This window comes from Melanerpes formicivorus, unplaced genomic scaffold, assembly GCF_026170545.1.
Source record: "Melanerpes formicivorus ecotype bairdi unplaced genomic scaffold, bMelFor1.0.p_v2 SCAF_17, whole genome shotgun sequence".
Classification (NCBI taxonomy): Eukaryota; Metazoa; Chordata; class Aves; order Piciformes; family Picidae; genus Melanerpes; species Melanerpes formicivorus.
The window spans coordinates 6,584,818-7,155,089 of NW_027142369.1; the positions used below are offsets into that span (position 1 = coordinate 6,584,818).

The window sequence follows — 570,272 nt, forward strand, 5'->3', positions numbered from 1 at the left end:
TGAAGGAGCAGGTGTTTAAAGGCAGTTGATGAGGAACATGATTAATCTCTACAAAATACACCAGGCAGTAATTTCATATACAGAATTTGGGATGCTGCTGATGTTGACTGAAGGTCTGTGTGTTATCTATGAGCTCCTGGCAATGTGGAGGTAGTCTGGTGAGCTTAGAGACCCTCAGAAGATAAATACTGGTCCAAAGACCTGAGCCATTATTTTTTTCTTAACTCTCATAAAGCCTGTTAGTGCCTGTAAGACAGTAAATAGGACTATCTCTCTCTGACTTTGGAGGCAACAACGTCGATGATGTTCTCATTAACTAGTTTTAAACCATTCTAAAACTTAGAGGGTTGTCTTACTAACTATGAACTTTAGTATGACACAGACTTTGTTGTCACAAATCAAACAAAACCATAGCTGTGGGCACAATCAGTAATTTCCTGAGGAGGCAGTTCAGGATCACTCTTTCTTAGAAACTCCATCTCCACAGTTTTTCTTACTGTTTCAGTGGGACTGGCAGGAATCAGTGAGGGTTTCTGTAAGTGCTAGGTAAACTGACCGAGGCCTTGGGAGGGGGATGACATTTTCCAGATTTACATCTAAATAACATTTAGGAAAAAATTACACTGAGATCCAAGCCATTTGTAAGGGTGCCCAGATGGTATTCTACACTACAGAGAATGCACTCCATCTACCCTGGTGAGAGCTGTGCAAGCCAGGAAAAGATGAAAGTGATTAGGCAGAGCAGTAGCTACTGTTAGGATTTGGCAAAATGTAAAGCAAAGCTTTGAAAAGGAAAAATCAATTAATTTCAGGTTGGTGCAAACACAGTCTATACTGAAAAATCAAAGCAAGTCAACATCATTTACCTCTGACCTGAAAAAAAGAATAGAGAGGATTGCCTTTTAACAGCATAGATGGATATTCACAGCAGCAGTCTGAGCTTTGAAGCTCATTTCTGCTTACAGGCAGACAAGCAAGGCTTGTACAAGGCTTGAACTGAGAGATGAGCATGATTGACTAATGTAAGAATAAGAAAAGGTGTGATATGGGGGTGTGTGTGTACTAGACTTCAATACTAATTTGGCAGGGAGCATGCAAGAAGGTAACTGTTGCCAAGTTTTTCTTAATGGTCTTTTTTGGTTAGGGTGGGGGTAATTACTGTGCCTTGGCTTCAAGCCTTTTTGTTATCCTCATGAAAACAGCACTTTTTCTGTGCCTTAGCTCCCAAATCTGTAAAATCACAGCAGTCTGAAATGCAGTGTCAGTGCTTCCAAGCACAGGAGAGGGGTGAATTAACCTGGTTTCAGCCAAGAAGTTAGAGAAAAAAAGCTCTCAACGTCACTCAGAGCCAAACCCCAGATCCATTTGGTTTATTTCACAAATCCTGAAATAAAACAAGCAAACAAAACCAACATCTGACTCTTTCTCATGATTTGAACCCAGCTGACAAACACCATGCACCTGCTCACTCACCCTCCCCTCACACTGTGGGATGAGGGGAGAGAATTGGAGAAGTAATGGTAAGGAAACTGGTAGGTTGAGATAAAAGTAGTTTAGTAATTTAAATAAAATAGAAACAATAGTGATAAGAATGGTAAGAATAGAATATACAAATAAGTGATGCACAATGTAATTGCTCACCACCCAATCACCAATTACCAGCCCATTCCTGCCTACTGATTCCAGCTTCTGGGGCACCTGCAACAACTGGAAACATAGGCATATTATCAGCATTCTTCTCACACCAAATCCCATCCTGAATCTAAAACACAGAACTATTCTGCCTGCTAAAAACCCAAAACTAGCTCTATCCCAGCTGAAACCAGGACACTCTCCTGTGGTGTTTGAGAATAGCAGTTAAGCCACATGATCTCTTGAACAAATGACCTTATGCATAGGAAGGTGTTCATACATCAATATGGCTTTCAGGCTGGCTGCCTTTTCTGCACAGCTGTATGGGTATGGGTAATGCAACAGTGCTGGGTGTCAACTTCCATCCATCCAAACATTGCCCTCTTCTCATGTCACTTTGCAGGCTGGGAAGGCAGCTATCCTTTTCCCATCAAAATGACGTCTCTTTGTCCACCTGCACATGTTATGTTGATGACCATCAGCAAGTAATGGCATATGGCTCTCCACACTCTCACCACACTGCATGTGCCATAAATTGGGTGGCTATAAGGAAAAATGGAATTGCTCTCCACAGGCATAAATGTGTTTATTATAAGACTGGAGCTGGTCAGGAATGTCCATCACTTTATAATCCACTAAAGATCTACTCCTGTTGTCCATATACTAAAACATAAACCTCCTCAGAGACTCGCAAGCTTGCTTTTCCCTTGAAGTCTGCTTATGAATTGCCTTTCTCTGTGGCAAAATACCTTTCACTTTTTTATTTGATCACTTGCTTTTTGATGTAACTCTTTCCCTTACATGCTTTACTTTGACAGTTCCTAATATAGCTGTGTCTAATGAGAAAAAAATCCAACAGCAGAAGTACTGATGGCTGGATTAACAGTTTCATATCTGTTTTCCTAGCACAGGAAACAGAAAAATTCATCACCTATCACAGGGTGCTACAGTGGGGAAGTGCATGCCAAACCTGAAAAACATTTTGTTTCTCCTTTGCAATGGATTTAATGGCTGCAAGACCACAGCTTAGGAGAAAAAAAAAATGAGAGAGAGAAAAATATAGTAATGAGCATTATATAGCCTGTTACATTTCTCAAAAAGAAGCCTCAGGTCTGAAAAAGGCTTCATGTAAGACACTGGATTAGAACTGAGGTAATTTATTGCCCTAATAAGATCAACATTTATATGTAAAGGTAAATAAATATTGACTGGGTAAACATAGCCTGATAAGCAGATCAATCTGCTTCTCTCTGAGGAATACAAAGGAATTAACAAACTCAATAATGCTCCATATATCAGACTCGGAGACTAAAATGCTCAGGTGTATCCTAAGGGAGTAAAAGGCCATTGTATATGAATCTCTTCCCTCATCCTTGCATAAAATTTAACAACACATATATATTAAAAAAAATGCCAGCTACCTTTTGTTTTTGGAGGATGTAGTTTCCTTGTGCAACAAAAACTTTCATGGGTGTTCATTTCATGGTCTTATAAACATTTAACCATCAATCAATGTCATCCACAAAGTACTCAGAGGATCAATTTATGTCCAGCTTTTCTCCACTAATAAATAGAAAATGCAGCAGATAAGGGGAGCTTTGATTTGATATGAGTGGGCTTTTACAATCCAAATGTGTCTATTGAAGTATGCATTTAAATGAGATAGACATTAAAGGACATTTGGAAGGACATTTGGGAGCGCATTTCCTTATGCATATGGAACACAAAGGTGGAAACCTCTAGTTTCCACTAATATAAAAGTTCTCATGATCTTAGAACAAAAGTGTTCTGTCTAGATCCTTGGATGCAGGATGCCCCAGTCCACAAGTAAGGTAGGATGGGGAAGAAGAAAAGTGCATTGTTTCTTAATCTGGTTTTCTAGTAGAATTCTCTGGATTTTTTTTCCCTCTGAAATTACTTGAGGGTTAGCATGGAACAGCAGAGATGCTGTTGCCCTGAAGAAGCATTGGAGTCTCTTTCCAAAGAGAATCCAGCTGGCTGACCTGATAGATGCTTCCTCCAATGAACAGAGAAGCGTTTTTTCAAGACCGTGGAAATTCTGTGAGTGAGAGTCTGACACAATTTGTCACTTCCCCTCTCGCCCTTGCCAATGGAAACTAGTGACCAGGTAACTTTGGTTACTTCAATTTAGGAGTGCTTAGAAGTGAAGGTGCAGACTGACACTGTAGCCTGTTATGAAACATCAAACAAAGGATGACAAGCTATTAAAATTTGCTTGCAGAGTCACCATAGCTGATCTGAGCTGCTTGTAGGTTCCTAGTGCTGGGTGAGGCACTGGCCAAGTGATGTACTGGAAATACCTTCCTGCACTTGCTGAGTGTGAGAACATGGAGCAACTGGAGCTTGATACCTTGCTCCTGGTACTCTTTGCCGGGGTAGCCGTGGGGATCCTAGTCTGTGACCACTCCTCCAATCCTCGGCAAGTTGTGGAGCCTGACGGGAAGGCTGTGTGCGAGGGGAGGAGCGGGGAAAGGAGGAGGAGGCTTCCTCCTGACGCCATTTCCGAGGGGCTGAGATATATAAATGAGCCGGTTGCTGCAGTGCCCCATCCGCGATCTTCAGCCAGGGTGCTAGCGTAGGCACACACGGTGCTGGTCTCCCCCTGCACCTCTGCTGGCCCCCCCCCCCCCGTCGGGAACAGACTCTCCCTCTGCCTCTTTCTCCCTCCCTCCATCCCTCCAGCACCATGAGCCTCCCAGGACTGCTCTCCATCCTGCTCCTGGCCGTACCGGGTAAGTGGGTCTGGGGTCTGTGTGCCCCCACTCCTGGGACCCCCAACTGGACGGGCAGCGTTGCCCCTCACCAGTTCAGTTCCCTCCGTGGCTTCTTCAGCACCGCGGACAGAGATCGTCCCGACGGCTTCCGCGCCGCGGACAGCGGCTGCCGCAAGGTCACTGCTCGAGGGCCGCGACGGGCCCTGCCTGCTCTGGATGCCTGGGCCACAGGGCATTGCCGACCTGTGGCCCTTCCCTTCCCTTCCCTTCCCTTCCCTTCCCTTCCCTTCCCTTCCCTTCCCTTCCCTTCCCTTCCCTTCCCTTCCCTTCCCTTCCCTTCCCTTCCCTTCCCTTCCCTTCCCTTCCCTTCCCTTCCCTTCCCTTCCCTTCCCTTCCCTTCCCTTCCCTTCCCTTCCCTTCCCTTCCCTTCCCTTCCCTTCCCTTCCCTTCCCTTCCCTTCCCTTCCCTTCCCTTCCCTTCCCTTCCCTTCCCTTCCCTTCCCTTCCCTTCCCTTCCCTTCCCTTCCCTTCCCTTCCCTTCCCTTCCCTTCCCTTCCCTCTCCCAGAGAGGTGAATAACAAGCTCTCTATTTTTTCCTTCCCTTCACTTTACAGCCATCTCCCTTCCTGTGACAAATGACATGAATAAAGGTGACACCAAGGTAAGGATGGGCCTGTATTGGAAAGAGTGTGGGGAGATGAGGGACGTGAGGTTTAACCTCCATGTAGCTATTTGGGTTTTAGCTGCTTCTGCTGAAATAGCCTGTAGGAAGTGCCAGGGATTTGCATGAGATCCCTACAGCAGGATCTCTCCCAAATCCTTTCCTATCAGGATTTACCCTTGTGCATCTACTTCTGGGCACCTGGTTGGGAGGCAAATCCTTCGGCACGTACCACCGGGAACAAAGAAGCTTGTCTAGGGAATGGCAAGATTTGGGATGGAGGCTGAGCATAACTCTCCCTAGCACTCCTATTTTCAGCTTTTCAAAGTGCCCAACAGGAGGTGACTCAGGGGAGAGTGGGGGGAGATGTGATTCAGGAACAGGCACTGCTGGAACTCCGTGGTTGGAGGAGTGCACACATCTGTGTTTGCATGTGTGTGGCCTGTTATTTAAACATGCATGTTCCTGACAAATAGGCAACTGGCTCCTCTCAGATTGCTAATCCATCTTTAGTTACTGCTCAGCCTGTCTGGATGGCTACGAGCAGTGCAGGACTTGGATGACCTCTCCAGCCTTCTTTTATAGGCTTCTGTGCATACATCTGTGCCACACTTGACATTCATAGCTGCACTTCTCAAGCGTGTGCACTCCCAGTGGGCTTTTGGCACCTAAATGTTTGAATAAAGTGTGCTTGCCTGTGTTGATCTGTGATAAATCACCCACTTTCTGATATGGTAATACCTGTAGTCTTTCAAATTAGCTGCTCTCTTAGCTGCCCAAATTAAGACTTGGATAGACATTAATGTCCAGAAAGGAAACTCCAGCCCTTTTCCCCTTGTTTCTTGAACTACCTTGTGCCCTGAAATCTTCTAGTCACATGTTTTTCCCCAGATGGCAGTAGGGGAGGGCACATTCATGTTAGTTTCAGCCTAAGGCTTCATGGTAGTGTCTCTGCTCCTTACCTACAGGGCAAGTGCCATGAGAAATGCCTCCCTATCTCCTGTCAGATGTGCCTGGACAAGGAGGGATGTTGCTTTGTTAAGACTTTTAGCCTGCTTAGCCCTCGCTGGGGCTGAGCCATGAGCTGCAAGCCACTGGGTGCTTGCATCAGGCTTTGTGCTGCTAACTGAGAAAAGGGGACTCAGGGAAGGGAGTTGCCCCTTCAGCTGGCCAAGCCAGAGTGGGATGCTTATTGGGCATCTGATGGGACAATCCATTCATTTCACAGTTTTCCTTGTGAGATCTATTGCCCTATTATTCTATGTGTAAAACATGGAACATGGAAGCATGGTGCAACTCCATGGAAACACTTCCATCAAGAGTTCTATCTGAAGTGTCTTCCCTCCCTGGGCGCTACACCAATACAGGTTCTAGCTGAGAGTAGAATCAGATTACACCTTTCTTCTTTTGAATTTTCTACATCTGGAAGAAGCTATTAGGGCTTTTCAGCCTTCACCATCTTCTGAGAGCAGCATTTCAGCGGAGGAAGTCCCTTCTCATGGGAATAGATCCGGGCAGGGATAGCATCCCTTGTGTATAGCAGTGGGCACTGCAGCTCTTCCTACACACTGTTTTGTGCAGCCAGCATTTGTAGGTGGCTTAAGACTGTGTAATGGTTAGACAGCACCTGGAGGCCTCATCCTACTTTTCTTACACCAAGGACTTTCCACAGGGATCTGAACACAGCTAAAGCATTTACAATGCCTCTGGTGTTTGCCCACTCTTGTGCTCAAATAACTCTATTTCCCACTTGCAGCCATACATTTCAGAAGGGCTTAAGCATAGCTGAGCTCAAATGTGGTGAAGTTTGTCCTTGTAAGGACATGATCCTTTGGAGATTTCTGTGTAGGGACAGCCTCAGCTGCTCATAAGGATCTAGTTACATGCTCACAGTTAGAGGATAGCTACGGTGAAACTCCAGTCTGAGTTTCTGCACTGGATTAATTACATTCATTTGGAAAGGATCTCCTCCATTTCCTGATGCAGGCTGTTATCTCATGACACTGTGAAGCCTCCCTCTGCAAGACTTACTCTTACAAAGAGTCAAGGAAAGTGTTGTGGAATGACTGTATTCTTCATTTCATTATGTTACAAGGTTCCTCCACAGAGCTGGCCATATTTCTGTGGTGACTGATGTGTTTCATTGTGTTCAGACAAAGACCTAAAATCAGCTTAGAAGTCTTCCAGAAGCTCATGCAGAGAATTTCATTAGACCATGTTCTTATTCCTCATGCTGAGAAAGTCCTTATTTCTGAAACTGCATCACATATTGCTGCAATAAGGGGCTCCAGAGGTTAGGAAATGAGGGAGTGATATATCAGAATCTGGGGTTAATTCTATTTAATGGTAGTGTGAAGTGATTTGGAGTAATCTAAATCTATATTAATGGATTGCTTGTGGTATAGCAGAGTGATACCAGGGAAGTGGCTTTGCTTTCTTTTTGTTGGATTTTTATTCCAGCAGGCAATCCTCTCCAACTTTGTAAGTAGAATAAGAATTCAGCATTTTATGGTTGTGATCTGCACAAGTAGAATTCTGTCCTTGCACAGGGTGAAAGTTTGCCCATCCCAGCTGGTCAATGAGTGTATCCAATTGCTTGAATGAGCAACATTGTAGATGGCTGGAAATTGCTGACTTGTGTTTAATTTCTGCTGCAGCTGCAGTGCTCTGCTCTCCTGAGAATGGCACCTTGTGGTGCCTAAGGACTCTTAGGGCTGCCTGCAGAAATTGTTAGGAGAATGAGGTTCAGTGGGTGAATCTTTTAGCCCCAAGGCTTACTTGTGTTCTTTTTTTTTCAGTTTAGCCTCTATTTTTTCCACAGGTGTTTGTGAGCCTCACCTACTTTTTAGGGTGCTTTATAAATAATCATCCTTTTGAACCAGGCAGCCTGATTCCTGCATTGCTAACCAGCATCAGACTGTGGTGAATGCTGCTTACTCTCATGTGTGACCAGTTGGCTCCACCATGACTACACAGGAAGGCTCCTGCTGGAGTATCTCGGTGTGGCAAAGATGTTTTCACCCCTCCTAGAGGTGCTACCTTACCTTTGCACCTGTGGCTTTTGTTATCCTACCACACATACAGCACTGATTGATCTCTGTGGGATAAGTGGTGCTGCAGCTGTATGAGTGAAGTGCTAGGCCTGCAGTCTCAGCACAGGTGACAAACAAGAATAAGAGTACTTCTCACTTTATGCTGAAGAAAACGGCTGCTGGGAAGAGCAAGCCAAAGCTGATCCTGTTTGGGAAGCTGCCTCAGGCAGCTGCAAGTGCTTCCAAGAAAACTGTGGGAACTTGTTTGCTTTCCTATGACCTGCCTCTGTGTACAGCTCTTCCAGTCAGTAACAGATAGCTTGAACTCTCAGGCACAAGGTCAAACACCTCTCAAGAGTGTTTTGTCCTTCTCTAGTCCTTGAGAGCGGTTTTTGTCACTCATGTTTGAAATGCAGTTTGCCTCATGGCACCCTCGATGCCTGGCTGCAGTCTAGCTATGACATCCTTGTCAGAGCTTGAGAAAATCACTTGCAAGATTTCAAGATCACCTATTGAAGAGCTATGACCACTTATTGCTCTCTACAACCTCCCTCTGAGCCCTTTTATGAGATGTAAGTTGAGATATATTGACTTAAAAGAGAGTGATTTTGAGCTTTCTGTGTCTAAATCCAGATTCTCTTTAATTTTCTGATATACCCAACCTCTGGGATGGGTTGGAGTCATGAGATCCTCAACTGAAGTATACATGATTTTGAAGAAGCTCTTTCCATTGGTATGTGTGATTTGTTCAATTCTCAGTTTCAGAAGGTACCTTCTGTTCCCAAGTTAGGTAAAAAAGGAACTGAACATTCAGTTCTGGCTCAACCAGAAAAGCAAGAGGATCTGTGCCATCATCTGCTGCATTTTAGCCTTAGTGGCAAATAGATTTAGGTAAAAAAGAAAAAAAAAAACAGAGCTTTAATTTGTATTTTTGTCTCTTTCTAGGTGATGAAGTGCATCGTAGAGGTCATCTCAGATACTTTATCGAAGCCAAACCCCCTCCCAATCAGCGAGGAATGCCTAGAAACACTCAGAGGAGGTATAGGCTCAGACTTAATGCTGGGTATCAGCAAGAAAAGATGTAGCAATCAGGGGCTGGTTCTGCCCTGAAATATCCCCTGACATCTGCCAAGGGGTCCCTGACACACTCACCTTTCTCACAGTCACCCCTCTGGGCTGCACCAGCCTCCAGAAGAGGGATGGGGCTGCTGCTCAGCCCAGCCTTACGCTTGCACTGTGCCTGGTTTTCATGAGAGCTTCGTGTCAGCTTAACCACATAGTTAAGAGATGTGGCAGCAAATCAGGACAAGGGAAAGAAAAGAGTAAAGAGGGAGGTGGCATTTGGAGTTCTTTTTTGTTTCCTGGGGGCAGAGGGAGGTTGACTTTGATAACGTTCTGTGCTACATCTCCCCTCTTGCAGATGAACGAATCATTTCTATCCTTCGCCACCAAAATTTGTTGAAGGAACTTCAGGAAATTGCTGCTCAAGGTACAGTGTCATGACATTGTTATTTAGGAAGTTATTTGGGAAGAGAGGTTTCATCTGTTTTAACTCCTTTCACAGGTGTTTGGATTGGTTTGGGGTTTTTTTTGTTAGTGTATTGGTTTTGTGGTGGGTTGGTTTGTTTGTGGGTTGTTTTGTTTTGTTGTATTTTACACCAATTTGACATCATATAATGTGCCTTAGGAACATATAGTTTTAGGGTTTCCAGTAGAGACACGGGGAGTAGGGCAGGAATTTTGCTTATAATAACTCCAGTGTGCACCTGAATATTTAAATTGTGGTCAGTGTAACTTGGTAGTGTTGCAGAGTACAGTCATTTTGGGGAAGGGGAACTCTGAATGGAAACAGTGTGATTTAATTCAATAAATAAAGACCAGCTCCCAAACTAGAGTGAAAGGCAAGAAAACCATAAAACCTTCGCTGTCTGTGTAGCTGGAGTCTAGCACTAAACACAGGTGCGGCAGAAGGGACACCTCACTGAGCTTCAAGTGGGACTTGCACCTAAAATACCCCACTGAAAATGTCCTTGAGCTAATGGGGATTTTTCTGTTGGCTTCCTCAGGTTGAATGCAAGTTCCTTTGGTTTGGAGATTTTCAAGCTGTGCGCTGTGGGTCAGTGTGGGAGCAGCAGCAGCTGCTGTGCAAAGGAGTGTGCAGGCAGGGAAAGGGCTTTCTCCGGTGCCTATGTCTACAGAGCTGATGTGCAGGCCCCAGGCAAGGCTACTTCAAAGCCAGTACAGGTTCTTCTGTCCAAGTGGTCCAGTTGAGGTTGCAAGAGTGTGCAACCCAGGTTACAAGAAGGACAGCTCTTGTCCTTCCCTCCTCCTCCATGGGGTAACCCAGCTGGCAGCCCTCTCTTGCCAGGGCATCCTTGTGCCCTGCTTGAGGGTGGCACAGCTGCCAAGGATGGCTGGAAAATAGTGCCACCAAATGGCTTTCAGAGAAGGGAAGCCACAGAGACAGTAAGGAGAAGGGAGAAGGAAAATTCAGGAGTCAAGACTGGGAGCGAGCCTTATGCATCTCCTAAACCTGTAGTCTGGTCACTGCTCAGCTGCCACTAGTAGAGGGGCCAGCCACTCAGTGACCTCAGACAGGCTTTCTAGATGCTCTGACAATATAGAAAAGAGAAAAGAAAGAAACCTAGGCTTCTTCAGTGAGCAGGGGTGCTGCTGCCCAGGCACACAAGGGCTGTGAGGGGACTGTTCAGCTATCAGAGAAGCTGTCCCACGTATCATGGAGTCCACGCGAAGGCACTTGTTTCACAAAGGTGCATCTTGCTTGGCTCTCTCCTTTGCTTGATCCCATCACACCATTTTGTCCCAAAGTAGCATGAACACTGATTTACAGATCACAGTGACAGGAGGTGGGAAAGTCAGGGAAGTCATGTAGCCCAAGGGCAAAGTTTATCTTGTCTGTGCTGGCTGGACCTGATCCTTCAGCAGGAATAGCCCACATCAGCCAGCTCTGCCCAATGTAAGGCTCAAGAGGACTGGGATGGCAGTATTGGCTCTTGACTTTGTATTAAGGTGTAGAAGTAGGGTGTGTGCAGGGTTAGATAAGGCTTGCTTCATTTGCAGATTCTGTTGGGATAGGGCTGCCTGGGGACTGCTGGCAGCCAGGATAGCTATGCTCTGACCTCCAGCTTGTGCTGCCACCTGACACATTTCCCCAGAGTGTCACTTTTGTTGAGCTGGCTCCATAATCCCAGGAGCTAAGGTGTGGGGCCTTGGAGTGGGAATGAATGCTGCTTCTTCCTCCCAGTGCCCTGGGGAGAGTGGCCCCCACAAGCAGCCTGGAGAGCACAGGGGCTCTCAGTGCTCACCTCAATGGAGGTATACGGGCAGCATCTGGCAGAAGACATTTTTTCTTCCTCAATACTTTAATGCTTAAATCTTTTGTTGTCCTCAGTGTGCTGCAGTTCAGCCTCTCTCATTCCCTAGCTCTCAATCAGCACTAGTTTTCCTAGAAAGCTTGCTTTTCTGCTCGTTTAGAGACCTTTTTCTTTCTTACAGATAATGGTGGGTTTTTTTATGGAGGCTTTGTTGCTGCAGTTGATTCACATATCCTGCAGCTGCCCTTTGGCAGATTTGTCCATTTTAGAAGATATATATGTAATTATAAAGGGCATGGATCTATTTCCTTCCTCTACTTTCTGAAACACAGGTGGGGCTGTTGCCTTTCCCTACTTTTTGTTACTTGATGCAGGTGCCAGTGAAAGAACTCAGCAGCAGAAGAAAAGCAGTGGCTTTGAAGATGAACTTTCTGAAGTCCTTGAAAATCAGAATGACAAGAACAAGGAGAGAGGTCAGTGTCAGCTTTCCCCCTGGGAAATCCAGGTCTGGCTGTAAACAAGGATGTTCTTTCTAACAGCCTTGGTATATCCATCTGTTTCTTATTTAGGCATCTTCTTTGATGCTGCCACTGGCAGATGAGCAACCTGATGTTTACCTTGTTCTTATTTACCAGTTTAACTGATGTGTAGTTTCTGAGCTATAGTAACTGCTAATGGTTGAGTTACCAAACTGATACTGACCTTTTCTATCTTGTTGCCAACACCACCACTCGATCCTACTGCTTAAAATGAGTCACAGACAGGGAAATCTCATATTAAAGATTCCTGCTGCCCTTGTTTCCAGCACCCAAGATATTAGATTATGGGTCTCTGAAAGGAAAATTGGACTTGAGATACACACAGTGCCCACAGCCACAAAGAACAGCTGCATCTTGGAAAGCCTGGGATTTCCCTTTATCACTGTGTTTAGATGGCCTGGCTAAAGACAGGCAGTGTATCCCTTTCTCACTTGAGGAAAAGATGATGGCAATGTAGGGTGAGCTGATTCCTTGTGCAGCAGGAGCACCCCTACAGAGGATCTCAAGTAAGCTCTGGACTGCATGGCTGAACCATGTCAGCGCAGTGATTCTACAAAGTTGGCCAAAGCTGCCCAAAGCAATGAGAAGTAACAGCCCTGGGGCTGCTTCTGCAGCCAGCAAGGTCAAAAGCCAAGAGGAACAAAGGATGATTAGCCCTCCTTACAGGGCAGACCTGAACCTCATGCTGCAAGAGCATGGAGACTGCATGAGGATGAAGCATAGTACATTGGGCTGTCCAGGCCCAGAGGCAGACCAGTGATGCTAGTGCAGTGTCACTGGTGGTCACCAGCCCAATGGGTGTGACCATCTCTCTCTATCCCCTCACCCCACTGCACTCCTCTGCCCTGCCTGGGGGTACACTTGCCTTTTCATACCCATCTGGCCTTTCCCACCTCTCTTTAGCCTCTCATCTCTTCTTTTGCAAAGTGATTTCTAGGGCTACTTCTGTTAAGAGACCAGCCCCTGCAAAGAGCAGCCCACAAGAAGCTCCTGCTGATGCTTTGCAGAGCTTCCCCTAGCCCACCCTGGTTCACCTGCAAACAGTACTGGCTGCCTTTTCAATATGGTGGTAGAAATCTGGGTATGATGTTAGCACAGCATCTAGAGCAGGGAAAGATGTGAAAGTGCCATCTTACATTCCTAAATAATTTCATTTTACATGTGATTTGGTTTCATGTGGGCCAAATCTGTTGCTGGCATCTCAAGAGATGGTGATGAGGACAGTGCCACAGCAGAGCACTTCAACATATGTTTAACTGCAGCCTTGTGAGTCTCTCAGGGAGAGCAGGCACTGGTGAGAGCACCAGCTTGCTGGAGTGCAAGCATATGTTGAAGTTCTTGGAGAAAGAATCCATTGGCTGATTAAACAGATTGCTGAGAGGGACTGAAGCTCCAAAAGAAATGCATGGGCTTCACTGATTATGAAATTAACTGTCAGGAGAGGTGTTGGTTCTTGCTTCTCCCTCTGCAGATGTGGCAGGAGAGCACTCTGAAGAGAAGCAGCCCATGGGTTCCCTGACTGAGCTGGCAGCACAGAAAAACCTGAATGAAGATTCAAGAAAAAACACCCTGGAGGGGATAGAGCCCAGGCTACAGAATGCAGACCCTGGTGAGAAGGAGAATCATGAGGAAACAGAGAGCAATGAAATCAGGGACACAGAGAATGCCCATCAAGATGAAGGTTTGGACAGCCACATAAGCAAAGGCTTCAATGAGGATGAGCAGCAGCATCAAGAGGATGAAGACGAGCACCCCAGACACCCCAAGGACAGCTCAGAGCTTGGTGACAAGGGAGAGCAGTCATCCAGGAAGGGCCAGGAGCAGAGCAAGCAGGCTGCAGGCGAGCGTGTGGAGCGTGAGGATGATGGGGGAGAAGATGCTGCAGAGGAGGACCCTACTGAAGCAGAGAGGTCACTCGATTTGGCTGAGGAGGACGAGGAGAATGAGGAGGTGCAGGGAGATGACAGTATGTATCACAAACAACTGCACTGGTGCTTACCTGGGGTGACATGAGAGTACTGAGGCAGACAGATATAAGAGGCTTTAAAGCCCAAAAGTTCAGGAGGTGCCTGCCAGGCTTACAGTGATACTCCCACTGATAGCACCCAGCCCTCCCTGCAAGCACCCAGCCATGTGTGCCAACATGCAGCAGGTAACACAGGCCTGGCAGATGCTTTGCTGCCTACTGCTCAGTTAGTATAGCACCTGAGGACAGTCAGGTTCTTTTTCTTGAACTTCCTGCAGTATTTTTGACAGTTGTCTCTAAGCTCTGTTACTGATATGGTGACATGAGAGTATTTCCAGAGCAAGGGAACAAGGGCCTGAGTCAGAAAGCCTACCTGAAGGCTCAGTTCAAAGGTGGAGTGTAATCAGGGTAACACTTGTGCTTACTGTTGTGCTTAATGCTCTTTCAGATAATGATGGTGCTCTGGGATTTGGCAAAGATGGGCAGAGCTCAGAGGAGGAGGAGGAAGAGGAAGAGGAGGAAGAGCAGCCCCAGGCACTGAGAGGAAGAAGGCATCACCTGGAGGATGAGGACATGCAGGGGGAAGAGGACACCTTCCAGTCCAGGGATGGCAAAAGTGAAGAGATGGAGGAGGAGACCTCCAGGGAGTGGGAAGACTCCAAGAGATGGAACAAAATGGATGAGCTGGCCAAGCAGCTGACATCAAAGAAGCGCATGGAGGAAAATGATAGTGAGGAAGACCCAGACAGGTCCATGAAAAAGGCATTTAGGTCCCACAAGTATGACTTCAGTAGTCCAGAGGAAGATGTGAGAAGGTCATGGAAGCATCACTCAAAGGAAGACAGCAGTGAAGGAGGCTTCCCACTTGCTCCCATGCCCGAAGAAAAGAAGGATGAGGAAGGCAGTGCTAACAGGAGAACAGAGGTTGGTGTACCTGGGTTTAACAAAACCCCTCCCCAGTTATTACTTGGGAATACAAACTGTGCTTGGGGATGTGTGTGGTACCTTGTTATGCTATTTCTCTGTGACAGTAAGGAGATTCTTGGTGACCTTTTAGTCATTCAGATGTTAGTGAGAGTAGCACCTGGCTGTGAGTTTAATTAGTATCTTTATTCCAGCAAATAGTGCAAAAACATGCCCTGACCCAGAGAGTCTGTGCTGGACATGTTGACTAGAACTGTATTTGGAGCCTAGGCATGTCTTGTGTCCCAAAACACCTGCAAGTCAAAGGGAATGCTTTTGTTGGGTCACAGATGGAATGAGTAGTGTCAGACTTACCAGGTAAACCAGGGCTGATGCTGTGGTGAGTCCGGGCATGGGAGTGGAAATGGTTGACAGATATGGGAATACATCTGAGCCAGGATTCCAAAGACAGAAATTCTTTCCTGGTACTTTGCATGATGGTAGCTCAGCACCACCCCAGCAGCCAGGTGGGGTAGTTTCACTTTTGTGACAGGCCCAGACACAGATGTTTATTTGTGACAGTGCAGGGGCTGGATAATAGGGCTGGGCATGGGCTCTGCATGTGCTTGCTCTGGAACAAGTCATGATCAAGTGCATGCAAACAGTGGGGCAGCAGATGAGTGAAGCCATTTTGCTGCAGCTCTCTTGCCTCAAAAGTACCTCTCTTGCTTTAGTTAGACACCAAAACATTGCTCAAAGATTGTACATCAGCATTGCCAGTCATGTCAGTTCAAGGCAAAGCCAAACAGCTCAGCTCCAAGAAGGGATGTAGCAGGTACCTGCCAAGGAGGTGGGCATGTGCCAAGGAGGTGGGCACCTGCCCCATCTGCCTCCTCACCACCATCTGCTCACATCCCAGGTCTCTCCCTCAGGAAAGCTGTTCCCTGTCCACCCCTGCCAGCAGCTCTAGGGTGCACCTTGCCTGCAAGATGGTAGGTTCAGTCTCTGAACAAAGACTGGGTGGCTGAGGCTGCAAGACTGCTATGTTTACAGTTGTAACAGGATCTTTTGGGTTTGTTTCTTTAAAATCAGAGTGAGAAGGCATGAGGCTAGGCACCTAGCAGTGAGGAAAGGGGAGGCTCAGGCTCTAGCTGTCTTGTCCCATCTCCTCACTTCCTGGGAAGACAGCTGTGTAGCTTGGCCACTGAGGCCAGCGTGGGCACAGCGGGGGGCTCAGAGTGCAGTCCTCTCCACTTGCCACCGTCCAGCCTGCGGGGCTGGGCAGGAGCAAGCCAGGGCACATGGGAACAGTGTGAGGCAGTGGTTGGGGTCAGACCTCTCCTCTCTTTGGGTGCTGCAGAGGATTTCAGCACAGTGCTATTTTCTCATTTTCAGGGGTCCCAGTTGCAGTCAAAGCACTTTTCCAGCAAGGTGAGCCTCAGCTGGCTGCTCCCTGATCTGCTTCAAGCAAAACACACTAGAACAGTCCTTTAGGCTTAGTTTGGCTCCCCTGGGCACTGGCAGGCACCCTGAGCCAAAGGTACACATCTATAGCCAGAGCTTTCCCAAGGGCTGAGCCAAGGGCCCTGTGGAGGGGCAGGGTGCCTTTTTTCCCTCCTCAGGAAAATAGTTCAGGGGGAAAAAAGTGACCTTTTTTTCACATACTTATTTTTTTCACACTAGCCACATGCAGTGCAGGTCAGTGGCTCAGGGTCAGCCTGTGCTGGGCAGCTGCTGCAGGCAGCACCAAGGCTCTGTTTCCTTGATGCAGGAGAGGGGCTGTCTCCTCAGCTCTGCTGACAAGAAAAGACAATTTTAGCACCAACAGCCCTACGTTTGCTCTTGCAGAACTTACTGCTGCACTGGGCAAGCACATTCTCTTCAGCAAACCCCAGGTAAGAGCAGCTGTGAGGGACAGGCAGGACTGGGGCTGGTAGTGAAGCAAGGCCAGTTTTGTATGGCTGGAGCTCAGAAAAAGCCACACAGTTACTAAGTTGAGTACCCATGTTAAGTAAAACAGCTTCAGCTGTTGGCGTTGATACAAAAGAGCCATTACAGAAAGGCTACCAAGTGACAGACTGAGCCTTTAAGCTGATGGTTTCTTCAGTCACTTTTTTCCCAAACAGAAAATTCCCTTCCAGTACTGAAGGTGCATGCAGACATCCAGTGGTGTGGGAAGAGAGGACACCACTGCCCCCTCCACGAGTATGGTACAGGCTGCAATCGGCAGGCACCTGTTCCAGTTTGACACCACTCCCTCGGCACAAGGACCCAGTGCTGTTTGGCAGTGCCTGCCTTGGCCTCAACTCCCCTGCAGCCAGCTCCCTTCAGCCTCATGCTCTGGAGGGAGACAGGATGTCCCCTTCACCAGCTGCAGCAATTTAGCATTAGGACAGGACTAAGTGTTGCACAGACATCTCTCTAGAGGGGCAAGTGCCGGAGTGGGCTGATGGGATGGGGCAAGATGTGGCTATATTTGTACCATTTCAGGCAACTAACCCCAGGCAAGGCTTCCTGCAGCTCTAGGGGGTAAGGGCTGCTCACCTGTGGCCATTGACATGTGTCCTGGGTTTTTGTTGCAGGACCAGGAGCTGGAGAGCCTGGCTGCCATCGAGGCGGAGCTGGAGCGCGTTGCCCACAAGCTGCATGAGCTGAGGCGAGGCTGAGGGCCCCAGCCTGCTCCACGCAGGTGAAAGCCACTGCTGCCACCCGTCTCCCTCCCCAGTGCATTTTTGTTTCCTGATTTTAAAACAACTAAGCTGGAGCAGAAGCATTGTGCCTAGGAAATGACCTTGCTAGTGCCCAGGCCTGCCTCCCTTGCCATAGTGCTGCGCTCATCACTGCTTCTTCACCTCACGCTCCCCTGTCCGCACGGATGCCCACCCACTCAGCTGGGCACTGGTGGGCACAAAGAGCACCTACGTGTTTATTTTCTGTCTGGGTGGGGGTTCTCCCTCTTTTTTCTTTCTTTTTTTTTCCAAATATAAGACAGCTTTCTAGAAAGTTCTCCTTCCACTGGTAGGTTCACTGGGTAAAAAAACTGCAATAACTCATCTTTTGATTAAAAGCTGAGAACTCTGACTGTAATATATTCTATATAAAAAAATTATCTAAGGAAAAATAAAACTGCAGTGGGTTCCTTCCTTTGGTTTGGCAGCTTTGGTTTCGGTCATCAGCACACGGCAGGGCCTGTGGAGTCCTGTCAGAAAGGAGGGGGAATGGAGCTCTCCCCACAGCACAGACACATTGTGAGGGTGTTTCCCTCCTTACCCAAGCTCCAACACTGCTGCCCACCAAGGCAGTAACAAACAGGCTAGTGATGAGGAAAACCAGTCTTGTGTTCACCAGAGGTGAAGGCTGGGCCTCAGGGGACACCTTTCCTGTGCATTGTCCCACAGGATCCGTGGGGGCCTGCTGGCACAGCACTCACCAATATGCAGAAACTCACAGCCTTTGGGCTCAGGCCATATGCCAGCTGGGTGCTGCCTGGGCTGGAGAAGTGTGACCCAAAAGTCTCTGAACACCAATCACAGTATTTTAGGCTTTCTATGTGTATTGGCAGGAAAAGACCATTGCACTGTCAGGGCTGTATCCCATCCCCTAGTTTGAAGCTCAGCTCTGTTGTCTCCCATCACCTTCCCTCCACAGAGCAGCTGAGATGCTCAGTGAACAACTGCCAGGCTTTGAACTTGACAAATCCCTTTATTCTAAGAACATCAGTGCTGTTGTCCCAGAGTGAATTGCACTGGAGGTGGGTGTGTTGGTCCCTTAGGTGCAGGAGGTGCTGGATCATAGAACCATAGAATCATCTGGACCAGAGGGGACCTCCAAAGGTCATCTAGTCCAACTTCCCCACAGTCAGAAGGGACATTCTGAACTAGACCAGGTTGCTCAGGGCCAGTAGGATGTCCAGAGCCATCCTCCACCCACCAGGTGAACCCAGTCCTAGGCAACCACACAGTGGAGGAAGGAGACAGCAAGGCCCAAGCATGGCCTGAAAGCTGCCCCAGAACAGAGTGCAAGCTGGGACAAGTCACTAGGTGAGAGCGTGAGTCCCAGAGTGAGGTGCAAGTATCCAAACCCCATCCTGAGAAGGTTGCACTCTCAACCTCAGGAAAACACACTAAAGAACAGAAGTGAAACCAAAGCTACTCCACAGAAGCAGTTATTAGGGAGTTAACCCAGCTGTAGAAGTCAGTTTACATACTGATGTTTATTTAAATTGTAATACAAATATTGTATTTAGTCTCCCCTTTTTTGTGTGTGGCAGAGCCTCTGCCAGGAGCATCACTCATACAATCCTCTGCAAACTCAGGTCACAAAAAATTCACAGAAACCCTCAGCCACCCACCCCACCCCTGCCAAGACAAAACAGCAGAAGGAAAAAAAAAAAAAAATCAAAAGAACACCACCAAACCCAAACAACCCACCACAGAAACAGGTCCACCTCCAAAGGAGTTCTTCCACCAAGAATGGTGGCAGCAGACAGAACTTGTCTATTGCTGCTCCAAAATCAGCAAGAGGAAAAATGTTATCAATGGAGCACTGTAAATACTGTCTTGGTTGGATAGTCAAGTACTCTTAAAACAGTTTGGACCCAATGACTTTCTTCAAAGGCAAAGAATGAGTTCAAGGCCTGAGTACTGGGCTTGGGAGGATGCCCCACCAGCTAATAAATGCTAGCCCTCCGACTGGCTGATACCTGATTTATGGCAGCTCTTAACTCACCTTGGCCTTGGGGCTGATACTAAGTGCTGTTCCCTAGACAGTGTTTACATGAGCACCCTTGCTGAGCAAGCTTGTTGCTTAGCAAAATGTAATGCTGATGGATGAGATAACCATCTTTCCTGCACTATCCAAAACAGGATCCTGATTAAAAATCCTGCTAGGTTTGGAGAAATTGAGAATGCCCTGTCCACGATGCTGATAGAAGAATCAGCCCAGCAGCATATGCTAGGATTAAATACTTCAGCACAGCAGTAGCCTAAATCCCAGTGATGTTTGCTTTCCTTATATAGTCAGATTAAAAAACCCAACTTCCCATTAGTGTTAGAAGAACAATCAAATCAAGCCTTGCTGGCAGGAGGGGGTCCAAAGTAACTGCGAACACCTGCACTGGAGAAGGATGTGAAACCCAAATTCTCATGAAAACGGCTTCCCCCAGCCAGAGAGTCGCTCACCTCACTGCCCCACGTGCTCATAAAGAGAAAGCAAAGTAGGACTTGTTATAAAGCATTTATTTTCATTATGTGTTGGAAAGGGACAATTCTGTCTTCAAAACAATTACAGAGATAATGCCACAATACCTACTGCATATTGCTTTACTGTTTAAATCAAAATATTGTCCAAAACAAGTGCTTGGCAAGTGAAAAGAAAAAGAATATATTACTGTAGAAATCAATGCTGTTAGACGAAAGCACCATCTTCATTGCCAGATCTAATCAATCAGTCATGTAGTTGAAGACTGATAAGCCAAATAGGAAGTATTTTTTTAGAGTAAGCTGTGATCTTTCAAGGGCTTGCCTAAGTCTATACAAATTTAAGTACAAAAATGGGAATTATGTTTCAGAAATCATAGCAAACCAAGCTGAAGTGAATCCCATGACACACTTGTTAACACTGTACAGATGGATTTGAACACAGGTATTGATGAACTTGCAAAACCTAGCACACACAAAATGGTCCCCAACATTCAGCCATGCTTAGATGGGGAGCAATGCTGGAGAGTAAAGGAGAATATAAAACTCTCTTCACACCTGGAGGTCCAGTTTTCTCAAAACTGTTGGGATCCCAAGGAATTGTTGTTACTCCATTTTACAAATAACTGCATTTCAGTATGTAATTCTCACAAGGGCATACACAAGCTTTATCAAATACTGAAATCAGAAATAAATAATAAAAGATACATCTAATATATGTGTGTTTCATTTTTTTGTTTGGTTTTTTACAGCACTGACTTTACAAGAGGATAGACAACTCATTTTTAGGGGCTGCTAACATTTGAAACAAAGAAGTCACTGTTTTATATGCAACATATACTCAACCTTTTAATAACTTTATATATGTATATATGACTTTTCACACAAAACCAATGTTAAAATAATTTATATCTAAAAACTATAGAGTGTAAAGAACAAAAGAGGAAATAAAATGTGGGTTTCCTTAAAAAGGATGGAATAGGAAGACTTGATTTTCATGAGCTCCATTTGCTGTTTCAGCTGTTTCTGGAGTTTAAAGAGATTTCCAGGCCATCAACAGAAAATTCCCAAGGCATTAGGAGCCCTCTGCAAGTTCATGGCATGCTGGGCAAGGACACCTGCTAATGAGCTCATGTGGTCCTCAGACATCTGCTAGTGTCAGCCCCAGTGGATTCGGCCTAAGGAAGGTGGAGAGAAAAAAACATCCCCTCAGACTGCTGTTAACAACTGTAGAGTGAAACTCTGGACCACTGGTGTGCACAACACCCACCAGCCAGAATTTTAATCCAAGCCCTACCTCTCCTTGTCCACTCTTCTGCATCACAGATACAGTAGATTTTTCATTTCCACAGGCAAGCTGCCACAGCAGCAGAGGTGGACCAGACCCAAACAGCCACCTGTATGCGCACAGTGAGAACAATTCCCTTTATTTGCTACAGAGGCTACTGTGCTTGTGTTGCTGAGGAATCACTCTAACATTTCCATTTATACCTGGATCCTCTCAAACCACCTTGAATAATTTTTGTGGCCATGTAAACATGTCAGAATCCACGAGGGATCTGAAACCCAGTTGGTCGATAGCTCAAGTGTTGATGGCCTGGATCTGCAGAGTGAACAGGGAAAGGAAAGGTAGTAAAGATGTGGAAAGTACTTTTCTGGAGGTTACATTCCTCTGAAATTGGTATTAAAGCAATATTACAAATAAAATCAGCAATGTGATCTGCAATGGTGTGTCCATTTATCTACGAAAGCAAGAGGAGATTATATTAAAGGAAACACCTTAATCTACAAAGCATTTTCACATACTCCTAATTACAAAACACACGGCTGCAACACCATAATTGTATACTGAATACAGAAATCAATACACCTCTAATAAAATGGAGAGAGGAAAAGAAAATTAATGGAGCAATGCAAGTGAACTCCTGCAAGTGTGCACATGGGGAGACTGCTACAAACTCAACATAGACTCTATTCACTGAAAATAATCAAAATCCAAGGTTTTCTGCACAGCTGTGGAAGGCAAGGCTGCAAGACTGCGAAAAGGCCTGACTCATCACTCGTCACTGCTGCCACACAAAGAAACTAGTGCTAGTCACAGAATTGATAAGCCTGGATTTTTTTTATTGATGGAAACAATATAAGCATTTTTCCTCTCTTTTACTGTTTTTATGCCAACCAATTCAAACAGCTCTGGCCTGATTTATTCTGTTGCCTTTGGACTGTATCCTGCCTCTGTTGTCTACCAACTATCCCACCTAGCTGTTCCCTGGCTGGACACTACCTGAGGTTTATCTGGAGAGTTTACATCTTTATCTTGAACAATCTTCATTACCTCAAGAAACCTCAGAGTTGGGTTCTTAATGTATACTCATCTATAATGAGAACAAATTAAACCAGTGGTTTCCACCTGAGCAACCTGTTGCAGACCTCCTCTGCACAAACTTTCCTCCCACGTTGAGGATGGAGATCTTTAAACAGATTTATCATTCCAACATCTGAATAGCATTAATAAAAACAGTGCATCCTATCTAGCAAGCAGCATGGTCAATCAGTTCCTACAGCACAAAGGTTGAATAGTCAGTCATGTGGTTAGCAAAGGCAAAGCAGCACAGGCCCAGTGGTAGTTCTGTGTTACACAAACCCCATGTTAGCACTGATGCTCCCAGTGAGGCTGCATTTCTGCAGCTGGTTTTCATGGAGCAATCAGGATGTTCTAGTACAGTCATTACAAACCCAAGCATAACACGGCACAGTCCTCTAGCACGGAAGGAGGATGGGGATGGCTTTACATTGAAGGCTGTAATATTACCACCCAAGACCTTTTCAACAGAGAAAACTTTTCACTTGCTGAAGCCAGCTACACAATTATAGTGGTAGCTAGAGTCCCATCTCCTCCATCAGACTGACACAAACCCTGGAAAAATTTCAGTCAGGCTAATGGTGTTCTTGTGTATTTCTATCAGTGAGGCAGAACAGAAATATATGCCTAAGGAGCTAACTGGTGCCCATGTAATTTCAATATAATTGCTCCCATCAACGAAGCCTCTAAAAACACAGCAGGCCTTTTCTAACCCACAATGGCAGAATTCAAACAGGCATTATGGAAAATGTTCCTCAGATTGTCTGCAATTTTAAGAGCAAGGGCATTCAGGTATGGTCTAATACTACAAGACTCTTCTACTTTCACAAAAGATGACAAGATTACAGAGTATTAACTGACTTACTGTGAAGCTTATCTTAAATCAAAACTATCCTGAACTTACCAAATGAGGCAGCAATTGAGAAAAGCACTTTAGCACAGGTTTAATAACATATGCATGCTCAAATGTTTTGTAATCATGTAATTCTATGCCTGAACAATTGGTAATTTACAGGTTTGGCTTATAAAAGTTGGTCTCCCAATTTGCCCCTGTGATTAGCAACATCCTAGTATATGAGCCGTCACAATAGTTTCTGCAAGGAAATATAGTAGTACAGCAATTGCATGGTAATTTATGTGAAAACTCTACTGTAATGCCACATCACAACAGGTGCCTGCATTTCTGCACCTGCTAAATTAAAGTGATACCAATATATTTGATAAATAAAAAAATAAATTACAGGCTACGGGAAAAAAAGTCACTGATCACACCAATGACCTAAATTTGTTTTCTAGTTACTGCCAAGATCTGGAATAATATTTAAATATAGTATTTCTGCAAGCCTTCAGAGAATTACAAAATAAACTTCTAACAATCATTTGTAAACAAGTTTAAAATGCACAATTATATTTCAGTAGTTTATTTTGGAGAAATAAAGCAGTGCAAAATAGGCCAACCAAAATTCAGAAGGCAGCCAGGAAAATAAAACTCTCATTTGATGTTCTAACTAGGAAACAGCATACAGACATTTCCATTGGATCCAACACTCAGATTCATGTAAACATAGTTTGAAAGGTCTTGAGTTACTAACCCAGTTTTAACATCATTGCTTCTTTCCCACCACCCACTGAAAATAAAACAACAACAACAACCCAAACAAACCAAAACCAACACACACACACCCCCAAAACAAATGAAAAGAAAAAACTCCCTCAAAACCAAAGAAAATCCCAAGCCATTGCAGGAAAGGAAGCAAAAGGCAAGTCTACAAACACGCCACCAGCTGGTTACAAGAAAGTACCATACAAAAATATGCACTGGCAGGTTCCTTCCTGAGGGTATCTTTTGTTACACATGTAACATAAAAACACTTTTTATTTTAAACAAACAAAAGCAAACCTCAAACTGTAGGTGTCAAATTTATTTCAGTCACAATTTTATGAAAGATTTGGTCTATCATGAATACTTTCACAAACCCTTACCTATGTTCATCCAACTCACTCACACCACAACCACCCAAGACCTGCGAGCTGCCGGCAACGTGGGATCCAGCAGCCTGAAAGCATACAAGGGCTATGAAGCACGCCCAGCTCAGAACTGATCTGCAGTAGTCAAGGAAGTTGGCTGCACTTATGTGCACCCTGGAACTTGACAGATACCACACTCAGAAGCTCCTTCCAGTCTCTACAAAAATATCTTAAAGTTAGTAACCCCTTTAGAGGTGGAATTATCTTCTCCTGTGTAAATCATCCTCAAAAATTCCATCCTAGCTACAGGAAATTCCCAAGAATGGCATGTTGGGAACAACTCAAATCTCCCTTAAGGAAAACCCCACTGTTTACACAAAAGAACTGCTACATAACACTCTTCAAAACTTTTTCCCCTCCAGGAGTGGTACAATCAGGTAGGGTGACATTTTTTACAGAGTTTAATCCTCTCTTCATGGTCTGCCTGGGCTTTAAGCTCTAGATCCTTTCCTTTTGAGTAGGTATCTAACACATGATACTAAAGAAACTGGTACTAAAAGCCGCAGTGATGGATGCTTTATGACTACCTGCTATAGAAAGTCAGAAATTTCCCTATCAGCAACTAGAAATTTAACTAAGGAAATCTTCTTAAAACCATCCCTCTTAAACATATTTTAGGGATTATATGGGAAAGAGAAGGCCACTCTGTCTACCAAAATAGTGTCTCCATTCTCAGCACTGACAGACTTGGTTATTTCTGCTTAGTGTTCAGAATTGGCAAAAGTTGCAGGAATTGTCAGCAGCAGAAGATGCTGCCTTGCTAGAGGAGGCAACAGAAGGTGAACAGCATAGGTTTACTGCGTATCTCAAGAGATACAAATTGGCTTTGCTGTAGTTCACAAATCATATAAAGTACTATTGTAAATTACTGCACGCCTCATCTGGCAGCTTGCCACAAAATAATTTGGTCTCTAAGCTCGACTTGTCATGTACTTCTACCACATACAAAGGTACACAACTCATCTTACCCACTTTGCAAAAGGAAAAAACACCACAGCAGCACGGAGCAGTTGCACTCTCCAAGGAACACCTGTGGCTCGGATTGCCAGCCTTCCCACAGAACTGTCCCGGAGCCCTCACAAGGGCAATGGACAAAAAATTACATTTGCTGCTATGCTATGAGCTGCTTCCATTAGCCCTCCTAGGATTTTACCACTAGCAGATGACAGAAAGGATGACATTTTATCTACTAAATAACCTAACTATCAGCACCCTGATACGTGTCACTGATGGTAGGCGTGGTTAGAAGCTGCTTTTGACTGAAGCAGTAAGGCCTAGGTAAAGAGCTGGAAAGTTGGAACCAGGGTGGTCACCTCTGCTCTGCATCCTGAACAACCAGTCTGTCTCTGTCCTGCTCAAAGTGCTGCAGCTTCACAGCAAGCCACCTGTCAACATCTTATCTGGTCAATGTTGTAAGAGATTTGGTTTTGTGACACTGAAGCTGGCTTAGCTTTCTTTTGCAATGGCCTACCTGGAAAAACGGGATAGGGAATATTTTAGGCAGAAATCTCTAGCACTGTTACATTCAGACACTGCATTTCATCATTATTATCTTCTTGAAATCATGAGGTCCGATTTTAAGATGCTGGTCACCAGTGATTACAAAGAACAATGGAAATGAAAGAGCAACCCTCCCACAATGAAAGGACTAGTGTTAAAACCCACGTGTGTGTAAACTCACTACAGATTTGCAACTGGAATCTGATGAAATGGATCTGAACCACTTTTGTGCTCTCCTCCTTTCAGTCCATTTCATCAGCAAAACAGATTAAATCAAATGGTAAGTTTTTTTTATTTTGCTTTTTTGTGTTGTGTTTTGTAATGTTTGTTAATTTTTTCCTTTTTTTGTATTTTTTTTTTTAATTTTATTTTGCAATTGTGTTGTTACAGCCTGATCTTGTTCTGGGACCACAATTTCTACCTCTGTGGCTTTTCTCAGTCCATGGCATTGGCAAGTTATTGAGAAGAAGCTTTTGTTGCCAATGTAGTGACGCAGTGCTGCTGGAAGCTGGGGGACACTGCTGAGTTGCAGCCTAGTCTCTGGTGCTGCAGTTTTACAGAGCTGTTGGTCTCGCTTTCCACAATCCAGGAGGAGTCTTTTCCCATGACGCTGAGACAGCCTGTGCTCGTGCAGTGTATCCGCTCGTCCATGATCCCGCTGGTCTGCTCTGCCAGGAGCTTGCTACGGTTTAGCTGGGTCACCTCAGGTACCTGGCCCTGTAGGACAGCAGCTATGTGGTTCAGGAGATCCGTGAAAAATTCGGAGACACCCTCGTAACCTGAGAGAAGAAAAACAAAGAGAGGGGAAAAAAAAAGAAGGAACTTGAGTAATTTTCATAAGTGCTTTGCAAGGCTTCTTCTACCTGATTATTTCTTGGGCTGTGCTTGCCTTCCAAGTGATAATGAAAAATCTTCTTAACTGCAAGAGAACATTAGCATAAAAAGCAACAAAGACCCTTGCTACAAAAATATTTTGGTTTGATGAGAAAAATCACTTTCCAGATCTTTTTCCTCCCAAGTATATATGTGTATACAAAATTTTCCCTGTATTTTATCCTTTGTTGCAAAGTTCAAGTTCTTTTCCTAAGTTACAAACTCTGTGTTCCAACATCGATCTCTTCCATCCTGTCTCCAGGTTTACTACAGAGAGTAGCTCTAATGCAGAGTTCCCTTGAGGGTCTGGACCCTCTCTAGAATTTGCTCAGCAATGTCCTTTGTTAGAGAAACCTGATACAAGAGTGGGACTGTTTTTATACACTATGGGAAATGGCAGCTTCCCACAGTGTAAGAAGCAATGTGATGCTTGTCTAATCTAAACTAACTTGGCGCTTAAAACCTGTTCCCCACTATGAGCAACGTCTGAAAAAAAACTCAAGGGACAGTAACCATCTATCAGTGGTACAGGCTTTGGTAGAATCCTCCATCTTTATTGCAGTGCTGAAAACATCTTTCTGCATGTTCTGTTAAGTGATTCCAGACCATTTAGAAGGCTAAGTTTAGCACCAAATCTCCTGGTTAAAATAGTTGCAGAAATACCAAGAGATGTGATGTTTTTGGTGACACAAAGGATGGCAGTAGGCGTACAGAGTTTCTGGCTCTATTTTAAACACGCTGGCATAGGCAGAGTCTTATCATCGCACTCCTCTCAGAACTGAACCAGACATGCAGTGTACCAGTACAATACACTGAAATGGATCTTAACTGCTACTGCACCACCTAAAATTGTTATCAAATTGATTTAGTATTTAGAAGTGCCATATAACATTCACTGCATTTAATGGGGTAGCCTGATTGTTCTAAAATATCTGTAAAAGGTGATCTAGTGTTGAGAGACAGAAGCAATAATAACAGTTTACAAGTCCCATGTGAATAGCATACATTCACACAGCACATGAGCGGAACCAGAGGCCACAAAGTAAATGGACACTTTAAAACACTATAAGTGATGTGATTGCACTGCAGAAGGGTCCCTCAGATCCATAAATATCTCAATTTTAATCTCCATTCTCTGGTAAAGACCAACTGTCTTAGGCAATAAAAACTCAACTGCTTGAAAAATACAAGGTAGGAGGACAGTCACCTTCAGATGCATGTGGTGATGTTATGGTGCTTTTATAACCCATACATTAACCAAGTAACTCTTATTTAGGCTGCTTTACTGCTTTGAATTCTATTGTACTTGGTCACAATTCTCCTAGATACTTCACAGGTCATGCAAAACACCAGCAATGTGAGACAACATCTCTCAGTTTTCCTTCTCAAAAGCCCTTGAACAGGTTCACCACACAAGTCAGCCATTTCAAAACTTCCAAGTTTCCTAGCGCCCCACAAGATAATCCAGTGATCAGCAGGGTCAACTAGGATTCTTACAGCTGGTCATGGGAGCCAGAACAAGATCTGCACCTCTTTAACAGAGGTGGTTGTTATGCTTCCTTGCTTATGTAAAAGCCAAGGGATTAGCCTTCAAATCTACTCAGAGTGCTTCAGACACCCTGGGAATAAGCCTTCTCCATAGTAACAGCTTTAATATTCAGAAAGGAGATCCATAGTAACCTAGAGTGTTTTGTGTCTGCTCTCTGAAAACAAACCAGCCTTGTTTGAGGGCACCTGGCAAACGCACAAAGAAGTTATTTTAAATATTTAATGGGAATAAGATGGCCAGTTATTCAGCTCCAAAATCATCAAATGTTACAGTATAAGGAAGCTGTACAGATCATGCAGGTTTCCTCTGAGCAAGCCCTCTGCACACTGGCTGGAAAGGCACAGGTAATTCTGCTCGGTCACTCAGAAGAAACTTCACACACTTGTAAAAAAGAAATGCACAGAAGGTAGAAAGACAGCCAGGGTGTCACAACTCTGGAGACTCAGAAAGCCTAGGGAAGGCTGCAAACTCAGTGGATATTGCCTTGCTCTTATTTACTAGCTGCTGCAGGCCTCTCAAAAGAGGCAACTGTGGGTTATTGCAGTGGTGTGATAACAAAATCAAGAGGGAGATTAAATTACATCTTCAGAAATTACTGGCAATGAATTTGAGGTTCATGTCACACAAGGAATCAGTGGGAGGATATAATTTTTTGCATGCCTCAAAGCACAAGTTGCATGAATTATGCTCCAGCACTGTCCTAGCACTGCCCACTGAAACCATTTTGGAAATGCAGGTCTGAATTTTGCTACATTGAAAGCTGTCTTCAGTCCTCTGGCTGCACATGGATAGGAAGGATGTCCACCCACCAATGCATCTGAAAACAAGTACCTGCACCCCTGAGCTTTATGGAGTCAAGAAATGCATCTGAGCATTTTTAAGCCACCATTAGAGATGCTACCTGCCTGATTTTTAGGAGATTCTTCCTGATCTGGCACACTTCCTCTGGGAAGAGTTAGACAGCCCACGTCTTGCATTTGTGGCTGTGCACAGAGTGCGTGTTCAGATCGGATGCCTCCAGCTACCACATATATGCACACAGAACCAGCAGTTCACCTATATTGGTGATAGGCTGCAGGACATTCACACACAAACTGCTGCTCCGTCTAGGTGAGCTCAGCCACAGCCACAGGACAGCAGGCTATGTGGAGCCTTTTCTTTGTGGTCAGACAACATAAAACCTCATGCTATGTGACTGCACCCACAGTTAAATATCTCAGCTGGTAACCTCTGCTAAATAAAGCGTCAGTGCTTTCCCACAGACCAGGAGACCCAAGAGACCTTTTAGACATTTATCTTTAAAATCTTTGAGAAGATGCTAATAGAGCTGATAACAGACAACATCCTCCTACATGTAAATCTGCTCTCAATTCTGACATTAAACTAATCTCAAGATAACATCCATGGAGCAGCAGGTTCAAATGAGCTTCAAACACAAAAGGCAGCACACAAGGAAACCAAGCAGTTGGATAAGGCTTTGGTTGGGCCTGACCACAAGCAGTAACTTGAGCTTCATGAAAGAGGTTATGAATGCTCTTTAAAGGGCACTTCTTCCTCTCCCTTCCCCAAATCAGTGATGCAGAGATAATGTAGCAGGCCCTTCAAGTGTCTAACTTGGCTCCAGCAAGGCTCTACTGCAATACTTTCAGAATAGCTTGACTTGAGGAAGAGGAGAAAGAGAAAGCCACTTCCTGGGACTGCACTGAGTCATGAACTTCTTGTTCTCCATCAATGAAGCCAGCCCTTGAAGCTCTTAACATTTAATCATGCTGGCCCCTTGAAGCAAAAAATGCAGCTGCCTGGGCTAAAAATGCTTTTGGGCAACAGAATATTCTGTGCCAAGATATAACTTTTCTTCTGTTGTCTTGTACCCAACTGCATCTTTGATCTCAGTAGCCCTCAAGAGCAGCTCATCTCCCTCAGTTTTGCTACCTTTTACAGATATGAAGGCAGTTTTGTCTACACCCAGCTTTCTCTCTTTCTTACATCTAGTCCTTGCTGCTACCCCCTAGACTTTATCCAATCAGTCTTCAACTCATCCCATGGTGATAAAGCCAGCAGCCACCTTCACCACTCACATGTTCACTACCTAAAAAATGACATGTGAGATACAATGTAGACCTGTGCTCGTTAGGCTACTGAATTCAGCACAAATGACATACCATTATTGGCTCCTCCCTATAAACACTTACAACTCCTTTTAACAGTTCCTGTGGTCAAGGAGCTTGTTTAATTGTTTTGGAGACATATTTAGTGCTTAAAAAAGTAGAGAACAAACCTACCTATTTTCACACACTCTACTCTATTGTTTTACTCCAAGATGCACTTAGGAGAACCTGCACTCCATGATGTACTTAAGAGAACCTGCAAGGATATTTAACTCTTTACAGTAACTTCTGTGCACCTACAATTTTATCACCATCTTTAGATTCTTCTGTTCCTTTTGTGCACAAATGTCTTTTCATGGAGAATCAATCTGCACAGGAAGGGAACAGTTTGCTGCTTCCACCCCCTCAACACTTTTAATGGCAGAGAGTCTGGAATAACAGAAATCTTAACAGGCTCTCCTAAAATGGAATCTATTCTTCTTCTTTTCATCCTCAGAATGAGGGACAGGCACAGAAAAGCCAGGTCCCAGCACACAATGCCACACTTCAGCTCCTGGGCGTCACTTTGCAGGAACAGCCATATTATAGCTGGCTACTAATATCTTGACTGTGTCTCCTAAGAGCTAATATTTCAGTAGCACATTCCAAATCTAGATTAGGGTTCTGCCCTTCCCAGACTGAATAGTTTCCAATCTCAGAACAATTTGGCTGCTGCTCTCCTGTGCTCCTTCTGAGAAGCAATGATGACACCATCAGTAAAACTTCATTCTAAGCACACACTGCAGTTTCCACAAAGCATGAGTGGAAAGGCCTTTCTCACCTGGGAATGCATTTATATCAATGACGGCATGCTGCCCGGTCTGATTGTTAATGATGATATCAATTCCAAAAAGGGAAACTCCCAGAGCTTGCCGCAGAGCCTTAGAGATTTCCCGGATGACGTCGTCATTTGGCCGCTCAAACACTCCTTCGATTTTATCCAGCTACAGCAGAAAAAGACACAGAGGTAAGGAATGCTGAAACAGGTGGTGTGGTTTTTTTCAGTGGGCAGATTGATTTTCAGAGGTTTCCAGGTGCATATCCATCAAATCTAATTGCAGAGAACTGGTGGCATGAAACAGAGAAAGAGAGCAAAAAGAAATGGCTTTCGTAATTCCATATCCTTCCTATACTGGCAGTTCACCTGCTCTGAGTGCCCAGCTCTTCCTGTTCATAACGGGGCAGCTTCTTGAGAGACAGAGCAGTGTAGGAATGGATGGAGAATCAGACCCATGATTTTCAGTACTAGATCTACAACTTAAAAAAAAATACAGCTGGTGTGTTTCACTCTGTGCTGCACATCTTCTAGATATCATTGTCATATTTCAATGTGGATTAAAGCCTTTGGTAAAGGGCTGACAAGTCTGGCTCCCACTGATAGTTCAGTCTGAGACATACAATACTACTCAGGGTAGTAGCCTCTTCAAGGCAGAGGCTAATTCAGAAGGGATCCTTTGTGTGGGTTTTCACATATAAGTTATTATGTAAACATTTGTTACAATCAGTAATTCAGATTTTTCATGACTGGAAGACAATTTTCTTCACTTTTTAAACAACATATTTTGCAGCAGAAGCATGTCTGGAATATGTATGTGTATGAGAGAGATGGCAGGTAAACCACAGGAGCATATACTCTCTCTGTCACTAGCACAATTACAGTCTTAATATTTAGCACGTCTATCAGTGTTGCACACAACTTGAAATTCAATCATTAATGACTACAAAACTACTCCCCAAGAGAGCTTGTGAAATGGAAAAGAATCTGGAGACTCAGAGATTGAAAAGACTCAGTCCTGTAAAGTGACTTTCTCAGCAGTCCAGTGTCCAAGAACTTGGTAGGATTTATCTGTGCATAGCTTATTAAAAGTACTTGCAACGCAAGCATGAAACTGCAGCATGCTGACACTGCTGGCCTTGGAAGACACACAGAAATGGCCCCATGGTCACAGCTCAGGCACTGCAGTCAGCCACTGGACTTTTGTGGCACTGCCCAGGGCAGTTTCTCTGCTGGAATTTAAACTGTGTGTCTTTCCTCACAGAACTGAGTCCTAGAAGGATGATTTATGCTTATTAAGTTCTCTGGACAGATAAAGGCCAGGTATTTGCACTTGGAACCTCCTTCTTCCCTTTGCCTAGATTAGCTCTGGGGAGTTTAGGCCTGGCAAGCAACACAACCCTGCTGCATCGGTGCTTCCTCACCGGAGCTCGGTAAGGAAAACCAGAGGGGGACACAGTCATGCTGGTTCGCTGTATCAAATAGACCTCAGCCTGCAACACAGAAGCAGACAACTTGTGAAGGAGAGTCACTAGCTACTAACACTTTGATAAGAAAGGACTAGATAAGTTTTCCAGCCACACTAGAGGGAAAAAGACCAACTGTACTTACTGCTGTTAAGACGGATGAGGATTCTGGTTTTGAAACATTGTGGCTGTTGAAAAATATTGATTCTCTGTCTGGAATTAAAAGCAGGTTGTAAATAACTTTATACCAGATTTCAATTTCCAAAAGATTAGTGTAAAAACAGTAGATGGCACTGTAGCCCCAGGAATCTAGTGCTGATCCCTGCCAGTAGTCCCCAGCCACCCACCCCACTCCCAAGGTCTTCCCTCCTGTCAGCTGGCACTTAGCTGCCTGCACAGGCAGGGATCCACAGCTAGGTCACCCGTGTTTTTTTGACCTCAGACTACAGACAAATAGAATGGCACAGGGTTAACAGAAACCAGTTTCCTTTCCTTCACCAGAGCAAATTAAGCCCAGTAAGATAATTAAATTAATTTCTGCTGGTTTGCTATACTCCAAGTGACAGTTACAGTGAACGGAAGGTTCACTGAGATCCCTGGGAATCTGGAGAGAGCGCTGTCATCATGGATGATGCAGGAATTTTCATGGTCAGAACCTGCTCTCCTTGTGGAAATGCAGGAGACACGCTCAGGTGACAGAAGCCACTAACTTCTGCAGTGGAAACCAAGAAGAGACTTGAACTAGCACGTCCTGCCCCACTCCCTCTGTGCTGGAGGTTTTACTGGTGGGGAGAAATACACTACAGCAATTTTCCCCTTGGGATTCTCACCACAGCAGAATGATGGCCTTGTACAAACAACCCACACGGAAACACCTGAACCAAAGTCTCAGCACACAGATGGCACCAGCAAGAGTATTTCTGCTATGCTGGTCTCTCTGGATGGACATTTAAGAGCAGCCATGGGGCCACATACTATAAAGATGAGGGAGCTGTGAAAAGCAAGCCCAAATCCGCTTTTCAGACTGACTCTTTTCTTGCTGTCTTCTGCCACCGAGAATGGCCTTGTATTTTCAGTGAGTTCCTGGAGTGCCTCGCAGCCACCAGGTCTATTTAATCATCAGATGTCTGCAGCATGGCCCCCTTAAACTCTCCTGATGAGGTTAAGAAAGCCCAATTTTTATCTTCTTTTTATCTTCATCTGCCCACAAGAGTTATTTTTATGTGAGCTTCCAGACAACTTTCAAATCTTACAATAACAGATGAGACACTAGCTAAGGCACTTTCAGCAAAAGTATAGACCAACTGTCCTAACAGTTTAGACAAACACAGATTGTGGCCTATTTAATTTGAACAGGACATAGAGCAGACCTAAATGTAAATACAGGCAGAGATACCTGCAGGCAAGGACTTTTACTATATGATCCTATTATAGGTATACTAACAACATACACATTTGTGTGCAGAATGCAATGGTGAGCATACAGGGACATACTAACATCAACAGAAACCATAAAAAGGGTGACAAAAAACTGGCGCTTGCTTATTCACCTCCTGTAGTTTGGTACTTTCTCTTGACCCACCCCCACCTCCGGTATTTGTCCAGTTGCAGACAGATCATGCTCCCATCCATGCACTGCTAATTCCCTTTGGTTCTGAGGGGGGCCACAGAATGCAGTTCTATGGAAAGGAGCTTTATTCCCATAAAGGAAATTAAAGCAATCTTTAATGAAACCCCTTCAAGTGCTGCTTTCTAGTGACACATGGGAGGATTACTGTTCTCACTGACAAATCATTCCTCCTTTCCCCCAACACAGCTGGTATCTACAAACCATAGGATGCTTCCCACCAAGGTTTACAATATTGGGCCTCATGCAAACAGAGAGGCTTGTTTAGGGGAGAGCACAAGTGGTCTTGAACTTGAACACACGTACATAATCAAGGTAAAAATAGAGAGAGGAACTTCTGAAACTCTGGAATCCAGGAAATTCTCTCCAGAGCACTTATAAACAAACTCCGGAACAAATGACACATGAACTTACTGTGAAATGAGAGAACTTCTCCCCCTCTCCCCCTTTCCACATGACATAAAACACTGTTTCTAACAGGTAAGACTCAGGTTACCATTGCATAAATATTTACTATATGAATGTCATTCCTATCTATTCCAGAGCAGATGCGTTATCGCTCTTCCTATTGAAATAATACAGAAGAGGAAACACAGTATGCAAGAACCAGCTGCCTTCACTTCAGCAGCCAGTTCAAAGATTGTTTTTCTTTTCAGCTTTTGCTGCCAATGCTCTGAGAGTTGACAGTTTCTTTTTAACTTGGCACAGCGCACCTGAAATTCCTGCAGAGAAGTTCTTCAAAGATGGTCTTTTCACAACGGTGTAAGATTCTCCAACCACAAAGACTTTGTACAGCACGGCATTGTGATTGATGAAGCTCTGAATGACGCAAGGGGGGCGAACAGCTTTCAGGCCCTCCTGGTTGAAGATGATCGCCATCTGGAAACACACACACACAGTTGTGACCAAGTCTTTCAACAATTTAATATGTACCCACCACCTGACTAGCAGTGAGGAGGATATATCTACTAATGGATATGTACTGATCATGTGTGCGCCCCTTCTCATCAGCTAATCCTGTTTTATTATGTTTCATTTCACTGACATGCAACTCTCCAAACACTACAGGCAGTGCACCTTTCATTTTCGACCAACATTTTTTTCTCAGTTCTTTGCAATTTCACTTGCTGCTTTTAGTCGAGAAGCTACTGAAACTGCAGGTACAACAAAAGATTAAAACATTTGACCAGCGCACATGACAAAGTCTGTATTATATGCAAGTGTGCATCCTGAGAACAATGTCTGTGTACTAAATGTAAGAGTTCTTACCCACAGCTCTATTTCCCTTGGTTTGGTTCAGTCCAGTTGCAATGGCCTAAGCACCAGGGTTTCACCTACATCATCAGATTATTTTTCTACTAGTTCTTACTGCTAGACAATGTTGACCTAATGATTTGCTTGGCTTTATTTCACCCTGTTGCTCCAAATGGATAGTCCTCTTGAAGGGACTAATGCCTCAATGATGAACAACAGCAGCCTCAAACAACACAGAAGCTATGCTAGTACATGTGCAGAAATACTTTGATGAGCCAGCCTACCTTCAGTACATGTTACATTGTTCCTTCCATTGATCCCTCTATTACCATGCTTGCATGCATATATAATTACTGTAACTGTGGTGCCTCATTTGGCAGGTTTGTCATTGGAGTATGGCTCTATGCCTCCTACGCAGAACCAGCAGCAAACACCATTCTGGCACAGATAGTGTGCCCCTAAACAGCAGTGAGGAGAAACTTAGGTTTGCTCTCCATCCTCAAAGCCCTGAAAAAGCTACACTCTACTTATCCTAATACTGACCTCTCTTCATTACTCCAGTGATTCTGGGCCTTGTTATGCACAGTGGCAGCAGGGCATGTTGGTAGCCAGAAGAATATGAATAAGGACTGTTCAAGGCCAGAGAACCTGGCAAACGTTTTATCTTGCTTTCCTCTGGACAAACCTCCCTCCCAGTGGGAGGAATGGTTTGGTTAAAGCACTTTCCTTCTCTGCAGAGCCTTGATGACAGCGGCTAACATTCCATGTCTTGAGCCTACCACCTGCCCTAGTCAGTGCGGAATGCCAGAAAAGTTCCTAAGTTCTGAAACATAAGTTTTTTCTGATGCCTGTTAATATTTTATCATTAGCCTGCCTGACTCTACTGTTTTACTCCGGATGGAAGACAGTCCAGAGTGGCTAATAGAATTTCCTCTGGGTCCCACAGAAAGAAAGTTGCCTCAGTATGGTGTAGATGAGTTACATTGCCTGCTCGCTTTTCCCATGTGCTTCCTGTCAGTTTTTATGCTTTCTGAGATAAACTGTGTCTTTGAGAAGTCAGTTTCACTGCAAGGATGTTTCAAAGAAACTTTACCACTTTGTGCTCCCTCTCCTGTATTACACATGATCAGCTGCTCATCTGATGTATGCTGTACTTTCAGACTGAAAGTGTTCCAGTAACAAAAATCATAATCTATTTTGTGGTTCAAAAACACAGCCATGGTAAACGATGTAGTGATTAAATATTCATAGTAGAAAGTCTGAGCACATATTTATCCTTAGTCTTCCTTGTCTGGTAGATCACATTACATCACATAGTTGTCTGCACACATGCACAATGACTCAGTAGATCAACATTTTCTGAGGTCATGTCAATGTGTGCATTCAATACCTATTTGCAGCTGATACCCTTACTCTGTCTCTATTATGCCAGATGCTATCTGTATGTCACATAGGGTGAATTTGTGAGGTAACAACCTGTGCAAGAAACCTACTTCAACTAGTAGAATCATCCATCAAGTTGATTCACAGCAACAACATCACATCTCATTTGTCTCCCACTGGTGGCAAGAAGCACTGCTTTCTTCCTCCTCCTGTGCAGACTGTTGGCATTATAATGTCTACAACATCATAGTGGCAAGAACTGTGCTGTTCCTACAGTGTTCTCTTCAAATAGTAGTTAATTAACATAAGATGAGCAAGTACTTATTATCCTAGAATCGTGGAAATGGAGCATTTTTCTTCTCAGCACAGAGCTGACCTATGCTACTGGAAACCAAGTGAAATCTCCCTTCTGCAAAGCTCTGTGCCAACAGCCCCACGGACTAGCACACAACCCATGTAACTCCCACAGTGCTGCGTTATGCTGGTTTACTGCCATGCCTCATGGTTTTTGGCATGCATGAATACATCTTCAAGAATTTGCTTGCAGGGTGCACTTGCTCTTTGTCATCTAGCACTGACCTGCTGTGTCTGGCAGTAACATGGGAACAATAGTTTATATCATAACTTCCAAATAGCATTCCCAAGAATAAATGAAGAACTCTTTGGAAGGCAAACCAAAACATTTGGCACCAAAATTTTTTACTGACCATATCCTTAAGGAATTCAGTCTCAAAATCCAGAAGGACTCTCTGCCTTTTTATTCCTGTCTGCTCAACACTTAGAAAAAGTAATTTCGAACACATTTCTTCAGGTTAGGAGTCTCAGGGATGCCTCATGGCAGCTTTACAAAAGGTCAGTTATGTTCTGAGCAGGTGGCTCAGACAAGGAAGGACAACTTTTAGGCATCTCAAAGAAAAACATCTTTCTGGTCAGGCTGTATTTTAGGTCCAGTGTCACCTCTGCGATACCTCTACAGAAAATGAAATTATTTATCAAAAGCCAAAAATGGAGTCACTAATAGGCAAGAATTTCTTACTTCTAGACCTATGCTCCATCTTTTAGATCGACTGTACTATTAGCAGAATTTTATGTTTCCCTTGCCATTATTCACCATAAAATAGCAATTGCAAGACAGTTTGTCTGATAAAAACATACAAATTTGTATCACTCCTCAGAACTCAGCAACTCCAAAAGTGACTGCTATTACTTTGTGAAGTAGCACACAAGACTTCAAGCTTTTTTCCAAGGGTCCTCCTAGTCGTAAGTTCCTGTGATAAAGTATAGCCTACGGTTGTATTTTTCCAATTTTTGCTCAGCAAATGGAATTCTGGCAAGAGGCTGCAGCATATTTGCACTGTATGAACAAAAAGCAAAGAACGATTCACCAGGGAAACTAAGCTCAAGCCTGACTGGGACAGGCATTGCATTTCAGGCTGCAGTTGCAAGAACAACTCTTGAACAAAAACCAGCCCGGAAGCTGGAGTCTTAAATTCATTAACAATCCAGTTCTCAGGTGTTCTTGGGAATGGTAACAAAAATTAGCAGCAAACTAACAGAACTGTCTGTCAGCTTGTAAAGTGATTCACACTCAGGCCTGCATAAAAACAATGAAAATAATCTTGCTGTATTTTGAAAGGAAGTGCTGCTGGTCACTCAGGATTTCGGCTGCAGACGTTACGTTTGTCTAGATTTAGGTATTACTTTTGGGGCCTTCAGCTCTCAGAAACACTGCAGCAACATATTGCACATTTCAGAGGCAGCTGGGAAACCTGGACTGATGATCACTTTTGTTAACAAAGGAAGCTAGGCATCAGGAGAGCCAGCGGCGAGTGCTGGATTCTCAAAACTGAGCTGTGGTAAGCAGGAAGGCAGGAAGCACAAATGGAAAAGAATTAAAACAGGACTCAGCTCATCTAAATTTAGAGGAAGCTAAGCACATAGGGAGAGCACTCCTTCCAGGAATACACAACCATTTTTACTGCAATTGCCTTACAGGAAGGAGGGAAGGCAGAGAGTTCTACCTGATGGCTTCTCCTCACAGCTCCAAGTGTGTTATTACAACTGAATATGCCTGGAAATTATCTCTATTTCCTACTTCCTTCCCCTTAAGGAGAGGAACCAAGCCAGTTAATCTGCAGCACATGTACTACATACATGCCTGAAATATGGCAAGGTGAAAATACCACTTAATGTGACAAATCACCAAAGGAGAATCCTTGCAGACGCAGTTTGTTGTAGACTATAAATTGCTAGAATAAACTAGAGGATAGAAGCTAGAAACAACTTTTATGTCCAGAGGTTAGAGTCATATTTAACTTGATTTCAGAGAAACCTGAAAAAATTATGCAATTAAACACAAGGAAGAGGCAAGGGAAGGGATGTTATTTGGGCATTGCCCTCAGTCTGCTTACTATAGGATCAAAGCGGACCATTCAAACCACCACAGAGGGACTGGAAGCAGGGGGGTAACACTGCACAAGTTTTTTAACTCACCTCATGAGAGTTGGTTCCATGGGCCACTCTTGTTTTACAAACTGGGTAAATAAAAAAGAAAAACAATGCACCACTGAAACAGGACACACAAACTCTTTATAAATCCTTCCCCATCCACATGTACAAGCATTGAAGTTCACCAGACCAAGGCAGTGACTGTACCGGGTACCAGTGACAGTTTCTGTTTGAACAGTGTCTTCAAGCACTGCCAAGCCTGTCTCTCTCCAAGCCCTACTCTCTCAACTCCTCCCTGTAACTGTAAGGTTTGAATGAAGGTCATTCACAGGACTGGACAGACATCACCTAAGAAGCTAGCAGCAGTACTGGTATTGCCATCCTGCACCATTCTGCCTACTCAGAGGGCATCTTCCCAAGTACACAATTTTGCCTGAGGATGGGGCTGCTATACAGGTACTACAAAACACCCCTGTTCTGACAGCAAGGGCACTAGAACAGTGGAATCCAACTTCCTTTCTTACATCACTGTGTTTGGGAAAGAGCAGGAATCCAAACCAGCTAAACCAAATTAAGATACAACATTAGATACAACATTTTTGTTTTTCAGCCAACCATAGGTGGGGACAAGAGATGCAGAAAGATCCCAGCAGTTTTTCTCTTTCATATTCCTTACCTGCTCTGTATATCCTTGTTTTTGCCTCTATCCTAAAACCAGTAACAAGGAAGCAAAAACATAATCCTGCTATTATGAAACCAGAGGAGAACTGAAGACCCTGGGACCCACACAATGACTAGAGTTGATTATTTATATGTCTAGCAGAGAAGAACAGAACTTGCAAGTAGTGAGGAGATAGACGAGATAATACTTCTTTGGGGGTTATTAGAAGGATGGAATTGCAAAGCAAGATGACAGGCAGCTATGAAAAGCAAATGACCTGTACTAGAGTGGAAAACAAGCTGGTGACTTGAAATTCTGGAAAGTAGGATAGGACACGTGCTCTGGAGAACAGGAACATTTTTAACAAGGAAAAACTGAGAGAGAAAGGAGACAGAAGCAGGACTCCCAAAGTACCATGCAATATTTTCTGTGTTCTTTTTTAATTTCATCATCATTTAGAAGGGTTGCTTCAGGCTTTCTGAACATACAGGCTATCCTGCTGACTTCTGAGTACTAGCCAGGCTGCATGGGTGAGGAAGTGGGGCCTAAGCCATTCAGTAGGCTTTATATTAGTGCTTTACAATCTAGCTTCTGGAGACCTGTGTCATTTGGGAAAGCAATGGCAGGGACAGCAAAACATGCTTTTTCCACATGACTTTACCTCTGAACTTTACAAATGAGGCAAGCACCTAAGGAACAAATACCAACTGATTCTGCTCAATTTATACTGCAATGAATCAAATAAAGGAATGAATTAAAGCACAAGCCCCACAATGAAACTTGCTACAGAGAGTTCACAGCAGCTGTTTGAGGCTGTGAGCCCTTGCAGCCTGCTAAATATGATCATTTTTATACTCTTTCTTCTACCCTCTAAGATTATATTTGTAGCCCAGACCACAGAAAGGGAGGGGTGGGTAAAAAAAGGAGGCAGTCAGCGAGGCAGTGATTTTCTCAAGAAAAATAATGAATGCACCTGGCAAGAGAAACTTCTTGCACAAGTTCAGGGCAAGAGGCTAACTTTGTTAGAACTGACAGCATTTCCCAGGAATGCACGTCTACTGTAGCGAGGTTTTTAAAACAAGGAACATCGACAAAAGGCAAAGTAAAATCTGATAGGAAGAGGTTTTGTTTCACATTCCAAGCAGACTACTTCACAGCATTTGTTTCAGAAAGTTTTTAACATCCTTGATACTTTATCAATAAAGCCCACATTCCTACAGTGCTGGCTATGTCTTGCAGGGGTGCATGTGCAATATTTAGAATCTACTAGAAGCATCAAGGAAATGCCCATGTACATACTGAATGGGAATGCCAGTCCATTCTTCTCTATAAGCTGCAAGGTATCTTCTCCACAGGCACTTGTCAGCTCCATAAAGGGTGGTGAACAAATCCTTTCATCTGCAAGACAAAAAAAAAAGACTCAAATGGAGATGAGGGGTTTAGCTTCTTGGTTTCATCATTACTAGCTGTCTCCATATTGACTGCTTCTTGATAGTCAGCTTTCTTTTAACAGTTGATATATAAGCACTGGAAAGATTATGAGCCAATTTGAAATTGGGTTTCTGAAAACATTTCAGAAGATGAGAGGCCCAATTTTCAGATAATCTAAATGGAAATACAAAGCCCATATTTTCACGTGCAGCAAAACCAATCACACAGTTAGGAATATGTAGCTGCACAAGACTTAGTGAAAAGAAAAGGAATTGAGATCTCAGCTGTTAATGTTATGTCTTTGAGTGTAATTCTCTGAAGCATTTTACAAAAAGCTTGTGTGGCTGGTGTAGGCAGTCTCACAAAGCTGTTAGTACTGTAGGGGCGCTCAGGTGGCAGATTGCAGTGTGGATTTACTCCAGCCTTGGTGCCAGCCTTGCAATACATCCCACTGTCCATTGAGACCTCTCTGCCATGAAAGCAGTCCTCACTTGGTCTGGCAAAGCCAGTCAGAGCACTGCTGAGGCACTGAGGCACTTTACCTAGACTGCTCAGCAGACTTTGATTAAAGAGAAACAAACATGAGAAACATGGTAAAATTTAGCAGAGCAGGTTTGCTCTAGAGCGCTTCTGCTAACACTGTGCTTGTTCACACGGGATTCCAGGAAGGCTGGAGTCAAAAATCCAGCCTTTTTAGTGGCTCAGGTTGAACTGCTTTAGGATTCACATCCTGTTCACTATAGGGAAATTTTGATTGCCTAGAAATGCAGTGAGTAGGACTCAAAGTACTGGAGCATTAATTTCCACTGCACAAAAGGGCTGAGTTGCAAATTTAACTGCAAAGAGAATCTTGGCCTCAGTCACAGCTCTGGGACAAGTCAGAGGGCCCAGAGACTTCAAGTTAGAAGCTGTGAGCACACAAAGTCAAAGCAAGAACATCATCCAAGTAAGAGGAACTATCAAACTTAACTCCTCAGTGAGAACAGTCTTACAAGTACTGTCTCCATGATGTTTCAGCCATGGCCAGGTTAACTTTATTGTAAGTCAAGTTAGCTGTGCAGTACTGAACTGCAATTCAGAATGGGTCTGCCACAATTCACTTCTAAGACTTATTTTAAAAGAAACAGTGTGACATCTTCCCCCATGAAGCAACTGGAGACCAGAACAAATGATAGGAGCAACTCTGTCTGGCAAACTCAAGTCACAGATCTAAAACAACCAGCAACTTGCCTTGAAAACAAATAGAACATGACTGTTATTACCATGCACATCCATCACAGTGAAGGCAGAGGATACAACAGGTGGCGGCTACACTGTGCAGATGGTGCAGAAACTGGAAAGCTACATTTAAATTAAATCCCTATCAAAACTATATACTCTCAGAGAGCCATGCATCCAGAAACCACTTTATAAGCATTGTTTAGATTAATACTTTCACTTCATTATATCTCATGAGTATACTGCATATACTTAATTATAAGTACATGTGTTCCCTAACACAGAAGAGAAAATTGAATCACTGAAGAGAGGCAAAATTCTATGTTTTGGTATAACTATTTCAGTATGTGCTTCAGTGATCTGAAAACATCAGATAACTTTGGCCATTAGCAATACTGTTGCAAGAAAAAATTTACTGCAAAAAGAAAAGACTATTTTCATACATTCCAAAAGGAGCAGAAAGATTGATGCTTTGAGGTCAGCTTCTACAAAGCTAAACAAAACATCCCAGACTTCAAAGCTTTCAATTTGCTGCTATGAAAACAGAAAGCCACATCCAAAAGTGACAGGTACTGTAATATTTACAAGCCTTTGCCAAAGTGAAAGTTCCTTAGTTGGATTTAAGGAATTAGATTTAGTTTACAGATACTTGGGAACAACTTTGGCTTGGCAGCTCTCCCACCCAGGCTTCAGGCACACAATTAACTCTGCTTTCAGAGTGCAGATGCAGAGCGATGTATGGTTCCATCTCACTTCCCTCCGTTTCTCTCCCATGCAAACAGGAACAGGAGACAGGGAGGATTCAGCTTTTCTGATGATTACATGACACTTGCATGGGGGGATGAAGGAAGGGGCAAACAGTAATTTAGAAAAGACCACCTGCATCAACAAAAAGCAGCAGAGAAGACTCTTAGCATCTCAAAATGCTCCTGCTGACTTTGCACAACACTGGCCTTTTCTTTACCAAGAAGGTAATTCCAGCCCAGTGAAGCCTCTAAAACAGACCATTAATTCACAACCAGACCTAAAGCCAAACAAACCCTCACTTAACACAAGATTTGAATATGGCCTATACCTAGAAAGCTGCTGCTCTAATCACACACATTGCAATTTTGAAGGTAGCTGTAGGTTTAGAAAAAAGTCCTTCAGCTGCCAGTGGCGGCAAATGCATGCTGAAGCTTTCCTTCCATCACCAAGCTACCAGAATGACAGCAGCCTCAGCACACCTTCTCTGCACTGAGGTCCAGGAGAGACCTAATTGAGTGGCTGAGGTTTAGCATATCATGGAACCACACCATACAACCCACAAAGTGCAAACAGGCACTCACTGGTACATTGAACACTCCACTCTCCTCCTCCAGAGGTAAGCTGGAGGAGGTATGATCCTACTGAGCTGCAGTCAGGTACTGGACCCTTGGCCACTGTCACTGCTTCTTCACACAAACCAGTAACAACCAGTCACCATGGAAAATCATTGCCAAAATGGAAAGCAACAAATATACAAACAAACAAACTTAGCAGTCTAGAGGTGAGATCACATGAACTTAAGCGGAAACTTTACTTTCAGGGTGACGGAGCAGTGAAACAGCCTGGATGCCATTCTGTGCAACCTGCTCTAAATGACACTTTTCTGGGGTTGGACTAGATGTTCTCCAGAGATCACTTCCAGCCCCTATCATTCTGTGATTGTGAGAGGTCGTAGAGTCTTCTTTCCTGGAGACTTTCAAAACCCACCTGGATGCATTCCTATGCAACCTGGTCTAAGCCTTCTTGTGTTAGCAGGGGTGCTGGACTCAACAACCTCCAGATATCCTTTCCAATCCCCACCATTCTATGAGTGACATGAGTCTGGCCCCACTGCTGACACTTTGCATTGACACTACAGCCTAACTCTCCAGTCTAAAACCACACAATATTCTCTGCACTCGAAAGCCTTAGTGTGGATGAAGCATTTTTGTAGAAGCTGCCAGAGAACTATTAGTATGAGGGTACAGCCATGGTATGCCTCCCCCACTCACCCTCCCAGCAGCATTAGCTGTGCACCTCTAGCAGAAATTACTCTGTGTGTGCCAGGACACAAAGCTGACACAAGCCAGAACCTGTGCAAGGAGCTGACACTGTTGCTCTTCTACCATCAGCTCTGAGCAATGCACTGGGATGCTGCTGACTGAAGAGACTTTGTCTAAAACAGCAGGTTTGGAGAAGACTCTGCCCCGTCTTCCACCCTTGGCTACAAACCCTTGGCCCTTCGTTCCCAAGCGATTATTGCAAATGCAATTGCTATGCCTTCAACTTAGAATCTGAACCTAAACCTCAGGCTTTTCCTCACTGCCTTTGGGTACATCACTGAATTACACAATAAGCAGGTAACCATAACTACTAAACCTATCTTCAGGCAGCCATTATTGAACTGAAGGAAACAGCAGGAAAAATCACCCCATTAGTGAAAGGACTGCTGTGATGTAAGAGACTGCACATTTTTATAGGGCACACTTAGAGAGTGGTAGTTCTTCTAAATGCCTGGTGGTCTCTCCAGAGATCTGCCTCTGAAATACAGCCAGGACTCCAGGTGGACCATGTCAAGCCCAGAACTGCCAAATTTAAGAGCAACAAGGTATGACTCTTCAGATCAAGAGAGGGTTGAGGTCTCCCTTCAGACAAGCACCAGAAGTATCAGTAGGGTTTTTGTTGTTAGAATCAACACATCGTAATTACACTTTAAAGTAAAAACGCTGTCCCTGTGTTCCTCCCTTGTCTCTGTCCTAACTTTCATTGTATGCTTTGGCACTATCTTTGTGGTGTCTGCTTTCCATGTTTTCCTTAAATTATCCCTTTTCTTTAAGATTACATGAGCTCATAGGGAGGTCCCTCTCTCCAGTTTGTTACTTTCTGCATCTTTTCTCACCCCATCCCCCATTTCTACTTTATACTAGTCTTTTTGTTCAACTCTCATTTCTTCCACTGCTACCTACACTTTTATCTCCCCATCACCTCTGAATGGAGATCACGGCTGGGAATCACAGGGACCATTTGCAGTGGGAATTCTCAAGACAGCAGGGAAATTGGCACTAAAAAAACAGGTTGTCCCCCTCTGCACAGTACCAGTGCCGTCAGCTCAGGCGTGTCCTGCTCTGGGGTGAGCTTTGTCAGGGCACTGCTCCACTGCCACAGAGCAACACCACATTTATGAAGGTGGAAAACATGACTGGTGAAGACCAGTTTACAGGACAAGTAATACAGCAAACCAGCAAGGGAGAGGTGAAAGAGCAGTCAAACCAGTGTGCTGGTGTCAAGGAGGGAATTATTCCAGAGAAGTTTAGCAATGCTCACAGAAGCAATGGAATGTGAAGACTGGGAAGATGCAGTCTAAACAGTGGCCAGGGAAAACCAGTTTTCTGGCAGTGAGAATTGGTGGAAATCTTTATGCTTTTGCTTTAGTAAGAGATGTTGAGAAGTGCGTCTCTACTCAGGGCACAAGCACCAATGGTGGCCTGCAGACAGACAGCTAAACACTTACAGAATACCCAAAGCCTCAAGAGGCAGAAGGCACAAGAAACCCAACACTGAACACACACTCTCACCATTCAGCAGGTAGGCAAAACAGAACAAAAAGTAAGAGCAATACATAGTTATTCCACTGTGGGGCTGTACAAGACAATCAGTACCTGGCTATGGATCACTGTGGGGAAAACAATAAACCTTAACAGCAGAAGAAACAGAAAACAGTTTCCTATTCAGATTTCTTTCATCCTTATGACTCTTGGAAGGGTAAGATGACAAATAATGAATTGCAGGTCCAATGTTCTGCATTCATAGATCAACAAACTGCATTTCCTTGTCTTCAGAAAAGGAGTTTTGAAAGAGACTTCATGGTCTTCTGTGAGGAAAGCTTAAAACTCATGGTCAGGGAAAAAAAACAAAAAAGGCAGGCATGAGAATGCCACTGCCTACTGAAGTTCAGGTTTACAGTCTCAGCATGTTTCCCTACCTCATAATTCACTATTTTTCACTACTAATCTATAAATTAGGAAGCAGATAGGCTGAAAACCAAATATTTATTCTCAGCTCTACCAAACTCTTGAGACAGGACCATTACCTAACCACCAAACACATCCTATCTCTGAGTTCCCATTTGCAAAGTGGGGAGAAGGCTTTGCTACTTTATGAAGTTTAAGGAGTTTCAGGAAAAAGACTTTTTGATGCTACTGGGGTCATTACAACAGCTGTCTGAAGCTTCAGTGAAGCTAAGAGTATTACCAGAAAAAACCAAAGAGGTGTTTACTCAAGAATATCCTATCTTCTGAGCAGCCTCAGTATTGTCTCAGTAGTGGCATCTTCTCTGTTTACACAAAGAGGGTAGCAGAAGCACCAAATGAGGGGAGCATGCTGACGAGAAAGGAAGTACAGTGAATTTCTGAAACAGGTAGAGGGTGAACAGTTTGTCAAACAAGCACAGGAGGAGGCCTGGAATCCTCCAGGTGTGCAACAGATTTGGCCCAAAGCATCCAAAGCACACAATTGTGTGATCCCCTAATTATGTATAGCTATTTCAAATAGAGCACAGCTTGTACCCAAGTTCCTCTCTGTGGCTGGAAAGGATTATTCCTGAAGAAACAGAGTGTACAACCTCCGTATTGTACAACACTCTACGCAAAGAAATGACAAAGCTGCTCCTGAAAAGTGCTGGTCTCTGCTGTAAACACTCTTAAGATAAGGAGAAAAACATCCGTGACAAAATCAGGACTGGCTCAGGTCAGCCATCATCCAAAGCTCACAGAGCCAATGTTAAGCCTTACGTCTGCTGAAAGATTTACAGCAGGCAGTAACAAACTCTAAACTTCCTATTTGTTGAAAAAAAGCACTCTTTAAAAGAATTGTTGGCTCTGTGATCTGAAAACACTTAAGCCTCTTTAAAAACAAATATATTTTCAGTAGACTGTGCTTCACTGTAGCTTCCACAAGCTTGCACTGATACACTCTGCCCCTGGGGGGACAGAGAGGATGCACTGCCAGGCCAGCATCTTTTTCACCTAATACGATCAGGGGAGGAAATCTGAACTTCCAGCTCACCCCTCAAGTTAATTTTCAACCAAAAGCCCAACCAATCACACAAAGAGGCTGGCAGGGGGTTGTGTTTGGTTGGGTTTTTTTGTTTGTTCGGGTTTTTTTATTTTCCTTTTTTTTAGCATGTAGCTGAATCTTATCTTGACCATCTCTTACCTTAAACCATTGCATGACTGGGGTTTTTTTTGGCCTTCAGAATCCATCTACATATTGTAAACTCATCACAGCTTTGGATTGTAGCTTCTGCTAAGCTAATCCACAAATTCACAGCCACCAGTCTCTACTACCTGCAAGAACCCCTTCCTTAATCATTCCTCTAGTAGGTAATTTTTCAGTTGAAACCTCATAAAAAACTTTATTCATAAACCCCACGAGCTTACAGTGTTCAATCAGGTTTATTTTAGCACATTCTGCGCTGTTGTTTTCCCTTGCCCTCAAACACGTGTGCATGAGAAATATTGGCACAACAGATTCAGTTCAAACCTAAAAAAATCAACCCATATCTGAGTACCTGTGTGTTTGTATCTTACTCTCAAATCTGTGGTGCAGGGAAATTCCAGTTCTTGTGACAAAGCATTTGTGTTTGGGGAGCATTTGGCAGCATATTCCAAAGACACAAGAGGGCAGAGCAGACTCAGCATTGAGGGCATGATTTTAACCTTACCCTAATTTGACATATAAGGAATTGTGCACTGAATATGTATGTTAAATGGAACAGCTGCAGAGCAACATTCTTAATTTCTAATAAAGTAGTGATTTTGAAGCATCTGGGCAGCGAGTGAGGAAATCTCATACTGAATATAAATAACTACTACAAAAAATTCCCAGTGACTTGCCATTTCCATGCAATTTAGGAGTGCTAATTACAGGGTTTGAACCTAACGAAGAGAAATTATAAAAGATAAAGAAGAAATAAAGGCAAGAGTCCAAGTAAAGCCAACCTGATGAAGTTTTTACCCCCTGCTGAACTCTTCTTTAGAGACAACCATTTCACAATGCTATGGTCTTTACAGGATCATCCCTTACCTTTTAGATCTAGACATTCATCTCATGCTCACTTTCCTCAGTGAGCAGGATGCTCCTTTCTGATTCTCAAGGAAAGAATTAATCTCATCTCTTGGGTGCTCAGGCTGAAAGAGGCAGGTTTTGCAAACAAGCACTCAGCTTACTCATGGTGATGGAACTTCACTGAACATTGGCAGTAGAGGAGTACAACTACAGACATGCCTTCAGTTAAAGCAGACCTGCTCTGGAATGTGTTCATTGACACAGCCTGGTATGGCAAGCTCATGGAAAGGTAATAAGAGGTGAACGATCATCTCCTTCAAGAGACAGAGTAAAGGCTAGGAGATGTGCCTTCATCATTGAACAGCCTCATTTATCAGTACATAAGAGCAGTTACTCACCACCACCTAGCAAGTATAAGGGACAAGAAGATCTGCAGCTGAATTTAAAAAAGCCAAGCACAACTCTTCTCCAATATCCCACAGTTATTAAAACACATGACTTTAGGTGTTTGAAAATGCAGTATTTTGTCTAGGTACACAAAAGCTAAAGCCTGCTTCCTGCATTTTGACTGGATTATCCAAAAGACTGGACTATCTACTAACTTCCCTTCATCCTCTTTCACTGGTTTTCAGCAGCATCACATGCCAAGGCTCTTATGGACGCACTCTGGTACACCTGATCACTGAAAAGGAAGGCACATGAAGCAACTTTCCAGAAGGAAATAAACCTTCTGGTGGTGCTTAGATTTTGCATGAACAAGAATGTTAGGCAAAACTCTCTGATAAGTAATGACAAAGGGTGGAGAAAACCTGCTGGAACAGCTTTTGTTGAAAAGGCAACTATTTTTCAGAGCACTGAAGCTGTACCAAAACCTGGGGAATCATTTTACAGGCTGAAGTGTTTCCAACGTTCCAAAAAGAATGAAAGCCACTTTCTTCATCAAAGAACAAAGTGAAAGGGATTGTTTGGGAAGCTCAAAGAAGACTTTTTCATTTTTAACCCAATAATGTTCTACTAAAATCCTGGCACTGAAAGTATTAATATCTGTGAAACTCCACAGGCATTTCCAGAAGAGAGATCTGCTTTGTGTATTTACTCAATATTAAAATGCAAACTTCAGGTGAATACCAGAACTCTGATTAAAACCAACTCAGATGTCTCTAAACAGTAATTTTTATCTCCTGCTTCATATGTTGGATACAGGAATGACAGAATTTTTACTCTGAAGTAAGAGAAGTCTCTGACTTCAGTACTCTTATCAACATGGGCTACCCTAGCACATATAATGAGAAATAAGTCTCAGAACCAAGAGCCAGTGTCTAAATACAACTCCTTCCTCTGAAATATAAGAGGTATCTAATGCTCCAAATGCAGCTTATTTCATGTTTCCTCTCCCAAATACTGAGCTAAAAACTACTTAAGACTAGTACAAAACAATTCCAAGCTAAATTCCCATCTGCAGACTACACATCTTCAAGATGGGTGCCAGCAGGATGCTGGTTTGCATCACCCTGGCCTAAACATCACAGAATTATTTAGGTTGGAAAACCCATTAAGATCAAGTCCATCCATTAGCCTAGCACTGCCAAGTAGTGGGTGAGAGCAACAGATAGAGGTTTCCATTTCCCTGTATAAATACATACAGCTTGAAAATGGATAAAGAGCACCTAATTTGCTGCAATTTTATTGCTATACACTATGTGTTAAGAGCTTGAAGGAACGGTATGAGCACCAGGATCTTCATGTGTTTGCACAGATAGTATTGCACCAAGGCTCTTCATAATCAGCTGAAGCACAGGAGAAATTCACAGCACATCACCAGTTTGCTCATGGAGCAGGATATTCATTATACCCAGGAATCTAAGGTAAGCCTTAAAGGCCCAGTGCTGAGCTCCCTACTGATTTTAATTGCACATAACTCTCCTCACTCATGTGAGTTACTTCTCTCCCTTGAAGACGCAGTCTCTCTGTCTTACACTGAGTATGTTGTCTAATAAAAAGGAGGAACACCAGTGAGTATATTTATGGCAGGGGACATGATGATGGACATGACACAGGCAGCAATTTCTTGCCCATGAGAATTCATCTGTAGACATCAGAGTACCCAGAAGAGTAGAGTCCACTGGAGCTCTTTATAACTCTAATCTAAGAGGGTTGATGGCCCTTAACCAGATCAGTTTAATGAGCTTTTGGAAGCTAAATCCAGGAAGAGACTACACAATGCATGTCCCACGCTTTCAGTAAATACCCCTTCCAATCTATATGTGCTGGGTCAGAGGCAAAGCAGCAGCCCACAAGGAGCAGAGTGACAAAACTTGCTTTGAGGTAGAAAGGCATCTCAGGGCCATGCCGGAAGGGGCTCCAACAGTATCCACTAATTTGCAGATCAAGCCTCTATATTACAGCAAGACCCCTGCAGCAGCTGTGCCCCAGCTCAAGCCAGGTAAGAACAGCATTTTTAGCTGCTGTTCCAGACCATGCAACCAATGACAGGGAAAACGTGAATAACTACCTGCCCTTTATTACTTTACCAACTCACACGTATGTGAACATAAAGTGAAATGCCAGAGATCATATACAGATCTGTAAAACACAGAAAGACCTTGAGATAAAACCAACTAATAAGGCATCTCACTGCTGCTAGACTCAAGCCCTGTGGCTTAGCATCTCCAGTCACCTATGTTGTCATCCCTCCTCTATGCTGTGAGGTCAAGAGAATTTTCCAGACTTAACAACCATCGGTTTCATTTGAGTTTCATTATGCAAAGCAGCTTCCCAGAACACAACTATACAAGAGCATGCATTTTTGCTGCATTTTACTGGTACTTCAGTAACAACTGTTTAACCTGAAACAAATGTATGTTTAAACAAGGCTAGAGAAACAGAAGGGGCCTACATATCAAATCAAGAACACATGCAAATGGCCAACGGTCCCAAGTTTACATGCAACACGTGGGAATCAAGAAGATAATGCCCTGCCCCAACACTGGCTTTGCACAGGTTAGCAAACTTCTCTAATACACCGGGTACTTTTACCTTCTACATACTCATTGTTTAGTCCCTGTACCTTGGGAGGTGGAAGGACCACCACCAAATGAACAGGTTTTTTTAATTAAGAAACATTTTCTATTTTCAAATGAAGATCTTGAAAGACAACTTGCAGACAATCCTGAGACACTTAAATGCAGAGCAGAATCCTTCAAAGCCAGAGTAGTGTTTCACAGTTACATTTTTCTTCTTTGTGATGGCTTAACCAGAATACAGGGCACCAACCAAGGCTGCTGTCCACTACAGGGACTGGTGTGATTTGATGATCAGAATAGAATAGAATAGACCAGGTTGGAAGAGACCTTTGAGATCATCGAGTCCAACCTATCATCCAACACCATCTAATCAACTAAACCATGGCACTGAGCACCCCATCCAGCTGACAGTGAGGTGGATAGGGCACACTCCAAAACCAATGAGAAGAAAAACATCTGAGGAAAATGAGCCCTATGTATTTTAAACACTAGATAGAAAAAAGCCCAGAACAACACAACACTAAGACCCATCTATGTGGGAAAGCTCTGTCAGTGTACGTTCTTCTGTTATGTTAGTACAAGTGCAGCAACGGAAGGCACACACACCGCTTTGTTTACATTGGCTTACTTGCGTCTTTTAAAAAGTCTTCAGATAGCTGATTTTTTTTTCCCTAAACAATTGCAAAACACTCTGGGTAGATATCAAAGGGAACAACAGCATTCCCCCACCAAATCTCAGATGATCAAAACTCCATGCAACACCTCTGAGAAGCTCTCAGGAGGCAAGGGCCAGCAGCCCTTACCCACTACATCAGGGCCTTGCTGTTTTAGGGAGCTGACAATATTTCCAGGCTGCTGACATGCTGCAAAGAGGAAATCCTGTGCACCGGGACTCTGGCTGGCACCATGAAGGAAAGGTGGTGGCCACTGAATTGGAAGGGGCATGTATCCAAACTTGGTATGCCTGTGGCTATCATCTGCCCAGATGCCAGCCCTCTAGAGTATCCACAAAAAAAAAAGTTTTCTATTTCTTGTTTTCTCTTACACTGGCATCATCTTCAGTGGAATCAATGTCAGAGTCCCTGGTTTAATACTGAGCATGACAGGCAGCCAGGAGCTTCCTACTGCTTGAAAACCTCAATACTTCAAAACAGCAAGTCCAGCATTTGATCCCCTCCAGTAACACTTAGGCAGGAGAAAGAGTAATAAAAAGGCAGTGAGGAAAAGGACAACTCCACCGAGAGCCAGGTGTCCTGTGACAGCAGCATCCTGAGTGTGGCTGTGAGCTCCCAGAAGATATGTCCCACGAGATAACTGTGACAGAAGGGGAAATTCATCTCACTTAACTCCAGCCAACTTGTCTGTTTGAGCTGCCTGTGTAGCAGACTAATTGGTGGAAACAGGCACATATGGATGCTGATTTACCTTATACATTGAATAGTTTAAGATGAATCACTTCTGGATGTACCTGTCTCTGCCCACTGAACACACATGCAGTCCCAATACTGAGCACACATGCAATTTTAGCTAGATAGTGTCATGTGCAATTAACTGCCCTTTACTGCCAGAAAATTACCTTCCCATGAACTGCTGCTGCAATGTGATCTTCCTGTTTTGCTGAAATGTGCACTCCTATCTTGCAGAGAACAATGCAGACCTGTATGGTCTGAATATACAAAGAAATACATCTAATTTTCTGGCTCCAGATACTACATTGACTCTTAATTCATGACCCTGCTACCATCTCCTCTCAAAGAAGTAAGACAGCATGAGTGGAAGAGATGTCTACATGCAGAAGTGCCCTGAAAAAGGACAGAGAATTTCTGGCTGATTTCCTCAGTTTATATCTAGCAACACTGGTCAGGACAAATAGTCTCCCGAATCACATCCTCCATTTAGGCAAAGATCAGCTTCTAGTAGTACGATTTTACAAACACTGTCCCGGTCCACCTAACTGTAGGTATATATTTCATTTTGTCCTGGGCTCCACAGCATAGGGCTGCTGCTGCTTATTAGCCCTAGATTACAACTCCTGCTCTTGCCTAACTGTTTAGACTCATGCAGTGAGGAGAACAATTTTTTGGTAGATCTCCTTGTATTGCACTAGGCTGGATGAGTTGTACTGGCCTCTGCAAGTACTTCCCATCTGCTGACACAAGGACCAAATGTACTGAGGTATACTACTTTTCTTTGACATCCCCCCTCCAAGTATCATGAAGGAACGGAGTTGCACACTGGATCACTAAGACAATGGGAACTGAGTGTGAGCAGGGAGCCACATAGAAGCCCTTCATGGTCAACTGCCCACAATTCCTCAGATGCACTTCACCTACATCAAGCAATGTAGGGGACAGAGACTGCTAGAAGACTGTGTCATATTCACCCCTTACCTACTCAACACAAAGAGGGCTGTGAGCCCAATCAGCTTGTAGTGAAATAAGGATTTCCCCTTTCACAACAGCCAGTGACCAAATGAATGGCAGTGACTGAGAGATGGACTCTCTGGAAGATGCCTTGAGCCGCACACACACAACTATTTAGAAAACACCACCATACTTTGAAGCTTAGAATACATGTTGATGGAAGTTCCCCTTCTGTTCAGTGTAAATTCTCAGTTTTCACCAGATGCTTTCTCAAAGGAGAAGGAACATCCTACATCTTCAGGAAAAGCACTTATTTGAGAATTAAATAGTAGCAAAGACACAGAGTACCTCATTTGCACCCACTGACTATTTTCTAACCCACTTTTTGCAATAACACTGCAAAGGTATGTTGAAATCTTATGCTCTACATGTGATATAACCTGCACAAAACAACTTAGAAGTTGCTAACAGCATAGGTAAAATTGCAGGCTAAACCCTATTCTTAATTATGTTGTAATCAAAGACAAATTAAAGACTACCCAGTCAGAAGAATGCTGGGCTTATACCACACCAGTTGCAGGATCTGAACTCTGCTGTGTAGGTGGATTAGAAAGTTATGGAAAGCTAAATTCTTGGCTAATTTTCAAGAAGAGAAACATTGCAAAGCTTAAGAAGCTAGACAGCTCTCAGCATGACCCATCATGGTTTGTATAAAATATCTTTGATTTAGTAGACATGCTATTTCCTTTCTGTCTGATCTATTTAATGACCTTTTTCCAGGCTTTGGGAACCTGGGTACTCATTTACTGTTTGACAGTCTGAAAACGCTGTATGAAAATCAGGGCGACAGAAGATATTCAAACAGCATTTCCAAAACAAGGAACGTGTCTGCATGCCTGGGAAAGCTACATACTTGAAGGGCAACTAGATTTCTGAGACATGCAGTCATGACTTTCAGTCAAAACTTTACTAATCTGTTTTCTAGTAGATGAAAACAATTAGCTTGCATTTGCAATTATCAGCAAAAACACCACAGAGTAAATGCCAAGATGAAACTTTCCTACTAGCTAAAATACAGAGGAAAGAATGCTAATAGAAAATACTTGTGGCTCATGTCACTGATGTACATTTCCTTTACACAAACCTTTTCAAATGCACCATTCCACATGCATCAAGGATTCTTCCCGTCTCCCTGGGGTATCCAATAGGGGTTTCATTTTAGGGCCAGGAAGATGAAGCAGTCCTTCAGTGAACTGACCAAAGCAACGATGGGTTTCAGCAGCTGGCACTGGCTCAGGGTGTACCAGCAGTTCTCCCACAGCCTCATAGAGAATTCCACTTTGGAGACCTTTCCTTTTTTCACAAAGGGAACACTTGTCACTACTCCAATTTACGGACAGTGAAAACATGAAACTAAACCTTAGAAGGGCTCCTCAAGAGACAGCCTGCAGACAGGCATGAAAGACATGGTGTTTTGTGCCTGACTGCACCTGAGCCAAGAATTTACCAGTTCCTGGGTCTATTCTGAGCCATCAGCCACTTGCAATGCAATTGCTGAATGATGTTTGTTGAGAAAGGAAACAAATACTGAAGTAAAACAGTGCAGTGGAAAAGTTTATAAATCTACGACCAGCAGAAAAAGTACAAACCATTTTAATTTATTCCAGCAATGCAAAATATGATCCTAAATAACATCAGGATTTGCAAAGATACATAGACACCCCTGCCCTGGAAGTGTTCCAGGCCAGGCTGGATGATGCTTTAAGCAACCTGATCTAGTAGAAGGCAGGAAGGTAGGAACTAGGCATCTTTAAGGGCCCTTCCAACTTAAACCACTCTATAACACAGACACATAGCTCAAGCTTTGTATGAGATTTCCTCACTTGTCTGGCTGTTCAAATCCTCGTCCATTTGTTTGATTTCAACTTTATGTTCTCACATTGCCATGACTATTAAAGATTGCTTTTTGACCTTTGCACTTATAGGTGATTTCATGTAATCACAACTGTGCCACTAGCACCACATAGGTACCCAAATGTGCTCAGTTTGTGCAGCCTCTAACACACAAGGATTTGCATGTCAGTGTTCAAAGCACTTCAGAAACAAGCAGGACACATGCTGTACAAGCTATCAGTTTTCTGGGGTGGGGAGGTTGCTTTTCCTGACTTGACCTCATATTATGAAAAATGAGATTATGCAAGCACAGAACTTCTGTGACCATGGATTTGCGCTGACAAGAACATTTTAACTTACTTTCTTCTTCCTTGAGACCAGTACTAGCACCCATTATTAGGAGAAACCTAAACGTCATGTGTTAAGCAGCAAAACAGAGCACATACAGCTTTTCTGGGTAATTTCTTCACATCAGAAGACAACAGGCCACTGCAGACAGAGTGCTGTAAAAATCAGCACTTTGCTAAAAAGCAGGAGGCATGTAACTTCTGTCTCGTGAGCAACAGCTTTCAAAACCTGACCTCAGCAGCTTCTCTCTGAGATGCAATGTGGAGGAGGGTGTTGCTGAGTTCAGCTTAGAAAGAAGGGGAAAGCACTTGGGAAGGAATGCTATGTATACCAAACAAGGACACCAACCCGGGCAGTACCTGCATTTGTTTCATTCCAGCAGGTCCATCAGTCACATTTATGCACTGACTGCAGCAGCCGCAGTTAGGCATAGGAGACTTGTGTAGGTGATTTCAGAAAACCATTCATTCCCTGCCAAACTACAACATGCTGCCAGTTACAAGAGGATTCTCACTCCAAGAGCTGGAGTGGTATTTTGTTTCCAAAAATGTACCAGGTGTCAGAGGCACACAGAACCTGAAAACAGGCAGGACTACACAGCTGTCCTCAGGAAACCCTTAGTTTCAGCAGAACAAGAGGAGGAAGTGCCCTGAGCACTCCTTGTATCGTCTCCACAGGAAGAGGAATCTATTGTACTGTAGAAATGAGAAAGTGTGGGGGGAAATAATAATCCCCTTGTGGGAAACCACAGGTTGTGGCATCTTTTATTTCCAATTTAAATTGCTGCATTGGAAATTCTCAGACCTGTGCTTAAATCGTTTAACTGTCTTCATATGTGGAATATAGTACCCACAAATGATAACAGAACCTGTCAATAACCTGTGTAAATAAGTCCCGGTGGGGTCTGAAGATGCCACCACCAGAAATATTAAATATATAAATACATATTTTATTACAATGACCCTTGCTCTGTACAGTATGGAACAGTAGCTACGTTCATTTTGGCAATGCTTACTGGTCTGTTACCAAAATAAATACCCTGTCCTCAATGCCGTTTCTTAAGTGTGTCCACTTAAGAGAATCTCCTATAAATGTAAGTCCTGTCAGCCAGCCAACACACTCAGGTTATTTTCTGTAATATAGGTGTACTTCGATAGCCCTTACCCTGTAAATACTTTGCAAGTCTACCTCAGACAAGAATAAATTCTTTTTCTGTACAAAAGGCACACAGTAGGATAGATGTTTAAGTAGCACAGTGAAGAATGAAGCAATTCAAACACATCATTGACAGCTGGGCAATTCAATTATTTTGCTTGCAGGAGTTTGAGAGTTAAGGATGAATAAAGTTCTCTCCCTTTCCTCTCCCCTTTCTGTTTAGCCTACTAAGCAGAAAATCCCAGAGAAGTCTCATAGCCCACACTAAATAATTTATCTTTCTAACAATCAACTTGAGATCTTAAAAGGATTTTCATTTGTTACTGATCATGATTACTTCTGCACAGCCCTGTACTAATTTTGCTTTGGCTTTCCCCCCAAAAATACCTAAGGATTTTAATTTAATCTAATTTTTAACCTTTGTTTTTGATTTCAAAAGTACTTGTATTCTTCAGCATGAGCCTAGATATTATGTTCTGGCTCACACAAATCTGACAAAATCCAGGGTTAAACTGCAGCCAGCCAAACTTCAGACTACTTCTTCAGAACACAGCCCAGAAATGCTTCAAAAGTTGCTCCTCAGCACAAGACAGAGTCCTCACAGGAAGCATCCCACTTTAGGCAGCAGGTACAACCTGCATGTCCCAACACCAACATCTTAAAAAAACCCTCTGAATGCATTTAATTCCAGATATTCACCAGAGAAGCCTAGAAAGATGTCAGCTGGCTTTTTATTTCAATACCCATCTGACTACAGTGTGACCAATAGAAGGAATGATAGGATTAAACACACCACATGAACCAGCTTATGGGTTTCTGCTTTCATTATGTCCTTAGGCTTATCCTAGTCCACAAGAGAAGAGCGGTCTCTCAAAAAGCCCAAAAAGATTCTTCTAACTGGGATCAGGAAACTGTTTTGTTCCATTCCAGGTCTGCAGAGCCCTGTGATGTTTCCAAAGGACAGAAACTTAGATGCATATTTATAGTGATGGAGTAAGTATTCACATGCTCTCATGGAAACTGTTCCCTAGTATTCACTTTGTTTCCCTGTATTTCAGTTGTCCTTTAGGTTCCTGCTTTGTTTTCTCCTTGGTCTTTGCTTATTTTTCTTTCTTCTTTCCTCTCAGTATGAGGAGGCCACCTGATCATAAGAGGACAAATCAACAGAAGCAAAGGCTATAAGCAGATTTCTTGGGAAAAGTGTAAGACCACAGAAAGCTTACAATTACATGGTTCACATCATACTCCATTGCAGGGACTTATTGAGGCAAGTAAAAGGTTTATCTGTTCTCAGTTTTTTCTGCTGTCCTTCTAATTACTTTTTCAAACCCGTACAAATTTGCTTTCACTACATCCTGTGGCACTGAGTTTCCTGGTTTACCTATGCAGTATAGAATAGTGAAAATGTCGCCTTTGTTTTAAGCTTACCATCTATGACGTTGATATTTACCAGAAGAAACAACATATTGCTGTTCCCATTCATCATCAGCATGCAGCTCCTGATTCATACAGGCCTCCGTTGTATTCCTCTCAGCTGCTTCAAAACGTTTTGAGTTCTGCATTTCAGTTTGATCAAATCCTTTGCTAGTGAAACCACTGCATTGGGGATAGAAAAGGAAGGGTCTGGCTGCTGCAGTGAAGCATTTAAGTAGCACAGTGCAAGTTTATGTTAGAAAATAATTTATTTTGCCTGAAAAGACTTATCCTGAGTCTTTAGCAGGGACTCTTAATGGCACAGGCAACAAGATGATTTGCACAAGACTCGGAGGGGGAAAAAAATAAATACATCACACTTCTCTAAGCTTGCTTTGGGGCTTTAGGCTACTCAGGTTGTGTTTCAAAATATACCTGTAGGGGAAGATTTGCCTTTGCTTGAATTAGAGAAGGTTATGCTTAGTCTCTGACTTAGAAAAAAATATAAACATCTTGTAACCTCTGGGAAAAAAGAAGAAACTGAAGAAAAAGAAGAGCCACAGGTTATTTTGTAATTCTTGTAAGGCTAGAACAGCCACATCCTGAAAAAAAACAAGGTATTTGTTTGGAAGAAGTTGGAGAAATGTGAGAGAATACTATGATGGTAGGTCACAGAATCATAAGTCCAACCATTAGGCTATCACAGTATCACAGTATCACTTAGGTTGGAAAGGACCTCGAGGATCATCGAGTCCAACCTATCAACACAGACCCCATGACTAGACCATGGCACCAAGTGCCATGTCCAATCTCCTCTTGAACGACTGACTAAACCATATCCCCAAGCACTACATCTACACAGCTCTTAAATGGCTCCTGTGATGTGCACTCCACCAGCTCCCCAGACAAGCCATTCCAATGCCTAACAACCCTTTCAGTGAAGAAATTTTCCTAATACTCAACCTAAACTTCCCTTGGAACAACTTGAGGCAATTTCCTCTTGTTTTATCACTTGTTACTTGGTTGAACAGACCCATCCCTTGGTGCAGGTCAGATTTTCAACAGTCTCCTACAAAAAGTCCCTACCTCCCATATTAAAGTGTATCAAACCAGCAAGTCTAGTTATTAAGAACTAGAAACTGCTCCAAAAAGATTATTAAATCATTAAAAGTTAGCTCTTTATTTGAAGTTTCTTAGTTCAGAAGGGAATGCATTTCAGCAGTATTAGAATGAAAGGAAGAAGCTGCACTTACACAGTTAGAGTTAAATATACCACATTCCTTTTTTGTGATTTAGAAAACTAATCAGAGGTGGCCATCTTAAAAGACTTGCTCTGTAATTCCTGTGCAATTAACTCAGACTGTACATCCTCCCAACCCTTGCGTTCAGAAGGAAGGAGAAAATTCTTGTTCCCAAAAAAGAACTGCAGGCCCAGCTCAGAATTTGGTGGTGCTTGCTGGGCTCTGACTTTATGCACAATTGTGTCTAGATATGAGTTTTCAAAGACTACTATGCATGAAGGCAGGGAACAGCATTCAAGTGTGATGCCTGCAGGGAATCAGTTTGCTTAACACACTCCATTGCCCAAATATACCCCTACCTTGAAACAACAACAAAAGCAAACTCATACAAAAAACCATCCCCCCCACACCCAAAAAAACAACCAACCAACCCAACAACAAAAAACCCCACCACAAAACCAACCCAACAACAAAAACCTCGAAACCAAGCCCAAAACAAAACCCCACAAAACCCATTTGCCTTGTTTAAAATACAAAAAAATGCCATGCTATACACGTTCTGCTCATTAATTCCAGTTAAGAACATCTACAAGAATATGTAGCTGGGAATTAACTTTAGGTTAAGTTTAAAATCAAGAATTAGATTTTGTAGCTGGATTGGGTGGTGTTTTCTGTATTTGCTCTGTATAGCAGTAGACAGGTCTGGTTTGGGGCTCAGCTTGCAGAGCTCAGAAAGCTGCCGACGTGCCGGGTTTGAATCCTAGGGAAACTCCACACAATGCTCCTCTGGGCTGCAAGGGTGCATTGTCCAGCTTCTCATGCACCAGCACCCCCATGTCCTTTTCTGCAGGGCTGTTCTCAATTTCATCACCTCCCAGGATGTATTGATAAAGAGGATTGCCCTGACCTAGGGGCAGGGCCTTGCACTTGGCCTTATTGGACCATGCAAGTCTATTGGATGTGATATTCTCCTCAGCCCACTTCTCCAGCCTGTCCAGGTCTCTCTGGATGGCATCCTGTCCTTCAGTCTTATCAACCACACCACTCAGCTCAGTATCATCTGCAAACTTGCTGAGGGTGCACTCAATCAGCACTGGTCCCAGTACAGAGACCTGCAGGAAGCCACTTGTCACCCTTTTCCACCTAGACATCAAGCTGTTGACCACTACCCTTTGTATGCAATCATCCAACCAATTCCTTGTCCACTGAACAGTGCACAGAACTTCAGGAAGCCTTGTTACAAGTGGCAGATCCATCTCAATAGCATCTTACCCAGCCAACAGCTAGACATGTCTTACATGGTAAACACAACAGAAAAAATAGTAAATCCATCCTGTTTTAGGAATAGCAGTTCTCTGTTCAACTCATTCTATCAAAGTCTAGCTACAGCTCTTCACATTAAGCTTAATTGAAAAACAATATACAGTCTGATTTATTTTAACTACATTTGATGACATATCACCAGCCCACAGACCTTTCTTCTCTTACATCAAACTGACTTTAGAATATGCAGTACTTCATTTTGTGCAAACAAGTCATCCTACAGGACAAGGATCATTACACTAAATTATCATTAATTTTAATTACCTTACCATCTCAGCTCTGGATATGTCAACTAGCCCTAAAGACATGTTCTGTTTCAAACTACAAAGCAGTCTCTCTCTTCCAGACTGTTTTTGAAAGGCATGACATTTATTTAGCCCTAAAAGCAATAAGTATAAAGGAGAAAGCTAAATTACACCACTGAAATGGTAAAAACCAAGTTCACAGCAGTGTTAATTTTTCTTTTTCTTCTTCTTCTGGAAGCCTTCTTCCAAGAGGCTGCCCCTTGCAAGATAATCAAACTTACAGGCCCACAAGTACTTTTGGAGAGTAGCTGGTAAAGCAGAAAAGAGGAGTGTATGCTAGGGTGAACAGTGAATGTAAGTAAAGTGTTTTATTATGCAAACTTCTTCATGCTTCATCCCCAGGGCTCTTTTTACTGAGCATGTTTCATATTGATTGCCTGACAATCTGTACTGAATTTCCACAACCGCCTTCTGTCAACAAAGCCCAGCACTGACACTGGCCTCACTTTAACAGAGCGCACAAGATAGAAGACGACATTTAGCCAGGGGTCCCACCAGGTCTCTTGCACACCTCATATCACATGAAACACTTGAGTTTTCTGCTTTGCTTGAGGCAAACTGAATAGAGAAGAACTCTAGAGACAAGAACAGGACACTACAATTTTGGAGATGTTGACAGATGAGGATGGGGGGAAAAAAAAAAATCACTGCTTTAGTTTTTTTCTGCTTTGGGGAACATTTGGGATCTGAAGCCTAAATAGTATCTCTTCTCCTTGCTCTTGTTTGCCAGAAGTATTCTGCAATGGTGACACAAATACCACTGTCTGAACAACTACAAATTAGAAGTCTAGTAATTACACCCTGTGCAACATCGTATTACCAAGTACTGATCTCCTTCCCCAGCTTGGTGGGAAAAAGTGGCTATCAGCAGCGATTCAAGCTCGCTGTGGAATTAACTTAAAAATAGTTCAAACTGGCAGATCCTCAGTAGGCCAGAAATGCTCCTCAGTGGTGGCCCTGGCACAACTAAGAGTTAATAAAATGGAAAGGGAGAAATGTGCACATACTACCAGCCACTTAGAAGGCGAACAAGGTCTGTTAAGCTCCACATTCAGGTTTCGCATGTAGGTAAGGCATCTGCATTCACATGTTGGGACATACTGTCTGTTTCCAAGAATAAGCACTCTGCAGTGGAATTCATGTTCCAGTTTTGTACATCGTACAACCTAAAATTCAGGTGGCCTCAGGTTCTCTTACAAATAACCTTGTTTGATACTTGCATCTATTCAACTAGAGCAGATGTTCTGTAACCGCGTTTTTCTTTTCACCAGGGTTAGAAGAGAATGCACAAAGCTGCTTCCAGCACTGGTGAACACCTGGAACTGAGGACAAACAACCAAAAACTGCTTCATTTGCTCTTAGTATCCCTTTTTAGCACGCTATTTGATACAGACAAAGAAAACAGATATGATTTTAGTTTTAATTTAATTTATTTTAAATACTTTGTTTTTCATTGCCTGTTCTCCTAACTATGCAACTGCTATGGTCATGCCCTGACAGGAGGATTCTGATTTGTAAATACCTGTTCTCTCACTACTTTGTAAGAACTGGCATTAAGTTCTATCAAATAATTTGCCGAATAATTAGGTTTTAAATAGCTTCACAAAACCCCCAAAGCTGCTCAAACTTTAATTACTCACTTCTTTTGCAATACCCCTTTCAAAAATCAGTGTGAGGACTAGCAATTTACTCTCAGGATTATCAATGCAGCTCCATTACATAGCCTGAATTTTCTATTCCTCTGAATTTGCCTTCTCTCACTCACGTTCCCTGCCCTGTTTTTTAAGGGAAACAGGTGAATAACCTCCTGGAAAGGATCTCTGCTCAATCTCACATTCACAGATCATGAAGCCAGAAAGAAAAAGGCAGGAAATAACAGAACAACAATGAAAAGTCAGAAAACTGAAATTCTCCTGCAGCATCATCCCACATCAAAAGGCAGTGAACTCACAGATCTGACCCACAAATGTTAGTTAGAATCAAATCAGTGGGATGAGAAGTGCTGGAAGTAAACCAGGATGGTCTGAGTAATTCTACTAATCTTCCATTTGCCTTTTGTAAAACAACAAACTATCCCTAGTGCACCCAGACCAGGGGTGAATCAAAGCAGAGCTACAGACCACAATTCTCACCTCATGTGTAGCACAGAAATGAGATTTGGGACTCGCTAAGAAAATAGAATACTTTTAACCTGAACACTGCAATTGTTCTGCTTCTTAAAATCAATATATATTCCTTCCCACTCCAGTTCTCTAGAATAGTGAAGGCTCTGCAGGAGTCCCAGGGAGCAGGCAGGCTGGTGTTTCTGGGGACAGAAGGAGATGGACACAAAAAAAACAAACTACTCTGCCATGTGAGACAGGTCTCACTCCTTCAGAGCGGTCTGAGCACTCCTGCCTTGCTGTTCTGTGCACTGTAATTTTCTTCAGTCTCAGCGTCTGAATTAGGTTCTGCAGAGTTTGGCTGTTAGTAATAGGTCTAACAAGCTGCAGTTTCATTTCTTTGTAGCAACAGAATTCACTGCAGTTCTCAGTTCAATCTCGTTTTTCACCTTGAAACAGGCGGTGCAGAAATAAACTCAAGACATATGAAGGTCATTAAATCAGGCTGAGGGACTGGTGGATTGGGCACAGATGACATCCATCACTTGACAGAAGAACCTAAGGCAAAACTGGGATTTGTGCAAGTAAAGATTGCTCATTTCTAAAAATTAAATCAATCCTGAGATGCCAGTAAGGCTTTCTAATGCACGCTTACTACTTACCCTCTTCAGCACTGCTGTTAGCTGCACCACTCACTCCCTTCTCACTTGCTTCAATTCAGTTTGCTTAGTACAAGCCTGCACATAAACTAATCTTCTCCCCTGTGCTGTGCTCTCGTGACATCCTTTTTCTTAATTATTATTTTTTAAAAAAGCTCAAATGCACTTGGACTTTTCTGTGACCAGAATATTTCAGTCCAGAAGGACTGTGGTTTTTTTCATTTGTGTGTCAGTTTTTGTTGGTGGTAGTTATTTGTTTTGGTGTGGTGGTGTGGGCTTTTTTTCTGTAGCTCTTTGGGGTTTGCTGTGTTCTGTTTTTCAGTGAAGATACCTGGATTCAGGGGACTGACTAAAGCATAGATCTTGCAAGTCTGAAGAACTCTGCCTCACATACCAACAGGTCATCTGTTCATCCCTACTTTTTTCCTTCCCAGTTAAAAAAATACACCTTCTCCTAATAACTACACAACCAGGACGTTCATACTACTCAGTGTTTCAGCTTTAAGCATTTCTACAAAGTGGCTGTGAAATCTAAACTGTAAAGGACTGAAGCATTCAACTCTATGCTTATGCTCATAGCACAATGACAGACTATTAAGATATTTAGCTTAAACCCTTTTAAGGATTGAAGCCGTAAAGGAGCAGTACCAACCCTCAGCACTTCACAGTTGATTGAAAAATTGAGAAGAATTCTCCCTATCTCTCTTCGAATTTTCTAGATATTGGAGAAATGACTAAGCCATGAAACAGTTGAAATTATGCTATAAAAGAAAGCTCAAAATAGGTCTAGGAACTCTCATTCTACTCCATTTTGAGCAAATACCTTAGGAACTGCACGTCAAGACACTTCTATAATCATCAAGTGAACAATATTATTTATGGCAAGATTTATATAACCACCTACACATGGGAAGCTCAGCATGGCATATTTTTAGCATCAGATACTGCAGGCTTCAAAATTGTGACGAACCCTGAATGTTTAAAGAAAACAGGTCACAGCTCAGAATTCAGCTTTCATTAAGTTCAGTTTCAAAGCATTTCCTTTGTGTACAGCTACGATTAAAAGCTAGGTGGGCACTATGGAAGTCTTACTGTTTGTCCCTAACATCATAGGGCCACTTCCATTACAGTGGCATTGGAAGGTGAGTATTTCAAGCATGTGTAAAACACATGACGAGAGGTAGTGTCTCCCTCAGAGAAGTTTCAAATCAAACAAGAGGACTGATGAAGGCCAGAGGTGTGAAATGAAGAAACATGGGGATAGAGAAACTACTATCTACCCACACACCATTGGAAAGCCTTGGAACACGTTCAAGCCCTTCAAGACTCAACACACTCGGGTTCTACAGGTTTGTCTTTGAACAACTTCAAATCTCTCTCTGTACTTTCCTGGCTTCCACAATACCCTTGCTCTAAAGAATATTATGATGGGACATATTTTAGATTAATAATACATGCCCTACAGCCACTAAAACTACACATCAGCGCCTTAGTCTTCAGAAGCTGCAGTACCTAGTCTTTAAAAGTTGCAGTACATGGTGTATGCAAGGGGGGGAATAAAATCACAGCACGAACCAGAAAATGTTTGGGGAGAAACTTAAGTTGTTATTTTAATGGATTGGGGGGGGAAATAAATAAAAGAGAGAAAAGAGAGAAGAGGAAGCCTACTTAAGTTTAGGTTTCCAAGAAAACAAACCTCACCAAAAGCCTGAATAAATCAAGTATGGAAAGTTATTACAAGAAATTCTCTCAGACAAAATAATACAAAAAATAAAGACTGCATGAGAGCACAGAAGGACAAGGGATTTAAACCATCCACATATGACAAGACAAATTAAATTCCATAAAAAATATATTTGTTATACTCTTCAGTTCCAGGCAGAAATTTTTCCTTTCACTGCAACTAAACTAAACATTAATGATCTGATGCAATACAGTAACATAGATGGTTTAAAAAACATACCTAAAATGCGGTATAATTACATTTAGGAGACAATTTTGTTTTCCTAGCCCTAAAACAGAAGAGGAAAAAAGGGATTTTAGGATTAGAGAAGTACAACGGGCTTATTTTCTTAAAGATAAAAATCTTTGTGGTAAATCAAAGATATAAATAAGAAAGATAAGGCAAGTGCTGCCAGATGCAGAGAAGTATGTGCATGGCTAGATGTGATTCTTATCCCATAAATGCTTTGAATCCCAGCTCTGTCTCAACATTAGCTGGGTTGTGTGTGCTAATGTTCAGAGCTCCAATAAAAGGTGAAATGGCCAATGCCTACAGAAATCAATGTTGTTAAAGAAGGTGGTGATTATTTTTGTGGGTAAACCTGACTGTGGGTCAATTTAGACTTGAAATTAGAAGGGATTCCTAACTGTATTCAGGCTCTTGAGCCATCTGCCAGCTGAAGTCAGCGGAGAGCAGAATGAAGCCTCCATAATCCAAGGGGAAATGTTTAGCAATCTGCTATACCATTTAGACAGGGCCAGGCAGCATCCACCCAAAGGTACTGAGGGAACTGGCAAAATGTTCACCAAGCCACTTCCCCTATCTTTTCCCTCAGCAACAGCTTAGGTAGCTACCACTGCTTCATCCGGTCTATGAAGTCAATCACAACCTGACAGGTCTTCACAAACCAACCATCTAAGGTCCTCCATCCATACCTGTCTCCAGAGAGCAACCTACACCTGTGTTTGACACAAGAACTACAATTGTTTCACCTCCTCAGTTACATAAAAGTTTCTCTAACCACTCAAACAACAGCACTGGTTACACTTCTTCAGCCTGTTTTACAAAGGATCTGTCTTAATCCAGAACCATGTACTTAAAAATAATCACTCTCAGGAGTAAGGCAAGAGGGAAGAGGCAAAATGCTGCACGATCTTGGCTCAGGATAGGCATGCACTTGCAAAGAGTTGCATCCACTGAGCATGTCCTGCAAGAGGTGCAATTGCCATTTGGAATGGTAACCCTCCCCCAACACCCACGCACACACATAGTTGTACAGTTCATCCCTCCTCCCACACAGGACGTTGTGCAAGAGCATCCACATCAGAGCTGTCATTTACTGGAAAAGCAGCACACCTAATGCAGACAAGCCCGAAGACCTTCCTAGATGGGACTTTTCCAGAGCAGTTTGTGTTTCACTTTTGCATGTAACTAGTTTACAGCTATAGCAGGTCCTTAATGTCAAGTTTGAAACAAGCCACACTGCCTGCAACAGGGCTCCCGCTTTCATCATAGGTGTGACGCAAGATGCTTTCAGTGAAGCATAAAGCAAACCTCTTAACTCATACAGGTGTCCAAAAGAACAACTCACCTTTGACCCAAGGACTCTTGAGCCAGAAGGCTTTGGAGTAAGAGTGGGAAAGGATGGGGAGGAAAAGAGGAGATATTTTCCCCTCCTCTTCTCTAAATTCTGCAATCTCAAAAATGGTGACTCTCTTCACAACCTCTTTCAGGTTCATTATAAATGATAATTTCTTCAGTGAAAATAAAACTGATGTTTTCTGATCTCTTCTAATATTATTTTCTTTCAAAATACTGAAAACCAAAAGCAGTTACAGATAGCTCTAGTGCCTAGGACATGATGTTTGAGGTCTCCTCCAACCTTGGTGATACTGTGATACTGTGATTTACTTTCCCACAGCACAGGACCTTGAAGAGAAGCATCATGATTATGGAATTGCCCGGTACTTCATGAGCAACTCATCAAATGGGAAGGTATGTAAACATTATGGGGCAGCACTGGAAGACACAACACTCAGGACAACAAAACCTAGCTAATGTTTTGTAGCACTTCTGCTATCTAGGTAAATACTTTTCAAGATTTAGCAGTTCAAGTGGCAGCCTAACAACTGAATAGAAAACTCGTCAAAATTCAAGACAACTGCAATAAACTGTAAGCACAGATTTTGCTTCCAAAACACATTCTGGATTCTGAGTTGCAAAGGCAGCAGAAATCAAGCAAACCAAACCCCATCTGCAATCTAGTGTACCTGCATGACAACCTAGAACAGATCCATAGAATGACAAAGAATTTATGGTGGAATTCATTTCCCTGAACCAAAATACAAGGAAAGTGCATCCACGCTGACTAGCTTTTCTGCTGGAACTATTCCTCCCAAAGTGCATCTGACTTTCTGCCAAAACTAGCAGGTTTTTGTTGCCTTTTTTTTCTTTTCTTTTTTTTTTTTAATTTCTTCAATAGGAATTAAAAAACTGTCCCCAAGAGTAACAATACCATCAGCCAATTACACTGTACTAGAAATCAGTTGCTGTGATACATTTCTTCTAGAAAACCAACACTAATTGCTCAATACTGAAGTAACTTCAGTTTATCTTCTGGCAAATGCTTGTAGGAATTCCCAAATCAGCAATTAGCATCTGTCCCATTGTGCTTCTCTGCCTAATATCTTATGCAAATTACACAATTTATAGCTTTAGATTTAATGTGTGGCTGCCTAATGCTGCAAGGCAAGAGGAGCCTGCTGATTAAGGAATGCATCACTCAACTGCCTCACCCTTGTGAAGCAAGTGACAAACTCATTCCACAGATTTTCTCCACCAGGAAATAAATCCTTGCTCCTGCCCCACCATGGTCACATGAACAGGTGCAGCCACCCCACAGCTCCTCTCTCAGCATCCCAAAAAAGAAGAATGAAGCCATCTTTAACCCAGAAGTCACATAGCCAAAGTAATGTGACCGTCCCGCTAAAACATACTGCTGATCCCTGCAGAATCAGCTTTGCTTCCTTTACAGAAATGCAGTGTCACAGACTCACAGAATTGTTAAGGTTGGAAGGGACCTCAAGGATCATCTAGCTACAACCCCCCTGCCATGGGCAGGGACATCTCACACTAGATCAGGTTGCCCAAAGCCGCATCCAGTCTGGCCTTAAAAACCTCCAGGAATAGGACTTCCACCACCTCCCTGGGCAACCTGTGCCAGTGTCTCACCACTCTCATGGGGAAGAACTTCTTCCTAACATCCAATCTGAATCTACCCATTTCTATTTTTTTTCCATTCCCCCTACCTGACACCCTAAAAACTCCCTCACCAGCTTTCTTTCTTGTAGGCCCCCTTAAGATACTGGAAGGCCATAATTAAGTCTCCTCAGAGCCTTCTCTTCTCCAGACTGAACAGCCCCAACTCCTTCAGTCTGTTCTCAGAGGAGAGCAGCTCCAGCCCTCTAATCATCCTCATGGCCCTTCTCTGGACATGCTCCAGAATGTCCAGATCCTTCCTGTAATAGGGGCTCCAGAACTGGACACAGTTAGGGGTTCTGTCTAGCACTCTGAGAGATGAAATGATAAAAATGTTTTCTATATTCTTCTCTGAACTTTGCGTCTTTTGGACTGCAGATTCGGCTTGAACAATAGCAAGCCGATGCATCTGAGTAGGCCAGAGGCAGCAGGCCAGCAAACTGCTTCTCCTGGATGCAAGAACGGAGACTGTGTTCATCGTTTCAAGAAAGGCTCTCAGCCCTCTGGTCCCTCCCACCTACGCTGGGACAGAGCTGACAGGTAAAAGTAATGAAAACCTGAGAAGGGGAAAAAGAGGCAGGAAGGGAAAGGAGTCTGTTTGTACTTTCTGTTTATGAAATGGCTAACTTACAGCATTCTTATCTTAGAAAATCCTTTTGTAAATTATCTGAACAAGAGCTTGCAATGGTACAAGAGAGGAGGTTCCAGGTTCCCTTTGTGGCTTCTTGCCTTTTTTTCCTGCCACCTCTCTCAGGATGGGAGTAGTCCTATAGAAGCAGCTGTCTACTTTACATTTCAAAGCCAGGGCTTCTTTACTGTACCACTGAAACACCCATTCCACTTTGTCAACTCCATCCTAAATGAAGGGTCCTGCATCTGGGTCGAGGCAATCCCAGGCACAAATACAGGCTGGGCAGTGACTGGCTGCAGAGTAGCCCTGAGGAGAGAGACTTGGGGGTGCTGGTGGACAAAAAGCTCAACAGGAGCTCTCAATGTGCACTTGCAGCCCGCAAAGCCAATCAGATCCTGGGCTGCATCAGGAGAAGTGTGGCTAGCAGGTCGAGGGAGGTGATCCTCTCCCTCTACTCAGCCCTGGTGAGACCCCACCTGGAGTACTGTGTCCAGTTCTGGAGCCCCTATTACAAGAGGGATGTGGAGGTGCTGGAACGTGTCCAGAGAAGGGCCACAAGGATGATCAGAGGGCTGGAGCACCTCTCCTATGAGGGCAGACTGAAGGAGTTGGGGCTGTTCAGTCTGCAGAAGAGAAGGCTCCGAGGTGACCTAATTGTCGCCTTCCAGTATCTGAAGGGGGCCTACAGGAAGGCTGGGGAAGGACTTCTCAGGATCTCAGGTAGTGATAGGACTAGGGGGAATGGAATGAAGCTGGAGGTGGGGAGATTCAGGCTAGATGTGAGGAGGAGGTTCTTCACCATGAGAGTAGTGAGACCCTGGAATGGGTTGTCCAGGGAGGTGGTCGAGGCCCCGTCCCTGGGGGTGTTTAAGAGCAGGCTGGATGAGGCTCTGTCCAGCCTGATCTAGTGTGGGGTGTCCCTGCCCATGGCAGGGGGGTTGGAACTAGATGATCCTTGTGGTCCCTTCCAACCCTGAATGAAACTATGAGAAAGATGTCACGTAACACCTCTGTAGGTCAGAAGTCCCTCAGTCTTTACAGTTTGAGACGGTAGGGCTGAGACCAGTGCTGACAGGCAGGGTACAGAAGACTGCCACGAGCAGCAGTGCTGTGTGCTTATGTGCTATGGACAAAATCCTTCAGTCACAAAGATCATTAATTCCATTCCAGTTACTTCTCTCCATGCATGTATACCAGTTTTCAGACAGAAATTACAAGGCAGTGAGTGAACATGCACCCTGCTTGAAGCCAGGTAATGAGACATCTGTTTGCATGCATTCTTGGTGAAAAGAGAGCATACAATCGACAAGGGAGAGTTTTGCATTCAAAAACCAGAGCAGTTATTTGCAGTAGTTAACATTAGCCCTCTAACTTAAATGCTTTACTGAATCATCCCTACACAAACAAATAGGCTCAGGTGTGTGATTTAGAGTCTTTAAATTAACATCAGATTTTTCCTTTCTTTGTATTAGGAACTTCAAATAAAAGTAGAGGTGCATGAAGTCAACCTATGTGACTATTATTCTTCCTCCCTTCTGATCCAAACTGCTATGAAAAGTAGGCCACAGAGAGTAGAGGCCACAGTTTCAAAAGGTGAATGTACAACTATGTATATACAGCTATTTTCAGGCACTTGTAACCGAGTGGCCTGCTTTGGAGAATTTCTGGGTATGCACCACTCCAGCAATGTACATGCTCCAAAAACTTCCAAAAAAATGAAACTTGACTACCTACTTTGGCACTGAATTGTAAATACCCAGCTTTCTATTCAACAACTGATCCACAATTTCTGTTAAAACACCACCTACATAGATTGCTCAGCATCAGAGGCTCACTATATCAGAGTAAGTGTATGGAAAAGAGGTTCCTGTCCAGAAAAATATGGCCCAAAGGAAAGAGGCAAATGTGTGTCAAGAGAAAACTGAGGTGCACAGGGGCAACATGCAGTACCCAAAGTCACACAGCGAGTCAGAAGCACAAAGCAGAAAACTCTGAGCCCCAAATCAAGTGCCTTACCCGTTACATCATGCTGAGCCTCTCTCACAGTCACAAAAGATACATGCAGTTGGTCAAGGAGTATTTCTAAGACAGACAGAATCTGATAAAAAGAAATCCAAGGAAAAGAGAAGGATGCAATGATTTGTTCTGTAATATGCCCCAAAATCAGAAAGGAGAGCACACAGCAGATACAGGATCTCACAGAAAAGTAAACAATCAAACATAAATTAACTCAGTTACATGCTGGGATGAAAATATCTCAGCTAAAGGGTTTTATACTATTTAGAGTGTCCCAAGAGAATAGTTGCCATACTTCAAAACAGACTATTAGAAGACAGGGAAATTCAAGAGTCACAGCCTGACTCATGCAGAAGTTCTGTTGTCTAGAGGAACCCCACAAAGACTTGTTTCTGTAGACACTTCAGATTTGGGAGTTAAAGAATCTAAAAATCAAGGAAATTTTAAAATCATGGGGAAAACCCAGGTGGAATTGGTCAGGTAAATGAACTCCAGGGTCTGCAATATCTGAAGTTCAAACATTATTGAAGAAAACTAAGCCATTTGATGCAGTAAAGGAAGCTGAGTAGCAGATGGGAACACTAGCTAAGTAGAACACTAAGTAGTATATTTACCCCAGTTGTGGCTTAAATCCTTCCATTTATTCTTCCACAGCTGAGGAAGCTGAGATTGTTTAGCCTGGAGAAGAGGAGGCTTAGGGGAGACCTTATTGCTGTCTACAACTACCTGAAGGATGGTTGTGGCCAGGAGGGGGTTGGTCTCTTCTCCCAGGCAACCAGCACCAGAACAAGAGGACACAGTCTCAAGCTGTGCCAGGGGAAGTTTAGGCTCAAGGTGAGGAGAAAGCTCTTCACAGAGAGAGTTGTTAGCCATTGGAATGGGCTGCCCAGGGAGGTGATGGAGTCACCATCCCTGGAGGTGTTCAAGTGGGCACTGGATGTGGCACTTGGTGCCATGGTTTAGTAGTCATGAGGTCTTGGGTGACAGGTTGATGCTCTTTGAGGTCTCTTTCAACCTTATTGATTCTATGATATTATTACTTGCAAGATATGTAGGGACTTCTAAAATGCTTTAATCTTAACATGAACAATGTCATGCAAACAGGCTAGTTAGTTCCTAGTCACAGTGATTATCTATTAGCAACTGAAGCATAATTTTAAAAGCTGTATCTTCAATTCTGAGGCTGCTGGATCACAGCCTTACAACACAGCATCAGAGAACTTAGTTATTTATGAGGTTAAAGCTCAAAAAAAGGTTGACACAGCTCCAACCATACAATACACCTCTAAAATTGAAATTACCATGAAATAATTCTCCTAATCTCACACCAAACATTACCAAAACCTGATCTTCTATATCACAGGCAATTCTTCACAGATAAGTAAACAAAACAATTTAGCTGCTGAAAGAACTCAACTGCTATACCAAAAACTCTGTTGAGTAATTTATTTCAAGACTGACCTGCCAGCTGTGTAGGATAGAAGTTGGGAATGCAAGCTTTATTTTTTTCAAAGACTCAGAACCTAAGGTTTTTAGAGCTTGCTCTCAAAATAACAGAGAACAGGAAAAGAGGAAGTCACAGCCCTCGTCAGACTATTACTTCCAAAAAAGATTCCATTCTAATCAGTGCTAAAATAAAAGTATCTCTCCTGGCCACCCACCCCTCCACCCTCCCACACCTCCCCCCAGAATACCATTTCACTTCCTTTCAAGAGAGCCATCACTATCTAGACTGAAGAAAACAACAACCTCTCCAAGTCTTCTCAGCAACTGCTAGCTGCACACTAGCACACAAGGTTCAAGGTGAATCCTGGTGCAGGTTGCCCAGAGAGATCATGCAATCATACACAAAACCCAAGTGGACATGGACACAGGGAACCTGCTCTAGAGAACCCTTCTTTAAGCAGGGAATTGGACTCTATGATCTCAAGAGGTCTCTCCCAACCTCTATGATTCTGAAAATCTGTGAACCTTATATTTCCACAAGTCTAGAACAGAGAAAATCAAAGTTCAACCTTGTGCTTTCCCTGAGGCTACATACACAACTCCTGCCTAGTCACTGTTTCTCCTCCACCTCAGTTCCTTCAGTGGCTACAGACTGCACTAGCAAAAACAAGGGGAGTGCCACAAAGCATCTTTCTGACTCTTTCTCAGGGGGCTGGATCAAAGTACTTATCACTCAAATACTTGACTCAATAAAGAGCAAGCTACAGGACTGTCAAAAAGCCTAACAATGTCCAGATGCCCAGTTTTCAGATGCTTTAAATAAGGAGTTCTTTCAGGAAGCATGGAGAACTCACTGTCAAAAGGACAGCCAAGGCATTAGCTTAGACATTTAAAGAGAATTAAATTTAAAATAAAGCTATTTATCTAACATGGGGCCTGTTGCTGCAGAACACAGTCACCTCAGCAACATCTGCTGTTTTCAAAGTTGCAGGCCACACATAGGAAGGAGAATTCAGCACCATAAAAACTGGAGTCAGTAGAGCATGTGGTCAACCTTCCTTGAACCCAAATAGTGCAAATCTTTGTTTTTATGGTTCTTGTAAGGTCTATAGGCATGAAATTAAGTCCAAACCGAAAATCATAAAGATTATACTTATTCATAACTTCTTTTAAGAATAGAGGTAATGATTCCCTGAATCCAGAATTAGTTTGCCAACAGTAGAAGGTTTCTCTTTACACACATGCTCAACACTCCAGAGTTCATGGCATTCCTTTGAAAGATACAATCCCTTGCACTGAATTTAACTCATCACGTTAGTTCTGTATCCTGTGACCACTTGGGCTCTCTATTTAAAAAGACTTCCTAGCTAAAGATTCAGATTTCATTTTCTTGGTAGTGACTTCCATTTTGAAATCCCAGAACAAGAAAGATGTGGCTTCTAAGATCTCATGCCATTCACAGAAGTATTTTGCTTCTGTTTCAGTTTTCTAAGTGCTCATGGCCTTGGGATATGACATAACAGCTGCGAAGTAGAAAACAGAATTTAGCAGGTGAAAATAAGGAGTGGGGAAACCCCCACAACACTGTCTAGAGGGATGTAACTGTTTTCTTGCTGCAGATCACCGTGTGCTGGAATACAGAGGCTTAGGTTACTCAACTCTCCTGTGACTTCCCTTGCTAAATAGGAAATTGGTTCAAGGTCTCTGTCAGGATGCTTCTCATGATGACACAGAAATAAGATGAGATTTGAGGAGGATGTGTTGGGTGGGTGGACACAGGAACAGGGGAGATATGGTCACCTAACACTGCAGCTAGTGAGAATAGGTGAAATTTTTCATTGCTTTATTCCTCAACTTTATTACAGCTTCTCTTTAAAAGACCAGCTTTAACTGGATACAAACCTATTTTTTTCATTTTCCTCTTTAAACATTTATTCCTTTTTCTCTTCAGGTTGACCAGTGGATGAAATATGTGCAAGACAAACCACGTGCAAAAACTGGATACTCTCCTGAACGCTGTTCTCATAGACATAACAATAAGAGCAATCTAAGAAAAAAACCCAAACAACCTATGGAATCTCTCCGCTGCTAGGACAAAGTCCCAACCACTTCCTCAGAGCTCAGGTTTTCCTCAGCACCACTCTCACTCACAGGCAGCAATAATCACTCAAAAAACAAAAAAAGTCTTTTTGAACTAATTGAACATTTTCTTCTACAGAGATTCCAAGAGACAAAGAAGAGTGTGGAGAATTATTAGCCTTACTTTTACATAAAGACACTGCCAATGGGGCCAGGCAGGTCAGATGCAAACAGTCTGTCAATACATCCAGAATCATAAGGGGTTCATCAGTCTGTATTTTTACCTGCTCGTCAAGATAGCAACAACACAACCACAACAGTGATTCCCATAACACCCTTTAAAACATAGCTCAGTAATGTAATTTCTTTCAAGTATTTCTAACATATGAAAGCTACATCAAGAGCTACTCTAGATTTAAACTCAAAAGCCAACAAATGTGTCAAGAATATGGCACTAACAGAAGTAGAAAAGGAATGAAAGATTTTACTTAACCCAACAGTTAAAATGGTTAAAATTGTAAGATAGTAGAACTCTTCAAGTTAGAAAGGCATGATTTCTGAACATGGCAATACAGCTCAGATTATGATAGTTAAAGGCAACAGTCCACATCAGGTACACCAGAAGCGCATTTATCTTCCTCTTAGTAATTAATTTATGCAATAGGCTTCCAGTGCTTCTCAAAAATTTTATTTACAATTTAATTGCTCTCAGTCCTTCCAAACCCAATTTTATTCCTTCCATAAATCTCTCTCACATTCAGGCCTCAGGACTCTTTTTACAAGCTGCTAAGTTTGTGCGGTCATTTCAATTTGCCAGCACACATAAAAAGACAACGTTTGCCAGATTTCTGGGAGTGAGTACTCACTGTAGTAAACATGCTCCTCATTAAATCCACATTGTATTTTCAAGCAGATTCAAACCTCTTTTTTGTAGATGGAAAACAAAGATCATGGGATTCCAGAGGGCAATGCTGTGACACAGGAACACTTCAATGTTTGTGCTCCCATGGAGACACAGAACACAAGGCGCCCAAACCCACTACTTCGAACCTCACATCAAGCCTCCAGAAGCCAGCTGCTTCCTTCTCTAGTCACAATAAAAACCTTCAGGAAGAGCAGGTATTGGCCTACCTTGCATGTATGCCTCTATTTGCCGAATTAGCTCATAAGACTTGGATCGGTCCAGAAGTGTACGGATAGCTGGAAGAGGGTCCAGGATAATGGTTTCTGGGTGAGCATCAATATACTCCTGCAAAACAAGTACATGGCAAAAAAACCCAAAAAGCATTAGGTTGGCTGCAGAACCTGGAAAAATTATGAGAACAGGAAGAGAACAGACAATATTAAAAATTTCAATGTGCAGCTTCTCTTCAAGAGGAGGCAAATGGACAGTGGCAACACAGGAAGTCACTGGGCAGTCTAGACATTGGCATTTGAAACTAACAGAACCCTTAACTGGAGCAATTAAATTTCTCCTGTGAAACCTGTGCTGCAATCACCTCAACTCAGAGGGGAGCTGCCGGTGAAGTGCCACAGTAATGGCTGTGAGCAGCGCTGAGAAAAGCAATTAGGAGAAGAGAGATGATGCCCTGCTATCTTGGGGTCAGCTTTGCATTGAATTACTGCATGTGAACATCACAACTGTCTAAACTAAGCTCAGAACTACATCTGGATTCTTTAATGTTGTTATTATTGCTGTCCCCTAGTTAGGCTGAAGACAGTATTAAGAGCTGGATGATAAGGGCTGGGATTTTTCTTGGCAAAGATGAAAAGACAATGCTTCACTGTGTCTTCACTGAGTTTTGAAAGCATCTATCTTGCTACTTCCCCAAGTTTCTAGTCTCCTCTCCTGACTACAAGAACAAAGGCAAAGTTAATGTTCCCAAGGATCTTTAGCTTGAGAACTCTATTATCCATTCAATGAGGTCATGACTGCACTACTGCATCCTGGCCATGAACACAGACACAGCTGCCCAGCATTGCCTTTGCAAACCCAATGAAACCTCCTTCTGTTTCTCAGAACAGAAGTGGAGTTCCTTCATCATTGCCCCAACCTGGCTCCACAGTGAACAGAACAAACCAGCATCCATCTTACCCTAACCAATATCAGACAAACATTCCAAAGTTAGCATCAGCCTGGAGCAGAAGCTGGGTTTAAGTCATGAATATCCTGAATGTACTGAGAGCAGTTTCCATGAGTCTCCTGCCCCCAGTACTTCTAGAGACAGAAGACATTAATTGTTTTAATTTCTTTTTTTTAAGAGGTAGAGCAACTTGCTATCTTAAACACCTATGTGTGTTTATGCATGTGCCCTTTTACGCAGCACCAGAGATGACCTGTGGAACTAGGATGATCCTGTGATTAGGGCATTAGCTTAAACTTGATGATCATGAAACTGTATTTGTATCTAAAGCACAATGTGACAGCTCTTGTAAATCTTCTATGCCTCATCTTAAAAGACGGGGAGCTACCACAGTGTGCATCTTCATGACCACACTACAGACAGCAAATACCCTGGTGGGGCAATGGCTACTCACCCACTGGGCTTCAAAACATGACTCAGCAGAGATGTGACACCTCTGCCTTGACTAGTTTCTGGTTCCACCTTGAAGCTCCCCATAGTTCCATTCCGGCCCAGCCCCTACTCTGGAAATAGTAAGCCTTCCCCTAATACAATTCATCCAGCCTGTGGTGTCCATCCCATTCACTCTCCTCCCAGGAAGGAATGATTTTTCCCTCTCCTAGCATCTTGTGCACCTTCCCAAATTTTCCTGCTGCTCACCTTGGCATTGAGGATTATCCTCACTTCCCTGGGTTAGGTGTGTTGCACTTGTTATTTTGGCTCATGTTACCCTAAGTACATCCAGAGTGAGCTTTGCTTTTTACACTTCCTATAAAGAATGTCACAGTGCTTTATAATGGTTATAACTCTAAGTTGCATTAAGTGATCATCCAAGCAGTCAGCTTGACACAGCATAACAGGGTCTAAAACAGGGTCTAACAGGAATGAAGGCCTGATTTCAAGGCTATGCTACACCAGGCAGTGTGTCAACAAAAATGAGCATCTTAGCTGACTTTCTAGTGACCGATCTCTCCTACTGTTGCTTTAAAGAGCCTTTAAAAATTATTCTGTAAGACAAACATGAGATGGCAATTCTGTAAGGGAAACAAATTATGATGCAGGAGGTGGGGGCTGTTTTCCAGAAGCCTTTTAGAGTCTACAGGACTTTAAAAGATTGAGAAGAACTACACTGACTGTAAGGCAACAGCCCCTTCTATGGTAACAGCCCTTTCACACACACACAGAGGAGCCTGAACGTGAGGAAATTTCTCAGAATCAAATCTATTTTAGGTACTATTCTCCAAGACTGCCAGCAGGGCAGTGAAACTCTGCATCATTTGAGTAAAGGAAAGTGTCTGCCAAAGCCAATCTGGGGATGGGCTACATATCTCTCAATAGAATCCAGAAACAGCCTCCCATTTGAAGCAAAGAGGTCTGTCAATGCAGAACAAGGTCAATAAATCTGCATCTTACTTGAACATAGCTATCAGTTAATTGCTGAAGCTGTTAAAGGGACAGGAGCATCAAAATGCTCTCAGGTCCTTGCAACTATGCATCTCTTCTCATGGTATTTTGTGTTGCTTGAATTTCCATTGCAAAGCATTAACCATGCATTCAAAATCAGAATGGTCAAGCTGCACCAAGACCCTCAATAAAAATTACCCAGCCTCCTCCTCTTGGGCATGGACACAGACAGCATTTTCCTAACCTCCCACATCTCACACCAGCACATCAATGCAAAAAAAGTGTGTAACTACTTCAAATACAGAATTAAAATTCAAATCTTAACACCAATTCCCCACAACAGAAAATTGCAGTAAAAAAAAATCAATTTTGTTAGCTTCACAGGAACAATTATAGTAGGTGATGTGAAACCTTTCATAAACTTTGATTCTTTACTAGGAACTGCTGCATGCTCAGGCATCACGTGTTACAGAATATATTACTGTGAGGATCCCTCCACACAGTGGAAACCTCGTGAGGAAGACTTAAGTAGCACTACTCTGCCTATGGCATAGAATGGCTGCAACAGCAGAAACATAGATTTGGAGGTATAGGAGAGGTTTAAGAATTTTGATAGCAGATAAGCTGCTATAGATATGAACTTGAAAATGGAACAGTTGCAGAAGTAAAAGAGAAGCACTGAAGTAAAGAAATAGCTTTCAGTCTACTATAAGCTTTTGGCTTCCAATCTTCTCTGGTCATTCCAACATGACAACTCTACACTCTCCAGTCCAAAGACTGGTCTCCAACAGCAGACTCCAACAATCCAGGCAACAAACTGGAGGCTATTTAGGCTTCCCAACAATATTTTGAAAGGGTATCTGAATCAAGAATAGAAGAGCCTTTCCTGGACAGCTTCAGAGTGGAAGCATCAACAGTTGGAGAGAACGAAGAGGAGGAAACACTGCATTTTCATCAACCTGGTATCAGAAGCCTGGGCATAAAACCTGCTTCCAATATATCTTTTTAAGAAGAGTAATACAAAGACAACTTGTTCAGATAAAAAGCTCTGAAAGACAAATTAATAACCCTATTGATTTTCCATCACTTGAGCTGTCATTTTGAATGGAACAGACTAGCATGAAGTTGCAATGAATGAAGCTACTCAAATCCCTGTAGACTAACGGCAGGCTGTATAAAGATCTCCCAATGTCTCACACATGCCAAAACGTACTCACATGTTGAAGTCATAAACCTTGCCTAGAAGGCAAAAACTGGTGCCCTCTTTCTTACCAAGATGACAGGAACTGAAGCATCAGCAAGTTCAAGACCCCTGGGGATTATGCCTCTACCCACCTGACTTCTCTGCATGCTCCTCTGGTCAAGAAGGAACCACCACGGACTGTAACAATTTTTTACTAGGCAACAAATAAACTATGTTCAATTAGGCCAGCCCAGTGTTACAGTGGGTAGAAAAGGAGACTAATCATCATCTCTACAAATAATCATTACTCCCAGAATAAGGAGCCAAGTATTCCACAAAGCAAACAGAAAGGCTTCTCCACCTTGCACTTCATGGACTACACTATGCGCTGCATGTATTCTTCATTTTGCCTTTGGATGAGATCACATGGCACTCATTTGCAATGCAGTAGAGAACAGTTTTCACCCATCAATACTCTGCTGAGAAACTGCAGTTCAAACCACATCCATCTAGCATGAAGATCTCAGAAAGCTCAGCCCTAAAGGTCTTCTGCAGCTAAAAAGCCCACTAGCTACAGGCTGCCACAAGTCACTTCCAGCCTCCTGCAAAGATTAATTTTTAAAAGGCAATTGAGAATACTTATTGAACAGCAAGACAGGAGAGGCATGCTATGAGGTTTCCTAGTTTATTAGCACTCCCCAGCAGACTGTACAATGGTTCATCACAGACTCCATAGAGCAAGCACACCGACTCTCATGTAAATGCGAAGCCAGTTTCCTTCTCTGCTCTTGCAGACAAGATCAAGGACTGTCCAATATAGCTCTGAAAAACACTTACTCTTACAAAGGTCATAAATGTAGCCTCCTCCTCCTGCAGTCAAGGGTGCCTTGCTCACTGCTTCCTGAAGGACTGCTTTACAGAGCCAACAGTAATACTGGTGCCAGGTGTCATCTTGCTGCTATCTTTATATTCAATAGCAGGAATATTAGCATGTTTGGTCTGGTTAAGATCACCAGAACTTTTCCAGTCACTCAGCCCCAAGCCTGTAGTGTTGCATGGGGTTGTTGCAGCCCTTGGCTTGTTGATGCCTATAAGACTGGCTTCAGCACATCGATCCAGTCTGACCAGGACCCTCTGAAGAGCCTACCTAACCTCCAGCAGATCAACACTCCCACATAACTTGGTGTCATCTGCAAACTTACTGAAGGTGCTTTGAATCTCCTTATCAAGATCATTGATAAAGACATTAAAGAGGAGTTGTCCCAGCACTGAGCCCTGGGGAACACTACTTGGGAGTGGGCACTAACTGGATTTAACTCCATTCAGCATCATTCTCTAGGCCCCGCCATTCAGCCAGGCTTTGATCCAGCAGAGATCCAGTTCTAATTTTCTCCTTGCATAGATAAATCAGAGTAAGGGATTTAGCTTTAGCAGGTCATTTTACCTCTACCAGCCTTTCAGCAGCACAGCCACCACCAGACACAAGAACAGCCCAAATCTTCAGCCAAAGATAAAACTCTAGCTGCAAAGTACTCTAAACTGTTTCATACTGAACTTCACCCTACTGGTCAAAAGCAGCTTTAGGAAAACACATCTCTGCACTTTACTACTGTTCCCTCCAGACCTCACTTCAGTACTTGAAAAAATCAGCTTCTGACCTTAAGCAATTAAAATACAGTAATTTGACTAGCTGAGTTCATATTAAAAATATCCCCTAACCATTGAAGAGTTCTTGCTCAGGAATAAAAGGAAAGGTGTTTTAGACATTAATTGTACTGCTACACACCAACTGTTGCTATATAATTGCTTGCATAAGTTTCCTACCAGCATGTTCTCGGGGGCCCAAGGGAGGTGCCACCAAATTACACAGAGCTGCCTTCCCTGAGACTCATAAAAGCCTAGCCTTCAGGAATGCATGACAGCAGGGCAAGGATTTGGAAAGGGGAATCTCAAGAGTCTTAATCAGCTGCAAGCAGCTCAACACACATGCCCTCTTGCCTCTTTGGTCATCAGTTTTCCCCTTCAATAGGATGGGTATATTGTGATTGCAAACCAGTCAACATCTGAACCAGGGAAAGACAGTGAGCAGAAACCCCCTGAAGGCCATCTCTCCATATGCTGCTTTGGACATTTACAAACTTCTAAATGCTGTGGGAAGTGAACATCTGCACTACTTAGGCATCCACTATTCAGAAAACTGGTGCCAGAGGCCCAGGGCCACAATTCAAACCTTTTCCACTCTCATGAGTAATACACAGGTGGGAGGAAGAAGAAAAGCTTTGTAACTAGAGCAAAGAGAATATTGACTCCATGAAGTAAAATATTTTCTACATTGCTAGCTGGAGAACATTCAGCAGAACAGAAAGAACTTCATTTTCCAAGAAAACAAAGTTGTCAGATTGCAGAATTTGTCTGAACCATTTTTCCACCTGATATAAGCATATGCTATACATTTCTGAAAGTACCTCTTTTAATTTTGTTTCTTTTGAAGAGAAGGAAAAAAATCTTCCCTTGATCCAAGATAAGCACCAGAAGCAATGCTTTAAAAAAATTATAAAGGTGTTGCTTTATCATTTTCATCAGCTTTCAGACAACTGATTGGAGTTCTTTGGGAAAACTATTCTCTGTACCACAAGGCCCTGTGCGTTTCTGACCATCAAAGGAGACTTGAGAAAAAAAATGCAACAGGATTCTTAGTGCTAGAGGACAGAATTGCTCACAGCAACCTTGATGATATAGGAATCAGCATTAGAGGAACTGGGAAGACTAGACAGAACTGGGCCAAATTAATTTAGCAGCTTCTGAGAGATGCATGGAAAAAAACTCTGCAAACGCCTGCTTCTCCTTGTGAACAGCACAACGTGGTGTTGGAAGGACATCAGGACAACATGTGGTGGGAAACCAGTTCTTAAGTAACCTTACTAATACAACATAAAATTAATCCAAAGGTGCAAGTTCATTCCAGATTGATGGAAGTACTTTTGTTGGGCTATCAGTCAGAAGGGCTATGAAAGAACTGCTTACCTGGAACCTGTGAACCAACTCCAGTGACTGGCTGTCATTCTGGTCTGCTTCAAGGATGACATCTGTCAGTTTATGTATGATCACATCCAAAGGGCCCTGATCTTCAATGGGTTTGGTGAGGTCAAGCTAAAAAGAAAGCGAGAAACTTTTTATGGAGGATCTGAGGTTCTTATCACTGTCACTGACCAACATGTTGCTGTCACACAGAAGGTATGTATTTTGGCATGCTACCTAAATCCTCAAAAATTTACATTTCACAGAATGTCAGATTATTTTACTCAGACACTCATTCCACAGCAGTGTAGGTCTAATTCCATGAAAAAGCAGTGAAGTCATTGGCAAGTACCTCTCATCAAAACACCTTCCTGCACGCCTTCGTTCTAAGCCAACATTTCCCTCTTCAGCTCTTTCCTGGTACCTACACATACAGGCAAAAGGAATTAGCCAAAAAAAGATTATCACCACTAAGAAAAGGAACACCTGCTGTGCCCTTCACTCCTCAGGACTGCACAAAACAGCACCCAGGACAGTGGCTGTGCAAGTAACACTGGCTCTGTGCAAATGTGTCTGCTTGAAGGGACAACTATTTAGCTGCTAAGGAGGCGTGGCAGCTCTCAGAGCAGTCCCACTGGCAGACTCTGGCAGCTAGCTGGACAGAGGAGAAAGATTTGGGGTAAGATGTGCTCTAGATAACATGGGATACAAGCGGTGGTGATGTGTCACTTGGTCTCTGGTATCAAGATAGAAGTCAAAGACCAGAGGAACCACTGGTACTGGATAAAGATTGTGTTAGGGTTCTCTTAAGGAAACCTTAATTCAAAGGTGGCTACTAGACCTGATGGCATACATGTAATGCTACTAAGAGAACTGGCCAGTGTCATTGTGTGAGGGTTTTGATTTACCAGGACATAAATCAAACCTGTCAAGATTCCAACTATCAGGAAAAAAAATTCCACCATGAGGACAGTCTGCTTACAGCAGACAGGCTGTAGATTCTCCATCCTTCAAGGTTTTCAAGATCTGTCTGGACAAAATCCTTATCATCTTAGTCTGAATTTAATGCTGAATCTGCTTTGATCAAGATGATGTATTACAAACCCCTACGATCCCTACCAAACCTGATGATCTCATGAAGCTACTTACTGGACTTGAACATTTGTACACTTTCAGTAGTTAAACCAGCTCAGGTTATAGCCAACACACTGAGCTGCCCACATCACAAAGGCTACCATATTATCAAGAAGTGCTCCTCAACTGGTTGTGAGATCTATTGCATCAGTGGCAACTTAACCTGGTAAACTTCAAATGAGAAACATCTTTGAAATGAAAGACAGATGTGTGCTCACTTAGCTGAAGTTATCATTTGATTTTACAGTTATATGCATTTTCCATTGCTGCTACCTCTTTTTATTCAGCTCTAGCAGAGAAGGGTTGAGGAGCGCAGGAATGAAAAGAAAGCTGGGCAGAAGTGGCTGCTAATGCTTTGTTTCAACAGGACCTTGGTCTTCACTCTCTCATGAGCTTGAGTTTTGTCCTAATAAAATTTCCCATTCTACAGAAATTGCCCTGCTTTGAATTAAGGTGGTGGGACCCTGGAATAGGCTGCCCAGGGAGGCCGTGGATGTCTCATCCTTGGAGGTGTTAAGGGTCATGTTGGATGTCTAGCTGAGAGACATCCCTGCCCATGGTGCAGGGGTTGCAGCAGATGATCTTCAAAGGTCCCTTCCAACCTATGCCATTCTATGATTTGTTGATTAAGGAAGGTAACAATAAGACAGGGTGGATGGATCTTAAGCAACAATAAAAATAAACCAGCAGAAGTCTAACAGACTTATAATAATTTGCTAGCTGCTAATGTAACTGATCCATATCAGCAAATTGTTTTTCTTGTGTAGGCACTCCTATCTGGGCTAGGCTTACTTGAGCAGAGTAACTGAAGTTACCTACAGTACAAAAGTAAACTGAAAGTCTGCCAATTCTTCCCAATAGAAACCACCTCTGCTTGCCCATCACTATATGCTCCTACTCACAGGGAGACTAGCAGAGCACTGTTCACAAGTGGGCAGCAGATGCTCTACTTGGAAAGGTTATGCAATAGTAAAGACAAGACAGACTTGATATGGATGCTCAGTGGCTGGTAAGCTGTAGCTGAGTGAGGCAGTTCACAGAATGGCTGGCTGTCCTAGCACTTATTTTGCAGCACAAAGGCTAAGGGCAAAGTGTGTCTGCAAAATTATGCCAAAATGAACTGAACCACAGCATGGCTAAGACATGGAAGGAGATGATCTACTTCTGCAGCTAAGTTCCAGAAAAATCAGTTAATATCCTTAAAAGAAATCTCAGATGACTGCACTGCATTTCCAGAAGTTTTTTCATCTGCCTATCACATCTGGAAGGAAACAGCAAAACAAAAGATCCATTTAACTAGGTTAGAAAGTTCCCAGTTGGCAAGGTACAAAACCGTGAATTATTCCATTCTCAGGAGTTTCGGTCTCAAAACCAGTGAGAAGCAAATAAGTATTTGAGATTGGTTACTCCTCTACATTCTTCCTGCACTTGCAGCATAATCTGCACAAAAACATTCCCAAACCAAGAAAACAGTCCTCCCTTTCAGCCTTGACCCAAGAATAGAAATAAGCCTTCAAGGCATATCCAGGCATTTTCAGCAGTGTTTTCCAGAAGAGTCAGACCTCTGGACAAGATAATTTCTTCACAGCAGTTGTGCCAGCTAAAAGCAACCGGCATATTTTGAGAATGACACCAAATGTATCTACTCTGCATGTCGTGAAGTGTTAAAAAGGCCACTCCTAACAGTGCTCCGCTTCCCCTTGGTCAGAAAGTAGTGCTATCAGTGACAGCAAGCTAAGGCAGCTCCTCTGGTGGGAAGTTCAATGACCACTTCATTCGGCTCAGCAAGAACAGCAGGTTCATTTTAACCACAGAAACTTTCAAAATTTGATCCAGTATTTTGTGGATTGGAGGATCAAACTGTCCTCTGTTCTAAGCCACGCTGTGGAAAGCAAATATTCCTGGGCTGCACAGAATTTGGAAGAGATCCACCTTCCTTTTATACACTTAGAAGGGGAAGGGAAAAAAAAAAGTAGAAGAAAAAAAATATTGGGGGGGGGGGGGGGGGGGGGGGGGGGGAAGAAACCTTTTCAAGTAGAGTATCAGACCCAAGCAGAAGTCAGTGAAAGTAGAGTGCAAAATTTCTGATGGCCCTCTGCTGAGACAAACACTGATTCATTGTTTATCATCAGCTGGAATATGAGCCCTCCTACTTCCCTTCTCTTTCAGCATCTCTCTCTCCAAACAATCTTTGCATTTGACATGATCACCCAAAGGTCTGTTTTTGCACTGAACGAACACCATAGCAACAGAAGTGAAAGAAAAGATTTATCAGCACCAGTTTAAAAAAGAGAGAGATATATTCATGCTGTCTTTTCTTCTATGAAGCAGGCTATAGCCTACTCTGGTTTCTTTATTAATATAAAAGAGGGCAAGCAATTAGGTGTTGGTTTCACGGCCCTGTCACTTGCCATCAAACCCCTGCAAAATTCAGGTGATGAACAACATGGAAGGTATGTCAAAGCTGTACACAGAAAACATCAGAGAGAAGGCATATGCCTTTCCAGGCCTTACAAATCCATATATGGAAAAAAACCCAACTGCTGGATAAATGCTCTTATCATAACTGGCTATAGCTAGCTGGCTCACCTTTTAAAGGCTGGCTGGGAGTTAAAAATGCTCCAAGCTTAGAAACATCAGTGTTGTTCCCCCCATGAGCTCCCCAAAAACATTCACTGGAGAGCAAGCTCCAGGCATACAGAGCTCCTCTCTGCCCTCCTCATCCATTCCCCTTTCCTCCATCCTCCAGAAACACACAGCCAGCACATTATCCAAATCATTACACAGAAGGGCAAAGAAGTTTATTTCCATTAAGCAAATTTGTTTAAAGTTCTGGGATTGCTTTTCTCCAGGATACTGGCAATCCATCTATATTGCAGGGACAAGGCAAGCAGCTGGCAGAGCGCCACAGCTTTCCACTGGTCCCAACTGCAATCCCACACGCATGCATTGCTGGAATCCGTGGTTAAAAATAAAACTATGTCCAAGTGAAAAAAAGAAAGAGATCTAGGCTTGTTCACTCACAATACAGGAAAAAAGGAAAAGGCCAAAAAGCCTACAGCTGATCAACTGAAAATGCTGGATTTAGCAAAAAGAAATATAATTGATCTAAATGATTTTTTAAAAGGTTTGTGTTTGGGGGGGAGAGAGGTTATGAGCATTTCCAGTACATGGTCTAACCAACTGCATTTCAGAATCTGGCTGAGCAGGATTTGTGGGGTTTTTTAAGAGCTGCTCTTCAGAAATAGTTTTTGGATTATCATTCACATGAAATGAAGTCTTAATACCAACCTGTTCTGTTCTCTGAGCTGAAGGCAGATCTGTCCGCTACTATATCCCTGAGGAATTTACAACTCATCTCTCTATATATTTATCCTCAATTTTATCTTAAAATATTTTCATGAAAAACAAACAAACAAACAAAAATGCCCAAACAAACAAAAAAGAAACTCATAAATCTGTTGTTCAAGCATTTTGCTCCCAGTCTCCAACTGACTACAAACTTCACTCATCAGGATGCTGCAGTAAGCTCTTGCTACATTGCAGTTTATGTGTGGCTTAGGAGCAACGTCTTAGGAGGGACTGCCTTGTCTCTCCACAGCAGCCTATCTTGCTGCAGGTAGAAAAAGCTCATAAAACTTTCACCCAAAAGAGGTGGCTGAAGATAAGGAGAAAATCTTTCTGATCTGGACATACACCACCAGCCCGACTTGACCTCTCTGCTCCCTGAGTTTGTAGGTGGAATTTTCTACACAAATCTCTTGTATCCTGCTATTCAGATACTCAGGTAAGGCTGCACTGAGTCCAAAACACATGGGGAGTTTTTTGATCTTAATTCAGCTCCATAAACCCTGCTGCATGTAGACCTTCAGGTTTTCAGTCATGACATTCCTCTCCTGGGGCTAGTTTCTATCCTAGATCCTCATCACATACATTTACATCAAAAGGCCTGTAAACCAAAGCTTTAAAAATTCTTCTCTTCTTCCCCCAAACTCAGTCATGAGCTTTGCTGTGCATCAATGCTGAGCAATTCATACTGAAAAAAAAAGGCATGAGCTCTGGGTTGGAAAGCCAAGTCTTCGAGAAGCTGAACCCTGACAGCTGATATATTGGTGGATGCTGTTCTCTCCCCCAAAAGCTCAGAATTTAAAGCAGGAAAAATCAATACATCCAAGTTCACTGTTTTGCCTTACGGTAAAACTAAATAAAAATACCCAGGACAGTCTAATGACAGGAAAGAAATTGCTTGCATTTCAAGAAGTGGGGAAATTTCCTAAAAGAAATCAGCAAAATGGTTATTCATGTCACAGAATCACCAAGGTTGGAAGAGACCTCAAAGATCACCAAGACCTCATGACTACTAAACCATGGCACCAACTGCCACGTCCAGTCCCCTCTTGAACACCTCCAGGGACGGTGACTCCACCACCTCCCTGGGCAGCCTGTTCCAATGGTGAACAACTCTCTCAGGGAAGAGCTTTCTCCTCACCTTGAGCCTAAACTTCCCCTGGTGCAGCTTGAGACTGTGTCCTCTTGTTCTGCTGCTGGTTGCCTGGGAGGAGACCAACCCCCACGTAGCTACAACCACCCTTCAGGTAGTTGTAGACAGCAATAAGGTCTCCCCTGAGCTTCCTCTTCTCCAGGCTGAATAATCCCAGCTTCCTCAACCTCTCCTCATAGGGCTTGTGCTCAAGGCCTCTCGCTGCCCTTCTCTGGACACGTTCAAGTGTTTCGATGTCCTTCTTTAACTGAGGGGCCCAGAACTGGACACAGTACTCAAGGTGTGGCCTAACCAGTGCTGAGTACAGGGGCACAATGACTTCCCTGCTCCTGCTGGCCACACTATTCTTGATGCATGCCATGATGCCATTGGTCTTCTTGGCCCCCAGGCACACTGCTGGCTCATGTTCAGCCAGCTGTCAATCAGCACCCCCAAGTCCCTTTCTGCTGCCCATCCACTCATGTAAGATCTACTTCTGCGGAGCAACACTGACAGAACAAAATGATTCAGAAGCCTGCCTGCTCTTCTGACAAACCAAGGGAAATTCACAGGACCAACCAAGACTAGCACACCCTCCTTTTCCAAATGAAATCCTTCAAGAGTAGCCCAGTCCTGTCCCTCCACTGGACTACATACCCACAAATCTTGATGTCAAGTCTGTGTAAGCACAAAATGGACACCGTTGAGTCCCTGTCAAAGTTCATGGAAGTTGATCATGTATGTATCTGTACACATTTCATCATGAGGAAAGACATGGCACACAGTATTTTCAGGCTCTCCACAGCTCCTAAAATATTCACATGTTCAAACCCAATAAGCATTTACATATTTAAGGAAGCTTCTCCTCATATCTTTGGCCAAGGAAGAAAGTGATCTAGGCTGTTGTCATGCACAGCTAGGGCAAGTATTCAGCACTCACTGCTACTGCTCATGAGGTCAAAGGATTCTGAGGTATAGCATAAACCCTTCTAAGTGACAAAAGACCAGGTTTGTTCCACTGCAAAGGGTAAACACGGATCTGACCTTCAAAGGTTGTAAAAACAACAAAAGATAAAAAAGTCCACCAAGGTGCCCTGTTTTTTCTCTCCATGACATCTTTCCCTTGCTGGCCTTACCCAGTACCTAATTAACTTGCATGTCCTGTTGCAGCAGCAGTGGCAGCAATCTGAGAAGGCAATCTGCTGTGGTGAGACTTCCCCTCTGGCTCTCCTGCTCTCCTCTCACACTGACAACAGAAGAGGGCATTGCAGCATCAGTAACAACTACCACATTGGAGGGGAACTCTTTTCCCTACCTTTCTCCTACCTTAACTTTTTGCTAATCTTCTCAGAATCAAGAATATGAAAGACCAACTGAAGAGCTCGCCTTGCTTCTGCTGTAGGGAACTAACTCTATTGGTCATCATTTGTTGCTCTGCCCAGCTTAGTTTAAGAGAACCTTCAACAGAGAAGGGAAGAGTCTCACACTGGGATATGTCGTTCAGAATTTCAGGTGCCAGCAGCAAGACACACCTAAATGTGACAGGCAGCTACAACATAAGCTACGAAACTCCTCAGATACTGAAATTTTAACACCACAGGAGAAGATTCTGGGTTTAACAGATGGGGTTTTTTGCACCGATGCCAGCGCAGATTACTTCGCATTCCGCTTGGCACAGCTGTCAGTGTGTGAGCACTTTGCACGTTTTTCCGGAGCTGCACATTGCTGCTCCCCTGGAAGCTAGGTATGATCTGGGAAGTTCTCCCTTCTAGCTGTATTCTAGATAAAATGAAGTAAAAGGCATCTCAGAATTTTTTTTCACACTATGTGTGCTTACATAGATGGACACCATTTATGGATCACTTCCACAACTGCTACCTAAACTGACTAGCCTTTGCACATTCAAGGCTTGTCCTGCAGTCACACATCCCCCAGGACCTCAGCAAAGCATCACCTTAACCACAGCCGCCTCTGCACTCTCCCACAGAAACAAACAGCAAGCCAGCATTGCTGCCACCTGTGAAGCAACAGTGACAGTGAATCGAGACTCCCACTCAGTGTGGAGAATAACACTGGGATAAATTACTTCATCTCAGTTATTCAGACCTCACTACGGTGACCCTGGAATATAAACCTTCACTGAGCATCACTCTCCTGTTAGCACCAACTTTTGCCCCTTCACATCTTTAAAAGCAAAACAAGAAAACCTATCTTTGGGCTATGGCTAAAGCCCTCCACAGAAATTACTTTTGTTTCAGTGGAGTTTTCTTACCCAAGACTGGAACTTTGTTACTATATTGGTCTTGAGTTATAGCCCAATGCACACAGACAGATGTTTCTAGAAAATAAACTGTAACTTGGCTTGGTGTATCTCCTTATCTCCTGTACAATACTTAGGCCATTGCAGAAAGATCCTTGCAGAAGTTGCAAAGATGTGGGAACAGCTGTTTCTGAGCCAAATATTACACTGGGAGCTCTTGTCCCATTAGGGTTGGACTGCAGCAAGCAGATTTTAGTAGGTTAAGCAGTTCAATCTGTTCAGAGGCAGTCCGAAAGGCAATTACTGACTTCCAGCACTGTAGGATGAATAATCAATGTTGCTCAAATCCAGAAAAGCTTCTTGCCAAGGGTGCCTCCTGAGATCACCAAGGCTCCTGTGGATTAGAAGGGGCAGCAGAACAAATCCAGAGATTAGCAGAGGAGAAAAGTTGAACAGAGAATGTGCAACATGGGAGAATTAGTGTTCCAAAGAAGGAAAGCAAGTTATAGAAAAACAAGAACCCAGGAGAATGAGCAGTCAGCATAACCAGCTGCAAAGACTGTCTTGCTTTACTTTCTGTAACCATTTTAAAGACAGAATTCGCATACACCAGGATTAAAATGCTATACATGTAACCCCAGTAGTAGAAGGTATGCAAAAATTACTAGAGTGGTTCACAGTATTTCTGGCTGACTTCTTGCATTTGGAAGCTTTGGAATAGGCAAGTTGGACTCAGAAAGCCTAAAGACACTTTAAAAGGAAGATTCTTAATGTTTCTTTCAGTGAGCTGGGTCAGCTTTATCCCAGTTTTATTGAACTGACAGCTCAATCAATCCTGCAGGAGAGCAGATATTAAAGAAGTGGAATGGAGAATGATCCATGGAGAACACTGCAACTAATCTAGATTACAGAAATACTGCAGCGCTACAGCCAGTACAGCCTGGGTAAGCAAAAGGAGAGGACAAGAGAGGAGCACTTCACGTCTCAGAAGCTTTCAGTGCTTAATTTTAACATTGCATAAACATTCAAAATACCAACATCTGACAGCAGGACAAATACTATTTTATTTTTTTTAAATAACCACTGGATACAAAGATAGTTAAGATGAAAGAAACACGTTCTTCTGAAAGTTTCTCTTGGAGCCGTGTACACATGCACTGCACAGCCTCCCTCCCTTTGGCCATGGGATTAGATAAACAGAAAAGCTCATATATTAGAAATATGTCCCAGAAAGCCTGGCTACCAATCTTCATCCTAAGGTATAAGGAAACTCAGTTCTGGACTTGCACCACATGGCTCAGGCCCAGCTTAAACATAATTCTTCAGCAGTACTGGTCAAATATCAAGAGCAGTTGGTGCTCCTGTGTGCTTGGCTGCACTTCCCAAGAGATCGCCAATGTCACTGCTGTAATTCTAGCTTCAACAAAGCTTCCAGATGGTGAGCAGAGAGGGAACAGCCAGGCCACCAGCATCCTCTTCACTTCTGTTAGCTACTAGCCACAGGAATGTTAAATTTCTAGGTGCATTTCCCTTTCCCAAAGGACTCTGAACGATGTTGTGTTGTATGTAGATACAACCCAAAGTACATTTAATCCAGTCTGTTCATCGTTTCACTGGACTTATGGGGTCTCCATGGAGTACTAGGGAGTTCAAATACACGTGGAGAGAGCAATAGTTGTCAGGGTAGAAAGTTTTCATGTTCTTTACCTACTCTACAGAGATTGACTGGCACAGGCTGAACATTTTCAGTAAAATTCTCTTTAAAGGAGAGTGATAAAAAGTCTTGCTTTTGCCATGCTGAGGAGGTCTGACAATCCCACAGTATCATTAGGACATAGTCATATTTATGAGAATGAAAACAAGAGAAACTGTATCATTAGGGGGGATAAACTCTTTAAACTCCAGAGAATAAACACTGAGATTATTGGCCCAGCTATTCTGAAACAGGAAAACTAACATTAAATTTAGTAATGCAAAGGATGCTATATCAAGTTAGTTTAAATTACAGGATAAAATGGTGTATAGCTCAAGCATTTTATATTTTATTATCTCACAATGACAATTTGGGAAATTAAAGGAAGTAATTACTAAAGACTGCTGAGCTGAGAAAAGCTCAAGGATTTGATCATGAAGGATGCTTGGCATTTCTTGCAGGCATGCCAAATAGTGAAATGTATTTTAGGAATAAAAACCAGCAAGTGATGCTTTAATATTAAAGATAATAGAGGAACAGCCCCAGAAATTTTACACAGATATTTAGCCTCAGTTTTCAGCAAGAATAAAGATATTGGTTCTACTTCAGAGAGGCTTGCCATAAAGACTTACAAAACTTTATCCTTGCTAGACTTCACACCTCTTTCTCCAATTCTTGCTTTGCTGGAGGGATAAAGTCACTTCCAGCCAAACTCCCAAAATTTTCCTGCCTTTTCTCCAAAGAGCTACTTGCCTCCATCCACCAAGCCTGACCACAGACAGACACAGAGCACCAATAGGACTAGCAGGATGCTGCACTTAAATTAACATGCCTGTACAGCTTCCAGATGGTCAGCATGGACACGCTGAACTACTAAGAACAGAACAATATTCAAAAAGACCAGCTGAGCAGAGAGGCATCTCAGCTGAAGTTAGAGCCTTGGCAAGTAAGAAAGCTGGTCATAAAAAATGTCAAGTATAACATATACAAACACACTTTATCAATAGGTTTTTTTTTTACATACATATATATATGCCTTCCTTTTTGTTGGAGACCATATACACATGCATTTTATTTCTCTCCTTCCCTTCTTAACTAGTTAACTTTCATTTAGGATATAGCAGACACGAAAACATGTTGCTACTCTAAAGCCATCTTATGAAACTGAGAGCTGATTTTGAGCTTCTGTGCACTTCGCTATAGACAGTTCTCACCACTGTAGTATTTAAATGCCTACATTTTGGTGAGGAAAGGAGGCCTGAAACCATTATGAAGCAGTTACCTGACACTGCTTCATAACTAGAGATACTCTCTGACATTAGCCTTTTGAGTTATGACATGAACACTCTTTCCCTTGCCTGTCTCACACCCATGAGCCAAGCATCACCCCATAAGCAGTCACCCCTAATTCGTCTGAGCAGAAAAAAAACTGAAACCACATAACACTGCTAGCAGTGCTTTTGCATCAGAAGTTTTCACATACAATTGAAAACACAGTTGAAAAAAGGGTCTGTGTGATGACAAAACCCCTTCCACGTGCTTACTGACTGACTGCTTGGTCTTCACTGTTAGTTTGAGCAAAATATCTTTAAATTTGTGGCACAAGCATACTTGAAACTTCCATAGCAAATATCAACTTCCAAATGAAAAGGCCCTTCCCTGTTGAAAGCAAAAGACATGAATGAACTTTCAGTTTTGATTTATGGCAACACTTATGTTAGAAAAGGTTTCACAAAACTTCAGAGAAAGACCATGCATAAAAAAAGAGAGGAGAGCTTGCCCCCTTTGTATCCCCCAACTTACTGTATATGCTCCATCTACTAGCACAGAATAGCTGACTTAAAAACCTCAAATGACTGGGAAAAAATGCATTCTGGCAGATGCAGTTTACCCTGCACATCGCAGCAGTGTAAAAAAGCTAACTGCTTCCCTGCTTAAGGTGGTAAGGCAATTTCCAAAGGTTGCTTCCTATAAGCTATGTTGCAGTGTGGCATGGCTGTATTCAGTCAGGGATTCCCACTACAAGGCAGTCCATCCAGAGCTGTCCAATTCCTGATTATCATGCCTTACCAGAGAGAGTGGAAAGAGCATTTCAAGTTTTCTAACCATAACTTCCCTCTCCACTGCTTTGCATCTCTTTGTAAGTCCCTTTTATATCCCTCCATCCCTCCTTGGCAGCTGAGGACTACTGCCAAACTGCCACCCCTGTCCTCTTCAGTCAGTTTGCATGGCCGTGACTCCCTGCTGGCAGCCTGCTGGGCCATCCCTCACTGCTGTTTACAGACAGGAAAGACTGAAGTGTGTGACCCAGCTGGCCCCTATTGAAGATTATGTTATCACAGCTCTATTACTCCTGTCTACATCTGCTGGTGGGAGGAAATCAACTTGTCTGAGCTGGAACAGGGGATGTTGGAGAACTATGAACTGGAAAGCTGCTCGTGCCAGGAAACTTCAGCCATATGTTGCATTAATAAAGATTTTTTTTTTTTCTCCCCCCATAGCTGTGCTAATAAACAGCAACTTACCATTATTTCTGCCTGTTTCTTCCTCTCTGCACAGATGCAAGAAGGCAGGGCGTGGGGGAGACGATGTGAGAAAAGGCAGAGGCTTACATGCAAAATCAAAGGTAAACTTCCCTGGTGCCTTGTACACATCTGCAGTGTCTAACGTGTATGAGACCTACATTGCTGTGAAAACATAACTGCTAGCAAACAGGAAGCACCACAGGATCTACATGCATGTCCTGGAGTGACGAATTCCAAGCCAAGTGCTCAGAAAAACACACAGACTGAAAAACAATAGAGGTATCCTCCATACCAGCTTCCTACTGACCTCCGGCAGGACCTGCTGTGAGGCCAGTTCAGCCCTGGTTTGAAGGCACCTGGTCTTCAAGGATTTGTTTTAGGTACATCAGCACTTCAGAGGAAAAATACTAGGATTACAACTGGTTGAGCTGCAATGCTTTAACTAAAACACAATGAACTATGCTCTAAGGCATCACAGTCACCTTGAGAATGCTTGCTTTGTCCCATCACTACCAGCATTACCTTAATATAAAAGCCCACCTGAGCTGCTTATTCACATTCTCTCAAGTGAAATTTGAGGGCAATTTGCTCAAAATTGGCAACACTTCTCTTCCAAACTAGACAGTTTAACTAAAAACAAAAATAATCTCAGAGATTTATATGAAAGTCTAGACATTCTCCTCACAATTGCTGTAAAACCTCGAACATAAGAAAGGAAAAATAACCGTAACTGTATTATCCTCAGCTTAACTGAACAATCAACAGAGAGGAGGAGGGAGATGGAGAAGGAAAGGCTCAAAATAAACCGATGTTATTCAAGCACTGATAGATCCTAAATAAAACACAACAATACTGACCAAGCAGAGACACAGAAGACCTAGCATGGCTCCAGAACACAATAACCATTTGTCTTCTTTGCCAGAGGCAAGCGGCAGCTGGGGATGCCACTTGCGAGGCAGCGGGGGGAAATAAAATAGCACCATGCTACAGATGGATGATTACTCCCAGGAGCAAAGCAATACATAAGAATAAAAGATGACAAGTTAGATGAATGCCTTTTGAGAACCTTCTCCTAAAGAACACTAAGTCCTTTCTGAAAAGCAAGAAAATTAAGGATGCAAAAAACTGCCAACAGGGTTTTGCCAAATTCATTTGAGAGTGAAAATGAAATGAAGTGCAAAAGGCTTCATCTGAACTGGCTGAAATCCTGCAAGGAAACTCTGGTAGAGAGATCCCAGATCAAGGGAAATGCCAAAATGGTGGGTTTGCAAAAAGAGCATTTTCCTAAGACTGAATGGGAAGCCTTTGAAACGCTCCCCAGAGTTTACAAGATGATTATACACACCACAGTGGGAACTTCTGAGTGGCAGAAAATATCTGAAGCATTTCATAACATAGCACAGGAAAGAAGTGGAAAGCCATCCAGTGGTCGGTATTTATTAATAGATCGTACCTGTTTTAGAAATTACTGTTGAAATTCTATATGCTATGTGGAATCACAATGCTATGTGCTCTGTAATGCAATGACCACTGTTGTGTTTGCTACCCAAGTTCACTTCCAACATGTCTGCTTCAATACAAATACATAAAAAGAAAACTCAATATACAATACTCTTGCTGATGCAATGGAATCAACTTCTTTTCTGCACTTTTCAAGGCTGCCAGGAAGAAGAGCACTACAACACTGGAAGGAACATGGTGACCAGCAACAAAAAAACAGGCAAAAGGGCTTGATCTCCACCAAGAAGGCTAAACATAGCTAAGATATCCAAGGCAACATAAGGACTCAGGTTTCCAGGTCACAGCTAAATTTATTTAGGCATCTACATTTCCTTGGTGGACAGTTTGAAACTCTTAAATTACCACTAATCTAACAAGTTACCATAAGATAAAGTATGTGGATTTACTGATAAACAGCACTGAAGTAAGGTAGCTATGAAGTAACCCTACTTTCAGCCAAGGTGAATGGTTGGTATGGTAAAAGAGTATATTGGTCTGAAAGGTGCTTTGACCTAGAAGAAAGATAATGCTTAAGATGAGTAGTACACAAAACAAGCTAACTAGGACTGATGAGATGAAAAGAAGGAAATGTACGGGCTGGTCAGCAGAAAAAAATCCTGGCAGACAAATGTATTAGCCCATGAAGCAATCTCCCATATTAACTGGTGAAAGCCCCAACCGTTGGAGCTTTTCGGGGGAAGGGGGGGAATGAAAATAAACAAATTTTGCACCAAACAATAGACAAAACATAGGAAAGAATCTTGCACTTCAGGGAAACAGCATAGGTATTTCTGCATTTACCGAGCCACTATCCCTAGCTCAAACAAATAAAAGCTTTACACAGGTCCTTTTATAAATAGATAATGTTTTTGCCACGGTAGCTTTGCTCCCAGCAAAGCATGACACTGGCCACCATGTGGGGGGAATCAGGCCTGTACCCTTCCAAAAGGCAGCACCAGTACTGTGACTACAGGTTGTCTAGCTCAAATTACTGCATTGCCTGCTGTCAGGTCTGGACCATGCCAGTCTGCAAGATGTGAAACTAAGACCAACAAAAACTATCTCCTGCATTTGAAAATTACTGACTTGATGGATTCTGTGGACATTGCGGATGTTTGCCATGCCCTTAACTGAGATAGGCATGAAGGGTTAGTTGGGATATTTATATCTGGCTTACTATAGACATGTGTAATTCAAGTGTTAACTAGAGCTTTCCAAATAAATCTCTTCTGTTTAACAAGCCCTTACACAGCTCAGCTATGTGGCATTTACAACACAGTAGACCTGAATACACTAATAATGCAGAAGGACCTATTGTAGTTAGAGTTCAGCCCATCAACTGTCCTGTAGTAACAGAGGGATGAGTAACTGCTGGTTTATTAGCTGTGACCTGTAACTATTTACAAAGAGACATATCAGTGTAAATGCATCTTGGTTGGTTGAAGTGCTATGTGCTGTAATGTGCTCTGTGGTTGCAGGCACTTCCTTGTATCAACTACCAACAACCACAGTTTTAGAAAAGCCCAGTCCATTTCATGAAAGGGCAAGAGCCCTTTACATAGAAACTTAGAGAAGTGACTGGTTTTAATATTTGGCAAGTTCATCATCTCTACAGCATGTGCACTTTGACACCAAACAGGCTACCAGTGCAGTTAGGAAATGCCCTAAACAAACATAACTGATTTTATTTACTGTCTGATAAGAACGTTCAGAGGCACCCTTGGCTCATCAGGCAGCAAAGATTATAGAACATGCACTTCCACAGCACCTCCTGAGCCAGGTGTTTCATCACTGTGGGCATATACAGCTGATAAAGATGCTTTAAGAAATGAAGGTAGGTCATGAAAAGGATGACTGGCCATATCTATTACTGCAATGAGTAACAAACAATATGACCTCAAGGCTCATCAGCTTTCCTCACTGAAATCTGTCATCCTTCTTCCCTTTCCTCCTTTAACACACCCAGCAACCCAGGATGACCCCAGAAAATGCAAGCTCTAGACAATCTCTAGACTACACTGGCAGTGAGTACCATACCGTGGGCAGGTTCACCACCAGCTTTCCTGCTAACACTGGTAATTTTAATTGAAAACTACGTTATTGCAAAGTGGAAAAGTAGCTCAAGCATGCTAAGTAGCATTAAATGTATCAAGATAAAATGCAGGTGGAATTGTTTCTATGATTAAAATCAACAAAACATATATACAGGTATAAGATACTTTTTTCTTTCTCTCTCTCTCCTTTTTTTTTAAGTAGATGATTCTATGCTGCACAAGGAAATAGGAGAACCGGATTAGCCAGAAAATTCCAAGTTACTTATGTATAATTTGGATTCACCTTATTTACACTTGCCACAGTTTGTGTTGCTGCAAGAAAACAGAACCAGCTCAGAGCAAACATTAACCACTGCCTATAGCACCCACAGCAGGGTGCAGCATGTGAGAAAATTCCCCAAGCAGCTAAAATTGCAAGACCACATTCTTACAACAGAGTGATTTTGCATGAAATCTCACAAAGCTGGTGTTGCAAAACTAACAAGACTCAAAAAAAGAAAAGGAGAAAGCAGCAGCTGGAACTATCAAGGCTGGTATAATAGGAACCCGAGCACTCTCCTGCAGAAAGGGCAGTCAGCACTTACGGAGCTGAGGCACTAGAATCTCGTTGTATTACCACCACAACAGTGGGCTTTGTAAGCAGCTGCCTATGTGTATTAGTGGTGCTTGAAGGCGGGGGGCGAGGAGGTAAGTGGCTCCTCTCTCTGCTATGCTGCACTTGTCAGGCTGCACTGCACAAAGCACCTATGGTACAGGCTGCACCTACACAATGAAACAGAGCAGCTCTACAACAATAGTTTTTCAGCCAGAGAAACCCCAGACAGCCATTAGCCCCACACATCATTATAGCTTTCCTCCTCTCAGTAGATCATGTCCTTCACTACTCATTTTGTAGCCCCTTCCAGTCAGCTTTGTCCCATGGTCACCAAAAGACCAAATCTGTCCTTATCCAAGCAATTGGGCAACAAGTGATGAATTAACTAGGGGAAACAAGCTCTCATCGTGCAAAGGTGTGTCCCTAGCCATAGAGACTAAACAGAAAATTAAAACTATACCGTAATTCCATTGGGAGAAACGTTCCACTGCCTCTCAGAGGATCTTAAAATATCTTTGACTAGTTCAAGGCTCCAGTTGATGTCAGACCAATATTACTAATGGGCCAAATTAAGGCCCAGAAAAAATATTCAGAATCTCAATGTGGGAATGAAAACAGGTATTTTAACTGCTTGGAACACCCACCACAAACTGGCTTAAAATATGCATGGCTAGGGTTTTATTTTGCTTCCCTTAGCCAGCTGTTTCCCCAGGGAACAATAAAATCCACAGACGAGCCAGTCAGCCTGACCCCTCCAGGAACCTCTTGTATTACCCCACTGTGCAGAGGGACCAGCTTTCCCAGCCATTCACTTCCCCCATTGTTTTTCCTTTCTGCTCCAAGAGGATGCAAGTCACTGAAAGAGCACCTCCACTCCAAACCCTGCACTTGCAGACTAAGAAACTAAAGCTTGTAAAAGGCAACTTGCCAAATGCCTAACCTAATGTCCTCCTGGTTAACTTGAACTATGGTTATGGCAATACATTTGAGATGTAGAATAGGAGGTTACAGCACATTTTGCTTCCTCCTCCTTGTAAAATTTCCAACTCTTACTCTCCATGAGACAAGTGGGAGCAGGAGACAGAAATACAGATGGAGCCTGTCAAGGAGGGAAAAAAAAAAGGAAAAAAAAGGAGATTCACTCTGCAGCACTAAGAATATATACAGGAGAATTCAGCTGTTTTCTTCTCTGCCAAAAATAAACTTCTTAAGTAAGTGCCTCACATAACTTTTAAGCATTAAAAATAGTTTAAGAAAGAACAGTGCCTTTCAAGCTGTCTCCTTCTAGGGAAAAGTTCCCAGCAAGCATGATGAGAAATAACAAAGACATAAAAGCAATTAATTTCCAGCCCATCCAATAAATTGCATGTTAGTATTATTTTTTTTTATATCTCAGATTGACACAAGACAACCAGACATAAGCCAACAACCTACTACACAAAGGTAGCAGCAGCAGAGTAGTAATACATTGGACTTATTCTGGACTCTCTGGTTTCTTTGAATTTTACTTTAGGAACCAACAGCAAGGGAATTATTTTTAACAAAGAATCTAAAGCTTCTCCTCTTCCTCCTGTGCCTGCAGGACCTTTGTTTTCTTGGCAACAAAACTTTTCTTTCCCAGTCTTTATGTTAGATATACCAGCCTCATGACAATAGTCTGCTATTTCAGAATAAGAAAGTTGTCCAGAATTGCAGAAAAAAATGGGTGGCATCCTCAAAAACATGTTTGGGACTGCTCTGTCTGCAGTATGTGGCATTTATATAATACAACAGGAGACAAGGTTGTGCCACAGTAACACACTTGTGTTAGACTGGATCTTCCTAGGAAAATAAAAAAGGAGGACACAGGGGCAACAACTCTAGTCCAGATTCCCAACACAACAGATACAGGAAACACTCAGGGTTCCACCTTCAGCTAATAGATAGCACCCTAGCTTACAATCCAGAATGTTCTGCAGCTAACATGCGAAGTGCAAAGCACTCTTCCACCCATCTCAGTACAGGAAACAAGGTGTGACAACACAGCAGCATAAGGTGGTACACAGCTACCAAGGAGTAGAAGGGAGTTGAGCAGTCTAGAGGGGACTGCCCTAACAATTCATTATCCTGGAGAAGACTTCCCAACATCAGTGCTGTCCCTACACAAACAGTCATTTAAATGCTATACTCACATAGATTAACAAATTTTGGGTAGGTCTGTGGTCATATACAGGCAGAGACACACATGATCTGCCTCTTCTTTGCACAGCCAGAGCTGACATAACTTGGCTCTGCAGGGAATGCTGCCTGGCCTCACTGATGTGGCACAGGGCTCAGGTGGCTAGTAAGTCCCACAGAGGAACAAAGTCAGTCTTCTGCTATGCTAGCCCAACTTTGCAAGATCAAAATGAAGAGCTGGCTTACTTCCAGCCAACTTCAAGTACAAGCACAGGACAGGCCCCAAACACACATCCTTCAGTACAGCCTGTTCTGAACGCCACAGCCCAGGCGTTTGTGAAGGGGAACAAAAGATACAGAGCCAGTGTGAAGGGTGGTTCAAAATTTGAACTTTGCCCTTTAAGGGCAGACTTAACCTGCTTATGCTAACTGCAGAAATACTCAGCTCAAAAGGAGTCCCATACATAAAGCTTAAACAAATGAGCCAGGAAAACTCTGTAAGGGACAAAATGCAAACCAACAACCAGGAAGTTATGAGTATCCTTGACATGAATATATGCTTTCAGCATGGAGACAAGTGACTTGAACTTTTTGATAAACATGCCATTGCTTGGTTTTGAGCACCTTATCTCAAGACTACAACACACAAAAGTGTCTTGTGTTAGCCTTAATAAAACACATACACACATAGTATTTTAATGGGGTTTGTTTGTCTTAGAATTAGATTGTACAGTTTATTCTTTTATCCATTTGTTCTTAGTCAAATGCATGACCTTTTAAATAGATGAAATAACAAACACATGAGGCAATGCACACTGAAGTAGATATGGATCCACTGTTACACACAGAAATCAAGACAGAGAAGTCTGTTATATAGCTCCCAAAACTAGACTGAAATGACCGGAAGCACTGTAGGTGCTTTTAAATGCAAACAAGTGCAATGAGGACACTTAATTGAAAGCAAAAATTGGTTTCTTATTGCCATCAAATAAAAATTCTTCAAACCCCTGACTGCTGCAAACAGCTGCAGAAAGGAGAGCACAACCTTAGATAATTTCTTTATGCTGTGCACAGAACAAGACAACCGAGAGAGGTTTGGCTTGACCTGCCTTCTCAGGATAAACAAACTGTGATAACCCTGCCCAAAACAGACTAGATGTGTAAAATCACAACCTTGCCCTACCTCCTTATAGCTGGTTCATCTTAGATAAACCTATGATCTTGACAACACAGTGAAGTGGGATTTTCAACATCTGTAGCGTTACAAATGAAGTAAGTGCGCAGCATGACAACCTTGTAAAGTCTGTGAAGTACCCTACACCAAAAAGATCTCAGCTTCTCAGTGTTAAAATAAGTTACAGATAAGGTCACTGGTTTTTCAAACAGGAAGGCAATTCAGCAGACTGCGCTCATGTTGAACTGTTCCAGCTTAGAAGATTCTTGTGTAGCTAGGTTATCCATTGAGGAAAGACTTGAGGCCCCTCACTAAGTCAGCCTGCTTGTTTTTGCACTGTATCTTGATACCTTCCTTACTATGGAAGCACATTCTACACAGGATATTAGATTCATACCCAAACTCTTTCAAAACTCAGGTAATACTAGACCTAAAATGCAAATATTGTAGTTTGGTTCCTTGTTAAAAAGTTCAAGAAACTGCAGAATTTCATCAGCCCACATCCCAGAATCAGAAAGAAAAACATAAAGCATTGCCTTTCAACACTCAACATTTCCCCCATCAACCCTGTGCCCCTTGAACTAATAAGATCCATAAATAGAATGCCAACTGTCTTCCTGTCAAATTATTGTTGTGGGCCAATCGCGGGTGTCGGACATTTCCCACGTATTTACTGTCCATACCTCAGACCATGAAGACAATTTAAAAAGGAGAAAGGAAAACAAAAAAACCCCAAACAAAAAACAGCATCACAACAAATAAGTTTTCTGATTGTATTCCACTCTCACCTCCAGTGCAAGCTAAGTCATTTAAGACCAGCAAGTTATTGGTATCTATAAATGGCCTGAAATAAGCAAACGTTCAGACCTGATCTTAAAATACATTTCAATTTGAAAACAAACAAAAAACCCAACACTGGACAAGATTTAAAAACCTACCACTCTCAGATTGATTAATAGAAACAGCAGAATCTTACAGCATTGGCTCAGAGTTATAAAATACAAGTCTAGATCCCAGACTCCTCCAGGGAACTTCTATTCCTTCACTATTATTTGGTGAAGCACTAATTAACAAGATTTAACACAAGGAAGTGTGAACTGCTTAAATATCAAGTAGTTGCTTTTATTTAAAATACACAGGAGAAGCTCTGTTACAACAGCTGCAGACATCCCATGAACACAGAGGCAGAAAGTATCATGAGATGAGCATGACAAACATGTAAGTAAAGACTGAAAAGCAAAAAATTTCACTAACTGTGCTTCACAGAAATATGGAACTCTTCAGTAACTAAGATGCTTTGTTTTGCTTTAAATTTCTATTTACTTGATGTTTCTGGGTGTTTCCTCATCGGTTTATGGTTCACTGTATGAGTATGTCCTAGGCAACCTTCCTATGCCGTAAGATGTTGCTAAATGATCCTCTGCAAATACACAGAGCTATTGGGGGGAAAAAATAATCATAAAACGATGTTGATAAATTCAATAAATAAAGTAGCATCACATCTATCTTAAGAGAAATTAGAGAATTCTAATTTCTTCTATTGTCAGAACCCGTGTTTGGTACTCCTACCTACTGAGGATGAAATAAACTGTGAGCTCTTCATTTAAATATTAACTTGATGGTATCATTGCACCAAAACTTGGCTACAGACAGCCATATCTAGGCAGTAACAAAGATGACCTTCAAGACAGCATTTCTGTGGACAGGTTATTTTTTATGCATGATTATGCAGCATTTACATTGCAAAAAGACTCCACAGTATTACTTGCAGATCATTTATGCTAGAAGCACAGTTAAACTGTCTCACTCCAGGACAGTCTCAGACAGCAGTTATAAAAAAACTGCCCTCAGAACCTGGGAATATCCAGCTCTAGGGAAAAGGCAAAGCAAACACATTTGCTGATTTGAAAAGGACACATCAAAAGAGTCACAGAGCCAACAGCTATAGAAACATGCAACACACCCCTTTTCTGTCTGTTAAGCACAAGACAACCCACAATAACCTCAGCTGATTTAAGACTAACAATTCTAACTCCTGGGACATGACCAAGTCTCAGCAGCTGCATGAGAACAGCCTTTGAGTACCAGGTGGCTCAAGGCCATTGGGCTGGCTGCACCTGCCTTTTAGAATTGCCTTTAGTTTGAGCTCAGTCCCTCCAAACTGAGCAAACTGCTCTCCCACTGTAGTGTCACATGCATGATGCTTTCAACTATTTCCCTCAGATTTCACTGGAGCAACCTCTGGGTAAGGTACTCCTCTCTATTATTGTCTGTACAGGTCCTTGCTGCACACAAGAGCGCACACTGGCTGGCAGAGAAAGGACTCAGTAACCAAAAGCAGGAGTGTGATAAAAGCAGACCCGCTGAAATGATCATTTAAACTTTAGTGACTAAGTCAGCAATTCCACGTTTAAGAAAAAGGAACCTGACAACACAGAAGTTGTGGAGAAAGTTGAGAATATTCATTTCCACTTGCTACATAACTTTCCGCAATGCAAACCTGCTACCCAATGCTATCAGGGTGTAGTGCTATCCCCTTCCCTCCCTTGTACTATATTGAAGTTAGATCTGCTCTATACTAATACAGAAGTAAATATAAGCCAGAGATTCTTGCACAAAGTGCTAACTGCCCTGAATTAATAAAAAGACATTACACCAACTGACCTTTAAGCAGCTTGAACCATATATTGGATAGACTGAACATGCTGGCCCTAGCAGCTGTGTATAAACCAGAGGCCAGTCATACCAGCTCAGGCTCAGCACTATCACATCTATGCAGCACACAATGCTCATTAACCAAAGTAGCTTCATATGCATCCACTTCTACAGGCTAAGTTGAAAAGTTCCAGATTTTAGGAAGCACTGGAAAAAAATAGAGATGCACTGATCTGGTCTTGTAAGCAGGATGAAGAAGAAGACACTCTACAGCCAGTAACATGTAAGACAAGCAATCACAGTGTTTATCCAAAGCAAGTAGAGAACTTGAGCATACTACACACCTGTTAGGCAAGACTGACAAGTTTCCTCATCCAGGACTTGAAAGCAGTGTGAGGACAGTGCACTTCACTTCCAGGAGAAAGATCCTCTGGCCAATACAGGAATGTCACTGTTAGAAACCCACCAGCAACTCTAACTTGCCTCTTTTGGCTCAGAGGTGAAAAACAATCAGGAGCAGGAATGGGTGGGAGAATCTGACACCATCAGGAAGCAAATGCTATCTGTGCCTCGTTTCTGGTCACTTAGTTCACTGATAACCAACCATTAAGGCCTTGAATAGTATGCAAGTCATCACACTGAGCTCATGACCATATAATCTGCTTTGACTTTGTTTCAAACTGCTTTGCACTTAAAAAGTTCTCTTTCCCTCTTTATAGCTGCCGTTCTTTTTTCAGCCACTTAAAGATGCTATCACAAAGACAAGAGTACTACAAGATAAGCTCATCTGGATCACAGCAAATAGCATTTTCCAAACTAACCTAACCTACAAATGATCTCTCTGCAATCAAGGCATATAGACTGCAATGAGTTTGTCCTCTAATCTTTGCCATCAGTAAAGTCAATGAACAGTTTTAACACAGTAACTATGCTGCTGAGGTTACAGGGCAGTGGAGTTGTGCAACAAAGCTTCTTGTACAAGACAAGAGTTTCAGGACCTTTGAGTAAAAGAATCTCTTAGCTTGCATCAACCATTTACTTAAAAAAAAATCAGCATTTTTATATTTTACAAAGTCAACCCAAAATTTCACTGTAACAGTTGTTCTCTTACATCTCAGCCTCTTAGGGTATTAGCTCAGTCCCAATGGGATCTTTTTAATCCCATCTCCAGATCATTCTGTCAAAACACTGTAAATAACTTGCCTGCACTTTGGCAAGGGACCAGGAGGAATAACTAGGGGGAAAAAAACCAACCCAACATACAAAAGGTCTTCACTACCTATTCAATACCCACCTTACAACAAATACTCAAATAAAACCACCATATATGTAGAAGTTAACACACATAGCAACTTTGAAGTAGATACAGCGTCCCCTTTCGCTCAGAGAACCGTCTGTCAGTTGGGAAATTAAGGAGGCACCTTATAATTTATTGAGGCAATCTCAGGTTGAAAAAACAACAGCCAAAGAATAACAAGTCCATTGCTTAGCAATCACAGAAGCAGTTTGTATATAGGTACAGTTTCTGCTCTCCCACCCAACCTCCACTGAGCCATTTTTGAAAGGAACAGCACCCACAGTTAGATTTAGGGTGGTGTGGGGTTTTTTTTGTTGCGACTGAACCATCAGATATCTGAATAGCTAGTTAATTGACAGCTTTGCCTTAGGATTCTACAGGTGAAAAAGCAAACTTCAAGCTAAACTACAGACAAGTTCTCCTGCTATGCTTTTATTAATCTATAATATGAGCAACAATTAACTTTTTCAACTCCTTTACAAAATTAATGTTAACATAAGAACAATTAAAATAAAATATCCTATCACCATTTCAGGGATGAATCCATGCCGTACACTAAAGGCAGGCTTGGGTTTGCTTTGTTTTTAATGCACAGTTGCATCACAGAATGCACACCTGGATACAAAGCCTCCTAGGTACAAACCACAGCAGAAGCGGAATAGGACAGGCTGTGACTACCATGAATGAGACTGCCTTGCAGTACTACATGCACAGCTCATTGGCTTTTGTGGTTCATCTGGCTTTGGGATTCATACATTCCTCACGGTGTCTTTAAATATATTAACAGTATCATTCCCAGAACAGATCTGAGCAACAATGATATATCCACATGGATCTGCCAGAGTGGGCTTGTCTCCAGGCTCCCCACCAGTCTATGGGAGGAAAGTTAACTCCTGCTTCGGTCATCTCTCTGAAAAGTGCTTTCCAACTTGATCACATGCTTGTTTTAGGAACTAATTCTTTACCATGAGGGTAGTGGAACACTGGAACAGGTTGCCCAGGGAGGTAGTTGAGGTCCCATCTTTGGAGATACTCAAGGTGAGGCTCGAGAGGGCTTTGGGCAACCTGATCTAGTTGAGGATGCCCCTGCTCACTGCAGAGGAGGCTGGACTAGAGGACTTTTGGAGGTCCCTTACAACCCAGACCACTCTATGATTCTAAGATCACACCCTTAGATATCCAATAACTGTTTTGATGTTTTATTAACCATGGTTAGCCCACCCTTGCCACCAGTGAATCACACTAATCTCAGCTAGGAAGTTGCAGCAGCAGTCTCCTTTTTTGACAACTTATGTGAGGGAATAGGGATGAAAAAAAAAATTAAATTAACATACTACAGCTCTCGATTTTCCCACAAATTTCACTTTATGTTAAAGAAATACACATTTTTGATAACCCACTTCTAACTCACTTTGGACAAACTATGCTTGAAATCATCTGTATTTCTCCTGGCTCTCTTCTTTCTTCCTCAGACTGAAATCCTGTATTTAAAAATTCCCACTTTAAGTTATTAATGCACTACTTTTGCTGTCAGTGCAAAGTGACCTTTAGCAGCAAATATTCTCAAACACTAGACAAAGACAATGATTAAAAATAAACTGTCAAAAAGTCCTCGAGTGTTTTCCATTGATATGCTAGGTCACCATGACAGATACTGGAAAAAACCCACACAACTAAAGGCACAGAAAACATCTACAGCATCTGCAGAAACCCTTTCTGTCTGATCTGCCTACCTTTAAACATACAGCAAAAAGAGGTCTACACTTGCCAAATGAAAGAAAAAAAAAGTCTTGCTTTCACCAGAAAAGTAGAGTTAAAGTGAATAATAAATATTCCTTCCAGCAAAAGGCATAATTCTTCAAATACATTGCACCTTAGAGGAAAGGAGAAGGGGAAAAAAAAGGGGAGGTGTGGGGGAATTTTCTGATTCAGTTGAAGCCACTCTGCTTTCTTCTGCTATAAGTCCACAAAGACATTAGGGTTCTGGAAAACATTTCCAGCTTTTACTGTGTTTGAATGTACCCTGTTTTATACAGGCACGGCTTAAACACATGTGCTTGAGGTTTCTCTAACTTAAGGCTAAAGACCAAATACAGGAAAAACTGAGAAACTTGAGGGCCTGACGTCTTAAGCACTAAGTTTTGCAACATGAACACATTTATCTTCTTTAATTGTGAAGGGTCAGAAGAGCAAATAAGCATGCAATGATCTCCAGAGACAATTATTTCAGGTCACAGCTCAGATCAAAGGAGTAACTTTTGCAAAAGCTAGAGAGAGGTAAAGTCAACAACATATAAAAAGACTTTCCTAGATTCCACTGATCTTCCACAGAGCCCTCTGGAAGTTCAGACCTACCAACATTCTCACTGAGAAAGGCAAGGCATACAACCCCTTTACTGTTCTGATGATAATCTCTCCATAAAGCTTTGGTTCAAAGCAAGCAAGGTGAGCTGGAGTAGGTACTAAGAGTCATAGTTCCCAAAGGACCATACATGTCCCTATGGAATAGGACTCCAAGGTTGAAGACAAGGTTGCAACTGCTATCACAGGAATGAGCTTGCAGTTCTGCCTGAGCAGAGAATTGCACAATCTCATCCCCAAAACAGACAAAGGATGGGGTATTCAGCTGGGAGAGGACACCTCAGCATTTGGGGTACAATCACCCTTGGCATGGCATCATGTTAACTCCCCATTCTTCCTACTCCAAGAAGAAGACTTCAGAAAAGGTCAAAAGGGCTACATGTATATTTGTACTTCAACACAGACCTTGCAGTTTCACCAAACTGCAAATGAGATGGATTGATTTTAAAATAAGGTGTTTCCCAAGGCACATCTCCAAACTCCATTTGCCCTGCCTTGATACCATATCACAATGCCTGCACCAGTGAGACAAATAATCCCGTTGTTTAATGCAACCCAAAATGAAAACCTGGTCTTTGTTGGCCTATAGGCACCACTGCAAAAACTGTGATTAATAAAACCAGTACCATTTTGGGCAAAGACTGGGATTGTATGCTGGAAAATATTCATAGGCAGAAAGCAGCAAACATTGAGTTTTAATCCCCAGCATTTGTGTCAGGGTCTTATTTTTAACCATACTATTTCTTGAGGAGGAATTTATGAAGCTTTGTGGTTCACAGAAGTATCTGGGAAGCTACTTACATGCTGATGACTGAAAGAATATTATACAGGGCTATCTTCAGAAATTACCAGCCCCTCTTCATAGTCCATTTTCCTTCACAAACTCATCTTACTCTGTATCTCCTCCACCCAGATATCTCAAAGCTACTTAAAGGGATTCCACTGTGTGGAATATTACCTTCACATAGGAAACAGAGGCAGAATTTGCAAGGGAGTTGTTTGAAGTGCCTGCAGCAAGTGAAAAAAATAAGACAACTCCCCACTGCAGTCCCATTACAGTCATCAAAAATCTTTGAGAGAGGTCCCACAGGGACTGGATGTCTATCCAGGACATCCCAACTCCCACTCTTTAGCTCTGTTAGGTGTCACTGACTTATCACTATGTAACAAGGAGTCGAGAGAAGACAAAAGTTGGGCAGAGCTGGCTCCACGGTCCAGAGCAGAACAAACTTAAATCTGCCAGAAGTTTCTTACACATTGGTTACAGATTCCTAAATTCTTGGTAATGTTTTCACTGACCCAGGTGACTTCAGCAAGTGACTGCAGAGTCCACACCTCTCCTAGGTCACTGGTATACACAGTCAAAAGAAAGCTGTCAAACCAGTCAGTAGGAGATTCTGAGGTACAAAAACTTTCTTCATAGTTCTCTTATTAACTCACCAAGAGTGAAAATAAATCAGATCTAAAAGTATTTTGAGTTGTTTGGTTTACTCTAATTTTTAAGTGTTTATTTATCTAATCTGCTTAATCCACATGGTGAAAATATTCTGCAGTTTTCTCTTCATTCCTTGCCTCAACAGATGTGTATTTATTCTTCTTCCCCACTGGACCAGAAAGGGCCAGGCTGTACCTAACTGACCAGTTTGCTGATGCAATATATAGCAGCATGCCAAAACCATCCCTCTCCACACTGGAGCCTATGCTTCATTCCTGAGGCAATGTTACTGCTGGTACCAAGTTCTCACACAGAGAGATCTTCCTTCCTGGGAAGGACCAGAGAGGGGATTCTGCTTGAGATTCGTTCTTCCGCGGTCCTGCCATTTCTGGGTTTGAAGCTGAGCTCACTACACTTTTTGGAAGACTTGACTGCATGCTTAGCACACTCCGTGTAGCACTGACATTAACAGACAAAACTGCCTTTTCAAGAGTTTAACCAGCAGCTCCTCATTTTCAATCAGAGCAAAGTATCTAACACAATACAGTCTGGGGAGGGCTAGAGGGCTTCTGTAGCATCATTTCCAAAAATGCTCTAAAGGCAAAGCAGACTGCTGTTCTCAGGAGAACGTGCACTTCACCGAGGACCTGCTACACATGTGAAAATAAACTTTCTTCTCCATGTACAAGTGAGCTAGCTCTCCAACATCTCAACAATGCTGCTTGCTTTGGATGCTTTCCAGTCACATCTTTCTGTATATGCTATTGGATACATATTTTATAACGTATATTCAGTTCTCAGCTAGAACACTGCTGCTCCAAGCCTATTCCATTAATACCTAATGTGGAAATAAACTTTTCCACATTTCAAGAAAACAACAGTTCCCTGGCAACAATTAGTGGAAATTGTTGTCATTACTATTTTACTTTGATTGAAGAGTAAGAAAGGGAGGCAGGGAACTCTCCATTCTCCTTCATGGGCTTCAGTAAAACTCATTGCTCAAAACACAGTTCTCTTCTCCAAAGTAAAAGATTTCAAATATCTCAATTCCCAGAGAGTTGGGGGAAAAGCAAAAACAAAACAGGCAGCTGAGACCATTGTAACTACTATAATCAGCTGTTCCACATCAGAAAACATGTTATCCTCCATATCCCACTGCTATTAAAAAATGTGCAGCTTGAAATACAATGACTAATCCCACTTTTATAGCCAACTGACAAGACCATCTTTCTGACATAAAAGAGAGCATTAGTGCTCATTGGAAGCAAAAATACCCACTGAAAATAGGAAATCTTCACTATTTTAAAAGAAAAAAAGGCAAGCTAGAGCTCTTGGAAAGGTTGAGTATGGAAATGCCTGAAACAGCTTTGAAGTCACGAGAAATACGAAGGAAGGCTCCAAACTTTGTCACACAAAGACCAAACTGGCAATTTGTCAGGAGCCAAAGGGCTGCAGCTAATTATTCTGGATTTGCATAGCTTGTGAAACAAAAATAAATGCATGTCCCCATCAAAGGTACTTCTGATGATTTCCACTTCACTGCATATGTTTTCAATCTTACATTCTTCAAACTAAGCCAAACAGCTTTTTCCTGAAAAACAAGGTAGATGGGGATATTCTCTCTCACCCTAGCCAACACACACTTAAGTGACTACAGAAGAACTGACTATTTTCTATTCTAAATTTGCCCCTATGCTAATTTTGGGGATGGAGAGATGAAATTGAACAAACCCAAGCTTTTGTTAAGAAAATATCTGAAACAGTTTTACCTTGTACCACTGCAAAAAAGGCAGCTTTTCTCTTGAAAGAGTAGTAAAAAAATGTATTCAGAAATGTTTCAGTTTAAGCATTTACTGGCAAGTTGCTCCAATATCAGAGCAAAAGCCTCTCTGCTTCAGCCTTTTCAGCCACTACCTGCCCAGTAACTGCCTGCAGGCTATGGCAGATAGGCTTTGGTCATGTTTGTCACCTGTTCAGAGCATCTCCACCTCTCCCTCTGGCCACCAGCTCAAGAACTCCAGCTCAGCAGGCAGCGGTAAGGGATAGGAAGAGCTGGCAAGAAAGAAGAGGTATGTAACAGCTGCAGTAACCACAAATGCATTACATTCAGAGTACTTTAAATGAAGCTGAACCGATTTTGCCTTTCACTGGAAGAAAGCCAGCAACACCAGGTCTGCTGATCACCTTCAATTGCTCTTTCCTTCCCTTTGTGCCCTACATTCAGCATGAGGAAGCCCCAACACTGGGCAGCTGGCCCCACACCCATTCTGAGACAGCTGCAGCTGGAAATCCTGCTGCTTTGGCTTGCCAGAACAGCTCCCAACAGCACGGGGCTGGTACAGCAACAGGCTCCCTAGAGGAGCTTGGACACATCCTTCAGTCTTCCCTCCTACAAAACTCAACAAGAAAGCTTCCATACCTCATGGGGCACAAAACAAGCACTCCTTAAAAAAAAGCTAAGGAAATGACCTGCCACAAGGTAACAGGTATGCATGGTATTCTATTAGAGGCCATATTTAAAAGCCAGGGAGAGTTTTGGTTTTTTTCCTGCAATATAAGATTGGTTTGCAGCTGCCCCACTGACAGATTTTAGTTGCAGAAAGCAAAGCTAAATCAAAACCACTGCCAGATCTTAAATAGGCTATTACGCACTGCTCACTGGAAACACAAGAATGAGCTAACCCATTCATGTTCCCAAACGTTTGGATACAGACTCACTCACATTGCCTTCGGAAAGTTCACAACCTTTAAAGTTTTTTATTTAATTCATCTACTGTACTGTCTTTCAAGACAGATAGCTTGATGGATGTGAACCAATCGTACTATATAATGTCACACATTTCATCTCCTGCACATTTAGTTCACAGCGAACTCTCATTATGTTAGAATTCAATCAGCGTTTCTAAAAACCTCAATTACTTATCTCCACACAAGTTGAGAGGTTCTTTGTTTTCAGTGTGTTGCTTGAGTAATGTCTTACTGCTGGATAAAGGAGCATGCCTGCTTAGCATCTCACTGCCAGTCCTATTCTTCCATTATTTCTCTTTGGAGGATGCACATGTTTCCCCACTCAATAAAAACAGAAAGCTGGAACCACTCTTTCAGCTGGAACTGAAAGTCTGAGGCAAGACAAAACACAGAACTTAAGTCACAGAATGTAAATTGCTCTCTAGCAGCAGCCCGTTGATAATCAGTACAGTGCAATTAACTTTAAGAAGGCAAAATAAGAGGATTTCATCAGTTTAGGTAAAGAATAGAAGACCATCCTAATTCCTCACTATGGGAAGGAAACAGAAGTCACAAGTGCTTATTTGAAGACTTCCCCTTTAACACCAGAAAATTCTTTCCTGCTCCTGTGAAACATGTTTGGAAAAGAATAATCTGGTGTCTGTTCACAGAAGTCAGCACACACCAGTGCTGTGTGGAAGCCAGTAACTGAGCCTTACCTGCCAACTCACTACTTACTACAGGAAAGCACATCTACATTCAGAAAAAAAAAAAGAAAATATGTAAAGAAGAAAATAAACAGCCTGTGTACTTCTGTATTTTGAGCTTTTTGTCTATTGGCAGGTGTAAGAGCTAGTTCCTCTTGAACAGAATAGATCCTTTAAAGGAGGAGAAGGAGAAACAAATCAAAGATACGCTGCTGAACACAGGAAAACAAAATTCCCTCTGTCAAATAAGCTCTGTCCAACACTGAGACATCCTCCAACTAGAAGCAGAGTTCGTGGGACAAATCATACAAGGTGACTCATAACAAAGCTTTCTAGTAATGCTGGATGGATGAAGATCCCATTTCTGATAAATGTCCTACTGGCTACAAGTAGATGCATCAGGATGTATGAAGCAACACACAAGTGATAGGTGAAGGGTGATCCCACACAGGCATCCATCTTACTGTAGCAGAGCAGTGGTGTCTGTTAGAAGTGTGCCTCTGGGGCACGAATTGCCAGTACAGGTCAAATCTGACATCTCAAATGTGCTGGGAAATTCAAGACAATGAAATACTTATACACAAAGTCTTGTCCAGTTCTGTACAAATGTTCCCCAAAATGATGTTCCAATGACTAAATCCATTCCAATCATTAAGCTACACGAACATCAGAAGGCTAACAAGTAGCCTGTGGAAGGAGAGTAACTTCAAAGCACCAGTGACAACAGAACTGGCCCTCTGCTCAGCTAATCAGTGTATCATGAATTCACCTCATTATGAGCACCTTGCTGCTGAAAAGTGCAGTGCAGGTGCAAGGCATAAATAACAAATGCAGACACTTGGTTGCAATACACTTTATTTTAATCATTTTCCCTAGACAGCAACACAAATACAGGGTAGCTTCCTCTCTGTGCTGTTCGGGAAGCTGTGCTTTGTAAATGCTGGCTTGTGTTTCATCAAGCTGGAGATGCTATTATCACAGCTGATGAAAGAAGCTGCTCCTTAGCTCTGAGCAGTAGGAGGTATAAATAAGGAAGATGACGGTGCAATGGTGAAAGATTAAATACAGCCAGTAAAGTATCTGCCCTTTTCCCTTGTAATACCATGTGGTTTTCAAACACACAGCTCAAAGAGCAGTTTAACTAGAAATTTTAAAGCCTTCTCTGAGAGTGGATTCTTTAAAATAATATGGCCTGGGTTTTTTGGGGCGGGGGGTAGGCTGGGAGGCTGCTTTGTTTTGGGGTTTGTGTGTTGTTGGTTTGGGGGGTTTAAGTGCTTTCCTCCAACTCCCTGCTGGTGTTATGAAGCACCTTTCAACTGCACTTAACACCTGATTTTCTTCATCTCTCTTCCATCCTCTCTACTGAGGCAGTTTTATCTCTGCCAGTGAGATAGGAGAAACAAATGTGAGGTGTTCCTCTGACCATCTCAGAGTGTGAAACAAGAATTAGATAAGCATCAGCAAGTGAAACTTATGACAAACAGCCAGAAGGAAAGGGCATGCTTGCCCTTTGATCTTCTGGAGGTATAGTGCTCTGTGTTACAGCTGTCAAGGTAACATGATTCCTTTCCCAAGTTGCCATCATCCTTTAAATAACGTCTTGTGTGAAGTACAACCATTCAGATCTGGGAAAGAACAAACATCACAAACAACTTCCTCTATATGGGCTACAACTTGAGGGCACATTAGCATCGTTTCTTTGCTCGCTGTGTTGCAAGAACATTCCTTCTGCCATAGTACTTTCTGAAGGCCAGCTCCTGTTGCTGTCAAGCCTGACTGTCCATGAGTGCAATAAACACAGGGAAATGTACCTATCAGATCTTAATTAACAGAGACAGGAAAAGCCTAACTGCATTCTTACTTTCAAGAGGGCACCTGTTAAGGCCAGAAGGGCTCAACACATGCTTCATAAAAGAGGGATTCTCTTTTGAAAAAGTATCCATAGCAGGGAATTGAATGGAAAATGAAGAAAAACAATTAAGCCCAGGTTATGTTGAGAGCTAATGTATAGAATCTAAAATAGGGAAACCTTCTATACAAGAAAACAGACTGGAGGGGAAATCAAATATAGTTTTACTCACCTGTACTACTTCTACTCCTCTTTTCCTGCAAAAGAACAAACAAAAAAAAGGAAGGGTTAATGTTGTAAATGTGGGGGGGCAATTCAAACAAACGTTAATGGAAAAGGGTTGACTTCATACTAGAATGCAAACAATTAAATTCTACACTAAAGAATCTGATTCAAATTCAGGTAAGCACATGCTCAATTCCATTCTCCACCTAGCAAGCACTTCAGCAGCCTCTGGATCATGGCCTCAGAAGTGACCCAAGATGCATACTAAACAGCTGCACCACTGGGACCAATACAGCTGCCACGTGAGCAGAGGTAGGAAGTGGGTAATGTCAGGGATTGAACACCTCAATGTGAGTCATTTCTACTTTGCTCTTAATTTGTCATCTGCCTTCAGAGCATATGAATTGCACCACAGCACATTCCACATGCCCGATAGATCTTTGATTTTTATCCAAAGATACACGTACAAATGTCAGGAAGAATGAACACAGCAGCTTGAAGCCATTTATCGTCTTAATTACTGCCTTGTTCTACCCCCATCACTGTGGTACACAGAATGCTTCACAGAGCTGCACATACACAGTCACTTGCATCAGTTGTTCTCCGCTTGAAATCCTTGCCAAGAAACTTTTACACTGTCCCATGACTTGTCTTCATCACAAGCACAAAGATACCCAGGCTGGCTCTGCAGACTAGCCCTGCAAACAGAGCAGGGAAGGAGACTAAGGAAGAGTACAGGTACAGGGTAGGTCCAGAACACAAGAGACTGCCCTGCAGCTGGAGCACCCTGCCCAGATGTATCATCCCTCTGCAAATCCATTGCAGATGTATCACTAAAGATTCACTGCTTGAGACAGTTGATCCATTCTAGAAGAAGCACCTCAAACCCACAATTACTGAAAATTCCACCTAGCAATTGGTATTGTACTGTGTCAGATGGATCTAACAACCCCCACATCATGTAGCTGTGCCCAAAGAAAAATATCCAAATATAATAAAATATCTAAGTAGCAATGCAAGCAATCACATACAGATTCATCCCATAAAGCAAGCATGTTTCACTGTCCCAGCTTGAGCAAGCATGAAGCTACAGGCTGGGATGGGACTCTGTCAGACCCAGCACTATGGTTTCCTTTAAGTAGAAAGGTACACACACCCGTCTATGTGACCAGGCAGATAAACACAGTGTACTGGGATAGCCTGTTCTAGATGGTGGGGAGCCTGCATGCGCGGACACCAGAGTGTGCTATGTTCCATGCTTTAGAGCCACCCTTGGACTTCAGTTCACAGACCTGTAATCAGCCTGGCTCCTGCATGATCAGAATTCAAATACTTAGGGTTTGTCAGAAAGGCCCAAGCCTCTGAACGCTGCTTTGGCCACATGGGAAATAGTTATAGAGATACTGAAATGCCAGGGATAAAAGACTGGAAAGACCTACTAATTATACATCAAAGAGCAGAGAAATGCAATTGGTAGAGCCAATTTCAATAGATCTGTAGAGATAGTCATCTACTCTGCTGGTATAAGAGCTGAGATTCAGGTATATACAACCAGACAATGCTCAGTCACTGCATTTGACAAGTTATCAAGCAATACAAACCATTTCTGCAGAACTGAATCCCTGATAGAAAGCCCAGCCATCCCTGCTCCATATATGTACCCTCCCAATATATGCAGGCTATTTAGGTATGTTAAAACATTCTCACTTCAAAGAAATAGGAACTTTAACTTAAAAATCAAAGGCCTCAGCAAGTACAAGACGGGAATCTGTCTTCCTCATTCCCACTAACCCTGTATTTGAAAATCAAAGATCCTTTTTTTGGGGGGTCACGGAGCAGGACCGCCTAACTCTGCCCTCAACGCTTTTCGAATCTAAGAGCGTCTGTGTTGTTGTCCATAGTTGCAACTGCTGCACACTGCTGAATACACAATGGCTCCTCCAGTTTTCCACCCAATACAGTAAGTCTTTTCTTTGGACGGCCATTACAAGGATGCCCAAAGGGACAGGCGATCAATCAGCATCTACAACGCAAATTGCTCCCTTCTTTCACTTTACCAGTCTGGAGTTTCTCTGACCTAGAAGCAGCATGCACTGCAGAGCCATAACACAGAGCTCATCGTTGCTCAGCAGGGAAATGAAAAGGAAAATTAAATCAAGCACCTCTTGCAGTGAATTTCAAAGCCGTCTTGCAGATAACAGTGGCCTGTAAGTGGTGGGTAATTAGCATGTTACCATTACAGTATGGGAGGCATCGTTGCAGACCATCACCTGAAGCCGGCAAACCATCACCTGAAGCCGGCAAGATGCACTGCAACTGTGTTTCGAGAAGAAAATATTAATATGGTAGGGAAAGAGTTAATAGCCAAACTGTTGAAACCATTATTTTCACATAGCTAAGAAAGATAAATAAGAAATATTAGGTGAGGAATGCCTATTTTATTTTTTTTTTTGGTCAAATTAGGGCAGCAGCCTGCTCAGAAACATTCCAAGTATTGTAAACTAAAAACTTAAAATAACTAAACCAGCTCCGTTTTAGATGCGTCTGCCCTGGAGTAAACAGAGCAACTCAAAACTGCAGTTGAAACACACCAGACTTCAGAAAGGCCTGCTCCAGAGCCCCTGGAAGAATAGAGGCTCATGGCAAAGGCTGCATTTCTTGCCATGCCTGCATACACTCTGAATAAGTTTTGTTCTGCTTTGAAGAAAAATGCTTGCAAGCTGGTTGCCAAACCCACTTGAGAAAGTCTGTCCAAAGGTTTTCTATAATCCTCCCAAAATGGGCTTTGCAAATTTACTGGGACTTATTGAAACAGACTGTACTGCCTCAGTAGAAGGGAATAAGTGAGACATGAACAGGGAGAGAAAGGGTGCTTGCTGTTGGGTATGATGTCACACATGCTTAAAAAGCTATGGGAAGGAGGAAACAATTACCAAGGCTGGCTTTTATCATGGGTCTTCCCCTTTTTCAGAAAGGGGGGAGGGGGGAGGGTCCCCTTTGGTTACCCAAAACATGAGAACTTTTTAGAGGTAAAATGAGGGGACTCTAAACCATAGAAACATGCATATTTTGAGGATTAGTTCATTTGGGAAAATATTCTACCAAACTTTTTTTCTTTTTAGTAAGTTATTTTAAAAACAAAAAGTATTCAAACAGCAGGATGTCAAACCACCATACACCTCAGTTCTGGCATTTGCTGATACTCTGCTGCAAAGATTTCCTAAATCCACGACTCCAAGCTTTTCAGACAGGCAGGTCACAGCTGCAGGCTCAGAGAAGCAAGACATCCCTTATGCAACCAAGACTACAACACTACCCAACCACTGCAACTGCCTCACATCACATGTGAAAGGGCTTAGGCACAGGCATGGAAAGAAAGCTGATCCTACAAACAAGAAACTCTTAAGAGTCTCAAGAATTGAGCCTACAGGACTGAAGCAGGCTGTGGGCCACAAAGCAATTCCCTGCAAGGAGCTGTCTGCAAAGGACACTCTATGCAGATGAGACAGTAGCTGGATTAACTGCTCTGGGAGTCTGGCAGAGCCATGGACCAGCCTCTACTTCCTCCTACAGTGCTTAAAAAGCTAGTAAGAAAAGTACATCCTATGTTCTTTTGGGATGATTTTTAGCAGAGGACAGGCTTCCTGGTAGCTATGCTGAGATGTGCACCACAGACACACTTAACATAAATAAGATACTACACCAAACCCAATGTAAACCACAGATGCCTGCACGGGTACAGGACTGAGGCTCAGATGCAAGTGGTGAACTGCAAACTCTGTAGACAAGTGAGACAGCGGAAAAAAAATTAAATGGGGGACACAAGAACCTGTCTGGGCTAGGGAGAATGCTTCCAGAGGTACCAATGCCTATGTCACAGGTACTGTCTCCCAGAGGGAGCTATTTCACTTAGAGAACTGATCACTCGTGTTTCCCTCATGATGTCGTCCATGACTCTTCTTTCCTCCCATGTAGCTTGAAATTGAGCCATAGCCTACTAAAGAAAGGGTTCCCATTCCCAGCTGGCCTGGCTGTCTCCTGATATTCACAATAGGCTACACAAAATACACAGCAAATCTCTTTTTTACTTAGGGGAAAAGAAAGGTCATTACTAGCTGTATTTCCCTTCTCCCTCCAAAGAGGCAACAGAGTCAGGTCAAAGAGAGACTGTCTGCCCACTTGCATCGAGCAGATGTTTGAATTTGAAACATGGTCAGTTCTAAGCTGCATTCCAAGGGGTCACTATTCAAAAAATACATTTTGTTTGGAAGACCATCTAGACAGCAATAGATCATCTAGACAGGGCTCTTGCACTCCAATCACTAGCACAGGAAAAAATATATTAGCAAATGACAGAAAACTTCTGAAAGAAAAGAGAAGTGGGGAAAAGTGTTTGAAATTCATAAACACCAAAGGTACAGCAAAGTTCCAATGCCTTTAGGCTGGCTTAGTAGGCCTAAAGCTATGGAAACTCTCTCTCCCTGCTCACTGCAGGGAGGCTGGACAAGATGACCTTTGATGGTCCTTTCCAACCTGATGCCCTCTGCGATTTTGTGAAACTAATTCAGGTGCAGCACAAACTACTGACTGGTGTTTTGCATGTTCCCTTATTTCAGCACACAGCTCTGCTGAATAACTCACTGAAACATTTAATGGAAACCCAGGAACATTTGAGTAATTGCTTCATTAGCCTGCAAAACTGAATAAAACCCAGAAGCTTGTTACAACTGTTTAGTTCTATATCCAAAACCAGTGAAAACTCTACTGGATAATGCACACTTCCCTGTATGAAATAGTGAATAAAAATTTCTACACAAGTTGACTTCATGTTTAAGTTAGAATGAGGCACAGATTTAGAGAAGAATTCAACAGCAAGTTACTAAAACCACACTAAGCAGTGTTTTGGAACTGATGTTTTGCCATAGGCTCAAACTATGTAGAATAGTTGGTTTCTGGGGCTGTTGGCCTTTTTTTTAAACACCCAAAGTAAACAGTTTGCACCAATACCTCACACAGCATCTAGGATCTGAACATTATAGCGATTAACAGTTAAAGGAAAATATGACCATCAGATCATACATCACAGCCACGGCTAAACTAAATAACATATTTTGGCTGCCTGGTCCGAGCGACAGATTAAAGCATGTGGAAAAGAATTTACAGTTTTAAAGCTAATAGGCAATCTTTGCCTTAATAGCCTAAGAAGTTATTAGTGAATGCAATTAAGTAAATCTTCTCAGACAGGAGAAGGTTTCAGCTCCAATATTTCCCCTGTAAAAGAAGTGGCAAATAGTAACAATGCATTGCTTTGTTAAAAAAAGGAGAAAAAAAGGGGGCATTTTCCCAGAACAGCAACATATTGGCATCATACTGGCAGCAAGGAGTGTATAAGTTTTAATGCATCAGAGCAAAAGCCTGCAGCCTCTAAGACTTTCCACCACATTGAAATTATCAGAGGAAGACAGCAGGCAAGCAATAGCAAAGCAAAGCACAAAACCCAGCCAAGAGAGACCATCTCTGAGTTTGTGGATAGCCCTTTTCTCCTCCTGGCACAAAGGTAAGCTCAGCTCATTTTTCCGTCAGCAGAACACCCTGTATTTCTGTTATTAAACATTAGTGAGGATCCTGACTTTTATTGTTTTCCATCACTGAGGGACTCCACCTGTTTGTTCTATCAGGGAAGCTACCAAGTGGTAACCCTCACACACCACAGGGTGCTTGCTGTCCAGGCTTCCCTGCTTGCAGCCGTCAATGCACATGGAAGTTAACCGAGGGCATCTAACATGCAGCAAGGCTCACCTGCCAAGTGAGAATTTTTGGTAGTGTATTTTTTTGCACACAGACTAGTTTTACCAATTTATATACAACAATTCTTACCTCTCAGCAAACTTTTTTTTTTTCCCCTTCAGTAATTGGTATGTTTGGAAAGATTTATTACTGAAACAGATCAAAAGTTGGCATTTGGGGAGGGAGCCCTCAATTTTCTCAGTCTGTAAAGCACTGTAGATCCAAAAGAGAAGGGAAATACAGTGCACCTTTATAAACCAGTAGGAATATACAGTGTAGTATGGGGGAGAAAAGATCTCACTTAAAACTCTAAGCACTCTTTAGATGGGCTGAAGAGAATAGAGACTTGGAGCTGCCACAGAGGATCTTCTAAGCACACACACACAGAGAAATCCAACCAATCAAACCCCACAACACAGACAGCAGGCGCATTTATGGATTATTCCTTGGTTTTATAAACAGGGAACAGTCTGAGCAATAGGAGACCCCTATATCAGACATTACAACACCATAAGTGATTTTCACACCAACATGCCATTCACACATGACGTTTGGTAGAACCATCTGATCTTTCTACACATCTGCAAAGCATTGTATCATCCCATTTACAGCTATAAAAGTGCTTCTTAAAAGTGCTGTATCAGAACAAAGCACCCTGAAAGGGACTAGAAAATAAGAGAGGATCTTGGCAGGGCAGAAGCAGTATCACTGCTATTGGCCTGTGACACTGCAATGCTTCCACATGCCACAACACATGAACATTGACCAGCATCTCATAGCAAAGATTCAGCTGTAAACACACTAACTCCTTATCCTACAAGAGCAATGACAAAGTGGAGCACCCAACATTACAACATCAGAGGTTCAAGTAGCAGGAAGGAAAAAGCCACAAAAGAAAAAAAACAGACATCATAAGCAGTAACCAGAGGAAATAAATTGCCTTTAGTCACTAAATATTAAGATAAAGTTTCAGTAATGGTTTAATGAAACATTACAGGGCTACTAACTTAAACATTAAAAACCAGGTATAGTGGAAATAAAATCTGTACATGCCAAGTTATAAAAGCCAAAAAGTCAGTAAATATAAACTCAAAAGGATCTGTTTCCCTTTTAAACTAGGCATTTAAGATGGATCAGTGCAGCTGAGCTCTGCCAGACTCTTTTCTTGGAATTAGTGACCCCAGGTTCTGGGAGCCCATACTTGCTGCTTTCCCAGCAGGGTCACAAAACCTTCAACTGCAGCTTTTTGAGGAAAATAAACTGAAGAGCCACCAGTGAAAAGAATGAACAATTAGCAGCTGCACAGAAAAATTATTAAAGTTATTCATCCTACCAGACATTCAGAGTCGTGTTTAGAACCCAATGGCAATTATAAGCAATCGGGCAGGGTTCAGCTTCAAGCCATAGGCTTAGACCACCAGACATTATCAGATCTAGTTTCCAACTATGGCAGGCAGCCACACCATGTGATCCCTTTATAACCTTATTAAATACCCTCTTCAAACCAAGCCATTTTGGCCTTGTATAATCTATTACAAGACATTAATTTCTCAAAGGTCAGAGTCCTTCAAATTTACAGGCTAAATCGCTCCAGCATCATCCTTTGGCTTCAGTAAACTGCTTGCTTCCTTCAGCACTGCAAAGAGTGTGCACATTCTCTCTGGTCCCAGCTCCCTTTGTCTCCCCAGAACTCCAGTCACCCCAGTGTTAATATGACCCTCTGCAAAAAGCAAACAGATGACTTATCCCTTTCAAAAGTCTTTCTAAGGTCACAAAGACACTGGAGATGACTGATAAGAGACCTGAGAGGAGGCAGCAAAATCACAAGGCAGAAGAGAGTACCCCTTTCTGGGGACAGATACAGTGTGTGTGTACATACATATATATACACATACATATATAAAAAAAAAATACCAGAACAGGTTGCCCAGGGATGTGGTTGAGGCCCCCTCCCTGGAGACATTCAAGACCAGATTTGATGTGACCCTGGAGCAGTCTCATCTAGTTGGAGGGGTCCCTGCTCACTGCAAGGGGGTTGGACAAGATGACCTTTGAGAGTCCCTTCCAACCCAATGCAATCTGCGAATCGGTAAAACCGTACCAAGACTTGCCAAGAAAAGCTGTCTAAATTGAAGTTGAAAGGACAGCTTGCCTTGACTTAGTGAAGGAAGATTTCATCAATGCCATTTCTGGATAATGCTGATAGAACTGCTCCAGCTAATGGGAAATAGATACTTGCACTTGTCCCCTGCACCAAGGGTGGATCCAAAAACCCAACAGTATTCTTCAGTTTTTTCCAGATGACACAAGTCATCAGCTCCTTCATTTCAAAGAGAACATCCTATGCATTCAAAAAGCACAATGTAATGGGAGGCAAGAATAAGAAACAGCATTAGAAAGGGCTGCTAGAACAATACCATTTCAAGAACGTTAACAACAACTTAAGATGATCAGTCATATGAAACAAAGAGTAGTAAATGCAAAGAAACACTCTGACCCTGATGACAGGTAACTGGAGGTATTAGCTATCAGGAAATGGCCTGGAGCACCTCTGACTACAGCTAATAGATTTTTATGCTGAAACTCTTAAGAACACTTACAGACCAGGGCACACTGAACTACAGAAGTGCTGCATCCTGGAAGTGCAGGGCTGCAGGTTCAGTTCAATTTCTCCCCTATGAAGCACCCCTTTCTTGGGCATCTCCTTGTCACAGCAGGGAGAGCTGGCAGCACACAAACCACACAATGACAGGTTTAGGTTTATACTGTATGCCAGCTGCATTTTGACTCCTCCTACCTTTGCATGGGCTTTTCCAACATTATGCTCAGACAGTTCTCAAACCAAGCCAGCTAAAACCAGTGTGGTCTCTAAAGCTGACAAGAATTTTGAGTGCCCAAACTATCTTAGCCTACAGTGAAAGGACTTTCTGCAAGTGCCTGGCAATTGCCCTCTGAGAATCTGACTCCTTCAGAACTTCTCTAGGTACTATCTGCCATAGTCACTTTTAACAATGTTGTTGGAATTTGCACACAGCTATCTGACACAGGCACACAGAAAAAGAAACCATACTAGAAATAGTCATTTACCAAAACAATCAGTTTGTCTTAACTAGATCATAATCACTCTAGGAAGTGTATTTGTAAAGCATTCCACACCTTCAACTTGGAGAACCACCACAGCACTCTGGGGTTCTAGCAATGCAAATCAACTCTGACAGCAAGTAACTGTTCAAGAAAACAATGTGTCATTTTCAAGTCTCTGGAAGGTTTGCAGAGAACTTGAGGTTCTCCTATCAAGTTGATGCTCAGCATATGAAGTCCACTTTGAGGCATTTGTTGCAACAGTGTAGAGCTCTGAAGAAGAAATTTTGTCATAATCTTTGAAATCCCAAGAACAGAGTGTTCAAGGGGGAATCTATGTCCTACAAGTGCTTTTTTCTACAGGAGGATAGGTATCGCTATATCTAATAGATATAATAGATCGCCAATCTAATAAGACCCCTCTGTATGCTAAATTCTCACCCAGTAACCAAAGCTCAGAACTGAGTTTCTTAAAGTAATAAAAAAGCTACTTAAATTACACTTGTGCATAGGCTAGAAGCTGCAACACCTCTCTGCCTGCCCTCTCCCTATTACTTCTCTCCAGCATGCTACAGGTGCTCCATGTACTTTCAGGAGTCTTATCTGAATTCCTGCCTTTTACTCAAAACCACTCAAGTGCCTTCCCTTTACATGTGAGAAGGAACTCCACCTGTTCTCATCATCAGTTCTCATTGTCAGTTGGAGTCAGGAACAGTATAATTCCCCTGTGATCCAGGAGGAAGTAGTTAGAGATGTCTTTAGCCACTTGGATCCCCACAAGTCCATGGGACTGGATAGGATCCATCCTAGGGTGCTGAGAGAGCTGGCAGATGAGCTGGCCAAGCTGCCCTCCATCATTTTTCAGCAAACTCCTGGCCAAGCTGTCAGCCTGTGGCTTGGACAGGAGCACTCTGTCCTGGGTTAGGAACTGGCTGGAGGGCTGAGCCCAGAGAGTGGTGGTGAATGGTGCCACATCCAGCTGGCAATCAGTCACTAGTGGTGTCCCCCAGGGATCAGTGTTGGGCCCCATGCTCTTTAATATCTTTATTGATGATCTGGATGAAGGTAGTGAGTCCTTCATCAGTAAATTTGCAGATGACACAAAGCTGGGGGCAGGTGTTGATCTGTTAGACGGAAGGAGAGCTCTGCAGAGGGACCTTGACAGGCTGGACAGATGGGCAGAATCCAACGGCATGAGATTGAACACATCTAAGTGCCAGGTTCTACACATTGGCCACAATAACCCCACGCAGTGCTACAGGCTGGGGTCAGAGTGGATGGAGAGTGGAAAGGGACCTGGGGGTAGTGGTTAATAGGAGGCTGAACATGAGCCATCAGTGTGCCCAGGCAGCCAAGGCAGCCATTGGCATCCTGGCCTGCATCAGGAATAGTGTGGCCAGCAAGAGCAGGGAGGTCATTCTGCCCCTGTACACTGCACTGGTTAGGCCACACCTCGAGTACTGTGTCCAGTTCTGGGCCCCTCAGTTTAGGAAGGATGCTGACTTGCTGAAGCATGTCCAGAGAAGGGCAACAAAGTTGGTGAGGGGCTTGGAACGCAAGCCCTATGAGGAGAGACTGAGGGAGCTGGGGTTGCTTAGCCTGGAGAAGAGGAGGCTCAGGGGAGACCTTCTTGCTCTCTACAAGTACCTGAAGGGAGGTTGTAGCCAGGTTGGGGGTTGGGTCTCTTCTCCCAGGCAACCAGCACCAGACCAAGAGGACACAGTCTCAAGCTGCACCAGGGGAGGTTTAGACTGGATGTTAGGAAGAAGTTCTTCATAGAAAAAGTGACTGGCCATTGGAATGGGCTGCCCAGGGAGGCGGTGGAGTCACCATCCCTGGAGGTGTTTAGGAGGAGACTGGATGAGGGGCTTGGTGCCATGGTTTAGTTGATAAGATGGGTGTTGGGTGATAGGTTGGACTTGATGATCTCAAGGGTCTTTTCCAGCTTGGTTAATTCTATTCTATAAACATGCCACACAGGGATAATCAGTCCCGTATGGCAAATGAAATGAGGCTCTACTGGACCCCAGGCTGGCACTGCAGGTTTCCTGCACATAAGGAGAGAGATTGAAAGCACATCTCCAGGTTGCTAAAACGAAAAGGTGAGCATATCTGCCAAGACGGTGTTCGTCTAGAATTCACTTTTAATCCACTAACCCTGAAACTGAATGATGTACACCCACTGCAACTTTCCAAGATTTTGGCAAACAGCCTTGAACAAACCATTTGGAATTTGTATAGAAGCCAGCTATCCCCTGGGACATGTATGAGAAATGCATAATACACTATTAATTCCCCCCCCACTCCCCTTCATGTATCTGTCAAGGCGGCTGGGCATTTTTTGGCAGAAATTAGAGACATTATTTAAGTTCACCTACTTGCCATGCAAAAATGAGTTTATTCATCTCCAGCCAGGCTTCAAGTAAGATATATAGGTGTCTGGGGCTTTTCCCCTCATGCAAAACTTCATTATACAAACAAGAGTAAGTTAATGCAAAGAAGTTACCATGTCTGTTCACTGAAGAAACCTTACATAAGGGATAGCCCTAATGTTTTGGCACTGCAGAAGTCAGACACCAAGTCTCCCTCAAGTTTCATTAGCTTTGAGAGTGCTTTTGAGCTCTTGTCCCCTACATTCATTAAGTGAACACTGTTTGCATATTTGAGGAAGAAATTTCCCTCTTCATTTATGGAATCATAAGCAGTCAGATTCGTAGACATAACTGACAGTCAAAGTCAATGCAGAGAAGTTACTGTGGCCAGCTATACGTGCTGTCACCAATTCAATGTTACATCGGTTTAAAAGGACATCCATGGAAAGGTCTGGCACAGGTAATTAAGCAAGCAATGTTCCTAGAAAGCTTCCCCCCCCATCCCCCCCAAACTCTGCATCAGTTTAGGTTCACATAACTTACCCAATTAGATCCTCTGTTTTGTTTGCTCCCTTTGAGATGTATATCAAGATTCAGCCCTTAGTCTGGGGCACTTATGAATGCAGCTGTTATTCTAAAGGGGACTAAGCTCCCCCCCAAAAAAAAAGTTTGCTAAAAGCAGTTCCAAAATCATCTGAATGAGGATTTCACCTTTATTTCACTACATATCAAATCCACATCAATAGAACACCAGAAAAAGCACTTGGAATCTGAGAAGTACAATTCTGCAGCCTAGGACCCTATTTGAGAAGAAAAAGGCATTCAGCAAAAAGTATACAGTAGAAGTTAAAGGAATGTGAACTGAACTGGTTTTCTCCATTGGAACAGATTCAGATGCCAATACCAATAATGGGAATTTCCCTCCCCTGCAACTGACTCTTCTGCTCCAGTTTACATCAACACAGATCAAAGAAAAATTATTTTACTTTATTTGGAAGGCTTATTAGAGAGGCTTGCAATAAAACAAAAAGCTTGGCTTCCAACATGTGATGATCACACCATTTGAAAATATTTCATTTATCGACATGTAGCCAACTTCCCTGACAAGCAACAGGATAAAGTACTTGACAGTGCAGTAGTGAATCATCTTGGAGATCTGTACCAACTACACGTGAATCCAGGAAACAAATAAAACATCTGCAACATGTAGTATTTGAGAATGGTCCTACTTACATGGAAAAAAGGCATCTAAATGGAGAGACAGAAAATTAGTAAGTTTTTGCTATACAGCATACATAATAATAAGTGATATGAAAATGTGGGGGAATGAGGGGGGTGGGGGGGGTGGAAAAGAGAGGAAAAGACCTGAACCAAACCAAAAAACCACCAACCAATCAAAAAAACAACAGAACAAACCCAAACTACACACCCTGGACAAAAACCCTTACTAAGTTCAGGTAAGGCAAGAGTGTTTTCCACAGGTCATGTTGGAAGAGGCTGCAGTTTGAGGAGCTGGAAACCCAATGTACAGAAACAAGGTACTGCTCTCATCCTTTTCATATGAAGGCAATGCAGGGCATGAAGATTCATAGAAATATAGCAAAAGCTTTAGACAGGGATGAACACATGATTGTTATACACCAGATCAGCCAAGGTAAGAAAGCTCAAACTTTAAGCTTGAGGAGAGATCAGACAGCAAGACAAAAAGTCTGCATCACTTATAATAGTTTCTGCATCTGGAAAGGGCAAAAAAGTGTTTCTCAGATAACTGTCACCCCACCTGGTGAAAATTCCCTGTCATGGTGTTTAGACCACTTCAGAGAAGTGCATCTGCTTTAAATTACACTGAAGTTTGCTGTTAAAGAAAGATTAACATTTTCCCTGTCTCTTTGGTCCATAGGCCTCTTGCTTTAAGCAGCAGCATATGTCAGAACACTCATTTCCTTATTTCTTTCAATGGATTCAGTGAAGAAAAATTACACATGAGAAAAACAACTACTGCCTGTTTTTCACCCAAGCTGTCATATAAAATGCACACCCCTCCATAAGGTAAAGGGAGTGACGAGTACCTAAGTTCTTCAATGCAAATCCTGTTTGCCTCAAATTATAGAGCACCCCTTCTCTGACCCAAACAATTTCCTGACCAGCTTGAGCCCATCCACAGACAGCACTTTGCCCAAAAGGTCACCTTCAGAGCTCTGCCTTAGGCCAACACCCACAGCCTGTGCCTTGCTCTTCCTCACACCCCTGCCCTTCCATTGCACATCTTGCTACTAATCTGTCTCAGACAGACACACCAGGGGTACACAGACAGAGGGTGCTCTAATTAACACTGCCCTTTTTGGTTTTTTCATAACTTATCCTAGGCAGCAGCTGTTAGACCTATCACTTCATCAGTGACTGAGCACATGTGTTTTAAGACTACAACTTTCCCAAATTTGGCCAGTGCATGCAGGAGTTGATATACAGTCCCCAACACACTATTACATCTTCTAACCGGACTCTCTTGTAGCCCAAATTTGGATCTGCTTGGGAGGTCTGCTACAGGGCGCAACTAGAAAAACCGGATAACTTCTTGGGCCTCCTGAGATTTTCTAGAAGTTGCCTTGACAAGCTAAATCATACCATCATACCAGAGCTCTGTTACTCATGCCCTCATTCTCTTTCCCAGGAAAAACAAAACAAAACAAAAAAAAAAGGCAAACAATTCAGCTGCATCTTTCACATTTGTTTCCCTTTATGGGCTTATCAACATTCTCTGGTACCTGCCCCTCCCCATTATAACATTGGTGTGATCCCAACACACTGATCAGTTTATAAAATTACCTAAACCCCCCTTAAAGGTAAAGATAAAAAGCTAGATTTCTATTCTAATCTACAAAATGACTATTGTCATTATCATTGCCAAGGAGGTGGATGTATAAACAGCTGATCCATCTTCGGGGTAAGAGCTGGAAAGGCAGACACAAAGGCACAGTAGCAGTTAGTTGTTCTCCTCTGGGTTATTTTTGTCTGGCTCCACCCTGAAACTCACTCTTCAATCCCAGTAATTGGCAGCAACTAATTAGAAGGAAAAATGCAAGCAGTTTATTAAATGTTTGATTAAATGTTGATTATATGTTTGATTAAACATGATCACAGAACAAATCTGCCTTGGACAAGCATACTCATTTTCTCTTGCTCACTTCTTTTGTTTGTAGACATAAGAGTGCAGTGCTGTGGAGACGATGCTATACCACATACTGGGATTTCAAGCCTATAGGTGACTGTACAACACAGGGCAAGGAGAAGCTGATGATTCCTCTGCTGTTTCAGGCTGCTTTCCACATTGCCCTTCATTGGATGCACAATAGCTCCTCATGCTCTCTCTTTAGAGCCTTCGCATTTGATTGGGGAGTGCCAAATATAGGATCAGCTTAAAGATCCTGCCAGAATTACATCACAGGTTAATTGGAGATACAATCAGCATAAAAACAAGGGACTTGTAAGAAGGTTTCAATTTTAAATTACTTCAATTCTGAAAAAGGTACAGGAATCACTACACGTGGGAAACAAATCCACATGAAGAGCTCCAAATGATGTTGAAAACTCCAGATGGATCCGTGAAGCTCATCTACAGAGGAAAGTGCTTTTTCTTCTTTCAATTTGCTGTCACTTAAGAGCTCTCAAGTAACAGTTAATAAAATGACTGAAATTTCACACATTGAGAAATGCACAAATTTACTCTCAATTAAAATGACATTTGCTCAGAATATTTCCAGAAAGTCTTGTTTGTGAGGGCAAAAGAGAATTCTTGACCAAATGTCTGCTGTTACACTCCACTAACAAGTCTACCTGCAACAGCAGGATTTCTTATCCCAAGAAGTATTTTTCCCAGGCAGCATGTTTTCACAGCTCTTTGCACAACAGACCCATGCTGTCAGCCATGCTTCATAAAGATGACGACTGCTCCACACCCAACTTTACGTAATCCCCTTGCACATAGCTGCTCAGTCTCACTGACTTCACTCTTGCAATGGGTGAGTATCATCTACCTACTTGGACTCACACGGTTTCATGCTCGGTCAGCACACAGTCCACAGTTCCAGAGTAAGCTGCAAGACACACAGGCATCACCATAAGGGTGGAAGCTATTCCAGCTTAACAAAACCTTTCCTCTTCAAAATCATTGCAGTCCTCCTGAACAATAAAGTTGTGATGGTTATAAAATTATAATAAAAGCCTTGCAAAAGTTGCACTCTAAGAAGTCATAAACTGTTGTTATCTTATTTGGACTACACCCTTACAATTCAATGACATGCTACTTCACCCCCAATTATTTTCTCTAATTAGTTTCCAGACAAAAGTGAGAGTTGCCAGGTCTATATTTTTTTCCCCAAGATTAATTTGAGCATCTACTTTTTTTTTCCCTTCATGTGAACTCTAGCATGACCAACCATAACATGTAAAAGAAGTCTTCCTCCAGCCTGGCCTGCATATCTCTGTACCACTGCCCTAAGGCAGAACCAGATAAACATCACCCCAACCTCACAGAGAGCTCAGACCCTCAGGGCTGCAGACCACCCAGACTCTCCAGAAGGCACAGCCAACCAAAAGCCCATCAATGTCAGTCTAACAGTATCAAGGCCAGCCTTCATTTTGCAGCAGAGTCCTCTCTCAAAGGCCAAGCTTCAGGAGAAGACCCACTTCAGTGCAAAGTACTAAAGTGCAATTTCTTGGTTTTTTTTTAACCAATCATCACTGACCTGTGTATCAGTCAGACATAACACCCACAGTTCTGATCACCAGTTTCAGATGGAGTTTGCAACAGCAGCTGTGGGCCCCAGGGCACTTTTAAATCACAGACCCTGCTTACAGAGGGTCTACTGCTTTATGTATATGTATACTGCTTATTTCAGGATATCCAGTCAGAAGTGATGCTGGAAAGACACAAGACCATTTCATTATTATTTTATTCCACTGTTTCCACACTGTGGTGTTCTCATTAGAAGAATCCTAGTAAGGTCATGGCTAGAATTTCTCAGGAAGACTTTCTCTGCTGAAAAATAACTTCTCTACTTACAAGGATAAAACAGTCTACAGACAAGCAATTAGGAAATGAAAGGAAAATCTAAACCTCCATTTCTGGCCATTTAAGGCCATGAACTGAGAAAGAATGAACAAGCCTTTATGTCAAAGGGCCCTTATGTCTAAACAAAATTTTAATATTTTTCAAAGCAGGAAGACTTTTCTTTTTCAAGTATTTTTAAAATATTTTCCTGTGAGTAAGCCCTTAACCCACAAGGTCTTGCATCCTAACTGACAATAAACTGCTTAGAGATGCTTATGAAGATAACCTGTGTGCTAAACTTGCTATTAAATTCTCTGCCTGTACACAAGAGAACTACAGACAGAACACAGTATCAAGGATCAAGTTTCTTTCCATTTCTTCCTTGAATTTTACCACTGCCTTGGTGCTAGAGCTACTCAAGCTGCACTATCTAATGTCTCTACAGTCAGAGTTCTTGTGCTGTAATTTAATGGCACCAGGCGAAATGTCACTGGTCTTGCACCTTTCTAGTAGTGCACGTAGGCATGGCATGTTTATGCTGTCGAGTAACAAACACCTCCACTAATGAGGAACAAGCTAGAAGAATACAAGTGACAGAAGCTGTGGATGAAGCCTGCCATTACAGATGCTTCACACAGCACCACTGTTTCTTTACAGGAGACAAAACAGCAGCAAAACAGAAAGGCAACCTCCAACAGGTGAAGAGCATGGGAACTCTATGGGACACTGAGCACAAAGTATGAATACCTGCAGTAAGAATTTCCTGCATTACATCAGGGAAAGAAGCCATTAGTAGCCCTCAAGTAACCCAGAAAATCATGGTGAACAGTACACAGGCTCTCTCAAAGCAGGACAATTCAACAACACAAACTTCCTTGAGAAGAAGTAGGAACAGCACCCCAATTTAAGTATGCATGAGCCTTGCCTCAGATCAGGAAGGGCATCACATAGCAGGCAGCCTGCTCTGATCGCCACATCAGTCATCTTTCCTAGATTTGGCTCACAGCTGTCCATCTGAACTCCAACCAGGAGAAGAGGCAGTTACACAGTATCACCAAGGTTGGAAGAGACCTCAAAGATCATGGAGTCCAACCTGTCACCACAGACCTCATGACACAGTATCACCAAGGTTGGAAGAGACCTCAAAGATCATGGAGTCCAACCTGCTACCACAGACCTCATGACGCTTTGTAGCCTAAAAAGCCCTCATTCTGGTTCGGGCATTTTTTATCTCCCATGGGCAAGACAACTTCTTGAAACGTTCACATACGCAGATTAAATGAACAGTGTTCTGCAGGCATAGTCTTGTAGATGAGGCAACCAACAGAGCCTACCGTAAAATACTAAGCTTCATCTAAAGCAAATTAACTATCCTCCTTGTTTTCCCTTGGGAATGTTTAGATTACACTCCTTGACTTTCACTGCAAGCAAGAGAGCTAAACTGTTAAAATATGTTGGGGTCCTTGACAACTGGGTTCAATCGTATTTCTTTTTCAATTGTTTGCAGCTCACCCATGCACACTTAAGACTTTACTCATATTTCAAAGCTGTCTGGGCAACATGTTTCAAAACTCCCTTGTAGTCAAACTATACATTTACAGTACAGCATCTAACACCAACATCACATATTTTGAATAAACAATTTCTTTTCCTGAGATATTAAAGGATAGAATTTTCATACTCAAAAACACAGAGAATGGGAAAAAACCACCCCAGCAACACCTAATGCCTTTTTTAATTTCATCAAAAGAAGGTCAAACTTAACCAAAAAGGAACTTCCATCCATGTTCTTCTAGAGGACTCCAACAATTATCCCCTCAAGGCAAGAGTGGCTGCTGAAAACATGACCCCCAGACATTACTGGTTTAAAAACTGAAAACTGTTTAACCAAGAACATTCTCCACCACAAGCCTTCCTTTGCTGTAATATTAGCAGCACTGCTAGGCTGCTCCATTCTGCCTGGATCAGCCCCAAACAACTGGTAATCTAATTCAGTTTAATGGGGAGAGGACAGAAAGATTTTACATTGACATGTACGCTTTCCAGAAACAATTCTTTTGCATTTCAAGTTTCACTACCAGCAGCAACTAGTGTGCTAAAAATCTATTCCTACAGGGAGATTTCACATCCACACATCAGTCAACAGAAGAAACAGTGGCAGCAGCACTAATAAGAAACAGGAAACTCAAATATTATACTTGGTCCTACAAAAACATTTCAGATTACACTACTGGATACTTCCCTAGGCCAAGGCGGCACTTCAAGTACTTCAATGGCACCATGGTTGCACGTTTCATTTAATACCTACCATGCTTTTGATTCTTGGCCAATCATTATTATCAAGCCATTACATCTTTTAAGTGCCTGCTCTCAATAGTTAGGGTGCAACAAAACAAGGATAAACCAGCACCAGAAGTCCATGTGTTCATTCCAAGTTTACAACTGAACTTGTGCCACTGAACAAATCCCATTTGCATCCTTGTCTCTCAGGCTTTCCAAACAAAACCACCTCTGAACACCAGGTATATCCAGTTTCCAAGGAATCCAGCTACAAAGATTTCCAACAGCTTCAGAAGAAGCTGGACTAGGTCAAGGTGCTCAGATCTTGACAAGGCCAAGAATAGCCAGCACCTTAACAAGCAAGAGCTTTTGAGAATTCTCAGCCTAATTCATGCATGAGGATTACTATTTTAGGCATAAGCACTTGTACAGAGAACTTGACCCCCATCTAATTCATTTAGAGAACAACAGATTTAGAGATCTTGATCTTGCACATCAAGAAACAGCTTTGTCCCAGAAGAAAATCTGTGGCAAAGCTGCCCTAGAATGAAATTACTTTTCTTCCAAATTCTTTGCCTAAGATACAAACCAAGCTTTTTAATTAAGGTCTCCTAACTGCAGTTACTGTAATTTGGGGTAGGGAAGAAACATGTACTTCCACAGTCCACTGGCACCAAAGCTAACAAAGGAAAAAAAGTAACTGTAAAAATACATTAGCTGTAGTAAATGCTCTAGACGTGTTCTGTGGTTTCAGAAACACATTTTCCAGTTTGAAAAAGGCTCTCTTGTCTGGTTCTACAGACCTTTTTCACAATGGCAAACAGGAGAGACTAGGCACAAGGGAAAAATCAGGGGACTTTTGTTAACGTACTGACAGCCACAGCAGTTCAGACTGAAAGCCCCAACCTACTGCCTCCGGCTGTTCTCTCTGTTCCATAGCCAAAGACAAAAGAAACATCCAAAAATATTGGTTTTCTTCAGTAATCCCTTGCAATTAGAGCTATGCTGTTTCATTACCACTGCAACAATACAAGAGAAAACCTGCCAAAAAAGGAAGAGAGTTAAGCATTACATTTTACTAGATTATTCAAGACAAATGAGTGATCAAATCACAGCACAAAAATATTGTGTCTATCCCCATACAAACAATACCTATTGTGAGCCAAGATGCAGCACTGAGCTGATCAGGAAACTGCTTAAGACAGCAGCACAAAAGTGAGAAAGTTTCACTACAAAAAGCTGGTGGCTGGCACAGTGCACACGGAAGTGGTTTTCTGATGCATCTATAATTCTGAACTGTGCACCTGAGTGTATTACCTAGAGGAAAAGAAAGACAGAAAAGCATAGAGTCGCCTGGGAGTTCTAAATCAACCACTTCTGGTTCCTTCCAGTATCATTTTCGCCTCCCAAAAGGCAGAATCCTAGTTGACCCAAACGAGCACTTACAATCCACCAGCCTCTCTGAAACATTCAAAATTAAAACACAGCAGCTGACCAGCAGCAATCAAGTAAAGTCTTCTCTACTCTCCAGAGCCTTCTCAGTGAGACATAAGCTTATATGCTTAAGATCCATGTGATTTGATTACAACATCCAGAATGAGAAATAACCTGTTATATACTTTAAGGAAAAGAGACCCAAGAGAGGCTGTAAGTTAGAGTTAGACCAGACAATAGCGAGATCCACTGCTTTTACTGCAAAGAGGTGCAATGCTATTTGAAAAATGGAATAGAATAGACCAGGTTGGAAGAGACCCTCGAGATCATCGCATCCAACACCACCTAATCAACTAAACCATGCAACCAAGCACCCTATCCAGTCTCCTCCTAAACACCTCCAATCCATCACTAACCAGTAAGCAACAGAAGCGAAGATCTCTGCCCCATAGCAGACATGAAAAGCAAAGCCACGATCACATTGCACTAACAGAGGAATCAGAAGGGAAACTAGCTAGAGAGTTTTTGAAACAAAGTTAGCCTCCCAACAAAAGTAGTTTAAACTTGTGTGGATCTATGACCAAAGGTTTTTCCCTTTACTGAATTGCAAGTAAAACACAACTCAAAGCATAAATTCTCTCAGATGCTGAAAAGTGAGGGCCTAAAAGAGCATCAGAAAGAGAAAGACTAAGGAAAGAGTTCAACATCCTATCCAGCACCAAGTCTGTATTTTATGTTTCTCAAAGCATGCTGAAATTTTGGTTTTATGAAGGCCAGGGAAAAGGTCAAAAATGCTTCTCTTCAAAATTGACTCTAGCCTTGACAGAGTCCCTGGGTTTTGATTTATTCCTTGAGACAGAAGGAAAGGTTACACCAAAATGTCAAGCCCCAAAGTCAAAACATAACCCTATTCAGTGCCTGTCTACCTTCAAAGGAATCTTTTCCTCCCATAGCCCCAGCTCCCACTTGCAGTCCATGCAAGAAAGAACAGCTAAAAGTGTAGCACAAACCACTTTCTCTCCACAGATTACAGCAATTTTAAAAGGCAGCAGTTTTGAAAAAGAAAATTGAGTGACAAAGGGTCCCACTCAATTTTATCATCACATGCCCTTTACACAGCACATGGTACTCCAACCCAATGCACTGGCAACAGTATTTCTCCCCTTTTATGCCTTCACCTTTTCTGCCAGATACAGGGTGCAGGTCAGCAACTACAATTCTCTTTTTCCATCAGCCTTTCATCAGAATAGTAGACTTGTTTAGATTCTTTTCCCCTGTCCTCCTTCACATATACTTTTACATACACTTTTATAGGAGTTTTCTTTCAGTGCCTGAAAACTGCCAGATTGACAGCTCCTCTTTGTCGGCAAAACAAGAGCAGCACCACGGGCAACCTCAGAACAAGCTCCCTCTATCCTCCTCTTCCCACCCCTCCAACTAGCAAGCCTATCTGAATGCTGAGCTTCACACACAGCTCTATCACACCAGGGGGCCTTGTAAAGCCTCTTGATAATGTGATTTACCCAAATTATCTCACAGGACACTAACACTACAGCCACACATGATGGAAACATCGCAAGTCAACACATTGCCAGCATGCACCTGTGCCAGACAGCACAGTAACTCTAAAGCCACTTAGCTGGTCGGAGTGCATGCAACTCTCTGCTTAGTGACTGACCCGCAAAGAAAAGTCTGGTTTAGACACCAGTGTGAAAGACTGCTGAGTTGAAGCAGCTCTCAAAGCCATACTTGAAACTACAGATAGGCAGTGTTAACAGAATGAAAACAAAGAGCAGAGAAATTCAATGCTTTCAGGACCAGACAAGAAACTTGCAGACTTTATTTGAAAAGTATGTATTTGCCATTAATGCTACAGAGACAGGGCTTCTGTTACTACTGCAGTACTCATACTGCGCTTCACTCTTGGAGAGTGCTCCCCTTCTACATGACTACTTAACCCAGTCAGGCAGCAAATGTGAACCTGGACACTTGCTTCAATTACAAGGGTCTTCTACATCCCACAAAACTCTGCTGTCGATGGTAAATCACAGATTAGCAGGCATTAGATGAAGTTAGAAGATGGCTCTTAAGCTGCACCCTCGTTTTAGTTCCTCCTCCCTCTTTTGCAAGAATTTTTAGCAGGAAAGAACATTTGACTTCTGAACTTCTTACAGGACCTTGACTGGAATGATTCATTTTTATTTTTTTATTCAGTCAAGAGCCAGGGTGCTTTTTCTTTGTTTTTTTGGTAAAATGTACCTGTATACATACATTTAAAGAAAAGGAATGCTTGTTCCTCTACTAGTTTAAAACAAACAAAACACCAAGAAAAACACCCCACAACACAGCATAAGCAACTTTATATTTGGTCATGTTTTACCCTCAGAGGAACCAGTCAACAGCCAACATGTGCTGATAGCTTCCTTACATTCTTATGATGGAAGGAATGAAAGTGAGCTCCAAACTGTATTAAAAGGTTTGTGTGGAGCAGAGCCATCTCTGGCTATTAAATATAGTACTACGGACATAATTTCCTGCCAAAGTCTGTATACCAGTGACTGACAAAAGGATCTGCCAAGGGGAAGATGAGCACATTTGTTCTGTGCCTCAATTTCTAGGAGCATCTGCTACAACCATCACTCAGGTCCTGGCTGACCATGTTCAGGTCTGTTTGGCTGGCCTCAGCTCTTCAGCTGGCCTGTCAACCAAAACACCTGCAAGCAGTATGGGCTTCTCCTATGAAATTAATGAACTTGTACAGGAATAACCTTGTCACTACCCCATACCACCCTCTTACCCCTGAAATGGCAGCAAGGAGAGCCTACAGTGGCTGCACTCATACCAAACTCCAGTGACAGCTGGCAGAGAGGGCTGGATCTTCAGCCTGTAAAATCCCCTGAAGAGAGTCAAGTTTTTGTAACACAAAGGAACTGCATGTTCCTTAACAAAGAAGCACCTATTCATAGCTGTATGACATGCAGAGAGAGCTAAAGAGCAACAGTTATCAGTATTTACATTAATTTCTGTGGTTTGGTTTTTAACTACAAGAAAATAAGGAAGATTCCCACTGAAACACGCCTGAAAAATAACATATTTGATTAGGGTTAAGTGGCCAGTGCTGGACTCACTAAAATATAGCATACTGATGAAACATGCAGTGTTTAGTAGCCTACCCACACAAATAATGACACCTTCCATTTTTGTAGTGAAACCAGGCTGACAAGGTAAGGAACAAGTTTAGTCATCACACCAATTCTTTTAACCACAGAAGTCATTTCAGAGTGCAGCATTGTGGCTGCAGATGGGGCAGGCGTGGCATGTCACAAGTGGACCTTTATCATATCATTTCCTTCCAGTGCCATTAATCACTCCAGACATCGCTTGTTCTATCAGCTATTAACCAGCTGCCTCGACACGCAGATAACTTTATCAAGGTTAGGCAGAATCATTACTAAGCACTAAGACATGCAATGACAAATGTCTTGTTTTCAAAGAATTCTCTGAACTATTTCCTCCTGCTGCAATAGAACACATCACACTGCTAACATGCACTGATCCATACCTAGTATCAGGGGGAAAATTACACAGCAGAAAATCACAAGCACTTTAAAACACACAGTTTCAGAAAAGCACAACTGTGTTGCTTATGGTCAAAACATTCAACTCAAACTAGGTTTCTTTTAGCCCAGCAGCACTCTTCAAGGAGAGCCTTGATGTGCATGCTCCTTTGCGGTGTGGTCTGACAGGACCAACATGGGGCTGATGAATGATGTCCAGGAGCATCCCGGATTCTCAGACCAAGATTCAGTAATTTCTCTTTTACTACAGACATGTCTCATTCAAGTATTTTTTCCTCTTCTGCTAGGAGCATCATGGAGAATTCAGTTTCAGAACCCAGACCAAGCATGCAGAACCAATGTGTTACAGAGAGGAAGAACCAAAGATGACTTGTTGACAAGGAGGAAGAAAAGCCCGTGTGGAATGTGATGAAGAGAAAGCCTGTTTTTTGAGAGGAAGGACCAACTTCAAATTCTTCCAAGCAAGCAAGCATGACTCAGCAGTATGTGACAAGACAAAATGAGACATAAATCTTCACTAACTGGCATCTGAGCAGAGAAGATTAAACAGCTCAACATGAACCGAATTTGCTTCCAAGTTCAGGGCCTGGCTCTGCCAATTACTCCCCTAAAGCATCATTAGATTTAGAAACATGACTCTCCACTCTACAGATCAGAATCCAGGGAACCCTCAGAGCAAACACAATGAGTGCAATAGGCTCTGCCCACACAGTTAGTAGCCTGGCTGTGGAAAAGAGTGGGTTCCTGCACTGGTTCCCAATTCACAGGAATTATTTGACAGAATTTGTATGAATGGCAATCACACTGTGGCCAAAACAGCCTAAGTGCTGCAGCTGAGAGGAAAGAGAATTATAATTAAAGGCATTTTACTTCGAACTAAGGGACATCCCCCCCTCAATGAAACTCAGTCATTTTGAAAGCCATTCTTAAAAAGCCATGTTCTGAGAAGAGAGAATTTTAATTAGTATTTGTGCAGTATTTAGACAGTATGGAAGTATGAGCAGTTTCCTCCTTAATCATATAAAAGGTGTTAACTCCTTGTGATGAGAGTTAAATTCCATCAGTACAAAACCAACTATTGATTCTAGGACTGACCACAAAAATGAGAAAAAGATGATATCCAGGCAGAAGAGGATTTGTTCCACAGCATTATGGCACAGACATGCCCAGCACAGGTGCTTATTCTATCTATTTACATGTTTATTTTAGCGTGTTACACATGCTCCACTTCCTTGTTTCTTTGGAACCCGTTCAAGAATGTCAACTCATCAAGAAGTGCCAACTGTGATGCTGCTGGCACATTATATGGTTAATATCAGGGGATACACTGTCAATCAGTGGTTCCCAGGTGCAGCACATTAAAGCAGAGCAAACGTTTTGTCACCTCAGACACCCCCCTTTGGCTGAGCCTATATATTCCAAAAAGCTGCACACATTTATAATAGTGCAAAAGGTGCCTGAACCAAACCAGAGATGGCAGTGACCTCAGGAGAGGTCAACATCTTCTGGTTTGAAAACAGGGCATAGGCCCATGCCATGCCAAGCACATTTGTCCAAGCCAGTCTTAGAGGTTGAGAGATATTCCATTGCCTACTTAGACAATCCCACTCTCTTTCCCATTTATTTATCATCCCTCCTTCTTGCCACAACATAAGGCCACTACTTTTTGTTCTGTGTATAATGGAACTGCAGAATACACTTGTTTTGTTGGGTTTGGTTGGTTGGTTTTTTTTGGGGGGGAGGGGGGACTGTGTTCAGGGTTGATTGGGGTTTCACCCTTTTTTTTCTGTAACAGGTTTTTATGGTGTCCAAAGATCCATCTCCAGCCTCCTCTTCTTGATGTTGAGTAACACAGTACAATACACTGTATTTTTAAGGCCTCTGATCCTTCTCACTGCTCTCCTTCAGGCGATCTCCTTCTGACCTGCTTTTTCCTCGAAATGTGGTGCCCCAAACTAAAGCAAATAGGTGAGGCTACTACAGCAGCAACCTTATCAGTGCTGTGCAGAACACAGGCATTACTTCACGTGCCTTGAAAGCCTCATTCCAACTTACATACCCCAAGACTGGCTTTTTTGCTGCTAACACTGTCAATTCATATTCAGCCTGCAATGTGCAAATGAATGCAGATCTTTCTCTGAAGAGCTACCACCTGACCAAGCCTATTATTGGTCCTTGCTGCATATCAGTTCAAACAGGTTATGGTAAAAGGATGTACCATAAGGAAGATGCAAACTTCCTGAACCTGAGGTAAATGATTGCTAGACCATGAAACAAAGTGGCTATGAAAGAGTGATTGTTATGGTCACTGCTGAGCGGCTGCGCTCCATGTTCCCATTAAGTGGTTCTGCAAGCTTTTTCCAAGAAGGATGCCTACCAGTAAGTGCTCTCAGAGACTAGGAAAACACACATATATCCACTTCTGGCATGTCAAGTCTTCTCTACAGACTCCTGGAAGAAGTAGGAACCCAGAAACACAGACAACTTCTCCACCAAGAAATATAAGGGTGTTTTGCTACTATCACAAACACTTTTCATGTCTTAGAACAACTTCCACCAGGAGGTCAGTTTCAGTTGTAAGTCTTTGTCAGAGCTGATGTCTTACCCACCTACCCAGCACCCAGTTACTTCTTGAGGTGTAGTATTTCAGACTAACACAAGCAACAATGGGAACTATTGATCAACACACCTACGTTTTCTTTTTATGGCTTTTTAGGCTATAAAAACCTAACTGGAACAAGCCAAACATTTAACAAAAGCAGTATTTAGGGTTTTTTGTGGGGAATTGGGGTTAAAGAAAATCCCCTGGAAAAAATATGCAGTATACTCCATGGACTGCTATATAAAGAAACAGATTAATTTAATACCCTCAAACCAGCATTATTCTTAAATCTCATCTTTAGGGTCTTGCGCACAGGCATGGCACACAAGACCACAAATAAAGTTTAGAAGAGAGAGAGACATACAGATTTACAGCCTCTGCAACAGCATTTACCGTTTTATGCTACATTTACTAAGCAGAGTAGCTTCTCATATGTGCTAAAGGAAGGCCTAACTGTCTAGCACAAAAATTAAATGGGCAGAAGTTGAACAATTAATTTTAAAACAAACAAAAAACCCCCAAAACCCACCAAGTCCAAGTCACACAGGCATTTAAACTGGGCATTAAATTAGCCATACTAATAATCTGGTGGGGAAAAAAAAAAAATCATTGGTTGCTATGTCATCAGATTGATCCAGTATCAAAACAGCTTCATCATAACTCGATTTAAAAAAAGCAACCACACATCAAAACACCCCAAGCAAAAGAAAAACACAAAACAATAAACAAATAAACAACAACCAAAGAAAACAACAAAAAATTATCAATATCACCAGAGTGAGCTCTCATACCAAAGTGCTCTTGAGGACAGGTGATGTATGCTCTAACAGGAGCTACTTCTACCTAAAGAAAAGTACACTTGCATAAACCCAAGACCTGTTGAACTGATGCAGGTAGCAATTAAAGAGCATTGCATCAAGTTTCAGAAGAGTCTTCAGGAGTGGGCAGCACCTGGGAATCCAAACCAGACCAAGAAGGCGCAGCTTCTTCTGCGTCAGTGAACGCTATCAATTTGCCACGGATGATCTCCCAAAGGAAGGAAGGTGACAATTTGGCTTGCTTACTAAAAACTACAGTTGGGCTGTACTAGAAGGCCTTCTGAACTACCTCACTTCCATTTTCTTTTGTGGAGAGAATTTGATTTTCTTGGAACTGTTATAATTTCCTGATTACTTTTTCCTCCCAGACGCTCACCCTGTTTTTATGAAAGATACAGTACAATAAAACCTGACCATAAATAATCCAGGTGGACATTAAGATGTACAAGCACAGTTCTTGTCAAAGTTAGGGCTGGGCCAGCCACTAAATTAGTGACAGATGCTCTCTTAGGAATTCCTTTCCCTTCCCAAAGGGGAAGAGAAAAGGAATAAGGGAGAAAGATTTATGGATTGGAAAACTAAAACTACTTTAATGAAAATAACAACAATAAAATATATATATATAAGCAAGCCAATATTGAACCAAACTCCCCAGCGGCAAATGCATCACTGTGACATCACCACTGGGGGAGAAGTCCTAGACTCAACTCAGTGGCAGATGGGAATCAAATTAAGGGACTCATGGATCAGGATTGAAGGCAGAATGGTCAGAGCCCTCCCAGAGTACCAGTCATTGAAAAAGAGAGCCCAGCTCCTGCGATACCCCAGCCCCACACTGAATGTGATGTGTTCAGAACTGAACACCCTGCTGTTCAGCCCAGAGCCGGCCACACTGTTCACTCCTCCCTGCAGTTGCAGCCTCCACCCGCAACATAGCGCGCAAAACCCAGCAGTGACCCCAGCCTGCACACCAATCTTTGGTACCAACCAGAAGCACCAAATGCCACCACCAGCAGAAGCAGACACTGCCCGCAAAAGTATGCCGCCAACCTCAGAAAGTGCAGCCACCCAGAACAGACAAAGTCAAAAAGCAATACCACCAAAGCTAATCTGCTCTGCTCCAACCCAAACCAGGTCAGTTCCTCTGTCAAACTGCAGGATTTATCATGACACAGATCATATCTTCAGGCAACTCCCCAACTTCTTTACTATTCATTCTCCACACACTGGAAAGAGGAAATTCTGACTCATGCATATAGCTACACAGAAAAGCTACCACATTGCCTTGCAAACTTAAAAGAGTTTCACATACGAATGCTATTGCCCAAAACTGAGAAGTAGCTTATCATTCAGCATAAGGTGAATTTAATTTGCCTCCTCTTGGATGAAGCATATTTAACTTCACCTCATATCACTGACTTAGTCACATTGCCATAACCTTACTGCCTCATCTCTGTGCCTCCCAGAAGAGACTATGCCAACAGATGACAACCACCAAGGAAACTGAGGCTTTTATAAAGCAAATGGACATTTTTAAGTGGCTGCCCCTCACTAATCTCAACTGGTGTCAAACACACAAAGCTCATTTTCTGAAGAGATACACACATTCTTCTACACTCCCACCACTCTTTGTATAATGTGAATGGAAATCTTTTGATTCACAATGTCCAGAGAGACCTGGCAGTACATCTATGCATATTTTACAAAAGGGTACTATGGGTATCCAAGAGTCTTTACCACCACCTGCAATTCAGAACACAGCTCTGTCATCTCTGTAATGGAACAGGGCATCTCTACTTCCCTAACCTTGTATTAGTGCTCCTGCACCTGTGCTGCAACAACCATTCCAAGGTCAATGTGATGAGCAGGGAACCGACTGGACTGAGAGTCTTTGCCAACTGCATAACCACTAAACTTAGCCTTAAACAGAAGACAAAGCTAAGCAGCTAGAGAAAGAAGGAAATGTTCCTTTCAGCAGTGGCAGGGACACGTGACAATATCAGAACTACATGCTTACATCACAGGCTCCTAAATTCTCAGTTAAGAGTCCCTAGAAGCCTTATCTTACTTTTTAACAGGCTATGGATATTTTATCTTTCACCAGTAGCCAGCTACCTAAAGCTATGAAATCGTGCCATCACCTTGGTGGAGCTGAATATAAAGACTCACAGGAAAGTCTACTTCAGAAGCACCAAAGCTGACATTTGCACAGTGGAGTCCCCTAAGTGGTCCTACTGTGGGAAGTACAGCTGCAACATATATGCTAGCATGCAGATAATAGCAATTTCAACATAAATCATGGTATCCTAGCAGCTTTACTAAACAAAAGCACAGGACAACTTGGCAGCAGTAGTTTCTTAAATTGCCTCTCAACTAATAAATTCACTGATGAGATAAGAAGCCTATACCAAATGCCCTGTTTTGCACAGGAGAGTTCAACTCCATACCACATCTCACATAGAAATGCCCATATATCAGCAAGACTGAGACAGACACTCTTGTCCCCACTGAAACTATTAACAATGACAGAAAGGAACATAGAAGTCTTACTCTAACAGCTTACATAGAAAAAAAGAGTTGCTGGGTAGAACTGAAAACCACTGTGAGAAGCAGAGATCAGAAGTGAGGGCACCCCTTGCCCCAAAGGAATGCCCCTTGCCATGGTGCTACAGGAATAGCATGGAAGATGGCTATCCTAGCACTGGGAGCTCCCATTCCTCTCTATACATAGTGGCAGGTTCAATCAGAGAATGAAAATGAGCCTAGCCCCTATTCAGGTTCAGTCTCCCCTAGGAGACACTAAAGGTGCAGGTGAGCTCAAATGCCTTTGATACAAAGAAGCTTACCTTGAGGGTATAAAGCTCAGGCAAAAGCCCCAAGAGACTTCTGCCTATGACATTTGTAACCAGGACTTCACAGAATCATGTAAAAATTTTAAGAAAAGAGGGCAAGTGACTATATGTTGTATGGTAACAAACTAGAAAAATTCAGATGCCAAAGATTGAGAGGGAAGCCCATTGAAACCCAGCAGCCTAAGGTTCGCTTTAAAGATAGATATAAACACGAGGAAAGTATTTTAAGCTCCTGCCCAGCCTTTGTGGGGCAGAAACGCCTATCCCCCAAAGCAGCACCTGGTCCACTCACATCTCATTTCAACTAGGACAATGTAACAGCATTTCAGCTGCTACAGCTCAAACAGATTCTGAAATGTGTGTCCATGATCTGTTTAGACACCAGTGCTTTGCACTAGAATTGGTTGCCCCAGCAGACTGCAAAGAAGTGAAGACTTTTCTCATCCTAGCATACTCCTGATACTCAGCATGCCTCAAGAGCTCATTAGGAAGCTTTCCTGGATTTTACAACTGCTTCATCGAAAACCCATACGAACAAAAGTGAACTTTGTAGTCATCCAGAAAGTATATCCCTAGGCAACAAGCACATAAATTCCAAGTAACAGTCACCATAAAGTACAAAGAGTACACAGATACACACATAGTCCATGCTAATGTATGAATCACTGTACAGGAATGAGTCCACTGGCTTTATTTCCTACCATACACAATATTTCTGCTAACATGTATGTTAAGCCTGGCACCATTTTTTCTACAGCAACAAACTTAAACACACAGGCAACCAAAGAGATATTACACGTAAGTCCTTCAAATCTTTGCCTGTATGAATGCAGCTTCCCACTGGTGTCAATGGAAGTTACTAGGAAACAAAAGAGAGCATCCAAGGTATCAGCGACTGTACTGATCTTTAAACCAAACACTTAACTCACCTTTTACAGAAAGGCTAATATTAAACTTTTAAAAATATTAAAGCATGAGTGAACAGACATATCTATCCAATGCCTGCAAATGCTATTCAGAGTGAGTGCAGCCTGTGTGGAATGAGGTAGCCTCATTTTCATCAAAAAATTAGTGAAGTGTAGCAGGACACAGACTTTGGGGTTAACTTTCACAGCGTACAGTATACAAAGAAATTGCAGATTTGTGTTACGCAACACAAGTAAAGAATTTCTGAAATCGAGCAAACTGAAGCAAAGAATCTAGTCAAAAAGACAGACAAGGACAGTGAAGAACAGAAAGTCAGTTCTGGAGATTTCTAACCATAAGAATATCGAGAGTGAAGGACAAATCATTACAAAAAGCTTTTTATGCATTTTTTGAGATCAGCCTTTGCTTCTGGGCATGAAAAAGCATGTACCAAACCTCAAGCTCCTAAACCCGACATTTTTCTTAGGGTTATTAGAGGTCAAAGTGTATTTCTGAGTGTCACAAAACCCAATTGAAAATCTCTTAGGCAAGGTCAAAGCCTAGCATTATTCACCTAATTATTTTACTTGGAGAAGCACAGGAAATTTAAAAATGCATTAAAGCAGAATGTGTGGCCTTTTCTAGGCTTTAGGAAACTCTGGCAAGTTTTGCCGAAGTTTGACAGAGAACACAGAATGCCGAGAATACAAGCTGATGGAAAAGCTCCTGTCGCTTTCTCGAAATAGTTTTGTTTCCTCTGCCTCCATCTTCACAGAGAAGAGTAAGCGCTGCCAACATAAATTTCACAGGGACTGGTGTTTCTAGCACGACATGGTTTAATAAAATGTATTTGAAGCATTGTAAAATATATTCTGTAAAGTTTGAACAAACTTCACAGAAACCAGGAACATGGGTCATTGAGAATATTTTCAGTTGTCAAAATTTCATACACTTGTTACAAACATTATTAGACAGTAATAACTAAATGCTGTTATTCAGTATCAGAAGCTGTAACGTATATGTGTCACAAGATCCTGGACCCACCTGGAATTTATACTTCCACTTAAATAATAAAGTTGTGTAATAAAGTAGATATATTATCCTCTAAGCTATTCCGATAAAGTCTAATTACAGCTTATCAAACTAACTTTTACCTCTGGGACTGCAGAAAATAGATGCAGTTATACCACTTTCAGACATCTCATTCATCTCTCAAGTGAATACAGGCTCACTCAGGAGGTTGTATACCCTAATTTTATGTGGGTTTGCACCACATCAAGAAATTTTCAGTCATTTGACTCTTGCTAATAATAACTCAGTTTCAGCTCTGAATCTTAGTCTCATTTGGGAGTTTCATGAACCTTACTATTTTACTGGGAATACCAGAGACTTGAGAAGCAGTGACAGAAATGCCACCAAGCAGCAGACCAGGTCAGTGCCGGGCCCTCATGCACGCACACGATGCGCATCGCCCTGGCCCGAGCTTCCCGGGAGTGAGTTGCCCAGGTGAGCAGAAGGCAGACCTCAGCGGCGGCCCTGCGGGCGCAGAACAAGGCGCCTGGAAGAAGCTGGCCAGCCCTGACTCCCCTTGGTCTTGGCGAACAGAGCCAGCTATAGGAAATCACACACCGAGAACAAAACGCCCGACGGCCGCCGCAAACCACGGCCGAGCTCGGAGCGGCCCGGCCCCGGCCCCATCCCGGGGCCGCCGCCGCCGCCCCTCGGCCGCCGCCCCGGCGCTCCCCGCGGCACGGTGGGGGCCGCCTCCTTACCGGCACAGCTCGGCGAAGGCCTGGAAATTCAGCTTCCTGATCTTCTTCTCACTCAGCCAGTAGCCCACCCGCTTCCCTTTCAGAAAGGTCTGCATACTGACGGCCCGGAGAGGTGGCGACCGCCCCGCCAGGAAGGGTATAAGCCCACGGAGCAGCCCGGCGGCTTTAAGCAACTGCTTTAATAAGAGAAGAGAAAGGAAGATCAGTCGATTGCTCACAGAGGACTTCGGCACTACCTCCCCACCCGCCCGCGCTGCGCCGCGCCGCGCCGCTGTACCGAGCCAGGCGCAGCATCCGTCGCCGCCGGCGAGCGGGGTACAGCCCCCGACAGGCCTTCCCCACACCGGGCAGGCAGCTCACCGAGGCGTGCAGCAAAGGTGCCTCTGCCGGCAGGGAAGCCTCTAACCCCGCCAGCCTGCTGCCAGCCGTGGCGCGGCCAGCCGAGCAGGCATGCCGCCTCTGCTGCTCGCCGAGCGGCAACTGCCGGCGCACGCCACCTCCCCTCTCCCAGGCCACCACCACCCACACAGACCCCGCCGCCGAGCTCGCCTCTGTGCCCGTCCGCCGCTGCTGCTGCTGCTGCTGCTGCGCGGCCGCGGTGCTGCTGCAGCCGCTCAGCTCCCCATTTGCCCGCTATTCGCAGCCGCCTCCACTTCCTCCTCCTCCTCCAGCTCGTCTCCTCCTCTCCCTGCTCCCAGCCCACAGCACAGGGGCGGGCGAGTGGGTGGGCGAGCAACGACAGGACACACCCGCCGCGCCGTGGCCCCGCTCTTATGGAGGGGCCTCGCCCGCCCTGCGGGCACGGCGCCCGTCTGCCACCCCGCCGCCAGCAGGGGGCAAGCGGAGCCGCACCGCCCTGGCTCAGCTGGCGGAGGGTGGTGCCAGCGCGGCTCCGGCCCCGCCGAGGACACGCGTGGTTGGGCCGCCCTCGCCGCTTTCTGCTATGCATCTCTCCACTGCAGTCGGCACCGCTTGGGGGCATCCTTCTGTCCCTCCCAAAGCCGCTACTGGGCGGAGGGCCGAGGGTCTGCCAGCTGAGGTGAGCCGTGCCTCTGCCTTGCCCAGAAAAGGGGAAAAAAAAGTGGGAAGGGCTGTCAGCAGTAAAATTCAGGAAACTATTGTGCCCGGCTTCTAGGCGACAGCGGGTGGCAGCTCCAGGGCCCAGCACTCGGCGCCGCGGTGGAGGCCAGGGACCATGCCTTCTCTCCTGAAGGGGCTCTCTGCGCCGCGCTTGCCTTCAACCGACCCCTAGTGCCTGGGCCAGCCCTGACTCGCTTCTCCAGGCTGCTGGGCAGGGCGCCGGAAGGGTGCTGGCGCAAACCCCGCCGTACTTGTCGGGACTTCGGGGCATCCAGTGCGCGCTGGGAGCCAGGCCCGCCGGTGGGACATGTAATTTTGATTCCCAAAGGAAAAATAGATTTTACAGCTACTTACATTTCCTATTAGCGCTACTAAAACCAGTTATTCAATATAAAAGTGTATGTCTTCCACAGAAAAAAAATGTTCCGGTAAATAGGAGTTTTTGGTGTAAACCGGTCAACCTTCTTCTAGCATTTGGAAGTATCTGTGAGGATTGAACAGAACTTTCAGTAATAGCGCTTTCTTATTTAACTACTTCCCCCCTCCATTCACCCCCCTCCCCCTTTTTTTCCTCTCCAGGAGGCAGAAGGCAGGCAATGCCAGCGTGAGCCATCACTCTGGTTTTTGGGTTGTGCATTCCTAAATACCAAGGCAGCTGTTCTGTGCTTCATTTCAGAGGAAGAATGTTTCAGTCTAAAATTATTGTGGTATCTCACAGCGCAAGTGTAACGTTCCCATCTTTGTTTCTCTTCTTCATGAGTATCCTGCAGCCTGAACATTTTTCTCTGCCTCTTTGAAAATGGAATAATTACATCTTTCATAGAGTGGTGGGCAGTACCTGCAATTCTAAACTGAGACACAGATGGTAGAGGTATGACAATACAGTCTGTGAACCAGGCTTGGAGCCCCAGTACAGCTGAAACCGTTCAGTGAAATCTGCTGACTCACAGTGTCATGACAAATGCAGTTTAATAACTTCAGCAGAGTACTGGAAAAGTAGTAGAAGCATCCATTCAAAGGAAAGAAGGTGGGAAGCATTAAGAAATATGAAAGGGGTCATTGACCTAGAGAGTAGATAGAGACCATTTCACATTCCTGTCATTATTTACATGATCAGTGTCATCCTAAACCAAGAGTCATCCTAAGTCATCCAAGAGTCATCCTAAGTCATCCTAAACCAAGAGTATATGAGAAAGTAGGCAGGGAGTGGAATTGTCTGCAAACAGCTTGTAGCAATGCTTTTAACAAATGTACATAATTGTACTTTTGCTCCATGGCCTTTGAGGAATAAATATGCTTATTTCTCTCCATCTTAAATTATTTGCCAGTGATATGTTATAACCTTTATTTTTCAGAGCACTTTTTTATCATATCCACACATTTTTGCACAGTTAATGTAACTAGAATTACCAAATGTATTTTGATAGCGCAATTCCTGGTGCAGAATGTTTTGCTGATTTAAACATTTCAGGAAAGCAATGGTGACTCCAGGAAAACTTGTAACCTAAAAAGGCCCAAATACAAGCCTTTATCAAATATTATAAAAATTAAGGGTTTTCTATTTTTAACTGTTTCATTTTGCTAAATTCAGTGGGGTTTTTCTTCCATCTGTCTTTTCATTGCACTTAGTTTGGACTTTATTAAAATTTCCATCAGTGTATTAAACTTAAAATCTGTATTTTCTTTAAGATCTTCTTTAAGAAATGTCACCATGTCAGCCCAATCTAAAACAGTCTGCAGAGACAGAACAATTTATTACCTTCTTTCCAGATATGGGAGAGCAGGTTTTTAAAGATGTTGAGCATTCTTGGCTCCAGTGGAAATGAAGCACAGGAGCTACAAAGGAGAAATTTGCCTTGTTCCAATACAGACAAATTTGAATGACAGGTTCAGTCTTAGGGAGGAAAAAGGATGGTAAATTCCTTTATTTTAAATTGCCTTCTCTTTTGACTCTTAACCCTTGAGCACTTCATCTGGTGCACCACTACACTGCATTTTGGTGCACAATGTTGCTAAATAACTTAGAACGTTCTGTTTATATTGCACAGGCAGTTCAGGCAATGCCAAACCGGTGACCACAAAAAGCCCCAGGGTAATGTTTACCCAGTTTCTGATCAGGAGCAAACTGACTATTCCAGTGGCTTTCTGTGGCCCAGTGTTGCAAGCAGCACCTCATTAGGTGCTTCATGCCAATTATGGAGGTGACGGTTGATTAAGATCTTGAGCCCTGCAGCAATCAGAACTGTCTTCCTCTTCATCTTCACTTCAGCTGCAGGTCAAAGCAGGTTTCCCTTGTTTAGCTGGAAACTCTCACATCTTGTCTTCTAACCCTCTCAACGAATGCAGGGGCTCCAAGAAGGCCGGACACATGGGAGTTCATTTCAGAATAAGATGAGACAACTTCATTCACTTCATTTGTTATCATAGTACAGATTCTCAGTGAAGGACTAAGAGCAATTTGATCAGTGCCTGGCAAAAGTCATAACCAGTTTTTTTTTTAAATGAGTGGAAAGAAGAAGGTGACATTATTTTCACTGCCTGGAATGTAAGGGGTTTTGGTTGATTGGTTTGGGTGGGTGTGGGGTTTTTGTGTTGTGGGGGGTTTTTGTTTGTTTGGGTTGGGTTTTTTTGTGTGGATGATGATGATTATTATTGTTGTTGTTGTTGTTATTGCAGCTTTTCAATGATAAACCAGTGAACGTTAGTACTGGGGATGAAAGTTCATTTTTAATTTTTGTGTTCAAAATCACAAAGGCTACCTCTAGGCAAGAGGCAAACTTCAAGCAGACGCTGTAGGGTTTCTGCAGTGAGTGGCTCGGGGGAGGGAGGCCCCTCTAGTGGCTGATGCAGGTCGACTTCGTTTCTCAGAACGACCCGTTGCCCATAGAGACTGCATACGAGGATTTGTCTCGCTGGAAATCAAACTGTCATTTTACAGCCAACTAAATCAGGCATTGCTGTTCAGAGAAGCAATCCCTCCAAAAACTGATGCTTGTTCTCACCTTCTGTCTTGCTCTTCTTTCCAACAGCCCACGTGCTCACATGGCTGTGTGTGAACAGGATGAGGGAGCTAGGAACTGAGCTTGACTAAACCTCAGAAGATTGACAAGTGTATGTTAGTCTTAATCCAAACCAATTTCTCAGGCTGTGTCACCATCTATAGTGGCACAAGGCAGCAAAGAGACTAGAAAGATGAGGCTAGACAAAGAAAGCACCAAGTTGCCTCTGTCGGCGATCCCATTTGGCAGTAGTGGCAAAGGGTGGTGAAAGCATGGTGTTCATCCATGTGACTACTCCCTTACCCACCTAACACCCTATGCAGTTTATGATGAATCATTTTGGTTTTATAGAGAAAAGAAGGATTAGTGAGGACTGGCTGACACTCATCAGTATTTCTGTGATCTTGTAGAGAGCAGAAGGCATTCAAACAGAGGGCTCACAAACCTTCCAAAAGCAGTTAACAATGATGCTTGGCAAATTACCAGATCTGTGTGAGCCAATGCAGTGCCATTCAGGCATTCCTGAGCTCTCACCAGCCCCAGCCGAGCACTGCTTAGATAGCTATGTAAGCTCATGTTCATCATTAAAAATAAACCATGGTTACCCTGATTTTAACTGCAAGGAAACCACCATTATGAGAAGGTATGTCTTACTTTATGTAAGCTAGCACAAAAGTTTGATTATCTTGAGCTCTGATTAATGTACATGCTACAGGAAAGTAAGAACGAACCTTGCTGACGAGTTTGCTCGCTTGGCTTGTGGCAATTTGGCTGCAGAGTATATGAACTCATAAGCCAAGGAAAGTATATCATCAGTGACCAAAGAATTTAAAACCACAAAAAACACATGGCCAAGGTGCAAAAGATTGAGAAGTCCTGTGCCAGCATAGTTATGAATTTAAACTGATTTACATTTGTTAGTCAAGTCCCAGGTATGGATACAGACTGCACTGCTATTCGTTGTTGTAGCTCTGTTGCCTGCTACATGGAAACAATGCTTTTGCAAACTCTTCAGATGCATGGAGAGATTTACTTACCTGACTGCTTCAGGATAGTTAAAATGATTCAAATTATATGTGCAACTATGTTCTCTGAAGAATTTGGGTGAGCTGACTGTGAATTAGATTTGGATTGAGACTTGGTTAAGGATTAAGCTGGACTGAGGTTTGCTCTACCTACAGTTTCATGCTAACAGAGTTACTCAGGTTATAGGTGGTAGGTTTTTTTATTCAGATAGTTTTAAGTACTTATGACAATTCAGGGAACATGCTTCCAGCAAAATTAGTCATCTTTCCACAAAACAATCCACCAGATATGTTTTGTGTTGCTGGAATGTATTATTTTTTAAAACAATGTAAACTAGTTATAAAATTATGAAATGTAAATGAGACTGACGTGAACATAAAAGTCTTATATAAAAAGTGACATGGACATGTATGAGTCCTAGCACTATTATCATGTATTTTGCTGCCTTACATCTGTCTTTGCCTTTTGTGTTAAGAACACATTGTTCCAGATGACCTAAAACACTTGTCCTCATTCCAGTGGTCCTCCATTTCCATGAGTTGTTTGTGGCTACAGTTGAACCTTTTAAACTGCTACAGCTTAGAAAACAGGAAAGATAAAAGTCCAATGTGGCCTGCAGTGCCACACCATTACTTGCACTTTCTTCTCATGCTTATGCCTCTGAAGATTGAGGACCCTTTTCCTGTTTTGTTTAAATGCTTCCTTAGAGTTCACTAAAAGTTCGCAGGCCACAAGCTTCAGAAAAACACCATACTTTCTGTTTCTGCATGATCACATCAGGAGACACTGGATTTTTTGCTCTCTGGGAGGGGCAGCAATTTTTATCTTTTCAGAAGATACCACAACGTGTAGACTTGAAAGTGCAAAATGAATATATGCAGAAAAGCATTTCCAAATCCCATACCAATACTATTCCAAAGCCAACTAATACTAGCATTTTAGATAAAAGAAACCAAAACCAATCCATCTAATAGTATCTTCAGCATATGATCACGTTGTAGAAGGACAGACCCCATTTCTGCTTGTGACTCACAGAGCAAACTCATGCTTTTATCAGCAAGGCTTAGAAATGTTTTTTGAAACAACCCTAATCCTAACCACAGGCAACTTCCTCTGGACAGCCAAGAGTTCTTTAATACATGCAACAGCTATTTGGAAGTTAACTAAAGACATTGAGAAAGCCCTGCTATGAGTTAGGTGCTGTTCCTTTTGTGCTTGCAAACCCTTCATACTTAAGAATCGGTGATGAATTGACTTGACTCCTACTTACTACTGTACTGGAGACAGGAGTAGTACCTTTCTTGCTCCACTAGTCATCTCTGTCCTTGGCTTTTTCCCACTCAGTGCATTTCAAAACATTATCCAATCTCAATACTCAATGACCAAAAGAAGCATTTTTTCTTCTTGCTGAAATATAGAATAGAATAGAATAGGAATAGAATAGGAATAGAATAGGAATAAAATAGAATAGAATAGGAATAGAATAGAATTGGAATAGAATAGAATTGGAATAGAATAGAATTGGAATAGAATAGAATTGGAATAGAATAGAATTGGAATAGAATAGAATAGACCAGACCAGGTTGGAAGAGACCTTCAAGATCATCATGTCCAAACCTCAGTTTTCTGATGGGGCCTCTGAACAAAGCTTTTCACATGGATAGAAAATGTGAAATAACCCATGCCTATGAAGATTCCTACTGTTTGGTAAGGGGTGAGCTCACATTGTACCTTTTCCTTCTATCAGGACACAGTTTCCATTACCTGTCTGCCAACTGTTCCAACAAATACAGGACTTCAATGTCTGAAAGACTATCCTTCTATGTAACTTTTTTTTTACAATTGTGCCACAAATCTGAGTCCATACATGCTTCCTTTTTTATTTATTATTTGGAAAAACAAGCTAAACTCATCAGATGGGGGACAGACTAGAAGAATGCCCTCTTTAACCCTCCACACTTTGTGGAGTGCTTATTTCTTCACCATTTGCACTAAGCTTATGAAGGAGAAAATAGAAAGGGAGACAAGCATTGTAAAACAAAGGAAAGAATGCATTCCACCATTTAGACAGAAGAGGCCTCAGGCCATGCCAAGGAGCTGTCATCAAAGGGTTTGAGCCACGAGGCAAAGAAGAGGCCTTGTGGCAAAGGGTACCAGACATGGCACTGAGGCAGACAAGCTCTCCAAAGAACACAGCTGCTTTGTTTTCACATTCTGTGTTCTAGCTTGTGCTGTCTTTTGGTACTGTCAGATCAAAAATGGGTTTGTATGGGTTTGTATCGCTTGGAAGTTGTGCTCTTGAGAAGAAATTCAGTTGGGCACAATTCTCCCCAATAGCATAATAATTCTAATAATAGACATTCATAAGTGCATATGCCTTTTATGTCATGGGGTTTATTTACATTATTGCTGTTCACTGGGTAACATAGCTTCCTGCTCCACAATCCTGCTCTGCAACCCTGGATCCCTGATGCACAGGAAATTTTTGTATAGGCAAGCATCTTGTTTGTCAAAATAAAGTCAAAATAACTTGACAGTCTTTCTTGGCTCTCTCCTCAGCCTTCACTAAATGCTGTCCCCTACTTTCACATGCAGTGTGCAAAGCACAGCAACATTTCTAACACAATAAATCTTCCTCACAAACCTCCATCTCTGTTATCATACCTCCACCAATTTTTTAAATCTCACAAACCCATATGCTGGAGTTCTCTCTAGTGGTTTCATAAGCCAGAAAAGTAGAAATTAGCTCAGATACCTTGAAAGCAAAATTGATAGTGGTTTCAGGCAAAACTTTGGTTACACTGCAACAAAGAAAGAAGTTCCTAGAGGAATTGACCACAATTTGTAGGGCCTCTTTTGAAGGTGACAAAGCCTGAAGTGGAGGAGAATAAGATGGGTCTTGGCAAAGGATCTACTCATTTTTGAGAGAATTCAAAGATGAATTCTTGTTATAATCCCCACTTGCTATCAATCACAACAGCTGGGAAAAGGAGAGCTTTCAAGTGTCACAGACTTTTCTACATCTGTGGATGTTGGCCTTTCAGTTGAGCTGACAGCTCTCAGTGCACACTTGAATGAGGTGCTCTCCAGGTCTGACACTAGGATTAACCATCAGGTACTTCTGTCATTCAGCCTTGCTCTGACAGACTATCCATTGCCTTGGACAAGTCTGTTACTCATCCAGGCTCAGATTTTCTTTCTGTAGGTACTGTGAAGAGTATTGAAGAGACCAAAAAGCAGGAAAACTGATACCTGCCATACCAGGCAACTGAAATGTAGAGTTTATTACTATAAGAGCATAAGCAATCAGTTTTGGTTAGGCTAAATAAATACCATCAATAAATGGGACTGACTGCGTGACATACTGAGACACCAGCTCCTCTGAAGTGCCCAGCACAATACTTGCCATTACATACATGCAAACCCTAAATGGTGGCATTTGAGAAAATAACACACAGAACAGTTCTGAAAATAAAAGAATGTTAGATTAAGGTTGAGAGCCAAACAAGTGTGCAAAACCTTCAAGTAATAACAATGTCATGGAAGTCATTACATACTAGGTGAATGAATTATTTTAGAGAATGAGAAATAAAGTTTTTAAGAACAGCATTAATTTAACTGATAGAAAAAGAAAGATACAGATACTTTTGTGGGGAAGTGGGAATTCTGTTTTTTTACAATGTATGTAAACATTTTTATGACTAAGAACCTATCAACCCTCACATTATCTAGACAGAGGTTTTACATGTATGCCTCTTGCAGTATGTACATCTGCTAATTCCTAACAGGACACAGGGAAGACGTTCCTACAAGAAGACAGACACACAGGTACACAAACCTTTTTCTTTTTCTTTTTAAATGAAAGTTTAGATTCAGCAAATCCTCTTTACCATGCCTAAACTTCCAACTTGATCTATGCAGAAAGAGCCACGGTCCTTTGAATGTGGGAAAAGGCCCAATGTGAACTGTGTTCTTTCGGTGTTTGTTTAGCAAAAGCAAGCTATGCTTCAGGAAAGTCTAAACATAGATACTCCCTGCTGCAAACAGTTCACAGTCTAAGCAAGATAGGCACAGCCTCTGGAACTGGGACTCTCAGAAGAGACAGTAACTAATCTCTTTAAAGTTATTCTATGGTATGACTGACTTGTTTCACAAAGGCACCACAGAATGAAAGACAATTAGTGGAAATACAAATATTTGGAACAAGAAAAAAAAAAAAAGAAGAAAAGCAGATGTGTCATTACAGCCTCCTCTCATGAGGACAGACCTGTTACTCCCTCAGATGGTCAGATGTTTCTCTTGGAATCTGTATATGGAAGGAAGAAGGAAAGACAGTGCAGCCTTCTAACAAGTGACCTTCAGAGAAGGTTATTATTTAAAACTATTATTTTTCTGCTGATGGCTGAAAACTAACTTGTTTAGGACAGCTGACCAAAGCCAGCATTTTTGGCCTAGAGACACCTAAGTTGTGAATCTGCTTTCCTTTTTAACATGAGTGACTTTTCAGTTAACTTGTTTTCATGAAAACAACGTGTTGGCAGCTTCTGCATAAATTGTATTTGTCCTCTGTTTAAATAAATGTGCCATGGAGATAAATATTCAGCCACCAACCAGCTCTGCTGGTGTTCTTTTAGTATGCTTTGCCATTTCTTGATAAAGATTGAAGGTGTCTGAAAACAGAAGCTAGAAGCGAAGGATTTTGTCTCTTGACTGCCAGAATTATTTTGACCACAGAAGATGCAGACATGAAGCTCATATTCAGTGGTAATCAGTGAACAAGGAACATCACTGTAATGAACGCTACAAGTTAAAACTTAAATGCCAAGGCCCTTCTTCATCAAAGACTCAGTTCTTTAAAGACATTAGAATAAACCTTTATTAGAATAAACCAAACCAGGTTGGAAGAGACCTTCAAGATCATCGTGTCCAACCCATCAACTAATCCAACCCACCCAAACAGCTAACTCATGGCACCAAGCACCCCATCAAGTCTCCTTCTGAACACCTTCAATGACGGCGACTCCACCACCTCCCCAGGCAGCCCATTCCAAAGCGCAATCACTCTTTCTGTATAGAACTTCTTCCTAACATCCAACCAGAACCTCCCCTGGCGCAGCCTGAGACTGTGTCCTCTTGTTCTGGTACTGGCTGCCTGGGAGAAGAGACCATCATCAGCCTGTCTACAACCTCCCTTCAGGTAGTTGTAGAGAGTGATAAGGTCACCCCTGAGTCTCCTCTTCTCCAGGCTAAGCAGCCCCAGCTCCCTCAGCCTCTCCTCATAGGGCTTGTGTTCCAAACCCCTCACCAACTTTGTTGCTCTTCTCTGGACTCGTTCCAGCAAGTCAACATCCTTCCTAAACTGAGGGGCCCAGAACTGGACACAGTACTCGAGGTGTGGCCTAACCAGTGCAGTATACAGGGGCAGAATGACCTCCCTGCTCCTGCTGGCCACACTGTTCCTGATGCAGGCCAGGATGCCATTGGCCCTCTTGGCTGCCTGGGCACACTGCAGGCTCATGTTCAGCCTACCATCGACCAGTACCCCCAGGTCCCTCTCTGCCTGGCTGCTCTCCAGCCACTCTGACCCCAGCCTGTAGCACTGCATGGGGTTGTTGTGGCCAATGTGCAGAACCCGGCACTTGGGTGTGTTAAATCTCATGCCGTTGGATTCTGCCCATCTGTCCAGCCTGTCGAGGTCTCTCTGCAGAGCCTCTCTACCCTCCAGCAGATCAACTCCTGCCCCCAGCTTGGTGTCATCAGCAAATTTACTGATGATGGACTCAATGCCCTCATCCAGATCATCAATAAAGATGTTAAAGAGCACAGGGCCCAGCACTGATCCTTGGGGCACACCACTAGTGACTGGCTGCCAGCTGGATGTGGCACCATTCACCACCACTCTCTGGGCTCGGCCCTCCAGCCAGTTCCTAACCCATCGCAGTGTGCTCCCGTCCAAGCCATGGGCTGACAGCTTGGCCAGCAGTTTGCTATGGGGGACGGTGTCAAAGGCCTTGCTGAGGTCCAGGTAGACTACATCCACAGGCCTCCCCACATCCACCAGGCGGGTCACCTGATCATAGAAAGAGATCAGGTTGGTCAGGCAGGACCTGCCCTTCCTAAATCCATGCTTGCTGGGCCTGATCCCTTGGCCATCCTCTAAGTGATGTGTTATTGCACTCAGGATGACCTGTTCCATGATCTTGCCTGGCACTGAGGTCAGGCTGACAGGCCTGTAATTCCCTGGCTCATCCAACCGGCCCTTCTTGTGGATGGGCACCACGTTGGCCAGCTTCCAGCCAGTGAGCCAGGACTGCGAGGTCCCAGAGGACTGGAAGCTGGCCAACATGGTGCCCATCCACAAGAAGGGCCGGTTGGATGAGCCAGGGAATTACAGGCCTGTCAGCCTGACCTCAGTGCCAGGCAAGATCATTCTGACAAAGAGCAATAGTGTGTAATTCTACCTTTGGCAGATGTTTACTGTGGATATTTGGGAGCACAAGATAGCTATTCCATTTGTAAATACCAAGAAGTTTGTTGGAACAATGGTAAATATTTCTAGAATCAAGAACAAAGTATGGCTGGTATTCAGAAAACTTGGATGACTGCCTGCAGCCTCACTCAGATGTGGCTGCTACTAACAAACATAAAATAAAATAAAATATGGTTCCAACAGAATTTCAAAGAAAGACAACAGTCCAGGCAAAATACATAATGCATAATGACATCTAGCCCAAAGATATTACATATCACTCTGGTGTTATGCATTAGCTTTCAAAGGCAGCTTATGTTTGCTGTAACAAGTCCACAAATTTTTTAGCTCTTTCTTTTCATAACCATCATTTCAGGCCTGTAGTTAACACAGAAGAAAACCCATAAAACACTAAAGTTAAATCCTAAACCATGCTCCCTTTCCAACTTCATCCCTTCAGAGGACAATCTTTTTAACTAGAAATAATCCTCACATTTCACTGTTTTTTGGGAAAAAAAAAAAAAAATCAGAATCTTAATTGCAACTCTGGGCTATACACTGCACACATATACTCACTGCCAAGTCTTAGATTCACAGTCATATATTAATTCTGGTTGAAACCCTTCTCTTTCACTCTAGGTTGGTATTTGAAACGACACAGTCTCTGTGTGGTAGCGATTCCGTTTCCTATCATTGCCTCTAACCCAGATATAAGAAATGGTATAAAGCCATACTTGAGTAGGTCTGTCATCTACGCAGGAGCTGGTATTCACTGAAACCTCACCACCTGTACAAAGGGAAAGAATGGCATTTAGTCGATAATTAGCTATACATAGTTACTTATACTTTCATCAGAACTACACTAGCAGTTTATTTAAACTTCATGAAAGATGATAAAACGTTCATTCAACTGAGTGCCAAACTCCTGAACTGGCAGTCGGGGTTTCACTAGGCGGCCTGTGGTGTTGAGCACCACCTAGTGGTCTCACCGTGGGCCTGTGCTGAATGAGTAGCAAAGGAGTAAGAAAACCAAATCGACCAACCAAGAAAGAAAGAAAAAAAAAAAGGGGGGGGGGGGGGGGGGGGGGGGGGCACAGAAATGCACGCACAGAATTTAGACAAATGTTTAAAGACCTGCACAAACAAACTTTCCAAACGCCATTGTGGCGTACACCAGTGAACTGCACATATCTGACCGAATCAGGGTAGGTTGGTTCTTTTTGATAAGCGTAGACGGTTTTTTTGCCTTTTTCCCAGTTCCATATTTCCTACTAATTTAACAGGAATACATAACATGTATTTGTGTATAAACAGTCAGAGTTTTAAAGTACATGTATGTCAGTGGCTGGAGACTTTCACAGTCGAAGTCTCCGTTGGTAGTTTCCCGAAGGCACTGCACCTGGCTAACGCAGCCAACTGTCAAACCGCAACTGTTCACGAGTTCCTCCTTTCGAGAGCCGGCGCAATTAAAACAAACGCAACCGATGCGCAGCACAGCGGAAGGCCCTCTCGGGAGGCGGAGGAAGGGAGGGATTAGGCCTGGTGGAGGCTGGGGTGAGACTTTCAGCCCCAGATAGCACTAGCACCGAAGTAACGATGGCTCAAGGCTGGCAACCACAGGCGCGCGGCGGTATCGAACGGTGAATAACAGAGACGAGCAACCACCATTTTGGAGGAAGCCATGCAGGCCACAAAGAGGCGCTGGCCCGAGCCAAGATGGCCGCCAGCCAACTCGACCCGCCCTGCTTCAGCTCGGATGCAGACGGGTGCGCACCGGAAGTGGTTCTCCTGATGCCGGAAGTGCCGCTGTTCCGGAGCGGCAGCTGGCTTCTGATGGAGACGGGCCGGCAACGGCGTGGGGGGCCGGCAGGCCCCTCCGTCTCCCAGCGCGGCGGCGCGGGCTGAGGGGAGCGGGCCGCCTGCCGCCGCCCTCCCGCTCCCTTCTTCTCCGCTGGAAGAAGGTAAGGAACTGCTGGTGTCGGCGAAGGAGCGCTTGCGGAGGAGCGCTTCTCGGCCGGAGTGCAGGTCCGGCTCTCGAGGAGGCGCTGAGCGCTGCGGTCGGTTTGAGCGGCCTGTTGCGGGGGGAGAGCTCCGGAGTGCCCGCGGAGTGGGGGTGAACGATTCTCGTAATCATCGCGGTTCCCAGAGCTGCGTGTAAAAGTCGTCCCTTGAAACGGAAAACGAGCGAGAAAACTCTCAGCGTTCTTTCTGCTGCTTTCGCTGTATCCTAAAGCCAAGCCTTTCCTGCCTACTGCTGCCTGGCAAAGGCAGGAGCCAAAACCAACAATTGATGCTTACTTTCTTAATTGTATTGCATTACTTTTGAATATCTTTTTTTGAAAACAGCTACTTCTTAGCTATCTCTAAGATTCCTAACTAGTGGAAAAAATGGGCAGTGGCGTAGTTATTGGGTAAACAGACTCTGAAATTCAAATTTTTACCTAGTGGATTAATAGCTTCTTACTTTTCCAGTTGTCCTACACAAATACAGCTATCTATTAAAAGGTAATGTACAGTTAAGTTAGTAGAAGCATAAACTAAACAACAGAAAAGCTGGAATGGCATTCGTAGGTGTTTAGTGACATAGTATGTTTGACTCTATTAACATCCATAAATGTAGTACTGTGAGGGCCAGAACCACTTCTCCAGAGTTACCCTGATCAGATTCCATCAGGTTTGGATTGAGAATATCTTTTAGGTATGGAAAACTAGGAAGTCTTCAAAAATTGCTAACCTGACAGATAAGTGTGGTCTCAGGAAGGGGGATTTGGAGAGGTGTAGTGATTTTTATTTTCTTTTATATCAATTAAGGTAAACTCTTCTGTGTTTCTGTTAATTATACTCCTGTATGCATAAGTCTTTTTAAATAAGCTTTTCTGCCTAGTGTTTTTAAAGCTTGGTAATGTTTTGTTAAAACAGTACTAAAGAAATTGATGTTACCCCCTTCACAAAAAACTTAGGAACGGTAAAACTCCCTACAATTTGCAAAACAAAACCGGACCAAAGAACCAAACAAAATAACAACAGAAAATGAGCAACTGGAAAAAAAAAGCCCCAAACCATTGTTAGGATAACTCCAGACGTGTAGTGAAGTGGTGATTTGCCCTGCCCACCAGCTGTTTTGAGGGGAATGTGATGTTGACTTCTTGGTATGAAGTACTTAGTACTTCAGCTCGAATGTTCAACTGGTTTGAAGAGTGTTTCAGGTCACTTAGATTCATATGGCCAGCTGGAGAGCTTAAAGCAGCTAAAGCCAAGCCCAGCAGGGTGCTTCAGTCATTGGTGTTTCTTAGGAAAAGTGTCAGTTGGCTGATGTCTGGTTCTTTTTACCCTGACTTGGTTACTGGCACCGATATTCAGTTCCTTTCCTCCTGAAGGTGTGCTGTAACCATTCACACAGGTAGAGTGGAAATAGTTAGGCACAGGTAACATATCTGTAACATCTTCATGTGTGCCATTACTTTTAGTATGCATCTTCTCGTGTTTAAATTGAAAACATCCTTTTATATGGTCCCTAGATGGGCACTCAACTAGAGCTTAATATAAATGGGTGTTGCTGAACTGCAAAGAAGCAATGGTGCTCCTTTTGATGGCTGGCTGGCAGTGTGTTTGTCTTGCCATCCTTAAAGAACTTGACAAACTTCTGCTGTTTATAGAATGTCTTGTATTCCTGCTTTGCATCTAGAGACACTGAGGGCAGTAACATCCAATTAATGACTTCCATTTTGTTCACTCAGTACTTTACATTAGCTTGGGATAACTTGATAGCTAGCAGGCCCTGCACTTGCCAGAGTTGTGAATAAAGCCTTGTATGTAATTTCCATTAGCCTATTGCTGGCATAATATTGTCATTTTCTCTGATGTAGAAAGAATTCAGCTCTTCAGAAATGGGGGTGTGTGCTGGTTTTACCCATGTGTAATGAAAAGTTAAATGATGAAAATGAAGCTTCATCTGTATCCCCTCTTTCTCCAAGCTGTACTTAAGGTATATGTTGCCTTTTTGTTCCAGGTGCAGAGCATGGAGAATGATGAACTTCCGCCAGAGGATGGGATGGATCGGTGTGGGGCTGTACTTGTTAGCAAGTGCTGCAGCTTTTTATTATGTCTTTGAAATCAATGAGACTTACAACAAACTAGCACTGGAGCACATTCAGCAACACCCCGAGGAGCCACAGGAAGGAACCACATGGACTCACTCGCTAAAAGTACGACTGCTATCCTTGCCTTTTTGGCTGTGGACTATAATATTTTTAATACCATATTTACAAATGTTCTTGTTCCTCTATTCCTGTACAAGAGCTGACCCCAAAACTGTGGGATATTGCATCATTCCTATCTGCTTGGCTGTTATTTGCAATCGTCATCAGACATTTGTGAAGGCCTCTAATCAGATCAGTAGATTACAACTGATTGACACTTAGCTCAATTTCTAGTTTCTGTAGCTGTTTGGAAGCAATTGCATATGGCTGATCTAATCACAAGACCGAAGTTCAGAGTGGAGGCTGGAAAGAGCCTTTTCTATCAAACTGTTAAGCAATGAAGAAAGCCTACTGTTTTCTATTTACAGAAAAAAAAAAAAAGATAAATCAACTCTAAAAGTTTTTAAATCTAGGTCTGTCAGCATGGCCAGAGTGGGTGAGCCCTGTGTGACACTTGGTGGCAGTACTCCTTGTTTTGCCTTAATGATGCAAGATTGCAACACTCCGTCTGAAATGTCCTGTGGGGAAATAAGTTTCTGGTCCACGACTTTAACCCTCTGTGCAAAAAAAAAAAAAGTGATTTCCTATGTTTTCCCTTGAAGTAAAATCAATGAAATGATACTTCTTTTGTGGTAAATGTAAAAGGAAAACCCAAATCAGAACATGATTATAAAAGCTGCACTTCACACAATTCTTTGCCTATTTTTGGTTTTGCAGTCTACATCAGTGCCGGTTTTTTAATGAGTTTTTAAAAAATGAGTTTAGGTATAAACACAGGAAGTGGAAATAAACTTTGTGTGAACTTTTAAAGGGAGAAAGGTACCTTTTTTTTCCCCTGTGGTAGCATACTTTTTTTCCAATAACCACAACAGTACCATGTTGTAGTAGACGGGCAGTGAGGATTGGCAGAGGCCTGGAGGCTGGTGCTTTAAACTCTTCCTATGACATCAGAACCAGCTTATGCTGGCATTGGCCTATAGTCTGCATAAGACTTCATTTGTGTTTCCTTCTTGTTTCTGTGGAAATATAATTTGATAACAATACAAGTGATTGGAATTTACTGCCATTTTAGTTTCACCCTGGACATGATGCAAAACCATGTTCTGGGAGCACTGATGTATTATGAAAATCTTTGAATGTGGAGAAGTTAGCTGGTATTAGGTTGGGGGGATACTACAAAGAGGTTGTAAGATGGACAACCCTATTTCTTCCAGAAATTTTAAGAAGTAATATACCTTCTCATTCTTGCAATGAATGCAAGTCTTTTCAGTCATACTGAAATTCCACTGAGATTTTTTTTACCATAGTTTCAGCCTCTATTTTTCAGTGCTATTTTGGCATAACATTTATTTCTAACTAAGGACTCTGTATTTTGAATAATATCAAATCTGTTCTTTGTGTCCTTTTTTGTTTCCTCTTATGATAACTAAATTTTTGATTCAGCTGTGATGGAAATAACCTTCCAGATGTGAAAACTGCACAAGGCACTCCTCAAAAGCAGTAGGCCCAAAATAATTGTGAACTAAACTCCTTGATTGTAATTTCAATTTTATGTGGTTGTCAGTACCTGATCATCACAAATGCTGATCTATTTCTGACTAAGGGAATCCTGGAGAGTATCAACTTTCTCTTGCTTTGGAAAGAGCATGCTATTTTCAGTGTTGCTGTGCTTAAACACAGCAGTTACAACACCTTAAACTTTGTTTGCATTTGGAGATACTTTGAGACACTGGTTTCAAATGCCAGCATTGGTGCTAGGACCTGAAAACAATGTAGCCTTTACAAGAAGGTTTTAAGTTGGAAGTGCAATATGGGAAGGAAGAAGCTACCATCGTAATATGCTGGAATAAAAATAAACTCTGACTTTGTATTATTTTGAGGAGTCAGAGCTTTTAAGTTGTCTTGTTTCTAACTTTAAAAATCACCATCCTATTTATCTATAAAATAAAAACTTTTCAATGTTTATAAACAGAAGTCTGTCAATGCAGATACATACCAATGGTGCCTTTTTTCCCCCCATATGTTTGTTGCTTGACAGCAGTGCTGTCAGCTGCTGTAGCTCCTGTTTTTCCCTCTGTGTATGCTTGGTTGATATTTTTTATTGTCCTTTTATGTTCTGTGTCCCAATTACTCATCTGTAGCCTGAAGTTTTGGCTGAAACTGAATGCCTTTGACATTTCTCTACCTTTGTGCAAAAGGAAGGTACCTTTGGCTGGACAGTTTTCAACTTGATGCTGTTGATTTTTAAACTGAGCAGTTGTGTTGTGTCTAGATGGAATTATTTACAGAAGAAGAACATAAGAGGAAGCATCAAAAATAGAAAATGACAGGGAGAACTGCTGAGGTTTCTGTTGTACAAACACGTGGTGGTTAGTGAATTTGTCATTGTGCCTGATGTGATGAGCTAAGCTGTCTGGATGTGGAGCACGTGCTGGGTGCAGCAGTGAGTTACAGAAGAGAGGTTCATGTTCGTAGACTTTTCCATCAGAAGCCTGGGTTTGGATTAAAACCATCAGCAAGCATGGGCTTCACAACTAACTACAGAAAGACACACTAATTCTTGTAAACACAACATCTGCAAGGATTTGAGCTTGAAATGGAGAGACTTAGTATAAACTATTAACATAGTGCAAAGGAATGCTAGACAATAGAAGAAGGCTAGCTCTGCTGACACTTCCATTGTTTCTGGCACCAATGAAACATTAACAGGTGAAGTCTTACCCACGGAGTAAGTAAACACTATAAAAATGAATTGTTTTTACTGTAGGGTTTTAAAAGAAGTAGTGAAATAACTTTGCTGAAGATTTGTAGGTAGCATCAAACCTAATTAGTTCTCAGTCACAGAAGGTAACATAGTTTGACATAATCTATGAGCTTTTGGGATAATCAAGCTCAAAGGAGTTTCACAACCTCTTTAAAGACTACAGTACTTCTCAATTAGTGCTCAATTGTAAATGACAGATAATAGCATAAATCTGTTTCTACAGCAATGGCATTAATAACAGATGTGAGACTAGCTTATACTAGAACTTGCTCATACAAATCCAGTTCTTTTCAGGGAGTGGGTGGAAAAAATTAATTGCTACAACTTCCACTTAGGGGTGGGAAAGCTATTTCTACTCATACTGTTTTAACTTAAAATGAGTTGGCTCAGACCACATCTTGAAGTGCTTCCTAAAGCAGGAGCTGTAGTAATATTGGCAGCAATGAAGTCCTCAGAAGATTGCTAACCTCTACCAGCTTGGCAATTGTTCAGAGCTTTAATTTTCTAAGAAAGTGAGTAGCTGTAATACAAGGTCGATACTCATATGTTTGCCACCTACCCTAGTTTTCTTTCCCTTTATATCACAAGATAAAGCTTTGTCAGTCTGCCTGAGCATTATTCTTGGATGGTCTGAGTGTTAGTTTTATTAGCTGCTTGACCTTCACTGGACAGTCCCTTCCCTGGGGGAAAGGGGCTGACACTTTATGTGCTGCTGAGTCTGTTCTTCACTTCCTCCCATGGGAGAGCAGGTCCAGTCAAGAGCATACTTTCAAGCTGCAGCCTTTCAAACATGGACAGAACTAAGCTGCAATAAAATGTGTTCCTTATGACATGTTTCTTCCAGCAGCAAAGTGCAGGCTTAATTTATTTTTTTAACTAAAAATAGGACACTTGACTTATCCTTGTTACAAAACTTCCCAGTTTCTGCAGGACATTTGTTAACTTCCCTATCCTGATTTCCTCTGTGCCACTGAGGGAAAGGGGGGGAGCCATGTGCCCCTATCCTTCATCCCTTCTATTGAGTCAGTCAGCTTAAACCAATACACTCCTTTATTTTCTCTTGCCTGGTCCATTGTTCTCTTAAATTGAATTTATTACTCAATAGTTTTTAAAAAATGCTGCTTTTTGTGTGCCAGTCTTGGATGAGAAACTTTTCTGCATGAAAGCAGTTTTATAGCTCTATTACATAGTTAATTTATAAGAACGGACTCAGTTCTCCTTAAAGCAAGCCCTAGGATACAGGTTTCTTCTGGAGAGAACATGCTATAACCACCAGAAGGTACTTCTGATAGAAGCCCATGACTAGCCCAGTACGTTTTGGCTAGCTTCTGGGCTCCAAACCACTGCTCAGTTGTTTACGCTGCCAAGTGTTAACCAAGTTATCATATATTAAGCACCAAGACACAATGGAGTGTTTACACAAAGTTTATATATGAAGGTCGCAAATTCATGCCATCCCACAGTTCACCCTGTTGTTGGAGTGTCTAGGACTGCAATCCAGGGGGAGATGGAGAGGCAGACATAGCTCTACAAGCTTCCAAAACCACAGAACAGAGCTCATAAAAGTTGCCATCACTTCACCACAGGTCACATGAAGGAGCCTTCAGATATGTTTATCAGGGTAGGGTTTTTTCTGTATTAAGTGTTGCTTTCACCATCTTGATAAGTTACTTCCTTCCATGCCACTTCCTTCAATAATTATCTATCCTAAAACACTTTCAAGCATTTATCACTTTAAGATTTTGCAGCCTGACAAGAGATGACAACTCTTCAGAGTTCTTTTCTCCTTAGTTATGCCTCTGTCACATCTACTAACAGAATAATGGATGTGTGAACATCTTAGAATATGAGTACATAAAGATGTTGAAAATACATTTACTGGACCTTTTTTCCAACTTGCCCCTCCCTCTATTTCAAATGAATGCAGGCAATTTTATGCTCATAAAAATTCATCATTTATTACAATACTTTGTCTTCCACACGTCTCAAGATCTGCTGATTCCAAAATACATCAAACTCTGCCAGCCAAATACATGAAAATGTGAATAAATAAATGCTTTTTACACTGTTAAATCATCCAGCCTTCAGCTGAAGACTCTTGGGCTCCCAGTAAGCCCTATGGACTGGCTATCAGGGTGTTTTAGGGGAATTAAGGTAACATATAGGAAGCACTGTCAACTTTTTTCCTTGCAAGAAGCAGGTTCCCTTAGTGATATTCCACATGCTGAATATGAATGAACATTTCTTCAGCAGGGGGACTGAGGTATGCTGATTTATACAGTACATCATCTAGTTGTGTCACTTGAGTATTTATGCATTCTCCCCCATCTAAATTAAGCTACAGCAACCAGTGTAGAACGCTGCTACACTTCTGCTATGTTACACCCCAAGTTTTATTTTCAGATGACATCTCAAAAAACAAAATCACTCTGCTCTTTTTTTATTTGTATGTAATGTTGAGAGTTCTGCATAGACAGAATATCAAACTGTGATGCTCACTTCATTTGGCACAGCTACCAAATGAGAATGAAAATCAACCTGGATGAAACTCAGTGATGGAAGAACGTGTATCAAGATTGCTGCATGAAAAAAAAAAATAAAAAGAGGGGAAACCCCCCATAGGCTTAGGACAGCAGTGAAATATTACAGATAATGATCAAAGTCACGCTGACTTGTTACCTTCCTGGCTGTTACAAATCTAGGCATTTTTGAAAACCAAGATTCCCAGTTCTTTACATCTACTTTATCTCTGACCCTTCCTAGGAAAATACTTGCTTGATGGATGACTGAAATAAACCTCTCAAAGACAGGCAAAGCCAATCTTTTATTGTAGAACTGTACAGGAGTCTTGTAGGACTCTGCAGGACTGTGCCCAGTCCTACAGCTGGTTTTTAATTTAGTGGTCTTATATTGCTTTCTCTCCATAAAAACAGAAATTGTACCATTTTAAGATCATATTTGAAATAGCAATCCATATTATATTACCTTATTTTAAAAGTCTGGGTTAAGTCACAGAAAGAAATACTGGGACTTGGGAAGTCATAAAAAGGAAGTGGTCAGAACACTTGTGAGAACAATTTTGTATTTGCCGACTAGGTTACTAGAAATTCTTCTCAGCGTAGCATAGATACCCTGTAAGCAAGACGCTGTTAACGCCAACGTACGTCCTTTCGTTAAGGCTTCCATATGAAAGGAGGGTCGTGATCGACTTTTCACTTTCGAAACACGAGCAGAAGAGGCGCAGACGCCCGACTGGGCAGAGCGGCCTACCCCCGCCCAGAGGACACTTACAAGCCGGTACAGCTGGAATGTCCCTTTCTAGGCCCAAACTCCATCGCTCGCGCCACCGTCAGGGCTGCTGAACTTTAGTCCTCTTTGGAGGAGGCCCATCTGCGCTCGCATTCGTGTCGATATTGTTTTCGTCTTCGCTTTCATCCTCCTCCTCCTCGTCGTCATCCTCAACACTACCTGCCAGGGTTCAAAGCGGGGCGCAAATGAGCAGTCCGTGGTGCAGGCGGCGCCACGAGGCTGGCAGAACCTCCCTCGCCCGCCTCGCTGCCGGCCGTCCCTCCCGCCACTCACCGCGTTTCCCGCCGCCGGCCGCCGCCTCTCTCTCTTCCTGAACCAGGGGCGCCAGCAGCTCCACTACTCGCTGCTGCAACTCGGCCAGGCCCTGCCGCACACTGCGCAGCTGGCCGCCCTCACCCTCCACCGCCGGGCACTGTACCCGCACCGATCGCGTTTGCCCGTCGCGGCCCCTTAGCTCCGCCACCAGCTCCATCGCGCCGCCGCAGCCCCGCCCCCCTTACGTGCACACCGCCAGCCTGCTGCGCGGGCTCGCTCTGTGACGCACGGCCCTTGTCACGTGAGACGCGCAGTTCCGTTTCCGCCGTGGCGCCCTCTGGCGCCTCGGCCGTGTGTTTCCCGCCTCGGCTCGCTCGGCCTCGCGTTCCAGCGATGGAGGCGGCGGCGGAGGGTGCCGAGCCGGGGAGCGGCTGCGGGGGCGGCGCGGAGGAGCCAGTGGTTTCCTTGGCGGAGGTGCTGGCGGAGAACGAGGAGCTCGAGAAGGAGGCGCGAGCTGTACTGGGGGGCAGCGACCACGAGCGTTGCAGCTACTCGCAGGTGGGGGCGGGGCCCCGCGCCGCGGGGGGCGGGGCGGGGCGCGGAGCCAGGAGCAACCAGGGGGTCTGGAGGCGGAGCCGAGGGCTTTGGGGCGGGGCCGCCAGGGTCCGGGTCCCCTCCCCTGCCGGCCCACCTGTAACCCGTGCTGGTGTCACCCCGCAGGGTGCCGTGAAGAGGCAGGCGCTGTACGCCTGCAGCACCTGCACGCCGCCCGGCGAGGAGCCGGCGGGGATCTGCCTCGCCTGCAGCTACGAGTGCCACGGTACCCACCGCCTCTTCGAGCTCTACACCAAGAGGTGCGGGGCGGTGCGGTGCGGGTGGGCGGAGCGGCGGGCAGAGCGCGCGCGGGCGGGGGCGGCGGCGGCTCGAGCCTCCCGCGCTTGCGGGGCAGCGGCCTCGAGGCCTCGCCGTGGCAGTGCCCGGCCCCCAGTGGGCCTTCGGCCGCCGCGGGGCCAAAGGCGGGTATGGTCAGCAGGCTGGGAATGCCGCGGTTCCCTGCGGGAGGGCTCATTGTGTGGTCAGCTGGCTTGGGGTGTAGTGCATTTCAGCGAGGTGGGACGGCGTCCTGGTGTGTGAATCATAGAGAGCTGTGCAGACAGCTGAGGTCAGGTCACAGAGGTACCCATGTGTCCCCGTTTACCTGGCACACCAACCGTAACTGATAGCTCTATGTATCTGAGTAGGAAGCACACGAGCATAATCACTTTTGCAGATCCAGCCTTCAAAACCAAACCACGCGATTTTTGCTGGCGTTTTTGAGTGCGGTAGTTGCAAGGCCCAGAGTTGGCTGTACCATTGCAGCCTCCCAGCAAAGCACTGTTGCAAATGGTGGTGTTAGCTGAGACCTGTCAGGAACAGTGTGAGAGGGTAAGGCTGTAAGGCCCTTTGGCGAGTTCTGACAGTTCTGCTATTGTTTAAATAGCAGCAAAAATATTTTTGTGGCTCCTCATAAACTGCTGAGAAGTGCTATTGAACAGAAAATCTGATGTGTTTTCAGTGAATAAAACCCATGAAGTGCTGTGTTTTTCTTTCCAGGAACTTCCGCTGTGACTGTGGAAATAGCAAGTTCAAAAATCTGCAGTGCAAGTTACTCCCAGTAAGTTCAGACATGGGTTTCATATGTGCAGAATCAAAATAACAGTACTGGAAGGTTAGTGCCTTGCCTCGACCAGTGTTGACTCATGCAATGCCTCTGCTTTTCCAGAAAGTTAAACAAGATGGGAGTATTAAAACGGGAGATGAAACTGTTGAGGGACCACAGGGAAATGAATGTTTGATCCTTGTTAGCCACGAATGCAGTGGTCCTGCATCCACAGCCACCGTAATGCCAGAAATGTGTTTGTGGTGCCTGCACTAATACATCTCATGAGCTTTAAGTTGACTTCAGGAGAAGTGTTTGGGGTGCAGGTTTGTGGTTGTATTAAGGAAATTTAAACTTGTGCTGCTGTCAAAGGGACAGCTGCCTGCCCTTCCTCCCTTTGGAACTAGTGCCCTAATAAGTTTTAGGAAGTTGTCACCAGAGCCTACTGATGGGATAGGTTTTTACAGTATTAAGCCTCCTGTGCTTTCATACTCCTGGGTATTTTTGACTTATAATCTTCTGGGAAGGAGCAACAGGAATCTGCTTGACTTGGCTGCAGTGCTACTCCCAGGGTAATAACACTCCAAATGCAGAATGTGCCCATTGTGTTTCAGCATAGTTCCAGATCCAGAGCTAGTCACCCTAAGGCTGCTGAGCAGTGATCCTTAGAGAGATGCCTGTGATACTTTAAAAGATGTTACTCTTTCCCATTTGAGTCAGCGAAATGAATCACGTGGTTGTTTATTCTTCAGCATCAACAAAATCAGTGGCACAGGTTAAGTGACACTGGGTATCTGTTAACCTGGCTGACTTTATGGATGCAGGGTGCTCATATCCTCTCTTCTTCCTTTGTCAAGACATCAGTGGAGAGCATTTAGTAGTAACATCATAAATGGTCACAGCTGTTTCTGCAGGGGCCTGTGGTGGCCTTAGCCTGTGACTATGTGCAGTATTGAAGCCCCCTGCTTGCAGCTGTATTAGCTGTCTTGTTTGTTATAAAGCAACTACCTGTAATTGAATTTAATTCAGCATGTCTTATAATTTAGATAATCTCCTGTAGACTGAGGTTTGTATGATATGAATTTAGTGGAAGCTCAGATTAAATAAAGTTGGGTTGGAATCACATTATGGATGTTTGAAAGCAGATGGAGGAGCAGGTGCATAGTCAGTCTACAGATGTTGCTATAATGGCAGCAGACAGGTGTGCTTAGTTATCAAAACTCTGGTGCTGTTTTAGATTAGCAGTAGCTTGACAAGCACCACAGTTACCATTTGTTGCAAAGGTAGAAAGACTGCTTTTCCTCTTTCCTTTTGAACTTCAATCTTCCTCACATGCCCTATCTGCTGCTCACTGTATAGCATAGGTGCTTGGGTAATATCTTTCTTTTGGGTCTTCAAGCTAATGTGCAGTCTACAGAAGAAGAGGCAGAGGGGAGACCTCATCACACTACAACTACCTAAAGGGAGGTTGGAGCCAGGAGGGGGCAGCCTCTTCTCCTAGATGACAGGACTAGAGGAAATGGTTAAAAGCTGCTCCAGGGGAGGTTTAGGTTGGATGTTAGGAAATATTTATTCACAGAGAGGGTTATCAAACATTGGAATGGTCTGCCCAGGGCAGTGGTGGAGTCACCATAACTGGAGGTGTTTAAGCAGTGTGTGGACCTGGAGCTTAGGGACATGGTTTAGTGTTGACCCTTCAGTGCTGGATTGAAGGTTGAACTGGATGATCTTTGAGGTCTCTTCTAAGCAGATATTCTGTGATACTGTGAATTAAAAGTGGAACAGGAATGGAAATTTTTTAGATTGTATGTCATGTCTTTTGTTTTTCATTGCATTGTCTCTTGAGACATTCTCTGTGTGATTTTCCTTTCCTCCTAGGAAAAGGGCAAAGTGAATTCAGGAAATAAGTATAATGACAATTTCTATGGATTATACTGTACTTGTAAAAGACCTTATCCTGATCCTGAAGATGAGGTAAGAAACACAAAAACCAGTAGTAAGCATATAGATGGTATTTATGAAAAAACACTGTGCAAAGGGTGGTCATGGTCTGCAGGGAAGATCCCACTTTAAGAGATCTCATGTTCCAATATTGCATTTGGTTGTGATATGCTGTGTAAAGTATTTGCCAGTTTTTATTACATAGTAGAATATCTTTATGCCTTGAAGACAGGTGAGACAAAACACTGCACTCTTGTCTGCTTTTCTGTCTCTAAAATTAGAGAGTTCCCTTGGAGGGTGGCTTTTCATTATTGTGAGAGATGTGGCAAGTACAGAATAAACACATTGCATGTGTTAGGAGAGACCAGAACCTGCTGCTTTGTGCCTGCAAGAGTGCTCTGACAAGGCTTCTAGGATGGCTAGAGTTTGGCTTTACCTTTCCTCTACAGTAAATCAAACACTTTTTCTCTGAAGTATTACAATATTGCACTGGGTTTGCACAGGCACACTTTCCTTTGTAGTCATGGAAGTGCAAGTTAGGGAGTTTGAAAGAACAAGGAAGTCTTTCAAATACAGAAAAGTAGTTAATAAACTCACCTCAGAAGTTCAGAAAGAACTAAACATTTCCAAAGTAATCATTAATAATTGTTTCACGACAAAGCAGCCTGTACTGTGCTGCATTGTGGGCAGCTCAGGTGGGATTCTGGCATTCTAATCCAAGCCAGGTGGTGTCAGATTATCCTGGCAGCAATAACTGCGCACCTGAAGGATGGCCAAGGGCTCAGGTCCAGCCAACATGGATTCAGGAAGGGCAGATCCTGCCTCTCCAACCTGATCTCTTTCTATGATCAGGTGACCCGCCTGGTGGATGTGGGGAGGCCTGTGGATGTGGTCTACCTAGACTTCAGCAAGGCCTTTGACACCGTCCCCCACAGCAAACTGCTGACTAAGCTGTCAGCCTGTGGATTGGACCACTACACTCTGTGCTGGGTTAGGAACTGGCTGGAGGGCCGGGCCCAGAGAGTGGTCGTGAACGGTGCCGCATCCAGCTGGAGGCCAGTCACCAGTGGTGTCCCCCAGGGATCAGTGCTGGGCCCTGTCCTCTTCAACATATTCGCTGATGATCTGGATGAAGGGGTAGAGTCAGTCATCAGCAAGTTTGCAGATGACACAAAGTTAGGGGCAGATGTTAGTCAATTAGAGGGTAGAAAGGCTCTGCAGAGGGACCTCGACCGACTGGACAGATGGGCAGAGTCCAATGGGATGGCTTTCAACAAGTCCAAGTGCCGAGTGCTGCACTTTGGCTATGGCAATCCCATGCAGAGCTATAGGCTGGGGTCGGAGTGGCTGGAGAGCTCCCAGACAGAGAGGGACCTGGGTGTGCTGATCGACAGCCACCTGAATATGAGCCAGCAGTGTGCTCAGGTGGCCAGGAGGGCCAATAGCATTCTGGCCTGCATTAGGAATAGTGTGGCCAGCAGGAGCAGGGAGGTCATAGTGCCCCTGTACTCTGCTCTGGTTAGGCCGCACCTTGAGTACTGTGTCCAGTTCTGGGCTCCTCAGTTTAAGAAGGACATTGAGACACTTGAGCGTGTCCAGAGAAGGGCAACAAGGCTGGTGAGAGGCCTTGAACACAAGCCCTATGAGGAGAGGCTGAGGGAGCTGGGATTGTTTAGCCTGGAGAAGAGGAGGCTCAGGGGTGACCTTATTGCCCTCTACAACTACCTGAAGGGTGGTTGTAGCCAGGAGGGAGTTGGCCTCTTCTCCCAGGCAACCAGCACCAGAACAAGGGGACACAGTCTCAAGCTGCGCCAGGGGAGGTTCAGACTCGAGGTGAGGAGGAAGTTCTTCACCGAGCGAGTCATTCGGCATTGGAATGGGTTGCCCAGGGAGGTGGTTGAGTCATCGACCCTGGAGGCGTTCAAGGGGAGATTGGACGTGGCACTTGGTGCCATGGTCTAGTCATGGGGTCTGCGGTGTCAGGTTGGACTCGATGATCCTCGAGGTCCTTTCCAACCTAAGTGATACTGTGATACTGTGATACTGTGTCGTGCATATCAACATCTCTCTTCTGCTAAGCTTCCTGTCTGTGCATTTCTGTTTATGGGAATAAATATAGCAAGAATGAATTCACTTTTATCAGGTCTTTTGTGTGAGAATGTCTTGCTCTACTGGGAAAAATAAATAAACAGGAATTTCTGCACTCTTGATAATATGACAAATTACACATGCTGTTGAACTTTAGGGAAGCAAACTGACTAATGAAGCAGAAACTGCTTATTAATGGCAGCTCCCTGTGGGTGAGTGACGGAGGGAAATGCAACTCACTTGAGGAGGCTTTGCATAATACTGCACTTTGAGGCTTGTGAAAGATTCTGGAGGTTGCCATAGTGCTAATAATATGACTGTTCATCTAGATTCCAGATGAGATGATCCAATGCATAGTTTGTGAAGACTGGTTCCATGGAAGGGTAAGGAAATACAAGTAGTAGGATTACCATTTGCATAGCAATAAGTTAGCGCCAGTTAACTTTGTGTGGTTATTCTTACTTGGGAAGATTTGCTCTAGTTCCCAAAAGATTACTCTGTGAGTTCTAAGGTATTTCTTTTCATCCTATACAAAGGGATATTGAAAGTTTAATCTTGTGTTGATGTCCACTCCAGTCTAAGACTCCTAGGAAGAGTTCTACTTTTTGGAAGGTTAACGCTGCAGAATGAAATGTTAACTTGGTAACTGTCTACTTACCTGGAAAATTCTAATCAGTAGAATCAATGAGAAGTTGTTCTCGCTTACTACCCCAACACTTCATTTGGAAGAATGCTTTTTAAACTGTAATTCCTTTAAATGGCAAGGAACAAACCTAATTATGAACTTTGGGGAAACCTTTTAAAAGCAGCTCAGCACTTCAGTGAGTGCCCTCCTTAATGTGTAAGCATTAAGGATGTAGCCTCTTGTGCCTTGAAGGGCACAAGTGAAATTCCATGTTTGAAGTTGCAGGATCAAAGAATTATCAAAAAAAAAAGATGATTGGCTTCAATTGTAGGTTCTGTAGATGAACTACAGGATTCTTTTGTGTAAATAGATGTATGAAAACTGTTATACTGCCTATTGTGAGCTCTGCAAGCGTGCTTTTCTAAAGAAAGCTGCCAAGTGCTTCTAATTGCCTAAATATTTCTCACCAGTTTATGGAGAGCTTTGGGACCTAATTCTTCTCGAGTTCAGTCTGAAAACTTAGTCTCTTAGATGTAAGGAGGTAATCTTAAGTTATTTAAGTGTTTAAGCATGTGGTGTGCAATAGGTATATGCACCTGTCCTATGTTTAGGACAGTTCAGAAGAATAATGTTTAGAAACGAGATAAAGACAGGACTGAGATTTCTGGGTATGTTGGAGGCATAAAAGGCTGTCACAAAGATGATTGTTGCAGTTTTTCCCTGAAATTTGTGTCAGCTTTTTCCAGTCCTTGAGTTATTCTGATGATCATTGTAGAAAGCTATCAGGAGTGTGTGCTTGTGCTGCAAATAGGATAGCATTTGATGTTTTCTTTCCTCTAAAGCTAGAGTTGGGTCTGTTAATCTGCAGTGAATGCCTCACTTCTGCGTGCTTGTTTCTCATTGATAGCATCTTGGCACAGTTCCCCCTGAAAGCGGAGACTTCCATGAGATGGTGTGCCAAGCCTGCATGAAACACTGCCATTTCCTGTGGGCCTATGCGGCGCAATTAGCAGGTAATGAAAACCAAGGTAGCTGCAGCAATGTTTCGTTAGAGTGTGTTTCTCACAGTTGGTTGATTAATGACATCATTCTGTTTGAGTGGTTGGAGAAGTGATATTTGTTATCCTGGACATTTGCCTCCAGCAGTGGAATGTGTGGGGCTGCAGTAACTGTTCTGTAAAAATAAATGCAGCTTTTGTTCCTAAATCTTATTTCCACGGTGCTCACCGTTTCTCATATCAAAGATGTGCTAGTGTACAGAGGGATGAATTTCATACTTGTCTTAATTTTTGAACTGCACCAAAGAACTGGAGAGCCATCCAAGGAAACCAGTGTGGCAAAGCGCTGAGTGAGTAGCAAAGAGTGAATAACCAACTGGCCTGAACTGAATGTGTAAAACCTTCTTCTGGGTACATCGGGGCTGTGCTCGGGACAAGGGTTCTCTGTGGTCACACCAGGACTCTGCTGTGTGGTCTCTGTGGAATCAGAAGGGTAGATGGCTTGATTTCAGTGGAAAGAGCTGGTTTCATGTAGTCTCCTAAATGTTGCTTATATCAACTGCAGACTGATCTCTTATGGACCCGAAATTTCATGGTAATTTTAAGGATTCCAAGCTGGTTTACCTGGAGTTCTCTTCCAATACAAATAGAGTACAGAATGGGGATTTGGTTTTTTTGTTAACCTTCTCCTAAGCAGCTGTGTCATGGGGTATGCATTTGAACTCGACAGCAAAAGGAAGCCTTGTTTTAAATAAGGAAGTAGTTAGTGAAGTTAACCTGTCATAAGTGTACCTGGAGAACATGAGGGACTCTGACATAGTCAGCAAAATGGTATGCAACAGCTGTTGACCCTCTGATGGTTACTGAGAGGTGTCAAGGACAAGCATTTTGGTACAGAGCTGTCTCAAGCTGTGGCACCATTTTTCTTCTCAGGGCTTAGATTTTGGGAAGCAGAGTATTTTAGAACAGGAGTATGAGAGGTTAAGAAGACTATAGTTAAAGATTGAGCAGTTTCTTTCTATACCCAGGTCACTGTATCTTTGGACAGCAGTAGAGTATATCCAGCTCTTGCAATGTATGGAGGTGGTCCAGGTGCTCTTTGGTGCTTCACTGTAAAGCAGAGGGAATGTCTGTGATAGCTTGCATGTTGTCAGGCACTGTATTTTCATATGTCTGGGTATGTATCTTCCAGTTCCTGCTTTGACCAAAGTGAACTCCCTTGAAGATGAAGGAATTGTCCTGAAGGTTGAGGAAAGCGAAGAGCAGAAAAAAGAAATAAAAGCAGAAAGTGGAGTGGAGCACCAGGAAATGAAGGAGGAAAAACAAATCGAACAGTTTAATGAACCGTCCACTAGCTCTGGGGCTGCTTGTCTGGAGGTAAAACAGACCTTCTTTCCATACTGATGATACATGAAGTGAAGCCCACCTCTTTATGTATAGGTTCAGCGAAGACAAACACTTTCTTTGTTTCCATGTTTTCAGTCAGTCACACTTCAAATGTGTGGTTTCTGTGGACCTCAGTATAGGCTGTGGAACATGATTGTAGAAATGGGTGACAAGGGTCTGTGTGCAGACTGGTTAGATCCATCCCTTCTTGTCAGTCACCCTGAGGTAACTTCCAAGTTTGTTCTAGTAGAGGGGTATTATGCATTGCAGCTGCATTTGCATGATAGTCCCTCTCCCTTTTTTTTTAAACAGTTCCAGCCATTGCAGCAGCATTAGAGGTTTGTTTATAAAAATAAGCATATCTGAGGCAAAAGAAAGATCTTGCAGAATGAAAATGATGTGCTAGAAAGAATGCAGTGCGTTTGAAGTGAGTACTAAACACTCATTTTAATTCAGGCAGTTGCTAAGAGCGAGGTGCCAGTCTGCAAGCTGAAAGAACTCCAAAGCAAGCCCTTCATCAAAAAAGATACTGCCACCTTTTGGCCATTGAACTGGAGAAGCAAATTATGCACCTGTGAAGACTGTTTGGTATGTGCTCTGTTCATTACCATCATTGACAGGGGGAGGCAGGGAGTATCTTCCAGAAAATCTTTGAGGGGAAGTTGTAAATAAAATGTGTTGTAAACGTTCTTACTCTGCATATCAACACCTAAACCCCCCTGTCTGCCCCACACAGAGAAACACACTGAATTAGTACAGCATGAAGGAGCTTCTAAATGTTTGTGTTGTCTTTGCTGCTTAAAATCCAGTATTGCTTTGGAAGTTGTTGGGGGGGGGGTGTGTGTGTCTGAAATGCTGGGTAAAAAATTTACATTACTACTTTTATTGTTTGTGATACTGAACACAGAAAGGACTGGGCAAGAGCATCTTCATCTGAGAGCTTTAGCATTAAATTTTACTTTATTCTCCAGAAAATGTATTCAGAGCTTGAGGTGCAGTTCCTGACAGATGAATGTGACACTGTCTTGGCTTATGAAAATAAAGGTACCAGTGACCAAGAAACAGAGAGGAGAGATCCTTTAATGGACACCCTTAACAGCATGAACAGAGTCCAGCAAGTAGAACTCATCTGTGGTAAATACAGCTTTTTTTCTATGGTCTGGCTTAGCACTTCAAGCGAACAGTTTCCCCTAAGGGATGAGTATCAGGTCTTGCAGTGTAGTAACAAGTTGTTCTTGAAGTGACATGTAGAAGATCGCATGACAGATTGCACACCACAATCACAGTTTATCCGGAGAAGCCTCTCTGGCCCATTTTTACATCTTCAGCTTACACGAAGAACTTTTCTCCTGTTTAACTTAGATATTGTATTGATAATTCTTGTAACATTAGTAGTTAAACATTAATTTATGTTTCTGCTGTTGGCTTATTTATCTTACCCTGTTGTGTTGTTTGGGCAATCTCCTGTTGTCTCGGGGAGTGCCAGCCAACATGAAGCTGGGGTGCAGTGTGTGCTCCCTGCTAGCATTATTGTTATTATTTATTATTACTTAGAATCTTGTTCAAACCTAGATTTGAAAAGGAAAGAGGAAATAAAAAAAGTTGTCTTCTTGAGCCAGTCTTAAACTAATACTGACTGTTTTCTTGTTTATTTTGTTTTCTTTCCCTCACCTTCACTTTTCCATGCAGAATACAATGATTTAAAGACAGAACTGACTGACTATCTCAGGAGATTTGCAGATGAGGGAACGGTAAGGCTCAACTTGCAGAATTTGTTGCCAGAGAATGTGTTTTAAAGTACTGTTGAGGGGTGGGTGGTGAATACTATGATGCCATGTTAAAGTATTTTTTTCCTGTCTCTTGGAGCTGCTGGTACTGCAGTAGAAATTAGAAATTTGTGATTGACTGGAATTTAAATGCTGCATTTCCTTAATGACATTAAGAAAGGGGAGAGAGCTTCAGCTCTGTCTGTAAAGTACTGAGAGCAGTTCCTCAAGTGAAACTTCTTTTGCTCTAGGAAGAGTATTTGGGGAAAGCAGCCCTTAATCTTTCTGTATTTTCTTAATCTAAACCCTTAGAAGAACAAGGACTGACTAAATATTGTCAGTCTTGTCAGTGGTTTTCTTGGAGGAGTTGCTTGTTACTATTAATCAGCACACACATTTTGTTGGCTTATTTGCTAAATGGCCCTTCTTATTTGCACTGTAATGGGGCTGCTGTGAGCTAGTGAACATCTTGCTTTGTGTTAATTTTTCTGATAAAACTGATTAAAAATGCCACCAGGAGCTTGGCTTCATGTGCTTGTTTTGGCTTGGGGGAATTCATCTCTCTGTATTCTTTTATTATAGAATTTGGTATTAATCATCTCCTTTGGGTACAAGAGGGAAGCTGTTGGGGCAGCTGTATCGAAGAGGTTTCAGGATGCTTGCTTTTCTATGCTTTGTGTGTTATATGCAGGAGGCATGCAAGGAAAAAAATAAAGGGATTGTTTAATTGAATTCTTGTACAACTCAGGTTTTGTATTGCTTCCCCAGGTGGTTAAAAGAGAAGACATTCAGCACTTCTTTGAAGAATTTCAGTCACGGAAAAGACAACGGACTAACAGGATGCAGTACTACTGTAGTTAGACTGAGAAGGTTTGGGTCTGAAACTACAACTGGGAAAATAATATTCATTGGCAAACAGAAGAGGCATCTTCAGTATTTGGCTTCTCATCAAAATACAACTGTCCAAGAAATGTCTTAATTTTGTCTCATACTTCATTAGTAGTGACTGTGTTCTTAACAGGTACATTGCGTTTTTGGATTTCAGTACTGACAGACTTGGCCTTGCTGTGAAAGGTGGTCTTGTCTTAAGGGGGAGGATGGCTCATTACAAGGACAGGGTGTCACTGTGTGCCCTCCAGCCTGTCACCCATTTGACTGTTAGTACCTATAGCTGTTACTGTACTGAAACCTGGTGGGGGGTGCTGCTCACCCTCTTCCCTTCCTTCTGTGCAGCACAGGCAGTGCATACTCAGCATGTTTTGGTAACCTGCTTTACATGGCCCCATGTCATCTGGGGGTGTAGTGAGAGTGCCCAGCACAAAGTGGGTGTCTGTTCATGGCACTGAGGCAGGCACAGGTCCTGAAGGGGTAAAACAGATGTGCATTGCGGCCAGGGCTGTTGGATGAAATTGCATTCTGACATTTGGGTCACCTCAGGTGAAATAATCAGCGCTGCACTTCCCCATGCTCGCTCTTCCCTCTGGAAGTGCTCCCTGGGCAGGTGAAAAAATGAGAACTTATAGGTTAGGCTTGACAAGAACCTGTTTTTATAAATTCAAAAACTTTGTTTCTAGTAATGTACAGGGATGTTCTACATGCAAATAACTGTCACATGAACTTCATCCACTCACTAGAATATAAACAGTATCTAGGAGGAGGTACTAAACTGCAACTTAAGCAGCAGAGGGAGGGGCAGGGTGGTTTTAGGAATTAAATGTGCTTTGCTTTTGAAAACTAGTCTACCACAAATTATTCTACTTCACAAACATCCCTGAAAAGACTGCAGCATCCTCATGTTTTGCTGCAATGTAAAACACACATCTTTTTATAATCACTGTGGTAATCACAGAACCAGATATGTTTTGCTGACTTCTACAAATCTATACTTAGCTACAATTAAGTACTGACTTCTTTCTAAGTTTGGAGCCTAATGTAGTTTTTAGTTTTCTTTACCCTCAACCCCCAAAACATACTTAAAGAAAGTTCTATTTTTTAAACTCCTGCTTTATCAACTTGGAAGATTTCTTTGCCATGGAATACTATTCTGCTTCTGTTAATAACTCTTGAGAAGAATATCAGATGTCTATCTTTATCTCTATTAATTGTTCCTGACCCCTTTCTTTACAAAAGCTAGTTGTAGAGTAGAGGCTCAGCTCATCAGTTTGTTTAATGCAAAACGCCTAGTTGCTTTTAACTCCAGGTAGCGTATGTGCTCTTTTTTTTGTAGCAGCTGTTCCAGGAGTTGTAACTGCATCTCTACCACCACTATCTCGAAATTAAAGAACTGTTCAATCTGTACTGTCCTGGTTTTTTGAAGTGCTGCTGTAAGTTTTGTTTCCATCCATGATCCAGCCAAACAGGGGACAGGACAGGGATGACATGTGAGCTGTACAGACATACATTTCAGGGGCTCAGTCAGGCTTGGTGTTTCTAGACCTTTGCCTCTGCCCTCACCTACAGCATTGCAGGCAGGTGTGAAACAAAGGCTGACATCACACTACAATTTAGAGCAGGAGATAAAGCAACATAGGATGACATTTCCTCTGTAGTGCAGTTCTTGGCTTGTAATTCACTGCAGTGGGGGGAGAAGGGGCCTAGAGGCAAGTGGTGTCCTGGATTCCAGCTCTGAGCTCAGATCCCCTGGAGCTGAAACCCTAGGTGTGCCAGATCGTGCTGTCCTCCCCCAGCATAGAGGAGCAGCAGCAGCAGCTCCCAGGGTGCAAGACAATGCTGTAGCAGGGCACTGTGCCACCACTTGCTGTGCTCAAGCACTGACAGCAGTACTGTTGTACAGAGAGAGGAGCTCAGCTGCAGGACACTTTCTGAAGCAAGTATGTAATTTCCACAAAAATAATTACCTACAGCTACAATCTCACACCACTGGGTCAGCAGTGACAATGTGCAGTGCCTGGTTTTGGCATCAGCCTGTACTACAGTCACAGAGTATGGTGTACCTGAAGTGGGGCCAGCCCCTAACAGTCTATCTTTTCAGCTTTGTTGACACAGTTGTGCCTTCTTCATGAAGTGAGGCATTGCAAAATGAACAGAAAACCTCTAACAGTAAATGTTACACTTGTTTAGTTCAGGAAGTTGCTCCTGGAACTCGTCTTCCCAGATGCAGGAATGAAGGTGTCAGTATTTAATGCTTATAAAGCACACTGTCTTTCCCTCCCACCCCCACTTTCTATGAGGACATAACCTAGGTATGTTGTACATCAAAGTGTTCTGCTGCTGGATGACAAGCTCCTAAACTCAAGTCACCTCTTTGAAGGAGTGAAGCACTGGTTTCTGTAGAAGAGATGTAATGAATATTCAGCTGATGCAAGATGACTGCAACTCCAGAACAGAACACTGGGTACTTAATAAGCATCTTTGTCTAGATGCTCTGCTGAGAAAAGAAACACTTCCTAGATAAGGGCTAAGTCCCACTGCCTTGACTGAGTAATCCTATTCCCTTTCATTGTGAATAGTCTCAGTCAATTAAGCTCTAGTCAGAACTCACTGGACTATTTCACTGAAGTACTTTTTTGTTTTCAATAAGCTGATTGAGCAGTGCTACTGATTTTGAATTCCTTCTCTTCTTACACTGCTTTCTATGAGACCCTTGATGTTCAAACCATTTTTATGCACTTCTTCCTCCCCCCAAGAAGGAATGACAAACCTTGTGGGTGGTTTACTGTTGGAGGACACTTCTGATTTGCATTAACCACTCCTTCCCCCCAGCCATGGGTCAGAGGCAGTTGTGCATAAGGACATCAGGGCGGGCTCGGCTGCTCGGCAGCCTGCTGGGAGCCGTGCACGGGAAGAAGCCGCAGCAGCGCGTTCTAGACAAGCCATTTATTTGAAATGCCAACTATACATGGGATAAAGTCAGTGTTACATGCTTCTCAGCAACAGTAGAAAAATAGAACCAGTGAAAACCTTTTTACAACTGTAATGGTACTCAAAAGAGAAATGTATTGTTTTACAATGCATCACACAAGACTAGAATTCAAGTCTGGAGGTACCTAAATAAAAATACTTCTTTTCCTTTTTAAAAACCCCACTATGTACAATTGAAGCGTAAACAAGTTTTACAAAGTACTGGTTATGCAGGTTGTAGAAAAAACACTTGCATAGGACATGAAGTCAGTTTTAAGAAAGTTTTCTGAGCCTTTAGCATTGAAGGCACTTGACTTTATACCAGTAACGACACAAGGACAGGAAACAAAAGCATAACGTTGCCGAAGGCAGGGCTACCTTCTGGTGGTACAGATAACTACAGAAACCCCAAACACTGCTGTACAATTTTCTCCTGGCTGTTCCCTGCCTTGGGCAGAGCTCAGCACCACCTTTACCACGGAAGCACTGAATTATTAGAACAGTGCCTCAAACAGCGTGTGAGTATTCTTACAAAAAAAGGACAAACAAACAAATCAAACCAAAACCCAAACACAACCTCACCCCCAACCCCCCACCAAACCCAAACCAAAGAAACCCATAAGACAAACAGTTGGGGCATTCCAGGACCAAACCCCAAGGCTTACAAGTACAGGTGGCCACAGCCTTAACTTTCAGAAACCCCTGTAGAACAGGAACGATACACAGAACTGCTAATCAACACAGCAGTTATTAATACACAACTACAGTAACTCTGGAACAACAAAACATTTCAAAGGAAGAACCTGTTTCAGGAATTAAGTTATTAATCCATATATTAAGGAGAAAAGGATGGGGTCAGGGAAAGGGCATTAAGAAGTTTTTGCATGTTGCTCACTAAATGAAAATCTGAGCTCTCTTTTAATAGAACAAGGAGCACAAGTCTTCCTCATTCAAGAAAATGTTCATACCTCTGTCCTCGAGCAAAACACAGTAAACTGTTATCTCCATCAAATTTACAGGAGGAAAACATGTTCATTTCCAGCCTAATCAGAAAGTGCTTCATGTAAACAAGGAGCTTCCGCACCAAAGTTTAGTAGCCAGAACAAGAAGTAGCAGGTAGCACAGGCGGGTGTGTGTTGTGTGAGATGATGTATGAATGCTAGTTTCTCAATAAAGGTTCCATGAAGAATAAACATGGTCTCTTTCCCCTTCCCCTGCAAGTCCAACTAAGCAGGAAATCCTGCACTGGAGTATGAAAATACAGTTCCAGTAATTTAACAAATCCTTCTTTTCCACTTCAAATCAGCTGCCATTAGCATATCCTCTTCCCAGCTCAAAATACACAAGCCAAAACACCGATTGTCTACATGGCCTGATTGTCTCTGGCCTCAGAAGGACTTGTCTTTAATTTGCACCTACTTTTAAACACTTCAGTCTCATTTTAATACTGCTCAGTTTCTGAGACTTCAGAAGCAATTCTGTATGCTAAAATGCAGGCATGTTCCCCCTAGAGGCATTTCTTGCCAGATTATTACAAATCCAAAGTGTTTCATGATTTTCCTCAAGCCATAACCTCAAAACTTCCCAGTCTTCCTCAGCCACATCCCCACAAATTTCAAGACTACAATTTACATCTGCAGATTTCTGCCTCATCTCCCTCTAGGCACACAGTGCCACATCCAGCTATGGTAACCAGAACACTTTTCTCAAAGTACATCTATCAACTTTAGGTAAAACTAAATTACTCAGAACAGCAAATCTTCTGAAGACAGCTATGACTTTAGTAATTAAACCACTAACACACATATGATGCAAGTGTGTGTGTAATGGAAGTTAATGCTTGTAGTGCTGGTGAACTACACAGACAGCATTGTGCTGAAACCTTCAGAAGAAGCCTAATGAACCTCAGTCCCTAACCTGCAGCAGCACCGTCCCATCACTGACATCTTACATTTAACAATATTCTACACTGCAGCCCCATGGAAATACTACACATTGGAGATGAGTTCAGGACTGCTAAGTGTCTTGACTGTGGCAAAACAAACAACAAAACCAAACATACAATCCAAAAAAAAAACTCAAACTAAAATGTGGACAGAGGAGGAAAAAACCCAATCAACCAGCCACCAACACATCTTGCCTTACCCACAAGACATCACCTGTGGAGTTTAGACAAGTTTCTCCTTCAACCCTACACCATGCTTTCCATGGCTGCACCTCAAAAGGAGCATCTGCAGATCACTCACAGAAGCAGGAGGCCTACAGATGGGTATGCAGGAATCTTCATGAATCTAGAAACTACTGGGTAATTTGGAAATGCAGTATTCAACAGATTTCTATTACATCGTGGTGTTACCAGGCCTTTTTAATGGCATAACTAAGAATCTGCCATCAACTAGAAGCTGTAGCAAGATTTCTGTTTAAATAGCATTAAGCATTTTGAACTGCAGGAAACAACACAACCTAATCTTAAAGTTGTCCTTTGGGGAAATTCTTCCTTACAGAAACCGTAGATAAAAAACCCAAAACAACACAACAGGCCTTTACCAGTAATCACTACACTGCAGCTGCATCAGATCCCTATCCTAAATGCAACGAATCTGTGGTAAAAACTCCATGTAAGTGTTAAGGATGCATTTAATAACTGTAACCGTTACACCTGCTGCACTGCTTCATGCCAGCCCAGTGGCAGGGAGCCAGCCCAGATCACTGTCGTTCCCTTTTCACACCATAAGAGATTAATCTCGTTTCTGTGCTTTAAAAAAGCAAAGTCAGGAAATGGAGGTGTAATTTAAGTGCTAAAGCTTTGCACATTTCATGATGCTAGAGCGGTTACTCTTTGACTTGGTTCACAGAACAGCTGCAATTATGAAGTCAGCAACACATCAGATCAGGTAAGGAACACTGAGCGACATCACTAAGAGAGAAAGAAGCCCTTTTTTAATCATAGGCAGGAGAAAGCAAGGCAAGGAGCAAGTCACCTCAGCACCTCTGTTGGAGAAGGAACCCTCTCAAATGTAGAGTTACCATTCAGGCAACAGCAAAGATACTATGCCTTGTCTTCCTGACACGCCAGGATTTAGCATGAATCCCTAACTCTGGCCTTCACTTACCCTCACATACGGGTAGCTGGAAGAACAAGTTATTACTCTAATTTTTACAGTATTTCTACATGGGCAAACAATTTTAATCTGTCTAATAAGGACTTCTGGGTGATCATGGAGTTCTCCACGCTCCCAGCTGAATCAGAAAATGAACCAAATCAGACTACCAGATTCCAGTGAATTTCACTGGAATTTGGACTTCTAAACATCCCCCTGAAATTTTTAGAAACCCAAATACAATTCTTGACGTGGGGCTTGCTATGTAAGGGTAAGACCAGCTGCCAGAACTTTTCAAACAAAACATTAGACTATGCCACAGCCATAAAAAGAAAATAACATCAGGAAGATTTCAGATCTAAACAAACAAAACTAACTGGAAGTGTAGTATTTTTGATGTGCTGTTCTTTGGAATTCCTATAGTTCAAAAATAAACACATTGTTGCTATCCTGTAAGAAAATACATTTCATAATGTGCAACTCCATGCACACAGGGAATTGGCAGGTGAAAGGGAAAATGCAAAAGTATGAAAATACAGTCCTTTAAATGTGACAATAAAGCTTAACATATTAGTACAAAACTAATACACTAAAATAGATGTACAGGTGCAAAAGGCTACCAGGTTGTAGAAAAAAAAGGTACCAGCGTTTGTTTGCTCTTTTTTCCTCAAAAGGCTTAATCAAATGTGCTCCAAAAAAGAAAAATTTTCCCACAAAATAAAACCAGAAGCAGCATTAAAAAGAAACTGATAACATGCTGTCTCTAATAAAGCCATGTATGTACAAAAGAAGTGAAAGAAGATGGATTTATCTGCTGGCATGAATGAATTTGTCTGACAGAAGTCAGGCCAAAAGTTGCAAAGAATGGGATGTTTACAACTCTTAGGCACAGCGAAATAGTGAGGGTTGCTTTCATAGGGCAGATTTTTTATAGAGAAAGTCTGGTTTGTTTGGAGACCTCCTTCCTCTGCTCACTGCATCTTCCCTTTCCAACTCTGCATTTCTCTGTGCTCCATGTTCCAATGGCTCGTCATCTGCCAGTCTCCTACTAGGTCTCTCCTCTTGCATTTCAGAGGGGTATGCAGAGAGTGAAGGTCTGTTGGAGGTTAGCCCATAGGTTAGATCTGTTTCCATTTTTGCTCTTCCCCTGATGTGAACCGGACCGTTACCAGTATTTTCCTGGGTAGCCAATGCCAAGTCCAGTCGCTGGGGAGGTTGTTCTAAGACATCGAGGTGTATCGGTTCATTCTTTTGTCTGTGTTGATGCCCCTCTTGGGAGAGCAGGTATTCCCTCCTAGAATCCTCTGGCTTTTTAGGAGATATCTGGGAAGGTAGATAGGCTGACTTTAAGCCACTTGGTGATGCCTTATTGTGGCTATACAAATCTGGGCCAAAATATATGCCTTGTGAAGGCGAAGGGCTGTGCCTGTTGGGTGCTGGAGTAGAGGGTCTGCATGCAGCATTAGAGAAGTCATAGAAGTCAGGATATTCCTGCTGATTTTCTCGAGCATCTGTTTTTTGCTCTATTGCATGTTTCTTTCGAGAAGTGGGCACGTGTCTGTTCTGAATACAGGAAATGTGCTGGGGTGGACCGGCCCCTACCTCTGTAACTGCCTGGCTTAGTTCTGTGTCGACCGTCAGCTCTGGTAATCTTCTGTCTTTTAAAGACATTGCTGACACACCCATTGCAATATCTGGCATCAGTTCATTTAGCAAGGGCTGAGTACACTGGAAAAGAAAAAAAGTAAATTGGTACACGGAAACAAAGCAAAAGCTAAAGACAAACTGTACTTAGGGCAGTTTCTGCAATACAAAACAGTATTCTCCTATCTACCTTTGCCTAGCTCAGCTTCAGCCTGCAAGTTTCCTACACTGTTTGAAGAACATGGTGATCGTCCAGCCTTCACCTTCCTGCTAACTTAAAACAACTTCTTTACTTTAAGAAGCTATTATTGTAGCATAGCAGCTTCATGAACAGATTTTGTCTTGCATATACAGTAAATACCAACACTGTTAAACCCTCAAAGGTCAGCCTCTTTTAAGGCACTTGCAATTATCAAACTGAACAAGGTTTGCAGAAGTTACTGAGACAAGCATTCCAGAAAGGAAAGTTAAAACTTTGATTTGTATTTGTAATTTCTGATGAAAGTAAGTTTGGCAATCATTCATTATTAGTAACTCACAAATTGCATAAACCCAATACAGAACAAAGATATTGCCCATATTATGTCTATGATTCTCCCTGCAGTTTTTATAGCAGAAATCTTTGTAATGTGAGAATGAGCACTAGGTAATGTCCTTAGTCAAGTCATTACTGACCACATGCTGCAAAACTCACCCTTGAACAAAGATTAATTTGAAGTGAAATATTTAACCTAAAATATAAAAAAGGAGGGCAACATATTTAGGAAAATTGCTAAATGAAAACAAAAAACTAAAAATCCATGATTCCATTCAGAACTCACTTGAATCTGCATCTAAAGAACAGGATTCTAGTATGACATAACAGTGCACTGAAAGTTTTTGCACTGCAGAAAAAAATTACCGAATTCTTTACTTAGCACTTAACATACTTCACAAAGCTATCTCTGTCCAGTGTATTCTTGTGCATTGCTTTCGTTGCCTCATATTGTAGTTCAGCAACCAGGATTGTCTTTAAACGCTGTTACAAACCCTTTTGTATTTGCAATTACTAAGTTCTGCTTGCCTGCTCATTTTTATAACTTTTGCACATTCTCCACAGGTTCCCTTCATACACATCTCATTCCTTCAGGACTACTTACCTGTGAATTGCCAAAACAGTTTATGATTTATAGCATCAGTCTGCTGCTGAAACTGTCTGTACGTCGTTTCAATGGAGGGCAACCTATTTTTCAGAAGACTTGCAAGTCCCACTTATCCCTCCAAAATGCTCTGGCCCCTGGAGCATCCTTTCTCCCAAGCATTAATGCACACCTTTGGAATGCAGAATGCCGAGAGCCCGTTTGATAGAAAACTCTCCTCGCAACTAACAAACGTGCTCTTTTATTTAACCTAGCCAAGTTACTTCATCATAAGAATTCTCTCCAGCTCCTCTCTAGAAGATACTTTAAATGGCCAGAGACAGGAAGGAGAAATCATAATACTTACTCCTTGCTTCTCAGCTGCCATCACTGCCGCTGCTGCAGCCACCGTTTGTCTCCCCAGACCTGTAGTGTTAGTGCAATCAGGAGGTGCTGCTTTAACACTGGGCAAGTAGACAGGCAGTGCAGCTTTGGGAGCAGTTCGGGAGTGGAATAGTGAGTGATTACATGGGTAGGAAAAGGACCGGGAGGGATGTTGACTTGGCACCCTTTGTTTCCAGCCCACTTTGAACTGGTTGTGAATAGGAGTTGCTGGTGGATGGTATGGAGGTGGAGGAGGGGGCAATGGTGGATGGAAGGCCACAAAAGAGTCCAGTTCTGTAAACATGGTTTCTGCAGTGGGAGTGCTGTTAACACGACATCGTCCAGACTGTCTCATGGTCAGGAGTGGGCTTTCATCCCCAAATCGCTCATCAGGAAAGAATTTGTGAGGATTCTGCAAAGCACAAAACCCAGGTGTAACAAAGCGAAGCAGGAAATCATCTACAAAAAAATAAACCAATCTCCTACACTAGCACGCACTAGAACTAGAACTCTGCGAGAGCAGTAACAGGCTAGCTGAGCCACCATACTGGCTTCAGCGACAGCCACCTGTGCTCAAAACCACAACAGCCACCTCAAACTTCAACGCTTGAGCTGATCACAGCTACTGTGGAAAATTTGTTGTTGTTGTCCTTTTTTAAAGGAACATAACAAGCATCAGAGTCACTGTGTAAGTTGACCAGAAATGCATTTGCTTTAACAACAGTATACAAACAGAAGGGGGGTATTTCCACTTTCCCAGTCCTGCTATGGACTATGCCAACCTACTGTATTAGTTACTTTTTCTCCTCTCCCATTCAAGAAGAAATCATAACCCAGGTGTCTAATTATGATTTGACTAATTCTCATCAGCTGCCTCTGAGTAAATTTTTTTGTCCACAAAAATCTGTGTTAGTAAGAGAACCCTGAATGGTAACAATCCTTGAGAAAAGCGTTTATACGTTGTGCTTGCACGTTTACAGAAATCACACACATCAAATGCGCCACAGCCTCACCCTGATTTGCACTTGGACAGCTCTAAAGCTGCACAGATATTTCAAATAATTTTTGCATCTGCACATACAAAGTAGTTCTCTTACTGCAGACACACAGTAGTGTCAGTTCATAAGCACAACAGAATCAAAGCGTTTGTGGTATTAAATAGTAATTTCTCATACCTGCAGAAGCTCAGCAGCAGCATCAGAAAGTCCAAATTCCCGCAGCACACGAATCTGAATCTCATAACTGACTGTGGCACCCTCTCCACAATTAAGAGCGTAGGCTCTTTGCACCTGCTCAGTGTGACGCAGCTCCTGCAGCCGTCTGATCATCTCTTTTACAATGAGGAGATTGGGGACTGCAGGAAAAGAGAACAAAATGGGAGAAAAGTGAGATTACTTTCTGAACTGAAAGGACTAAGTTTGACTGCAATGGTTAGATCTAATTCTGAAGGAAAAAAAAATAATCTAACAGCAAGCTTGGCTGGGCTTCATTTTATTTCAGGAAGCATTCTGACAAGAACGATTCAAGTTACACGTGTTCCTTGGAGCATCAAACCACAAGTGATAACACATCACACAGATGGTGAAGATATATTCCATGTGTCCAGTTTCTGCTAAAATGAGCCACAAATACAGCCTTTATGATGCAGGAATTTCATGATTTGAGGTAGGGGCAGGATATCTTAAATTAGTAACTGAATGTTCTTTCATGAGCTCTACAGGCCAAGAATTCATAGATTTTTTTGGCATGCACTTCACACTTCCAGCAGAATTCTATAAGCACAAGATCATAATACCAGGATGTAACTGCAGAAAGAATGTTCTAGAAGAATAACAGAAATTGCAAGCCAACACAAACCTGTTAAAATTATGTTGGTTTATTACTTCCATAAAGGAAGTAACATATAATTTGGGGTATTTACCCTGTTGATAAACTTTCTCATGCCACTTCTTGCTGCTGGTTGGCGATGAATTACATTTCTTGGTGGTCTTTTTGTCCTCATGAAAACATGTATATTGTAAGAGAAGACAAATCCAGATCTTTGAATATGTAAGTACAGACACATGACCCTTCACCAGCTTTACAAGCACTATGTGTTACCATGACCAGATGTCCATAAGGAAAGCTTATAAAAATTAAGTGGACCAGACAGCAAGAACAGTGTGAGAAGACACTTGCATTATGGAGAAAGAAAACCCATCAGCTGGTCCCACATTCAAAGTTTACATTGGTACATGAAGGATAAGTGCAGGCAGTGCAAAATATCCCCTCCCCCAAACGAATTCCTGTACTATCATGAAAAAAAAATAAAAAGCCCTAAAAATATTCTATTCAGTCTATGAGGCTTGCAAATATGTTCTCCATACACTTCAACCATTCTTTAAAATCCAGGTTTAGCAGCCAGATGTTCAGCAGCAACTGGCATCTTGCTCTACTGAAGAAGAGAGCATTATAGAGAAGTTTGAAGCAGTTTTCCAAATTGGTAGGCATAAAAGTGATCTAAGTTTTTAATCAGTGTTTCCAAGTGATCTAGCAGCCTTACCTGGGATTTCATTGGCTATAACTGAAGGAGGACTGGACTGGTTTGTGCTAACTTGCTGGTGGGTAATCATATGACAACACTGCGGCACGGCGTTGTTTACCATGTAAAGGGTGTCGGGCACATTGGACATTCGGACCATCCGCAAACGAACAAGATCGGTTTGTTCCACCATCATCTCATCCAGCACTGACTGCAACGACAGCCATGAGAAAGCCCTCATGAAGGCACTGCACACATACCCAGGAAGACCTGCTGTAAACACAGTCCCAAGGGCACAAGTCTAGCAATGCCTAAATTATAACTTTTCCAGGTCCCAAACAGTCTTTGTCTTTTCCAGCATTTTCTGCTCCATTTTCCAGTCATGATCAGAGCTGAGTTTCAGAGCTAAGAGCAATCAGGTGAATAAAATTGGGGAAAGCTACTTTGTTTATTTTGTAATTGTCAGAAAAGTAACCTTCTTGAGGCCAGATCCTCTGAACTTTGTCTCAGAAAATTACTGCCTGTAAGTCTCAACTCTATGCCACTGAGTAGAAGGCATTAGTCTGAAAATTAATCGCATTTCCCTCAGATGACTTATAGCATAGAAAGGGATTTATACAGACCCTTTTAAGAGTCCCATTGAATGTTAAATGCATTCAGTAAAAACATTAGGAGGCTAACAGAGAAGTAAAAAAAAAAAAATCCTCAAAAATTACTCATCTGCAACGGTTGCATTTCACAGCAATTAAACTAGGAATAGGAGGGGTATAATTACCAGGTAATGAGAGTCCACCCTCTATGGTTAAACAGCTAGTAATGCTTTTAAAAGTATTAACAGCATAGTGAGAAGCTAATGGAAACAAGAGGGATTCCTGATGGGGGTGGGGAGGTGTAAAAAGTAGTAATCATAAGTGTAGAATGCACTAAAGTACTCCCATGTCATATACCTAAAATTAAGAGAGTCAAAGCTTTTATCATGTGATCTTTAACGCATTTTTGTTAGTTTTAACAATCTAGGATACAAAGAGAAAAGTTTAACTGGCTAGTCTTCCTTCACTGCTTTAGTGCCACCTCTCCAAATTTGTGCCCATGATGCAAAGTAGTTTCATTTCTCCTCTCCCCTCAAAAAAGGATGTCAACAACTCGTACTCAAAAAAAATTTCTCTTGTGCACAGGGCAACAGCCCTGAATTCACCAGAGTCGTGGTGATACTTTGGAAGTGCTGTGAATAAGCACAGCTTTCTTTTCCTTTGCAGTCATTCGCAGTACTGGGACTCACAAGCTAATGGCTAAAGTGGCATTAGTTAGCAATCTACAAGGTTCCCATTATCCAAGCTGAATATGGCAGGTTTCTGCCCCAGACAGCCACCTCTGTCCTATCACCAAATGCCACCATCAAACATGCTACAAGTTCTTCAATTTGATGGTCCTCATTCAAGATGTTAAATAAAGAAGCTATTGCCTCAGTAGGCCATAAAGGACTCCCGTCCAATTGGACAAAAGTGATTTATTCCATTTTGCAGAGAACTGAAGGAATTTTGGATATGTCCCGACTCAAACAAGGAGATGAAGTACCAGAGTCCTCTGTGGAGTGGAATAGTTCTCTACACAGCTCTGGTGGAAGCTGGGGAGCCTGAAACACCTGGCACCTAAGTTGCTGACTAGCTGCAAACTGGGACTCTCAGGCTCTCACCTTGCCATCCGCCTGCCAGGAGGGCTGCCGAGGAGCTGGGCCGGCAAACTGGCTGGAAACCAGGGAGGTTTCCCTCAGAACGCTGCTTTGTTTCCGGTGGAATTTCATCAAGATCTGTCTCGCAAACATTTCAATTTTGACAAAAAAAAGTTTTGTTGAAATTTTTCTGACCAGTACTAGAGACTTGAGCCTGATGATGAATCTTGTAAGTCTTGTTAAATTGAAAACATTAGTATTTTAGGCCAGTACATGCAAAGAGAGACAAAAGATACCAAAACCTTTCCTTGTTTACAGAACCCCCTGATAACTCCAATTTAACAATAGTTATGTTGTTAATGATTATTACCTTGGCCTCCTCCACATATGGTGAGAACAGTCTTGGCCGCACATATATTCCAGCATTTTTTTGCCTCAGCCAGGCATTTGACTTTCCACCTTCTGATGTTGGTAGCATGTCTGAAGGAGGAGTACTTATCAGGCCTCTCTTCATCTTTAAGAATCAAGAAATAGTTTTATGGGGTTTTAAAAAATACAAGTATTAGGAAAGCTTGAAACAAATGCATTTCTTATGCTGAATCCTCACACTACTGATTTTTCTTTAGCCTTCTAATATATTAACTAAGAACAGGAAATTGACCCAGACAACTAGAGTTACACATGTATTACTCTGAGCAGTAACGTTTTAGGAGCTAATCCTTTTAAAAAAGTATTAAAAAATAAAAACTGAATATATTGTAGAATCTGAAGTAGAAAGAGCCCAGAGACAGTGTTTATATAGGACTAGCAACTTACTGCATCACTCAGAACTTCACTATTCATGGGTAAGATGTGCTCAATGCGGACAAAAGGTAAAAGTGGAGACAGGATTTCTCTCAGCTCTTCAATGTCAAGATCTCTCCTCTTCACACCTCTCTTGTTCACACTGTGAGCAGTACCACTGAGTAAATTTGGCTCTGAAGGAAGGAACAAGAAATACTGAGTTTACATCAAAAAGTTTAACAAGGAAAGCAAGAATTATAGGGCTTACAGGAAGTTAGAGAAAAGGGAAGAAAAATCTGATTTTAAATTAACGGTGCTTACGTGTTGTTCCACAAAACTACTTCATGCCTTAAAATCTGGTATGAAGCATCTACAGAGACAGGCTCAGCTTAGACAAGGCATTGAGAGTTGTACAAATGACCTGTTTCAAAGTGCCAGGGAGAAAATAGGAAAATAGTTTGGGGTAGATGCTTAGAAAGCTCCACCAAGAACCACTATGAAAACATTTGTGCCTCCCAGCTACAGGTCTCCCACAATCTCTCCTGCAGCTCCTCTACCTTTCCCTAGCAGTTTTCAGAGACTTATTTTCCTACAAACTAAGGCCTGAGGAATCCACTGGGATGCATTATTCTAGCCCCCATGTGTAACCTACCTTAGTAAATACTGTCACAGAATCACAGAATGGGAGGATTGGAAGTGACCTCCGGCAAGCATCTTGTCTAATCCCCCTGCTAACACAGGTATATCTAGATCAGGTTGCACAGGAACCTGGAACTCATCCAGGCAGGTTTTGAAAGTCTCCAGAAAAGGAGACTCCACAACCTCTCTGGGCAGCCTGTTGCAGTGTTTCATCACCCTCAAAAGCAAAGAAGTTTCTGCTGAAATTCAAACTTCTTCAACTGAAACCAGCACAATGACAAAGCAGTTGTGTCGCAAACAGCGATGGTGGATTTCAAAAACACGGCCAGCCCTCCAAAGACAGCAGCTACATCGGCATTGCTGATTTCACACAGGCAAGTTTCTCCTTTCCTGTTCCTCTTGTTGCACTGATTGACACTACTTGGTAGGGATGACCTACAACTTACTTGTATTTGTACATTTATATCTACTTTAGGAAAAACACTGATGCCACTTGATGGCTTGTTTCTCCCTACCACAGATTTCTGAAGGAGAAAAGTATTCAAACTGAAGCAAAAAACTGACATAGTAAACTAAGAATGAGATTACTGTAAGAAGCCTGGATGGGCACAGAAAAGTTAAAGATATTTCTCCCACAAGTCTTTTGTAATTGATGAATTAATTACAAGAAAAATAATTGCAAGACAACAGTAAATCAGCCAGACTGAAAAATCAGACAGTTGTAGGAGCCGAAAAGACCTCTAGAAGTTTGGTGCAGCCACAACCACTGCCCTCTCCCCACGCCTCTGCAGGCTGGGTAGAGCAGGTTGCCCCCAACTACATCCAGTTGGGTTTTTAACACTTCCAAGAACAGAGATCCTATAACTGCTCTGGGCAACCTGTGCCAGTGCGTGATTGTCATCACATTCTTGCGTTTAAACAGAATTTGCTGCATTTCAGTTAATGTCTCATTGCCCCTCATCCTGTCCTGGGTGCCACCTGGGTGCTCTATTTTCTTTGCTTCCTGACATTAAATATTTATACACTGTGCTAAGATCTCCCCAAGCCTTTTCATCTTGAGGCTAAACAATCCCAGCTCCTTCAGAATGCCTGTGCTCTCATTTTTTAGAGAGCAAAAGCTTTAAGGAAAAAAAGACAAGAAGTGCACTTGCTGACCATGCTGTGAGCAAATTAGGTTAGATTTTTTTAAAGTTACAGATTACCCACAAAAAATAATTTCCACACAGTTTAGATTGTTTGGCTCAGTACTGTGTGGTTTAAGGAGCCTTACCTCGATCTGCTATTCTCTTCATCAACTGGTGCTCTCCCCATTTAATCAGGTATTTAAGAATATCTTGTTCACTTGCCTGGTAGAAAGACAAAGTCAGCAATCACTATATACTTAATGATTTCTAGAGTCATGTCACTTAATGAATGCCTATGAAGGAAAAAAATAATTGTCTAGCATAGAAGACTTTACAGGGATTACATTTGAACGACTGAAGTTAGTTACAAGGGGCAGCTCTATTTTAACACCTGGTGTTTGGATCTCTTCTTTAACATTAAAAATTCTGCACTTGCACTGCCTGGAAAGCTATGAAAATAATGAAACCAACTAAATTCTAATCTAGGTGAAGAGAAAGCTTTTCAGTAATATTAAGAACAAAACTTGGGTTTGTTCATACCTCCACACACATGTGCTAGCCACTCAACATTTTTAGAGGCATAAAATTGTGTACTGAAAAATTTATCTACGTAGTTTCTTAACATCTAGGGTAGGAAATCTAGTCATAATACACACCATCATGGAAGATCAAGGACCAGCTGTATTCTGCATGCAGGTTACCTGTAAATAGTCAGACTGAATAGCTGTGAGCAGGTGGTCCTTGTTGAGTTCATAGAAGACGTCTGAAGTCATGACCTGGGTAAACTCCTCACAGAGGAAATGTAGTGCTTGACGATGTACCCACTTGGAACCATATGGCTGAGAGCTCCACTTCAGAATGGCAATTAAGGTGTCTAGTGAGATGCTCTCTGCAATAATATCTTCACAGCCTAGGAGGCAAAAACAAAAATCAAGGATGTCGTTACAGAGGTACTTTGATCCTGAAGGGATGATACATATAGCCAAATCTGTAATATTAAGAGTTATGCCTCCCAGTGAGGGTAAACCCACAAGTGCCCTACAGACCAAAGTTGTAAACAGGGTTAAATTCTAACTAAAAGTATAATTTTAGTTGTGGTTTAGGATTCCAGCTATGCAGTCATTTACTTTTTCAAGGGACATGAAACACGTAGGCTCACATGCCTGGCTGAACAACTGGAAAACTAGTTCAGTGCTATGAGAACCTCCTTTGGTTAATATACACAATCTGACTGTTTCACACATTATCAAGTTGAAGATTTTAATGAGTCACTGTTGTTTGCAGTAGACTAATAGAAACTGATAAATGGTAACAGATGTAGGATTTGCATCACCTTGTACATGGACCCTCCCAAGACAGAAGAGAAGCAGCAAAAGCTGTGACATATTGTCAGTATTCAACCACTCAGCACAGAATGAGGGCAGCAAAGCATCATTTTCTGATTCACAAAGAAGGCAACAAGCAATGATAAATTGCTCTAGGCTGCCACCATACCACCCTAGGTCTCCTATCAAGCAAGGCACAGTATGTCAGGACAGGGAGCACTTCCTCTGATAGAAAAGCAGGACGTAAAACCTCTAAAAGGCAGGTATTCTAACTCATGGTGAGTCTGCTGGAGTTTTTTCATACTCACTGCTGCATTAGGAGTTACTCTTCCAGAGTGTATGTATCTTATGAGGAGGAGACTTCTCCGGAAAGGACATGCAGCAAATTTGGAAGAAATTAAGGAAGAAGTATTGTGGGAGAGCTGAAAACACGAGTACTTGGGATTACTGAGTTAAGACAGAAGATAACACAACATTGATCATTTGAAGTCTCCAGCAGCACATCGCTGAGCCAGAATACTATTTCTATTTGTACTATGAAGATAGCAATTTAAACTGGGGGGGTATCTTATTCCAAAATTATACATTCCAGTCTTAACCCACTACAGCCACAAAATTACAGCTCAGTTTATGTCCATGAGAGAGGTTCCTGGACAGCTCAGAGCAGCACACTTACACTGCAATTATTTTACTTCTATATGTCATCATTTTTCTCTCAGTTTAAAAGATAGTTGAAAACTGATCTTCAGCAGAACTGTCTCCCACTACTGAGCTCTTGGACTAAGCTGAGTGAGACGGTGTTTGGTATGGTAATCTTAGCATTTGTCAAGACGAACGTCAGATTGGATCTCCTGATGCTACATTCTATGTATTTTTGAACCAGTTGCATACACATAAGGCACTAGCAGCAATTCAGAAAAACTGAAGAAAATCTTACTTTTCTACATGGGCCAGCATACAGAATATAAATGCTGACTCTTTCTCTAGCAACTAATAATGTGATGGCTAGGTTAAGGAATAAGCAATAAGAAGTGAACATGCTACTTCAAGTAGAAGGGTATCTGTCAAAGGAGCTACTAAATAGGAGCCAAGTCAATGAAAAGGGAAACTTAAACACTAAGGCAAAGAAGGTGGTACTAGGAAGCAAGAGTTAAAACATGAGATTATAAATTTACTTGTCCTATTAAATACATGTATTTCAAGTTAATACTATAAAAAGCTAGCATGGTAATTATGAGGAAAATATTCTGCCATTATAATTTTCTAAACAAGCATATAAAAAAATGCAGTGGATGTAATATACAGTCAGTGCTCAGTGAGAACATCTGCAGCATATTTCAGGAATGTCTGAATTTAAACACACTCTAGGAAACAATTTTGATTTATTTTCTGAAGGAACTTATGAAAATACTGCCTGTGTGTTCCCCCCCAGTTCATACTTCAATTTTTCCTCAATAAGCACTGGGACTGTTGGTTTTTGTTGTTTCCCCCCCCCCCCCCACGCCCTATTCACCTGAGAAAAAGACAACCATAGATCAATGCAGTCACTGACAGAAGGTCTATCAGAAGCACACATTTCTAAATGATGCATTAAAGGCAGCATTACTCTTTTCATCCAAATCAGACTCTCCATTTGATTTGGACAAAGGCATAAGTCATGTTTCAATGCAACTGCTTTGTCCTTGACCATTACTGAAGTAACTATGCACTTCTCAGAGCTACCTATTACCACTAGGTAACAGAGACATCATCTTATAGAGATTAACCTCTAACGCATGGTGGGGACCTGTCTGAAGTGCAGAGTGAACATGCAGGAAAGATTGGTTGGTGGCACCTGGAAAAATCAGCCTGATCATCACTGGTGCAGATGAGAGCAGAGGGTAACTGTTCCTGAAATACATTCCTTAGATTTTGGTACAGGTTAGAGAAACTGCCCACTAGAGATGTGGGTATTCCCCACAACCCTGAAGGATAAACCTTACTCCCAAGTATTGAAAAATTCTGATCAAGAATTTGAAAAACAGTGTTTAAAAACCAAACAAACTAATCTATCTTAAAAGGTGAAAATACTTCAGCATATGCCAGAAGCCTGAGTAAATGAAGTATGAGGATTTCTACTTCAGGATCCATTTTTACTTACTCTTAGATTTTTCCTTACATAGTTAACAGCTGCTATCATAATTAACTATGTGGTGTGAGTCCCTCTTCCCTTTTGCAGCTCAAAAAAAGAGAAAGATGTTAAGTTAGTGGCAAACCTGGCATGCTTAAGGAAAGCCAAGCATGACTAGTTGAAGCATGCTTAAAAGGAGTTTGCTTCCCTGAGTAAGAAACAGTTGTTTGAAACAATTCTTTAGAGTCATCTGCTGTGTTGCACTGAGTCTTGTCCTGCTAAATCCTAATGCAGCTTCATGCAATCACTCCATCCGTGTGCAAGCCGACAGCAGATAATTACATTCCCCTGAAGCCTAAAGATTACACCTAAGGACTGCTCCATTGCAACATCAGTCTGCAACCCCACTCACTGAAATCAGTCACCAGGAAACTGAAACTGTAAGAACAAAGAGGCATCTTAAACTGAGTGCCATACACAGTATTTACTCTGACATTAATTTTGGAAACAGTAAGGATACCTGCCTCCAGCAAAGACAGAAAACTACAGTTCTGTGAGAAATGTAGTTCCAAATATCTGAGCAACACTGATTTACAGAAATGGGGCATCACGTCGTGCCAGTTCCTCTGTCAAGTCCAATTATTGCACAACTACCAATAATGTGATATTATCAGGTGAAAAGGTCATTTAGGATACTTAGAAAACGAAACAGTCCTTTTCCTGGGTAATTTCAGCAATGTGTCAGAACTGTGAGATTATTAAAAGTATTTCTTCTGAAGTAAGCATGAGGCAATAATTGAAAGTGTTTTCTGAACATGTAAATACACTGAGGCAACCCAGTTCTAGCTATGGAAGGATTCCAATTTCTCTTCTTCCTTGGCAGAAGTTTTTTTTTTGCTTTAAAAGTCACTAGGCAAAAAACCAAACCCCAAACCATTCCAGTCATCTAGTAGTCACAATACTGTTCTTCACAGTAGAATAAAGCATTTTTCTCCTACAAGTACTAGTTTACAGTATTCAGGCAGCAACAGCCATTCTATTTGCAGTATCTCAAAGTGCCCTACCATAAGCTTCTGTGACCATTAGTATCTTTCAGAGATTAAGCTTGAAGTCTAAAGAAAGGAAAGATGGTTATCACATTTTGAATAAATAAAACTATTCCATGTACTCCTCTTGTTGGATTCCAGTAAGTCCTGCCCACAAACAAGTCCCTTCTGCTTTCCCCAGTTCTCTCTCAAATGCAGTTCCAAAGTCCTTCCGAAAAGGCATAGCTTGAGCTCATGCTTAGGCATGCTAGCTAGCAGCTTGGGATCTTGTTGAGACATTTGACAGATCTACTAAAGACAAATTAAGTGCCTTCAGCAGGCAGCAAAAGTGGAATTACACAAAGTTTTTACTACAAAATTGTTAAATTCATTTTGTTGTGGAGATCTTTCCCCTAAACTTATGGAAACCAGCAGAGCCAAGGGAAAAAACCACAAAACCAGTAAGAATTCATCTTGACACTGAACTGGAGTCTTGAAGCTATTCAGTGCTTTCTTAAGTTTGCTGCATTAGGAGAGCCCATGCTGGCAATCAGGAACCATATGTTTTGAATTTGCTGGCATGTAGAGAACAGTTAAGAGGCATGAGCTGTAGCTAGTCTGCATCGCAACATTTTTGGAAGTTCCAGAGACACTCATCTTGCTCTAACCAAGTTTCTGACAGCAAAAGAAAAAAGGAAGACATTAGTTCAGCCTCTTTCTAACATCTTACAAAAAGCTACAAATGTGTCCTGTACTTGCTAAGGATTCTTTAGAAGGCAGCCCACACTCACAGACTGTAAGAGCCTCATGGAAGCCAACTTTTGTATAGTGGTATTAGAATCAGAATGGAATTAACCAGCTTGGAAAAGACCTTCAAGATCATCGAACTAAACCATGGCACCAAGCACCCCATCAAGTCTCTTCCTAAACACCTCCAGTGATGGTGACTCCACCCCCTCCCTGGGTGACCCATTCCAATGGCCAATCACTCTTTCCATGAAGAACTTCTTCCTAACATCCAGCCTAAACCTCCCCTAGTGCAGCTTGAGACTGTCCTCTCGTTCTGGTGCTGGTTGCCTGGGAGAAGAGACCAACCCCCATCTGGCTACAACCTCCCTTCAGGTAGTTGTAGACAGCAAGGTCTCCCCTGAACCTCCTCTTCTTCAGGCTAAGCAACCCCAGCTCCCTCAGCCTCTCCTCATAGGGCTTGTGTTCCAAAACCCTCCCCAGCTTTGTTGCCCTTCTCTGGACATGTTCCAGCAACTCAGCATCTTTCCTAAACTGAGGGACCCAGAACTGGACACAGTACTCAAGGTGTGGCCTAACCAGGGCTGAGTACAGGGGCAGAATGACTTCCCTGCTCCTGCTGGCCACATTAATCCTGATATAGGCCAGGATGTCATTGGCCTTCTTGGCCACCAACATTGCCATCAGATTGTCATCATCTTACACACACTTCTTGCTCTTCTGTCACACTGGTGCTTGGGTGGCCACTCAATGAAGCAGTCAACTAATTTTGGTCAGTCCTGCTTCCAGCAATATTAAAGATGTCCAACAGCACAAACCCTACTGCCAGCATAGGGAACAGAAAAACAGAGGCAGAGTAGCAGTACCACTTTTGACTGCTGGACAATCTGTCAGATGCAAGTGACCTCATACAGCTTGAGAGACATGGCAATGGGGACTTCGGATCTCCTCAGCAATAAGCAAAACATCAATTACTAAAACAGTGAGAGCAAGTCAGAAGACTTACATAGTACCAACAGGAAACATTTTTTCCCCCACTGGTTGTCACACAAGCAGTATGTACACCAACCTCTATTTCCCTGGAACTGTACTGTGAACAAGGGATCTTGTTCACTATTCATCTTCTTGGTGCAGGCTGACTTTTCCATTTAATTAACACTATAGCCTCCTGACAGAACCATACTCTCCATCTTAAAGGAATGACACAGGTTCTTCCTTCTTGAAGTTTTAGTATTTATCTTTTCCATCTCCTCCCCAAATTGTTTTGTTTTATTTGTTTTTTCCCCCTTTGTTGGTTTGTGGGTTGTTTGTTGGGGCTTTTTCTGGTTTTTTGTTTGTTTGGTTTTTAAGTATTATTATTTTAAAGAGGATTAAGTTAATAGTTAACTGATGTCAAGTCTGTAACTTGCAGGTCTGTTATTTTCCACATTTTAGAGCTCTAAACAGAGTTTTGTTTTGGTGCAAAACTACATACATGTTTTGCAAAACCAAAAAACAAGACCTAAGTAGACTGAAGATAAAGAAGCGCTCAATGGGCATTAGTGGTCAAACACTACTGAAGTCTATTGCTAAGCTGAGGTACCTCTTTCGAGCTATTTTTAGTCCCTCTGCTGATTTGTCTAAGCACAAGAATTTAAAACATTCATGTACTTCCATCCTTGAAAGGCTGAATTTAAAGTACATCCATCATAAACCTGTTATGTATATAGTATTATTTTTTTCTTTATTCAAGTGCAAAGCTACTGACTTTATTGCATTTCAGAGCAACCATTAAAACAAAACCAGAGTATGATCTGAAGGTTGGGTCAGGCAGCACTTTGTGTTGTGCTAACCACCCTTCCACAGTGAAAATTTTAAGTTACATCAAACCTAATATAGTGTATTATCCACCTATTTGAAACATTACATTAGGGGGCAGACGAGAACAACACAAGTTTTGTTACTTCAAAATATTTTCATGGCAGTTATAAATCCAGCAAACATCTTAAGATATTGCAACTGGATTTTTGACTCTTAGCCAGAAATTCAAGGTAACTGTTACGTGTTTAAAGCAGTTGATATGTGTGACAAAAGCTCCCCAATGTTTTCTCTCCCAGAAACCAAAAATTTTACTCTTCTGCTCCTGCCATATGCAAAAATGCTTGAATTCAGGAAGCCTGAATATGGCATTTACATCTTTGGCCTCTTGCAGTTGATACTGGCCCATGACTGTGCTTCGGCATTCCTTAGAAAGCACAGTCAGCAGAAGATGCAGGCAGCTTAGTTAATACAACATAAACTGAAAACAATTGCAGGTCAGAAACAAAAAGCTGCCAACCCAACCACAACAAACCAGAGGGAAGAATTTAATATGGCAGCAATGAAGGACTGAGGAAGTAAGAGTTGATATTTAGAAGGATCACCATCAGCCACCTCTGTTCAGTATTTAAGTCGTATATTTGCTAGAACACAGATGTCTGACAGAAAAGCCCCTGAACAGTGACCAGCTCTGTTTCTCTGCCAACTATGACACTGCAAACAAATTTTGTACCCAGTTGCACAACTCAGTCAAATTCTTTATTCTTGCACATAACCATGGAAGGCAACTGCTAAAGATCCTTTCCACTTCCTGCTTTTCCCAGTCTTCATAATTTCAGGTGTGAAATAAGTGAATCATTGAAGGATACAATAGGTCAGATTTGTGTTAAAATTAACTTAATCTTACCCATTTATTTTCAAGTTCTTTTGAGCATTCCTACTACACTGATATATAACTGACATTCTTGCTCTAATCTTCCCACAATACATTGTTTTGTGTATTTAATACTGCTGCTGTGGGCTTCCTGGCATTTCAGTCCTGCTGAGATCAAGGGTACTTTGATCTAGAGGCAGATACTGCCTGACATCAAAAGGCTGTGCTACTGAGTATGGCTTTAAAATAAAGTTTCTTCAATTTTGTTCTTGTCAAGGGTAAAGTAAACACCTGAAATAAGAGCCAAAAGTCTGAAACAAAGTTATTTTTGTCAATTTAATTTTAGAAAACTTTTTTGAATCAGCAGGCAGAAGAGATTCCCAGGCAAAACTACTTCATAGAGTACCATTACCCAAAAAACCTGTAACAGAAAAACAGACCATACCACCACTGTTCATGGCAGTAAGCAGCAGGGCCAAGATGCAGAAGGATTCATATATTTAATGTAGCTAGCTAATAAAATTAAGATATGTGATGTCAAACTTCTCTGCAATAGCACTAGATGTTGCAGTGCAGTAAGACTGAAAGGGGGCAGTATTTTAACAATGCAGGGACATGTGAGGGAATTGATTTGGTCTTAATACAGTGCTACAGAAGAGGAAGGGGTGAGTGATTTAAATCTGGTATTTCTGAGTCCCTATGTTAAAACAACTGCACAAGTAGTTGACAAGAGAGCAGAAAAGTAGCAGGGAAGCCAGAAAAGCAGGAGCAGACTGCAAAAATAAGAAGTCAAGCACAGACATGTTCCACTAAGGGATATACTTGAACCTCCCAGAGAGGGCTCTAATTCTCATAGTCTCTGTGAAAAAAAGTGAAGAGTTTCCTTTTTTGATAGTTAACAAATACTGCAGTACCCCAATGGCAGTCTTAGTCCTATTAGATACAAAGGGGTTTGAGGATGATCTGCTCTATATATGAGGTATGCCTGCTGTTAATCAAACTGGTTCATTCAAAGATTCAATTCAGTTTCCCTGGGTAGATAAGTAACAATCATCAGCCGAAACAAATCAAGCCAAAGGCAGAGTAAATTCTAAATAAAGCTATCTTGTTTTACTTGGACAGTAAAGATTCACAGCACATACCAAATGCTATCATTGACTTCATCATAAGGAAACCATCTGTTAAAATACAAGAGTCAGAAAAAGGAGTATCACTGTGTTAGTTAACGGGAAGACTTCCATGGAAAGAGTCAAAGCAGAATCATTATTGAAATTTGAGAAAAATTACAACATCTGGATATTTAGAAAGGTCCCCAAGGACAAATCCAACTAAAATTTGTTAATAAAACCAGCTGATCGAAGCTTTAAAATACATCAATGTCACTTGACACTCAGTTACAAACATCCAACCAAGCACTGAGTGAAAACTGAGTGAAATAAATTGGAAAGAGTATTTGGAGTACCATATAATGAGTCCAAAATATTTTCCAAGAAACCAGGGAGACAAGCTTTAGCAAGTTTGCAGTTGGCTAGGATAAGTGAACTGAGTAAAAAAAACTTGAGCCAGGGGGGTGTGGAAATCTAGAGAAGAAACTTAAGACATTAGCTACTGCAAAAGCCAGCTGATGAGTTTGGTCAGAACTTGGCCAAAATTGGACACCTGCAGCACCAGAGTAGAAAAATGCTGTCAGAGGACCAAGCTAAGAGTCTTCATAAGACCCACCTGCTCAGTTGTCTCCAACCCCTACACAATCTTTTCTTCTAACGCTGTTCTGCGTAGTAACGAGAGATCAGATGTCTGAGGGACAGCTTCCAGCACTGAAGTAAGCTAGCTATTAAATCAGGGAATGTGAAGGATGCTACTGAAATGAAAATTTCTTATCTACCTCATGTTAAGTATTACACTAAGGGAAGTCAAGGTGCTACGGTTAAGTGATGAAAGAAGATCAGTGGTCACCACCAAAGCACATACATCAAGGGATCTGTTAGTCAAGTGCAGGTATATATAGTTTCCTGACCAAGTAAGTCCCCATTTAATTTTGATGACAAGATTATACCAGAAAAATTCTTTAGTGTCAGCACAGTACCAATGACCTAAACATGAACTCAGCAAATTAAGTATAAAACTATTAAGATGCTGACTTCAATGGCATATATAGATTTTCTACAGACTGATTTTTCCTGTAGCTAAGGAGTAATTTGTAAAACCCTAGTTAGTGCAGGTTAGCATCTAGAATTTCAGTATCTAAAGGGCTGCCAAAATTATATTTGCTGCTATTAGATAGAATAGAATTAACCAGGTTGGAAGAGACCTTTGAGATCATCAAGTCCAACCTACCATCCAACACTAATCAACTAAACCATGGCACCAAGCACCCCATCCAGTCTCTTCCTAAACACCTCCAGTGATGATGACTCTGACTGGCCTGATTTCACTGTGTTTCTCTCCTATGTATGAACCTTCCCACTCTCCAGCTCCTGACATTTGTGGTCAGACACAGATTTACTAGTGAAAAAATAGAAAAGACCCCTCAGTACCACCACATCCTTCTACTTCCTCCCAATGACCATCCCCCAAAATGCTCCAGCTCTGGTTCATCCACAGCACTACCAAAGACTGAGTGCTGGTTCCAACCCCCTAAGTGTGCTGCAAGCCCAGTGCAGCCCCTGCTGCTGCCTTTCTTTTTCTACCCCTTGAAGTAGTGCTGGGGGAAAGCCTTCAAGGAAAAGCTAGATGTTGTTGCCACTGACTCTCAGAACATATACTCCAGAGCAGCACTGGTCTGTAGTGCATTACTGAAAAGCATGCTGGTTTAGGACACGCTGATCCAAGCAATCTCAACATAAAGTCAGTAGAAATAAATGAAATTCAGCATCATAAAATATAACTTGTTTTCAGAACTAACACCTAAAAGAAAAAAAAAAAAAAAAAAAGGCCATTTTCCTATCTATAACTCTGTCTAAGTTTCCCTTTGAAGTCTTCTATCATAGCTTTAATATACTTTACACATTGCTTCCTCAGGACACCACCTCCAGATCACAGATGTTCCAGGTTAGGTTTGAAATCTAAGGGGAAGAATTACACTCTGCTCATTTATAAAACAGTGCCTAATTATTCAGTGTCTGAGGGCTTCATTCACAATTTGATTCCTTCATTAGTATTCATTGAGCACACTAACTCCTTTCAGCACTTGAATATGTTCATGCAAGCAAAACCAGAAATTGTAGGCTTGTATAATTTTTTCAATTTCAGGTCACTTTTTCTTGCTTTCAGCTGACCTACCAAGTTGTCCTTTTCTCAAGTACTATTAACTTGCCAATATAGTATAGGAGTGAATTTAGCACTGTAGTTCAACTACTGTAACACTTTTTGCCACTTCCATGTTCCATTTGACATTAAGTTTCCAAGCGTACTTTAAGAGGAACAAGTAATAAGAGAGGGCCCAAAGATGATTAAAGGGCTGGAGAACCATGTCTTCAAGGGAAGACTGAAGAACTTATACCTTCTCTCTCCCTGATAATGAGAAGGTTTGAACAGACCCCATCACAATATTCCAGTACCTAAAAGGCAGCTAAAGAGATGGACACTTTTTTCACAAGGAACCATATGGAGAGAACAACAGGCATCACATACATGTTGCACTGGGAGACATCTTGATATAACACTTTTTTTACAGTGGAAACAATCATTCAATGGAACAACCTGCCCAGGGACATGGTACAGCCCTCAGCAGCAGAAGTTTTCAAGATGTGATTGGACAGAATGCTGGATAATCTCATCTATGATCCCTTTCCCAAGAACAGTTAAATCAGATGATCTTCTGAGGTTCCTTCCAACCCACTGCTCTACAACTCCATGATTCTGAGCTTAAGAACACCTCATCTGCATATCTCAAAAAAAAAATAATCTCCTTTTTTCCCCTGCCAGTTTTATTGAAGCATAATGATTTCAACTTCCAGTATCTCTGAAAATTGGTGCCCCAATACAAGCCTCTGCAGAAGGTGCAACAGTTCTGATTAGTTCCCCACATCTTTACCACTCACAGTTCAATATAACTATCAACAGAACCTATTGTAGGTGTCATTTCTTCCTGCAATGCTTATACCTCCTTTTTCCCTGCCCATTCCTTAGGAAGTTTCCTACTTTACCTAAGTCAGATTCATAGCTTTTATTATAAAGACTTCAATCTTTTTAAATTTCATATGACAGCTAGAAGTTACAGATGTACAGATCTACTGTAAAGAGTTTTTTTCTCAAAAAATTACAACTAGCTTAAGTAAATCCCATTGCTGAGGTTATCAGTGAATTCCATTCTCCACTTCTCAGCTCAAAAGTAAAATTCTCATCCCCCGCACCAGCGAGGCCCAAAGCAATTGCCATATCCTATTATGTAATATGGCCACTAAATAGTTCAAACACCAACAGATGAAACAGCAAGAAAAGCTTCTGCCACCACAAGAGGTATTATTGATTAACCAATAACCCTGTCCAGCTGCCATGCACACAAAGTATGTTATCTTCAAGAATAATGGAAGAAGCAAAACTAAGAATATGGGCTGCCCCTTCCCTTCAGATCTTTACATCAAGAAATAGAATCACAGAATCAACCAGGCTGGAAAAGACCTTCAAGATCATCAAGTCCAACCTATTACCCATAAAATTCTTGTAGAACCTGTAAGTAGTTACAAAAGACGAAAATAGCATGAACAATTTCCAAATGATACCTTGATCATATTTTACAACCATTATCATGAGGCATGGCGTGGGGTTTGATCTTCAGTTTTGCATAGAAGAGATGCAAGAAAACCAGCAGATTTTGTAAAACACATCCAGGTGTTTTCACTTTAAAATACAAAAGTACCAGAATACAATCTTAGGGCACTTTAGGTTCATTAAAAATAGTACAACTAGTGATTGCTCTGTCCTGGCAGTTCCTATGTCCAGAAATTCTCAAAAATGCTCTTGTTCTTTCTAGGTCCTTTTTTGGGTCCTATGGTGCCGAGCTTTTCCTGGAGCTGAGCTGCTTTCCCCCTCTCCCCCCCCCCTTTTTTGTTTTGTCCACTGGAAGCTGAAATATATAGGACCAGTGTAATTAGGCAGTTTAAATTTACCTTCCAGCAGCAAGACTGCAGGCTTGGTATATCTCATCTGATAAGCTACAGAAACAACCATTCAAAGTTTACAGGCTTGTTAACATACAGGGACACTTCATAACAAGTCTAAGTAATTCTTTTTCTCAAAAAGGATCTAGTTTTCGCCTCCATTTGTTTACACCCAAATAAAAGGGTGCAAACAACAATGACGAAAGCAGATAATGATCAGAAATATCAAGACCATTTAGATATCTATTTGGCAAAATGATTCAATAACAACAAGAAGGCTTTCATATGGTATTTCTTCTGTCTCTAGAAAAATACAGCTGCAGTATCTACAACTTACAGATGGAAAACAAATACCTTTTGTTACAGGAACTGTCAGTCACTTACAGCACGACTTGACAGGCATACTTACACTGCAGAATAGGTAAAAAAAAAAAATTTCATTTGAGGCCATACGTTCTACAGTATTACCTACCTTGTGCAAGCATGTTGAACTCCAAGAACAGTGCTATGTGATAAAGCTCCATAGCTTCTTCAGCCCTAGTCATGTTTAGTTTTCCTGCTACAAGAGCCTGAACCTCACTTAAACTGCCCACTGAAGGGCTGGAGTGCAAAACTGAGAGGTCCACCACATCTGTATACATACAGTTCAAAATGACCTTCGCATATTTTTTTGGTATGATAGATTCATCCAAGATAATTCTAGTTGGAGTTCGTAGAGTTCGGTCTGTGATTTCTTCACCAGTTCTTATCCTCCTCTGCAGCAAGTGACGAAAAAACGGAGACCGCGATGAAATAATAGCTTTATGAGCTCTGAGCTCTTCATCTAGGCAGTTCTGACTTCCACCAAAAGTATCAACTAAGTCAGAGGTGGATGAGAAGCTAAGAACCACATCGTAGTAGCACATGTAATCAAACAGTGCACGCATGTCAACATCTAAGGAATTTGGTGTTCCAAATTCTTCACTAAGCTGCACGAGGATATCAACATTTTGGAATCTTGAATCCTCCATTCCAAACTCGCCTGTATAAAGGTAGTGTAACAAAGCAGAAAACATAGGCATATCTATGCCAGCTGTGTTAATATCCATTATTATTTCTGCCCCATACTCTGGTGAGGAAGAAAGCAGCGTCTTGAAAAACGGACACCTTGCCGCCAGTATCGCACGATGCACAGGAAAACAAGTCTCTTGAAATATTAAGTCTACATCGGTGCAATATTTGTACTGATAGAGTTCAGCCATATCTTTTTGTAGCGTCCTGGCTTCTGGTCTTGCCAAATTAGCTTGTAGATAAAGTTCTTTTAAGGCTGATGTCCCTTCATATTCTTCTACTAATGCATTAACATCTCTGACATCCCAGCCCGAGAGGAGTTCACGCATCTGCTTGGCATGGTCAGCAGACCGGCTAGATTTCCGACGCTTAATGAATTTCTTTTTGAGGGTGGCGAGGCCAGAGGTTTTCTTTTTCTTGTCTTGAGGTTTCTCATGGCCATGGTCAAGGCTATACAGCTTTGATTCACAGCCATACCCTTGATGAGAGTAGGATGATGTCCCTGAAAGCAGAAAGGAAAATGGAACACATTTATTCCTTAAATATAAAAGGAAGGTCCATAACACCTAACCAGCCCATTCATGTCTCTGCAAGTTACATAGTCCATCAGCTACTTTGACAAGCTGAAAATCAGACTGAAGCCTCATGCAGCCATTAAGAACAACAAAACCAGTTTGTTTCTTCAGGGTTTTTTAGATCTACAAAGTTCGTATTTTTAAAAAGCAAACTCAATTTTAAGAACAAAACAGTGCTAGTTGATGTAGCTCTAGCATATGGTACACTTATCTAAGGGCAAAGAGAACATAGGTCATAATGTTACAAGTGTCATTGTATTAAATGAAATAATAATTAGAGCATTCTAAAAAAAAACTTGTATGACCACCGTGAAATAGTAGTACCTCCCCTCACCCCCTTCAAAGTGTTTTTCAGATTCTGCTCTTCTAGCATTAAGTTCCATTTCAACAAGAAAAGCATACCTGACATCCTAATCACCACAGCCACAAGACAAAAAGAAGAAAAGGAAATATAGTACCAAAAAATTCAGGGAAATTGAGGAAAATAAATTTGCACTGAAAATTTAGCAAGAAAGAAAAAATCCTGTCATATGATGATCAAGTAATGCCAAAAGCTAAACACATAAAATGGGCTCCTCTCCAGAATATGCATTTCTAGAAGCAATGGAAAACTCAAGTAATGTTTTACTAAAAGTAGTTAAAAGCATAAAGCTTTAACAGAAGCGGGACTTTCACTTTAAAGGGTTATTTCCTAATTAAAGTGAAAATTCTGTACATAAAGTTAAAGTCAGATGGTGAAAACTCTCAGATGTGGCAAGAAAAAAAAGTACAGAATCTCAGATACTATTTTCAGACAACAGAAGGGGGGAAAAACCCCTGACAATACAGAAGAAAACATTTGCAAGTGGTATGCAGAAAGACACCAGGTGCAATTTCATCTGAAATAGTGTTTGTCCATATTCAGTTTGGAATAGCCAGTATGTTTCCATTAGTACTCTGTAGCTTCACTACTTGTTGTGGGTTTTAGATCTTTAAGTTTAATGTACATGTAACCACCAGAGTTTTGGGGCTCTTTTATAACTTGTTCTCTCATTGCAGTTTCACCTGTTTCAGGTAACTTTGATGTGGTGCTATTTTGCTATGATATTTTGACAGTGACCTTATGGACCAGACTGTCAAAAGAGTGCTTTTAGTTACCACATTATAACTTTTTGAAAGACACAGGAGCAATTTGAAGTTGTGTTTAAGAGTACAAGAACCACAGCCCTCTAAGACTCTGTACATTGTTTTATAATTTAAGCCTCACAAAAATTCTAAGTAACCTCATACCTTGGCTTTTACACCAAGCTAAGTAAAACTCCAAATCATGAACTGCAATGGTTTTACAATTTGTCTACTAGTGAAAACTTTGAGAAGGAACTTTACTTTCTTGAAGGAAAGACCTCTGACTATTTTATCCATGATACATTAAAATCTGCTTGATCAGGCAACATGTTATTAATCATACTGAAAATCTGAAGACATTAAAAAGTATCCATTTAAATGAAAAGAACAACAGTAACTCAAGACAATTTCAAAGAGGCCATGCTTCAAAATCCACCACAAATTCTTTCCACGTGCTATACTAGGTATTACAATAGAAAAGTAGAGATTCAGCTTCCTGCTGATAAAGTCGAGCATTTCTGCTCCACTTAAAAAGCATTGATTATATTGCACAATGAAAGTGTAACTATATTTTTGTCACTCTATAATAATAGATTCTGCTCCAGTACAACATGCCAGATCATTCTTATTTGAAGTACTTGAATTCTAAATGGCAAAATTGAGTATGCAGAATATTCTCTTATATTCTGCTAATGAAAAACTAGGACACTGCCACTCTCAATTTTTTTCTTCCCTGACGGCTGCCGTGAGATATTACTTGCACATGAATCACTACAAGGTACTATAATACCATCCAGACTTTTGTGTACCCTGAGCTGCTTGGAAGATTTAACTTCAGAAGTACTGCAAACAGCGCTATTAACCCTTACAAATAGATAAAACTGCTTAAAAGCAGCTACTTCATTTGCAAAAAGCAACTGCTTTTTGCCAGAGGCAGAAAGAGAGATGTACCAGCATAGACTCTCTAGCTTCACATCAGCTGCTGGCTTCATATCCCTCAAAGAAAGAATTCTGAAGAGCCCCTTTTTGACCTGTCTGTAATCCTTCAGAATGCAGAAGCTTTAGAAGTAGGAAACAGAAATTTATTGCCCACTTCTACACCAAAATGCCCTGATCTATTAAACACTGTTAAAAAAGCAGCAGCCTAGACCATACCTATCTTTGAACAGATCAATATTTATATGAAATTGATCATTGCCAAAACTACTTTTGCACTTGACAATGAATAATGGGATCTGTCTAGTCTTCTGCATGCCCACACGTTTTAAAATCTAATTATATAACTATATGTAGAAGCAGGCATCTTGAACAGATGTACCACTCCAGAAAATGGTGTGAAATCCTCCTCTTGAATGCTGTAGACAAAATGGCAAGGAGATGACTGGATAAGCCTTTGCCACAGTGAAAGTGTATTTTTCACAATGAGAGCACTACATTATTTGTAATGATTGATGTCCTCTTCATAAATGATAAGCAAATTCAGCATTCAGTCAACTAACAATGGGAGCTCATCCTGTGAGACTACTGGGCTTTGCCAGATTAATTCTTGGCTTCTAACACTGATCCTACATTTACAATGTAATACACCACAGTGCTTCAGTGGTAAAGCAAGCTGCACGTCTAAAACCAACAGCCCTGAATCCAATTTCCAGGAATGAGACAGCTAATAGATATTTGCACCTATTATAATTCCAGTCTCCACATTTCCAGTTCTCCTTTGGGGCAGTAAATAGATCTAATGCCTTCTACAGGAAAAAAAAAAAGAAAGAAAGAAAAAAAGGAAAAGTTGATTTAGCATTAAAACATGATTATTCTGACAAGTGATGTATTGATTTTAGGATGCACCTATTTTTCACTGAGACAGCTACATAAGCCAATTATCCCAACAAGAATCCAGATAAGAAAGATAAATTCCATGAAGGGGGAAGAGATGAGACTGTGATGTAGACAGCACGCTTACTCTTCAAACACACTGATGTAAGTGCTACCATAATAGCAGAAGAATTTTAATGAAAACACTCATTTACCTTCCCCAAGATGAGACAGCCACACACTTACAGACCTTCCTCAAAAGAAGTTGCAACTACAATTTTAAGTAATGGTGATTTCTATTTTTATTAATGAAGAGCATCATAAAAACCTTCCATAAGCCAAGCAGAAAGTTTCTGGGGAATTTAATAAAGGCTTTGGAACTCTTTCCCTCCTCAAATCTTCTCAAAAGGTGTTTCAGCATGCACATCTGCCTGTTTTCAGGTCTGTAAGAGCTTCATTCATTACAGGCAGATAAAAATACCAAGACACAGAATAGAAATATTTAGGCTATGATTTTTAGAAAGTACACATACAAACAGAGGCAAACCTTTTACTAGTGTTAGTTATCATACACAGAATAAACAAAGCCCTTAGGGGGACTTTACAGAATGGATGATCAAGATCTGAGTACTAAAAGCGCTTCTTCGGCATACTATGATAGCACATGCAGAATTTTTAGCCCAGAGCATAGGGCTTTACATGTAACAGTTTGTGGGCTGCCCTCTACACAGATCTCCAAAAGTTAGGAGGGTCAAAAAAAGCTGAGAAAAATTACAGAGAAAGTTGGGGGCTTTTTTCTCTGATAAGAATATCACTGTGTTTTTCAGCGGCTAAAAATGAACACTAAATATCAGTAACTACATATTCAGTGTTGCAATCCAAGGCATAAAGGAGTAAAGTGTTTATAAATTATTTATGTTATTTACTGCTAAAAGCATTCTTCAGACTGTCAAGGTTGGGTTTTTTCCCCAGATATACCTCCTCAAAAAATGTCTTCTGTTAGATCCATCACATAACTATTTATTATTTATAATGTGACAGTACTTAGATCAACACCAAGGTCTTTTTGCACTAGACTTGAAAAAGCACATAAAACTTGTTCCAGTTATGCCTTAAGAAATTATTTTCTTATCCCAGTCACTTTAACTCATATCCAGTAAAGCAAAGTCCTTGCTTGTAAGTAACACCGCTAGGGCAGTAAGTATCCCCCTGTAAATAGGTAATGGAGAAAGGACGGGAGAAAGCTGTCTACAACACGACTTGTTACTTTAACATTCTTATTACCAGAGATATCCCTTCTAGCAGTAAGGAAGTAATTAGCTTTTATTAAGCATAATGCTAATACTACAATGAATACTGATAATCAAGTTTTATATGCTTCAATACAGTTTCACAGAAAATCTGAGGAAGAGTAGAAAATGGTAGACAGATTTAAGGGACAGCAGCTGCTCTTGAACTGGGAAAAGTGGAATGCATGGTTTAACCATCAAAGCCTCTCAATTTTATTTAAACAACCTATTTACTAGCAAATGTCAGATCAACTCATTGCACATGTGTAGCACAGTTCTGAATTTTATGCATGACTGAGCTTGAATGGATTCAAACTGGTGACCTAGGAAATAAAAGCTCTGCGTAACATTACAGCAAGCAAATCAAATCTAGTACATAGACAATCCAGCAAGTCACTTATGTAAGTGACAAGATAACTGAAAAGAGATTTACCTATGAATGTCTGCTGTGCCTGTGAATTTGCCCCTACCCTTGGGGAACATGAGTGAGGGTAGTTAGATGCATTAGCACCCATTTTCTTCAGTCACTCAGGCATTCTGCCTGCCGGCTCTTCAACACACAATCCCATAATCCTTTATAAATCTTCAATCCCAGGTCCAGCATTCTGTTCCTCCATTTCTGAAAAACAAAAATACCAATAAATTACTTCATTATTCTTTTTCAGTAGGCATTATGTGATTCAGATAAAATAAACAGCCTCCAGTAAATAGTATTTTCATAAATTAAAACCTCAATCATTTCCAAGATCTTTTTATTTGAAGGATTAAACCAAGACCAAAAATACATTTTATTTGCCAAAATAATTTTTAATTGTCCATGCCACTCACAAATCAGTATGATAAACTGCAACAAGGAACAGGATGGTTATCAAACTTGAGGGAAGAGATCTTCAAGTAGGAGTTGGTCTAAACTAAAAGTGCTCCTTCAACTAGACCCCAAGACTTTTCATACATGCTGATACATTTGCATACTGTTATAAAAATAACAAACTGAATTATAATGAGAAAGCAGAATAAGCCAATCCTACTGGAGGTTATACCATAATCACTGCTTTCAGCTGCATTTTGATTTCATACCATTTATGTAGTTCTTATTCAGTTAGGTTTAAACTAGTACTAGAAGTGGGTTTATAAACAGGCAGTTTTAGTAGGTTTGTAATAGCACATTTAAGCATTCATCTGCTGTTTTATTAAGCATTTGAAAACATTTTAGGAAGTCACTTCTGAGGAAATTTGAAAAAGGTTGCATTGCTAAACATACAATAAGCACATTCTAATTAATTCCTACATTAGAAGTTTTAAGGCATCAAGTATCAATATGGCAAAATGAAAGTTACCACAATGAATAATTGCCTACTGCATGCCAGAACTCAGAGAAGGAGAAATTTAATGCAGAATAGGCACTGTAGTCAGGCACTTAGAGATGCCAAGACTTCCCATGCCTCCTTTCAAATGTAACCAAGCACTGCTTGGTCATGTATATGCTAGCTGACTTGAATATTGAAACATGCTGTAGTTCATAAAGTGTATTGTTCTCCATGGTGCAAAAATCATCATAGCTTTATTCCTACTACTGTCCTTAACCTCATGTACCAACTGAAATACAATCTTTGTATTTCTTATTCATACATTCATAGAATGGTTTGGGTTGGAAGGCACTTTCTCGGAGGAAGCCCCTCCTTCCTCTCTGCATCCTCATTTTCCCTACCTCATTTGTTCTGGTCCAAATACTCTGTGAACCAGATAAAACGACCCACGTTAAAACCAATCTAGACAGAAAGTCTAAACATTATCACTTACATGAGTGGGTTGTTACAGTATCACATGAAAGTCTCTGCTGGCACAGGTGGAAAAAAGAAGAGGAACACAGACACAAGCAGCTAGGGCTGGGACAATAAGCATACTTGAACCACTTTAGGAATTTAGGTGCCAGTCTTGGTTTGGTTTTGCTAGTTTCCACTTCAGCCTCTACCCTAAACCTAGCCTACTGTTATCAAGTAAAATGCCAAATCAAGAAAGCCATTTCGCATGGTGAAAAACAGCTGCAGAAGGAGATGAACATAAAAATGAAGAAGCAACTACAAACAATCAAATCTTTAGCTGCACTAGGCATGAAAGATTATCTTTCCTTGCAGAAGTTACCCTGCATACTAAGACCTGTCCTGTTCCAGTTTAGCTGATGTTTTTATTTATTTTATTTTTTTAAATTCAATTTTAGCCTCAGAACACAGTCATGGAACTTTCTGTTTGTTCTAAAAACTACCATCAGGTGAACTTTTTCTCAAGAGCACAGAAGCTAAAGGACTGAATGCACTGACAGCATGCCTTTAAGAAAGTGCGTAATTGGCAAGTAATTCTCTGTTGAAAAGAAACAACTGAAATTGTGAAGGATAAGCTGATTATATAGCCTGACACACATGCAAATCCACACAAAGCCTATTTTGACTATTTTTTTTTAAATCCAGTCAAGCAATCAACATGTACCACGATTCAAAATTACTTCAGTGATACAACACTAAGATGTAGCTGATACAGCTGAAATGTTCTGGTTTGTGTTAGTATTGCACAAAAAGGAGAAAGAGCTGATGTCCTTTATGATTTGGGTTTAAAAATATGTTATTTCATGATCTATTACACTGGAAAACAGAAAATCCAATAAGCAGAACATCAGAACTTAAGCCACATCAGCAGTTACAGACACAAGCGGGTAAAAAGAAGCAGATAACGAGATTATGAAAGTGACTGCATTGCTAAATGCTATGCTGAGAACCATGTGTCCCAGCAATCACAAAGAACCCTTCTTAGTTAAGTATGAATTTTAAGGCACTTTTTTTCATTAATACACTTCTGCATTACAAAGTTATTTTAAAAAACCCACAGTAGTTCAGATTTTTGTCTGGTTTTGTTGAGTTTTAGGGGCAAATAAAAAGAACAAGATAACCTGTAGCATTCTTCAACACGTCCTCTGAGGAGTCAGAGCAAAAGTTGAAAGGACTATATTCAAACAGAGTATAAAGCTGTGCACTCTTGAAGGTAATTACACTGGAGAAAGTAAAAATATTGAGAAGCATTCTGGCAGTTGCAAAGACAGAATGCCTGGGTAAAGCTCCTTGTTTCAATGCTGTCTTTGCAAACAGTGTTCCCAGTAGGATTTCTGATGATCAGCAAAGCAATCTGGAGCATAAGGTGAATGTGTCACATCCTGGAAGTGATTACATAATGTCATCAGTAGAGAGCAACAGGTCACATCACTAACAGTACTGCCAAGGCATGGGACATCAACACATTCTCCTAAATAGAAGGTTCCAGCACCTAAAACCCCCCAAATACATAAAGCACAGGCAGACTAACTGAATTACAGTAGTATGATCCTGCACAGAACAAGAAGCTTCTCCCAAGCAATTTCAATATTTTCATCTACTGGCAAATGAATCTTGAACTCTGTACATCACTGGTTCTTCCAGCTGGTTGCAAGCACCTACTATTTTACCAAAAATCCTATTCCGACTGATGATACTCACATGAAAGACTTCACTCATGTTCCTGAAGTTTAATTCAAAACATTTTTTCTAGCAAAATCAGCAAGAGTTCATTTATTGCCCTCTAGGACTCTCTTGAAGTGAAATGACAGCATGTATTCTCCAATGACTCATTTTTTTTTAGATGTTCACTTGAAAGGAGTATTATCTGATTCAGACAAAACATCATTAAATCTACATTAAGAAAAATCAGAGAAATTCCATCCACCAAGTCTTTATCAATACCCCTGAACAGAGTAATTAGGTATGAACATATCCATTTACAGGCAAAATTAAGATAATTAATTTTAGCCAATCTAGAGTAGCTGCAAGATATTCTGACATATTGTGATATATTTTGAGGAGTCTAAAGGTTTTTTAAAGGACCTCTTCAGAGCAAATTAAAACATGTTTTTGGTTTTTTAAGAAAGGTAGATTCTCTTTGGTACAATAAATCTGTGAACATACCAGTTAGTTAAGACAGTGCTGTGGTTTAACCCCCAGCTGGCAACTAAGTCCCACACAGTCAGTCACTCACCCACGGTGGGACAGAGAAGAAAATCAGCATAGTAAAAGTGAGAAAACTTGTGGGTTGAGATAGACAGTTTAATAGGTAAAGCAAAAGCTGTGCACACAAGCAATGCAAAACAAGGAACTCATTCACCACTTCCCATCAGCAGACAGGTGTTCAGCCACAGCCAGGAAAGCAGAGCTGCATCACACACAATCGTTACTTGGGAAGACAAATGCTGACATGTGGAACATCCCCTCCTCCCTTCTTTCCCCAGTTTCATAGTGCAGAGCATGAAATCATATAGTAAGGAACATCCATTTGGTCAGTTGGGATCAGCTGTCCTGGCTGTGTCCTCTCCCAGCTTCTCGTGCACCATCAACTTATTTTGCTGGTGGAGTGGTGTGAGGAGCAGAAAAGGCCTCGATTGTATAAGCACTGCTCAGCAGTAACTAAAACATCCCTGAATTATCAACACTGTTGGGTCACAAATCTTTAAATATCTACCCTGCCCCCAGCACTCAGCCTCAACAAGTCACTCTAGCCTAGCCCCGGGCACACATGCAGAGTCCTCCTTTAAAGCCACTGTTTCTGAGGCTCAGGTTTCAGTGCTGATACCACCTTTTAGTCTTGTCTCCTAAAATCCAGTCACTCTCAGGTGTATTCTGCTCACTGAAGCAGGCAGCAATACAAAAATCAAACTAGAAAATTCATTGTGAATGGTGTTTATACAATGACTGACTCATGCAAGAGCTTGTAAACTGGTTATGGACTGCTGCCACCCTGAGTAAATCTGAAATTCCTGGTCAAGCATGTAGGGTGTTTTGCTTTTATTTAGATGCTATTCGTGTACAAGGACAAAACTAACCGAGCTTATCTACATGGTCAATTTAAATTATTCACTTCAGCAGAAAATTTAAAGTGCCACACTGACCTCAGCAAATGACGTTTATTCACAACATCTGATGCCAGAAAGCTTTCTATGCCATGCACTACAAAGACTTCAGCTGTTTTGAAGATGGGTATTTTAGTACACGTACATAAAAACACATATAGTAGCAAAACATACTAATGTTGCAAAGCTCCCCCTTGGAAGTAAACTTCAGATGCTTCCATAAACTACCTGAAATCTCCAATTACATCAGTAGCTTTAGCTTCAGTTGGTACCTTCAGTAATACCTAGACTTAGATTCCATGCAAGTGTGATGAGAACTAATGCTCACAAACTTTGAAGAGTGTCCTCTCCAAAACCAGAGAAATCCATTTCAGATCAAACGGAACATATACTTTCCTCAACAATAAAAGCAAACAATTAAGGAAGGAAAGGCTTAGTCAGAAAAACAGTCTAGTAGTTAGTAGATAATTAAGTTGGAGCATTGTTTACATTTTCCTCTTGGCAAGCAAAGGAAGTTTTTTCTTCAGATTTCCTGCAATAAGATCTCTCAGCATTTCTAAAGTATTTTTTTGTCCTGTAACATGCACATGCAAGTTTTACATGAGTGTCAAAGGAGCATCTCATAGGGTAACCTAACAAGTTGTTCCTAAAAACTGAAGCACCATTTCATTTATATATCTAATTCAGCAACATCTACATATACCTCACGTATGCAGACTTCAATACTGCAGTTAGGAGAGCCTGTGGGGTGGGGTTTTGTTTAACTGTTTACTAAAGCAAATCTGCCCTTTAAGCAGATTGATGATATGCCTTAACCCTTCCCTCTCCCTCCACAACATCTGGAAAACCTATTTTTTCAAATAAATCACATAGAAGTTTTAGAAAGAAAGCAAAAATCTGCAGACCAGACAAGAAACTCCATCAAAGCAATCTATTGCTCTGTGTCATTTTAGACCAAATTTTGTTCATCTTTCTCATATCCACAACTGTCCTTCATACTCTTTCACATTCAAGGCAAGGGTGAAATGCAAAAAGGGAAGCCTTTGCCAGCATGTGCTATACATATCAAACTTTCTTTGATTATTCCATTATTTGAGAAGTTCATCAATTCATGGGAAAAAGTCATCATTGCCACCCATAATAATAAAACTCAACCCATGAGCATTCCCACTCAACTCTTCATTCTCTACTTGCACATTTTAACTTATAAGAAAACAAGTTTGGTTGTGTGTGTTTTTTTTTAAAGAAGCAGGTTCCATTTCCTTCCAAACTTAAAAGGAGGAAGAAACTCAGATTGACAAGGTGTTTACATAAATACTCTCATTACTGTTGAAGACTTCTAGTACTTAATGCAATTCAGCCTTGATACAGGTAAAACCCAGTTACAAAATGCGGCATTTTCTAATTTAATTCTCCAGAAAATTAAGTTAGTAGCTAAAACAGAATGAGGGGGGAAGGGAAGAAGAAGAGAACTAGATCCCCAAGACGGTGGTGGGGAAACATCTAGACTGGCACAAGTATGTTAATCCAAACTGACAAATTTTGAGCTAGTAATCAACTGAGGAACTATGCAGTAACAAAACTACTTCAGATATTGTCAGTAAGGAAACTAAAATGTCTTAAGAAACTTATATTAAAACCAGATTTAGCTTGAAGTGGAAGAGCCTTGAATACTATAGACAGGTCTTTAGGAAAGCTGTAATTCTGAGTAACAATTTTCAGGAGCCTGGTAATTGAAGCTTGAAAACCAACTTCAGTTATTAAGTGTCCACATTACAGCATCAAAGATCTTGGTTAAAACGCAGCTGAAGACAAGCTGTTATGACTCAGCGCAGAAATACATACAAGAGTCATCTTACAAGGGGTTACCAAGTCTCCAAGTTTGTGTCTAGATATACAAAGTAGTATCACATCAGAGAGGAGATAATCTTACACTGTCTGACAACCTATCTATGCTAGAAGGTTATTTTGCCATTTCAAGTCCAAATGCACATTTACAGAATCATTTAATAAAAGATTAAACCCTACCTAGATTTTAGTGAGCAAGAAAGAATCAGGAGGTACTGTGTGATCCAAATAATGTACCCTTTTACAAAAGAAAAGGCAGAAAATGTTTTTAATCATTATCTTTTGCTATACAAAAAGTTCTGACAAGTTGGGATTTCACAATTTAAGGCAGTAAACATACATCCTTATCCAAAATCTAGAAAATTCCCAAATCATTCATGGACATAGACTGCAGAGAAGATGGAGTACATCAGGAGGATGGAGGGCCTCACCAGCAACTTCTGAAGCCGTTACCTACATTCCTTTGTAAGAAGTTCGATGGTTGCATCCAGATCACCAGTAACAACTGTGCTTCTCAGGAGCTGAAAGGTACTGACACATTGTAGATCCCTCCTCATTCATTATCAAGGCCATCACTACACTGAATAACAAGACACTTCCTGTCTCATTTGCATTTTGTCAACTCAGCATTCTTCTAAAGTAAATAACCCATTTCAAAAACTTCCTAAAAGTACCTCATTACAGACGGTGACAAAGGTATTTTCAACTGTCAGTATAAGCTGTTTCATTGTATCTCATTGAGCTGTAGTTACTACTAGAACTACTTCAAAGAAATCCAAGGCTGAAAACAGATCACTTTCCAGTTGGCCTTTGGGCCTTCTAATTTTCTCTCTGTATAGTTGCATAACAACTTTGTAATCCTCCTGAGTGGCCTGCCCCTTCTTCCAAAGACCATAAATTCTCCTTTTTACCGTGAGTTGTAACCACATCTCTCTATTCTTTCCCATCAGCTTGTCTTTCTGCACATGGGGATGGCCTGTTCTTGTGCCTTTAAGACTTCCCACTTGAACAGCATCCAGCCATCCTGGACTCCTTGGCTCTTCAGGACTGCCTGCCAAGGGACTCTGTCAGCCAGTCTCCAAAACAAGCCAAAGTCTGCCTGCTGGAAGTCCAAGCTGGCAGTTCTGTTGACCCCCTTCTCCAACAATCAAGAAATCTATCATTTCATAATCACTGTGCTAAAGACAGTCCCCAAGAACTACATGACCCATAAGTCCTTCTCCATATGCAAACAGCAGGTCCAGCAGGGCACCTTCTGTCACCAGATGTGTCAGGAAGTTACCCTCCACACACTCCAGGAACTTTTGGGACTGCTCCTTCTCTGCTGTATTGTATTTCCAGCAGACATCAGGGAAGTTGGCATCCTCCACAAGAACATGAGGCAGCAATTGTGATAATTATTCCAGATGCTTAAAAACTATTTTATGTATCTTCATCTGAACAGACTCCCATCATAATGTGTCTTATTGGCCTTCCCCCTCATTCTTACCCATAAAAACTCTACCCTATCATGACCAGCATTAAGCTTAAGACAACAAAAATATTCCCTGACATACAGGGCCATTCCACTGCCTCTCCTTCCTTGTTGATCCCTTCTGAAGAGTTTATAGCCATTGACTGTGGCATTTCAGTCAGGTGAGTCATTCCACCACTTTCTGTGATGGTTACTATGTAACAGTTTTACTGATACACAATGGCTTTCAACTTCTTCTGTTTGTTTCCCATGCTGCATGTGTTAGTGTAAATACACTAATGGTCCTGCCACCTTCATGCAGTGAGAGTCCTAATTTCCATGCGACTGTTCAAGTGCTGCCCTTGGGCTTATTTCTAGCAAACCTGGGTTTGTGCCCTACCCCCTCCAAATCTAGTTTAAAACCCTTTTGATGAGCCCTTCCAGAGCCTAAGCTAGGATCATTTTCCCTCTTTGGGACAGGTGTATCCCATCTGTTGCTAACCACACCTGGTGTTCTGTAAAATCAACTCATGATTAAAGAACCCAAAGTCCTGCCAGTGACACCAGGCTCAGAGCCAGACATCGATCTGCTGGCTCTTCCTGTATATTCTCACATCACTCCCCACAACTGGAGCAATAGAGAAGAACACTACTTGTGCTCCTGATTCCTTAACCAGACATCCTAGTGCCCTGAAGTCTCTCTTCACTGTCCTTGGACTTCTTGCTGCTACTTCTTTCAGGTAGGCAGTGATGGTCAATAGTAGACAGTAGTCTGAAGTAAAGAAGCTTTCTCCTTACATCATTAACATAAGCCTCAGGGAGGCAGCAGAATTCCCTAAGAAATGGGTCTGGTCTGCAGATCAGGCCTTCCCTTACCTTAAGCAGTGAGTCACCCATAACAATGACTCTTATTCTTTACTGGAGGGGTTTTGATGCAGGGCGTAAACAAAGTAAACCTCAGCAACATCTCCAAGCTAGGTGAACCACCATCCTTGTCATCTTCTGGCCACTCAGTTAAATATCACAAGCAGCCTCAGAGGTTGTTGATCTTCTATGTATTTGAAGAAACAGACATATGGGTATATTAAAGAAAAAAAACCTCTAAATGCCTCCACTTGTGCAAAATGCTTCAGGAGAGCCTCATACTAAACACAACAGAACTTACATGGACAAAGCTGTAATTATCACAGCAGCAGAAAGGCTTCACACAGGACTTGCATATTCCTAGACAAAGTCAAAGATCACCAAATCCATAGCAAATTCAATTCCTCAGTTTCTAGTAGTCAAGAAACTGCTTTTCCCCTACCTGTACAACAGGAACCATCATGAGAACAAAGCTAAAGCAGAAGATCAAAAAAAGTTGAAATAAGGCAGCACCCAGCCAGAAAATATTGTCTCTTTGCATTCCGATGGGATTAGTTACTCTGGAAGGCTTTTTAGTCAGCTCTTATGGAAAATTTCCAATATTGAGGTCAGGAGAAAGAGTATCAAAAGGAATTTTTGTCACTCCTATCGACTACTTTTAAAGCCATTCGAATAACTTACCCATCACTGAAGTGTTTCACGTATTTCATTGCAGTGCAGAGACCTAGAGTAGCAGATTATGATAAGCAATGCAGCATTACATGCTGTCTCTGATGGAATGTCATCTACCTGGTTACTCAAAAAATACTTCTATTTCCTTATAAAAAGCCATAATTTTACTAAGGTTTGATATCTTCACAAAACTGGTACTCTTGCTCTTTGTATTCCAAACCTTGATTCAAATCTTAATGCTGGACTAGAAGAACAAGCAGTCTTTTCTGACCCAAACTCAAGTCCAAAACACACACGTGAGCACAGATTCATTTTGCAGCTCTACTGATTGCTGAAAGCTTATGCCAGCACCAGGTCACAAAAACCCAAGTCCATCTAGAAGATCAAGCAGCAGCTCTTTATTACACAACTCTTCTATCCAACTCCTTTGAGTTTAGCCATCACTGCCATGAGGAGAACCATAAAATCACTTGACAGTTATCCTGAAACAAGAGTTTTAACTGTTCTTGGACATTAGAGAGGAATTTTGCATAATATTAATTAGTTTGATACATCCTGTACATGGGTTGGGACAATCCCAAGCACAAGTGAGGTTGGGCACTAAGAGGATTGAGAGCAGCCCTGCAGAGGACTTGAGGGTACTGGTGGATGAAAAACTGAACAGAAGCCAAAAAGGTGTGCTTACAGCCCAGAAGCACTTAAAGGCAAGTGTCCTAGGCTGCAGCAAGAGAAGCATGACCAGCAGGTCAAGGGAGATGAATCAGTGATTTGGCGCTTCTACTCCAGTGAGATCTTACCGGAGTACTGTGTCCACTTCTGCAGCTTCCACTGTAAGACAGACATGGACCTGCTCAAGCAGGTCCAGGGGAGGGCCATGAAGGTGATCAAGGGGCTGGAGCATCTCTCCTAAGAGGACAGGCTGAAAGAGTTGGCATCGTTCAGCTTGGAGAAGAGAAGGCTCTGGGGACATCTTATAATGACCTTCCAGTACCTAAAGGAGGGCCTACAGGAAAGATGGGAAGTGACTCTTATCAGCAACTGTAGTGATAGAACAGAGGGTAAGTGTTTTAAACTGAAAGAGGGTAGATTTTATTAGGTATTAGGAAGAAATTCTTTACTATGAGGGCAATGAGGCACCAGAACAGGTTGCTCAGAGACACTGTTGATGACCCCTCCCTGGAAGTGTTCAAGGCCATGTTGGATGGGGCTTTGAGCATCCTGGACTAGTGGAAGATGCCCCTGCTCACAGCAGGGTGGTTGGAACTAGATAATCTTTAATGTCCCTTCCAACCCAAACCACTTTAGGATTTTGTTATGGTCTCTCAAGCACTTCCCACTAGGCAACACTGAAGATTTGAAGTAATGAAGAGACTCATCTTTAAATCTCCAAATTAGAATACTGAAACAATCCTGTACCAAAGAGGACAGAGTATAAATAAAAAGGCTCTTGAAGATGGGAAACAGCAGTGGCAGCAGCACTAGAAAGATTCTTTAAGAGAGATTTTTTTATAAAAATAAATTCTACTCTTTACAATTTACTGCAGTGGACTGGTAACAGGATATGATACATAAGAAAAGCAAAGATGGAAAGGAAAAAAAAAACCAAACAGCCTAATACAGAAATAACTGAACATACATGAATTCAGTGCCATATAGAATATACACTATCATCACTGAATTTGGACAAGAACGATATTTAAGGATAAAATTCAAATAGTATTTACAGAACAATCAGACATGTATACAACTAACATCTAGCATTAGAACATCAAGACACTTCTGAAACTTAGCAAGTGACTTAGGCAGATGTAACCCTCAAATCACAGAATCAACCAGGTTAGAAGAGACCTCCAAGATCATCAAGTCCAACCAATGACCTAATCCTAACTACTAGACTATGGCACTAAGTGTCTCATCCAGTCTTTCCTTAAACACCTCCAGGGATGTCAACCCCACCACCTCCCTGGGCAGCCCATTCCAATGGGCAATCACTCTTTCTGTGAAGAAGTTCTTGCTAAGATCAAGCCTAAATGTTACACACCCAAACCTTATTGAAACTTTCTTCTTAATCAGCTCTGATTGCTGCTATTTTTTTAACACATTTTTATCACAGGAATTATTTTCTTTTAATTTAGAGAAATAGTTTGAACTCACTAATGACAAATCCCCAACAGGGTGAACATCTGCAAGCCCACCAGCTGTTATGCTAGACATTCACTAGGGTTTGGTGTAACCTTGCACAACAGTTGCATCCAGTGGAGCAATCAAATTGGATTAAAATTTAATTACATAGTGAGGTGTGTTTTTCAAGCCAACTCACTTCAGTCCCACCTCCAGCTCCCCTTTTCTCACTGAACTTGTCTCTACATTGTGCCAGCAAACAAACTTTTCATAGCAATGTCATGATCTGGATCAGGAACCTGATCTGAATTTATTCTGTTTTAGTGGTTTATTTTTCAGACAGAGCAGCTTCCTGCAATGCTTCAGTGCAAAGCCATGTAAAAAGCTCAACCAACACAGCTGAAAGCAAAATGCTAAAACTTTACTTCATACCTTGCTACGTGAAGTTCTGTAAGTGTTGCATATGCTACTTTGATATTCAACTCCTTCTTAGCCATTTTAGCTCTTGCACAATTCTACTCTCAGCAACAAATAATTTTCCCTGTTTCAATGTTCTCCTAGCATCCATTGATTATATAGAAAGGATCTTTACAACTGGCATCCTTCTTGGGAGACATGCGGGACAGAATGGATAGTCACAAAATACAAGAATATCATCAAACTCTGCATCTGCAGTGTCTTCTTGTTATAGTTGAGACATAATGGTAAGCCAACATATGAAAAAGCATTCTACAAAATCCACAATAGTTTCTCTCCAAAGATTAAAACACTGAGAAGCCTTATTCTTCAAAGAACCTAGGTAAAGAAACAGATCAATAACTACATGGCTCACTGCAAGCTCCTCTAACACTGTCATCTGAAATAGGACTCCCATGCACTGTCCACTGCATGCACAATGTTTTTGTATCAGATTTCCAGACCTGTGAAAAAGTGGTACAAGCCATTGATCTGGTAATCAAAATTCATGTAAATATGTTCAAAGAAAAAAATAAAGGAAAAACAAAACAACACCCCCACCAAAAAAACATCAAACAAAACCCAAACCAAACAACACAAAACATTTAGAGTCAAGACTGAAATTTGCCATAAGGGCAGATAGATTCTAATTATTAAGAATATAGTTATTTCTTCTTAAAAGAAATCTTACACTTTAGCTATAGATCTTTTGTTAGATTGTCTCTAAAATGTAGCCAGTCCCAACTATCCTAGTCATCACTGTGCAGCCAAGACATCAGAATACACTCCTCTTCTTGCATGTGGTCTGCTACATCAAGACCAAACTAGTATCAGAGGGGCAGGACTTGTGTCACACCTCCTCTTATGGCCACATGCAAGACTACAGGATATCACACCACCAATGCAGCCTGCAAAGCAGGACAGAGTAAGACATTGCCCAAGCCTAGAATTCATTCCTTACAAGCCTATAGGTTAATTGCCATCAGTGACAGCTGTAAACCTGATATTACTTATGCAGCAACTTGAACGGCCACTTCAAAATAAAGACTCAACATTTTGGCAGTCTACTCAATCAAGCTCTGACAGCTCCACTGAAATAAAATCAAAGAGCTGGCTGCAAAGACAGAACGTTCTACTGTAGTTTAACAGTAAGCAACATACCCTCACGACACAAAGTTTTGAGCTTCTCAGACAAGCTTGAAAACCAAGCGGGATGAAAAATAAAATCGCTATGACAAGTCGATGCAAGTCTTCCAGGAAAGCTTATAAAAATAATTCTATTCTTTCATGTATGACTCCCTGCAAATCAGACAATGCCAGCTACAAGCATTACACCACTACTGTATCTATGGCTCAGCAAAGAAATATGGACATACCAAGAAAATTAAGTTGCACTAGTAAGAGGCAAGGATTTTTTAGAAAGCCAGCAATTACAGCAATGCCACAGAAAATGATCCAAGGTGACCTGTGTTGTGCTTCTTGTATGTTTAAACACACAGAAGGAGATCAGAAAGTCAACCTCCCTTACTTATTGACCGAAGTTCGAACACAAGGAAAACAATGCTTAATGCAGCCGAACTGAAACACAAAGGATTCAACAGCTTTTTTCCATCTCCAGTGAACAAAAATAAACACTGGGTGTACATTCTACTCAAAACACTGAACTATCTTTTCAAGATTACCTATATGCAGTCCAACTATGCAAGCCTACATCTGAATGAAAAACAGAAAGCAATGAGCAGCTGCATGCTGCAACTTAAGATACAAGCTTTACTCTTTAACACAAGTCGTTAGAGGTTACATATAAGCAAGAACAGATAGTAATGTTTAAGCAGGATTATGCGGTGCAGGAGTGTAGCAAGTTCTTAACTGTCGCAATTATGCTTTCCTCCATCAACTAAGAATTAAATTATTCCAAGAAGGGGGAAAAAACCCATCACAAGCTATACCTTCCCCATGTATTATCTTAATCCAGATATTCTACAACCTAAGCACTCAGACCTTGTCTTTTAAATGTATGGGTTCACAGTCTGTACATTACTAAGTGAAATACACTTGTTTCACATCCTCAAAAATAATCTCTATAGAATTAATTTTGTTATGCTGGCAGTAGACTCTCAGCTGACAAGGGGGAAAGGAGGAAGAAGTATTTGCATTGATTTCTTAAGCAAAATCTGAACTCAGTGGATGTAAAAAGGCATTTTCCCTTCCCTCCACCTCTCCCTGTAAAGAAGCAGACCAATACAGAATTAGGATGAAAGCAGTTTGTGGTATACATTTGAAATAGTAAGCTTAGAAAATTAAACCTTTTCCCTAACATCTTTCAAACAAAGAGGTATAGCTTTAACTCATCATGCTTAACAGTGTCTCAAAAAAAAAAAAGGTAATTCTGAACACTAAAAATTTTGTACTTTGTTTTTATTTTCTCCATTCCTAAACAACATTAGAGCATGCAATATGTGGGAGAACCTGAGAAGACCACATCTCAGTGGGATATTTGCCAAACACTTTAGATTTCTGTATTATGTTACTCTGATTTGGAACAAAGCTTCAAGTGATGCTACATTCCCTAAGGTAAATTCTCACGCAAAGTATCGAGTCAACATACATTTCATTATCTTACTATTATATTTGAATGTTAGTACTTGGCATGTATGTCATCTTTCATCTAAGAGCCTCAAATGTAATGGAAATGGGATGGCTGGGAAAAGTAATTAGAAGTATGAAACGACAGCAAAGCACTATCCCACCAGCAGCAGGAATATTCCAGAGGCACAAGCATGCACATCATCTACAAAGCTCTCCAAGTTTTTCCAGGAACACCACAGTAACACCTACACGGAGATCAGCAAAACGAAACCCCACATCCCAAGGGCGGCAGCAACCTCAAAGCCGCAGGGACTGCCAAGGGACAGGCTGAATGGCCAGGCACACATGCGGCAGTCCCGCAGCCCACAACGAGGGAGTGCGGTCACTCTCGCACCGGCCAGAAGCAAGGGGAACCCCGCAGCACCAGGAACATAAGCCTCGCACCGGTTCTTGCTTGAGGCGATTCAAATCCCCTCGAGGGCTCCCGCGGGGACTGGCGCCGGGGCTGCCGTCCAGAGCCGAAAGACAAACTGCCCCGGGGGGGCGGGCAGCGCTCCGCGGAGCGGGGCGTTAAGGCAGGACGCCACGACAAGAAGAGACCGAGGCGAGGCCGCTGCCGGTGCCTCGGACCAGGGACCTTTGCGGACTGGGCCCGCCCGTCCCCGGGGCCTTGTGGAGCGACGGGGGCCTGCACGCCAGTCCAGCCGCAGTAGCAGAGCTGCGACCTAGGAGCGACGAGGCAGGTGCGGGAAGAGCCCGCCTGCAGCCGGCGCGGGACACTGCCGCTCCGGCGGGGCGCACACCCGGCCCCAACTCGGGGACTGCCGCCGCGGGAGCCTCAGTGGTCTTTCGCCCCCTCCCCTCTAAGGCCGTGACACTAAGCCAGGCCCTCCTCCCAGCCCACGCTCACCACACGACTCCACGTAACGCCTCACCTCCGGCAGCCGCTTGCCGCCGCCATCCTCCCTGCTCAGTGTCACCCACTCCCTCCCGAACCCGCTCCGGCCGCCGCCATTTTGATCCAGAGCCCCAGACTCGGCCGGCCAGGAGGAGCGCGCACGGCGCCTGCGCAGGGGCGCTGCGACGCCCAGGCCACGTGGTCCGCGATAGGAGGGCCGGGGCGACGCGCGAGGGTCCCGCCCGCGGGGGTGGTGGGAGGGGCGGGGTAGGCTGAGCCTGAGGGGGCGCGCTGGGGGAGGTGGTTGTGCTGGGTCTGACCGGCTTCCCCGCCACTCGGTACCTTCCAGCTGTAGCGTGGCAGGCAGCGGGGCGACGTGTGATGGCACCTGTGACAGCGGGGCTCGCGCTCCTCTCAGCAAAGTGACCAGAAGCCGTTACTCTCAGAGCTTTCAGCCTTTCCAGTCAGCCCGGGCTTCGGGGGCCTCGCCAGCCAACACGCAAAATGAAAGGGGGCAAGATGCGGGGAAGCTGCCTGAGCGTGGAGACGTGCCAGCCCGCAGGCGTTGTGAGGGAGAGCAGAGACCGAGCCATGAGGAGACTGCAGGCCGGGTGTGCCCCTGCCGCAAGCTGCCTTCGCACATGGGCATGTTCAGCTTGTTTTGTGTGACAGATCTCCCAAACTTGTAACTTCCAGGTACAGCAGAGTCTTCAATTGTGAACACATGTCCTTTGTCCTAACATAAGCTGCTTACGTTAAGCATATGTTTAGCTTCTTGCTTTGCCAAGCTGCTACTGGATTGTTAAAGACAGGCCTTAGTCAGAATCCCATTTTAGTATTTGTGGTAAGTTATATTCTTATATGCAGTTCAACTGGAAATAAACCAGCAGATTGAGAGAGGTGATTCTGGCACTTTGTTCTGGTAAGACTGGACCTAGAGTACTGCATCTGGCTCTGGAGCCCTCAACACAGGAAGGACATGGACTTGATAGAGCAGGTCCAGAGGATGGCCATGAAGATGATTGGAGGGGCTGAAACGCCTCTCCTCCTATGAAGGATAGGCTGAAGCAGCTGGGGTTGTTCAGCCTGGAGAAGAGAAGGCTCTGGGGAGACCTAATAGCCCTTTAGTACCTGAAGGGGGCCTACAAGAAGGCTGAAGAGGGACAGTTCTCAAAAGTCTTATAGTGATAGGACAAGAGGCAATGGTTTGAAATTAGAGAGTAGATTTAGATTGAATGTTAGGAAGAAGATATTTGCCATGAGGGTTCTGGAGATATTCAAGGTTAGGCTTGACAAGAGTGACCTAGTGGAGTATGTCCCTGCTGACTGCTGACTAGATGACCTTTGGAGGTCCTTTCCAACCTAAATCATTCTATGATTCTATGACTACCCATTTATTATAACCTCTGTCAACACCTGAAACTAGTGTTTCACACATCTTGGTTAAAGTAGTTACCAGCAGAAAAAATGCTTGTAGCTTTTTCCACTGTTGCTGGTACCACTATTACTACATTTTCTTCAAAGAAAGGTGCATATAGATAATTTCAGGATCAGAACATACCAGCCACTATGTCTGTTGGATCACTGTTTTTCTAGATTACAGAAAGTGGCCAGAAATACACATCAAAGGTTTATTAGAACAATATAACAACTTAAGTAAACCCAACTACTTGTGTTCTCTAGAAGAACAAAGCACCATGTGTCTGTGTGAGAAGGTCTGAGAAAAGAGTTTCATGCACAGGCCAAAAAATTGATGAATTCACATGACAGATAATACTCAACAGGCTGAAAGCCACATCTGTGATCCTTTTTGGTTGGAAAAGCGAGAGCTATGACTGATTATATCCTCTCCTGTCTTTGCTGATTTTCCATTTCTGAAGGGAAGCCTTTCTCCCACTTGGCATTGCACTATGGTGTAACTGTGTAATTGACTTGCCTGAATGCAGCAGGCTTCCCTAACTACCACTTTGCATTACATCCCGTAATATTGAGCTGCCTACCAAGAAGTTAGAAAAATCCAAACTCTGTATGTATTTGCTCATGCTGTAGACTGTTTTCTTCCTGATTTCAGCCTAAATATGGAGATGAAACACAGTAGAGCTGATAGACAGTATTGCATACTCCTTGGAGTTTTAACCATTTTAGAATCTGAGAGCGCCACAACCTTTGACTTCCATGTCCACTGAGTATTAGAATGAGATGAGGGAATTTCTATTACTGCATTTTAACAGATAAAAGTTCACACTATCAGAGTTATGCTTGTATCTGTTCAAAGGAGGACTAACCTCTATAAATATTATGTATTTCCAAGCTGTTATTGCTGTTGTCAGCAGAGCTAATAAAACTGACTGGCAGGCAGAGCTCAGCTTCTGTGAGCTACTGCCTGCTAGAGACTTCCCATCTTCTATTTCTGTCTCTTTTCTTGTGCCTGTCCTGGCTCGCTTTCTATTCCAATGGCTACTATTAAAGAGTCATCATCATGGAATACCACATACACAGCTGAATCCTATTTCACCCTGTGTTTCCATGGAAACGTGGTATGTATTATCATATTGTCTGCCTGTGGACATATAGGTTTAGGCCCATGACCTCTGTGCTAAGGATTTTTTAACTCATTGATCCATTTCTCATTTGGGTTCATATAGATGCTGCAACTACAGGAAAGGCTTTGTTTGTCTTAGCCATCAAAATCAAACAAACAACAGCCACAAACCCCTTAGAAACTAAACTTCAGTAGTTTTAATGCACATGGAATTATTAATTGAAAGATGCTTATTAGGAGAAATGGTTGCAGCTGGGGTGCTTAAATATGATCAATGTGAGATGACCCTTGACTCTATGTGTCATTCGTGATTTATAATATTGTTACAGTTTTAGCAGTGGCTTGCTGAGACCAGCATAGAAAGCTGAAGTTAGATAAGTAAGATTCAGGTCACAGAGCTTCTAGGCTGAGAGGAAATAGCATGCCAGCTTGGCTTTCAGGTGCCAGGAACTGGTTATGAATTAGTTGCCAAAGTTCTGTAGGTAGACAAAAAAATGCATTCTTCCTTTCAAGAAGCTTGGCTCATAATCTGAGAGTGAAAATGAGAAGGGAAAGAAAAGAAGTCTTGCAGGTGTAATGTTTGCTTTGTTAGTGGTTTGTTCGGGGGTTTTTGTTTTGTTTTGTTTTTAATATTCTAATATCATAAACTGGATTGTAGTCAAAGTAGATGGTTAGATCGAAGTGCCAAGATCTTGTTCTGCAATAATCATCCTTTTGGTAACTAAGATAAACCTTCCTAATTATGATGCAGAAACAAGCAATGTGTTGGGTAACAATCTGGGGAGAACAGGCAGGTTGGAAGTAAGAAAGGCTACCATGTACTTTCTCTTTAGACCTTTTTAAAACATAGAGTTTGCCCTTTGAGTGCAGCACAGTGTCATCTCTGAGAACAATGTGGTCTCAAGGGCTAGACAGCTGGGAAGTGCATCAAAAATAAGCTAACCAGCTCCTTCTGCCACACAGAACTTTGGTGCAGGAGAAAGTTACAAAACGCCAAGTTACAACCTTGGTGCGGAGGAGTGGGGAATAGAAGCTAACTGCATTTACATGCAGGTGAATATGTTTTCTGAAATGAGAGGACAGGAGTTTCACACCATCTGGCAAACACCCCCAGAGCATGTGGACACATATCACTTCCCTGATCACCTAATTGTAATCCTCACACTGCACTCTCAGAAATAATCTTCCATTTACAGGAAGATTCAGGTATGTTTGGTTTGACTGATTAAAAAAAGTATCTTGATGTCCTAATGAGCAAAATCTTACATGTACCTTAAATATTGTAAATTGTCATCTCCTCTTTAGAAGAAACAAACCATAGAATGAGATACTGAGCCATACAATGTTTCTCAGTACCTCTGCTCATAAGAATGATGTGATGCTTTATTCATGGTTTTATAGGGACTTCTGTGAAATAATTGCTGATGATAGTCTCCATACATGCACATTTTTTATCTCCAAATTGAAGAGTGTTAGCAGGAAAAACTGATTATGTGCCACCACTTATTAAAAATAAAACCAACCCAAATGTTTGTTGTAGTTCATTTACCCTTCATTTACGCTAGGAAGCTCAGGATTTGAAATGCCTTCTGGACACATCAGAGTTTATTCAAGAGAAAATACACTTTGGGGGGGGTGGGAAATCACTTACATTGATTATTTTTTTGTCCATGATTAATTTCTTAGACTTTTGAATGTTCCATTTGCTTTCCACTCCAAATGTGTACTGTTTATTGTTACAAATTGTGTATTTGTGTTGCTGTGTTGTGTGGAGGGCCTAATAAAAACTGAGGTCCCACTGTACTGGAAGGTATGCCAAGCTCAGACTGCAGTACATGCTCTGGAAAATTTACAAGTTAACTGGAAGCTGCCATCATGCAAGGTACAGAAAGCTTCCTGAAAACTAGTGAGAAAACTCAAACTACTTTGATCTTTGGTGAGAGTGGGGAACCACACCACATGCTGCTGAAAGTACCTCTGAGTGCCTACTACAGAAATACATCAGCTGTTTTACTTAGAGAATGTGGTTCTGTTTTGTAGTAAGCAACATGTTTTTAATCCATGACCATTTTAAGTGTCACTTTCTAGCATTACAGATCAGATTCTGAAAGTCCAGTTTTTCCTGACTTCTTTTTGGTTTATTACTATGTGTATTTCAGTTCAATTTCATGGTGCTCAGGGCAGTAAATCATAGCTACAGGAAAGTATAAAATAATTTAAAGTATTATCTGGTTATTAGTAACTAATCCACAACAGCTGAATCCTCAAGTTCCAGAAAATACGTTGAAGACTGATGTTTGTTATGCTAAAGAGGCTTCATTTTTTATCAGTGATAATGATGAGAGTCTGCAAATATATTGATCTGGGCTATTATTAGCTCTTTGATTTTATTCTCTCTCTGATGTCTCTCTTACTATCTGAGCCTTTCTTGCTACCTAAACTTACTTTAAAATTTAGGAGGAGAAGGTTATTTGCCATACTCATATACACATTGCTCGTTATAGGTCATCTGACAGCACCTCAAAGAATAGACTGAAGCTGTTTACTGGGTTCTGAAGAAGATTCTGTTATGTGTACAGTTTGTTTGTTGTTACTGATGGTAGTGATGTCACTGACACTTTTGATGAGGGTATAACCACCTGCCCTGTGGCTGCATTCCTTCCTAAGTGCTCTTTTTAATTTGCCGATGTAGAGAAATATGCCCAAACCCCATGATGATGATGATGATGTCAATTGTGTGTTTTAGCTGTAGATACCTGTACTGCTGGTCTTCTCCTACCACTTAGGACTTTATCAGACAATCTCTTTTTTTAACCCCACGACCCATTTCTATGAACAATGTGGACAATGTAAGATGATTGCTGAATGAGCAATATACTGATCTCTTGTCACAGTGTGGTATGCCACTATTCCTACTTTGCTGTGCATTTCAATCTCTCCTTTAAATGCAGAGTTATTCCTAATGCCCTCTCTGTGGCATCTGAATGCTTCACAAACACTAATGAGTTTTCAAAAAAATCAGGTTTTATATCCACTCTGTAGATTACAACGTGAGGCACAGAATTATCCAGGTAGAGAATCTGCTTGTTGTGGATGCTCAGTTAAGGTGCACAGGATTTTACAGGTACTTATCAGCACAGCAGCATTTGGTGCATTTAGTGCATGTTTCCCATTCAGTTCAGTTGCAACTGTGAGTCTGCCCTCTTGCAAATTTGGCACCAAGATTTCAAGCCAAGCAGTCAGAACATGAAGGGCAAACATCTAACCACAACTTAGGGGAAGTTTAAATGATCAGATGATTATAACACTGTAATTTTTTATTTTTTTTTGCAGAGGCGAGGTTGGATTCCCAGGATAGCACTGAGCTATGTGACAGTCCTTTCTCTTCCTGGAATTTCTTGCCTCATGCCATCTGCAGCTTCCAAGTTCTGCAGTATGCTGAGCAAAGGTAAACATAGGGAGAGTTTTGTTGGTTTTTTTTTGTTGTGTGTTCATTTTTTGTTTTGTTTTTTTTTTGTGTGTGTGTGTGTTTTGTTTTAATGTATATCTCTGATTTATACCCAGAATGGGTCCTTTCTATAAGTTACCTATTTTGTTAGACCCAGTTTGATCTGGATGTCATGAAGTGCAGTTTTCAGTCGGAACCTATATACAGCATTTGAAGTTACATAGCCTCAACTGAATTAATAGCACTGACTGGAATTTGTCTATGTGCTCAATGTATATGGATAAACTGATCAGTAAGTTCATGTTAGAAAGATGATGGTGGATGATAAGTGGGAGAATACATTACACAAGAACAAATGACGTGCATTTAAAGCCTGTTCCTTATATTTGAGTTGCTGAACTGGCAATGCTCCTGTGATGTTGCTTGGTCAAAGGCTGATTGATACATCTTGCAAAGTTTTTACTGCTACTTGCTCCACTGCCTTAATAAAGAAACCTGGGTGATGAAGCTGTTGTCAAGCTGAGTAATGTCCAGACAAGACTGAGTGAGTTTGGTTTCTGAAAGAGGTAGAATTATAAATAATTTGAAGCAATCATTCATTGCCAGTGAAAGAGCAATGCTAACAACACCTTCAGATGCTGGAAGTTTTTGGAATGCCAAGTGAGAGCAATAGAGAGAGTAGCCAGTGTTCAGAGGAAGAGACAACCTGGAAGGGAGCAGTCAACATGATGGAGATCTCCCAACTGCTTGAAAGAGAGCTGAGCATTGTGAAAGGTTGCTCTCAATCAGCAACATTTTCCTAGTGTCAAATCTGAATCTCCCTTACTGCAATATAAGTCCACTCCTTTTTGCCCTGTCATCAGCAGACACAGGGAATAGATTATTCTTAGTTTTTGCAACTACTTTCATAGGACAAGTCTGGACCTTCTCCTTCACTTCTCTGGTTAAACAATTCAAATTTCTTCAGTGTTTCCCTGTGGATGTGTTTTGTAGTTCTTGCTCATTCTCCTCATACTTATTTATTTTCTTTGTAGCTAGTTCACATCTTTCTTGCAGTACAGGTCCCAAACTGGAAGCCAAATTGCAGCACAGGTTTTACCACTAGCATGTGTTGTGAGGGCCTCCTTCAAATGCTTCACAGATGATGATGCTTTTGTGTATCTCCCTTTTTCCACAGCAGTGTAATGCTGACCCAGGTTTACTTTGTCACTTAACAGACCTCTGACATTATCTTCCACAAGATGTTTAAGCAATTTTTTTGTCATTTTGTGTTTTGTGCTGTTATTCTGTGCACAGAATATTCTGCCCTGTGTTATTTGTCTGCACTTCTCGTTTATGCTGAATTGCCTGTGACTGAAACAAGCTGGCTTCTTCATAGATGCATCTCCTGTTTTTTCTCCACTTTGGGTTACCTTGCAGCTGTGCCATTCATGTTTTTCTAAGAAAGTACTGATTTCCTAAGACTGCTTTTCCCCTTGGGCATATTTTCCTTAGGATCTGTGAGTTTGTTGAATTTCATAGAAAGCAGAGTTCATGGTCTTTATTTTACTGTTCTTCCTCACTCCTTTCATGAAAATAAAGAACACTGTTACTTCATTGTCTGAGGTACCTGTCCTCTCTATATCCTCAACCGGGTCTTCTCTACTGCTTGCAATCAAATGGAAGGTGAGCTCGCTTCTGCTTGCAGTCAAATGGAAGGTGAGCTTGCTTCTGCTTTCAATCAAATGGAAGGTGAGCTCGCTTCTAATTGTATTTTGAATAAAGATATCACAAACACCTTCCAAGAGTTTGCTGGACAATCTGTTCTGTATCTTTTTTTGCCTAATATATGTGCAGATGGCAAAATCACCATTATTTCCAATCCTGAGCTTTGACTGAATCTGCTAGCTGCTCTCAAGAAGCCTTGTCTGCATGATCTGCCCTATTTAGTGTTGCTGTGACACCACTGTTGTGCATTTCCTTCTTTATCATTATCCATACGTTAATATTATGGTAACATGGATTATTCCACTCTTAAGCTAATTCAGTTGTAACTGGGTTATTGTATTTAAGATTCCCAGCATTTCTTATTTCCTGTACTTCTTGCATGAATATACAGATACCTGAGATGTCCAGGGAACTGGCTTGCTGTCCTTCATGAACTTCTAATGACCCTTATGCACACAAAGTAAATATACCATGCCCCCTTCTTGGCCAGGTGGACTGAATATCTACCCAGTAATTCGTACAACAGTGTTTCAGAGAACCTAGGCCTATCTGCTACTACCATTTCCATGCTCGTTTACATGACGTGTCTCTCACTTTCTTGCACTTAATTCATAACTAAAAGAAGAAAAAAGAGCACAAGCTAAATCCTCTGCTGCCTTGCCCTTGCTCTTTGCACCTTGCAGTTGCTTCTGATCTCTTCAGGCTCTCTCTCAGCAGTATTCTTGCCACTGACATGGATAGAAAAACATTAAGAAATAACCAGCGAAGTGGCAGGGATTCCTCATCTCTTTCCAGGAGTCTGAATGCACTTTTCTTGGAAAAAGTGGGAGAGAGTATTGTATGGGTCTGACCAGTTGAGGAGAAATGGACACTTTTTGTTTCCCCCATGGAGACTGTGTGTCTTAGGGTCTTTTGGGGAATGTGCCTTTCCTTCACCTTCAATAATAAATGCTTGTTTGCTGCCTGACTCTTTGACTTCCAAAGCAGCTGATTTCTTGGAAGAGCAGCTTATTTACCTCCAGCTGGTAATGCTTCTGTAGACTACTCCAGCTGGCCAGATTTCCTTCTTTGCCTACTGACCTTAATAATGGGTTTGAGAAGCACAATAAATTAATTAGAAGCCCCTGTCCTGAGGTATTCTCAGACTATGCATGAAGACTCAAGTCCTCTAAAGGAAAAAGCTATGAAGCATTGACTGAGGATTTTTTTTTGCCTTAAAAGACCTCTGAAAGGTTCATGAGAGATCAGCATTGACTGCAGCACAGCTGGGACTGACCCATACTTTGCTTTGTGACAGTGATGGTGCTGGTTTTTCCAGGGAGACCTGCAAGTCCACATTAAGCCACATAGCATTTCAGGATAAATGAAATGTTATTTACATGTTTCAGTTGATAAGTAATAGTTAATGAAAACCTATTACTCCTACTTTGAGAGCCAAAATGATGTTAAGAGTGTTAGCAAAGTTTCATCCTGGGAGAGAAAAAGGAGGAAAAACAGATGGAAAATCACACGATCTACACATAGATTCTGATGAGTCTTTCAAATGTAAACATGAGATCTGAGGAGGTCATATATGAATTTTTATATACTGTAGTGGGGTCCTCTCACTTCCATGGGATAACTGCTGGGGATGAGGGACTGTACCCCCAAGTCATTACAACTGAGGATTAGAATTTGTTGCACTGGCTTCCATATATATAGAATGTGTAGTATGCATATATCCCATGCAAAGTATTCAAGGTAACAGAAGGAGTGAATAGCAATTACCTGACTCAGTTGGCTGTCTTAAAAGCCCATTTTAAATGGGACTAGGTTTAGCTATGTAGTCCTATGTTGAGTGACAATTGAAGGGTCTTAGGATGCAGAGTACAGGTGCAGGTCTTAACTTACAAAGTCAACTTGGAATGCAACAAACTGTAGTGGATATAATACCACAATGATTTAAATGAATGATTTGTTGAAAGTCTGTTTTTAAGCTTTTGACTCTGACTTCTTTTTTTGCCTTGAAGTTAACATTCGTTCTACTCTGATCTTCATTTTCTCCTAAGCACTTTCATCTTCTGCCTCAGGCCATTCCATGTATGTGGGAGAAGTTCTGTGCAAAATACTTTTTTGAAATTCCTCCTTAAAATTAACTTCTGCTATTAATATTATGAGCAATGCTATGCTGCTACCACTTGCTGTGCTGCCTATGGTGTTCACCTTATTATTCCTTGCTTTTCCCACTACATGTACATTTATTTTTTGGCTCAAGTTCTGCCCATAAAAAATGAAGGAGATTGATGTAACAGAAGGTCTTACCTTAGTATGATCATGTTTGCTTCTGCAGACTTTTGTAGCTGCCTGAGGGTGTGAAAGAAGAAGCTGCTTGTCAAAGTGGTGCCTCCGAGTCAATATAGGCCTCTGAGACTTTGCTGGAACAGTGACTCCACCAATTCCTTTTATCATGTTGGGGAAAAAAGGAAGGAAGTGGACCTGATGGAGTGGGTCCAAAGGAGGATCATGAGGATGACTGGGGGGCTGAAACACCCCTCCTATGAGGATAGGCTGAAGCAGCGGGGGTTGTTCAGCCTGGAGAAGAGAAGGCTCTGGGGAGACCTAATACCAGCCCAGCCTTCCAGTTCCTGAAGGGAGCCTACAAGAAGGCTGGAGAGGGACTGTTTCCAAAGGCTTTTCCCACTACATGTAGACAGAACAAGTGGCAATGGTTTGAAATTAGAGAAGAGTAGATTTAGACTGGATGTTGGCAACAAATTCTTCCCCATGAGGGTGATGGTACACTGGAACAGGTTCTGGAGATATTCAAGGTCAGGCTCGACAAGACTCTGAGCAACCTGATCTAGTGGAGAATGTCCCTGCTGACTGCAGGGGGGGTTGGACTAGATGACCTTTGGAAGTTCTTTGCAACCCAAACCATTCTGTGAGTCTATGAACAAAAATGAATTTATGTCAGATCCTGATAATTTCCCTGGCTTGGTGCCTGATTCTCTCTGTATTTCCCAAAGAGTTGTTTTATTTGGCCCATTTAGTGTAGCCCATGCAGTAGTTTGTATGTAGATATAAGGATAGTATACAGTCTTATGACATAATATCCATTGGCAGTTTGTACCCTGGTGAATTAAACTTTGTTCTGCAGTGACTCCAGGATTAGGCACAGTGAGATAGTCTTTTCTGAGAGCAATGAAGCTAGTGCAGCCAAGCTATTACATCCACACATCACTGCTTGGGATTATTAACCTGACTCCAAGAGTAGTGCAGATATTTAGCAAGGTGTTGGACATTTCTTTGCTGTGCACCTTAGATTCCTACACACAGAATTCACTTTCAGTATGCAATTGTCTGTAAACAGACTTTGGACATAAAAATGATCATTGCAGGCAGGAGACAAGGATGTCAGAGGTCACCCACTGAAATGAATGACCTGGCTGTGGACTGGGCCCCAGCATTCCATCATTCACTAGAATTGAGCATGGCAATTACTTTGTGATGCCTACCCACAAGAGGAGAAAAAGCCAAAAGGTTATGCATTCTTGGGACCTGATGAAAAAAAGAAACAGTAAGTGCAGTGATTTCAAAAGTAGGTATTTATCCAACTTGGATGGATCAAGCTACTTAGACTTGCTTGCTTTTGCAAGAATGCCTCCAGCTAATGACTGCCAGCCACTGAGATCAATTTTATGTCTTGTCCAAAATACAGTGTGTTGGACAATCATACCATGAACTGTCTCCTCCCTCTGTCTGGCTTGGCCCAGTGCCACTATCTTCAGTTGTACAGTGCCAGGCCATACCAGCTGGGACTCTAGACTATCATTTGCTATTCATCAGATTCCAAGAGAAAAGTATAAATACTACTTAGGTCTCTTACTGCTCCCTACAAAAACCCAGAACAGAACAAAACAAAACAGAAACCCCCCAACAACAACAACCAACCAACCAAAAAACCCCACAATAACCAGCAACCCCAACCCCCCAAAAACCTAAAATAAACAACCCCCCAAACCCAACAACAACAGTATCAAACCCAAAACACTCCCCCCCAAGAAAAAAAAAACCAAACCAAACAAAAATAAACCAAAACTGAAGAGTCTCATTTTCATTTAAATAGAAAGGAAAAGTCAACTGCTCTTAATGGTAAAGTTTTGAAATGTTGGTGTCTCATGTTAAAGGGTGAAAAGGTGATGTTGTCTCATTTAATTTATAGGAATACTATCAGTGAATGGTGGATGTAGGATGAATCCCCCACATTGAAATATAGGCTCTTTATGAAAGTAGAATAGTTCTCAGAGGAATTCATCCTTTCAGTGCTTCTATCAGTGTTAGCAATATATCAATTATTTTTGTGATTGTAAACAAAGGCAGCAGCCAGTTTAGGTCCTTACCATATACAGAAATATCTGTTGAAAGAACTTGCAAAATGCTCAGCCTTTCTCAAAACCAGTTGCTTTGCACTGGAACAGCTGTGGCCAGAAACAAAGCAGTGCCTTCTGCTATTACTCCTGCACTACCCAGGAAAATCCACATTCAGTCTCTGGTTGGTTAGACTGTCTGCCAGGTTCCCAGCATGTCCAAGAGCAGTCTTACAGCACCGTACTGTTCAGAGGCTCAGACTATGAAACAGGACTTTGCTGGCATTTAGCTGTGCCAGGACAGCTGGAGGAATCCTAGGTTAGAGTCACATCAAATAGTCTCTCTTTTCTATCTCTTCCACCAGATGACTGTATCATTTGAACTTACGGGACCAAAATGTTGTGTATTGTGTACATCAGTCAAAACATAACAAAATTACTTCTGTCCCATGCTGCAAGCAAGATTAACATTGTTTTTCAAGCTTGTTAGGTGGATAAAAATTTTATCCATCAGGAGAACAAAACCAGTGCAAGGTCTCTGTACACCCAACCAGATGTAGGTAAGAGTCTGCTTTGTGTTGTGCAATGATTTAGTGCCATCTACAGTGTGAAATGGGTCTTGAAGACCAAAAGCTATCAGAGGTTTAAATTGCATGAAAAGTAAAACAGCATGCACATGAAATTACCTTATGAATTTGAAACAAATAAAGACATATTAAAAAGCCTTAAAAAGAATTAAATTAGAAACAGAGTATGCATTAAAATAGCAACAGAAGGTTTAATGTTTAGTAAGGTTTGTGCTTTCAAATATGTTTGATTCCACCAAAGATCAATGTATTCATATATTATGGGATTTTTTTCCCCTCAGTTTGCTTATTTTTGCTGTTGTTGATAAAGTTGAGCTTGAATTAAATGACAAATTAAAAAGTGTGTTGCCCTTCTTAATAGGGTTTAAGCAACAGCATACCAAACCTTCTCTGGCTTCTCTGGCATCATTGGTACAACTTACCTAGACTTCAGGAAGAGAGAATCAGGCCTCTGTTTAGTAAACTCCATTTTGTGGAGTTTTCCCTGTTACTGCAGTCATTCAAAACCTAGGAGCATGTCACTGTTTTTTAAGTGCTGTGCTCTTGACCAAAACACTGAATTACAGAATCAAAGAATGTTAGGGGTTAGAAGGGACCTCCAGAGATAGAGTACAACCCCACTGCCAAAGCACATTATTGTTATTATTAATCCCTTCAGCTTGTCCACCTAGGAAGTTCTCTCCATTTTTTCTTATGTGTTCTGCTAGGACAATGAATCAGAATGGTCCTTTTTTTTTTTTAACTTCATGATGATGAACTGAATCATTCACTTCTTTCTCTATACAGTCTTGCAGCAAGAGGGCTGAACCTAGTTGCTCTTCAGCTTTTATGTGTCATAAATACAATTTAGGATGGAGAATGAGTTTCTGACAATTGGACATGAACTCAGCCTAAAATCTTATACAGCTTGGCAGTCAGGCTCTGAATCATTGTTAACAGCAGCTTCCCAGTTTCTGCATTGCCTAAGTGCCCAGATGTAACCTCCAACTGTGGTCTCTGAGAGACACTGATAGAGAATGACTTCTCCATTTCCATTAATGATACTTCTAAAATTAAATGGAATTGAGAATAGGAACTTTAACAGCAGGCTCTAACTCTCACTGCTCTCCTCTCCTTTTGTCTTTGTCTTCATCCTCAGTATTTGTAAGTATTTGCAATTAGATCCATTGTTTTCTTATGTCAGTGATATTATAGTCATTGTTCTTAGGGCAATACACTGACAACATCAAGAACATATTTTCTTGTTCTGTATACATAACGTGGTGTAGGCTTATTAAACATTGAAGCAATACTTGCAGTAATTATAATGGACCAGCCTTTCTTTCTTTTCCTGTATTGGCAGGGACATTGCTAGGTCCATGCAGAGAGCACACGCCAATCGTGAAAGCCTTGCTGATTTTTTGAGCCTGGCAACAGTGAGACATGGATTCATTCCATCAAGCATCAGTACTCAACCAAGGCATCTTTGTTAAAACAGTCAGACTCTTAAAATCAGTACAGGAAGAAAGGCATCTGTGTGGTAGGTTCACATCTTAGGTGCACATTGCTAGAAGTGAAGATCTATACAATGCAGGTAAATGCTGAAGGCAAAATGATATCTATAATTAGCTTGCAAATTTATTCATTAAACTGAGGGGCCCAGAGCTGGACACAATACTCCAGGTGTGGCCTAACCAGTGCTGAATACAGGGGCAGAATGACTTCCCTGCTCCTACTGGACATACTATTCCTGATACAGGCCAGCATGCCATTTGCCTTCTTGGCCACCTGGGCACACTGCTGGCTCATGTTCAGCCTATTATCAACCCGTACCCCCAGGTCCCTTTCTGCCTGTCCGCTCTCCAGCCACTCTGACCCCAGCCTGCAGCACTGCATGGGGTTGTTGTGGCCAATGTGCAGAACCCGGCACTTAGATGTGTTAAATCTGGTGCCGTTGGCCTCTGCCCATCTGCCCAGCCTGTCAAGGTCCCTCTGCAGACCTCTCCTACCCTCTAACAGACCAACACCTGCTCCCAGCTTGGTGTCATCTGCAAACTCACTGATGGTGGACTCAATCCCCTTGTCCACATCATCAATAAAGATATTGAACAGGATGGGACCCAACACTGGTCCCTGGGGGACACCACTAGTGACTGGCTGCCAGTTGGATGTGGCACCATTCACCAGCACTCTCTGGGCATGGGCCTCCAGCCAGTTCCTAACCCGGCACAGAGTGCTGCTGTCCAAGCCACGGGCTGACAGCTTGACCGCGAGTTTGCTATGGGGAACAGTGTCAAAGGCCTTGCTGAAGTCCAGGCAGACTACATCCACAGCCTTCCCCACATCCACCAGGCGGGTCACCTGATCATAGAAGGAGATCAGGTTGGTCAGGCAGGACCTGCCCTTCCTAAATCCATGCTGGCTGGAGTCTAAAAAGCAGATACTCTTAAAAGCAGGGCACCAAGAGTCTTTTGCTATCGAGTTACTTCTAAAACACCTCTCAGATATTTTTATTTCTGGACAAACTCTATACTTGTTACAGCCAGGTAGAATATTTAATGTTCAGGGAGGGTTTACAGGAAAAAAAAAAACAACTTGTCTCTTCCTTCATAAAATTGAGTAAGCAAATTTACTGAGATAACAAAACTGCAGAATTGGCAACATAGAAGCCAGCCGGGTCTGTTTATTCACTGATTCACGATTGGTTGTTTGTGTAGACTACTGACTCTTTGCTCTTCACACTTTGCTAGCATATTCTGCATGTTGTCAGGAAACCTCAGACTGAGGCTCTCACCACCACTACGGTGTTTCAGACTGTCTTGGAAATGAGCTTGGAGGATACACTCTGATGAGAAGTGTAGAGAAAGTTGCCATAGCTGTCTGCTTCAGGCTTTTCAGGAGAAAGCAGAGAAATTAATAAAATGGCTGCTGTTGGTGAAAGCTGACTAGGAATAACCCAGCCTCAGTGTGCAAACTGAGTTGCCAAGTTAGCATGGTCCTGGGCTACCAGTTACTAAGCTTGTGCTTATTGCCACAGCACTGTAACACTCCATCATCCATCTAGCTGTGTGTGGAGGAGTGGACACCTCTCTCTGCATCTGCCCAGCAACTGCTGTTCTTATATAATCTTCTGCCAGTGATGCTGATAACAATTTCCTGCCTTTGTTACCTTGTCACATGTTCTTTGATGCTGGACCCAAGCAGATGGCTTGACCTTACCTGATGCTGTGTCCCTGCTGTGGATGGCTGCTTTGCTAGCAGGCTGCTTCACAGCTTCTTTGTACACCCCAATTAGCAACACTTTGAGAAGGATGTGGAGGAAGGAGATGTTCGGGGCGGGGGGGGGCGGGGGAGAGGGAAGTGGGCACAGGGAATTATTTTATTTGAGGTACTGGTTATTTACTGGTCAAATAATTTTGTGGATGAAGGTGGTAATTGAACTGCAAGCATGGGCAAGTGGGAATTTCAGAGAATGTGTAATTAGGGGTGCATATAGTCTGTGTGGAGGACACATTTATATTAATATAGGGAAAAACAAGACTGTTAAGGCTCTAGTGGATAGGAGGACAGTTTTCTCCATTTTGCCTCACAGCATCATCAGAGACAGACTCCTCCCATCTGCTGGGCTCAGGAGCATCACTCAGTGATCCCATGGGAGGTGGCTTCATCATCCCAAGGTGCTTCCTTCCCAGAGAGCTTGGATATATACATACTTCTGTTGGTGTTCACCCAAGGGCAGCACCTACCCAGTGTCTTTAGGTTTGTGTCAGTGATTCTTGCACCCAACTGAAAAATGAAGGGATTTGACTGTCAAGAACTTCCTGTCTTTGCTGAAAAGAATTTAACATCCTACAGACTCTGAGCAGTAAAAAGAGCAAAAGACTGTGAGACTCCAGGCATCAGGAGTTACTGGCTGGTCAGGATACCCAAGCCATGGGCTCCCTTCACTGGGATAAAATGCTGGGCCCTGTAATGCACCATGGATCCCGACTCTTCCGCTTCAGGTGTGCCGCTTGGAATAGTTGCTGTATCCACAGCTCCCCACCTGAGCAAAAAGTAGGACTGGTGGTGAGTTGTATCTTTGTGCTCTCATTTTAACTCTCCTCACCCACAGCTTGGATGTAGCACCCAGTCTTTCCAAGAAGAGCTTCCTCTTGTTATTCTTTCCCATATAGGCAATACAGGTTTTCTTCACCCTAGCTAGAACCCAGCTCTCTCCGGGAAACTGCCCTGCTTCTCCCACATGTTCTTCTCCTCCCACCTTCTAGATGGAAAATTTGTTCTCCAGAGGAAGGGAATGCTCTCACAGCATCCTACAGAGACATTTGTCATAAATTTCCATTTTTGTGGAGTGCCCTTTTAATGAGCTTTGATTATACTCCCCAGCATAACTAGTTTAATATGTCAGTATAGAAGACACAGAACTAATTTTTTCAGCAGCAACTCTCTCTCCTATTACATCAACTCCCAGTGTCAGATACCCAAAGTTCTTGTGTATGATTAGTGGTGAGCTGCATTGCTGTAACTATTATGCAAATAATACTGCTTCTGTAAAGACTGTAATCATAAAAGCTCATAAAAGAACTAGGCACAAAATGTACTGGCTATGTAGGAAAATAAGGACCTTGCCATCTCCTTTAATATGTCTGTCATGCTTTTAAATGTGTCTATGCATGGCATGGAGTGAAATAATTTTATTTTTCCAACTGCTGTGGATTACTAGTGTTTCTGGTCCAAACATGTACAATAATATGCTGTGGATTATTTTCCCCTTCAAATCTGTTACATTTCTGGGATTGTAGCTGCAGAAGTTTACTAATATCATGTAATTCAGTTGGCAATAGACTGCTTACCTTGGGAGCATTCCAATTTGTTTAGTTTTATTTAACTTTATTTCCTTTAATTTAGGAGACAATCATTGGATTCTCAGCATTTTCACTGGCAGTTCTTGGACCGGCTGGATGGTTCCTGTGCCACCTTCCAGGCTATAAAAAGAAATAGAAAACATCCCTTCAAAACTGCAGTCTGGAGGCTGCAATAACCTGCAATACTCCTAACTTGAACTCTCTTGAAAGGGAGAACACAGGGGCTTGAGGGCTAGTTATTAAAAGAAAAAGACTGAAACATGCTTCTGCTTGGGAAAAAAAAAGTCTTAATAGAGACTTTTGACTAACTAAAGTCCCAGTTCGCAACTAAAGTCCCAGTTCACACACCAGTACTGGTCCTGTAGCACAGGTCACAGGTGAGAAAGCTTTTGCAGATGTTGTAGAACTGAATCCAGATATAACATGGTTCAGTGATGCAAAATAGCAGTAGGTCTACTCTTCTGTCTTCTGCGGCAGTTGGAGCAGTGTGCATGGATCAGTCACCAGGTACCATCAAACCCTTAAACTAAACAAATGGGAGAAAACACAGAGAAATTATTTAGTATCTCATTTATACTAATCTCAGACAACAACTCTGAGAGCTTAAGATGATTTTCTTAAAAGTTGAACCTTTGGGTATGTTCTTTTGGTGTGTTTCCCCCAAGCACTCTACTTTTCCACCAGAAAAACATTTTCTGCAGGTTGTGTTGTCAGATATTTCACTTCATTTTTAGCTTAAAATTTGTGACATTTGAGAGCTTTCCCCACATTTGATATTTATAAGGAATGCTGTGGTAAATACTTCGAAGTCTAGAATATATCTAAAATAAGTGCAATGAGTAATAATCGTTATGCCATGTTGTATGTTATAAGGGAATGTCTTCTAATGGTTTCATGTTTGTCTTAAAAAAACACAGAATATTAACCTTTTATGATGCTTCAGTACTGGCAGAATATGATTTATAATTCCATTAAGTCATTTATAGTATATAATATAAAACCAGATTCTGAAAGTAGAGCTATGAATGTGTAAAAGTGCATGGTTTGCTGCACTCCTAAAGTATAATTTGCAAATAAATTTTCTCAGTTCCCTTCAGTCTGTTAACGCCAGCTGGAGGTCTCAGAGTGAGAAGGGAGGAACCCTGATTATTTAAAGAAAGCAGTAGTTGTTTATTTTTAAAAACCAACCTTATAGCTTTGTCACTGAATTGAGTAGCCTGATCTGAGGCCCAGTTGTGTATACGGAATGCTTCCCACAGATTTTGAAAAGTTTTGGGTAGGTGCTTGTATTCCTGCTATCCAGAGAGAAAAACTCATGCCAGTAACTGACATATAGCTGGGAAAATACTCTGTGATCAGGAGCATATCCACTGAAACCAGTAAGGCTGGTTTTGCAGTATGTTTTGTGAAAAAAATATTTTTAACATCTCAGTGCGCCTACTGGTCCTGCATCTGATTTTGTCATCCATCTCTCACCTAGTTACAATTAAAACAGAAAGAGGTGACGTTTCAGTCACTGTAGTTGTCCTTTTAAATTACAGTCACAAATAATGAGATTGCTTAGTTATGATGCAAACTCAGATGTTAGCACTGAGAACTGCACGAGATGAAAGGCAGTGAAAAAGTAATTCCATGTTTATTATATACCTATATATATATATAGCAGTATACATATATAGGGATGTTTATACTGAAGCAAGGATAATTTTTAGTAACTATTTATTTAAAGGACTATTTGACATGTAAGGTTTTGTGGCTTTTTGGTTGGGTTTGGGGGTTTTGTTTGCTTTGTTGTTGTTGTGTTCTCTCTCTCTATTTTTTTTTATTCCAGATTTGCAGTCCACTTCAAGCATATCTTCCTAAAAGTAAGAATTATTACATTTTATAGGTGTTTTAAAATACCACTGTTTCCATGTAGCCCTCTTTATGGATGGATTTCAAGTGGATCTTTAACCCTAAGACTGAAAGCTCCAGTGAATGTGGTGCATAGAAAACCAAGATGAAAATGCAGGAAGCCCGGTTATTGCAGGCACTTTTATTGCTGTTAGCATGGTATGAGTGAGCTAAATAAGCTTTACCAAATGAAAAAGTTTTTATTCCCTGGCCTAAACCAGCTAGAGCTCATCCAAGCTGAGATGATAAATGCATGCTGGTGGTGCCTGGGTCAAAACAGCCAGTGAGTTTTACATTTCAGTAGCAATGACCCTACCTGCAGCCTGCTAGGTACCACCATGCCAGAGCTCCCTGCTAATTCAGGGATCTCTGAGTGTCACGGTCTTTTGCATACAAACATCAATGGAGTGCTTTGCAAAGAGAAACAGGAGCCATACCTTCCTGTAATTCTACAGGTGGAGAGGTCCAAACATGAAGTGTCTGCCCAAGATCAGGCAGCGGGTTAGGAGGAGGTGGAAACAGACTGTTGGAGGAAGGTTCCCTGCTTTGTTTCCTTGTACATCTGCATTAATGGTTTGCATCTCTTGCAGATGTGGCAAAGCTGGCTGTAAGCTGGCCACAGGTGGTATAGCACAGATAGCTCATATGCCTAAGAACAACTGGCTGAAGTGTCCTTCCACAGGAACATAAGTAACAGCCATTTCAGTTCAACAGGTGTTGTGTTGAATTAAACTTGGGAATATTTACATGGCTTGTAATTATAGTTATGTGCTGCAGTACATATTCATATTAAAATACTCATTCCAGCTTTGAGTAAGTAGAAAGAAAACTGTCCATGATGCCTTTCAGTCACTATATTTCCTCTTCTCAAGAATGGATGGACTTTATACTTTAAATTAAGAGATCCAGTAGTATTCAGATTATTGTGCATACACACACCAGGTCTGCAGACAGTAGCTGGCAAATACTAAGCAATTGTCAGTAGGCTTAAATTTACTATAGATAAGGCAACATATCTCCTTGACAATCTGTAAGGATGTGCAGATGAGAAAAATATCCATGTTCCTGTGTAAATTGCAGAAGCCTTCCCACAGGCTACACTAAGACTGCCCCAGTTCTGTCAATTTATAGTTTCATAGTTTCATTCAGGGTTGGAAGGGACCACAAGGATCATCTAGTTCCAACCCCCCTGCCATGGGCAGGGACACCCCACACTAGATCAGGCTGAACAGAGCCTCATCCAGCCTGGTGTTAAACACCCCCAGGGACGGGGCCTCGACCACCTCCCTGGACAACCCATTCCAGGGTCTCACCACTCTCATGGGGAAGAACCTCCTCCTCACATCTAGCCTGAATCTCCCCACCTCCAGCTTCATTCCATTCCCCCTAGTCCTATCACTACCTGAGATCCTGAGAAGTCCTTCCCCAGCCTTCCTGTAGGCCCCCTTCAGATACTGGAAGGCCACAATTAGGTCACCTCAGAGCCTTCTCTTCTGCAGACTGAACAGCCCCAACTCCTTCAGTCTGTCCTCATAGGAGAGGTGCTCCAGCCCTCTGATCATCCTTGTGGCCCTTCTCTGGACACGTTCCAGCACCTCCACATCCCTCTTGTAATAGGGGCTCCAGAACTGGACACAGTACTCCAGGTGGGGTCTCACCAGGGCTGAGTAGAGGGGGAGGATCACCTCCCTCGACCTGCTAGCCACACTTCTCCTGATGCAGCCCAGGATCTGATTGGCTTTGCGGGCTGCAAGTGCACATTGAGAGCTCATGTTGAGCTTTTTGTCCACCAGCACCCCCAAGTCTCTCTCCTCAGGGCTACTTTCCAGCCAGTCACTGCCCAGCCTGTATTTGTGCCTGGGATTGCCTCGACCCAGATGCAGGACCCTGCACTTGCTCTTATTGAACTTCATGAGGTTGGCTTGTGCCCACCTCTCCAGCCTGTCAAGGTCCCTCTGGATGGCCTCCCTTCCCTCCAGCGTGTCTGCTGCACCACACAGCTTGGTGTCATCAGCAAACTTGCTGAGGGTGCACTCAATGCCACTGTCCATGTCACCCACAAAGATGTAGAATAAGACAGGTCCCAGGACTGATCCCTGAGGGACTCCGCTTGTCACTGGCCTCCACTGGGACATGGAGCCATTGACAGCCACTCTTTGGGTGCGGCCATCAAGCCAGTTCCTTATCCATCTAGTGGTCCACCCATCAAACCCATGTGTCACCAGTTTGGAGACCAGGATGTGGTGCGGGACAGTGTCGAAGACTTTGCTCAGGTCCAGGTAAATGACATCAGTTGCACGCCCCTCATCTATTAATTTTGTCACCTGCTCATAGAAGGCCACCAGGTTGGTCAGGCAGGATTTGCCCTTGGCAAAGCCATGCTGACTGCTCCCAATCACCTCTTCACTATTCTTTTGAGCGAGTAGTGACTCCAGGAGGATCTGCTCCTTGATCTTTCCAGGCACAGAGGTGAGACTGACTGGCCTGTAGTTCCCTGGTTCCTCCTTCTTACCCTTCTTGAAGATGGGGGCAATGTTTCCCCTTTTCCAGTCTGTGGGGACTTCACCAGATTGCCATGACTTTTGAAATATAATAGAGAGGGGTTCAGCAACCTCATCTGCCAGTTCTCTCAGTACCCGTGGGTGTATCCCATTGGGTCCCATGGACTTGAACACTTTCAGGTTCTTCAGATGATCACGAACCTGATCTGCACTTACAATGGGCAGTTCTTCCTCCCCGTCCCTGGCTTTGACTTCCATAACATCAGGAGTGTGGCTAGAGGCCCTTGCAGTGAAGACTGAGGTAAAGAAGTTATTAAGCACCTCAGCCTTTTCCTTTAGTTCACTTTGTGTTTAACACCAAGGCTCTAGTCTCTGATAACCCACCCTTCTGTTCATTTAACGTATCTCACAAACCAATTTGGAGGAAAGACTAGCTAGTTTACTGGATAGTAGGAAGGTAGAATTCAAGCACATGAGTAAGGTCAGTCAACTTTCGTTGTTACTGAGTCAGTCTGCACACCCTGGCATGGGTCACGAACATGGTATACATGCAGTAAAATGCTGAGGACGTTATCAGTGTTGAGTGTCACGTGCTCTCTCCTCACTTCCTTCATGGAAGTGTCACTTCCTTCATGTTGAGTGTCACATGCTTTCTTCTCACTTCCTTCATGGAAATTCTCATGCTTTCTTTTGCTCTCTGTCACTGTTTATGCCCAGCAGAGGCCTTTCCCAAACATGTTTACTTCAGTGTATATATACTAAAGCAAAATAAATGTTATGCTCTGGGATTCTTGTCTTGCATGTTCATGACTTAGCCTTTAAGCCATGATTCTGAGACAGGTTTAAGAAAGCAGTTTTTTGACACCTGTAATTCTAATTCCTAAAACATTGTTAATACAATGTGCTTTTACATTGACCATGTAGGTAGGTGGTATAGTAAATCCTGCACAAGTCTGAGACTAAAAATAAGAAAAAAATTCTGTTTATTCAGGGAAGATCTGATTCAGTCAGGGTCACACTGGCTTTCACAAACATGTCATGGTAGCTGTCACAAACACTGTGCTTCTTAGGGATAATAAAGCCAATCTCTGATTTTATAACTGTCCTAGTACATGCTTATCAGGTTTGTGCTAGTTCTTTATGCAGGTCACCATTTATTTCTCAAAACTCCACTGCTATGGCAACAAATTAAGTGTTCTGTTCACTTAGAGCCTAATGAGATTACACTAGAAGAGAAATTGAGGGCATTTATCAGAGATTTTTTTTTACAGTGACAGATACTGACAAATGTAATAATAAAGCTGACATCCACAGCATTAGTCAAAGTAATTTCCAGAATAAGAAGAAAATTACAGTTTGTAAATACAGCCAAATAGCCATTCTACTTCCTAATGATGTGTGTTTTGTTTTTCTGTTCCTGAAGTCTGATTATTCTAAATTGGGGAGAGAAAGAACAAGCATTAACACCACAAGCTGGCTACTCTGTTGGGAATCACAGTAATGAGACTCAGAGCTCTTTACTGCTTAGTCTCTCACTTTAAATTAACCCAAGACAGTGATGACTGAAATGCATTTTGTCATGTGCCACGTGGCATAACTGATACGGGTTTGTAGCTTCAGCCAAGCTTCTGATCACATCACAATCACTTCTGCCATGGCTGACAACTTAGAATCATAGAATAAAAGAAACATTAAGGTTGGAAAAGACCTTTAAGATCACTGAGTCCAACTGTAACCCAACTACCATGACCACAAAACTATATCCTGAAGCGCCACATCTACAGGCTTCTTGAACACCTCCAGGGATGGTTAATCCACCACCTCCCTGGGCAGCCTGTTCCAACACCTCACCACTCTTTCAGCAAAGAAATCCTTCTGCTCTTCTATCCTATCCTATCCTACCCTATCCTATCCTATCCTATCCTATCCTATCCTATCCTATCCTATCCTATCCTATCCTATCCTATCCTATCCTATCCTATCCTATCCTTTCCATCCTATTTATTCCTGTCCTCTATACTACTGTACTCTCACTTTCCTCCTCAGAATAGTTAAATGCTCGTCCCCCCACAGCACGAGTTCTGTTTGATTTTTTTCTGTTCTTACTGCTGTGTGATAGTAACACCAAGGACAAGATGAGAAGTTTTCCCTGGATTTTAAGTCTCAGCACAGAGAGTCTGAGTGGATATCTCCTCAGAAGCTTTATTTCCTTGCACAAGACTATACCAGCTGTCAGTAATGTTGCATTATTTTTGTGCATATACATGATTTCCTGTGAGCAAAAAGAGGTGCCTTTCCTGTTCATTACTGTCTCTTGACTCATGCCAGCTCCAGAAATCATCCTGTGTGAACCAGAATACATGCTGTAGCCTATCTGAGTTGAGCCTAATGGTTCCATTTAATCCCACATAAAATTTTTCCTCAAGCGATTATCTATTTCACCATCATTCTTGAGGATTAATTCTTACAGAGAGCAAACATTTAGGGACAAATTAAATTTAGTGGGGCCTAACTATTGCTGTCAAATGAACATGTCTGAGCCTCAGGGAATCCATCTGCTGTTTGAATCTGACAGGATGGAGGTCAGTCCCTATACAGCAGCTGCTCAGAGGCTCCAGTCCTGTACCAGGCACCTTGAATCTGGGTTGTTAGCCTGGTAAATACTCAGAGAGAACCACGTGGTCTGAAAAGTCTTGAGTGCCAGAGAAGCTTACCCTCTCCTGCTCCAGTTGATTTGTTATGTCTGGCTTTTCTTATTGGCATTACCACTGGCTCATCAAGCAGACTCTGCCCTCCCTTGCTTCTTTTGTTTCATGGCAGAGCCGTATAGGCCTGTAGTGATTAGAGTGAGAATTTGAAGTGTTCCAAACATTTCCCCACCTATTCTGCAAGTTTTAATATCTGCATCACAATGCAAATTAATAATAACCTCCTGACAGATATTAAGTTTCAAAAAATGGAGACATTGGCTTAAAAAAAATACTGAAATTTGTCTTTGTATTGTATGGTTTGATAATACAAAGCGTTTATGTCTTTGCCTCTCATTTAGGCATTGAAATCCCTATCCATTTCATACACTCTTTATTTTGCATTCAAATCTCTGAATGTGTCAGACAAGAACTGACTTTTATTTAAAATTCAAATACAGATTTATGTAGTTACCTGACTCTGGAAGCTGAGCCTTTAAGGACACCACAAGAATATATTGAGCTGGTAACAGTGAACGTTTCTGTATGCAGATGCATACATATATACCTGTAAATGTCATTCGTCATTGGAATGGGCTGCCCAGGGAAGTGGTGGAGTCACCATCCCTGGAGGTGTTCAAGAGGGGATTGGACGTGGCATTTGGTACCATGGTCTAGTCATGGGGTCTGTGGTGACAGGTTGGACTCGATGATCTTTGAGGTCTCTTCCAACCTTAGTGATACTGTGATGCTGTGAAATGGATACACAGACAGGATTTATTTTTTATATACATGCATATACTCACTTTAATTTATGAACAATTTAAGAACTTTCCTGTACATGATTCAAGGTAGGAGAGCTTAGGATTTAGTATTTTTCAGAAAGGATTACCTTTCTAAAAGTAGATTTGTTAATGCTTGGAGATTAAAACCAAACGAACAATAGTAGATTTTGTGCCTGCTCAGAACTGACTACTTGATAATGTAATTCAAAGTGACAACTGTTATATAAAAGGTGGGTTCAACTCTAGACAACTTCTTCTTACAGTATATTTCATAAATTTATTCTTGAATTATGTTGTAACTGCAATGCACACAGCAGAAAAAGTTTAGTTAAAAAACGGCACAAGGCGCTCAGTGTGCTTTCCACCAAACTTTATTTGCCTTACCCTGCAAAAGTCACAGGAAGGAAGTATGATAATTGTCTCTTCAGTCAATGGAACACAGACTCTGGTTTATAATTAATTCCTCTGTAAGAGGGAGGTACATTTTATCTCTCTCTTGAGTATAGTTTTTCACCTTAATATCCAGACATTCAGATGACTGATTTTCAAGGATCACCTCCTTCAAGCTGCAGAATGGTCTCTCCCAATATGGAGGAAGTTAAGCACAGGTCACAGAAGGCTTGCATGGATGAACAAGGTGCTCCTGACAAAAGTCAAAGATAAAAATGAAGCATACAAGAGGTGAAAACAGGAGCAGGTGACCTATGAAAAACACAGAAACACAGTCTGAGTGTGCAGGGATGGGGTTAAGAAAAGTAAGGCTCACCAGGAGTTGAATCTGTTGAGGGAACATGAAAAACATTGAGAAGGGCTTTTATGGAAACAGCAGCAGCAAAAGGAAGGCTAAGGAAAATGTGGGTCCATTGCTGAATGGGGCAGGGGACCTGCTGATGAATGAAATCGAAAAAAGATGATTACTCAATATCTTCTTTACTTTGGGCTTTTTCTCTTAGGGCCTGCTTCAGGAATCCAAGGCCTCTGAGGCTCCTGGGACATTCTGAAACAAGGAAGATGTAACTGTCAGTAGAGGATGATTGAGTAAGGGAACATTTAAGAAAACCAGACATACAGAAATCAATGGAACATGATAGGATGCACACATGTACTGAGGGAGTTGGCCACTATCATTGTAAGGCTGGTTTTGATTCTTTAAAAGGCCAAGGCAAGGAGAGAGCCCTGAGAAACGGAAGAGAGCAAATGTTGCTCCTATTTTTAATAAGGAAAAACAGGAGGGATGCAGGAAACTATAGGCCTTGCTCCCTGGGAAGGTGATGGAGTAAATAATCCTGGAAACCCGAATTAAAAAAAAAAAAAAGGACAAGGAGATGAGTTGGAGTAGTCAGCATAGGTTTGCTACAGGAAAATCATGCCTGACCAGTCTAATAGCCTTCTACACCAAAATGACTAGTTCAGTGGTGAGAGCAGAGCAGTGGATGTTTACTTTTACTTTAGCAAGACATTCATCAGTTTCTTCCAGAACACTGATGCTGACAAACAGATTGAGTAAGTAAGTTGACAATGAGGTGAATTGAAAAGTGGCCAAACTGCCAGACTTCCACAAGTACACTCATTTTACACAGTCCAGTGTTTTGAAGAGAGTATGTTGCAACCAGCTTTTTATCTATAAACATTATGGCTCCCATGCCTTGGCTGATGACATACTACTTTTTCCCTATACCTTTCTCAGAAATGTGAGGATCTGAAAAACTTTTTTTGGAAAGTTTGAAAGAAGCAGCCAATGATAAGGCCAAGTCAGGATATCTGGGAAGATGCCAGGACATGCAGTGGTGCAATAATTTCTCTTACAGCAAACAAATTATATTGCTATTACTGTACTCCCACAACTGGTCTTTCCACCCCACATTAGTTGTGCCCTGATGGCACCTGAGGCAGTAACCATAGCTGGGAATTGGTGATGGGGAAGACACAGTCGGGACTAAGCTCAACACGAGTCCTGAGATACTTGGTGCACTATGGAAACAAGCCGGGAACCTCGGGCAGAGGCACCTGAGTGCGTGCCATCCTGAAATACACAGCTGGAGCCCAGCTGGTCGAGGGGAGTTGCAAGTAAAGCCTAAAACAGGAGTAAGCAGACACAGCCTCATGAACAGCCAGAAACAGTAATGCTGCTGTCCTTGGCCTAGCTCAGTACTCCTTCTCTCTCAGCTGCTCTTAGAACAGGGCATCGGGCCGGGAGGTGCGCACCACCAGCCCCCTCAGCAATCCCAAACACCCTCGAAGCCCCGGGGGGCACTGCTGACGGTTCATCAACATCTGCCGGCGCGGCAGCTCCCGGCCTAGCGCTGTCGCAGGCTCGGCGCTTCGGCAGGGTAAAGTCCCCACCCGGGGCGGGCGCTTCAGGGCTACCCTGGCAAAGACCGGACTCCTCCTGCCCCATCCCTTGCGAGGCTTCCCTTGCGAAGCTGGCCCCGCTTTGCATCCGCCCCAGGCCCGGGCTGCTATCCGCGTTTCCCCTTTAAGAGCGCGTCCCCGCCCAGCCTCGCTCGCCCGCCGCTCCCTGGCCCGCAACCCTGCGGCAGCACCAGCGCCACCGGCACCGCTGCTAAGGCGAAGCGGTTGTCGCTGTTTTCGCCGGTGTCGGGGCAGACGCTCCTCGGCGGCTGAGGAGCAGCGCAGGCTGGCAGCATGTCCACTAAGGCGGAGCAGTGTGAGTGGCGGGGCCGGGCGGCGCGGGCCGGGACCTGTCCGAGGGGAGCAGGGGGCGGACGGCGCGGGGCAGCTGATGGCTCTGCCTCGCTGCCGGCTGTCACCCGCTCTGGAGAGGCAGCGCTGCCCGGCCTCTTCCCGCGTTGTGTAGCATCCGCATAGCAGCTAGTGCAAGGGGAGGGGGGGGCTGCCTTCATTCTGGCTCTTTCTGTCTCCGCCGCCGCGTAGTGCATGGTGGCAGTGGCCTTCGGAGCATCCCGTCTCCTTCTCCCCGCGCCTGGGTGGCGGGGTGGCTCTTCTGGGGAGGCGAGGTGTTTGTGCAAATGCAGCGCTGGGAACCTGAGGGGAAGAAATGAGGCATCCTGGAATGAATGTTAAGATTGAGACCACCGGCTTGGCCCTGGGCCCCACGGTGGGAAGCGTTCAGCCTGCCTAGCGTGTCAGTGCTGTACGTGCCCTGTCCCAAAGGACACAGCCACCTCAGAGACTGGAGATCCAACTGTAGAGGTGGGAGGTGACCCATGCATTGCCATCTTGAAGGTGGTATTGCTTTGAGATAGAGTGAGAAAGGAGGTACGCTGTCATTTTTGTCTGTGCTGTTCACCTTCTGGGTGATAACAGTCCTGCCTATGTGTAGGCTCCTGTAGCCCCCAAAGACGTCTGACAGAATCACACCAGCTGATGCCACCCCCTGCCCAGGGACTAGCATGCTTCCTTGCAGCATCAGGTGTTTTAACCACCATGTTGGCTAGATCCAATCTGAGCAAGATCAAGTGACATGCTGGTTGGGATGTTAGCAGATGGGCAATACAAGTGTTCCTCAATGTTATTAGTGCCGATAACAACTGGCGTGTCTGCAAGAGCTCAGATGGAGGCTTAAAGAAAAATACTAGGGTAGCTGTGCTTGGTGCCCTAATCAAAGCTACTATTTCTCTTGATACAGTTTCATGGTTGGTGTTGGGCAGTCTGTGTCCACTAGGCTGGACTGATGTTGATCATGATGACATAATGTGATCTGACACCTCACATGCTGAGACTTCTTGTCCCCTTCCTCCAGGTCACTAGGAAAGGAACCTTATGTTTATATATGCTTGTGCTGAACTGACCTAAGGAAAAGAATACTTGTATTTTTTTATTATCCCCCTTTAGGGTTTATTGCTTATTTACAGTGATGGATGATGTTGCTATTAAAATATGTCATGGATTATAATTTAGGGCACTTTTGGCCTCATAGAGACACAATGTTCTGACTGTAGCAGCCCCAAAGTGTGCAGAATCGCAGAATCAACCAGGTTGGAAAAGACCTCAGAGATCATCAAGTCCAACCTATAACAGTGTTTGGATTTGTATCGTTTTGTACTTTCTGCTTTCCCTGCCCCCCCATCCGAGTTCTGTAAATGTTTCTTCTTTCTTTTTATATATTGATTATACTTGTTTAACACTAATGTGGAAGAATTTCTGCCACCTTTTGTCCCTTGGCAATGCCTTTGGCATTTTCTTCCTTTTTTATTCTGCCTTCTCTATTCCTCCAGTTCTAATACTTTTGGTTTGCTCTGTATGAACTTCTTTCATATTTCATCCTTGGCTGTTCTTGTTTTTCTTTTCATCCCCTTGTATTGGTCAAGACACTGCATCTTGGCTTGCCATGTCCCTGTTACTCTTTAAGATTCACTTGTAGCTAGGTTTCCAGATTTTTCCACCTCCTGATGTTCTTTTTCATGATGCTCCAGGTAGAGTATTTGGTTAATGGACAGATCCTATCCTGTGCATTCTAACCTACAGAATGTATTTTGTTTACTAATGCTTCTCCCCTGACTAGTTCTCCTGCCATTACCAAATGTCTTTGTCTCTACGCAACTTCAAGATTTCCTCACCTGCCATTTTTAACAAATGATTGATGAACTCCAACAAAAATTGTACTGATGTCCATACATCACTGCCAGGTGAACCTTCAAACCCCAGCTGTTGCTTCTACCCTCATTGACTTACAGGCAGGAGCCAGAATATCATGGGAAGGAGTCAAGTCACACGTCATAATGAATCTCAGTTTACCAAGAGCAGCAGCAGCAAAACACTACAAATGAGGAATCAGATTTACTGGAACAGAAGAAGTGCTGGTGTAAATATATATCTGTGACTACCTCACAGGTCATTGGCAAGTTGTGTGAACAATGGGCAAAATGGTGGCAATATGGTAAATCATCTTGAGAAGACTCCCTTTCTTGTGACCACATGCATCTTGTATCTTATACCAGTGGTATTGACAATGACTTTCATCATTTGAGTCATCATGGCATGCTTGAGATGTTCTGTTTTATTCAAAGAAAATTGGCTCCTATTCACCTTGAATGGCAGTAACTGGTATTTAGTTGTGGTAAGTAATGTCCTGGGAATGCCTGATGCCCAGTCTGTTCTTCTCCAGGACAGTGCAGCAACCAGGACCATCTTTAATAACTCCTAATAGTCTTGCTGTTGATTGAGTCAATTCTTACAAGGAGGCTGGAGAGTTTAGTTAGGCCTCTGTAGATCCTAGAGAGATACTCAACAAAGTATCCTGGAATAACTAACTTCTTTTTTCCCTCTGTTAAGATTTTGTTTTGTGTAATGACCCTATGACAGCTACTAAGTACTTCCACAAGGTGACCTCCGTTTTTAAAGAATATCTCTGAATACTCAGAAATTCAGAACACTGGGTTGTTCACACCCTTCTGTATCTTAGAAGCTGGCAGTTTTGTTCTGGAGCTGTCAGAATGTTCTTTGTGCTCTGGGAGGCCATGCTGAAATTGTCAGTATTCTCGGAAACAGAAGTGAGAGGTGAGGCGAAAACCTTTATCTTAAAGCTAATGCTAATATTTGGGCTTTATAAATGAGTTTTCTGTATTGTTATTTTGCCTGATACAATTGCCTGACAATACTGATTAACAGAAATAAAAAGTATTTCCTTTATTAAAAAAGAGAAACGTGATTTTTAAATACCATATACACTATTGAAAGTAAGTAGCTGTAGAGAGCCAGACAGTTCTCCAAAATATATCTAGGCCTGAATTCTGACATGATCTTTGGTGGTTTTTTTGATTAAATTCACTTACAGTTCACAGGAAACCATGGCAGCCCCAGTAAACTGTGCATCTGCTGTGAGTTGTTCTTTGTTGGGTACTGTGAAATGCGGTCTGTTTTCTTTGCAAATACGGCTAGCTTCATACCCTTTTTTCCCTGGCAAGAGAAAACATCATCACAAAGTACATATATGAAGTAATTAATTTCTTAGTCCAACCTAATCTAGATTAGTTTTTGTAGGGGCCTTCATGACAGTTAAAAAAAAAGAAAAGACGTGTATGCATTTAAATACTCTGGTAAACTGATTTGCAAAACTGGGACTATGAGGTAGAAAGAATGAGGTACGGAACAAGGAAAGGAAAGCTGCTGAAATAAACTTCTGTAATCTGGACTGAAACATATAACGACCAAATCTTACTACCCCAGTGGTTTTGGGGGTGTGTAGGAAGCTCTTTATGTCTGGTCTTGAAGAGATAAGGATAACCTCTTGCAAAGCACATTTCATGTGCCACAGGCTTCTGTGGTGGCCTGAAAGGCTCTGATCTTACTCTTAGCTGTACTGAGGCAATCTGAGTCCATGTGACAAGTCTTCAGTTGTTTTGGGGACAGGAAAAATACTGATTGATTTTAATTATTCATTACTATCCCCTTAAAATAAATTTGTGAAGTAAAGCACTTAAAATTGAGGAAATAAAAAGTCATTGTCCTGGTTTTGCATCCTTAGTTTATTACTTTTGCATCCTTAATTTATTACTTTTGCATACGCTTTATGACAGTGTCCCTAGCTGCATTTTTACTTGATGTTTTCCCATTTTCCCATCGACTCCAGCACTATTTAGTCACCATGAGCTTTCTCTCTGATGAAGCAGAGTAATATTGTGAAGGAGACTTTTGTCTGTAGGAGCTTCACTTGCTGCAGAAAATGGGAGGTCCTGGTCAGTATAACAGGATATGGGAGAAAAGATGACAATGATGAAGGCAATTGGGTGCTGAAGACGGGATTTATCATAATGAAACTAAAATAAATACTATTATTAATTTGATTATTTGAGTGTTCCTCATTCAACTGACAGGTGACTTGAAATTGTCAAACCTCATTGGTTATGCAGCTATGATACCCCAGTACATACTACTACTATCTATACTGGCAAAATGACTTGCCGTATCCCAAAGTGAGCCTCCAGCAGCAGTTCCAGGCTATTTGCTCTTGGTGTCTGTCCTTCGCTCTTTCTATAATGTGGATACAATGTCATCCCTTCTCATTCAGATTGCTTTTCAAGGGTGCAGGAAAAAGTCAGAATGCTCATGAAATGTTTAGATAGCACAGCAGCAACAGGCATAGCAACGCCTCTCAGGACGTTAGTATCCTGCTGCTCAGCAGAGGAGTTAAATGGCATTTATTAAAAAATGAATACCACTGACAATGAGAATAAAACAAAGTATTGACTGATTGCTTGTTTACAAAGTACAATTTGTCTTCCACACTGAGGGAGTCCTGTGGAGGAACAAGGTACAAATTAAGTAGTGAAACTACCATAATCCATATGCTCAAGGGCTGAAGTGATTCAGAAGCATCTCCCTTTTTATCTCACTATTACACAGTCTTGAGGCATTTTAATGAGAAAAAAAAAAAAAAGCTTTGCTTTCATTGAAGCTATGTCTGCACTGAGTGGTGCTATGACAACTGCTGACTGGTCTAGCTGAAAGCACATTTGAGCTGGTGCAGTCCTCTGCTACAGCCAGTGCACCCTGTTTCTCAGCAGAGTTGATGCATTTGTGCTTAGGTGTCTCTGCATGAGACTGTCGAGTGTCGTATAGGCAACGTAAGTCAATACAGCTGTGGTGGGTGACCCCTTTTTTCAACACTGATCAAGGATCTCTGTTAAAAAATAACCCCACTATTGCTTCCAAAACAACAACAACAAAAAAAAAATGGTTTTAGTAAAGGTGTAGAGCACCTACTGCCATTTGATCCCCCTCACCTTCTGAAGACTTAAATAATGTATAAAGTAAATGTATAGCCTACGGTAAATAATAAAGCTCTCTGCTGTCTTAGCTTATGTCTCTGCTGTGGCTGTACAAAGTATTTATCTGTCTCACATGAACTTCCTGTGATCCAGTGACTCATTTGTTATAAATGAATCTTGAGATGCTTAGAGACATAGAGGAAGTGCAAGGGTGGCTTTTTTTTGTTGTTTTACTGTTTTGTTTGTTGTTTAAATTTCTTAGCACTAATTTGGTCTAAGACAGATACAGGTATTCACTTCTGTGCTTTCCCCTTGGCACTCTTGCACTGGTATATTCCATTCAGTCAAAATAATAGTTTAATTATTAAATGAATGAAAAAATCAGAACTGGTAGGAGCAGACATGATGCTATCAAAGTCTGCAAAAAATACCAACCACCAACTAAATGAAAGTTTCTTTGTTTGCTTTTTGTCTTTTATGTAGTTGCTTCCAAAATTCGTTACCTTCAGGAATACCACAACCGGGTTCTCCACAATATTTACCCTGTGCCCTCTGGAACTGACATTGCAAATACTTTGAAATACTTTTCTCAGACCTTATTGAGGTAAGTTTTAACTAATGGTCTTGAAGAAAAGAGAGCTAACTAATTGTAGGGGGTGTTGATTGAATTTGAATTGGATGCAAGATTTAATAGGTCAATGCTCAGCCAAAAAGAGTCAGAGCATAATGTAAGAGAAGAATGGTATGAATTAATCTTTTCTGTGGCTGTTGCCCAATTTGCCCAGTTGAGCTGCTAGTGAGTGGCTGATTCTAAAATAAACTTGGTTGATTACGCATTTGCTTGGCCCTCCCAAGACTTAGGTGAATGCACAAACATGCTGAACTTGTGAAGAAAGGAGTTTGTGACCTATAGAGTTTTAGATATGTGTACTCATGACCTCCTTGACAGTCCTGGTGCCTCAGGATGCTAGACCCATGAGCCAGATGAGTAGAATAAGGTTCTTAATGTGCCATAGCTCATCTGGCTTTTGCATTTGGGTTCTGGTTCAGTCCCTTGTAAAAATATGAGTAGTGACAAATTTTGTATACGGATCTGGATTTGGATGGCAACCATAGGCCAGGATTGTTCTGACCTGGAGTTTTGATGTAGTCTGATATTTAATAATAATACATAGTACTAAATAGAACAGAATAAAATAATCATAAATACCATGTGATTACAGAATACATTTTGAATAGGAAATGCTGCCTGCTGTCTTGCTAAAAAGATATGAAAATTGGTGAGGTTTAATTAGAAATGACACACATTGCATGGTGCTACCTAGTGGATTCACATTTTAAAATTGTTTTAAAAATGGCTTTTGACAGTGAAGAGGTTATTTTTCTATGCCCAGGATTTGGCCAACACTAGTTTTCACAGCCAGAAAAATGCAGTTAAAGCTGCATTTCTATGTACAGCTTCCTGACTTATGCCTGGAACGACTGTCCCTGCTGCCAGAAGCTACTCTGGAAATACAGCTGTTTGCTGTATTTGATGAGGAAACACTAACAAAATACAATTAACTTGTACATTTGTACAGATACCCTGAAATCCATACAAGCTGAGAAACAAGAATTTGAACTTGAAAGAACAGCAGTATTTCATTCTAACGTTCCTTTAAAGTGCATGGAACATACCAAAATTCTCAACCTTGTTTATAAGAAGGAAAGATAGAAATATTATCAGTGGAACACTTGCTCACTGTAACTTAAAAATCACTGTGAAATTTATTTGCCCTATTATTTAGAGTGTTGAAGACACTTTTGTCAACCAATAGGGCTTTTTAAAAGATTGATTAAACATTGTCTCATTTTATTGCAGCATTGGGAAAAAATGTTCAAAAAGTCACTAAAGATACCTCTGAAACATGTCTTTGTTCTCACATCAGGCTGTTTTAATGGATTATTTACACAACACACACTTAAATCATACATGTGTAAGATTCTGTATGACAAAACAGCCTCTGCTTAAATGATGTTGAAACTGGAAAGTTGGCCCTGATTCTGACCATTTTCTCTCTTTGCTGTAACTGCCAAGTGCTATGAGACTCGTTTATTTTGGGGTACAAGTTCACTGGACAGGATAGATGTATTCTGCTGCTTATAGAAAGAAAGTGTCTTTATAGTATTCTGTTGTCTTAATCTGTCTAAGCAGTATAGCTGACATGTCCTTTGTCACAAATTTTTCATGCTCAATGAACAATGCTGTTTCTGGGCTTATTGAAAAAGATTTACACTTAGCAGCTATGAGAGCGGATCAAAAATCATGACAGCAGTTGCACAACTGAGCAATTCCATTTCTTTATTTCATGTTCAGAATGGGACTGAACCAAAATCTTGATGCTGATAATGCTGAACCTCATGGGGCAGAAGTGGTACTTGTACCTGATACGCAGGTCTACACAAATGGCTTTATCCTTGATGATCTGGGACTTGATCATCCTCAGAGCTAAAAGGGCACCAGAAATAGAAGCCAGGACTTGGATCTGAGTTTAAGTTGACTGAATTCAGATATTCAGGAAGATCAAATCCATATTCTAAATCCATGTAACTGGGGAATATAAACTATGGGACAAAGTCTGAGTGCTCTGGTTGAACCAGTGTAAGTACATACATTTGCTGATACTAAGAAAGAAGCTGGATAAAAACCAAAACACACCCTGTATTTAGTGTGGCAGATGGAAAGAAGGAAAATCCCACCCACTGTGTGCAGATCTCTGCAAGATTTACCCTAAAACTAAACAGACAGGCTAAGAACCTTTCTGATGAGTGTGTTCAGAAATTTCTTTGAATATTTCACATGCTGAGACTTCTTTCTGCCTCCTACACTGAGACTCCATTGTGCGAGGATTAAACATCAGTGATGGAAGTACATGGTGGAAAATAATCTTTCTAGCTTGAGACAGAACATATGCAATGAACTGGGGCTGCTAAGAGAATACTGATCAAACAGTAGCAAAAACGCCTGTTGATTTCTGGAGATTGTTAATCTGGTCTTCAGAATAGGATGCTTGTGATCATCTTCTATTTTAAAATAACTCTAAAATTAAAAAAAACAATCCTGTTTTGATGTGTACTCTCTTTGCAGCTGGATTTTTTAGGACAAACAATTTTTGATGAACATATGTTGTCATAGGAATAATAGAGGAATAGTGATTAGTCAGAGAAATTCCATATGATGATTGGTGATTAATATACTTTTTACCCTTCCATGTTATGGACATGTTGACTGTTCATTTCAGTGAGCTATGCCCACTGTTTTGGATCACATTCATACCTGGTATCATTCTGCTAGCTATAGTTGGATCTGACAAAGGATTAATTTGCTCCTTTGCTCTGTACATAGCTTCCATAAATTACAAGTTCAGGGGTGGGGGGAACAGATGTGGAATGGCTGAAAAAAAATCAGTTCCATATTTCTATGAACAAACATCACATAAAATCACCATACACAATGCATAGCACATTGATTCATTTAGTTCTTTAATTTTCTCTTTGGGTGAAAGCATTTCTTTACATTACAGCATGAATTTGTTTCATGCCCTGCTCATTTTCAGTGTTTTCTCCCTCATTTGAGGAATGATCAAAGGCTTAATAAGCATCTCACAGAATATCTTGTTCTTTCACATTTTCTTGGAGAAAATTCTCCATATGTATTTCTAAGTAAAATGTTTTACACAAGGAATAGTTAAATGTCCGGTACCTAATTAATGGCCAGGCTTGTTCTGGTGACATGCTTTGCAGGCACTGTAGGAAAATTTTCTGGAAGGCAGTAATTTTGGGACAGATTTGTGGCAAAGATGTAGAAATCTTGAAACAGGACCTGGTAGCTTTGTTGCTTTTTACAGAGCAAAGTTCAGTATGGAGTTAAAATCTGCTGACACTCCCAAGTACTTGAGCAGAAATGAGAGCAAACTGCAATCATTGTGTCTTGGTTCCAGATTTTCAGTTATGACTCTTTTGTTTATTGCTTTTAAAAGATGTGGATCTGGCAAAAGCCTGAGTTCTGCCCTCCCCCCTCCACCCCTCCACCCCCTGCCCCTACTTTGGCATTGCTGTTCTTGAAGTGAACAGAAGGATGCCCTGATCAAGACACAAGATGGTATGCTTTGGCCTCTAATCCATAGATGGGCCAGAGCTCCGTATTAAGACAAAGAAATGCCTACAGAATTAGTTCTCCATCACTGACTTACACCTTCCAAAGCTAGGATTAATTAATACAGTAATGTCTTTTCTGGAAATAAGTGGGCTTGAAGTGGTATGTTGGCAAGTAAAGGGATGGTAGACAGGGAAGGAATATAATTTAGTAACTTCATGTGTCTAAACATGAGTTACAGAGTATGGCAAATGAACATCAAGCAAATTAAAAAAAAGAATCAGCACTCTGATAATTTGTATTTAAATTCATACTAGGTCTTAGGTGATTTTCTGATACAATTTTGTAACACTGTCATGACAGTCACTATGTTTCTTGTACTGGACATTGGGTAACAGAAACCAAAATAATCTGCCAAATATGTAGGGCACAATCAAAAAAAAAGAAGTAGGAAAAAAAAAGGATGTGGCTTCTTAAAACAGACAATGTCTGTTATCTCTGACTGCAAGTGTGATGTGAAATCACTTGGCATAGAACTGTTCTTGTAAAAATGTTTAATATATATGGCAAATGAATGATACCTCTTAGAAGCACCTTAGCAAGAGTTTAAGTGACTTGTGTAAATAATTGTTGAATTGACTCGTGAGGTAGGACCTGTCTTTGCTAAGGTGAATATATGATGGGATTACTATACTGCTAAAGAGGACAGAGGTTTCCAGAAGCACTCCCTCTTGATGCTAACTCTGCTTTGCATTAGTCGGCGGAAATTTTAATGCCACCGACTCGTCTTTTTTAAGTTTTACCATGGTCTCTGGGAACAGAGCTAAACCAACTGCTTTTGGAAATCCCTACCCCTGTGGCGTGCAAAATGTGCTTCAAGCAACCCAAAGCATCGCGTGTGGTTTGATATATTTAAAAGTGGGATTATATTTTATAGGCACATATGGAGATTACAAACTAACCCTATAACTGCCTGATAACTAAAGCATAACGCTGCTTAAGTGCCAGTTTATTTCTATTTGAAATAGTGGGCTTTCTTTTGATTTTGATTTTTTTTTCTGGTTGGAAAAACTACGTTAGATGAACATGCTTACAACCCTATGGACAACGTTTTTAAAACGAGATAAGCTGGTGGACGTGTAGCCTCTCTTTTGATTCCCACTAAATCTTTTATTTATTTATTTATTTATTTATTTATTTATTTATTTATTTAAATTATCTCTCCTTTAGTTTGTAGTGAGTTTTGTTGAATAATAACGTAAGTAATAGCAGGAATGTGTGGCAACAGGCTGTCTGATCTGCAGTTACGTAATTGGTCTTGCTTGCTTAGCCCTTAGATTTTTGAAGGTAACTATTTACCCAAGGAGTGTTTGTATTCATAAAGTAAAACGTTTCCTCCCGAAACATGGGCAAAATTAAAAAGCACACATAAACAACCATTATCATTAGCTCACAAACATATGCTAAAGACCATCTACTATATCTTATTTTACGACTTTTCCAAATGTAGTTTAGTTAACATTTTAGAAATATATTATTTCTAAATCCATGTGCCTGTTTAAACTTCATTATCTCAAATGATACTGAGTGAGTGGTCATGAAACAGTATCATAAAATACATACAGACATTATTTTAATGCAATAAACATGTGATTTTTAAGACTATCTTAACAAACACACATGTTTATTCTTTGCTAAAACATGTTTCTGCAAGTGCCACACCTATATTTTGCATGTTTTCAGTTGACTCAAAATATTATAGGAGGGAAAATGTAACAGATATTTCAAAATCCTCAAAATCTCAGAGCAAGATACCAACCTGTTTTGACACAGCTATTTCTCCATAGCAAGCACTTTTAATTCTTAGAATTTTTCTTGACTGTGAAACATGGGTAGGGCACTGAAACATGCATTTTTATATTTTTGCTCCTTTTGAACCAGATAACACATGAGATGCAATGAAATTTTCCTACGTATCAATCTTGAATTCTCTTACCTTGACACGTGAAAGTTAACTGCTTGCTAGATTTGTAGACGCGCTTTGGTTTTGGTAGTGATTGCATCTTATGTGGGATGTATCTGGTCTTTTATTATTTGTTTTATAGTGTCATTTCAATGTAATGTGCTGTTCTTTGTGTCTTTGTTGTCTCTTTTTTTTCTTTGTCCCCCCAACAGCATTTTATCCCGCACAGGGAAGAAGGAGAATCAAGATGCCTCCAATTTGACAGTGCCCATGACCATGTGTCTTTTTCCTGTGCCATTCCCACTCACCCCATCTCTAAGACCACAGGTCAGTTCCATCAACCCTACTGTTACTCGCTCCCTCCTTTACAGCGTCCTGCGAGATGCACCATCTGAACGTGGCCAGCAAAGTCGCGATGCTCAGTTATCAGACTACCCATCTTTGGACTATCAAGGACTTTACGTGACACTGGTGACACTGCTGGATCTAGTTCCCTTGCTACAACATGGTCAACATGGTAAGCAGGCCCTTGAACCCCTTCCAGTGTGCTGAACTTCACTGCTGTGAATGGTGCATGAATGCAGTAGAAGAGATGGGCCTAAACCAACCTGGATCTGGAATTCAAATCTTCTGCAATGTCTTTATATCAAAGTGTTTGGTCTGACTTTCTTAAATAAAAGATTTTTTTCTGCTAACTGTGGATTTGGGTTTTAATTCTGAGGTTGTCTGGTTTTTATTGATAAGCTTGTGGCATGTGACTAAACTACAATGGTATGTAACAAATAATACAGGATGGGTCTCGAAAACAAAAAGAGAATCTACTGGGATATCATCAGACCAGTTTTATTGGAGTGGATGTCTAAAAAAGGCACAGATTGCTTGCAAATGTATATCTGGTCTAAAAAGAATATGCAGATAGAGGGTTTTGGTGAAGGTCCATCTCTAAAGACAGCATAGTATACATTTAATTGAAGAAAAGACATGATAAAGGTGATTTGAGATGGCTTAAAAAAAAATCCTAGGTAAAGAGGTAGTCACATATCTCTCCAACTTACAGAAAAGTCATATTATGTTTTGAATTAGGATTTTTTGTGACTGTATTGTATTTGTATTGTTTTCCTTCAAATTCTGTATATGCCTAGATTGTTAGTCTGTTGCTTTTTATACTGGGATTTAGGAGCCCAGTATTCTCCCTGTGTTGCATAGAGGCAAACATTCATTTTCACCATGGTATCAGGCTGTACTATATACACAGTTCAGTATAGGAGATTCTTGTGATACACTGCTCAGATTCTTTATGGAAAAATTTGTTCCTATTAAATGCTGAATTCCTTTTGATCTGGCAGCAGTGTGTATTGAATCAAAGACTGTGGCACTAGGAAATGGTATGATCTGGTAAAAGAGGGGCTCCTAGCAAATTACAGCAACTTACCTTCAATTTCTAGAAATAGTAGAATTAATTTTGAAAACTACTTTTTTTCCCTAAACAGATAACACTGTGATAACTAACAACTGGTGGAGACCTGTAAAAAATAAATAACAGTAGCAAGCAAATGTAATATATTTTTGTGGCAGCACGATGGCTCTTCTGGCAGGGTTTTCCTGGCCGTAGTCAGGCTTTTGTTGCTGTGTCACTTGACATCCTAATAGACAATGTGAGACATACAGCGCCCACTTCAGTGAGGAAAACACTCCAGTGGCTCTTGTCAGCTGGAAGGGTATGCCAAGTGGGAATTTTACCAGAGTCTGTGCTGGGTCTAATCTTAATAATGTATTTATTTTTTCCAAACTTGACTGGTAGAAATGAGAGAGCATTTTGATTTGCAGAGGTTATCAGATGGCAAGTACCATGTTCATTGTGTGAAAGATATCCAGTTAAAAATAATTTTGGCAAATTACATTCTGTTTTGAAATGAGAGGAGAAACACAAAATACTTGTTTAAGCAGGGGAAATCAAAGACAGAGATAAAATGGAGGAAGTAATAGCCTGGGAACTGTACTGCAAGAGATCTGGATATTGCAATAGGCAGAGGCAGACTCTAAGTCACTTATAAGTTAATAGTATTTTAGCAATACATGAAGAGGGGTTTTGTGTATGAGACACCCAGAGAATTGTGTTGATCATTCTAACAGCCCTAGCCAAAGCCTCAGCTGAAGTAAAACTTTCAGATTTGTCCATTTATCTTTAAGAAAGACATGGAGCATTTGGAAGGATTCCAGGAAAAAGAAACAAGAATGATTTGAGGTCTAGAAAATGTGAACAGTGAGGAATAGCCAGAAAGAACTTGGTTTGTCTAGCAGAATGGAGACATGATTATCATATACAAATATGTGAAAGTTGCTGTGGGGAGAAATAAACTAAACCAGATTACATGTGGTTATATTTGATCAGGAATAACAAGTTACAGCCTTAAACTTCAGCAATGGATTTATGTATGTATGTATGTATTTATTTATTTATTTGTTTGAAAGCCTTTTTTATGATAATGATGATTAAGCATTAGCATGAGAGAGAGAGCTGTCTTGCCAACTTCTAAGAATGGTTTACATAAATATCTTTCAGGAATAAATTGGTTGAGGCTTGCCTGGGGCAAGAGGAGGTCACTTGCTAATTTTTATGGTTCTGAGTACAGAGAATTAAATTTTGCAACACAGCTTGTTGTTTGTTTCTCCCTCAGCTTAGCATCTAACTAAAATAAATGCGTGGTTTTTTTTGTCAAAACAGTCAGTGTGATTTGGGTAAGTACAACTGGTGCATTAGGTGATCCTGAGCTCTGATCCAATCAGGTCTTGCAGAGTTCAGTGCTTAGGTGGTAAATAAGTATTGCAAGAGAGAAGTACTCTCTGGCATTGAGAGTTTGGTTAGATTTGCCAGAACAACTGAAACAGAATGCCAATTTTAATTCTTACTATGGCTCATGATATTTACAGCTACAGATCTTTGCCAGCTTTAGAGAGGCAGTTGCACAGATGAGACTGAAGGCCTGTGTAACACACCTAAGGTTACAGAGTGAGTAACAAAAGGAATACCTTTAATGCAGGGGAAAGGCCTTCTGATGTTTTGGGATTATCACATAGGTTCATACTTTGGGTTTACTGAGTGCTGTAAGCTTTCTGGAGAGTTATTTGCCGCAGCTGATTTCCTCATTTATGAGAAGATCTAAAGATTTCACAGTGCCAAGATATACAATAATTTATCCCTTCTTTTTGGATCTTGAAATGTTGTGTATTTCTTAAGGATCCTTTTCCAGCACTTACAGTATAATTAGAGTAAGTATGGAAAGTCTTGGTGATATTCCTTTCCTTTTAAGGCTTGCCCATTTTCTATCTCAATGGCTTCCCAGGACAACTAGATCTGTAGTATTATCCTGTGTTATTTGAAAAACACTGTGATGCTTCCTGTAGTCTTGATGTGGAGGGTACTTTGCAAGTTTCTTGAGGGTAATTAAGATCAAAATCTTATTCTCTGACTGAAAAAGAATAGAATACTTTTTGCAATAGTGCCGATGAGCACCAAAGCACATACTGAATTCTGATTCTAATAACATCTCTGCTTAGGTGCAGGCCATTTTATGTTAAATCACTGTATCTTAATCAACATATTTGAATAAATTATTTTACTAGCTGTAGTATTCCTATTCCTTTCAAACTCATCCCTCTTTTTTAGGAGGGGTTTAAAAATGATGAGTGAATTCTCTTGTGGTTATAGTGGTAACTCAGATTATTTTGAGGGGAAAAGGTGAATTTAAATACAATTTTTAGAAATAGTTCTGTAAATGAAAAAGTACATATATGTAATTATTTTTCCATGGTAATGATTCTGTATTTATTTCATTTTATTCAACAGATCTTGGGCAGTCAATTTTTTACACTACTACGTGCTTACTTCCTTTTCTCAATGATGATATTTTGAGTACTTTACCCTATACAATGATTTCAACACTAGCTACCTTTCCTCCATTTCTGCACAAGGATATTATAGAGTATCTCAGCACATCTTTTCTGCCTATGGCTATATGTAAGTAGAATTCATTCTAGTATTGTTATGTCTCAGTAAACACAGTGACTGCAGGAGTCAAAAAGTCCAAATTTGATCTGTCATAGGATTGTAATGGGACATCAATCTACTGTATGTGTATATGTAAAATAATGCCATAGGATTATTTTTCAAAGGAAAATAGTTCTGTAATTTTTATTCATTTATTGTGCTGTGCTACTGTGTGAGTTCTTCCTTCATTTAAAGGATGAAGTTTAGCTTTTAAAGAAATACACTGTTTTCAGAGTTACAGAATTTTCAGTGCCAGCAGCAGGAGTTTTGAATACAGAATCAGTGAGGAATGTGTTATTTTTGCATCTAAGCTATACCTGGATGCCCAATGTAATGATGTTGTGATGAATTTCTTTGTGTTTTTTTTTTTTCTTGTTTGTTTGGTTTTTAGTTTTTCTTTCCTTTCCTCTCATCCTTTTCTGTAAGTTCTGTGCTTAACTGTGCCTGTAATGTTGCCTATCCATAAGTATTAAGACTGAATTTGACAGTGCCAACCTTTTTTCCTTTCTTTATTTTTTATTTCCTCTCCTCAGGGGGTTTCACATGATTACACATTTTTTGTAATCCATGCACAATGTGAATCCTAAAGTGTGTTCTGAATGCTTATCTGTGCACCTGATAAAAAGCTTGATGAGATTTCAGTAGTAGTGAGAGATGTAACCATCTTCTGCAGAGAGAATCATTAGGGTCAATGTTAAAAGCCAGTTTTAATCAACAAGCCTTTTACTGTGTAGGTGATCAAACACTGGAAAAATTAGCAGGTGCTCAGGTCCCAGCTCTCTTTGAGCAAAGGGCTTGGACAAAATGATCTACAACGGTCCCTTATAACATCAACTCTCCCATGATTCAGTGAGAATGACTCCTCCATATCTGTATTCCAGACCTTTATGGAAAACATGAACAACTTTTGTATAGAGATCAACGCTGATATCATTTAAGCATGTAGAAGATGTAGAACATGGAAAGGAGCGTGTTCCAGTATTTTGAGATTTTATGGAAATTTATTTCTGGCTCTGCTACTCAGTGATCTTGGAATCCCTTAAGTCTTCTGTACCTCAGTTTCCCCAAGTAACACAGCCTCTTGTCATTTGCAATCATTGCAATGCAATCATTTGCATCATTGAAATGATGTTTTCTATGTTACTTTTGACATGTGTGATAATGGTATACAAATGTGCAATAGGTTCTCTTTGGGTTAAGAACAGAATGTGGCATTAAACTCCTTTTTCTTCCATTATTGTTAACCTGTTAAAGAACAGCTGATGTAGGTGTCTTATCCTGTCCTGTCTGTCTACAGATATGTAAAGCTGTTCCCCAAAACAGCTGGCTGATCCTAGTCCTTGGTTTACTTAAATAGATACTGTTCCCCAACTGCTCTTGGCAGAGGTTGCATCCATGTGGAGCATGGGAACAACCTTTGTCATGCTGTCTTTTACCTCAGACAGGTTAGATCTCTGTGTGAAACTAGTCTGCTGCTCTTCAAATTTGGCTTCGACTACTGTCCTAATTTTCTGTTGATGGCCACTTTTTAATTGCCAGTCACTGAGTATTTTGCAATTTAAATCCATATAAATAGAGCTTGCTGTAATAATTTGGGAGCTCATGCACATGTGGGTGAGATTCAGAGAAGAATAAATGAAGTGCACTGCAGAGCAATGTTGTAATGTTGGTTCATGTGAAAAAGAACCAGGCAGAAGAAAGAATTTATCCATTTTCCTTTCTTTTCTAGTTGAGTGCTCTTTTAATTTGTGTTCTTCTGTATTTTTTTTTTCCCACTGGAAGCTATATGCCCCTTTACAAGTCATTTGCAGAACATTTCATTCCCCTAGTGTTCAGCTCTGAATCAAACTAAAAGGGAGGATGCAAGAGATTGCGTAAGAAGCTGGAAGACCAGATGGGAGGGATGGAAGTAACTGATGGCTACAGTTCTGTGCTTCTATCCCAAATGCTTGGTATTTGGGTCTTGTCAGTCAGGCTTGGGAAAGTGCTGTGAATGAGGATGGGAAGACACTCTCCACATCTCTGTGTAGGAAGTTACTTTCAAAGCCACATTGCCATACTATAGCTCAGCAAATAAATATCTAGACTCTGCAGACTTTTTCCAGTTGTACTGTTTAATAGTAACTACTTTGTAAGAGTCTAGAAGGAACTCTAACCACACTGTGTGTGTGAGGTCTACACTTCAGTACTACTGTTTGTCATTATATTAGCACGTCACATAACAAGGTGTGCTAGTTTAACACCGTCTTTCCACTACAACACAGAAGTGAGGGAGAGTAACACACACAGAGAAAAACTGCAGATTGAGATAAAGAGTTTAGAGTATAATATAAATGAGATAATATAATGCCCAATTACCTTAGCTTATTTGCAGAAAAAGCACAGCAGAAAGCCAGCAAACTAGAAACCCAAGCCAGGGAGCTAGTCCTCCATCCCTCCCTGTCTGGCTGCCATTCCAGTGGAAGAGAACCCACACCCCACACGTGGAACCGAAAAGCAGCTGGAATGGTAATCTTCTCATGTTACAATCTGATCTTCAAGCCCCAGAATACTTTGCTCCAGCCAGCACTTTCATTTTGAAGCTGGCATGAAGCACAATGGTTTTGAATAACAGCAGCAGATTTAGATGTAACCCATGGCACAAAGGGAACTAATTTTTCTGGTATGTGGCTATAACTTGAACTCATATCAAGTGCTCCCTGAGGAGTAATCTGTGCTATACACTGACATCTTTCAGCTACTACCAGCCCCAACCTTTTATTAGTACACCTCAACTTCAGGCCTTATTTTTTTTTTTTTCTTGTTTCTTTACCCTCCACTTCTTCCTTACCTTTCCTACAATCCAAGCCCTAGGTGTGCTTGTCTATACCAGTAACATAATTTTGGTGAGTCTGTGGGTTCTGGAAAGAGCCTGAGGAGATCACTGTCTGTGGTTAATGCAGCTTTGAGAATGCAGTCTTACTCATCTGGAAAATCAGGTGTGTGCTCTGTGAAGCATTACCATATTCTTAGTAGTTTTCCTCTTCCAGCAGAAATGGAATTTCACCCTTTCCAATATAGAATGTTTCTAGTTTTGCCTTTTTTTTTTTTTTTTTAACGACATGATACCATAGTAATTCTGTTTGTTTCGGTTGGAATCACTTACATGCTGTTCTTGTTTAATTTTCCTTGTTGAACAATAGATTGTTTTTTTTCTTTTTTTCCCCCTTTCTTTTAAGTGGGATCCTCAAAAAGAGAAGGTGTTCCAGCCCATGTCAATCTGTCTGCATCGTCAATGCTAATGATTGCAATGCAGTACACATCAAACCCGGGTATGTGTAAATGTGCAGTATAGTATCAATCTCTCTAACACTATAAATTGTGAAGTACTGTCAAATGCAACCAGAAAAGCTCAACGATGGAAAAAATCTGTCTCACACAACACAGAATGAAAAATAACTCATTTTAGTTAAAAGTGGAATCTCTGCTTGAAGCGGTCCTTATGTAGATAAGAGATCTCATTGTGATGAAGAAATGGGGTTTGGCCCAGTGTTGGAGACTGATTGCTTGACAGAAAATAGTGTTGATATGTAACATCAATGTTGGAGCAAAATCACCACTAACATTGTCTGTAGAAATTCATAATAACCATGTGACTTATACTAGGATTCATATCCCACTAAGTTCACTTCTGATTCTGTCTTTTAAAGAAGTCAGGGAATGCTGACTTGCAGGCTCAGCAGAACTATGATGACTTTAAATGTGAGTATCTAAACACAGGCCATTCTCTCTCACAAAGGTACAGAGTCCCAGTTAAATCAGTTGGATTTCTCAACCAAATGGATGCAAAATTTAACGTGAGAGAGTTGCTACATTGCATAATAGTCAACTATCTTCTAGTTTATGTAGATAGGTAGACGGGGTGTGTGTGGAAGAACCCCATGCTGCAGTGTGCACATGAGAAATACCTCTTTGTGCTCTTTTTGAAAGCCATTTTCTCCCCCCATGAAATGTTCTGTTTTCTTTATGAATTCCATTTTCCAGCCATTTGAGGAAAATGTTGCCCAGTGGATTTTGGGAAGTCAAACATGAAGTAGTTCATTTGGCTCTCATGTTTGTTTGATGCAGAGTGGCGCCTATAGCTTTTGATATACATGGAAATAATGTATTGTTACATGTGACTTCCACTACTACCTCAAGATGAATGACAGTATACTTATCAACAGCTTTACACTGTGCCAAGTGGGACAAAGTTTAAGTGAATTAGTGGGTACTCTAAAACTACATGTGTTTGAAAAAGATCTCCATTCCTGTGTGAAAAGATGTGCACTCTTAATACTAATTATCTTCCTGCATTGCTCAACAGAAATGCCTACTAGTATTTAATTTCTAATATTTTGTGATGACTGTTGAGACTTTTCAGCAAACCCTTGGAAATAAAAAGTAATTAAACGAGGTACAGAGTTTAGGTCAGACAAAGCCAAGACAATCAGCTAATTATGTCACTTCTGTAATTTGAGTTTCCATTTCAGTATAGTGTCTATAATGTCTTTTCTTTCTTAGTGTATCACTGCCAATTATTGGAATGCCTCATGAAATATAAGCAAGAAGTATGGAAAGTAAGTTTCTGATCATACATACTTTGTGGAAATGACTGTATTTGGATAGTAATGAATACCAGATGGCTTGAAAATTGAACTGTCTACCAAAAAGTTATAAATGGACTTTATATCCAATTCTTCTTCTGGATTCTGGAGAGGAAGGCCCTTCTGATTTTTAGTTCATGGAGACAGCTCCATATTTTGCAGACTAGAGCTCATTTTCCTAAATAGTATGTGGTCATGGCTCCAGTTAGGAGAATATTAAAAATGACTAATCTTCCCAGTTCATGTGGGACTGAAGTTTTACAAGGACTATTTCTGAGTACTGTCTTAGCCTGAATCTGATCTGGATCCAGTTGTTTATCTACACCATGCCTCTTTACTCTGAGACTTCATTTGCTGTGTTGGTCCTCTATACAGAGTAGGTGGAAGCTTTTGTGCTGATCCAACTCAGAAGCCAGTTAGTCATCTAATCTATTTGTAAGAGCATACAAAGGATGTTTTGGTGGGGTATGAAATGTATATATTTTGTGTGTTCAGGTATCTTTGAACTCGAGTAATATGTATTGCATTGCGTTTTGTTACCTTGCAAAATAAACACTTTGTCTATGTCTTTCCTTAGGATTTGCTATATGTGATAGCCTATGGACCATCCCAAGTTAAACCTCCAGCAGTACAAATGCTATTTCACTACTGGCCCAATTTAAAGCCCCCTGGGGCAATCAGTGAGTACAGAGGACTGCAATACACAGGTCAGTGTAGCTGATTTTTGTATATGCCAAAATCAGTATGAAAGAAAATATCAGAAATGCATGAGTGTCACATGAGTACAGTTCTACAATGTACTTTTGTTCAGTAAGGTGGCACTTTGATGAGTGTGTACAATATCCATTTCTCTGTATTTTCAAAAGATGTTATGATAACTGTGATGCTGTCTAGTTAAGTATGTTGTGTTATTCCTGATACTAACTAAACCAGAGCAGGGGAAGAAATAAATACAATGTTTCAAATGATCTGTGAAACTGCCTTCTTGGCCTCACATGAGTTCTGGCTTATGTTCCTTTCAATTACTGCTTTGGTTGCTTTTGTTGTGCCAGCTGCTATCACTGCTGCTGTTGCTAAGATGTTATCTGGTTGTTACTGTCAAAAAAAAGTCAGGTGATGTCAGGTGCAGTCAGTGTAATGGATAAGTTCTCAAGGTTGCCTGTAGGGTGGAATTGAGAGACAGTCATCAGTGCGGATGGAACTGGGTAAGCAGATGGCAGAGTCCCCTGTTCCCTAAACTCCCCGATAATACTGATGGGGTTGTTCTTCTATGGTGGGGACTGTCCAGCAGAAATTAATGACTTGCTTTTTCTGCCTGCCTACTTGAAATAATCTCTGTCATATAGGAAATATTTTGTCCAACTCTAAAATTTCTGCACCAGGATGCAAAATTTTACATAATAAAATGTGTGGGAAGAGACCTTGGAAGACCCCAGACTAATTGAAATACAGTCTGAGTGCTACTTATACATGTTTGATCTGTTCTAAGGCCTTCCTTTAGAAGGCAAGACTGTAAACTAAGCATGATATTCTGACTAAACTGTTATAGTGTTGGGTATACTGGAATGATTTTTTTATATATGAATTTCCTGTAATTTGTACCCCAGAATGGGAATGAGTACTATCTTCAGTTGCATGACATTTTGACCTGAGGGCATCCTGTATAGCATCTAAATGATGCCACTTGAACATACCTTTGTTATTTACCTCTTGTCATTCCATAGCTAAGGCTCCTTCTGTAGTTGGAGTAGTTTTCCTTCATCATAGATGTGTTTTCATTTTGCCTGGAAATGTTATTGAATTCACTCAGCCAGTCCTACTGTCCTGCTCCTGGAGTGGAAGAATTAGTTGATTCAAGTCGTTGGTGAGGTCAGGAATGATCTGCAACAGGGATGACAGCATCTTAATTTTTCCATTTCTTCACTGAGTTTATGGTTCATTTCATAATTATGTCCCAAAGAAGTCAGTAGCCATGTATATCCTAGGTTTTCTATTGTAATCATTAGGGGTCTTGAGGAATAGCTAGCTCTTCTATCATATTGGTATAGTACTTGCTACAAACAAAAGGCTCTTTTTCCCAATTGATACCACTAGATACAAAGAATATAAATATGTTTTCTTCCTTTATTAATCAGCTGTATTTTGGTTTTGCAGCCTGGAATCCTATTCATTGCCAGCACATTGAATGCCATAATGCAATTAACAAGCCAGCTGTGAAGGTACTGTTATTTCTTCAGAGGTCAAGATGGGATGTTTTCTCCAACTGCTTTGGGCAAAGTCTTGGTATTAAACATGAGGATGGTTGCAGAGCACTTTATAAAATTCTAAGATGGCTCTTGGCTAATACATGTAAATATTTTCCTGAACACACACAGAGACACACACACATACATGTGCACAAATATTGTTATGTACAGCAAACCTTATGTCAACGACATAGAATTACAGAATCATTAAGTTTGGAAAAAACCTCCAAGGTCATTGAGTTCAACTGTTAAGCTAACACTGCCAAGTTCACCACTAAACCATTTCCCTAAGGACTACATCTACACTTCTTTTTTAACACTTCACTGGGCAGCCTGTTTTGATGTTTAACCATTCTTTCAGTGAGGAAATTTTTCCAGCTATCCAACCTAAACTTCCCATGGTGCAATTTGAGGATGTTTCCTCTCATCCTATTGCTTGTTACCTGGGAGAGAAGACTGACCTCCACCTAACAGCTACCTTATTTCAGGTACTTGTGGAGAGAGATAAAGTTCCCCATGAGCTTCCTCCGCTTCACCGTGGTATCTTAGTTGAGGTCATACAATACATTCAGACTGTGATCCTTTGCTTCAAATGTATCTTAAAGCAAATAGTAACAAAGCTTTGCTTACCTCTTCTACAGCCCTCTTTGAGGGATGTAAATGGTGTCTTTCCTGTTTACAGGCAGGGTAACAAGGTAAAGCAGTTTGACCAGGGTCACAGAAAAATTTGATGGCAGAAGCAAGAAGAGCATCCCAATTCCAGAGCGTACTACAGTTAGGTGTACTAATTAATTATATTTATATTTAGCAAAATATGTATATACAATCAATTTTCTTGACATCAATTCATATACTAACGTAGTTACATTAGCCAGACAGCTCTTCAGTGAGCCTTTCCCACAGACATGATACTAATATGGCATAATGGTGACACCTGTCTCACAGTGTGACCACTTTCCTGCCTGCTCCAATAATTTTCCTTTTCATGAGAAAAAAACATCTGGGTGGTGTTGCTTCATGTTGTAGTGATTGCTATATTCAGACTAATCACTGAGTAGAGAAAAATATCAATGAAGTGTACAATTCTAAGCTTTATAGGTGAAATACCTGAATATTTTTGAATGATCTCTTAGCTTAACTTTGACAGAACAAGTCTTGAGCAGCCATCACTCAGAAAAATGCATCCTGTTGTCTCTTGGAAAGATGAATGTAAAAACCATGAAAAACACTGAAGGAGGCATTTGTCTTTATAAATAAGGTCTTGCACTTGAATGGAGTAAGAAATATTTTGATTTAAGCAGTTGAAATAGAATCATAGAATTGTTAGGGTTGGAAGGGACCTCAAAGATCGTCTAGTTCCAAACCCCCTGCCATGGGCAGGGACACCTCACACTAGATCAGATTGCTCAGAGCCACATCCAGCCTGGCCTCCTGGTTCCATTCCTCCTAGTTCTATAATTACCTGACATCCTAAAAAGTCCCTCCCCAGCTTTCTTGTAGGTCCCTTTAAGATACCAGAAGGCCACAATAAGGTCTCCTAACAGCCTTCTCTTCTCCAGACTGAACAGTCCCAATTCCCTCAGTCTGTCCTCACAGGAGACGTGCTCCATCCCTCTGCTCATCCTCGTGGCCCTTCTCTGGACACACTCCAGCACACCCAGATCCTTCCTGTAGTAGGGACTCCAGAACTGAATGCCGTACTCTAGGTGGGGTCTCACCAGAGTGGAGTAGAGGGAGAGAATTGCTTCCCTCAACCTGCTGGCTATGCATAGTACTGTATATGCATAGTCCTGTGTGTATATGCATAGTACTGTTCAGCTTTTCTTAAACAGTACAAACCACTTAAAGAAATAGGTAACTGGCTGCTAACTCTACTATTTTCTGTAACTGGCTAATGTGGATAGATAAAAGCTAATGCAAGACAGAATTTGGACCTATGTTGCCAAGGTAACTGTAAGTCCACAATCTTCATTCTCTCCCTGGAATTGTGCTGTATAGTTAACAACTGTGATGACTGAAAATTAGATGTTGCTGGAAGAGGTGTTCGTGAGAGAGAAAAGTCTAGACATTTATACTACCTTTTCCTCGGCAATGGATCCTCTAAGTAGCTATCTCTTTGGAAGGAAAAAAACCAAAGGTCATAACTATGCAATGTAAATGTGTAACACAAAATTAACTTGTCTTTCAGAGAGTGGTAATACTGGTATTGAAAAATGTCCCGTTCTCTTCACATAGGATCTTACTTTCAGCAATCCCTCTTTGTTAGAAATAATTTGAGGTCCTTTACTGCCAGAGGCCAATTAGAATCATTCATGTGTCACAGCTACGCTATATTGTATGTCCTAGCATTAATGTGTTGAACTTTTTCAGGGAGCTTCAATGAAGAGACGTGTTAATATTTTCTTTCTTTTCTGTATTTTAGATGTGTATTGACCCATCCTTGTCTGTGGCTTTGGGAGATAAGCCACCTCCACTCTATCTTTGTGAAGAATGCAGCCAGAGAATTGCAGGGTAGGTAAAACAGGAGCTGGAAAATGATCAGTGGTAGTCAGATGCCAGTGTTCAGGACTCTCAAGTTATGCTTTATTTTAGTATGATTAGCATTTAATTTATATAGATAACCCTATTGAAATATATGGAGCACATTGTATGAATAAGCAGTACAGAAATATACCCCAAAAGATCATCATTTGGTTTAACTTAAACAGTAGTGAGTTTTAAGGGTAAGATCTCCAAATGGATAGATACTGTGGGATGCATTGACTGTGACAGAGGAACCTTGTAAATGTGCAAGCTTTTGCTTGTGAAATGTTTTTGTCCTCATCCTTTAGCTGTTATTAAAAACAGGGAATTACAATGAAAGCACTTGAGACTTCATTACTTTTCTGTAACGTGTATTTCAGATTATTTTCTAGGCTGTGTTGTGAAGCAGCAGAGTAAAACATTGAAATAGGTCCAGGCTTCTCCAGTACCTGGAACAAATACAGCTTGAGATAAATTAACCTCACATATCTAATTTTATTTTTTATTTTAAACTTTTTATAAGTTTATAATTTGATCTACTAATCTACAAGATCTACTAATACTTACTTATTGGGAGTTTCAATCATTAGTTTGAATGGACAGGTAGTTCAGAAGCTACTTGTTCTTTTGTTTTGTTTTGTTTTTGTCCCCACTTTTACACTTTTATATCGCACCAATTGTAGAAAAACCAATTACACTTCACCTTAGATTTTTAAGTCATCCTTGATATAAAGCTGCAGGAAAAAGTAATTTAATTTGGAAGAAGCACAGCCTCTAAGGACACTCATAGAAAATGGTACTGATACATTTGGGGTTTTTTCCAATGTTCATCTGTTATCCTTCACTGTCACTTTTCAGCCATCAGACTTTCAGAGAACACACTATTTTCATTTGATAAATTTGTGCCTTAAAAGTAATTTTTTGAAAGCCTTGCCCAACATCAGCAAAGTGGTTAATTTTCAATAAGACAGGCACAACAAAGGGGTGCTGTAAAGCAGCCTGCAATTTGTAAAACTACATTTGTCAAGCAGCTTTGCAATCATATCAGTCCTACCACATTAATTGAGATAAATTTCCTCTGCACAAAAATAAATGCATATATAAATATAAACCAGAAAGCTAATTAGATATACAATTTTTATAGGGATCACAGTGAATGGTTGATTGATGTTCTTCTACCACAAGGTAAGAGGTATTTTAAGGGTAGGTACAAACTAATCGTAATTGTACAACCCCATGCTTCCTGACATTTCTGCATATTATATTAACTGAAATGTTGCATTCTGTTCTAAAAGATTTTAAAAGAATGTGCTTAATACTGCTTAGTGTCCTTAAAATACTATGAGAAATTGACTAATCCTCTATTTGATACGGTATGAGGAAACAGAGGCAACTGAGCTTTCACATCTTGAAGAATCCTCATCTGGGGCCGAGTGTTTAAAATGTATCTGTGTCCCACACTGGTTGTCCAAAAAAGGAGAGAGTTCTTCTCGGTAACCTGAGTCTCATTTGAAAGCTCTTAAATCTTCTGAAAAATCTATTCTATGAGCAGAAGACTGTAAAGAATATCAGAAAATGATATAAAATATTTTTCAGTGGTCTAGTCATTGATTCAATGAGCGTCCTTTGGCCGGTGAGACAGCCTGGTGTTTTACTGTCTACCAGAAGGCAGACAAAGCTTGTTGACAGATTAATCAGAATTTCTTGGGGTTTCAAGGACCGTTACAGAGTCTCTACAATAACCCTGTCTATGCCAGAACAAAGATATTCTTTCTATCTTTGTTCTGCAAACTGAAAATTCTCCTTTTAGTTGAAATATAATCCAGATTCAGAATGTTTTATTCACTTCTTTTCACTCAGACACCTATATTTACTGAACTGGATGTTGCCAGGGCAACCAACTGAATTAGCTGTTGCTTATAGGTTGAATCTGCAAACATTTTGTTATGGAGTTATGGCCACAAACATAGCGTCTGCTTCTACATTTTACATCCATTTTCACTAATCTTTCAACCTGTGAACTTTCACAGGTAGTGTGTACACATGGGTGTACTTTTACAGGTGTGTGCATGAGGCAGAAGCATGGGTAGAAGGTGAATAGGATGCAGAGCACACCACATTTAATGCACCGAGGCTGTTATTTCATTTCAGTGTAGAAATAGCCAATAGGACTAAGTATACACTGTCCTACCTCATGCAGTCCAACAAGCTTAGGGATTTCAGTAATACTTGGAAACACAAATTTAGCTTCAGAGACATCCTTGCAGCAAGCCCATTTTCCCATGGCTGCCATAGTAAAACAGAAGGATCATCATTCTGTGTTGATGTTGTGTATGCCTTCCCCTTACAGCTGAAATTTCTGCTATATGTCAGAAGAAGGTAAGATTCAGTCATTTGTGTGATGAGGCATGATTTGATGTTGTGTGTAGTGTCATTCCATTACTATGTGGTGTGTTCTTTTTTGTACCATTCCAAATTTTCACAGTTTATCCATGAATGCATTTAATAGTGGATGGGAATGATTCAGCAGCAAGGTTTCTTTTTGTTAAAACTGCTTATGTTTGATTTCAGTTCTAGTTTTTTGTTGAATTAGTCAAGAAATTCAGTTATGCAGTTGAGCTCAGTTTTTATTGTATAACTCTGCTTATGAAGTGGATAAAGCAGTAGATAAATTTTAAATCAGAATGTTTATATCTTCTCATCTCCTTGAAGTCCTGAGTTAATCTTAAATTGGACAAAATTCCTACTCTAAACTCCATATTTTTGAAACTATATGGACTGAAAGTCTTCAGTGCTTGACTGAAAAAATTGCTGACAAAAAGAATCTGCTTGCAAGACATATCAGTTAGTGTGTTCTAACAACATTTCAATAATGAGAATTACAGTGTATAACGTATTCTGGATTGATTGTGGCATAGAAAGCTTTTATGTTGAGCCAGATTACCAGGTGGCAGAAATAAAGACAGCTGTGTCTTGGAGGCTTGAATGTTTATCTGTGGTATGGCTGATCCTTACACAGTGTAAACTGCTGTGACTCACACTCTTAAGGATCACTACCTGTTGCTTGAAGCATAAGCAGGGGTTAGGAGAACTACTGTAAATTGTAGAGATTACTCTAGGCCAGAAAGTTGAGGCTGATGACTTAAGTTTTGGTTTGGTTTTCTCTAGGCCCAGCATTTAGGCCTGAGCTCATCTTTCTGGAAGTTCAGTGACACTTGGCATCAGGTGTTTGCAGGGAGTTGCACTTGGCTGTAGTGACTTTGGAAATGACCAATATTTAAGCCTGTTTGCTGGTTCTGATTCTCATCCCTGGTTTTGGTTCCACTTCCTGATACAAATGGCCTGATAGAATTTCTTTTATTTTCCAGAACTGTAGTTCCCATGTCAGAAGAGCTGTAGTCACGTGCTTCTCGGCAGGCTGCTGCGGTCGCCACGGCAACAGGCCAGTGCGCTATTGCAAAAGATGCCATTCAAATCATCACAGCAGTGAAGTCGGGGCAGCTGCAGAAACCCATCTCTATCAGACCTCGCCACCCCCTATCAATACCCGGGAGTGTGGCGCAGAGGAACTTGTGTGTACTGTGGAAGCTGTGATCAGGTAATACAGCAGTTTATGAGGCATCCATATGTAAACTAGGATCAAACTTTCATGGAAATCCAGCATGCAAATCTTCTGCAAGTTGATTTTAGTTTCACCAGCATAAGTTCAGAGAAGAGGTGTTGAACTTCTGCTGCTTTAGGAGAGTACTACCAGCTGTGGTTAGTGTCCTTGTTGAAGAAGTCAGCCTTGATTCACAGAATTTGGTGTTACTTTATTACTGTTCTCAGGAAAAGTATGATATCAGAGGCCTTAACTTGTACTTATTCTTGATCTGTATCACTGACCAAAAGCTTGTTTTATAGCTTGCTGAAGGAAGCAGAGTATCATGCTGAGCAGAGGGAGTACGAACTCAACCGCAGGAGACAGATGGGCCTGTCCTCATCCCATCACTCCCTGGACAACACAGACTTTGATAATAAAGATGATGACAAGCATGACCAACGCCTCCTGAGCCAGTTTGGAATTTGGTTCTTGGTGAGAAATTCTTGTTCGTTTCTCTCACTCCTCTCAGTTGCCTCTCCTTTCCTTTCTGAAGCTACAATTTTGTCTCTTTTTTCCACTTCTTGGCTTCAGTTGGATACTGTTACTTATTATCAAAAAGGAGTTCTGTGAAGCTGTCAGACATAGAGCTTTCAGACCTAGTTTGAATGAAGCTGCTGACTACCTCTGAGTGTATGGAGTGAATAACAGGATTATTCGCGCTCATTTTTTAAACTGGCTTTCTATGTGCTGCTCACAAGTGCCCCCTGCTGACTACCATTATTTTAACATTAAAAGATCAATCTTACACCTTCCATTTTTCAACATCACTCTAGAAGCTCAGCTTTCTCACCTTGGAAAAGGCTGGAGGAGTTGTAGCGGGCTGCTTTTCCTTTCTGCCTTCAGATTAGTCTAGCTGAATCAGTCCTAGTCATTGTACTCCAGCTAACTGACCCAGTGTGGGCTGATAGAATGAAGCCCTGCTGGTTCTCACCCTCACAGCAGCTAGTAGAGATTATTCCAAAATAGAAGGGCTGCTGCTTTTTAGTTCATGCAAGCTAGCCTGGAGCCTGATAGGTTCTCAGAAGCTGGATTCTGCAGTTTTCCTTAAGGAGAATTCTTTAGGCTCTTTCTGTTTCTTTTTCCAGTCTTCTTTCCTCTCCTAAACCTCCCAGTGGGAAGTGGGGAATAGTAGGACCCTTCATCCATCATCTGAACAGAGATAAAGATAGCTGTGTGGCAGGTTTAGAATCTGATAATGTCAATAAAGCTGCTCTGCTGTTGCAAGTGACTGCATGAGTAAAATTTATATTTTGGCATCTTGTGAGTTTGGTTGTTTAACATTGTTTTAGATTTAAAGCCCTTTTTTTTAAAAAATCCAAGAAAATAGTTAATTGTGCCATGTTAATCTACTCTGTTTCAAATGATATTTTGTAAAGACTGAAGGCCTATGTTTCTGGAGTTAGAATTGAGAATAGATAAGGTTTTGTTGTGGTGTACATGCCTCATCCATGACATTGAAAGTCTACCTTCTGTGGTAGGGAGGAGGAACCCACTGACATAATTCTAGTCTTACAAAATCTTTTGATCTCTGTGTAGTGAGTGTTGGCAAAGAGGACAACACAGATTCTGAGAAATAGTGGGTTGCTATTTTCTTAAAATGAGTACTTTTCATGTAGACACTGGACAGAGCTCGAGAGAGTTCCTGTTAAAATGCCTGCCAGCTGATACTGCCTTTGAGTTAACAATTGACTGAGGCAAGCACCAGGAAGCAAACATCTTAACTTCAACCTGCAATGGAGTAAAACAATGAAGACTATACTTTGAGTTGGCAAGGGTATTGTTAGCTGCCTCATCCCAAGAAAAAAGATAGAGGAAAAGCACTTGTAAGATGGGTGCTGTGCTTCTCTGGGAAGCAGTGCTGTCAACTGTTTCTCCAGTAATAACATGAATGTTTCTCCTTTCTTTCTCCATTGCAAGGCAGCAGTCACTGGTTTCAGGTTGCCAGATGCTGAGAGTACAGTTTTCACTAGGAAGTAGCGATAGACATCTGATAGGTGGTTAAAGGAGCTTCCTAAATCTCCATCCTTTGGACTCAGTGTAGAAACTTTACTTGAAACTTTGTGTCCTGTTCCCAGAAGTTACCTACAACTTATAGAGAGTAATTAAGGGCTTAGCAGTGTGTGGTACAGACTTGGTCTCAGATTTGGGACAGTTTTCATTGTTTTAGAAAGAGAGACTTTAGAAAAGGAGAGAAGAATATGAATTATTATGTGGAAATATTTGAGAACTTAAAACTCATATTCCTACCCCAAATAAGGACAAACAAATCACTTAATATAAATAAGTAGCCATCTTCTTTCAGACATTTTTAATCTTTTCATTTGGTTTGTCTTTTTATCTTGCAACTTTACATATATGTGTGCATGTGTATCATATATTTACCAGACATGACATTACCTTTTAAAATAAAACCCAAAATGTTTCAGTTTGTTAAAGTTTCTGTATTGATATTTTCATTGCTGAAACTAGGAAACAAAAAATTCAGTGCTTAGTTGTGGTTTTTTTTGTTGGTTTTGTTGTTGTTGTGTGCATGGGGTTTTGGTTTTGTTTGCCTTTTTTCCTTTCTTTTTTTTTATTCCCTTCCCCTCCCCTCTTTTTTTTTTCCCCTCTCTTACTATTTTCTGGTTTGGAAGTATTTCACCAACTGTCTTGTGCCAAACTCTGCTTAAAACTGATCATCTCATTTGCCTTCTGTGTAATCTGCATCCATGTATCATTGGCAATACACAAAATAAAGTAGACAAACATTTTGCCACCTTTAATTCTAGAAATGAAGCTTGATTTGTGTTTTCGTCTTCCAGGTTAGCCTTTGCACTCCCAGTGAGAATACTCCTACAGAGAGTTTAGCAAGGCTTGTTAGCATGGTATTCCAATGGTTCCACTCTACAGCTTACATGATGGATGATGAAGTTGGTAGCCTGGTTGAGAAGCTCAAACCCCAGTTTGTTACTAAGTGGTTGAAGACTGTCTGTGATGTCCGGTTTGATGTCATGGTTATGTGCCTCCTTCCTAAACCAATGGAGTTTGCTAGGGTAAGAATAATTTATCTGAAAGTTCCTTTATTTGTGACAGAGACTAAAGTCTTAAGTATTTGCCTTGTCTAAGCAAAAGAAATCTCAGTGGTTGAGGGAGCAGTGAACTTAGCATTTTTGGTTTTGCTGAATTAGAGAGCAGAGTCTTTCTTTCTGTCCATTAATAATGAAGCAGCACTTGCCACTTAACCTGGGTGGTGAAGACAGGCAACAGTGAGACATGTGACTATTCTTCTATAGAAAATGAGACATCAGAGTGAAAATAGGAACTTTATATTTGTGAAGGTATTTGAGACTTTTTCCTCTTTTGTCCCTGCTAACTATACCAAATGCTTTCATTTTGCAACCCTTTTGTGTAAGATGTCCAGAGGATGTGTTTGTTTTGTTTCCTAAAGTTAAATGGCTTAGATTAGAAAGGGCCATAAAGGCTTGATGGATTACATCATCAGGGATGGATTTTTCATGACCTAGTATGTAGAATCTGCTGTAACATGCAGACCAGCATGTATATGTGTCTTTCACTGAACCATTGGTCTGAAGATAAACCTGGTTGTGGGAGGACTGGAAGGCAGCAGAGGGAATTTGAGAGGTGGATGGAATCACTGAATGTTAGAACTAAAGAAGATATTTGGGCTTTGATGCTAAAGGGGAAAGGAAGGACTGAACTGCATGCTGTAATCTGTTATGGATAGTTTCCTTGTCTTGGATCCAGCCCCTTTTTTGAGTTTTATTACTGCCACTGCAGTACTTTAGGTGGACAATTTGCCAGATTTACAAGAGTTCACTTAAAACACGAAGACAAACAACTATGAAATTAGTGGTGATGAATGAAGAAAAAAATAGTGTGTTGGCTGAGATTGTCAGTAGTTGCTGCCAAAACAGCAGGCATCTCTAGAGCCATTAGTCAGGGACAGCAGATATGAGTTGAGTTCAGTTGGAATAATTAATCTCTGTAGGTCAGTTGCTTAATTATTTCAAAGTGTATTTTTTTTTGCTTCCTTTGCTTAGAACCTTCTCTCAAAAAGACCCAAACCAAACAATCAAAAAAGAGCACCTGGTACTTGCTGAGTGTTTAAAAATAAAGACCCAGCACTGTAACAAGTTGCTGAGAACAAATAATTGAAGTTACAACTTTGACCAAACAAATTTGTCTCTTGTTAAGGACTGTAAACAATGAGAGTTACTCTGCATCATGGCCTGGAAGCGAGCAAGCTTCACCTAAGCCTTGGTTAGTTCTTTTTGTGTACTATGAATTAAATGAGACAAGAAAAAAACAGTGCAAACTCAATGGATGAATGCTAAATTTAGGCTGGAAAGCAGTGATGATCACTTCCCACAATTTTCTGACTGCAGCATACTGAGCAGATTTATGATGCTGGGCAAATTACAGGGATTAGAAGTATTGTTCATCAGTATGATTCCTGGAAATACCCACAGGTTGGTGGATACTGGGACAAATCGTGTAGTGCTGTGACCCAGTTAAAAGAAGGGCTGAATCGAATCCTTTGTTTGATTCCGTACAATGTGATAAACCAGTCGGTGTGGGAGTGTATCATGCCAGAGTGGTTGGAAGCTATACGGACAGAAGTGCCTGAAAATCAACTGAAAGAGTTCCGGGAAGTGTTGAGGTATGTAGACACATGTAGGAACCATTCTGTTGTTGCATATGTTGATTGTTGAGGGGTTTAGCACAATAAGATGGTGAGTACAAATAAAAATGACTCTGCAACAGTGAGCGAACGCTCCTGAGGTTTTTGTAACTTAGATTTAGACTAAAGCACTCAAGTGTTGGGAAAGTTTCCTTTTATGGCTCCTGATACCCTTGCATATGTGTCAGGAGTCTACTACCTGCATTGTGCTTTGCTGTGAGCAAGGCACACCTTTTCCATGGCTGCCAGGAACATGGTGAAAGTGGCATCTCTGGTGAGCTGTTGATGAGAAATGGTGGGGATTAGTAGAGCTGGCACTGAAGGAGTGATGATTTGTATTGATTAGCTAATATGTTTCCCTGTTGACCAAAGAGAACACCAGAATAAGAATGGTGAGTGTCTGAGTTGTATTTTTATGGCTGGTGTATGCCTTTGGCAATAAAACTTCACATTGCCTTTTAATCAATGAAGAGGCTCTGAAACTGACTGTAGGCTTATATTTGTTAGTATTAATGTAAACTCCTTAAGTAGATGTATGTAATATTGAACAGGTGGTGAGATAAGATTTTTTCCAATTTTTACACTGGATGATGAAAAATATTATTGCTATCAAATTAAACTGGGCCTGGTGGGAGATGTGATAAAAATTCTTAAAATGCATCACCAAATTCAGAGATGACCTTGTGCTGTCAGCACAGGTGATATCAGCAACCTGCGAAGGATGAGAATGCAGGTAAGATGACAGAAGCATCATCAGTGCTGGTAGTGAGATTGCCCTTCTGCCAGTTTTCTCTTATATCTCACACAGCGTATGCCATGGTTATTCAGTGATGCTATATTCTTGTTCTAATTTTCAGCAAGATGTTTGACACTGAGCTTTGCCCTCTCCCTTTCTCCATGGAGGAGATGTTTGGCTTCATTAGCTGTCGATTCACAGGGTATCCATCCTCTGTTCAAGAGCAAGCGTTGCTTTGGCTGCATGTAAGTGTCCTCTTTTGACAACTAGTGCTGAAGCAGCTTATGATTCTTGAAAAGATAAAAAAAAAGATGCATTAAAAATAGTGCCACTTTTTCAAGGATTGTATAACCTTTCTGCTCTTTGCTTAGCCCCAGTGCACAGATGGTTGGTAGACGAACCTTGGGAAGCTTTATGTTACTAACCCATTATGGACAATATAGTGAAAGCCTGGAAATTCCTTTTATCTTTGAATGTCAGTTGTGTCTTCAGGGTCATTCAGCTGTCTGACCTTTTGTCAGCAGTCGTTTTTAGTCTCCACAGAATTTGGTGTGTAGATTCCAACCTTAATTCCAGACTCCAGAAGCAGCTGTAGTTCTTGCATATGATGAGTTGGATTAGATGAACTCTGTACTTATCAAGCTTTCTGCTGCTCTGTCCTCTGTGTTCCATGTGTGTCCACAAAGCTGTCATTTGCCCAGTGTTCATAGTCAAAAACTACAGGGACAATCCTGTCAGATGGGGACAGTGAATTCAAAAAGGTATAAAATCTTCCACAGCACCTCATTGATAGGGCTTTAAACTAGATTTGAAGGGGGAAGGGGTTAATAGTCTCCTGCTGGCTGGTGACAAACAGAGGGGCAGCTCACCAGCAGTAGAGAGAAGGAGAGCTGGTAAGGGCTCTCAACTTGCTGCCCTGAGGCAAGCCACGAATGATCCACCAGGACATTCTGTGGAAACTGAGGGGAATTGGCACAAGAGGAGGACAGGGCCAGCCCAGCTGAAGTGCTTCTATGCGAATGCACACAGCTTGGGCAACAAACAGGATGAGTTAAGGGCCACTGTGCTGCTGGGATGCCACGACATAGTGGCTGTTACTGAAACTTGGTGGGATGAATCTCATGACTGGGATGTAGGGATAGATGGGTATAAACTCTTTAGGAAGGATAGGCAGGGAAGGAGAGGAGGAGGTGTTGCCCTCTATGTCAATAGCCAGTTGGAATCAGTGGAGCTCCAACTGGGGAGGGATGATGAGCTAGTTGAGAGTGTATGGGTTAAAATTAAAGGCAGGACAGGGGAAGGAGATATTACTGTGGGGGTCTCCTACAGGCCACCTGACCAGCAGATCCAAGCAGATGAGGCCCTCCATAGGCAAATAGAAGCAGCTTCCAGGTCACAAGCCCTGGTCCTCGTGGGTGATTTCAACCACCCGGACATCTGCTGGAGGGACAACACAGCAAGGCACCAGCAATCCAGGATGTTCCTGGACTGCATAGAAGACAACTTCCTCCTCCAAATGGTAGAGGAACCCACAAGAAATGGTGCTATGCTGGACCTTGTTCTCATCAACAGGGAAGGGCTGGTAAGCAATGTGAGGCTCATAGACAGCCTTGGCTGCAGTGACCATGAAGCAGTTGAATTTAATCTCCTCAGGGCAATCAGGAGGAAGTATTCCAAGCTCATGACCCTAGACTTTAGGCGTGCAGATTTTGATCGCTTCAGGGATCTGCTAGCCAAAGTGTCGTGGGACAAAGCCCTGGAGGGAAGAGGGACCCAGGACAGCTGGTCAGTATTCAAGGACCACCTCCTCTGTGTCCAGGAGCTCTGTGTACCAACAAAGAGAAAAGCAGGTAAGAATGCTAGGAGGCCTGCCTGGATGGGCAAGGAGCTACTGGACACACTATTACTTAAAAGGAAACTCTACAGGAAGTGGAGGGAAGGACAGGTAGAACAGGGGGAATATAAGGAAGCTGCCCGAGCAGCAAGAGTCCTGGTTAGGAAAGCCAAAGCAGAGTTTGAGTTGAATCTAGCCAGGGAGATTAAAGGGAATACTAAGAACTTTTACAGGTATATTAATGGGAAGAAGAAGACTAGGGAAGGTGTGGGCCCCCTCAGAAAGGAAAATGGTGACATGGTCACAAGTGATGAGGAAAAGGCTGAGGTACTTAATAACTTCTTTACCTCAGTCTTCACTGCAAGGGCCTCTAGCCACACTCCTGATGTTATGGAAGTCAAAGCCAGGGATGGGGAGGAAGAACTGCCCATTGTAAGTGCAGATCAGGTTCGTGATCACCTGAAGAACCTGAAAGTGTTCAAGTCCATGGGACCCGACGGGATACACCCACGGGTGCTGAGAGAACTGGCAGATGAGGTTGCTAAACCCCTCTCTATTCTATTTCAAAAGTCATGGCAATCTGGGGAAGTCCCCACAGACTGGAAAAGGGGAAACATTGCCCCCATCTTCAAAAAGGGCAAGAAGGAGGAACCAGGGAACTACAGGCCAGTCAGTCTCACCTCTGTGCCTGGAAAGATCATGGAGCAGATCCTCCTGGAGTCACTACTCGCTCAAAAGAATAGTGAAGAGGTGATTGGGAACAGTCAGCATGGCTTTGCCAAGGGCAAATCCTGCCTGACCAACCTGGTGGCCTTCTATGAGCAGGTGACAAAATTAATAGATGAGGGGCGAGCAACTGATGTCATTTACCTGGACCTGAGCAAAGCCTTCGACACTGTCCCGCACCACATCCTGGTCTCCAAACTGGTGACACATGGGTTTGATGGGTGGACCACTAGATGGATAAGGAACTGGCTTGATGGCCGCACCCAAAGAGTGGCTGTCAATGGCTCCATGTCCCAGTGGAGGCCAGTGACAAGCGGAGTCCCTCAGGGATCAGTCCTGGGACCTGTCTTATTCTACATCTTTGTGGGTGACATGGACAGTGGCATTGAGTGCACCCTCAGCAAGTTTGCTGATGACACCAAGCTGTGTGGTGCAGCAGACACGCTGGAGGGAAGGGAGGCCATCCAGAGGGACCTTGACAGGCTGGAGAGGTGGGCACAAGCCAACCTCATGAAGTTCAATAAGAGCAAGTGCAGGGTCCTGCATCTGGGTCGAGGCAATCCCAGGCACAAATACAGGCTGGGCAGTGACTGGCTAGAAAGTAGCCCTGAGGAGAGAGGCTTGGGGGTGCTGGTGGACAAGAAGCTCATCATGAGCTCTCAGTGTGCACTTGCAGCCCGCAAAGCCAATCAGATCCTGGGCTGCATCAGGAGAAGTGTGGCTAGCAGGTCGAGGGAGGTGATCCTCCCCCTCTACTCAGCCCTGGTGAGACCCCACCTGGAGTACTGTGTCCAGTTCTGGAGCCCCTATTACAAGAGGGATGTGGAGGTGCTGGAACGTGTCCAGAAAAGGGCCACGAGGATGATCAGAGGGCTGGAGCACCTCTCCTATGAGGACAGACTGAAGGAGTTGGGGCTGTTCAGTCTGCAGAAGAGAAGGCTCCGAGGTGACCTAATTGTGGCCTTCCAGTATCTGAAGGGGGCCTACAGGAAGGCTGGGGAGGGACTTCTCAGGATCTCAGGTAGTGAAAGGACTAGGGGGAATGGAATGAAGCTGGAGGTGGGGAGATTCAGGCTAGATGTGAGGAGGAGGTTCTTCACCATGAGAGTGGTGAGACCCTGGAATGAGTTGTCCAGGGAGGTGGTCGAGGCCCCATCCCTGGGAGTGTTTAAGAGCAGGCTGGATGAGGCTCTGTCCAGCCTGATGTAGTGTGGGGTGTCCCTGCCCATGGCAGGGGGGTTGGAACTAGATGATCCTTGTGGTCCCTTCCAACCCTGAATGAAACTATGAAACTATGAAACCTCAGGGTAATACCTGTATTCAGGGTAATACTTGCATTCTTTGTTACATGTTCCTTTTCTGCTGAGGGTTATTTTTTGGTTAAACATCTGCAAAGACCAATTTACCTGGTGATTCTAGCAATTTTCAGGTATTCAGAGTTTTCAAGTAAAATGTGATTTTAACTTTTTTTTTTCCCTTGACCTAATACCAGTTAATGACAGATGCAAATGACCTTGTATTTGTCTGATTGTTGGTGACAAAACAGATGATGACTATTCCCTTAATTATTTGCAGATAATGATCCTGCCACTATTTGGACATTGGTAGGCTGCCATTCAACTGGATTCTTAGAATAACTGCAGGAATTCAGTTTTAAGTAACAATAAATACAACAAATAGTTATTAATCCAAGTACTGGTAATATTTCTGGTTTAGAGAAGTAGTTCTGTGGAACAGACTCACATCCCTGTCTGTGCATAAAACTAATCTCAAGGAACATCAAGCAGATGGCAACAAGTATTTTGAAAATACCCTTTTTTTGATCAGTTCTCTTTTGCCCTGGTTCTAACAGAAGTCGAAGTTTGCAGCTCACCTCACTGAATCCCAACATTAAAAGCATGGAACTTGCTGAACTGAGTATCATATGATTAAAGGTGCCTATAAAGTAAATGGCATTTTTGATCAAATTTGACATTCATGCTTTTTTTATTTGTTGTCTTTCCTCAGGTTTTATCTGAACTAGATATTGTTGTTCCTCTTCAGTTACTCATCAGCATGTTTTCTGATGGAGTTAATTCTGTAAAAGAGTTAGCAAATCAAAGAAAGTCAAGAGCCAGTGAACTCGCGGGAAATCTTGTGTCTCGGAGGGTAACTTATTTATGCTGCTTATTTATTATTATTTTTTTTTTTAATTAGGACAGTTTCCCTATTAGAATGCATAGAGGCATTAAAAAGTGAACTTTCAATATGGCAGCGTTTGGTTGGAAACACTAATGACTATGAGAATGGAAGAAGATTGGCATGACTTCAATTAGTACCACTCTAACACATGATTAATGTAAAGCTAGTGCAGATAGGAACTGCAGAAAATCTGCAGGTTTTCCTTAATGAACTGGTTTGTTTGGAACACTAGTGGAATCTTCTTAATGTCTTTTCCAACCATTTTCATCCTCTGCACCTTCTATTAATAACCCTCAACAACAAGTTGTTATGGACAGTTGGTCACCCTGTGTGAGCTTTTGTATTCTCGTACAAATTTGCTGAGGCTAGGTATATTTTGAAAGGGAGAAAAAGCAGAATTTATTTGTTTCTCTGAATTTTTTTCCCCATCCAAGAGATTAAAAAATTGATCTAAAGTTATCCATCAGTCTTATGGTCTGGAAGTAAACACGTACCAATCTGTAGGCACTACACATACTTGGACATATGCGACTAACTTCCCAGTAGTCTCGGACAAAGTACTCCAAGGGCAGCAGAGCAAGAGGTCTTGAAAGGTGAGATCTTTAGATTTAAGGAACTACAATATCTAGGCAGCTGATGACTTCTTAAACGTGGTCAGATTGTCTTCTGATCTGGCTCTGCAGAGAGCACTCCCTCAGCTAGCCCATAATCACTTCTAAACTAAGCAGAAGAAACAGACAAAACTACTGTTTCGGCTTTCAGACCTTAGCTGTCTTAAAAGTAGATCTCACTTGTCATCTGTCTATCTATCTCCCTGTAACACTTAGAGAGTCTCAGGGTGTTTTAAGTGGACTGCTCTGTTGTGGACATAAATCAATGCAGACATGCATATCTTTTTACTGTTCTGTCTAGTTAATTTCCAGCTACTTGTGTCCTTGGTGCAGCCTTAGTTACATGGTTCTCTTGAGACAGCTTTGTTTACTAGCTTCCTCCTATTGAAGTTTGTGTTCCTGAATTATCAGCAGGTCATTGTAACCTGATGGCCAGTTCACTGCCTACACTAATTTTCTGTTTGGTTGATGTTAAAACTCCTTGTTAGTAGGAATAACATAATGGATGTCAGCCACTTGGCTGAAGAGAATGTACACATCCCTGCAGAATAGGATTCCTGTACTTCTATCATATTTTATCATTTAATGGCATTAAGAGACCTGCAGATTTTGCCAAAAAAGCTACAGAAGGAACAGTAAGGCTGTCAATGTTCTTGATGTTTTCTGCAGTTTCATACAGAATGAGGTTGCTCAAATGCGTAACAGTCATTTGGACATGTTGATTCTTTGTCTCCAGGTAAGCGTCGCTTCTGATCCTGGGCGCAGAGCTCAACATGGCATGCTGAGTCCTTTCCCAAGCCCCTTCCAGAGCCCATTTCGGAGTCCGATACGTAGTCCTTTTCACAGCCCTTTCAAGAACTTTGGACACCCCAGTGGAAAGACAATTGATTTTGACTGTGAAGATGATGAAATGAATCTTAATTGTTTCATTTTGATGTTTGATCTCATTTTGAAACAGGTACTTGCTGAATTAAAACAGCTACACTGAGGGGACACTGAAGTTCTGTAGTCACTTTTGGCTCACCTCTAGTCCTGTGCTGAATTCCTTTCTGCTAAGGGACTGACACAAAGTGTAACTTTTAAATCCTTCTAAAGTGCTCATCTGCTTGTACACATACAGGAGTTATAGGTTCATGGTCAATGAAGGGAAGTTAAATACCTCTACATTCATGTTAGATGGCTCATAGGAGTCAAAGAAACTGCTTCGTGTAGATTTCTACAGTCTAGAAGCAGAGGTTTGTTGTTAAGTTTAGATTAGATGTGTAATACTTGGATAGCTAAATTTGTATATTGTGAATCCAAGGCCAAGTGTTTTGGCTGTCGGCAGGTAAAATTCATGGGTCCTGTACTTGAAATTGTCTGTTTAGCTGTTTGAGCTTAGGCCTCAACACCAGTGGCAATTAAGAATTGAATTCCAGTTTGTCTTTTGAGATACACTTCCTGATGCTGTGATAAAGCACTAGCAGAGATACAGAAGAGGCAGAATAGTTAGTGCTCTGGCTTTTAAAAAGATAATAAAACCTTACTCTTCTAATTCTTTTTCAGATGGAACTCCAGGATGATGGTGTCACTTTGGGCTTAGAGAACAGCATTTCAAAAGATATAATATCCATCATAAACAATGTTTTCCAGGCACCCTGGGGTGGGTCTCACACCTGTCAGAAAGATGAAAAAGTAGTTGAATGTGGTCTGTGTCAGTCTAGCATTCTGTGTTACCAGCTGGGTTTTGAGCTACTGGAACAGCTTGCTCCAAAAGAAGAAATCAGGCTTGTGGTAAGTAGAACAGAAAAGGGTCTGTATTACTGGTGTGCTGAAACTCCTCTTTGTCATTAGCCTCATTACATTGTGCTGACCTTTGGCATGGAGGATTTGGGAGGTTAAAGCAAAATGCTGTTGAACTGTAAAATTTCTAAGTTTGAATTGATTCAAAGAACCCAGGGAAGATGACAATATTCATCCAGTATGAACTTTTCCCCATGAACATCGAAGTGCTGTTTCATTTTGGAAGGCACGCTCTTATGATACCGTGTCTTAAATAAAATATGAAGTGTTAATACTTTTTATCTTTTAAAAGCTAAGAGTGGCTATTTTGAAATTATTTTTGAATGAATCAAACACATACATGTGCTCTCCAATCACTAGTCATCATTAAAGCCCTATATAGCTTTGTAGAACTGAAGCTGTGGTGGATTTATGTTAAGTTGTATGTCTGTTGTTCGTAACTATTCCATATGATAGTTCAGGAGACAGCATCACTCCCATTATTCTGAGTGCTCATTTGCTGTGCCATGGCAGTGACAAGGTGTTAATTAATTGTAATTATTTTTTTTTGTGATGAGTGCAGTGATGCCTTTTGATTAGTAAAAGCTTCAGAATTCCATTTGGATGTATATGCTGATTGTAGGTGTTGTGCATGTGGTGTTCAGTACCTTGTCCAAGAGGAGTGGTCTCATGCCATTTCAGTTTAGATTGTCACCTCAAGCGAAAGTGTCAAGTGGTGCAGTCTTTTGAGTGCTGGGTCTTGGTGCCATTTCTAGGACCATTAATAATGCAATGGCCACAATGGAAATCTGTGATCCTGGTCATGGGCAGAACTAGCTCCAGTCTGCTTCTTCTTTTCAATGTAAAAGTGATTGAGATAGGTCCTGCCTCTAAGCCTGCACCTCTACAGCAGTGTAGGAAACATGCCCTGCTCCTATCTTTCACTCCTCTGAGGGAAGGATGACAAGTTTGGTGAAATCACAGCTCTGTGATTGCGTCCACCTCAGCTCCAAGATGTGCTGTTTTTGTTAAGTAATATCACTTAAATCTGTCTTTGAAATGTAGTCTTCTTGTCTGTCTGCATTTGCTGATGCAGAATTTTAGATATGCAGGTGATTTGAGTGCACGAGTGCCTGTGGAAGTAGATGTGCAGCTTATCACACCAAATATAACTTAAAGAGTAGGATATAACCTTATGTGTTTAGATAACATCAAGAAATGAATTTAACTTATTATATTCTTGAAGGAGCCCACAGATAACCTCGAGGATAGTCTCCTCTATACTAGACCTGAGTTTATTATAGGAACTGAAGGAGAAGAGGAAGACAAATTGGCACCAAAACATGGAGAAAACCCAGGAAATCACACAGAGACCACAGAAAATGCTGGTAGGTGGAGGATGACAGGGTTGAGTATTTCAGTAAGGCTTTAGACAAAATGCTTTTATGCATACATAATACAAAGTTCTGAATGCCCAGCAATGCCCAGTCACTTTTTACTCATGCATTTAGTTCTTTCAACATATTAATTAAATAGGAAGGGCTGTATTTATGTTAATAGTAAGCATTATTGTCTCTCTCTCAAAAAAGAAAAAGGTAGATGAGATCTTGGCTTTTTGAACGCACAAAGTAATAAAAACATTACATGCCAAATTCCTTGCTGTAGTATCTTTACTGGCTGCAGAATTACTGTAGCTAGAATTATGCGCCAGGGGAGGTTTAGGCTGGATGTTTAGGAAGAAGCTCTTCATAGAAAGAGTGATTGACCATTGGAATGGGCTGCCCAGGGAGGTGGTGGGGTCACCATCACTGGAGGTGTTTAGGAAGAGACTTGATGGGGTGCTTGGTGCCATGGTTTAGTTGATTAGATGGTGTTGGATGATAGGTTGGACTTGATGATCTCAAAGGTCTCTTCCAACCTGGTCTGGTCTATTCTATTCTATTCTATTCTATTCTATTCTATTCTATTCTATTCTATTCTATTCTATTCTATTCTATTCTATTCTCTTGTCTTTTTGACATTACTTAGTTTTGTTTTGAATCCACAAATGAGACAATTTTAACTTTTTATGTAACTTACATTTTTTAACAGCGATAAAGAATGACACAGAAAGAAAATTTTGTTATCAGCAACTTCCAGTTACCTTGAAGCTCATCTACACTATATTGCAGGTAACATTGATTGTTTGTTTAGTTTGAACTTTTGGTTAAGTGTTGTCATTGTGTTGAGAGGAGTATGTCTGCTTACACAGGAAATGTCAAGGTTTGAAGAACCAGACATTCTTTTTAACATGCTGAACTGTCTGAAGATCCTGTGTCTTCATGGGGAATGCCTGTACATAGCAAGAAAGGACCATCCACAATTTCTTGCTTATATTCAAGATCACATGCTGATTGCAAGGTAGGTTGTTAGTGCACAGTTTTGATTCCTACTTTGCTGTTACGTTTGTTGTTGGCATCAAAGAATTTGCAGGTTTAGTAGGAAAATTAACAAAGGGTGATAGAGAGGCATGGAAAGGTTAACTAAATGTATAAAGGCACATTGCACAGGCTAACTAAGAAGTTGCAAGTTAAACCAAAATACCCTGCATTGTCTGTCATGGCTACTCTGTTGTGTGCCACTTGTTTTGCAGTGAGTCAGAGTTTCTTGTATTGAATAATAGCATTGCCATAGTGAATTGGATTGAAATCTGCATTTTAGGAGGAAGGGACTTTAGCAGAAAACTCACTGAATAATCAGCATATGATGATGTTCTGAAATAGCCTGTGTTCATTAGGGCTTACAGCTGCTCTGTATCAGTTCCACAGAGCATCCCATAAAATCATGGAAAAGACCTTTAAGATCATCAAGTTCAACCATTTTCTAATTTTACCAAGTCTGGTGCTAAACCGTATCCCTTAGCACCATATCTATGCATCTTGTAAACACTTCCAGAATGGGGATTCAGCCACTTCTCTGGAGTGCCTGTTCCAGTGTTTGATAACCCTTTCAGTGAAAAAAAAAATTCTAATATCTAAGTTAAGCCTCCTTTGGTGCAACTTGAGGCCATTTCTTCTTGTTCTATTACTTGTTACTAAGGAGAAGAGACTGACCCTCACCTCCTTCCAGGTAGTTGTAGAGAGCAATAAAGTCTCCCCTCAGTCTCCTATTTTTCAGACTAAACAACCCTGGTTCTATCAGCTGTTCCTTGTAAGACTTGTTCTCAAAACCCCTCATAAGCCCTTCTCTGGACCTGCTCCAAGACATAAATGTCTTTCTTGTAGTGAGGCGTCCAAAACTGAACACAGTATTCAAGGTGTGGCCTCACTAGTGCTGAGTACAGGGAGAGACTCCTGATACATTAAGGTTTTAGCAGACTAGAGAATCTGACCTAAATCTAAATATGATCAAATTATGAACACCCAACATCCTAGTAGTTTATTAATGGACACGTTTTGTGATGCCAAGACAGTTCATGTGGCTTATGTACTGAAGCTGGTCATGCTGGAACTACTAATTCGTAGTGTAGATTATGTTTCATGGCAGTTGTGCCTTGAATTAGGCAAATTCTGGTCAAATCTGAAGTGTTTAAATGTAAGGACTATTTGAGCCTGTTTTTTGTTTTCCCTAGAAAAACTGCTGTAGTTACAGTTTTGCAAGTAGATCTGTCCTGCTACCAGAAACTCTACTATTCACATATACGCCTGGGATAGCTCATAGAGTATATTCCCACCAACAACACACTGTAGATTCATAGAAGAAAGGATGTCAAGGGGATGTTTTTATAAGCAGACTTAATTTTTTTAATCTTTCCAGCTTATGGGGAGTTGTGAAGTCTGAATTTTCTCAGCTTTCTTCCCTGGCAGTCCCGCTTCTTCTTCATGCACTTTCACTTCCCCATGGAGCTGACATTTTCTGGACAATAATAAACAGCAATTTCAACAGCAAAGATTGGAAGATGAGATTTGAAGCAGGTAGGCCTGAGAAATAGACACTATTTTCTCTTCATTGCTTCACTGAAGAAGTAGAGCTTTTTCTGCTATAAGTGAAGAGATCTTTAATAGTTGATTATCGTTTTGCTGCTTTGGGGAGTTTTGGTTCAAAACTATGACACAACAATACAGTAAAATAGAGAACATGAGACATTTTGGATAAAGTAAGTCAAAATTAGGACACTTGCCAGTTATTTTTGTTCTCAGTTTCTCAGATGTGCATATTTCTAAGAGAGGTATATTAATCAGGACATAAAGAAGCCATTGCCTAAATTAATATGCATATTCTGTCTTTCTGGGGGCATGGATGCTGCAGTGGAGAAGGTGGCTGTGATGTGCAGATTTTTGGATATTCACTCTGTGACAAAAAACCACCTACTGAAGTACTCTCTGGCTCATGCATTCTGCTGTTTCCTGACTGCTGTGGAAGATGTTAACCCAGCAGTAGCTACAAGAGCTGGACTATTACTTGATACCATTAAGAGGCCAGCTTTGCAGGTAAGTTCATTGTATGGGGAAAAAAAACCAAACAACTTTAAAACATGAATCTGGGTTTTCACCTGAAGTTCAGAGTTGTTCAGGCATACAGGATCATGGTCACTGCTAATACCTCTTTAGGCAAGGCTTATGGGTCTTGGTACTCGCCATATTCACAAAAGAGCCAAGGGAAGTGATCCTGCTGTAGCCTCAAGTTAGAATCATAAAATCATTTAGGATGGAAAGTACTCGCAAGGTCATCAAGTCCAACCATAAAAACTTGCTGAATTCAAAAGATTACTATTGCATTTGAGCTGCTGTTGGGGGAAGCTGTAAATGTTTTTAGTATTATTTTAAAATTTATTGACATTTTCCAATTTTTAAAAAACCCCAAGATTTGTGAAACTTATGACTCTGCTGAGCTGACACTGAGAAAATGTATTCAAGCAAAACAAAACATAGCCTTGATCTTTTCAAGCTTTATATAGGCATTTAATTGTAAGCATGTGAGAGACCCTGCCAGCCACAATTCTCATGATTAAAACTATGAGGATAGGAAAGTGGATCAGAGCCTACATGCACAAGCAAGGGGAAAAACATTAGAAATCTCATAGTACACAATTCAGCTCTAGTTCCCTGAGCAGAATATGTATTTTTAAAAGTTCAATGCTCCTGCCTATAAAAAGCTGTTAATTCTTGCCAGCTTTATTCCATACAGTGCTCTTTCAAAATAATTTCCGGAGAATTTGAATTCACTGAGTTCTCTGAGACTATTAGTAGTAGCCTGCACTTTCATATTTAGCATGTGGGTTTTCTTCTCAAACATAAATGCCCACACTACACTCAAAACTCTAGTACAGATAAAATACAGATGTATTTCGAGGCAAAGTGCTTCTGATACATTTCATCACATAATCTCTCTTTCTCTGTTTGGGCTTGGTGATTAATTCATTTTGCAATTGAGCACTTGATTCAGTTGACTAAATACAAGCTTTTTCTCAGACAGGGGTGTGTGACGAGAGTGCTCTGATACTGTAACAAAGTTGGTGAGGGGCTTGGAACACAAGCCCTATGAGGAGAGGCTGAGGGAGCTGGGGCTGCTTAGCCTGGACAAGAGGAGACTCAGGGGTGACCTTATTGCTGTCTACAACTACCTGAAGGGGGGTTGTAGACAGGCAGAGGCTGGTCTCTTCTCCCAGGCAGCCAGCACCAGAACAAGAGGACACAGTCTCAGGCTGTGCCAGGGGAGGTTCAGGCTGGAGGTCAGGAGGAAGTTTTACAGAGAGAGAGTGATTGGCCATTGGAATGGGCTGCCCAGGGAGGTGGTGGAGTCGCCGTTGCTGGAGGTGTTCAGGAGGAGACTTGACAGGGTGCTTGGATGCATGGTTTAGTTGGTTGGGTGGTGTTGGATGATAGGTTGGACGCAAGGATCTTGAAGGTCTCTTCCAACCTGGTCTATTCTATTCTATTCTATTCTATTCTATTCTATTCTATTCTATTCTATTCTATTCTATTCTATTCTATTCTATTCTAAATGTGCAAAAGGACAGAACTTTGCCTAGACCATTGTATTCCTCAAAATCTTAGGAAATTTTGCCTTCTAAATATGATGTTCATTTCTTTCCTTATCTTACTTTTTCATTTATACCAGTAGCATTAGTTCTAATTTAAAGGGCTTGGTAGAGAAAAAGGAGCTATACCTTTATCCTGTACTTATTAACAGGAAAAGTTGTAGAGGCTTCATCCTGCCTTTAAAAAGTGCTTGAAGTTTTCACATCTCAGTTCTGTGTTTTGTTTGTTTGTTTTGTGCCTGTTTTTCCTCTATAGGGTCTCTGCCTCTGCCTCGATTTCCAGTTTGACACGGTTGTTAAGGACAGGCCGACAATTCTTAGTAAGCTTTTGTTACTTCATTTTCTAAAAGCGGATATTCCAGCTTTGAGCTGGGAGTTCTTTGTGAATCGCTTTGAGACCCTGTCTCTGGAAGCACAGCTTCATCTGGACTGCAACAAAGAATTCCCATTCCCTACAAGTAAGCAGAGTCCAAATCAATCTCATCACTTTTTGTCAGCTTCTGGAATTTGAGCTGCTTGCAGAGTTCTGAGAGCATTAACGGTCGGGGAGATGTAGGTCTCACCTGTATAAATTCTCTGAGATTGGGTAATCTTTTGCACCAAGCGAATAATTCAAAGTGAACAATTTTTGACTGTCCAGATAGAGATTAGGCCATATTCTGTTGCACCTTTGGTGTCATATTTTACTCTCACTATGATGTGCTCAACAGCCTTGGTTGAAATGAGGTCTGGTTCTATGATCAGCTATAACCTTCATTAACCCACCTGTTCTTTTGTACATGTTCTTATGCTGTCAGCATTGCTATTCTCAAAGGCCTAGGTCATGCCTGACCCTGTTATGCAGTGGTCTGTATGAAGAGAGCCCTAGGAGCTGTATGATCCTTGACAGACAAATGTACGAGTCACAGCACAGGAGGTGCATGGACACTTAAAGCAGGCACTTAGTCAACTATTCCTGCAGTGACAAATATTTGTGTTTGTCCTGTTCATACCTGGTTTTTGGTGAGATACCATGTCTCCTTCCATTCACATTTGTGTGTAACTGTTTAACATGCTGAGTAATTGAAAACTGCCTTACCTGAGTGGTGGCCCATGAGGCAGATCTACTTCCATCTGATTTCTTGGAAGAGGTGAGCATACAGCTGTTTGGATAGTGTGTGCTCCTTCAGTAGCCTAATGCCTTCTCCTACACTTCTGTGAAGCCCAAAGCTGCATCCATATAGAAAATAGTTGGAACTACAAACATACTTTCTCTGTATATGAGTAGCTTGACCCAAAGCTAGGAACTGCTGCTGTGGCCTGAGCAGGGAATCTTGTCACCAATTTCTTGCACCTGTGGCTGAAAATTTAAGGTCATATCTTTAAACACGAGTGTTTTGAGTAATGTAAAAATTAAAATATGCAGAAGATATTTTTCAGGTTTCTTTTTAACCTTTCTCTTTGCCTTTTCAAAGAAACAGGTGGTGTGAAGAATGAGCTAACTAGCTCTGGTCACTTAGATAATTAAACCAAAGGGTTTGAATGCACCTATAGTGCATGGATATAGAAAAGTATTGGTGCCCCCATTAAGACTTGCAATGATACTGCTGGTAACACAACTGTAAATGCTCACAGGTTGTTGGACACACTGTTCAAATCCAGGATAATAGGTGTAGGCAGGACGGGAAGTTGGTGGGGCAAAAGTAGACCACATTTGGATATGAGTGCACTAAATGTGATCCATGTGTGTAAGATTTTTGCAATATTCCCTTAGGCTGAAATTCAGATTTTGGTCTCAAGGACCTGTTTTTGTCCACTGTCTAAAGAAAGAAGTAACAGCACATTTTTTTTTTAAACACAGTGTGCTTTTTGGGGGTGTATGGATTTCAGAGAGGGTATGCAAACAAGTGCCTTGGAGATGGACCCCCTGAGCCCATATGAAGCTTTCTTGACTTGAGTAGGACCTGGGGCCCAATTGTGCTTGGGCAGCACTAGGGCTTTGTCGTGCTGTGGAAAGAATCCTAACATGGTCAATTGCATTTGCAAAGCTATCACTGCTGTCCGGACGAATGTCGCCAACCTCAGTGATGCAGCAATGTGGAAGATCAAGAGGGCTCGTTTCGCACGGAATCGTCAGAAGAGTGTGCGCTCCCTGAGGGACAGTGTGAAGGGACCAGCGGAGTCAAAGAGAGCTCTCTCCCTTCCAGAAACCTTAACCACCAAAATTCGTTGAGTATCTATTTATATTTTTGTAAGGCGCTTGCGTCTTCTCCCTTAGGATTGTGTCCTATTGATGGCTACACATTGGAATAATCAGTAATTACCCAGCTGTGGTAGCAAGTTTAGGTTTCTGACTGGTTAGTGCATTATTCAGATAGTCTGTGCTGCATTTGTTTAAAATGCCAGAATGAAATGCTCCAAGACTAGTTTGTGGATAGATCTTAATTTTTATTTGTGGCTAATACACAGTAATTTTATCTAAAACAGATACAGTGTTTACAGAAAAATGTCTCCATTACTGATTTATTTATTAAGTTATCGATTATAAATCAGCATATGCTAGATATCTTAAAAAGATCTGTTAATGTCTTAATTGAGCTCTGGGCTATCTTTAGAATTCCTTTCTTAAGAAAACAATGTTCACGCAGCATATCCTTCCTGCCAGCTTGTATAAGAGACCTTAGGTGCTGGAAAACCATAGGCCTATATGAAGTGCTGTACAGGTATCTTTCCAAGAAGGAATAAAGCTTATCCATTCTCATTTAGAGAATTTTACAAACATTTAAGTCTTTATATTCTAATTGGACCTCTTATGTTGCTCCTACCCATATAATAGGAACTGATAAAATGTTCATACCTGGATACTAGTGAACTGTTAAGTTAGAAGGTAATTTCTCCAAAACAAACACAGCCACATTTTGGGATGCTTCTTGGCCAATTTCTGATCTTGCATAGGAAGCCCTGTGTGATGACTCTTGTACCAGCAAAAATGAGTGATGGAGAAAACTAGAGGTATATAATATGGTTCACTAAATCTGTAGTGCGCCAAAGTGGCATGTTTCAAATGGTTACACTCACCGCCTGAGAACCATGCATGAGTAAATGAATGTAAATATGCTAGCACTGAATATATGCTTAAGTATAAGATGTCAGTATTGCCATTTTAAACAGAGTTGCTTGTGTTTTGTTTTGTGTTGTTTTGTTTTGTTTTGTTTTGTTTTGTTTTGTTTTGTTTTCAAGCTGTGAGCTTGACTAGACATGAGCAGTCTGCTCCAGCACTTGGAGGGACACCAGAGCAAACACCAGGTGGGTTTAACAAGTGGGCTGTTTTTATGGAACTGGAGAAGGAAGGCACTGGCACTCATGAGATAGCTTACACAAGATGGAAGTTGTCCAAAAGGCTAAGTGAATCACTTCTCAGCGTGGTTCCAAAAGGTGTAAATTGATGTTTCGCTCTTGATCTGTACTTCAGGGCTGGGAGAAGGTTATTGAGAGGCAGTCAGCTATGCCGGAAGTGCCCAAACCTCCTGTGGCCCTCAGGAACAGGTTGGGCCCATGGATCACCCGTGTTCAGCTCGATTTTTGACTTTCAGGTTTTAGAGAAAGCAGAGAGAATGCATTGTATTTTTTGTACTGTAAATTATACTTGTTTTCTCTAAGTCCCTTATTTTATATTTATTGACATTTTGTGAAGGTGTCACTCTTCTGTCAGGCATTTGCATAATAGCTTATTCAGCAGAGTCCAAGTTGTCCCTAAGTAATTGTGACAACTGACAGTTCTTGCTCTGAGTCCTCTGTAGACCGACCATTTGGAAGTGAAAAAACTCTAATTTGATTCTCTTCACATTCTTTCTTCAAGACTTGCAACATTTCCTGCAAACAAAAATTCGTATTATGAACAGACGAGCTTACTTGGTGATCAGCTGAAAGGAAAATAAATACCTTGCCTTGTGGGCAGTGACTAAGCTGTGAAATGGACTAGGAGACCTCTGAATTAGCAGCCCTGTCATACTAGCCCAGCAAAAGCTGGATATCAACCAGTTCTTTACAGAATATATGTGCAAGTTGTCAAAGATTGCAGAAGGCACAAGGGAAATAGTGGTGCCATGAACAGATGTGTCAGTGAATGATTGTTCTTATTTAATGACACCACTCATCTGCTGTGTCCTGGGGTTTTCTGGCTTGGGTAATTAATCACCTAAGGTTCAGATTAAGTTTCCACTAATATATACATATATATATAAAATATATTTTTATATATATTATATATATATATATTTATATATTTTTATATATATATATGTGTGTGTGTGTGTGTATATATATAAAGTTGTAACTAGTAACCACTGATATGACGAAAAGTCTGATAATATGAGTCAAAGTTACCACAGATACTTTGGAAACTAGGAGACAAATGATTGTCCCTCTCCTTCTGCCCAGTATTTATTGTTTCTTTCCAACATTTCTTTTTTTAAGGTTTGACTCACAATTTTTTAATCTTTTCATTGACAGTCCTAAGCATACCTGATTTGTTCACATAGCTGAAGTTTTTTTTCTATAATGCATTTTTAATGTGGTTCTGAGAATGATACTTGCAGTGTTTTCTGATTCTTCTTATTTCACAATTTAGAGTTTTCATTTTGTACCTGCAAATCTTGTTCCAGGAAAATTTTGGGCAGGGAATTTCAATTTTAAAGGATGGTTTCTGTAAATAAAAAAAAAAATAAAATTGCATTGAAAACTATTTGGAGCAAACCCTCCTCATATAATAGGAAGTTAATGATTTCTTTGTACCAAAATGAGACTAGTAAAGGAAAGTTAATCTCAATAGAAGTGACTCCTAATAGAAGTGGTTCTGAAAATTCCCCTCCATAGTTTCATTTTCACCTGTCATAGAATTATCAAGGCTGTAATGTTTGCTGAGGAAAGACTGAAAACTACACCAGATGAGAATTTGGTGGAAGTGGAATTTGATTCTCATTTAGTGCATAGATGTGAAGGAATAATTACTCTCATTTTGTCAGAAATGCACTGGGATGGGATGATAAGCAGCTCCATTAAACATGGGCAATGGAGTTCAGCATAGACAGCAGGTTTTTACTGTGCTATTGATCCTGAGGCAACAGAGGAGCAATGCCCTCAGAAATGTGTGCCTATCTCCTGTGAATTCCCCATGAGTAATTGAGTGGAGATGGAACAAGGAACTCTGGAAAAAAATTGATGTATTCTATATACTGGTTAAAGTCCTATCTAGTGTTTGATACCAACATCTCTCTTGTGTCAATAGGACAACCCTCCCCAGAGAATGATAATACAATAAAAGACCTACTGCCAGAGGATGCTGGGATTGATCACCAGACTGTCCACCAGCTCATTACTGTGCTAATGAAGTTCATGGCAAAGGATGAGAGTAGTGCTGAGTCGGACATCAGCAGTGCTAAAGCTTTCAACACAGTCAAGCGCCATCTATACGTCCTGCTTGGTTATGATCAGCAGGAAGGATGCTTTATGATTGCACCACAAAAAATGCGTGTTTCAACCTGCTTTAATGCCTTTATTGCTGGAATAGCACAAGTAGGTGAAGGCATTTACTACTTTTTTCATTGATTTCTCATTACCTGTTGTTGAAGTGGTGGTAGCACAACCTTCTTTGTAGCAAACTAAGTGGCTGAGTGTGATAATCCTACTTCAAACTCCTTAACACCTCCTCACTTGGTGAAAGAATTTAGGAACAAGGATGGCTGCTTGTTCTTTACTATCCAAAAGCTCTGAGTAGCCTAATCAAGTGCTTTCTGTAGGGTTTTGTCCTGCAATTAAAAAGTAAATAGTTATATAGCAGTATGCTAATTTATAACCTCCTACTAGTATTCTAAACATGCTGCATCACTGGCAAAGAGATAAGGTTTTGCGTGCATGGAGGTGTGCAAATACTACTACTATATGAAAAACTAGAGACTGCTCCAACCCCCTTTGCCTTCTTTCCCTAGTCTTTGAATGCCTTACTTTCCTTATGTGATATTTATTCCTTTCCCCTTCAGGAACACCTGGGACTCATACACTTTGGCTTGTTTCTGTGTGTGAATGGTCTGTAAAATCTTTGACATTCTTCATTTTGTGGAAGACTCATTCTCCTTCTTCCTTAGAAGAAGGACTTTCTATTCACCCTTTCCTAGGGACTGGTGCCACCATGAACTTCTGTCTGTATTGCTATGATAAATGACTGAGCACATCCTTGCCTCATGTCTTCTTTCTTCATCTTGTAAGGAGGACTGTAATTTTCTACTTAACAAAGCTCTTCTAAGGCTCAAGTAATTCTTAGAACAGCTGCTGATGCTCGGCTGAAAAATGTTTCACAATTGCAGAGTATTCTTAATTGCCTTGAAACATCATCACCATTTCCTCACTTTTTCCTCATCACAGTCTCTCATGAGGGATTACTTTAGGACAGAGTAAGGTCTGTAATTTCAGCTCTCCTCCTGCCCCAGCTTTTAAAATGCTCACTGTAACCTTCAGATGTTGCTCAAAGCTGTCTTAGCCACTTTCCTATCTGCAGTACTTATCAGGATTCTCTGTTTTACACACTGAAACTCATGATTTTTCAAACTCAGTTGTAATGTAGGTACATGGATAAACTTTGGCCGTTGTGGAGAAGTCAGGTATCTGTGTTTTAGTAGACAAAAAAATAAAAGGTGTTAATGCAAACTGGGTAGCTGCTCACGTATCCCAAATCCATTGCCTTGGAACACCATGCTGTATATTGTTAATCATATTTTTTTTTTTTCTATCTGTGCTCCAAATTTGTGTTCCCAAATTTCAGAAATCAAAACTCTAAATATCAACTCCTGCCTTTCCTCTTCATCCTTATGATAGCCTAATTTGCCATTTCTGTTTGAAAAGCTTTGTAGTTAAATCCTGACTCCCCTGATGTTAAATTAAATTTGAGAACTTAGGCAGGCCAGGATTTGCCTACATTTAACAGACAACAAAACAAATTTATTTGGGGGTGGGGAAATTTCTTTTTCTTAGTTGTAGGGTCTCTTCTGATTGGGAATCACCTCTGCTGCAAGGGAAATGCTGTTTTTAACCCAAAGATGCGTTTGCAGAGTGAAAACTCAGTATGGAGCTGTTAAGAGATCCTTTTAATTTACACTCCTTTCCTTAGTCATAAGCATTTGCTTTCCCCAGTCAGCTCCACAGAGGTTGGCATTGGGCTGACTTGCTGTGTCATTGATTCCAGGCTTGGTTAGAATGGTTAGTTTAAAGAAAACAAAGGAAAATCAAATGTCTCCTAATATCGAGCATCATAAAATCTGGGTATTTGAAATTCGTGAAAGCATGAAATGCCTTCTTGAGCTGCCTAGCAGCAGAAGTGGCCACGTTCCAATGTTTGCAGTCACTGCGGTACTGCCCCACATGGTGGCAATGTTGTACAAGCCAGCCGATGTGAAGAAACAGGAGGGTTGGGCTCTGCTCAGCGTCTCCAGCATCATTTTTTCTGTGACAGCTTGAAAAACAGGTCTCCTCAGCTTAAGACATGTCTACGTTACAGTATGTGCTGTGTTAAGGCAAGGCTCTGTCTTCCTTGTACGGATGTTTTTCCTCAGCATGCTGTGCAACTGCATCACACTCGGAGGGACAGGACACTGAAGGCTAAAATTGTTATTTGGTGATGACATATCATCTCTTCAGCAGGCAAACCCTTCATGGATAGGCGTGGGATTCATCTATTTAGCTCTATGCATGCAGCACAAAAGTTTGAGGCAGCTGCACATCAAACTAGAGAATTTTACAGGAGAAAAGCTTCTAATCACACACAGAATCACACACACAGAATCAAACAGGTTGGAAAAGACCTCAGAGATCATCAAGTCCAACCTATTACCTAACACCTCATGACAACTAAACCATGGCTTCATGCGCCACATCCAATCCTTTTTTTGAACACCTCCAGGGAGGTGTTCAGGTTGTTCAGAAGGGAACTTGAGAGATTAAATTAAGCTTATCCCCTTGTTCTTATAAAAACAAAACAAAACAGTAATACAGGCCTGAAAGAAGTGGATGGTGTTCATGAAATGGATGTTTGTGTCAGTTTAGATGTATAGGGCTCCCAATAAAGTGCATTAAGTCCACTGAAAATGCAGGGACATGTTAGTGTGTGTGGTGGGGATGTGAAGTTTGCTTGGCTTGCTGTTATACCTTCCTGAGGTCAGTGTCAGAGTCAAGGGCTTTGTGGATTCTTGTTATGATCTAGTTTAACTGCTGATTTCAGGGCAAATAAAATAGCTAATGTTGCCAGACTGATAAGATAATGAAAATCAGCCATGCAGTTTCACTTGAAAATATGATTGTATTAGGGTAGTGGGAATATATGGCCACAGTGCACCTACCTGTCAGGATTCAATTGCATTCAGTTGCATCCTGTTTGTTAAACGTGGGATACACCTAATACGGTTTTGTCTGTTGAAACATGGTCAACCTGTGCTATAATATGTCATAATACGTTTTATGAACTTGCCCATGTGTCTTAAAATTTAGACTGTGCAGGATGAAAGGCTTTCAGAACACTTCTTCTTTTGTCTCATTTCACCTATCCAGCAAAAATGAGAATGTGGCAAGCTGACAGAATGTTTCTAATGGATAATGAGACTTCCTTTAAAAATGTGTTTCTTTTCACTTAACTGTATTAGTAATGTTGCTTCTCAGCGATAGTGGATTTGATTTTTGGTGAGCTAACTCCTGTGCTAATACTCTTTTTAGGTGATGGACTATAATATCAACCTGGGAAAACACCTTCTTCCCTTGGTGGTGCAGGTGCTGAAATATTGCAGCTGTCCTCAGCTAAGGCATTACTTTCAGCAACCTCCTCGCTGCTCGCTGTGGTCCCTCAAACCTCACATTCGGCAGATGTGGTTAAAGGCTTTGCTTGTCATCCTTTACAAGGTGAGCAGTCTTAAAAAGATGCTGTCCACATTAAAATTTACTCTTCAATTTGAAATGTATTATAAGGAACACCTAACTGTACTGCAACTGAAAAAAACTCTAAAGAACATTTCTTTTTGATTTGCTTACTGCATTTAATTTCAATGTCTGAAGCAGGTTGGATGAGGCTTGGATAAAGTCTTGAGCAATCTGGTCTCAGTGGAAGGTGTCCTTGCTCATGGCAAGGGGTTGGGAACTAGATAATCTTTAAGGTCCCTTCCAAGCCAAACCATTCTATGAATCTGTAAGTGGTTAGGTTTTCATCTGTGCTACTGACCTGTTAGTTCTGCAGTTTATATAGTATTTCACATTGTTACCTGAGAAAGAAAAAGATGGATTTAAAACCAGGAAAATGCTGTGTAAAGTTATAATGAGGAGCATTTCTAATAGAATTATTATTTTTTTTAATAATGGCTTTAAATGGGAGAGTGTCCAGTTAACAGCATGTGTTCTTTAGCTGAGTGATGTTTTTTAGAAAGTGTGGTTAAATTGTATTGTGCTTATACACTAATATGGAACTGTGAATACTTCTGATATACTTAAATTTCTTTCAGGTCCACAGGGCATTGAAGAGAGTGCAGATACTAGAAATGAATGACAACATGCTAACATTTGGAGATCAGTTCTGATGTTATTATAAGTAGAGCCATACCAAAATCAAGAAAATAATACATTAAATGTTACTAACTTGGATTTCTTTATGTATTTTGAATAATTCTGTGTGCAAAGCTGAAAACAGTCCTGCTTCTCACGATGTGTTTAAAAATGTACGATCAAAGGGAAGCAAAGGGCATCCTGCTCACAATTTTCTTATCATTTTTCCACCTAAGTGTTTCTCCCAGGAGAAAAGTTAGTTTTTAATCTGAAGTTCTTCTCTTTCACTGTGCAGTACCCCTACAGAGACTGTGAAATCAGCAAGATTGTACTTCACCTAATCCACATTACGGTCAATACCCTCAATGCTCAGTATCACAGCTGCAAGCCCCATGCAACTGCTGGTCCTTTGTATAGTGACAACAGTATCATAAGCCGATACAGTGAAAAGGAAAAAGGTACTTTTAACACTCTCAGTTATTAGAGAATCATTGATTTAACTCATTCAGTCTTGCAGATGTTTTAGAAATGGGTAAATATGGTCTGAATTTCAGAATATAATACTCAGAACTAAATCCAAGGTGTGACTTATTTGACCAGCTGTGGTCCTTTATAGTAAAATTCACAATTTCTCTGTAGGCTAAGCATAACACAGCAGTCTAGCTCTTGCAGGGAGTGTACCCTGGACTGAGTAGTTCAGTCATTATGCCTGGGTAGTCCTTTGGCTTTTCTATAACAATCTTGACTGACCATGCCCCCACATAAGGTATGCAACCAGCCTGGCACTGTATTCTGATTTGCTTCATAATAACATGGCAGAGTAGCAAATATTTGATGTTGAAAAGAGAAAATGGTTAATTCAGTAGATAGTTTGCTTTTCTCTGTAAAAGGAGCTGAAGTTGGCCACTTTACATACAGATGCATATGATGTGGATATCTAAATGCAGGAGAGAATTAATCAACCCTTACTCTCCCCATCCAGTTGTTAAATCTGTATGTGCTTGCTAGATGTAGCAAAAGTCCTGTGATGATGTGAACTGGTTTAAGACTGGGGCTTGAAATAACGTGATGCCACTGAGTGCAATTCCTTAAAACTGTGAAAATCTTCTGAAGAAGAATACAAGAAGCACTCTTTTTATGCATGTCAGTACCTTTTCCTCTTTTGCTGCTTGTTGCTTGTGAAAAGATACCTAATAGAACAGGGATGCATAATTTTGTTTACCTGAGCATCCTGCTACTCAGCTCTAGCAAATTAAAGCAACCTTAAAGTGGATGTAAATGATGTATTGCATATTCTCACTCACTTGGACATTTCGTATTGCTAGCAGAGAGCTAAGAAGGTTCAGATAACTGTAGACTTTGAACTTGTTTTTATTTTGAGTTGAGGTAATGACTTAATTCATAATGACTTAATTCATAATGACTTATTGCTGAGGGTAGTAATAATAAATTTATAAAATGCATTCAATTTCTGGATTGATTCTGAGATATTTCCAAGACAAAGCAAGGTGCCTAAGTACCCATTTTGCTGTTCACAGAAAATGTCCAGTTAGATTTAGAAAACTCAGTGTTCCAATCTCATGACCCACATTGATTCCCTGGGTGGCTTGTGTCTCAATTCATCATTGTTTTCCTAAGTTTAAAGTAAGGAGAATAATATTTACATGTTTTCCAAAGCTGGGCTTATCAGAGATAAGGTACCATAAGTGGGCATGTTTTGTTCTGTAAATGCTGAGTTAATTGTAGTGCTGATTCTCTTCCTTTGCTGAAGTGCTGCAGAAAAAGAGGTGGTAAGGTTTTTTATTTTTTTAATTTTTTTTTACACCTGCAAGAAGCAGCCAATATAATTCCATAGGGACTTGGAAGTTGAAGTCTTTCAAAGGAAGACTTTTCTGAGGGAGCTTGTTTATTCTCTGGTCAGGTAATGTGTGTGCTGCTGTCGTCATCAAGGGTATTATTTAGATGACCACCAGAGGAGGGTTTCATTTTGAGCAGCAAAAATACCTATGCTAAAGATGGATCTTCTCACCTTTTCCTTGTTTGTACTGTCAAAGTTTGTTGTGAAGATCATGACAAATGTAGTGACCTTTGCAGAAGTGATGTTAAATCTTGTGAAAAGAAGCATTTTTTGCCAAGGGGAAGAAAGCTTTAGATACGTAGGACATGACATTAGAAGTGATATCCTAACTTACTGAGTCCTTGTAGAAATTCTTACTATGAGCTCTGAATTCATGATATTAATAAGGTATCTTATTCCTGCTGCTTTTAGGTTGCAGTTCCACACATTCACACATTGTAGAAACTTTCCAGCAATTTCAAAGCTAAAAATATTAATGTCCAGTTTAAGACTTTGTGTTTAGACCATTCTAAGTCTCTGTCTTGCCTCTTCACTTCTAGACACCAAATGCATTTCCTTTACATGTTTGCTTACTAGAATAAACAAGGACCATTCTTTGGTCTTATTCTATTACTATTTCGGATTTCCCCAGATTATTCATTTCTTGCTTTTTCATTTTCTGATTTTCTATTTCATTTTTCCTATTTTGCTACTGACTTTTCAGGTGTTGTACTAATTTTGCATTTCTTCAATTTACTTCAACTTGCTCAAGTCAATGTTCAAATCTATTGAATTTCTTCCATCTAAAGAATTTGTCTTATTAGTAGTAGAGAAGATCAACTTAGGATGGTAAAAGCATGGTATACTTTTGTTGCATTATAACTCATTTCTCATTTATCTTTGTCCTTTCTAACCTTTCTGACCAAAAATGGCAACATTATACCTCAGATGTAAATTTTCTTGCTTCCGATGATTCTTCACTTTCCAATTCAAGTTTAACTGAAACTAGCTGAGGTTTTACGTGTAGAGAGTTTTTCATTCAAGGAATTGCACTCTCTGAAGACTAATAAAGCTTTTTCTTTCTCCAGCAGAGGAAGACAGTGTTTTTGATGAATCTGATATTCATGATACACCAACTGGACCTTGCAATAAAGAATCTCAAACTTTCTTTGCAAGACTGAAAAGAATTGGTGGCAGCAAAATGGTGAAATATCAACCAGTTGAGATGAATGCTCAGAGAAGTATGATTTATTTTGTCAATATAAACTCATACAGAAATAGAATCTCCTACTCTTAGTTTCAAGCTACCACCTTTCTTTGTAACATTTATTACACTGCCTCATTTGAATACAACCACTCTGTCTGACTTTTGAGAGCAGGTACTTCTCATTTCCCTGAATTAATTCTCTTGCAGAATTATCAAAGTAGGCATTCCAAAATAAAAAATACCTGAATTTTAAAGCTCTTTTGAATACAAAAATGTTTAAGAGGATTTGTTGCAATTTTGTTCTGATGAAGATTTTTAATCAATGTTGGGTTTTTTTTTTCCCAGAAACTGGGTTTGGGCTTTTTTTTATGAAATGGGCATTCAGGGTGAGCAAGTTTGCAGTTACTGCTGAACTGTTATGGTTTTCCATTGGTAAAATGGGTAATTTGGTGGTTTTGAAAAATAGGAAGCATTTTGTTTGCAAATTTAAGTTTCTGAAATGAATACCCTAAAAAAGAAAAAGTGAAGAGATTTCCACCACCATCCCACCTACCCCTTTTTTCTTTCACACAGGGAGGGGAGTGATTTTGACTAGATGAAACATCTATTCTAATTTTTCTCCCTGTGGAATTCTGCATCATGATTCATATGTGTAATGTTTTGAAATATGGGGATAATAATGATCAGTAATGCCTGGTTTATGTGAAAACATGTCATTCATAATAACAACAGGGATAACTTTTTAAGATGTTCTCAATTGATGTGTTCATATAGCAAAATACCAATGCATTGGTAGTTGCAGCAAGTATAATTGTGCTCACTTTAGTCCTCCCTATGACAATGAGGTATGGCTATGTGGTGTGATAGTAGCTAGACTCTAGTGGGTCACTGAGGAAAAAATTCTCTGAACACATCTGATCTCAGGCCTGTGCAGTCACATCCTCATTGCTGTTGCTACCCTTGCTTCTTGAATTAGAAGCACCCATTTTAAGCCCACTTTCCTGCAGTAAATAACATGTAGGTGTACTCTAATATACAGTGATGTCCTAATGATGTTCATGATGCTGTAATCCAAAATTATTTTAAGACCTCTTCAGAATGGTCTGTGTAGTTTATTTCTTCTTTCGTCTGTCACGCCTAATGCAGCCACCTCAAATATCTGTAGAAATTACTTGACTTTGCCATCTTCTTTTTAATGCACCAGGTTAAACAGTCTATCTTCAGGGTACATCTTCCAGGAAGAATACAATTTGGATAGAGTTTAGATGAGCCATATTTTCCAAATAGTAGGGGATTTTGTTGGTTTTTTGTTGTGAAAAATCTGTGTAATGTGGCTATGGGGTTAAAACAAAATCTGGACAATTCTGACTAATCCTGGGGTTGTGTTTGGAATGCCAGTCATGTTGAATTCTGAGATAATGAAGATATTTGCCAGAAGTCTCCAACTGAGGTAGTATTAGCTCTTTCTGTTTTAATCAGGTGAAATAGAGCTGGCTGAATATAGAGAGACGGGGGCCTTACAAGACAGCATTCTACGCTGTGTGAGAGAAGAAAGCATTCAGAAAAAAAACCTGCGCTCTCTAAAACAAAAATCTCTTGATATAGGGAACGCAGACTCCCTGTTGTTTTCATTAGATGAACATCGCAGGAAGTCCTGCATAGACCGGTGTGACTTAGAAAAACCACCTGCCCCTGCTGCTTATGCCATACACAGGCAGAGTGATTATGGAAGATCTCGGCAGAATTCTTCGACTAAAGCTGAAAATATAGAAATGCCAGAAAACCTTCCTCGTACGGAGAGTTTCCAGGAAACGAGAAGACCTGTCATACCAGAAGTGAGGCTAAACTGCATGGAAACATATGAAGTGAAAGTGGACTCTCCAGTTAAACCTGCTGGTCCCAAGGAAGATTTAGATCTCATAGATTTGTCATCTGACTCAACATCAGGTCCTGAGAAGCATTCAGTACTCTCCACTTCAGACAGTGACTCTTTAGTCTTTGAACCACTTCCTCCCCTTAGAATAGTGGAGAGCGATGAAGAAGAAACAACAAACCAGGTGAATGATGAGGTCTCTGGCAAAACTACTGTGTCGTCTCCCTCAACTCCTGTCAATGTCTCTGCACTCAGCCTCAGCACAACTCCGCTGGTCCAGTTCAGCATCGAAGACTGCTCCAAAGACTTTAGTTCTAAGGATACAAGCAACAGTGCTTCAGCAGGAATAGATGAGATCCTTTCCACCTCTCCCAAAGATCAAAAGGACTCTCCAGAGTTAGTTAAGCCAGAAGAAGTTCAGGATATGTCCTGTGGGAACCCTCTAACATTGAAACAAAAAAGGGACCTGCTGCAGAAGTCATTTGCCCTTCCAGAAATGTCCCTTGATGATAACTCTGAGCTCATCATGGAGGAAACTAGGCCTAGTGGAGCAATTCCGAGCCCAAATGTAAAAATGGTCCTAATTAAAGTCCCTGAAGATTCTGAAAACCAAACAGAAAATGATAAACTGGATACCAATGCAGAGTCTGACACCGAACAAAACATGGAGCACAAACAAGAAGAAGAGACTGAGGAGTCAGAATTTAAGATTCAGATTGTCCCTCGCCAGAGGAAGCAGAGGAAGATTGCTGTCAGTGCTATTCAGAGAGAATACCTGGACATTTCCTTTAACATCCTTGACAAACTGGGAGAGCAGAAGGAGGCAGGTGAGCTCAATCACTGACCCAGTCAGAAGCCTTATTACTGTATGAAGGTTTTAGTAACAGAGCAGTGAAAGGAGAGATGTGTGTATATAGATAGAGAGCTCTGTATATACAGCATCTGATGTGGTCTGAGCTAGCTGAATCCTTTCAGGTAGGTGTTTCTCACAAGAAATGTACTAACCATACAGATATTGTGCATGTGTGAGGGCCCATTTGAAAAGAAAATAAATGGGTCTCATTGACAAAAATACTGTTTCTGATATCCAGGTTAGGGAGTAGCCTCTTTATGTGAGGTGTCACAAAAATAGTCATATTTCTGTGCCTTTTATCCTGCTAATTGAGTCCATGCTATGCTGATTCTCTTTCACATGTAGTAATTTTTGGTCATTATTTCTTCTGCAAGGATAGGGGAGTGAAAAGCAAACTGTGTAAAGATGAGCAGGCTGTAGACTTCAGAACTAAGAACACTTGGAATTAACTACAATTTCCCTTCAAGACCAGACATACACACATTTTTTGGTTTTATATGCTAAAACCTTTTTGTTGCCTTCCTTGTATTGAGTAGCCACAAAGTTTACAGGGCATGTGTTTGTTAAGGATTAAAAGTTCAGGCATGGGTAAAGCCATATATTATTTCTGTGTGCCCCAAGTTTTTCCAGGTAATTTCAAATAGAATATTTTGCTACTAAGTTTTTCAAGTGGAGAGAAACTGTCTTAGCTGTTTCCACAGCTGTGTACTCCTGCCTCCTCTATGGCTGGTTGTATTTTTGTTGTCTGGGTTTTTTGTGTGTGGTTTTTTTTTTCCTCTTAGGATTTTTCAGTTATTAGTAGTTTTTTTTTAAAACTTGGTAATTAAAAAAGGAAAGAATCTTTCACGCCTCAGGGTTGGTATTTTTTCTTGTTGGTTGGTTGGTTTGGTGGTTTTTTTGGCCAGTGAAGTTAAAGAAAATATTTAGGCATTTCTGAGCTCACTTCTTCTTCCTAAATTGCTTCAAAGGGAACCATAATAAAATTCCGTATGACAACATTCCACTTTTACAAAAAGAAATTGTTCAGCATGGCCATTGTTATGCTGTTCATTTTATGTTTCGGGTATATCATCCCATTTATGATTCCAGTGAGCTGGAGAACCTCTGAAGCTTTGTAAAAGCAAGAGTTGAGTGCTTTTGAATCTTTCACATAGGTTCTTAGAGACGAATAGTCATGAAAGAGTTATGCAATTAGACTTAAATGCTTTTTTTCACCAGTAGTAATGGCCAGTTTTCATGTAGTAACTAACACTACATTCTTGAAATAGCTTGGAAGGCTGTTGGAATTCTGAACCCCTGTGTGGAATCTAGGATTATAGCATATATGACAGTCATTTGGCTACATGCTTCTAAGTATGTCATCCAAGGAGAGCATAAAACATGCACAATGTCTCATTAAGTACTTGCATTACAGGTTGATACAGACAGTTCTGGTAACTAGGTAGTCTGGTGACTTGAGCAGATTAATTTCTTCTGTTTTGCATTGTTTAGCCCTATTGATTAGTTTATTTGAGAACATGTGTGTTGTACGTCATTTAAGTAGAGTTAATATCATCATCATCATCATCATGGGCTAATTGCAACTTCAAAGTCTTATTACAGTATCACAGTATAACTTAGGTTGGAAAGGACCTCGAGAATCATCGAGTCCAACCTATCAACACAGACCCCATGACTAGACCATGGCACCAAGTGCCACGTCCAATCTCCTCTTGAACGCCTCCAGGGATGGTGACTCCACCACCTCCCTGGGCAGCACATTCCAATGGCTAACAACTCTCTCAGTGAAGAACTTCCTCCTCACCTCAAGTCTAAACCTCCCCTGGCGCAGCTTGAGACTGTGTCCCCTTGTTCTGGTGCTGGTTGCCTGGGAGAAGAGACCAACCCCTTCTCGACTACAGCCACCTTTCAGGTAGTTGTAGAGGGCAATGAAGTCACCCCTGAGCCTCCTCGTCTCCAGGCTAAACAATCCCAGCTCCCTCAGCCTCTTCTCATAGGGCTTGTGTTCAAGGCCTCTCACCAGCCTTGTTGCCCTTCTCTGGACACGTTCAAGTGTTTTGATGTCCTTCTTAAACTGACGTGTTTCAGCTTATTTACTTCTATATGTTTTAGTAGGGCTTCTGATATGACTGATCGCTGAATTAAGTATCCAAATGGTTCTTCAAGTGCACAGTGCTGGGCTACAGAGTTTCCTGCCTGAGACTTTTAACAGCACAGATACATATTTGTCTTTATAGGCTGTGCTGAAACCAGCCATCAACACTTGAAAATTTCTTTGCTTTACTCTTCCCATAATGACAGTATCAGTTAACTATAAGATAAAAATGTTAATTTTAATGGCTTCTTTTAAATGATATCATCTTACTCTCTGAATCTTCAGGATCAACTGTTAGATCAGTGGCTTTTTAAATAAAAGTCTGTAACACGTTGGAGATGAGGCTTCTAAAAGATGCTAAGCTGGCACTTAAAATAGCTTTACATCAGTGGTTCTTCCTTCTTTTCCATGTGGTTCTGATAATCAGTCAGTGAGTGGGATTTATTAGTTCCAAGCTCTAAAAAGCATAAATAGAAATCGACTTTAAAAATTATCTTACGCAGTAGATCTCTGCGCTTCTATAAATTGCAACTATAAATTACGACACACACGCTGAATCGTTTTATAACTGCTGGGGCTGCCAAATGGTGAATGGATGGCTGAAAAGATGTAGAAAAGGCATGCAGGGAGAAAGTAGATGGAAAATATGTATTGATTCTAAATAGTGAGAGTTTAAGCACCATTTTCACATGCAGATTCTGCTGCCAAAGGACTTTCAACATTGGAAATGCCAAGAGAGTCATCGTCTGCACCGACCCTTGAAGCAGGTGTCCCAGAGACAAGTGGTCATTCTTCTGTAACAAGTAAGTTTACCTTTGGTTTCAGTTTTAAATCTAAATTGGTGTATTTTTGTGTCAGATGGATATCATGCATAGTAAATGCCTTTCCCCAAGTTTCATTGATTCTTGGAAGTACAGCTGTCTTGGATATCATTACATTCTTTAAATCTCTGTTGGTCAGTGGGATTTCAGCAGTTAGTGACTGCAAGACTTTCTTGTTGTAACATGGCAAATGTGATTTTCTTGAATTAGAGTAGGTAGGAGCTAAGAGCAGTCTTTCACTAAAGCTAAATGTTTGTTGTCCAGTAAGAGAAAGCATTGTCAGCTGTCAGTGCACTGAAGCAGAGGATCAGAGCTCCATGTGGCTGTTACTGTGGTCTTCAGCACATTTCTTGCTGTACCTCAGGAAAAAAAATCTGTTAGAATTTTGGTAAAATATCACTTCCCTGGCTGCTCACTGAAATGCACTAACTATTTACCTGAGACTCCCATACCTATTTCAAAGCAAAGTGAACTAGGTTTGTTTAATGAGACATTGACATATGGGTCAACAGAGCAGACATGGATGATTTTGGAAGGGGGGCGTGTCTTAGAACACTAGAAAAATCCATGACAATATGTCCATCTAGGTAATATTAAGTAATACATTTGAAGGTTGACGAGGCAGAACTCTTGACTAGTGGAAAAGGGGGAGGAAATGATGACCTGCTTTGATACCAGTGAACTGCTAGATCAGCTCAACCATCTTGCTAAACTGCAATTTCTGAAATTCCTCCTCTGCTGATTTGATTGGAAGGGATGTCTGGGCTGTTAAAGGAAAATGTTATTTTAGACATGCTAGATGAGTAGTCTAAATTAGAGGTTTCCTCTCCAGTGTTACTACAAGTGTCTCATGTCTTGTGCATCTTGTAGTCAGAGTACATTTTTTTTGGCCTCCTAATGATAAAAATGTCACTTACTAAGGGACATAAAGAGGTGCTTGTTAGGTCCTATCACTTTCTGGGTTTGCTGAGTGCTAGGTGTTCCTGTAAATTACAATATATGAAATCAGGAATAGTATACATATGACACTGAGTCTACATTCCTTTGTAAATATTCCTTTCCTCATTGTGGTACCTCAGTTTCCAACTGCTAAAAGGGACATGAATACTTCTATTGTATCACTTGTCCTTTTAGTCTGAAAGTTTTTTGACCTTCTACTACATGTCTTTGCAGTGGTTTGCATAATAAGCCCTGATCAGGACTGTGAGCACAAGGCATTTATGTAAGACAAATAGACAATATTACTTGTACACCCAATGCCTAGCTATAGAAGTCATACATCACTAACTGTGACAGGAATATTTTGCTTTGGGATTGCTTAAGTAGAGAATTCCACAGCAACAGAGGGATGATTGACTGGATCACTGGCTAACATATGAAAGATTCATCAGCTACTATATGAAGGTTACTGATCTTCTTACGATTGTTAGGTTTCTTGTAAAACAACTTGATCAGGGAAAACTTCCCTCCCTATGCCACTAGTCAGTCATAGGCATGAAGTCACGTGCTGGTTGACAGAAATCAGCCTGGCTCCAACAGTGTTCAAAGGCTGACAGCTCTCAGGGTTTTCTGGCTTTTTAGAATTTTGTTTTTTTCTTAACTTACCAATTTTTGGAATCATGGCTGTCCTTGAGAAATCAGGTAAGTAACCCTGGAATTCCAAACCAGCAATAGCCTGATTATGTGAAATATGCATGAAGTTTTTGTAATTACAATCACAAAAGCTGTTAAGAAAATTCAAAGAGATCATTTTCTGTATTTTGACAGCATCTGCATTCCCAGCAGTCTTGTCAGTTCCAATGTTAATTGCTGTTCTTTCATCAGAAAATTCTATGCTTGATAAAGTGATAAAGCATCTATTTAAAATCCTTGCCCTGGAAATGATGGAAATTCTATTTTTCTCCTAATTTGCTGTGAAAGGCAGATGCAATATAACTTTTAAAAGTGAAACATGGAATGGTCTCTTGGTCTGGTTCAATTACAGAAGTTCAGTTATACAAGGACTGCTTTGCAGCAATGCTGGAGAAGTTTGTACTTGGACCAGAAATAGAGTTCAAATGCACTCTGATATGTTGAAAGGATATTATAAGGGAAAGCTTGGAATATTTCACCTCATAAGGGGTCAGTGTGCAGACTCCCATTGAAGGTGTTGTGTTTATTACTACTCAGGGTTTGTATCTGCTTTCACTGAATTTGAAACTCTGAGATAGAAACTGAGTAGAGTGAGTTTTGGAGAAGGCACTCAACCCCTCAGAGCTTTCTTAAAGTTGTGGTTTATCCCACTGTACTTCATCACAGTTCATAATGTGAAATGCTGGGTTTATTTTCAGAGCTTAGATGGGTATTGTTTGGAATTTTAGTATAGATCTGCCAGATATTGTGTTAGTGTTCTTTAACAATGTTGAATGAAGTTGCAGATGAAAATAATCTTTAGGAGAAGATCGTGCTTTGTTGCCCTTGTTTTAAGGCCCTGTTGAGGGAGGCACTTAAACATATACCTAAGGAAACAGTTTAAAAGCTTTACTGCATGGAAATGCATGCCAGCAGTCTCACATGCCTTGTTTAAGCAGGGTGTTAAAACTCTGTCTTCACATTGTGAACAATGATTTTGGTTTCAGTGGTAAAAATAAATTACAAAGCTCAACTGTCAAAGAGACTGTTATGCTTGTTCAAGTTGAATTTTCTTATGAAGAGAGAAAAAAGTAAGAAAATCAGGATTTGTATATGATCCATTTCTTCCTCCTCTAATCCACAATTGTGGGGATTCCATTTAAAGAAGCATTTCCTGGATGAGGAAAAATCAATTGCTTGTTACTTGATAGGTCCATGTAAAAAGAGTAGTAGTGAAGTTCCAAAAAGGACCCATCTTCGCTGTCATACTGTCTTCACATTTAGGAAGAATATGCAGGTGTTATATTTGAGTGGTGAGAACTTAGGAGGCCTGTTTTGTGTCACCCTTGAAGGCAGATATTGCCACACAGTTCTAGTCACTGAGTTTGTTTTCCTATGGGGAGCATGGACAGGGCAGACCTCCCTACTTTGCTGGGAGGGGACTTGAGTTTCCTTCCTCAGTACATTGTATCTAGGTGAGATTCAAGAATGCATTTATCACCTGTCAGATTGGGAATTTTGAAGTGGTATCAGACTTCACAGATACCAAGTGTTTTTAGGACTTTTTGCAATATTTGGAGGCAAAAAGGAATTGACAGTTGGCACAGTGGATGACATCCTGAATTCAAGTTACTTGTGAATGATGTCATTGAGGCCAGAATTGTACCCTGTGTAGTTGTGTGAAAAGTACAGTATTGACTTGAGCAAGACCCTTAGAGCACGTGGTCATTGTCCTTTCAGTATTTATCTCATGCTGGCTTGTAAGATGAGGACATAAAAGTAGTTTTACCTGTTGTCTGAGCCCTTGAAATCCTTTTGCATTTCTGACTTGCAGCTCAGTTGAGACAAATGAAAAGAGGCTCTTTGGGAGCTCTGACAATGAACCAGCTAATGAAGAGGCAGCTGGAACACCAGTCTAGTGCTCCCCACAATATCAGCACTTGGGATACTGGTGAGCTGCATTTATTGTTCTTTATTTCTATTTCCTAAGCCAATTACTTTCTGTATCAATATATTTTTAAAAGTGAGTATTTCTATTCTACCATTGCAGAGAAGTAATCACTCTCAAGTCTAAAGTGAAACTTTGTAGTGAGTAACAGATTCTCACTTGATATGAATGGGAATATTACATATTTTAGGAGGTAGCCCCTCTGGTACAGTAGTGTCCCTACAGCATTGCATGTTACTTGGATTTTTTCATGGCCTCATTGAATGAAATGGAATTATCAGTGTTGATTTCATTAGGCATAGGATTTCATCCTTGGTGCATGGAATAATTTATTTGCCTGTATATTTACAATGGTATTAATATACTAAGGGGCTGTGCCTTATGCAAACCAGTTTTATTTCTCTTTAGAGAAGTTTGTATAGCTCATGCTGAACATTGAAAGGTTCTGTCTGCTCTCTGACCTGTTTTTTCTCACTTTAAAATGGATGCAAAGCAATGAAAACTGAGTTAAGCACATAATTTCCTCATTATTCAGATTTTCTGTTATGGCTGAATACATAGCAGATGTCATAGAATCAGAGAATTATTTTGGTTGGAAAAGACTTTGAAGATCATCAAGTCCTCTAAACAATTCTAGCTTATCATAACTGCTAGATATTTTATTTGCCGTCTTAGTGACATTCTGGAATCATACTTCTCAGGAATTTATCAGGAGATCCAGATGTGTCCAAGGAAAGGAATGCATAAAATGTTACATGGAACTTAGTGTGCTGAATGAATGTTTGGCCACCAGTTCTGGACAGATGAGTTAAAATTTTCACTTAATTCATTCTTCAGCATTGAGTTCCTTCAAACTAAATCATGTAGCTAAAGAAAGGCTAAAGGTATGGTATATAGTTCAGGATTATCCTTTCTGCTACATAGTATGCTCATCATAAGATCTTTCAATCATAAAGGTCAGAATTTGTCAATAACATTGTGGAGATTTTTTTCCTATCAGCCGGTAAGTTTATTTATTGAAGAGACTTAGCTGGTATCACTTAGTTTCTCAGGCAGGAGTTTAGAGATTAAAAGGTTACTGCTTTCATTCTACAAGAAGTAGTTAGCCTGTATTCAAGGGGGGAAAAGCCAGTACCCAAATCACTTAGGAACTCTGTCTCATTAATTGTGTTCCAAGTATGCTAACTTTCTCCAGAACTTCTATCAGTTTTTGCTCCAACATTCATGCAGCTAAAGGCCTCCAAGAATGGAGATACAAAGTAAGATGTTCTTTCACAGAAAGCTTTACATCTTTCAGTCTCTTTTTCAACCACTAGCTTAGAAGGACAATTATTATTTGGACAGAAAACAAGGTTCTTTTTTTTCAGGGTGAATGTTCAGTGTGACCATCGGTCATTTCAATGTCACACCATGATGTTAAGACTGGTTATACTTGGATATAAGAGCTAGGAATTATTGTTACTCCACATAAGTATATGATGTGTGCTTAGTTTATGCATGCCTTTTTTGATTTTATTTTTTTTTCACATTAGTAGGTCCCTGTCTCTTTTATTTCTTATTTCAAACTGGTCTTCTCCCAAGCTGTCTAGCTGTAAAATAAAATCATTTTGTGTCTAGCCTCCATCAGCACAAACTATATCTGACTTCTAGTCTCTTGGTATTTCTAAAGACTGTCTTACTCTTTTTGTGACTCATAGATTCCACATCTTGTAGAATCTTTACAGCTAGCACTTCCTTTCTTGTTTAATGACACTCACTTTTCTAAAATGCCTTCTCTGCTGTTAGGTTAACTTATTCCTTTTTCCTTTGTGGACTTTTTTTTCATCTTTATTTCCCCCTCCCTTGCTAGGCTATAAAAATAAATTACCTTTCCCCCCTCCCCCTTTCAAAAGCTTTTGTATTTGTCCTTCTCTTGTTATAACTGTTTAAGACTTGTGAGCTGTTGATAGATGCTGGATTCATAGTTCCAGAGACTGAAGTTCTGTATTTATTCACAGAGCAGGTACAGCATGGAAAGCGGCTGTGCAATGTCCCCGTTTGCCTAAACCCTGATTTGGAGGGACCACCACTAAGAATCAGAGGTTAGTTCAGTGTCCATTTGACCAGATCTCTCTGCTAAGACTGCCAGGATGTTTTTTGGTGTTTTGGGTTTGTTTGGGGTTTTTTGTACTGAATTTTGCATTCCATTCAGCTGTTTTAAAGCCCTGAACTGTCCTGCAAAATGTAAGTTATCAAAAATTATTAGACAAGACATTTATTTCATGACACTGACAACCAGTAAGAAGTACTAGCTTTCTGCTCTTGCTTGTTTCAACTGTCAACCTAGACATCAAAGACTATGCACAATGTAGTTGAATCTCATTTCTTTATGAGCTCTACTCCTTCACAGCCAAAAGATATCCAGATATTCTTACAGCCTTGCAATAGGGCAGTGACCTATGTTTTTTCTAAATCACATTGTTTTCCTACTGTTTGGTGTGTGAGTGAGGACATTTTTATTTTGAGTCTTATTCCAACATTGTAACCTGCAATATGACAGCTTTTAGCATTTGTGTGCTACAGTCATCTAGAGAACATGACAATGAAGCATTCAAAGTCATGGTAGAGGCATCTTAATTTATTTGGGGTGGAGGGACAGGCAGGGGAACTATCTAGAAATCTCTGAAAATCTACTACTATTGCTTGCATTCTGAATGGTGCCCTGTGTTACCAAAGAGTATTATGGACTTCCTGGAGTGTCTGCACACTTATGCATGGTTATGGAGTACTGAACCCTGTATTTAAAAGAAATATTTCCTTCTATTCTTAGTACAATTGTTGTTTAAATTTTGTCTTTATTATTGTGAAAAAAACTCTTATCTCTCCACATATTTTGAGTTCAGAAATTGTGGGAACTTCTTAGATTATTTTGCCTGAGTGCAGATACTGAATTTGCTTTTCTTGCAGTAATTTGGCTTATTTAATCAGAAATTCTATCCAAAACTTCCTGTTGAAGAAAGCAGCAAGAAAGTCGCCAGTTCAACCACAGACTAAGTGATCCATTATCATCAAAAGGATGTTAGTGGTCTCCTAAAAATTAGTTCACAAAATGAGCTTTTTGTAGAATGAGATGCCCTTGGGGACAGTTTATACACGTAATGATGATGTCTACCAGCTTTGCTTCCTGGATTTGTTATTGAAGCTCAGCTGTGTGGGAACAAGAGTAATGCTGCCACTGTCATGTCAGCTACATGTGGCAACCAAAAGAGCTGCTTTTCTTCAAGAATTAAAGGTTTCTTTCTGTCTTAGAGACCTGGAGGATGAAACTGATAACAATATTTAAATGATCATTAACAAGACAAATGACTTAACTCATACATCACAGTAGCTTTGATCTAAGTTTCTTATGGCTCAAGAATGAGTCAGATTATTCATACTGAAGTTTTCAAGACTAGCTGGATGGTTGCCTCCTCTGTATGCATTTTCTGCAAATGCTGTTGTCTGCTTAATGAAAACTAAGGGTCTGAGGGAGGAGAAACCACCATATTGGAGATGTTATCTGTTCTCCTGTTGTAATTCTGGAAAGCAGAACTCAGAGAAGCCAAGAGTTTGAATCTTCAGCCATACATAACTTTTCCCATAAAAAAAAGTGTCTGACAGAAATTAAGTGCATAAAAAATGCCAAAGGCAAAGGGAACCCCATATGGTCAAAGTGCCTATGCCCCTAATGGAACAACTGAGCTTCAAAGGATAAAGATGCTTCTGAAGACATTTCTAACCATCATCCCTCTGATGCTGTCAGTTTCTAAACTCCTTATCCATTATTTCCTAATTTCCTTTCCTAATTTCTTTCCATTGCCTCATTAGAGAGGCTATAGATTGATGACATTTTATTGAGACATATGAACGTTCTTCCTTCTTCATGTCACCAAGAGCTATGGGAAGGTAATTCCCCAGAAATACTGGGAAAGATTGCAAATCTTTTGGTATCCAGTCTCATAGTGACTGTAGAATCATCCTTTCTCCCTAAAAAATAAGTAGATATAAGTTCTTCCTGGGATCTTTGTTCTTTGCTTTCTTTTTTCCAAGGATTTTGTGTTTTGTTTTTAATTGATAATTCTTGTTAGTTGGAAAAATCTGGGAAAAGCAAGGCATGTGCCATATATGTATCCTTTGATAGGCATACATTATATCTTATTTCTATGCACAGTAAAACCATTATGACTGCTCTTTCAGCAGTTTGCATTTCTATGTAGTGATTTTCTTTCATGTTCATTTGGTTTTGTTTGTTTTAATTATGACTTTTGTCCAATTACCTTAAGGTGCCACAAAATCCAGCTTGCTGTCAGCACCCAGTATAGTCAGTATGTTTGTACCTGCACCAGAAGAATTTGCTGATGACCAGCCCATTATGATGACTGACAAGTAAGTTATTTTTGTGATTCTTTCAAAGAACTGTTTGAACTTCAAATGGGTCAAGTAAAATATAGATACACTTTATGGAACTGTAAAGTACATTCTATTATTCATTTCTGTGCTAAGTGTTTTAATTTTTTATTTATTTTCTTTACCCCAAGGTAAACATTCTCTAAACACTGCCAGCAAAAGGTGCTTTTAGTGCAGTAGGACCTGTCTGAGTTTGCACAGGTGAAATGATGAGTCAGGCTCTTGTGTGTGTGTGGAGGGCACTTTCATTCCATTTTAAATGAAGGGTCCTTGTGATCCCATGAGAAACCACTTTTGTCTTATTGAAAAAAAAACCCCACAAACCTCTTTTAAAAAAATTCTTTTGGATTTCTGTTGAAATAGGCAACTGTTGGTGTGTAATCATGTGTACATAGCACTTTTAATGCTGATACTCACTGATCCTGAAAGCTTTTGCAAACCTTAATTGGTTGGCTAAAAAAGTCTCTAAAGGAAGTGTTAAAAAAGCCTGTGTCTATGTAGAAATGGAGTAGTCAGTAAAGAGCCATGCATTGGTTTGTTCAAAAATTGGGAAGAGGAACCATAACTTCTTGCTCAGTCTAGTAGATAGACATGCCAGGATGATTGTTGGAGAAATAAAAAGCCATTATACAGGCTGTGACTGGAAGTGGACTTGATTGTGTGACAAAGTGAAGCATCCCAAGAGTTGGGCTTATCTTTGGCACTTCCTTTGGCCACTTCACTAAAGCTCTATCATCACCTATTAACATACAGAGCAACTGAACTTGACTTTCATTACTTTATCAGCATATTTTCTTTCTGTTCAGTAACAAAGGTAAGAAAATCACTTGTACAAGCCCATTAAGTTAAAATATCACAATCTATTTGAGTCATCAACAATTGATTGATCAAATTAAGCAAGCCTTCCTACTAGGCTGAGATAAGCCAGTTTCCCACGTGGATGTGCCTTTCTTGCAGCTTGTGGCAGCCTGTCTCTTCTCTCCTAAATCTGACGTCCCTTTAATAATTAGAAATTATGGAGCCCTTTCAGAACTTTGTCAGCTTTCTTTGAGCATTTCAGGAAGTATCAGTGACCCTCTGGCAAATCAGCCCTGGGCAAGGACACTTCTCTGAAATCTAAAGTTCTGTGCCCCTGAGAGGTCCTTTCATTTCTTTCTTATTAGCTATAACTGCTGTGGGAACCAATCAGATCATTGTATCCTAATTGTTACTCATAATTCATGACTGACAGGAAGCACAATATGAAATTGTTCCACCTCTTTAAAATCATCTATGAGTGTCATTGTGTCTATGCTGCTAAACAGAAGAGTGCCAGGAACGTGAGTCCTTGCCTCGGCCCAAATTGCACAAACCAGCTGGTGTTCACGTTACTGTAGGCTGTTCTTCACTGCTGCAAATTTATCTTGGATAATGCAGACTGAAGCAGTCCAATACAGTGAAGGAACTGGCTTACAATTGCCAATGAAGAACCCAAATCAAGGCTTGCCCTGTGGTCCTCTTTCATTTGTCAGTGAAGAAACAGTGCAGCTAGTGAGAAGGTTTATTAATGTTTGAAAACCCTGGACTGTTATTAATTCTATAAAAGATCATCATTGCATTGTCTAAATAAATTTCAAATAGAGTGTATGAAATAATAGTAATTTAAAAAGACATAACTGTAAACTTAGGTATATATAGTAATATTTTGTTTAAAATTTGTTAATGTTAGTTTTTTAAACTTTTCTTTGCAGGTGTCATGACTGTGGGGCTATTCTTGAAGAATATGATGAAGAAACACTAGGCCTGGCCATAGTTGTGCTCTCAACCTTCATTCACCTTAGTCCAGATTTGGCGGCTCCTCTGCTGCTGGACATCATGCAGTCTGTAGGAAGGTAAATATAGGACTTCTTGTCCTTATGATTGAAAGAGTTTTGTGTCTGGAGTTGGGTTTACATAAGCTACTTAACTATGAAGTTATGCATTTTAGAAGTCACAAGTGAATAACATCTAGCTGCGCCTGCTTCTTAGTTACTGACCATTTTACCAGTTTCTTGTGTAACTTTTTCTACTGCCACTTCGATTTTGAGTGGCATCTTTTAATGTCCTCTTACCCCTAAAGGGAGGATCCAGCGTGGGAATCTCCCCAGCTTGTCCCACTGTAAGCAGTGATGTAAAGAATGAAGTTTTTCTCCAGTACCTTTATCTTCCTTGAGTGCCCTCTTTGTTACCTGAACAGCAATCGATGCAGCATACTCTGTGGTGCACTTCTTGATCTTGTTTTATTTGAAGAAAAATTTGCTGTTAGTTTTCATTTGTTCTGCTCGTTGCTCCTAGAACTGCTTTTTGCCTACCACCTTCTGTTTTTTGTGCTGGGGTTTTTAGAATTTATGCTTTTTCCTGCTTTCATTTGAGACATGACTTCAGCTGTTTGAAAGAAACATTCTTTTTGCTTCTGATGACTTCCCTCACCTTCCCTTTCTTTTGCTCTCTTGAAGTCTTTTCTTAACCAGTGGCGGTACCTTGTCCCTGTGCTTCCAGTATAATTTTCTTAGACAGCTTCTGTGCTTCTTACAAAGACTGAATTATCCTGGCTACCCCTTTTGGGTGCTTTGACAGAATTTTTCACTTTTATGTGTTTCCTGCTTTAGAGGTTATGTGCAAATGTGGTCAGCTTTTCTGAACCTTGCTGCTCCTGGAGGACTGTTGACTCTTAGGCATGACCTTTCAATAGCATACCTGTAGCTCTTCACGCTTTTCAACCATATTTTGTATGCTAATTGAGTCTCTGCTAAGGTCTTAAAAATTTGATGTTTGTTACTTTTCTCTTTTGACTTTTACCCGTGTGTTTGGGGTAACTGAAGTACACCATAACTATTTCATTACTTGTCCATGCTGTCTCAACCACTTCTACAACTTCCTGCCTAAGAGGTGGGATGGCTGTTTCAGAACAAAATTCTGAGCAGTACTAGAAATGCAGAAATGATGCAGGGCTTTCCTTTTCCATGTTCTTTTCAGTGACTGAAGTTAAAATTACTTGACTGTGACTTCTGCAAGGGCACAGCTCTTCAGAACTCTGCTTCCCCTCTACCTCCCATTTCAATTTAAGCACAGCAGCTATTCAAGTCTTCTATTAATTGCAAGGCTACAGTTCCCTGCTGTCAATGCTAACACCTCTGATGGAGGCAAAGTTTCTAACCTAGACAAATTCTGTCTGATTCTTGTAAATACATCAGTATTACAGCAACAGAGAATAAATAATTTGGAAGGTGAATTATCAGGGGATGAAGGCCAAGGGGGCTACCTTTTTCTGTGAGGAAGCAATACTGTCTCTTTGGAGTGAGACAGCTGATTATTTTAGGGCAGCAGATGGTATGCAGCATGGGGTATTCCTGGTAAATGTCCTGTGTTGTTGTTACAGGCTGTCATCTCTGACAACTACAATTCTCAGTCCCCTGCACCATCCTGCCTGAGATTACAGCACCGTTAAGTGTGTTGTATTCCCAACTTGTCATGCACCATTAGTGAAAGGGACCATCCATTTTGTTTTACACTGCTGCATTCAACTGAGCTGCCTCAGGGTCCTTTTTGGATTTTGCAGTGGTGGCTAGAGAAGAAGCTGTTTTCAGAGCAGAGACTGACAGAGGATTGAGAAACAGCTAAAACCAGCCTAAAATTATCGTGAATCAAAGAAAATATTGAAAGCTGGATCATCACCAGATGTAAATTAGTATAGTTCTGTGAGCTTTCCATGTAGACATATCAGCTTGTACCAGCTGAAATACTGATGCATGGCAGAAGTAAAAATTGCTTGGTATTTTGGATGTAAGAAATGCTTCCAGTGTGCATCTTTAGAATGTGTATTTAGTAGCTTTTAGTGTCAAAGGTGTGTTGCTTTGATAACGTAAGTCCTGATTCTATTTGTTTACATATTCTGGATATTAAAGGGTATGATTTTACTTTTAAGATTGTTTTCAGTATTTTCACTACTGAATGCCCAAATTTGAATTTCATGTCTACATTTAGTTACTAAAATAAATGACCTGATTTTTGAGTACCCAGTATTTCTCATCTGAATTTGTGAGAGCTTATAGGTACTTAGTGTTTCTGAAATTAGGCCAGTTCTTTAGGTGCCAAATTCTGGAACTAAAACCCTCACTTCAGACTGCCAAGTGGAGAATTTTGGTTTAGTCTATGTTGCTGTGTTAATCAGAAGCAATTCAGCCAGTAGGCAAATTTTTTCCCTCCAAATCCTTCTAGCATAGTAATTATCCATCATGTGCATGTAAGGCAGTAGCTTTACTGGGTCATCTTCACGCTCATAGAGGAAGGCAAGTAGACTTGTCTTTAGAGCTCTTAAGTATTTGTGAAACCACAAGGCTGAATAGAGCTTATATGTTGTGCAAACATTGTTTGACTGAATTTATGTGCTCTTCAGAAGACCTCTCTGGTGACATTGTATGCATTCTCTTAAATTCATGTTTATTATTTTAAAAAATTATACTTTACTGGCTTACTTAAAAATGAGACCTAGGAAAAGCATATCAGCTTCACTTTTTTTTTTGTTTTTCCCACTTTTATTCCAGGTTGGCATCAAGTACGAGTTTTTCTAATCAAGCAGAAAGGTATGGTAGCAAAGGATACATTAGCCAAAATGAAACAATCTACAGCATTACCTTTCTTGGCCTGGGAACCAACTACATTTAATTTGTTAAACATTTATTTAAGTTTTGTGAGTTAGAGGAAAAACTTGTCCTCTCCCACTTCAAATATTTGATGCGTTCTGAATATGGATTCATATACATCTAACTTGAAAAAACTCACACTAAGACATGTTGATTGGTTACCACAATTCCTCTTTATCTAGCTTGTTCTATGTTCAGTAATTCTCTTCATAAACTGCCTTCATACATTCAATCAAGTGAATTGTCCTTGGCCATGGAAAACCCTTGGCAGTGATATCTCATTATGTAAATCAGGTGTTGAGTGGGATAAATTCATTTTGAGAGGATGTAAAACATGTTAAGATGTGCGGTTTGTGAGTAAATAGGTAATACTTTAGCTTTTTAAATCAAGCCATTAATTTCATGAGTAGATTAGGAAGTACTTCATCTCTTGAAGGAAACTGCAAAAAGCAAATTAATATTATAATTGTGAGTGTTTACTTGTTTGTGTTTTATGGTAAAGCCAAGAACCACATTCTGTATCACTGATATGTACAAGGTGAGAACAGGATTAAATTTCAAACTTGGATGACTCACAAATAAAAGTACATGGAAAATCAGGAAAAATGCAACTATTTATTGAGATTTAAATACTTTCAGTGTGTGCACTTAACTCTTTCAGCTCTGCTTAGTCAAGCTGAAGTGCTAAAATCAACATGTCAAACTGTTCTTTTGGAATTCAGATAGTTTTGCTTTTGACCGGCACACTTACAACTGAACATTTCCATAATTAAAAAGAACAAGATCTTTATTTTCTCCATGTAGTTAGCTTTAAGACATGTTTCACCTGCAGTGCAATTTCATTCCTCTTTGTTTTCCTTCCTTTCATTTCAGCATGATGATCCCTGGAAATGCTGCAGGTGTGGCCAAGCAGTTCCTCCGTTGTGTGTTCCATCAGCTGGCTCCCAATGGCATCTTCCCCCAGCTGTTCCAGAGCAATATTAAAGGTAATATGTAGTACCTGAAAGCATTTATGACCCTCTCAGTTCCCTTTGTAGGACTCCAGTACAAAAATGTCATTCAAATTTCAGATGGAAGTTTTTTACGGACCTTGGCCACATCTCTTATGGACTTCAGTGAACTGAGTTCCATTGCTGCTCTGAGCCAGCTCTTAGAGGTATGTTGGAAACTGGCTGTGCTAGTTTTGTTAGCATTATCAAGCATATTGGTTCATTTCTCCTCATTCATGAAGACTTAGAACTTTGCATTACCAAAAGCTGTGAATTTTTGTTTTGTCTACCTGGAAGCAGAATTAGGCTCTCCTCACCGTTTTGCTTTGGGATTTGGCTCTCACTGTAGGTTTGTGGATTTCTTTTTGTTTGGTGATTGGTTTGTTGTGGGTTTGTTTTGGGGATTTTTTTTTTGAGTGTTTTTGATTTGGTTTGTTTTGGCTTGGTTTTGTAAGTGTGTGATTTTTTTTTTAGTGGGTTTTGGTGTTCTTTTGTTTGTATATTGTTTGCTTGCTTGTTTGGTTGGTTTTTTTATTTTCTTGTACCAGCTCCCAGAGCTATGTTACAAGTCAGAAGTGAGGGCCATCCCCTACCCCAACACTGTTTCTGGTTTTCATAAGTATTTCTGCTCATCCATCTCAGTTCTTCCTCTCCTCTGTATTTATTGGCAGTTTTTATTTATTGCTTGCCTTGCACTACCTACCTTCTGTGTCCTTGGCTTGCTTGTGCTATAAATTTTCTCCTCCTGCTAGCCCAGTTACTTGCATGTAGCCTACTCTTCTAAGAACATGGTGGTTGCTTCATACAAAGATTTTGACATCACTGCAAAATTGCTTATACCTTTTCAGGCCTGACCCTAGTACGCAAGCCTGAAAATCAGATCTGGTCTGTCTCATGTTTATAACTGTCCAAAGCAAAGCATATGCAATCCACTGGCAAATATTTTATGAGGTCTGCTTTTTTTACTGTCTTGCCAGTCTAACAGCACCCTGCTTATAATATTTTGGCTCAAAATCTTTTAATAGTTTAAGAAGTTAAATATTTACATGGCTGGAAAGCTGCCTGGTGGAAAAGGACCTTGGGGTGCTGATCAACAGCCAGCAGTGTGCCTAGGTGTCCAAGAAGGTCAACAGCACCCTGGCTTGTAGAAGAAATAGTGTGGCCAGCAGGACTTTGGAAGTGATTCTCCGCCAGAACTTGTCACTGGTGGGGCTGTACCTTAAATACTGTGTTCAGTTTTGGGCCCCCATCTACAAGAAGGACATTGAGGTGCTGGAGTGTGTCCAAAGAAGGGCAATGAAGCTGGTTGAAGGGTCTAGAGAACAAATCTAGTGAGGATCAGATGAGGTAACTCTGGTTGTTTAGTCTGGACGAAAGGAGATTGAGGGGAGACTATCACTCAACAACTACAGGAAAAGAGGTTGTAGCAAGATCAGGATCGGTCTCTTACCCCAAATAACAGGTGATAGGAGGACACGAGGAAGTGGTCTCAGGTTGTGCCAGGAGAGGTTCAATTTAGATATTAAGAAAAAAATTCTTCACCAAAAGGGTTGTCAAGCATTGGAAGAGGCTGCCTAGGAAGTGGTGGAGTCTCTGTCCCTGGAGAGATTTCAAAGATGTGCAGATGTGGTGGCTACAGACATGGTTTAGTAGTGGACTTGTCAGGTTAATAGTTGGATTTGGTGGTCTTAATGATTCTACCTAAATGGTTCTATGATTCTATGAATTGACCTAGACTTAACTGTCACATACACAGTTCAAATTCCCTGCAGGTTTTGTCATTAGCATTGTAGAAGAGGTAAGCAGCATTTGGTGTGAACAAGTTAACCTCAGTGTTTCCAGATACTATTCGAGGTAGTGTCTGTATAGGCCTATGTTAGTTTACAGTTCTTGTTTTGTTTCCCAGGGCTTAAACAACAAAAAGAATTTACCAGCAGGGGGTGCAATGCTCCGCTGTTTGGAAAACATTGCTACCTTCATGGAAGCCTTGCCGATGGATTCACCCAGCAACCTCTGGACCACAATTAGCAATCAGTTTCAGACCTTCCTCACCAAACTCCCTTGCGTTTTGCCACTTAAGGTATGATGTATGGACATATGAAATGAGCTATACTGTCGCTGGTCAGGATGTACAAAATGGGGGAAAAGCGGTGGGTGAGAAATCAGAGTGGGTTGTTGCAAATATTTTCTAATGATTCAATTAATGTTTCCAGAGGCCTGGATTTATTGTATATCTGATCCATCCCTTTAGTTATATTTATTTGTGGGTAACAGCTCTGACTAGAGTACTCTTCAGCTTTTTGTTTTGTTTGTTTGTTTGGTTTGGTTTTTCCTTTTCCCCCCCTTGTTTACACTTTCCATGCCCTGTCTTAGAATACTACATTTGAGAGAATCAACATTTTGGCAATAAAAATCCATCTGATTTTAACAGTTAAAACAAACTAAAGCTCTCAAGAAGAGCATCACTGCCTAATTAATTTGCTGAAAGTACACAATAGGCAGGCAGAAAGAACTGAGACTAGTGGGAATTGAGCCTGGCTTGTTTGGCTGACCAGATTGTTCAGGCCGTAATCGGAGTAGAGTTTCAGAAACCGAATCTGGACGTTTTAGGTTCTAATCATTGAGTGTTCAGAGAAATCTTATCTCCTGTTGTGTATATTTCCAGATGTTTTTTCAGTAAACACAGTAAAAACTTTTCTGTCCTTCCAGTAAGCACTGGATTCCAATGCCCTCATTTTGCCCCTTGGTAATTTCTTCTGCACAGAGCAGTGGTGCTCAGTGTGAGCTGAGGGATCTGAAATCCAATTTTGTGACTTAAAAGATTGTCATTTAAACTGGTGTCACCACCAAGTCACATGAATGATATTAAACTCCTTGGCACAATAGTTGAGTCTGAGAACCTTTTCTGCATTTTGGTAAACTGAAGCACTATCCTGCAGCACTTAACTAAGCCAAACAGTCAATTACCCTTCTTCTTTTAATACTAGCCACCCCCAATATGTTACATCTCATCTAACTGAAATAAATAAAAAGCAATTAAATGTTTCTTAATAGTTCCAACTGCATTTCTGCTATTCACAGGTGTTTAGATGGAGTGTTAACTCTGATTTCCCTTATATTCATTAGAGATATCATGACCATTTTACAAGTAAAACAGTTTCTTGCCCCTGAACTTTCTATCTCCTGTTCTATCCTCTGAGGTCATAAATGGCTCTGCTGTCCTCTGTTTGCAGCCGGGATGGGGCAATACAATGGGTAGACCCTGAGAAGTCCCATTTACTGCTGCAACCTGTGTGATTTACTCAGAAGAAAAATCAATTACACCATAAGGAACAATTTTAGAGGGACAACTGCAATAACATTCCGATACTATGCAATGTGAGCAGCCCTGTCTGAGTGCGGGCAAAAATGTCTTAGTCCAGGGCAAGCACAGAAATATAAACCCCATAGAAAAATAGATGGTTCATAGGTGTGTAACTTCTGACCTGCTAACCCACTGTTCCTCAACCCCAGTCCAACTTTATTCCAGTGGAAATCTATTTCTGGGAAAGTTTAGTCCTAAAAGGATGAAAGTTAACTTTTCTAAACTAGCCTTTTTATGAAAGTGTGGTTGTTTGGGAGTAAGCCATCTTAGGCAAAGCAAGTAAAGATCTGTCATCAGGGATCGTATTCAGATGTCTGTAACTCATTGCTGGCTGCTGCCACTAAACCAAGAAGTGCACAGAAAGTTACTAACTTTGCTTTTTCTTTTTTTTTTTTTTTTCATTTTCTTTCCTGCCTTCACATATTTTCACAGTGTTCTTTAGATTCTACCTTACGAATCATGATATGCTTGTTGAAGATACCTACCACTAGTGCCACCAGGGTAAGTTCCAAGAAGACAAAACTCTGTTGCCTCAGATTTAGCCAGCCTGCACTATTCTGTGAATGTTTTCTTCTCTACTAGCCAGGAAAGTGTTATATAATTGTGCAGTCTGCCACTTTGTGGAAAATGATAAGAGCTTTGGAATCTAGGTTATAGTAAAGTGTGGGTGGGATTACATTCCTGTGTGTGTATCAATGTATATTTCCTTAAAGATTTCTGTTGTGGGGTGGGTGCTCCCTTCTCTTTTTTTTTTTTTTTTTTTTTTTTTTTTTTCTTTTTTTTTAAAAGAAAATACTAATAAGCTTCCTTAGCAGTTCTGCAGTACAATTCCATTGGGGTCAGTACAATTCCATTGGGGTCAGTGAGTTTTCCTGCAGAAACGCTAGAGAATCTCTTATATCTCATAAGCCCTGTGTCAGAGATGAAGCTAGTTTCTATTTTCTGGAGGTTTTTTGCTTATATTTTCTCATACCAACATGAAGGCAAATGCTGGCTGAGAGAGCCATTTGACCAAAATGGTGTAAATCCCAGCAAGATAAGCCTCTGAGCTAAAAATGGTACTGTTCCACTCAGGCATTTCAGAGTTGGAATGCTTTTTGTTTTGCTAAGCAGCCAGTTATTGATTTCTCTAAATCATGTCATTGCAGAGTCTTCTGGAGCCTTTTTCAAAGTTACTCAGCTTTGTAATTCAGAATGCTGTTTTCACACTGGCCTACCTGGTGGAACTGTGTGGTTTGTGCTACCGAGCCTTCACTAAGGTAACAATGAAACTGTATTTTCCTTTAGGGACAACTGCAAATGAAATTAACAAAGGAAGACTGTCAGAAACATTGCTCAGAAAAGTATTTTTTCTCTTGTGGAGATGATGTGTGGTATTCATGCGTGACTTAAAATGTCTGTACCTTTCCTAATGCACAAGTTTAGCCACATAACTTGTGCAGCAAAAACTTTAATATTCCTGGTAGTGCCTTTTAAGAGCACAACTGTGAGGCAAGGCAAGAAATAGTGAAGTGGAAGACTCCAAGCTAGGAGCTTCCCAGCTTAGGTCCTGTTTCATTCTATATTAGGTATATCACTTTGTCATGCATGGCTGTACGCTGTGTGGAAAAGAGAACATTATATGTGCACCTATTAAAAAGTTTTTAAGATTCCTGGATGAAAGTTCTGGTATATAAATGACAATCAGATATTATTCAGTCTTTGTAGCTGTTGGTGAGAAGTTGAATAACAAAATCCACAAAACCAATCAAACCTTTTACTGAGATCCTATATGCTCTGTTACATAGATTGTTAAGGTAGTGTGAGCAAGAATGTTGCTCCAGCCAGTAAGCGCACAAGTTTCCATCCTCTATACATCCGTCAAAACAGTAATTAATCCTCAGGAAACATTCTCTCATAAGTAGATACATGATTTTCTGTATTGATGAGGTACAACTAGAACACATGTTGCTTCAGTCTTGATAAGACTTAAATATCACTACACGAACAGTGAAGAAGAAAGGATAAAAGCAATGATGCTCTCACAGAAGATAAGAAAAACTTTCACCAGATGCAACAGTTTGAAGTATTAAATAGAAGCTAACAATGTGTTTACTTAAAGCAAGCAAATGATACCTGTTTTATCTCATTTAAAAGAGAAAAGTTTATAAAAGGAAAAAATAACAAGAATACATAACAGACTGTCCAGCTTTAGGGATGAATTTGAGTAAGATCCGTTGTTAAGGCTTCAGGGAAGGCAAAGTAAGAAAAATGTTACCATAAAGTCCAATAATGTTGGTGCGGTTTTTTGTTTGTTTGTTTTGTTTTGTTTAAATTGAAACAAGTGAACAAACAAACAAAAAGCTCTGTTTAAAACAGAAGCAAAGACACTCCCCTTGCATATGTACTTTGGTAAGACTGTTTTGTGTTTTGCCAGCTAAAGCAAATGGTGAAATACTGGGAATGTTTTCCTGCCCTCATGCTCCACAGTTTTTGGTTATTTCACAACATGTTAGTAAAGCCATGGTATTAAAAAAGCCACATTTCTTGGATGCCTCCTGGTTCAACATCCTATTAATGTGCTGAGTACTTAATTGCACACAGGAAGCTTGGATTATAGTGCTTGGTAAAATCTCCTTGTTCATTTAGTTTGATGCATCCTGGTCACCCAGAAATGGAACCATTAGTGAATGGTCTCCTGCAGTTTATGGCCACAAAATACTTAGATGAGTGGAACTCCACACTATATTATCTTTGTTAGAGAAAAAATAAATCAGTTGTGATATCTGTACTTCTCTACAGTGGAAATCACTGTACCCAAATAGAATGTTGTTTATGATGGGATACCATGTAGAAGTAAATGCCAGAAAGAATATAGATTGTAGACATTGAAACTATTCAAACTTAATTATTCAAACTTAATTACTTGTTTTACAACTTTATATGTACTAGCTGGAAAAAGCACCAACTTTCAGCTAAACTGTGGAGGATCCTTGTCTCTTCAAAGGCCAAGACATTCTGATACGCACTTTGTAGAGGTCTGTGCTGTACAACCACTCCAAATATTTTTTTATCTCTAACATTTTCCTCATACCCTGTGGCCAGAATGTCTCAATTCCTCTTGTCTTGGAGCCTGAAGACTCATGTCAATCTGATATTTCCTTGTCTGAATTTCTGTTCCAGGTCAACAATTTGATTTTTTTCAGTGCCATTGGAACTCTCAAGTATCTCTTGTGGAGTGTAATCTGCTTATCTTTAGTTTTCCTTTCAAGTATCATAAGGCCCTAAATGGACACTTTTTGGCTTTCTTATCTCTTAGAGCTGTAGAAACTTGAACCTAAACTTAGTATTTTGCTATCATTCTCTGATTAAGTAAATATAGAATGACACTGAATTGGATGTGACGTGATTTTGCTATTAAATTTCTTCTTTAAAGAAAAGTGAAGTGGCTGATCTTCAGTACATGTAATTACTGTAGTAGCAACAGAGAGAATGAATTTTGCATTATACCACTCCATTAAAGAACCAAATTTGTTATCTTTATTACTAAGTTGGAGCCCTGAGATACCACTAGAAACAAATAGGTTCACATTCTACACACAGACCTCTGGTAAGCCAAAGTCTGAAGGCTGCAAAGCATTTTTAATAGGGATACATAGACATTTGAGAGGGTTAATTTGGCTAAACAGAGGTTAAAGGGGTTGTATTCTTGACTCTTTGGTACCAGGTTTACATGTCAGTCTCCTGGGCATTATTCTTATGGAACCAACACCCATTTACAACTCTATGCCAGAATAAAATTCTTTAAAAGTATGTGTACTCTATGTATATACTTACTTACCACCAGCAGAATTATAGGAATAAGACTTTGATAGGAGGGGTGCTGTAGGCTATTGACTTAAGTGTCATCACTCCTGATTTACAGTGCAGGAAGTAAGAGGTCAGATGTCAAAAAACATTTTGCTAGATTTTGCTTCATCTCTATGCTCTCTGTGCTTAATGCTTAACAAACATTATGAGTTCAGACTATGAGATAGGAGACTTCTTTGAGAGCAAAGGGAAACTAAGGTTCATGAGGCCTCTGCTTCCCTTCCACTGTTCAAACAAAACAATTTAATATATCCCAATTATATCTTGTGTAGTATAGGTGCTAGTCTGTAAAATAGCTGAATTCATTTGAAAGAATTTCACTCCCCCCTTTCCTAGTATGTGCAGGCTACTGTACTGGGTTAGTGACTGGAAATTCTGTCTAGTATTTTGAGGGATGTAATTGTTAACTATTGATGAGCATGGCACTGCATTGTGCAAGTGCCTCCAGACTATGAAGGCATATGACAGTGGTGAATTCTAGCAAGTAATGAGGGTCTATTTGCACCTTGAATCTTGTGCACCTTTCTGATTCTGCAGTCCCAATCAGAATATAGTAGAATCAGAGAAAGTTTAGATAATAGTAACAAGACTGATCAGAGAGTGGGATGAGTTCTGCATACAGAGAAAGTGTTAGGGCTATTCAATCAGAAAAAGTGATGGGAATGTGAGAGAGGTCTGTAAGGTCACAAGTGACTCAGACAAAGATGGTTGATTTCATGCCTTCCCAGCAGGAGAACAAGAACATACTAAGTTTGTAGGAATCAATGTCAAACCAAGTAAAGAGAATTGGTTTTTCAATAGTGTATGACACCTTGCCAAGTACTGTGGGTGCTAAAAGTTGACATGGGTCCAAGAAGTCTGTGGACAACCCATATGTGGAAGAGAAATCCACTGGGAGTTATGAATTATACAGAAACCACACTGATTTCAGAAGTTCCCTGAGCTGAAAATAGCTGATGGCTAGGGGAGTAGTAGAGGCAATTATACATGCTTGCCTTGTTTTTGTTCTTCCTTTTGCGTCTGCTTATGTCCTTATTGGAGGTAGGTTACTGAGGACACTCATTCTGGTCTGACCTCTCCTGGATATTCTTATGTTGTACTATTCTTATCAGAGCACCATTCATGCATGTGGGATGTATGACTTTTGAGTACTTGTCCCCTCAAGTAATGGTTTCATAATAGAGCTGAACTGATTCAATGTTTTCTGCTCCCGTAAGGGAATGATTTTTTTAAAAGTTATTTCTATTTTTACTTTGGATTGTTAGCTTCCCGTGAGTCTAGCTGCCAAGACTGCAGAGATGTAGTCAAACAAGGACCACTGCAGTTTGGGGCTCATTCTATCAAAATCTGCCTGCACACTCCATGTAATTGAACATCAACCTAGGAGCTTGAAATAGGGTTTCTTGATTCACAGACTGGTATCGCAATGTTGTCACGACCCAGTATCTTGAGCCAGCCCTGGGCAGCAGGGGAGGTTGTGCTAAGATTCAAAAATTCCCTTGGAATAAATTAAAGCAAACTGGCACCAAGTGGCTTGATGAGATAGGTCTATTAGAGCCAATGTAAACTCGTGGTAATGGACTGGAGCAGAAGGAAAATAGGAAGAAAGAGGAGAGGAAACAATAAAGAGAGAGAGAAAAAAGAGAGAGAGAGTTAAGATGAAGAAAAGAAAGATCCAGTGATGTCTTACAGGCATAGTCCAAGGTCTTCAGTGGTGGACGTACATCCCAGCAGGGTCTTCTGTCGTAGATGCAACACTTGGACTCCTGAAAGTTGTGGTCCTTCATACCCTTTTGGTGGGGGTGTGGAGAGGGGGAAGAGGGCAGGGTGTGTGTGGTCTCTCCAAATCACAGAGGTGTGCATGAGTGAGGTGTGCACTCCAGTGCAATGTCTCCACTGGCCTTTCGGTGGCGCTGTTACAGTGGTTTTAAAAGGGGAATTCCTGCCTCTGCAGAAATTAGCGCTTTCCATTGTTAAACCATCTGCAGACCCAGCAGCTCTCCTACTGAGCTATTAAGTGCCATCAAAGCCATCACCAGGTCTATTCAGACCAGGTATGTCATACACTGTTTTGAGACAGTAAGAGTCATTGGGCTCTCACAAATGTTTGCCCATGAAAGACATACCATTCTGTTGTTTTGGCACTTTCTGTCAAATCAGGGGCTGATATTTAAAGTGTGTTTTCACTAAAAGGTACGTGGGTGCCGTGGGAGACTTGCTGTTGCCACAAACTTTGTTTGGCAGTATGCTATGCAGATACAATGTGGTGACATCAACTCTCTGAGGAGAAGCGCTGATGACTGGGTTTTTGGTCTGCTGTAGCTGAAGCTTCTCTTGCTTCCAGCTGTTCATCTCCTCCAAGTCCTTCCCTTTTAGCTGCATTTGCTACTGTGTGCAGCTGGAGGTGGCCCTCAAACTGATTGTCACTAACCAGACCTCACAAGACTTCTCAGAAGTAGAGGCAAACAGTATTATCCCATTTTACAGATGTCCAGAGGAACTGAGGCCCGGGTGGAGTAAAACGTCCTGCACATTTAGCTTAGGTTAGCAGGCAAGTATGTGAGATTTACAAGTTGGAGGGTCCTAGGGTTTAAATCTTAAGCACACTTTGGATATGTTCTCTTGATTAGACAACATTATTTTACATCTAGTGGTCATTTGAAAGTGAGCTCAGTGTAAGTCTTCCTGCTGATAAAACTTCTTGAGTTGCTGTGGTCAGTAGCAGGCTATAAATTTGTTCCATGTTTTTATCTTATCATTTAAAGTCAGAGAATGTCTTAAGTAAGATGTATAACAGGCTTATCTTATCTCTTGTACCTCCTCCCTATCTCAGCTCTACAAACCTATTTTTAGGCTTCTGTGTTCTAATCTCCACTCCCTATGTCTCAAAATGTTTCTGTTGTGGCAGCTGTAGCCAGGGTGGTTTTAATTGTGTAAGTGGAAAAGTACTGCTAGTCTAATAAATGCAAATAGAAGTCCAAGCTGCCATAATGCAGGCACCCTTATTTTAATGGCAATGTATGATAAAATGTAGACCATTTCTGGGAGACACAGTGAAAGAATAATGCTAAATACTATTGCCAGTTTCACTCTCCTGTGTCAATCATTACTCCTTTCCCCTTTAGTTTCTTTGGGACTACTTAGAGAGCTACACTGCAAGCCTGGGCAAATAAAATCTCTCTGTATTTCATGTGTGAAATATTAAATATTGGATACAGTGCCTGATACATCGTAAAAGGATAATCAGCCTCATTGATGTCTGTGAAGTCAAGTCTGTTGAATTACAGAAATGATGAATGGTGTTTGCTTTTTTTATAAGAAAGAAACAAGTACACTTTGGTAAATTTTTATTCTCAAAAAAAAGATTAGAAGTATCTTTATGGTTTAGCACTGTATGTCAGTGAATTTCAGGACACTGATAAATAATTCTGTGTTTTTCTGTTGTAGGAAAGGGACAAATTCTACTTGACACGCAGTGTCATACTGGAGTTACTGCAGGCACTCAAGTTAAAGTCACCCTTACCAGACATGAATCTGCTGCTGTTGGTGCAGGTATAAGAGATACTCGTGTGATTCTCATACTGATTTTGTCTCAACTCAAATTCTGGGGTGGGAAAAGCAAGTCCAACATGGTTGCAGAAAGTGCCAGCAGGCACCATAGCTGCATCCATTTAGACTCCCACGCTAAAATTAAAGAAAATAAACTGGGGTTCCACATTTTGCAGGATGATAACAAACCATACAGATCATTGCTGATGTATAGAAGATGATGAGATGATATCTCACACTACAAGTGGCCCATAAGTAACAACCATGGTGCTACCTGATCTTCCTATTGTCCCATGAACAGTGAGCAGTTTGTGTGAGAAGAGGTGCTAGTTCATCATGGGCCAGAACTCAGTTTCTGTCTATCTAGCCAGGCAGTAAAGTGTCCCCAGTCTCTGGAGGTTGTTCTATTTTAGCATGGAATCCTCCAACAAAGAATACATAGACAATATGTCTGTTACTTTCATTCTGTGGATTGCTGAGGTAGCAGTTAAACTAGAATTCTAATAGGAAAATCTGTAGAAGTGAGATACAAACTTGTGAAAAATCTTTCTGCCTGCAAAATGCCACCTATGGCACTCTCTCTTCGGCGCCACTGGCCCATCCCCTTGTAATAAAAATGTATGCTTTTTATTTTACAATTACTGTTTCCTGGCAGTGGCATCTTCAAACACCACTACAACTTACAAAATGTGTTCACAGGTTCAGTTACTTGATTGTGGGTTTTACACTGCACATGTAAAGACAGTTACATGATTTAAGCACAGATCTAACATTTGCAATACAGCAACTCAAATTGGAAATACAGCTGCTGTGATCTGTTGTTTTCCCACAAATGGAATTCCGTGGCAGATTGGCTGGGTACTTACAACTTGCTCCTCTGTCCAGTATCTTCCCAGATGCTGTGGCTATGATTTGAGCAGTCCTTGGCTCAGAGAGGGCTAAGGGTCTTTCTCTTCTTGTGCCCAGTCACAGTCTGGAGCTTGCCCTCGGCTCAGACAGGACTAGGGGGCCTCTCTCTTGTGTGCTCCATCACTGGGCTGTAGCCTCTTCTGGGATTCGATTCCCTTGGAGTTTTATCCTTTCTGCCTTGGTCCAGGTGCAATGCCTGGGTGAAGTTGTTGGTTCTGATGCTACTCAGGCAGCATTTGGCTCTTGTCTCTTTGTGGTATGCAGGCCCTCAGCTGCTACTCTGGCAGTATTAGGCTCTTGTTGCTGTCTGGGTGAGGACAATGCAAGTTGCCTGACTTCTTGGCTGGTTTAAATATTGTCCCAAGACAATTAATGCCCTTACACAGAATCATAGAATCAATAAGGTTGGAAAAGACCTCAAGGATAATCAAGTCCAACCTGTCACCCAACACCTCATGACTACTAAACCATGGCTTCAAGTGCCACGTCCAATCCCTTTTTGAACACCTCCAGGGACGGTGACTCCGCCACCTCCCTGGGCAGCCCATTCCAATGTGGTAACACAGAACCCTGATAACTGGACCTATAGGATGGGGCATATCCAAACATGGCCAGGGACACGCACAGTTCACAGCTGTGTCACAAAGTTATTCACATGTGGTACATGTTTACCTGGACCCCAGGAAGAGTCCAGGTTTGCACATTCACAGGTGCTTACAGTGTTAATCACATGTGCTATACATTTGCCTTCGCCAGCTGCAACCCAGGAACTGTCCAGGTTAGCACATTTGCAGGTGCTTAGCTCATTGTCTGGGCTAGGGCATGGCTGGGGGTTTGACCCTTCAGGACACCTGTGTAAACATTTTATTGAAATTTTAAGCTCAGGTAGTGGTCTCTCACTGATTGCAATGAGCTAACCATTATATGCATTCAGTAACTCTCAATGATAAGGAACAATTGTAACAGCACTCCTTAAGGTTCAAGCAAGATGTTAAAATTATGTAGATCATTCATAGATCACTCTTTCCCCTCCCATTGTGGGCTCAAAGCTTCATATAGCTTACTATGGGTTCATATTCCTTTTACTATTGGTATATTACTCATTGTAAATATGTAGTTGCTAGTTGACAGAGAAATAAGACTGACAAGTAAAATTATATAGCAGTTAGGATTACTCTGAAAACAATTATTATGCCATCAGTGTTAGGGAAAGGAGATGGAACGGGGAAGAATAGCACTTGGGATTTTCTCTTTCAAATGGTAAAGGGTTGTTTTTAAAAATCTAATTTAAAAAGGAGAAAATTGCCTTCTTTATTATTTTCCTTTTTAAGCCCAGACTTCTTTTGTCCTCCCAGGCAATACCATCAAATGACATAACAACCACCAACCTCTTTCTGTCTTATGGACAAACTTCAGTGATGCAGCTTAGTACCATGCGTGTCAGTGTCTGTGTGGAGCTGACTTTTCCTGGGTTATAGAATAAAGCAGTTTTTCTGCATTGCTCCACTGTATAGCTCAGTCCTATGACTACCCCAGAAGGTGGCAATCCCACAGTCTAGTCAGCTCTGAATTTCTCATTTGAGAATGCAAACATGCCATGTCAGCTTTGGTAGTGGGATTTAACTGGTAAACATTTGTGCTTCACATTGAGTCAATTGCCTGACAGACACAGTAAGCAAAACTCTCTCTTACATTATCTTATGAAGATAAAATGGTAATTGCCTGAGTTTTTCTCCAAGCACTGTTCCTCTGTGCTGTATTCACGTTGGGATGTATTGGTATTCATACCTTACACAACAGGACTGAATGTGGATATAAATGTCTTTTATGATGCCTTGCTTTCAGCGGCTGATGAAGTGATTCATATTTCCTGCTATCCAAAGCAGCCAACTTCTGTTTTTATGCAGTCAGTGGTAAAGAATAGGGGTTGTATTCAGACCATCTGCCATAGATGCCTACTGGAGGCTTGATGACTACTTCTCCCATTGACTGTGCAAATTGGCAGTCCTCAGAAGTATGTGGTCTGAATCATTCAACAGCTTCTTGAATCCATAAATCTATAGCAGCGCCAAATGGAAATGTTTTTTATTTCCAAGTCATGTCCCCATGGACATATTATCCTGTGTACAAGATTCTATACAGACACTGCACACAGGATACAGAAATTCAGTCAAAATGTTCAAGATAACAAAGGAGCTAGGAGCACTTTAATGACAGATCAGTTTTGGGCTGACTAATAAATTCCTAGGAATATGTACATTTGACATCCACATCCATCGAGATTGCATCTGGTGCCATCAGTGTCACTGACACCAGTGCTAAGATAACTATCCCAGGCTAGAATTGTTGCATGGTTGTCCTGGAGGATAATGGATACAAAAAGTCTGTCTACCTCCTTTATTTGTCCTAGGAAATGAAAGACATCTTGTACCTGCTGCTTCCATAGGTTTCCATAGGAACTGCTTATTCACCTAGTGTTTTGTTTCTCTCCTGTTTCCCTCCCAGTATTTCTCTCCTTCACATTTCACCAGCAGGCATCATCACTTCCATAGACTTCAAATTACATTAATGTCTCATTAGGATTTACTTAATTCAGCCAGGCTCTAAGGTTCAGTATATCTGATCTATTTTGTTTTGGGGACTCCTATTTTGGGTAAGACCCTCAGGTAATGTAAATCGGTGTATATCTGGTGGTTCTGCTTAAGATTTATATGAAGATTTGACCTACTGATTACTAAATAGAAGGATTTAAAGTTACATGTATTTATAAGATTATTTACCTATATTTATATAAGATTATTTACCTCCATTCCTACTCAAAGTTTTAAGAATATAATATAGATAGATTATGGCATATAGGTAATTCACTCCATTGAGCGCACATTCCCATTTAGACATTATTCTACAGCTGTATCTGAGCAGACAATGCTGCTAAGAGACATGGTGACTGCCCATTTCTCATCTTTTTGCAGCATGGGCATATTTTTCTTTCCTTCTTTCTCTCTTTGCTTCTTTAATGGCTGGCATTAAATCTCTTGGCAGTGATACCTTAATGTATTACAGTATTCATAGAGGACAGCAACATAAATATCAGTGAATTGGACTGGAACTGTAAGAAATTCTTCATTTTGAGTTTGGTTTCCCTGCCCTCTTGACTGCACTGAGTTTTAGGAAGGATCCTTGGAACTGGCAGTCTGATGAGAAAGATAAGCCTAAAAGGGCCTAATTATTCACTAGAAAAAGAATGGAGTCTGTCAACTGTTTTTCACATATAAATTAATATTTGATATTTAACACAAATTCCTCTGTGCAAAAGGTGTAGAAAGCTTATAGGAAGCCAGTAGAGACTAATTTTACTGCTGCTTCTTATCATTCTTGAGAGAAAATAAATGAAATAAATTATATTTGTCTTTGGCAAGATTTTTTGTTGACTTACGTGGTGAGTGCTGTAGCAGTACACTGAACTTGATGTAGGGCTATATACATATATATATATATACTGCTCCTCCTCTACTCAGCCCTAGTTAGACCACATCTGGAATACTGTGTACAGTTCTGGGCCCTTCAGTTCAAGAAGGACTGGAGAGAGTTCAGTGGAGGGCTACAAGAATGATTAATGGACTGGAGCATCTTTCTTGTGAGGAAAGACTGAGACACCTGGTTTTCAGTCTGGGGAACAGAAAGCTGAGAGAGGACATTATCAATGTCTACAAATATCTGAATGGGGGTTGTCAGGGAAATGGAACTAATCTATTTTCAGTGGTAGCAAGGATAGGACAAGGGGCAATGGACATAAACACAATCACAGGAAATTCAGTCTCAAGAAACTGTGAAGGTGATGGAGCACTGGAACAGGCTGCACAGAGAGGTTGTAGAGTCTCCTTCTCTGGAGATCTTCAAAAACCCGCCTGGACACATTTCTGTGTGACCTGCCCTGAGTGGTCCTGGTTTGCTGGGGGACTGGAATTACCGATGCCTGAAGGTCCCTTCCAACCCTTAGCATTCTGTGATGCTGTGATCTACAAACTTGTTCATATAATTCATTCTTGTAGAGCTTCAGTGGAAGTAGTGTAATACTACAATGAAAAGCATGGCATGCTGCCTTATCATCTTCTATCATGATTTTACTCAATAATGAAAGAAGAGCATTTGATATGTGCAAGAAATAGCAAAGATACATATTTTTGCTTATAAGGAATGCCTGCATTCTGCAAATGGCTCCTGCATAGCATATATGTGTTAGGCACATTAAAGCCTAATTGTATTTTTTCTTTCTTTGGATAAAATTATGTAATTTTTAATGGTGAGATAACTATGTTGTTTATAAAGAAAGAGAGGCCTAAAGGCAAATTGCCATGAATAAAAGCAAGAAGAGCTCTGAACTGATTTTAATAAAATAATGAATAACTTATTTGTATCTTTGGGGTTTCTTCAAAAATAATGAAAAAATAATTTGTCATTTGTTTCTTTGTAGTTTGTTTGTGCAGATGCTGGAACAAAACTAGCTGAGTCAACAATCTTGCATAAACAGATGATTGCCTCTATGCCTGGCGTAAGTACTAAATCAAACTCCATCACTTAGGCTTTGTTTAGACTTTTTTAAAAAAATCTGTCTTATTCAGCTCATTTTGCTTCATTTTAATGTTCTTTCCTTTTTAATTTCTCTTCTTGTTGGCAAGGTGTATTGCAGACAGAGGTTGAGGTGCTTCTTTCTCTTTATTAATGTTGGAAAAGTTCTTTATTTTATGTCTTTTCCCATACTATCACTGATAATCTTTAGTCATGCAACTGGCTACAGCTGGAGCCTGCACTCAGTAAGACAGTGTGTGGGGAACCAACCTGCTGAACATCGCAAAAAATGGTAGCAGGGAGGAAAGCTGCAAGCTGTTGCCTCTGTCCTCACAAAAGATTATCTGGTTAAAGAAAGGACTTAATGTATAAGGCATTCACCTATGTCCTGTTGATGACTGCAGCTGCATTACCAGTGCTCATGATTGCCTAGGTGATGAATATGCACCTGGTGAATGTGTGAGGAAGTTGCACAACTGGAGGTCTTGACTTGTTCCAAGACATGTCCCCAAACGGATGAATGCGGGTTAGGCCAGTCTGCTTCACAAGCTGAGGAAAATGTGTTTCCCTATGTGTATCTCTTGTCAGCTTTAGAGATCACCTAGTAGGATCTTACCCATATATGTTCTGAAGTGTGTGATTTTTTAAAAACTGCAAATCTTGAAAAATACCTTTTGTCCCAAAAGAATATTTTAATTTATACTTGCTTTAAATAGATAGACTAGCAAGGCATGATTGGAAAGTGATCACTTCAGAAGAAATCATAGAGAACTGAGTACTGTGTCCAGTTCTGGGCCCCTCAGTTTAGGAAGGATGTTGACTTGCTGGAACAAGTCCAGAGAAGAGCAACAAAGTCGGTGAGGGGTTTGGAACACAAGCCCTATGAGGAGAGGCTGAGGGAGCTGGGATTGCTTAGCCTGGAGAAGAGGAGACTCAGGGGTGACCTTATCACTCTCTACAACTACCTGAAGGGAGGTTGTAGACAGGCAGATGATGGTCTCTTCTCCCAGGCAGCCAGTACCAGAACAAGAGGACACAGTCTCAGGCTGCGCCAGGGGAGGTTCAGGTTGGATGTTAGGAAGAAGTTCTATACAGAAAGAGTGATTGCCCATTGGAATGGGCTGCCTGGGGAGGTGGTGGAGTCGCCGTCATTGAAGGTGTTCAGAAGGAGACTTGATGGGGTGCTTGGTGCCATGGGTTAGTTGTTTAGGTGGGTTGGATTGGTTGATGGGTTGAACGTGATGATCTTGAAGGTCTCTTCCAACCTGGTTTGGTTTATTCTAAATAAAGAATCAGGCTGCCTGCATCTTTAAAGAAAAGGAATAGATGACTGGGGAGCAGTCTTTGGTAACTGAGTGTTATTTTCAGAGGCCTGAGTGTAGTCTGTTTTATAATTCTACTATTCAATATTTTAGACTTGGATGGAGGATATGCTGACGGTGCTGACAGTGACCTTGTTTTACTGTTTGTTTTTCTGTGAATGGAACTGACAGGCATGGCATTTGAAAAGCCAGAAGGTGGCACAGTTCAACACCGTGTAGATTGCTATTAACATACAAAAATGAGAAATGCCCAGGTCAGTTTTGTAGAAATAGAATGCTAGCAGTTTTTCAAATTTCAGCCACTAAAACTCAACTATGGCTTAATAATTTTGTGATCAGAACTGAATCTAGTTCATCGTATACTCAGATAGGGTAATCAGCTTCTGTGTTTCAAAGTGTAGGCAATTAAATAGAGGTCAAAGAAGAGTAGTTTTTCCCTGTGAACTTTACTACAGTGTTTTGCCCTGCGACTGTGACTTTGGATACGGTAGCTTTTAGTGACTTCAAAAAGATACTTAATGTAATCTTTTAACTTCTAAAGTTAAGCACTGCTTTTACTTGCCCCCTGAGAATGAGTTGTCTTTGAATTCAGCTAGCACTATCTTTGCTTCAGACTATTAACATGCAAAGAAAAGTGTATATGACACCTAATGGGTCAGTCATATCACCTTCTGTAAGCTTCTCTCCAGGGTTCTCTGGTCTGTTTGAAGCCATTATTTAATCTGACAGCTCTGCTCCATTGATTGTTTTGCACACCTTGGGCACATCTTGTACTAGCTGAAAGCCAGATTCTCATTTCTCACTGTGCTCTAAGAAAAGGATTATGAAAATGTGTACAATGGAAATACAACACACAGCGTCCTTTTGTTTTCCCTTTGAGGTTCTTACTCTGGCACGAGTTGCTTCTCAGTGTTTACATCATTATGGTCAAACTGGAGCAGTTCACGAAAAGATTTAATTCATCCCTTTTAATCCTTTCCCCCCCTTTGGAAAATTGCAAGTAGCTTAAGTGCCATGAGAGTGCTGTATTTGGAGTGGTTTTGCTTCAGGCATGTCCCAGAAACACTTGTTAGTTAAAAAAACATAATAATGTAACACTTAAATGTCAGTGGTGCTCATTTTAGTGATGTTTACACATAGAATACTTGAAGCCAGTCTTTTAAACTATCTGCTTCTGTCATGATTAACCAGTACATAGGGACATCTGTGCCTGTGACTGAATTTTGTTTTCTGGGATTGTAGCTGATTGGTTCCACTTGCCGAAATGCTCAGCTGCTTGAAGAACTGAGTTGTTAAATTCTAATGGACTCTTCAAGGCTTTGATTCTGGATCACTGTAAATTTCAGGATATTCTTGAAAGTTTAATCAGTTAATCTTCTACTGCTGTCACAGATAAGAGGATTTCATGAAGCATGAAGAATCTACAGGGACTGGGCTATGTTTTTCTACTATCATCAGATAAGAGGTCATATTACAGTGAGAAGAAAAGCATCAAAAAATACCTGTTCCTCATTAAAATAATCTTAACTATCAAATAAAATGAAGAATTTGAGACAAACAAATTGGTGAACAACAAACAAAGACAAAACCACAAACATATTCAAACCCTGGTATTTAAACTTTTTTCCTTTATGTTGTAGTGTGGAACGGCAGCAATGGAATGCATGAGGCAATATGTTGGGGAAGTGCTGGATTTCATTGCAGATATGCATACCTTAACCAAATTAAAGGTTAGTTCTTGGCATACATTGATCTAAAGTGCATGCGCTTTTTTAACAAAAATATGTTTTCTGTAAAGAGCCTGCCTGTGACAAATAGTGGTAAGTCTTTGGGGACTAATAAGTGTTTTTTTCTTGCTTTAGAAAAACATGTTAGTACTATTATGGATTAGGCACTTCTGGGTGATCAGTAAGAAGCAGTGTTGAAATGTGGGCTGATTCAAATATAGTGACCACAATAGCAATGCAGGCTTGATTTTTCTGAAATGTTGATAAGCTAATGATAAGTTTTTCTGAAACACTGGTGATAAGCTAATGTCATAGCAAAGTCACTGTGAGAAGTAGTCATTTTCAACAGACCCCATGTAAACATAAAACTCCTTGCCTGTATAACTGATTACAGTCTTCTGGAACAATCCCATGCCTCTTATATTCACAGACAGACACTGAAGTTCATTGGAAATTCAGAGGTTATTAAAATAATAATAAAAAAAGAAGTCCACTTCTTACCTCTCTAGTCCAAACTCCTTTTTGATTTCTGTGCATTAGTCTGATACCAAATTCTAAGAGGGGCAATAAGAAAAAACTTCTGTCAATGAAGTATATTTTATTTAGAAAATCAATTTCATGCAAACACTCCTAGTAATAATTAGCTGTTAAAAACCTGGAATTTCTATTCCATGGGGAAAGACAAGATTTATTAAATTTCCTACAAAATGAAAACTTGTGAAGAGGTTTTATAAAAGAACCAGGTTATGTTTGTATTGCTGCTTTTTCATAGGAAATAATAGAAATGTAATTGTTTCAGTTGCTAGCAAAGTAGCATCTATTGTTAATAAAGGATTTTCAGCTAATATATCACTAATAGTCATAACATTGTGGAGAGGACAGTATTTATTCTACCTATTTATTCTATTTGCTATCACATTAGGTAGTTTCTTGTGTCATCTGAAGCTGAGTACTGAGTGAGCACTGATCTGGAGGTGAGGAAATGCTATACTGATTTATCAGGAAAAGAGACCATCAACACCCTTACATTAGCAGTTGCACTCTGTGCTCTTGGGCTTAGAAACAAATCAAAGACTTTGGTTAAAAACCTTCCCTAGAAGACAACATCTCAGAGGGGACATTATTGCACGTTAGTAATATCACTAAGGAAGAAGAATCTCAACTAATGGAAGCTCATGTCTCTTGAAACTTGGAGTAGCCTTATTTTACTGGACAAAACACCCCTCTTGTTAAGTTCTACCCTGTTGGCCATGCACCTTGAATCCCATCAAGTTTTTTACAAAAAATAGTAAGAGGAGCAGCATTTTGTGCTAGAGTAGGAGTAGAGTAGAAGTTTTTCACCCATTTCTCTCACAGTTCAGAATTGCTTTCAGAATAGGTGGGCAAATGAAGGAGAGAGATAGTTTGCCAGTTCCACAGAAAAACATGAACTTACATGAAACCAAGAACAGGGAAAATGCTTGCAGGTAACCTCTGTCCTGTGTATAATATTTCCATAGAAAGTCCTGTGGTTTGCATTTTTCCCTTCTGCCTGTCTTATTTGAACTGTTGTCTGGTTTTTAGAAATGCTCTTGCAGGCCTAAGTCTGACAAGGTGACAATATCTTATGCTCAGTAGGTCCATTTATGTTTTTATTTTTAATACATATATACAGGTAGGATATGAACTAAAACTTTAACCAGTTCTTGACTTCTGTGTTTTGAAATTTGACAAAAAGCTTCCCAACTGTGTAGTATGGCCATTTAAAACAAAATCAGAACCAGATGGTCTAAAATTGCATCTTGCTTTCATTTAGCCATATAATTTAGTAATCTGAGAACAAAGTTAACATAATAGAGAGTCAAAAACTTAGTCTGTCTTTGGAAAATTAAGTCAGTTGTTGTTTAACCAGACCACATAAACTTATTCTTTGGTTCTACCATATTTGGGAAAATATTTATAAGCATTTCTAAGTTTACAAGTAGCCAGAACCTTAAACAAATTCACCACATGTAAATTCAAATTCCTGTAAGCTCATTTAATATATTTACTTATGTTGCTTGGGTTTTATTAACAGAGATATTCTCAGGAAGTGAGTGCTAAAATTATCTGGTTGTACAATTTCCTACTACAAGTATGCATTATCAACAACATCTGAACTACCAAACTAAAACAAAGAATACTGTGTGGTTTGTATGACAAATAGCAGTCACAAATTTTGAAATTTCTACTCTCTGTTGAAATTCGGTGAACAGAGGTAGTTACAGTTGTTGACTCAGTTACAGTGTCTTAGTTTGTGTGTCTGAGAACACTGTCTTTGAAAGAGTTTGCTTATTTTCAGTCCTGCATATTAGCAACTACTGCATTATAAAAAGGGTATAAATGTCCATTCTCAAGAGAATCACATTCCATTTTTTTGTTTCTGTTCAGTTTATGATATTTTTTTCCCTTTGGGATAACTTTTTAGTTGGTAAAGTTCAGCAAGTTTTTATTTAGGAAATTCCACCATTTTTTGAGCAGCACAGTGTGTCTGCCTGCATACCTGTCTATCTATTTTACCTGACTGTAGCAAAGGCATTAGATATTAATTTTGGTACTTGTTTTGTTGTTTTTCTTTTCCCCCCCCTTTCTTTCTCTTGAAAGACACTTTAAGCAAGTGATTTTTGAGCATGTAAGTTACTGGGGTCAGATACTTACCTGCAATAAAATATTATCAGCTCACTGATTTTTATCCTGTAACAATAATTTAATAACTGATGGCCTGGATTTTTTTGTGCAAAGCATATGGCTCTCTTTTAAGAAAGCAAATGCAGTTGACATGTCCTGTTAGTCTAGGAACAGAAGGTAATCCAAAGTTAGCTTAATTAGAAGTATAGAAGTATCTTGAAAAGCACCAATGAAACATTCCATGGAGCTGACAAAGCAGGATAATACCTTATCTTAGCTGGTACTAATACAGAGACTACAGAATTTTTTAAAAATCTATTAAATCTTCTTCTGAGTTTTGTTCTGTAGGTCTGTAGACAGTCAGAAACCCTGAGAAAAGAATTGAAGGAAAATAAAATAGAATACACTGTTGCATGGAAGAACTTATTTCAAGTGAAATACTCTTTTGGGGTAGGAAATCAGATCTTTGTCTTGCAGAGCCATATGAAGACTTGTTCTCAGCCATTGCATGAAGATACATTTGGTGGACATCTGAAAGTTGGTTTGGCTCAAGTTGCTGCTATGGAAATCACACGGGGAAACCACAGAGACAACAAAGCTGTGATCCGCTATTTGCCTTGGCTTTACCATCCTCCTTCTGCAATGCAACAAGGGTGAGAATGCTTTTCCTCGAACAATAATATTAAAATGAGTTTGAATCTTCACAAGATTCTGTGTTTCTTGCTAGATTCCATATATAAGACCTGCAGTTGGGGATGGTGGGCTTGAGATGTTGATACAGCTGCTCAGAAGCTCCCTGATCCTTAACTGAGGAGTTCATCAATGTAATACTTAAAGTATATTTCAAAGGGACAGAGAAGGTAACTTCATCAGCTTGGCTGGAGCTACCTTGGAAATTAACTTGATTCTTGATCTAGATACAGTCAGTGAAAAGGATGGGAGTAATAGAATTATAGAAAATATATTAGGAATTATAGAGTGTACAATGGAAAATGTCCCTTTGAATTATGGAGTGCAAATAAGCAAGAACTGTAGGTGTAAACTGATAGATATGATGATAAAAATACTAAAGTTAGATGAGATAAATTCTGCTCTTCCAGACATATTTTTCCTCCATTTTTACTGTGGGAAATCCCAATCTGCCAATATTTTGTTGTCAAAAAGAAGGGACATACTGTCTGTCATCTTACAACTACTACTGAGATGTTTTGAGTGAAGGCCATTGGACTGTGTTTCAACAAACCTTTATCCTTGTCCCATCTTTGTTCCAGGCTGCCTGCCCCACGGTTCTGGGGATTAAGGGGCTCTGTTTCCCATCCTGTAGGTATATCTGCATGTACTTTCATGCAGCGTATATCTAGTTTTGGAAATATGGAGTTGTTATCTCCTTGTGCATTAGTTTCTTAAATGTAAAAAATTAAAATGGACTATGTGTTCTGAGTTGAAGGTAGTGAATTCCTTGAAGACCCTGTGGGAAGTTATGGAAGAGCATCAAAGTCTATTTAAAAATGAATAAATTAGTGGAATGCCTCTTTAGTGCTGTGATTCCTTGTCAGTCAATGACATAAAATTAAAAATTAAAAACAATAGTGAGAGAGTGGCCTGTAGGTAGTGGCTTATTGATCAAAACCCGATTCTTTTTCCGTTGGCTATGAATTCAAATGATTATGTAATCTGAACTTGGTAGCAGCAAGAGGACAGACAGGATGACACCAGTAAAGCATTATTACTTTTTTTAGATTATGTAAGGATTATGCTTTACAATTAGACATTACACCAGATGTGGGATGAATAAAGCATATTCCTTGCCCTCAAAAGTCCAAATGTCCAAGGAGAGGTTAAGGAAAAGAGAAAGTTAATTCTGCTGCTGGAAAAGTAGAACACAGCAAAAGTAAGTCATGGTGCCGGCTTCAGAGCTCACTGTGGAATGAAGGATCTCCTGTTATCACCACGTCAGCAATGTTGCTGTCCTAGGACCTGAGAAGAGCATTTCCACTTGGGCAGCCCTTCCCATCTGATGATTTCTGTGTAAAAATTCACCGTCTGTGGAAAGAGTGAATCTGAATGTTTTAGCCTTTTATAGAGATTGTTTCTTAGACTCATCGGATGTGTTCCGTTGGACTTGTTAATGGTGTGTCAAGCCCACTAAGTTCTGCATGGTTTTAATCTTTCTGTAAGATGTATTAATGATCTGTGCCTCCAGCACACTGAGACCACATCTGCCTAGTGTGTGTAAGGAGACTCTGTATTTTGGGAAAACAAGAAAACTCAGCATCACTGTAAAATCCACTCTTTCTTGGCAGGCCCAAAGAGTTCATAGAATGTGTCTCTCACATTCGTTTGCTGTCCTGGCTACTTCTGGGGTCTCTGACACACAATGTTGTCTGTCCAAATTCTCCATCATCTTGCATGCCTATTCCGCTGGATGCAGGTTCACAAATTGCTGACCACCTTATTGTTATTCTGATTGGGTTTCCAGAACAATCAAAGGTAAGGAATTCTGTGTGGAGGTTTGTTATGTATTGGCATTATTATTACAAACACTTATTTTTTGGTAAGAAAAAAGGAGAGGTAAAACTGTATTAAAGCTAGGGAAAGAAGTCTCTCTAGTTTTTATTGCATAGCTCACTGTTCATGCATAGAAAACTGGTGATGAAATCACTGCAAGTAAGTTTGAGATTCAAAATACTTCTGCACCAGAGTGAGGAAGGAAAAAATTCCAAATTAAAGTTCTAGCAGTGACCATCTCTGTAGCAAATCCCTCAGAATGTTATTTAATCTAGCTGGATAGCAGAATTGGATAATCTATTAATAATGTTACGATCAAAAGTTAATTACAAACAGTGATGGTTCAAGCACAACTTTTTTCCTCAAGGTGCTCTGGGCAAGAAGAATTATTGCAAATCATAAGCCAGTCGTAACAGTAGTTTAACACAGATAAAGCAGCTCTCTGTGACACCAACCAGGTTCTCATTAGCAACAGAAGCAGAATGATCACACATTCATCTTGTACATAAAAACTCCTTTTGTTTTCATCCCTCCCCACACCTGGCCAAAACACTGATGATTCCCATTCATTTCTTTTGGCCTTTGTTTGGCTCTCTCAAATATCTTTCCAGTTACCAAGCAACAACTGCAATATTTGGTGCAGTCATAATGGCACAGAGCATGAATCACTGTTGCATTTACAAACTGAGCAAACATCAGTGACCAGAAGCATCTTTCTAGTAATGAAGCATATGAAGTCCAGCACTCCTGAAGGCTCAGACGCTGATACATAGCATGGATTAGCAAAGTATCATGCTTGAGCATGCAAAATGTCTTTTCTGTTAACTGTTCAAAACTTTCCTTGACTGTGAGCAGTCCTGTCCCAGCAAGGTAGAAATGGATAACAGATGAACAGAACAAATGTAAGATGCTGTATTTTGTATGATAGCCTTACTTTTAGGTAACCAAAATGTGAATTACATAGCCCAGCAGCATTTTTTTAAATGGAGTTGTTAAGTGCCAGAGCCTCCAGGCCCTCTACAGATTGCAAAGGAGTTTTCCATCAAAAATGCCTCACAACTAGTCCTGAATAGCTGTTTTGTAAAACTATCCTTCTCTTTAAAGGGACTGACTTTAATGGCATACACTTCAGATTGCGTGGGAGTGTGTGTTTGCAAATGTGATTTTTAGTTAGTAAATACAGACCCAGTTTTTAAACATCAGGATGATGTTACCAAGTATACTTGGCTTGCTAATTCCTAATGGGGGGGAACGTGAGGGACAAGACTGCATAGTGGGATGCATGATGGAGGAGTGCTGTGAGGAGAGCCTCTGCCCCATATCCCAATACACTCATTTAAAGGAACATTTTCTTGTATTTTCTGTTTCTACAGACATCTGTTCTGCACATGTGTTCCCTCTTCCATGCATTCATATTTGCTCAGCTCTGGACAGTATATTGTGAACAAACAGCGGTGGCTCCAACAGTCCAGAATCAGAACGAATTTAGCTTTACAGCAATCCTTACGGCCCTGGAGTTCTGGAGCAGAGTAACACCTAGCATCTTACAGCTGATGGCACATAACAAAGTGGTGAGTGTGTATGGCTGCTGTGTACAGTTTTAGCACAGATTAAACTTGGAGGGCTTGCCTTTGCTTTGGTGTTTCTGTGGAATGCATCAAACTCCAAACAACATCATGAAGCAACTTTGATGCTTTAGAGAAATAAAAGATAAAGCTAGTTAGTGGTGGTTAAACCTCACAGTGGGTCTGAAACAGAATCTAACCAGGACCTGCCTGAAAAGGAATCAAAAGCTGGAGCTGCTGATTGTTGGATTGAGGACCCTCTGCATCAGGTCTCATGTATCTTCCTGATCTTCGCAGTGGTTCTAATGTTCTAGCTGACTCTACCTTACAGGAGCAACTAAGTGTTTTAGGAAAACGACATGAATATCTGTTTGGATATTTTTTTACCACATGACGGTGAAAAAATGCACAAATGATGATACTTGTCTTTAAAACTTATTTCAGCCTCTGATGTGCTGTTGTTGTAGTTTATGAACCTCCATTTGGCTGAACAGGAAATATTTGTAACACTTCCAAACAGCCAGTTAGTCAGACACAAAGGCTTCTTGTCAAGACTTAGGACAAGAATAAGACCTGGAAGTCCTAAGTACTGATCCTTATTCTGAAAGTATCTCATTTAGCGCAAATGATGAAACTTTCTGCCTCAGCTTTTGCTCTGTGAAATGCAGATAATAATACTTGCCCATCTCACAGCAGTGTTGTGAGGTTAATTAGTGTACATAAAACATAAGTTTATTATTGTATAGGGAAAGTTCCACATCGTTCAGACTGGCACTATAGATATTCCCTGCCAGCTCAGAGTATTTGTCTTGTACTTATGAATTTATACAATGTAAACCATAAAATGCTGTCTACTGCAAAATCACTGATACTTGCTTCTGTCATAATTCATGGTACAAAATGGAAGAATTATGGCCTAGCTGCCTGTTCAGAACACTAAATTGTCTTTTGATGGGGGAGGAGGGAAAGGATGGTTTTGGTGGGTATGTTAATTTGCATGGATTTGGTAAATATAAATACCAACTTCTGACACACTGGTGGATGAGAATTACACAGCAAAGGCATGTGGAAGGATTTATGATGTCTGAAAAGAACAAAGCTGAAGGCAATTTGTTTTGATATGTGACACGAATTAAAATACATCAAGCAATTTGAAATGTTTAACAGATAGGTGTTGCTGCCTCAGAGGAAAGCTATAAAAAATTCTTTTATGTGTTCATTTAATCTTACCTGTCAGTGGTTAATAAATGCACAGCTACTAATTCAGCTTAACTGCCAAGCAAATACAGAAAGATTCTTTTTAGGGACCATTGGTTTATCTTAAAAAAACTGTTATGCTGCATAGTGATTTGGTTTTATGCTTTATTTGTTTATTACTTTTATTTTTAAAGATGGTTGAAATGGTGTGCCTGCATGTGATTAGTTTAATGGAAGCTTTACAGGAATGCAACTCTACTATCTTTGTAAAGGTAAGCATACCACACCTTGAATACTTAGTTAATGATATTGTCTGTCTATTGTAGTTTATAGAAATACTGTCCTCTGCTTCCCTTCCTACACAAAGAAAGTGGAAGAAGAAGATGAATGCTACTGCAGAAATCAAGCCTATTGGAGCATAACAAAAAGTAAAATCTCAGGCCATAATCCCAAATCCTAGTTCAGATTAAAAAAAAAACCCTAAAATTCTGATCTACTTCTTCCTTCTGTTGCTTCAATGGTCTTGTTTCTCTGTTAGGCTCAACTGGTATTACTGACTTTGAGAACCTCTAAGCGCTGTGTGAACTTTCAGCCATGATGTAACTTTTCCTTGCTGTAGGTCCTTGGCAGATCACCTCAGTGTTCTGATCCTCACATTTTTTCAGTTTGATAATAAAAATTCTGTGACAGAGTTGTTTTCTTGTTATCATATGCCTGTGTATCAGACTTAGTCAAATATTATTTGATAGTGAAATCTTTCTTTCCCCTAGGATGTGTTTACAGGGTATTCTTTGGTTAAAGAGTCAAATCCTGCATGCTTCATCCATGTAAAACTGACTTTTAGGTCAGTGGGCCATCTCCTGTGGGTCACCACAGTATCTTTAGAGCAGATTCCCAAAGGATTGGGGTAGTCTCACAAGCATAAATTACAAATTGACTTAATTAGGCTTTTTTGACATGCAATACCAACAAACCAAGTACTTAAATGCACTTGCTGGAGCGAGTCCAGAGAAGAGCAAGAAAGTTGGTGAGGGGTTTGGAACACAAGCCCTATGAGGAAAGACTGAGGGAGCTGGGGTTGCTCAGCCTGGAGAAGAGGAGACTCAGGGGTGACCTTATCACTCTCTACAACTACCTGAAGGGAGGTTGTAGACAGGCGGATGATGGTCTCTTCTCCCAGGCAGCCAGTACCAGAACAAGAGGACACAGTCTCAGGCTGCGCCAGGGGAGGTTCAGGTTGGATGTTAGGAAGAAGTTCTATACAGAAAGAGTGATTGCGCTATGGAATGGGCTGCTCGGGGAAGTGGTGGAGTCGCCGTCATTGGAGGTGTTCAGGAGGAGACTTGATGGGGTGCTTGGTGCCATGGGTTAGCTGTTTGGGTGGGTTGGATTGGTTGATGGGTTGGACGCGATGATCTTGAAGGTTTCTTCCAACCTGGTTTGGTTTATTCTATTCTATTCTAAATAGATTTATGTAGTTTTTCTGTTGCCATAAAGGAAATTTCTGAATTTTTACTCCAGTCCTGGAGTAAAGCATGGTCAAGCAGGAACTGAAAATAAATGGAGGCCTTGATGTCAACTGGCACTAAAATACTCTACTCAGCCCTGGTGAGACCCCACCTGGAGTACTGTGTCCAGTTCTGGAGCCCCTATTACAAGAGGGATGTGGAGGTGCTGGAACGTGTCCAGAGAAGGGCCACAAGGATGATCAGAGGGCTGGAGCACCTCTCCTATGAGGACAGACTGAAGGAGTTGGGGCTGTTCAGTCTGCAGAAGAGAAGGCTCCGAGGTGACCTAATTGTCGCCTTCCAGTATCTGAAAGGGGCCTACAGGAAGGCTGGGGAAGGACTTCTCAGGATCTCAGGTAGTGATAGGACTAGGGGGAATGGAATGAAGCTGGAGGTGGGGAGATTCAGGCTAGATGTGAGGAGGAGGTTCTTCCCCATGAGAGTGGTGAAACCCTGGAATGGGTTGTCCAGGGAGGTGGTCGAGGCCCCGTCCCTGGGGGTGTTTAAGAGCAGGCTGGATGAGGCTCTGTCCAGCCTGATCTAGTGTGGGGTGTCCCTGCCCATGGGGGGTTGGAACTAGATGATCCTTGTGGTCCCTTCCAACCCTGAATGAAACTATGAAACTATGAAACTATTCACACTCCTTGTATTTATTATATCAAGTAATTGACTTGATTCACTAGAGAAACTCTGTCACTATGGGATGTTAAAGTGATCATGGCTGTCCCTGGGAGATACATGGGCTTCTCTTTTGGACAGTTCAAGATATCCAGAATTTGACAAGATTGAAAAATAGCTTTGTAGTTGTGAAAAAATTAGGCCTTTAGTGCCAGATCAGTTCAGATTGATGCTTTCAGGGAGTTACATTTGAGAGTATATACCAAGGATATGCTAAATCAGTTTAAAAGGACATAGTTGCTACTACAAAATTAAGCTCATAAACCTGTGGAATTCAGAGTTAAAGGGTTAAGCTGTCTTTCATGTTCTGTGGATAGGAGATGGCAGAGATGGATCTGGGTGACCAAATCCCCTTTCTTAGCCCTGAAATGAAATCCTGCAGGAACAATATATTATAGGATTTGTAGTCCCAGGTTGCTATTTTTTTTTTTTCCAGAACTAACTAATTGTAAAAATATTTACTGTGGATTTGAAAAGCAAGTGTCATGATTTGTGGAAAGATTTACTGTATGTTTGAAGTCCTTCAAAGAGGCAGAAGTGTAAAGTTTATTCACACAGGAACCAGTAAGTGAGTGGCATCACTACAGTTTAAAAAAAGATCAACTTTGAGACTTTCCCTTTCTCCAGAGGCTGTGCAGAAAATCTGAACTTTGCTACTCCTACTTCAGAAGTCTGCAAGGATGGCAGCTCTTTGAATATTAGTTGACTGGGCAGTTTTTTGGTAGCTTGTTCTATTCTAGACAATCTTTTATTGCCCTGCCTTTGATAATGAAACAATTTTATCTTGTGCTTTAATGTTGTGCCTTTCTTTTTTTAAAAAAAATACTTTATTTTTGATATAAGCCTTTCAAACAAAGTTTAGTTTTCCTTGAAGGAAAGGACATGGTGTAGTGAGAGGTATTTTTGTTTAAAATAGAACATTCTTAGCACTCTTTCAGTGATATATTCAGCAAAGTTTGTAATTCTCAGTGACTGCCTCTTGGAACTGGGTACTCTAGCTCTGATAAGTCCTGGCCATTTATCATATAATTATAACCATGTTTAACTGAAGTGTCTTCTATTCCATCTAAGGAATCAGGTGCTGCAAACCCTTCATTTTGTAGTGAAGTCATTGCATGGCTCAACACCCACAGGTGGTGGTGCATGTCGCCTGATGCCAGGTGGTTTATGGGATAGCTGTCTTAGGTGACCATATTTTGTATGACAAGTGAGGGGAAAATGCATCCTAAAACAAGAGAGAAAGAGAAGACTTCAGGTCTCCACTGAAAGAAGAGCTTTCTTCATGCCTTCATCACCTTATGTTGGTGCTGTGCTGTTCTTCCTCCTCGTGCTCACGCTGGTAGCATTGAGACATGGCTTGGTTGCTTCCTATAGTCTTTGAGCCATTCTCTGTGTTTTCAGAGGATGTTTTTTCAATCTGATGTTAAATTATCTTTACCAGACTGGTGAGGAAAGCAAAATTCCTTTCCTGGAACAATATTTCAATAGTTAAACATTTGTTTTTAATTTCTGAGTTAGATCAATGTCTGTCTGTCTGTCTATCTATCTATCTATCTATCTATCTATTTATCTATCTATCTATCTACATCTACAGAGATTCATACATACCCACATATACATTTAATTCATTATGTTTTCCTCTAAGGGGAAACATTCTTCTTTAGGAGGGCTGAAATGATTGCTATATTTTCCTCCCATTTTTTGTGTCAAAGGAACTGGGAAACTAGTCATTGCAGGACAGCCATTGATGTAGGCCATCTGATTATCAGACAGAGAGCTGTGATCAGCAGTCTGGGGAATTTGGGAGCCTACAGCAGGGAAGGGAGCAGCTCAACAAACCACTCTGGCTTTTCCAGAGACCCAAGGGCTTTAGGAATCTTCAGCAACTGCTGGGTAGAGTTATGGGGAACTGGGCTGGCAGCAGAGTTGGGGAGCCAGAGGAGGACATTGATCAACTTGTTCGCCAGCCTGGCTTTCATCAAAACTTGTACTGGAATAAATGTAATTCTGTAGAAAATATGAACTCAAAAAAATTGTCAATCTGACAGCAGTCTGTTCTTCTAGCTGTTTTTTTTTCTAAGTAGCTTTATGTATTCTTCCTTTGTGAAGCAAAGTTTGGCTGGGGATTATATGATAAACCTCAAGTGCTTCCATAAAAATGTCTTGTCTTATTTATCTAACTAGAAGCTGTATGAGTGGAGGGTTTGCTTGCTTGTGCCTTCAGCAGAACGTTTTGTTTCCCTAAATGTGTCCAGACCTTGGAAGACAGAAGTGGCACTGGAAGACAATGATCTGTATATAACCTTAGACCTCTACAGAGTAGATATCTGTAGTTTCTGTGAGTGCCTTTTATAGTCAGTGAAGACAAACAGGTATTTTTAGACATGATTCATCTTGATCTATTTTTAGATACCTGCTTTAGGATGAGATGAAACGGATGTGGAACGTGCTTGATTCTCTTGGCTGACTGTAAAAGACATGCAGTGAATTGGTTCAGATGCTGAGGGGTACCCTGAGTTTTCTGCCTAGCTTCCCTCCTTGTTCTGCATAGATCTGACACCACTGTAATCACCTCTGGCTAGCTCCATAGGAACTTCATTAATGCTGGATGAAATTTTCAGTGACATTTTGCTCACGGCAGTGGGGCACAGATCATGGCTTCCCAGTATGCTTACCTGTTCCCTCCTCTCCAAAAAACACATCAGGACTTGAGGTCATTGGATCTTATTAATCACTTCATTAGCATGAGAGTCCACAGCACTTGCACTTCTGCTGCATCTGGCTGCATTCCAGCTGTTTTGGCTTTCATCTATCAGTAAATGTTGAGGTTTGAGTATGATTCTTCATGCGGTAGACTAAGTAATCAGTCCTGACAGAGCTGCATATGATTCTCCAGCAAAACAGCACTGAAACAATTATCATTCCTTGCACAAGGGAAGCAGCACTTTATCTAATGCTGTCAATAGTGATTAGGTTTAACTTGCAGCTCTCAGTAGCATAATTGGCAAATTGCAAATTTTAATGCCATTTGGAGGAACATTTTAGAACAATAACCTCAGTGGTTAAATTAATGTTGGACAACATGAATACTTTTGCTAGAAATGCCTCTGTCTTCCATAAGCTTGTCATATTATACTTACTCAGAAATAAAAGTTCTCTTTCCCCTATGCTCAGCACTGGCTGGACCACACCTTGAGTCCAGTTCTGGGCCCCTCAGTTTCAGAAGGACATCAAGATACTTGAATGTGTCCAGAGAAGGGCAACAAGGCTGGTGAGAGGTCTAGAGCAGAAGCCCTACGAGGAGAGGTTGAGGGAGCTGGGATTGTTTAGCCTGGAGAAGAGGAGGCTCAGGGGAGACCTTACTTCTCTCTACAACTACCTGAAAGGAGGTTGTAGACAGGGGACAGGTTGGTCTCTTCTTCCAGGCAACCAGTGGCAGAACAAGAGGACGCAGTCTCATGCTGCGCCCAGGGGAAGTTTAGGCTCGAGGCAAGGAGCAAGTTCTTCACAGAAATAGTAATTGGCCATTTGAATGGGCTGCCCAGGGAGGTGGTAGAGTCACCATCACTGGAGGTGTTCAAAAAAAGATTGGATGTGGCACTTGGAGTCATGGTTTAGTTGTCAGGTGGTGTTAGGTGATAGGTTGGACTTGATGATCTCTGAGGTTTTTTCCAACCTGGTCGATTCTGTGATTCTGAAGAGCAGGAGACTGAAATATGTGTCAATCTAATCAAGAGTGACAGATTCACAGACCTCCTCACCTTGTTGTGCTGAATGGATAGAGGTTTTCAGTTATGCTCCCAGGCCTGAGGGTCACCTTCTTCAATGAAACATTGATGTGATTACTGGCTTATAAAGTGCTGATTACTATTTAAATAATCTAGGCAATTGTTAGGAACTTGTACTGCATGTTTTTGTTCAGTTCCTGATGTATATCTCACTACACAGAATGTTTACTATTTTTATTTCATTGTTACTCATACAGAAGCACTTACAGAAAGAAAATAAGTTGTTTCCCTTCACAACATTCTATTCTGTACTCTCATCATTGCCTTAAACCAGGATATCAATAATTGCTACCGGTGATTCATCAAGCTATACACAAAGGAAGCTGGCTTCCTTAGCTCTGAGAGTTACCTGCCCCAAAGCATGAGAATCATTTAAAACTAACCACCATTTCAGATTTGTGGCTGAGGCTATGTCCCTTGGAACAGCTAAGTGTGTTAGATGTACCCTGTCTCACAATGACTGAAACGTGTTTACAGTCACTTGTATGATAACAAAATATACATTTCTTCTTGCAGCTCATACCAATGTGGTTGCCAATGATACAGTCAAATCTAAAGGTAAGTTGCTTCTAATACCTTATCCTTCTATTCTTAGAGTTACACATTTCTGTAAATTCTAGAAATAACATCACTAGATGCAAATTTGCTGAAAATAGATAATTTTAGTGTATCCAGACGCACTGGACAGCTCAGCACTGAAGGTCCCAAGTACGAGCATACACAGAACATCGTCACGCTAAGATACTTGCCCTGTAACCAGTACTGCTCTCCCTTTCCCTTCTGAAATGCTTTCCTCTAACCAGGTTCTGTGGCAGGGCTTTTCCTCCCTGTTTATTGAGACTCGTTGCTCCATGAGCTGTGATTTCCTTGATGTCTTAGGCATGAGAGACTTCGGACAAATCAGGTTTGAGACTCTTGACTCATGAGATGGATTTGGGTTCCATAGCAGTTGTTGTGGGCTGCCATCTGTCCCTGTTTGTAGGAGAATGCCAGGTGGATCAGTGTCGTTTGCCAGTCAAGATAATTTTGGTGATGAAAATTAAGGTGTTGGTCTCAGTATGGAGTTGTTTCTGTAAACACATTTGCCTTTCAGGGAGCACTACAATGCAGGATGTGAAAGAGCCAAATGTGACATTGGGGCAGTGGGGGAGCTTTCCCTGGCCAGCAAGCAGTACCTTTCACAGCGCAGTATTACTATATGCATTAAAGGAAAGATACTGAAGGTTTTGCATTATTTCAACAGCACTTATCTGCTGGACTCCAGCTACGCCTCCAAGCCATCCAGAGCAATGTCAACCATCACAGCCTAAGGATGTTGCAAGGGTCAGGACAAATGAACAATATCTCATCTGTGCTCCGCAAATGGCTACAGTGTACCCAATTTAAAATGGCTCAAGTGGAAATTCAGTCTTCAGAAGCTGCGTCTCAGTTTTATCCTTTATGATTCATGTAATTTGTTCCAAATGTTCATTTTTAGCCTAGCAATAACAGGGTTAGTGCTGTAAAAGACCTTTTGTATAAATCAGTACACAGAGTATATACTGTATCTATACTTTTTAGCCTAGGACAGATTGTGGGAAAGCTAATAGTGGGTGCAGCTAAGAGCCTGATCCTGCCAGTCGTTAATTGTGCTTACTCAGGATCAACAGGTTCTCAAGTTTGCTTTCCTGAACATATAGCTGCAGGATTTGACTCAAATCTACCACATTGTACATATCTCTCTGATCATTGAAATATCTTGTTCTTAAATGTTTCTTTACATTATTTTTGGAGCCAAAACAAAAATCACTTTTCTTTAACTTCTGTTTGGTTTTTTTTTAAAGTAGAATTGTGAGTATTCACAAACATATGGAAGTGCTACGTTGCTATTTTTTGACAATAACAAGAGAAAACAGGATTTTTAGGAACCTTTATAGGAGTTTTTTGGGGGAAAGTGTCTTTTTCTTTTTTTTCTTTTCCAGTTTCACAGGTGGCAATGCAATAAACCTGTCACTATAAAACAGTTATGTACTAATGAAGCTTGTTGTCATCATCTTCTGAGAAAGCAGCAGCTTGTAAGGAGAGCTATTATAAAGTGCACTTAGAAATTAGGTTATTAAACTGTGCCAATTCATTGTCTTTTTCTTCAGTACTGTTTTCCAAAAATGCCAAGTCTGATTTATTGTGGTTTTTTTTTAATTATTGCCTTTACCTTATTGATTCTGTGCTACTCTTCTTTGTAGTTTTCATAGAGTCCTCTTTAATTTTGTGATTCCTGTATTGTATTCTTCCATCAATACTTGTATACAGTGCAATTAAAAACAAATATCCCAGGCATACCCTTATTGATGTCAAGAGAAATTATGCTGCAGACTTCCAGGAGGCACATGATTGGACTTGAATTTTGCATAATGAGATTTGCAACCACAGCATTTGCATATATTGTATTAAACATGATCTTTAATAACAGATGGATTTTAGTATCATTGAGGAACTTGGCCAAAGCCCATTGGAGTTTAAGAAAGCTCAATTAATTCAGTGGATTTTACATAAAATCTTGAGAGCACCATAGTTTGCCATCTCTTGTAATGAATACTTAAATCTGTAAGATCACAGTTTGGGTTTCTGAATTTATTCCTGTAATGCACTGATTAGAAGAGTATGAAGCACACATTTAATGTTATTAAATTCCTGGTCTTTATTACCACTCAGAATCAATGTCCTTCCTCCCTGATTGCATGGAAGTGGAAAGGCCCTGCCTGTCTACATTCTAGTGCATTTGACAATGTAAAAATGGGAATGTTTGCAGAGAGACCATTGAAGTATCATTATGTTTTAAAATAAACCCCCAAATCTGAAAAAAAAGACCCCAGAAACAAGCAAACACCAGCAAAGCGTGTGCTGGCTTGCTTCAAAGATACCCCTCTCCATGTTCTCAGTGGAGAGAAACTGATCTGGCTTTCCTTCCCTCTCAGATTCACACATTAGTAGAGTCTAAGATTAAGCTGGATTGGTCTATCCAACAACAAATCTAAAATTCATCATAAGCTATTTAACTGAAGCTAATTTTGCTAGTATTTGCTTGAGGTGAATGACTTGCATTTTGAGTTTCTGGAAAACATTTCTGTCTTGATGTGAAGATTATTAAGAGATCCACCAGATGATAATTTACCAGTGTTTCAGGCACTGATTTTTGTCATGCTGAACTGAGATTGTGCAGACCTTCATGCAGTGCTAAGGGAGGGATTCTTTCCAAATTTTCATGGTGGTTAGAGTGAGATACAGCATTGTCTTTCTCCAATTTTTGACTGGCCAGGAGGAAGAAAGAACGAATGATAGAGAAATTATTATACATGTTCCCATCTCTCATTTTTCTCAGGGTCAGATCCTGCTGGGCTTTAGCTTTTGTAACTTTATCCCTGAATGATTGGACTGTGTCTCTGTATTCCTCCCAGGGTACCCATCCTTGCTTCCATCCTCTGTATGCTTCCTGTCTGAGTGTACACAGGTCTCCTGGCTTTTTTTGCCTGGCTTTTAACTCTTTAGGATGGACTGCTCTTGAGCTTGGAGAAGGTGATTCTTGAATATTAACTAACTTTCTTAGGTCCTTCTTTTCTCCCAGGGACTTATACCATTGAAGTCTTCTGAGCAAATCTTTGAAGATTGCAGTGCCTGCTCTTATGGAGTTTAGGGCTTTGAGTTTGCCAAGGCAGCCTTTGATCTTCACATTCCCAACAAACCCCTTACTGTTGGTGATTATGAGGTCCAGCAAAGGCACTTCTTCCATTGGCTTCTCTATCACTTGGGTGAGGAAATTGTCATCTACACACTCCAGGAACCTCCTGGATGCTTATGCCCTGTGGTGTTGTCTCTCCAATAGATAATGAAGTGGTTGAAATCCTCCTTGAGGACCAGGACCTGTGAATATGAGGATGCTCCCACCTGTCTGTAGAGGGCCTCATCTGCTTGTTCCTTTTGGTTAAGTGGCCTGTAGTAGACACCCACTACAATGTCACTCTTAGCTGTCTTCTCTTTAATCCTTACCTATAAGCTCTGAGTTGGCTCTTCATCCATCCCCAGGAAGAGCTCCATGAACCACAGATGCTCCTGTAGAAAGGACAACTCTTCCACCTCATCTTCCCAGCCTGTCCTTGTTAAAGAGCTTGTATCCCTCTCTTTCAGCACTCCAGTCATGAGAACCATCCCACTGTGTCTTTGTGATCCCAGAGAGGCTGGGGTTTAATCCCCGTACTGTGTGCAGTAATGTACAGATACTTTAGAGAGGCCCTCCCCACCTGCAGCACACTGATTTCCCAGAAAGGTTTTTGAGGAGTTTTCCATAATGGTGCCTTGTAGGCACTTTCTTGCTGCCATGCAAAGTGCTGGTGGTGATCCTGGTTGAACATTTTTTTGTTGATTTTGTGATTCCTTCCTATCACATCATCCCAGGCTCATTGTTCATCAAATCTGTCTGTCACTGTCTAACAGGAGTACAGTTCAAAACTAAGTAGCAGGCAGCTGTAACTTTGGACTTCAGGCAAAAAGGAGCTGTGAACAGTGTTTTCAGTGGGGGACTGACTCCTTCTATGCTTGGGCTGTGTCTTCTTCATGCTTGTGTCTGCAATCACATAAATAGAGACCAGGTTCACTTATTGTGAGGTCTGGGGTCATCCTAGTGAAATTGGAGTGCTATTGGGCCCATGAAAGTGGGACACATAGGAGAGAGAGATTTTTGTGGTTTGATCTGCTGTTATCTGGGGAGCCCAAAAGACAACTGAAAACCAGAGATGGTGGGAATATGGGTATGAGGTGAATGAACTCAGATGGGTGTAATGGGAATTGTGGAAACTTAAAGGATGAAGACAGATCATTTGCTGGGAAGAACAGACATTGTTTATAAAAATAATTTCTAGAAAGTAGAAGCTGTGATTGGGCATCTCACCCAGTAGATAATGAATGTAGGCAACATGGCACAAGCACTTTTTACCTAGCAAAATCTCCTCCTCAAATTATCTAGTATTCAGAATGATAAAACATAAGAAGATGCAAATATAGTGATGGGTCAGTATTAGAATTAAATACAAGTAAAAACTGGGACTGTTGGATCCAGGTCTGTAACTAAACACTTTTATGACCTTTGTGGAAATTTAGATTTGATGTCAGCTCAGGGTTTAGCAAAAAGTGCAGGTCACAAAATCTACATCTGAATATAGGGTATAGATCTATCAGAGATTATAATTAATATGGTACCTGTAGAGCTGTTATCCATAGGCAACTTCAGGCTGAAGATATAGTTTGAGAAGCTACTTTAGCCTAGAGAATGCAGCCTGGAAGATGGTATGACCAATGCTTAGGGGTATGTTGACTAATAAATAACATGGGGCTTGGCTACATGTGCATGGTTTAACACCTTATGAAAATCTCAAAGTGCATTCTAGGCATCTTCAGAAGAGATCTGCATTAATTGTTTTTTAAAAGCATTGTGATATATGTCTTTACAGGTCCTGAGGTCAGAATACAACTAAAATGAGTCACTCACATTATCTCTCTGAAATAGCCCAGAGCAGCAATTCTTTATATTCTGTAGAAAGATTAGGAAGTAAACAACATTTGGTGTTCCCTGAAGATCCTACCAAATAGCAGAGGCTAAGCTTCCAGCTCTGCCATGCTTCCAGCACAGCTGTGTCTCTGGGGATGTGTCCCCAGGGGTAGAACCCATCCTCTGTCTGATCATAGAGAGCTGCTGTTTAGGAGCAGCATTTAGTCATCTGTTGCAATAAGCTGCTTAAATCAACGCCTGTTACCAGGCTTGACCTAGTAAAAGAATCAATTTACTGTGTGCTGAACTGTGAAATTTTCAGCAGCATGGGGGGCTTTGGATGAAGTGGCAGTTAAAACCCCACACTGACTGTGGTGCCTCGTACCACTGAATTACGTAACTTGGTGTCCTGAAAACAAGGTTCACATCTATGCTGGGCACCTCAGAGTGCTTTCCTGCTGCCTACTGAGAAACCTACACACAGGATCACACAAACAAAAGGCTTCTGCAGCACGTCAGTTACCGTCCGTGTACACGCTTTATCCTGCACGTAACATTTCTGTAACATCTCATTAAAGTTGTGGCAGGTCAAAGGCCCTAAAAACACACAGTCAGTGTTCTGGCTCTGTTTTGTTGTGCTATGACAACAGCTGATGTGCTCTAGGCCTGATGAATGTTATGGGCCCAAAGATCTCTCTGAACTCTGGCCTGCACAGCCTCCTTTCAACCGTGATGAAGATTACCAGAGCCCAGGGCTGTTTAGTCTTTGCTAGCATGTCCTGGAAAAGCGCGCTGCGGGAAAGGTTCCTGTGCTGTTCTGCTGCACGCGGCTCTGGGAGAGTCTCGTGCGCTGTTTTTCTTGTTGCATCTTAATGCGACTCCTCACCAGGGCCCAGGACTGTATTCTTTCAGCGGGATCCGAATCTTGATCTCAAAAGAGCTGTTAAGTCACTGATGCGGGTCTTTGTCTTAAGAGTTGCCTAAAATCAAACAGAGGCAACAACGTTGCAGTTAGCTTAAAGCTGACACACTGTTTATTTGGCTTGATGCAAATGTGACAGGAAGGGCTCTGAATTCTTCTGCTGATTTATAACTCTGAATGATTCCATCCACTTCTGCCTCTCCCTGCTGAGCATCATTTCAGCTGGAGGCTGAGCACCAAAGTATGGCAGTGAGAAAAACAGTTGGAGGGAATGTGTCCTAATGCCTCTCCAACTGCAGAAGGATCAGGCAGAGAACCTGAATCTACCCTTGCTTGCTCTTACTGATGTGGAGCCAGGGGTCATCACTGGAAGTGCCTCGGGTGATGTAACAGACAGCCACATCATGTTGAGGCCTGGCCTACCTGACAAGTTGCTGTGGTGCCTAAATCCTGCAGCTAAGGAAGCTTTCAGCTATCTCTGTGTGTAATTTGTGCATTGTAGCTTGTGTGTAAGGGGCAAGAGGTTGTGAAGAGCAGGCAGTGCTTGGGAAGGATGACTGGTTCCTCATGTGAAGTTATGAAGCATTAACTGGGAAAAGCAGAACCTGTGACACAATCAACAGAAGTCTGCAGCATGAACTGGGGGTTGGACTAGATGATCTTTGGAGGTGCCTTCCAATCCAAACCTATCTATGATTCTGTAATTCTATTAATTACTTTCCAGTATTTTCCTAGATTTGATAGATACCACAGGACCACCAGCTGACTGTTGAGCTGCCCTCTGTGCACCAGCCCAGGTAACCCACTCTGACACTGCATTTAACCAGCTCCCCATCAAACCTGATAAGCCATGACTGTGATCCAGGCTCTAAGTTTGACAGACATAACATAATGTTAGGTCAGTTTTCTTGATGTGTAATTGAGAATCTGGATGACATAATGATTACACCTGATTTACTGTTTTCAGTCCTTTCAAAGAGGTACCTGTGAAACTTCACACACAGACACAAACTTTTGTAGGTAATAGTTTCTTTACACAGGTTAGCTTTTCTGGTAGCTCCATGGGTGTCACATGAAGTCAAACTGATTGTAGGTAAGTCCTTACAAAAGTTTTTTCTAAATCTATGAATCTTTGCTCTGCAGGAAAGTGTCAGTCAAACAGAATATAAAGGACCATCGTTAAATAAATAATTTGTTAAAACTGTTACCTGTTTTGCACTGCCGAGGAAATCCTTTATACATGGTATTGATCAGTGAGATCCAAAGCAAGGACACACTGATACAAATGTACTGAAATCTAGAGGGAGACACAATTTACACCTGTCAAGGATCAAAGCTCAGAAGGAACAAGGATTGATATTGTGGAGCAACTGAGCATTACAGCAATATGCTTCTGGTGCCAGTTGGTTGCAGGAAGGAGTCAGATTTAACTGCTAAACTGATGCACCCATAGTTTGATCTTATTGCTCCAGATATGTTTACTCAACACCAGGTTTTGCCATCATTGCACAATCAAGCCAGCAATGGAGGTTTTCTTTGTTACAAGGTGAGTGGCATGTCTGTTCTCCTGTGATCATCTCACCTTTGCATACACATCTCAGAGCTCAGCAATTTCCTAAATCATCTCAGTGCTGCAGTAGCTGCAGCCCTACTTTGGCTCAGGAGATCCTATTAACTCTATCTGACCAAAGCGTTTTTCAGCCATTCAATAACATATAAAATAATACTATTCATATTTACCTCCCAGTAATCACCATTCTGAAGACACCAAGCCAGCTCAAATATCAGATGCTCATCTGTTCTAAGCATGTATAATTTAATGACAACGCTCCAGACATGTTTCCAAGCTTTCCTAGGAAGAGTGAGGGGCAGATTATTTTACCAACTGATTTTTTTTAGGCCAGCTTTCAAATGTAAAACAATTTCTTTCCTTTTCCTTGCACCAGACCCCTATGTAAGTTCTAACATCAATGCCTGGATCCCAGTCAGAACTTACTTAGCTCATCTCTAATGGTTATTTGCGATGCATTGAGCGTTGTCAGGGTGATAAAAGCTGTACAGGTCATGAAGGAAATCTGCTTTCTGCTGATTTTATGAAAATCAAACCTATGCACCCCCAGAATTTATAAACAAAACCTTCCATGTATTGGTTGCCTTCTTTGTAACCTTTTCAGCAGCAATATTTAGCTATGTTTCATTGCAACTGCTTTAATATTTTTTAACGTTTCTGTCACAATGAATTGCAACTGATTCACCTAATGTGTACTAATTTGCAAATTAATCCCATTAATTGAATTAGGCTTAACTGATCTGCATTGTCCAATTATTCATCTGACTCACCCATTCACACACAGAAGAAGTAGCCTCAGTGGGTTATTGTTCTGTTCCTTTTGAATCACAAAACAGCTGCTAGCTTTCCCCAGCTGTGAGGCTGAGATCAAACATTAGGGCTGCGAAAGATGCTTTGCTTCAAATGAGGGTATTAGAAATAGGGAATTGAGTAATGTAAGATCAAGTGTCACAAAACAGAGCAAAATGACATGACTAGGAAGTTAAATCCAAAGCAGCATTTCAAGGCTCTTGGTCCCAGCTCAAGAGTGTTTTCCTGTGTACTGTGACATCTTTTCCTGGGCTTCATAGTGAGTGTGTGCTAGTTAGAAGGGGTAAAGGAGAGGGGAGAAAATAACTGGTTCCCACTATGGCCTCCATTGATGGACTAGACCCCAGTGTGATATAATGCTACTCCTTCATCACTCAGCAAAGCAAGAGGTGGTTTGGTGAGACTTTAGTCTCACTTACCTCTTCATGAATGCACCGAGTATGGCCTATAGAGACCCAAGGAGGAGCTGTTCCTTGTTGGTATGTGTGGGAGAGGCCACACTTACATGCTTTGGGATCTGCAGGTAGACTTGTGCCAGTCCGAGGTTTCCCTGACCAACTTTTCCAGCTTTTGTTTTACTGATGAAGCTGGATCTTAAATTTTAGCCAGAGGTTGGTTTTCAGGAAAGTGAGAGCAGCTGTAGGTCTTTACTGCCCTTTTTGTTTAGGAAGATGAACTTGAAGATCTCACTGGAAGAATTGTGTGGGACTGGGCTTTTTCATTCCCTGTTCAGCATCTTGGCAAGTGGGATCTGTATGTTTGGACAGCTCTAACCTGTAGCAAAAGATGTGGTGATGAGCTTCACTTGCAACTCACTTTTTCTAGTAAAAGATAGTTTCAGGGATTAGGAAATGAACCGTGGATCTTGGGGCATTTACATCTCTTGCACCTAATTTTATTGCTCAGCATGAGAGCGTGATTTCTGCTGGTGTCTACAGGTGAGGGAAACAGAGGCACCTCGAATACATCTGTGTAGTTTGGATTGATCTTAGATATAAAGCTAGCAGGGTGCTTTCTCTTGGCTCCAGTGCAAAAGGAACAGGTGATCTTATAGTCACAGACAACATGAAGGATCCTGGCATTGTCAAAGAAAAAAACCTAGATGGGATTTAAGTTAATATCTCTTGGCCAACAGCATCTTACCCAAGGTCTCCTGTGATTCTGAAATGGACAACAATCTTACACATCCTCCTTAGTCCACTGTTACTAATCTCAGTAAAATATTAATTCTTAATGCTGTCATATAAAAAGCTGAAAGTACCAGTGAAGCATATTGGCTTTTTAAAAGTGAAAAGTGAGTCTCAGGGGAGTCTGGATAGCTTGGAGGGTTGCATAATACACTGATGAATCCATCAGCCACTGCTGTCTTCAGAAAATAATGGTAGCTTATGATTGTAAGTGATGCTTGCTCTCAGGGAATAAAAATCCTGACCCTTGGAGGTTTCTGTGCATTCATCTCAAAGGGAGCAGCCACTTGAACATCACTGCAGTTCTGGGCTAAAGGCCTTCAATTACTGCTTGATACTTAAGTGTTGTGGGTTTTTTTTTTTGTTTTAGAGGGTGTCCTACTGCTGATAATCTCCCTGTAGGAGCCTTACTAGAGATGTATAGCACTTTAAGAACTGCATGAAGGAAAATATATTTCCACTGAGAGGACCGATTTCTTTTTTTCAAGGTACAAAGAATACTTCAAATTCAAAGACTGCTCCTCTGCCTCAGTATGCTTAAGCAACAAGATCAACATAGCTAAGAAAAATTGCAAGGGTGGTCCCCAAAGTCTCTTCCTAAGTACCTTCCTTTTTGTGCTCTGAATACTGCAGAAGCAGTTAAGCTTCTCAGAAGGACTTTTTAATTCAAGCAACAAAATGCAGCACTTACCGCAAAACTGAAGTGGCCTCCACTTTGTCTTCTAAATAGAAATTATGATTTCAGCCTCTTTATTGCCACTTCTACTAAACATGAATCAAGAAGCAATCAAGTCTGAAGGACCATAGGAATCTCAGATTAATACAATCAGTCTGACAGTAGGGAGTCTTCTTTCTTTTTTTTTTTTTTTCTTTAATATATATAAAAATAGCAAATAGCAACTCCAAGTAGGTCCTCTGTTTATTTCTTCCTTTATTGCCACTTGTTTCACACCATTAAATGCTTTGCAAGAAAGGTGCAGAACTGCAGCTTTTATAGGTAAACATTAGATGAATGTACCTGTCAGGTTACAAATGGAATCCTATATCACTTTGCTCATTTTGTTTTGTTTTTCCCATCCTAAATGAAATTACAGAGAATTAAATTTTTGAAGCATGACCATTGCACAGAGAATTATTCAGCTAAGAGCTGGCCACCTGCACGGGGTTCTCTCCTCCCTCTCCTTAAGCTTGTTAGTCATTGTCTCTGTTACTAATTAGGTTTTCTGACCTAAACTTATTTTGCAGATGATGGATTTTAAAGAATATTGTAAGGGACAGGACATCAAGGTCAATATCTAAAGCTGGTAGTAACCTTCAGAGAGTTTCTGCTCTGCAATAGCTCAGGAAAAGGAGAAGCTGTGTGCTAAGCAGACACTCTAGTTGGTCATTTTTGTTGTGAGTTTTCACTCTCTTACCCTTACAGCACAGCATGCAGCAAATAGTAATGCTGATAGTGACACCGTAGCTATGAAAGTTAAAAGCCTTACTCATTAAAGAAGCACCTGCTATGTGTGATGTCTTGAAAATGCTTGCAAGGTGGATAAACAATATATTTTCTTGCAATCTAAGGACAAACTGACAAGGAGTACAAGGAGAAGGAAGCATTATAAGCATTTTAAACATCGACTGCTTTGTTTCTGACTGTGAATTCTGAAAGGGAGCTTTACAAGGCTGAAGTGAAAGCCATAATTGGATCCAGGGCTAATTCTGCCAACAGCATGGTGCAGTTGCAGCCTAATCTTTCATATCTATAAAATGGAAAATTCCACTTCAGACCAGTTCTGGTGCTAGATCTACTTTAAATAGCTCTTTTCTCCTCCAATAAGCCTAATGGCTTCATTACGGTCTCTTGTGATATAAGGCACTGCTTGGAGCAAGTACGGTGACTAGAGTATGGTCCTCCACTGGCTTCATGGTTCAGGAAACCTTCTCAGGAACAGATTTTCACCACCTGGCTTACAAGGACTAGAAACCATAAGGAGGAGTATTTTCTGAGAATGAACTCATGATGAAAATAGAAGGTCTTTAAAACAAACAAACAAACAAAAAACAACAAAAAAACCAACAAAAAATCCAAACACCTGCTGAACACACACACACACACAGAGTGCTTTCAGAGGACTCGAATCTTGTAAACAATAGCATCCCTGTAGCTACAAGGACACTGGCTGGCACCATGATCTCCACCTCCTGGGGACATCTGCACCATTGCCTGTCTGCAAATGATGAACATTGTCTTAGGTGTGCTGGGGTGGGGTCATTTACAGCAGGTTGTTCCTCCTATGTGGGGGGGAAAAAGTGAGTTCATTTGATAGAGGACACCTGTGGCTATCAGTAGTACTGCTCCAGCAGAGCAGTTTTAGACTAAAGGGTACTCTTTTTATTCCCTCCCACAGACTGGAGCTGTTTGTTTGCATAATCTGGCCAGTTCTCTTCCATGACTGATACAGTGGTGTTGACTTATTCTGAAGTCTGGCAGCCTTCCTTGACTTCCACGGTACTGTTCCTTTTGCCATGGGAATGGCATACACTTGTGGGAAACATACACTTAAATTGGGATAAGCCCTGAGGAGGTCAGGCAGTTGAACTCAATGATTGTTGTTGATCTCTCCAACTGAAACATTTCTATTCTATTCTATTCTATTCTATTCCATTCCATTCCATTCCATTCCATTCCATTCCATTCCATTCCATTCCTGATCCAGGGTGCCATATCCAAGGCTGGGAATCTGTGATGCCTTTATCCCTGGAGGCTTTTCTTTCAGTATCAGCTGCTGTCACAAAGAAAAACAAAAAAGCTCTTGGCCAGATCTACAAAGACTTATTTAAAACTTCCTATGAGATGTGGAGAATTTGTGCTAGAGTCTTAGGATTTTCCTTAGAAATCCAGTAAGTCATAATTGTTATGACTCATTCATATACAAAGCTTTACCCTGGATGAGAATCTGAAACAAACTTGGAATCAGCATTCCACTGGTTTACCAAATATTCCAGTAAATTGTGCAGTACTGACAGAACAATGCAGATATTCCTGGTTGTTATTGCTCCAACCTTCCTTGAGATAGCTTGGTATTTATATACACAAACTCTCATTTTCTCACACTAGGATTAAATGAAGGGAATCACCAATTTCAGTGAGTTTTGCACTGGTAATAATTCAGGTCTCCCCAGCAGGCTGATTAGGTTCACTGGGTAAGACAGCTGTAGGATATCCTGTGGCTGGAGAGGACGACTATTTGCAGAAACATTGAATCTGGGAAATGTCATCAGTGGGTGAGATGGAAAAGATGTGTCTGAAACCATAAAAGCTAATGGTGAGATAGGCTGCTTGTAACAAAAGAAAGTAGAAGACTAGAGGTAATTTTTGCTGGGTTTATTCCAAGTCATTGCTCTTTATTGGATTAGCTAAACTAAAATCCCCTCTAAATTAATGCTTAGGAACAAAACATTTGGAATAAAAGAAATAGTATTTAGGTAATCAAATTTGTTTGTCATCAGATTATCTGATCTCCTTTGCCATCACGAAGAGTCATATTTTCAAATGTATGCATTTTGATACTACTTTAAATTCCATCATACACAGGTTTAAGTCTCTCTGAAGTACTGAAACAATCATTTTATGCTTTTGTGAGGCAAACAAAATCTTGTATAGACTTGTATAGATCTGCTGAGTAAAATACACATGGGGAAAAAAGCTTTATTTAATCTGTGGTATTCATTAAGTGAGATACAGTGATTGTGTTGACTTGAGTAATTACCAGAAACAAAATGAGCCTCCTTGAGGTCTCTTCCAGCCTTGATGATACTGTGATACTGTCATACTATGGATGTGGAGAAGAGAGATCTGACTTCCCTCCTCTCAGTCCCAGAGTGGGATCAATTTTACACAAAATATCTGTGTCTCAGCTCCTTCAATCATTCTGTGAGGGAAGTAAAACCAACCTCCTTGAGAGCAATTTTTTTGAAAATGAGGTTTGTATTTGTGAAGCCTTCTGAGAAATGTAAAAGCAACTTGCCCACCCCCATTGTCTCTGTGTAAGGATCTTCTGTGCACAAAATATGAAGAGCAGATTCAAAAGGAAATCGAAGAGCCCAAGAGATGGAGATCTGAGATAGCTATGGGGTCTCCACAGACCAGCGAAAGAACTTCCATGTAGACCTATAAGAAAAAAAAAAAAGAAAAGAAAAGGAAAAAAAAAAAAGCCAAACTCAAATCTTGACAAATCTTAGTAAATTCCATCACTCATAGAGGTGAAATTACCCACTCAACAAACATCTCAACATGAGTTCTCAATGTGTACTTGCAGCCCGCAAAGCCAATCAGATCCTGGGCTGCATCAGGAGAAGTGTGGCTAGCAGGTCGAGGGAGGTGATCCTCCCCCTCTACTCAGCTCTGGTGAGACCCCACCTGGAGTACTGCATCCAGTTCTGGAGCCCCTATTACAAGAGGGATCTGGACATACTGGAACGTGTCCAGAGAAGGGCCACAAGGATGATCAGAGGGCTGGAGCACCTCTCCTATGAGGACAGACTGAAGGAGTTGGGGCTGTTCAGTCTGCAGAAGAGAAGGCTCCGAGGTGACCTAATTGTGGCCTTCCAGTATCTGAAGGGGGCCTACAGGAAGGCTGGGGAAGGACTTCTCAGGATCTCAGGTAGTGATAGGACTAGGGGGAATGGAATGAAGCTGGAGGTGGGGAGATTCAGGCTGGATGTGAGGAGGAGGTTCTTCACCATGAGAGTGGTGAAACCCTGGAATGGGTTGTCCAGGGAGGTGGTCGAGGCCCCGTCCCTGGAGGTGTTTAAGCCCAGGCTGGATGAGGCTTTGGCCAGCCTGATGTAGTGTGGGGTGTCCCTGCCCATGGCAGGGGGGGTTGGAACTAGATGATCCTTGTGGTCCCTTCCAACCCTGACTGATACTATGATACTATGATACTATGATCTCAGATGCAACTTTTTTCTAGATGTGATACCTAGTTTTGAGGTTGTATCAAAATTAAATGAAAATGAAGATTACCTCACATATTAGATGGAGCAGAAAAAGTTTAATTTATTGAACTCCTACAGATTGCATCATGTTTTGAAATTTAGAAGTGAACTTAAAGTCCAGATTGAACCTGACTGTGCTGTTATACCCTAACAAGATCAGCTTGGTGTTTTCATAACAATACTTTGTTAGCATTAACAGGCAGCCAAATGCCATGTGAAAGATTAATTGAAGCAGCAGACAGGAAAGAGCCGAAGTTTGCCTAGGAAGTCCTTTATGAGCAAAACACAAATTATACATCATTGTCAGTGACCTATAAACATTTATGGGATGAAATATTTCTTCCTGTTAAGAAGCAAAGAGATGTTCTTAATTTTAAACAATGGGCAACATTTGGAAAGAAAGGTTCTTCTAAGCAACAGCATGACAAGCTGCTGGAATGGTTTGTACTTGGTCTAGAGAGATGGCCCTTCGTTTTCTGAATGTGTGATCTCACAGTACATGTCTAATCTCTTTAGGGGAATTTATACCCCTGAAGTAGTACATGCAGGATGTCTACCTATGATGCAAGAGGGGCATGTTAAAGTGTTGCTGTAGCCCATCTTCCCGCAGAGGAGTGGTGCATGCAGTCCTGCCTGTGGGGCTGGATTTGCTGTTAGGGGAATCTTCTGCTGAAAATCCAAGCTTTTTCAGTCCTTCAAAGGTTTGAAATGTAATTATCAAAGACCCCTAAAGAATTTAAAGAGGGGACTTTCCAAACATCAGAACAAAATCCAGTGCTGTCCTTTTACAGTTATCAGCAATGATTATTCAGCTTTGGGTTGGCAATGGAGCAGGTTCAGGGTAGGGATGTCAGAATCTGGCCCATAAAGGCAATCCAGTCTGCATTTTTTTTTGCAGACATGTAATATTATTACTTTTTTAAATATATTGCTGCTCACAAAAGTAGAAGATGTTCTCATTTTCTTAGTTTTGATGAGCTATGTTAATAAGAATTATTCAAGGGTTTAGCCTTATATAAAACTCTGACCCTGCAGAAAATGTTTTATCCTCAAATTCAATTCCTAGACTTCTTTTTCTCAGCAGAACATCCTCAGGCCTTGCATGGCAGAGGAATAACATTTATTAAGCTTCAGTGGTAGGAACTGATTAGCTTAGCAAAAATGTCACAGAGTACCTCACTTGCAGGCATGTATATAGAATAACAGTTCAGGGACAATCACTTAAAGTCCAGAAGAGGGCTTGATCAATGCTGAAACACACACAGAAAATCAACTTGTTAAAAGTCAAGCTTCAGCATTCATTTTCTAGAGAGCATGATGGAGTAGGAAAAGCATGAGAAAATGAGCTCTCTGGACTTTGAAGACCCCACTCCCTGACATGCTCCTGGTTTCCTGCTAAATCCCCTCTATGCAAGCCCCAGGATATGTGTGAGCCAGTGCTGGAACAATTAAATTACCCATCCCAGAAACTTTACAGGGGATGCTATGTGCTTCACCTAGGGGAAGCTCAGGGCTCAACAGGAGTAGGCTTCTCTCCTCTGATCCTGACAGAGCAGCTAAAGGGACCCTATGGAATGCTGCCACTTTTCCTGACTAGAACAATTTTGAAGCTTTTAATCTCAGAAACTTCCCTCAGGGAGCTAAGGAGCAGAAATGTGCTGAAGAGACAGCAAAATCTTTTAAGGTCTGTCACGGTGATGGTCTTGACGATGGAGAGAGGGGCACCCAGCTGGAGTCTGCCCCACTCTTCAGTGTTCTCCCTCTTTATGGGATGATGGTGTGTGAGACCAGTGCTGGGCATGGGCCTACTTTGCTTTTCTGCTTGTGGTGCTATAAGTGTGGTGCAGAAGAGTCATCCCAAAGGATAGGTATTTGTTTCCCTGGATATGTTCCTGTGTGAGCTACTCTAGGTGGTCCTGCTCTGGTGGGGATTTGCACTAGATGATCTTTTGAAGTCCCTTCTAGCCTCTAACGTTCTGTGATTCTGTTGTATATAGTGGGTCAGTATCCATTGGCTTCAATGGTAGCTTTTTATATGGTACAGAGAAGAGGGATAATGGGTCTGCTATTGCAAGATATGAATATCCCTCTTCTCCCCACCCCTCCCCACCCTTTTCCTCCCCTCTTTGCACCATACCAAGTGCTTAAAACTTCCTCCCACCTCTGCCCAGTGCCCTAAGCCCAAACACTAAAGCCAGTTACTCTGCACATCCCAGGTACATTACAGCAGAAGAAACAGCAGGTTTGTGACTCCTAATGAGATTTAGGACTCACTGGATGGATGGAGTCATGCAGTACTGGAACACAACTACTCTAGTGGGGGAATCCCAGCAGCCTGTGAATTTCAGGCCCTTTCAGGGCAGGCAGCAGCTGAAGATGCACGTGAGAGCTCTGTCAGCTGCATTCTGGGGATCTGCTTTGTTTGTGGTATCTGTGTCTTACCAGAAGTACTGACAGCCCAGGGACTGACATTAAAGTGTCCTCTCCTCCATCTCTCTGTTATTTTTCAAAAATAAAGACCTTAAAAGGAAAATTATTTTGGCATGAAACTAATTGTTGAGGGAGGGATAAAGGAAGCTGTTTATAAAGTCTGGGTTACTGATTTACAAGAGAAGAGAAAATAGCACTTATATAATAGGTCAGAGGGGCCACAATGTTCAAATTCCAGATCATGACTGTTTAGAGGAGGATTTATCAGTGAACTGTTTTCAAAAGTATGCCCATACTGTGGTGTTTGCTTAGATAAGAAATAATGAGAGCTTCTTGGATGAAGAATGAAAGATCCTAAATGAAGAAAACATGTCAGATCAGGACATCAGCTGCTTAACTAATTTGTTTAATGGATTTGGATCTCTCTGGGGTAGAAATTGTTCTGCATAATAGTCCCTGGTATTCTTAAGGGTTTTTTTGGCTGATTTTTTTGTTGTTGTTGTTGTTTTATTTTGGGTTTAGTTTGCTTGTTTGGGTTTTTCTTTGTTGTTTGGGTTTGGTTTTTGTTGTTGTCTTGGTTTTGCTTTTTGTTTGCTTGTTTGTTTTTGTTTGGTTGGTTTATTTTGGTTTTAAATTCCACATTTGTGGACTGCTAATTTTAAACTGATTTTTTTCTGACCTTGTATTGTCTCACTACCCCAAACCTTTTATAGAGCACTCTCATATACCACAAAAAGCCAAGCCCCACCAACATTAAATCATGAGTTACAGTTTTAGTTTTATGCCAGTTGAAACAGTGGAAGCCTAGGAGGCTTTGCTGATTTTGCTGGATAAATTCACATTTTGACCTTTTTCTGCTATGAAACTGATAAATATAGCAAAATGAGTTTTCACATCTTCAGGGTAGATAATTTTCTGTTTGAAACGATGCTCTAAGGGATATTCTTTTTCTTTCATGAACTTTCTCCTCCAGCTAGAAAGAAAAATAGAAACCTTCTAGTCCTGTCTGGTTTGGATGAGAAACTGTGAAGGTCTACAAAGGTTTTAAGTGGTTACAGGAAAATGCCAGTATATATAAAATCACAGAATTAACCAGGTTGGAAAAGACCTTCAAGATCATCAAGTCCAACCTATCACCCAACACCATCTAATCAACTAAACCATGGCACTAAATGCCTCATTCAGTCTTAACTTTAAACACTTCCAGGGACAGTGACTCCACCACCTCCCTGGGCAGCCCATTCCAGTGGTCAATCACTCTTTCTGTGAAGAATTCCTCCCTAACATCCAGCCTAAACTGCAAAATTGTTTTAGAATCATAGAATTGTTGGGGTTGGAGGGGACCTCAAGGGTCATCCAGTTCCAACCACCCTGCCGTGGGCAGGGACACCTCGCACTAGATCAGGTTGTCCAGAGCCACATCCAGCCTGGCCTTAGAAACTCCCAGGGATGGGGCTTCTACCACCTCCCTGGGCAAATCATTCCAGTGTCTCACTGCCCTCATGGTGAAGAATTTCTTCCTAACATCCAATCTGAATCTACCCATTTCTATTTTTTTTTCCATTCCCCCTTGTCCTATCACCACCTGACACCCCTGAAGTCCCTCACCCACCCCATTTCCCCCCTTTTTCTCCTCAAATCCCAGAGCACCTGGGCTCTGTTGGTGTCTCCTCCCACCCCAGGTGTGGCTACTTGGCCCTCCCCACCCACTCCCCTTTTTAATCCCCCCCAGGAAAGGCAGAAGCCCCAAGCTGAGCCCATCTGGGCTGAGGATCCTCCTCTCATCACTGGTGAGTCCTCATGGTGCACACTGGGTGATGGTGGTGGTGACAACAAAGGCCGGGGGGCCTGGTGGCCCCCCGGTTAGGTAGGGAGAATATTGATATCTACTCCAATGTCATCCATGGGTGCTGGCTGGGCCTCCTTACTAGGGCTGAGCTCCTCTGTGTGGTATTTTGGCTGGTGAAGGTCTTGCCCCTGACTCTGGGATGAGTGCAAAAATGGTGGTGGTGGAGCAGGATCTGTTTAGTCAGATGATATTGTGCTAATTGCACTATTTTTACCTGGAGCCCCCTTGACTCTGCTCCCACTGTTCAATAAATCTCTGCTTTTGTGCCTCATTTACAGACCATTTCTTTCTCCTCACTGCTTCTTTTCACAAATAAGGATGGAAAGGAGAGGAAAAAGCAATAAAGCATATCTGGAAAATGCATTCACTTATCAATCAACTCTGAACAGGAAGCCTTCATGAAGAGGGGCAGGTTGGAAAGTGAAAATCACTTCTTATGAATTACAAGACAAATTTCATGACAGACAAGAAAAGACTGCATCTTTTCCACTGTGGTTATGTTTCCTGGTAGTAAATGCAGAGGAAAAAAAGTTGAAGCTGGCTTGGAAATCCAGTCACACTTCTCTACAGAAAGAATCACTGAGAAAGGGACATGGTGACAAGTGAATACCTATCCTTCCTACAGAAATACAGAATTAACCAGGTTGGAAAAGACCTCCTTTTCCCCTTCAGGAAAGTCAGGGATAGACACTCTGCCTTCTACTGAAGAAAGAGAGGTCAAGAAAAGTGCATTTCTTTCAAAAGGAAAATGTATTCAAAGGCAGTGATTTCCACCAAAGACAGTGACAGAATATGGGTCATTGTGGTGACAGCTGAACTCTGAGCCAAAGATGGTCACTGGGGGTTTAGGTCTCATATGGGAGTAAAATTTCACATTTTTTCCTAGCTTTTGCTATCTCTTCAGTTCTTTGGAGACAGAGTATCTCCTGTTGTGTGCATGCACAGTGCCCAGCATAGGTAGAGTCTGTAGCTGGATAGAGCCAAAAGAAGATAATTATCATTCTGCAGTTAATGGAACTTGTATTTCAACAGAAAGGTCAGGAAATGGGAACTGACTCTCTTAAGTCCCTTTTCCTGGGTTTGGCTCAGAAAGAAGCCATGTTCCATCTTATTTCACTATCTATATTAGATTTGTATATCTTAGCACCCATATCTGTTCTAAGTGGAAGACATTGTTCTTCTGCTTGCCAAGGCTTCTAGATATCTTGTCTTAAGTAGCAGAGCCCCTAGAAGATGGTATTTGAAATGTTGTTTACACACATGGCTACATTTATAGGATTAGGTTTCTGAGAAGCCACCCTATAATTTATAAAATTATAGGGACTTGAGAATATAGGAATATAATTCATAAAACTATGGGAAACCAGAGCATAAGGAAAATAGAAAACTTTCATTTTTTACTCTTTTTTAAAGATAATTTGGCATTTAAAAGAAACACATAATCCTCAAAAGAAAAAAAAGTAGAATAGAATAAACCAGGTTGGAAGAGAACTTTGAGATCATCAAGTCCAACATATCCAACATCAGCTAATCAACTAAACCATGGCACCAAGCACCCCATCAAGTCTCCTCCTAAACACCTCCAGTGATGGTGCCTCCCTGGGCAGCACATTTCCAATGGCCAATCACTCTTTCTATGAAGAATTTCTTCCTAACATCCAGCTTAAACCTCCCCTGGCACAGCTTGAGACTGTGTCCTCTTGTTCTGGTGCTGGTTGCCTGGGAGAAGAGACCAACCCCTACTTGGCTACAACCTCCCTTCAGGTACTCGTAGACAGCAATAAAGTCTCCTCTGAGCCTCCTCTTTTCCAGGCTAAGCAACTCCAGCTCCCTCAGCCTTTCCTCATAAGGCTTGTGCTCCAACCCCCTCACCAACTTTATTGTCCTCCAGACACATTCCAGCAAGTCAGTATCTTTCCTCAACTGTGGGGCACAGAACTGGACACAGTCGTTGAGGTGTGGCCTAACTAGTGCTGAGTGCAGGGGCAGAATGACTTCCCTGCTCCTGCTGGTCACACTGTTCATGATACAGGCCAGGGTGCCATTGGCCTTCTTGGCTGCCTGGGCACACTGCTGGCTCATGTTAAAACAAACATGTCACTCTAAAAAAGTTGCGTATTGCTTGACTGGTTTGCTACAGGATAGATTCATATAATTCCAAAGATAAAATAAATGTCATGTCCTTCTTCCTTCAATATAACCACATGGTATCATGCTTAGCCCTGGGACTTCCTGACCATTGCAAGATTTCATGGGCGGCACAGAGACAAAGATAACAGTTGTTATTAATGTATCACAGCTTCAAGACACCTAGCCTTTGCCCCTGACCAGCCAGGTAAATACATTAAAGCTAAATTCCTTTGAATGTGTGACACAGGTCCCATGAAGATGGCAAGTGGCCAGTCAGAAGAGCAAACCAAAAGCAAGCAGTTAAACACAGTGGAGCCAGATCCAAAAAGCAAAGCAGCACATCTAGTACTGTAGTATGGAGATCCCCCTGTTTAGAGAACATTAATCAGTCAGTGATTGATTTTTGAGGAGAGGCTGGCTGCTGTGGGTAAAGGCTCATTATTGTAATAATGCAGATAAACTGGCGCCCTGCAACCTGTCTGGAGAAGTGTTCTGCATTTGACTAAGTAATGGAGATAAGGTAATGAAAAGCTCTGGGAGCCTGGAAACCATTCTTGAGCTTCAGGCAGAGGGCATAGTGCTGTGCAGGAACAACAGGCAGCACAGCTGGGGAGAGGGAATGAGGCAGATATTGGCTCACAAAAGGGAGTGTTGTCGCAATGCCAGCGACAAGCAGTGTGAGCAATCTGGCAGTCTAGGCCTAGAGCCTGACATGGTGGTAGGCCATGCTCAGCATAAGTGCAGAAACAGCTAGCGGTGTAGCAAAACAGTGCTGTGCCTGCAGCATGTAACTAAAGCAGGACACTGGTAGCTATAAACATAGAAAGTTATCTGGGAACAACAGGACACGCACCTGCATCAACAACCTCACGTGTCATTAGTAGTTGGATCAATAATCTATGATAGTGCAATGTGTGATCACTCGTGAGAACCAATGAAGCTATGCCAACAATGCTCTCTGAGTTTATATAAGTTGTAGAAGTTCCCCTGATACGCACTTCTACTTTCCTTTGTCTTCTTCTTCTTTGCTTTACTTTGCTGTGCTATACTCACTATGCTCGCACTATAGTCCTGCAATACTGGAACAATAAAGGAACAATACTCGATCGTATTGGTCGTATGTATCGGCTCCAATCTCCGTTGTGTTAGGGTGTGTGTGTTTTCTTTTTCCTTTTCATTTTTTCTTGCCTGGCAGCTCGATGAGGTGAGCAAAGGGAATGGATCTTTGCTTCTGATAAATGTGATGTTCCTTGAGTCTGGTGGGACTATGACAATTTACCATTCTTATAAACGAAACAGGTTTATGGCAGCTGCTCTATTTGCATGAAATAGTTTAATTCTACATGAGGGACTGATTGCTGCATGCAGTCACAAGTTGAGCAACACTGTGCATTATTTCTGTTATTGGTTGACTCCTTTTCATCAGAGATTGGTAAACTACCCATGAGACAGTTCGTTCTTTCATTGCCTTGTTTTTTGAAGAGGAAAAAAAATGTCATAAACCCAGGCAGTTAGGGAAAAATGCAGTGAAAAATAACAAAACAGTAGATATTAAAAAACTAAATAAAAGATAGAAAAGAGAGAACAAAGAAGAACAAAACTTTGAAGATTAATGTCAGTTCTCTTACCTCCATCATTTGGACTTAATGCCTCGGAAATGGAATCAGTGCTAGTAAACCTAGAGTGTATGTCCCCCCTGGGAAGCTGAAGGGGCTCTGTCTGATGAGTTACTTGTGTTTTTCTGGAGGGGGGTGATAGGTGCATATGTAAATACAGACCTCTGCTTCCCTCAGGCCCTCCTGTTTCCAGCAAATGCTCTTTGCAGTCCCTGTATTGATATCTCCAAATTAGTTGCCACAGTATACCTCAACTTTGAGACCATATTTACTGATGCCTGCTAAGAGACAAACCAGTTACATTCTCTGTGAGCAGTGAAGGCTAGTGATTTTTGCCTCTTGCCTCTTTTACCTCCATCATCCAGGAGAAACTGAGGCTTTGATTCTTCCTTTGTTTAAAGCTTTAAGGTACAAGCTATGTCCAAAAAACCCCAACAAACCAATGATACAAAACCAAACCCACAAAAAGAAACCAACCAAACAAAAAAAAATGCAACCTTACATGAGATCCTTCTAGGCAACCAGCAAATGCTTGTGTGGACAGTAGTGCTGTATCTGGAGATTAATGTCTGGATACCTGCATCTCTTTAGAACCCCAGAACCTGAGAAACATCCACAGGCTCTTGTGCTAAAAAACAGTCTCCATAGGTCCTCCCAGCCTGCCTGATGTCATGGAGGAAAACTGCAGGCACTAGTAGTGTACATTCAGTTTCCACACAGCTGGTGATGGTAGCTGAGCTGCTGGGAAACCTTCACAGCTGGTTTGTGGGTGCAGGTGGAGTTCATCAAAGTACAGTTACATTTATAAAAGCAGATGTTTTAAACTTGGCCTGAGAATGTAGCTCTTAGCTAAAAATATGACCTTTTTTTGTTATTTTGAATCGTGATGGTGAAGAACCAGAAAAACACCTAAATTTTCCAAAACAGTTTCAGACTGTGCTTTCAAGGTCCCTGTTTCAGTTATTGTAATGGTAAGACTGATTCCCTGAAAGTATCAAGAATGCATAGGCTGGCCTTGTGATTATCATTTGACATCAATCTAGAGAGGAGGGCATGGTCTGCACTGTGGACCTCATCAACACCAGACAGATTTTCCCTTCAGTGCAGTGCCAGGGCTGTGACTTTCTCTGGGGATGGCTGCATGCAGTGCATGGGGCTGTGATGAAGAGCTGGAGCAGTAAGTTGGTGAGCAGGATGGGATGCCCATTGCTCAGCTCTGCTGAGTCAAAGATTTGAATAAAAAAATAAGGGCATCTGCTGAGAAAATCACATTTAATTAGAAGGGAATAAAATGAACGTGCTGAATAAAAGGAGATCAGAGCTGTTTCAGAAAGGAAGTTGAATTAATCCATCTGGGAATTCTCTGAATAATGATTATTATTAATAACACTGAGCAGTTGAGTGGTGTTTTTTGGGTCAAGTTCATTGCTGTGAATCATCACAACAAATGTGAAATGTAGGTTATTTTTCAGTATCCAGATGTCATGTCTAATTTATATTAGTTTATCACTATCATATGCTCTGATATGTGGGTGAATTCTGCCATCATTACTGAAAGGGTTTCTCCTGCAAATAAGAATCTCATTATTATGCATGTCCTCACATTAAGTATGGAATAAAATGTGCAGAATGTTGTATGGAATTACTGGTTTTGTCTCCTGTGTTGTTCAAAAATGTGTTCCTTTATGCAAAAGGTCATTTCAGGCAAGTGTTTTGTATTTTGGCTGTAACAATCTTCCTTTTTTCTACTTCAAGTCCCAGAACTCTGCACAAAATGTAGCAGCATTTTCTTGAAAGCCTGATCATGAACCCCCTAGCAGCTAGATTCTATACCAGCCGAGTCCATGGGAGCCTAACCACTGAAATTAGTACATGTAGTGCACCACCATATTAAAAAACATTGATCACACAGCTTTGATTCCCCTCCTCACTTCAGATTTGGTGGCTTTAGCAGATCCTTAATTGTTAGCAGCCAGGATCATCTGCTGGGCATCATACTTTTTGCAATGCCTTTGGTAGCTGAGATCCCCTTGCCCAGTCTAGCATCAAAGTTTTGCAGCCTCAGTTGATAATCTATAACATTTGTACACATTATTTATTGCTCCTTGTCTTAATTCCATTACAGTTGAGAGTTAGTATAGGTCAAAGCCATTTTCCAGGCAAACTCTGACTGAGAGGCATGGTTCTGAAGAAGGTCTCCTTCTGTATAGACAGGTTTGAAAAGTAATTGTGAAACAAGTATTAAAATAAATAAGTCTGTTCATGCTACAAATAACATAATTAGGAATGTTCCTAGAATAAATGTGTATTTTTTCTGGAGTAAACAGGGCTTAAGAGCTTGAAAGGTGGGTTGGTAAATAGTATATTCTAGATTTTTTTAAAGTATTTTTTGTCTTATTTCTGATGATTAAAAGTAAGTTAAGGCATAAAATCCATGAAAACCCATACACAAACTCAGTGCTGATTGTTTTCAGGCTTTCCTAAGCTGATGGAGTGTCATGTTGCTTTCAGCTGCTCAGTTCCCTTGAAGAAAGGGCACATCTGTGCAATGTGTGCTTCATCCAGGTGGCAGTGACAGGCTGCAGGCATCAGAAGGGATGAGTTGGCTTTTTGGGCACCTCCAGTCATTCTTGTTGACAGTGTGTGACCAGCCAGCTTGGACAGATGCTGCAGACCCTTGACCTAAAGTCAATTCAGTTTGTACCTTGCTTACACACCTGAGTAGTTTTCCCTGGTATAAGAAATAGCTCAAAAACAGGAGGAAAAAAATATTTGCTGGTGTCCTATGGCTGCTGAAGTTTTTCTAAACCTAAAATGAAAATTAGCTGTGGGGAGAGTAGCTTCCTGTTTGTAACCTGCAATTCCATGTTCACTTCAACACTGGAGGGATTGCTTTGACAGAGAGCTGAGCTGGGACGTTGGGTGGTCCCAGTTTGGGACCTGAGGTCCTAGTTTGGGTTTTCGTCTTTCAAGTGGGAAGCTGAGGTTATGAGCAGCCACAATCCCACAGTTGCTGTGGAAGCCTGCCCTGAATGTGCTGTTGCTATCCAGGAGTGAGTGGGATGCACAACAGGCTTTTCAGTTGCCCCATTCATTCCAGATTATGCACATGACCACAAAGGTATTGTCTGTGCAAAAATGATTATTTTCAGAATAACATTTTTGTAGTCAGGCTGAACTAAACTGCATGCATGTGCACACATAAATCACATGCACATGTGGTGATTTTCTTCACATTTTCTACTGTCTTGTTTTGTGTTAATTAATTCACCTTCTTCCCCAGAATTAGGCTGAATTCTCTGTGCAAGTTTGTATGAATATGTCCAGTTTTGGATGGACTGCTCCTACTCCGTTTGTTGATTAGTACTATGAATTTTGCATTGTTCTCCAGTAGGATGGGTATCTGATGTCATTGGACTGTATGACAACCCCCTGCTGAATTGCCTGCATGCAGCAGCATCTGCCCGCCCACCATCAAGAAACTCAAAGCCTGGGAGCCATGTCCCATGTTAGAGCAGTTGTCCCAGTGCAACCAAACACAGGCACTTACTTCAGTGTAAGGTGAGTTGCCATCTGGAGGTGCCATCTTTCTCCACTGATGGCAAGATTCCAGATTATTTAGATATATTAAACACCACATTTTTTTGTTTGGTAAAAATTAGGAGAGCAATCCTGCTTTGGGTACTCAGTGGCTTCGTAAGTCAGCCTTAATACATCATAGGTGTTGAGAGTAAACCTCTTCTCTCATATGACAAATGAAACTAGAATGTTGATAATTCTCAAGGTCCTGACAGCAAAAGTGGAGCCTGTTCAGATTACATGGTGCTAGGCAGAGGCTGTCTCTCACCATGTGAGACAGGAGCCAGCAAAGTATCATAGTATCAGTCAGGGTTGGAAGGGAACCCAAGGATCATCTAGTTCCAATCCCCCTGCCATGCGCAGGGACACCCCACACTAGATCAGGCTGGCCAGAGCCTCATCCAGCCTGATCTTGAACACCTCCAGGGATGGGGCCTCAACCACCTCCCTGGACAACCCATTCCAGGGCTTCACTCATGATGGGATTTCATCAAAAGGTACATCTTGGAAAGTTGAAACTCTGTTAAAGAGAATGTTGAATTTAGAGCATCCCTCAGACCTATAGTGGACCAGTTTTCTGTTGGTACAGCAAATAGCATTTCAGATTAGACTTATTTTGGCTCAGAAATTATAAATTTTAATTCTAAAAGTGTTTGGCTCCAACATCTTTGGTATCCAAACAATGCAAATCCTACATGACGGGAGCAGGGAAGTCATTCTGCCCCTGTACTCAGCACTGGTTAGGCTGTACCTTAAGTACTGTGTCCAGTTCTGGGCCCCTCAGTTTAAGAAAGATGTTGAGCTGATCAAATGTATTCAGAGAAGGGCAACAAAGCCGGTGAGGGGGTTGGAGCACAAGCCCTGTGAGGAGAGGCTGATGGAGATGGGGTTGCATAGCCTGGAGAAGAGGAGGCTCAGGGGAGATCTTCTTGCTGTCTACAACTACCTGAAGGGAGGTTGCAGCCAAGTAGGCTTGGTCTCTTCTCCCAGGCAATCAGCACCAGAACAAGAGGACACAGTCTCTAGCTGCATCAGTGGAGGTTTAGGCTGGATGTTAGGAAGAAATTCTTCACAGAAAGAGAGATTTGCCATTGGAATGGGCTGCCCAGGGAGGTGGTGGAGTCACCATCACTTTGAAGTGTTTAAAAAGAGACTGGATGAGGCACTTAATGCCATGGTTTAGTTGACTAGATGGTGTTGGGTGATAGGTTGGACTTGATAATCTCAAAGGTCTTTTCCAACCTGGTTAGTTTTGTATTTGAATTACCAAAATAAAATCCTGGTGCTTTTCCCCATGCCTGTTGCTATGGAGTAGTTTTACTGCTTTTAGTAGGGCCAGTGAAACTGGCAGGTAACCTTGGGGGTACCATTCAGTCTGATGCCTCATCTAGGGAACTGCTTGCTAAATTCACATTATATTTTCCCCTGGACAATCTCCTGGAAAACAGCTGTGAATCAGAAAGATCATAATCTGAAAATGCTGAGTTGCTCAAATCCAGCCAAATGCCCAGTTTGGAGACCTAAATTCCTACCGTAGGTGATGAGGTATGATAATAAAAACAACGTAGCTGCTGAATCTGTAATTTCTTCAATCAGGTACATTCCTCGATCCCTGTAAAGCCTCAGTAACTTCAGATGTGCATCATCAGTATTTTAAAAGGTTAGGGGGGGGGGGCGAAAAAAAGGGCAAACCAGAGATATCTGCCACTCCATTTCCATCCTGTTATATTTCAAAGGAGAATCAGATTACAGCAATTTTGCTTTAGTGATTCAGGCAGGGAGAAAAGCTTGCTTCAAATGATGCCCTCATCCATCTACTGCAGTGGAGAATTGCAGATAATTGCTGCTGACATATAGGTGGACACCATCTGAGTAGTACTGAATTGTAGCTTTATCTAAGCACTGTTCAAAGTACCTAAGGAAAAAGGGGGGTGGAGCAGATTCATATGGTCATTCATCTGAGGGATTTCTCATGCTGAAGGTGTTTACCTGGGTGTATGATCAGCATTCACTTGTTTCAAGGCAAGGTTGAAAATATCCTTCATTCCCACTAACACAGTGGGTAAGAAGAGTCTTCTTTGATGAGACTTTGTTTATTTCTGCTAATAAGAGCATCTGACTATCACAAATATTTTGAGTAAAACTCATTGCTAATTTTGAAATGAATTTGCAAATAGTTTTTATCTTCCAAAACTATAGTTTCAAAAACAAATTAGCTGAATTGCTTTCACTCAGCTACACCCTTGACTTCATTCACAGATATTGAATTGATTAGTTCTTGATAAGAACTGACTGAAATTCAGCATCTTAATTTAGTAGGGAAGTCAGAGATGGAGCAGACTCCCTGCAGACAGACTTTTCACAGGATTTACCTGTCCAGTTTAAGTGACCTGAAGTTAAGGGAAGCCGTGAGTTTCCAGAGGCTTGTAACCGGCAATAAAAACATTGATCTGCTGTCAAATTTAATCCCTTCTCCAAAGATTTGGAGAATTGGAGACTGAAAAAACAAACACCAACAGTCAGGAGTTCCTGCTGGGTTTTGTTTCAATATCTTTTCCCCAAACGTCAGTCTTGCAAGCAACATAATTGTTCTGCAACTCCTAGATAAATACAAAGGTCAGCTTACAGCAGAAACTCTGCATGGAAAATTTCAGCACGAACTGTTCACACTTGAATAGGTTATAAGCACACTGAGCACTGGGTAAGGAAAATCACCACTCTACCTGGCATCCATATGTATTGTATGTACTTTTGGGGGTTTTACCATCCAAACTTGGTCCCATACAATGCTTACAGTGAAGAGGGGATAGGTGAGATATGTTCCTGAAAAGTTTTGTGGTTGAGTTTTCTGCTCCAGAAATTCCCTGAGGAGCCATTGAAGGGACACCAAAAGCACGTAGCATTTTACTTGATGATTCATGATGCTTTCGTCACCTGTCTTTAAAAGTTTTGCCAAAAGAATTACTTTGGGCAGCCCAGGTCTGTGCCCATCAAAGCAGTCTTGCCTGCCAGCCAGCTGGTCGATAGGTTAGTGTGACCTTCTGCTTCCATGGTAGCTTGCTGGGGAAAAGATAAATAGCTTTTCTTCCACTGGACTCAGAGTGTCACAAGAGACAGCACATTTGAAGTCAACAAGGCTCTGAAACATCCTTGTTTGAAATTTCCCCTGAAATTCTTGCATTGTCATTATATACAATGGTTTAGCATCACTGAGCTCTCACCTCAGCAGCCAGAATCTCTGTTTCGTGGGCACAGAGGGCCATGCACCCCGTGATTGGCCCCTGCAGGGATTTGGCTGCTGGCAGACAGCCATCAAGAGCAGGGCAGTGGGCAACAGGCTTGGCCCTTGAGCCCTCGGAGGCTCCATGCGTAATGCCAGGAAAAGGTCCATACAATGTCCAGGGAGGTGGTCGAGGCCCTGTCCCTGGAGGTGTTTAAGCCCAGGCTGGATGAGGCTCTGGCCAGCCTGATCTAGTGTGGGGTGTCCCTGCCCATGGCAGGGGGGTTGGAACTAGATGATCCTTGTGGTCCCTTCCAACCCTGAATGATACTATGAATGTTTGCTGTATGTGAAATGGGCACATTGACAGGTTTTTAAGTTTTCCAGCTTCTCCTGGCCATACCTGAGCAGGACATGAGTCTGTGCAGGATTTTCTCCTGCTGTGTGGGTACAGTGCCTGGACATCATCATCAGGTGATGCCTTCCAATGCCTCAGTGCTATTGAGGGTGGGCAGGCGGGTTCTGGCTTTCATAAACAGCTGCAGCTCCCTTCCATTCTGCTCCTAAACACCTGCCCGCTTTTCAGCTACTGACAGAGAGGTGGAGCAGATGGGTGATCAGGTGCATTTTCTTTTTTTGTTAATCTCTCTGTAAAAGGAACACACAGGCCTTGAAATGTTCTGTTAAGCAAACGGCTGCAAATGAGGTGTGAAGCATTCAGTCAAGGTTATGCCACTCATTCTTCCATTTGTACTTCTTTCACCTACCTTGTGCTGCCCTTCTCTCTCCCCTTCCCCTCCCTCCCCGCCTTTTGTTTTTTTTTAAATGTGGTGGTAGGCATCAATTAGGTGAGGGCATTCCATTTTAAACATTGGGATTTTTACTCGGCCTGCTAAGGCTGTCAAGTCTAGTTTGCTGCTGAACAGTTCATGCTTTGGTGCTGGACAATGCATGAGTGTTTAAATTGCTTGAAATGTCTAATTGAATTATCCTCAAATTACGAATCAAAAAGGGAGAGGCTGTCTCTGACTCACAGGCTCGCTCCCTGGGATGTGTCTGCCATACTGCTGCTTTCCTTTATTTTCTTTATTTTCTTTCTGCTTCCGACTATGGCTGTGTTAAATGAAACCTTAAATACTGCAAACATTTCTGTTTGCGTGTGCAGGGGGAAGCGATGCCAAATGTAAAAGGAAATTTATTCACGTTCCGGCTCTGTGTTCTTTTTGTGCTGCACAAAAACGAGTTCATGAAAATTATATCCATGCATGGGAAAGCAAAACAGCCAGCTGCTATTTACAAGGCAACTTCCTTTCTCTTTCAGCCACAGTGATATATAATATAAAATGCTTCCAGCCTGATCTATATAAATGCCACTTTTTTTCCTCTGTTTTTTTTTTTTTTTTTTTTTAAATGAGAGCTCACAGATAAAGGAAACCAACAAGGCAGAAAGAAGATTTGATATATCTGTCCAGCGCTCATGATAAAACCAGCTTCTTTTAGAGCCTTTCCATTTATACAGGGGCATAGAAATTAAAGCTCGCAGGATTTTCTTTTCTTTCGAAGTTGTTAAGGGACAGAGCATCACATTGGCCCTGACCAGTCCCCCCCCCCCCCCCCCGCCTCCAGCAGCACTGGAGGCTAATCGGAAACTCTGGGCAGTGCAATAATGCATCTTTCATGGGTGCAATATTTGCACATCATTTTATAATATATTATCAGGGGGGTTTAACTACCTAGCCCCAGCCTCCATCATTTTGTTACCATACTGTAACTCATTCAGTGATCGTTGGTACCAGTGACACAAAGCGGATGATGGTGCTGCATCCTGTGCCCAGAGTTGCTCCATCTCTCCCTCTCCCCAGAAAATACCATTTCATGGCCTGCACACTTGATTCAGGCATTGGTGCCTCCCTTCATGGCTGCCAGATCCTCCCATGTGCTCTGTGTTAGTTGCTCAGGTAAGGCGCCCTTGCTAGAGCTCACAGCAGTGTATGAATGCTCACACCAGGATGGCCAGGGCTGAGAGAGCACCAGCATGTCACAGGCGCTGCTCAGATGCTCAGTCTAACCACGAGAATTGCTAATCCCCATGGATATACCAAACCATCCCACACTGCAAGACAGGAGCAGCAGGACAAGTGTTTAAACGTGGCAATGAGTGTTTTTGTTGTAACTAAACCCAAAAATAAACCAAGTTCAGAACATGCCATGAATCTTGGTATTAATATTCCCAGTACTTTCCCCAGAATACTAAAAAAAAAAATGTTAACTAGATTCAGGCCACTTTCAAGGGCAACTTCTTTGCTAACTTGCAGTTAGACAATTGTTTTTGTGCTATAAAAATGGGTGAAGACATAACAGTTGCAATAGAACCTTAAGGAAATGGCTTAGATAACATCTTTATTAAATGGAAGACAAAATCTGTGGGTTGTTCTTGATAGAAAAGAATTTTCTTTCAATATTAAGAATGTTAACAATTTAGTAACTGAAGACTACTACATAACCAAAACATCAGTTGTGGGGATTTTTAAAACTTCTTCTGAGGTCAAAGATGACACCTGCAGGACAAGCATGAGTAAATCAGAGCTTCTTTCAGCAGCAGAGAAAGCTGTAGTTTGAAACTAATTGTACTGGACATCTATCAGAATGATGTCGACCCTGGCAATGCACGTGTCCAGATGAAACCAGTGAAATGCACTTGATAATGATTGCTTATTACCAAAACCACAGAATACACTGAATAGCTCTCATTACAAATCTCTTGCTCCCTCTCCAAACAATATTAAAATCCAGTAATCTAATTTCTCTCTTGGCATTACAATGCTGCTTCCCAGAGATGGGCCAGTGGAGAAAGAGCACGCTAGGCAACACCAGGCTTTTCAGCATGGCAAGTTGCTGTGTCTTACATTATTTAGCAATGTTTTCAGCTATGCTTAGGATATAACCCTTGTTTTAGCTTTGGAGCTCTTCAGCTGAGCTCTGGTCTAACCAGATGTGCACCCAATACTCACATTGCTTGCTGAGAGCAGTGACACTTGGATCATCTTCAGACTTGCTTGTGCATTGATTCCTGTGATGATCTCACCATGACAAAAGCTCAGCCAAATGACAGTGAATTCTGGGCTGATATTTTTACTCTTAGTAGAACTTGAGGAACATTACTTGAATTCCACCAAGGCTGTGCCCTATCTTTTTCTGCTGACTGGTTTCCCAGTGGTCTCTTCGCAGTCATGGCAGTCTCCTCTGCAAAGTGATATCCCTCTTCCTCTCCTGCAGATTGGATGTATGGATGTTGACACAGCAACTTTGATGCCTGAAGCAGGGTCCAATGCCTTCCAGAGACATTTTCTTTCTCAGTGGTCACAGGGAGATTTTAATCTGGAAGTTTTCTTCAGCAAAACATTCTGATGCCTGCTGAGTATCATAGTAGATGGCATAATGATTATTGCTATAATTCATTAAACTGCCACCTGATACCTTTCCATTCGTGTTGGCCTGTTCTGTTTTAGGGCTTCTTTAAACTTGAATATGAAATCATTCCCAAGGGACGAAAGAAAACTGTTTGGGAATACTGCTTTGGGAATAAAAGGCAATCAAGATGCCTCTCCATTAGAAATAAAATCCTCCCACTCTCTGTCTGGTATTTAGCTGACCTCACTTAGGCACCTGGTGGTCCCAGGACAGTTACTTCAGGCTTCTTCTGTGGCTGGGGAAGGAAAATCCCTGATGTGAAGGAGAGTTCAGGTTGTGATTGTTCCTTAGCTTCAGAGGATCTCACACAGACTGTGCTCTTCACCTGTCTGTCAAAGGCACAAAACTGTGAGAGGTGAATCCTGGCCAAAGGATCCAAGTTTAGCTAATGTAAGTCAGTGTTCATCTGCTAAAGGACTGGTCAAAATCTTGCTTTTGTTCTTGTATGAAAAAGGGAGGGTGAAGTCCTCACAGGGAGTTAGAATATAAAATGGTGCAAATTATCCCTTGCACCAAAATAAACAAAGGTACAGAGTATTAAGTGAAAGATGAAGAAATCACTCTAAAACTCGAGTATGTTGTTAGGGAAACTGTGCATCTTTGGTATAAAGAGATGGGTTTTCTTGAGCTGCAGGAAGAAAACAAACAAAATTCCTTTGTTTATGAAGCTTCAGCAGTGCACATATCTAGGATTAAAACTGCAGCATTAGGGGAGACAGAGCCAGAACCCTGCTGAACACAGGTGAGAGCAGCAGCCACAAGCTTCTCCAAAACCAAAACATAAAAGTGTTCAAGCAAGCAGGGTTAATTTGGGCAGTAAGAGAAGTAAGTGCCTCAAAAGGCACTATAGCCATTCCTCTCTTCAGTTTCTCTTCAATGTGTAGACTGTTCTCAGCTACATAACTGACAGGACACAGGAAACTTTTACAAGTACATTTTTATTTAAAATAAAAATTAATTATGGTTCCTTCTTAAAATAGGGTACTGCACAATCTGTATATGCAACACAGTTTTTGGTACAGAACATACTTATTGAGCAATATCCTTAAATACTAAATATACATTAATGGCTTTTTTGAGAAACATGACAACATTAATTCTGATATTGTTTTTCTCTTTAGTCATTTAACCACTGATACAGATTTCCTATGAACAATATTTGTTTTTATCTGTACATGTGGTACACAGTCAAGAAGGCAGATCTTAGAATATTTACATTCATGCATTGATTTAAACACACTATTTTGCAGTTTAAAATAATATATTTTTGTTTGTACAGGTGCAGGGAGTCTTGTAGATACATATCTGTCATAGACCTGATTCTCCATCACTTGGCAGCATCTGTGGTCATGTCCTGTTGGAGGACCACACTTGCTTTACATACTGTGACCATATGGCATGCAAGGACCTGGACAATTAGGTCTCTGTACAGATATGTATCAATATATTTATAACTTATACTTAGTTGAACTTTTCTCCTTCCTTCCATGTCTGTTTTTGCAGCATCTATCCAAGATAGAGGTGCTTTCCTGGGCACACCATTGTGTCAGGTCTGAAACTGGAAGGCTTCAGCTCCACTTCCCTGGCACTGCTGAGAACTGGGGAAACTCAACACTTTGAAGCTCAGGCTCTTAAAGTGCATTCCCTGCTTGTGTCTGCTAGTAGTGATCCTTGAGAAGACATTTTGAGTTGATGCTCTCCCTCAGACTGAACACAGCAGTTTTCTGAGTCTCTCTGGTGGTGGTCAAAGCAGAATAGTTAACTTCTGTGTAGAAATTGGCCACTTTTGCATTTGCTGGGGGTCAGGCTATTTTGTGAAAGGAGCTATGCAGGATCTTTTTACACCTGGTATTTTTGGTGATTAAAACCAAACCTGAAGTACTGGTAAAGCTGCATTTTGATTGCCAGTTCCCCAGATTCAGGGTCATTGCTTAGTGAAGCCCTGAATTGTAGTGCAGTAATGAAGCACAGAAGCCTCTTTATAAAAGCTTTGCAAGTAGTCTCTAGAGTGTTAAACACAACCTTAAACCACATCAGTAAACTTTAGAAATCATTCCTCCAATGCTTTTCTAGCCTGTCTTTTCTGAGAAATTACATCTGCTTCCACTATACTTTTGCAAGTGCCTTTCTGAAGATCTCCTGAAATTTTGGCTCAATGTAGTCAACTGTAGGGATCTAAAGATAAAACTACCCCATGCAAGATCTTCCATCTTTCCTTGCTGTGCAGCTGTGTGAGTGCTGAGAGAAAAGGTTCTGGACAAGCAGAGGAGCAGCTCTCAGTCTGTCTGCTGCAGGTCTTCTGTGCCCATTGAATTATAAAAGCACACTGGGGAATGGCTTCTTAAGAAACAGTGTGGTGACGTGCCCAAGTACACACATTTGATATCAGCATGTTGGATATAACAATAGCATATATCTGTCTATGCAAATAAGATACATCTATATCTCACAGAATACTGCCATAGAGCTGGTAAGTATTTTTATCTTGATTATACAGGTGGGTAAATTGAGGCACAGAGAGGCAAAATTACTTGCTAGTAAACATCAGATCAGCAGGAGAGTTGAAAACAGATCCTAGTCCTCACGTCTTCTTCCTTATGCCCTGCCTCCATGCTCTCCATGAAGTTTGCTTGTGAGTTAAGTCATGCACCAAGATTTTCACTAGCAAGGACATTTTACCATTGACATCACTGGAAATCTGACAGTGTCTGGTGACCATCTCTCTGGACTTTTTCTTGCAAAAACAGACACATTTTGATGGACATAAGATACAAATCCCATTTGTGATTTTGGCCATACAGAACACGCCTTTAAAGCTGTATTAGGAAAGAAATAAAATCAACAACTGTTGTGAGAAAGTGCTAATCCTGAGCCTGTATCATGCTAAACTCATTTTCATTTATACTTTACACTCTCAGCTAAACATGCAACCAGTCTCAGACTATGCCATGTTTAGGCAGAAACAACTGAAGTAAAAAAACAAAGGCAAACATAGGTAACTACACCCAAATTAACGTTATAGCTTAAAAAGTACTCTAGAAATATACTTGCAATATTTTTACTATAGTCCGTAGGGGCTAAGTGCTTTAGGCAATCAACATTCGGGATACTGGACTCAAAGTGTCAATTCTGTCATTTACTCCCATTTTGGAGCTAGGAGTGTATCACTGTCTCTTGTGCAACCACACCACATGACCATGGCAGAGAATGATAATACTCTTGGGCAAAGGGTCACTGACTCCCTTTCAATTCTGTAATTGCATTCATTTCTTGAGAAAATCTAACCTTTAAAAAATAATTGTATGTAGCTAAACTTCTTCTACATAGTGACAACAGGCTAAAAAGCAAAATGAGTAATTACATAAACTCCTCAACAGCCTTGTATAGCAGCATTTCATTTTATCATTGAGAAGATACTTCTATTTACACACACTCTATTGTTCAATAGGCCATAGAAAACTACAGATGGGCCTGAGCTGAAACTGCTGATTTAAATATCCTGGAGGTTTTTTTTGTGTGAAGGTCTGCAGAACTTCATCTTTAGCTACCTTCAGGCCAAATTCTGCCTCCTGGTGACAGACCAGTCACAGACAGGAATGCATTCAAAATCGAGGTCTGATTCCTGCAGTTCAGGCACATCCTTACATAAAACTGAAAGCATCGGTGTGTTGCAGTACTGAGGGACGTGATGGCCGGGGCACTGTCACATCCTGGAGCAAGACTGGGTCAGTGCCTGGGAGTTACTCACCAGCATGGAAACTGAGTGGTATTGAAGTTTGATGTTCAGACAAGAAGCCAGGGTGGAAATTTGTCTTTCACTGCATCACTACTTTCAGCACAGAGGTAAGTGGAGACATACACATGGAGGTGTGACATGAAGGAAAGTCCTCAGGAGGTGGGGAGAGACTAGCCTTATCACCTTTATCACATGGGTTATGTACTGAATCTAACCTGAGATCCTAACTGAAATGAGTTTGGGTGGATTCAGCTTTGCTTTAAGTAGTCTGCAATCCACTTTATGGAAAGCACAGCACTAAGCTATTACACTGAATTTGGCACAATTGGCAGTCTCTGCCAAGAAGAGGCAGAGACTGAATTAACACAGTGGGTTACAACCAGCTTACCAGACCCCCAAAAGTGGTCCTCCAAGACAGACCTAAAATGTCCTTGATAGGTCAGTTCAGAAGACTTGACACTTTCAGGAAAGAACACTAATCAGTGAAAGAAAACAACTTCAAAGGGCTGCTAGTCCTTTTAACACTGTCCTGACCAAATACACTAAAATGTAAAAAATCCCATCTTTCCTGCAGAGATCTCCCTGGGGAATCAGCATGATGCAAGCACAGAGAAACATGTAGAATTTCACAATGGGAAAAACATTCTTAAAGATAAAAAAAGCGTGATGAAAAAAATATAAAGTAATAACGTTCAAAGCACCTCTGAACTTCTCCCTTTCAACAGCAACGTTAATTGCCAAAAACTTACACTTTCATTTCTTTTACTTGAAAAGTCTTCTGCCATGGAAATTGCATAGTCATCAGACCATAGATTAATTTCCTGGGATAAGTCACAAGTTCATGCAATTTTTGGTTGCTTGATGGCTTAACAGAAACCTTTGTTCCCTTTTAAATAATGAAATAATATGAATGATAAGAATGAAGCATAGGCGTACAAAACTGCACAGGCTGGCGAAGCACGTAGGTGACACCTCCCACCCTTGACCCTCAGAACCATTAAATAAGCTGCAGATCATCTCCTCAAAAGATTCTATTTCAGCAGCTTTTTGTGGACACTCAATTCAAACTGAAAAGTGGGGCAGAAGAGAGGAAGAAGTGGGAGGCATCGTGACATCGCTTTCACGAGATGCAGCATGCAGTGCTTATGCCTTTGTGAGGCCTTTTCTCTGGGCAGCCCAAGTGGGCGAGTTTATCCTCCCTTGGAGAAGCAGCAAGCCTGGAGAGCAGCCTGCTTTTCTCTTCTGAATCGCTGATGCGTACGCTATTTCTGAAATGAAGTCCTTGGCCACAGAGCTCCTTTCGTTGCCTTATTTGACCCACCTTGCACGCTCCACATGTGTGCTTTGAAAGTTTACCACCTCCTGCGCCTCGGCGGGGTTTCAGGGATTATACAACCGCATTGTTATCAACTGTTTTGTTGCTTTGGGAGGAGGTCATTGCATATTCAGCCCGACTGGTTCCATTCTCTTCTTTTCTCATTGGTTTCCTTGAGTGATCCCAGGTTTGGTGACGTATAGATAGGCAGGATGAGGAGGAGAAGAAAGGACAGACATAAACATTTTTTTTTCAATACAGATTGAAAGCAAGGACATGCAAGATGCATCATAATACCAAACTTTTCTTGTCTATTTTTCCTCTTCTGAACAAAGGCCAAACTAGTAATTAAATTCTGTCAAGCCTCATGATCCACATTAAGGCCTCATGATGGGCTATTTGTCTACGTATAGATACAGATGTGCATGTTGTCTGAGATGAAGGCTGCTGGAAGGAGAACCTTTCACTACCACCTTCATCTCTACAATGGAGGCTGGGGTGTGAGGTTAGGCTATGCCCTAGGGCACTCCTAGGCCTTTCTCCTGAAAGTGCCACATCATTCAAACTGGGGCAATGACCAAGTCTTTCCACCGAGGGCCTGACTCAATCACCAGCCACCAAAAAATCACAATATTTGATCACTAGAGGAGGACTCATCTGACCAGTGCAGATAGGTACATCTGTGGTGAAGACCCCAAATTACCTTCACACTCAATGAAAAGAAACAGTTACTTATAAAACAGAGTTCAGGACAACTTGAAGTGGACACCCAAAATAATTCAGGTGCTTTGTGCTCAAGGCATTCATGTTTCCCTGCACTGTTTGTGAATGGAGGCTAATTTACTAGCCCATACATAGATGCCCATGTTCTGAGTATCTGGCTCATAACTAAAACATGATGCCTGCTGTGATCTACCAGGCCCCCAGCACCAACCACCCTTTTTATTTTGTTTGGTGGCCACTGGTACTTTTTGGTAGCACAGTCCAGGAACACCAACGCTAATTGTGAGACAATACAGAAAATGCCCAGCAAGTGCAGAAAACTGACAAGCATCTGCACATCACAGAACAAAATCATATTTATCGAGGGTTTTGAAGTGACTTTTGAAAAGGGAGACCTAAGTGTAAGTCCTGTAACAGACCATGGTTACATCATGTAAGTGTTTCCCCTACTAATTGTCTTCTCAAAAGTGATGTGAACTTTATTTAAAGCTGAAGTTTTAAATACAGTAAAGGGAAAAAGCTTTGGTGTTTCCACAGAAATATTTCAGACATTGGTGCCCTGACTTCATGGTGCTTCTGAGGGCATAAAGAGGACCAGATAAATGCAACAGAACACTCAGTCTGTGATATTGTTCTTGATATTGTTTAAGAAAAACCTCAACAATTAATAAAAAGTGGTTAATGACATTTAATTTCAGCAAAGTATTAATGAAGGACTTATGAAAAATGATTACAGAAAGATAGATTTATGTTGTTTGTAATTTCAAAAATAATTCTTATGATTCTCTTGAGCTGATAAGAGTTAAGGCTTGTTAATATTAGCCATGATTCCAGCTGTTAGAGAATGGAAATGAAGGGGAGATGAAGAGTTGTTGAGACCAAGGTTGGTTGACCATTTTTCAGCCATTAACATGTGTCTGTGTGAATCAGACACAAGGTCCTGTGGCTCTGTCTTTCATGACCCTTTAAAGCACCCAGGTGCCAAAGGGTGGGGGTGACAACAGGAATGGAGAATCTGATGGCAATACTCCTTTCATATTTTCCTGGGCAGAAAAATGGTGTGGCTGTCTAAACTCTTCTGCTGCTCTCAAAAAGTGTGTGTGTGTGTATGTGTATATATATACACACACACACACACACAATATATGTGTGTATATATATATATTCCTTCCCCCCAGTTCCAACCCTGACAATCAGTTCATAAGTGGTCAAAAAATGAAGATATTTCAGCCACTTCTACTCGCTACTTGTGTCCTGTTAATCCCATTCTTGCTTTATTTTGGTCTTCCAAAATAAAGACCTTCCTTTTCCTCTCCTTTTTTTTTTTTTTCTACATTTTTCTTTTTTCTAGAACTGATTTTAAGACTGACTTCTGCTGTCTTCTTGAAGCACTTTTTTCTTTCCTCTTCCTTTTTTGCTTCAGTTTCTCTTCCCTGAGAACTGCCGCTTGCTCTTTCCCCTCCTCAGGTTGGTCTCCCAGCACAGACCTGGGGAGTTTAGAGACTCTGTTCTGATGGTGAGACCTCTCTGCAGACACTGCTGGAGAGACTGACAGTGATACTACATCACTGGCACAAGCATGCATTGGATGTTTATTTTCTCAGAGTCTGCAAACACCAGAATGGAAATTTTTTCACGGTTATGCTTCTGCCTTATCAATGGCTAAGGGATAGCGCTAGTAAAGCAGGGCAAGTATTTTCTTGAGTCTCAGTGAAACGACTCTTTGTTTGTCAGACACACGCACTTATCTCACTAATCAAAATAGACCTGTCTAGTGATATATGCAAAACAATTTTGGCCTTTTGCTTCCTTTCATCTGCCCTTTTGCAATAGGGCACTAGCTATTTTTGTAACACTAGCTCGGTGCATCACTGGCTCATTTTCACCTCAAATTTCATTGGCTGTTGAGATCCAAGCATACAAGTTTTCCTCTTCCTCTTAGGTATTTTCTACCTAATGAGATCAATTATGCATGATATAGAATAGAATAGAATTAACGAGGTTGGAAAAGACCTTCAAGATCATTAAGTCCAACCTGTCACCCAACACCACCAAATCAACTAAACCATGGCACCAAGTGCCTCATCCAGTCTCTTCTTAAACACCTCCAGTGATGGTGACTCCACCACCTCCCTGGGCAGCCCATTCCAATGGCCAATCACTCTTTCTGTGAAGAACTTCTTCCTAACATCCAGCCTAAACCTCCCCTGGCGCTGCTTGAGACTGTGTCCTCTTGTTCTGGTGCTGATTGCCTGGGAGAAGAGACCAACCCCCACCTGGCCACAACCTCTCTTCAGGTAGATCTTCTTACATGTAATACTCCAAGTCCCCTTTCAGATGAAGTGCTATGGCCATGTATTTACGCATTTCCATTCCAGAGTTGCTCTTCATTGGTAAAAGGGATGTTTCAAATTAGTGAAGGAATTAATAGGGAACTATTCATATCTGTGATATACTCACTTGGTGGCAGTCGAAACGGGCTGTCTGCTAAGTAGTTTGCATTGCTTTACAGTATGGCTTGCTACACATTGTGCTTTGATGTTTAGCAAACAATTTGGCACGCACTTCATGCCAAACATCTGTGAATGACACATGCAACTTTGTACAGCCCCCTGAATCGATGCGTCAGAGTCCATAATGATCTCTCCACCATGCATGCATTAATCTACATGAGTCCTAAAATCAAGAAATCATCAAACACCCATTTAATAGCGCATTTCATACATCAAGTTTAAATTTCAAATGAGGTTCTCATTTTAGTATAACTCTTATTATCAAAGAAACCCCTATTAGCATGTCATGCTGGCTTGTGCCAGTTCTCCGCAGAGTCTTGTGTAAAGATCAATGTAATGATGCACATTCACATGGAATTTGTATGTTCGGTCTTTAGAAAATTTCCTGGGGGAAACACAGCTCTTTGCCCTTTATCATGTCTAGTCAGAAAACTCAGTTGGTATGTTTGAGAAAACCTGCTCTGCCAGCTTTGGCTACTCAAGCAATTTTGGCATAGACCTACCGTCTGCAAGGCAGTTGTGTGGGAGGGTCTTAGGGAATGGCTTCACCTCTTCCCTCACTTGTATATACTTAAGAAAATCTCTATATATGACTTTTCAGACAAAAACAAGCAAAAACTGAGAAAACTATTCTTTCAGTCGGGACTTACTGAAGCCATTCAAGATCACCTGGAAATGGGAATGTAAGTTTGGTTCAGAAGAGTAAACCACAACAGAGTTTAAAAGACACAACACTATCCACATGCTCATATTTTTTCAAGTGCTTTGTGTTGGAAGGGGTGAGAGCTAAGAATAAAATCTGATTTCATAAAACAAGCCTGAGCCTTGCAGACCTGTTTTTTACTGCCTACATCCATAGCAATATCTCTTTTGAAAGCCAGTGCACCATGGCCAGCATCTGTGAATGTCAAGCCCCAGGGAAACCCATCCAATTAGGAGGGGGTGAGCTCTGGGCTGGTAGCAGAGAATTGAAGGATCTTAAATTCACCTCTTTCTGGGCTTCCATGCCTGACTCAGCACTGCCAGGAGACAGCTGTCTCCACTTGGGATTTGCTGTCCCGGATTATCCTCAGAGAGAAACCTCTTGCCTATTTCTCACAAAATGGGAATAGAGTGTCATTCTTCTTTTAAAATGCAGTTAGAAGAGGAAAGGCCATTTCAGCCTCTCTGCTGTGTGTTGTTGGAAGAGGTGCCCAGTGATGACAAAATCACAGTGCAGCTCCACTCTTTTGTGAGCAGTGATACAAAATTGTAAAACTTACTTAAAATGCACCTAAAAAAATAATTAGAAATTACATTGTATGAATATCAATATCAACTGGTATTTTACCAACAGTGAAAGCCACAAGGTATCTCTCTACTGCCTTTGCACACCTCTACCTGTGCCAATGTACAAGGTACCTGTGCCAAAAATCCTTGTGTGTTTTCAGTTCCTCTCATGAAGGCACTTCTAAGAACAAGTAAAGAACTTGTTTCTCCTCCCAAAGCAATTTCACCTCAAGATGCCTCCTACCATGAACAAAGCTACTACCAAACTCTGTGGGCAGCCCCACTTTTGCATGTTGCAGCACAGAGCTGTGAGATGGGGAATGACGAGCAGCCATTGAGCTGCTCTACTGGTGAGCATCACAGCAGGTCTCCCGTGCTGGCAATGGCCTGTGCTGGGACATGTGTGCAGCTGCTGATCCCTGGGGCAGAGTGACAGAGGGGAAGAGGCAAATCAGAGAGCTGAAGATGTATTGTTTATATGTGCAACTGAGCTTCAAAGCTCTTCTCCATACTGACGAATATTTCATGATCTATAAACACATAAAAATTAATGATTTTCAGTAAAATTTGGTCTCACATGACACACCCCTTTGCTTCACAGGATTGGTCTATCCTGATGTGCTGCCTGTGCACAGCAGAAATATCTAAGCTACCTACATACCAGGAGACATCCAACTGCAGCAAGCATCTTCTTGGGTTAAAAAACTTGTCCAAGAAACAGGGTAAATATCTGGTAAATATATTTTTACTCAGCTTCATCTCCTGAGCTAGGATGCTAGCAGTACCTGGGGCAGCTACGTTTAGAGTTTTTGGCTAGACTTCACTGCTAGAGGCCCAGACAAGATGATATATGGGCTACAGTCACACTTCAAAAACATCTTTATTTAGCAGATACAGGATCAGAACAGAAGAATTAATTTTCTAATGTTATTCAATTACTAGACTGTGTCTCTAAGCAGCCTGAATGTTTATAAGAACACAGAGAAGGTGAATGAAGGCTATTTACAGCTCAGTACTGAGGTTGTTCAACAAATGGCCATTTGATTCATGTTGGCCATCAGCCACCAGAGGTGAATCAGTTCCCACAACAGCAACTGGTGACAGAATCAAACTTGCTTTCTAAGACTGCTAGAGTCCTGCTAGAGGGGTTCAATGCATTGACAGCAATTGCTTTCGGGGGTACAGCCATTGAACTTGTCTGCAGCTGCCCACAATGAGCAAGTCGGTGGCCGAATGGCCAGCCTGGTGCTAATGCCCAGTTATATGGGGCACATGTTAAAGGACATTTTTCCTGGAGATAGTTTTGAGTAATGGAAAGAGTCACCAGAAAAAAAGCCAGCAACAGTATGAGTCATTTTTATTTGACAATATAAAGACAGAAATGAAAGAAGAAACATTAAGGATGAACATTCTCTGAAACCTCCGTTTTTCTCTGTTAAATCAGATCACAGCCATATGTGGAGCATCTATCTGTCCAGCAAACAAGAAGCATACTATTCATGACTTGTTGAAAGAGGTTACCGGCTCAACTACATCCCATGTACAAAGCAATTGTTTTACAGTTATAATAATAAGCCGCTCCATCCAGACAACCTTTGGCAGTGCACTCACTATCACTCAGCTTTTTTGAGGACCAGTGTTCAATACTCTCAGTTTCCATACTCTGAATTGCTCAAAGCCTTTATTTACATATATTCTCTGTGTTTACATAGAAGTACATAGAATACATAGAATAAACCAGGTTGGAAGAGACCTTCAAGATCATCGCGTCCAACCCATCAACCAATCCAACCCACCTAAACAACTAAACCATGGCACCAAGCACCCCATCAAGTCTCCTCCTGAAAACCTCCAATGACAGCAACTCCACCACCTCCCCAGGCAGCCCATTCCAATGGGCAATCACTCTTTCTGTATAGAACTTCTTCCTAACATCCAACCTAAACCTCCCCTGATGCAGCCTGAGACTGTGTCCTCTTGTTTTGGTACTGGCTGCCTGGGAGAAGAGACCAACCTCCGCCTGTCTACAACCTCCCTTCAGGTAGTTGTAAAGAGTAATAAGGTCACCCCTGAGTCTCCTCTTCTCCAGGCTAAGCAACTCCAGCTCCCTCAGTCTCTCCTCATAGGGCTTGCATTCCAAACCCCTCACCAACTTCATTGCCCTTCTCTGGACTTGTTCCAGCAAGTCAACACCCTTGCTAAACTGAGGGGCCCAGAGCTGGACACAGTACTTGAGGTGCGGCCTAACCAGACATCTCCAACATCTCCAGACTGGTAAGTTAGATAGTCCAGCATCTAAAAGGCAAACTGTCTTACCCTAGGGGTTATTACTTATTACCCCAATATGTCATGCTTTTGAATTACTCTTCCAAACTAGGAAGTTTTATAGGTAACCTTGAGTGATATTACCTGCATTGTTTGGAAGGACTATAGGGGTTGGACTCGATGATCTCTGAGGTCTTTTCCAGCCTTATTGATTCTATGATTCTATGACTATGTACACTTGGTTACTTTCTGTTTTGGATATTTGATGGAGGTCTCCTTCATCAAGCTGTATAGCCACTTTGTTCCTCATAAAAAATGAGGCGTGTCTTTGGTGAATCAGAAAAGACTGTTCTTTCCCCAGAGATCTTTGAATACTTCTGTCTTAGCCAGGTCAGCTGATAGTCAGCTAGTGGTCAGCTGATAAATAAGGTTTAAAAAGAATGTAAGCATACAATTTTTAACATCTTCAGACCTTTTCTGTCTTCCATGAGAGGAGAAAGGGAGAATATCTGTGCAAGGGCACACTGCTAGGACCATTATGCAAAAGGAGGAAGTCATGTTGTATCGATAGGCTTTGATCTAACCCTGAGACACCATCTCCTATGAAGAGTCTCTTCTTTTGTCTGTTCACATGAGCATTTTTCCAGCCTGCAGTTTATGGCTAATTCAGCTCTCCCTCACAGCCATTTTTAGCTGACCAGTTTCTGGAGTACATTTAAACAAGCCCTGCAGGCATGTGGGCGATTTCTGTTTTGGAGTGGTTCATGTTCCCCTTTGACAATCAAATTCCCCTTGCTGTGCACAGATTGAAGATCTGGCCTTTGCTGAGTGCTTCTCTCAGGGAAACAAAAAAATCCATATGGGCCTGCTCTGCAGTCATTCATCAGCATTTAGAGGTTCCTGACCTGGTGTGCTCAAGCTGCAAAATGTGGTGGGCAGATCTCTTTCTGCAGAGGAGCATACACCTCAGCCTGCTGAAGCTGTTCTGGGTATATCTGGAGAGGATTTGGCCTGTTCAGATTGCAAGTAATTGCAGTAGATTGCTGAGCCACACGTGAAATTTGAGAAGTGGAGTTTAGCCTTCATTTATTTTCAGTAGTGCAAAGTCAGAGTAATTCCACAGTCTTTGTTGGGCTTGAGGAAGATTTGTTCTCATTTACAGAGGAAGATCTGTCCCTGGGAGACTAAGGTGATGCAATCACATTTCCTAATAGGTCTTCAATAAAGCTCACTTCAGAATTATGCTCCAACACAAAACTGATGTCAAGGAAGAGAAGCAGCTTTATTTTCAGGATACTGGACTATTAACTGACATAACAGATAAAAGTACTTTCAGTGACCCTTCTCATTACAGCCCATTCTTTACATTCCCTTTAATGATCTTTGAAAGGTTTTATTGACTGGAGGGATATTACAATGTGTGCTACCTGTTGGGTGCTCTCAGTGCATTGTCAATATGTTTTGATGAGAAAAGGCAGAAACTGAATAGGTCTAATGTAAAAAAGCGAGCTCAGGCTGTCAGCCTTCCAGCCTGGCAAAAAGCCACTAAATGAAAAACAACAACAACATCAAAGACACTAACTGCATGGAATTAAGGCACTTTGCTTTGAACAAAGCCAAAACATACCCAGAGGATGGCCATTGCTATGCCTAGCAGTGTGCTACACACACTGGCAGTGCTGGACAAATTCCTGCTCCTCAAAGCCCTGCCCTGCCACAGAGCAGTGTAGGCAGCTCAGGTACACTCATGGAGCTCAGTTCAAGGCACACCATTCTCTGCCAAGCAATGCAGAAACAGCCTGGGATATATGTAGCACCCAGATAACTAGGATTGTATGTAACTCTATTGCATGGGCATGGTCTACCCTAACAAGTCAATAACTTACAGAGAATAGCCAGCTCCAATATCTGTCCTAATTTCTTAGAGAAAACGATAAACAAGTTTGACCCATCTCATGTAAGAAGAAGAAGAAACAGGGGATGGAACTGGTCTCAGGGAACACCAGAAAAGAAAAGGGCATTTGAAAGGAATAAAAGGGGAAAAACCACAGATGAATTGAGCTGGAGATGCAAAAGAAAAGAAAAATTATTTTATTTTTACATCTCAGAAGAATAATGGTTTGAATTGGGACTGCTGGAGGAGGAAGCAGGGAGAGAGGCAAAACTACACAGCTTCAAGAAGGAAACTGATGTTTATGAAAAGGATCAAATGCCACAATACTCACAATACCAGGGACAGACAGGGTGACCCAAGGGTCCTGTTCCAGTTCCATGTTCCTAAGATGTCTAGGCTGCCACTCTGAAGTATCAAAGTAGGAATACTGACTGCTTCAGAGAACCAAAATGACCAATGTTATGGGAAAAATAATTTCCCTGGACTTCAGGTGCAACCTCTGCTCCCCTGGTGATTCTCAGTGATCAAGGCAATACCTATAGTGAGAACTGGATACAGGGTGAGCTGCTCTACTATGGCACCCAGGTCTGGCTGATGGCTCAAAACAGGTAACACCTAATAATGAAGGCAGCACATTCTCCTGCTTTTCCCCCCAATTTCATGGAGATCAGAAGGAGGAAGAGAGCATCATTCCCCAGAGGCCTCCTGTAAACTTTCTCCAGACTAGTGCAGTCTGGATGCATTACTGCAGTGGTGGCATTAAGCTACTGTCTCACTAAAATCAGTCATGGAGCTTGCGTAACACTGGACAGAAGTTTAAGGCTGTCCCCAAACTGGACTCTGCATGTTCTCTATGAATGCACATTCAAGTCTGAGCCTTCATTTCTGTGTATATCTGTGAGAGCTGTTTATGTCTCACAACAAAACTGAAACACAAACGTTCTCAAGGGTACTGGCGTGAAGGCAACAAACACTGATCTGCTTATCTCTGCCACTCAGTAGTACAAAAACAACAGTGGAAGCTCAAACTAACATCTTTCTTTTAGTCCTTTAAAATTCACCACTTTAGGTACATATTGAACAACACCTAATAATATTCAATACGTTCTATCTTCAATGAGCTTAACAGACATTGACTAGGAAATCTGAAGAAATGTGATTTTCAAGTGTCCATCTGTACCAATCCTGATCCACACCTTGTTTTGTTCTATCACATAGACAATACATCTAAAACATATATCTTGATCAAAACTTGACAACTTCCTATCTGCTTCTACTCAGCTACAGTGAGGCCAGAAAAATACATTTAAAAAAGACTCTTTATCTGGGCTCCCACTTAGAAGTTGTCCTTATAAAAAGGGAAAAGGTGCAGGGATCGCTTACCATGTCTGCAAACTGGTGCTGTACTGTGGGTCAGAGTGGGCATCAGTTGGAATAATAAGGGCAGAGAGAGGAGATGAGCAAGGGATGCTCTTCACTACTCTCTTGCTGTCTCTGATGGATAGTGTGTCTCTCACCAGCTACATGACTGTAGATACTGATATCTTAGGCAATGGATTTTTCCATCCCCATAACAAAGTTGATCATCTGTGCTACTTTGTGAGTAGATTTTTTTTCCGAACATAGATAACTACCTTGTTCTTTGATCCTTACAAATATAGACAGCAATTTGAATGATGGACTTGATCCATGTAGCAGAACAAGGCTATAGCTATTTCACTGAATTATTTAAATAGAATTTTACAACATTATTTAAATAGCAATAGTTAATTTCTATGTAGATGAACCACAATTCTCTGCAGATTTTATCTTATAGAAATATCTTTAATAGAGGACTCTTTGCAACACAAATAAATGCAAGGAGCTGAGAAAATTAAAACTTGTAAAATTAACTGAGTTTTTCAACTACCTAGATCACTTGGAATTTAAGGTAACCTGTCTCTTCCAGGAACTAGATTAAGATCACTGATTTCCAAGAGCTGATTTCTGACTTCCTTCACTCAGAGAAGACTGCAGAGCCAGACACTGCTCTTTGAATGACAAATGCAAACCCACTGTAAGTGGACTGTATAAGTTGGTCCCAGCCTTCCTGTGTTCTATATGTCCAAATGGGGCAGGTCCATACAGAAGCAGAGCAACTAGCAAGTCCTGCATACCATAATGTCTACACACATGTTTGGTTTTGGGCAGTAAGATTTAGACAATTGCAATTGAAGGCAATTTCTGATGAAGGATTTGAGTTCAGCCAGTCTCCACACTGGCTTCCCAGGGCTCAGAGCAACTGGAGGGAAGAAGTAACCCAGCCTGCAGTTTCTGTTGTTTGGGAGTATTAATATTTTTCCTAAGTTTTCATGCTACTGTCTCAAAAAGCTGACACCAAAGTAGGCATCATTTCTCTACCTGGGACCTCTTTGTGTGGCCTCTCTTCAAAGGTCAGAATGAGGAATGACCCTGTTTTCTGACTCATCTTGCATACACCTGAGATCAGACCCTTTACATCAGAACTCCTGTTAGTGTATCACTCCATTACCTGCTGTTAGCTTGAGCAGTGAATTTTGCAATGCTCAACTCCACAAATGCTGTCTGACATGGCTATGTAGGAAACAACTCTGACAAATCAGGAGCATAATACTCCAGCACAGCCATACCAGAGGGAGTGGCCACCTTCCTGCTGACAGAGGGGACACCAGAGTCAGAGTAGCGTAAGTGTGTGGCAGTGCAGGACCACCCCAGCAGATATCACACCCCACCTCTGCCCACGCTGACCTCCTGCATATCTTGCCTTCACTGCAAAGCTCTGCTAAGGGGGAAGTGTGCTGCTTAGCAACCCCACAGTATGATAAATAATTATCAGTAAGTATAGGGGTACAGAGAAGCAAGGGCAGAAGTAACAGAAATCAGACTGTGCAGCACAGCAATGGCAGCAGCACAGCTGCCAGTGACTCAAAGGTGACTGCAAGTGAATGATGTGTGCCTGAGGATCATCAGAGCTCTGCCAAGGAGGACCTTGTCTGTACCTTTTCACTCGAGACAGTGTGTCTGCACAACAGCAAACAGCACAGCAGTGTGGGAGCGTGTGATGTAATCTTCCTTCAGAGCAGTGGGTGCACCCAAAACCAGATCGTACATATAGCCACCTCTAAGCTTTCCTTTACCAACACCTTCTCTTACCTAAGACATGGACCAAGTTGTGACTAGTTAGAAAAAGGTGTGAAACTAACACACATAAGTTACAGTGGGAACTAACACTGCCGTGGTCAGATGCCACATTACATCTGGCTGAGACTCCCTGAAAGAGGAGGAAGTGTGCCCAAGTGCAGCTCCTGCCATTTGTTCCCCAAGTTCTGCCTTTACTGCACAGAAGTCCAGGTTGTAGCCAGGCATCTGTATCAAAGTCAGCAGAAGCCACAGATTAGAGGGGCTAAGGGTAGCAGCAAGTGAAGGTTGCTGGCCACAAGTGTGCTGAAAGGTCAGGCAGCAAGAGGGTTTGTTCTGCATGGTCAAACCTGGGGCAATGCAGGGGCAGTGCAGGAAACACAGCTCTGCAGGAAACAGAAAAGTCCAGAGACTGGAGGACAAATTGAGCACGCTACACTAAAGCTAGGCACCCTAGAAAATACCTCAGCAAAGAGTTTTAGGACAGTTTAAATGTGGTCTGTCATTTTATTTCAGTACAATGTTGCCGTGATTGAGAGCATTTGAAGGTGAACTCAGTGTCTACTTCAGAAAATACATATGTAGGCACTTGTGGTGCCTTTTTCTTAGACTATGTGACACATGTAAAACAGTGGCTTGACAAAATCAGAATATTAAGTAAAAGGTATATCATGCAAAACTTTGCTATCATCAGCCTGCCTTCTCTGCTGACTTAGCAAGAGCGCTTTTTGTTTGCAAACCCTGTGGTACACCTGAGAACAGAGGTCTCCATCCTGCCTAAAACCCAGCAGAGCCAAGAAGTCACATCCCTAGGCATGGTGGGTGACTCATGAACCATCTCAGACCATATGGATGTTCTGGAGATATTAAGCACAGGTTTTTCACATGTTGGAAAACCATCTGAAACATGTCCTGCCAAGCTGCATAGCTGTCGTATCAGCTGGCACAGAGACCGGGATGCTCAGCTTTGTTTTCCACTTTGCGATTTGAGAGGTGGCTCCAGTATCTTAATTGTAGACAGCGAGTCAGGGATTTATTTATCCTTTTATGTAAATATCTTATTTCCCTCACAGACACTGGCACACCAGTGAGCTGCAGAAATAGGATTACAGACTGCAGGTCTCTCTCTCCTCCCTCCCAGCTGCGTATTTACCAAACCATTCTCGCTAATCCATTTTACTGTGTTTACTTCCCACTTCCCTCCAGCCTTATTGTCTTACTGTTATTCATTCAGGTGCTTAGAGACATTAAAAGCAAAGGCTTAAGAGACAGTCACCTCCAGAGCTGACTGTTTTTGAATCCACACTGATTTACACCAGATTAATATTTGTTAGAGCTGCATGGTGCACTTGCACAAGTCCACAAACCATGTAATACTGATACAATCCAGCTTCCTACAGCCTCTACTGTTTCATTGTCCTTGTTTGAGTTAGTACAGAACTAATTCTTTTCAGTGGTTTTACTGTTCAGCTCAGTCTCTTCAAAGTAATTACATTTTCTGAGGTGAACATCATATTTTTGCAGACAATGTCTGCTTCTAGAAGTGATAACACTTGATGTTAATAGTTACTACTAAGGATTGGTGAGACATTGGAACAGGTTGCCCAGGGAGGTGGTAGAAGTCCCATCCCTGGAGGTTTTTAAGGCCAGGCTGGATGTGGCTCTGAGCAACCTGATCTTGTGTGAGGTGTCCCTGCCCATGGCAGGGGGGGTGAAACTAGATGATCCTTGAGGTCCCTTCCAACCCTATCAATTCTGTGATTGGTATGCAGAGAGGCTCTTGCATGTACTTGCTCCTGTGGAGACCAAGATCACTGCTAAATTTTGTGTACCACGTTGGGGATGCAGAAAATAAAAGGCCACACCTGTGACCCAGCAGGTGGTCCTAAACTAACAAGGTATTCCAATCCCATATACGTTGTGTTTGGTATAAATATGAGGGATTATGAGGGTCAAGCTTTCTTCTTCAATAGCAGGCATCTGAGGAGGACTCTGTGTGTTCTGCTTTCAATCTCAATCCAGTGGTTCCTGAACCCAGTTCCAGAATCCAGCTCCTGAATCTGGCTCCTATCTGCTGCTGAGCCTAGCCTGGGACTTCCCCAGTGCTTGCCACCAGCACCAGTGATGATAGTGATGTAATTGCCATCAGGGGGACTGGGTTCAATATTGAGTTTGTATATATTTGTATGTATTTAATTTTTAAATTAGTGTTATTAAAGCTGTTTTATATTTTAGAATCCACAAGTCTCTCACCCTTATTCCCTTTATCTTCCCCTTTAGGAATAAAGGAGAGAGCTTAATACACACCATCTGTCATTTGTCTAGTGGCTGGCCCAGCCCTAACCCTTGGTATTTATGAGTTGTCCTTGGACCTCCTACTTTTACTTCTTGGCAACAGTTATCCAGGGAAAGAGAAAGAATGGTAGGCATTTACAGACAGAGGAGTGGTAAAGAAATACCTGGAGGTATTCCAGATTTTGAACCAGGTATTTATCTGCTCTTGTTATGTGCTACAGAACTCGCTGGTTGTGAGATTGCTTTCCTTACAGTATCACAGTATCACCAAGGTTGGAAGAGACCTCAAAGATCATCGAGTCCAACTTGTCACCACAGACCTCCCGACTAAACCACGGCACCAAGTGCCACGTCCAATTCCCTCTTGAACACCTCCAGAGACAGTGACTCCACCACCTCCCTGGGCAGCCCATTCCAATGGCAAACGACTCTCTCAGTGAAGAACTTTCTCCTCACCTCAAGCCTAAACTTATACACAAATGGAACAGGCAAGTCCCACTGCTGACAGCGGGTCTGAGTCACAACCAAGGATTAAGCCTCTCCTAGAAATCTACAGATGGCACAGATCATGACTGTTCCCAGTTGTAAGCACCAATCCTTAATTTTTTTCTAAAGTGCCATGGAAAAGTTTTTTTAAGAGGAATTTTTTCTTTTTAAAAAAGAGAAATACCCCTTTGTCACCAAGACCAGAGAAAACAGCTGTTCCTCCACTACCGAACGGAGGGTGCTGTCACCATGTGTGTACCCTGCTGCAGCACAACACATTATCATGTGCGATTGCCTCTGGTGCTTGATCTGTGCAGCAGTACACACAGCTGTACTCTGTACCAGCCATGCAGTGTTCAACACTGCAGACACCAGCATCACACACATCACACAGGAAATTCATGGGATGTTTAAAGAGCCTTTGAAGAATCATCCCATATAAAACTGTCATGGGTTAAGTTGAATATTTGCTGCTGTTATACAAAACCATCCTGCCTCATGCCAGCTTCAAAATGAAAGTGCTGGCTGGAGAAAAGTATTATGGGCCTTGAAGTTCAGATTGTAACATGAGAGGCTTCCTGTTCTGGTTGCTGGTTTTGGGTTCCAGGGTTTGGGTGTTGGCTCTTTTTCTGTGGGAATGGCAGTGAGGCAGATGGGAATGGGCTAGTTCCTTGGTTTTCTGCTTTTATGCTAGTGCTTGTCTGCTTTATGCTGCAAATTGGCTAAGCTAAGGTAATTGTGCATTATATCATTGGCTAAGGTAATTGTGCATTGTATTATTATTATCTGATTTGCTTTTCATCTCAACTCTTTTTATCTCAACCCAGAGGGATTGCGTGTTATTTTTCCCTCACTTCTGTGTTGGGGGGAAACAGGCAGGTTAACCCGTTCATAGCACTTTAACCTGTTACAGTATCTTCCCCAGAATTTAACCTGTCTAGCAGTTTTTTGACTATTGAAGCTGATTGACACCTTTTGGTATTAGTTGCCTAATGAAAGAGGTCAAATCCATCCACTGGAATGGATTTCAGCATTTCTTATGACCATTTCTTATGGGGAGATCTGGAGTATTTCCAGGGGAAATGCAGGTGTGAAGGTAGCAGCACGCTTGTTTAGTTCTGATAGATGAATAAAAGCACTGATCTGCCGGGTTGTATTTTATCACAGAAACCCTTAGTGCCTAAAATCAGTGATATGCTGAAGTTTTAGCTTTCACAAGGGAAAATAAACCACCTCAGAAGAAGCAGTTTTTATACAGATTGAATAAAACTACAGTAGAGTTATGATACCTTGGAGACAGTCACTCCCTTTCTTCCTGCTACAGAAAAGCAGATATGAGGGAGTTGGATTGGGTCTGGCCCTTTGAAACCACTAAATGAGATTTTAAATTAAGCACAATAGGATTTTTCTTTTTCTTTCTACTTTAAATTTGTGTGAGGGATTAGTACAACAGATCCAAGCTCTGTGCAAATAAATCTCTGCCTGCAATTTCCTACTATAACATTTAACTCTTGCTATACCCTGCAAGCTCTTATTTCACTCTCCAGCGTCTCTTCAGTGGAGGCAGGAGGCAGATTTGTCAGAGATGCTGCAAGGACAGAGGTCCTAATTCCAGGAGATACATGGGAACAAAGACCCTGGAGGAGGATAGCAGAGGAGAGGTGGTCGGATGGCGGTGTGAGAAAGCACAGGACAGAGTAGGGTTATGGAGCAAGAGGCTGACAACACACTGGAGAGACTCTTAACTTCATGATCACTCAGATTAATCCCCTTACTCTTTCTCTAGCCACCTCTACCTCCCAGCCAAAAACTGAGTGAATGATTTTTCACTCACACCAGTTAAGCCAATTCAGCTCAACAGCATGTGATAGTATGCTGTGTTGAAGGCAGAGATGCTTCACAACAGAAGCATCTTATTTCCCAGCATTTATCAATAAGTATCTTTTACTGTGGATCAAGGAATCTGAATTACTGGGGAATGCCGCCAGGCACTTTAGTGCATCCTTTTAAGAGAGCTGTTTTAGGAAGGACTCATTGATGAAAAGAAATGCTCTAGTTGCTGTGTTAAAATAAAATTAATAGGATTTTCTTTTATAGCTGTCTATCTCACATCTGAGCAGTTTTCAGCTTAGCATTTGCCAGCAGTGTGAATTTCAACAGTGAGAAGATCTAAGAGGAAATGTCTCTTTTCTCTGAGCCTAATGTCTGTTCAAGCAGCTGACTTGTACACTGATATTCAAGCTGTTTACAAATAAGAGGTGTCTCCATCGAGTATTGGTATTATTGTTCACTAACATGAAGCATGAGACTGTTATGTGAATTCCCAAAACCTTTCAAGGCAGCTCTAAATGTGTCTGTTTACATTTTTGCTTTGTTTCTCCATCCACCAGCATCACAGCCAATCTGAAGGGTATTTCCTCAGTAGGCACAAATTGGAGAGCTGATGCTCCTGTACATATATGTTGCATCCTTGGCGGAAATAATTCACTGTTTGGCAGTAGGCAGACTAATATAATAGCTGGTTTTGAAACTAATACAGCTTTCCTCATGGAACTGGATCAACCCTCTACAAGCAGCCAATGGTAGATTAGGAATTACAAGAGATTTTGCACTGTGGTCCCAGCTCAATTGAACTCCAGTTTCAGTCTTCCATAGATGATTTTTAAAAGTGCAGCCACTACAATGAAGGCTTTCCAACTCCACCAAATTAATAAGCATTCATTTTAGCTAAACTAGAATAGCAAAGATGCTTAAGTAGATGTAATAAGAAATTAAATACAGTCTTCTTGTTTGAATTCTGAATTTTTTTTTATTATCTTGGATGCAGTATCCTTGAAATCCTGCATAAATGTTTCAGACAACCACAAAATATATGCAGTGCTCCACTGTTATGATATTCTGGCTGAGGCATATAAAAAAATCTAACAATTGTTTTGCATGCAGATAAGATTTGGAATGCTGCAGGCTGTGTCACTCAGCTGTGCCAACAGCTCCTGTTCAAGACCCTCACTGTACAAAACAGTGACGTCATGAAGCCAGAACTGTGGTGTGTTCCCAGAGCTGTACTGAAACCATGAGAGGAGGAAAGAAACTCCATCCATCCAATTCCCACAAGTTACTTTCAGTGCTTTGGACTTGCAGTTGGAGCCTTCACATAGAAATGTTCAAATACTGTTTTTTTCCAACAGAAATATGAAATGCTATTTAGGTGAAGAAATTATTCCCACTCCCATTTTTCAGTGTAACCAAAGTCAGTAAGTACTGTAGGCCTATGCAAGCACATCTGTTGCAAAGACAGAGTATTCAAAATAGTTTACACACACAGTTTTGTATTTTAGGGTTTGGATTTGATTCTGGGGGTGATAATTTTGAAGCAAGAAAAAATTGCTAGTGGAGTCCTCAAATGAAAAATTACACAGCTTGAGTTAGAAGAGATTGCATCAATTTAAAATGCTACAATTAGCTATGAGTCTGAGCCAAAAATTTCACATCACAGAATCACAGAATCAAGCAGGTTGGAAAAGACCTCAGAGATCATCAAGTCCAGCCTATCACCTAACACCACCTGACAACTAAACCATGGCTCCAAGTGCCACATCCAATCCTTTTTTGAACACCTCCAGGGACGGTGATTCCACCACCTCCCTGGGCAGCACATTCCAATGGCCAATTATTCTTTCTCTGAAGAACTTGCTCCTCCCCTTGAGCCTAAACTTCCCGTAGCACAGCTTGAGACTATGTCCTCTTGTTCTGCCACTGCTTGCCTAGGAGGAGAGACCAACCCCCACCCCCTCCCCCCCCTCTACAACCTCCTTTTAGGTAGCTGTAGAGAGCAATAAGGTCTCCCCTGAGCCTCTCTTCTCCTGGCTAAACAACCTCAGCATACCCCACACGCAAATTTTGAACACCACCAGAAGCAGATAGGCCAGTGTTTCCTACCTCTACAGGGATGAGCCAAAAATCTCACATCCCACATGAAAAATTTGAATACTACCAGAAGTGGATAACCCAGTGTTTCCTGCCTCTGCACTTGGCCAAGACAAAGCTATCAACATTCCCTAATAACTTGTAGCAATTTAACTTTGGAGAAGTTCTTATTAATCTGAATATTGTGATTCTCTCCTATTTCTAGTTTTTTCCTCCTCACATTCATGACTGTGCACTGGACTTCACCCTTTACACCAGAAGGATACAGTATAAAAAAAGCCACTTCCCAAAAAAAAACACACATTAACTATGGAATGCATTTTGCCTTTAGGATGTCTTTAAACAAAACAGGGTGTCAAGCACGTCTTGGGTCAACCTTTATGGGGTTGCTTTTCCCTAAACAAATTAAAAGTGTGTGGAATCTTACCTTTTTATGGCTTTGTAGCAAATGATGACAACTACGAGGAGGAACACTAGTGTGGCACAGCATACTGCAATGATAATAATCAGGCCTGGCCACCAGGTCTCTTCAGTGGGACAAAAGGTAGACTTGGGAGCTGTAAAGAGCATAGAAAAAGACATGAGTTCTCCCAGTGTATCTGTAATCAGATATGCTTCAGTCACCCATGCAATAGCACTATACCAGGTCCACAGATACATGTGAACAGGTTATTTCACCTTTAGGACTTTTTATTTCCTCCCCCCCATCAAGCAATCAACTCCTCTGTTTGGTGACAGATATTTCTTGTCATGGTTCTCAGATGACCAAGTCCGCTGTGTCCGTGTTATCCACAACCTGGTGCTGAGCACAAAGGTGAAGGGCACAGCTCTGCTACTTGTGGGAAACCTCTTCGCCCTCTGTATTTCCCAGCTCCTGCTGCATCAGACTGAGTTTTAGAGAGAGCCATTATGCTGATAAGGGGAGAGGTTTTACAGGGACCCACAGCAGAGCCTACTAATCACTATTTCATCTTCTATCATTGGAACAAGGAAGGGGGACTTGTTTTACAAGAACCAGAATTTATCACATTTATTATTTGCTTTTAGAGGACTATAGCTGACAAGCTTTTTTCCTATTTGTCTTTGAATTCTAAGTCCATTCTTTCCTACTGCATTGTCTTTGAATTCTAAGACCAATAGCTAAGAGCTGTTAACATTAAGAAACCTTAACTTGTGAAAATACAAGCAATTTTAATTAATTTTTTCTTATCCAATTTATGGCTATAATTGTCCATGTAAGTATCACCCAAAACAAGCAAGATTTTGCATCAGAAGGAATACTAGTGGCATTTAGCTAAAATATTTTCCTACAGGGCCATATTTCTGTTCCCATGCTTTGAGGAGACATATTTCCTGAAGGACAATGAGCAACAATACTGTCATGAGCAGTATCAGTGTACTGCACAGGGGGAAGAGATCCTCAACACAGTGTGTGTAACCACAAAAACTCCACGAGAACTTGGATCACCTTAAATGAAGTTAAATAATGAATCAGCAAATGTGGATGTCTAAAGCTACATGTTCAGTCAGGTAGGGGAGAGAATTAAATAAAGCAAAAGGCTTTTTTTCCCCCCACTTTTTTTTTTTGAGTTAATTATTTGATCTGATCTATCCAGTATTCTGAACTTCCCACTATAAAAATCATAAATAGCTGACAAGTTAAAATGTCATCACACTTGCATCATTTACTGGGATCCAACATGTCCTGTGTCTCCTGTGTTTGATTAGGAAAAGACATATATGTACCCTTAGGTTAATGCTCATTAGGTTAAATCCTGAAATACACAGTTACTGAGAAAAGGGTTTTTTTTTTCTGGTTGCATGATCTATAGAAGGATCAGCAACATTCACACCAAGAAATCCACAGGAACCCCTGATAAAAAGATTAAGTAATAAACTACATGAAGCAATCAAAATAATAAAGGCAACAGCTTGATAAATCATAGGCAGTTCAGCATTTGGTGGCACACACTGTCAGTGTGATCATATTTGTCCAGCAAATATTGCCTTCAGTTTATTGTACATACATTGACTGTGTGGGGTGTGTATGTTAATGGATTTTTTTGCCTGTGGGAGAGAAAAATAAAGCTTAAAGATTAAGTCATTTGAAGGACTAGTTCCTGGCTCATCTTCTGACAATGTGAACTCCCAGACTATCTCAGCAACAGAATTTCTACTTTATTAATGTGTCAACTGCAACAGGGCTGCTCTCAACCCCTTCATCTTCCAGACTGTGTCCCTTTTGATGATGGGAAGCCCAAGCCCAGTCTGCATGGATGCCTCTGCATACAGTTGGGAAAGTCATCTGAGCAAGGGAACTTCCCAAAGATCCAGCAAGGTGCCTAGGAAGTGCCATGTGCTCAGAGACATGCCTCTTGGTGGGTCCTCTTCTCCCAGGCAGCCAGCACCAGAACAAGAGGACACAGTCTCAGGCTGCGCCAGGGGAAGTTCAGGCTGGAGGTCAGGAGGAAGTTTTACACAGAGAGAGTGATTGCCCATTGGAATGGACTGCCTGGGGAGGTGGTGGAGTCGCCGTCACTGGAGGTGTTCAGGAGGAGACTTGACAGGGTGCTTGGTTACATGGGTTAGTTGATTGGGTGGTGTTGGGTGATAGGTTGGACGTGATGATCTTGAAGGTCTCTTCCAACCTGGTTTATTCTATTCTATTCTATTCTATTCTATACTGAGCTCTTGATGTTAAGGAGGTGCTGATGTCTCTGATGCCTCAGGTTGCGGTTCACAGCTCTGGTCCCTGGGGAAGCCCAGGGCTGGGAAGGCTCTCTGTCCTGTGCCTGGGTCCTAGACCCCCAGTCAGTGCCTACAGTATAGAAAAAACAGCTTGCATCTGGGAAGGGCTGAGCCCACATGTCATGCCATTGATAATGAGAAATTATCCTGGGGCGAGGACATCCTCTTGCAACTGTGCCACTTTGCACAGAATAGCACTGCATTTCTCAGGCACTCTCTGGGGGAGCAAAGACATAGGTCCCAAACTCTCTTCTAAGATACTGAAACTATAATGAAAAACACTGAGTAGGTGATGTCTCCAGCTACCCAAAACAATGACAATATCTGATTATTTCATCATCTTATAAAAGCTTCGACAAAATGCAGGAAAACAATTTTCATGGTCGCTTCCTTCTTTGTATCACTTCTTTCAAATCCTTTATAAACCTCTAAAAGGTGTATGGATTCAGAACCAAACCGTGTCCTTTCCCTTGTTATGTAAAGGGACAACAAGCCACATACTGTTGTCATTCACAGTGGTGTATATGGGGAGTGGAGGGCACTCCCTGGGCACAGGGAGCTCCTTTGTCATCACCACAGGATTACCAAGAGCTGAGGGCTGGACAGCCTGTGTTTGCTCCTTTGGCACCCATGACTGGTCTCATGTGAGCAGCTTCAGCTGCTCAGAGCATTATATGCCCCTGATTTGACTAATTCCTGGCTGCTCCTCACTGGTCTCAAAATCAGCTGAATGGAGAAAGTGATTTTCACAGTATCAAACAGCTCTCCTAAGCCCTGAAATGTCTTTCTGCACACTGAACAAATGGTTGGGTGCAAAGTGGCAGGAAAGTGTATGACATTTTAAACAGGATAAGCAGAGTGAGCTAAGCAATCACATAAATCCTGATGAAATAATTAAAGTTCTTATTCAATTAATAAAACATTAAAATAAAAAAAATATGCTAACTGGCACAGGTTTAGGAAAACACATCTTGTCAGGCTAACTAGACATTTTCTGAGGAGATTAATGGTTTGGTAAATAGGTGTATTAGTGCTGGTGTGGTACCTTTAAACTTTGTTATGACATTTGACTTAATTCCACATGATGTTTGGACTATTAAACTATAAAGCTACACAGTAAGTGTAGCACACATAAACTGAGTTAATGTTATGTCTCAAAATCTAACTACAGATGGAAAGTCACTACTGAGAGAATGTGTTTTTTTAACAGTGACTCCCTCCTTCACCACAGAATTGGTTGATGGGTACTGGGTAGGGTTTCTAAATGACTCAGGAGTGTACATGTGGAGACTGTATATTTAGATTAGAAACAGGCTATTTACTATCATTGAGAGTAATTATTCATTACAATAACCCATCAGCTCTGGTGGAGTATTTCTCTGATGAATTTAGTTTAAGGTAGACTTTTCATTTTTCCTAAAATCAGCCTAAATTCGGCTATAGAGATAGGACTCAAAATAAGACTTAAGCAAGTAAAGAAAATCCTTTGTCTCTGGAAAGTCTACATGAGCACAATGCCTTTTCCCCTTTGTCCTTACAATTTATGAAGTACAGATCTTGGTTAGATTTACTCTTAGAGGGCCAGTTCCTTCTACTCCAAACAGTACCAGGACTAAATAAAATGATAAACAGACCCATTTCAGATGTACAGTGGGTGACTGGATCCAACTAATTGAAAACAAATTCATTCCAGAGTGAAGGCATCCTGCAAACTACTTCAGTACCAAAAAACCTTACACACTTGCATTCTTTGAATAAGTTCGTTTTGAAGGCTCAGCATAAAGACATAGCTCCAGTTCTAATGTTGGCAGGTATCACAGCATCACAGTATAACTAAGGTTGGAAATGACCTCGAGGATCATCAAGTCCAACCTATCAACACAGACCCACGACTAGACCATGGCACCAAGTGCCACATCCAATCTCCTCTTGAACGCCTCCAGGGATGGTAACTCAACCACCGGTACACACATGGTTCTAGACAGAAATGTGCATACCAGGAAGATTAGCTGAGCTACAGAGGGCTTCCCTCAATGTCCCAGCACAAAAATAGAAGTCGTGTCACTGGAAAGGAAGTTTCCATAAAATTACAAAGAAGCCTCTGATTTCTTTTTAGGAAATCTCAGGGTGGGTCACTCTCAAAATTGTCTGGAGCTATCAAACCCCCAAAACAGTGGTGAAACTGTTTTAATCTTCTGGATTAAGCATTACATTGTTTTGTGTATGCTATAAAAATGACACATGCTTGTGCTGCCTGTCACAATACAGAAACGAGACTTGGAATCCTTGGATGTGGCCTCAGGTTACCTTTAGTAAGCATGGCTGTACATTATAAAGCTCAGATTTTGGAAATTTAGTACTCCCATCATTTATTTTGACTAAGATTATTACTTTCCATTGCAATAAGTGTTGTAAGCTAGTAGCTCTTCATGTGGGAATGCTGAGATATTAGGAGGCTACCACTAAATTTGTCAGGAGACAGCTGGCGCCTCAGTGCAGCCCTCAGCAGCAATGTTGAGGCAGGGAGCACAGATCAGGGCATCCTTTCCCACCAACTCTCACTCATCAGCCAGACCAACAAAGCAAAACAATAGAAAACAAAACAGAAAACCCAAACCCAAACCAAACACAGGGCTGAGCTGGAAAATAGCTAAGGGAGTGACCCGTGCTCCCGTGTACAATCCCAGGGGAGGTGTCTCTGACTGAGGTCTGAGTGTGTCAATCCACTTACAGGTTCAGTTCCAGGCAGCTGATGAGTGTGCACTGATGTGCTGTGGAAGGGTGACAGTGACCCCCCACACCTCTCTACAACAATGGCAACTTCATGCCTTAAAAGGAAGCACGCTTTCAAGATGAATCAGAACTGATTATTGTTTTTCCTCCTGCTTTTATTCCTGTTCTTGTAGAAGGTCAGGAGTGCTGGCATAATAATCACCTTTATGAGACATCTGCCCGTTTTTAATATTGTACACAAACAGCAGGCTAAATCCTGCCATCTTTTTGCCTGCAGCATTCTTCTTGCTATTGTAGGGCTGCCTGAATCAGCCATGCACTTTTAATTAGCATGCCAGGAAGCAAGATTGGATTTTATTTTGAAGACAGGTTCATATTCCAAGGGCTTCAGTCATGTGTTTTAAAGACTCATTGATCTGCTGGCTAAGGTGGGGTTTGGGGTTCTGGTCTCATCTTCACTCTTATTTGGCTTATTATTTTGATATATTTCCATAATTTGCATGTTGGCATCTTCATTCACAAGACAGAGAGATGCCACTAGTTCCTACAGCCATGATCACTACTGGGATGCAGAAACAAGCTCAGAAAATGTGGCAAGGTTTAGATGTGATTTCAGATGTCAAGGTACACAAAAAGACTCCCAGGACACCCCACTAACTAATGTGAAATAACTTCAGTTCTGGGAGGCGAGACCCTACAGAGGAACAGTTACACACACACACAACACCAAAGTTTGGACACTCAGTCTACAAACATTGTATTGTGTAAAAGGTGAGAAACAAGGAGAGCCTTCACCACATGCCCACGTATTTTTTGAGAAAGGTGATTTCACTGATGAGCCTAAGACCCTGAGTCTATTTTCACACAAGACTCTTCACTCCCCCCAGCAGTGTAAATTCATCACAAAGTGAATGCTGATTAACTTAATGATGATTAACTTAATTATACATTAAAATGAAGTCTTAAGCAGCTAATACAAAAGGGCCAAGAGTTCAAGGATGTAAATTAGTAGAAGCCCACCTAGCCATGAGAGTGGTGCCAGCTGAGGACCTTGTCCTAACATCTGCATGATGATGCTCCTAAGCACGGCTCCAAGTTTTGCTGAAGGTCAGCTCAGTCCCCAGAGCCCTGAGGCTATGGGTTCTCCAGGTGCAGGATTTGTAAGCTAACTTGGGATGATATGAAGGCTGGATCAATGGGTCAAGATCAACCATATGAGGTTAAACATTGCCAAGTGCTGGGTCCTGCACTTTGGTCACAACAACCCCCCGCAGTGCTACACAGGCTTGTGGCAGAGTGGCTGGAGAGGTGCCCAGTGGAATTGGACCTGGGGGATGCTGTTTTACAGCTGGCTGAACATGAGCCAGCAGTGTGCCCAGGGGGCCACAAAAGCCAACAGCATCCTGGCTGGTATCAGGAATAGTGTGGCCAGCAGGGCCAGGGAAGTGATTGTGCTCATGTACTCAGCACTGGAGAGATTGCACCTTGAATACTGGGTTTTTTGGGCCCTAACTACAAGAAAGAGATGGAGGTGCTGAAGTGGGTCTATGGAAGGACAACACAGCTGGTGAAGGGTCTAGAGAACAAGTCTTATGAGCAGTGGCTGAGGGAGTTTAGCCTGGAGAAGAGGAAAATGAGGGGAGACATCATTGCTATATATTAGGAAAAAAATCTTTACTGAAAGAGTGGTCAGGCATTGGAACAGGCTGCCCAGGGAAGTGCAGAGCCACCATCCCTGGAGATCTTAAGAATGTGTGGACATGGCATTTCAGGACATGGTTTAATGGCCATGGTGGTGTCAGGTCAACAGTTGGATTTGATGATCTTACAGTTAATTTCCACCCAAAATCTCCTCCTTGCTGTATTTTGTCACGTAGAAACTGCTACATGTGGGCTTGGATAATCGACGTGGTAAGAACATTCTGTGTTTACCTAGGGCTGCTAACAGCAAGAGGAAGCCAGCATGGGAAAAATAAATCCTTCAAAAGAGCATTCTAAGGAAGTTTGTGCTACTGCTAGACCTTGGTACAAGTATAGATCTTCAGCAACTATTTTAAAAGGCATTTCAGGAACAGAATATGTGTTCCCTTCAGACCACGTCCATTGACACTCTTGGATTTGAGGGGAAAATTTCCTGGGAGGATGGGGGAGCTGATCAGGAGATGGGGGACCTTGTTGCTGCCTCCCAGGGCAGAAAGCCATTCATGAGTGTGGCCATGCAGCAGATCCTCCACTCACCCCAGCCCTACACCTGCCCTGATGCACAGTCCCTGCAGCTTACACGTGGCCAGAGGGAAACCTGAACTCACATTTACATTGCAGCCACGGCTGCCCACAGAAAGCAACTGGCAATCAGGTACAAAGACGTGCTCACAGAAGGAAGGACTGTCATTTTCCCTTGACAGGTGGAGAGGCTTATCTAACCATGTCAGGTTTCTGCATGCTTTGAGAGAAGCTCCCTGGCGTTTGTATATACGGGGAGACACACACAATACATGTATGCATACTGATACATGTGTATGCAGAAAGGCTGTCTGTGCCTCTTTAATCTATGTGTATAAAGGGGTGTACGTGTGCAGCCACATAAACGAAACTTTCATAGTTTCATAGTTTCATTCAGGGTTAGAAGGGACCACAAGGATCATCTAGTTCCAACCCCCCTGCCATGGGCAGGGACACCCCACACTAGATCAGGCTGGACAGAGCCTCATCCAGCCTGCTCTTAAACACCCCCAGGGATGGGGCCTCGACCACCTCCCTGGACAACCCATTCCAGGGTTTCACCACTCTCATGGTGAAGAACCTCCTCCTCACATCCAGCCTGAATCTCCCCACCTCCAGCTTCATTCCATTCCCCCTAGTCCTATCACTACCTGATATCCTGAGAAGTCCTTCCCCAGCCAAGAATTTTGCTAAATGTGTCTGTAGTCTGAGTGGCTCCTCAGGATCAATTACTGAGCGTTGGTGACAAACTGCATGAGAAACTCTACTGGCCCTATAAGGACAGGCTAAAGGAATTGAGGTTGTTCAGCCTGAGGAAGAGGAGACTCTGGGGAGACCTTATAGCAGTCTTCCAATACTTACAGGGGCCCTACAGTAAAGATGGGGACAATTCTTTATCAGAGAGTGTAGTGATAGGACAAGGGGTAATGGTTTCAAACTGAAATAGGGGCAATTTAGATTAGGTATTAAGAAGAAAATCTTTTCTGCCAGGTTGGTGAGACACTAGAACAGGTTGCATGGAGAAGTTTTGGATGACCCCTCCCTGGAAGTGTTCAAGGCCAGGTTGGATGGGGCTTTGAGCAACCTGATCTAGTGGAAGGTGTGCTTGCCCATGGCAGGGGTGTTAGAACTAGATATCTTTAAGAACCCTTCCAACTCAAACTATTCTATGATTCCAATAATAACATTTTTTAATCTCTTCCTCTTCCCTGAACTTGAGATTCCCCACATGGGCTGAATACATAATGGCATTCACGTTTGGAGCACCTTTGTATGTCTCTGAAATGATTAATTTGGAAGACACAGGAGCTATAAGATGTGAATGGATACACTTCACTGTCTCCCTGGCAAGTACAAAAATCACCTCATCAACCTCCCTTCACAGACATTGCCTGCAGACAACACACCTGGCCACACTTGAACCGCTGAAGGGGAGATGCAGGAGCTCATCAAATCAAATGCCAAAAACAATGTTGGTATCAACAGGAGCCCTGAGAGCTGGGTCAGTTCCCCTCCTTGGCTGGGCAGCTGCAGCATCAGAGACAGCCTGCAAGAGGCCATAATCCTCTGCACTGCCTGCAGGCTGAACAGCAAACAGAGTAAAGACTGTGAACAGACTGAGGGAGGGGAAGGTAGAGGCATTCCCAGACTGCATGTACAGTGGATCCAAGACAGAAAGAGTTAGAGCAGGTCCAGCCTCAACCACATGAACTGGTGGTGGCAAGTCACCATTGTCAGCAGCATGCACCCACAATCAAACCTTGCAGAAAGAAAAACTGGATATGGCCATAACTGCAATGGGGCAACTTCTTTGCTCCATGGTAAGCCATGGTCATAACCAACCCCATCTAGCTGCTGACTGGAGGGCTTCACGCACTGCTCCCCTCCTGGCACCTCCATGGCAGCTACAGTCTTGACATTGGAAATATGAAATAACTTACAGGACATATTGTGAGCAGACAATCTTAGAGGAGCAAGGCAGTGTCACATGCACTGCTGTATGCTTGCATATGTGCCCAGAGAAGCTGTGTATACCACATCCTTGGAAGTGTTCAGGGCTAGGCTGAAAAGGGCTTTGAGCAGCCTGATCTAGTGAGAATTGTCTCTGTCCGTGGTGAGAGTGGTCTAGAGCTTTAAAAGTGCCTTCCAACCCAAACCATTCTGTTGCTTCTATGATGTTCAAGTGTCTGGTATGGAAGTGCTTTGGCATTGTAGCTTCTGGGCACAACAGTGGGGATGTGGCCCCAGCCCTCCTGCTGCTTCCCCCTGCAAAGCAGTGATAAAGCAAGCTCCAAAAGAGAGATATAAACACTAAAGAAGTGTGGATTAAATCCAGCAAATACAATAAAATATGAGAATCCCCAAACACACAGGGCTGTTTTGCTCAAACTGATGGCCACACTGTTACCTGTTACTGTCCCTAGAGCTGGAAAAAAAATGCAGGATGTGCAGCACAGAAAGGCAAACCTAAGAACAGCCATCATTAACTTGGGGAACTGGGCCAGTGCAGCAGGAATGAAAGGCAGGAATGGATGACAGCTTCAATAACAGATGAAGTCCACTTGAGGCAAGTTCATCTCCAGTAAACCCAAACACAATGGAAAGGATTTGGATTACCATAGTCCCCAGGGAGCAGTGACCCAGAAAGCTTCCCTGCTGGACCTGTTGCCTGAGATCCCATGAAAGAGAACAAGCACAGATGGAAGATGCTACCCAGCAAGGAAAGAACTGCAATATCCTATCCCATTACCCTCTCCTCTGGAGCTGTAACTGTGTATGATGTGCAACAGATTGGCTTAAAGAAAATAAGAATTGCTAATTTTGGAGCAAATTTTGAAACAGGAAAAAAAAAATCTAGGTTGGTTAACTTTTTTTTTTTTTTTTTTTTCCCATTATTTTTATTTTTCCTGCTTCACATCTGATCCATGCCATTCTTGTCACTTACAATCTCAGGGTAATTTCCAGAGTACTATGAGCTAGTTGTGTAAACAACTATTTTCCTGGCAATAGTGGTGTGCTCAGCAGAAAAGATGTCCTGATTTACTGCCTCCCTGGAGTAGCTAGGTTAAATAATACTAGTGGAAATCCGATATTCCTGTAGCAGATGATACTTCTGTTTATCACATTATGTTGCAGACAAGTTTATATCATGCAGCTGCTCTGTGCATATGTTCCTACTACACTTTAAGGAGGATATTGCAATCGCTACACAGTGGGAACTTCTGCTATAATAAAAATGTGTGGGATGATGCTGGAGAAATTCCCTCCCCTGCAGCTTTTACACTGTAGATGCTGTTATTCTACACTCCTGGTTCCCTCGTCTCCTTAGTTTTCTCCCACTTTCTAAAAATATTTCCCTTCTGAAACAAGAAACGTGCTCAGTTTTGTGCTTAATTGTGAAGGCTGGAGTTTGCAGAGGAGGAAAAAAGGGGCAGTTCTGCAGGAGTTTTACAAAGCGGTTGGTGATAAGAGTAGTCCACAGCTCATTGCAAAAAATAGGACTGTTACCATCAGTGCAAATACAGTCAGTGAAAAAGAAAGGATCTGGCTTGGGGAGTTTTAAATGTGGTGTTTAATATCTAAGCTTTAGACATTATTGAAGCTGCATATATTTACATTTGGGTTTTGCAGTGAATTCCATGAACAGTCCATGTTGCTTTGCTGTCTTGGTAGGTATTATGCAGCTGCTTTTCTTTGGTAGATTTGAGAGTCCTTTAGAAAATGCACATATCACTAGGACCACAATAAAAATAATAGCAGGTGTAAGTATCAGCTGCCCAAGCAGGAGACAAACATTGTGAGGAAGCAGGTTGTGCAAAGTCACCACAGCTCAGTGAAAAAGCCAAGAAACAAAACGTCTTTTGACTCCTGGCCAGTCCTACCCTCTGGATCATGTTGCCTCCACCTTAGGAGTAGATGCAAACTCTGGATTTGGCCATAACTACATTACAGGGGTGGAAGCAGCAAACTCCCTGGCTGACTTGCTGGGCAGGTGCCAAATCTCTGACCCAAGCCAGCACACTGACGCCGTGCCCAGGAGCTCTGTGCAACTGAAACCTATGGACAGAAACAAGGTGAGATCCTGTAAGATGACAATGAAGGGCTGATCCTAAGCTTGTGGGATAACTTGCATTGGTTTTGCACAGCTACAAATATGAACTAGGATTTCAGTTCAGATTCCTGTATGCTTAAGGAAGGATGATAATGCACACAGCAGAGCACTGAAAGGACTATCAAAAAAAGTCAGGAGGGAAAGTCTGTGCTCCAAATGATCGACAGGCTGAGAGCCAGATCTGCCAGCCTTAATCTTATTAGATTGTTGGTGAAGCTGATGGGACCTGCCAGAACTGAGGTATGACCCCACAGATAGGAGCAAAACATGGTTTCAGCTGCCAAGGTCTTTTGGAGGAGAGCAGGGTTGGTGAGCACAGAGGGGGAGTCTGTTCTCTAAAGCATGATCTGGAGAAGGGGTAGCATTTAAAGTCCTTGTGGAAAAAAGGCTTTTAAGGAGATTACATCATAGTTAGTCTCTGTGTTAACACTCGGCTCTGGCATTTATCTTTACAATGGAGGCTCACGTCAGCCACTGCCCTCTGATCTGACTTTGTCACATGTTTTTCTAAGGAGCAGTCTCCTGATGAGACACCATTTTTCCCCTGACATCTGATTCTCCCTCAGCAAAAATAACAGAATTGTTTCTACCCTGATTAAATCACACACTATTGGTTACTGTCCTGAGCAAATGAGAATTGAAGCTTGTGCCTTGCAAAGCAGCCTTCTTGCAGCAACGTGGTCATTCTGGAGAGCTTCATGAACACCAACACATTTCCCTGCTCACTGCAACCTGGAACAGTGCCATGCTGGGCAGCACCAAGATAGTCCTAGTGACATCCCCAGATAGTCCTAAGCATTGCCTCCCCATGAGAGTCGTCACTTAGGAGAACCCTGCTGTATTTGGTGACCTGCTTTCTGAAATGCAGGAGTCATCAATCAGATTAGTGGGTATCTGGTGCCTCTAAGAAACAGGTCTCAAGTGCCAGAAAATTTGCCGTTAAATTAGTACCCTGGAATTTATTTTAGAAGGTGACCTGATTTCCAGAGGTTCTGAGCACTCAGAAAGCCAGGATGATTTAACTTGGCTATGCTTATGTACAACATTAGGTTTAATCTTCTGAGTTTTAGGATATAGGCTTTATCCTCCCTTTCCTTAGGCAGAGTACCACTGTGTGTAGAAGACAGATATTCAGAACTCTCAGGATGTGGGTTCCCGCCTCAGCTCTCTGCCTTGCTTATTTGGTGATTTTGGAAAGATTTTTGCCCCAGCCTGTTACTCCTTCTCCAGGGTGGGGACAGATCCAAATTGTTTCAAGTGCATGTTAGCACTGTTGTGGTTCCTTTCTCAATTCTGTGATAGGGTAAATAGATAAATCTAAAAGTACTTCACCTGTATTTCTATAAGAACTAGCTGTATTTTCCTGACCTTCCCATCAACTACCTATTGAGCAAACACAGCAATGAGGCCATGTTATACGGCCAAACATCAGGAACACAACACTGACCTAGGGACAGTAATTTCTCAGTTCTTTTGAACAGAGGCACAACTGAGAGAAGCAGAAATGTGTCAGCACAGTACCATCCACTCCATTGCACGAACACACATTCTGCCTCTCCAGTGGTGAGTGATGCACACAGAGAGCCCCAGCTATTCTCCAGAGGGGAAGCATCAGAACTGAGGATCATCTGCTTGCTCTCGAAAACTGTGGGACCTCATTGTATTACAGCAGTGAAAAAAGTATCTTGGAGAAAAGAAGCCTGAAAACACTGAATCTCCATGTTAAGTCTGACTTTGTCATTTCAGCACTCTGATACCTGAAAACCTATCAGCATTTTTCCATCAGTATTCAACAAGCATCATGCACACACATACATCCAGATATCTAGCTCCCTCTTCTATTCTGCTTTGGCTGGCAGAGATTTTCTAGACAGCATTTAACAATGAATATAATACACAGAGGTGAGTGAACTCCCCACAAGGTTTAAGGATGAACTTAACACCTGTAATAGGCTGTAATCAACTTTGCAGAACCAGTGTTGCAGCCCACCCTTTGCCAGTGTGTGCCTGTCCCATGACTGTTTTTGAGTGAAGCCAGTCGACTGCCCCACTGTGTTAGGCTTTGGCTTCCTTGTTGCATCTCGTAACAGAATTGAAAAAAATTCAGAATCTTCTATTTTGGCATTTGCTGAGGAGAGCCCCCTGTCCACTGAGACCCACAGAGTTCAGTGCAAGCCTGAGCAGCTTCAACATGGACAGGAGAAGGTTTGCTGCTGGGAATCAAGTACATGGAGACTTCTTCAAGTTTCTTGGGAAAAGGGCCACCTTTGCTTTCACAGCATTTAACAGCAGACAAAAGTAGGGACCAGTGAAAGAGGTAAAGTGTCACTTCCAAACTGGAACTCACTGGGGACAAGAGATTCATTTCCCCACAGAGCTCTCCTCCTCCACCACAAGAAAAATATCATGTTCCAGATCCACTGCATTAAGATACATGAGAAGAGAAAGTGTCTTCTGGACAGTTGTCTACGCCAGTCAAGCTAGCTTTCTTTCAGGCTGTTTCAGAGGCTGTTGTAAGGGTAGAAGACAGGCTCATCACCAGCTGCCAACTATTTCTGAGAGAGACAGACTCCTGCCTAGGGCTGTGCATCTGGAGTGGGCACCTCATGAAGAAATTACTTCCAAGGAGAAAAGAATAGAAAATTGGCCTTTTCCCTCTGTGTCCTCCCTTGTGACCTCCCTTGTGACCTTCTGGCCCCTACTCATCTCAGATCAACAGTGAGGTAGTACTTAGTAAACAGCACACAGAAAGCAACTGTCTTCTTCAAAATAAGGTGGAGTGAGCCATGGCTTAAGAAAACTGCTGGGAGTTAAGTGGTTTGGAAAGCCCATTCAGCACATATCTACATTTTTAGGTGTTAAAAGTCCTTTAAAAGCTAGCCCTTGCTTTCACTGAGCCTCAGGCACCCTTGAATGAAATCTGTTCCCCAAGAAGTGCTGTGAGGGCAGGTACAGCTGAGCCTGTTAAGGTACTGCTGGTAGTGGCACCCATATGGACACTGCAGGTACATATAGTGATAGCCCTTCCAGGCTGTTAATTTCCATATCTGTTGACATATCCTCCTTCGTCAGGGTTTTGTTGAAGCTGTATCATCACTGACAGAGGAGAAATAAGACATGACATAGTGCTGTTTTGCACCATGGGTTCTTGTCATCCCCTTAGGCTGCCTCCTTCCTTTCATTACCACATAGTGATGGCATGGCCAGAGGCTCTACCCCTTGCTCCTAGCACAGTGAATGCCTTATCTTCCTTTCTGTGTGTGGTGGTGCAGCCTCCTCTTTGATGAGTGGCAGGAGTGATCAATTCTGTAGCAATTACTGTCCCTTTTTGAGCCTAAAAATAATTATAATCTTCAGTGCTTGACATTCACTAGGCTCTAATCTGAAGTTTACAGAGGTGAAACAGTATCTCCATTACAAATACGGTAACTCTGAGTGGCTGATAGGGTAGTTGACTTTCTTGGATCTCCCAGCAGGTTGACGGCAGAGAAATAAGCAGCACCTTGGACCCTCTTTTTGCTGTTCCCTGCAAGGTGGGCGGGTTGCTTCCTTTGTGGAAGCCACAGTACGTCAACATCAAGTCATGTGAAAGCTTATCCATCTTCCAGCTCTTGCAGTAAACAGGCCTTCAAAGGAGGGATGATATATGTTGAACTTCAAAAAGGTGAAATATGATTCTGGAAGTCTAAGCTCCTACATGGACAACCGGTCTTTTGTCAGCAAATGATTGAGAAGATACCTCGAGGCTGGCAGATTCAATCCCACAGAAAGATGACAGATTTTCTTAGCATAATGTTCCTTCACATAATTCGAATTGAGGTCCAGATTTGCACAGCTTCTTCATACTGAACAGTATTCATGCAAGTGCACCATCAAGGTCACAGGCTATGAAATGTCAGTAAAATTCAGTGCTACTGGTATAATTAAGATATTATCTCTTAGATCCTTCGTGGCTTTTTAAAGGATTCAGGAACCTCCAGATAACAGCAAAGATTGGACAAGCCTTGTATCTTAGATCTGCAACTTTCTCAAAATTAGCACCCTCAGGGAAACCAGATACAAACCCAGTTTCAGACAACTGCAGATTGAATTTCCTAACACAGATTGTGGAAGACTTGGAAATACTTGGAATATTTTCCTCGAGTGTTAGCAGCAGTAATTTCTTAGGCACCAGTTTATGTCCATCTTGGAAAAACAAACTGTTTATCCTTTGGGCACTCAGACACTATATGGAGAGAGTGACTATAATAGACATATACTTTAAACTGGGAAGTACAGTTGGCTTTAAAGAATTCACTTTACAAAGAAAGCCATACTGCAAATCATATGTCTGAGTTTTAGGGAACAGCCAGCTGACTATATAGTAGATAATTCTGTACAGCACTTACATAAACATAATCCCTGTTTGATATTGCACTGATTATTCCTTGTATTATTTCAATGACTCAGTTATTGCTGGAAGTAAAGGATACCTCTAACACTGAAAAATGTCCCTGAGGACACCAGTTAATAAGTCCCACATCTAGTGCATTCAAGTTCCTTTTCCAAATTGTATTCATGTTCAACTTAATGGAAATGAAATTGATGACCCAGCCAGAGTACAATGGAACTGAAGTGTGAAATGACTTCCAAACCAGTGGTAAATTTAATTTTCTTAAAAATATTATTACATTTACCAACTGATAAATTTTCATTCAGTGTATATAAAATATAGAATACCTAAAATGGCAATGACATTGCATTAACAGATCAAGTCATTTCACCATGCCAAATGCCCACCATGAAGTCCTCAATCACCACTCAGAGCATATTTGTAACTCTGAAAGCCAAAAGACAGAGCACAAGGCTTAGGAGTCACAAAAGCAAGCAAGCCAGTTGCTGGTTGCTATCTGCCCTTTCCTCAAGCTTTACCCAGAAGTCTGGAGCTGCACAGTTAGGCCAGCTTTTGCTCACCATCTCTCCCTACTGCAGACAGTGCTGGAGAATGATGCCTCTAAGCTGAGATTGAGCACCTCCAGCTTGCCAAAGCAAACCCAGGGTTAAACCACTCTCTTTGCTCCACTGCTAGTTATTTCCTTTGACAGTGGATATGAAAGAAGATTATGCATTACTTCCAGAAGGAAAGGAAAATGTCCAGGGATGATTCAATAGAATCTGCTCCATTGGTAAATGACCAGTTTAATAGCAGCAGTGCTCCTGGTAAAAGTCCAGTGTATGCCAAGGAACAGATTTTTGTGTGAAGTATTTCTAACCAATGAACTGATGAAATATCAGCTCCATTTAAAAGACACTTCAGAATTATAAACCAATTCATTTTAACGATAATGTGGAATTCACAATTTACTATTATATATATGTGGTTATAGTGTGATATGATTTACTAATGGAAGTATTAAATTAACTTGCATAATTATTAATGACAGTTTTTGGCAGTGGCATTAGTTATTAACCTATTTTTTTACTATATTAATGGACACTATGTACTTACTTTGGGATAACATCCCAAATCTCCAGACTGCTTCCATGATCTGCTACATCAATATAACAATAACCTGCAAATTACAATCACACAGGCAGTGCCATCAGGTTTGTGATAAAGACATCACATGAAACCATCACACAAACATACACTTCCGTGGGTCTGCTTTACCCAAGTCAGCTGCCTAGCCCTCCCTGTCAGAACAGCTTGTGCCAACATAAGAGTTTTCTTCTGACTTGTGGAGATGAGGCACAACTCCTTCTGCCATGGGCAGGGGAACTTACAATTACTTGTAAATCAGCAGCCTCTGACTCATCAGTAATTTCACTGCAGATTTCCTATCTTCTTAATCAGTGAAATGGTAGGCATGTACAAATGGACTGCAAACCACATAGGGAATCTCTTCACTTTAGCCAACTCCTTTGTCTTTAAAAGAAATAAAAATCAAGCTGTTAAGAGTATGCATCTCAGACTACAAAGGACTGTTCTAAGCAGAATTAGTTTAAGATCTGATGCCTTTTTTTTCCCCCTAAATTGGACAATGCTTTTAATCTATAGGTAACAGAACTCCCACTGATGCCTGAATTGCAATATCTAGCCCAAGGCCCTTACTTTTAAATACTTCAAAATGTATGAATTAGTATCAATTCAAGAGTGTCAGTTTTTCCATAATATGGATTTATTACTGCATGAAAAATCCACATCAAATCTACAAGGTCCCAGAGCAGGGGGGAAGATTCATTATTTGCTTAAATAAAAATCAGACTTGACAAAACACTTCAGAATTTATTTTGGTGAAAAACTCAGATCTGGGAAAGCAATGGAAGCTGTGATAGTCTGATCTAACTGGTGGGTTAGAAAGACAGACAGAGTTTACAGCAGTACGGTATGAGGAGATGTTGGGTGCATGAGTGATATCAGCATCCTACCATGGAAGTATTAGCATGAACTTACTTGCTTTCTAGTCACTATTCTTGTTCCTCAGACTTAATGCAACATCCCAGATGTCCAAACTATTTCAGACTTCCCATTTGATTGTTAATAAATCTCCTCACCCTAAATAATTTTCTTATTTTGACTGGGATGTGAGAACTTGTAACTTTTACTCCTATGCTATACATAACCATGTTAAATGCAAAAAAATACCAGGATTTTGAAGCTTCCATGTCTTTAGTGATAAAATCAGAGGTGTCTGCACTTTGAGGGAGGAAATCTAATAATTGTATTTCTGATTTGGGTGGGTGAATTCTGCCTAAATCTCACCTTGGATTCCTAGTGACTGGGTTCATTGTACTAACAGAGAAGGTAGTGTCTCTGATGTGAAAACAACATGATGGGGACCTGGACTAGACTCTGCATGTGTCATCATCCATGACTCCAGGCTGTGGGAAGGATTTCAGTTTAGATTTGAAAGCTTAAAAATCCTACTGCCAGTTCTTAGAGTATATGTGGGAGAAGACAAGAACTAAATTTTGGTTTTGCTTTGTAAATCACAAACAATGTTCTCACAGAAGACTGCAATTCACAGTATGACAGCTGTGTTACCAAAACTGAAAGGGCTTCCCTGTTTCAGCATTCTGCTGGCATTAAAAAAAATCACTGTCTAGACCAGACTTGTGGTAAAACAATATTCTCTCACAGTAGCTGTCATTACCATATATGTCATGGTGTAGGGGATGATGTGCCCCCTGCCACTTTGCTGCTACTGTGGTTCTCTCCCCTTCCTGTTTAGTTTTTGCAGATGCTGTTACATGAAGTATAAAGAAAAACACCTTCCCCAAATTATAAACCAAAATGACGCTGTACATTTACTAAGAATTCCTTTGGGCATCAGGTCTTGCAAGAAGTTAATACAAGACTCCTTAAGTGTGCCCGAATATCTCAAGATTATTCAGAACCAGTCCTTCTGGCAGAAGTGTGGTAGGTAAAGGCTGGTCCTAAGGCCAACTCAAAGGGAAACTTTAAATTCAGATGTCTCAGAGATGCTCAGCTCCATACTGCAGCAACTATGCACAGCAAATTTTTGGCACCTCATTTTTAAAAATATTTGGTGACTTCCAGACAGATTTCAATTCAGTTGGCTATCACAACCTGCCCTCAGCTCCTGGAGGATAATCATAGACGTCTGCCAAGGACAAAAGTTGTTTCAACATTGTATAGGCAAGAACATCAACATCTATACCTGCACAGACAAGAAGCATCAGGACTATGCTCAGCTTTCCTACTTGAATAATTATGCAGAGATAGTGATGAGCATGAGGCTCAAACTCATTCTCTGGATCCATACTGATCACCATGTGCATTCTACCACTGGGATATGGGTTGTCAAAAAGCTAAAAAAAAAAAAGCCCATTTCTTACTCCTTTATGTCCAAGAGCTGTATGATTTTTAGTTCTATAACAAGGAGGTCGTGTTGTGAAAGGCTATGTTTTTAACAGTCAGCAAGCCAAGCATGCACATTTTAGTTGCTTTACAACCTACTCAAATCTTAAGGAGTTCCAGACTGTTTCTATATTTAAATCCCTACCTATATACACACATTGTGACCATCTGTTCTCAAAGACCTACTTGCACTGAAGGGATCCTGCACACTTTCTGAAATTAAACTATACATCTGTGATCAGATAGTTGCCAAAGAGTTGCGTCCTTCCTGCAGTTGGTCGTTTTTACTTTGGCGTTTTCACCAGCCCAAATAATTAATTAACTAGATGCGCTATCTCCAAAGATAAAGATTTCACCTTGAAAAACAAAATCATACAATGGTATGTGGTGGCATAGAGATTAGAGTCCCCTGCAGTGATGTAATTCACTTTAGCTTTGCACTTACTTGATTGTGCTTTATCTCTACTGATAGCTCAGGGCAAACTTTCACTGAGGTCAGGAGCTCTAAAGACCTCACTGTGTACCTGCATGTAAGCATCCAACGAGTCAGAGGTTGATTCACATAATACAGACTCGGATGTACTAGTACAGCTTATAATATTGTCAAATAAAAACATTTATTTAAATTTCCTCCTCTGAATTTAGACTGAGGTAATGTTTGACTGGACACTTCCATCATCCAGAGAGGGGATGGCAACAGCATGATCTCCTCACCCAGCGTGGAAGACAGGTAGAACAGAGACAGCAAGTATTGCTAACCAGCAAGTGAGGAGTCCAGGTGGAACATTCTTCCTCTTCCTTGTACCATTTTAAAGAAGACACTTCTGAAATGTTTTTTCTTCAAATCTTACACAAGTTACAACTGATACTGACTGCAACATTTGTCCAGATTTTCTGTTTTTAAAGCCTACCTTCTACTTTAAAAGAGAATCCTTTCTTCTTTGCAATGCCCCTAGAGAAATCTGTGTGCCCACAAAGTATTGAAGAGTTGACAACAGCAGTACTTTAGATTTTGAAGGGTCAGCATCATTTGAACTAGCTTAATCTCATGGGCCTGTGAAACTGGGTTAGAAATTCTGGAAAAACAAGTACTGCACCCACCTTGATTAGTCCTGGATGAAATCCAGAGACAAGGAGGAAAGATGGGGGGAAAAGAAACAATTAAAGGCCAGATCCTGAACATATATTTCTTCTTCAGGTCAATAGTCACGTATAGTGAACACACGCAGACAGAATTTCATTGGAAGTTCCTCCTCCTTTGCTGTCAGCATCTAAGCTTAGTTGGCCTTAAGCCCCTCAGAGCCTCAGGAGTTTTCCCTTCACTTCATCAACAAGCAGTTTTCTAAGCACAGGTTAAAGAGCAGGCTGCTGCTTGCATAAGGAGAGTTACTGCAGAAACATCAATATCCCAGACGGCCTGGAGGAACCGCAGCTGGCAGCAACAATGTCTCCTGATAGTTTGTATTAGTCACACAGTCCCCATCGTTGTTGTTACTTCCAGCACATGCTGAAGCCCCTCTTCTTGAAGACTCATAATATGGTATGCATCTATACCGAACAAGACAGCAGTGAAATGCCAACCAACTGCATCTGGAAGGAAACCTGGGAAACTCAAAACTGAAATGCTCCATGTGTCCCACTTTAAAAAAGATACAAGGCTGGACTAGCAATACCAAGAGAACCAACATCTATAGGGACTAGCGTGGCTGATCATAGCCTTCATTTATATACTGTAAAGCAGACATTCACTGGGCAGCCAAGTGGTCCTCTGCTTAGTACAGAAGAGGCTCATGAATATACTGTCATGATGGAATGCCCAATGACAGCTGCAAAGCAAATGGAGTGAAGGCAAGAAAAGGAATTGGAAGGGACATTGGAAACACCCAGTGGTTTGTGTGAACTAAAAAATGTGGGAAAAGGAGGCCTGGCGTCATGGCTGAAGGAGAACAAAAGCAGTCTGTGTTTTCTTCCCTGTTGCCTGCAGTTCCAGTGGCAGAGTCATTCTCTGAATTCACCAGTCCATAATTTTGTTGTCCATATCTGGAAATGCATGGGCTACATAACCTAATATAATTTCCCATATTCATATTGTTATGGTATGCTATGCCTGCACAGGGTGCACTGAAACACACTCCAAGCATTCCTGTTGTAAATATGTGACTGTAACAGTGAAGTGTGTCTCCTAAAGTTGGTGTTTCTACCATCACTCATGTATTTAGACTGACTACTAGGTTGTGTGATTCTACTCATTTTCTGTGGAGGTAATATCTTATTGTCTGTCAGAGTAAACACAATATTTACCAGTTATTGAAATGTGAATTCAAGAACTCACAACATGTAATGGATCTTGTGTAAACCTATCTGCAGGAAGCAGAGCAAAAGATTTGTTGCTGGATCAACCTGTCAATATCAAAATGACTACAGAAATGTTAAACACATGGTAATTGTTCCTGAAAGTTCTCAGTTGTTCTCAAGCATAATAAAAACCTTTCAGGAATTGATTCAGCTGCTCACAAATAGTTATCCAGTGCCATCCCATACATACAAGTAGGGTTTGGAAAATGTTCGGGTGGGACTGATAGAGAGGACACAGAGAGTCTCCTGCTTTTCAGTAGCATTAGCTACAGAGCAGGACATGTCAAAGAGTATTAGATAGCTTTATTTAGCAGATAACTGAGTTGTCTGTATCTGTAGTAACTGGATGGACAGGAATTTTTTATCTGTTGGCTTTAATCACCAGGCTGAAGCCACAGTGACTGTAGTAGAAAGATGTAGAGATGATCTAAATCTCCAGCAACATTCAGTCTGATTGCAAATAGAGCTTTTAAGGCTGCAGCCTTTTGTGACTCTCAAAGCTCTGAGAGCAATGCCAGCATCCATATCAAGTGCAGATACTCTATCTTGTAAAAGTAAAAAACTTGCAGCCTTGCTTTTTTGTAGAGGTCTTGCCAGTGCTTAAGAGTGCAAGTACAAGTCTAGTAACAACCACCTAACAATAGCTTGTCTTGCCCCTTTACTGCCCTCTCATCTGAATGCTGTTTAATTGGTGCCTATAGCATCAATATTTAACCACAAAGCTGTCTCATTCTCACAAGGGTAGGGATTGCTGTACATGTAGGCTAAATAACAGTGCCCAGGCAACTGATAATAATGAAAGCATCTTTCAAGATGAGGCACTTGATTGCTACTCCAAAGCTTATTGGTGAAAGGAACATGTAATCTGTTCTTTTAATTGCATTTGAAATGAAGTAATTTGTTTAAATGTTAATCATCTGGATTTATATAGCTCATTTTTTAGAACTGGGTTAGCACCTGGCAATCCAGCCTGAGCAAGCAGCAGGCTATCCCAGTCACAGGCCCATCTAATTTCTCTTTCCCCTTTTTGCAATGTGTGACAGACTTCTTTTTCTGACGTGAATCTCCTCCCACCTCATCACAAGAGACAAACCCACAGAGTCAGACCAGCTGCTGATGGCAGCCCAGAGAGGGGAAGCACCCTGGCAGCAGTGCCCTCTTCCCCAAGCAGCTGTGCTGACACTGCTCTGCCACGTCTTGTGTGGGTAAGAGCAGCTCCCTCAGGGCAACGGTGTACACCAGGCACAGGAAAAACAGACTGAAAAAGTACTTTATTTTCTGACTGTGAGAGAGATCAAGGGAATTTTCAATATTACTGTCCATGACATTTTCCTGAACATCGAAAGAGATTTTTCCTGCTATAAAAATACTTTAATCGCTGCATTTCAAGCTGTCTTTGTACTTCCTTTCCCCAGTGTTTCACTGTTTTCTCCTGCCTTTGCCTTAAATTTCTGCAGGGTGGCACAAATACAAAGCATGTTTTTGGCAGAGAACACACAGCAAAATTGCACCTGTTCTCTGCCTGGCTAAAAGCTGTGCAGAAGCATTCTTCATGTTTTCTGCACATCCATAGAACTGATACAGAAAAACAGCCAAATGATGCTACCAAATGACTTCTTTTCCCTTGAGAGATGCACTGAGAAGGATACTAGATATGATTTGCAAGATTATTCCTGGACAAGTTTATCTAAGCCAAGAAAATTACTAGGAGGCATCCTTTTTGGGGGAGATAAATTCAAGGAAATATAGAAGTGGTAAGGATATTTGCTGGAATACCAAACAACTGGGACATTAAAGTGTCTGTGCAGGGTCCACCCCATGCTCCTACACCTAGCTAGTGAACGTAGCACCAGTGAGCTCTATTCCACTGCAGAAATACTACCTTTCCAGGGACCATTATCACAGCTATCACTCCCCAGAAAGTATCTGTGCATCCAGGATCACAGGAATACTGATGTGGAAGGAAGCTAGCAGAGCTAGCCAGAAAAAAACTGCAGACCTGTGGATGCATGGCTGGAAATCTGGAGGCACTTGGATGGGCTGGATAAGGCTCAGGAGCACTGATTTGTATGAAGAGAAATAAATGAGTCTTAGTCTGTATGAAATAAATGAGTCTTAGTCTGTATGAGCATTAGTGCAAAAACTGCTCACTTACCATTGACTCCTGACATACCTCTGACTTTTGTTAGTCGTAGTAATTTTAAACCGACAAGCCTGATTCACTGCTATGCTCAACTGGTAGAGCTCCAGTGTCTTGTAGACAGTCAACCCTGAAGGATGGCCTAGGTGGAGCGTTTGAATTTTTGCCTTCTTATACATTAACTTGCCTTGGAGCACACAGACCTCCAAGCTGTACATCTGGCAAAACAGGAGGTCATGTAACTCAAGTAGAAAGCACAGCACTATGTCACCATTTCACAGGGCTAGGGCACCAGGAAAACATTTAAAGCTAGGGAATCATATATTATACAACGAAAGGAGGGAATTTCTCTGGCTTCTCTCCAAAAGCCAAGCATTATTCATTGATCAGATAACAGATCTCCATCTCTACTGAGAACATTTTTTCCTCCATTTGCTAAGTGGAAAATGACAAATGAGCTAGCTGTGCCCTCTCCCACATTCTTTCTCCTTCCATCTGTCCATGCGTCCCCATTGCCTTGTCTTCTCTCTGCACACTACAATGGTACCAGCAGCTACTTACTCGGCACTGCTAGCAACCTTGGTGGTGGTGGAGGTGGAGGAGGAGGTGGTAGTGGTGGAGGTGGCCTGCACTGGCAAATTTGCTGGCAGCTCTCTGTGACTTTCTCTGCTACAGGCTTGGAACATGACTTCTGGGGCTCACCCCGAGTGATCTGTGAAGAAACAAGTCATCACATGAGCAGCAGAAACAGAGAAAAGACTTTTCCATCAATGTGTTTCTTGGACTTGAGTATCCAAGTGGCACCTTGACCAGTACTTAGAATTAAGTCCATGTTCCTCACTAAGGCCATCACAAGGAGATCTTCATTACATGGTTCCCATATTTATTTATTTATTACATTTTAAATATTTTTTTTTAACTTAACACATATTTTCAAGATGTCTTTCCCTCTGTCAAATGTGGTTGATATTGAATGGCTGATTTCTGAGGAGAAGTCAGGTAGTGGCAGACAATATGATTGTGTAAGCTTGCTTTCTTAGGAAAACCATCTAGCAGCATGTATTATTCACAGGGTCATTGCTGCAAGCCAGAAAGCTAATCAAAATTATGAGGCAGTTAGGGTCATGAGTATGTTCATCTTCCTTATGGCAGAACTGAAAACCTGAGGAGGTCACTCCTCTGTTCTGCCAGCCTCACTTTGATGTGTAGAGAGCATTTCAGAGCATCTCACTTCCCACCAAGAGGAGAGGAAGCCCACATGTCACTCATCTGCAGACAACAGCAATGGTATGGTCAACATGGAAATGCCACAAACTGTGACAACATATTCAATAGCTTGGTCTAGACATTTCAAGGACTATTTATTAACAGCGTATTTTTCTTACTATCAGAAATATTTACATGAATATGGCATGTAAGGAATGTACAGTAAAATTTCCAATCTAATGCTGTGAAATTAAGAGTAAGCCCCTAATGAAAAGGGAATTTGTGGAACATCACAGGATCTTCTAAGAGGTGTCAATTTCAGAGGTCTCTTAAGAGAGGTGTTTCTGAATGGACTGATGTGCAGATGGAAAATACCAGATAGGCTTTTAAGGACACAAAGCCTAAAAGATAAATAAACATGTTATCTAACAAGCACTCTGAATGTAGGATGAGATCACCTGGGACAGACTTGTGTACTGCATTCAACTCTTGCCTTGTACTGTTTGATCTTGGGCAAGTTAGTCCTAATAGTTTTGGCCCAACATCATCTTTCATTGGCTCTTCACCATGATGTTAGTCCTTATGAAGAGATGTCTTATGCCATGCTTTCTGATCTGTTTTAGGAAGGCCTCTTCTGCCTCCCTGCCTATCCCTAGGATCATGCAGGGTTGCCTTCTCCCTGTTCTTCGCTCCAGCCCAAGCTTTGCTTTCCTTCCACTGCCAGTTCTAAGCAGTCTGTCTCCTTTCCCTTTCCAGCGCTAACCCCACCAGCCATAGCACTGTCAGTGAGCCTCTCCCACTACCTACAACTCGGCATTAAGGATGATGTGCTGCCTCTTGGCTGCAGGAAAGCTGCACACAGTCATTTCATGTACTTCTGGCCAAAAAGAAAGACATGAGTAATTAAAACAACATCACTGCACAAAGGACATATTCGCATGCGTAGGAGGTTTCTAAATGCAGCAAGATGTATTACTCTGGCCTCAGGGAAATAGAGGTAGGGCTTTGTTGATTAAATATTAGAGAGAGGAAAGAATAGAAGAGGCTATACATAGCTGAGTCGGAAGGACGGCTAAGCACAGCACAAGTAAAAAGGCTCAGTTCTTTAAACAGCTTGTCAAAATCTACTACCAAACATAGGGAAAACAAAATTCTGCACAGGCATATTCCAACTTTCCTCTTCACCATCAGGTTAACAATAAGAGGATGGTTAAAAACCATCCTTGACAGCTTCCAGGAACTTACACACTTTCTGAATGCTCTAATGAATCAAAGTGGCGTCATAATCCCTCATGGTTGGCAACAAATCTGTCTGTGCAGGCTTATTTATTTTTAAAGTAAGTGATCATAGGCAGCAGAATATCCTCCATACTACTTCAGCTCTTCCAACCTGTTCACACACTGGGTCGGAGTGTTAGAAATTCTCATGTGAGAGCTTCTGCTGCATGCAGTAGCGGTGGCACAGCTGGGGGATCCGCCAGTTGTACTTAGGTGAGAGCATTTACTGTCGCGACAAAGGAGGTAGGTTAACGTCTCTCCACTAGCCCCAGCAGATGATTAGGAAGCAAATATTAACTCCTAACTATGATTACTGTCCCCTACCTAGTTCCTATGGGTTATTACAGTTTCACAAGAGTCGGTGAAAAGGGACAGGATATAGACAGGGAAGAATAACATTGAGCAGACTTGGAGCCAGCTTCATTTGCAGACCAGAATCAGCGTTGTGTATACAAGTCTGAAGATGGTGCTGGTATGGAAAAGCAACATTGGCTTATTGCTCTAACTTAATATCAACCAGGACAAAAGGCTTGTTCTATCTTTTTTTAGAGTTATTGACTGCTTTTGAATCCCAGGAGGCTCCCCTACCTTAGGCTGGTAATAGAGTGTCCTCAGAAACCAGTGGATATTTTTCTCCATTACTTTGCAGACAAGATTAACCCTATATATTCCCAGCCACTCCCTGCTCCTGTGTACTTAAAAAAATATATCTGGAGGAAACCCCCTGCTTTTTCCCTTGATACCATAGTCTGAACCTTTTCCAAAACTGTCCATGATAATTTTCAAATGGTTGGGAAAGAACTGGCATTTAAAAGCATGGGCTTTATCACCTACTTGTTTCCCTTCCATTGTCACTCAGTAAAATGCCTGGTTGTTAGGTGATATGGGTAGGAACGCAGTAATTAGCTTGTCAGGGCTTTGTCTTAAAGAGTTAATTTAAAACAACAAAAATAGCCTAAGTTGTCTGAACTCTGGCAGGAAAAGGAAGACCTGGATTGAGCTTGAGGACTTCAAGTAGGAGAGAAATAGTCAAGAACTGCTGCAAGAAGATAAATTAACAGCAGCAAGATAGAATTAAGAAGAAAAGATATTTGGCTCCCTTTCAAGAAAAAAAAAAAATCCCACTGTTGATGTCTATTACTCTTCCTACAAAAGGAATAAAGGCTATTACTTGTATCTTCTAAAGGTAAGCAGGACAAATCACTAGAAAATATGCTTTAGGGAACAATCTTGATCTGGCAGAGGATGATGAAATATATTACTCCATGTTTCTTTCTTACTGTCTGCAATTCAAGCTAAGCTGCCTTTACAGGAGATGGCAGGAGAAAAAAGCCATGTTGAAAGAGCCCAATTGTTCTCTGACCAGGTCTGCTAATTCTAGTCCAGCCTCAAACTTTATTGCTTGCTTGCTCTTCCAGACACTATCACATAATGGCTCTGGAAGCACCTTGCAGACAATGACTAATCATATATTCACTTGTGCTGCCAGGTATTTTGTAGCACAGGGCTTGCCCTGGAAAGATGTCATCTCTAGAGATGGACCACACAGGGCTTCCCCCTTAGTTGTTTGCACCTTGCATCCATTCCTCCATGTGCTGGAGGTGCCACCAACATGCGTCTCCCAGGCCTGTCTAAAACTTGGTTGCTTGTTTGGCATGAGGCTTTCTTAATACACTCAGCTGTTGGCCAGTTTGGATATACATGTTACCTGGACTTGAAGGTGATGCATTTTTTGCCCCGCACTGAAACTAAACAGTTGTGTTTATGCATCTGTGCATTTGATATGGATATGCTTTGCGAAAAGGACAAATGCTTTTAAATATTAATAGAAATGAATATCTGATCCACAAATGTCCAGGGAAAAGCAAACGGAAAGTGGTAACTGCTGGTTTCCTTTCGCAGGCTCTGTTGAAGTTCATGCCTTTGATGTGTTTCTTTTTAATCCAAGATTTCCTTCAGGAACAGTGGCCCTAGTTCTGCTTTGCATATCATGGAGGAACAAATCTGCATGTGGTCAGAGCTGTTTAGTAATTCAGTGTAGTCCCATGGGGTTGCAGCAGTCCATGAGCATGCTCTACAGAGTGGGATGGGAATAGAGGATTAATGCAATCCCCGGAGCATGGTCATCTCATGACTTTTTCAATCAAGTAAAAAGAAGGAAAGCTTGGGAAAAAAAAAAAATAAATGCAGTTGACTGAAAAGGCACAGAGACCTCTAAATGCCTGCTGATGTGGCAAGAGCTTTGTCTCTTGGAAGCAGTCTATGGAGATGAGATCTCAACACTGCTGCATAAATTCCAGGACAGCTCTGCATAATTCACATCAGAGTTCCATGTTTATGAAACCAGAAGAAACGTGACCCTGATATTTATCATGACACTTACTGCTCTTTTTCTTAATTATGTCAAAAGCTTCAGACAGAATTGCCCCTTCCTTCTTGCTGGCTGCAACACTAATAAGAAAAGATTGTGGGTTTTGGTTTGGTTTTGTTTTGGTTTTAATAAGACACATTCTTCTCCTCTGATTAGCATCTGACTGACAAATGGATGAAGAAAGGCTGGGAGAAGAGATGTGAGAAAACATGATGGCTGCTATATATTGAGCAGGAACAGGGGAGTGACATGATGTGACATTACTGAATTAGTTGAGAGTATGACTTGAGAGACTTTGAAAATAAAACCAACTCAATGTAGGAAAAGGGGTCATGGGAAGAATTCAAAGATGAAGGTGTTTTGGTCACAGGAAGGTCAGTGTGCGGGTGAGTCCTCCACATCTGCCCTTTCCATTGGTACCTGCTGATATGAGTTTTAGATACATCCTAGTTTGGAGATCTGGAAAAAAAACCCTTGAGTAGGAGCAGATTTACTGATTGCTGTTCTACAGAGTAGCAGACATTGCGTAAGTACAGATGACGAATGGGACAACGAAACTTCCAAAATATTGCAGGGAAAGACTGGGCCCCTTGGCTTTTGCACTTCTTAGAGCCTGTTTCAATTCTTGTAAACAATTATTTTTGAAAGATCAGCTTAGATCATCAGTTTGCCAGAAAGATGTTTATGCAAGTGGTTTTTTTGTCTGCTTGATTGACTTGACTGATTACAGGAGAATTTCATCACAACTGCACATCCCTTAAAAATGCTGTTACAGTTTTAACTTCAGCTTATCTACCTGAATACTTGCACAGGACAGCAGGAAGGTAGTGCTGGAAGGGAGTTTAAAAGAGATTGTTATTGTTGTGTTTTGGTTCATTTTAATCTGTAAGATGCACAAATCATTCACAACAAGCAACAAGATACTAAAGCAAACATCTCTTGAGACACTAAGTTTAGAACAGGGAGTAAAAGATGTGGAGTCTCCACTGTGTTTTCTCCAAGAAAGAAACTATAATTGTTCTGTTCTTGAACACTTGGCTGGCTCATCAATCACTCCTTTGAAGACATGTATTATAAATAAAGTTTAAAATATCAAAGTGACGCATTTGAGTTGAGCTTTACTGCTGTTCTGATTCTCCAAACTGGATGGGTGCTCTCCCTCACTGTATACCAGTTTCTCCCAGTCCATCTTGATGGTCACTCCACATTACAATCAAGGTCACATAACATCACGGCTTCGGAGTTGGCAAAAGCTAATTCAGCTCAGAGAATCCTCAAATCGCAATCGACAGTGAAAGCCAACATAACCAAAATTAGACTGCTGGAGCTTCGCTCCGTGCATCTCTTCTTTCTGTGCATCTTGGCACAGCAAAACGCGCTTACAAACCCTCTGGCTGCCGGCGCGCCGAATAAAGTCAACTGTATCTTGCTCAGCCCGACCACGCCGAGTTCAGGGCTCCCGGGGCCCTAAGGCGGTCGCCCAGCCCCGCCGCACTCCGTCCCGTGGCAGCCGGCAAGGGAGGACCGCGCCGGGAAGAGCAACAGCTCTCCCTGCTCCGGGGCCGCGGACCGCCGCGACCACCTCCCCGCCGCCACCCGCCCGCACCAGCCCCTCCCAGCGCTGCCGGGGGTGCCGGCCGCGGGGCTTTGCCTGCCGCCCCGACCCCACCGCCCCCCCGTCCCGTTAGCTTGCATGCAGAAGTGCGGAGCGGGCGCGGCGCAGCGTCGGGCAGGCTCTGGCGGCCCTACCTGGACGGAGCCCCAGAGCGGGTGGAGGGCACAGTGCAGCAGCAGCGAGGGCCAGCAGCATCGGAGCAGCCCCAGCAGCTCCCGAAGCAGCATCCCTCCTGGGCGCGCGGGCGGGGACGCAGGCTCCGGGCGACCTGGGGACGGAGCAGAGCGAGCCGGCAGCAGAGGCGTTGGCTCGCACCCATCACCGGAGCACGACTGTCCCAACTTTAATTCTGGAGAGGAGGGAGGGAAGGAGGGAGGGAAGGACCGGGGGGAGGGAGGCAGGGAGATGGGCGGGTGCCGAGGGGAAAGGGTGGTCGGGAAAACCCAGCGCCTTGCAAGTCCCGACTCCCTCAGGAGGGAGCCATGCCTCCACCCTCGCCCTGCCCGCCTCCCTCTCTGCCCGCCCCGCCGGCTTCCCATCCCCGGGATGCTCCGCCGGCCGCCGGCGGCACTCTGCCTGCTCCTGGGCTTCCGCGACTGGTGCTCACCGCCGAGGCCGGTGTTCCTTCAAGCCCCGAGGGTGGTGCGAGCAGCGGAAAAAGTTTAGAGCCCGGCGCTGGGGTAGAGGGGCCGAGCGCTGCCGGAGGTGCTGCCGGAGTCGGCGGGGAGAGGCGAGCAGAGCGGTGTGGCAGCGCAACCCGGGGACTGCATCTCCCCCGTGCCCGCCGCCGCTGCTGCTGCAGTGATTTTTCAAGCCCATCGAGGCAGTCCCTTGCGCCTGGCTCCCCTCGCCTCTCCCTCCCCACCCGGGCTCCTCCCGGAGGCGGTTTCCCTCCACTCGACCCCGGCGAGGCTGGCACAGGGTAGGGGCGGCCCCCGGGGCGGCTCGGAGAGCTCCGGCGGGCCCGTGAGGGACCGCACCCGCACCCCGCCCCCTCCCAGCATCCGGGAGCGGGACCGAGCCAAGAGGGAGGCGAGGGATCAACCGTCACCCCCGTGTCCTAGAGGAACCTCATTCCACATTGCAACCAGACAGTTTTTTGGGTTGGTGGGTTTTGTTTCATTGTTGGATTGGTTTTTTTTTTCCGATGCAAGAGCATGTCCTCTGACAGGCAGGAGTTGCCGGGTCTTCGTCCCCAGCACGGTGTCTCTAGGCTATCATAAGGAAGATGCTTCATAGCATTAGTGTCTTTATGAAAAAACTATGCACGTGGAAATGTTTAAGAGTGCTTGGGGAGAAGTGGATAAAACATCACAGCGCGACAGGACAGCCTTCCCACAAGAAGAAAACAGAAGATCAAAGGTGAAGACGATTTTGTTTTTCAGTGAAGCAGTTAAAGAGCAAAACAACTGCTTTGTGAATGGTGGCCTTTGCTACAAGTTGGGCTTGATGTATATGAGGATGACTGTAGATATCTGTTGTTGGTCAGCTGCACAGAGGACCTGATTTCAGTGTTTCAAATGCAGTAAGCAAATGAATTTGAACAAAATATTGGGTCTGTGGCTTATATTTTATACCCAGAGATCAATGAGTTTGTGGAGACTGGTTTTAGCTCTTCTTTGTATTGCTGGCACCCATACAGCCAAGTTGAGTAGTCAGTTTCATAAAAATCTCCTTGGTGAGGCAGGAATTGAAATTAATTTACCTTTCAGCTGATACAGGATTGAAATTCTCTTTTCATAACACTGTTACACCAACATATAATAATTTCAGCCCCAACAGACACTCGCTTAAATGTCAGGACTATCAGGCTCATAAACATCTTAAGAATGAGAATAGCATAGTGGAACTTACTGAAGATACACCTGGGTTGAGGTAGAGACATTGAGCCTAGACATTTATTTGTAAATCCTTATCATGTGGGTTTGTAATGGCAGAATACAGAGGGCAGAGATATTGCAGCTTTGGATATAGGCAGTAGTTGTACAGGAAATATATTTTCTGTAATGCTGTTGAAAAAGATGGATCCTTTTTTTCTGTAAGTCTACTGTGCAGCACACAGTGCTTAATATATTGTGCTCATTCAATTATAGTTTTAGTGAAGTGGAGTCACAAGAGACAATAAAGCTTTTCAGGCTTTCTGGTGATTTCCTGAAGGTATTTCAGCACTTGGTCATAGTACAGAAGATAATAAATTGTACCATCTGTATATATAGTTCTTGGTTTCTGACAGAATAAGAGATAAGGCTTTAGGCATTGTACACCAAAGAAGAAAAAAAAAAAGGGCAACACAGATTTATTTTCTTTCAGTATTCATAATGCCTTAATGTCAGAAGAACTGTGGATTTTCCTGCCATTAGCAGTTGTCCAAGTAGCTGAATTTGTCCCTGTGTCTTCTGATACATTGGGATGGGCTTTTAGGCGGCATTAGCAGCAGAGGAAGTGAAGGCTACCAGCTTTGTGGTCATGCAGGCTTAGGAAGAATCCATGTTTATCCATTTTTATGCAAATGACATTTCTGGACGAACTGAATTTTAGAAAGCTATTGATCTGTTGATCTCAGGTGTGGGTTCCCCAAACTGTGTTTGTAGCTGTGAGTGCACAGAACACCTGGATTCATATCTGGGTTCCAAGCTACTGGAATGCTTAAAACTGAGTGTGAGAGGATAAGGAACATAGTACACAGTGCTCAGAAGGTGAAAGAAAACAGAGCAGAGCTAATTGGTATCTGTGTCTTCTGTGTTTTTGTAGAGACCACTGTGCTGCTGTGTGGGTTCAAGGGAGTGACTGGAAACAATCCAAGAAGAGTTTCTCAGGCATAAAGTAGCAGAAGCAGCAGCAACCAGCAGAGCAAGGCCCTGGCACACAGGGGTTTCTTCTTGACCTGTGTGCAAACACACCATTTATGCAGGAGGCAGGAGCACAAGGTGCGGGTCAATTGATTCCAGTCCATAAGGGTATTTGATGATAGTTTTAACTGCATGAAAAGCTTGAATAACTTATGAAATTATTCAATAATTAATAAAAATAATCAAACACTCCACTGAAAACAAGCTTTGTAAATAGTTTATCATCATTCTTTTTCTTCTTCCTTATTATTTTGGTCAGTGGGATGATTTGAAACATGGCGGCAGCAGTCCTTTTGTTTTGATTTAACACCTCTCTGCCTATGGTTGTGTATGGGGGAACAGTTGTGGGGCATACACTCATTACCAGGCAATAGCCATTTGTGTTACAGGTGAGTAGAAGTTGTTGAAATCTGACATAGGAAGCTAAGCAGATGGCTTGGCAAACAAGCAATTAATACAGGGCGACAGAAGGAGGAAGAGACTATATTCACTGAAGAGCTGAGCAACCCAGTGCTGCTGCATTCACCTCTGTGTGAGCAGACTTCAGAAGAAAAGGATGGGAAGTTGTGGTCAGCGGTCTGCCTCCCTCAGTCCTTCTACTGCCAGAGCACACCAAACCTGCATCTTGTTGGAGAGGGCACTGATAGTGAAAATCCTGTGCAAAATCATACTGGGCCACTCCCTCATCTGAGAATTACCCCACAGTGCAAGGGGATCTGAGAGGAATATCCATGTGCGGGGAGAAAGGAGAGGGTTACCCTTGTGTATGTGCACCTACAGTCACTGAAAAGACAAAGTAACTTCATAGCAATGAAGGGTTTTAAAATTTATATACCACGATTTTAGTCACTTTTCTCCATCTCACCTGCCCTACAACTCCCATCAAGAAGACCTGTAGATGCCTGGATGTCTAAGTGAGGTGTAGTACAAGGTTGGTGAAGAGCAGGAGACAGATGAAATACATGGAGTTTCAGGTTTGAATCGCTGTGGTGCATACACAGCCATGGTTTGAATGCCCTGGAGAACATCCCCCGTTAGTGAGCACCCTTCCCTGTCCATCACTTAAAGTACCACCTTTGTCCCTGTGGTGTCCCTTTGGTGTCCCTTGCCTCCTCCACAGAGATCCCTTATCAAAGGCACTTCAGGCTGCAGTGAACATACAAACCTGTATTCCTTCAGTCAGGCAACACAACTAAATTCTTCATCAGGGGGAGTTGTGTCTGACTTTGGATTCATGTGTTATTAATTGTTGTACACCCCAAATTAGGTGGTTTTTTGTTGTTTTTTTTTTTTTTTTCCCCACTTACCTATAAGCTCCACAGTAGATTTTGATAAAGAGCCATTCTTCTGTTTCTTTAGTACATTCAATAAATGTAGTGCCCATGTGGTGAGGTGGATGTGAAAATTTGTGCCACTGACAAAGGTGTGACATTTGTTAAAGGCAGGGAAAGAAATGCAAGGTTGTGCCTGTGTCTACCACATAATTTTGGTGAATAATTTATATCAACCAACATTAAGGGTTAAAAGCCAAATGCCAAGCAGGTCAGACTGTAATGGGCTCATCTGCCTCATAACAAGAGCTATTGATCAGTTATTAGTCATTGCTAATGGTATGCTATCACAAAGACACCACTGAGAGCAGAGCTTGCCATTGAGATCTGTTGTAGTTGGACAGCACTGGGTTTAACAGGGAGAGTTTCTCTCCGGCATCTAGATTGGAGGCTGAGAACCAGACACTGCATTGGATCAGACACTGGGAGCTCCCAGTGACACTGTTGCTGCCAGCTCCCAGTTCTCCCAACCTGTCTCTGTTGGGTACATAATACAGGCCTTTGTTTTATATATTAATTCAAAACTGCCCAGTACATCTGTACTCCCATGAAAAGAGACTGTGGTTCTTTCTGCATCTGGTAAGGAAGATCTATTACTTTGTCACTGGTTTCTAGGCTTTTAGTGGATGTTAAATCTCTGTCTTTTGCATCATCTATGCCTGAAGTCCCCATGAGGCATACACATCGATTCAGTTGGCCACTGCTGTCATTCCTTAGATCCTGTGGGGTCTCTGTACAGCTGAAGAAAGAAAAATTGAAAGACACTTAAAGTGGTGTGTATGCTTTCTAGTATGCAGAAGCATTCTGCCTGCTGACCATAGGTGAAAGGTTATCTTCGTGTCTGGCAAGACATAGCTAGAATCTTGTTATATTAGGCTGGCCAGTATCTGAAAACTGGTTTGTCATGGCTTAGACTATCAGAAAGACACACACAGACTGCATGATAGACCTTGTCACCTTCCTTGTACAAGACAGACAAACATACAGGTGGAATTTGAGGATTGGCTACTGCACTAATCCTTCCTTGGCCTTTGAAGAACATAGATTAAAGCTGTTACAGAACTTCAAAAATCTACAATATAAAATATTGTAGACACTGAGGTCCTGCAAAGAATTTTACTTGTCTCAGCACTAACCATGTCCATGTTCCTAAAGAAGTTCTGCTAGGCAGTGTCTCATGGGTTTCTATTGTTCTCTGTGAGTATTTTCTAGTGTCAGAAGTAATTTTCTAGTATCAAGTGATAGAATGACATGAAATGGCCTCAAGTTGCACCAGAGGAGGTTTAGATTGGATGTTAGGAAAAATTTATTTACTGAAAAGATGCTCAGGCATTAGAAAAGGCTGCCCAGGGAGGTAGTAGAATCACTGTCCCTGGAGGTATTAAAAAACATATGTAGATATGGCACTTTGGCACATGGTTTAGTGGCCATCGTGGTATTAGGTCAATAATTGAACTCAATGATCTCAGAGATTTTTACTAACCAAAACATTTCTATGATTCTATGATTTTTCCTGGTTCACCGCTGGTGCAGGCCTGGTGGCATACACATTGCAGAGAATTTTTGCAACTAGACACAATGAAAAAACAAAAACACATTTTAAACCCTAGAATTTCAAGGGAGCTGGAGCTGCTTAGCCTGGAGAAGATGAGACTCAGGGGTGACCTTATTGCTGTCTACAACTACCTGAAGGGGGGTTGTAGACAGGCAGAGGTTGGTCTCTTCTCCCAGGCAGCCAGCACCAGAACAAGAGGACACAGTCTCAGGCTGTGCTGGGGAGGTTCAGGCTGGAGGTCAGGAGGAAGTTTTACACAGAGAGAGTGATTGCCCATTGGAATGGACTGCCCGGGGAGGTGGTGGAATCGCCATCACTGGAGGTGCTCAGGAGGAGACTTGACAGGGTGCTTGGTTGCATGGTTTAGTTGATTAGGTGGTGTTGGATGATAGGTTGGACGCGATGATCTTGAAGATCTCTTCCAACCTGGTCTGGTCTGGTCTGGTCTATTCTATTCTATTCTATTCTATTCTATTCTATTCTATTCTATTCTATTCTATTCTATTCTATTCTATTCTATTCTATTCTATTCTATTCTATTCTATTCTATTCTATTTTCTAAAATACTTTACCTTGAGACTCTGCTATAGATGCTTTCATGAAATCAAACACCAATTACATTGCCTTTAACTTCTTTCATATCACGAGTTGCCACTGCAACTCTGAATTGCGTTCCTGGCAGAATTTTATGCAAAATGTGTAGATGCTAGGATGCCCCTCTTACTAAGGGCACCAGTATAAGCAAACATTTACCAGGCTTCAGGTTCAGTGCATCACAGATTTTGCTCTGAATCTGCCAGTGGATTTAGAGTTTATTCTAAAAAGCTTTTCTCTGATCAGTAAAATCAAAGTTTACAGAGTTCTGGTTTCCATCAGCATTGGAAACATTCAAATACTTGATCTGTTTCTTTTCTTTTACCTTAACAAATACATGCACTAGGTAGAAGAAGAAAGCTCTCTATATAGGGCCTGACAGTTTGCAATTCCTCCAGATGAAGAACAGCCTTGGAGTACTCTTTTTCTTGCAGCCTGCTTTGTCTCACCAAACAGTGAGATAGTGCTCAGGAGGTCCCAAGAAGATGGTTAAGTTCTCAATTGTTGTGTCTCCTAACATCAGTGCCAACACTCTTCCAAACAGACTGAGGTGTGATCTCTCTTGCCTTAAATTTCCACCATCCCTGCTCTGCCTTTGTGAAAATGAATGAAGGAATACGCTGCAAAATTCCTATCTTCTCTTTGGTGAAGGAATTTCTTGTTGTGATGAGTGATGAGACATATCATGCTTTTGCTGGCACTAATGATATTTAGCTAGTGAGTACATTTTCTGGGTATTATTGTGTTTGCAAGATACTTGTTTGCTGCTCACCTGGAGGCACTGTGATATAATCAGAGAGGAGAAAGACACTGGATATAATTTTAAGTACTCTACCACTAAATATTTTAAAGGATATTAGAAATGCCTCTGTAAGGAACAACTGAGGCTGAACCTGTTTGGAGACTAGAGGATAGACCGCATCCATCTTTGCCAGCCCTTTTTGTTCTCCAAACCAACAGGTATCACCCTGTGCCATATTTTCACAATAGTTTAGATTTTAAAATGGGCTCATTTTTGAATGTTAATTTTTATTGTTTTGTTGTTTGGGTTTTTTTTTTTTTTTCCTTGCTTGTTAGTTCTGCTTGTCTGTGCAGGAGGTGGTCTCTGCTTTTAAAAAAAGTGCAGTTTGTTTTTTTCACATCATGATGTCGTGGAACCCCCTGGGAGCCGTTGTTCTCAGGAATCTTATCCATTTCTCTGATGCAGTGATGAAAAAGCAGTGGCGTGCAAGTTGTTATGAAGAGATAATTGAGGGAACAGCAGCTGATCTTTACTAATGACAACACATTTCAGCTTACCTTGGCACAGCATCCTCCTAAGCACACAGACGCACATAGTCTCAGAAGTGCTGGCTGGAGACACTGGCTCCCTGGGAGGTAGCACACTAACATGTGGTATGTCTCACGTTGCTGACTGCGCCTTGCGCTGTTTCCTGTCCCCATGTCCAGTCTTGTTTCCCTGACTGTTAGGCCTCTGCTGACACTTACTATGTCCTTTAGCCTATCCCTTGCTTCAAATTCCACCCTCCACCAGCTGCTGATATGAAAAGGAAGGTACCCAAAGTCCTCTCTGTGAGACTGACATTATTTTGCATTTGTTTTAGAGCCTCCTAAGCATTTCAAGATCCTCCAAAGAAAGTCATTGCATAAATGCAAAGCATTTTATTGTTAAAACTTTAAATCATGACAGATTTTGAATACATATTTTTTGTGACTCAGTCATGAATGATCACAATTTGCATATAATATTTTCCCGTATTCAGCATACCCTGCTTCTCATTTAATCCTCCTAACTTGTGCTGCTCTTATAATTCTAAACCTCAATTGCAGAAGCAACTGTGGATTGCCTTGCTGTTAACTTGGTGATGAGCAATCTTGAGATACCTATGGGCAGGAAAAATTGTCATTTGTGTGTAATGAGCCAGAAGGAAACCCCACATCAGAGGAAACATTTATCTCTTTATGAATAAGTGCATTCCTTTTGCTTTCTCTTTATCCAAAGTTATAGCGGCTGTGTAATATGAATATTATTTCCTTGTGCTCATTACTGTAATGTCAAGGGATGAGCTTTACTAAGTAAAGCCTCAGTCAAATGCTGAGAAATAGGCAGTGATGCCCCAGTGCACTTATGGTCTTAAAGAGCAGAACAAGCAACCAGTGAGAAGGTATAAGATGCAGGCATTATTGTAAAGGGATAAGCAATTTTCTGTCTTTGAAGTGTCTTTCTTTGAAAAGGACAGCTTAACTCTTCTTTGAAACACTTTGCTATCTATTGAATCAACTCCTTAGCTGCCATTTTCTGGTTTTCTCTAAATGAATCAGCTGGATGACAGAAACAATCATGCAGAGTCCCAGTTATGGGAGAGGAGATGAAATGCAATCCATAGCCTGTGTGTGCCCATGCATGTAGAACACTGTCCAGTGAACTGGAAATCCAGAATCCATTTTCACACACTTATTCTAGACATACAGGAATGTAATTCTGCCATAGTATACTGGACATTGCAGGTAGGAGTCCATTGTTTTTGTTTCCCTCAGAAAGGGACTTGATCATAGTTAGGACAGGAGAAGACCTGAGTCTGCCATGCAGCTTCCCATAACAAAATTTATGGTCACTTTGAAGGTCAATGTGTCATCCCAGTGGGAGAGGGAAAAGACTCCTGAAGATGGTATACCCTATGGCTCCTTTCATTACAGGAGGTTTTATCTGGGATGACTTCTTGCCTGGGGGAATAAAGGTTTACCCTCAAGTAAAGGATTTGCCTCACAACAGACCATTTTTTACTGGATACTGCTTTGCCCCATCCTGCACTTGAATATTTTCTCACAATGCTCATTTTTGCTGGAATGATCTAGCATCATCTGTGTTGACAATCTCACACACAGCTATTTAGAGCAGCTAAGAGCTGGTATAGATCCCAGAGCAAACAGGATGATTCTTTTTCCCCCTTTTCCTTCCTCCCTCCTCCTACAGATTAACCCAGTGCTGACTTGACCCCTCTTCCCAGCCCTACTGGTGATGGAAGTAGTGCAGAAGTATTCTCTAGGGTGCAGTTCCAGAGTTCCACAGCATTCACCTCTGACACCCTTGGTGGTGTTTGGCAACACTTCAGCATGTGAATTAGTCCTTTTCTCCAATAGAGCATGGTTAGCACTCATCTAATACAGGTCTCCCCTTCCTCATCTTTTCCAATGCAACTTGGGCAACAGACTTCTTCCCAAGCATCTCATCTGAGTAGTTATTGAATCCTATTTTACTGCTTGAATGTGGAAACTGAACTCACCGCTTCCAGACAAGAAAATAAGCCACCACAGAGCTGCAGAAAGTGGATAATTCAACATAATTATTTTGGTTGGAGTTACTTGGGATAAGCCAACAACCTTTCTGGGTGCATTTTCATGTTCTGGCTTCAAGCAGTAACCTGCCAGAGCGAGCTGCCTGTGTGCAGAGACTTTCAAGGCACCTTCAGCTCTGCTAACATACTCTCTTACAGTTCAAACTCATTTTTGTAACTAGCTCAAATACAAGAAAAGGCCGTTTCTTCTGTCTTTGTAACCAGTTTTAACTAAAAACAGCTTTCAGTTTTAGTTTTAGCTTGATTGAAGCAGAGAGTTCCTGTGAACACCGTCAGAGCCCACTAGCACCTACAGGGTGTCAAACTCTATGAACAATGGGCACTCTGTACAGTTTCTATGTGAAAAGGGGGAAAATTTGTATCCAAAAGCTTTCTTCACATGTCTTTGTGCTGCTTCCTGTCTGAACTGGGGTGAGTTTTATCCTTTTTCAGATCCTCATGCGTGCTTCCTTTTCATTTATTTGAATTGAACTCATCCATCTTGTCCATCAAAATGTTCTTTGCTTACCACAAAGATAATAAATTCCTGCATCCATAAACACTTTGGTCTGTATCTTCTCTCACATAAATATGCTCATTAACTTTTCTACAGGATGACTTGCATGAGGGAGACGACATACATGCTCACCAGTAGAAAGATAAGTCTGAGGTAATTGGTTTAGCTGTAATAGAAAAATGGGTGAGCTGCAGGGATGGAACTCACCAAGGACTGTTGTTAAGCACAGAAAATTAGAGTGCTCCAAATGTGATAGCAAATGATGCTTGTTTAGATGGCAGTTCAGGAGGCTTTATAAGTGTATATCTAACACTGAGTATCATCTATCAGATGTAGGGACCATGCACCTACAGATATTTGGATGCAGTATTTGATGAAAAGGGGCCCTGGTGAATACATTTATTTAGACTATGAAAACGATAGAAATTTCACCACATCTCATAATGCAGTAAAAATACTTGCCCTAAAATGTGAAATAGCAATGTATTCTGCTTTCCTTCTCCCTCTTACCTCTAGCTTTCAAACCTGGAATGACCAGCCTTGCCCTTTGATTTGCATCATCTTCTAGGGAATCCTATATGTTTAGTTATGTATGAGATTTCTCAGAGCTATTTTTTTTTGTTTGTTTGTTTGTTTTTTTTTTAAGACTTAAATAATGTGGCTGTCCAGAGGGCTGGCTGAAGAAAAACAGAGCTCCAACAACTTATACATAGCATATACGGAACTGTAACTCATACACATCAACTGGCCAAGGGGAACCTGCTCAATTCTGTTGACCTGTGAGGACCAATAATGCCTTGTGTTAAAATTTAAAGACTGCTATATTTTCTGTGTCACTCTTTCTTCAGTAACTTGCTCCTCCTATTGACAGGAAAGTCTGCTTTCCTACTGATCTCTTTCCTGAAGCAGGATCTGCATGTGGTTCATGGAGACCTGAAGTTTCCTATTCTACCTTGTCGAAGGTGACCCAAAACTCGGTTCTTTGGGGCCTTTTGACAGCTGAACTCAGCTGGCATTGCCTCAAAGTCTGCCCAGTGCTACACTGATGGTGATGGAGCTGTTTTTTCCAAACACTCATCATCCTGTTTAAATTTACAGTTTTCTCTGATAGTTGAGATTAATGTGGATTTTATTTTATGAGTGAGCATGGAGTACATTTGCAGGGTATTGATTGCTCCAGCCACATAAAGCAGATAAATCACCTTTGAAAAATTAAATAATGTCCTGTTGTATGCAACAGGCTCGGTAAGTTTGTCTAAACTCTTTAAAAAAAGTTATATATAATCTCTGTCTGGGTTTAAATTCTATGAATCTAGGACTGAGCAGTAAAAAGGAAGTAAGCAATACACAGGACAGCCAATGCCTGCCTTCCTCTTTCAGGAGTACTAACTTCTTCAGGAATCCTCACCTCTTACTTCTTTCCACAGGCTCTTAAGCTCTTATTCTATGCTTACTGAAAACAAATACAATGTGCTCACAGCCCTCTTTTGGATGAAATAAATAATGTATGTATTTACTTAGATAATTATGTATCAATGTATTTGCTTTCCAAAAAAAAGACCCCCAAAACCAAACAACCACCCAGTAAAAATGGCTCTCCACATTCAAGGATCAAGATTCCCAGAGACAGCTAATGATAGCTTCATTGAGTCTTTTGGAATTTATCTCAAACCAGTGATGAGTCCATTCACCAAAGTATTTTTCTGTGAATGCTATTTCTGACTTCTGTATTACACTACATCAGTACCAGTCTGACTCCTTACATTTTCAGATGATTTTCCACCCAAGCACACATGAGTCTACTCATTTTTCTATTTTAACATCACCTGCCGGGTAGCTAGATAAATACTGACATCTCAGTCTGGCTAGGATTGGCCCTTTTGAAGTTGCTTTATCGTAAAAACTCGACTTGCTGTTATAAACCATTGTATACATTGTGCTGTAGTTAATTCAAGTGTCAGCATCTTGTTACTTCGCTCAGTAAATATAGTAAGAGACTGTCCTAGTTTAAGACTGCCCACTCTCACAAGCCTCCCCCCCCCCCGCCCCCCCAAGTTCAGTTTTTGTGAACATACACAAAAAAACCACCTGGGTTGAGATAAGGACTTTAATGAGATGACAGGATGCACACAATTACCTTAGCCTATTTTGCAGGAAAGCACAACAAAAGCAGCAGCAGAAAACAGCAATAAAATGACTCCCTCACCCCCTAAGCTCACAGTCAGCCCAGAGGGAAAGACCAACACTCCAAACCCAGAAACTAGAATTAACTAACAGAACAGGAAGCCCCTCATGTTACAATCTGAACTTCAAGCCCCATGATAATTTCCTCCAGCCAGCGCTTTGATTTTGACGCTGGCATGATGTCAGCATGGTATTGAATATCAGCAGCAGATTCAATTGGCTAAACCCATGACAGAGACCCAGTTCTGGATCACCCAAAATGGCACCCTCATCCACTACCTGTGTGTTCACCTACATATTTTGATTTTGCACTTTGTGACTGATTGTGAGGTACTTTCATGCAAAAAATAGCTGCTGTTACTCCATACATGACATCCAACAACTCCATGGGGCTGTTGCTATGCTTATAAGACGTTCCATTATAACAGTGAGTATACACAAGTTTTCAAACAAACAGATCACTTTTCTCTGACAGAAATTTGCAGTGGAAACCTGACAATCTTTTTATTTCTAATATCTGTCATGTTTCTAATCCTAGGAATTGAAATGCTGAAGAAAAACTGGTGTTTATCTTCAGACATTCATTCATTCAGCTGCTTTTGATGAATATCCCAAAATGTCATGTTTGATTTCACTTGCAGCCTCTCACAGAAAACCTGCCTGTTCCAAGGCGACCTTTTGTATTTAATTCAATAACCATTAGATGAGGGGGTTGTTTCACTGTAATTTAGCAAAGCAGACCAGGCTTCTTCTGCAGCTCAGAAGAATAAGAATCTTGCTTGCCTGAGCACCATGACCATTCATATATCTGGATATTTATTGGCACTATACATCCTCGCAAAGAAGAGAACACTGTAACCTTCTTGTTCAAGAAATACACTCTTGTTACATACATAATTTCAGCCTCTCTATGCTCAGCAGAACAACTGGAGATGCCTGCTAGTTTACCGCATAGGACAAATAGCTAAACATAGGGACTAAAGTGCACTGATAATCATCATAGATCCAAACCTCTGATGTGCTTATGGGAAAAGAGTCAAAATCCCCCTTCTAAAATAAAACAGAACAAGTATGAGCTAATATGATAGATTACAGAGAACTGCATGTGGAGGAATCAAATAAATCTTTCTAAATATTTTTAGTATGCTCATTTCCCTTTCAATACCTCACCAGGAGGTTCGCTAGTCTCACCTAGCATCTTATTAATACTGCACTGATTGGTGAGTGTGCAGGAATGGAGCAGCAGAGGCATCTTGGTTAATCATGTCTTCTAGGAAATTGTGAAAATGGCACAGGAGAAACTACACAAATGGTGAGTTGAGGGTTTGCTGAAAAATAATAAAAGAAAAAAAAGAAAAAAAAAGGTATTTTCTCACAGCAGGTGGTCAATAAATCTGGCACTGTCATGGATCATAGCTATAAGTCATTTTTCCAATGTTCCCAACTGCATGTAGCATCTGTCTTATTTGGTAGTCTGATCACAAACAATCTTTGCTTCAAATGAAAGGTGGAGTTTTGCCCATGTTTGGGCTTGCTTACTTCCATTTGTGTCTTTTACTTGAGCTCTTCTTTGGGTTCTGATATTTCAGAAGACTATTTTTTATCAATATAATCCTTCTGCAGTGCCTAGTGATTTCCTTATTTTGTACTAAGTGTCTCTTTCATAAGCAATTCCCTACAGAATTGTTCCTTTTAGTCTTATGCAGAACTTGGATTTTTCCTCAAGGATGGAATGTTATTTTTCCTTCTAATTCTTTCTAAACTGCTGACACTAATGCTCTCTACAGTTGTGGGCCCTGCTCTGTATCTCCTACATATTTGGGATTAAGAGAATTTATTATAATGTGTTCTTAAAGCTGCTTTTTCACATATCTTGTGTACACTCTCCTGTCAGGTGAGTGCTGAATATGTATCATAGGTACAAAAATGAAAAAGGTTTTAAAAATAGATCCAAGAGTGAGAAAAATCTGAAGCCTTCAGATGAACAGTTAGGAGAAATAAGACTGGGTGGAATTTACAGCAAGGGAAAAAATCTTAGCTCTCACAGAGGATGCTCAAGTAGGTGATGCTGTATCTTCTGAATGGAAGAAGCTTTGGCCTAGGAAGTGACCCAGTACAGCTCAATACCATGACAGCCAAATGAGATGGGATACCCATTTTGATTCCATTCACAGCACTGGGGACATTTACAGCAGGAACTAGTCATGTGCTCAGAGAGCTCAATGCATAGGTGCACACACACTGCATGTGTAAATTCACAGGCTTATTTAGAACACATATCAAGCTGAAAATCCACCCTTTGAAACAGGCTTTTTTTCAGGTACCCCAAATAAAATACCTAAATATGGAAGCAACCCCAAACCCTATATGTTTTGAGTGGGTTGGCTTGGCCTATCCACACCTTTTGGAAGAGATATGCAAACTCACAAACAATCATTTCATGCTTTGCACTTACATAATTTCAAAGGCAATTGCTCATTGGAGACAAGAAAGAAAAACAATATTACCTCTCAGTGTTCCCTGAAAGACACAAGTAAAATGGAAGTCTTTGCATTTTGTGAAGGGGAAAATTCAGAGTTTAAAGATGCAAGTTGCAGAAAAAAATGCATTTTAGTGCAAAAGGAAATATTCTTGTCTTAAAATTGGTGTTACTCAGCACAAGCTTGCGAATTGCTCAGAATTTATAACCTGGATAACTTCAATTACAGCAAAATATGTGTAAATGGTTCAATTTTAAATATGTGTAACTGCAAATCTGACAGAGATAAACCCTTTAGTGAATCACAGGATCAACTTCTTGTTGAAATCTAGTAATTTCACTAGATTGTACTTTGAAAAAGCACTTTGCCATGATTTAATGTTATAAATTCCAAATTCAAATTCAAATTGATCACTGAAACCATATTTAAAGATATACTTTATACATAAGCAAATGTCATCAAACCATATATTTAAGGGGTTACACATTTCATTCATGCTGGGAGCTACCACGCCAACTTGTCAGTGTGGTATAGTGGTATGAGCAGAAGTGTAGAAGTTGGTGGTTACAAGGCAGGTGGTATGTGACCTTGAGAATAAAATAGAGTGCAAAGGAAAAGCAGTGAAGCTCTCCTGAGGTCTGCACTAAGTGGAAAAAGTGCCAGAGAGCTGTTCTAACTCCACACATTTAATCAAAAGAAGTGTGGCTCTGCATCAAAAGAAGCACGGCCAGCAAATTGAGAGAGGTGATTCTGCCACTTTACTCTGCTCTGGAAAGACCTCACTTGGAGTACTGCATGCAGCACTGGAGCCCTCAACATAGGAAGGGCATGGACTTAATGGAGTGGGTCCAGAGGAGGGCCACAAAAATAATCAAGGGCCTGGACAGGCTGAGGGAGCTGGGGTTGTTCAGCCTGGAAAAAAGAAAGCTCTGGGGAGATTTAACAGCAACCTTCCAGTACCTGAAGGGAGCCTACAGAAAGCTGGAGAGACTGTTTCCAAAGGCCTGTAGTGATAGGATGAAGGGAAATGGTTTTAAATTAGAGAAGAGTAGATTTACATTGGGTGTTAGAAGCAAGTTCTTTACCATGGTGGGGGTGGAGCACTGGAACAGGTTGCCCAGTTGAGGCCCCATCCCAGAAGGTACTGAAGATAGGCTCAACAAGGCTGTGAGCAACCGGGTCTGTTGGAAGATTTGCCTGCTCACTGCAGAGAGGTTGGACTATCGCAGAATCACAGAAAATGTGATTGGATTCAGGTTGGAAAAGACCCTCGGGATCACCAACTCTAACTGATCGCTCTACTCTACAAGGTTCACTCCAAAACCGTACCCTCCCCTTTAAACACATCCGTGGTTGGTGACTCAACCACCTCCCTGGGCAGCCCATTCCAATGTCTGACTTTTGTAGGTCTCTTCCAACCCAAAACATTCCATGATTAATATTTTTTTCAAGCAGGGGTCAAATAATCAGATTTGGCCTTTTTAGATTGCTTTAGGTTGCTTCTGTGTTGCAAACAGATTGTAAACCTACCCTCACAGGGCAGCTGTTGGGAATCCCTGGACACTGGCCTTTCTATTTATTTCTACTTCACTTTGGTCCATAAAGAAACATCCATCTCCCTTTTTACTTGAAAGTTAGTAGAAGGCAAGTGATGGGGGTAAAGAATTAAAATCTTTAGAAGAAAACCTGAGTTTCTCCATTCTTACCTAAATTAACTTCCCAGAGCATCCCAGATTGCGGGGTCATCTGTGTTGAGTCTGTCACCTCTTTTTTTATTTTCTTTTTTTCTCCCAGTCATTAAAAGCCTTTCAGGGAGGAAAATTTAATAGCAAAACATCACTGAAATATGGGCTAACTTTCATTGTGTAATCGTAACCTCTGTCTCTGGGAGTTATTAGCTAGGTTGACAAGCTTTACATTTATTTATTCTTCCACTGACAGTGAGAACATCAAAGAGCAAAGGTCCTGAGAAGACTGCTCCATCTCATTTCTAATTGAGGTATTTAATAGTTTCTACCACAGGCCTCTTAAGGTTGTATGTGAACTATGTCTTATTAGACAGAAACCACTTTTCAGCAAAGTGAAAGTAAAATGTTTTAGAAGGGTATCTTTATTTTCAATATACCAGCCTGTGACTTTGGGGTGAGAAAAAGGGAGTAATAGTTGCTTAGTACTGGGAGGCTCAGGCACAAACTAGGATCCATCCCTATCTATTAAAGTAGGATAATTTCTATATTGTATATCCAGAAGAATAACCAGAAATTAGATTTGCATGTGGAGAAACAAATGACCTTTCTTTTATAATTGGTTCCTGCTTGGAGCAAACCTGTCAGCATGTTCTATGAATGCATTTCAGCCTAATCCAACCTGGAAACAGCTTAGTGATTGAATTCTCCTCCTGCAACACTTGGTCTCCAGGGGGCTTCCAAACCCTGGACTAAAACTAGCAGGGCACACCTTGTAGTCTCCTGGTTCAAAGATTACTCCCCATTCACTACATTGCCAGAATCCAAACAGGGCAACGTTTTTTGTAAGACTGTGATGTTTCACCAACGAGGATGCTGGCTTTTTGTTCCAGTATTGAATATATGCTGTAGAAGACCAAAGTAAGGGGCCTTAAGTCCTCTCATGAACATTATCTACCTAATACTGCCCCAAAAATACCAAAGACTTAAGAGTCCAAAGTAAACATGACTTTCACCTGTGTGTTTTACTGAAAGGTGATTTACAAAAGGATAAATTAGGCTTGAAGGGGAAGGGGGTAAAACACAGCAGTACTATAGATAGGAGAGAATAGACTAGACTAGACTAGAACAGAACAGAATAGAATAGACCAGGTTGGAAGAGACCTTTGAGATCATCGTGTCCAACCTAATATCCAATACCACGTAATCAACTAAACCGTGGCACCAAGCACCCCATCCAGTCTCTTCCTAAACACCTCCAGTGACGGCGACTCCACCACCTCCCCAGGCAGCCTATTCCAAGGGGCAATCACTCTCTCTGTGAAGAATTTCTTCCTAACATTCAGTCTAAACCTCCCCTGGTGCAACTTGAGACTGTGTCCTCTTGTTCTGGTGCTGGTTGCCTGGGAGAAGAGACCACAACCTCCTTTCAGGTTGTTGTAGAGAGCAATAAAGTCTCCCCTGAGCTTCCTCTTCTTCAGGCTAAGCATCCCATCTCCCTCAGCCTCTCCTCATAGGGCCTGTGTTCCAAACCCCTCACCAGCTTTATTGCCCTCCTCTGGACACGTTCCAGCAAGTCAACATCTTTCCTAAACTGAGGGGCCCAGAACTGGACACCGTACTCAAGGTGTGGCCCGATGGAGGCTGAGGGTGGTAAGCCAGAGATAGGGGTGAAACCAGCAACCCAGCTGAAGTGTTTGTACACTAATGCACACAGTATGGGTAACAAACAAGAAGAGCTGGAAGCCTTGGTACAAGAGGAAAACTATGATGTCATCACCATCACAGAAATGTGGTTGGATGACTCGCACAACTGGAGCACTGTAATCAACGGCTACAGACTCTTCAGGAGAGACAGGCAAGAGAGAAGGGGTGGAGGAGTGGCCCTGTGTATTAGGGAGGCTCTGGATGTCATGGAAGTAGAGATTAAGGATGGTCAGGTTGAGTCCCTATGGGTAAGAATTAGGGGGAACGCCAAAAAGGCTGACATCATTCTTGGAGTCTGTTATAGACCACCCAACCAGGAAGAAGGGGTTGATTCATTATTCTTTAAGCAGCTGGAAGTTGCCTCAAGATCACTTGCCCTTGTTCTTGTGGGCAACTTTAACCTGCCAGACATCTGCTGGGAATTTAACATTGCAGAGAAGAGGGAGTCTAGAAGGTTCCTAGAGTGTGTGGAGGATAGCTCCTTATCCCAGCTATTGCACGAGCCTATGAAGGATGCAGCCCTACTCGACCTGCTGTTTACAAATCATAGAATAGAGAAGGGCTGGTGGGAGTTGTGGTGGTTGAAGGCTCTCTGGCGTTCAGTGACCATGAAATAATTGAGTTTTCAATATGTGGTGAAAATAGGAGAGGCATCAACAAAACCACCACACTGGACTTCTGAAGGGCAGGCTTCAGCTTATTAAAGGAACTAATTTGGTAAGTTCCTTGGGAAACAGCCCTTAAAAAACAAAGGGGTTCAGGAAGACTGGACCTACTTCAAGAAAGAACTCTTGAAGATGCAGGAACAGGCTGTCCGTATCAGAAGACAAGCTTACAAGGGAGACAGCTGGACTGGAAGGGCAAGGAGCTTCTAAAGGAATGATGGGAAAAAGAGAGGGCATATCACCTTTGGAAAAAAGGGGAGATATCCCAGGAGGAGTTTAAGTACATTGCCAGGTCATGCAGGAAAAAAAATTAGAGAGGCAAAAGCCCATTTAGAACTTAGACTGGCCACTGCTGTAAAGGAGAATAAAAAATGTTTCTATAAATATATTAGTGGCAAAAGAAGAGGCAAGGACAACCTCTACTCTTTATTGGATGCAGAGGGGAATATAGTAACAAAAGATGAGGAAATGGCAGAGGTACTTAATACCTTCTTTGCCTCCATCTTCAATAGTGGGACAGATTGTCTTCAGGACGAGTGGCCTCCTGAACTGGCAGATGGAGCCAGGGACCAGTATAGTCCCCCTGTAATCCAGGAGGAAGCAGTAAGGGACCTGCTGAGACACTTGGATCCTCACAAGTCCATGGGAGCAGACGGGATCCATCCTACGGTAATGAGAGAGCTGGCAGATGAGCTGGCCAAGCCACTATCCATCATTTTTCAACAGTCCTGGCTCACTGGAGAGGTCCCTGATGATTGGAAGCTGGCCAATGTGATGCCCATCCACAAGAAGGGCCGGAAGGAGGACCCAGGGAATTACAGATCTGTCAGCCTGACCTCAGTGCCAGGAAAGATTATGGAACAGGTCATCTTGAATGCAATGACACAGCACTAACAGGATGGCCAAGGGATCAGGCTCAGCTAGTGTGGATTTAGGAAGGGCAGGTCCTGCCTGACCAACCTGATCTCCTTCTATGATCAAGTGACCTGCCTGGTGGATGTGGGGAAGGCTGTGGATGTAGTCTACCTGGACTTCAGCAAGGCCTTTGACACTGTCCCCCACAGCAGACTCCTGGCCAAGCTGTCAGCTTGTGGCTTGGACAGATTCACTCTGAAATGGGTCAAGAACTGGCTGGAGGGCCAAGCTCAGAGAGTGGTGGTGAATGATGCCACATCCATCTGGTAGCCAGTCACTAGTGGTGTCCCCCAGGGATCAGTGCTGGTCCTGATCCTGTTGGATATCTCTATTGATGATCTGGACAAGGGGATTGTGTCCATCATAAGTTTGCAGATGACACTGTTAGGAGCAGGTATCAGTCTATTGGAGAGTAGGAGGGCCCTGCAAAGCAACCTTGACAGGCTGGCTGGGTGGGCAGAGGCCAGTGGGATGAGATTTAATAAGGCTAAGTGCAGGGTTCTACACTTTGGCCACAACAACCCCATGCAACACTATAGGCTAGGGACAGAGTGGCTGGAGAGCAGCCAGGCAGAAAGGGACCTGGGGGTGCTGGTAGATAGCAGACTGAACATGAGCCAGCAGTTTGCCCAGGTGGCCAAGAAGTTCAATGGCATCCTGGCCTGTGTTAGGAATAGTGTGGCCATCAGGACAAGGGAGGTTATTCTTCCCCTATAGTCTACACTGTTCAAGCCACACCTTGAGTACTTTGTTCAGTTCTGGGCCCCTCAATTCAAGAGAGATGTTGAGAGATGTGTCCAGAGAAGGGTGATGAAACTGGTGAGGGGTCTTGAGCACAAGCCCTGTGAGGAGAGGCTGAGGGAGCTGGGGTTGCTTAGCCTGGAGAAGAGGAGGCTCAGGGGAGACCTCATTGCTCTCTACAACTACCTGAAGGGAGGTTGTAGACAGGTGGGAATCGGTCTGTTCTCCCAGGCAACAAGCAACAGAATGAGGGGACACAGTCTCAAGTTGTGCCAGGGGAGGTTCAGGCTGGATATTAGGAAGAAGTTCTTCACAGAGGGAGTGATTTGCCATTGGGATGGGCTGCCCAGGGAGGTGGTGGAGTTGCTGTCCCTGGAGATCTTCAAGAAAAGACTGGATGAGGCACTTAGTGCCATGGTCTAGTTGATTGGATAGGGCTGGGTGACAGATTGGACTAGATGATCTTGGAGGTCTCTTCCAACCTGATTGATTTTATGATTCTATGATTCTGTTCTTTGAAAACAGGGAAAGAATCTCTGTTTCTTTTTGATGAGTAAAATTGAGAAGCTTCTATTTTCACCCTACTGCATTGCCATAGTCAGTCACATATCAAGCATGTGTAGATGCTATCATGGATATCAACCTATTTTTGCTGGGCATCCTCTTTATAGCTCTCAGAAAAGTTTTGCAAAGCTCATGTTGCCAGCCTGCAAGACAATTTGTGCTGGTTGGCATTTCCACCTAAATATTCCCTGGAGGATAGAGTGTACTTAAACATAAGGAGTAGAAAGGATTTCACTACAGTGAGAGGCAAAAAAATTGCAGACCGTGCTCAAAACCAGAGGGTATTTAAGGTGTAGTTTGAAAGTACTGGAAATCAGAGCTATCCTATATTCAGCATGCCTTATTCCTTCTTTTGATGTATATTCCACCACAGCACTAAGCATCCAAGCAGTCACATTTATTTCCATTTTTGTCATTATTACTTTTAACTACCAGTGCATTGTGCCAGATTTTGTAGGGTGTCTTAAAGAGAAGATCACAGTATAGACGCCTGGCAAAGCAGAGAGATCATGTGGAAGGACCTGATTATTAATTTTTAAGAAGTGTGTGGGCACATGGTTATTACAGCCAAACAAGGTGATGGCCTTAGGGAAAGAGGACACACTGAGGGCCAGACCTTGACTGTGGTAAGCATATAATCTCCATATAGATCAGCAAGAGTTTTCTAATTAACTTAAAGGAGGAATGGGTTAGTCCTCAGTCTAGGTCATGATTTAAGAACCTGTGGTATTGTACAGCTGCTTCTGCATGAGGGAACACACAGAGCAGTCAGTTTTATGTGTTCCCTTCCCCCAGCTTCATATATCATTTCTTACCCATCAGATATTCCAGAAAGACTGCATTCTTGCAGCTTTGTGAAAAAGAGTATGAGACAACTGATATGCAAGGAACCTGTCCTGAGGTATGTTCTTACATTTAAAAAAATAAAATAAATTAAAAAATCCTCCTGCTTTAGTTGAGCTCCTGTCTATAATTTTTTCTTGGCAGGGTTATTAAGAACAACTGGCTGAAGCAGCACCGTTGTTAGATGAGATTCTTTCTGTCCTATGAACCTGTCAGCCAAGTTACAGGAGCAAGTACAGAGAATCAATAGTCTTTTTGGCAAAGAGAAGGAGCTGACAATGATTCTTCTGGTTTTGGCAGCTGCTTTTTGTACTCTGCCCTTTGATGTGTGGTCAAGGCCTGACTTAGGGATGTTATAGTCGTGTTGCAACCCTGTAGGTTGTTCAGCACAGGAGGAAGAAGGAGCACTCTAGATAGCCACATCTTCCACAACTTCCATGAGTTAAGAAATAGGTGAGTTTGGCAAAACTTCAGACTTTCAAAGAGATAGATGGGACTGGGTGAAAAGGCTCCTCACATTCCTTCCTGTCTCAGATGTTCGGACATCTGGCAGTGTTATTATTTTGAGGAAGTGCTTTTAGTAGCCTTCTGGAGAGGTCTTCTGTCATAATTTAAGATATTTGACTATAATAAAATATGGTCCAAACCCACCATTAAATTAAAGGCTGTAGATTGCAATGCCAGGCTATGATATAGACATACAAAAAGCTTGAACTTGCAAAGGAGCCAGTTTGCTGGGATTTAACATCAGCAAACCCCCTAGATGGTCTATATCCATCATCATTGTAAAATTTACAAGGCAAAGGGTCATGATATTTTTCCTTCTTTGCCCTGTACACTCCCATCACTGCTCCTGACTGATGTTGCTTTGCAGATCTTTTGCCTGTTTGTTTTTTCTCAGTTCAACTATGTTTTGGAAATGCTGTGCACCTCTACAAGAGCCCAGGCAGAGGTGGGTAGAGGATTTATTTTGTAATGATTGTTCTTAATACTAAATGCCACCTCATAAAACAATCACTCATAATTTGACTTCATTAAGCATTCTTTGTTTTACATCTTTAATTCATTAATCTTGGCATTGTCAGCATGTTGCCATAATCAAATGTAACTTATTCCATGTTGTGCAGTAAGAGCTGAGGGTGGATCTCACACTGGGCTGTTGTCTAATGGACCTGAAGCACTTGGTAAATGTAATGATGGCACTGTCCTAAGTATAAGCAACTAGCAAGGGGAGAGGATGTATGTGCCAGACATGATGAGATATACACCCAGGTGCTGAGCTGGTCACACCCAGTCATTTAATTGCTGTGTCTTCAAATACCTGATAAGTTTTCTAAAGCCCGGACTGATTCTACTCTTGAGCCGCAGCTCAACATGAATTGTTCATGAAGCTGTTTCATTTTGCTTACTTGGATGTTGGTCTCAGAGGAGGAGAGAACTAACATATAGGCTTTGCTTAACAACTGCTGTACTTTTAAAGCTGCATATAATGCAAAATGATGTAACTTGCATCAGAAAGATAACGGAAAAGCCTCTTACACATATTTGGGGCATCATTTATCCCTTTCATGTGAAAAACAAAAGAATATTGAGAGCAAGTTCTGCTTTTTGTCATATGTGCTGATAAAGTACCTGAAGTTAACGACGTCCTGCAGATCTCTGCCACTTTTTTTCCATATTGGCCTGCCTGTGACCAGCTCCCAAAGGTCCTTGCAGAGCAATATGGGATACAGCAAGCCCTGTTTCCAGCTATTTGGAAAGGGTAACTACTACAACTTAGGGAGTCCAAAGACCTGCTAAAGCCAAGCATTGTCTCTAGTGCTACACAGGAAAGTGATAAAAAGCACCCTGAGAAATTTCTTTTCAGTATTGCTACAGGTAAGAATTTAACTGCTCAAAGCTATGGTAAGCAGTTTGTTTCTACGTTACAGACATGTTTTTGAAGTTGATGATTACATGGACTTCCCAGCAGAAACTCAATCAAATCTGAGGTAATATGGTTTCCTTCCACACTGGACAACAAAGCACTGCTGGTGTTATTTTATGATGTTTTTGTGGGTATGAATTTACCATATACCTCCTAGCAGGGCTACTCTTTAGCGGTTGTGTCTGTCCAGGCTCCACCAGCAGGAGCACCTCATCTCAGCTGGACACACTGGCTTGCTTCATTCCCGACTTTCTGCCTGGTTTGGCCAAAGCAAACATGGTATGCCACACTACTAAGGCCGTGTTAATAGTATTTAAGAGCCATCATTGCCAGTGTTATCTATGCTGGGGACATAGCATGGTGAGAGGAAAGTGCTGTATCTTGTAGGCTGTGGTGTGTTAAAGGAAGATAAAGTCAGATACTGCCTTACATGCAAACAGAACAATATCACAACATCACTTAGCACTTTCAGCTCTATAAATCATGTTTCTAGTTTCAACTTCTGTACCTTCTTTACAGCCCATACTCCAAAAGGTCACAGAGGTTTCCACCAGCTATTGATCTTCAAAAAGAAAAGACTGATTTTGTTTAAAAGGTAAAAAAGCATTTGTGAGTCTTAAATCTATGCAAAGGTGGTAGAGTTCACAGACGAATACGATACTTATGAAATCAATAAGCCCTTCCTATACCTAAGATCCTCTTTTCCAGAGCCCTAGGTTTTTATCCAGCCTCTTGACAGCATAATTTCTTTTACTGCATCTGAATGAACAGACTCTGCTAATAGCAAGGCCCACTTCCTTTTCTGCTTAGTATCCATTCAATACCTATTTATTGACTTCATCCTGATGCATGGCCAGAGCTATCCTTAGGATATCTCCTCAAAGAATTCTTTATCATTTAATTGCACCAATTAATATTTCAAACTGTCTATCAGCTATCAAACTTTCATCTGGAGGCCTAATAATATTTTATTGCTAGCGATTTGCCCAATTCAAGCTATAAAACAGCAATCAGCAATAAATACGTAGATTTATCATTGCAAATAATAGACCTAGCTTGGACTTTGACTATTTATTCAAATTCTTGCTGAGTTATGCCAGCATATGGAAGGTCAAACCCTCAGCCTTCTGGTACTGTAGACCAACATGAGTTTCACAAATTTGGTAGAAGATCTGTCCGCAAGCATAACATAACTGAATGAAATGGTCCTCTCACTCTTGGTAAACTCAATGGGAAATACCCACTAAATCAACAGAATCAGAATCTGGCCAGCTGGGGAGTCTCTGCTTATAGAGAGACCAGTTCTTCTTTTATTTTGTGTTTTGATCTCCTCAAACTCTTCCAGCTTCAAATGAATTAGTCTGTATTTAGAGTTGTGTAAATGAGGGGAGAATCAGACTCCAGGCAGAAACAAAGAGAAGCCACTAACTGGATTTCTGTGTTTCCTTTGGGAAGGTAAGAAAGCACAGAGAGTGGTGTGTGAGCTTCATGCAGAAGAGGTTATTAAAAAAAAAGTCCATGCCTGTTGGCAGGAATTGCCTGCCACTACCATAGTTCAATAAATGGTAGGCAAATCCAGAGTTCTTTAACGGCCATGAGCTTAGATAGATACAGGGTGTGGGGGGTTCTTGTTTGTTCATGCCTATGGTATGCACTGAGATACTATGAGGAGAATGGTGCTGAAACACCAAACCCTTTTTCTATACTAGTACTCCATGCTGTGTGCTTTGATAGTCCTTTGCTGATTTGTCTCAAAGTTAACACTGTAGCTTGACTGCAGACCCAGAGTCCCTGCAGCTGAATTTAGAGCTTGTTTAGAGCTCTCCTTTCTTGTAAAAGCTAATTTGAGTAATCTAGGCTGGACTGCAACTGATGTACCTTGACATGGCTTCTTTAATCATCAGGGACCTCCACTGACTTGCCCTGGTGACAAAAATTATTTCATTTACCTAGTAACAGCATGCTCACTTACTTGGAATGCAACAGAGGTAAACACATAGCTCTGGTGCCACTGAATTGAAACAGTATTGTGAGCCCCTGGGTTCAGTAAACTGTGGAATGAATGAAATAAATTCAGGGATTGTTTTTATTTTATATTTTTGTTTGGTTTCTTTTTTTTTCTATTTTATTCCCACACTCCATCCTCCTCCTTCATAGGGACATTACTTTGGGACATGAGGCAATTGAGTTGTAGTTGCTATTCCAGTGAATAATTAATAGCTATTTCTGAGTTGGGCTTTTTATTATTTATCAAAACCCATGGCCTCTTCAAAGCTAAAGAGTCTGATAAACTTACTGCTTCTGAGAAAGCCTGCACTGGTGGAATATGTTATGGAGTGTAATGAGAACAAATGCCGGAACCCTGAGTGTTTGAGAGACACAGTCAGTCCCCAGACAGAACGAAGGTTATTTAACTTTGTTCACAACAGAAGTGGCCTTGGGAAACAGATATTATCTAGCAAGGTCACTGCTGCTGGTTCTGATGACATTTCTCAGAGATGAAGAAATGGGTTTGAGGCTGGTAGGTCATGGGGAGAGACACACGACACATGCTTGCGGCAGTTTCACAACTTTCAGGGCACATTACCCTCTAGGCAGACACCAGGGCTTGCTCTTTGTAGCACAAAGCTTCAGCAGTCCCATTAAACTGGCAGAGAGCAGGAGAACAGAGGCAGGCCTCCCTCACTCAGGCATATGCTCTCTGTCTGTGTCCTGGAGATCTCCTGCTTGGGTGCAGTTTGCAGCAAGACATTGTGTCTGCTGATTTACTCAACATTCTGTGCTCTCTGCAGTGTTTAACAGGTGGTCCCCAGGAGAAAACAAATTTGTGTTTATTTGAATACTTGGAAGATCTTCGACTATTCCTTGTGCTCTGCTAGCTGCTCCAACTGCAAAAACAAAGCAAGGCTGAATGCTTTCTCTGTGTTGTTGCTTGACTTTTTGTGCGCTAGCAGCCAGATAACTGGTGCTCTGGAAAGACGGCCAGTGGGGATGCACAGTGCCTCATGCAGGCAGGAGAGCCTCTTGTCCGTCCCTTTTCTATCATAATGTCACTCTCCAGGCTCTAACAAACTCACAGCCACCTCCTGAAGGTATAATTTACTCACTGTTTTTATGACATGAGGGAGGAAAACACATATGCATAGAGGAGAACTGACCAAACTCCATTCAAAACTCTGATGTGATGTTTGAGGTGTCACCACAACTAGACTGGAGACACACTTCTGCCCATGTATCTGTGGGTGCATGGGAAAGCTCCCTAGTGCCCTGAGTGGGAGCAGAGCATCCCAACCCAGGGGTGAGCCAGCTTGCCAAACTATGTTCCTGCACCCAATCTCTGCAAGGCAGAAACCACTGAACATTGCTTTGACTCAAGCTGGGCAATTCACGACTGGCAGAAGGATGTGTCTCAAAGTCCCATTCACCCCATACACATAGACAAGGAAGTCATATGGCTGCAAACATCACATTATTGACGTTGGGAAGGCATTTGCAGTAAAGCTGAAGGTGATGGGGTTTGGAGTCCAAGGCTGCAAATTGATGTAACATGCAGAGACATCACTCTGAGTCCAGAGAGGAATGAGTGGCAATTCTCACTCAAGGGCTTAAAAAAATGGAATAAATCAGCCTTTAGTATACTGCAGTCTTGTGTAACTGGCAGTATTTCTCTGCAAATGGATAAACCAGGCAGTTCTAGAGTCAATGGCTTTAAATTCATGGCTTGTAGAATGGCTTGCCACTGTTTTATGGAACAAAAATGTAGCTGCTTCAGTGCTTCTGGAAGCTTTAATGGAGTAGCATCTAGTGTTTGACTATTCTCACAGATTAATCTGACCTCTTGCCCCTTGAGTTTTTGTTCTAAAGTTCTTAGATATACTTCAGTTTTACTTTGAGGAAATACTTTCTGGAGTTTGTTTCTTTTCTTGTCATTTCATTTTGCAGTGCTGAGCACCACTGAAATAATTCTTTCCCATGTTGTTCCTGTGCACTGGGCTTTTAAAATTATTCCATGCAGCTTCATATTTGTTCAAGCAGAAATGCTTAAAATCCCTAGCAAGGGGTGTTGTTATCAGGGGTAATCACCCCCCTGCAGAGATGTGAAGTGCAAGGTGTAAATGAATGCCTCGGCTCCCAGAGGCAGTGTTAGCCAGCACCAGCCACACTCCAGGAGCTGTCTTAGAAGTATTGTGGAATTTCTTGTTTTTCCACATAAATCATTTAAATAAATTACCATGATGGCTGGAAACCCCTGGCTGATACTAAAAGGTCTTAAATGAAAACACAAAGAAAAATCTTTTAAGCACTTACCATTGTGCTGTGTTCCATTAGTCCATTATTATTGAATTGTAAGCAAGGGGCAGTGGCAGGGAGGGGAGCAGGAGTTTGTGAAGGGACAATCATTTTTAGATAGGAGGTAACCAGAGCATGGACGGAAGGGCAAGCTGAGGCCACTACATCTACAAAAGAGGCTGAAAGATCTTGACATGCCCTCCTTGCACTATAGGGGTACCCAAGGTGACTTTAACCAGATTTCTGGGGCAAGCTTACTACCACATGGACCTCAGGTTTTACTGCTGCTTTGCCAGCTCCAATTGCCACTGCTGCAAGAGATATCCTGACCTTGTTCCCTTTCAATATCATAGGAGAAGTGTCAGCCTCAACTGCATGTGCAAGGCTTCATCTGAATCCATCTACCTGTGAGATGGACACTGGCATCTGAAGTGCATGGTGACTTCAGCCTGCCTGAGTTTGAGAAATGCATGTTTTCCTTAAAGTCTAGAAAAAGAGCACTCTTTTCTTCTCATTCTTCATCTTGTGGTTGAAAGACACTAGAAAGGCTTGGATGCCACTAGTGCAAAAGAATAGTAACAGGCCATGTGTAAGCTGGGAGATCTGCTATGCTTGAAATCATCCCTTCAAGTAGGCTGCTGAGGGTAAAATTTTGACTAAGCTATGGACAACACAGCTTAGAGACTGTGTTCAAATGTTCCAAAGTCTGGGTCTTCCAGATGTGGATGCTGTCTATAGGCTTGCACAGAACTCAAATCTTGGCACAGCTGCTTGTGACTCATGATTTACAGCTGATAAAATTACATGGGAAGGCAAATTCTGTGATTCATGTGCCAGGCTGCATCCACTGTGCTTACTCTTGCAAAACAGCCACGGGCCATACGTGATCAGAAGTGCTCTTGCTGACAGCAGTGTGCACAGGCCCTAATGCTGCTGCTCTAGAGCCACCTCTTCCAGCCAGTTCACCATCCATGATTCCCCAGGCACAGGAGAGGGCAGTTCTGTCACAGCTCTCCTTCACCCACAATGACTTTATCCACATGGTGTATTAGCTGCTGTACAAAGGGCCACAAAAAGTCAAGTCTGGCACAGGCTGCAGCATGCTTTCCCCATTTGCCCTTTCATGAAGCACCCCAGAACAGAACTCTTGACCCCAGACAGGGATTAGCAAGACTGGCTGAGGTCCTGAGCAGACCTATCGTGATAGAGAGGAGATGTCCATGGACTGGGGTGTGCTGGAGCAGTCATGGCAGATGTGAAGAGGCAGTAGTGAGTCTGAAGGGCTGCAGTTGTCACAGCAGAAAGGTCTGGTGAAGGACACTTTGACCATCCAAAGTATTTTGAAGGTAGAGAGCTTGGTACCTGGGATCAAGGTGGGGGGCTAGGTGCCATCAGCCCCCACCTCTCTTTGCCAATGATGGGAACGGTCTTAAGCCAGTCCAGCTTAATTTAGTTACCAGCTGCAAGTCTGCAATTCTCAGGACTTCCCCTCCACAGTGCAGACAGGAAACAAACTCTCTCATGGGATTTTTCTGCTCCTCAGACTATGAGGGCTGTGACCTTCCACAGAGCAGCTCAACTACCAGAGCTCACTCTATCCTTACCACCATGGGGCCATTCCCTATTGCTCAGCACCTCCAATATGCCCTTGGAAGAGTGTTTATCCCAGTGGGAACTGGGGAATAGATCTTTGTTCTTTCCTGGCTGGGAGGCAAAAGTGTCTTCTCCCCTCTCAGGAGCTAGTGTGTGCCGTGGAGAAGCAGGCAATGTTCAGGAGACCTCACAAGCAGAAAAGCAAGTGGACCTGCCTCAGCAATGTTGTTAGTTGTCTCCTCATATATTATGAGTAGTATTACTAGTATTGTTTTATATCTGGCAAAGAGTAGGTCTCAGCAGCATTATGGGGATACAAATTTCATGAGGATGAACTGAGCTCAGGCAGCTGCTCCCCATGTATGAAGTGTGAGCAGTTTTCCACTTTTTTCCATCCCAAAGGTTAGGACTCTGCCAGAGCATGGGCTGGGAGCGAGGCAGGGTCCATGGCAGCCAGGTCTGTGGTCTAGTGCTTGAGCCACTGCAGGCTGTGTCCAGATGAGAGCATATCCTGTGCCGGTGCTGTTGCCTGAAGCTGTGCATAAAAAAAATCCAAACCCAAATTGATTTTAAGTGGGAAATTCAGATACAATATGTGCAGTAGAGAGAGCTTGGTGATAATTAAGTCTTCTGGTCTAAAGTACCCTGGGTTATGCATCTGAGCAACCTCCTCTGGCCCAAACTGAGACTGAAGAGAGGTGACCAGGAGGCACAACTCTCTGTCACACTAAACTGAAGCGCTGGTACAAGCCCTGGTAGTGGGATGTGTATACTGCCCTGTCCTGCCCTGATTCAGCCCAGAGATCACAGCTTTTAGTAACCTTTCCTGCTTATGTCCATTTTCTGTCATTTCAAGCTACCATGGTTGACCTGCAATAGTTCTAAGGCACCCAGGTGTTAAAATATAAAATCTGAGCTGTGGAAACCTGCATATTGCCCTGAAAAGTTCCTAACTGAGGAGCAGAGCAGCTGCTGTTGATACGCATTCAGCTGCTGGCTGCACTATGGTGTTTCAGTTCCCACCCATATCGTGGCAAAACAGCTGCAGCATGTGGGAAACAGCAGTTAAGGGCTCAGGGTTGAGCAGGAGACAGCTGTGGGAGTATTGTCCCTTCAGGCCATCTTACCAGGATGATTGGTAGTAGATATTGATATCTCTGGACTAGTACTAGAGAAGGAGACATTCTTAATTTAATATTAGCATAACTAAATGAGGTAGGAAATCAACTTTATCTTCTTCTCCTACGTCTTTTGCAAATATTGTAAATTCATTATTTTGAGGCTGTGAATAAATTGGTTTATTTGTGTTTTATATGAGGCTAGCTTGAACCAGATAACCCATGATAATTAGACAGCAACAAGGATCTCCTGTTTGAGAATATGGCACCCTTACAAGTGTTTAAGCTCTGACAGATGAAAATCCCCAAAGTAGTCAAAGAACAGCAATTGTTCAACATCATTTTTGCTGCATGAGAGAAAGGTGAACTGGTATTTCAAGGGTCAGAAAAGGCAAAAGTCTTTTCTGGGGGTTGTCCTAGAACTGGACCCCAAAGACACCTAAAGGGTTTGCATTAGTTTAGTGTGGCTTGGGTTTCAACTGACAGAAAAAGAGGAAAGGTACGAGTGAAGCTACTCATACTGAGATTAAATGAGGGTTAGGCAGTAGCTGTGAGGATCTGGGCCGTTATTCTTTGCTAGCAATAGTAAGAGGAGGGCATCCCTTAACATCCCCACAATATGCATATCCAAGAGGTCTGAGGAGGCCCAGCAAAGCTTTGTGTGTGGTCTGGTGCCCCCAAGCAATGGCAAAGGGAGGGCGCTGGCAAGGGAAATGATCTCCTTCTGCCAACCACCACTGCATTTGTCTTTGTCATTTAAGTCAGAGCCAACTATTCCCTCTGCTGCTGTGCTTCACCATCCCGGGCAATCATTAACCATCTCTTTCACACAAGATTTCCAAACATGAAAATACAGTATGCCCTTGGACTCCAAGATGTCCAAACATCATGAAACTGAAGAGATTAAACCAAGAGGGAAGAAGAATCTGCTTCCTTCCTGAACGGGCTTCTTCAGACAGGCCATACTTGAAAGCCCTGCAGCTGTGTGCACATCAGAGAATGACAATAGTGCTGCTGAGACTTGGGCAAGGCTGGGTGTTCAGACATCTGTGCAGTGTGGTTGCTGTTGCATACAGCATGGGTTGCATTTTGCTTTCATCTCTGTCCAAGAGCATCCTTGGGGTAACCTTATTTCCCATCATATTCAGAAACTCAAGTGACCTAAGAGTGATGCTACCCTGCTTCCCCTGGGTGGCCAGCAGCCCACAGCATGGATTCCAGTAGGTCTATGCCCCAGTAACAGGCAAAGATGGAAAACTGACCCAGTGTTTGCACCAGGGGCACAGAGGTATGAGGAAGGTGCTCTAACACTTTTCAACTCACCCCATCAGGCACTCCAAAATTGCAGCTGCACACCAGTATGTGACTGCTGAGCACATTCAGGTAACTCAGTGTCTGGTGGGCTCTGGCAGAAGGTTTTAAGCAGACAACTTTAGTAGCTTGCTTTCAGTTATGGACTTTGGTTCAAAATCTGCATGGGTGTAATCACTTTATTCCCTTAATCTGGGAAGAAGGAAACACAAGCCAGTGCATGTGTTCTTTCTGTACCAAGCTGTTAGAGCCAAACTCTGCAGCATCCTCAGTGGGATGTTGTTGAACTTCTTGCATTTTCCAGGCAGCTAAAGACACCAAGATTTACAATATAATTGACAAATGAGTCTGTTTCTTTTAAATGAAATATGACCAATAGTCCTGGTCTACTGACTTAATAGAGAAGCTTAATGTCATTATGTCTATATTAATAACAAGGCCAGTCAGCCATTAGGAATTGGTTCATTCATTGCCTCTCTCTGACACTTTCCAGCTTACTTTTTTTCATGGTAAATGGGTGTTGCTAGTGCTAATATTCTATTCAGATAATTTCCATTAGCAAGATAAAACTGTGGGTGAAACATCCTACTTTCCTCTACTTCTAAATAAGAGCTGTTAGAAAGATGATGCTAGGCAGAATATCAATCTAAGACAGGAGAAAATACAAAAAGAAGGACCCATAGAGAAAGTAGTTCTGGGTCAGGTGAGCAGAAAAGGATCAGGAGAATCAGGAGAGGGACCTGGAGTCCTGAGCCAGAGCACTTCAAACCTCTCTAACAATTCATTTCAAGCCTCTTAAGCAATTCACTTCAAACTAGAAGAGACTCAGCAATGCACAAAAACACCAAAGGGCCTGGGACACAGAGGCAGACAGACGGACAAACTCACTGGGAGCTTATTGTGTCTAACTTTATAGCAAGTTCCTAATCGATTCAATACTAGCCACATATGTTACTACTGGTCTTTCATTATGCCCCAAAATAATCATCTTATCATCTGCTTACTATAGCACTGTGAAGCATTTGTTCCATTTTCCTTGTCACCAGGTGATTATGTGTACTCTACAGGTTAGCTCGCCTACCTAAAAAAAATACAGCTTTGTTGGAGACTAGGTTTTACCAACTCAGCAAAGACAACAGTTTCATGGTATATAGTAATCTTCTGTCTTTTCCTTACAAAGCTGTTCCAGGGTTATCTGTTTCTTTCTGGGTTGCAGGACTGTATCACGTCTCGTCTCCACTCACCTGCTCCATGGGTACCAACCAGCCTTTGCACATAATTACTAAGTATCACTGTTCAATCACTTATCATAACTAAATTAAACTCAGCTGAAGCTTGATGCCTATTTCAGACCTAAAGAATGATCTGTGCATTTAGAAGCTTACTTGCTTTTTCCAACTGTATCAGTTTCACCGGTAAACTTAATTTCTACACTCCTTTGCCTTGCTTCCATCTGCCTGAAGTATAACAGTATGAAGTCTGGCAGTTTTTAAGGGAAAGCTACTCAGCTTCTGATGTGTAAAATGCAGATGCAACTAAACAAATTGCTGCCTTCTTTCGTGTCAAATACACAGCAATCACAACTTACTTTTTTCTACAAGCCTTCCTGGAAACGGATTATCTAAATCTTCTGCCTGCAAATCAATATTCCCACTACCAAGCAATCTCTCCAGAGCCAACAAGCATTCAGACTCTTAATGCTCACCGCAGTTGCTAAACACCAGGCTGATGCGGCTTTTGTGCTGGTGATTAGGGGTGTCTGCACACCGCAAACAGCGTTTGTAAATATTTGTGAAAGCCCCCAGACACTGCTGGATTCATCCATGTTCCTGATCCATACACTAGTTACTTTTTCAGATATTTCTAGAAAATTCCTCACTCTTTTTTATAACTGGGAAAACAGATTTTCATAATTGAAGCTCAGGTCGTACAGAAGATTAAATCAAAGGACAATGAGGTCCTGGTATGCTAAGGCTTCTGTATGCTACAGTTGCAAAGATGGCTGATAGGCATGCTGGTATATCAAAACACAAAAGCAGTTTTGCAAAAAAAAACCAACACTATTGTATTTGTTCAGTTTTCAATTCTTCAATTAATTATATATATATATATGTAATTATTTTTTTCACTCGTGTTTTTATTTTTACTCATTCTTGGTAGTGGCTATTCCTGGGAAAGGAATAACCAAATTAGACTCAGCCCGACAGCGACAATAGATGTTTGATGGGTTTTGAAAAGTCACTGTTAAATAAAAAAAACCAAAACAGATAATGGTGCTTATCATTTTGTTGGGCCAGTTAATGTTTCATTTTTTTTTCCTTCACAAGCTTTGTGAAAGGGGTATGTTTCATTCAGAGCATTTGGACCAGGTCTGCAATGACATTTTCAAATTCCACTTATTCCCTGTGCAGCTGGCACGCTGCATTCACCCCGTGGTGGCTGGCTGCATTGGCCTGGATGTAATCTTGTTTGCACAGTCAGTCACACACAAAACCAAGAATCACTTTACTGTATGAACAGGGTATTCATTACTTGCTACATCCCATTTTAAAGGTTTCATTCATCCAATCAAGAAATAAAAATGACACAATGTGACACAGTTGAACTGACATAAAATGAATTAACCCATTAGCTGGAACTTAGGTTGCCTAAATGGTCCAGGAAATCATAACTGGATAATTAGTGGCTAATCCTTAGAGAGAAAAGAACCCATGTTTTATTCTCAAGGACTTTCTGACCAGTGTGTTTGCAGAAATATAAAATAAAGTAACAGCAAGAAAAGAAAGAAGGGCTTAATGCAGCTGCATTAAGCCAGTGAGGCAACTATGCCAGAAATCCTTGGTAATATTCAACCAAGCCTGTTCTAAAGGTGGCACACAAAAGTTAAACAACAAAAATTGTTCAGGGCCAGTTTTGCTCCTAGATTGTTATGGGATCACAGTAGATGGATTAATCTGATATAATAAGCCTTTGCAGACTCTTGATAGATCCATCTCTTCTTCCTTCAAAACACACTTAGCAGCACTTCCAGTTCGGTGTGCCAAGTTGCTTGCACTGGTAGAAACCCCTGCACAGAGAACACAGTCTGGTGGCACAGTGGTCCACACCTATTTGAAGCAATCCTACCTGACAGAGTTGGGACACTCACATATCTGTGTTGCTTTTCTTGGCAAGTATCTGGATATGATGGCCACTAGATTTCACAAAATACCAGGCCTGTTCATAATCTTGGAACAACCTTCTCTGTCATAAATCCTTTTGGCAGCTTTCCTCTTAGGGTGACATAGTAGACTGACAGCCTTTAACATGCTGATTCTGGAAACAAACTAGTTTAGTAATAGTAAATACTTACAAACAATGAGTAAATCCAATTTCTGAAGATCATGTGAAATTTCATGGAAAACAAAGACTCTGTTGGAAGAACATTTCTTTTACCAAGCCTTGGCTACTCATTCTATTGATCAACTCTGATCTGTTCTAAACACTTCCATATTTGGAAGAATGGTTGATAAAATTCCCTCTGTTCTGTCAGAGTCCTCCAAATCTTCATTTGCACAGAAAGGTGAACATTGTTCACTGATACCACTTCCTTCCTTCCTTCCTTCCTTCCTTCCTTCCTTCCTTCTTTCTTTCTTTCTTTCTTTCTTTCTTTCTTTCTTTCTTTCTTTCTTTCTTTCTTTCTTTCTTTCTTTCTTTCTTTCTTTCTTTCTTTCTTTCTTTCTTTCTTTCTTTCTTTCTTTCTTTCTTTCTTTCTTTCTTTCTTTCTTTCTTTCTTTCTTTCTTTCTTTCTTTCTTTCTTTCTTTCTTTCTTTCTTTCTTTCTTTCTTTCTTTCTTTCTTTCTTTCTTTCTTTCTTTCTTTCTTTCTTTCTTTCTTTCATCTTTTTAGTGGAAGCTGTATCATTGCATAGCCATTTCTCTCTCTCAAAATGTTTTTTGTTTTTAAAGACTGTCAAAAGTCCAGCTGCACTTGTTTTATTACTAAATGTATCTTTGGAAATGTTCTGGGAGCTGTTTGGGTACTTATTTTTCTGGACATCCTCCCGTGTTCCTTGCCTTTCATTATTTATACCTGTCTGACATTGTACCCCTGATGTTCCTGCTGTCTATTTATTAGAGAACAGGGAAAGGTTACTTTCCATAATAGATTTTTTTTTCTTTTTTTCTTTAATGTTGCACAAGGTGGAGTACAAAATTATTGCTTTTAGGCCAGAAAAAAAGATGAATTTCCCTGCTGTCACAAATCACTGTCTGCACTGCATTTTACAACACTATGTCTTTCTGAGCAGCTGCAGTCTAGTGTAGGGATTGCTCCTCTTCAGCAATACGAATGTGTCCTTAAACAGATGGAGATATGCACATTCAGGACACACCATCTCATTTCCACTAGTAATGTGCAAAACACCTACAGTGCTTTCCATCTGAAATGAGCTTTACTGTAAGCTAAAAATACCAGCAACCAAGAAAAAAAATACCATGTGAGGTGGGCAGTGGCCTCCTAAAAAGTGTGATGGCTCTTGCCCTTACACATCAGCAGCCCTTGGGATATCTGTATTAGACACAGACACTTCAACCTATAAGGGAAATTTTTGTCATTCCTGGAACTGTAACAGAAATTATTTTGAACCATAGAAAATACCAGAAGTACTACACAGTATGGAGATGTAAGGGTCACACCAGTGCTGAATGCGTGTAACTATTTCTACTACTGTTTCCCTTGCTTACTCATGTTAGGGTTCTTGTGTTTACATGACAACTCTTGTCAAGGACTGCATGGTGTGCAGCAGCACTGTGTGAGTATAGGCTATATTTGATGTTTCTGCTATAGGAGCAGGGCTCATGGCAGAATCTGAATACAAACATTTCCCTGGATCGGTGGATTTCTGAGCTGCTCCCTCAGCTTGCATATAGGCTTTTGTGGGCAGCTGTGGCATTGCTCAGGCTCACACCTCCTGCTTTGGGCAGGAAACAAGGAGTCCTCTCAGCCACATCTGGGCTGCCAGCATAAGGCAGACTGGGCTGGAGTCTTCACAGATAAAGGATCCCACACTCACCTGCCCCAAATTTACTCTCTCTGAGGTAGTTAAGAAAGGAAGAAAACAACAATACCTAGACATCATTGTGCTCCTTTGATCCTAACCTGTTTTAGTATGAAAAGCTCCTGAATTGGCTTTATTTCACACTGGCTGCAGTACTGTTGGTAGCAGCCAAAAAGCCTGCTGAGCAAATAATGATGGCTCCTACCACTTCCTTGCCCTGATAACCTCCTATGTGGAAACAGGGCTGGCTGCCTGGAGTAGGAACAACATTGCTGGGTTGGAATCCCCACAGGTAATTCTTACTAAAGGGAATTCGAACATGAGCCACCTTTCCATCTGCTTTTCTATGCTTAAGCAGTTAAAACCCACCCTCCACTCGGTCCCTTTTGTAAATGCAGCTGTGGTGGTTTATTTACTGGGATATGTAAAGTGACCCTACATCCAAACACTGGGCTACACAACCAATTCTCACAAATGTTAACTGGCCATTTTTCCTTCATGGGCACTGCGGCACTGGAGCTGGGCTGTGGTCTAACCATGCTTTCTGAGCTCTTCAGGTCAGCACATGTAGGAAGGCGCACTGTTAACCTCCTTCCTCAGTGACAAAGTTCCCCAGAGCTGTGCAACAGGGAGAGGTGAAATGAGCTGTCTGGGTGAATCCTATGCTTTTTCTCTTTTGTTAAATTGTCCCACATGCCCCACTGCCCCAGGGTCCCTAGCGAAAGAGGCACCCCTCAGTGGAGAGGAGAGGACACATTTTTTTTCATTCATGCCCATGAGTTAAAATAGAAGGCAATAAAACTGTGTCTAGATTTATATGAACAAGCCAACCATTGAAACGCTTCAGCATTTTCAAAGATCCTGATTAAAAAGTTGGACTTTACTTTTAGCTCCAAGCAGGCAAGCACTGCAAATAAGACACTGCCTCTCTCCTCTCACTCTTCTTTTGGAAGAATTTTACATAAATTAAAATTAATGCATTTTTTCAACTAGGTCAGTGAAATGTAAATGTTCTGTTCCAGGGAGGATTATAAATTGTAACTCAGTTAAGGAATGCACAGTACAGATCAATCCTACTGCATTTATCCAAACTGAGTGGTTTGGAGCAGAAAGGAACTAATATTCCTACCAAACGCTTCACTGCAGTACCTGAAGGCTCATGGGGGTTAGGATGAGCAATTGCTTCCCTCCTGGGAAATCTCAAAATCTTTGTCTTTTGGCTATGTATCAGATGCGGTCTCAAATACAGTCATGATACCTACGTGGATAAAATGGGACAGCAGAAACAGCCCAGTCTCTGTGCTTTCTAGCTCAAATGGGAACGTGCCCCTACCCTGTTTCTCCAGTCAGAGAAGATCAAGACTCATCAACAAGCTGAGCAAAATTGAATTTGTGTTGCCCCACAAACATGAAGCTTGACTGCTCCTGCCACTAGGCTCACATCTGTCTGCTGCCAGTGGTATGCTGCCCTCAACACTTGCCTGTTTTGTTTATGCCTTAGACCCCGTAGTCAGTTCTGGATGAGGCACACTGGGGCACTTGATGGGGTCTGCAAAGCACCAAACAAAAAAGAATGTAATTTTATGTCTCTGTCTGGCTTGGGTTTTCTCCCAGGCCCCAAATCTGCAAGCATATACATGCTCATGTGTACTGAAGTGAAGGGTCAACCTGACTTCCACCTACACTGGAAAGAGGCTTCAGAGGTAAGCAGGCATGTGGCTAATTTCAAAACTGCCCTGAGGCTTTTTTTTGATAGACTCAGTACTCTACATTCTGGTGTAAATAATGATCCTGTGACTGACATCACAATGTGACAGCAAACAAAATCTTCTTGGAAAAAATAATACATTTTTTTCATGATGGATGACACTTTGAATTATGATAGCTCCCCTTTGAGCAACCTCATGCTTCTTCTGAAAAAGCATCATAAGTAAATCTGAGTTGCAGACTTCCTTTCATGAGTATCAAAACAAAATTTCTATGAATGCAGAACAGCCCCAAACTTGTAAATAGTAGGTGGAAGGAAATGAGACTCTTTTTCACACAGTTTCAATACACCCTTTTCTTGTCTCACACTGTACAATCATCCCTAGGATGTATTTTCCTATTCCTTCAGATAACAAATGCTCTGGTGAATGAGATGAAGGGTATCTCTAGTCCAGCATCCCACCTCAGATGACTGCCTGTCTGGATATTTAAGGAAGGGGACAGACAGTGGAGGTATACAGCGATCTGCATCTAGCAGAGATCCTCTTCAGGTTTATGACAATCAGAATTTTCAGCAGTCCCTGAGCTACAAGTCGAAGGTGGATTTTTCAACTTAATAATGGTCCTTTAGGGCATGATTTTATCTACATCTTTTGAAAACTCCTTTATAGTGTGGTAACAAGTCTCATGATTCAATGCAGAATCATAGAATACATTGTGTTGGAAGGGACTTCTAAAGGTGTAACCCATCTGCAGTAAGCAGGGACATCTCTAAGTAGATCAGACCTGAAATAATGTAAAATATTCCTTTCCCATGGGTTAAACCTACTGTATGATAACTCATTTTATTACCCCTAATTCTTGCACTGGAGAAACACAGATTAATCTTGTCCTCCATACCTTCTCCCTGCCATTGGTGATTTCATACTCTTACATCAACTCCCTCAGGCAGTTTTCTTTCCAAGCTGAAAAGCTCTAATTTAGTCTCTCCTCAAAAAGAAACTGCTCCAAAACTCTGACTATTTTTTGCTACCTGTTCCACATCTCTTCTAAAGTTATCTCAGTGATCTAGTATTGTTTTCTGTTGTATTTTATTGTGTTCTCTCATTCAGCAATTCCTACTATTCAGTTTGCCTTTTGACTGCTGCAGGGCAATAAGTGATGTTTTCAGAAACCTCATACCTTAATTGTAGTTATCCAAGATCTTTCTTGAGTGTTGCTATCTAGAGCCCATCACTGCAGATGTATGAGTTATTTTTTCCCTAAGTGCCTTACTTTGCACTTGTCAATACTGAATTTCATCTGGCACTTCAATGTCAGTTAGTATTATAAGCTCCTTCTGCAACAGTCAGCTTTAGCTTTGATTATTATGAATAATTTTTTATCATCTGGAAACTTTGCCAGTATTTGCCTGCTTTGACATGCCACATACAGAGACAGCGAACAGCACCGATCCCAGCATAAGCCCTTGGGGCACTGCTCTGATAAATATGCCTCCAGTCCGGAGGAAATGCTGCTTTATTTATTCTGTTCATACAGCTACCTATCACATTACTCACATTGGTTCCCTGGGGTGGAGATCTGTGTAAGTTCTGCATTGGTAGCTCAGCAATTTTGTACTTGAGCTCATTTAGCACACTTGGATGCCATCTTGTTCTCATGGTTTGATGCAGCTCAATTTCACAGTATCACAGTATCACAGTATCACTTAGGTTGGAAAGGACCTCGAGGATCATCGAGTCCAACCTATCAACACAGACCCCATGACTAGACCATGGCACCAAGTGCCACGTCCAATCTCCCCTTGAACGCCTCCAGGGTCGATGACTCAACCACCTCCCTGGGCAACCCATTCCAATGACGAATGACTCGCTCGGTGAAGAATTTCCTCCTCACCTCGAGTCTGAACCTCCCCAGGCGCAGCTTGAGACTGTGTCCCCTTGTTCTGGTGCTGGTTGCCTGGGAGAAGAGGCCAACCCCCTCCTGGCTACAACCACCTTTCACCACCTTTATCCAAGAGGATCTTCTTTCCAGAGGCTGAGTGTGTTTCTCTTCAACCAAAGATGTTCCACCTTGCATTCAAAGGTCCAGCTCTGGGAATAATGCAGGTGTAAAGACTTTTTTATATGAAAGTGGTCAACCTTTTGCATCTGATCCCTAAAACCTGGGTGAGGGTGATTTCTCCACCAGCTCAGGCCTGGGGACTCCTTCAGTAATCAAAATTTAAATAAATACTATCAGTTACAACTGGAGAACTGTTTTAAATATATTGCATTGCACACCTGGGCTGCTGTAAATAACATTCTGTTGAGCATGTAATACAGTGGAGTAACATCTTTCTGAGAACTTTGGTCCAAAAAGAGGGGAATAGAGGGAACTCACCACTGCTAATTAAATGTTAATTGAGAAGACTCCATTTGAGTAAGTCTGTGTTGACCTCTGTGTACTTGCACATAAGATTGTACTTATGTGTAACCCTGAACTGGGGTCTATAACAACACACATACATTACTCTATTTCTTCTTGTAGATGGGAAAGATGCACCTAACAGGATAGCAAGCTGTGTTTTCATCCTTCCTTCCCCCATTTACTCTCAGGGCAGGGAGCTCTATGGTCTACAGGTCTTGTTCTGATAGGCAGATGCAGAGCTTTTCTTCAGCCAAGCTGGCAAACTGGTAAGCCACTGATCTCTCATTTATTTTTTTGTCATCCTTCTACAAACAGCAATTGCTAAGCTGAGGACTGCAAAAGCTGAGCCAAAGTATTGTTTGAACCACTCTCTGCTGTTCTCATGGCCCAGCTCTACAATATACTTAATGAAGAAAATAATAACAATTCTAATTATTTTAAGTATAAAGCCTCCTCAGATAGAAAAGCTTCCTGAGATATAAAAGCCTGTTAGATTTCGTTGCTAAGGTGCAAATCGTACTTCAAGTAATAGGCACTTAAGCTACTATTAGAAATAACTACAAACACTTCTCATTCACCATGAGTCACAGATTATAGACTTTTGTGAGTGCATCATCCATCTGGATTAATTTCTGTGGTCCCACGCTGGATTCAGACCAGGGCTCCCCAATACCACATGTGGAGCTCTGCACATGCCTGGCAGCATGATGCACCAATCTATTCTGTGTAACAGTAACAGACTTTACTGTGTACTAGATCCTCTGGGGGATGATAGTCATGGCATCAGACCTGCAAATACTAGTTTGGTCATCCAACTTGGACAGTATCTTCTTATTGCTATGTACAAAATATTAATTGTGTTTATTCATTATCATTCTCTCTGCAAAAGGTGGTTGAGGAGGTTGTAGTAGAGCCAGTAAGTGTTCTTTCTTTTTTTTTCTTTCCCTACCCCCTCCCCCCCCCTCCCCCTTTCCCTTCTTTGGTGTGTTGGTCTCCTGGTCTAGGTCCTTTACACTCTGCAGAAGCACATACCAAACCCAGCTGTCTCACATCAATACCCACATATAGGATTCCAATGGATATAAATACTGTGATATTCTGGACAAACAGAATGCTAATTTGATCCAAGTACCCAGGTCTTGTGTTTCTTACAGAATTGTGAATGAGCTTAATTTGGAATCTACAGAAATCCATGCCCAGTTCAAATTTGGCTTCAGTGGGAATAACAAGCCCAAAACTGTTGTAGAAAACACTCAGTCTCTAGCAGAGGTCGATTCTGATCAGTGATGCATTCCTTTATCTTGGCTTTGTGATTGCAATATGCACTGCAATACCATTTTCCCCTGGAACTCTTCCTGATGCTTTATGAATGCATGATTGGTCCCAAAGACCTGGACTTGAGTACCTGGAAGGTGCTGAGCACACTCAGACACGACTGAACTGAGGGAGTTTTGAGGATGCTCAGGCACCTTTGAACCTTTAGCATGGCTAGAGACTCCCCAACACAAGACGGATGTTTGCTTGCCATGGCTTATCCTACCGAGTATCGTTTCAGATGTAGTACTGAGCGCTCCCAAATGCACTCGGCACCACGATGTAAAAAGTGAGAAGGCAGAAAGGGAGTTTCCCCTACTAGATTTGCTATTAATAACAACCAAACCCTTGACACTGGGGGAGCAATGGCTCTTCCCGGGCGGCTGCCGGAGCCCGGGCAGGGCTGGGTAAACAGCCAGTGCGCGCCGCGAGCTCCTGCCCAGCCCGGCCCCAGCCGCATCCCGCAGCGCGCCCTAGCGGCTGCGCCGCGCCACGGCACGGCTCCACCGGCAGCCCCCGACCACCGACTGTTCCCAGGAGCACAGCGGCCATGCCTACGCCTCTGGCCTGTGGATTTTGATGTGAAACCAGGCTGAGAGTCAGTGCCTGCATTCTTTTCCCGAAACGCCGTGATCCAGGCCCGCATCTGGCTCTGGTTTATCGGGATATGTGTGCGCCTCCCTCCAGCCGTGCGGCTCGTGGTTAAAGTACCGTGCACCTGTGAGAGGCACACGGACAGAAGTGTCTCCTCCGGCCTTGGATGGAAGTGGCTCTTCCCTGGAGAGGAAGGATGCAGGGAACAGGCGTTTTCCCTAGCTGATGGCCAAGCCCCTGTGTTAGTACAGCCTTCCGAATCAAATGCATCCCACTGAGAGGCAGACCCTGGCATACCAGCTGAGCTCTGAGATGCTCATTGCAAGGGGACACACACATTTGGGCACTGTCAGGGAGTGAGGATGACACCAGCCAGGACTGCAGAGAAGCACCTTTCTCTCCTCTTCATATGACAACCATTGCACCTCTCAGGGAAGGTTCTTCATCTACCCACCTTGCAGAATAGCTGTCCCTACGAGGCTTCTCATTTGCAGGTTGCTCAGCAAGTGCAGTGTGCCATTCACTTTTTTTTTTGCCACTATTTCCCAGCAGACTTTCTAGTGGTTCCTGGGGTGACCCACAGCAGCTGCAGCCCTTTTGACACCTTTCTTCCTCTGAAACTAAAGGGACAACATTAGAGAAGGACATTTCTGAAACTGCAGTGGAAGAATTACACTGAACTTGGTACAAGCTAGTGCTACTTCTTTGACCAGCTGATGCTTACAGCAAAAGAGAATGAGTTTTCCAAAGTACCAATAGCACTAAAATTATGAGTCAAGACAACAAACAGCATAGAGGAGATTTAAAGGTCTCTTGAGTTATTGTTAGGTCTTCTGAGTGGATAATTCAGTCCAGCTGGGCTGGACACTGAACCTTCATGCTATCGTTCTTCCAGAGGAGCACTTGGATGGCCATCTAGCTGTACAGCTGTAGTTTCATAGTTTCATAGTTTCATTCAGGGTTGGAAGGGACCACAAGGATCATCTAGTTCCAACACCCCTGCAATGGGCAGGGACACCCTACACTAGATCAGGCTGGCCAGAGCCTCATCCAGCCTGCTCTTAAACACCCCCAGGGACGGGGCCTCGACCACTTCCCTGGACAACCCATTCCAGGGTCTCACCACTCTCATGGTGAAGAACCCCCTCCACACATCTAGCCTGAATCTCCCCACCTCCAGCTTCATTCCATTCTCCCTAGTCCTATCACTACCTGAGATCCTGAGAAGTCCTTCCCCAGCCTTCCTGTAGGCCCCCTTCAGATACTGGAAGGCCACAATTAGGTCACCTCGGAGCCTTCTCTTCTGCAGACTGAACAGCCCCAACTCCTTCAGTCTGTCCTCACAGGAGAGGTGCTCCAGCCCTCTGATCATCCTTGTGGTCCTTCTCTGGACACGTTCCAGCACCTCCACATCCCTCTTGTAATAGGGGCTCCAGAACTGGACACAGTACTCCAGGTGGGGTCTCACCAGAGCTGAGTAGAGGGGGAGGATCACCTCCCTCGACCTGCTAGCCACACTTCTCCTGATGCAGCCCAGGATCTGATTGGCTTTGCGGGCTGCAAGTGCACATTGAGAGCTCATGTTGAGCTTTTTGTCCACCAGCACCCCCAAGTCTCTCTCCTCAGGGCTACTTTCCAGCCAGTCACTGCCCAGCCTGTATTTGTGCCTGGGATTGCCTCGACCCAGATGCAGGACCCTGCACTTGCTCTTATTGAACTTCATAAGGTTGGCTTGTGCCCACCTCTCCATCCTGTCAAGGTCCCTCTGGATGGCCTCCCTTCCCTCCAGCGTGTCTGCTGCACCACACAGCTTGGTGTCATCAGCAAACTTGCTGAGGGTGCACTCAATGCCACTGTCCATGTCACCCACAAAGATGTTGAACAAGACAGGTCCCAGGACTGATCCCTGAGGGACTCCGCTTGTCACTGGCCTCCACTGGGACATGGAGCCATTGACAGAAGAGCTCCAGTGCTGCAGACTACCAGGAAAGTGTGAAGATCTGGTCTGAGATCAGAGATGTAATTGATCAGCTATTTCTATCTGTCATTGTAAGTTAGAAGGGAATTGTTTTGGTTTGACCCATGTTTTTTCTAACTTTGTTTCTCAACAGAGAGAAGTTGTAGTTAGGGTTCTTTTTTATTCTCTGTATCAATGGTGTGTACAAAGTACCTCAAACAAGGAAAGGTTATTTGTGCTACACAAAGTCTGAGCTAGAACTGCAATGCTACAGAAACATGATATATTACAGCCTTTGTGGCCTGTTAATGTGAGAAGGGTAAAGAGATCAAAAACACCCTTCTTGCTCAAACACCACCTAGCAAAGCTGCTTTAAGCAAAGCTCAACATATCTGATCTCCTCCTGTGCTGAGCTGAAGCACCCCCAGGTCTGCTGGTGATGCCTACCCACTAGGCAAATTAAAGCTCTTACCATGCTCTGCATTCCCTGAGGCATTTCAGCAGCACTGGTGGGCAGATTCCACATCTGGAAATGCAACGAGAGAGGCAGGCAAAAGGTCAGTGTTGTGGTATAGATCACAAATTTGCCTTACAAGAGAGTGGTTCAAATGCAGTTTTGTGACCAAACACTGCAGAGGGACACCTCAAGGCAACACTGCCTGGTTTGCCTGCACCTTGTGCTACCACCAAGGGCTGGTCGATTGCAGGTGTAGCACTGAGGAGGCTGTGAGGCAAAAGCATGCTCCCTGGTAAAGAAATCCAGATGTAACCCTCACCCTAATGCTAACTCTAACACTAAACCTAAACATAACCCTAACCGCAAACTTAAGCCCTAACCCTAAGTCTAAGCCTAATGCTTAACCCTAACACTAACCCCTAACCCTCACCCTAATTCTAAGCCTAAGCCTATCCCTAACCTTTCCTGTGCTTTCTTTAAAATATAAATAAAAAAAGAAAAAGAGAAAAAAAAGGGAGTCAGAAAACTTTTTATCCCAAAAATTCCCGAGAAGATATCTGTCAGGGGGTAACATGTCGGATATGAAGTGGCTGTCCAGCTGGTCCCTGTCTGCATGCTGAGAAGGCATGTGGAGACATTTTTTCAATTTCTGTAACGCTTTGACATGTTCACAGTGGAAAATGATGTATCATTCTCGAGCCTTTGGTTGGTGGACACTTCAAAGTGCATTGGATCCTAGGAGAAGAGTGCCCTATTGTTAATTGTTCCTTTCACATGTACATTGGGATGAACATGGTGAGAGCAGCGAGGAACAAAAGGGCTCCGGTGGCCTCTTAGAGAAAACCCTGTGCAGCTCAACCTGAGTCTGACCTTGAAGGGGTGGGTTGCTCTGGTTTTTAAATTCTGCTCACCAGTTCATTCTCCTCTGACTCCCCACCGTTACCCAGCTGCAGGGAAAAGAGATGCTGGAGCAGAGAGCACAGCCAGGCATAGGGAGCCCCTCACTGCTGCCATGTGGTGTCCAAGGAGCCACCTCCTGGGCAACCATCCTTCCAGGAGGGGACAGTCACTACTGGAATCTGGAGCTCGGAGAGGGCTTCTGTAGTGGGTGTGTTGGATGGATGCCAGGTTTCCCTTATTGCCTGGTAAGCAGACAAGCCATATGCACTCTTCTCAATCTAACTGATCCACTAGCTCCCAGTCTCAGAGCACAGCACAGGGGTCTTGAGCTCCTGTGATTGAATACAGGGTCTCACAATACATAGCCTGAGTTTCCCAGGCCTCTGAGGATACAGTTGATTAACATCCTGAGACAATCCTTTGCTCCCAGGCACCTGTCTCTTGTCTTTCTCTCTCCCCCTTTCACCCTCTTGGGCAATGAACTGACTCTGTTGGGATATTCTGCTGTGCAATATGGTGTCCGGGTTGGGTTCAAAAGCTCAAAGACAGGAGGCAGTTTGTTCCTGCAAACACAGATGTGATCTCTTGGTGTGCATCTTGTTCAATGGGCTAGACAAAATTTCTCCCTATACCTTCAGCTGCACAGAAAGGTCTGTGTCAGGTCACAGAGAAGCTGGGCCCTGGGTAGCATATCTCAGAAGAGATGGTCAAGCAGATCACTGGAAATTGACGTCTTACCCACCCCCCAGTTTTCCAAAAGGAGAAGATTGCATGGAGATTCTGAGGCTGACATGAGGCAGATGATAGGGGATGCAGTCAGCACTAGATGCCTCAGTTCTCATAGGCAAATGAAGTGCTTCTGAAACAGAACTAGGCCAGCAGAGTCATGTCTGCAGTGGCAAATCAGCCACTGTGTTACAGCCTGCCATGGTGCCAAAGGCTCTGCAGTGTGTCCTGTCCCTGGTGTCTCCCTAGTCCTGAAACACATGAGCCTGAGATCCAGCATATATGGCTCAGGCCACACTGTTAGAAACTGTATGAACAGGGGTGACAGCACTGAATGCAGCAGTGCAAGGACACTGAAGAGCCAGTGGCCTCTGCCCAGAGTTCAATATAATGGATCAGTCAGGATTGTCTCCTTCTCTGAGGAAAATTGGAATATTAGAAATACGGTAAAATACCTGTAAAATGTGGCTGTTTTCAAGTGCTCAGGCCTCTGATGTTTCACATCAGTTAGGTAGATTTTACTTGCAAAATAGGTTGGACTTCAGTCCCTGCTTTTCCCAGGGCATGCGTGTGCTCGGTCCAGAGCTGGCGGCATGTCTCTGAAGGTAGTTGCATGTGTTCTGCATGTGTTCTTCTCATCCTCTGAGTGCTGCACGTTGGAGAGGGGAGGGCAGCAGGCCCTAGGCTGGCACACAGGACACCACCAGCTCTGTGTCATCCATGTGTCCAGTGCACACCAAGGGCAGCCCTTCTACTCTCCTTTCCCTCCAGCTCTCAGTTTTACCATGCTATTAAGTTATTGCCACCCCTTAGGGACAAGCCTGTGAGAAGGCGGAGGGCTCGCATAACTCTGGATCAGTAAAGGAAGCAGCTCAATTAGCATTTCACACGCCTTTTCTTCCCTCTCTTCTTACCTTCCCTGCAGTGGGCATGCTTTCCCCTTAAAGGATTGTCCTGTTTCTGCTCCTTGCCAGCGTTGGCAGGGTGACAGTAGTCGAGTGTGCAAACTTGTGCTATTGTTTCCAGGCCAGGGGGAGTCATGGAGACCCACTAATATGACACAGGAAAATGTTTGCTGATGGCAATTCTATGGGCTTTGTCTAACTCTTTCTCCATCATGACGACTCGATTTAAGTCTCTAACTGTTTGACTACAGATGCAAGAGTACTATCCAACTCCATCCTTTTGTCCGGGTAGTTTGAATGGGTAATTCAGCTTTTGTGTAACTCAATTGAGGGGGCAAACATAAAGACAAGATTCTTGAGCGCTCAAGCTCCCTTTCCATGGATATCTGCACATCTCTTTAGAGATTTGTTCCTTTCCTACCTTTTTCTGACATCATCCTCCCCTTTAAAAAAAAAAAAAAAAAAAAAAAAAGGCTCTGATGGGGAACAGTTAAAAGTAGGCTAGCCTAGTTCCCTGTATTACATTGTCCTGTGCCAATGAAGCATGGTTAGTGTCAGCCCCCAGAAGTGAGTGCAGAGAAAAGGTTGTCCGAATTTTACTAACTCATCCTCAGCATTTTCACTTTGGATCGTGCCATTTTTTAAAAGAAGGACCATGATAAGGGTGAAGAGGATAGGGAGAATGGTAGAAATTGTGGGGAAATGATTGTATTTATTAGCTGTCTTTCTGTGGCTGTCCCCATGGTGATAATTTGTGATGGCAAAGAATGTGAGGAGGGGAGGCTGATGCCTGATTGGGATGCTTTGTATTTGGCAAAGTGGCTTCTGATTGGCCTGGGAGAGCCCCGAACTCGCTGGAGTCGATATTCATTCAGCTTGCTCAAGTGCTTGCTAAACTGCGTCCAAACACTGGCGGGCTCTGGCTGTCTCCACTGAGGCTGGCGGTGTGTAACCTGCCTAACAAGATTAGCGGGGAAGGGGCTCTCCTCCGTAGCGACGCTGCAGCCACCAGCGCCGGTGAGAAAAGCCATCCCGCGCTGGGTGAGTATCCGCGCTTGCTTGCAGGGAGGCGTGAGCGGTCGCCCCGGCTTATTTCCACCCAGGCACTAACAAGATTAGGCACCGGGCTAGCCGACTTTCGCGAGCCGGTCCTTGTGCTGGTGCCTATTGGGGCAGCAGTGTAGGGCAGTGTGCTGTAGGCCGCGGTGTGGGGCAGTTCCTCCGGGATTTTGCCAGCACAGAGGCAAGCGGACGGAAAACTTGTGTGGTTGAGAACTGCCCTGACATGTTGTGTCCTCCCCACCCTCCATTTGCATGGTGCTATATAAACTGAGGTTTCTTGCTCTTAAGTCTGTCTGTTGTGTTTCGCAGGTTTGCCAAGGTTTATCCAAAGGTGGATTATAAACTTTTAATGGGAAGCTGTGCACAGCACGTTCAGTGAGATGGCATCAGACAGCGAGGTAAAAACCCTACTGAATTTTGTCAACCTGGCCTCCAGTGATATCAAAGCGGCTCTGGATAAATCGGCTCCCTGTCGCCGGTCAGTTGACCACAGAAAATACTTGCAAAAGCAGCTCAAGCGCTTCTCTCAGAAGTACTCTCGGATTCCACGGTGCCACCCCAGCAAAACCCCTGAGTGTGGCTGGCGCAGGGGGGCAGAGGACCGGGGCCGTGGCTCCCAGCATGAGACACCTGACCTCAGTTCCCATGGTGGGGCTGCTGCTGAGAAGATGCTGCAGACAGCTGAGGTGGAGGACAGTCTCACTGGGGAGCATGTTTTGCAGGAGCAAAATCCGGAGGCCACCAGACCGGACCAGGTGCCCATGAGGAAGCGACAGCTCCCTGCCTCCTTCTGGGAAGAGCCAAGGCCAGCCCAGAGCCTGCCAACCAGGGCCTTTCCCTCTGGCCCTGAGGGGCACCCAGCCCCCAGAGACCCTCCTTCCTATGAGGGGAAGAAAAGCAAACAGAGTGCAGATACTGCCGGCCCAGAGAGCTCCCCTGAGCCTGCCCCACATGCTGGGGAGAAGGACCCTGCTGGGGTCCTCTCAGGCCAGGTGGGTGCATGGACCTGTTGCCCCTTCCCCTGCCCTGGGCCAGGAGTCTATCAGCCCCCAGGTGCACTTCCGCCCTCACCCTTCCCAGGGCTGGGTCTGTGGAGGAAGAGTGCAGCCACAATGCCTGTGGAGATGCCACATTTCTGCAAGGAGGCTGACGGCATGGGGCAGAAACTCTACCGACCTGTGGTTTTGAAACCCATCCCCACTAAGCCCACTGTTGCCCCACCAATATTCAACGTTTTCAGCTACCTTTAGCCAAGGGGCTGTTGGAGTCACGCTGGACACAACAGCTTCTGAGAGTAAACTGAAACACCTGGTCAGACACCAGGCATGAGCTGCTGGCAGTGTGGAGTGGCAGGGGGAAGGAGGCCAGCAATCTCACCCTCTTCCTCACAGGCAGCTGGAGTGAATTAGTAACTGCTGTGAAGCAACTTGAGCTCCACTCTCATCTCAGTACATGGGTAGAAGCTGGGAATAAGTCTTATGAAGCCAGTGGCATGGAGCATGAGGCAAACCAAGGCTCTTTCATTGATGGGCATTGTCTGAGCCACGGTGAGTGGGGCTGTGAGCCATTCATAGCTGCACTTGTAACACCTAGGAGACCTCCTCCATGTGGGAACGTCTTTCCGGAGTTGCCCTGCGGCAGTGGCAGCAAAATGAAATGAATTAAATCCATTCAAAGAGGTTTTTGTACTTTAAAGTAATTCCAGAGAAGTCAAGATATTCAGGTCACTTCCTTTTCTGTGCAAGAGACTGGAAGGACATTATTTAATGTAGAAACTACACTTGTGATTAGATTTAAGGTCTTTTTTTTGTATGTAAATACTGAGACAATTAAAAGAGAAAAATAAGGGAAGAAAGGAGATAATTTTATTTTGGTGACTCTGCAGATACAGTCTGTTTATTTTTGCCCCACTGGGTAGACACAGGTTTGATTTGTAACTGGTGGGAGTGACATAAATCAAAAGTAAATTCTTCTGGGGCTGGGAAATTACCTAGTGTTAAGTTGGTGCAGATGGAAGCAGAATGAATTTCCACATCACGAATTGTTTTGTATCAACAGAACAAATGATAAATTGTATTAGTTGAGTATAAAACCATAAAATTTGATAGCAGAAAAATGTGTATAAAGTAGCCTGCCTTGTTTCCTGGCTCACAGACTTCTTTATTTTGCCTGATTTTAAGGTGCTAACACAAGACCTGGCTGCAAATGATTTCGCTGGTATCTTCCCAATTATTTTTAACAAATTGATGTTAGAAAAGTTAATAGGGGATTTTAAAAAACTTTTATTTCTCTTAATCCCATAAAGAAAGTGGTTCTAAAGCACGTAACATGGGATCTGAAAGGTTTAATATTGCAGGCCTATGTCTCTATTCAGCTATAGTTGAGTAAACTAAACCTGCTTTGCTGAAGCTAATGGAGACTTCTAGGGTTCAATAAAAAGTGACCTTGATTGGCTTGGTCTCTAGCTAGTGTAGCTCCCTATGACTGTGGGCATCTCCATAAGGGGAAAACCAGAAAACACTTCTTTTGAGTGTATTGCAACCGTGAAAAAATATTTTAAGCAATAGTAGGTTATAATTTTGGATCTCCTGATAGGACTTGGTGCTATATAATCAGGTTGCAACTTTCTGTAGAATATGAACTACTCTCAAGCTTAAAGTAGTTCATCTTTCCTGAAACCTCACAGTACATCTGGTTGTAATGTGTTAGTCTAGCAGGCCAAAAGTAGAAATGGAGATGGTTTTTATTGCTTTCCCTCTGACACCAGCACTTAATATTGTATCAAGACTGTATAGACTACTCTGATACAAGAGTGAGCAGGAAGTGGCTTTGGTAGCACATACCTACAATAACATGCAGGGTGCAATGTGACAAAGAGCTGAACTAAGGCTTCAAGACATCAGATAAGCTCTTGATACAGGAGTGAAAATATGAATATACTTAGATGTAGTTCCCTTTTTGTCTTTAGAAAAAAAAAAAAATCCACAAGGAAACTTAACAGAAACCAGAGGCAGTAACCCCATTTAAAGAAAATGGGAGGAGAACTGCAGAGCTGTAGGCAAGGAATTTTTTAGATAGGAATAGGGGTGCTTTGTCACATCAGTATCTCTGTGACACTGTTGTAATCCAGATGAAGCTAAGTGCAGAACTCTGTCTCAGTCTCTGTTGTCAGTGCAAAGCAGCATTCCCATGTATTTTATCTGAGTGACCAGAGCAGGTCATGGAATGAACCATAGGTATTGCAGTGATTGCTGTGGACAAGAGTTCCTGCATGAGGTCAGAAAAAACATTTGAAAGTGCTGTGTATTGCAGCAGATTATGTATTTCTATCAAAATTAAAATACTTGGCAAAGAGGACAGCCTCTGTAGGAATTTAATTTCTGAAGAAATACTGAGAAAGAAGAGAGTTAAAATTAAGTTTCTACCTTTTGGATATTAAATTCTTTATTTTTTTGTTTAAACAGTTTTTTTATTTAAATATATGTTGCTGTACATTTCCCATATAGTACAAGAGCATTTTTTTAAAGTTACGATGAAGGACTGAACCAGATCGTTCCAAATTACCTCTGACACACAGATATTTATGCACATACCCTCAGATTTAAGCTCATGTAACTTCAAAAAAATCCTTAAAATCTTTTGTGATATGGAACTACCCTCCCCAGCTCAGGGCAGGCGGTGGCCCATGCTTGTAGCTCTGAACTGGAGCAGCCGTGAAGTAAAACACAAATGAACAGAAGACAATTGTTAAGTATATTCAGAATCACTGAATGGGGATGTGTGAGACTTTCCAAACGGTTTTCAAAGAATAGCAACTCTGTCTCCTCTCTAGCAGTACTTACTCTTCTCTCATCCCTGAGATTAACATAAAAATTATTAACTGTTAGATTTCATTAGTTCAGACTTGTCCTGGCTCTCGGTGTGTTTGGTTGTTCAGCGTTGCTATTCAGGACATCTGATAGCCCATCAGAGTCTACTTGTTTATTCATACTTTGTTTGAAAGATGGAAACACGACATGAGAGCTGCTATTTTCTAGAACAATGCAAATTTAAACTGTTAAAACCACAGTAGCGTTTATAAATAATGGGGAGGGAGAGGTAAGTGAAAAAGCTTTCATACAAAACAAAATAAAACTCAAAAAAGTGCACAAGGGCTTCAAGTGAATTGCACCTGTTGCAATAAAAAGAAAAAGAACCAAAAAAGTACAGTAACCTGGTCATGAACTATTCCAAGAACATTTCACATAAAAGTCGTCATTTCTGAAGGAGCCTATCTAGCACACTTATTAAAAACAAGCCACTTCTTCACCTTACACTAGAACTACTGATCTGCTTACAAAGCCTGGTTTGTTTGGGTTTTGGGTATTTGTCTTTTCACAGTAATTTCTAGATAGATGCATTAAATGCACATTGAATTTGTGCAGATTCAGTACAGCGTACAAAATATTGTATCCATCAGCAGGGAGGTAGTGGGCTCCATTTTAGTGCAAATAAATGTAAACTGTGTGAAACTTGCGGTAAAGATCAGGGAGAATGGACTTGAATAACAGTGTAATTACCAGATTCCCCCCTCTAACAGACTCCTCAGTTTTGGGGCACAGTGTGCCCTTACAGCAGTTGCATGATGTTCCCATCAGACCAGTGCTCTCCAGCTCAGTGACTCTCCCCCTCAGGACCGATGGTTTAGAGCAAGCAGGACAGGGGTCTCCCAAGAGAGAAGGTCTCTTGGTTGAAAGAAGAAATGGAGTTTCCTTATTTGCTTCACTCAGACCTGATTTTGAACTCCTCCAAGGAAATAACATGAAATTGCATCTTAGGAGACTTTTGTGTATGTAACAATGTTGGCTCAGGGGAAATTCCCAGCTTGAGATAGTTTATAAAATCCCACCCCCGTGGTTAGACATGCAGTTGGTGATTGTGAATCCTTTTAACAGCCAGTGGTCTCCATGGCTGTCACTGCACACTAAACATGCGCTTAAGTAAATGGTCTCCACCAAGCTATGCCTTTATCCATCACCCTCTGTGACTCTGCTCTATTACACTCATTTAATTTCAGGAAAATGTCTTCTAATTTACATCAACATGAGTAAGACCCAGACCTTTACTGCTCAGTCCTGTAAAGTGGGACAAACTTCATGGGCAGTTTGCTATCTGTCAAACTATTGCTTGTCAACACAGGGCCTTTATTAGTAAAATTGTCTAAAGATTTCCTGCTTCCCATCCCTTTCCCTCCACCTAGTACTTTTCCATCCTGAAGCAATTCTCTGTTCATGATGTAAGAGGCAAGGGGATAGGTTGTAAACTGGTAGTAATGGATGTCACTGGGTGAAATTTTAGCAGTAGAGGAATCTCATCTGACTTTTCAAAGCTTTGCAAGAAGATCACTGTTCAGTGTGAACTGAAACTTGGTTTTTCAACTTCCTTTGCATTTGGGAAAGGCACAGCTATGTGCCCACAGAGTGCCTGTAGCTGTAACCAATTCTTCTTCTGATCATATCCTGAGTGTGGAAGGTATCTCACACAAAATCATCACAAAAACTGACCTTGTGTGCCCAGACAGACTTGTATGTGTGCAACACACTTTAGCTCTGCATTAAGATATAAAACTCCACACAAATAAAACTTGGTGCAATGCATTTTCCCTACTTGTATTTCCATCTGATTCCACGGATAGTATCCAGGCAAACAAACAAAACCAAATCTGTCAGGTCTTTGGTGGGGAATCCAAACAAACCATAGTGCACAGCTCCTTTGTCACCAAAGGTAAGAATGAGTGTGCTTCTAGCATAAGATTTGCAATGATGGAGCTCCAGATTTAAGCTCATCCACACTTAAGGTATCTACTCAGGAATAAGGCATTCATGAAATCAGTTCAGCAAGTCACACCTGTCAACTGAGCTGTGGTCACTGTCAGTAACAGTTCATGGGCTCCTCGGCCTCCCCAGCTGTGAGGGAATGTGACTTGTTAAAAACTTCAATACAAGAATTTCACGGACAATTATAGAGGTTCAGCTGATAGATGGCGACTTGTTAAGCTGCCATAAATCAGTTGTGCATCTGAGCTGTAAATAGGTGACCTAATTTTCAAAAAAGATGAGATTCATCAGTGTCTAAGGGAGCTAATAGATATTTCAAACTTCCAGAGTCAGGAAATGCAGGGCTAAATCCCAAGACTTTCATTCTGCCTCAGTAATACCTTACGCCACATGTAGTCCCATTGGATTAAATGGAACTACACCTGGCACACACAACTTGGCATTGTTTAGACACCTGAATAAGGATTTAGAAGCCTAATTCTGGGTATTTGTTTTCATAAATTTCGAAGTCTGACTTGGATAATTTTGAAATAGTCAGTTTTCTTCCAGTGATGGTATTGTTGTAACCACAGAAATCCAAGGAGGTAGGAGAAGCTGGATTTTGTAGGGACAAGATCTTCTAGGGTAGTAACGGATAAAGTTTGTTTAGCAGCGTTACCTCTCCCTACACACTTTGCCTCTCTCCTACACTTTCTGTTCCTGCTTTACTAGGGCTTTGCTCTGTTCTGACACTAGCTATGTAAGAGAGTAAAGCTACCGTTTACAGTGCAGCTACTTCGAATTTACACGGAAAAAAAATAATGAAAAGAGTTCAGAGTTGCTTTCAAATTCTCAGTCTAAGAAGTCCTCTCAAGCAGAATTTTGCCTACTTCTTATTGCAACAAAATTCAAAAAGAGCTGTATTCACTACATGCAAATACAATTCTTACATCCTTCTTCAATAAACTTTTCAATGTCTTTCAAAGGAATTATAATTTCTGGATTTTAGTCTATAAAAACGTTCTGAGATTTGAATGTTTAGAAATCAAGTATTCAATAAGAAAGATCCCAAAAATGAAAGTAAAAGTGTAAGCAAGAACGGTGTCGAAGTGTTGGACAATTAGCAACCAGCACACTTAGCAGAAATCCAAACACCACTATAAAAACTAAAACAAAATTCTCAGTCAGTGAAGGAAATGTGATTATTTTCCTAAATATTTTGACGCTTGTCAATTTCTGAATTGTGATCGCAGCAAGGATGCTAAACTCCACCACACTGCAGGACACCTTTGAACTCCTCACTGATACTTGCTTTGGCACTACCCATTTTTCAGTGTTGGCTTTCATGTCTTGTTCTTTTCAGACTAAACTCTGAGCTGGACTACATGTGTTTTCTGTTGGAAAACTTAAGAACAGACCAATGTTTAGCTCTCTGTCTCCTCCATTTTCTTCTCACTTATGCTTTAGAAGCATATTTCTCTTAGATTAGTTATTGGAGGGCACTTGACCAAGCCAGCAGCAATTCCTCCCCACTGTGCACGATGTGCATCCTTGCCCTGCTGATGACACTGAGTGCCATGCTGGGAAGCCGCTGCATGTCCAGTGTGCCTGGGGTCACTGTGTGTAATCATGCTGTAAGTACCGAATCAGTCTGTCTGGGAGAGGCAAGGTGTCAAGAAGTTTAATGCGGTTCCTTCCAACCAGGCTTCGTACCTTGATGCGGCAAAGATGGGAAAGAGGTCGTGGGGGCTCTGAAAGACAGGCAGGTCAGAAACATGAGCAGAACAGGTTTAAACTTGAAAGTGACAGCTTAGCTAGGCCGGATCAGAGGAAAACAGGAGAGGGAAGAATGAAAAAAGGGGGGCTTTTTTGTAATGGAGGGATGACATGTTTGGCATCAGGGGCAGATCACCTACTCTGAGGCATAGGGAAGGAACTGGAGCTGGAGGATGGGGTGCTGAAAAGAAATGTAATATGTACCAAATATAGCTCAGTGCCAGAAAACTAGTTCTGATAATGCCTGTGAAAGACTTTGAATCCTAAGGGAAATGATATTTAGGAAAGCAGAACAATAGTAAAAGCTTTAAAGACACTGGTGCCTGCTGGGCTGCTGTGGAGATGGTCACACTACTACCTGCCCTGATCTGACTGCACTCCAGGTGCAGCCAAATAGGCCTTCCTGCACTGGGATTGCTCATTCCCAGTGGAGCAGATCCACAGCTGGTGTACATTTAACATCATTCAGTGACACCACAGCAATTTCTAGTGCTTCATACCTGGTCCAAAATAAAATTCAGCCTCAGCAGGGAAATCCTATCAAGTATAAAGGATGAATATTAAGAGGAGATGATGACTGAGGTTTTGAATCCCACAGTGGGACTGTTTGTGCCAGATTCTCCCCTGTGTGTTCATACCTGCTTTTTCTTTAATGACAGCCCAGTCCTCATAGCTGTCAATATGCTCCTTGAGCCTGGAACAGAGCTGCACATTACCCACGTAATCCAGGAGAACATCGATGATCGGCCCAGCCCAGCGACTTATCTCTGGAGTAGACACCATTTCACAAAACTTCAAGGAAAAACAGATTGCTTATAGTCAATTGGATGTGAATGCACCTGTGGAAACTGCAACAATTGCAACAACTCTGATGGCTTTGTTTGTCCCATGCTTCTACCACCTGTGACAGAATTACCAGTTTCCCTTTAGAAAACTTCAGCTAAAGTTTTTTTTTCCCTTTTGCAACAGAGGGTAGAATATCCTCTTTATAACCACAGCAGGACACAAAACCCTGGAGAAGCCCTAGCTTTGGAGCATGGACAGGATGCTATTTCCACAGAAATAGGAGGGAAGAGGAGTTTTGCCTCAAACCAGTGACAGAGCTGCAGAAATGTCCATGTAGCCCAGGATACTGTGACCCAGCATGCTGAGTCCCTTTCCCTTCTCAGGAATGGACCTGTGGGGCACCTATGTTCAAAGGAGTTGTAGGGAAAAAAGGTGATTCTGGAGAGCACAGCACCTCCTGCATTTGAGGAGCAAACACCTTACTAGTAACAAGTCTGGGTACATTTCTGTGCAAATGAATCCCAGGAAGTTTTACTTGCTCATAAGAGAACTAATCTGGGTCTAACACAGGTGCATCTTCATTACTTAGTCTTGGATCAGGCAGATTTTCTGTTGCCCCCAGCAGAAGCTGCAGAGTACTCAGAGCCATTGTATGCAGGGCTGCTTATGGAGAACAGACTTAAGGACCTGACCTTAAGTAGTTTCATTTCAATAAAGTAATGACTTCCCTTCCCTCTTCAATCTAAATATGTACCAGACAAGAGTCATCTGTCTCTGTTAGGGTGCTGCATGTGATGGAGATATCTGTGGATTTATCTGCATGTCATCCGTATGGAACTTCAGCGTGAATTAAATCATGCTGTGTGGATAGGAACTCAGACACATGACCAAAGCCAATTGAATGATGGTGTCTTAAACACCACCTATCAGCTTAGTCACTGAAACTGTCTTCATCCCCAAACAGGAAAGAAAATACACCAGCTTAAAGCTCTTTCAGTTAAAGCTCCTGTGTGATTATTCGAGGTGACAGCATTCACAGAAGTGTTTACTATTCTTCTGATTTAAATGTATTTTAATTTTAATTGAGCATCACTATGTAATATTTCCCAGGAAAATTAGATCCAATAATGTCAGGAGTATCCCAGCAGATAACCTACACTTTCCTACCTGACTGCTTATAGAAAGCTCAGTTTAGGATATGTGGCTTTATTCTCTAGTGCATATGCCATTGCCACATAGTTACCCACAGGAAATGAAACTGGAGGACCTGTACTGCCACCTTCTAGCAGTAACTCCACTTTGACAGAGTTTAAATGAGGACATTTGCTGGGCAATAGACCACTGGATGTTATGCTCTCCTCTTTTTGCCTCCAACAGACACCTTGCCTGCCATTTTGTCTCTTCCCTATTCACAAATTTACTCTATGAAATGTTTTCTGAAATAAAAATGTTCCAAAATATGTTGCAGGAAAAGAAGCACAGCAAAATGAAACAAAATAATGCAAACCTGCAACTAGAGGCAATGGGATTGACTCTGGACAAGGTGACTCTGAGCCTGCAGTCTCAGTAGGCCCCTGAATGCCCTCTCGCGGCAGGTGGATACTTTACTCTCCACGTTCAGTGAGATTTATTATCCTTATGTAGACTTATGCAAGAAAATAAAAAATGCAGGTCTTATTTGTGGAAAAGGATATAGTTTTATGAGATTCTATGTGTTTCAGAATACAAACCACTTCACAACTATACCGTGAAGCTACACCACACAAGCCTTACTTTTATCAGCCAAATTCCTGGCAATGAGAAGCAAATTTAAAACGCTACTGAAGGGAAGGGATTGTTTTTTTTTACCCTCTGTATGCATTTTTTTTGTCCCTCACCGATGTCTCTTTAGGCACAGATATAATTTTGGATGCCTTTCACTACCTCTGCTTCATGTTATCTTGGCATTGAGGCGATGACTCTCTGAGTGATCTAATGTTTTGTTAGAAACTTAAAGGAGTTCTAGGTAACATCCAGAGAGAAATAGTGTGATTCAGGAAAAAAGAGGAGTATTTCTGAGTGCCTAGAGGGCTAAAGGCAAGCCCTTTCTTCTTGCCTTGACATTCCAGCCCATTGTTCACTCTACATGCTACCAAATCAAGGTTCAAGAGCTAGAGATGATACCTTTTGTTAATTTTGCTTTGGTATCTTGGAGCAATTTTACTGTGATGAACACTCTCAAGGAGAAGCTCTGTTTGGGATAAATGATTATTTTGATGGACTTCTACATTCCTCTTTCTAAAATTTCTTTTTGTTTGTTTTCCAGACATGATACTGGAAAATAAAGTCTTTTGGAAGACAGGACTGACTAGAATCCTAGGATTTCCTAAAATCTTTTTGTGTTTTCTTTTATTCTTTCCATCACCAAGGACCATCTCTTTGGGCTAAATGACACTTTCTTCTGAATCCCTCAAAAGTACACTTAAACTAGACACAAGCTGATTTATTTCCTCCCTAATTCTTTGCAAAATTTCCTTGCTGTGTTGCATGTTGAAGGGTAGCAAATTTTGATTGAAGTGTCAGATTTTGTTTGAGATATATTAGAAGCAGTCAACATGCAGATATCAGAAAAAGATACAGTTTGAGATTATGTAAAGTCCTTTAAGTGACTGAGAGTCCAATCCCAGCGCAATAGAAGCTGAGCCCAGCTGTGCTTTGGAAAAGACTGCAAAGACACATATGTAAAATGTGGATGTGTAAAATCTGTAAGTGGCTTTGAAAATAAGAAATCATAGAACTAAGTCTCCTAATCTTTTTGGAAAACTTCAAATATAATGGACAACCATATAGCTACTGTAACGATTTATGCTTTCTCTCCAGGGCTGCTTATCCAGTAGACTCAGAAATAGCACATATTTACATTCACTAGTTTACTCACAGAAAGTGAAGCACTAGACCTTTTTAATTTAACCAGGAGCTTAAATTCTGTATCAGACAAACCCAAATATTACAGGGCTAATCAAATAAGCAGATTTCTACTGTCCGTGTGCCACCTCCCATATTCTACCACCCACATGACACTGCCTGTCATGAATCCTGGCACCTCAGGTCCAGAGGAAAAGAACACTGTAGATCTGACAGCAAGGCTGCAATTCACTGCAGCTTCAAGCTAGGGCCATAGCAGCTGTTGCCTGACATCATCCTGTCACTGAACATGGACTTGGAACATTCACAGATGCTTACTGAGCTTTTTTCTCTCTGTAAATAAAGCGGGAATAAAATATCTCACAGAAAAGCTGGGAAAAAAATACATTTAAGTTGTTAAGATACCTGGGTAGAAGATGTCCTCAGAAGTACTGTAGGTAGACTAGAGAGTGCTTACCTGCACTGTGGTTGGCTCCTTGGAGAGCTGGGGTTCATTTAGTCTGTCCCGTCTGTAATTTAATGCAGGATGTGGGCCATTTCCGTACTGACATTCAAAACAGGAACGTGCGTCACAGCCCAGATCCAGGAGATATTTCAGCACAGAAAGGTACTTCATCGAAAACATGATGGTGGCTGGAAATGTGGTGGGATGGCTTGATATATAAGCATCAATATTTGCTCCATGATCAAGAAGCAGCTTCATGGTCTTCAAGCAGCCATGGCGGATGGATATGAGCAATGGGTTAATGAGGTCTACATTGGGGTTGGCTCCAGCTTGCAACAGGAGCTCTGTGGCATAGATGTTATTGTTAAAAACAGCAAAATAGAGGGGAGTGGTGCGCCTGTCCTCATAAAGGCAGGACCGTTCATCAGAGAGGGTGGTGTTGACATCGTAGCCAGCATCAATCAGCTCTTCCAAGATGTCATCGTTGTTGCGTTCAGCTGCAAAGTGCAGTGGGCTGATGCCACTACGCTTGACACGGGTACGGCTGGTCACGGGGATCAGCATGGAGACAATCCTGCCAGATGGAGAGTCAGGGAATGGCAGTGAGCTCTGAGGGATCTAGAGGATCTACAACCATACACCAAAGCATAGCTGCATGGTTGTAACCATAAGAAAGAGCAGGATAACTTGGGCATAGAAACCGCTCTTTCACAGCCCAAATGGCAGATGCTCAGCCAGGATCTCCTAGATGCTCTGCATCTCCATTGTGCTGTGGGTAGGACTGGAGGAACAGGGTCATGGCCTCTGGGCTACAGTGCCAGTAGAGAGAGGCTATATCTCCCCACATCCTTCAGGGTTGCTTAATTGCTCATCAAAGAAGTGCACCAACACAAGGCATTAGTAGACCTTGTGGATCACAGTAACAAGAAGAGCCCATAAAGGAGGTGAACCCAAATCTTTCCAGCAGGACTTAGGTAGGATAAAATATACATTTTGTTCCCAGGCCTTCTTGACCAATTTTACAATTCAGTTATTACCCTGGATTGATCCCCATCCTGGAGGCCCTTTTTGTGTGGCTTGTGGCTGTGGCAAATCCACGGGGCTATCAACATCCATCCCAGCTCACAAGGAGCCAAAAACACAATTTAGGAGAGGAGATAAAAAGAAACAAATATCCTTTCCAGGCTTGTTTCCATGCTTTATCCCATGGAGAAAAAAAAGTACAGCCAAGTTTTAAACCACAGTAATCAAATATTGCTATTGGAAAGTGTGATGTGACCTTAAACACAGCAGCATAAACCAAGGTGTTCTCATTGTGCAATATGAAAGTTCAAGTATACAATGTACAGGAATTCTGCAGTCACAAGTCCATGATCAGTTTTATGTCTTTATATGTGGCAATGGACACACATGACCAGCCCTGTAGGTTAAACCCTCATTTCCTGCTCATAATATTGCCTTGATTTAGCCAAGGCACTATGCTGATTCTGTACATGCAGACAAGTCACAATAAACTATTTCCAGAAGGAGACTAGGAACCTCCAACCTGAGTCTGCCTCCTGTCTCTGGAAATCCCCATGCTCCCTACCGTAATGCTTGTGAAGAGAGGGATATCTAAAAAGGGATTTGTGGGAAGTAGTAAGCTAAGCACACCTCTTACTCTTCCTTCTCCCATGCAGCCTCCTCTGCCTAGCAGTCAGTAGCTGTCTTAACATAGAAGCATGCAAAGCTCAGTTTCCTAGCATGTAGCGTGTCTCCTTTAAACTGCAGCACATCTTCAGCTTTACTACAATGGCCGATCCCAACACTGGGCCTTCAAACATTTATTTACATAATGAACTAAGCCAAATATAAGATAGTCTCAGGAACACATTTGTCCACGATGTACTGAATGATCCTGTGAAAGACTGAGCCTCCAACACTCCCAGGATCTGAAATAAGAGCTGAAGATCCGTAACACTTTACAGGATTATGTTTCTATTTACATGATGGACTGTTCATGTCTCCAGGTTACTTCTACATCTTATTTTTAAACAAAAGGATTTTTAAAATTATGTAAATATCTTGGGGAATTAAGCAGGGAGTTTTTTTGCTCCAAGCAACCTCACTAATCTTCTAGCACTGTGAGGCTCACCAGGGAGCAGGAGGTTTGGGTGCTGGTGAGTTGGCAGCTTCCCATCATTAGCAAATGTTCTGTAAGAGCCATAATAACAAAAAGGGCACAGAGTACTGAGAGGACACCATGCCAAGTACCAGCATTAGTCATCCCGTGATCAACTGTTTTGAAGATTTAAGGATCCATTTTGTTCTTTCCCTCCAGCATATGTGCCTCAGCCAGCTTTTCACATCTGACTTAAAGAGGCACTACATTATTTCTGTCTGCAAGACGAACCTCAACCTCACCACAGCAGTGCCGCACTGAGGTTCTGCATCCAAATGGTGCCATGCCCTAGACCTCAGTACTCTCCCTGTAGTCCATATTTATTCTTGAAGGAAAAGTAAGAAGCATGAAAATTGTATCAGGGTTTCATTTTGTAGTTTGAACCTGTCTCTCTTCCTCATACTGCAAAGTAGGCTGGTTCAGTAATATGATGCCTCCACCTCTGCTATGATTCCTGTCTGTCTAGAAGGAAAGGCAGCTCAAGTTATGGCAGCCAAGACCAGACAAATCAGGCCACATTCCACGTCTGTCACAGGGCTGAGCTTCATGTACCGTTTCAAAACAGGGCTGACTTTCTGCTTATCCCTGACACCTGCTTCTGTGATTTCTGCTTGTTAGAAATTACATGGAGAAGGAGGCAGAGCATCCTTTGGGTGTGCCAAGAGTTTGCTGACTTCTGTTTGCTTAATAAATCTACCCACACTTCACAAAGCTTTCCCTTCTAAGTATTTCAGTTCTGAGGCGGAAGGAGTTAAATGACTGCTTGTGATTGACCCTTATGAATTTCAGGTCAATATTGACAAGGTGCTATTTAAAATAAACAAACATCAAGCAACAAGATTTGATGGTTGAGCCTTGGGACCACATTCTTGGCTTTTTAATGGTAGGGAGACTTCATGCTCTGGCAAAAAGTTGGAGCATGGAATTCCTGCAGAATTACGTATTAACTCTGCAGGAATACAAAGAGAGGTCACCCTGAAGGGTGTTATTTTACTGAATACCAAAGGAATTAAGAATGATCAGCCAGTTGGGCTAAAGCTTTGTCATTTAAATAAATATTTATAAAATATGTTTTTTCTTTCTTCTTCACTTAGTTTGCAGCAGTTGTGGACAAAAATTTGTGCTCAGTCTTTTATAAGTGAAGGAACGCAGAGTTTGGGCTGAATTCTCTCCTATATGTGAGATCCGAATCAGGTCCCTTCTTTTATGACTTCAGTTGCAGATTTTTCATGTAAATTTTGTTTCACATCAGAGGAGGAAAAAATTCAGAGAGCTGGTCCAGCCTCTATATCTGTCCATTTATACTTTCAGATGAACCTTTTTTGTAAAGGAGCAACTGGAGACGGGTTCTGTCTCTGGCACGTTTCTCATCTAAACTGCGTTTGTTTTCAAGAAAATGTCTTTGTAACTCAAACCCCAGAGAAAATACTTAGCAATGCCTGCATTAGTCTATGCAGACTGTTCATGTACATGCTGTAAGTGTATAAGCTCATTACATAAATTCACACTGGGCTTCCCTCTAGAATACACAGCTTGCACAATGAGGCAAATGTATTCCAGCTACAGAAAATTATAACCTAAAGTCTATTAAAGTGGCATGAGAAGCTTTGGGATTCCAAAGCACAACTAAATGTTAGAATAAAAGAGGCTATGGGATGGTGTAGTGATGCAAAGGCTTTAATTCCTCAGACAGTGAAATACATAACAGTTCACACTAGCAATTGTCTGCACTGTTAGTTTTATTATCCAGAAACAACCTTTGCAGCTGGATGTATTCTCTCCTTTGACTACCACTGGAAAGATTTTGATAGAAAATGTCAGAAGAATTCACTACAGTTACCAAAAGGATCTGTCAACAAGATGTGAGTGTCCTGCAAAAGTAGGTGTGTGACACTCACCCTTCCTGTAGTGAGAGGTTAAAGGCAGAAGCTAAAACCTTCCTTGGAGTCAAAAGTAAATGCTATGGAGTTCAGGCTCAGACACCTGCTGAGCATGCCTCGTGCCTTGAAAGAGCTAGGTAAACACTATACACATGACAGTGCAACAATCCCATCCCTAGACAGCATCTTTCTAACAGATATCCTTTATTATATGCTGCAGAGTTTCTCCCTTCCTATAAACATCTTTATTTCAGAGGACTGGTAAATCTACCCTGTTACTTTTCTCACTGCTTAAAGAATGTGCTCAGCTCTATCATAAACACATTTCATTTCAGAAACAAGCTATTGCATCTCTGTTTATTCGTCTATTAACTTTTAAGAGTAATTTACTGACTAATAAAGTATATTTTCCAGACCATGAGTAATTTTTGTACTTCTTCCCTGAAGCCCCTCCAATTTCCTGAAAGGCTTCTGAAAGAGAAGATACCAACACTGGACACTGTATTCTAGCAACAATCTCACTAATGCCCTAGAGTGGCACTTAGCCACTTCCTGCTGTCAGTATCTGAATTATTGTTAATAAAACCTGCATACACCAGAGATGAATGCAGCGTGTTATCCTTAGGCAGAAAAGTCACAGTGGGCCCATGTAGGAAAATTATTTCAAACTATGTAGCAGTAGCTGCTGAAGTCTAACAACACAACCCCCTCACACACAGTTGCTTTTTAATTCTGTCTCAATCACATTTTGTGGAGCTCAGTTTAATCCAATTCCAAGACATCTGAGATAATTTAGCTGTAATAGATGATATCTTGGCAAAGCTTAAGGAATCTTGCACCTCACATTCTTTCTCACCCCGTTGCAACCTGTAAGCACACTCCTCAGTTTATAATTTCCAACCCAAGATCTGTAAGTGGAAGGCCTTGTTCTCAGCTTGCAGTTCCTTTGCTCACAATGCTCAGGATTAGATCTGGGATATTAAATCCTCTTTTTAATAAAGACTTCAGAATCTCCTCTAAAAGATGAATCTATGAAATTAACTAAAACTTACTCGCAAATCCCTTTTTTTGCTGCTATGTGAAGAGGTAACAGGCCATCCTTATTGGCTTTGTTAGCATCTGCTCCTTGGGACAGAAGAAACTCCACAATATGCACATGTCCATTTTTACAGGCTTCATAAAGAGCAGAGGCATTATCACTGGCTTGAGTATTTATATCAGCACCTAGGAAGAAAGAAAATCTTTGTAGCACCAAGAGGTTAAAATAAGATGGAAGGAACATATTTTGAATGGACACATTCATCTTCACAACATTGAACTACAAAATGTGCTGGATAGGGATGTGAATGAGGTAGCATCAAGTGATCAAGTCATATCAGTTATATACAGTGATATCACAGTTTTCTACTGACTTTTAATATGATGTGAACATAAGAAATAAAGAAGGCCTACTACTTTTTGGCCACAATTTGGAATGTTGCTTTTTCTGTGCAAGAAATTTAAGGCCTGAAAGCCTGGGTTTCACCTGCTTTATAACGCACCATGGTGTCCTCAGGAAGGCTGTGCAGTGTGTATCCTAAGTGGGAATAACAGTTCACTGAGTTTTGCTTTTAAACTCCAATAAAGAAGCCAATCAATCTCCCATTTGATCATGAAAACTCCCTGACAAGGGGAACATTTTCCCTGTGCTCTCACCCTAAACTAAACCAGCTGTGTTGTATTTGGCCCTTTGAAAATGTTGTAGCTGGAAATATCAGGAGAATTGCAGTGACAAAACATAACACAGGACTATGTTCCTAATGAAAAAGAAATGAAAAAGAAACCCTTTTTCATGATGAATATTGCTTATTGTAGCAATGCAGTGATATCACATCTGGGATTCTCAGAGGATCTATTTAGGGCTTGAAACAACTGGACAGTTTTATTAGATTTTCTCCTGTGTATTTTTCTGAAAACTGAACTTTAATGAAATCTTAGTATCTATCTAAGTTGAAACAAAAATCACATTCTGGCCTAGCTTCTAAAATTGTAGGCAACATGATGGACTAACTGGTCACATAAAACTGACTTGGCAATGGTAGCTGGACAGTAGAATGCATTTTTTTGTTCCCCAACTCTCACATCTTTCTTAGGCATACTAACTGCTTCAGAAGTTTTCTTATCTTCAACAGTGTTCAGTTCTTGTGTCACAAGTGCAGCAGCCATCTCTTACCTACACTAAAGACATTAGCCCTCAGTAAAAATTTAATATGCTTCAGAATAGTAGTTAAGCAAGTTGTGCTTATTGTAAAGCGGTTTTACATGACTGGAGCAGTAAATGGTAGGTTTAGTTTAAACTAGAATAAAATTTGCTGTTTATATGTTTAAGCATATACATATGGGGAGAGTGAGTCTGCTTCTCCTTCGTGTAAACCCATTAACTAGACAATAGTACATTCTCTGTTTTCATCAGGATTCATTACTGGAGGATAGCTAATCTTGCCCATCACTGCTCCTGTTCATGAGCAGATGTGGTTGGCTAACATTCAACTATTGCCATATATTACAACCTGCAGATTTCTTCTGTGACTGATTGGATTTTAGGCTATTACAGGCATGCAGTTAGAGAGCACCATATTACTTCCCATAATTGGTGACCATGAATGAATGCTGAAGAAGCACATGTGTCTAGACCATGCTCTCTGAAAGACCTTACACAATTCAGCCACCTGGAGCAACAGGATTTCAACACCTCTGCCAGGTAAGCTTTGTCTCCAGTGACAAGAAAAAATGAGACAGGAAGAATTAATGGGAGCTTTGAAATATTAAGGGCTAAACAAGTAAAAGTATGTAATGGCACAGCTGTACTCACCACATTTTGCAAGGTATCTCAAAGCTTCCAACTGCCCACTCTCAGCTGCCACAAATAAAGAAGTGATCCCATAGGCATTTGCAGACTCAATCTTGGCACCTCCTTTCACAAGGATATCCATAATCTCCAGGTCATTTCGAGAGACTGCCTCATGGAGAGCAGTCCACCCTCGATTGCAACGATGGTTGGTATCAGCATTGTACTGTACCAGGAGTCTTGCAGCCGCTGCATTCTTGCGCTCACAAGCTGTTTTGGAAACAAAGAGAAGTGATTAGGACAGGCTTTGGAAAAGATTCTATGTGTTGTGGTGTCAATTTCATGTAGCTTAAGGCAATATAATGCAATTAAGCCATAGTGAGTGAGATGAAAAGTCCAACTAGGTCAATATGAAGGCAAAGGCTGTTACCAGCTGACCCTGTCTAGAGCTTGTAAAGGATGTGGCAGTGAAACTGCAGGTCTTGAGGGAGGCTAAGGGTCCTCTGCAGGACTTGTGCCAAGCTTGGTACTGAGGGGAATCCATTACATTTGTACCAACTGGACACCACAGTGACACAGGGAGTTGACAAAGTGTGGAAAATAATTTATGAAGAACAAATATGTTACAGAAATCACATGACATGATCACTTTCTTTCCAAATTCTGCTCAAAATCCATATTTTATTCCCTTGGACTACAGATAAAGCTCTGTGTAGGCAAGTATAGTAGTACACTACAAGAAAATACTTTTTTCGCTACAAGAAAGATATTGAGGTGCTGGAGGGTGTCCAAAGAAGGACAACAAACCTGGTGGCCTAGAGTACAAGTCTTATGAGTAGCAGCTGAGGGAATTAGGATTGATTAGCCTGGAGAAAAGGAGGCTGAGGGTTATCACTGACCTTATCACTCTACAACTACCTTAAAAGAGGTTGTAGTGAGGTGGCAGTCAGTCTCTTCTGCCAAGTAACCAGAGATAGGATAAAAGTTGCACCAGGGGAGGTTTAGATTGGATATTAGGGAAAATTTCTTCACTAAAAGGTTGTCAAGCATTGGAACATGCTGCCCAGGGAAGTGATTGAGTCACTATCCCTGGATGTATTTAAAAGATGTGAAGATGTGATACTTAGGGACATAGTTTAGTGGTGATCTAGCAGTGTTGGGTTCACAGCTGGGCTTGACAGTCTTGAAAGTCTCTTCGAACTAAAACAATCCTATGATTCTACAGTAGATCTGACATAGGAAAGAGAGGAAGCTGGAGGGAGGTAGAAAATGGAAGATAATCACGGAGTTTCAGCCCCATGTTATACAAGCAATCCTGCAGCTCTGTCTTTGTGGTGTCAAAAGATACCCTGGTAAAAGTAGGCACTGACCTTTGTAAAGTGGCGTTTCTCTGGCCTTGTTGGAGATGTCAGGCTCAGCTCCAGCCTGCAGCAGGGTGAGCAGGCAGTCCAGGTTGCCCCGGCTGGTGGCCAGGTAGAGAGCTGTCTCCTCATTGAGGGTGCGCTGGTCAATTGTACCGGGATATGCTGTGAAGAAATGTTGGGGCCACAGTCATTACGACATGTAGTGCACAAATATCTGTGGCATCATTGCCTTTCAAAATCCTTGGAGTTTTAGGTTAGTTTTTGCTTATTTGTTTCCTTTTTCTATGAGCAAAGTAAGCTAAAAATATATGATAAAGTTGCTATGACTCTGATTAAGTATTTAAATCAACCACTGGTTTAGATTAAAATACTCAGCCATGGCCAGTAGTGGTGCAGAATGATGCTGAGTAACTCTTCCTCAGTAGCAGTTTGAAAACAAACTACAATAATTAACCACCTTCAGGCACCAGCAAAAATTCCTTGGCCAGGATCTCCAGCTAATAGAAAGTAAAGTAATGGCTCTCTGCTGTGGCAGCCAAACGGATCACAACAGCTGAGAGCTGAGCTCCAAGACTTTTCTGTGAGAAATCCAGGGCTTGGTAAGATCTGTTCAGGTATTGCTTTTTCCTGAATTTCCTATATTTTAGAGATTTCAGTCTGGAAATCTATTCTCAAAAAGGAGGTGAAATTACTATACACTCAGAGAGGTTAAAAAAAAGCTTCACATGCAGTCTCAGAAGAGGACTGGACTGCTTCTAACTGTGCTTTTTACTTTATTCATATTCTTCTTTTCTCCATTGTAATTATTTAGTTTTGACTTCACTGACCTTTTTGCAACAAGCTCAGGCAACCCACTTGGCCATAGTATGCTGCTTCATGGAGGGGTATCCAGCCATCCTTATTAGGTTCAGAAAGGTCTTTTCCTGATTTCATCATGTTGCATACTGCCTTTTCATCTCCATCCTTGATTGCAGCCACTACAGGGTCAAGTTCTCTTTAAAACAAGATTAAATCTTGATTATTGCATTCTACATTACTGAGAATCATCTTTTTGTGCAGCAGTAGCATTGTATCGTTTGACCAAAACAGTGAACCCTCACAGTCTATATAAGTATTTGTGTCCCTATGATGTCTTGCTACAAGGCCTGTGGAGCTATGGCTCTAATTTTGCAATTCACAAAAGATCAGTTGAGATGCTGATCTCATACCTCAGAGTGTAAGAGAAGTGCAGGCATGACCAATCTCTGACATAAACACTTCTGTTTTAGATATCTGGAATTGGAGGAAACTTGCTCTACCCTTGCTCTGTACTCTGCCATGAGCATCCACAGTTGTGACACTTAAATCACCCTGCCATTTACTGTCTTATGTGGCAAGAGGTTTCCATATGAAATCTCTTAAATAAGATAGGTTTGGAGAGAATTGCCCCATACATCCCTGAAGAAAATGTGAAATTGGATTTGCAGGTGCCTTGGCCTAGAGCAGAAATTCTCAAAAAATGTTGTTCTTGTATTTTAAATATACTTCCTATTTCTCTTCCTCGAGCCTGTTTTCATAAGTTAGCCAATCTAGTTATGAAGAAAGGAGAGCTTTACTTAGACCATGTGAACATTAGGGGTCCTCTTTACAGCCAGGGAGGCTTAAAAAGAAAAAAAAAAGATCCCCCCACCCAAATGAAATTCTGAGCTATCCTGCAAGACTGTGCCCCAGAGATCCCCAGCTGTTATTTCAGCATTGAGGATGTAAATGTCCAGAAATTGTAAGCACTTCTGACATTATAGACTTTCAAAAATATGTCTTCAGTGTCCCAGTAAGGCATTTTAGGTGTTGGATACCTGTGAAAATCAAGTCTTTAGAAGACTGCTTGGGAGCAGCCCCATTAGCTCTGTTGAGACGTACACTCTTGTAAACCTCTTAGCCAAGTTAGCAGTTCCCCAAGTAACTATAACAGTCAGGGGCCTCTGGAACCACAACTGGGACCTGGTAAAGTGGTTTGTGCTCCAGTGAGTTTGAACTCTGCAAACCACTGGCAGGTTCCACAAGGTGGAGGAATGCAAGGAGTTAAAGGAATGAAAAAACATTAGGGAGGGAGGAAATATTTTAAAGCCTCTTCAGAGTAGAAGATCACTGAGATGTGTAGAATCACTGAAAATATTAAAGTAGTAGTTCAGTGAAAGTCAGCTGCTTTTAGTGCTGCTTAGTTCTGAGCCTTTCAAGAAGCAGCTCAGTGTGAGCATCTGCAAAAAGCATGAGGTGTGCTCCACGCCACTCAGTAGTGAGACATAAGGAGCAGTGTACAAGAGTTTTGTTCCGACAAACTTTCTCTTTTCCAAGCATGAAGTCTGGGCAGCAACTCATTTCTCCAAGCTCGGCAAAGCAACTGCAGAGCAGGGCTGACCTAAGCATACCAGTCCTGCAGAGAAACAGTGAGAGTTGCTGTGGGAGTCCCTGCACAGCGGGAGTCACAACATTGCCTTACAGTCACCATACCACTGATCAGCAGTGCTAACAGCAGGGCCTTGCCTCCCTCCTCCCACTGTCTGCCGCTACAGACTGCAGCCGAGGCAGGGAGCGGCAACCCTGCAGCTAGTGCAGGCAGCATCCTTGCCTGTGGTGAAGCAGCTCTGTTCATAGTGGTTTCCTGTGCTTTCCAGTGCTAGCATCTGTTTGTGCTCCTGCTGATCTGTGCTAGGAGAGGGCAACCACTCCTTCCTTACTCTGAGGCACTGAACGGCTAAGTTCCAGCACAGAAAACACGACAAACGAAGAAGTATTTTTCTAGTTCTAATGGGAACTTGAAAACATAGGAGAGTTTGTGGTTTGAACTAGCTCTAAAGATAAAATCTTGTAGCCTTGATGGTAGATAGACTGGGGTAGGAGGTCTGTGTCTCAGGAGAGGAATAAAGCATGTGGTGAAGGTCATGCAGGGCAGTGACAATGGGAACAGCCAGAAACTCTGATTATGGCAGAAGGTCTAAAATGCCACAACAGAGTGATGTCAGAGACAGAAAAATATGAGCAGCTGAGCACAGGAGTCCTTAAAAAGCAGATCATTGGTACAATCTCTGCATTTAGTGTGAATTACAGGAGCTGCACTGGATTTTGTTGCCTTGCAGGGTCTGAACAGACCAGCAGTCTGAAACTCACACATCCATCATTGATTTCAGCTTGCCCAGAGATACCTAATCTATACCATAAACACTGATATTAGTACTGAAAGAAAATTCACCAAGCTGCTTCTCTGAGGTTAAACTTGGGGCTTGGAGCAGAACAGGTGAACAAAACATGTGCCAAGGAATGGGAAAAGACACCATTTCACAGGCGAAAAAGTACTTAGTGCCACTTACTCCTTCTCTATAGCTGGAAGCAGTGATCTCAGGACACCAGTCACAAAAATAGCAACACTGGAATGAAGGGAGATATGGGACACAAAGCAAGGCATTTTTCCTGAGGAGACCACAGCTAGAGCAGGCAGCTGCCTTTCTGTTCACAGCCCACCCAGTAGGAATCCACTGACCTTCTGATAACTGCTGGGCTGAGGTCCCAAGGTCACTGCTGTATTTCCACATTATTTAGAATATCCTGGAACTAAACCTAAAATTGCTAGCTTCATATAGGTAAGAAATTTTCATATAGGCATTTGAAATAGAGCATTTTGTTGAGGTCAGTTAACAGCAACAGTCAGCATGTTTGCCTGGGAGAAGCGGAGGTGGGAGAAGAAGCGGAGGTGGGGGATCCTTGTCTTTATAAACCTCTGGCACAAGGTTGATGAAACCATCTGTTCTGTGCAAAGTTTCATGTTACACGTGCAGGGCTGCTCACTGCTATCTCAGGGTTTGGGCACACAATGGTTACCAGTGCTTGATGTGTTACTGCATGCCAGGTGAGCTATGGCAAGAGTTTGTGCCTGGGGCTGGCACACAGCAAATGCAAGGTAAATCACATTATCTGAGACCTTAGTGACAGCAGAGGGTCCCTTGGATCTCTGGCAGGGTTAAAAATGTGTGAGAAATCAGTTACTACTCTGCTTAAGCTGTCAGATATCGAATGAAGCAAACTTCTGTTGGGGTCCTTGACCTTAAATGATTCCTGAGTAAGATGAGGAGGTTTGCTGGACCAGGCTGTAAATGCTTTAGCCAAGCAAATTCCAGATCAGTACAGAAAGTTTAATGACTCTCCATGTGAAATCCTTGTTTTCTGCCTGGCTCATAGTTGGCTGTTATAAAAACCCAACACATTGTTCGGATTGTATTTCACCATCTATAGAGAAAATTAGTATTAAAATGGTGGAGGAAGCCTGAAGATCTGATTAAATCTTAAACTTCTAAGCATCTCAAAAGAATTAATGCATTCCAATGCCAGTAGTCGAGATAATAAACACACATCACAGATTAAATGTATGGTGGGGTCAATTCTGAGTGCTGCAAAAGTTTAGTGGAACACAGAAAGGTTCAGGAAGCTCCTTCTTTTCTTGGCAGCCTGGTGAGATGCAGGCAGTGTGAAGGAACAACTTCGTCCCAGGTGAAGCCAACTATCACCCCTGCCTGGCTCTGAGACCAAGAACATAAAACAGTGATGCCATCATGCTCTGGTGTGGCTTACTAGCCACATTTTGGTTCTCACCTGACAGAAGGGAAGGGCTAGTTTATGAGCCTTATCCCAGCCTTCTAGTCGACTGAACTCTGTTGAGCTATGTGATGGAGAAGCAAAGCCTGCCCTCCAGTCATTGAATGCAGAACAGCAAAGGGGTATCTAAGGTGTGGAGAGAACTTAATACAAGGATGCAATTTCTTTGTGGCTGGAGGGAGCAGGCAGGTGACAGGGATGAGGAAGGCTTCATGTTTCAGCAGAAAGAGGTTTTCACAATGGCAGGGAGGGCAATGTCAGTAGAGAGCCAGGGACAGAGCCTTGATCAGCCAACATGCAGGGTATGATGGGGAAGATTGTAGATGTGGGTGAGGGATGAAACAAAGAATGATGGAGGGGTTTTCACTGCAATGATGCATCCAGGAAGGGACTTGTAATATTGATAAAACAAAGTGAATTTGGACTGAGTAGATACAAAAGGTGTAGGGATGTGTCTTCTGCAGGACACAGAGAAGTGCTGCCTACAGCACTTCCCTATCTTCTTGTGATTGTTAAAGGAAGGTGCAGGCATCTACTCTGCCCCACAGAGAGCTGAAATAAACCCATCACAGTCCACACATTTCCACTACCTAAAGACAGAACTCTGTCTACCTCCTTGCCTGTGTGCTTTCCTCATCCACAAATGTGTTCACTTGAGCTTATTTACAGTCCCTACCAACAGCAAAATATGTCCAGGATGGTCAAAGTCAGTCAAGCTGATTTCCTCTTTGGGCAGGCAAGACAGGGTACAGTCCCCCTGCAGCCCTCCTCAGTGTGGCAGGACAATGCAGATATTTCTGAGATCTGGCCACCATCCTGGGAACATTTATAAGATAATACCAATGAAGGTACTACCAGTAGCTGCCTGCCTCATCAACTGTGTTGATACAGGAGGCAATCTATATAAATAAACCACAGCACAGGCATCCCTTTCCTGCTGCCTGTGTCACCTCAGAGCTACTGCATGATCCAGAGTCCCCAGGACATGCGCACTGGAGGGATGAAGAGAGAAAAAGGGGGAGAAAGGGAGCAAGGGAGATTTGAGGTGGATCGCTCTCAAGAGCCTGGGCATGGTCCAGGGTGGCTGGAAGGTTGGAATGAAGGGCAGAAAGGCAGTGAGAGTGTGGTGCAGGTGTCAGCAAGACCACCTCCAGATGAACAACACTACTTCCCCTCATCAAACACCATTGCCACCCAGAAGAGCTGGCTCAGGGGAATAGTGGGTAGTGAGTCTTGCTTTGACTGCAGGAGAAAGCAAGAGAGGGAGAGAGAGGCACTTACATGGGCTGGGATGTGCTGAACGGGCTGCCGTCGTACCTTCGCCTGACCCCCCAGGCCGTCCCTGAGCTGGATGGCTGAGCACGGCCTCTCGGCTGGGCTGCCAATCTGGTGCGGCGATGACATGAATGAAATAAAGAGAAATACTCCGAGTAGGAGAAACAGGTCATGTTGAGGCAGAAACAAAGGCACACATCCACAGAGACCGAGTGAGAAACCCTGCCGGTCAGGGCTTTGAATAAAAGCAGATGGCCACAGCTTGCTCTGTGCTGGATTCAGCTGCTTGCTCGGCTCAAGATTATTTTTGGCCCTCTGAGGAAGCGTCAGGGGATTCAAATGACCATATAAGACAACAGTGAGGTTAACCCTACCACCACCACACAGGAAGCAGGCGTGAGGTGAGGTGGGGTGACATTCATCACCTCCAAAGTGCCACGCAAGCAGGTCAGAGGCAAGGGCAGAGAAAGACTCAGAGTCCCCTAGGTGCCAGCTCCATTTCCAGCTCAGCTCTCCCAGGTGGCAGAACAGTTCAGCAATGCTACAGATCTGGAGCTACAAGCTGCAAAAGCTTTCCTTGCACTGGGAGGTCAAAAGCTGCTGGACTGAGGTAAAGGCAGAACAAGTTAATGCACAGAAGTGCAGATAATGTCTTTTGCCAAAGTAGCAGGTGTCAAAGCCCCCCCCCCCCGGGAGAACAGGACCAAATGGAGAGGGAAGCCCTTATTCTTCTCTGTATCCATGGTCCCTGTGGCAGAGTTGACAGTACTGGTCCATGGTAATGACACAGAGAAGCCACGACCTTTGGTGGAAGCAGGGCTGCCTATTGTACAGCATTCTGATTCTGTATCCATGAAACGTGTTTACTGCTCATCAAATTGTCCCCAATTTCCCAGCCTTGGAAGCCAAACAGCCACAGGTGGTAATAAGTGAGGCATCAGAGGACAGTGGAATTATGAGAAAGCAGTAGGAAAAAAACCCTTCAGTTACTCCTGGCTTATTAAAATAAAATTAGTTTAAAATGATATTTTTCGTTTCTTTTGGGGTGACTTTGAAACCTGTTTCCTCCCTTCTTGAGAGATCTGCCCTTTAAAAACTGAAAGGAGAACAATGGGTTTGAAACTGTCAGCAGGTCTCTGTAATCCACAGCCCAGCATTGCTGGGGAGGAGGATGCCACCACCCTTTGGTATCTGGAGACACTATTGGCTGAAAGCAGGGTGCCTGAGATCAGACTTTGATCTGCAATAACTGCATCCTTTAAAGACTGCAGTATCTAAAGGTGCCAGCTCATACTGGTTTATATATCTATTTTAGGCCTCTCTCTTATGTTTTCCTGTAACAGATACTGTGATCCCTCTCTGGTGAAACCTAAGTTCAGTGTACAAGGTTCCCCCCATGGGAAAAAGGAGCCACTTGCTTCAACAGGGCTTTTGTCATTCAGTAAAGAATAGAATAGAATAGAATAGAATAGAATAGAATAGAATAGAATAGAATAGAATAGAATAGAATAGAATAGAATAGAATAGAATAGAATAGAATAGAATTAACCAGGTTGGAAAGACCTTTGAGATCATCGAGTCCAACCTATCATCCAACACTGTCTAATCAACTAAACCAAGTGCCCCATCCAGTCTCTTCCTAAACACCTCCAGTGATGGCGACTCCACCACCTCCCTGGGCAGCCCATTCCAATGGCAAATCACTCTTTTTATGAAGAACGTCTTCCTAACATCCAGCCTAAACCTCCCTTAGTGCAGCTTGAGACTGTGTCCTCTTGTTCTGGTGCTGGCTGCCCAGGAGAAGAGACCAACCTCCACCTGGCTACAACCTCCCTTCAGGTAGTTGTAGACAGCAAAAAGGTCTCCCCTGAGCCTCTTCTTCTCCAGGCTAAGTAACCCCAGCTTCCTCAGTCTCTCCTCATGGGTCTTGCAGCAGTGCCCCTCTTATTTTATTTGTTGTTTAAAACACATAACATCAAGCAAATTCTCATTTTGCTACAAGGGTATAAATTGTTGACTTCATTGGATTTATAGCAGACTCCAGCTTTCAAACTAATGACAGACTCAGAGAGCAGCTACTCAGTAAAGCTAACTCAAAAGCATGTGTTTTGACAGGGGAAACTGTTGTTCTCTTCCCAGGCAGGGTGTCTGTTGAGATGGTGAAACTCAGGCAGGCACTCACTCACCTTTGCCAAGGGTAGATATGGTAGGGTGGGTGGTGATTGCTGGCACGCCTAGGGGTGGGCACCTCACTGGAACCAGCCACCACTGGCTTCTGGTGGCCCTGGGCAGCTGGCTGACCCATGGGGTCCTCTTCTAAGCTCTGCTGGATGGCCATCTTTATAAGCTCATCTTCGCTCAAGCTGCTGTACAGACTGTATTCCTCAGAGCCTATAATTTGTCTTTGACTGTTTGCTGCCTTTGTAGCCATTTTTTGATTATTACTTCCCCCCTCTTCTTTCCTGTAAAAGAAAATAGTGATAATCAAAATCTGAAACACAAAAGCAACCAACCAACCAACCAACCAACCAACCAACCAAATGGGAACTCAACTATCTTGTGTTTTTCTTCAGCTCTGCCTCTTGATTAGAGGGACCAGAAAACTCTCCAGAAATCCTTCACTAGGGAGAGAATACTGTCAACTAAAATCTACATGTAGACCCAATGAATTAACTTCTCCCTATCACAGAGAAGTAACTCATTTACATAGTATTTTTAAAAGGGAAGGGAAATGCTGCAAGCAACACAGTTTTTTATCTATTCTGGTTACCACAGCTCATAAGATAAAAAGATACAGCTTTGAAATTAATGATGCAACATTTGCTGTTTAATTTTGGTTTATTTCTTGCTTTATTGCAGAAAATTAAGGGAAAATGTTTGTCTGTTTACTGGTTTTCTCCAAGAGCAGATTTTCCATAATGAATTGTAAAGAGACTTCAAGGAGCAGGTTTTTTCCACCTTATCTGGAGATACCTTAAGCAGCATGCAAAACTCTTCACTGAAGCACTTTCTTTGTTTCACTCAGCTAGGAGAGCAACATGACACTGCTCAGTTTCACTTCTGATTTTTTGTTTTTCACAGAAAAAACTTCAAGGTCATGAGTCTAAAAACTAGTGGTTGTGAAAGAAGGGGGAAACAGCAGGGCATGGTCATCAGTCTCAGAATGACTCTGAAACATCACTGCAATATGAACGCAAAAAAAGGCAAAGACAATCCAAAATACATGGGTATTTCCATCAGTGATAGGGAAATACTAATATGGTGAATAGTATGATACTCTAGCAGGATCTCCTTTGGATGCCAGAGAGCACTCTGGTCACCATTGTTCAAGAGTTGTGGGAAGAAATGGGAAAGCTTGCCTCTTTTAAGAAGATGACAGCCAAGGAGTAAAAGATTTTCTTTTTATATGCACTGAGTAAGAACTATGTAAAATAGTGGAGAAGACTGAGGTGAGGAGCAATGGGTACAAACTGCCTAGGAAAATGTGGACCAGATAGAGGAGCTCAAGTAGCCAGCAGAATGGGACTGGGGAGACATGACCCCAGGTGCAGAGGTGAGGGGCTGGCTGAGTTCACCACTGGAGTTACAGACAAAGCTTCCTGCCCTGTACAGAGGCTGTCAGTCCCTATGCCCATGGTGCCATAGCAGGGCTGGCCTCCAGCTCTGCACAGCCCTGCCATGCCCATCCACGGGTCCTATGGAACCAGGCCACACACCTGACAGAGCCACATGCATGAGGATAGCAGAGCCATGCAACCTCTCACTGCTCAGGACCTGCCTTCTGCCACACCAACACTGCTGACAGAGTGAAGCCTTCAGCTCCCCTTCTCCATGCAACAAACTGCTGATAGCTCCTGTGCAGAGCTGCTGCATGCCTGCCTTGTGCTACAGCCACTTTGGTACCTGCCCTTGGCTTCACTCAAGCCAGCATCTAGCCAAGAACTATGACACAGCTTTGTTTTCCCAATAGCTTCTACTGCTGCTTGACTTGCTCAGCTCCTGGCATGCTAGGTAGCTTTCATGGTCTGTTATCCTAGGTTCTACTAACAGGTGTGTTGCAGGTGCGTGAAATCCATAGGCTAGGGTAAGAGGGCTTGACTGCAGCATCTACCACTGCAATGCCTAAATGGTTGAACTACAGTGGTGACTCAGAGACCTAAACCAAGCAGGCAGTGGAGAAGGCAGAATCTGATCATAAGTTCATAATGGAAATAAGACACAATGATTCCTTGGAGGAGAAAAGGGGGGAGATGAAACTGCTCCTCTCTGAGAGCAACCTGCACCAGAGGTGCCTCTGACACAGGTCTCTCTCCTTTATCCTGCTCAGCCTCATCGCTGGCATCCTGATGGCACAGGAGGCAGAGCAGGCAGTGGGTGCAGCTTCACTGGATGGGGCAGTGCTCACTGCCTAGGCTTCATGGGCAGTTAGGGGTATGAGGAACATAGAGAATACCACTGACAATGTGTCTCCCCACTCTAGCACAAAGATGCACAGTAATTTAGGTGCCTCACTAATCCCCAATGGATCTAGGTATAAAGACCATCTCTGGAGGCCTGCCCCTCCTTCCTTTTATTTCACACTTCATTAAGGCACAGGGAGGGAAAAGGAAGATTTTGAATTTGGGGATCACTCCTATTTCATCCTCTTATTCTTTGTATGGGTTAACTGGGTCCCAACCACTTGCAGAGAAAGGGAGAACCTACTTAGCATGTTGGTGATCCTCACTAATTAAATATTTTGACAGGAGTCCCACAGAGTTCAGACACAACAGCATTGGCTGCAGCTTCCACCACTGACTCATCCGGAAGAAAGAAGATTCACGGGGCCCAAAATAGAGAAAGTTTTCAGTTCTGCTCATTTAAATGGCACAACCATTGTTGAAGGTGTGATGGTCACATCCTGGGGTTGCATGAGCTTTCTGGCACATCCTGACATCCAGGGACAGCCTTGACTGCCCTGAACCCTTGCAGAACTTGTTCTAGTTGGGCTTGAAGGCATTCTTGCATCCCATCACCTGTCTCCCCTTGCTCAGACTGAACTGTGTAGCATGACTGAGTTTGGCAAGAAGCATGACATATGCCTGTGTGACAGGCCTGGGCAAAGCAGAGCAGAGCCACTGCTCTCCTTCCCCTTTCAAGTGGCGGTGCTTTTGTTTGAAGTTTGTCACAGGGCTCAGGCACCAAGTTTGAGTTATCCCTCTGACAAGCCATAGTGAACCATCAGAGCTGAAGCACATGCCCTCAGCTGGAGGTTAATGCAATGCAGTCAGATTCAGTTTAACCTTTTTTCACTGTGGCTCAGCTCAGTAGCATCACTTGTTGCTGCTGCAGCAGCTGGGACCTACCCTGGCTCAGATCACACAGGATGGCTAAGGTTATCCCATCTGAGTCCAGTGGCAAATTACCAACCACAGCCTTATGAGAGTCTACAAGACTAATGCACTATAAGCTAAATATTTTCTTCTGGAATGAAGATGTGAAAAAAAACCAAACCCGCAGTATTTGTTGCTAGGAGTCATTGAACCAAGTAAGATCTGGCCAAAGTGGTCTTTCCAAATGTAGTTTGAATCAATTTGCTTGCTCTAAGAATGCTTATTGTGTGTTTTAAATATTGGAATCAGATTTATAACTTAAATGCTGGGTTCATTGTTTACCCTAAGCAGGATTTTTGGGGAGGTTTTAATGTTTGGCTGTCCCCTGCATTTCTCTGGCAGTCCAAGAGCCCATCCTCACACACAGGTATCACAGAGCATTGCACCTACTGTAACAGCAGAATCTGATTTTTAAAATTGTAGGCATAGCTCCCTTTTTATTCCTTAGAGATCATTTTGACTTCAGATCTGAATGACCACACTAGTGATCTCTCTTGGCAGAGACATCTTCAGATACTGATGTCTGCACTGCCATTTAATAGCTCAGACTGACAGGATCTTCTGGATCTAACTTTATCATAATTTCCACCTAGGGCCTGATCCTGATTCTTTAATTTTGTCATCCCCATTTCGGTGAGAGTCTTGTGCCATATAGAGGAGAACTTAGCTGCATTCAGCAACCTGAAGGTAAGGTTAAAATTAAATGCTTGTTCCAGGGCCAGGCTGTAATGCTCTGCCCTGTTTCAGGAAGCAGCTGTACCTGCCAGATCTCTGAAACCAAAGGTACTACTCACCAGGTTGACTGATAGTAACCACTCACTTTATGGCAAAAGCCACAGACAAACACAATTACGTTGCTATTGTATTTGGACTACAAGCTCTGTCAACATGTAGTGTTTGGGACAATGGCCTCTGATCTCTGATGCAACATAAATAAACAACGAGGATTACAGCTGGCTTTGAACATGCAAAACCATGCTGTTCAATACCATTAGCATCTGAAACAACTGGTCCACATTGATAGCATTTCCTTAAAGAAAAGCTTAGGAAGGCTGCCTGTCCTCCTTCAATAGATGGAGGCAGCAGAATTAGCAGAATTACTTATTACTGTCAGTGGAGGGTGGTAGATGAGTGACAAGGTCATTAAGAGAGCAGTACCAAGGACTTTGCCTGCTTTTCCACCGAGTTTATCCCAGTCAGCTTGTAACTCAGTAAAGAGAAGCAGCTTGCTTGGATTGCCTTTTGCAATGAATGATTGTTTGAACCCCAGCTTCTGCAGATACATGTTTGCCTTTACTTTTGAAAACATCAGGAGCACACACATGGGGAAGGTAAACAGGGCTGGCAATCTTCACAGTAAACCAAGACTCCACTTTATCTCTTATTGGGGCACCTTTCAGGTCAGGTCCACTGCTGGCAGTGGAAAAGGGATTAATTTGCAGGACCTAAAGTACTCACACTTTTTGCTGTATTTTAAGTCAGTTTTCCAATAAATCTTTGCAGGTAAATGCTACTGGGAAGCATGTGATCTGCTATAAACCAGAAAGATTTCAGTGCCTGTCAGATCTGCCAGAGCTGAGACATCAGAAGAATGACACCTCACACTGTCAGGCTACGGCAACAGGCGCGCACACTTTGTAACAACAGCTTATGCAAACTTCAAGTTCCATTCCAGTGCCAAAGGAGCAAAGCCAAGCTTTCTAAAGGATTCCTCAAAGCGAACACATTCAGCTGTCAAAACACGTCACCTCTCAGTCTAGCATATGCTATGATGCTATCAAATTCTGTGCAAATTCTTTACTGGAAATGCATACACCAGCAAGCTTTTATTTTGTCTCAGAAAGCATTAATTCACAGAGCAATCACTGCAATATTAGCTTCATCTTATGCTAACGAGAAATTTAGAAATTAAATAAATAATTGGCTGCTGTAATTTTTTTTTCCTTCCTACCACCCGTGCAGGCTACATTGTACCTTAGCATGTTGTAACTACAACTATTATTTCTGAGCAAGCTGTTCTAGGGACAAAAATATAACCATTACCTGCAAGTGAAAAAAAAACAATAAGGAAACAACAGAGTTACAGTCCTACTTAACATCAGTGAGTGTTTTATGGTTTATTTGAACAAAACCCCCAACAAACCCAAAAGCAAATTACAACTCCCAAGGGTATTAGTTTACAAACTGCTATAGGAACAAATATTTGCATAGACATAGCAAATTGACAGATTGAAAAGTGCTAAATAAGTTCAAAACATGAATATTTGCATTACCTTTTTGTTCTGAAACGTGAGGGAAGTAACACTGTTGAAATGGGTTTTTCCTTGATTAAGTCTCAATTCAGAAAATCCTTGCTGGTATTCATCTCCCTGCTTTGCCTGGATGTTTCGATCAACTGCAGGACAGCTTTGAAATGCTCTCACTTTGAAGCCTGGAGTTTATTTCTGGATCACCCCATGATCAGTGAATACAAGCCAAAATGTAAGTTGTTCTGAATCTCAGATTTCCTGTTTGAAGATGCACGGCAGAAACTTTTCCCCATCCTAAAGTTCTTCTCTGTTGCACTATCTGAAGAACTTCACTTCATCAAGCATCCTGTAGCTGAATGGCACAAAGCTGACCTTTCTATTGCATCATTATTTATTTTCCCTGACAAGTAGACCATATATGGATGTGTTTCTTGAGCCTAAAGAAGAAAAAAAGTTGCCATATAATTTTGAAATAAAATAAATTTTCCTGGAGAGTTTTATTTACCTTGAGGAAAAGGGAGCTCAATTTACATTTCTTTTAGCTGCTGCTTGTTAATCAAAATAGCCAAACATTACATGGGTATTTATTGATGTTTCAGAGTGATTAATGCATTTTTAATGCTGCAAGTTGGAGACTTCAGAATTAAAAAAAAAATTACAAAAGCAGCTATGAATCCACTCCAAGTAGTATTTTTAAGAGCTAACTAGTGGAAATAATTGCTCTTGTACCAAGTAAATGTGAACAGCACACCCTCTCTCAGACTCCATGAAGTGAAATGGTAGCTATATTCCTCACATCTGGCAGAGGGCAAGCTATGCAAGGAAGAGACAGCACTGATCCAGAGATGAAGTAGAAGAAAAGAGTCAGGCACATAGAGGAGAAGTGGCACTTGGGTTAGCTGGAACATGGGTAAATATTCAGTTTGGAAGGTTTCTATATATTTGTCTAGCTAATACAATGAATGAAGGAAAACTACAATACACATCAAAATGCTGCCTGCGCACCTGCTTCACTGATAGCTGTGGAAAAACATTATATATAAAGATAATAAAGCCTAAATTGCAACGGGTACGATTTCCTTTCTGAGTACATTGTTGAGCCTCAGGCTAGCTGTACCTACCTGGTCAGTGCATAAACACTTTCTCATCCAAGCCTTAGCAAGAACAATCTTGAAGGGAACCAATTTAGCAAGAGTCTATAATCCAATAATGTATGATCCCTTCAAACTCACCTTCACTGGTAGGGTCTTTCAGGACCAGCATCATTCCCCTGGTATGCTTGCTCCTTGATCTGACTTGCTCCAGCATGACAGAAAGCCCAGTACATCACACATTCTCGTTCCCTGCTGCCTGCAAAACCATCTGCCCCTCGTATTTAATGCTAGGGCTGCTGTTTTCTTCAGTTAAGGACATTCAGCAGCTATTGTGGCAGGCAAAGGAGCCCTTGATGTCATCACCAGGAGGGTGTGAAAGTCTTACACCCATGACAACATGTCAGCCAACCCTCCTGACTTAAAAACAACACTCAGCACTTTTTCCCCATGTATTACCTTAAGACTATAACCAGCCTTGGCTTAAAAACAGGAATGACTCTCTGCCACACTCAACCTTTCTGCTTGCCTTTTGGCAGTCTCTCATTGGATTCACACTGTTGGCAGTCTTACAGCCAGCTTGATGTTCCACTGAACTCAAAGGAAAATGATGATACTGTGATGCAGATTCGTGCCTAGCAAAGGCAAGGGTACCTATGGCTTCCAGGGTGGACTTTAATTAGAAAAAAGAAATGCTAGGGATCAACATCACATTGGCTATGAACATTGCAGGTGGTTCCCCATACCACTCACACCAAGCACACAGCAGTTCCCTTCCTTCCCACAGTCCTTGGTTTCCTTGCAAAGAACTGTGTACCCCTTTGATGTATTTTGAGTTCCTGTGAATGCTGTTGCACCGTTTTTCAATAAAAGCACAGTACACTGCTTCAGAAGACCCATTTTCAGATGTCACTAACTCTCCCTTTTGTCTTGAGTAAATCATTTAACTCCTCTGTGTCTCATTTTCTACATTAGTGAAGTGGAAACAATCAAATACATTAACTCAGAGAAGAATCCAAAATTCCTTATAGATGGGAAGCCAACAAGACTACTTATATGGATAGAGATTGCTGAATAGGACCTTATTTAATTAGTAACTCTGAAATACTTTGGTATCCTCAGAGGAAGATCTCATAGAAGTTTGAAATATTAATTACAAAAATAATACTATACAAGAATGAAATCATACATTTGGGGATTGTGTTTTGGGTTGCATTTTTTTTCCCCCCAATAAAACAATGTTATGGCTTTATTACAACATATCCAAAGCATAAGAATAACAATAATTATGATTTATTAGCATTGCATCAGATTTGCTAGTATTTCCCCTGGGCCATGCACAGTTATATATCTGCATTTTCAGTTTAACCCCAAGACATTCCAAGAGATTACAAAATGTCACCTGCAAAAATAGATACATAAATTTACGCTATTTTCCAGGACAGATTTCAAACTCAGGCACCGCATATAAGACGTGTTTGCTTTCTCTTTAAATAGAAAATGTTGGCAATAGCCGACTCATGCTGAGTCAGCTAGGGTCTCACAAACAGGGCACAATAAAAGAGGTTTGAATTTGAGAGAAGACAAAGAAGAATAACCACATGAAAAGAGCAAAAGGTTGAAATGAGCAGCAAGATTTGCCTTATTCCTCATATTTCCTCAAAACAGCCAGCAGAAGTCAGCTTAAGAAATCACATCTAACATTGCCTTTGTTTGTTTTTTTTTCTTCACCAACCTCAGTTGCCTCATTCAGTTGTGTAGCTGAGTAAAACTGAAGGGCTTAGCAGAAATGAAGGGCTGCTTAATTCAACTATGGAAGCAGACTCTGAACAAATCCAAAAACAAAGTTCATTTGTGCATCCCAGGAAATGGACAAGCTTGTTATGCATTCATTCTGCTTGCATAGCAGCTATAGATGTGTCATCGCATGAAGAAATGCAGGTGAGAAGGGACATTAGCACAAATCATGCTTTTGTCCATAGCCAGCCCATAACTACCAATGATGACTAACTCTGCTGCGACCAAACATGGGTGGCTGTTGTGGAAAGAAGAAAATACTGATTAGTTGTGACAGTACCAGTACCTACGCAGAAAATCACAGAACATTAGCGGCTGGAAGAGACCTTGAAAGACCATCTAGTTCAACCCCCCTACCAAAGCAGGATCACCTAGGGTAGGTCTTACAGGAACACATCTGGGTGGGTTTTGAATATCTCCAAAGAAGGAGGATCAACAACCTCTCTGGTCAGCCTGTTCCAATGTTTTATCACGCTCACAGTGAAAAACATTGTTCTTATTTTCACATGAAACCTCCTATCCTCCAGCTTGCACTCATCACCTCTTGTCCTATCATTGGGCATCTGTGAGATGAGCCTGACTCCTCCTCCTGACACTTTGCCCCTCATACATTTATAAATTTTAATGAGGTCACCCCTCAGTCTCCTCCTCTCCAAGCTAAAGAAACACAGATCCCTCAGACTTTCCTCATAAGGGAGATGTTCCATTCCCTTAATCATCTGTGCTGGACCCTTTCAAGCAGTTCCCATCCTCATACTTTACCACAGAACAGCACACTGCTTTGCCTGGAACTGCTCCCCTGTTACTTATATCTTTTCCAAACATTTTACTGTAGAAAGACAGAAAAATATTTTGAGTGGCATATTTCACTAAGATCATAGACCTAAGGAACACATCCCTGTAATTTTTACCATTGTATACCAGTGAGCAGACCTTTGCATTCAGTGTTGCCTTGCTCTGCTTCCAACAGACCCTTCTAAAGATTACATGCAAACAGCAGAACCAAAAGCAACTCCTGTGCCTCCTGCTACAGAACCCATGTTGAAATAAAAAGACAGACACTGCCACAGGGAAATTTTGGAGAACTAACAATTGCTTTGGCCACAGAACCCTAAGAGAGGCAAAAAGCCAGAGGCATTTGTAAGGGAAAAGACGGAGGATGTCATAGGTGCTCAGAAGTGAGAAACACACTATAAATGATTTCTTGCTGATTATGTTGCCTAAATACTTCAGTGCTGTAAAGATGTAGGTGCTTTGAAATCACTTTACTGAAAACAAAATCCCATTTCAGGAGCAACTTATCCTATTCCAATGGCTGCTGAGTTGCATCACTGAGTCAGGGTGGACTTTGGCTGAGTGTACAACTTATAATCAAAATGGAGTCCTCACTCCTCTGGAAATGTGACATGAGGAACACCCAGTGTTCAGGGTCCTAAACCTCATTTCAGGTATCTGATGACTCAGCCCAACCCTTCCCTGCCAGTAAGCTTTGTAAAAGCATACAGCTACTATAGTCACTGCCTCTCTGCAAATGTCATCATAAGGTCACATCCACTGAATATAACCAAAAGAGGAATCAGTCAGAGGGAACAAGAAATGCTAACATGAAGGGAACACAACCCAAAGGCTATATAAGCAAATACGTATTCCTTGGAGGAAGTGGGAAAGCATAATCATTCTCTTTTAGTTTCTTTTTGCTGTGCAAATATAATTTATCTTACATTATAATATATGTTAGTAAGAATTCTAATGGAAGATTTGTCTTTTTCTTGACCTTTACAACATTCAGAGATGTTCTTGCAACCCCCTTGCTCTGTGGCTCTTGCAGCAGAGCAGAAGGATGAGAATGACAACATGAGACACAAGCTGCTGTGAACAGCAAAGGTCCCAGGAAACACAGTGATTCTAAAATGTCATTGATGGAAAAGTGAAATGAATTTTGATGGAAACCACCCTTTCCACAGTTTTTTCAAAATACACAATGAGTGTTTACATCTCCAAACTATCCTTTGGGCTAGGTTATGAACGACATTTCTTTTGATGCATTTGTCTGGTACCCTTTCATTCTTTTAAGACTGATTTGTTTCTAACTGTTGTGCCTGCTGTATACAATAAAAGCTGTTGCATTGTCCTTTTTCCTTTCTCTCAATGACATGACAACAGCAGGCTCTCTAGATACAGGTCTGTCTTTGTGCTACTATTGTCACAAATAAACAGCCTCCCAAAAAACCCCAAAAGATACCCCTACCTAAATTCAGCCTCTCTCAGAAATAAATATCTGTAACTTCAAGCGCAATGAAGTTCAAGGAAGTACTACTTTCTATATGGCTGAAGTTAAACTAAGGGTAGCAGCTTCTCCTGGAGAGACAAGGCAGAGCAAGACCCTCCTGTACACAGCCCCAGGGTGAAGTGCAAGGTTTTGGTTCCTAAAAGATGGGCTCCAGTCTTCTAGCCACCGCAGCTAGAAGTGAGCTCACAGCCATGGGCCAGAAATTCCAAGCAAGAGAACAATTGATTCTTGCTATGCTACACTGGCCGGCTCCCATCATGATATGGCCAGGCCTGGGACATCACCAGTTTCTGTGCGGATAAGAGATATGAAATAACCAGAACAGACTGTGCTAAAAGACGCTGTACCATCATCTCTTTATTTACCCAGTGCTGGTTTTTCTGGGCAGTAAAATTCATACAATATTTGAAGCCCTGATCAAATAAACTGTTCTTTATACTGCAACTGAGAAAGCTTCACTGTTCTGCACTGACTGTTTTGAGCATTCATGAAAGAGGACCAGAGATTTGGACCTCTGCTAAGTTCAAATCACAATGCAACAGGTTTGTTTTATAGGGCTGACATTTGATTATTTGCCCTACATCTTTCAGGTTAAATTTAGAACTAAATTTAGGACAAGTGTCTGGACAGAATGCCATATGACACCAGCATATATCTGTCATACAACATGCCATGTGAGCGGGTAATGTTCAACCCAGTTAAAAATAACTGTACGCTTACCTAATTCAGCAGGCTTCTGGACTCTATCTACTGAACTGGTATGCAGGCAGTGCAATAATAAGGGTCACAAGTACACTGAGAGAAGAGACAGCACTAAAAGCAAGAAGACAGGATTCTTTTCCCCCCCTGTGTTTGTCCTTTATGTTTTTGTATCAAGTAGCAATTGCGTCATAGTAATCTATGCATAACAGTCTAGATTATCTTAAAATGGAAGAGAATGGTTACATTAGAGTGGAATTATGAAAAAGATTGTAGAGTTTTTTTTTCCCACAGTGGGAAATCTCGGATTCCTCCAGCATGGAGATAAATGGCTGTTAAAATTCACACCCTAAGCTCAGAAGAGGACAGATTCTTTCACAGTTAAGATACAGCTTGCTACATACATGGTTTTCTCAGTTACAAAAGAATTAGATGGACACCTGTCCATCTGGCTGAGACAGACCCAGATCTTCCAACTAAGCATAACTAGCTTTCTGATTTGTATTTGGAGATCATAGCTCTGGGGAAAACCTAAGCACAGTTAAGAAACATGCTATACAAATGCCATAACTACAAATGAGATGAAAAATTAGTTTAACACCTTTATTGATGAAATGAGAAGCAGTACGATGGCATGGATTAAGGCTGGAGTAAAGAGCTGAACTTCAGTCAGGCTGCCTTGATATAACCAAGAACTGTAGTGATTAACTGGATGCATTTTCTCTGGTGGGGCTCCTGCTGTGCTTTTGTCCTTGGGCATTTTTCTAGGCCCACTTTGCTGATAAGGAAAGGTTAGTGTGTTTTCACCAGGGATGGCAGGGCTGTCAATGCTTTGGCCACTTGTGGGGGATGACCATCAATGCTGAATTCTCCTCTGGTGTGAGGGACTGGAAGTCTCCATGGCTTCTTGTTGCAGAAAAGTCCTCATAGGTCTCCAGCTGGTGCACAAAATCCCTGTCCACCTATGTCCCTGGAGCTACAGCCTGGCAAAGAGAAGGTCACCAAGGTAAGAGAAAACACTGAATGCTACCAGCCATCAAATGAAGTTGGCAGCAGCTTGAGTGTTCAAATAAGTCATTACCAGGGTGCAGTGAGAGCATGCAGGCAGTGTGCAGAGCTGCTGAGTTAGCACTGGGAGAGTGTGGCGTACTGATGCTCCTGTGGCTGACATGCAAGGAGAGGGGTTTGTTTCAGGGCATTAGTAATGGGATACAAACAGCTCTCTAGGTCACCAGACTAAAGCTGGTGCAGCCCAAATGCAGGGGCTGATACCTGACATCTTTCCAGTAGCTGGTGGGAGCACAAGCAGGCTTAACATGAATGTGGGAGCAGGGTACACAATCACATCGTGGGTTATAGAAGATATTGCCTGGTCTGCTCAGCCAAAAAACTCTCACCTTCATGTTGGACAGTCTTCTAGGATTAGATCAAGGCATCTTACTATGTCAACAGAATCACAGAATGGTACCTCCAGAGGTCATGTAGCCCCTATCTATCTACTTTGTGCTTGCTCTCAAGACACTTCACTGTGAGAACATACCAGCACAATGCCTTTCAACAGTGCTTAAATCATGTTTACCATGTTTTCTTCTAATGACCTGAGATTGTGAGACAAGTTTAGATGTTTTAAGCTACTCACACTTTATACCAGTGTAGGTGGGAGCATGCGGTGTCAAAGATATTTTAACTGAAATGCTGCAAAGACTGAGTCATTTATTGGTTGGCACATTCTGTTTCCATGAAAATGGTTTTGCTTTGTCTGCTGTGATTTTACATCATGTCTGTCACATTAGTTGTGGTCACCAACATGTATTGAGCATTAACCTCTGATATAATCTCATGTTCTGTTGTTTGCTACCTAAAAATCAATCAGCCCAGTGGTCAGCTTAAGTAGATCCCATAGATTGTCTCTGACAGTGGTGGGTTAAGAGCATTTGCAAGAAACTTTTGGAGTATAAAATGTTCCCCTAGAGACATTCTGCCAGCTCATAAATGCTGGCTTGAATATTCAAAACTTGGCACTTTGCAACTTTTCAGAATATTTTCTCCATTATTTATTTCTCAACATTCCTGTTTTCTTCTAACATTGAACTCAAATTTGAATCTTGCTAAGGTGACATTTTGAAGCAATGAGTCCCAGAGCCACATTTCTGTTTGGTTGTTGTCAAAACTTCAGACCACCTCTTTCTGGGTACCAACAGGGACCCATGTGTGGCTTTGAACACCAGGAGCTGAGATCTCCACCCCTGATTTATGCTGCCACTGAGAGCCAGACAAAGGGAAAGTAAGGCTGCATGCACCAGCCTAGCACTTGACCCAGTGAGTCATACGGAAATGACACTGGGGCATGTTGCAAATGCTGAGTTCAGGCTGCACAGGAAGCTGTGGCTACCTTTAATACAAAGTCATAGGAAAAACAACCACAATGCAACAAACCAGAGAAGCTTCATACTCTAGAATTCAGTGAACATGCCAGCACACTCATTGCATCTGTCACCAGCAGAGCTTCAGCCACATTCATGTCTGGGAATAGCCAGAACACTCCTGTCACAAAAAAAAAGGAGATTGATAGTGTGAATTTTCACCAGCGTTATGAAATGTCTCTGGCTATTGGTTCACTGCTCAGGTTGTGAATGGGAAAGGAGTGTTTCATAATAATTTTATTAATAAATAATACTATTTTTCTGAAAAAGAGAAATATTTAGCAGAAACCACTGGAGAGTTCTGTCTTCACCAATTGTCTTTGTTGCCACAAACCATACCACATGTTCAGCCTCAGGTTCTGTTTGTTGCTGCTCTGCATCACATCTGTATAACAAAGCCTGAGAACCAGTACTGGTTTTGTGGTATGCTCAGGTTTATTGGTCCAATACCAGAGAAGCTGATGGGGTCACACTAGAGTAGCCGAGTACAGAGCAAGCAGTCAAAATCCACTAAAGTCTCATAACACAATGGAAATAACACATATAAACATACAAAAAAAGAATATACCAACCAGGCATTATCAATAACTTTCTCTTAGTGTAATTATATTTTATTATTTATGACAAACTGTTATTGTCTCTCCTGACCCTCCTATCATGCAAAACACACACAAGTAAGCACTTGTTTTCTCTCTGCAGATATATGTACACATGTACATCTTACTGGAAATCTGTTGTACTTGGGTGAAGAGTATGAAGTCCATTACCTGAGGTATCCATTCCAGGTACAAATTAATTTGGCAAGACAGTAGCTGAGGAAAATAATATGGAAAGTATGGGTGCTCTCCAGCTTTCAGCTTATTGTTGTCTACAACTACCTGAAGGGAGGTTGCAGCCAGGTGGAGGTTAGTCTCTTCTCCTGGGCAGCCACCACCAGAACAAGAGGACACAGTCTCAAGCTGCACCAGGGGAGGTTTAGGCTGGATGTTAGGAAGAAGTTCTTCATAGAAAGAGTTATTTGCCATTGGAATGGGCTGCCCAGGGAGGTGGTGGAGTCACCATCACTGGAGGTGTTTAGGAAGAGGCTGGATTGGGTGCTTGGTTTAGTTGATTAGATAGTGTTGGATGATAGGTTTGACTCGATGATCTCAAAGGTCTTTTCCAACCTGATTAAGTCTATTCTATTCTATTCTATTCTTCTTAATGTGACAATATCGCTAAAACTCTATTTCCAGATGCTTTCCATTCATCCTTAAGTTCTTCATTGGATGCTGCAAAATTCACAGACCAGGCCAGGGAATGCAGTGTTTTGAATTTACTTATTTAAATAACAACCAAATCTTTAACTACTAGAAATCAATATTTCCCTGTTTGTTTTAATGGCAGTGTACGGATTTGTTTCCAATGAAGGTGCAGCTTGAGCTGAAGAGCACAAGCCCTTCAGGGAGAGACATGTATGTTCCATTAAGAGATTAAAAAAATGTGTTTCAGATCTGTAGAGTAATGGGACATGGGAACAGCATACATTGATTTGCTTTATGAAGTTCTGAAGACATGAATACTTTTCCTTCTGATCTTCAGAGTGATATCCTACAACTTGTGAAAAACAATCTGTAAGGCTTCAGGCTCTTTGGAGATGAGTGAAAAGCTCTCTACTGATCCCATGTGATTCAGGGCAATGTTCTGACACAAATTGTACATTCACAATTATAAAATAGACCTGCAAAGGACCTGATGATGTACTTGTGCATAGAGCCACTACTCCATGTGAGCACCAATGAGATACAAAAAATAGGTGTATTTTTTGCACATGGTTTGTCCAAATAGGAGCAAGCAGAAAAGGATTTTGTCTTAGGAAGTATATGTGTGGACAGGTCAGAGTTCTGTACTGGTTAAACATCCTCAGGAAAAAATAATCAGAAAAATTAGGAGCACTGTATGCATATTAGCAGAAAACAAAAATTACAAAAAAAGTAATAAAGTTATAGCTACATATAAATAAAATGGCCAAACCCATATGTATTGGACTCTGCACCTCTCTTGCTTATTTCACACTAAGGTGGTCAAGCAGTTTCTGAAAAAAAACAAAGAAATCTAACCCTAACCCTCAAACTCTGTTTGCAGCATTTATATTCTGATGGTATACTGGGAACTGATTATACTTCTGGTGGTATACTGGGAACTGATTATACTTCTGGTGGTATACTGGGAATTGATTATACTGAATTTTTTTTCAGTTGATTTTGAAGCTTTCAGGCTGAAATACTCCCTGAGGTGTTATGTGTGGCTAGAGAGGGACATTTGCCTAGATAAGAGTGTTAATATGGCTTGGCAGATATCTGCATAGCGGCATGCACAAGAAATATTTGCCAGGCCAAGCCCTGAGGTCTGTGACCACCTGCCTCATCATCTCTGGCTGAACACAGCCACGGCCATTAGAGGAACAGGACTGGCCACCATGGGCAGGAACACAGCTCCCCACAGCTTCCACCTCCTCAGTGGAGATCAGCAGGAGACTTGCAACCATCTTGAAATTTGTATTGCTTCAAAGCATAGTTTGGTACAACTAAAATAAAGGCTATTGAATTGTGGTGATGCAGGCAGAGGCTGTTAAAACTTTTCTTCCCCTGCTCTGCTCCCTCCCTTTGTAGAAGTCATCAAACTACAGGTGGCTTAGTGCATACAGCATGCACATTGGAAAGATTACTACTGTGCACCCAACTCATCATGAGCAATCCAATATTTGCTGCAGCTGCAGAAGAGCAAAAGAAACATTTTACTAACACAGCTGGGTGAATACAGGTAGGTGACTCAAATTCAACCACCACCATCCCTTTGAATTTAGAAGAATTAATGGGGAACATACTGGTTGAAAATTTTCAGCAACAGCACTGTTTCTAAAGAATTTAGGACAAAAAGGAAGAATAATTAAGTAGTAACTTTTCTGTATATGAAGAACAGCTGGAAACTTAGTGCCATGCATTTAAAGGTGGGATCTCAGAAAAGAGAAACAAACAGGGATGATGTCAGTAGGTAATGACTGAATTTAAATCTGTCTTGCAACATGGTGAAAGGGGATTGCAGAAGGCAGTGAGATGACTCATCATGGCAAAATCAGGATTTATAGCAGATAATAAGGAGCCAATGAAAATAAAAACAGGACAACACCATGCATAATACAACACATATGTGCACAGCTTTTTGACTCAGGCCCAGAAAAGCCTGGGCCAGCTCTGGGAAACCAAGTATGTGCAGCTGCTGCTCACACATGAGTCTGTCTAATCCATCTCTTGACTGTAATGTGCCTACTACTGTGGTATCTATTCATATACTGCAGAGCTCTGAGACATATATTATTGACCTGCTTTATCTAACTTGCTGTCCAAACCTACTCACCTAGCTGCTTACATTTAGCAGACTTGCCCATTTGCCTTCTCAAAATGATGCCAAGGATCCAAGGGGCACAGTCCTTCTCATGTGATGGTAGCATTCCTTTCCAGTAAAGTGCCTCACCAAAAGAATTAGCAGCACATCAGACATGCTCATTAGTTTTGCACATCTCAAGACCATTCTCTTGCAGTTTGCCGTCAAGGACCTCCACCCCTGCTAACAAAAAGCTCCAAACTTCCAAAATTTATAACCATAAGTATATCAAACCCATAGGATCACTTAAGACATTTTGAATTGGAGTAATCCTGTAACAGAAGCCTCATTTTTCATTCCCTGTCTGCTAGACTTATTCTGTGCCCAGTGTAAAATCAATAGCTGGGACCATGTAGATTTCCCATCCTATCTCTTATGAGATCAGGTACTTTCTCCAAGATTCCAACAGCCATCTCCACTGAATTAATCTCTGAAGATGAAGCAGGACAAGCATTTCATCTGAAGAAAATCCTCAGGAGCTGTTCAGTATTCCTCACACTCTGAATTATACTGATAAATACATGTCAATCTGCCCTATCAGGATCTGGACTTGCAGATCTATAACATTTCAAATCTGCAGAGTTAAACATTGACGTAAAACTTAAGAGAGAGGTATGATATAAAGGCTGTTGTGTTGGTTCTGGGTTAGAAAACTCTCCTGCCTGCTGAAAGCTTTTCTCCATTCTCTTGTGTAATATGAAAGAATCAAATCGAATCGAATAGAATCGAATAGACCAGGTTGGAAGAGACCTTCAAGATCATCGTGTCCAACCTATCATCCAACACCACCTAATCAACTAAACCATGAAACTAGCACCCTATCAAGTCTCCTCCTGTGTTTTGCTGCCTGGCCCCTGAGTGCAGTACTAAAGCATAGTCTTTGCACTAACTTGTCAGGAAGCTGGACAGATCTGTTTTATATCCCCTTACTCTGTATTTAGTCCACTTTGTCCTCTTAAGGAGCCCTGCCCAAATATATATATATTTATAAAAACGCCCATTCATTTTGTACACAGAACATTTCAAAGTGCAGTCATCTCTGTAAACACTCAGACCAAAACCCCTTTGGCATTGAAACTGCTGATGCCAGAGCAATGAAAGAGACTCCTTGCCTTTTTTCTTTTTTCCACAGAATCCCTTCTCATCTTTGCTATCATGCTACCAAGCAGAGCTATGCACCACATACCATTACTATTATCAGGGTTAAGAAATGTATTAGGAAAAAGCATCTCATCACTGCAACCTGATAATTCTCATATAAGGTCTGATTCCAGAAGCAAATTCTTGATCCATTTGTAAACATGTTTGTTCTTTAAAAAGGCAAAATCTAATAAAATACATTTTTGTTACACTGCCATTTAACTTCATGTTGAACCTAAAAGAAATATTGAAATAATTAAAATTACTGAAATTACCTCACTTCATGAAAAAAAAAAAAATCCCAATAGTGTAATTGTTTTTGAAGCAAATCAAGCTTAATAACAAATCATAATATTAAAATTAGAATAAACTTTATTAGAATAAACCAAACAAGGTTGGAAGAGACCTTCAAGATCATCGTGTCCAACCCATCAACCAATCCAACCCACCCAAACAGCTAACCCATGGCACCAAGCACCCCATCAAGTCTCCTGAACACCTTCAATGACGGCAACTCCACCACCTCCCTGGGCAACTCATTCCATAGCGCAATCACTCTTTCTGTATAGAACTTCTTCCTAACATCCAACCTGAACCTCCCCTGGCGCAGCCTGAGACTGTGTCCTCTTGTTCTGGTACTGGGTGCCTGGGAGAAGAGACCATCATCAGCCTGTCTACAACCTCCCTTCAGGTAGTTGTAGAGAGTGATAAGGTCACCCCTGAGTCTCCTCTTCTCCAGGCTAAGCAGCCCCAGCTCCCTCAGCCTCTCCTCATAGGGCTTGTGTTCCAAACCCCTCATTCTCCCATTATCAATAAATTCTCCCATTATCAACTCATAAGTATTTAAAGAACTCATATCATCACTGCGTTCAGTATGCTGAGGGCAAATCCATTAGTCCTCAGCTCTTCTAATTGACCCAATTATGATGCCAACAAATACACTCAATTCCTTTACAATTTACATCATCATCATTGAGCTTATCATAGAATCACAGAATCACAGTATCACCAAGGTTGGAAGAGACCTCAAAGATCATCAAGTCCAACCTGTCACCACAGACCCCATGACTAAACCATAGCACCAAGTACCATGTCCAATCCCCTCTTGAACACCTCCAGGGATGGTGAATCCACCACCTCCCTGGGCAAGGAATTCAATAATTGTGTCTCAATAGAAAACCAGTAACTAGAAATAGTATCAAAAGAAATCTGATGAATGTTGTTGCATGATCAGTCTTTGCTGCCAAATAAATAATGACAATTTTTTACAAAGTCATTTTAGTAGTATCCTTGCTGACACAAACATCTTGTCCTACATCGGTGGTGTTACTCACTAACAGTAGAGTCCAAAACTGAAATGAAACTAATCAAGGCAACCTACAATTATATCCTGCATGGCCTAGGTGATAGACAGTGTCATTAGTACTAACATATGGTCAGTCTCTTCCTCTGGTCTCCAGGGCAGGAAAAGAGAAGTGTCCAAAACCCTTTGAGAAATGCTCTTGCTCTTCTTACTGTCATGGTGTGGGCACGAGGCCAGAAAGCCTGGTAATCCTGCACAAGATTCAGTTCTTCTGCATGTCCTTGGGTAACTCTTCTTTAACAGCTTTACACAGAGAAGATCAGCTATGAACTCTTTTCTAAGAGCAAAATGCCTGCTGAAGCCAGATGCCATTTCACCATGTACTTTGAAGTGAGCACTGAGTAAGACATTAATAACTTGGGCAATATTCTGGTTGATTTGATTGTTGCATATTTTCCCAAGACCAGACAGGACAAAGGTGTTATTCACATCGCCATCGTCCATGAGGTCCAACAAATCTCTTTTCCTATCCATGTGTATGTCAGAGAATCTCAGGACATGGGATTCTCTCCTTAAATCAAAGCAAGCTCTTAACTCTTAACAAAGTGATGCCTTCTCAGTGTACCAGCTAGGTCTCAGTCAAGCTCACTCCAGGTGTTTCCAGCTATTTGTTTGTTGTAATTTCAATCCAAGTTTGGGTCCCTGAGAAGTGAGAATGTGGCACTGTGTTCTTTATTAAAATAGTACAATACAGTTTATAACAGTTGAGGTGAGATAGTCTTATGTGTACAGGAAGCCAAGCATACAGTAGATTCAAAGTTTCTGTTCAGATCTGAGCTGAGCCACATTTTTGTATGTAGAATTCCCTCAATGAAAATTACACATCAAAAAAATTGAGCTTTTTTTTTCTCCATACAGCAGCAAATCCATCATCAGAAAGAGATAACAAATCATGATGCAACCAGACAAAAAACATATACTGTATCAAGTCTTCAACAATAGCATCTGTAGTTATAGACGACCATTTGGTTGATGACATGTTCAAGATCTACCTCAGCTCTACCTCTGTAGAGCTTTTGTGGACTGTACCGAACTCTCAGGATGTTTTATTTGTTCATCAGCTTATGTACAATTCTCATTCAGAATACAATAAGACCCATCAAAACCAAGCAAGGAAATCTGGGCTAGACACAATATAGGGCTGCAAGAACTGCTGACCTGGGCAATGCAAATCCTGATTTATATATATGGGGACTCAGGATTTGGGAGCTTAGGTTCCTTCTGCAGTCATTGAGGATTAGCTTCTGTTATCTAGCCTGGCTGTCAATAAAGAAACTATGGGGGTAGAGAAGCACTGCCTCCCCTTCCTGTAGTCATGTTTAAAACACAGTGGCTCTTACTGAATATTACTAGGGGCTTGGACCTGACAGCCTACTGCAACTCAATGGTGCAAAGCCCTCCAGGTTTAACCACCATGACACCAGCTGGGGCTTAACACTATATCAGCCACTTCCAACATGGCTCAGGTGTGAACAAAAGCATAAAGCTGCTCAACCTGAGCAGTGCTGGGTGTACGGACACAAAGAGCTTGCAGCTGCTCGGAGACTCTCAATGCCTAATGAGGAGTGCTAAGCAGCATAGGCATTGCCAGCATTACAGGGCTTTCAAGAGGCTGTAGCTTGCAGTGACAGTATGCAAAGGAAGGGCTCCAACATAGATGCAGCCCAAGCTCCCATTACATTCAGTGATACATTGTTCAAGACCTCTATTCTCTTATTACAAACTTTCTTCTAATTGACTCTTGGCCCTTTATTGCTTTTGCTGCCAATTCTGTCCTGTAGTTTAACTGGCCTTTCGTTCTCCCTGGTGCTATGCCCTTGTGTTATTTATAGAAAGCACTAATATCCACCCTGGGATACTTTTTGGAATTCATCCAGCCAAACTCTCCTTGTCCCGGACAGGCTCAGTTCCACTGCTCTGATCAGTTCTCCCTGCCTGCACCTGTCTGGGCAGCATCTGCCTTTTGTGTCCACTCCACACAATATTTGGGAGTAGATCTAATTTATGTCTAATACTGCAGAATATTAACACTTGCTAGTGTTATGATTATTAGCATTACTATTAATTCAGGAGGCCACTGGGAAGCTGAACTGTCAGAAATGCCAGATTTCTGCCTCAAAGGATGGCTGGTTTTGTATACTCCTCCACCATCTTGGAAATCCTCTTTGTGCAACACAGCACAACAAAAAGCTCTTTTGACACCAAGAGAACCTTTTACAGCATACTTACTTCTCAGTGTTTGAACTAACTCTTCTAAAACACTCCTGTGTATTCCTTCATTTTATTTGCAGCAAATCTAGAAAGTTGCTAGATACGATGTGTATGAAGATTTCCTACCATAAAACACTGACAAACTCCCTGTTATTAAGTGTTCTTCCATGGCACCTGCTGGCTCTTCTACTGTAATAACAGCAACTGGCATTGCATCCCTTTGCTCCTGAGCTGTAAATGCCCAGTAAATACAGTCACCAGCAATCAGCTGTGCAGAGAGGTGTGCTAGGGAGTAGCTGGAAGCTCAGACTGACTTTTCTGAGGCTGAGCCTGATGCCCAGTCATAACCATCAAGCTATAGCTAAAGGACAAGGGAGACAGATCCTTTCTATGATATCTGCATCTCCGTTTGACCCTGGGATCTGTGTAGCCTTATGTCTGGGAACTAAAAGCGCATGCTTCTCCAGCTGACACCAGCAACAGAGACAGAAATCTTCAATTTATCAATGGAACTGTGCTTGGGAAGTAAGTCAATACTGTATAGTGCAGGTTAGCAGCATCACCGTAAGTTAAGTAGTGATGTTGTCTGCTCAGGAATTAGGTTAGTCCAAGATGACATGAAGCTGCTGAAAGGATTCACAAAGTATGTGTTTAATTTCTGCATTGCTGTGTTTGCCCACTATTGAAGATGAGACCTAAAACGTGCCCCTTGCACAGGTAGCTTCTAGACCTGCAGGCTCCCACCAGGTACTGCAGTCAGCAGGGCTGCTGCATCTAAAGAAGAGGGCAGTGTTTCTTGGACTGCTTCATCATACTATCACTGCAAGCACTCTGAGCCCCATGACTTCCTTTCTTCCCATTTCTGTTGTTGGTATTTAGCTCTTTTGTGCTCCTGTCTCCATGTAACACTCAGACAGAGACAACCTGGAGAAATCTTCCTGGACAAGTTGCAGCCCATTGAGCTTGCTTATCACTTTTTCATAGATCAGAAAGCCCCCAGGACTTCAGTTTTGATCATGGTTAGATTCTGTCCCTCCAGGTGACTGTGAACCTTGCTCTAAAACAGTATCAGAGCACATGCTTGCATAGGAGTGGTGTGGATGTCAGATAGTTTTGAATTTCTGCTTCCACCCTTCTGTGACAGTCTGTTATTCTCCACTTATTTATTAGAACATTAGCATTGCAGCTGAAGAGGCTCCAGACTCTTTTATAGCTCTATGTTTTCCAGCAAATTGGTTGTGACCCCTGCAGCTCCATGCAAGGCAACCAAGAGGATTGTGATATGTCAAAACATTTATTACACTATCAAATGAGTACAGTACTGGTCCCTGACCCACCCCCCTTACATGTCTAAGGTCAGCTATGCTCTGTCAGCTTCTCCAAACAAGCAAATCAGTCCAAAAAGCTTTGATACTTTTCCTCTTGCTTTTATTACAAATATATTGCTGTCAAGGGAATATTTGTGTTAGAATGCTGGGGGCCACCACCCACTGGAGAATGTTAAACATAGATCCAGCTTGCAAAAAGATCATTTGATGTAGATGGGCCCATATGTCTTTTAAAGCTGTATTTAACTACTTAAATTATTGTCTTCTAAGTAAATTCATTAGTGTGTCATTTACATACAGGTAAAGGACCTGTGTATCACTACCAAAAGCTCTAATCCTGTTCAGTTACACATACCTTACAGAAGATGCATTAAATGCATTTTCTTAAGTCCTACCTGAATTCTTTCAAACATTTCAGGTTTGGGGGATTTCAGTCCAGTTTCAGTCTGAAGTGAAAATTCTGCACCAAAAGTTTTATCAGCAGGAGCTATTTAACACATAGGCAGGTGTTAAGCCTATAAATAGTTTATCTCTTGGCAACATTTAGACCCTGAGCCATGAAAAAATCTCTGGCTTGCTTTAACTATGAGGTCAAGTCTGTTTGAAGGAATAGTCTGTTTATAGGACACAAGTCCTCAGGCAGACTTTTCAAAAACCCAAACCCACAAACCCAATCCAAACCCCAAAATAAACACGTTAGCTTAAAAACCTGTTTCACTTATTTGTGTAAAATCTCACCTTGGATTAATTTCCTTCTTTGGTCACTACAGATTCTGTCTGTATTCATTCTGTGCTCATGAGCAACATCTTACATGGTGAAATTTTTTTCTCCTTTCTATCCTTATCACCTTATTTTCCAGAGATTAGATTCTCTGGGATCAGAAGTTCAAAACCCTCAGTGGTAGAGGTATGAAGTCAAATGCATTTCCTTGACAAAATGTTGAAATTAGATCACTTCCAGTTGCCTTTTCTTACCTTTCCACATTTTCTGTGTAAAATAGGGTGTTTTCTTTTGTCTGACACCGATCAGCAGAAGCACTTCATATAATTTTCTCACAGTTCAGATTATCTGATCCTTTGGACTCAGCAGATGAAGCAGCAGTCTCCAATGTCCAGGCAGGGGTGGGAAAGGAGGCACAATGTGTTGTTTTCCTAAAGAGTCTGTTTCAAGCCTCTTCAAAGATGCAGGGAAAGAACCTGAAAATGTGAAACTACCACATTTAAAAACCAATAAGCAAAAAGAACTCCCCATTTCTGTTTCTGGAATTCATGACTGTTGAGATGACCTCCAGATGCAGTAGAGGGGAGCAAGCTGAGTGCTGAGATAGGAGTGCTCCTAAATAGTCATCCTGAATCAATTCCCACTGCTAGACACACTCCCCAGCAGTGAGACTCGGCTGTTATACAGAGGTTCTGATCCTTCATGGATTTTGTAAGAAGCAGAGACATCCTCAGAGGTCCAGGAGTAGTCAAAATAGCATAATCTGCAGGAAGAAATCTGTACCTCAGCAGGATTTGGCCCCTACAATGCAAAGAAGGTAGATGTGGTAGATGGTAAGTGGCACCTACCTACCATTTCCCTGGTACTCTTCTACGGATTATTTGGAACATGGCGAGAACCTCAAGGTGAGAGCTATTATCAGGAAGCATGAGACTCTCTCAACTACAGTCTAGAACTTGTTAAATAATTTAGTCATCCTGTCATATGACTACAAAAAAAGCCCAGCATGACCTTGAAGCCTTGCTAATAGAAACATGATACCACAGAAAATGTAATGTTATTAAGCATGTTATTTTTGTTTTATAGGGTGGTATTTAGGTCAACAGAGTCACATCAACAAAACATCAAATTCTTTGTGGAGCTGAATGCTATCTTCTTGAAAAAAATAAATCCTTAGGCTGCAGACTCATGCATAACAGATAGAGAGGAGGACATTTCTCCAGTTATTGCTGATTGAAAATATGAAACATATCCCTCTCACTTGAACAGGCTAGGAAAAAATGCCTGTTGTCAAATGTGTGGTGTCAGTGGCCACTGCATAACCTGGATTCCTTCCCTGTGGGAAGTCTCTTATGGATACCAAGTGGGCTCCTGGAGGAAGGCCAAGTGCAATCCAGGCCACATCCATACACAAATTTGGTGACAGAAGCCTAATTTTGAGCCATGTTCACAAAATGTTGCTACTGAAGCTACTTTCTCTTGTTATAATATTAGTTAGGATACTTTTGGTTAACTCAATCATCCTTATTCCTTTTAATTGGGATAAATTAAGAAACCATGCCATTACTGGGAAGAGAAACCAGTCCTGCAAAAATGTGCCTCCTCAGATCATCACCCTAAATCAAATACTCCAGGCCAGGTTCCAAGGAGGCTCAAGTGGCTTGGGCTGTGTCTAGGTGGCACTGACTTTTCTGCTTGGCAGTGTATGAGCGCTGATATTAATGCTACTTGAGTTTACCTCAGTGTTGCTGGTAAGAGAAGAAGGTGGTCTTGTGGACCAGCTTAGCCTACATTTGTCCCAGCCCAGCTCTAGAGACAGGCTTGGTAAATTTGTGAAGACATTTATAGTCACTTGCATAATCATTTGGTAAGTGGAAGCCATCACAGCAGGCCACCTCTCTGCAAGTGAGAATCACAGCAGTGGGTGAGCTTTTTGCTTTCTCCATCCAGATGCTGATAAGGGAGCTTTTGCCACTTCAGATGATGGGCAATGGCTCATGAAAAAAACAAACAGCTGGAGTCACCTGGGAGAAAGGCCACTTCACATAGTAGATGAGCAGGTTGCATAGAGGCCAGTGGGAATCACAAGGAGGAAAATGTGACAAAAACAAAAGCAGAAGTATCATTGGGAAGCTCCCAAAAGAAAAAGAGGATCTCCCAAAGGGATTTGTACTGTGTTGGAGCCCTACTGTGTCACCTCAGGAGGAATGGCCTTTTCTGGGATCTTGTCAACCCAAGAGTCACTGCAAGGGGACAGAAATTCATGCAGGGCTTCTATGTAGGGGCAGAGCCAGAAACAGGCCAGGCTGCTGTCGGCCACCCCCTTGTACGCAGCCCTGGCAGGAGGTAGGATTCCTATCAAACTTGCACATGAGACAGGCAGGTAACAAGCAGAGTTTGAGAGAGGCACTTGTATGGCACTCCTCTACAAGAAGGAGGGAACACAGCTTCACAGTCAGCTAAACTCCCACTGACTCACCCTGCTCACCAAAGCACTCTGGCAAATGCAGTACCACCCAGCCTAGTAGCATTTATGATGAGATGAGGAGTATCAGGCTGTACGGGCAGTAGTGAGTAGTGTCTTACACAAACAGCTGAGAACAAGGAGCCCTACCAGTGAGTTATGAAGAGACTGGCAGGAAGTCTCCTACAAAGAACAATTTTTTTCCCATCTCCCACATTTTCTCTGAAAGTTAGAAGGCACAACTGAAATATGTCAACAGAAGATGCTAACAAGGGCTATGTATCAGCACCAGTGCATGCACCCATGTGTGTGTAGTACACACATTGCACAAAGCATTGCTACTCTCATCTGGCTGTCAGTCTGTAGCAGCAACAGTGATGAATCCACTTGCACTTCTTGGTCGAGATATGTTGCAGCATGTTCTTCAAAGCTGATCTTTTCAAGATTCAGCCCCTAGGAATGTAAACTTGAAGAGCACAGTATCCCTGGAGAAAGACACAGAGCACACAATTTGCTAGGATAAATAAATCCACTTGGAAACTGCCTAAGTTTAGCTATATATAGGCATTTCTAGAAAGTGAGAACTGCAATGGTTTTTCCATCAGTACTTGAAAGGCTTTCTCCAGGGATTCTCTCCCAAAGCCCTGTATCAAAGTGGTTAAGCAGAGTAATCCTGTCTTTGCAGAGATAACAGAGACATAGAGAAGTGATTGGTCAGAGGAGGAGCCAGGTAAAGGGCCACGATTAGCATCCAAAGACAGTTTCCATACTGTTACATGTTTTGGTTCTAACTCTGAGCTGTGCCTCAGCTCTTCTCAATCTTCAGATTAAATCCTGACCCTGCTGAGATTAAACAAATTCTTTTACGTTGCAAAACTAAAGAGGAAGGAAGAAATCAGCTCAGATCATGGTCTCAAAACCCAGACTGTGGACCTTGTCTGCATTTATGTGTTTTACTAGTACTCCAGGTTCAGGAGGAATCTAGTTAATGGAATACAGAAACAGTAATTTCTCCACTTTTCCTGCTCCACTGTGTCTGCACTCTTGGCTGCATTGTGTTCCTGCGAAGGGCAGCACAGCCCCACACTGAGACTATGGTGAGGGTACAGCCTGAGGAGAGCAGAGCTGTAGACTTAGATCTTGTAGGTTAGGAGTAAACTTGGCACAATTAATGGTTTCCTCTCTTTTTGAAGATTCATTTGTATCACACAGTGACAGAGCCTGATGAATCTGGAAAGCTGCAGTCTAGTTACGCAGGCCAGAGTCAGTGCAAGATGCTATGAAGAGGGCACGAAACAAGCTACTGGTGGACAGTGGTGGGATTATACAAAGTGAAAGCACCCACATAGCACTATTATGGATTAAGGCACTGCTGCTTCAACAGATTAATATTGTGAACCTCAACATCACAACAGCATATTCCATTCACAGCTCTTCTGCAGGCTGCCAAATCTATATACTAGAGCAAGGGTGCTGGTAAACACTACCAAATTGTAAAGGAAGCATCGGACGCTGCTTTGCATCACACTGCAGTCAAACAAGCCCTAGATTTCATCCTCACACTAGTCTAAACAGGAGAGCTGGTTGCTAAACTTTTGTTTCCCAAGAGCCGCCTAAGTGACTCACCAGCTGATGAAGCTGGAGGTATTCCTTGCAGGCAGCATCAAATTCTTTCAGATCTAGTCTCGAACTTGTCTTTTGTCTCAGTTCAAAGGTAGCATCAGTTTTAACAGCTCTGGCATCAAACCACTCTTCAAGCCCTCTTTGAGTCACCAAGAATTAGCCAGCTAGTAAAAGCCCAGCTGAGTATTGCTCATGCCTTGTTCATATTGCCAAACTCAACAAGGAGTGGTACTTACTGGTGCCAACACTGCTAACATTCAAGACAGGTAAGCAAGCAGAGGTAAAAGTTCCTAGTTCCTTGGCTGGCACGTGTGGAGCGGAGCCCAGAGCCCAAGTCTGCAGATTCACTTATGGTCTCCAAGATGCAGTATATTGCAGATTCTGCTCCCTTCTTGTCTTATGAATCCCAATCTACTGTAGGCAACTGCCGAAACAGGACTTGGTACTGCACTTCGCTCTTGCCCAGGCATTGCCATGAGATGTAATTTGAACCTCTCAACCCAAGGACAGGGAAAAAGCCTTAAATTAATTCATAGTCACCATGCCACTGGTAAGAGATGAACACTGCATCCTTGTGCTGCAGTGCTTTAAGAAAATCAGTGACTGCTTCTCTGCTCTGGGGCATGTTCCATATAGGGTTGGGTATTGGTGGCCCTGGCTCCTTGGTGGAAATACCACCTCCCTTCAAACCCAGATCAGCTGCCCAAGCTACAGGAAGGTAAGGGAGAACATAGGAATTCTTTATGTAATGTCCCTAGCAGTATTCCTTAGGTAATGCCTTACAGTGAGTGCAGGAGTTGTGAGCAAAAGAGAACTAAATAGTTGGCTCTGGGATCAGGTCCCACTTCACAGGCTGTTTTGTTTTTTTTGTTTTTTTTTCTTAATAGTACTAAATGATTGACCTGGGACTCTGGGAACTCGAGCTGGCATTTATCACTTCCCAGGGATGTGTTCCTCCCACAGGAGGCACTGTATTGTCACATGTATGTGAAACACCCCCTCAACCTGAAAAGCTGCTATCAGGGAGTATCATAATGCCATTGCCCCAAATAGCACCATTTCACCTTCATATCAGTGCAGCTGTCACTGCCTCTGGGTAGGAACTTAGTGTTGAGAAGTTTGCATCTCATCCCCCCATCTTCTCCAGTGAGGGCTCTTCATCTGAGACATGGGACAGTAGACTGGCTGGGACTGGGCTGCTCACTGAACTGCCCTGGATGACAGTTGTATAAAAATTGCCTTCTGATCACATGGAAGATGAGAAAAATACCTCTTGTCTAGCTGGTACCACAGTCCCATGTCCAATCAGTTCACGGAAAACAAATAGCAAATGCTGCTGCTTTCAGAAAAGGGTGGTGCAGCAGTTCACTGACTCAGTAGCTGTCTCTTTTTTAAAGGCACAGCCTAAAACTGCCACAGTTTCCTATTCAGGCACTTTCACAGAAGAGCCCCACTGTTTCCCTCGGGAGAGAGGTGGGTGCCCAAGGCCCAGCCCCGCTCAGCTCAGCCCAGCCCCGCTCAGCTCAGCTCAGCCCAGCCCAGACTTCTTCCTGCTTTGCAAGTGCGTCTGTGCCATCTAGTGTCTCTTCTGCCTCACTACCGAAATGTCCACCTGGAGCAGCCTGCTGTTGTGATATAGACATTCTGGAAAGTAGTTGAATAAATGCTACTACTACCTTTAGCTGGGTAAAGATGTACCTGAAATGGAAGACACACAAACTTTGTTGCCTCCATGGGCACACAATCACCAAGTCATTAAACACCAAGGAGAGATGAACACAGGTAAGTTACTCTTTCTGCCCATCTCTTTTCCTGTTAGCTGTGAAAAAGAAAGTGCTGCAGTTTTGTCCTCTGGGATCTACACAATTAAATTAAACTCAGAAGGTGTTCAAAACTCCATCGTTGTCTTTTTAATGTCAAAGCAGTTGGATGCTTCCCTCTGGAGAGAAAACACAGAGATGCATTAAAACGGAGTTGTTATTCCAGAGGTAAACCAAGCATGGAGTGCCTTATTATTGTGTTTGCCTTCTGTCTAAGCATTGCATCTTTATAGCTTCAGACAGCAAAAAAAATGTGTAAGGGTTGCATATTTTTAACAGAAAAGTCTTTCCCTGATGTTTGCAAAGACCATTACACTCTCAAATATGGGACCTGCTGTCTTCTGCCTAGTTAGGCCTTCACGGTGACCACACAAACTGTCCTTGAACTCTGATTAACAAATGCAGAAGAGTTACTTGCTGAGCTACACTCCTGAAAGCACCATTGACATTTCAATCTGAACCTAAAAAGCATATCAAAGCCATTACACGCAACAGCTTGAAACATCTTTAATGGCACATGATGCTGTTAGTATGGCTTAAAAAGCCACCAGATAGTACAGCCAGGCTGCTGTACTTAGGGACAGAGCAACTGAACACCTTTGAAGTGGTGAGTACCGTGCAGCAGAGGTGGTGACAATAAGCACCTTTGCCTGATGCACCTCCAACAATGCTGTAGCTGGTTTAGGTGCAGAAATCAGCAAGAGTCCAGGAAATTTTCCTACTCATACTACTGCTGTGGCCAGGGGAGGATACAGAGCTGAAACAGACCCAGCTGTGCCAGAAAAGCCAGTCTCTCTTCTTTGGTCAGTGTGTTGGTCTGCCCCAAGCCTTCTTGCATTTCTGCTTCTCTTTGCTGCATGGCAGGTGAAGGTGGGTGCTGGCAGAGGGGAGCAGCCTGGCTCACACACAGAGCTATCACCAGTGGCAGGGTGACAGGAGCAGCCATTGGCATCTTGCTTCACTCAGCAGTAAGGTATGCCAGCTGTACCAGGGAGGAAAAGTAGCAGGTTTCAGGATATAAACAGCTATTGCATTAATGCTGAATAAACAGGAAGACAGGCCAAGCTTAGGCTCTTTCTTAGCTCCCTTAGCATGCTCCTATGAGCTTGATAAAAGGGTTATTGAAGAGGCTCTTTCCAGAGACAAGTTGATAAGCAGGTACAGATTTTGCTTGGAAATGTGCTTGATTATTTGCTTGAAGGAGGAAGACACTGAAGGGACATGCATCACTAGGACTAAGAATTCCTTGAGTGGCTTAAATTCACACAGCACCATCCTATGTGAATCTCTTTTAAATCACCATATTAACAAGAGACATTTAAAAAACCTTGATATTTGTTCCATTATTCACAATATGAACTATCAGGAATGTAGTTGCTATGAGCATTTATCATCTTTTAGGAGCTCTTCTTGTCCTCTTGATCACTGCAATGAAGCCACACCTAGCAAGAACTGGTTTTGGTGCAATAGCTGAGTAAATAAATATGAAGAAAGCTGAATTGACAGAATCTACATATGCAGAGGAAGTGGAGCCTATACAGGCAGGGTCCAGCAATAGAAAATACTTTCCAAGCTACAAAAGGAACTTTAGTTTCTGCTTCCGCACTAGGATTGCAGCATTACTCCAAGTCCGTTGAACTTCGTGCATGAGAACTGAGTAGCCAGAGCAATCTTTACTTCAAAGCCGGTTCCACAGCGCCGCCCTGTGGTTGATCAGTCAACGCAGTGGAATCCTGCAGCTGCAGCAGGGAACAATTCCGCCGTCACGGCGTAGGCAGCCAAGTGACTACCATTGAAAGAAGCAGACCTGGCTCACCCAAAAACTGTGCATGTCCATCATGAAGTAGAACTGATTCTTAAGGAACATGCTACACAAGCTTTGTCCCCACAAAGAGGGCATCATTGTGAATTAATGACTTTAAACGTGGGTAACATTACTTTAAAAAGGTTTGATGTTTTGAATCCAGCATTTTTATTGCCTGTTCCCTCTGACAGTGAGCTGCATCATTTTTGTGCTGAGGTAATGTTTCACTACAGGTGACTGGGGGAAGACCTGCACACTCAGCTTCTAGAGAACACATATCTATTGAGCATATAAAAACAACTATAAAAAAAGAGGGCACAAACCAGAGGGTTTTAATCAGTACCAGCTGGGATGCAAGCATGGGATATCCAGTCCAGAGATGCAGTGATGTTAAAAGTCCACCCTTGCACAACAATGTTGGACTGTTTACAGGAGGGTCAATATACTATGCTATGTCTTACTTTGCTGTAAAGGTTGCAGAAAAAGATAACTGGATTCAACACCCTCATGTTAGATGAGTGCTCAAAGCACATCAATTAGATGGGCTCCGGTTGGCCCTGCAGGACTCTGTCAGTCCTACTACGGAGATTGAAACTGTACCTTCTTCAGGCAGGAGTAGGCAGTACCTACTTCTGGTAGGTAAGGTCTTAAGGTAGTATCCTACTTCTGGTATTAACTTTTCTTTGTATAGACATCTTGGTTTGTTTTCTTTTCAAGGACCAAAGGGATCAAGGAAACAATTTAAAGAGAATGAGGTAGCTTCAGAAGAAGACTAGCCCAATGACAGTAAAACCCAGTAAAGAAATCAAAAGACCACTGACCAGAATTAAGCGATTGGACTTGGGGACCAAGTGCTGTGTGCTAAGGCTGTAATTGAGGGGCATGATCTGAGGTAGGGTCTCTCTCCAGAGGCACCCAGTTTGAGCTGTAACTTTAGAATTAATAAAAGAGGAGTCAGAACACTTCACTCGGACGTCGCATGAATCAGTGGTATCCCAAGGTGACAGTCTGTTTCGGTGGCCAGCATGCATAAATCTGTAATATGTCAATACTGAAACTGCTTATACTGATTTAGGTATTCCCATGAGGAAAGGAAAATAAACTCTACTCCTATAAAAACACCCACACTATTGATTAG

The 570,272-nt window shown here is 41.9% G+C and overlaps 10 protein-coding genes and 5 long non-coding RNA genes across 32 annotated transcripts; 7 read left to right on the forward strand and 8 right to left on the reverse strand.

Annotated features, from left to right (window-relative positions):
• Nucleotides 1-4,188: 4,188 nt before the first annotated feature.
• On the forward strand, nt 4,189-17,945 carry CHGA (chromogranin A). Of its 2 annotated transcripts, none has more exons than XM_068148813.1 (8): nt 4,189-4,385; nt 4,981-5,027; nt 9,005-9,098; nt 9,480-9,548; nt 11,769-11,867; nt 13,405-13,899; nt 14,348-14,823; nt 17,385-17,945. In XM_068148813.1, the coding sequence occupies exons 1-8, from the start codon at nt 4,340-4,342 to the stop codon at nt 17,466-17,468; spliced, it is 1,410 nt and encodes a 469-aa protein (XP_068004914.1). In that variant the 5' UTR covers nt 4,189-4,339; the 3' UTR covers nt 17,469-17,945. The 2 variants fall into 2 exon arrangements, with proteins under 2 accessions (XP_068004914.1, XP_068004915.1); XM_068148814.1 differs by lacking the exon at nt 17,385-17,945 and adding an exon at nt 16,198-16,311 and having other exon boundaries at nt 4,191-4,385.
• A 5,808-nt stretch (nt 17,946-23,753) lies between these two features.
• Nucleotides 23,754-149,492, reverse strand: ITPK1 (inositol-tetrakisphosphate 1-kinase). 4 transcript variants are annotated; one of them, XM_068148809.1, is made up of 11 exons: nt 149,410-149,492; nt 148,861-149,033; nt 116,336-116,360; nt 83,507-83,632; nt 76,904-77,021; nt 41,373-41,471; nt 39,458-39,498; nt 35,041-35,206; nt 32,846-32,913; nt 31,241-31,403; nt 23,754-26,669 (listed from the first exon to the last, which is right to left on the reverse strand). In XM_068148809.1, exons 2-11 carry the CDS (start codon nt 148,953-148,955, stop codon nt 26,347-26,349), a joined length of 1,224 nt encoding a protein of 407 aa, XP_068004910.1. In that variant the 5' UTR covers nt 148,956-149,033; nt 149,410-149,492; the 3' UTR covers nt 23,754-26,346. The 4 variants fall into 4 exon arrangements, with proteins under 4 accessions (XP_068004910.1, XP_068004909.1, XP_068004911.1 ...); XM_068148808.1 differs by having other exon boundaries at nt 149,393-149,437; XM_068148810.1 differs by lacking the exons at nt 148,861-149,033; nt 149,410-149,492 and adding an exon at nt 116,908-116,987.
• Nucleotides 61,590-68,585, forward strand: LOC137446340 (uncharacterized). Its single transcript, XR_010988623.1, has 3 exons — nt 61,590-62,152; nt 63,130-65,968; nt 68,264-68,585. It is a non-coding gene; the product is annotated as an uncharacterized lncRNA (long non-coding RNA).
• On the forward strand, nt 69,161-71,773 carry LOC137446341 (uncharacterized). The gene is made up of 3 exons (XR_010988624.1): nt 69,161-69,310; nt 69,979-70,140; nt 71,704-71,773. It is a non-coding gene; the product is annotated as an uncharacterized lncRNA (long non-coding RNA).
• LOC137446339 (uncharacterized) lies at nt 128,245-140,269 on the reverse strand. The gene is made up of 3 exons (XR_010988622.1): nt 139,895-140,269; nt 132,314-132,487; nt 128,245-131,662 (listed from the first exon to the last, which is right to left on the reverse strand). It is a non-coding gene; the product is annotated as an uncharacterized lncRNA (long non-coding RNA).
• Nucleotides 149,493-162,209: 12,717 nt separating the features above from the next.
• Nucleotides 162,210-169,470, forward strand: LYSET (lysosomal enzyme trafficking factor). Its single transcript, XM_068148816.1, has 2 exons — nt 162,210-162,395; nt 164,444-169,470. Exon 2 carries the CDS (start codon nt 164,460-164,462, stop codon nt 164,853-164,855), a length of 396 nt encoding a protein of 131 aa, XP_068004917.1. The 5' UTR covers nt 162,210-162,395; nt 164,444-164,459; the 3' UTR covers nt 164,856-169,470.
• Nucleotides 169,471-170,202: 732 nt separating this feature from the next.
• GON7 (GON7 subunit of KEOPS complex) lies at nt 170,203-171,200 on the reverse strand. The gene is made up of 2 exons (XM_068148817.1): nt 170,980-171,200; nt 170,203-170,865 (listed from the first exon to the last, which is right to left on the reverse strand). The coding sequence occupies exons 1-2, from the start codon at nt 171,176-171,178 to the stop codon at nt 170,747-170,749; spliced, it is 318 nt and encodes a 105-aa protein (XP_068004918.1). The 5' UTR covers nt 171,179-171,200; the 3' UTR covers nt 170,203-170,746.
• A 71-nt stretch (nt 171,201-171,271) lies between these two features.
• Nucleotides 171,272-183,702, forward strand: UBR7 (ubiquitin protein ligase E3 component n-recognin 7). The gene is made up of 11 exons (XM_068148815.1): nt 171,272-171,519; nt 171,682-171,815; nt 172,555-172,615; nt 174,479-174,574; nt 176,959-177,012; nt 178,162-178,267; nt 179,445-179,629; nt 180,095-180,226; nt 180,610-180,772; nt 181,328-181,389; nt 182,173-183,702. Exons 1-11 carry the CDS (start codon nt 171,355-171,357, stop codon nt 182,263-182,265), a joined length of 1,251 nt encoding a protein of 416 aa, XP_068004916.1. The 5' UTR covers nt 171,272-171,354; the 3' UTR covers nt 182,266-183,702.
• Nucleotides 183,703-185,226: 1,524 nt separating this feature from the next.
• Nucleotides 185,227-233,019, reverse strand: BTBD7 (BTB domain containing 7). 2 transcript variants are annotated; one of them, XM_068148806.1, is made up of 12 exons: nt 232,921-233,019; nt 217,492-217,677; nt 211,701-212,780; nt 198,950-199,158; nt 198,395-198,470; nt 196,519-196,679; nt 196,073-196,216; nt 195,727-195,840; nt 194,055-194,244; nt 192,688-192,866; nt 191,496-191,924; nt 185,227-190,094 (listed from the first exon to the last, which is right to left on the reverse strand). In XM_068148806.1, the coding sequence occupies exons 2-12, from the start codon at nt 217,571-217,573 to the stop codon at nt 189,279-189,281; spliced, it is 3,480 nt and encodes a 1,159-aa protein (XP_068004907.1). In that variant the 5' UTR covers nt 217,574-217,677; nt 232,921-233,019; the 3' UTR covers nt 185,227-189,278. The 2 variants fall into 2 exon arrangements, with proteins under 2 accessions (XP_068004907.1, XP_068004908.1); XM_068148807.1 differs by lacking the exon at nt 195,727-195,840.
• Nucleotides 233,020-233,231: 212 nt separating this feature from the next.
• UNC79 (unc-79 homolog, NALCN channel complex subunit) lies at nt 233,232-375,013 on the forward strand. 5 transcript variants are annotated; one of them, XM_068148819.1, is made up of 53 exons: nt 233,232-233,579; nt 238,759-238,873; nt 266,398-266,518; nt 272,225-272,529; nt 275,860-276,030; nt 279,279-279,371; nt 280,603-280,658; nt 281,263-281,392; nt 282,840-282,904; nt 285,354-285,442; nt 286,599-286,639; nt 287,805-287,833; nt 288,823-289,052; nt 289,358-289,529; nt 291,899-292,129; nt 293,567-293,757; nt 294,636-294,759; nt 299,082-299,222; nt 300,603-300,824; nt 301,412-301,639; nt 302,874-303,015; nt 303,719-303,798; nt 303,879-304,027; nt 305,423-305,580; nt 305,915-306,096; nt 307,903-308,104; nt 309,674-309,853; nt 310,866-310,931; nt 312,913-313,199; nt 316,383-316,565; nt 317,494-317,656; nt 320,124-320,276; nt 321,722-322,942; nt 325,759-325,866; nt 329,330-329,446; nt 331,441-331,524; nt 333,745-333,847; nt 335,599-335,739; nt 338,431-338,469; nt 339,403-339,515; nt 339,600-339,685; nt 341,425-341,598; nt 343,315-343,383; nt 344,031-344,141; nt 350,179-350,283; nt 355,664-355,741; nt 358,721-358,810; nt 361,931-362,106; nt 363,757-363,943; nt 365,335-365,532; nt 366,918-366,995; nt 373,214-373,255; nt 373,941-375,013. In XM_068148819.1, exons 2-53 carry the CDS (start codon nt 238,831-238,833, stop codon nt 374,139-374,141), a joined length of 8,148 nt encoding a protein of 2,715 aa, XP_068004920.1. In that variant the 5' UTR covers nt 233,232-233,579; nt 238,759-238,830; the 3' UTR covers nt 374,142-375,013. The 5 variants fall into 5 exon arrangements, with proteins under 5 accessions (XP_068004920.1, XP_068004924.1, XP_068004921.1 ...); XM_068148823.1 differs by lacking the exons at nt 233,232-233,579; nt 238,759-238,873 and adding exons at nt 260,743-260,891; nt 262,882-263,264; XM_068148820.1 differs by lacking the exons at nt 233,232-233,579; nt 238,759-238,873 and adding an exon at nt 260,743-260,891.
• LOC137446345 (uncharacterized) lies at nt 258,115-260,670 on the reverse strand. 2 transcript variants are annotated; one of them, XR_010988628.1, is made up of 4 exons: nt 260,591-260,670; nt 258,990-259,110; nt 258,738-258,866; nt 258,115-258,189 (listed from the first exon to the last, which is right to left on the reverse strand). It is a non-coding gene; the product is annotated as an uncharacterized lncRNA (long non-coding RNA). The 2 variants fall into 2 exon arrangements; XR_010988627.1 differs by lacking the exon at nt 260,591-260,670 and having other exon boundaries at nt 258,990-259,690.
• Nucleotides 311,468-460,953, reverse strand: PRIMA1 (proline rich membrane anchor 1). Of its 6 annotated transcripts, none has more exons than XM_068148826.1 (5): nt 460,340-460,680; nt 454,297-454,447; nt 429,992-430,121; nt 359,309-359,361; nt 311,468-311,498 (listed from the first exon to the last, which is right to left on the reverse strand). In XM_068148826.1, the coding sequence occupies exons 1-4, from the start codon at nt 460,430-460,432 to the stop codon at nt 359,313-359,315; spliced, it is 423 nt and encodes a 140-aa protein (XP_068004927.1). In that variant the 5' UTR covers nt 460,433-460,680; the 3' UTR covers nt 311,468-311,498; nt 359,309-359,312. The 6 variants fall into 6 exon arrangements, 5 of the variants coding, with proteins under 5 accessions (XP_068004927.1, XP_068004928.1, XP_068004926.1 ...); XM_068148825.1 differs by lacking the exons at nt 311,468-311,498; nt 359,309-359,361 and adding exons at nt 406,919-411,208; nt 460,813-460,953 and having other exon boundaries at nt 460,340-460,473; XR_010988626.1 differs by lacking the exons at nt 311,468-311,498; nt 359,309-359,361 and adding exons at nt 411,119-411,208; nt 414,220-414,435.
• A 48,904-nt stretch (nt 460,954-509,857) lies between these two features.
• FAM181A (family with sequence similarity 181 member A) lies at nt 509,858-510,727 on the forward strand. Its single transcript, XM_068149168.1, has one exon. It carries the CDS (start codon nt 509,858-509,860, stop codon nt 510,725-510,727), a length of 870 nt encoding a protein of 289 aa, XP_068005269.1.
• A 593-nt stretch (nt 510,728-511,320) lies between these two features.
• ASB2 (ankyrin repeat and SOCS box containing 2) lies at nt 511,321-544,321 on the reverse strand. Of its 2 annotated transcripts, XM_068148830.1 has the most exons (11): nt 544,170-544,321; nt 542,962-543,374; nt 537,503-537,778; nt 535,323-535,427; nt 530,243-530,409; nt 529,422-529,577; nt 528,076-528,321; nt 526,277-526,448; nt 521,196-521,757; nt 517,687-517,840; nt 511,321-517,023 (listed from the first exon to the last, which is right to left on the reverse strand). In XM_068148830.1, exons 3-11 carry the CDS (start codon nt 537,745-537,747, stop codon nt 516,887-516,889), a joined length of 1,944 nt encoding a protein of 647 aa, XP_068004931.1. In that variant the 5' UTR covers nt 537,748-537,778; nt 542,962-543,374; nt 544,170-544,321; the 3' UTR covers nt 511,321-516,886. The 2 variants fall into 2 exon arrangements, with proteins under 2 accessions (XP_068004931.1, XP_068004932.1); XM_068148831.1 differs by lacking the exon at nt 542,962-543,374.
• Nucleotides 544,322-548,467: 4,146 nt separating this feature from the next.
• Nucleotides 548,468-562,363, reverse strand: LOC137446503 (uncharacterized). Of its 2 annotated transcripts, none has more exons than XR_010988660.1 (4): nt 562,276-562,363; nt 561,678-561,899; nt 551,267-551,358; nt 548,468-549,797 (listed from the first exon to the last, which is right to left on the reverse strand). It is a non-coding gene; the product is annotated as an uncharacterized lncRNA (long non-coding RNA). The 2 variants fall into 2 exon arrangements; XR_010988659.1 differs by having other exon boundaries at nt 562,272-562,355.
• Nucleotides 562,364-570,272: the final 7,909 nt, after the last annotated feature.

What these genes read in the sequence shown, in the direction of transcription:
- CHGA (XM_068148814.1), top strand. Translation starts at nt 4,340, where the DNA reads ATGAGCCTCCCAGGACTGCTCTCCATCCTGCTCCTGGCCGTACCGG. An exon ending in CCTGCTCCTGGCCGTACCGG is followed by an intron (nt 4,386 to 4,980) that starts GTAAGTGGGTCT and finishes TTCACTTTACAG; the next exon opens with CCATCTCCCTTCCTGTGACA. An exon ending in CCTAGAAACACTCAGAGGAG is followed by an intron (nt 9,099 to 9,479) that starts GTATAGGCTCAG and finishes CCCCTCTTGCAG; the next exon opens with ATGAACGAATCATTTCTATC.
- ITPK1 (XM_068148809.1), bottom strand. Translation starts at nt 148,955, where the DNA reads ATGCAGACCTTTCTGAAAGGGAAGCGGGTGGGCTACTGGCTGAGTGAG. An exon ending in ATGGAACCAACTCTCATGAG is followed by an intron (nt 35,207 to 39,457) that starts GTGAGTTAAAAA and finishes GTGTGTTTCCAG; the next exon opens with ATGGCGATCATCTTCAACCA. An exon ending in CCTCATCCGTCTTAACAGCA is followed by an intron (nt 31,404 to 32,845) that starts GTAAGTACAGTT and finishes TTTCTGCTGTAG; the next exon opens with CTGGATAAAATCGAAGGAGT.
- LYSET (XM_068148816.1), top strand. Translation starts at nt 164,460, where the DNA reads ATGATGAACTTCCGCCAGAGGATGGGATGGATCGGTGTGGGGCTGTAC.
- GON7 (XM_068148817.1), bottom strand. Translation starts at nt 171,178, where the DNA reads ATGGAGCTGGTGGCGGAGCTAAGGGGCCGCGACGGGCAAACGCGATCG. An exon ending in GGCCGGCGGCGGGAAACGCG is followed by an intron (nt 170,866 to 170,979) that starts GTGAGTGGCGGG and finishes GAACCCTGGCAG; the next exon opens with GTAGTGTTGAGGATGACGAC.
- UBR7 (XM_068148815.1), top strand. Translation starts at nt 171,355, where the DNA reads ATGGAGGCGGCGGCGGAGGGTGCCGAGCCGGGGAGCGGCTGCGGGGGC. An exon ending in TGCAGTGCAAGTTACTCCCA is followed by an intron (nt 172,616 to 174,478) that starts GTAAGTTCAGAC and finishes CTTTCCTCCTAG; the next exon opens with GAAAAGGGCAAAGTGAATTC. An exon ending in CTGGGGCTGCTTGTCTGGAG is followed by an intron (nt 179,630 to 180,094) that starts GTAAAACAGACC and finishes ATTTTAATTCAG; the next exon opens with GCAGTTGCTAAGAGCGAGGT.
- BTBD7 (XM_068148806.1), bottom strand. Translation starts at nt 217,573, where the DNA reads ATGGGTGCTAATGCATCTAACTACCCTCACTCATGTTCCCCAAGGGTA. An exon ending in GAAGAGAATAGCAGATCGAG is followed by an intron (nt 196,680 to 198,394) that starts GTAAGGCTCCTT and finishes TCCTTCCTTCAG; the next exon opens with AGCCAAATTTACTCAGTGGT. An exon ending in GTGAAGTTCTGAGTGATGCA is followed by an intron (nt 196,217 to 196,518) that starts GTAAGTTGCTAG and finishes TGATTCTTAAAG; the next exon opens with ATGAAGAGAGGCCTGATAAG.
- UNC79 (XM_068148819.1), top strand. Translation starts at nt 238,831, where the DNA reads ATGCCATCTGCAGCTTCCAAGTTCTGCAGTATGCTGAGCAAAG. An exon ending in AGAATTCCCATTCCCTACAA is followed by an intron (nt 308,105 to 309,673) that starts GTAAGCAGAGTC and finishes GCATTTGCAAAG; the next exon opens with CTATCACTGCTGTCCGGACG. An exon ending in GACACCAGAGCAAACACCAG is followed by an intron (nt 310,932 to 312,912) that starts GTGGGTTTAACA and finishes TTGTGTCAATAG; the next exon opens with GACAACCCTCCCCAGAGAAT.
- PRIMA1 (XM_068148825.1), bottom strand. Translation starts at nt 460,432, where the DNA reads ATGCTGCTTCGGGAGCTGCTGGGGCTGCTCCGATGCTGCTGGCCCTCG. An exon ending in AAGGTTGCTAGCAGTGCCGA is followed by an intron (nt 430,122 to 454,296) that starts GTAAGTAGCTGC and finishes TGCTCTTTACAG; the next exon opens with CTCCCAAGTCTACCTTTTGT. An exon ending in TGCTACAAAGCCATAAAAAG is followed by an intron (nt 411,209 to 429,991) that starts GTAAGATTCCAC and finishes GGATCACTCAAG; the next exon opens with GAAACCAATGAGAAAAGAAG.
- FAM181A (XM_068149168.1), top strand. Translation starts at nt 509,858, where the DNA reads ATGGCATCAGACAGCGAGGTAAAAACCCTACTGAATTTTGTCAACCTG.
- ASB2 (XM_068148831.1), bottom strand. Translation starts at nt 537,747, where the DNA reads ATGGCTACAAAGGCAGCAAACAGTCAAAGACAAATTATAGGCTCTGAG. An exon ending in CCTGAGCTTGTTGCAAAAAG is followed by an intron (nt 529,578 to 530,242) that starts GTCAGTGAAGTC and finishes ATTTCTTCACAG; the next exon opens with CATATCCCGGTACAATTGAC. An exon ending in AGAAACGCCACTTTACAAAG is followed by an intron (nt 528,322 to 529,421) that starts GTCAGTGCCTAC and finishes TTTCCAAAACAG; the next exon opens with CTTGTGAGCGCAAGAATGCA.